Source organism: Neovison vison, chromosome 5 (assembly GCF_020171115.1).
Source record: "Neovison vison isolate M4711 chromosome 5, ASM_NN_V1, whole genome shotgun sequence".
NCBI lineage: Eukaryota > Metazoa > Chordata > Mammalia > Carnivora > Mustelidae > Neogale > Neogale vison.
In genome coordinates this window covers 130,020,977-130,597,692 of record NC_058095.1, presented here as the reverse complement: position 1 = coordinate 130,597,692, position 576,716 = coordinate 130,020,977, and the positions used below count along the sequence as shown (strand labels likewise).

The window sequence follows — 576,716 nt, the reverse complement described above, 5'->3', positions numbered from 1 at the left end:
ATATATAGTAAACCAAAATCTTTCATATATTCTATAAACAGAAAATTGTTTTCCCCATAAAATAATCCAGAATTTATGACAACCCCAATTTCTTGTAAACAGAAAAGTGCAGTACTTTCTTCATATATATTCAACAACTATCTAGAGTTCAATAGATTCATATGACCCAAGGAAGAAGTGAGGCTAATAAAACTGGAAACTCATTGAGTTTCAAAAGGTGATGACCATGGAAATAGAAGTGCAGTGTTTCAAATTGACAGGGTAGTATAAATCTATGCTACAAACTCTGGATAGAGACCTGTCACCGATAAAACTGGACCAAGAGAGAGAATCATTAACTGGCAGTAGCCTCATCAAAAAAAGAATTATGTGAAAAGGAAAACCCTGTTCAATTAAAGCAAGGATGCTTGTTTTTGTTCTTAAATCATTGAAAGAAATGCAACCACTTGATTTTATTATGTTTCTTCGCTATCTGATCCACTCATAGTTATTTACTTGAAACCCATTATATTAGTTTGAATCTAAGTTAATTTCATGTGGTGTGAATTTTAGAGAAAGAGATGTATCCATTCATGTATTTACTGAATCTAAAGATACATTCATTCTAGAAAGTAAGTTTGAATACTGAATTTTCCTTTTAAATTTCTTTTTCACAACTCTTCAATCAATAGATAGTATGAGAAATGGATTTTTTTCCTTCATGGAATTATTTAAAAATACTAAATTTTATTTATAAATGTGATACTGATGACCTGCATTTATACCCAAACAAGAAAAAAACAAAGCAAAAAATTCACCTGACTTTAGCTCCTTATATTAAGTGGCAAAATCATAACTTGAACTAAATAAAGTTTCATATTATAAAAATCAACATTTTATAAAGTGTTATCTAGGCTGATTTGTTCTTTATTGTTCAAGGCAAGATTTTAATTTATATGAAATAATTTATATTAGTTTCCTGTTGCTCTTATAATAAGTTACCACAAATATAGTGGCTTATAACAACACAAGTTAATTATATTTACAGTTCTGGAGGTCAGAAGTCCAAAATGGGTTTAAACTAAAACCAAGGTGGCATCAGGACCATGTTCCCTCCAGAGATAAAGAAAATGTATTTCCATGCCTTTTCTAGCTATTAGGGATGACTTCCTATCATTCCTTGATTCGTGTCCATTTCCTCCATCTTAAAAGCCAGAACCATAGCACCTTCAAATTTTTCTCTGCTTCTGTGTTCACATTGCCTTCTCTCTTATAAGGATTCCTGTGACTACATCTGGGCTACCAAATTATTCAGCATAATTCCTTGTCTCAAGATCTTTATTCAGCATAATTCCCTGTCTCAAGATCCTTAATTCAATTACCTTTGTGATGCCGCTTTTATCCTATGAGGTGACATATCCACAGGCTCTGGATATTAGTACATGGACATATGGGGAGACCATTATTTAGCCTAGCATACAGTGTTAGGCATAATTTAGAAAAATGTTTTCAACTTAACTAGTGTGTGATTTACTAGATTTAAATATCTCTCGGGGTCATAATAAAGTACTTAGAAAAACCAAGGGATATTTGAATATAGAAAATGAGAGCCATTATTTACACTACAAGTTTTCTTTTTCATTTTAAAGATTTTTCTTTCACTTATTTACATATTTTATACAATAATCGACTCATAAGACATTTTAATAAACACGATTTTAAAGTAAAAAACAATGTATGAGGGAGAATAAGCATGAAATGTACTTATTTTTACATTTTGATGGTCTTTAATCATTGTAAGCAAAAGGATGACCACCTGAAAAGATATCCATAGTCGGATTTCAGTGTATAACCTTTAAATTTACTTTTGGAAAGTCATGATCAGACATGTACACAATTAGTAACAAAATTAATTATAGAAATCCTATTCAGTAACATGCCAATATGGTATATATTCATGACTAAGGGTAATATAAGAATACCTATTGGAAACATAAAAAGAATAAACACTATAAATTACAAGCTTCAGAAGTAAATGAAATGTATATCCTCCAAAAAGAAGTACAGTTATTGAATTATTTATGACTGAGAATATTTGTGTGCACATAAACAAAATTTAATTCCTTTCTTTAAAAAATCTCATCTATGGGGGCGCCTGGGTGGCTCAGTGGGTTAAAGCCTCTGCCTTCGGCTCAGGTCATGATCCCAGTGTCCTGGGATCGAGCCCCACATCGGGCTGTCTGCTCCGCAGAGAGCCTGCTTCCTCCTCTCTCTCTCTCTGCCTGCCTCTCTGCCTACTTGTGATCTCTGTCTGTCAAATAAATAAATAAAATCTTTAAAAAAAAATTTTAAAAAAAATCTCATCTATGTCATTGATTAGCCTATATTCCAACATTTAAATGAGTAATTTACTACTGTAAAAAAGGTATTATAATACAAATACCAATCTTTTTTGAAAAATGTATATTCTGATATAATATTACATAATTGGAGGGTAGAACTCTCAAGTGCAGTTAAGACAGGGAATGAAATCCATGTTTATCATCTTTCTGTCATACAAAAATCTTAAACAGATTCATAACATTGTCTTTCCTTCACAAAAACTATTACAAAAAAATCCTATGTAATTATACAATATGTGAACTTAGTTACCATTATGTTTATGACAAAATGTGTTTGTACTTAGCATATTCCTCATATCTCATATAATCACATATTGTCTCAATGTAGCAATACACTGTAAACTCCCCAAGGACACAGATCTCTGGATTATAAAACATATTGACCAAAGTGACACTTAGTCAATGTCTGATAAATTGAGAAAGTGATTTTAAATGATCAAATTAACTTAGATTTCTTCATAAATATTGTCTTAAAATTTTCAGGGTTCCTTTTCTGCCTGTTTATATTTTCTGGATCCCAAAGTTGACAAATCTCCATAGAGTACAAATGGAGAGCATGTCTTCTTTGGAGTGAAAAGTTGTTCAATAAATTTTTAAGCCTGAGGAAAAGCAAATATATTCTATTTTAAAATTCTATCATGCTAGCAATTCAGTTTCAATAATATTTCCCTAATAACACAAGGTTTGCAATTTTTCTGATCATAATAAAATAAATGCTGAACTCTACATGCAATTTACCCCAACACAGACATCGTGTGTCATTCATGCCCCTTCAAATTCAAATTAACAATAATGTTTTTTAATATATCATCTTCATCCATATTGGTTCACTCGACATCCCAATACAGTTCTCATTTAAAGAAAAATAGAAGAATATCTTACCAGGACATGGTTGCAATAAACCTCTAAAAGGCCACATATGTACCTTCAGTAATAAGAAGAATTAGGAGAGATAAAAATAAGCCCTATCTCATGTCCACATCAGACAAAAACAGTCATCCATTTATTCAATAAATATGTATTGAGATCTACTCTTGTTTAAGGAATGGCACGCCCAGATCATAAGAGAAAAAAAAAATGCAAAACCTATGTTTAGGGCAATAAATGATTCAAGACAAGAGACAGTATTCCTTAATGGCTGCATTATATACTAACACTTAACTTCCTAGTGTGTCTTATGTACATATAAATGTGTGTGTTGTATGTGGAACCGTACCTATGTGAAGGGGGGCATCTATATACCTGGATATGTGAGCGTAGATATCTATGCATGTTTGTGTGGCTGTGTGGCTGGGAACATGGCAGGTGTAAATATGTGAGTGTATCATGTGTGCACATGTGTATAGAAGTGGGTGTGTATAAGAGGAGAATATTTGTGTCATTGGTTCTCCACTGGGGCACTTTTGCCCTCCTCCCTTGGCAACGTTTAGCGGTTACTGAATTTATTTTTGGTTGTCACAACTGGCAGGGAAGTGTGCCACTAATTCGTAACAGGTAGAGTTTGAATAGATGCCAGTAGATGCTGCTTACACACCTAAAATGCCCAATGCCATCATACATACCAAAAATGTGTCCAGCCCAGAGCAAAATGCCAATAATACTGAACTTAAGGAACACTGGCATGTGTATATGGAGGGCAGAGGTGGATGTTGACAATGATGTTCTAAAACTTGCACAGACTAAGGAATCAATAACCATTTCTGCAGTTTTATGCTTCGTGTCATAAGCAAAACCTGGGGCTATCTTATCATGCTCCTTTGCATCATTGGCATCCAACACTTGCTATTGTTCTTGCTATTCTTGACTGGCAAACCACCTACTAAGAACATTTAGCCCTTACTTGATGTGAGTAGGAGACTTATATATTTTTCCCAGCTTATAAAGAAAAATATCCCAGCAGAGATTTCTTTTTAGAGACTCTCAGAGAAGCAACTTTTTAAGCTACTTAGATAAACCCATTAAATTTTGTTAACAAAAGAATAAGTAATGCCTATTTCAGATTAAGAGTCTATATGGAAATGGTTGATTTACTATTATTTGCTTCATTAGTACATAGATAATTGAAGCCATTTTATATTTGGATTCTGTGCATAATGGATGCAGCATATTAAACAGATAAAAATGTAAGATTATCTTTTATTTCTACCTTTTCTCATCCATGGTCCATGAAAGGCTTCCTGGTATTAAAAGTCCTGCCATGCACTAATTACATCTGCTTGTTTCCAGGAAAGTTCTTTTCAGACACTTTATGACCTATGCACCGAGTGGATGATTTAATGCCACCCCTTTCATTATGATTTCTACTTTCTCACTTCCCAGCTTTTTCTGGCTTGTCCTGGCAGAAGAAAGGGCTGGAAAGTGATATCTCCAATTTATTACTGCATTTGTCTGCGGGCACTTTTCTGATTGAAATGACACTAAATCCACTGGGAAGTAGAAACTGTAGACTTGATGAGGATGCAACCCACACAGCTGTGATCAAACCTTTGACTCCGTTACTATAGCTGTCAAAATAAACTGATATGAAATATGAAAAAAAGAGAGTTCTTATTGTTAACGGCCAGATACACTGCTATAACTCTCTCAAAGTATTTTCTGTTCATTACATGAAAGATGCATACTTTTTATGTCATAGAGTTGCAAAATACATAATATAGAGAGACTGTGTACATGTCAAAAGCAAGTTTGTTTATTAGCACGAAGACGTGCATGCTGCAGTCTCATAGATAAAGTTATTTCTAGCAAGCTGCATACCATTTATTTTTAAAGCATATATTTAGAGCAGCTACGTGCTGTCAGTTTCTTCCTGAAATAGTAGTGGAGAATGTCAAGGTTGATATTAGCTATTATTACTATACATTATTCCATACCAAAAAACAACAACAACAACAACCCCCCTCTTTTCTCCTTTCACAGGAATATTAACTGTATGCCTTTTGCGGGTTCAGGGGAAAGATACAATAGTTTACTTTATTTGTACTTTCTCTCACATGTGTAATGGAATCCAGGTGGAAACGTAATCCTTAGGGTACTTTTCAGCTGTTTTCTAAGAATGTTACTGTTGTCTACAATAAGCCAGCCAATATCAGTATATTACTTGATATAGTGAGTTTATGTAATTGTCTTTTGGTCTGCCTAAAATGCAACAATTTTTTTTCCTCCTCTTTAAAAACATTTTGCAAATGCTTTAAAAGGATATCAGAGAGAATGGACAATCAGACTAATCTTCTGCCTGTGGGCTTATCTTTAATACATTATTATCTGTCTAGTTTTTCAATTTGAGAAGCAAGGCAACCCAGACAATACCAAAGTCATTTATCTCTTGAGGTTACAACCAGTGCATTGCTGCTTCCTTGATGAGCAAACAGTCACTGCAGAGAAAGACATCCAGACATTTTATTTCAGATTAAATAGGATTAGACAAAATAGTTGTAAACTGTCAATCACAAATCGTTGGCAATAGAACTTTTCTGCTTTCTTCTAGTGAAATTTCTGGATTTGGATTTGGGATTGTTTCACCATCATTAAATCTGGCATCAAAATAGGCAGTGATCCTTCCCATTGAATGGGGATAGTATTTTGGACGATGCACATGGGTGTTGAAGAATGTCAGGTGGCATGAGAAAAATGGCTTTCAGGTAGCAATGAGCACATGAAGAACTAGAAAATTCTTGGATCCCTATCTTATTAACATCTGCTTGTTAACCAGTGCAATAGAGTATTACTAGACGGAAAAGAAGCCAGTGATCTACCTCTATGAAGATGTTTGACCTGTTCTTTTGGTTTTCCTTTTTATTTAATTTTCTCCAGGTCCTTGAACCAGATTTTGCAGTGACAGGATAAATATAGCCCAAATTCCCAAAATGAATCAAATATAGAGTGACACTATAATAATTATTATGGGGAACTGTGCATGTTAGCAAGAATCTCTTTAAATTAAATAATTTAATAATTTATATAGTCTAATAATTTAATAAAAATAATCTCTTAAATAATTTTAAAATGAGACTACAAATATAAAAAGCAGATTATTTCCTTCCCTATTAATAATGTATCTAGATTAATATTTGAAGAAAAATGTTATTAAAAGCAGTTTAATTGCACTTAGGATAGATTTAAATTTTTAATGAGAACAACATAAAGAAAGAAAAGCGTAAGGGCACAAAATGGTATGGGTCATTTTCATATATTTGAGGAAGCTGAACAAATTTAAAGGGATCAAAATTTTTATACTATGATACATAATCACTATCATGTATCATTGATGGTTACTTCAACATAACTTCAAGTAAAAAACCTGTATTGTGTAAGGCCATTAATTATTGAATACAAGTTTATTTTAGAAAATGTCTTAGAAATCTCGGTGCAAGTACTCATAGTTAAGAGTTTAGCTGTGCATTGATTTTAGATCTAGAAATGCATCTAGAATTTGTATTCTCACAACTGTACATCACAGATAGACTGGAAGTATTTTATTCACTTTGTATGACATAAGCTTGGGCATGCTATTTTGTCTCCATTTATTCATCTCTAAAATACAGGAAGTAATACTGATCTGGCTTGAGCACTGTAATGACAAAACAAGATAATTTATGCTAAATTATTATTAGACAATGAACAATGTCAGTATTTTAACACACATTCATTAAATGCAAACTACGTACCAGACACTCTCATGTTGGGAGACACAAAGTTAAAAATAATTGTTTCTTTCAGATAACCTTACATACTAGAATGAGAGAGAGATATGCAGTCATATGTTTCATATACCATATTATATACCAAAGAAAGAGTTGTTGAATGACAAATTACCTTTAGAAATTACTGCAAAAGCGTAAAGCTTAACTTAAACTATGTTAGCATCAAGACTTTATATAATCCTAAATATTTATTATTTCCTATTTATTTTATTTCTTCAACCTGGAGAACTTCTTTCAGTATTTTCTCTAGTGGAATCTGATGGCTGTGAATTCTCTCCACCTTGTTTTATTTGAAAATATTTTTATTTCATAGTCATTCTTAATATTTTTTCCTGGATGAAAAGACTGGATTGAAAGGGTTTGTTTCACCTTTGAGCACTTAAAGTTGTTCTACTATCTTATTTCTGACATTCCTGAATGGAAGTCAACAGCATGCAAGTGTTTTTATTATTGTCTTTTACATGCAATGAGCTTCTCTCTGGTTCATTTCAGTATCATGTCTTCATCTTTGGTCTTTAGTAGTTTGATCATGGTGTACCTAAGTGTGGTTTTCATCATATCTATCCTGATTAGGGTTCACTGACCTCCAGGAATCTGCAAATTTATGTATTCACCATATTGCAAAATTCTCAGCTATATTAAAAAACTTATTTCCTCAATACCTTTTTCTCAATTATCTTTTTCTTTTTTTTTTTTAAGATTTTATTTATTATTTGACAGAGACAGACACAAAGAGAGAGGAAACACAAGCAGGGGGAATTGGGGAGGGAGAAGCAGACTTCCTGCTGAGCAGAGAGCCCAATGCGGGCCTTGATCCCAGGATTGTGGGATCATGACCTGAACCAAAGGCATATGCTTAACGACTGAGCCACCTAGGCGCCCCTCAGCTGCCTATCTTTGGTAGTGTCCAGAAACTCCTAATGTTCCATATTCCTTCTTACTATGTTTATTTATTCTTACTTCCTCTGTCATCTCTGTTCTGATGCTCTGTAACAGAAATTGGAGTTCCCCCCTCTAAAATTTCTATTTTTTAAGAATTTCTATTTCCTTGCTGGCATTTCTTCTGTTTTCATTAACTATTGTCAGTTTTCCCTTTTCCTTGAATGTAATGGTAATAGCTACTAATCTATTAATCCTAACACCTAGGCCTTCACAAACTCTGTCTCTGTAGTCTTTTTGCTTGAGAATTTGTCATAGTTTCCTCTTTCTTTTGACATAGAGCAATTTTTATTATATCCTGGATATTGTGATATTATTTTTGGGGACTCAGGATTCTGTGAATAGCGCATCAGGGAGCCTTTCTCCCCCTCCCCCACATCCTTCCTTCCTTCCTTCTTTCCTTCCTTCCTTCCTTCTTCCTTTCTTTATCCCTCCTTCCCTCTCTCCCTCTTTCCTACTATCTTTTTTTTTCATTTTGAGCAGGCAATGACATTAGTTGGGCCCAAACTACCAACAGTCTCTTGACTCATAGCTCAAATCTTCTTTCAGTTCTTGAATCCATAGGGGGACTGCTTGAAGTCAAGCATTCATTGTTCAAAGGTCACTAAGGATTTTTGGATTTGGAAAGAATTTATACATAGAATTTATATAACTTTCTAAGGTTCCCTCCTTTCCAAAACTCCCTGCTCATCCAATTTTCCAAGGTTGTGGTTGAAATGAACCATTTCCTCTTATTCTTCACGTCAGAAACACTGTGTGTGGATTTTCTATTAAACTTTTAAAGGTGTGGCATGGTGCAGGGTGTAGACTGCAATCCCTGGTCTGCCCTCCTGCTGGAGGCTATGAAAATAGGAAAGTCACTCACTTCTATCACCATATTCCAAATATTATATACCCCTATGGTCTATGTACATTTGGTTATTCACTAGTAATGTCAAATAGTTTTTTTCTTTCTTTCTTTTTTTTTTTCTTCTTTTTTTCTTTTTCTTTTTTTTTTTTTTTTGCATTTTATTCATAGCGTGTAGTTGTTATTGGCAAGTCTATTTGCCACATAGTATGTTACTCAGAGAAAATGAAATTGGAAGTCATTCAGCACCAAAATTATAAACCTTACTTTTTCGGTCTGAAAAAGATAAAATATACTCTAAATTGTTGCCTTGAAAACATGAGATGAAATTCCTCCTCTTCCCCTGCCCCTCCTAACACCCAGAGGATTCTCTTTCTCTCTCTTAAGCACTGACTGTGAAAACCTTACCGTGGCAAATCTTACCATAGTAAACTACCCCCTGGGAATTTTCTCGAGTTTTATTTTTAAGATAAAATTTTTGTTGAAGTTGAAAATACACAAGAAAAGAACAACAAATCATAAATATAGACATACACAAATGATTTTAAACACACCTGTGCAGCTCCACCAACATCTAGGCATAGAGCATGGGTTTTAGGAAGCTTCTTTATGCAAACCCAGTAATTATTCTCACAATTTTCCCTAGTGCTAACCTCTCTCCTGATTTCTAGTGCCATAGTAGTTTTCCCCATTTGGATATTTTATATAGAATGGAATCATAACACAGGTATTACTCTGTGTCTGGCTTCTTTCACTCAACATCTTGATTTGTGAAGTTAGTTCTTGTTTCATTGCTAAATGTTTTCTATTTTATAAACAAGTGTACAATTTATTCATTCTACTGTTGATGGATACTTGCATTGCGTTCACATTGTGGCTTTTAAGTATAGCACTGTTATGGGTATCTTGTAATGTTACTTGCTGCTAATATTTACCCAGTTCTTTTTACAGTGGAAATGTGGGATCATATATTGTGCATATATTCAGCTTTTGTAGATAGTGGCAAACAATTTTAAAAAGTAACTTTTGAGATACCCTCTCACAAGCAGCGTGCAAGAATTTCAGTTACTCCACATCTTTGACAATATTTGGTATGGTCAATTTTTAAATTTTAGTTATTTTTGCTGGAGTATTGTGATATCTTACTGAGATTTTTATCTGTATTTCTATGAGGACAAATATGCGTAATTAAATTTTTATTTATTTATTGACCACGTGGGTAGCACTACCTTTTTTGTTGAGTGCGTTGTTAGACCACTTTTTTTTTTTTTTTTTTTTTTTTAGTGTGTTGTCTGTCTTTTCTTTGACAATCACAAATTGCAATTCATCATCAATATGTTACAAATACCTTTTGTCACTCTTTGGGTTGCTTTTTACTCTCAAGTGTGTCTTCTGCTAAATTTGATAAATCAGTTTTAGTGGAGTCTAATTTATCAACCATTTCTGTTATGGTTAGTACTTTTTGTTGCCTTGTAAAAAGATACTTACGTACTATAAATCTTTAAAGTGTATACCTATGTTGTAATCTAGAATCTCTATTGTTTGCCTTTAATTTGGGAGTATCTAACAATAGAATCAATTTGCTTTAAGATAAGAGTAAAGTTATTTCATAATATCCTACTCAATGGTTTGCTAATACCATCTGGAATTGTGATAAGAAATTGTACTTTTTAAAAATTCCTCTCAATTCTTAATATTTTTACATTCATCTTGTTTATCAAGATTTTAAATGTTCTGTATCTTTATGTTTGACCAAGAGAAATCCCCTATTAGGAGATTTTAGTTCTGTCAGTTTTTACTTTGTATATTTTAGACAGTATTCAGGCCACCCTTCTTTTGGGGGTGAGAAAATGTTCTAAAATTAGATTTTATTGAAGGCTACATAATTCTGTAGCTATTAAAAAAAATTGAATTGTGCATTTTAAGTGTATTTTGTAGTATGTGAATTATATGTCAATAATTTTTTTAAAAAACTTAAGAGTAAATATATTCTAAGATTATTAAATTAAAGAAATCAGTCTTTTGAAAAGACTTTTCACTATTATTGAAAATCTGCTTTTGTTATACATAGCCATGATCCATTAAATCATAACTTGGGTGAAATTAAAACTGCTAGCCCAGACTTTTTTTATTTATTAGCATAGGAGTATATCTTTTCCTACATTTTGACCTTTTTAAAAAAATCTTTTTCTTAAAAAGTGCTTCCTATAACCTAAAAAAAAAGTTGTTTTCCTTTTTTTTTTTTAAAGATTTTATTTATTTATTTGAAGAGAGACACAGTGAGAGAGGAAACACAAGCAGAAGGAGTGGGAGAGAGAGAAGAAGGCTTCCTGCTGAGCAGGGAACCCCATGCAGGCCTCAAGCCCAGGACCCTGGGACCATGACCTGATCTGAAGGCAGATGCTTAACAACTGAGCCACCCAGGTGCCCCAGAAGTTAGAATTTTCATCCGAGTTTTGAAAATGTTTTATTAAGAGTTAACTGAGGGGGGCCTGGGTGACTCAGTAGGTTAAGCATCTGCCTTCAGCTCAGATCATGATCCTGGGGTCCTGTGATGGAGTCCCACATAGGGCTCTTTGCTCAACAGAGAATCTGCTTCTCCCTCTCACTCTGCCTGTCCCCCACTTATGATTCCTCTCTTTATATATTTATCTCTCACTCTCAAATAAATAAATAAAATCTTTAAAAAGGAGTTAATTGAATAATTTGTACTATATATTTTAAATAATAGTGTTCATGATAATTCCTCCTCACCTTCACAAAATCTGTTAGATAAATCTAATTTTATTTTCCAGGTTTTAAAGTTCTGCAGTCTGGGGGCTCCTGGGTGGCTCAGTGGGTTAAGCCCCTCCCTTTGGCTCAGATCATGATCCCAGGGTCCTGGGATTGAGCCCTGCATCAGGCTCTCTGCTCAGTGGGGAGCCTGCTTCCCCTTCTCTCTCTGTCTGCCTCTCTGCCTACTTGTGATCTCTGTCAAATAAATAAATAAATAAAATCTTTAAAAAAAATAAAGTTCTGTAATCTTCATTTTTTTTTCAATTATTTTCCTACTTTATCCATACATGTGTTAGAGCTTATTATTTTGGGTCAAGGTTTTTTTTTTTTTTATTTATTTGACAGACAGAGATCACAAGTAGGCAGAGAGGCAGGCAGAGAGAGATGAGGAAACAGGCTCCCTGCTGAGCAGAGAGCCCGATGTGGGACTCGATCCCAGGGCCCTGGGATCATGACCTGAGCTGAAGGCAGAGGCTTTAACCCACTGAGCCACCCAGGTGCCCTGGGTCAAGGTTTTAATGACACCTCAGTATCACACTGTTTAGGAAACCAGTTTGGATAATTAAAGTTAATTTCTCAAAAATATATAAGGAAAATACTTATTAAAATCAGGTCTATGAATCTGTCCTTTTCATTGAATATCATCTTCATTACCTATTGTTCTTCTAGTTGATATAAAAATATGAGACTTTAGATAACGGCATGATTTAAAACAAAATAACTTTAGTAACACATTAGAAAAATGTTGAAAGTGATAATTAGTGATAAAAAATATAAAAGTAAATTAATACTTAATTGGCACCTATTGCAAGACATCTTAAAATGAGTAATGTCATGTAATTCTAGGGAAAACCTTTAAAAGTAATTATCATCTCCATTTCTAGAGATAGAGAGTGTTTAGAATAGGTACATAAATTACTATAATAACTATAAGCGATCATTTGAACTCATAATTTGTGACTCTGAAGCCAAGGATTTTTTTTTTCAATTGTTATTTTGAACCTCATAAGAGTTCTCATTGTAGATGGATGGGAGTTTACTCGCTTTCCTCCCCTTTATTCCTATCTTCTCAGAGCAACCTTTGTAAATCCTGTTCTTTCTTCTTTAATTTAAATTAAGAATTTCCGGGGACGCCTGGGTGGCTCAGTTGGTTAAGCAGCTGCCTTCGGCTCAGGTCATGATCACAGCGTCCTGGGATCAGGTTCCTTGCTCTGCAGGGAGCCTGCTTCTCCCTCTGCCTCTGCCTGCCATTCTGCCTGCCTGTGCTCACTCTCTCTCCCCCTCTCTCTCTGATAAATAAATAAAAATCTTTAAATTAAGAATTTCCAACATCCACTTACTGACACTCAAAGGCCCGCAGACTTCAATCTGTCCTCTTCCTGACTGATTCCTCCCAGAAATATTATCCCAAGAGACAACAGATCATTTCTGTATGAAAAAATGAAACGGATGTGTCACATGGGAGGGAGGGGGCTGTCAAGCAGAAAAAACTCAGGAAGTTTCTTCTTTCTGTTCCTTGCCAGTTGTTTTTTACTTCCAACACAGCAGGCTTTGTTGGAAGGTCTTCAGCAAGTATTTTAAAAATATTTAAGAATTAAAAACATTTTTATTAATAATAAAAATGAAAAGTGGTTTTTATGTTTATCTTACCTAAAATTCTGTTACAGCATAATTTTGGACTTGGTCAAATGTTTGTTTACTCAGGCCAGTTAGATATTTAGAAATAACTTTTGATGTAACCTGCTTCAAGTAATAAATTACAAGTTATTCTTATATATACTAGAGGAAATGAATTCTGTATTCATGGAAGTATCTCAGTAACTGATAAAAGTCTCTTCTTGATCAAACTTTAGACAGATTCCTCTGAATCCTCTTCCCAACTAGCCTTCAACTTTCCGACTTCTGTGTCAGTCTTTGCATTGCCCAGCTTTAGCAACAACCCTGCTAAGTCCGTTTAGCCAGAATTCCCTACCCTCAGTATCCCGCCATCCTCAATCTCTGGCCAAATTCCTCATCCTGCATCACCCAAAAGATGATAATTGCTGCTTATTTTAGTCCATTCAGCATCCTATGCAAATGGCCACACCCATAATTCTTTTGAAAATGTATCTTTCTCATTCTCTCTCTCTCTTTGTCATTTAGACATATTTTGAGCTTTTTGGCTTTTCATGGGATGACACTTTATGATTCTTTTACCTGGATCATTTTTATTGAACTAAAAAATACACTGTGGTCACTTTATTCAAATCAGAAGACCTATGGGTCAAATCCTTGATTTGGCTTTTGCTCCTGTGTTGTGTCCTAATTGAGAGTGCTGGGAAAATTATCTTTTCTTAGATATCATTACAGTCTTTGTACTTAAACATGAGTATGAGTATGCATGAAAAGTATGTTAATCACTGAAAGGTATTTCTATTAGCATATTATAGTATGCTGATCGTTAAACTAGAAAAAAATCTTTTGTTTTTGTTTTTGTTTTTGTTTTTCAGGAATTCTTTATGCTAGTTTGATAAGAAAACACTTCTAGCAGTTTGCATTTAATTACAATCTGAAGGATTTTTAGGCCAACATAATTACAGTATTCTTATTGTCCTTCCTTTTAATATGGTGATGAAGCAAATCTGTCTTACCTAATGACTGTTTTAGGAAAGCCAAAGATAGTACTAGGGTAAAAAGAATTCTTATCATTTTGTTAATCAGAATTTGGGAAAGGCAATATCAAGCATAAATGTTAGAGAAAATAAAAACATGTATAATTATAAGTGGCTTGATAAAAATAAACAGCAAGAAAAAATAACTGTTAGGAACTTAACCCCCCCCCCTTTTTTTAAAGATTTTATTTATTTATTTGACAGGGAGAGTGAGAGATCATAAGTAGGCAGAGCAGCAGGTGGGGGTGGGGGGGTGAGGGAGGAGGCTCCCTGCTGAGCAGAGATGAGCAGGGCTTGATCCCAGGACCCTGAGATCATGACCAGAGCCAAAGGCAGAGGCTTAACCCACTGAGCCACCCAGGTGCCCCGAACTTAACCCTTTTTAAAGTAAGAGAAATATTTTAAGTACTTTTAAAATATGCTTAAAAGCATTGAGAGAATAATTTGGTAACAAAACAAAGCTCTACTAATCTGAGAATAAAACAGTTTAGTAATTTTATAAAAAAGCACCATAGATTCTAATCTTATTCCTCTAGTACGTTTTCATGTAACAATTTGCCAGTAAGGAAATATTTTTATAACAAACATGTGTATTTAGGCAGATTCAGATACATAAGTCTATAAATTGTCATACTTTAAAGCTTTAAAATGTAATTGATTTAATATATTAAATAAAACCATGTATATTTCACATTAAAATTTCTATCTGAATTAGCTACAATGGAAATTTTAATAAAAAGGCAGTAAGCATCAATTTTCTTAATCCTAAATTCATATTTTTTCTGAAATTATTGTAGCTAGTATAATTAAATGTTTGTATTAATTGCCACATTTAGTCAAAGTAATCAATGCTTATTTTCTCCAGGCACAAATGAAAATTAGAAGTTAGAAAATTAAAAATAACTACTGTATTCTACATGAACATTTATTTTATATCATGATTAAAAATTTGGCAAGGCAAAAATAAACAATTTCACCCAGACAAGGAGAAGTTTCTGCGATAGCAAACACTTTGTGGTATAGCCACACTCCTGGGCAGTCAGGACAGTTCATGACTAGTCTAAACAAACAAAGAAATAAACAAATGAACTTTACTTCTAAATGAGGCCTTGTTGAATACTGGGACCTGTTTTCATTGCATGGACTTTAATTATCTGGGACCCTGGCTTCAACACTTGTTATAAGAACTAAGATCCATCTTATTGTTTCTGGTAACTGTGCATGTTACAGCTGGCCAGTATTTTATGTCCAGAATCTTAAATGCTACTGTATAGCCAGTGTCACATCAGAGGATTCAAAACTCATCTGGGAACAAAAGGAGCAGGGAAGATTTATCTTTCTCCTAGCTGTAGACAACTTTTAATCAGCAAAATTTGACTTTGGTGAAAATTAGGATATAGATGGATTGATGTCCAAGTGCCTCACTTCATCTGCCTTTGACTTAAAAGGTGGACTGGGGTGAGGGATGAGGAAAAGAAGGAAAGTGGAAGGGATTGAGAAAGATAAACACACAGTCAGTTAAGTGTTTCCCTTCTGTTCAGGTGATGATCTCAGGGTCATAGGACGGAGTCCTGCATTGGGCTCCCTGCTCAGCAGAGAGGATGCCTCTCTGTCTCCCCCTACTGGCCTACCTCCCCCCACCGGCCCTACTGACTCATGCTCTCTCTCTCTCTTTTTCAAATAAATAAATAAAAATCTTTATAAAAGAAAAAAAAAGAAAGAAAGAAAAGAAAGAGAAACACAGTCCCTGACCTACAGGAACTCACCTGACAGTAACAATTGGCCTTTGTTGTTGGGCGCTGGCCTTCGCAGCTAGGCTGTGGTATTCTCCCGTTGATCCTGTGACTTGGTAAAGTGACCGGGTTGAACTGAGACCAAAAAATACAAGAAACAAAAGGAAGGTCACGGTGCAAATCACAAAAATATCGATAACTTTAAATCTCTGCACCTATGAGAGACTGTTGCCTCTTTTTCAATTAAAACTTCAAATTTTGTTGATTCCTCAAACCTTATAGATTTATTAAGGGGCTCAGTCATAGAATTACTCCTCCTTCTTATAGCATCCACTCAAAAGCAGCACCATGCTTTCTTGAACTCTTCTACAAATCACCTAACAAACTCGAAAACCTTATAATACATTTTTTATGCCCTCTTACTGAGACATTCCGTACTTTTTTCTTAGTCTATTCTCCTTTAATGCAGCAAGTAATGCACTTAACTTTGTTCAGCTACAGGAGTCAAGGGAGTTGAAAATGACCCTGTTTGGAAAGTATCTGGAGAAAGAAAATAAGTAAAGATTTATACTTACTTAGAGATTTTGCTTCTCTCTTTAATGGCACTAATATGTGCCCCCAAAATTAACTAAGCTAAAAATTAAATCATAAGCAGTATAACCAATGAAAACAAATCTCAGTTTACTGTTTCAGGATTACAAAAACCAAAATTTACTTTGGGTACATGCATTTAGGTGAGTTATTTTACTAAGAAATAAACGGAAATAAACTGTTAAAGATATAATTTGTTTCCAGCAATACAAATACTCGTGCTCCTTCACAAAACCTAACAGATATTCTGTTATGATAGCTCTGGTACGTCAAAGAGGGATATGTCTCCTATTCTGGATTTTCTGCGTAAAGGGAGATGTCCAGTGACAATTTACAATAATTTGTAGTCCTTTTTTTGGTGAACATAGTTTATGATAGATGTCAACCTTCATGGTGCATATTTGTCTTGTTTTTCTTAACAAGAAGCAAGCCACTGCTGAGTGCTTTACCCATATATAAGTTGATGCATTCCAACTATCTGCAGGAAGGAAAATTCTGATGAGGTTTCAAGTCGAAGTTACTACTTGGAGATACTGAGAAAGTGTTCTGACTTAAAGTATTGGCTGCCAAGTTTTTTTTGACAGTGACAAATGATGAAAGGGTACCTCATAGGAAATACAAGATAGGTGAGGAATGTCTTAGAAAACATTTCTTGGGGGCGCCTGGGTGGCTCAGTGGGTTAAGCCTCTGCCTTCAGCTCAGGTCATGATCCCGTGGTCCTGGGATTGAGCCCCACATCGAGCTCTCTGCTCAGCAGGGAACCTGCTTCCTCCTCTCTCTCTCTGCCTACTTGTGATCTCTGTCTGTCAAATAAATAAATAAAATCTTTAAAAAAAAAAGAAACCATTTCTTGCCTCTTTTATTTTGGTAATTTTTCTGTTTTATTGACTTAGACTGGGCATTTATTACTTCTCACATCAGTTTATCTACTCTGTAAGGGTATTTCCTCACAGTAGTTGGCATATGTAACAATATCTTAATTTCTTGTGTTGTGTTAGTGTTTGGCATTGTAACAGTATCTTAATTTCTTGTGCTGTGTTAAGTAGGCTGGTTCGGTAGACCTGAAAGAATATTCCAGTGGGAAGTGAGTGTGGGCAAATTCAAAAGAATATGTCATCACTCAGAAACCTCAACAGTCGGTTCACAAATTGTTGAACAGGTTGTCATATGCTCTTTGCCAAATCTTAGAAGTAAAATTTCTATGTGTAAATGGTAGATTAAAATATCAATAGCAATATTTTTTTAAAAGATTTTATTTATTTATTTGACAGAGAGAAATCACAAGTAGACAGAGAGGCAGGCAGAGAGAGAGAGGAGGAAGCAGGCTCCCCGCCGAGCAGAGAGCCTGATGTGGAACTCGATCCTAGGACTCCAAGATCATGACCCGAGCTGAAGGCAGCAGCTCAACCCACCCAGGCGCCCTCAATAGCAATATTTAACCAATAATCTTAAATATATATGAAGTTGGAAAACTAAGTGAAACCAGTAAACGTAGTATGGTCACAATGGAAAAAAAAAAAATCACTGTCCTTTCAGATGATAATTTTTCTTAAGTAGCACACATAAAGTGATATATTTTTGTAATGACATTCGTCCATCCCTAAAGAGCATGCTGGTAATTAGAGCATAGATTCCACATAGTAAGCATCTTTCTTATGTTAAGCTGATTTTTATTTTTCATGTCCCTTTAGTGGCATTAGGATATGTGTGAGTATGTGGTACAGACTTTAAAAATCTGCCCTTTTAACGACCAACATGGATATACTTGTTCTCTTGTGTACCTGTAATTGACTATCTTTGCTCTCAAGGTTATCTAAGACTGCCATATTTGAATCTCTCATATGTAAATCTTCACTGCAAGCGGATGGGGTTGTGAGACCATAAAACACTATAACTAGTATTAACCCTTAGCAAAGGATGTTATCTTCATTTCAAAACCATTTCTCCTGTGCAGCAGGTTAAGTCAATTGATAATGACATGGCAGGGTCCTCACAATTCCTGTTTAGACTTCAAGAGGTTTTCTTTCTGGTTCTGAAGGTCAAACATTGTTACCATTTACTTACATGAATAATAACTCCTCTCCCTGTATTATCAAGAGAAAAACCTCATATTTAAAAAATTTTGCTTGTATCTATACCCTTAAAGAGTCTCCAAAAAGACCTTCAGAGAGCTATACTTGCTCATAATTGGTGCCAAAATCCCTTTAGCTCAAGGATTTCTAAAACTTTTCATTTATCTTCTAAGATCTCGTGTCCCACACCATTTTACCAGAGCAACTGGAACACCTTCCACACTGTAGCTACTTCCAAGGCTCTTGCTTTCTCTCATATAACCATAGCTTTTGGATCAACATGATTTTTAGTTCTAAGAAGAGACAGGAAAAAAAAAAGATGGTTATTTTATCTTCTATACAAAGGTCAAAACTTACTTTAACCAGAAGAGAGTATAATCACTTTATCAAAGTGCTAAGGAAAAATAACGTTCACCTTTTTGCATACCAGAAAAATCTTTTATTTAAGAAAGGGGGCAGAAATTTTCAGTTCAGCCAAACTGAATTTTAACCAAACTGAATCATTTTAATCAAACTGATTGCTTACAATCAGATCCTCTCCAAAGAGATATTCAAAAGGAAGGTGATCTCAGAAAGAAACTAACAAAACTTGTCTCAATAAATAAATACATAAATACATGAAAGAGAGAATAAAAGAGGTAACTCTTTTTCAAAAAGACCATAACTATAATATCATATTTGAACATTTAAACCAATACTTGGCTCTAATATCACATAAGTCAGGAGATACTCAGTCAGAATTTATTAATACTGACTTCACCCATATTCTCGTGATCCTCTAAAACAGATGTTGGCAAATCTGATCTACTGACTGTTTTTGTATGGCTTGGGAACTAAGAATAGTTTTTGCATTTTTTTAAAGGTTTATTTATTTATTTGAAAGAGAAGAGCGAGAAAGCATGAGAGGAGGGAGGGTGAAAGGGAGAAGCAGACTCCCTGATGAGCCGGAAGCCCAGTGCCAGGATGGATTCCAGGACTCCAGGATCATAACCTGAACCAAAGGCAGACACTTAATCAGCTGAGCCACCCAGACACCTCTAGTTTCTGCATTTTTATATGCATAAACCAATAAAAACAAGAATATTTTATAACACTAAATTACATATAATTCAAGTGTCTGTAAATAAGATTATTTTGGAACACAGAACACTCATTCATTTAACTTTGGTCTATAGCTGCTTTTATGTTACAATATCCAAGTTGATATAATGAAAATAGTATGGCTACAAATTCTGGAATATTTAATATATGATCTTTTACAGAATAGTTTGTCAACCCCTATCCCATAATCCAGTCTTAACCACTGGTATTTGTGACGAAATTCTGAATTCTGGCTAATTCAGACCCATCATTAGCATATAGATGTTTTTCAACTTTTGTGAAGTGCAGCAAAAGCAGTGCTTAGAGGTAAATTTATCACAGTAAGTGCATATAATAGAAAAAAACCTGTAAGGTAAATAACAAGCTTTTTCCTTAGGGAAACAATAAAACTTTAAGCCTAAAACAGAAAAAAAAAAACAAAAAAAGAAATAAATAAAAATTAAAGCAGAAATCAATGAAATTGAAAACCCTATCCTATGGAGAGAATTAACAAAACCAATAGCTCATTATTCTATGAGATCAATAAAACAGATAAACCTCTAATGAGGCTAATCAAGAAACTAGGATGCATAAATTACCAATTCCAGAAATAAAGAAAGAATCATCACTATTGATCCAATGGGAATTAAAAGGGTAATAAAGAATAATACAAACAACTCTATGCCTGCAAATTGATTCCATGAATGAAAAGGACCAACTCCTTGAAAGACACAGACAACTAAATTTCACACAAGGAAAAATAGATAATCTATAATTAGAAACATAGATAATCTATAATCTATATTATAATAGATAATAAACCTAAATATATTAAAGAAATTGAAACAAAAAGTAATAACCTTAAAAAGAAAGCAACATGTTACAGAGTTTCACTGGGGAAAATCTACCACACATTTAAGGATTGCTATCAATTCTCCTAAATTTTTTTTTGAAAGCGGAAACAGAAGTACAACTCCCTAACACATTCGATGAACCTAGTATTACTTTAATACTAAAGCCATACAAAGACATTCCAAGAGAGGTAAACTAGAGGTCAAAATTTCTCATGAACATAGATGCAGAATCCTCAGAAAATATTAGTGAATGGAATCTACTAATGTATAAAAATAAGTACACCCTGAAACCAAGTAGGATTTATTTTAGATATGTATGGCTGGTTCAGTATTCAAAAATCACATCCATCATATTAACAAGCTAAAAAGGATAGCCATATGATCATATCAGTGATGTAGAAAAAAAATTGACAAAACCCAACAAACATTCATGTTCATGTTTTTAAAAAGTAACTATTAACAAACTAGGAAGACAGGTTAACTTCTTCAAGTTGAAAACTTGATAAAGGACATCTGTAGTAATTTGCAGCTAATATACTCAATTATAAGAAACTCGATGCTTTCCCTTTAGGATCAGGAAAAGATAAGGATGTCCTTTTCATACTTCTGATTCATTATTGTGCTGGAAGTCCTAATTAGCAAAGTAAGATGATAAGTTCAAATAAAATGTTTACAGATTGAAAAGGAAGAAATAAAACTGCCTTTATTTATAGGGAACATGATTATCTTTGTAGAAAGAGTTAAGGAATTAGCAGCAACAACAATAAAACTCCGGGACCTAAACTAGTATAGCAGTGTGACAGGATATAAGGTTAAAATACAAAAATAGATAATTTTTGTATATACAGTGATGAATCATTAGAATCTGAAATTTTAAAAAATATTTTTAGTAGCACCTAAAAATGAAATAAAATACAAATCTAATAAAACATCTAAAGGACCTACATGTGGAAGACTACTATACGTTGGTGAAAGACACCAGAGTCTGTAGAAATGGAAAGATATCCCATTCATGGATTGCAAGAAGCAATATTGTAAGATGCCAGATCTTTTCCAGCTTTATCTATAGAATCAATACAATCCCTCTCAAAATCACAGGAAGCTAGTTTGTGGATAACAACTTGACTCAAGTTTATATGGAATAGCAAAAGAACTACAATAGCTAACACAATATTAAAGAAGAAAAATTAAGCCCAGTGCCAGGATGGATTCCAGGCATTAGAGCCTGCATTAGAACATTCACACCTTCCAGTCTCAAGATTACAAGAATTAGGACAGTGTTGTGTTGGTGAACTAGTAGAGTAATGGACTCAGTGTAAGGACCAGAGTCTATTAATGGATCAGAGTAGATAGTTTAGAAACATAATGAACTGAACCTTGACAAAAGACCACGGGCAATTCTGTGGATAAAGGAGAGTGTTTTCAGCAAATGTTACTGGAAAATTGAACTTCCATATGTAAAATAAATGACCTAGACACAGACCTTTCCCATTTCACAAAAATTTACTCAAAATGAATCAAAAGACTTAAATGTGAAGTGAAAAACTATAGAACTTCTGAGGGAAAGTGTATTTAAGCTTGGAGCTGATGATAAGTATAATATAAAATACCAAAAGAGAGAGAACTCAGATCAACAAAATCAGAAATGAAAGAGGAACAACCAACACCAAAGCAACCCAAGTGTCCACTGATAGACAAATGGATAAAGAAGATGTTGTACACACACACACACACACACACACACACACACTCGAAAATTACTCAGCTATAATAAAGAATGAAATCTTGGTATTTGCAACAATATGGATGGAGGTAGAGAGTATAATGTTAAGTAAAATAAATCAGTCAGAGAAAGACAGGTACCATATGATTTTACTGATATGTGGAATTTAAGAAACAAAACAAATGAACACAGAGAAAGAGAGATAAACTGAAAAACACTCTTAACTACAGAAAACAAACTGATGGTTACCAGCAGGGTGGCGGGTTAGGGGAATGGGTGAAATAGATAAGGGGAATCAAGAGTACAGCACTGAGTAATATATGGAATTGTTCAATCACTATGCTGTACACCTGAAACTAAGATAACACTTCAATTTAACTATATAGGAATTTAAAAAAGAAAAATAGATAAAATACATTAAATGATTTAAAGTTTTAAAATATCTAAGGGTATGGAAAAATATTCATTTGATATCAGAAAAAGTATACATTTTTACATTTTCTTGTGGAAAGAAATTTGGTTAAATCTACAATTTAGGGGGCACCTGGGTGGCTCAGTCAGTTAAGCATCTGCCTTCAGCTTAGGTCCTGATTGCAGGGTCCTGGGATCCAGCCCCACAACAGGCTCCCTGTTCTCCCTCTGCCCTCATCCCACTCATGCTCTCTCTTTCTCTGCCTCTCTCTCTCAAATAAGCAATAAATAAAATTGTTTTAAAAAGGTCTTTAAAAATCTATTACAATTTTTATTTTATTTTTTTTTTTTTGCACGATAACACAATTTTTTATGTTTATGTTACTTGATTTCTCCTTCTTTTACCTCAGGGAGAATCAGGAAAAAGTGATTACTATTTTACTCAAACCCAATTACCTCCATGTTTCTGGTGGGAATTTTCATACCACATAATAACTTGTGAATCAACCAGTCACTATTGACCTTCTGTAGCTTAATGTTAGGTAATTGAAAGTTGATTGGCATTTGCCACTAACTCAATGCATTCAGTTCAAATATACTAATTATAGTGGTGCTGATCTTCATATATTTTAACAATCTTACTATACATACTACTACCAGCTAATCAATACCACCACCACTACTAATACCAAGTATTTATTGAGTTCTTACTTTGTGCTGGGGATGGTTCCACCCTACACACACACACACACACACACACACATATTTAATCTTCAAAGCAACACCTTTTGACAAGTATTATTATTTTCTTCATTTTAAGATGAAGAAACAGTTGGCTTATCAATTATTTTTTTTTTTAAGGAACAAAATCAAAGACCATTATATTTAATAAAAATTTTGAACATTTAGATTTTTAGAAAGAGTACAGATTCCCTTTTTAGGGAGCTTTTAATTACGTTTGATTATTAAAGAATGACTTCATTTTATATTGGGTCACTAATGTAAAACAAGCATTGCTTCCAAATGTTAACTCTGCTGTGCAAAAGTGAGAGTGTATGTGATTGTGTGATCCAGTTCAAACCTAATTAGAATCAGATTAATAACCAACTAATGTAATCAATATCATGAAATTTCCATGACCCCAATCACATAATCACTTCCTAAGTCTTGTCCATTTAGTCTATTTTCTTTCCTGTCTTTATGGAAAGTGCCCATGCTCCTAGCTAACCAAATCCTGCCATTGTCCATTCGACCCCATCTTCACTTATGAGAAACAGCATTCCAGCAATTTCAGCAACATTCCCCCTCTTTCCTTACTTACTCCCATCAATATGCAAACATGGTCTTCTTTCTCTCATCTAAGACAAAGGTGGGGGGAAAAAAAAAAAACCCTCTTGGCCCCATGCACCCTTCAAGCAGCTTCCCAGGTTTCCTCTTCTATACAGTAAAACTTGCTAAAAAGTGTTGCTTAGGTTTCTTGTTTCTTCCCAGTTCTCTCCTCTCATCTTTTTGGAACCTCCTATTTCTGCTATCAATTACTTTTTAACAACCTAAATCTATTAAAATTGTAAATCTGTTAAAACAAAATAAAACAAACAAAAAATATATAATACCAAAAGTATGATCCACAAAAGAAAAAATGATTAAGTTAGACTTTATTAAAATTAAATATGTTTGCTCTGTCAAATACACTGTGAAGAGGGTAAAATAACAATGAATTTACTGGGTAAAATCATTTGCAAAACGCACATCTGATAAAGGATTGTTTCCAGAATACAAAAATATCCCTTAAAACTCAAAAATAAAATTAATAATTTTAATAAAAGTGGGCGAAAGTTCTAAATGGACACTTCACTAAAGAATATATACAAACAGCAAATAAGTATATGAACATATGCCCAACATTTGTCATTAAGGAATCATGAATCAAGACAGTGAGCTACTACTATATACCTCTTAGGATGGCTAATATTCCTAAAATTAACAATACCAATTACTGGAGTAGCTGCAGGGCAACAGGAATTCTCATGTGTTGGTGATGGGACTACAAAATGCTACAATCACTTTAGAAGGGAGTTTAGCAATTCTTACAAAGCTAAACAGATTTACCATATGATTCAGCAATTGTTCTCAAGTTATTTCCAACCAATTTGAAAACTTATGTCCACACGAAAACCTGCACATAAATATTTACAGCAGCTTTATTCATAATCATGTAAAATCTGGAAGTAACTAGTATATTCTTCAATAGGTGAATGGATGAACAAATGCTGGTACATTGATACAGTGGAATATTATCCAACAATATAAAAAAATAACTACAAAGCCACAAAAGACATGGAGGGAACTTATATGTATAATGGCAAGGGAAGAAAGTTAGTCTGAAAAGGCTACAGACTATATGATTCAGTTGTGTGAAGTTCTGTAAAATACAAAAATAGGTGGTAAGGTAAGGTAAAGTAAGGTAAACCCACAGCAGTTTCTGTAGGTTTGGGAGATCAAATAAGCTTATATAAATCAAATGCAAGGGATTATTTGGGGTATTGAAATTATTTTGTATGTTACTGTAGTGGTTTATACATGATTCAATGAATTTATATAAATCCATAGAATATTGCAACACAAAGAGTGAATCTTAATGTGTGCAAAATTTTAAAAAATCATTTAGGAAGTTGGTGACCCTTGAATGGAATACAGACTGGGAAAAGAGACAAATTGTATGAAAAAATGAATGAAACAGGGGTGCTTGGGTGGCTCAATGGGTTAAGCCTCTGCCTTCAGCTCAGGTCATGATCCCAGGGTCCTGGGATTTAACCCAGCATCGGGCTCTTTGCTCAGCAGGGATCCTGCTTCCCCTCCTCTCTCTCTCTTTCTCTCTCTGCCTGCCTCTCTGCCTACTTGTGATCTCTCTCTCTGTCAAATAAATAAATAAAATCTTAAAAAAAAAAAAAAATGAATGAAAAACCTCATTGAAGTAGATGGTGTGGGGTGAGTGATGATCTTACTTAGTACCGTTATACTAAAGGGCAACTTAACCACACATCAGCACTGCACTCTAGGTGGTAAGTTGTTTCCCACTGAGGAACAGGTTAACAGATCTGCTTCCATTGTACATGTGTACTGATACTGAACAGGGAAGCAGTTGGATGGTGGGAGTCAGATTTGTCATTGTTGCTATGAGAATTCAAAGATGAGCAAGGGGAGGAGGCTAAAATGATACATGTGAAATGGATCAGAGATGGAGACTTAGCAAGACCTCCTGGTTAGTTTATAACAGAGTTGCACACGGTTACATACAGAAATATTTATAGACCTGTATATTTACACAGGTTAGCATACACAAGAACATTTCCTCCTTCTGTCAATTGAGAGGGCCTAGAAACAGTGACACTTTAGTAGCAATAAGCACACCCAGCACTCAGATCTTGGTTTCTAATATTATTCTCAATTACAAGGAACCAGAGCTCCTTACAGAAATGCATCATAGTAGAATAGGACAGGAAACATGCAAGATGAGCCTCTTATAGTATCAGAAATTAAGAAACTGATAAAAGAAATATATCGCAATTATTGGATATGTTAAAAGACATACAGGAGACAGCTTAACAAGCTCCCAGTGCCCAAAGCTGGAACATTTGGGCAACAAATTAAGTAATGTAACTGAATTATAATCTGAAGTATTAAATAAATATTCATGAGTCCATATTGGTATAATTGAGTGATTAAATAAAAAAAAAATAGAGGAGGACATCTGTCACAAAGAATTCAAAATAATGTTGATACTCTGTCTCTAGGATGTGGAACATAACTCTTCCCTCTTCCCTTCCAAAGAGTGAATAATATAAAAGGAATAACTTTACAACAGAGAAACCCGATAAACCTTCCTCATCCGGGGGATCAAGGTTAGCATCTGTAGTCATGTTGAAATTTGTATATTTGATTTAATGTAATGATAATGGCATTTTGCTTCTATCATCTTCCTCCCAAAAACCCATTGCCATAGTCTAATCATGAAAAAAAATCAGACAAATCCTGATGGAGAGATATTTTGTTAAAAAACCTGTTCAATAACTCCAAACTACCAAGGTCATGAAAGCAAGGATGCCTTAGAGAAGCTGTCACAGACCACAGGAAACTAAGAAGACATGATAAATAAATGTAAAGTAGTATCCTGGATGGGATGATGCAACATAAAAAGGGCATTAGGTAAAAACTAAGGAAATATAAATATATTGTGGACTTGAGCTGATAATAATTATCAATAGTAGTTTATTTATTGTAATAAATGTATTGTACTAATGTAAGATGTTAATAATAGGGAGGTTAGGGTGAGATATATGTTGGGGGACTCCCTATCTTCACAATTTTCCTATGAATCAAAAACTTCAGAAATAAGAAAATTAAAAATATAAATAATGCATAAAATATGAGCACTTTGCATATATCAGCTCCACAATGCTATTGTATATTTTAATATTATTATTGATCAATTTAATGCATTTCTTGTTCATCATTGAAAAATTGAGATCTCAATACTAATATGTATTTGGCTAATATAAGGTAATTTTTGCTGGTGATTATAGTTTTTTTAACCTCATATTAATAACTCATCTTTATGGAAATGTAATATTAAACTGACAATTAAATGTGTATGATGGATGTCTATCTGAAATTACTCTTGAGCTTTAAATTATGGATTTCACACCTGGTGTGTTCCAGTGTGTGTCGATAACAAATGGAGAACACCTTTGTACCATGGCCAGCTAAATGATCTCTATTAACTTGATGGTAAATATTCCTTCATGCTGTGTTTGCACAAAGCACAGCATACATTACAGATCAGGTGTAGAAGAAATATATTTAATTGGATATTAGTAAGACTGACATGCACATGAAAAACACATCATTAACTTAGAAGATAATTTGAAGGTTATCTAGTCTTTTTTGTGCAAGGAATTTGTCTGAATTTATAATGCTCAGGAGTTTATGCTTAAATTTAATACAATAACGGCATATACAAAAATTACCTGTTACTTAAGCCAGATGCTAAAATTTGTATCAATAGGCATTGCCTATAAACACTTGACCTGCTTTTTATCATTAGGGCAACTTTAGGATAATTATCTGATTTTCCTATATATAATTAATCATTCTAATACATAAATATATAAATTATGAAATGAATCCATATCACAAATGTAGGAACTCGCTAGGAAGTGGAGGTAGTGTATATTTCCTTTATCCTAAGGCCATTGAAGACTGATAAAGAACTCAAACATAAAAATAGTTTGCAGAATTGAAAAACAAAGTTCATAGCTGTGTGGCTGTAGATCTTTTTTCTTAAGATGCTCCATTATTCCAGGTATTTGGAAAGGCTGCTTTTAAAAATTATAAATTGGAAGGGGAGGTGAATCATGAGAGACTATGGACTCTGAAAAACAATCTGAGGGGTTTGAAGTGTCAGTGGGGTGGGAGGTCAGGGTACCAGGTGGTGGGTATTGTAGAGGGCACGGATTGCATGGAGCACTGGGTGTGGTGAAAAAATAATGATACTGTTATGCTGAAAATAAATAAATTAAAAAAATTTAAAAAAATTATAATCACATTAAATTGTAGGTCAAATATATTTTAAATCTGAGATTTGTTCATCTTCTCAGTATTTTCCAATAATTAAAAAATAACAGATGTGTCCTAACATCTGATTCTCATAGATCCTCATAGAGTAGAAAGAAGGATTTAAAAGATATTATGAGCGGGCATAGCCAGTGGGGTAAGGAGAAGTAGAATCTGCTCAACTTCCCTTGAGCAAATAATTTTTCTTAGTTTTTACATTGAAAAAATGGGATATATCTTATTTGGGATATAACTATTGGGACATACCTACTCTCTCTCTTCCCATTATTCTGCCTGAGAATGGGAATAAGCAAACCAAAAACTAAAAAGAAAACCCCATTAAGAGATTCAGTGACATCAGAAAATTTCTTGGATATTTATGCAAGTATTATCTAGATTTACCAAATCAGAAGAATCATTTGGAGTACTTGTTAAGGTCAGACATCCAGGCATGGCCCCAGACCTCATGAACAAGAAACTGCAGGAAGAGGGCTTGGAAATCTAGGTCATTCTTAGCAACAAAAATATTGGAAACCCTGATCTAATTTTCACATCAAACTGATATTGTTATCTTTCTATACATCTAATAAAATTAAAGTTATTTCAAGCAAGTTAAAAGTTAATGAATACTATATACCTGGTATATTGTATCTCAAATCCACTTTCTAGACAAGGTATTTCTAGAATCAGCTGACTAATAACAAAAGTTAATCTTTAAGGTATGCCTATAAATTATACATTTTTTAGGTTATCATAGGTTTCCTAGATTACAAAATACTTTTGTTAAAGAAATTAATAGTATAAACAGGAAGCAATAGATCAATCTGTGTCTCTCTTTCTGACTGTTTATTAGATTTGAGATAGAAAATAAGGTGAACCTTACATTTCTTTCATAAATTCTGCTGTATTGAAATATACTTTATATCAATAAAATTCATCCACTTTAGGTATGCAGTTATGTAACCAACACCATGATCAGTACATAAATTTATTACTCTCAAAAGTTTTATAATGTCCTTCCTAGGCTTACATTAAAATTGTAAATTAGAGCTTACATTACCTACATCTAAAATAACCCTAGTTGAATGAAAAACTTCCTTCCTGCTTTAAATATCAATAATAATGGTGTTTACTGAATCCTTAAAAGTCTATCGTAATTATCTTCATTGTTTGGATCTAGAATAGAACTGAGTCTCACCCATCCAGTCTGCACCAATGTAAAGTTTTTACCTTTAAAAGGTGCTGGGTACTCCAAAAAAATAAATAAATAAATAAAAATAAAAGGTGCTGGGTACTCCAGAGCATTCCTTTTTTCATCTGTAGCCAATGGGTGCAGTCTCCACCTGGAGGAGTGTATGTGGGAATGACAGCATTTTGCATTACCTTTCTTACACAGTATCGTAGTAAATGTCTCATTGTCTCTCTGAAAGAAAAAAGGTAGGGGGAATCAGCAACACCCTGATTTGAAGCGTTTGAGAATTCTAAGTAGTTGAATACTGCCACTGGCTAATGTCAAGCTAACTATGTAACAACATTTAATATGAACTTTAAAGAGATGCTACTGATCGGCTCTCACAAACTTATATAAGACAACTTCATTCACACACCACTGCTCAGAACTCAAAGTAGAAATACTTTTTCTCTGATATGGTAAATGAAAAGTGGAAATATAAGCAAAAGATAGACTAGTCTTTAGAATTGGGATTACCTCTATCCATATAATTTAATCATTGGGAATAGGATTTGAGACTCCTGTAACTATCTGTTACATTGTTTTTTAACTCATAAAGTTAAGGCAATAAACAATAAAGAACCTCAATACTCCATGAGAAAAATTCTGCAACTCTATTGTCCAGGAAAATAATTTATCCCTATGAACAAACACCTCTTCAATCAGGACAATATATTGCTCATCTGGATATACAGCTTGCTTATTAGACAATAACCACAAGTCACAACTCATTTCCAGACTCTCACCTCATAGCATCCAGTAATTCTAAATGATTATGTCTTTCATAGTCTTGGCCCAAACTAAATCACTTCCTACCTTGAAGACTTGCATTAAATCACTTGACTCTAAAAACCAAAACCTTATAAATATGCTTTTCTCACCAACCCCTTCTGCAACCCTACCAAGACTTCGACACAGAGGTGTGTACCTCTAAAACAAATAGTTTGGGGGCACCTGGGTGGCTCAGTCAGTTGAGCATCTGACTCTTGATCTTGGCTCAGGTCTTGATCTCAGGGTCTTGAGTTCAAGCCCCATATTGGGCTCCACACTGGGCATGGAGCCTACTTAAGAAAATAAAATAAATGAAGCAAGCACTTTTCCTTTTCAACTTAGATTTACTTGATCAAAAAAAAAATTAAGTCAACAGTCGAGAATTAATTTTTCTCAGAAACCAAAGTATTGTGGACTTATAGAGCTCTTGTACTCACTAATAGAAAGAACCCTAGATGCCCTAGGAAGAAAGGAGCCTTGAATGCAGAATTGTCCTCTGCTGTTCTGATCCTCCTGTCTTTGTTGTCCTTGCTGACCCCTGCTACTTGCTTGAGCATGGGGAGACTATAGAGATGAGACACATTTGGGTAGCCTACCCTGATTATCTCAGGCTCCATTCTTGTTGTCCATCCACTCCCAGGTTAGAACTGTACCAGTCCATGTGGTCACAGTAATTCTTTAAAAACTATCCCTCCATTAAACCTTAGACTTAAGCAATGATAAACCATACCATAATGACTTGGACACCATATATTACATTTCAGGATATGAGTCTTATAACCAAACTCCTTAAGGAAGGAGACTTCCTTCAGATGCCAAGGGTGGCACAGATTTGGAAGAGCCAGAATCAATGAGCTCATGTGCTTTTGACCTAAAAAGGCATAGGTCAAGGGTCCTGTCTCCTCCAGTATTTATTGTGAGTTTCCTATATTTGTCCTCTCATTCTGTCTGTGGGCAGGACCACCCCAATTCATTAAATAATTGTAATTTTGAAGGAGGTTTTATAAGTATCCCTCTTAGAAGATCCCTGTGCTTCTATCTATATAAATGTGTGGGTGAAAATATTTGAATGAATAGATTAAATGAAAGGGTTACATCCAACTCTCCATTTACCAATGTCTATGTATGTGTATGTGTGTGCATTTGTGTGTACATATTTTAGAATGAGGATTAATCAAGAACCCTCTATAGCTATATAGTTTTCCAAACATACAAGTGAGAGGGTATGTGAGAGAGAGGGGGAGTGGGGTACCAGTGAATCAGAGAATTACCAGACACAGCTTCCTTTGCTTGAATGGAATAAAATATGTAATGGGAAAAACGACAATTAACCATCAAACTGTGGTTAAATGCTATAGGATATTTTTTTAAAGAATGGAAAGAAAGGGCTCTCAGAGGAACTGTATTTCTCTTTTCCCTCAGGTAGCATATCACTTTTCTGTAAGATTACTGAAATTGAGCTTTGAACATTGCAGATGTTTTAAATATCCATAAGGTAAATGGAAGGCTGTTTCAGGAATGGATATGAGTTTGGGGAATATTACTTTTCTCTGCCATAAAATGCATAGCCATGGCCCTCTTTGTTGGGACCCTTACCTCTAGGGAATGCATGGGTGCTATTTGGCACGAGATGGTAGTGGAGTTGTTTGAAAGCAGAGAACAGCCATAGCCTGCAACCCTTCTTCATTATGGGCAATGGTGATTTTTACCACATCATATTGTATTTCTGTTTGTTCCTGGTAGAACATTTTCCTTTTCGCAATGTGACCCTCATCCTTATCATTTTTAAGCTCTTCCTCTGATCTGCAAGCAATTTAGTTTGTTTTTTTTTTTAATTTTATTTATTTATTTGACAGACAGAGATCACAAGTAGGCAGAGAGGCAGACAGAGAGAGAGAGGAGGAAGCAGGCTCCCAGCTGAGCAGAGAGCCTGATGCGGGGCTCGATCCCAGGACCCTGGGATCATGACCTGAGCTGAAGCCAGATGCTTAACCCACTGAACCACCCAGTGCCCCAAGAAATGTAGTTTTGATGGTACCCTTTAGTTTCTCAAATTGCGTCACATTCAGCGATTCTCATTTTTTCTCATTTTCATTAACATTTCTATTGTTTATTTTCCCACTAACATCATCAGCATGATCAAATAAAGCAAACATCCAGAAAATTCAGGACAAGAACTTGTGGCTTTAAATTTAGGGGACAACAAACAGAACGTAGGTACCCTTTCACTTTGTGCAATCATAGCTTCTACCTAAATGCATGGGGATAGTTGAGGGTGTCATTTGGATAATACATATAAGCAAAATATCCTTCTAAACTTATTTAATTCTCTCCTGAAGGTGTTTTAAACAAATATTTTTTATTCTGTGCAGATCCAATTATTTTTCCCTTGGTAGAAATAATGTCTACTCATGAGTTGATGAAGGTGGAATGAATGAAAACTAATAGTCACTCAAATTCCTGGGGACTAGTAACCTCATTTACTCTGCACGATGTTATGTGATTGTGATAAAGAAATGAAATGTAACACAGATAACGTGACTATTTTCGTTTTTATATTTGGCATTGTGTTGTTTGAGATAACGCAGGTTGAGTTGCAGGGATATTAAGCCAAAAATCTCAGTGATTTCATGCAATGCAGTTTTATTTTTTTACTCACAATTGGTATCGTTTCAGGTCAATGTGTATGGAAGAGGGGTGGGGAATACAGGGCTTCTGACTTACATCATTCTTATTCTGTGAGCTGAGCTGACCAAGCTCCTATGAAGAATGTTGCTTGGTGCTTAGAGTGTGAAGGGAAGGGAAATTACAAATAAAAAAATGGAACTTAAAGACTTCCACTCAGAGTGACCAGCACCATCCATTTCATTTACTGAAGCAAGTCAGATAGCCAGATAGCCAGGCTTAACTTCATAGCCCCAAGAAAGTGCAACCCTACACACACATGCCAAAACAAAAAAAAGGAAATTGGAATATATTTGTCAGTACACCTCAAGGTCCACAGGCACTATGCCAATTTCTATGTGAAAACAAAAGAGATTAAAAAATACTGAAGTTATTTTCACTTGAAGTTGTATAATTTTTTGAGGATGGTTGACACAAAGCAATGCATTAGATTCAGGTGTACCACATAGGGATTCAACAAGTTTGTACATTATGCTATGTTCACCCCAGCTGTGGCTACCGGCTGCCCTGATACATCAGCAATATCATTGGCTATATTCCTTGTTCTTTGTCTTTTATTCCTGTGACTTTCTCATTCTGAAGCTGGAAGCCCGTCTTTGCCTATTATGGTTAACCCTTTACCCACCCCTTCTGGCCACCATCAGATTGTCCTCTGTATTTATAGGTCTGATTCTGAGTTGTGCCATTTGAAACAAATATTTTATACTCTCGTCGGTCTCCATCCATACAATTTCTACTAAGCATATGGCATGATCAATATTAATATATTGAATAATTCTTAGAAATCATCAGTTAGGAATATCGATTAAGGACTGAGAAACTGGAGAGCCCTAAGTACCTACAATAGCCATCTATCTGGGGCTTCGTGATGTTTAAGAAAGCAGAGATGAAAAAAGTAAGAAAAAGTCCAGCAGGGGGAACCCCAAACTCAGTTACCAGTTCTGATCAATAGTTATGTTTCTGTGTAAACCAAGAGCCTACTTCAGTGACAGCATAACTAGTAACTAAACTAGGCAAAGACAGAGAGAGGTCTCTACCTCTAGATACGTTGCAGTATAGTCTCGGAGTGTTCGATAATGCTATCTTCTGCTCCAAATACTGCCCCTCAAGAGCATTCTTGCTCTATAAAATATCCATTTATTTATTCACATCCAGTGATTTAGGAAAGAAAAACTTTGACAACTTTCATTTAACTAATACGTGTGATAGACCAGGCACGGCTGCAGAAGGGAGGACTGAAAGATGAAATATTCACGGTCTCTGGCCTGGAACAGTTTTCTGTGATGGGGGCGGGGGGAGAAGAAATGAAAATAAATTACAGTACCATATGGTTAGCGCTCTAACAACAGCCCAAACAATGACTAAGGAGGCAAAACAGAAGGAACTTTGCTTTAAGGAGCTCAACTGGTTCTATAGTTGGAGTAGAAATTGTCCAAGTGAAAGAGAAAGAGAGAGAGAAGAGAAGAGAGAAAAGAGAAGAAGAGAAGAAAAGAAAAGAAAAAAAGAAAAGAAAAAGAAAAGAATGGGAAGAGAAAAGAGAAAAAAAAGGAAAGGAAAGGAAAGGAAAAGAAAAGAAAAGAAAGAAAAAAGAAGAATACAGTGTGGTATAAATATACATTATAACAGTCCTGGTGTTACCAGATAGTAGTGACTTAATTGCAGTTGAAGAGTTAACAGAGGTTTTATTGTTTCTGCTGTTGGTATTGTAGTCATTTTAATTAAAGGATCTAGATTGGATTTGTTCAAAAGAAAATAATTCTCTGGCCAAACAATTACTTTAACATTCACCTTTTCTGTTTATTTAACTAGCCCAGTGACTAAGTGCCACTTGCCTGATCCCCTCACACATTTCTACAGGAGCTCTATCCAGGCTGCTCATCCCTCAGGGTATTGCACATTGCACAGATAATGTTGTTGTTGTTGTTTTTTCCTCCTCTGATCACCATGTTTAACAAATTTTACAATCTCCCTCCCCTTTCCCTAGATCAGTACGGTACAATCTCCCTCCCCTTTCCCTAGATCAGTACGGACTCTCTCTTGTTTCAGTATCAGTATCTCATTCCTTACCTCATCTCATGTCCTTTTCCTGTCCCTCTTTTTGTTTGACAGCTTTTGGGACCCTATGTGTTTTGTTTTTCTTTGATTAAAGCCACTCTTGTGGATTAATTTATCCAGATTTTAACTTGATAAAATTATTTTGTTGCAGATAAGGAAAATAGTAGTACTCCCAGTTTGGGGGAAAATAGTAAGACGTGTTTTGAAACATCTTGGAGGGTTTGGAGGGTTGCTACTCTAATAATTAACTGCTTATTATTTCTGATTTCGTGAAAACCAAAGACATTGAAAGGATATTTGCCCTACCTATCCATCTCACCTTCACCAGTACATTCTGTGTCAAACAGGATTCACATGTGAAAATGTAACAGGAAGCAAGTCACAAGAGGTAGCAAAACATTTCTTAGAAATGTTATCTAAGAAATTGTTATCCAAGAAATTGGAATATATTTGTCAATAGACCTCAAGGTCTACAGGCACTATGCCGATTTCTATGTGAAAACAAAAGAGATTTAAAAATACTGAAGTCATTTGCACTTGAAGTTGTATAATTTTTTGAGGATGGTTGACACAAACAATGCATTAGATTCAGGTACCACATAGGGAATCAACAGGTTATCATATTTTCTATGCCCCTGGATAGTTTCATTTTTGCATATGAATGAAATCAAGCATAATAAATCTTTGTTAATTGATTACTTAATACTACACACATCTTAATGAAATGTCAATGATTTTTCCCTATTAAACATGGCACTACTTAATATTGAAGTTTGCCTCATCTAATACTACATCTAATACTACATACTACTTCAGTATTCATTTATCCTACTTGGAAGTCAGAGTTTCATCCAGAAATGATCAGGGATATAATAGTGTTTGTCTTTGAATCTTCATATACATATTAAATGTCTTTTTCAAAATTAATATGTATTTATTAAATTTTAACTCTACATCAGGTATATTGTTACATGTAGTTTGAAAATCAGGGTTACCACACCTTACTGTCTGTCATATTCACAAGTGGATGAAGTATTAAATCATTCATCCAGGAAATACTATTAGACATAGATTAATATTTTATTTGTTAACACAGATTATCCCCATGACGCATTCCTCAGTGTACTCCTCTGTCAATGATTTCCTGACGACCTGAAAAATACTGTGGAATCTTCCAACATCTTCCCCTGAAGTGCTCTGACCCCTCACATGAGTAGATCAAATATTGTGCAATGTTTTCAGAAGGGATTAGCTCCTGACTTACAAATGACCATTGTATTGACTTCATGCCTCCTTTATAAAATAGGTCCACAGAGGCCATCTCTGCTATTGCTGTGGAAGCCATCAAGGGGAAAAAATAAACAAACAAACAAACAAAAAAAAAAAAACACTGAATGTTGCTGTTCTGAATAAGGGATTATCTACTCACAGCCACTTCCTGGGTATGATCAGTATGAAATCAATAGAGAATGACTTTCAAAATTTTTCTTATTAATCAACCCTGACTATTATTAAGCATGATACTTCTTTTTTTTCTTCTAACAGCAACCTTATACAGGTCTAGTTAGTATGTTCTCCAGGTGGCAGTCTTCCCAAATCTTCCCAAAGGGGACCCAGAAGATTCAATCATAAATCTGCTTCAGAAACCTGGATTCTCTTGTTGGAATGATGGGGTCCTCGTTTATCAGTAAAATGACCACTTGGCTTAGTCACTTTTCAGTCCTACTATAGTAGCAACACAGGCCAAAGCAGGGGCATAATGATTCCATGTAAACTTATAAAATAAGTTTTATCTTTTTCCTTTTGCATCTCTGCATTTTAAACTAAAAGCTTGGATATCTGTAAAAGATGACTGGGAAGCAGGGGAAGTTATAGCTATTGGGATGGAATGTACTGATTTTGTCATGGTGGAATGTGAGTAAAAAACCCTGCACTTGCACAGGGAACATATTAGATGCTTAGTGGTACAGAGAATGAAGGGACATTTATAATCTTTGTCTGTGGATGTTTCTCCTAGGGACTGACTCATGAAGAAAATGCACCAATGTACATTTCCCAAACCATTGCAGTTGCTTTAAATTTAAGTAACTTCTGGGTTGGCCATCATTTCTCAGAGACTCTGACTGTGCTTTTATTGCCATTTCCTTTAATTCTACTAAGAAGTCTGTCAGATATAGCAGGATATGGCCCCAGTTCCAACCCGTCTTTCACAAAACACCTGCTACCACCTCTGTCTGGATCATTTCCTTTGCCATTCTCCTACCCACTCCTTACTCACTGGATACTGTGGACAAAGAAGACAATTTGTACTGATGTCTATCAGCAGTTTCTCCAAAAACAAAGACTAACTTTAACTATTTGAAATGAATTGGGAAGCCTTAGCCATATCTGCTAGTCTGGAGGACATGCTGAAAGCATTGAGAGATATAGATCCTATTTGGGGCCTCCCAACAATTTTTAACATGGTTGAGTACTACCATACACACTTCCTTGACTGTACTTCTGGAATGAAAATTCAGCCATTGACTTGAAACACAGTGACTTACACATTAGAGGTGACCATTGGAGACCTTCACATGTTTAAGAAAATACCACCAAAATGATTTAACTCTAGGACAATGGCAGAGACCTCTTCAGAGGATCACCACCTTCCTTACTCTGGGGAGCTTCCTGGAGAGATACCCTACCCTCCCTGAAGGCTGTTATTTCTATAGTAGGAAGGATCCAATTACAAAAGGTGGTACAGATAATTTGACTTTAGCTGAAGAGATCAACTACACCACCTCAGCCCAAAGAAGATATTCAGGTCAGCCTCAGCTCTTTGGCCAGTATTATTATGGATGATAGACTTGCCATAGATACCTCCTTATAAGCCATGCTAAAGTCTGAGGAATTATATATTAGTCTGATCTAATAGAACATGTTCTATCTCCATTAGTTCCTCAGATGAAAAAAAAATGGCATGACATTAATTTCAGTAACTTGACTTCTTAAAGTAAATTTGGTTTTCTAAGGAAAAAACCAATGGCTTTTAGTTTTTCTTTCTCAATTTTTTGAGGTCTACAACTTTAGGAAGATATGGTTGAAGTGAATACTGTAGTTTGGTCTCATCCTACTAGAATCTATTGATAGTAGCCCTGATGAAATACTGTATGAGACAAATTGAACAGATTTCTTCCCAACCTGTCAGATTAATCATAATGTCTGATGGAAAGTGTACTCATGGGGAAACTTGCCAGAAACCAAGACAGAGTAGAAAGAAGGGTTAGATATTGCTGGGAAACAATTCTCCATATATATCTCATGTTTATGCAAATCCTGAGAGCGGTAGTCCTGACTGCCCTTTTGTTCTGGGCTACTTTTTCAGGAACATTTATATTATACGCAGCCTCAGAAAACAGAGGTAATGTTTCTGACATAGCAGAAAATAGATTTGCTTAAAGTCTTTTACAATATTCGTATTGTTTCCATCCAGAGCTAAAAGCAAGTTTGCTTACTGCCCACTGTAAAATGTTTGAGTTCCCTGATCTCAGAGATCTTCCCCTGGAACATTCCTCATTATGTGTCCAAGTCTCACTAGGACCTATTCATGTGACCCTGTGGGATTGGTGGTCAGTGAACTGATAGAAGAAAATGTCAACACTCTGGCTACTTGTTAATGCTGGGACTACTAATTCTCTCTGTCTCTGAACCAGGATTCTGGTGTCTTTGGCCAGCATTTATTAACTGCAACAGGCCACCTTCTTAGCTTAAACCCAAGAGCTTTGTGTCCCTGCCCACATCAATGGAATGGTTACAGGCTAGGTTTTTTTTTTTTTTTTTAATTTTTAAAAAATATTTTATTTATTTATTTGACAGAGATCATAAGTAGGCAGAGAGGCAGGCAGAAAGGTGGCGGGGAGGAGCAGGCTCCCTGCTGAGCAGAAAGCCCCATGCCAGTCTCGATCCCAGGACCCTGGCATCATGACCTAAGCTGAAGGCAGAGGCTTTAATCCATTGAGCCACCCAGGTGCCCCTAGGTTTGTTTGTGTTTTTTTGTATCTAGAAAAAAAAATGGATTATTCAGTTTTTGATATGAACTGAGGCCAAACTGTAAGACCACTTATCCTCCTCCAAAACATGTTTTTATCCTATTCACTGTTTTCCTCTCACTACTCATTCTTTTTTTTTTTTTAAGATTTTATTTATTTATTTGACAGAGAGAGAGAGATCATAAGCAGTCAGAGAGAGAGAGGGAGAAGGCTCCCCGCTGAGCAGAGAGCCCAATGCGGGGCTCAATCCCAGGACCCCGAGATCATGACCTGAGCCAAAGGGAGAGGTTTAATGCACTGAGACACCCAGGCACCCCTCACTACTAATTCTTATTCCAAACCACTATATCATCTCTGAATTACTGTGAAAACCCTTTATTTTTTCCTTTATGCCACCCAATGGATATTCAATAGAGCAATGCAAAATTTTAAAGATATAAATCAGTTATGTTCTTCTTGTTACAACCCTTCAGTTGTTTTTCCAAACTTAGATTATCACCCTTCCATTTGCTATGGACAACAGTATTCTATGCCATATAGCTTCTGCCAATCTTCACAAACTTACATGATAGGTCTCTTCTCCTTGTTCACTATAGTCTGGCAACATAGCTTGTGATAATGTTCTTGGATACACACAGGTCTGTCCCTTCCCAGAGTCTCATCACGTGAATTGTGCCAGCAGGGAGCAAAGGTTTCTCAGGTTCATTGGAGGGCTCATCCCAACTTCTAGATGGGATTTCACAACCTTGGAAAGACATCAACTAACCATGCTATTGAAGCATAAGGCATTTTGTTCTTATTTATTTTTAAATATTTCTTATCACAAGCAGTAATCCTTAAATATGTTGACCCACATATTAAAACCCTTCCCCCATTAAAATATAAGTACTGCAAGGACTGATATCATATTTATATCCAAAGGGATTACCACCTTTATGGGCTGAATTATGTCCCTCCCCAAATTCCTATGCTGAAGCCCTACATCCCAGTACCTCATATTATGACTGTATTTGGTGACAGGACCTGTAAAGACGTGATTAGGTTAAAACTAAGTCATTAAAATGGACCCTAATGGAATATCTTTATAGGAGGAAGAAATTTGGTCAGACAGGGAGATACCAGGGATGGGCATGCACAGAAAAACAAACAAATGGAAAAACAAAGAGCATTGTGAGGACACAGCAAGGAGATAGCCATCAGCAAGCCAAGGAGAGATCCCTCAGAAAAACCAACCCCACAGATACCTTGATCTCAGACTTCTAGCCTTCAAAACCAAGAGAGTAAATGTATGTCATTTAAACTATCCAGTCTGTGTTTTTGTTTTTGTTTTTGTTTTTTATTATGGAAGGCCTAGAAAACTAATATAAGCAGTATGTCATAACATGATTAGTTATTAGTACATATTTAGTGATGAATTAATGAAAAAAGCAGACTCTAATAGCATTAAATCCATTCCACAATGCTCATTTCTGAGCTACCAAGAAATGTTCTTTTACTCTTCATCACAGCTGAATAAGAAAGTACTTCTTTTCATTCAAATATTTTATGGAACAAACTTTACAAGAAAAAAAGAAGATTGATGATGTACTGTTTGTTGCTGACAATGCTAAAGATGAAGTCTATGAGATAGCACAGTTCTTGAAAAATGATGATAGTGTTTGGTCCGTAGGATTTTTGAATGATGGGCCTACAGTCAGTGATATCAGTATAGTTCTTTTTTCTTGAGGTATTTTATAGAATAAATCTAAATTTTATCAGAACATACAATATCTAGCTAAGTGAACAGAATGCCAAAGAGTTAGAAACCTCTTTCTCAGAGATAGTTTATTAAGTGTAATATATATAGATTTTTCTATTATATTTGTTTTTAAGAGCAAAGTTTGTGCTGAGTCATAGTATGAATGTATTCTTGTACTTCTTGTTTTTCAAAACTCTTTCCATTTTCTCATATTTGAGAATTGTTCAGTACTCTTTTATCACTCTTCTTCTTGGTCAAATTTACCCTTAGGAAAGAATAAAATATCAGATTTTTATTCTTCAATATGACTTACTATTTAACTGCTCCTAAGAATGTTTATATGTTAAACCATATCTTTAATTACAGAATGGAAATCCTTGCTAAAATGAACCAAGACATAAGATTTTGGAGTTGGAAAGTCTTTCTTAGGGATCCTGAAGAAATAAGTCCACCTTTGCCTCTTTTAATACAAAACTTAAACCCACTCTACTGCCAAGAAAAGGTCCTTTCAGGTTACATAGCATATCTTTCAAGAAGATTTGGTATTTCTGTCATGTAACAGTTTACTCTGAGAGACTTTTGGTATATGGGTCACTCTGCCACCATAGCCCACAGCTGAGTAGATCAGGCATGGGCAACTTATTGGAAGGAAGCTGGTATTGCCTGATGTGGTTGCAAATGACAATTTCCCAGTAGGTAAACTATTTAGTGGGTTACAGTTGGAAAAAACAAGATTTTTTTTTTTCTCTCTCTCAGAGAGTTTGTTTATAGGACATAGTGAGAGAGGGTGGATGGGCAGACAGTGGGTCAAAGAGACACACATACTGTGAAGTAGGCAAGAAGAGACATTAATTTATTTTACATTCACTAGACACTTGAGAATAGGCAGGGAACTGTGCTAAGTGGACATCAAGAAGTCAATGAACACAAGTCCTAAGTGGGAGAAGCCGTGAGTCAGTGAAAAGCAGAAGTTATCAAAATATAAGAGTTATATTTTGTTTAGCAATTCAAATATTTAACATTTTATTATACAAAAGTAAGGAAAGCATTGTATTAAAATGTCAAGTATACATCACCCAAGCACAATATTTGAAACCTGTGAACCATCTTATTCCATCTCTGGGCCATCCGCTGCATATCTCAACACTCCGAGATTATTTTTAATCAAATCCCAGATAGCATAGTATTTTATCTGAATATTTCAAAGTCTGCCTTTAAGTGATTGGGGGTCCAACTGTAAAACCCACAACAACATTATTCCAAATAATATACTTAACAATAGCTTCCCAGTAATGTTAACTTTCTAGTTAGTTTTCACATGATTGTTAATTATGGTGGTTCTCAAATTATGTGGCCTCAGGAAATCTTTGGATTTAGATCATTGAAGTCCCCAAATATTTTTTGCCTTATGGGTTTATATCTATTGATGTACATTTATCATAAATTAAAATGAAATTAATTTTGTGATTTATTAATTCACTTAAAAAGTATAAAAATCAGATGTGTTTTAACATAAATTCCACATCATATCTTAAATGAAAAATAACTGTATTTCTCCCTGAAAAGTGAAATGGATAGCATTACTTTATATTTTTGCAAATCTCTTCCATATCTTGTTTAATGGAAGACTGCTAGGTCTTCATATCTCATTTGGCATGCAATATGTTACTCTCTGCTGTTGTAAAGGAAGTATATGAAGAACTTAAACCCCCCTTTTTTTCCATATAGCTGGAAAATGAAGAAATACTTTGAATAGCATTTTTTTTTCAAAACAGAGACTAGAATATTGAAGTTCTCTCCTCCTGACTCAGCCATCAACCAGCTGTGTGTGGCTCAATGTCCTAATGTCTAGATGACACTAGCTCTGAAGTTTTTTGTTTGTTTGTTTGTTTGTTTGTTTGTTTTTAACAAAACCCACCATTTGGGAAGCCTCAATATATTCAACAATAAAAGAAGAACTGTTAGAGGTAGATCATTAGTCAGAGATCTGGACTTCTGTCTTTTTTTTTTTTTTTTTTTTTTCCTTCCTCTCCAACCTTCACTCTTGAGCCTTTTGAATGAGTAAGGAGCACAGTTGGAAATCTGTCTCAGAAGTCCTTCCATACCAGGCCCAGACAACGCATTGCTGGGGAGGGCTTGAAAACAGTTAGGATGAAGGGCAAGTCTCCCATGTAGCTTTATCCAGGAGGACCTGACATGCATCTGGCAATAGGGACCCTGACTCTTCAGACTTGACTCTGCCAAGTTCTGAACAGCATTTTTAGATAATTGTGGATATTCTTTCTGACATTTTAACAAATGGAGTAAGTGACATTTTCCTGACTTTATTGAATAATAACTGACAACTATAATTGTGTATATTTAAAATGGACAGTGTAATGATTTGATACACAGATATTGTAGAATGACTACCAAGATCAAGATGATTAACAAATATTTTAGTTATTAGTTAACTGTCTTTGGGCGGGCACATGTGCATGTGGTGAGAATGCTTAAGATCCACTCTTAGAAACTTTCAAGTATTCCTGACCATATTATTAACATTAGTCACCATGCTGTACCTTAGCTCCTCAGAACTTATAACTAAAAATTTGTACCCTTTAACCTACATCTCTCCATTCCCCCTCCACAAGTCCTGGCAACCATCATTCCATTCTTTGTTTCTATGAAATTGGACTTTTTTTTTTTTTTTTTTTTTTTTTTTTTTTAATGATTCCACATTGGGGCACCTGGGTGGCTTAGTCAGTTAAGTGTCTGACTCTTGATTTTGGGTTAGGTCTTGATCTCAGGATCCTGGGATTGATCCCACATTGGACTCCACATTCAATGAGGAGTGTGCTTAGATCTCCCTCTGCCCTTCCCTCCATTTGCATGATTTCTTTCTCTTTCAAATAAATAAATGTTAAAAAAAAAAAAAAGGAGAGAGATTCTACATATAAGTGATACTGTGCTGTGTTTATCTTTTTTCATATGTTAAGTTCTAACTCCCAGTCACCACAGAATGTGACTGTATTTGGAGACAAAATTTTACAGAGTTGAAGTAAAATGAAGTAATGCAGGTGGGAGCTAATTCAGTATGACAACTTCTAGAACTATGAAGAAATAAATTTCTGTTATATAAACCACACAGAATGTGGTACTTTGTTATGGCAGCCCTAGAAAAATAATATACTCTCTTTCTTTTTCTCTTTTTTTAGTTCTTCCTTATCCTGTTTACTAAAGGAATTTGGTTATTTGTATTGTAGTAGTTCTTACCTTGTGGATTGTGATGGCTACTTCCCTGTGATACCGTATATCACAAAATGTTATCATTTAACATGTATATCATAGGTACCATATAACTTGCTTCTCTAGCCTCTATATTTATGTAAACTAGTGGTTCCCTCTATAGGAATTTTCATACTCAAGCTTTTCAACATTTACTTCATAAATGATATTAGTGTTTTCATGAGAATTCACATAATACCTGCACCATTCATCTTTTCATGATCTTATCAATCATTTAAGATTATTGTCTTTCGATATTAATTTATTTTAAAAAAATTGCAAACCATCCAAATTCAAACATGCATGAATTTTGGGGGGGCTCAATTTGATAAGGCATGTTAAACCATTTGGCGTTTAACCTTCAATACAATCCTTCAAGGTAATTATTGTTAGAATTAACATTTTGTGAGGAAGAAACCTGAACTTAAGGGAGCTTAAGTTGTTTTCAAAATATCATAAGTACAATAAGAATTAGGATGAGCTTGAATCCATGTTCACTTACACTGTGTATATTCTTTCCACTCCCCAAAAATATGAACATTGTGTAAGATGATGAGAGCATATAATTAAAACCAAAATATTGCTAACAAAATTATATACTGTTATAAAGGATTATGTGGAAAATGAAAATGGGTTGGTTTTATAGTAAGTGTGAATATGGGTAAAATTTCTTTTTTAACTTCTAGTGATATTATTATATTATTTAGAATAGCAATAGAAGTGGCTTGTTCTTTAAAAATACATTGAAGTTCTCATTGTTCTTTATGGTTATATATCCACTGTATTTATACTGCATATATATACATATATATATCTCTCGATGAACACTTGGGTTACTTCCATGAGGTAGGGGGAGAGGCAGAGGGAGAAGGAGAAAGACTCCCCGCGAACAAGGAGCTTGCGGCGGGGCGCATGACCTGAGCAGATGGCAAACACTTAACTAACTGAGCCACCCAGGCACCCTTCGGTAGCTTGACTATTGTAAGCAATGCTTCAAAGAAAATAGGGATGCATATAACTTTTTGAATTAGTGTTTTCATTTCCTTTGAGTAAATAGCCAGTGGTGGAATTACTGGATCACATGGTAATTCTATTTTTAAGTTTTTGAGTGACCTCTAGACAATTTTTCAGAGTGGCTGTACCAATTTACATTCTCACCAACAGTGCAGCTGAGTCCCTTTTTCTCCACATACTTGCCAATGCCTATTATTTCTTGTTTTTATGATTCTAGCTGTTCTAACAGGTGTGAGGTGATATCTCATTGTGGTTTTGATTTGTATTTCCCTGGTGATTAGTGATGTTGATTATCTTTTCATGTGTCTGTTGGCCATCTGTATATCTTCCTTGTGACAAAATGGATGGGCATAAAGGTATTATGAATAAATAAGTCACTTAGAGAAAGAGAAAATACCATATGATTTCACTTATATGTAGAATCTAAGAAACAAACCAAATGACCAAACAAAAAAAAAAATACTCTTAAATACAGAGAACAAACTGATGGTTGCAAGAGGGGAAGTGGGTGAGGGGTGGATGAAATAAAATATTAAGAGGTACGAACTTTCACTTATAAAATATATAAGTCACAGAGATGAAAAGTGCAGCACAGGTAATATAGTCAATAATATTGCAGTAATACTGTATGGTGACAGATGGTGACTACACTTATGGTGAGCATTAAATAATATATAGAATTGTTGAATCGATATGTGATACGTCTGAAAATAATACAACATTGTATGTTATATTTCAGTTAAAAAAATACACTGAAGTACTTTTGAGTGTAGAATCCTATGCGATCTTGGTAGAGTGGACAGATCATTCAGATATCCATTAGCTCTTTCTGAGGAAAGAGGATGCTGACTGTGAGTACATGCTTTCATCATTTGGTGATTTTATTCATTGTGTAGAGCTATAGTTTAGCTAATGGGTTTTCCCACCTGTAACTGATGATAATAAATATACATGAGGCCAACTGCTAGTACAGATTGTCAGTTACTAGAAAAAAAGGAAAGTGACTCTATGCTTTAAACACTATATACCTACATAGACATATATGTATATAATTTCATTTAAAGCTCCCAGCAACACAGAGATATAAGTACTGTTATATTTAGTTTGCACAGAAAGAAAATGAGGTTGAGAAATGCTCAAAGTCACTCAACTAGTAAGGAATAGAACCAAGATGGCAGAATGACATAAAAAATATCAGATTTCAGAGCATCTGCACTATACCATATGTATTACAGTTCTCATACTATTTTGAAAGATTAAATCCAGGGCTGTCATTTGCTTGAAAAAAGTGACTTATCCAATTATTTGGATTATTATTCCAATGAAGTTATATGAACAGTGCACACACTATATGTTATGTTTTATTTAAAACATTTGGTAAGAAAAAAGCCCTATTACATTTGGAGAGAGGAATTAATTCTATGAAGCATTAGCTTTATAGAGATAATTTCCTTTTTTATATATCAGCCAATAATTACATTTCAGATTGTGATCCATTCATTTTAATCAGCCTAACAAGTTTATACCTTATTGGGAATTTCTCTATGATGGAGTTAACTGTCAGTATGGGATCTATAAAAGCATAATGCAATGTGCCATGAAGATCTTTTGTCCTATAACTGTTTCTTTCTATAAAATCCTTTTAGACTGAATATCATTCACTGGGGAACTGAAAATAGAGAAACAAAGGAAATATGAGACCTTGCAGACAGACTATCTGAACCAAATAATCAAAACTGTTCCAACAGAGAGGAAAATCAGCAAAGGAAAGAAGAGTTTATGTACCTTCAAGCCACATATTTAAAGATATTTTGGTGTGTTTTAGTAAAATATAAACTACACAAAAATAAGGACAGTTTTGAAAAACAAATGACCCATAAGCAACATCTAAATTCATATCTTTTCTTTTGTGTATGTACATATAAAGAGATAATATAAATATATATAAATATAAATCCATATTATATAATATATAGATTTAGAAGATTATCTGTATATGAAATCATATCTGTCTAAATTTGGTTAAAAGCAGAACAGGAAGAAGCTCACCGCTTTATCACAGATAGTTGTAAACTTATATAACAGAAGGATGAGGGAAAGAAGTTCAGGAACACGGTAGACTGGAAACATGAAGTGCAGTGACCTGGGGATTGAGGGAAGCAGGCACGCATGATCTCAGCTGCCTGTTGGAACCAAAATAAATCATTTTCAGGTCACCCAGAGCCTCTAGAAGTATGGTTGCTAGATAAAGTACAGTATGCCTAGTTAAACTTGAATTTCAGATATATAACATTTTTATAGGATAACTATGGACCAAATATTGCATAAAATGTTTATGCTAAAAATTATTCCTGTTTTCTCTGTAAGTCAAATTTAACTTAGTGTCATATGTTTTATTTGTTAAATCTAGCAATCTTACCTGGAAACTACTATAGGTGATCCCAGCTGCCTACAACCATGCAGTGTATAATACACAGACCTCTGAGAGCCAAAGGAAGCCATTACCAATGATCTCAGCTGACTGCCCACAGCTACTAACAGAGAACAGTGGCTTCTATTCTTTCTGGGAAAGGAGTTTTAGGTCTCCCTCTAGGGCACAGTATGGATGGGGATGTTAAGAGTTGACAAAAGTCAACCCGCTACATGAGTTTGCCTAGTATAAGTATGATTCAAACATAAATATTTATTATGTTATTTTGTTTCCAATATGCATTCATATTTTAAATCTTGCTGCTTAAATATAATTTTCACTAATGTGCATGTAGATGTTATATGCACATGTGTAACATATGCATACATTTTATGTATATGTGTGTATATATTTTTTAGACCTCCTCACATTATTGGATATTTAGGTTACCTTTAAAAGTATTTTAAGTAAAATGAATAGAATTAATGAATTTGAAGAAGAAAACATTACTAGAGATGATTTCAAAGTGAAATAAAATGTGAGATAGCCATAGCAAATAGAACAAGAAAAGTACAAAAAAGGTAAAGGTATTTAAAAAATAAAAAACAAAAAAGAGTTGACTCAAAAATTATAAAATAATGATAAAGTGCATCAAGGCTGTATGAATGATAAAGTTGTATAAAGGATGCAGTTGTGCTGGGAAAGAACCTTAGAAAAGCTGCAGAAATTTGTGGCAAGCACATGTGACATGCCTAAACAAAGGCTTCTTAAAAATATTAATTCAAAGAAGTTGTAGAATGAATCGGTTTAAAGTTTTAAATTCCAGTACTATTGCAACCCAGTTAATACTTGAAAGACTAGGGTATTCACTTCAGTTTACTCATTCATCTCATTCATACAATGACTCTGCCAATCATTTAATTCTCTATGCTATTCTTTTCTGATTTCATGTGCCTATTATAAAGCAGCACTTGCCAATAGAGAAATTCAATGGGTACAACTTCAGAAATCTTTAAGAATATTTAGTTCAAGGTACTTTTTTTTAAAGTTTTTATTTAAATTTCAGTTAGTTAACATACTTAGTATATCTTTCTATGGAAAGTTCCACTCCCATGGAGTCTGAGTGAGGGCATCAGAGCTGCGTTTGAACCAGTCAGTGGATACATACCATTTCACCAAAACCTGAGTTCTTTAATAGTTTCTTCACTGTCTGCTTCTTTGTAACTCAAATTGTTGGCCTCAGCTTCACAGTTAAGCTTTTTTTTAAAAGGACAATAGCTCTTAGGATATTTAAACACAGATCAAAACAGAATCTCCTCTTCATTTTGAAATCACTTTTGAAAACTGGCTGCACCAGTTTGCATTCCCACCAACAATGTAAGAGGGTTTTATTTATATTTATATCAGAAACATAAAATTACTTGACATGAAAAGAACTTTTAACTTTTAAATGTTTTACTTAATTAGTATGGATTTTACTTAACTCTGTGAAGTTTCATAGCCAAGATTTGGGGCCAGAAACCCAACTTTGTTGTTATATCCTGGTCACTGTGATCAAATCTCAAATATCCAATTAATGTATATTCAGTGATTACTAATGATTACTCTTATCATAATGTTACTTAAAATTACAAAGGAATGCATACCTTAAATACAAAGATAACTTTAAGTTTCTAACATTTACATTTATAATGTTAATTAAATATAGTGGATACTGTTGTTTTGCTGAAACGCAGTGTGCATTTTCAGTATTTACTTAACCAACATTTGAAACAATTTAATAGAGCAAAAACTATTACATTCCATAGTGCCTCAGTTTTCCCACTAGGATTCTCTGTTATCGTTATCTTCTTACCTTGTAAATTATTTATTTTCTATATTCCTATCTTTATTATATCTTACTCCTAAAATTTTAATGATTATATCTTCTGCTTAAATAAGTTGTCTATGGTATATCTTTTTGTATTAAATATTATGAATATTAATGTCGTTTTCTTTATGGACCTTAATCCTTAATAACCCTTCCTTTGTTTTCCTAAGCTTGAGTTGAAAAAAAAAAATCTTCTTTCTTCATTTTGGGCCTTATTTTCTATTTCTATTCATAACCTGGTTTCTATTCCAAAAGTTGACTGACAGTTTATATTTACTGAAATTAGAGTTCTCACTGTCAAAGGAAGTATAAATACATTTGCATATGTCCTAATTTTCTCTATGGGAACAGATGGATGGAGAGATTGTAGAGTAACTTGCTTTAAACTAACAATCAATGTCATTCACATAAAGCTATGTGTAGAATAAACATTGCACGTCTCATGTAATTTTACTTCTAGTGACGCCTTCATATATACTATTTATCTATGAAGATTGAGTGTGGCCTTTTACAATCACATTTGGAAAATGGGTAGATTAGAAATCAAGCCTTCTATGTAAAAATAATGTTACAGGACTCATTTGTCAGCCACAATTTATGAAACATCCGTATCAATCTGTCAATATAACTTTCTTACTGGTCTGGCAACTTCATGCATCTGTCTTTATCTGCTGTGAGACTTCATGTTGTATTAGCTCTATAGCACAATAAAACAAATGGATACTATATAGTTTCCAATTGAAAATAAATGTTTCATGTGGAACATTTTTCTTTTAACTGAACCAGCTGAAATACAAACATATGATTGCTTTTCTTTGCATCTACAAATTTTTAAGAGACCAGAAACAAAAAACAAAACAACAGAACAAAACAAAAAAACACACTGAGCTCAGTTTGGTTACTATTCACAAGAAACTGCACTACTGTGTTAAGGCACATTCTTCAGAGAAGAGCATTACTCCAATGAACACTGGAATAAGAATTACAATCTGTTGGAAACCTATACCGTAAGCCGCGTAGTTGGACAAGGAGGGTAGCTGTAGATTCATTATGTAGGATCAGGTGTCATGAGACTTGCCTGAGAACTGAAGTCAGTCTTATACTATTTCCCAGTTTAAGCTCACTTTTCCTTTCTTTATTCAGGTAACTGCATTTTTAATTAACTAATTAATTAATATTTATTTTTATTTTTTCAAGTTTTTATTTAAATTCCACTTATCTCACATACAGTGTAGTATTCATTTCAGGTGTAGATTTTAGTAATTCATCACTTGCATCCAACACCCAATGCTCATCACTACCAGTGCCCTCCTAACCCATCATCCACTTAACCCATCTCCCTACCCACTTCCCCTCTAGTAACCCTCTGTTCTCTATCAGATAACTGAATTTTTAATTGACTATTTTGGCTTTTTCGGTTTCACTTAGTGTTCAATAAATTATTTTTGGAAGAATAAATGAAAATACATTTTGAGATAATAAAATACCCATATAAGAGCATTTTCATTAATATTATTTCATATATTTTGTCCCACTTATATATACTTTATTATAGTTAATATTTATAAAGAACAGACATTTGATTGTACTGTACTTATAGTTTTCAATTGAACTTATGAACAGATGATAATTACTCAGATTTAAATATCAATTCCTTGTAAACTCAATACTTATTTGTCTGCTAAGCATTGTTTTGATTTTCCACTTTCTTTACATTACATGATTTACACTTCTGGTAAACTTATATCCTGAATCTTTTGCTCTTTAGTTTAATAAAACATCCATTGTCCAACAGAGTAAGTTTTTTGTTTTTGGTGTTTTCTTTATATCTGCAACCTTGTTTATGTAAGAGTCCATGGTCTCCTTGCCTTGTTTTTAATGTACACATCCATTATTGTCTCTCAAGCCTTAATTTCAGGGCCATGGTTTTGATCATAACACTAAATATTGGGTAGTAGGGATAATATTTTACAAATATTAATGTTATATTTTTGTTCCAATTGTATAGCTTTTCTTAATTCTTATGTTAAGTACCAAGACTCAATAACTCAAAGCAAGTTTTAATTTTGTTTTGTTTTCCAGAAAAGGGTATATGCTTCAACTATAATAACTAGGCAATCAGGCTATATTCTCTAGGTAGAATAGGATGTAACTATTGTTCAGGCACAGAGAAAGAAAACCTACCTCATTTCATCTTGGAAGAATATGAGAAATAAAAGTAGGAAAAAAGAAGTTTATGGTCCCCATTAGGAATTTTAGTGGAATAAATTGGTTGAATGAAACTGAACAGTATCACCTAACATCACTCAGCACCCCAAGTAACAAATTTAGGGGAATAAAACTAGCAACTTGGTGTTATAGAAAAAAGAGCCCTGGGTAACACTTTTAACCCACTCACAGATTCCTTTGTGTCATGGAGGAGATTCAAGAATCTCTTTGAAATTCAGGAGATAATCAGCTAAGCCTGGTAAATACGCTAAAAGGGTCTTCAAAAAAGGGGCAAAATAATGCTATCTGTTAGAGTTGCTGGACTATTTTATAGATCAACAAGTTACACAAGATGTAGCATTATCCACAGGCCCAGTGTGGGTCAAGGTCAGATCAGTTTATCAAGAGAAGTCTTCAAAGCCCTTTTCAAGGGAAGAAAACAAGACACAAATTTACTGGTCAGACATTTCCACACTAGATGACATCAAGGCAACTGATGATTAAACCTCAGAGTGATATTGCTTCCCACTGCCTTGAAATAACATTAGAATAAAATTATTCCCAGTTTTTCAAAAATAAGAGGCTGTTTAATCTAAATGCCAGAGAAAAACTTCTTGTCTATATTAGATAAATTTGTGAAGAGAAATGCCTATTGTCAAGATTAATTTAACAAATTGTTACATATTTGTCATTCTATTAGTAAGAGTACTAACTTATGACACTGACAGCACCTTTATCTTCCTGAAATAGTATCTAAAAAACAAAGTAACACAGGATTAGCAATGCTTGCTCTTTATTGAAATGACTTTTCCATCATTAATATTTAATAAATTAATTAATATGACTTAGTCATAAAATCAAGAATCGTAACAATGAAGCAGTAGAACATTATATTTTGACTCGTAACAATTAAATTATTAGTAAACATTTTTATATGCTGTTTAAAAAAGGAAGTAACTGCAATATTTTAAGCATATCACTAAATAACCCATGAATGCAAAACAAAGATTAGAGTTACATTCAGCAGTTGCAAATTCAAGCTAAACACAAATTCTCTTACTGTAAGGGACAAATGATTTTACTCTAGCTGAAATTATGTCATGTTAAGAGCTGGAAAAGTGAAATTAAAATAGATTCTGGTATGTAAAAATAAAAATGTTTTGTCTTTTAACTGTTAATGTCAAATTTATACAGGGAAATAAATAGATAATCAAGAATTTTAATGTTATTTTTAAAACTTGTTTGTACCTTAGAGCACTTTATCTTTAGTGACTCCCTATTCATGATAAAACATGCTCTCTATACTGTGATAGTACCTCTCAAATTATTTTCAATTATATAATAATTTAGATGATTCTCATAGAAGTTGTCTAAAATTTTATGTAGGGCATAGAATTAGGTTACAGTCAACATAAATACACAATTAGATTCTAATAAAATTCATGCTAGTATTTCACTATGTTGTTCAAAGCACTGCTAATAAAGATGCACACAAGATTTAATTGTAATGAAAGTTCTTAAACTTTCAGTATCATAATATTGATGTAAAACTTTATATTGGATGAGGTAAAGCAATACATGAACAGATAGGCTGATACACTGCAATCCCTTATGATATGTGTATGTACATACATTCATACACACACACACGAACATATACTACATTTGGGTGAACAGAAGTAAAATGGTGAGACAAATTGGTTATCATAACTCTGAAATAACATAAGCTGAACAAATTGACACTATTAATAATGAGATCTTATTTCTTTATATTGTGATTTAATTTCCAAGTAATAGAATATCCAACACAACCAAAATAGAGTAGTTTATATGTACATAAAGAGGTTTTCAGAAACAATAGTCCACAATTGGTATAGCAGCTCAAAAATATTGTCAAGACTTGGGTCTTTGATTCTTCTTCTTAGCCATTTCTGTTGTCTTTGTTTTAAAGATCAGGCTTGTATCCTCATCATCTCAAGAAGGCTACAGATGCTTGAGGCATCATGTGTTCTTAGAAATTCATTGAAAAATGTGAAGAAAGACAGGATCTTTACACTCTTTCTGTTTGTATTATTTCCTAGTAACCTCTCAAAAGACTTCTTCCTATACCTGATCAGTGAGAATTTAGTCATATGTCCACCCTTAATCCAAATACTGTCAATATACCTGGTTAATATTTGGTTAAGGTTCATCTTCCAAGGCCTAGCATAAAGAACCTTATATTGCAGCCTGATGTCTGAGGAAACTCAGCAGGAAGATAGGTAGATGGTGAATGCTGGATAAAGTACCAGTTAGTGTATGAGCTAGCGAGCAAATGTCCATGTTCACACTGAAATAAGAGATTTAGTATAAATATCTTACATTATATAATCATATGAGAAGCGAGGGTAGAAATTCTAGAAGAATATAGTGGTAAATAAACCAATTTCCGAATCCAGGAATGGCATATTTGGCCAAAATATTACAGACATAAAAGGCAAATTTGAACTGAGAGTGCTTATTTCAATGAGAACAAAACACTTCCCTTCAATAATATAAATAATTCTATGTATTAAGATCTGTGAGCCATCTGAAGTTTCAACTGAGGTAAAGACTGATGACATAGTCTGGTATGCTTTCTTGGGTGACATGAGACTCCTGGATCAAAGATGGGGGATGTATTAACATTCACTGAATTAGTAATATCCAGTCAACTTTGTGCTGGTTTCTTGAACTTCAGTTCTCCCTGGGGGACTCAAAAGGGTCAGATAGCACTAATACATGCACTAGATTGTGTTGAAGTAGAAGAAACCTGGTCTTAGGAAAACAAGTATTTTATAATAGACAATAAGCAAGATTGTTATTTGCTCTAATACCCAAGATCCATGGTTAGAAGCAAGCTTGCTTTTTGTCTATTAGGATACAGTATCTCTAATTTCTAGCATTATTAACTATAAAATCATTCATGGAAATGTGATCCTGGTAAAAGCCCTGTTCCTTCCTTATTCACAAGACAGAAATATGAATAACTTATATAGAGTCATTTCCCAATAATAGTCAACCAGTAATTTCTAGAGCATCTTGATTCCTGGTGAGTTTTCACATAAATATGACAATATACCATAATTTCTAAACTATTTCAGAAATCCAGGTGGCTCTCTCCTTAAGTTTCTCTATGGACCTTTCTACTTGTCACACGGAACTAGTCCAATTAAAGCAGGAATTATTAGTAAATGTATGGGATTTATGAGATGAGCTATTTTTAAATTGATCCAACTTTTTTCCTTAATTATCTTTCTTTGTGTGTTATGTATATATATGTTATATATATTTCAATATGTACTATATATATAATTGTATATATATACACATATATATGTGTGCATATATATATTCTAATGATAAACTAGAAAGAGAAAAAGGCATATCCAAATGACAGAGATTTGTGGATGTAGATCCTCTTCTTAGAGGAGAAATAATTAAGTAAAATATTGCCTTTAAAGCAGTATAAGAAAAAAACAGAAAAGCAGCATAAGCAATCATATAGAAGAAGCTTGGTTAGAAGTTAAATTCAAACTAAATAGAGATTCTTAACTTTATTGAGCAATTATGTACTTGCCTCACAATATTTCAATGGTCAAGAGTACAAATATTTAATTTTACTAAATGTAACCATGTTATATCATATATTCAGGAATTCTATTAAAAGTATTTTATAGCCAGTACTGCAAGGCAGAAACCATTAAAAATGGACACAGTGATCCATCAGAATGGACATCAGCTATGAAAAACAATCTAGCTGTACCCGTGAGTACTAGCTCATATGTATTCAGTATGGCCAGAAAATACTCATTTATGTAGACACAGTCTTCTAGTAATTTGGAGTGATGATTTGCTTCACTGATGAATCTTAAAAATCAATCAGATGGAAATTATTTTTAGCACCCCACAAATATTCATGGCAAAATATCATTGAGATGATGTACTTGATGGCTCTGAAATTTAGGAGCTTGATAAAACAGGAAAATAGCAATTCAAGTGATACTTTAATTTTTACTAATGATCTAATATGACCAGAACATCATACCTTTTTAGATTCATTTCATTCTCTCTTAGATTCTTGCTTACTTCAACACTTGTCTCATTGGAAATTGTGCGCTTGTGAATTTACAGCAAAAGGTTGGATGCATTCTAATCACGGCTTTCACAGTGCTGTAATATCTGCATAATGAAAAAGTCATTTAGGCAGCAAAATATCAAAAAGTAAAATTATAAGTATTTTCAGTTTAGACCTAAAGACAAATGGCCATGAAACTAATTCACAGTAGGAGAAATGGAAAAGGTTTACTTACAGACTTTTACAAAGCCTGGAGATCTTTTGAAAATTTATATCCAAATGATATGTGTGGTAGTTTGCACACAACAGATTTTTACTCTCACATGCTTTGAAAAAAATGCATTTTAATAAATAGCACAATACTAATATTTGAATCTTATATAAAGTCGATCATATGTTAAAATATTTCTAATCAGGCCCAGAATAAGAAAAGTTAGTTTCTGCTACTCTGGCAGTCCCTTAAGTAGCAAGTCACATGAAAATGTGTTAATTATCTACCGAGCTCTACACACAGAGTGTGGACAAATTCAGATGACCATCAAAAGGATCCAGGGAATATGTATATGAAAATATAAAATGTACTTCGAATATTTTAACATAAATAATGTGGGTTTTTCCATTGTGAAGCAGTTAGATTTAATAATAGAGAAAAAATATGATCTTCCTATTCTATAGATATACATCTGTGAATACCTTAAAATCAGAAATGTATGCTTAGATGTTTGATTATAGGTATTTTGCTAGATAAAATGGTGTTGAAGCCATTGTTATATGTAGTTTCACTATTAAGTTTAGAATTTTAGGAAATTCCTTTTAATTATTTTATTTTATCTGTTATAATTTTTGTCCATATGTAAATTAAAGTTTTTAATAACTTTATAATTTTTGCTAAATATCCTTTGCTTGAAGGTAATTTTCTGCAAATGCTTTGTAAGTGAATTTCCTGAAATTAATCTTGAGAAGCAGGTCCTAGGAAAGCTGTTAGTAAGATTTAGTGACAGGAACTAATAGCCCTGAATCGGGTTCAAATGTCTGTCCTAGACCAATGAAGTAGCTCTGTGACCTTCGGCAAAAAGTCACTTAATTGGTATTTTTCTAATATCTTCGCTTTTTATATAAGAGAATATATCATATATCCAGACTTCTATCTTTTTTAGCACTAAATCATGAATGGGTGTCAAATGCTTAACATCTTTAGAGTTGTAGTTTAAATGTATCACTGTTTCAGCAACAGCTCAATTCTGTCCTGACCGAAAATACATTTGCATTATGTAAAAGTAGTAAGTGAATAAGAAAGGAAATAATTCCATCTTCCATACACCAGAAAAATGTTTTCCTTCGAGGATAGAGAAATCAGCAATGGATCTCTTTGTCGGGGAAATCAGACATGATTTTTCCATCCAGTTGATGCCTCTTAACCCTTAGAAAAGTTATAAACAGGATCTCCTTGTTCCTAAGGAATGTACTTATACTTGTTAATCACCACTGAATTCCACCAAGCAGATATGTCTAAAATATTTTAGACCAACTGGTCTTCTGAGGTTGTACTAAAACATTTCTGCCTTGAGTCTTCTCTGTATATATGGAACAAACTCCCATGAATTTGTCCTGCAGGAACTCCTTTTTAGTTATTCTGACTTGTTACCCATGAAAATAGTGACCTATCCTGATCTGTGTGTTTCCTATCCACAACTAATCTCTCAGTCAACACATATTCTGGACTTTTCCAGTCCCTATGATGACTGCCAATCCTCAAACACAGCTTCCTTTCCTAGGACTCTAAAATTAGCCAACAGTGGAGGCTTAGAACCTTCAGGTTATTATTTATTCAATGTTAGTCTTCTTAATTGGCTTGTTAACTGAATGAAGTAGACTCTCTCTCTTGTTCATACTATTACACCTGAAGGTAATGCAGGTTTTCAGTAAACATTTGCTGAATGAATGAACGAGCAGGAATGGAGAAGTTCCAGTGATAGTCCCTCATGTATGCTCCCTTGAATGATTCATATACATGGTATTTTGTTATTGCAGCTTTTACAGATGCCACTAGATGTGAATATTGAGTTGATAAGCTAATTCAGTAAGAAGTGATCATCAAATTATTAAATTGTGATTTAAAGTGGTACAACATGCATTACATACATTAGCTCATTTCAGTCATTATCCCCTTTGATGTACTAAAGAATTACTCAGAGATGCCTGGGTGACTCGGCTGAGTTTCCAACTCTTGGTTTTGTCATGATCTCAGGGTTATGAGATGGAACCCTGCATCAGGTCCTGTGCTTAAGTGGGAAGTCCACTTGAGATTCTCTCTCTCTTTTCTCCCTCCTCCTTTCTCTCTGCCCCTACCCCCAGCTGTGCTCTATCTCTCTCTTTTTCTCAAAATAAATAACTAATGAATCATTGAACACTACACAAAAACTAATTATGTACTATACAGTGGCTAACTGAACATAATAATAAAAAAAATGCTTTCAAGAGTTAAAAAAATAGAAGTTCTGATATTGGCAAAAATGTGCATTTTTAAATTTACTACTTAAGATATTGAAAATATTTTTAAAAATAGCTACTGAAATCTGTGCATATTTAGTCATGATTACCAATAGTCTATGAAAGTGTTAATATATTTATGTTTTCCCACAGTAACATCTTATATTTATAATAAATACCCACAAATATATTTATATTTGATGATTGTTTGCATAGAGCAATTATTTTTCTATAGTTGAAGTTGATAAGAAGTTAATGCATAATTTGGATGAGGGTAAAATATGAAAAATTATGGAAGAATATGAATGATTACATAAGTCAATGCTGCTATTTTAAGAAACAATGGAGTCCTACCAATTATATAGCCAGGTGTTAGTGGAATTGGGAATAAGACACAGGTATCCAAATAATGTATTTTTTCCAATATTCCACAGTCACAGTCTTTTCTAACATGTTCTGTATTGCAAGTTTCTCTGTTCATCTGTGGCAACAGTGTGATGCTACTTCCTATTTTAGTGGGTTAATAATAAAAAAGTCCAAATCCATAACATATGCCAGTATTTTCTGCTGAATCTGTGGAAGAAACAGACTTGTGCTGCCTTAGTAGGGAAGGCAGTACATAGGGATCATCATTGGCACACCCTGAGTTCAAGCATCTAAGGGAATCTTTGTTCTTTGTCCGTTTGCTACTGTGGCCAACATCAGATGCTTGATCCTCATGGGGCCCAATTAACTGTGCATTGTTTTATAGCTGCTGGTGGTACAGTTCATTTAATTCCTTTTAGGGTGATATCTTTATATAGACATGAAAAAACATTTCTCTTATGGTAAGGTTTTGGTTTCAGAAACACATTGTATTTAGAATGAATTGCTTTTATAATAAAGAAGTACTATGGAAATGTTATCTTGCAGTGACTGAAGAATTGAAGGATTTTGGATGCTGAACTGTTCTAATCTGTGAAGTTAGACATGCAGATTTGAGAGGCTTTCTCTCATCTTTTAAGTTGGTGTCATAAACATCTCTGGAACACATGCTGGCCAATGCATCATGAATAAAGAAATTAAAATGGTCACTTTCAACTGTGAACTTCAAGTGGGAATTTTTTATTTATGGAGGCAGAAAATTTTATTCATCAGGAGCAACATATTTTGCGTTTCTCTAGAATAAAATCACCATCTATAATAGGATTTTATATGTGCTTTGGCTTGAAAACTTCAACAGAAAAAGGAGCTAAAACTGTAAATTTGTTATTTAAGAGAAAACCTTTGGGGGAAAGTAGAAAGCTTATCAAAACTGTTCTTTCAAAATTGTTGGAATGACTGTCAGTTTCACCATAATGGACAAATTCTGAACAAATTATAGGCATTATCTTAGAATCCTTTAAATTACTTTTAAAAACCTTACATAAATTTGATTTTTTTATTAGTATCATGCTAGTAAGTATTATGGGTATTATGGTGGCAGTGTGAGAATCTTATACAATACATTTTGGGTTAAAAAATGGAATGTCTTTGAATTGGGAGAATGTGTAATATATACATTGCTCACATTATAAAGCGGCAAGAGAGTAAGCATTAAGGAGAACAATATACATGTGATTTATAGAGGCACAAAAATCACATTTTATTAAAAGCTATTAATGTCAATCTTCATTAATACAGATATTATATGAAAAAGCAAAAATATTAGTAATCCTATAAGTAGCTCTGTGGAAAATATGTCTTGATTTTATACCTTAAATTTTGCAATTCAAATCATGTTGATTTCTTCTTTTTTCATAGACTATGAGATCATAAAAATTAATAACAATGTTAAACTATCTGTTCTGTATTTCTCAAACAGGGTATTTTTTAAATGTAGTGAAAATACACATTTAAATTCAAACAGCTTTTCTGCACTTCTATTAGCTAATACTTCATGTAGTGAAGTAAAAGTATCTAATTGCTGTATTCTCTTATAAAGTTAAAAGAGGTCTGTTCTAGAAATTACATGTAATCAATATGAATGCAACTATAAAAGTCACTACACATGGCACCCTGCAATTTAATTCTTTCTTCATAATTATTACTGGTTGCTGGTTTTATATTTAGAGTGCACATAAGGAATTAATGCTTTGGTATAAAACAAAAAATATATTTTCTTATTATGTTAGCCCAATAGATAATTTCTCAAATCAATGTTTCAATAAGTAAGTTTCTTTTGGAGAAAGAATATATTAGAACTTAATTCTGATGTATGGTTTGACTTTAAAAAATAGATGTTTCTTCTTTTATAAAGAGAAACTACCAATTTTGCCAGAAGAAACACCATGGCAGTCAGCCAAAGACATTTAAAAATTCAAATTAATGAAGTGTGCAATTCAGAAAAGTATTTGGGGGAAAATGTCTGATTTTCATGAAAGGTAACCAGAACATGCAAACATCATTCACTCATACAGTGTGACTAACCCCAGTTTTGAGAGTGGTTAATCCATTTCACATCAATGACTTCCCCTGAAGTGACAGGTTGCTTTTTGAATGAGTTTGTGGTAATTTATTTACCACAGTGATACACCTGGTTTTACATATGGTCTAAAGAGCAGTGAGGCAAGGGGAGGAAATTGTGAGGAATTGTTCTAGATACATCTTTATGTTGTTTCTCTTCTGGATCATGCTAAAACAATAAATTATCAGCTCTAAGTGGCAAAAAAAAAAAAGTGCTTATTTACTACTTAGTAGTTGACAGTACCATTTAGTTTCAGTAAACATTGTTTTCATAAATTAGTACTGTGACAAATATTTCTGTGAGAAAGTAATCATAAAATATAGAACAACCATCTTACTCCAGGCATTGTTGTATTTGTGTTGTATACAATATGTTCTTAAAAATGTTTTGAACTCGTATCCACCTTAAATAAATTCAAATATATTTTGTTCACAGTAGCAAAGTGCAATGCTTTCATAAAAGATAAAAGTATTTAAAAGTCAAGTAGTATTTATTGTACTCCTATTGTATGTTTAGAAGGAATAATATTTTCTAGGTTTCAATGTAAACATTTCAGCTATAATTGGAGTTTTAAAAGATGTAGTTATATAATTATCAATATGATAGTTAATCATTGATATTACATAAAATAAATAGTAACATATTAGCATTTTCTTATCATTAAGAAGTTAAGTCTTTAAGACATAAGCAGTTCTTGGGTTTATTTTTATTTGTTCTTATATTTTATTTCTCTTTGGGGAGGGTCTCTCCTTTAAGAATTATTCCTTTTTTAGTCTTATGCCTGCATTCTGGTCATTATTTCAGGATGTCTACTCTACCTTTAAATATCTTCTTAAAAAAAATATATGACCCAGTGGAGCTAACACATTCATTATTTCGTGACCAAGTACTCTTGAAGTCTTTGACTTTTATGTGATAGACGCATCATCTGTAATATTTTAAAATGTGTAATTCTTTCAGAAATTATTTTTTCCTATTAAAGACTACTTTATTAAAATAGTAGGATTTTTAAATTGAGTAAAATTATCTCAAAAATTTTAATGCAATGTAGATAAAGGAAAAGGGGAAACACAAGTATTAAACTAAATTTTCACTTCATAATTGAGCTTTCTGTTCCACCATTGATCTTCTAACCAATCTTACACAAAAATACCATACTTTCTCTCTTTTTATTTAAGATTTTTACTTTATTTATTTGAGAGAGAGAAAAAGCATGAGCAGGGGGAGGGGCAGATGGAAAAGCAAGCTCCCCACTGAGCCGGGAGACCTGATGCTGGGCTCCATTCCAGGACCCTGGGATCACAACCTGAGCCAAGGCACATGTTTAACTGACTGAGCCACCTAGGTGCCCCAATACTATACTTTCTTAACTATTGTAGATTTATAAGGTTTATAACACTAATAATCTGGTAAGATCTGTCTCCTTTCTAAATACAAAATTGTCTTGGCTATTTTTGACTCTGGCTTTGAGTATCAATTTGCAGATTTTTGTTAGAAATTCATTGAATTTGTAGGTTAATTTTTGGGAGAATGGTTTCTATAAAATAGTAAATAATATATCCATTTCCATTTCTGCATTTATTTAAATAATATTTTTGATTAAAAAAATATATTCCTAATTGTCTCCCACCAAAATGTTCTACATCCACCATTTTCCAGTGCAGGGTTCTGGGAATGTGGCCACTGGATTGAACATAAACATAGAGTTCTTTTGAATCTTGTTTCAGCATACTTAACTCATTAAGTTTTGCCCCATTGATCTTCATGTTAAACCCCATTTACCTGTTGCTATTTATGTTTCATTGCTATTTCTTGAAAAGGAACAGTGAAAGTGAGCTTACTGGGGAATTCCTTTCTGACCTTTTCACTGAGGGGGATATAAACAAAGGTCAAAGAAGACAGTTAGGACAACAGAAGCAGCACAAAATAGAGGAACTCCTTTATTTCCTTCCAAGTCCTAAAAACAGAGAACAAGAATTCTAACTCTAGAAACAAATTTCTTGGGGCACCTGGGTGGCTCAGTGGGTTAGTGCCTCTGCCTTCAACTTGGGTCATGATATCAGGGTCCTGGGATCAAGCCTGCATCAGGCTCTCTGCTAAGCGAGGAGCCTGCTTGCCACCTCTCTCTGCCTGCCTCTCTGCCTACTTGTGATCTCTCTGTCAAATAAATAAATAAAATCTTAAAAAAAAAAATAAAGATAAAAATAAAAATAAATTCCTCAGTGGAAATTTATCATGGACAACAAATTAAAAACCCAACCTGTGAAAAAATTATATTTTTTTAAGTCTACCATGACATAAACAAAATATTCAGATTTAAGATGCATTCTAAGATTGACACCAATTCTTTTCTGAGTTATCTATAATTCACTTATATAAGCATGATAATAATGGTATTTGCGTATTCATTTCACAGTTTTAATTATATTCTCATCTGTTATCTGATTTGAATCATACATTATTATCATATAAAAATGACAGAATATGAGGTTAAGTGACTTGTTTGATTGGTTAATGACTAAATAATTGAGCTATCTAACTTTAGGCTATGAAATTTGCATGTGATTGAGCTATATTATATTGGTTTTACAAATTCTTTTGGTAATAAGTAATTTTGGATACTACCCACTTGCATTTTTCAAGTTTGCCTGATATAAGTAATACCATGACAGGTTATTGATTATTCTCAACAGGAAGTGTAACAATCTAATGTACAAAGAATTCAAATGACTTATACTGATATTTGTTTTACATTCCACAGAAGTTAATATAACACTTACAGATTTCATTTTAAGAAAGACAGTGATTCAGAAACACAGGGAAAATATGTCCATTCTTGCATCTACACATTCTTCACATCCTCACATCCCACATTTTGTTGGAAATAAATAAGTCTGTCTTAAAGCATGCATGGACCTCTCTCTAGCTGTTCCCATGGTGTCGGCTTTAAATAACATGTAATTATGCTGAGTTTAGAATGTTCTTTAAAATTATATGATTTTCATCATATAAGAATGATGAATCTCCCAATAGTAAAACCTAATAATGCAATGATCCATGATGTAAAAGAATCATGCATGATGATCTATATGAAAAGTTTGTTATTTCTCATAATTGTTGGTTAAGAGCCCTACATCATTAATATTGATACAATTGCTTTATTACACTTCTGTTGGGTATGCTTTGGGAAAATTCTTTCCTTCCTTCCTCCTACCCTCTTTGCTTCCTTCTTTCCTTCCCTTCCTTCTTTCCTTCCATCTTCCCTTCCTTCCTTCCTTCCATCTTACTGTGGTGAAAAAACACATAAAATGACAACTATCATCTTAAATATTTTTAAGTATTCAGTTAATATTCAGTAACTGTAAGCACAGTGTGGTACAGCAGTTCTCTAGAACTTTTTTTATCTTTCATAACTAAAACTTTATGCCCATTGGTCAGCAAGTCTCCATTTACCATTCCTTCCTGCCCCTGGCAACCACATTCTACTCTCTGTTTCTATCAATTAACTACTTTAGACACCTCATATGAGTGGAATCATACAGTATCTGTCCTCTGACTGGCTTAGTGTATTAATGTTTCCTTTTGTTGGCTCCATGGTCTGGGAGTGGAAACAGAATATTGAAAAGACTCCTAAATGTTTAAATGTTCAATTGAAAATATTGATCAATACAAAAATTTATTGGAACATAGAATTAGTGATATGGCTTGAACATTATGGAAATTCTTAAAGCAACCTTCTTTATTTTTATGTTGTATTTATGTTGAAAATTTTACCAATAGTAGCATGGCCCCAAACCCAAAAGAGGCTTTGAAAATTGCATTGGCAAAGGATATTTACATTATACTTCCTTTTTATTATTTTATTTTATTTATTTTTATTTTAATTCAGTATAATTAACATGCAGTGCTCTATTAGTTTCAGGTATACAATATTGTGATTCAACAATTCTGTATTACTCACTGCTGATCAAAATAGGTGAAGATGGCTAAGAGTACTGCACTTTTCTTGATGTGCATTCTTCTTCTTAACATTACTATTTTCTTTTTTTAGATAGGGATAAATAAACGGATCTAAGTTCAGTTACTTTATTGCTTTGTAAAAACTGACCCTTTTTACTTCCCTTTGCATTTTGGATTTTTATGATGACTTTTACTATGGATTTTAGGGGACTAATTGTATATGTTCTGCACATGGGTTGTTTAGATTATTGTAAGGTATAGGCTCATGAAAGAAATCTGTTAAATGTGTTATAGCATTTCAATGTGGACTTTATGAATCCTATACTATTAGACATAGAACTGATTGATATATAATAATACATGGGTGATTCTTTACAAATCTTATTGCGTATCTTTATATGAAATGAATTTGGCAAAGACAATGTGCAGTTGAAGTTACATTTCTCAGATCTCATTATATAATCAGTGAAAATGCCTAAATTTGAATACTTATTGTTAAACTGTCTATTAATACCATGATAAATCTACTTTTATAGACATTTCTGAAAATGTAGTTTTGTGCAAAAAAATCCCACACTACTTACTTGCCTTATTTTTTCAAAGAAAACTTTTCCCCTTCAAATAGAAAAAAGCAAGAAACTATAAACTTTAAATTTTATCTTACCAAATAATTTGGTAACAAAATTTAACTCCTGATGTGTTTGAAAGTCCTTTTGAAGAAACAAATTTTTACTGATAAGTTAGTACAGTCATTTTATCAATGGACCATTTGTTACATAACTTATCCATAAAAGAATCACAGAATAACAGATAATAAAGTAAATGGTTTTATTATGATGTTTATTTTAATGATAAAATTAATATGATTATATAATCTTAGTTTCATTAAAATAATTCAGATGCACTACAATTCACTGGATATCATTCATTGTCATTGTATATTTTAGCATGTTGTTCACTATTATTATGAAATAAATATGCAGTAGTCACCCCTTATCCACAGTTTCATTTCCCAAGGTTCAGTTGCCACAGTCAGGTGATCAGAGCCCAGATAGGGACCCACAACTCTGTGGTCAAATAATCTTTGACAAAGCAGGAAAAAATATACAGTGGAAAAACGACAGTCTCTTCAATAAATGGTGCTGGGAAAATTGGACAGATATGTATAGAAGAATGAAACTCAAACATTCTCTTACTCCACACACAAGGATAAACTCAAAATGGTTAAAAGACCTCAGTGTGAGGCAGGAATCTATCAAAATCCTAGAGGAGAGAGGCAGTAACCTATTCAACATTGGCCACAGCAACCTCTTTCAAGATATGTCTCCAAAGACAAAGGAAACAAAAGCGAAAATAAAATTTTGGGGTTTCATCAAGATCAAAAGCTTCTGCACAGCAAAGGAAATAGTCAAAAAAACAAAGAGGCAACCCATGGAATGGAAGAAGATGATTCACAAATGACACTACAGACAAAGGGCTGATATCCAAGATCTATAAAGAACTCCTCAAACTCAACACACACAAAACAGATAATCATGCCAAAAAATGGGCAGAAGACATGAACAGACACTTCTCCAAAGAAGACATACAAATGGCTAACAGACACATGAAAAAATGTTCATCATCATTATCCATCAGGGAGATTCAAATCAAAACCACGTTGAGATACCACTTTGCACCAGTTAGAATGGGCAAAATTAACAAGACAGTAAACAACATGTGTTGGAGAAGATGTGGGGAAAGGGGAGCTCTCTTACACTGTTGGTGGGAATGCAAGTTGGTGCAGCCACTTTGGAAAACAGTGTGGAGATTCCTAACAAAATTAGAAATAGAGCTTCCCTGTGATCCTGCAATTGCACTACTGGGTATTTACCCCAACAAAACAGATGTGGTGAAAAGAAGGGTCATCTGAACCCCGATGTTCAGAGCAGCAATGGCCACAGTCACCAAACTGGGAAAGAACCAAGATGTCCTTCAACAGACAAATGGGTAAAGTATATAGGACCCTTTCTCTAGTCTCCACTGCCATTAGTGATATGAATAATGATGACTGTGTCCATGGCAATTGCTTTATTTTCTTAGACCATTTTCCAGTGGGGTAGTTTTAAGGACACAGAATTTTTTTAAGGTTATAACTGTATATATTCCATATGTACAATGGAGTATTGTGCTTCCATTGGAAAGGATGAAATCCAAATTTTGTATCAACATGGATGGGACTGGAGGAGATTATACTCTGCAGATTTCTAATTGAGCTACCATAATATAATTGAAGGTATGGTTGGTGGATTAAGTATAACCAATATTTACTATCCATTTCCACAAGATGGAACTGAAAGGTGACCATATCCAACCCTGAAAAATCTTTTTTTGTAGTCTATTTGATAAGTATATTCTTTATTTTTTCCCAGAGTGGAACTTGTTATATATTCATACATTTCTTCTACATCCTGCACTCCTGATCTTCAGTACCCATCTGTAGTGAATATCTGTTTCATTTTTGGTTGTTACAGTGAAGGTCTATGAAGCCACCACATCTAATCTTGCATTCTGCTCAAGCAATAGGCAATCCAAACAGTTATTTTATTAAAGGTAGAAATTCTAGCACCATTTTAATAACCAGTATTTAACCGAAGAAATTACAGTGTTTAGGCTTTATCAATATTATGTATTCTAGCTTTTTTTTTCCTCAGTGTGTCACCAAGCTACTATACACTTTCTGCTTCTAAGTGATATGCAGGTTACATTTTGAGATAAATCATATGTGACCATCTCTGAGTTGTTAATGCAGTTATACACTTTAAGATAAGTATACAGTTCAAGTATTATGTATTAATCATACACCAATAAAGCTTTTGAAGTTATTCCTAAATTCTTCTTTCTTTTTTTTTTAAAGATTTATTTATTTGATAGACAGAGATCACAAGTAGGCAGAGAAGCACGCAGAGAGAGAGAGAGGAGGAAGTAGGCTCCCTGCTGAGCAGAGAGCCCGATGCAGGGCTTGATCCCAGGATCCTGAGATCATGACCTGAGCCGAAGCAGAGGCTTTAAACCACTGAGCCACCCAGGCACCCCTAAATTCTTCTTTCTATGAAACCTTACATTTTATAATTTTAAAAACTTGCTAGGAATTAAAATAAATATCATACTTGTTTGTGGTTTATTATAAGATGCAATAAAATAAGGCATTTAATACTGATGGACATTGGATCAATGTCCAGCTGTCAGATCATTATTTTTTTAGGAGAAGCATTAACCGTTCATGACATCAGAATATCTTGCAGTTATCTCTGGAAGGACTCACTTCCCATTTTGTCTATGGTTATAATATTCTGGCCCCAAACTATCTGACACAGTTTAACTATAACCATTAGATTGTAAAATTATCATAAATCATGGGGTATATATAAAACTTCAAGGATATGTTTATTCACATGGAAAATAATAATCTTTGTGTTTAACAGCTATTTTGGTAAGTCAGAGTTGTTTTATGTTTATATTTGTTGAGTAAACATATATACCAGAGACATCATTATTAACATAGAAAATAATCTTCTTATGACTATTAGCTATTTTACAAGATAGAAACTCTTTCGTGTTTATAAGAATATTTGCATCCCATGAATGTTTACCCCCAATCCAATCCAATCCAATCCAATCCAAGGAACCTATGCAATGCGTCCATCAGCTGTGCAGGACATTTCTTGTTGCCTTGTTTTAGATTTTGATTGTTTCACTGGAGTAGTAGATAAACCGAAGCTATCTTTGAAATTAGAGCTTGACTGTTCTCTGAAGGTATATACCTTTGTTCCAAAATGCAAAAATCTGGAAATACTAAATGATCTCCCCCAGAAGATCGGTTGAATGGAATAAACGTCTACAACTCTGCTTCTCAGAAAGTTTGCACATAAGAATGAACCCAGTGTTGGAGAACTGTCGCCTTCCATACTTACTGTGTCTTCAAGGTTCAAGGCCATTGGTGAGATGAATAATGATGACTGTGTCCATGGCGATTGCTTTATTTTCTTAGACCCTTTCCAGTGGTGTAGTTTTAAGGACACAGAATTTCTTTAAGGGTATAACTGCCATAGGCTGTTTTTGCAGGACAGGTATGAACAGGTAATAAATTTCTCCAGATACATAGTAGACTTCTGATTTATTTGCTTCCAGGCCTAAATGCAAGTAACCGTAGCCAAGAAAAAATTAAATAGACAAACTGTTTGAGATTAAGGATTTTTAAACTTCCTAATCTCTGTTAATTTCCCATCTGCACTTCTCTGAAAAATGAGGCCATCTGAAATAATGAGCTTGTGTAGAAAAGCAAAACCCTTAATACCATCTTTGCCAACAGAGTCATCTTTCAATGCTCCGGCACTGCTAAAGCCTCAGCATTGCTGTCTATTTGTCTGTCTATCTGTCTAAACTGGGACAAATAATGCCCACAAAAATTCATGTCTAAGTGGAACCACAGAATGTAAACTTTTGGGAAATAGGGATTTTGCTGATATAAAGAGTTGAGATCATATTAGATTAGGGAAGGTCCTAAATGTAATTACTGGCATCCTTATAGATAGGCCATGTGAAGACACAGACAGAAAAGGAAGAAGGATAAGTGAGAAATGGAGGCAGAGAGAAGATTTGATACAACTACTACAGTTGTAGGAATGTCACAAATTGCCGCAATACCTGAAGCTAGAGGAGATTATGGGAGACTCCCCCTAGAGCCTCCAGACAATTTGAATTCAGGCTTCTAGCCTCCCTACCATGAGAGATAAATTTCTGTTGCTTTAAGTCAGCAAGCGTAGTAATTTGTTATAGCCATCCTACGAAATGTATTCCCTCTTTCTTTAAATCTATCTACACACACACACACACACAAACACATTGCATCTTCTGGCAGAGAGATGTTGCCTTTTTAAACTGCAGGTCTACAAAAAAAGGGGTCCCTGTCTCTGCTTGTAAATGTGCTTCCCTTTGCTTGAGTCCGTAAACCCTATTGTAGGACTTTACTGAGAGTAGCATATAGGCATCCCACAGTAATCCGATTCCATTCAATGCTACTACACTGGTCCATATGGATCTCCTTCCACAGCACATCATGTAATAATCTACCAAAAATGCTTCACCAATGCAAAATCAAGGTCCAAACAGAGTTTTTTGGGGCTGTTTTTCAACATTTGGATGTTTGTTTACATCTGTACAATTAACAATGGTTCAGCTTCCTCTATCTTGTGACTTTTCCATGCGATTACAGACAGAAGATATCCAGCAGGAAGTAGGTGGAAGGAAAGTAGAACAAACACTCCTGAAAAAGATTCTTGAAAGTACTATAAAACTGGCATATCTCATTCTGTAGATTTTAGTCACATGGTCCAACCTAACAGCAAAAGAGACTGTACAGTTTTGCCTTTCCGCTGGGTCCGTTGCTGACCTGAAAAAATAAATGAGCTTCTGTTGCTAAGGAGCACAGAAAGCATGGATACTGCATTAAGCAACTTGCAATCTTCGTGTCACCAATCATTTAGGCATTGTACGAAATCAGAAAAAAAAACAGTAAATGGATGGAAGCATGTAGATTATCAAATGTAGGTAGCAGAAAAAGGACAAGTTAAGTAGACTTTATTGAGCAGTAGAGAATGCCAGGATTGAGTAAACAAAATGCAGGAACTAACTCTAGGTTCATACTACCGTTAACCTCCACGTTGCCAACGCTGTCCTCGTCTTGTCAACTGACATCCGTGGATGTCACTGACATTCTCTTCCTAGAAATTATTCCTTGAATGGGTCTGGAACACATTCTGTCTTTTTACCTCCTTTCACATTTTCAGTCTATTTTGCTAGATCTCTCTCATCTTCCTGTGGCTGAAAAAGTTCAAGGCTTTGTACTCTGACCTCTTCTATAGTAAAACTATTTGGTCTCTGCTTTTACCATGACCCAGGCTTCCTGTTTACTGTAGAGCAGTCAGGGTGGTGTTTTAAGTGAAAAGCCAGATTGGTCTCATCCTTGTTTAAAATCTCAGATGGCTTCCAATCTCACTTACAACAAAATATAAGTTCTTAAGATGTCCTGTGATCTGCTGTTAGCTCACTTCCTGGTCTCATTTTGTTTCCTTCTCCCTCCACTCTTTTGAGCCATATGGAACTGTTGGTTTTTTTCAAGTATGTGACTTATATTCCCATTTCAGGACGTTTCAAGTTGTTTTTTGTTCTGCCTGGAATGTGCTTCCTTCAGAAAGTCTAAGATTGTTTTAGAGACTTCGGATTCTCATTAAATGTCCTGGATCAGAGAAGCCTTCCCTGTATATCCTACCTCTAACAGCATCCATATACCACTTACCCTACTTAATTTTTCAACATAATTATCACTCGTGAAATAATAATTTCTGTCTCAGCCCAGAATTTGAGCGACACAGCAGGAAATATTCCTGTTTTGTCTTCTGCAGGGTCAATGGCAACTAGAGCATCATCTGACATCTACAGGTACACAATTGATATTTCCTGAATAACTAAGTGAATAAATATAATTAAAGTCCAGACATAGGGAGAAGGATCTACAAAACTGATTGCAAAGGAGCAACTCTGAATAATAGGATGTATCTATCAGAGCTCATAGCTGAAAATAGCAACATCCACTTTAACTTGCTTAAGCAGGAGAGGAATTTATTTAATGATATCTGGTAGCTTAATGTTTCTCCGGAAAAGGGCAAAAAGTTAGGCTCTGAGTCAGGTCATGAATGACATAACACACTGTAATGGTTTTTCCCTGCAAACTCCCCTGTCACAACTGGGCACAAATGTGACACTGCTTACACTGGAAATTGAGTACTAGAATCTCTGCTCTGTTGGTCTAGAAAGCCTTACATTGAAAATGGATTCCATGTGGTGCCCACTTCCTCAAATTGCTACGGAATCTAAGTCTTTGCATTTACTGATGGACCCAGGTCACAAGTCGGCATCCACGTGCAAGAAAGACAGGAAAGTGAGATCTCTAGCTTCTACACTGGAAATGCAGGCTTTATATGGTGGAAAACCGACAAGATATAAGATGGACACTCAAATAGTGTTTAGAAAACCCTTGAAGGAGTAATGAGTACACAGTGGAAATAAAAAGTTTAGGCATATAAATGGAGCTTGTATCAAAGCAAACATTAGGGGAAGCATTTCATTTTTTCAGACATTCTGTTGAATGCCTCCTAGCAAGAAAGACCTGGATTCTCTTCTATGGGAGCTGGCAATCTGGTGGGAAAGAGATAACAACTAAACAGAGAATTTTCAGTGAGGAATAAATACACTGCCAAGATAATTATGTGTGCTATAGAATCGACTAACCATGTCTGCAAGGGCCAGAAAACTTCTTAGAGAGAATAATATTTACGCAGATCACTAAACAATAAATGCTTTTTTAATTCAGATCAAGGAAAGGGGAGGAGAATTGAGGGAGAGGAAAGAGTGGTGAGATTTAATACAGGTTTCAGGTACAGGGGATAATCTGACTAAAGCCTGACAGTGGGTAAAACCATGGAAATTCTGAGTAACTAACAAAACTTCATTTTATCCGAAACGAATCTTTTGGGTTTCACAACTAAGATGGGTATGATGATGTTTTCCAGAGCAGTGTTAGGGAGTAATCAAGGTGGAATAATCCAATGTTTTTGAAACTGCCCATATATTAACTAGTAATAAATTGATGATGATTTATTTAAAATGCTTGAGTGATGAAGGAAAATGGCATAAGACACAGGTTCAGACTGCTTTTAAAGGATTTATATATATCAAGAGAAAAGAGCTAGGGTTTCAATTGAAGAAAATTTGGGAAATGAGTGATGAATTCCAAATTCTCTTTAAAGTGAAAAGAAACATTACTCCATATTTCTCTCCTACAGTGTAGATGTTTAGTTAGGGAATGGTAATCAGAGTTTCTCTAAGAGCAGTGATTTTTATACTTTGAGGTGTATTGGAAACAACTTGGAAGCTTGTTAAAAATATGAACTTTCTAAATACCAATATTTAAATATCATGACTAAAGTGTATAGCAACATATTGATTTAGTAGATGGGGATTTTCTAAGCTACTTTTTACTTGAAAGTGATTCAGATAAATTAACTACAAGGGAAAGGATTATGGACAACTTATTAAAAACAGACAGCAAAACAAAACAAAACTTCACTGTGTCATGGACAGGAGGCTCCTAGGCAAATAGCCATCCCTGCATGTGCTCTCATGAAACCCTTACAGCATGCCAAAAGGTTTTCCCCAAAATGTAATGTATTGCCTTCTTGTTATCTTTCAAGGGTGCATTTGATTATCTTTCTGAGATACATCCCTGGATAGAATGTTTGTGGTGTTGAGACTGTACAGTGATTTATTGGTTGCCTTATGCCAGTAAACCTCTGTTTTCCTCTATCCACTAATTTTCTTATCCAACCAAAAAAGCCCTCACATATTTCTCATTGATGTATCATGGCACATAACATTCTCTCTCCTAAGGTTATATTTTAGATTTATACTCACTTTTTTCCCCCTCCAAATTAATGGCAAACAGCATTAGATGATGGTAGAATGGAGGGGTGATTTGTAGATTTAACCTCCTACAATAGCCTAAATTGTTCCTGAATAATGGTCACTTCTAACTTGAGATGTTCATGAATTGATTTTAAAATCACCTTACTTATGAGAAACTGTATGCCAACCCAGGTGCATGGCAATGGAAAGCAAAGAATAAGATACCAAGTGTGTATTTAAGAACCATACATGTATGATCTTAAGGGGAAAATTTATAACTTAACAACTAAGAATTTTCAAATGACAGTCAAAATCAGGAGAGAGAATTAGGCTGTCTCGCTGTGACTATTTTTATTTTCTTGCTGTTTAACCTATACTTCTCATTCAATAATACAATAAATTATCATAGTAATTCACTGTACTAGTACTACTAGAATTTGGAGGCATTGACATTTTGCTTAAATGACAATATTTGCATTGAAGAATAAATTTTTTCTAAAATTAACTGTTCAGTCAACTTAATCAAGTTCTAGGAAATGTAATGACATAAAAACTAGGCAAACTATTTAGAAAATATGCATTACTTTGTATTATATTTGAGTAATGTAATTATCATATAAGTATGTATTTTGTTAAATACTATTTTACATAAAATAACCAGTTACATGTGTGGGAAGATACTAAGGGATATGTCAAAAGGTTAAGTTGTATTAATGCGCTTTAACTATGATTGTAAAAGTCATATATCTTTTTTTATATGCAGCAGAATACCTTAAAAACTTCTTTTGTCTTTGAGAGCTTTTTTTTCCTTAGCTAATAACATAATGAAATAATAAATAATCATATATGACATTTATTAATATCATTAACCTTTAAAACTATACCCAAAATACCATGATTTTCTATGACTTATATAACTATTTATTCTCTCAATGTTGTCTTCTATCAAAATTATAGTGAGATAATGTTAATTTTTAATACAAATGATGTCATATCAGTGATGACTCATAAAACATTTATCAATATTGCTATGCACAGCAGATTTTTTTTTATTCAGGAATCTTATCACTATGTGGTTTTTCAGATTAATAAATAGTCTTTTTATCAATACTTTCTCCTTGGAGAATGTGTTCATATCTGTTCCCATTGTTCTCTTGCCTGTTTGGTATCTTCTTAGCTTACATCTGCCTGGCTTTAAATATAAAGAAACAGTAAATAATAATACATATTTCAAAAAATATGTAGTAACTTGAAAACAAATATATGGTGATATATCATTTAGTATTTAAGTAAGTGAAATCCAATGTAGCACTAATGTTTAAATATCGTGATACAATAATATACATGAATATATGTTGCAGGCCTTGAATTCATTGCAGTGGGAAGAATGCACATGCAGCTGTTTTCATCAACAGACAACAGCTTGGATATTCTGAATGCATTTAGGCCACAGAAGTGAATGGGATGTAGTTTAAAATAAATATATAAACAGTTTATTATGTATATCAGTGTTTAAAATAAATATATAAACAATATTAATAAGTGTTGCATAGCTATATCAGGAAAGGAAAAAATAATTCACAATACCTCTATCTCTCAGATATGTGTGGGTAAGTGTGTATGTGTGTGTGTGTGTGTGTGTGTGTGTATACATATATGTGTGTATATATACATATATATATATTTTTTAATGTGCTCCTCAAGGAACTGATTCAAGCGATGTTTCTGATTCAGGAAATGTTGGAATACTGCTGATTTATTTTGCCAGTCAGTGAACTTTAAAATATTATATTCATTTTTAAATGCTTATAAATTTTGTCTCAGGCATTACTTTGCTCCTTATGCCTCCCAATGATTGCTTATATCTCGTAAGAACCTTCTGATAGTCCTCACCTTTCACCTTATTTAAAGAACAGAAGATCATTTCCAGTAAACCTCCATTTGTCATCAAAAGTCTGCTTTTATGGTTTAAATAGGATAGTTGACTATTCTTAGCATGCATTTTCAGTGTATGTGGTAAGCAACTATTCAACACAGAAGGAAGACAACATAAAAGAATGTGTCACTGGCTTCAGGAAACATTGTCCTTTGTATCGATGCTTGTGACATTTAGGGCCTATAGCACAGTGCTCCCCAATACTTGAATCATCAAAACGAAATGAAGTGCAAAACTAGGGTCTTTTTTTTTTTTTTTTTTTTTTTTTTTTTTGGGACTTGCAGCACCTTTATTTATTTTTTATTTTATTTTTTTTTCCCAATTTATTTATTTTCAGAAAAACAGTATTCATTATTTTTTCACCACACCCAGTGCTCCATGCAAGCTGTGCCCTCTATAATACCCACCACCTGGTACCCCAACCTCCCACCCCCCCGCCACTTCAAACCCCTCAGACTGTTTTTCAGAGTCCATAGTCTCTCATGGTTCACCTCCCCTTCCAATTTACCCAAATTCCCTACTACTCTCTAACGCCCCTTGTCCTCCATGCTATTGGTTATGCTCCACAAATGAGTGAAACCATATGATAATTGACTCTCTCTGCTTGACTGATTTCACTCAGCATAATCTCTTCCAGTCCCGTCCATGTTGCTACAAAAGTTGGATATTCATCCTTTCTGATGGAGGCATAATACTCCATAGTGTATATGGACCACATCTTCCTTATCCATTCATCCGTTGAAGGGCATCTTGGTTCTTTCCATAGTTTGGCGACTGTGGCCATTGCTGCTATAAACATTGGGGTACAGATGGCCCTTCTTTTCACGACATCTGTATCTTTGGGGTAAATACCCAGGAGTGCAATTGCAGGGTCGTAGGGAAGCTCTATTTTTAATTTCTTGAGGAATCTCCACACTGTTCTCCAAAGAGGCTGCACCAACTTGCATTCCCACCAACAGTGTAAGAGGGTTCCCCTTTCTCCACATCCTCTCCAACACATGTTGTTTCCTGTCTTTTGAAGCAGCTACCTGTCCCCAGTAGATAGCACTATTTTTAGTAATCGTAACTTAAGTGGGTGCTTTTAGGATTTTCTCCTCTTCTTTTTAATTTCTACTTTATCTAGGCCTGAAATCCAAATATTTATCACTTTCCTCTTCTATAATGATGTTTTGCTACACCACTGGGAGCCGAGGCATGGCATTTTTCTCTCCTTCACTAATGCTTCCCATGTTGCCACTATTATACGACTTCATGATGTCACAGAAAGTATAAAGAAGAAAATTATTCTAGTATGACAGATGGGAAAAATCAAGCTGAAAATGTTATCCTTTGGCTACAGTCGGTAGGTAGAATAGGAACTCAGAACTCAGATTTATTTTCAATCTGTAAATATTAGTACACTAATGAAATCATTTTTTGTTTGTGTTTTGTGTTTTTGTATTTTTTTTACAAGTTGCTATTTTAAATGATCTCAAAGTTCACATCTGGCATCCTAGGATAGAAGACTTTCAAATATTTGTTTCATTGTATGAATTTCCAGCTTTCACCTTTGAATGTAATACAGAATATGTCTTGAGGAAGGCAAGAGTTTCTGAACCATAATAAGTCTTTGAATCCAAGGCTTTTTATCGCTATCCACCAGTGTTAGCTCCACTTTATATCAAATGCTGTCCTGGTGAGCAAATTCTAAAAAGAAAACAAAACAAAACAAACAGTCCTAAGACTGCGATCTGCCAGTCTTCTTTATGAAACATCCAGCAAAGGTGGCAATAGAGCCCTTGGAAACAAAATTCCTGAATCCTTGCTAAATGTACAACAGTGTTTGTTAACATTACTGTTCATTACTATTTTCCTCTAGTCTGTTCAGTAAAATGGCATGGACAGGCATTCTTAAGAATTCGTTTTACTGACAGACACACCAAAAAGGAAGATGTCTTTCGGGGAATATCGATCACTGACATCAACATCAGTTTTTAAGTTGAGAACAATACTGTCATACTGTAATCATAATGTACTGGGCTCCTTTTTGAGGGTAGGGCTAGTCATTAATATTATAATTGAATCTTTTTAGCCCTTTCAACCTTTGGTTGCTGGTGAAGAAATGTAAAAGTTCAAAGAATAAGAGAGATCTGTTCTAGTAGGTGCATGTGATGGTATACTAAAAGGGAAAAAAAAAAATCCATGAAGAGTAGCTCATGTACTTCTTTTTTTTTTTTTTTCTAAGATTTTATTTATTTATTTGACACAGAGAAAGAGATCACAAGTAGGCAGAACAGCAGGCAGAGACAGAGAGCCCAATGCAGGGCTCGATCCCAGGACTCTGAGATCATGACCTGAACCGAAGGCATAAGCTTTAACCCACTGAGCCACCCAGTGCCAGCTCATGCACTTCTTGATCAACCTTATCCTTCGTGACATTGGATTTAATACATTGAAAGTACCTTCAAAGATGCTGCTTACAATATTATTATGTTGTCAATTAGTAAATATTAATTAATATATTTAACAATATTATCAAAGATGCTGAATACAGTAATATTACAATATTACTCCGGAGAGCTAGTTGTGGACAGGGAGGACACATCTCTGTCTTCGGCTACAGATTACTCCGAGCCAGGTGTAAATGCCTGTGGAATAGTCATAGTGGTTAGCTTAACGTGTGTTCTTGCTGTTGTCCACTTGACAAAGAGAAGAAAGTGGTAGAGCATTGAGAGAACTTCTAGAGAACATGCAAATGAAGTTAATGATGGTGGTGAGACTTGAAATGAAAGGACCCATAGTATGCTTTAAATTCTTTAAGAAAACCAGATCACCTGCTTTTTTTTTTTCTTTAAAGAACTCCATGGCTTGATGTATTTTATTTTTAAAAATATTTTATTCATTTATTTGAGAGAGAGAGAGAGTACAAGAGGGATGAGGGGCAGAGGGAGAGAGAGAAGCAGGCTCCCTGATGAGCAAGGAGCCCAATGCGGATTCCAGGACCCTGAGATCATGACCTGAGCTGAAGGCTGCCACTTAACCAGCTGAGCCACCCAGATGCTCTGATCATCTGCTTTCTTTAAGCAACACTTAAATTTATTAAGTGATTTGAGTAAAAATAGATTTGGGGGGGAAAAATGATCTCAGAGTTCACAGGTGAGACTAACAGTAAAGGTTCTCCAGAAGCTGAAGGAGTAATTAAAGAGCGTGCAGTTAGTTGTCTGCTCAATGGACCTTAATCGTCCCTGGGACTCTGAGGAGGGAGAGGGTCTGAGGGATCAAAAACCCTTTAAGGCTTCCCAGAAGTGCCCTGCAGATCCATCTTCTCATTCTTCCTGACTGAGAAAACCAACAAGTTCTGAAAAAATAACGTGGTTGGATATTTACACCTTTCCATCTAAGAGAGAGATGTCTAAGAGAGAGTGGGTACTGAAGCGGGCAGAGAAAAATCAAGCAATTCTCACAAACTATTTGTACACACACACACACACACACACAGAAGTACTGTATATATTATAAAATATAAATTTTTATGTTTAAAAAGTAAAATTTTATATGTAACATTTGTATTATAAATTATACACACACATGTACATGTATATATATAATTTCATTTTTTAGTCACAAAACTTGGTATTTATGAAAGTAACTTTTTTTCCCCCTAAGAGTTTATTTTGTCTGTAATTTAGGTTTCACTTATAGGTCTCAGGATACCAAATATCATGTATATTGATAACTTTTGTTTATGTTTATGTTTTAAATATCACTTTGTTATAAACCTTCTAATAATTATTCTTTTCTTCATTTTCCAGTAATTTTGAATGTTCAGAAGGGTAGTCCTCTAGTCTATGAGAAATATAAATTTGGTATTTGTTGAAGAAAGCAAGAATCTTTTTTTTGTTATCAGTGTAGACAATTAGGCACATTAAGCATCTTGTTTTTTATTACATAGTGATCATTTAAACTCATTATTTATATTTAATACTACATTTTAACTCATTATTTTTATTTTAACTCATTATTTATATTTAATACTGCACTGTTATATATTTGTTCCCTCATTAGAGACTCAAGTCTGTGTTGAGGTAATCTTCTCTTCTCCAGTCTTACACTGTATTACCTTTTTTTTTTTTCCTTAGACTATATTTCAAATTAACTTAATTAGCATTAAATTAAAGTTTATGTACCTCTTATCACAAAGAGGAAAGAATAAGATATTATGCATACTCTGGAATAAATTTACTACTACCTGTTGAGTCTATGCTGATAGTAAGAAGAGCACAGTTGTTAATTACTTTTGTAAAATACAGAAAAGAACTCTCATATAAGATCCATAAAATTGAGATTCCCCATGAAGGTGTAGGTATAGGCCACACATACGTCTCTAAGGTTGTGGATCAGAATGGAATGCATATTATTACTAAAAATGCAATAAATAAAGCCTTCTTGGTTTTATTCGGGTCTTCAGCTAATAAGATGGGCCCACCCACATTTGCTTCACTCAGTCTACCAGTTCATATCTCAGTCTCAGACAGAAACATCTCACAGACCCACCCCGTTTGACCAAATGTCTGGACACCGCGTAGCCCAATCAAGTTGAAACCTAACATTAACCATCACACTACTGTGTCACCATCAACCACTCATCCTAGAAAATATGGATTCTCTTTCAAATTCCACACACTCTCCAATTAACATCAACTCTATCTTATCTACCTCAACAATAATTATTGAATGGGCCTGCTTATTTGCGTTCCCACTGTTTCTTCTCTATTTATAGTCCCCATAAGCTCCCGCTTCAGCTTTACAGAAACATCTGTGCTTGAAGGGTCTTTCATAAAACCCTTCATTGCTACTAAAGTACTTTAGAAAAAATATTTAAAATCATTTGAAAATATATGTATATACATATTTTCAAAATATATGTATATACATATATTCTCAAATGATTTTATGATTTCATTTAAATGATTTATATATAAAATTTAATGATATATATATATTGTTTATGTAAACATATAAGCAGTCTAAGCTCCAATTGATGGTAGACTAGTTGTATACATTCTGATGCATTTATATAGTGAAATAAAATCACTTGTTAGGAGAAAAACTGGCAGACTAACATGGAAACACCAGCTAGGTAAAACAAAACAAGAAAAGAACTCATTACAAAATAAAATTATAGAAACATCACAGTTTGTTATAAAATGAAACACATTGTTTGTGTTACACATAAAAATGTAATAATACATTTATACAAAGTCTTGGCATGGTCCTCAACTCAATTTTTCAACCTCCTCTCTTATCTCATATGTGCATTACATTCCGGCCATTAACAACATTCTCAATCCTTCATTCCTTGAATCTGACCTTTATTTAAAAATAATGGATTTTTCCCATACTGACTACTCAGTTTCATTATATTTCCACCCCCATTCTGCTTTAGAAACCCTACATATTTTTTCAATGGAAAACTAATATGCGGCCTCTTTGAGGAAGCTTTTCATTATCCCTGTAACAGGGTTTCTTCAAGTTGGAACTATTTATATTTTAAGCCAAGTCATTCCTTATTATGAAAACTGTCTTGAGCATTGTAGTATGCTTCTGAGCACCCCATCTACTATCCTTCATATGCCATAGCACTCCACCCCACTCCCAGCTGTGAAAACCAAAAAAATGTCTTCAGACACTGCTAAATGTTCATTATGTGGGAAGGGTGTTTGTGTGCAAAATCGCCCTAAGAATTATGCTCTAGCATAGAATTTCTCTCTTACTCTTTACACTCTGATGGCACTTTGTGCTTCTGTCTTGGTGGGTATCCCATTCATGTCACATTTTAGTTGTGCATCTAATAGTCTCTTGTTCTGTGTGAGGAACTATGCTTAATGGATTTTTGTTACACAATATTGTATAAATACCATTTTTCTTGGTAGGTACATTGTTTCCTACATATAATTGAATCCCAATGTCTAGCATCTTCCTAGGCTTAAAGATAAATTTGGATGCATCAATAATAATGATATAATTTGTTGTTTTTGTTGCAGTTGAGTTATCTATTAGCTCATGTGGGTCTGTAATATCAGGGCTCTAGAGGTTGCTAGATGTTCTTTCATGCCTGTATCTTTTTTTTTTTTTCCAATTTATTTATTTTCAGAAAAACAGTATTCATTATTTTTTCACCACACCCAGTGCTCCATGCAAGCTGTGCCCTCTATAATACCCACCACCTAGTACCCCAACCTCCCACCCCCCCGCCACTTCAAACGCCTCAGATTGTTTTTCAGAGTCCATAGTCTCTCATGGTTCACCTCCCCTTCCAATTTACCCAAAAGCACATACCCTCCCCAATGTCCATAACCCTACCTCCCTTCTCCCAACCCCCCTCCCCCCAGCAACCCACAGTTTGTTTTGTGAGATTAAGAGTCACTTATGGTTTGTCTCCTTCCCTATCCCATCTTGTTTCATGGATTCTTCTCCTACCCACTTAAGCCCCCATGTTGCATCACCACTTCCTCATATCAGGGAGATCATATGATAGTTGTCTTTCTCCGCTTGACTTATTTCACTAAGCATGATACGCTCTAGTTCCATCCATGTTGTCGCAAATGGCAAGATTTCGTTTCTTTTGATGGCTGCATAGTATTCCATTGTGTATATATACCACATCTTCTTGATCCATTCATCTGTTGATGGACATCTACGTTCTTTCCATAGTTTGGCTATTGTGGACATTGCTGCTATAAACATTCGGATGCACGTGCCCCTTTGGATCACTATGTTTGTATCTTTAGGGTAAATTCCCAGTAGTGCAATTGCTGGGTCATAGGGCAGTTCACTGTTGGTGGGAATGCAAGCTGGTGCAACCACTCTGGAAAACAGCATGGAGGTTCCTCAAAATGTTGAAAATAGAACTGCCTCATGCCTGTATCTTTAATAAACTGCCACTAGATGGATGGTGGTATGATTTTGTGTTAAAAATGGCTCACTTTGTCAGAATGTAGCTGATTAAAACAAAGATAAGCATGTCTTCTAACTTGATTACTAATTCTGTATAACAAATTCACTCCTTTTTAAAACAACTAAGATGTGTATTTAAAGATTAATTCTCAGTTTCAAAGTGGAATTCAAAGTAGATTCTTTCTGTGTCTATCTCTTTATCTGAAAGTGCATAATGAATACTAGGAGCAAGATTAAGCACATGAAAACAGAAAACATGTTTATTTACTTCATGTTTAATCTGCTTAATTTAAATTAAAGGTTGCTTAATCTAACCTTTTCATTTTATTTTTTGGTTCTGATGTTGAAAATATATCAGTCTTAAACCGAATCTCCCTTCTTGGCTGAAAGTTATCATTGCATATGGAAGGTCTCATTCCTCTGACCATAAAGCAACAAATTGCACACTAAAATAAACTCTTGCAACTTACTCCTAACTCCTTCATTCTGCTAAATATTGAAAGTCAGAGTTTTGTCACGATTTTTTAAAGGAAAAACAAATAATAAATTAGAATGCGTTGGGGATTTTAGAGCCAAGCCTACTGACAGTAGGGAAAGTGACCATTTACTGTTGACAGAGTAACTTTGCCAAAGCGGGTAGGAGTTGGATCTCACTATATTTATTAGAACAATAATATGTTGATCACATTGAATCATTGATAAAAAATTCATGTCTGTTCACAATTTTCTGCGTAAGAAAGCAGAAAAATATATTATATGCTACAGAAATAATTCCGTCCTGAATAATTTTGATGTTTTTAGAAAGTACTCGAAAAAGTATTTTCAGATCATTTAAGATATTTGAAAAACTCCATATATATGGATTCATCTCCTAATATTATTGGCTAATATATAATGGCTAATTGCAAGATAATAAAAGTAATACAGAAGTGCTAGAAAGACTCTCTTTGGCTGAGACCTCAGCCTTCCTTTGTGGAAACAGTACCATGGGGATGGATGGAACTGCACTGAGGGTGAGAGAGAAAACCCCAGGAATGACATTACCCTCTGTGGTAGCACAGGTGGCCCATTTGTTTCTTTTTTTTTTAAATAAGTTTATTTATTTTTTTAAAGATTTTTTAATTTATTTATTTGACAGAGAGAGATCACAAGTAGGCAGAGAGGCAGGCAGAGAGAGAGAGAGGAGGAAGCAGGCTCTCTGCTGAGCAGAGAGCCCAATGCGGGACTCGATTCCAGGACCCTGAGATCATGACCTGAGCCGAAGGCAGCGGCTTAACCCACTGAGCCACCCAGGGGCCCTAGGTGGCCCATTTCTTAAAAAACAAGTGCCCACCTATCCACAGTGTATTTCATGTCTGAAATTTTGCTTCCATGTGTCCTCAGTGCACTTTTTTCTGTCTATTCTGCCACTTATTTATTTATTTATTTACCTACCTTAGTCTACCACACAGCTGCTGGTTTGCCAGATATATTTAACTTTCTAAACTGAGGTTCATGATGTTCTACTATGAGTTTTTCTTGAAGTGTCTTTCTGTATCTGGACTCATCCCAAACATGTTCTAATATGCCCTATAGAAAATAATTGTGACTACCAGACCCATCTGCTGTTCTCATGAAAACCTCCAAAAATATGGCTAGATATCTGTAAGACATTTCCTCCTCTTGACAGATCTATTTCTGTTAATGTCACAATTCTCCATGGCATCCAAGTTTTGTATCACCCTTGATCCTTTCTTTCCATCAGAATTCTTTCCTGATAATTAATTATATCCAATATTCTAACAGCTCTCTTGTTTATTTATTTGTTTCCCAAGTACTTCTATTTAGGATTTACTTTTGAGACTCTCTTTAATGGACACCGAAGAGCTTGAAGAGCTTACTGAATGACTTTGTAACTCTAGACTTCATATTTCTCCCCAAATAGATTCATACAATCTTGACTAATAGCTTTAAAATGATGGATTCTAACTTCCCACAACATAAAATCAAAATGAAGTCTGGTGTTCAAATTTTCTTTTCACACCCTTACCTTATCAACTTTTCTGTTGATGGAAATCTGAGACTTAAGACTTAAGCCTGATTATCACCTAAAATTTTTATAAATTATGCCTTTGCTCAATTTTTCAGTCACTCTTGTGTATTTTTTTCCCTAAAATAAATACTCTGAAACATTTTCTTAGGTATTTTTACAACCTGTGAATAAAATTATTTTAATAAATCATGTTGTATATTCTAAAGGAAGAACACAAGTCTAATTTAAAATGATTACAGTAATAAGAAGAGGTTAAATAGCTTTTTTTTTTCCAGTATCATTTTCTAGTTTTACTTTATATAATGCTCAATATTCAGAGAAGTATGTCTGTTATATCTAGTCATTTTTTACCTTCTGTTACTTTGGCCATTCATTAATAATATTCTGTTCATTTGAACAGAGTGGTCCATCTCAATCTTGTGCCCAAAATGACTTATTCTTCTCTGAACACCTAAAACTTACTTTCTGGTACTAAAAGATAACCTAATAACCTTGTTCCTTTTTTTTTTTTTTTTAAATTCTGTGTGTACATACCTGATACACATTGTATGATTCAATACATATCATCTTTTTAAAATTTTTTAAGTTATGTTCAGTTAGCCAGCATATAGTATCTCATAAGTTTTTGTTGTAGTGTTCAATGATTCGTTAGTTGCATATAACACCCAATGGCCTTGTTCTTTTTATTAGAAGATTATATTTAGAAACTGAGTCTGGCCACTTAGTGAACTCCATGCTTTGAGGTGTCATTATCTCTAGGCCTCCCAGGAGACAGACCTAGGTAATAAATACTCTATTTCTACTAACACATTTATATCTATACAGCTATAATTATTTCTGTATCTATCAACTGTATGTGTATTAAGCTATATGAGTTACTTTTATATTTTAAAAAAGGACATATGATAGAATGCATTTCTATGAGCCCAACTTTGGGCTTTTAATACATACATTATTTATTTTATATCTCACAACAACCTTGTCAGGTGGATGCTATTCTTATCCCCATCTCACAAAGAAACTGAGATCGGAAAGATCAGATTATAGTTATAATGTAATAGTGGTCTCTGCCAGTTAAAGGTAGTTTCCTAGTAAGTTGCAGTAACATTGTAGAGGGACACAAATATATGCCTAAAAGACAAAGAGGAGAGTTATTTTTTTTTTTTAAGAAGGACATAGTATTATTATTGGACTTTGGGTGGTAGCATTTGACTAGATTGTAAAGAGCCTTACTTGCTGGTAAACTCCTTTTGATTGACAAATACTACATGGATGACTCTGCTGAAAGTGATGACTGGGATCTAGGCAGAATGCTGTGAGCAATTAACAATGCCTGCATGGGATACCTGAGGGGCAAGTGGCAGGATGCTATATTTAGTACCTCTATTTTCAGTATTCCCTGCTTTCATTTAATCATATAATCTCACAACATAGAATTTAGTACACTCAACTATTTTTTTTAACTCTTTTATCTGCTTTACCAAACTGTGAATGTTATAAAAAAAAAAAAAAAAGGTGGTTATGGGGCGCCTGGGTGTCTCAGTGGGTTAAAGCCTCTGCCTTTGGCTCAGGTCATGATCTCAGGGTCCTGAGATTGAGCCCCGCATCACGCCCTCAGTGGGGAGCCTGCTTCCCTCCTCTCTCTGCCTGCCTCTCTGCCTACTTGTAATCTCTGTCAAATAAATAAATAAAATCTTTTTTTTGTTGTTTTTAAAGTGGTTATGTCCATCATGGTTTTTGTTTTGTTTTGTTGTTGTTGTTTTTTTGTTTTGTTTGTTTGTTTGTTTTTGCATCCAGAGTGAATAGTATAGTGCATACTACATACATGAATTACAAACTGTGAAATATGGAAGAATAAAGTGTATAGCTCCCTTTGAACCCACTTGTGAACAAGCAGAACCTTATTATGTAAATAATACCAGCCAAGATGAAATTACTGAGACCTAATAAAATGTTCAGAGGTCATCTGTTAAGCACTAGCATCCTAATAGTCATTTATATTGAGATGCAAAATGATTGGGGAAAGTTTCCAATACCAAATCTTTTAACATCAGCTGTAGCAATAGTCCTATATAACCTCATTATTACTGCAACATTATAAAGTCAATGGCTTGTAAAGTATATGATGTAATGAATATTCATGTTGCACAGATTGTAATGAAAATGCTTCTAGAACTCCACCTCCTTTCTAATGCATTCCTGGCATGTAGCCATCTCTCTGGAATAGGTATTTCACCTTATATTAGTTTATTCTAAAATGTGCAACCATGGAGATGAATGCTGAAACCTCAACAGATATCAATTATGGTTACAAAATATTAGAACAGAACTTCCTGTGTTGATTGTGGAATCTTACCTTGTTTTAGGAGTATGCTTCCTCTTTGTGAGAGGCAACTTTCATTGCACCCAAATGCAGCCTTCTAGTACACACAGTAAATGGTGGCAGAAAAAATATAGATTGCATTTCTGTACCTGAAATCTACACATAAAATCACAACTAGTGATATCTGGATTTTTTTTTTCCTATATGTCAGCCAAAAGCATTAAGATTAGTATGAACGGATGACTTTCATTATGCAGAAACTTGAGATAACATAATTTTTGTTCTGCCACCATATATGATGAGGAAAAATTGTTATGAATGTATTTATTTTTTTCTGATAATTGTATCTAAAAGTCAAAATTACTCACCATTGCTGATACTAACAAAAGAATTTTGTACCTTGGAGTATATTTCCTATCAGTGGTTTTACAATTTATATTCCATTAATACATAAAGAATGTTAGAAATTATGGCTTAGCTAAAAATTAAATGAGTTTGGGGGAAAAAGCAATACTCCTACAGTATTTTTCCTCTTAAAAAAACCTTTTAAATTTTCTGTATTTTAAAATTTTGAGGTAGTATACTACTTTATTTCCCAGAGAAGGTAGGTATCTATAATGAAGTATACTTTTCAAGAATAGTCAACACAATAATTTCTAATTGGCAAAATAAATAAATAAATAAATAAAAGAGATGGAGATGTAAATTTAATCAGAGAATTTAGGGGACACAAATTTCAAAATTTATTATTATTGGGATGATATAATCTAGTTGTATGGATTTCATTAAGAATTAAAAATGCATAATTTATCTGTTTATGTCTTGCTTTCCTGAGGCATCTAAAAGGGGGTATTAAACATAACGCATCCTCTAATATTACACTGCTATTAGTCAATTGTGTGCCAACTGAAAACAAAAAGATCTGATATAACAGACATCTGGAAATAGACAATTTAATGAGAATTTTTTTAGAGTTTTTAAAGCGTCTCAGATTTTAGTGTAACTTGTTCTTAAAAGCAGGTATGTGGGGTCTTTTTAAAAATATGTGCCAGAAAATTTGTTGCGGTGATTTACTATTGAGAATCTCTTCAGCTTCATTTTTGTGAGCCTGAAGGTCAACATTTGGTTGCAGGAGTTTCGAGTCATTCTTATTATCTTCATTTTTATAACTGGTAGCAGAAAGGAAGGTGTATTCTTTCTCAGCTTGTAAAAGTCAAATGGGTTGCTATGAGAATGCATATTCTCAGCCATAAATTAAAATGTAGGGGTGGTTATAAAGTGTTTCAATTAGAAGATATTTATCCTGTTTCCACCTGGAACTGGTGGAGCATCCCCTTGAAGACTTTTTTTACAGCCTCTATTTGAGTTGTGCAACTGATACACTGCTTAATAATTTGTTGTTGGTGGTGAAGATTTTTATCTTGTTTTATAATGCAACAGTGTCAAAATGTAACCAAAAGGTCACCGACACTACCTTTCTTTCTCCCTGCTGATTGATGACCCAGGTGATTTCAAAATAGCATTTTTTTTTTTTTCTGACAGACAAATTGCAGCTAAAAGGAAACAAAAGCAGCTTTGTAATTACCTTCAAAAATACTTAGAGCCATCTGCGACATTTCACTCAAATAACCAGTCTACTTTTATACTCAAATAGCACCGTATTTAAAACAAGCAACCCCAAGAATATAAAGCGCTAATATATAATAGCACACTTTCCGCCCCTCCCTTTCAGCTTTCAGTGTTACTCTACAAATATTTCTCCTGAACATCACAGTACTTTTGTGCGGTAGGAATTCCTAATATTATTATTCCCGTTTTGTTCAAGTATGAACTTGAGGTTAAAAGACCTGACCAAATGCCAATTATTTAAACAAAACTGAAATTCAAATCCCATATTTATATTCCAGTGTGATTTCCCAAAAGCGCTGAATATTCAGATAACTCCATTTTTGATGTTTGGCTGGGGACAGCTAGGCCTCACCACTCCTTCCCCTTCTGACCACACAGGCAAGCTAATACGAAATCCGTGGTGCGCTCTTTGGCGCTGGTGGAGGGAGGTGCAAATCACAGCTTATCTAAGCCCCCACCTCTTATCACTATGGAACCCAAGCCAAGGGTCCCTGGCTGGGTCAGTCAGAAGAGCATGTGACTCTCGATGCTGGAGTCATAGGTTCAAACCCCATGTCCATGTAGAGATAACTAAAAATTATGTAAATAAACTTGAACAACAGTAACAACAAAACCCAAGCCAGTCTCCTTTTTCTCCTCTCCCTCAAACCATTTTTGGACCAGCTTCAGAAACTGCCCTTCTTTCTCCCTTAATGAATAAACCTCATTTTGTTAGCAGGAAACCTTTCCATACCTTCTTGGTATATGAGAGGGCATGATCAATATCTATGTTCAACTACATTTCTGGGGGTGGGGAAGGAGTGAGATAGCTTACCTTTGTAATGTAGCCACAAAACAGAGACGTAACTTTCAATTTACTTTTTTTAGACTGTTCCTTCCAAATCTCTACAAATAAAACCTCCTTCCTGCTTGCTTCCCTTGGGCAATGCTTGCCTATATTTGTACTGGCTGTTATTTTCTCTTCAAAATTCCTCCTCCTAAAATTGTATATTTCCAGTAACCCCTTTTCCCACCCTTATCTTATTGTCATTTCTGTGGTCTTCCCATGCCCTGTTTTAGAAAATGTGTGACAATATACATTTATTTCGTTTACTTACAGCAAGAAATATTGCTGTGCAAGCATATATGAATTTGCATTTTAAGTTAATTATTCTAATGGAGCAAGGGTTAGCAAACTCGGTGAAGTCATAGATTCACCGAATTGTTTGACCAGTTAGTGAATATTGTAGACTCATGGGCCATATCCCCTCTGTTGTAATTATTTAGGTCTGCAGTCATAACACAAAAGCTACCGACAGCACATGAATAAGGAGGCATGGCTTTCTTCTGATAACAACTAAAAATTGAACTACCATATGATCTAGGTATCCTACTCTTGGAAATATACCGAAGGAATTTAAATCAGTATCTTGAAGAAATATCTGCACAGCTATGTTCACTGAAGCAGTGTTCACAGTAGCCAAGGTATGGAAACACCCTAAGTGTCTATCAACAGACATATGAGTAATGAAAATGTGTTGAAGACATCCTTCCATTTGCTACACATGGGTGGACCTTGAGGGTGTTATGCCAAGTGAGATAAGTCAGACAGAGAAAGACGAATACTGTATGATATCACTTCTATGTGAAATCTAAAAATATTGAAGTGAAAAAAAGATAAAAATAATGAACTTGTGAAAACATAGAGTAGGAGGCTTTCCAAGGGCTGGGAGGGGGTGAGGGGATTAGGGAAATGTTGTTTAAGGGTATAAACTTTCAGCTAGTAAGTAAATAAGTTTTGAAGAGCTAGTGCACAATATAGTGATTATAGTCAATAATACTGTATTATATCCTTCAAAATTGCTAAGAGACTAGATCTTAACTGTTTTCAACACACACAAAAAAATGTATCATGTGCCATGATAAAAGGTTTGCTTAGCTAACACTACTACAGTAATCATATTTCAATACATAAATATATTAAACCAACACTTTGCACACTTCAGCCTTAAACAATGTTATATGTCAATTATATCTCAATAGAAAATGTAGCAAAAAAGAAAATGCACTTAAGGAAAAAAAAAAAAAAAACACTCATGTGCAGGCTATACTTGGCCCTTAGCTGCAGTTTACTCACCCCTCTATTTATTCTAGGCAGTTTACCATAAAGAAGGAACAAACAAAGGGGGAAAAAAAGTCTCAACTTCTGTCAGCCTATTTTAATTAGTTTAGCCTTTAACTCTTAAGAAAAAAAATGGAGGACAGGGTTGATAATAGCAATATAGATGTTGCAAGCAGGAGCAGTAAAGATTTTTATCCAAAAGTTCCATAGAAGAGACTAGGCAGGGGTGCCTGAGTGGCTCAGTGGGTTAAAGCCTCTGCCTTCAGCTCAGGTCATGATCCCAGGGTCCTGGGATCAAGCCCTGCATCGGGCTCTTTGCTCAGTGGGGAGCCTGCTTCCTCCTCTCTCTCTGCCTGCCTCTCTGCCTACTTGTGATCTCTATCTGTCAAATAAACAAATAAAATCTTAAAAGACTAGGCATTCAGTTGCTATTTATTAAATAAATGAAGTAAAAGTCTATCACACACTACTGAGGACATCACTTCAGTCTTAAAGCTATATAGTTAGTATTTAAAATTAAAAATAAATCAGTGAAGTATTTTCAATGTAAATATTTCAGAATATTATCCACTAAAAATATTAAGCAGAGAGTTCAGCTTTCAAGTATATTATAATTATGAACTGATCCATGAAACAAATTAAAATATAAAAATCTGTCAGCTGATATTCAAAATACTAGATCTAGCGACCTAATTTTATTCAAATAAATGCTGTTGTTTCTAATTCTAAACACATATATGGTTTCTAAGAAAAATGCACTCACTATAACAGATTTAAAACATCATTTTGTATCTGTAATAACACATTCCATTGAGCAGTTCAGAAATAACTGCATGGCTTTGCTAGTTAAACATGTTTGGCTTTGGTTCATGCCCAATAACACATCCAAAAGATTAAATCTGCAATAAAACAAGCCAAAGGCCTCCAAAGGATATTAAGATAGCTGTCTGCTCTGCTTTAGATTGTTAGTTTCCTAAAATTTCTCATTTGGATCTAAATCTGAACACTGAATAATTTTTTTTTTTTAAATGTAACTCTCAGGGATTTGATAATCTTTATGAAGAGTTTTGAATCAGGGCCATGCCCTACCTTATCTTTGATCTGAATTCTATTCTCTATTTGGCCACAGAGATAAGCAGTTTTACTGCAACTCATGGAAATTGTGTCTGCATCTAAAGAAGAAGACAGATAAAGGTTTTCTATAATAAATATCCACTTATATTATCCATAAATGTATGTTCTTCCCCAATATCCCTGACATTGGCATCAATAGGGATATAAAGACAATGGAGTTATGTATAGTTGTAGCTTGCACTGAGTTTTGACTGATTGAGAAATGCAAACAATATATAGGAAATTAAAATATATGGCATAGCATAATATTTTGAGATGCTTGTTGTAGGCTTTTAAAAATACTTAATTTTTCCTATCTTCCTGTTCAATCATTATCAGCTCTCTTTGCTTTTAGAAAGAAAAGGTGAGAAGAAATAAACCAAAACAGCCTTAGTATTTTTTCTGAATTTTCATTTTAAGTGTCTAAAGCCTTCAATGTTTTTGTGGAATAGGTTATAGAAAGATGATTCAGGATATATGACACGAGTCTGGCAGAAGCAATGTGTGGTCGTGATTCTACTTGCTTCATTTCCAGAAAGTAACTACCCTGAGTAAGAGGGATAAGAGAAAAGTGAAAGAAATGGGACTTTTTTAGACTGCTAGGCAATACTACCTGAAAGATATCAAGGACCTTGAGAGAAAACGGATGTATAAATGTACCTGGGAAGCTTGATCCATGGACAGTTCTTACAGAGGATTTCTGTTCTCAAGTGAGGCATAGACGAAACAAAGAATAATCACGCACCGTGGTCATCACCCAGTGGGCTATTGGACGTGTGTTAAGTCTGTGAAAACCTGATTCATTCTGCAAATTCCATGGTAGAATGGAAGTCAGCTCTCCCCAGTGAAATGGACTTAGCTTTAGTGGAAGGAGGGAAGTAGAGACAAGAACATCTTCTACCATCCTGTCTAAAGGAAACTGAAGTTAAAATGTAAATCAAATTGTGAGAGACTTTAAAGGCAAGTATTGGAGTATGACACCTGATTTTGAGGTCTGTGATTCATTTTTCCATAACGACTCCAGTGTAAGCTCTATGTCACATATAACAAAGACATAATTAGTAATTAGGATGATTGTTGTAGGTTAGGAAACTTAAGTTTTGGATTCAACAATTTTATAGATATATATGCAGGGGCTATTCACTTAGGAAAGAAGAGTGAGGAAGATAAAAGTGGATAGGAGGCACTGGCACAAAAACAAATGCATAGATCAATGGAACAGAATAAAATAGAGAGCCCAGAAATAGACCCTCAACTCTATGATCAACTAATCTTTGACAAAGCAAGAAAGACTGTCCAATAGAAAAAAGATAGTCTCTTCAACAAATGATGTTGGGAAAATTGGACAGTCACATGCAGAAGAATGAAACTGGATCATTTCCTTACACCACACACAAAAATAGACTCAAAATGGATGAAAGACCTCAATGTGCGACAAGAATCCATCAGAATCCTTGAAGAGAACACAGACAGCGACCTCTTTGACCTCAGCTGCAGCAACTTCTTCCTAGAAACATTGCCAAAGGCAAGGGAAGCAAGGGCAAAAATGAACTATTGGGACTTCATAAAGATCAAAAGGGTTTGCACAGCAAACAGTCAACAAAACCAAGAGACAACTGAAAGAATGGGAGAAGATACTTGCAAATGACCTATCAGATAAAGGGCTAGTATCTAAAGTCTATAAAAAACTTATCAAACTCAACAGTCAAAGAACAAATAATCCAATCAAGAAATGGGTAGAAGACATGAACAGACATTTCTGCAAAGAAGACACCCAGATGGCCAACAGACACATGAAAAACCATTCAACATCACTAGGCATCAGGGAAATATAAATCAAAACCATAATGAGATACCACCTCAAACCAGTCAGAATGGCTAAAATTAACAAGTCAGGAAATGACAGATGCTGGTGAGGATGTGGAGAAAGGGGAACCCTCCCAAACTGTTGGTGAGAATACAAGCTGGTGCAGCCACTCTGGAAAACAGCATGGAGGTTCCTCAAAAAGTTGAAAATAGAGCTATTGCACTACTGGGTGTTTACCCTAAAGATACAGATGTAGAGATCTGAAGGGGCATGTGGACCTGAATGTTTATAGCAGCAATGTCCACATTAGCCAAACTATGGAAAGAACCTACATGTCCATCAACAGATGAATGAATAAAGAAGAGGTGGCATATATAACAATGGAAAACTATGCAGCCATCAAAATAAATGAACTCTTGCCATTTGCAAAGATGTGGATGGAACTAGAGGTATTATGCTGAGCAAAATAAGTCAATCTAGGAAAGACAATTATCATATGATCTCTCTGATATGAGGAATTTGATAGGCAGAGTGGGGGGGTTGGAGGATAGGGAAGAAAAAAATGAAACAAGATGGGATTGAGAGGGAGACAAACCGTAAGAGATTTTTAATCTCACAAAACAAACTCAGGGTTGCTGGGGCTTGGAGAGTTATTGACATTGGGGTGGGTATGTGCTGTGGTAAGTGTGTAAACCTGATGATTCACAGGCCTGTACCCCTGAGACAAATAATACATTATATATTAATAAAATAATTTTATTTTATTCTTTTAAAGATTTTATTTATTTATGAGAGAGATGGTGAGAGAGTACAAGCAGGCAGAGCAGCAGGCAGAGGGAAAGGGAGAAGCAGGCTCCTTGCTGAGCAGGGAGGCCGATGAGGGGCTCGATCCTAGGACCCTGGGATCATGACCTGAGCCGAAGGCAGAGGCTTAACCCACTGAGCCACCCAGGTCCCCCAATAAAAACAATTTTTAAAAAAGTGAATAGGAGGCACTATGTGTTTTAGGCAACACTGAAGCAAATGAGTGGATGTGAAACTTAGATTTAGAAATTTAGAAGTCTTTGGCACAGAAGTATCAACTGATGTTATGGAATGAAATAACCCAGGGAAACTATGTAACTAAGGAGGGTTGAAGTCATAGTGCAAGAAACCAAAGAAATTCCATTTCAAAGCCATGAGCACAAGAACAAGAATCCACTAAAGAGATTATGAGTGAACAATAAGAGCCTTTTGGAAGAATTTAGGTTCGAGTTTTCTCTCAGTAATTAAAATAAAAGTACATCATAAGAAGAACACTAGGGCTAACAAGGCTAGATGATGCCAAGAAACCAAGTAGGATAAAGAAACAAATATGCTAGATTTATCTAGGAAGTCATTACTGCTGTGGATGTTTTCTGAAAACTCACTCTGCCTTGGCTCACAGGATGATTAGAATAGGAAATAGGAAAAGAAAATATAGATAATTTTCTTTAAAATTTTGAGATTTCCAAATGAGTGTTATTTCTATTTTCTAAGTTTTTGGCAAAAAAATGCATAAAATAATTATATATTAAGTACATTTAAAAAATGCTGCTATGTGTCAGATATTGGGGCAACAAAAGAGGAAGACTTCTATTCTGCTAAGGACAAATGGGAATTTGCTATGTCCTGTATGAAGGGATTTGCTCATATATCTAGAAATTACTTTGCAACATGTTCAGCACAGTATTTTTTACTATTGTGATTTCACTAATTATAAATTATGAATTTTGTATTTTTTTTTCAGTATGTAACTCAGTGGCTTCTTTCTCATGTGCTAGAAAAATCAGTTCTTCCTAGAGCTTATTAAGGCACTGAATACTATGGCCTGTCCCATGCTCTCTGACTCCCGTATGTCCCTTCTTGAGGCACAGTGGTCTTGCGTTGTTTGAATATGTGAGGCATACCCCCATTCTGAGGCTTTCTAACGTTCTGTTCCCTTTGCCTTAAATGCTCTTCCCAAATATATCAGCATAACTCACTTATATGCTTTAAGTTTTGGCTCAAATTTCACCCTATTTATCCTCTCTAAAATAGGCTTTTCATTCTAATTGCTAACTTCTCAACCCCCGTTTTAGAAAGCACTCATTATCTAACATGCATACATTTTGTCATGTACTTATTGCCTGATTGATCCTACCAGAGTTGAGGATGCCTGTGAGCTAGAACCTTGTCTCTTTTGTTTGAAATCACAATCTCTGTGCCTTAATGCATTCTCTAGTATGACGGCCACTAGACACATGTAGCTCTTAAAATTAAAATAATTAAAAATCAGTTCAAATAAAAATACAGTTCTTTAGTTGTAACCATTTCATTTCAAGTGCTCAGTGGCCATACGTGGTTAGTACCTAACAACTGGACAGAGCATTTCCATCGCAGAAAAATGTGTTTTCTGGACCAGTTTGGCCTAAAACATGCCTAGTATAGAGTTGGTGCATAGTAAACATTTTCTGAACAAATCTTAATTCTTTTTGATGAGTTATATCCAAAGTGATTACAATGTGAGGAAATTAGAATCAACTATTTCAAATGGAAAAATGTCTCCTCATGTCTTGGTAGAGGTTTGGGTGGTAAGAAATGCCACGCCCTTAAAATATGTCCCAGGTCTTTGTGCCACAATCGATTGCAATGTTTTAGTTGTAAAAATTGTCCCAGTTTCTAGCAAACATTCATTAAGAACAGATAATTGGGAAAAAAAAAAAAGAACAGATAATTGGGACTATGGAATGGAATATGTTTCTTTTACTCCTTTCCTGTTAGTGCACACACACACACACACACACACACATACACATACATGATTTCTTGTTTTAAGGAGTCATGAAAATTATGGTAGTAGTGAGAGGTAAAGCTTACAAATAAGTATACAAAGAAATCGTAAAGAATTTTCTAGCAGACGAAGGAATACTCTAGTCTGGCTTAGTGCATTTCCAGTATGATTTTGAGTCTCACTTCATAAGAGTTTAAAGAAAAACAACTTTTGCCTGTTTTGAAAATGCCTATATTCTTAGCTACATGAGAACAGACTCATACAGATGAAGACATTTTTTGCCAATGTTTACATTATCTATAGTTCTGTATATATTCATTTATTTAAATCCTGTCTTATGTGGCAGATCATAATCTCTTCCAAATAAGGTACCAGATAGTTTTTCTGTCTTTGCCAATATGCGGCATCTGCACTGTATTTTCACACAGCAGGTATGTATTCTACCTGTTTGAATTTATAAACAGATCTCAAGGTATTATTAAAAGTTTTCTTTTTTTCTTGCTATTAGCTAGTTTGCAATCATCTAAAATATATGTATATAGATAAAGGAAGAACTATAATAAAGACAGAGAGGAAAAATGGCTAATGATCTAATATGTTTATTTCTCCCTTTTATTGTGAATATTTTCCTTTATAGGAATAAGCCAGGAATTATACCTGTTGTGTGCAGGAAAAGCTCTGTTCATGTAATTACTGTTCTGAGTTCTGGGACAATAAAGTCAAGGCAACATAAATCAAATGATGCTAAAATTAAAAGTACTTAGAACATTGCCCAACATATGCTAGGTACTCAATATACATTGTATTTATTTATTCATTTATTTACTTCTTGCTTAAAATAAGTAACTACACAAAAGTCCATTTTATGTTGGGCATAACACTTATTTCTAATTTTTGAGAATGTTATAATTAACATACTTATTTCTAATGGTGTTAGGGATCCATACCATTTATTTTAGACACAGCCAATTAAATTCTAACATTTGAAACGTGAACATAGTCAGAGTTTTGTTTTCTTTTTTGTTTGTTTTGCCTTTTTTTTGTTTTACTTTTTTTATTTGTTTTAATCCCTGAATTTTAAGTAAGGGAGTTCTGATTTCTTTCATAAGATTGTGTTTGAAAGACTTGAATTATATATGTCTTAGTAAGATGTATTTCAAGGCACCTACTCTGTTTTTCTAGTTAAGATTAAACATAGCTGAGGATTTTTAAAGCTAATATGCCTGCTACCACTAATTTGATGTGGTATAGTTTTACTCCCTGTTTAAAAAGTTGTGCATGGGTTTATAAATGAAGTCCTATAATCTCTTCCTATAGCAGAAGTATGCTCCATCCTAGGTCTTTCTTTCTTTTTAATATACAATGATGAGAGAATTATAGGAAACAACATATAGATGGTAATAAGGAATGAAAAGATAATTTAAGACTTTGAAAGTTTTGACCTTCGCGTATCCTGAGGTTTTATATGTTTTTTACTACTACTCCTATATGGCTTTCACCTTGGGAAAATTTATTTTGTCCTATTAAATAAAATGAAAATCAAGTTATTGCAAAGTGGTGCACTCCAGGAAGGTAGACATCTTTGTCTATTAAAGAGTTTTCTTGGGGTGCCTGGGGGGCTCAGTGGGTTAAGCCTCTGCCTTTGGCTCAGGTCATGATCTCAGGGTCCTGGGATCAAGTCCTGCATCTGGCTCTCTGCTCAGCCGGGAGCCTGCTTCCCCCTCTCTCTCTGCCTGCCTCTCTGCCTACTTGTGATCTCTCTCTCGATCTGTGTCGAATAAATAAATAAAATCTTAAAAAAAAGTTGTCTTGATGAATTAATGATATATTTTGCTTTTGTAATCTCATTAAAATAAGTGATACTTATTTAAGAACTTATATAAGTAGACTATAAATTTCGGATACTAAAGCACTAAATTTTAGAAACAATCCCATGTTTATTGGGCATAAACAGTTCCAACTTTCATTCAAATGTAACAAAACAAAACACATGAAATGGAGCGCAGTGTTTAAAATTAAGATTTTATTGATTCTAAAATGTTGACAGTGCTTTAAATCAGCCTTATTTCTGGATGACATTAACTACAACAACAACAACAATTTGTTAGAAGGCAGTGAGAACTTTTGTTCCAAAATTTCACAGAGAAAAGAAACTCAGAAAATGGGCTTGACATTTAACACTGCTTTTCCATGGAGTCATTGGTCAACTTAAAAGCCATGAAGAAGCTGAAGAGAGCATTCCATGGTCTTATGAGGCTAGATGGCACTGGGAAGCACTCCCGAAAGTAGTAAGGGCAAAAAGAATGACTCTCACAAGGACTAAAAGCTTATCTTCAAGTCAGCCCCAGAGTATTCTCTAGCTATGTGGAATCAAGGTAAAAATGGATAATAAAGCTTACTAGAAATGTTGAAACTAATCAATCCCCTTAAAATGTTACCATATATAATAAGTAACCACAATGGAAATTAGAAAATACTTTTGGATTACGTGATTGTCAAAATATGGCATATCAAAATCCACGGGATGCTGACAAAGCAGAGCTTGGAGAAAAATGTATAGCCTTAAAAACATTAGCAGTCGGCAAGCTTGAAAAAGCAATGATGTAAGTATGTCTTAATTTACGTAAGTAAAGAGTTAAACTCGGGGCATCTGGGTGGCTCAGTTAGCTGGGCATCTGCCCTCAGCTCAGGTCATGATCCAGGATCCAAATTTGGAGTCCCCCCATCCAGTTCCCTGCTCAGTGGGGAGCCTGCTTCTCCCACTTTCTCTGCTGCTCCCCCTGCTTGTGCCCTCTCTCTCTCTGTCTCTCTCTGTCAAATAAATAAATAAAATCTTAAAAAAAAAAAAAAAAGAGTTAAGCCCAAGGAAAGAAAAATAAAATCAATAATGATGATAGTAAGAGCCTAAGTTAAAAATTATATTGCAAACACAAAATAGATTCTAAGAAAACTAAAATTGGCTCTTAGAAAGGAACTAATAATATGGATAAACTCAAAAAGATCATTAAGAAAAAAAAAGAAGAGGTAAAAATAACCGATATTAGGAGTGAACAGTAAACACCACTAAACACTTTAGCCACTAAAGAGAAAATAGTAGATAGAATAAAACCTTTTACTAATAAACCTAATAACTACATAATATTTATAAATTCATTAAAATACACAAATTCTGAAATACACAAAATCTTTTAAAACTGGTCTTTACTTATTGAATATTTGAACCTACGACTAAAAACTTCCAACAAATGAAATTCATTCAAGATAACACCAGGGTATCTTGAATATTGAATTATTCTAATAATTTAAGAAAGAGATGTCACCTTCCCTGCACACATTGTTCTAAAGAATAAAGATATTTCCCAAATTACTTTATGAACATAAAGTAACTGTGCTATCAAAACCTGACAAGATAGGGGCGCCTGGGTGGCTCAGTGGTTAAACCTCTGCCTTTGGCTCAGGTCATGATCCCAGGGGCATGGGATCGAGCCTCACATCGGGCTCTCTGCTCAGCAGAGAGCCTGCCTCCTTCTCCTCTCTCTCTCTCTCTGCCTGCCTCTCTGCCTACTTGTGATCTGTCAAATAAATAAAAATCTTAAAAAAACAAAAAACAAACAAACAAAAAAACCCTGACAAGATACTATTTAAAAAAAGGAAAATATCTGGCTATTCATGCTCATAAACATAGATGCAAATATACTAAACAAAATATCAACAAATCAAATCCCACAATATAGAAGTATGATATCTCACAACAAATCTGTTTTCATTCCTGGAATGTAGGTTTGGATTAACACCTGCAAATCAATGTAGTTCATTGCTTCAACAAAATTTGGAGAAAAGTAAAAAATGCACGCTTTTCTTTAAATACAAGAAATAAGCTAATAAAATATAGCACAAATATATGGTTTATCAAAAATAATTTTGCAAACAAGAAACAGAAACTGATAAAGGATGTCTACTTAATGTCAAGAGCAAACATCATACATTGTGAAAACTGAAAAGTATATTCCTCAGCTCAGAAAGTGATGTTGGCTATGATCTCTTCTATTTAACATTGTACTAGAAAATGTAATTGGTGCAACAGGATAAGAAAAAAATAAATAAAACATGCAAGTGTACCATTTATTATGCTACTTTCTCTCAGCCCTAAGCCTCTACCTATGTTTTGTTTTGTGATTCTGGTTTTGAGAATTGGCAAACCCCACTTCTAATGTCACCTGTTCTAGGACAAGAAATCAGAACACTCCTATTGGGCATTGTTTAAAGATAAACAGAAGTCATACTTCATAATTTCCTAATTTGTATTAAAACCAAGTAGTATTAATAGTTAACATAACTGGAAACATATTTTCTAAAGTCCTGTTATAAGCTAAAGGCTTAAATGAAAGTTCTGTATGCAACTTTTCTGGGGAAATTTATATATGTGAAATAGGGTATTCTACCTAGGCTATTTTATAATCTTGATATGGATTGAAATATGCCAGTATAATATAATTAAGTATTAGTTATTATGAAAGTACTTTCTATAAGCTCTCCTCTACTGACTGACCACTGTTCTACCTAGCTGGAAGTAAATCAAGCTCAGAATGATAGCAGAGTCAGTGTGTATCACCTTAAACCAGTTGAAATGAAACAAAATCTCTTGTGATCACCACATCCTTTCCAGCTATTGCTCTATCATCTCTAATTTGCTCATCTTCATGTGAAAATATCTTGAAATGTTGCCTAAATTCAATTGTTTTCTGTACTTTATCATCTTTCATTAACTTCTCAAAACTCTAGAATGTGAAAACTGAATGTGATGTCTTGAAGGTGTTGCTTTGAACTCATTGTCATCCCTTGGGACAATGTTCAATTTTGTCTTACCTTACTGTAAACAACGTGTGTGATTTTTGACAGCTTAATCCCTCTTTAAACTCTTTCTTTTGGTTTCCATAATATCACCTTCTCATGGTTTTTTTCTGTTTCCTCATTAGCCTCTGTTTTGCTTTTAAGTGAACTCTTTTATCTATCCCTTTATGATCATGTTTAGTCAGACACTAAATAGATCTTTTTGACTGTTTAGCATATTCCAAGAACTGGAGATACTTGATAAATAAAGCAGTCATGGGTTCTGCCTTCATGGAGCTTGCAGCCTATTGAAGTAGAAAAACAAAAATCAGGAAATAAATAAATATCTAAATACTAATTGTGATACAACAGATGAGAATGACATAATAGGGACAGAGAATAATAGAGAACTTATTTAGTTGACTAGAAAATATACATAAATATATAACTATAACTATATATATAATAAGGAAGGGCTTGTAAAACTGAGCTGAAAGATCTGGATATGGGTTGGGGTCGTGGAGGAGGGGAGAGAGCATGCCATGGGAAACAATAGCCTTTGCAAAGGTCCTGAACTGTATTTTTTAAAATATTTATCTATCTATCTATCTATCTATCTATCTATTTTAAAGAGAGAAGGAGAGAGAGAGAGCGTGGAGAGGAGCAGAAGGAGAGGAAGAGAGAAAAATCCTCAAGCAAACCCCCTGCTAAGCACAGAGCCCAATGCAGGGCTCAATCCCAGGACTCTGAGATCATGACCAAAATCAAGAGTTGTCCATCCAGCTGACTGAGTCACACAGGCGTCCCCTGAAGTGTATTCTTTTTTTTTTTTTTAAGATTTTATTTATTTATTTGACATAGAGAGAGAGATCACAAGTAGGCAGAGAGGCAGGCAGAGAGAGGAGGAAGCAGGCTTCCCGCTGTGCAGAGAGCCCGATGCAGGGCTCAATCCCAGGACCCTGAGATCATGACCTGAGCCGAAGGCAGAGCTTAACCCACTGAGCTACCCAGACGCCCCCTGAACTGTATTTGTAAACATTCTGGAATGTGGTAGAACAAGAGGTGTGGTGAGATGGAGCTGGCAGAGATAAGCCAAGGCCAGATGCTACAGATCTAGGTCACCCTTTTACTATCTTATCCTCAATTCCAGCTTTTTGTTGATAGCTGTCAAATTCATATAAAGCCAGCCCAGATTTTAAGAAAGACAGATGGTCTGGGAATCATATTGAGAGCTTCAATGTGCTATTTAAAGCCATGAGACTGGGAGAGATCACTAAATAGTGAAAGAATGAGTGTAGAAAGAGAAGAGTCTTGGGATTCTCTAACATTTATTGATCCAAACAGTGAAGAGGAACCAGCAAAAGTCACTGAGAAGAAGAAACAGGTGGATAAGAGGCAAACCAGTAGAGGGTGGTGTCCCAGAAGACACATGAAACACATGCATCAAGGATAAGGATGTGGACAAATACAGGAAATATCGATGAGAGTTTAGTTAAGAAAAGGAAATTATTCATTATTTTTAAAGCTAAAATAAAGATTATTGATAAGAGAGATCTTGACATGAGATATTTTTCTGTGAGCAAAAAGAAGTATAGTTATATATATATATATAATTTAAATTAACTATATATGTGTGTGTTTATATGTATATGTATATATGCATATATATGTAATATAAATCTGTTAAGGCATTTTATTGTAAAGGGTAGCAGAGAACTATGCCAATAGATATAAGGGATAATGGGCTCAATGAACAATACTTTGAACAGAGAAATAACATGTTCATATTCTCATCTGATGATATAGTAGGGAGAGAAAGGCTGATGTAGAGACAGAAGGGACTATTACTTGAGACATACTCTAAATGATGAGATATAGTATACAAGTATAATATAGTATACAAGTAGAGGGCTAGAAACATGGATATTTCAGGGTTTCTGGGTGGCTCAGTTGGTTAAGCAGCCAACTCTTGATTTTGGCTCAGGTCATGATTTCAGGGTCCTGGGATTGAGCCCCACATCCAGCTCTACACTCAACAGGGAGTCGGCTAGAAAATTTTCTCTCTCTCTCTCTCTGCCCCTCCCCTTGTTCAAGCTTATGCTCTCTAAAATAAAAACATAAATCTTAAAGAAATGGATACTTCCCTTAACAAATATAAAGTATTTGAAAAATGGCAAACGGTATAAAAATGTCACTTTCTATTCCTGTATTATGCTTATTTACTTTCAGAACTAAGATTGAATGAGGCAATGGTCCCTATTTTGTAAAAGAGACAAATAACAGACCATAAAATGTTATTTGCCATCAGTGGGACTCTACAATAGAGTTCTCTGATCCCCATGTATGTTCAGAATATTTTTAAAAATTAATCTGTAAGTAATCTCAGAGCTGTTGTGCACACAAGATCTGTAAACTATGCTATCACAATGCCACAGAAGACACTCATGATCAAGGTAGTTTCAAATGGCTAGCTCTTCACTTTGAACTTGTTCTCTGATTTAGCTAGGCTTGCTGGCATAAGGAAAGGGTGGAGAGAAGTCAAAGTGCAGCATTTTCCCTTAGACTTAGATAAAATCCTTATTTCTAGTTACTGTGAACTAAATAGAAAATTGTAACATTTCCCTGAAGTCCATAGGTATTTAATTGTAATTCTAAGAATAAGCCTTTTTTTTCTCCGAGTATTCTGAAATTAGGGCATGCTGTGAACTTCCAGTTCTTCCAATATCTTTATATTAACCCCACTTGAGTAAAAAAAAAATTGAAAGTTATTTTCTGAATATTTAGTAGTCTTTTGCATAAGTACAATAAAAGACAAACAAAAAGGAAATCATCTCCTAGACATAGTCATAACACCTGCACCCGTTTTGAATTAATTAGGATGCTTGCATCTAAAAGATGATTTTTTCTTACCTTCAAGAGATAAAATAAAATTCTGTGATCAGATGATGTGTTCCTAACTGGGGAGTTATAGAAGAAATTAAAGGAATTCTTCCTGTTTTAATGACTTTAGTATGTAACTGAGATTACAAAATACTTTGTATACAATTATAAAAACTCACAAGTCAGTTTGTAATTAGATTCTAGCATACTAGCTCAGAGGGTTAAGTGCTCTGAGCATTAAGCCACAAAAGAGCCAGAGCAACCACAGAAGTGCTAGCTGGGACCCACCTCTTCGATAGAACTAGAGTGGATTTCCACAAGATGAAACATTAAATGAGCTTGTGTTTGTCTGGATCTAAATAAGTGGAAACCATGAGCAAAGTCAAATATATATTTACTTTCCCCAGTCCTTTACTGAACAGCATTGGCAAGACATTGTTACAACCAATGTTTGAAGGTAATCCATCTCTGTGAAGATTGCAAATATAAAAAAAAATCAATATAAATATTAAACAATTGAAATATAGAAGTTGATACCTACCACGAATAAAAGATAAACTGACTATAAACATGTAATGGATGTAAAACTGTTCATACCATAAGTTTCCAGAATTAAGATTCGTTTTCAAATGGCCTTATTCAAATGTACAGAAGATGCTTCATAATATACTCAGAGATATATCAGTAATGTAAATTAGGGCTTTTAAAATGTTTCAGGTATGTGATCACTGGACCAAGAATTGGAAAATCTAATTTTTTAAAAAATATTTTATTTATTTATTTGACAGACAGAGATCACAAGTAGGCAGAGAGGCAGGCAAAGAAAGAGGGGGAAGCATGCTCCCTGCTGAGCAGAGAGCCTGATGAGGTGCTCGATCCCAGGACCCTGGCATCATGACCTGAGCTGAAGGCTGAGGCTTTAACCCACTGAGCCACCCGGGCACCCTGGAAAATTTAAATTTTGAGGTAGATTATCTGAGTGAGGATGGCAAAATCATGTAGCCTTTCTGAATCCTTGAGTGGACATTTGTGAATCTTCCAAACTTGATAGCAAACAGGTAGTGTTCACTGAGCTAGTGTTAATTGTCTCTGTCTTATTCTCACTGAAGACTTTTTCCTTAATTATTATAACTAACCTATATTTGGCATTTAATATGTGTCAGGCAGTTTGAGAATTCCATGTGTGTTATTTTCAGAAGTACTATTAATCATCTATTATTATCCTCACTCTTCCTCTTGCTATTTCTGTTTTATATACAAGAGGACTGGTACATGAAGCCATTAGGTAATTTTCCAAGATTCCATAGATATGTGTCAGAAGTGGGATATGATCTCAGTTTCTTTGATTTTAAAAGTTGAACCAAAAAATCATTAAGCTGTTGTGCATTCCAGAATTTTGTAACTGTAATATCTATATTTTTATTGAATTAAACATAAACTCATTTTTTGCAACAGAATTTGATAACATTTAGGTTTAAGTTCTTCAAGAAATTTGTTGAGTAATTTTAATTATTTTATATAAAATTTTTTCAAATTAAAAAAAGAGATAAACTGTATCAATACTTGACAACCTAATAGCAAGATGAATTAAGGCAAAGCTAACCAATCTTACCCTACAGGTAACACATGTTTATGGCCTATGTGTATCCTTGCTAAAGCAAACATATGCAACCCATGATACTCATAGATTATTTGTTGTTTCTTGTTTAGTTGCAACACAGCCTAATACATATAATTCTCTCTTCACCCAAAGGAGTTACCCTTAAAGAGGTAATCTATTTAGATCTAAATGTATTTTTTTCAGAGCTCTTCATTTAGATTCATAGTTATATAAATATTACTATTTATATTAATCTGCATAATATTTCTTAATTATATACATATACACAGTTATATCCAAAGTATCATTTCATGCATGTTTTCTTAACAAAGGCAACTTTTTTTTGGCCTTTAGTCATACATTCGACCTTCTCTGTTTTCAAATTGCATTTCAACCCAAAATCTGCATTAGCATTAAGTATAACATCCTTCCACTTTTAATAATTTTCTTATATGGGTATTTTATATGTATAAATTTGTGTAATACCTTTAAACATGCATAGACATAAACTTTCTTATGCATATACACTAATACAAAATGTTATGGTCATTAATTGCCTTCTAAAATGGAATATTATACATGATTCAAAATTAGTTTTATCTTAGTTCTTCTAACTTTATAATATAGTATGAAAATACCTTGAAATCAGTCGGACAATTTTGTGCTAATTCTTTTAGATGTTGCATAGTGTTCCATTAGGTAGATGCAACAAATTTTTTGCAATCATTTCTTCATTGATGAATTTACTGGGATCCCACAGAAACAGTGTTCTAATAAATACATTTTACTTATATCCTTAGGTACTTGCATTTTCTAAAATTATTTGTGATAGATTTCCCAGGTGTACGACCGTTGGGTAGAAGAATAGGTATGTGCATCTTATTTATAAGAGACGTTGGCTGGTTGCTTTACAGAAATGCCACAACAATTTGCCTATCTATCAGTAAAAAGTGAGAGTTCACTTTGCCATGACTCTCCAACAGCAATAGGACGTTTTTGCACTTTAAAATTTTTCTAGGTCAGGAATTTTTCTAAGTTCTGCCAAGTTTTGTGTCTCCTCATCAGTCCCTTCTGGAATTAGATGAGCACTTTCAACCTGCAGTCACAGGTCTTTTCTTCAGTCCCAGGGCAACTTCTATTATTTGGTAAGTATTTGTCTTTCCTTCATCCATTTCCTTGTCTCCTGATAGAATTGCTCTCATGTGTATGTTAAGCCTTTGGGTTTATCCCTTCCCTTTTCAAACCTCATGGTTTTCTGTGACTTCAAATATTTTTACCATTGTTTCTCCAGCTCACTAATTTAAGTCAATTTAGTTTCTATATTCTTTGCAAGATATGGACAGAATTTTATTCATTTATTTATTTAGAGCTCTAAAAAACTTCCTTAATTCACTGGACTTAAATATTATGAGTATTTTTCCTTTGTTTGTTCAGGGTATGCCCAGGAGGAGATTTCAGAGACTCTGTTTTCCTAGGTATTTTTCTAATTTTCTGATTCTTCTTTAACTCCCAGGATACAGGATCCTATGATGTTATTATCATTTACTGCATGAAAATGTCAACTATATTGAAAATATGGGGCTCGATCCCAGGACCCTGGGACCAAGACCTGAGCGCAAGGCAGATGTTTAATGACTAAGCCACCCAGGCACCCCTTGATTTTTCCTTTTTAAAAAACAATTGTGTTATATATAAGTAGTCTGTCATATATACTTATTCCCAGTCTCAACCTCATCTTTTGTGCCAAAGCATGGTAAAAAACACTTCTGCTTTTGTTATTTACCATTTTTATATGTTGTGTTTAATATTACTCAATAACTACTGATTCATTAATAGAGTAGATCTAGTTTGGCCAATTTTTTAATCATATATATGTGTGTGTTTGTGTGCATGAGTATGTGTATTATAAGTCTATATATTATTATAATTTGTTATTGGAAGTTAAGTTTTATAGACATTGATGCATAGCACTATGCTTGCAGTAATGTCAGCCTTTTCATCAGTCATCACTGTAATATCTTACAAATTTAGACTGCTTCAAGTGTATTGATAAAACAGATGCATTTTCAATGAACATTCTCTACATGTTTCCTTAGGTGCATCTACAAGAGTTTCTCCAGGCAATTATACCTAAAAGGGAAATTGCTGAATTACAAAATATGCACATTTTCAAGTTTATTAGATATTCCCAGCCAAATTGCACTGTAAAGTAGTTATACCAAATTACACTCTGACCAGCAGCGTGTGAGAATGCCTACTGTTCCACCTCGTTGCCAGCCATCTTTACTTCCAGACTAAATTTTGCAAGTCTGATATTTGTGAAATGTTATTGCATATCAATTTCAGTTTGGATATTCCTGATTACCTGTGAGCTTGATCAAATTTTCCTCTGATTTATGATCATTTGGTTCGTTTTAGGTTTTGCCTCTCTTTAAATTCTTCATGTAATTCAATTTATGTGTGTGTGTTTCAATTTGCAAAAGTTTATCTATGTTACTCTGAATTTCTTTTTTTATTTTATTTTTTTTTATTTTTTTATTTTTTTTATTATTTATTTATTTATTTATTTTTAAAGATTTTATTTATTTATTTTGCAGAGACAGATCACAAGTAGGCAGAGAGGCAGGCAGAGAGAGAAAGGAGGAAGCAGGCTCCCTGCTGAGCAGAGAGCCCGATGCGGGACTCGATCCCAGGACCCTGAGATCATGACCTGAGCCGAAGGCACCGGCTTAACCCACTGAGCCACCCAGGCGCCCTGAATTTCTTTTTTTAAAAAGATTTTATTTATTTATTTGACAGAGAGAGGGATCACAAGTAGGCAGAGCAGCATGCAGAGAGAGAGGGGGAAGCAGGCTGCCTGCTGAGCAGAGAGCCCAATGTGGGGCTCGATCCCAGAACCTTGAGATCATGACCTGAGCCGAAGGCAGAGGCCCGACCCACTAAGCCACCCATTCGCCCCATATGTTACTCTGAATTTCATTGGTTAGCATTCTTAACCCTTTACAATGTTTTGGTCTTATATTTTAGACATGTTCCTTATAATCGATTGTCTATACAATCTGACAATCAATATTTTAACACATTGTGAGTATTTGGTATTACCCTTAATTATTCAGGTCCTCTAAATGAAGTCCGGGCCAATCTTGCTTCAGATAATTTTCTTATTACTATGGATTTCACTTCCATTTTTGCTGTCAGCCCCTGATAGTCACACTTTTTTTTTTTAAAACCAATTTCACTTATTTAAAATAATGTTCATCATATACTTTTTATGTCCATTTTAGTTAGGATTTTGTTTTTCATTTTTAAGTTTTCCATATTACCAGAATCAGGAACCTATTACTTATCAATGTGAGTTCACAGGAGGTCAGGATCACCTGCTAGGAAAACCCAGAAAATAGTCCAGACACATTCTAAGTGGTAATTGTCACGTATTATAGCAGGAAAATGGTCAGCTCTTTATGATGATACCAGAAGACGGTCTCTTTACTTGCTAATCTCTTAAATTTCTTCTCATCTCAGTTTGGGGTAGATTCATGTCCCTTGTTTCAGTCTTTGAGACTCAAGGAGATTTGGCCCACTCAGATATGTTTCTATTTATTTTTCTCTCTTGGATTAGGATATGTGTGAGCCAAACTCTTTCTAAGATATGTAGTTATAATACCAAACCCCATGCTGGGCTAGAGTCTGTTCTATGTGGAAGGAAGACATCCATCATTCTGGTTAACTCTTTCCATGTCTTGTTTATTTGCTGGACTTCATGACCACCTGGCTTAGATTAAATGACCATCATCATAGAACTCGTTATAGGATTCATTTTAGTATGAAATATAGGATATGTGAGAATAATTTTACAGATTATGTGAATTGTGGCATAATGTAGTAATTGAATTATTGCTATCTCAAATATTGTAAAAACACATGTAAAAGTTAGTTATGATATACATGACAGCTGAAATTCACAGTTTTCCAAATAACCATACAGAATATAATAACATGGTAAAAATAATTCTTGTTCTGAGTGATAATTAAGTGATCAGGACCAAGCAAATACCTAAACATTCTCAACTGGAATTTAATTTAAAGAAAAGAATTCATCTACATAGTTAATTAAGTTCAAGTGTAATATATATATGCAGTGTGGTTGAAAATTCAGCTTAACCCAAATCTGCACACAGGCCTCAATACAGCATTCCTTTTGAAGACTGAGTTTAAATTTGGACTCTGCAACTCATTACTTTGATAACTTAAGAAAATAACATTCTCAAGCCTAGTATACTGTATGTAAAATATAAGTAATAATATTAACCTTACAGAAGGCATTATATATCCTATATAGTAAAATATAAAGCACAATATTTGACTCTGCTAAAAATTCAGTAAATGGTAGCTAACTCAGTCTCGAATCATCAGTAAACATTTAAACTTGCAAGTTATTTTCCAGATATAAAAAAATCTTTTTATAAAATTGTGACTTGAAAAAAAAAATTCTAAAACTGTGATTTAATACAGCCTAAAATAAATAGATCTTCTTCTCACTTGGGGTACTATATCCGAGGAAATAAGATGTAAACAAATGTAGTTAGGGTTACTATACATCCAATTATTCTCATGAAACTGAAGCTTAACAAATATATGGAGCAGATGATGATAAACTGATCTAGGTATTACTAATAAGCGTTGGCAGATATCTATACATGAAGACATTTTAAGGAAATTCTAAGAGTTAAAATAATCAAATCAGTACTTTTTCATATTGTCCTCAGCATATCACACAGAGAAGAAAGTCGCTGTTGCAGTGAAAGAGGAATAAGAGAAATGAAATTGTTAACAGTGAGTACTTAAAAAAAAAAAAAAAAGCTCTCACGAATATTGGCTTCACCTACATTTACTGCATGCACTAATTAGTTTTTTTATGTCTGTGTTACAGAAAGAGTTTTTGCTATTAAATTAATATGAAACTTTCACTTCATGTGTTCATAAAAACTATTAAAAAACACTATTTCTGTATTACTCACCTTATTATGTTTATTTTATGCAGTATGATACATTCCTGAATAGAACTTAATAATATACAGATCGTTTAGCAAACCTTCTGGGCTTCAAAAAATTATAACATTTTTGCTGAGTTTTAATGGAAAATAATATCAACTTGTGAAAATGTACCTAGAGAATCCAACCTGTAATAAAAGAGTAAGTAAATAACTGAATGTGGAAAGTTATGCTTAAAAGGGATTATTAACGCTAGCCTTCTCTAAATTTATCTACTTTCCTTCACCTTTCCTTCTTAAAATATAGGTAACCTTCAAACTTTTGCTTAAATAAGAATAACTATTATTCTAATATTAACAACTCATGCTACCTATTTTGACAAATATCCATTTGAAAATGACTGTTTTATCATAGTTACAAATGCAATTTTCATTTAAATACTTTTTAAATATTTTATTTTTTCAAGTCATCCCTACACCCAATGTGGGCTCAAACTCACGATCCTGAGATGAAGAGTCATATGCTCTACTGACTGAGCCAGCCAGGCACCCCAATTTATTTAAGCTTTGAAATCAATGCTGAACATATTTTATAGGAATTACTATCTAATAGTAATAACAGTGCTGGAAACATAGGAGACATTAAGAATAATACATGCAGAAATGATAAAAGTGATTTTTAAAAGTTTGCAACATATAAGCTGAAATGTTTTTTTTTTTTTTTTTTTTTTTTTATTTGAGAGAGAGAGACAGTGAGAGAGAGCATGAGCGAGGAGAAGGTCAGAGAGCGAAGCAGACTCCCCATGGAGCTGGGAGCCTGATGTGGGACTCGATCCCGGGACTCCAGGATCACGCCCTGAGCCGAAGGCAGTCGTCCAACCAACTGAGCCACCCAGGCGTCCCTGAAATGTTTAAGTAAATAAGGCAAAATGAGAAGAAGATGATGCCAAGCATACATTTTTAGATGTATGAGATAATGAAAGAAATCCTTACCACAAAGAGAAGTTTAAAAATCAAGAAAATATTATGCTAAGGAATAATATTCTCTTTGTGAATATGTATATTCCTATTTGGTAAGCTCTAATTTTGTCAAATGGTCTCTCCTAGTTGATGACTCATTTTACGATAGAATTATATTTTGAAACACAGCCCCAAGAAGTGTGAATAAGGACTGACTTTTATTCAATGGAGTCATAAATATTTAACATATATATTTGCCACTGGCTTCACAAATAAATATTCATTGGTGATTAAATAAAAATACAAGTAAGAAAAGAATAAAGGTAGCACTCATATACTTTGTTGAGCTGAATAGAATAAAATAGAAAATGTAAAAATACCGTGGGACTCCAAACTACTAAACTAAAGCGATTACATCTTAAATTCCTCCTAAGAATTGTTCTCTCATGAAACTTTTCATTTAAGAAAGGTTTGAACTACCTAGAACAGACTGACATTCTAAAAAATTCCAGAAAACTACACAAATAAAGAAAAGAAAAGGAATGAAAAGGGAAACAAAAGCAAATAGGAGCAATAAAGGTTATGGCAAAACTTTGAAGGTATGAAATTATTGCAAGGTCAATGGATAACAAATGTATAAAGTATCCCAATTTCCTTGATAACATTTGAGTAAGCAAAATTGAGCTTGTTAATAAAGACTTATGTAAAGAGACTGAAACAGAAAAATTATCAGAGTGTTACAAATAGGTCAATCTAAAGTGTCTCAGTTTAAAAAATAATTGGATATCATCTTATGCTACAGTGAGAAATACTGTTATGCCAAACTTAAAATAATTAAATATATAAATTAATGGTCTCTTACATATAAAGTTTCTAGGATTTTAGTATATATCAGGTAACAAAATTTTTAAGAATAAATATATCTTATAAAAATTTTAAATTTAAAAGCTCTGTACTTTTTAATTAACTTTAAAAATGTATTACCATTTCATTATTAATGGCAGGGGGTTTGACTGAGATTTCAGAGCATCTGTATTCCAAAAGAATCTACTTTAATAACCATCTATATAAAATTATTATCCTTCAAATCTAAATGTATTAAAAATGTTAGATAACAGATTTTCAATATTTTCTTATAACTTTGGGAAAGAGTGCCAATAATTAATATAAAAAGATTAATTGTTTCTCAGTCATTTTTAAAAAACTATATTTATTGTTTAGATTATATCCCAAATACTAGTTCAATGTATCTTTACTGGACCTACAATAAAACTAAGACACATCATGTCAGGCAAGACTAAAGGAAAGAAATCGATTACCCCCCTGTAGAAAAATTGAAATTTTTATATTTTATTTTCTTATAGTCGGTCACTATTATCTCACTCTTCTGTTTCCTTATTTTTGTATTCTAGTCCTTTCTTCTCTTTGTAACACATACAAACATGCATATGAAAATCCTTACCTGTGCATCCACCAAAACATAATTCTCATTTGAAATCCATTGGGATTCATACAAAGCCATTGAAGTTCATACAACTACCAGAGTAGACTGAGACTTAACCAAGGCTGCATCCCTTTTTTGAGTCAATACCATTCGTGGTTTTTTTGTTTTTTGTTTTTTTTTTAAAGATTTTATTCATTCATTTGACAGACAGAGATCACAAGCAGGCAGAGAGGAAGGCAGAGAGAGAGGGAGGAAGAAGGCTACCCGCTGAGCAGAGAGCCCGACGCGGGGCTCGATCCCAGGACCCCGAGATCATGACCTGAGCTGAAGGCAGAGGCTTTAACCCACTGAGCCACCCAGGCACCCCAAGTCAATACCATTTGTGTTTTATTAAGATGAGTAGTCACTGTATTCTCTTGAGAGCAGGGGCGAGTTGGGTCCTCACTAGAGAAAGATAAAAGAATAAGTAGCCACTTACAAACAGAAATAATGGCATAATTTCACTCATGTGTAGAATTTAAGAAGCAAAACAAACAAGCAAAGGCGAGGGGGGGGAAAGGAGAGAGAGAAAGAGAGGCAAACCAAGAAACAGATTCTTAACTATAGAGAACAAACTGATGGTCACCAGAGGATAGTGTGTGTGTGTGTGTGTGTGTGTGTGTGTGTAAGAAATAGGTGATGAGGATTTTAAAGAGGGCACTTGTGATGAGTACCAGGTGATATATGGAAGTATTCAATCAGCATATTATACACCTGAAACTAATATTACACTGTATGTTAACAAACTGGAATTTGAATAAAAACTTTCAAACAATGAAAAAAATCAGAGATAATAGGACAAACTCTTAAAGCAGTCAGAGAAAAAAATTCAACTGAATAATGAGTATATAAACATATTAGGCATACCAACAAAGATGACATGGTCCAAGTCAGAAAGAGAGAGAAAAAGAAGACAATCACAAATGGTTCAATTATCAGAGTTACATGAAAGAGACTGTAGAATAGCAATAGGAAACATATTAGAAGAAATATTCAGTAGTGTGAAAATAGAGGACAGTATAAAGAGTTTGATGAGAGAACTGAATCTATTTAAAATCAAATGGAAATTACAGACTTGCAAAACTTGGTATGAAAAATTAAGAACTTACTAGTTTGCTTTGAAAGATCTGGAAAAGCAGAAGACTGACTAGTGACTCTGAAGAACAGATTTATAGGAAATATCAGAACTGAATAATACAGACAGAAAAGAATAGAAGAAACTAAACAAGAACTTAAGGGACATAAGAGAACTAATGAAAAGCTCTAAAACATGTGTGATTCCAGATAATGTAGTTCCAGAGTGGGAGGAAAGAATGAATGGGTCAGGAAAGACAACAGCTGAGAATTTTCCAAAACTGATGAAAGACACTGACCCACAGAACTGAAGCTATTCTTGTTGATTTCCAACATGATACATATGAAAAATGACCATATATTTTTTAATATTATGAAGTTCATAATGACTTTATAAGTACAGAAAGACTAATCAAAATGAGAGACATATGGGAAAAGCTGTTAAAGTGGAGAAAAATAATGTATTACCTTTAAAAGAGCAACAAGAGAAATTGGCAACTGACTTTTCCAGTCTCCTATAAAATTTATCTTTTTGAGTTACATTTAAATATCTTTCTACCTATATTAGAATGACAAAAACAGTTAAATGTTGTTGACAATGGGTGCACCTAGGTGACTCAGTCAGTTAAGCGTTTGCATTCAGTTCAGGTCATCATCCTGGGGTCTGGGATTGAGCCCTGCATTGGGCTCCCTGCTCAGCAGAGAGTCTGCTTTTCCCTCTGCCTATGCTCCAACCCCCTGCTCATTCATTCTCTCTCTCTCTCTCTCTCTCTCTCTCTCATGCATGCACTCAAAATAAATAATCTTTAAAGAAAAAAATAATAAAAAAATGTTGACAATGCATTTCTCTTCTGTACTAAGATGATTATAAAACAAAAGATCTACTTTAGTTACAATGAAAATGTATTACAAATCTTTGCTGTTTGCCTTTCCCAGTCAACCACCCACATTTGGTCAACTCTTCTTTTTTATTTATCCAGAATATACCATTGCTCAAAAGATAAACTCTTCTGGTACATTCCATGTTTTCTGTTTTACATATGGTTTTATAATTGAATCTATATTTCTAGGTCTACATATATTTTCCTAATCATTTAAATGAGTATAATTTATAAGTATCATTGGTCAGTTATCATATTCCATAGGAACTATATATAATTCAGTAATATCAAATAGCTTTGTTTAAAAACCCAACCACAATGCATGTATACATGCACACAGACATGTCACAGACACACACAGAAGCAATGAATCAAGATTTATAACAAAGTTCTATTTCTCATTCTGCCTCTAAATCCCTGCATGCCATAGGGAAAGAAGGGTCTGATTTGCTTTCCTTAAAATTTGTTTCCCTCAAATGTTACAGAAGGAAGAAGGAGTTGGTCTCTGCTGTTCATTTAGTTTTGTTTTCCAATTTAGGTGGACTAATTTTAGCTGACTTCATCAAAGGCTAAGATATAATTGGAGTGTTTTGTGTGGAAGTAGATAATATCAGTAATCAACACATGCATTTCCAGATAAGTTCAGTTTACTTTCTTCTACTTATTGAACTGGAAGAACAAAGGGCAATACACTGTGCATTTCACCTCTTAAAATAAATAAATAAATATGAATGAGGATGAACAGAGATTTCATAAAGACTGTTCTTAATGCAAAGTGCAGTAGATTTAATTCCATCAGGGTTTTAGTTTGACTTTAATCTAAGGTGACATTGAGCTGACCTGATGATCTCATGGCTGGAGAAAGCTAGGCTTAGAGACAACACCAAGGTCATTTCTCTCAAGTTAAGATCTATGTGTTAACACTCTTTTGTGAAGAAAAAGGATGGGCAACTGTGAACTTTTTTGGCATCCACTTTCTAGCACCACAATAAAACACATACTCTGACAATAATAATATAAATATAATTTTTATATATGTTAATAATGATTACCATTTTTCATGCTTTAACCTTGAACTATAAGATATTCCCAACATAATTTTGCTGAGAAATAGGCACATCTATTACAATTTGAGAGTGAGGTTCTAAGCTCTTATATCATTTAATAATAAATTTAAGCCACCTCTGAAATAGTGTTTTCTTATGCAATTTATAACACAGAAATATATATATATATATATTTAGAAATTATTTAGTATTTGAATTTTACTACTAAAGCCTTGCTTCATCAGTTTGCAGAGTTGACTTAGTTTATGTGACATTTGGGTGGCTCCAGAAGACCCCTTCTGCACTCACATAAGCCCCTTTATCTGCTTCTTGAATATCTTTCTCTCTATAATTAGGGAAAAATACTGGAATGGATAATGCATTTAAGTCAAGTTATAGAATATAAAATTATCATTATTATGATTGGGGAAGCAATGCTTTGTAAAGTCTATGATCGATCATCAACCAAATATTTTTCTCCAGTATTTAGCTCTTACGGGAGACTAAGGAAGGAATCCCTCTCTCTCTCTTTACAAATATATCCCTATTTCTCTATCTCTGTCACCTCTTTGCTTCGTCTTTGTGTATGCCCTTCTCTTCTTTTTCTTATTTTTTTTAATGTGTCTTTGTAACCACTCTGTTCCACTTCACTAGTTAGGATCAGATGCACTCATTTTGAATGCCCAAATAACAATTTAAAGTCACTATCAATTCCTTCTAGACAAAGGCCACCAGGGATATGTGTAGCTAAACAAGTTGGGTTTAATGATTGTTGCAAGTGAAAGAACACACACCATGGGGTGTCTCAGTGTAAAGGTGTTAGAAAAGAAAACTAGTATAGCATGGGAGTTTATGATACATCAGATCAGATGCCTTCAGGAAGCATGGGTAATTGATTCTTAATCAGTTTCTTCTAAAAGGAAGGAAAACTGGATAGAAACAGAGCTATAATTATTCTTCTTTTTAATTTTTAATTTTTTATAAACATAGAAACAGAGCTATAATTATTAAAGCAGCAGCAGTCATTTCTATTACCAGGATAGGGGTATGTCTGGTCATTTTTGAGGCTCAGACATTGTTCATGTTTTGTCTGTTCAGATAGGGTTACGAAGTATCATGTTTTGTTGGAAATCATCCTAGTCACAGAGTGATATTATCTGATGTTGCTATTTTGTGAAATTGATGATGTTCAACAGAAGAACACTGCGGTCCATCTGAGAGTACCAGACCAAGTCCTAGATTTCAGGGGGTGTTTTTCTCATCATTACCAAGCTATGAATCTCGGGCAGCACAGCGGTTAAAAGCACGTACTCTTGAATCACATCATTGGGTTTGATTGACTAATAGATCTTTTACTAACCACATTGTAGAATACTTATATAACTTATCTGTACTTTATCCCCTTCATCTGAAAATTGGATATAATACTTAGAATTACCATGATGTTTAAATCACTGGATGTGAAGTGGTTAGAACCATGCTTAGCACACAATGATGCTGTGAAAGTGTTAGCTAGTATTTTTTTCATTGATTTTCTTCCTCACAAGTAAGTGCTGGAACTCAAAGGAAATGCTTATATCATAGTGAAATCTTTTGTTCTATCACTATTATCTCTGCTGGTTGTTTGTGCATCTAGTCCCAGATGCTTCAAAGCCCTCAGGTCACCTTCCAGAGCCCTCTGCTTGCCAACTCCTGCAGGTGGCTCTCCTCATTCAGATTCGCTACTTGCCCTAACTCAACTATCAGCTTAACACTGGTTCCTCCCTAATTGCCTAACTTTTCCTTTTCCTGACTGAGTGTTGATCCACTATATAAGGAATTTAGATTATAGAATCTAAACAGTATAGGACTACTCTAAAAGTAAGAAGCAGATATTCGTCTTACATTTGTGGCTGGGTAGTTCAGAGGATATGCATTTTTATAACAACTTATGTACTTTTGCTTTGTTTCCTTTTCTTGGGTAGAGAAGTTTTGTAATTTCCTACTTTGGTGGTATTTGTAAGCTGAGAAGAAGCAACTTTGGGTCAAAAGCTCTTCCCTCTTTTATTTAAAACTAAACTGACTGACTTGATTACATAGGACAGTGGTATTGAAGAAAAGATGAAGAGCATCTCTGATGAACTCCTTAATGGGGGGAATGGTATCATGAGATGAGAGACAGAAATACTGGTTCATCTTCTAAGAACTGGGAACACACAACTCTATTCTAGGACAATGTACCAAGCAGTTGGCATATACCATTTTGGTAAGGATTCTTGGATCCCATACGCAATATGGAAGAAGTGACCCAATTTTCAGACCTGAAGGGACCAGAACAAAGGACATCTCAGTCATAAGTTCCAGAACTTAAACCATTAAAATAGAATTCCCATGAGGCGCATGAGGTGAGGCCCTTGACTTTCTTGTTACATGAACACTAAATGCTAAATTCCCAGAATTGCTCTAGTAAATACTAGATAAATGTTTACTTAGTTAATAAATTAATGAATGACTGATTAGATCTCCAGATTTTTGCATAAATTGATGGAAGTAGCACAGAGCACCCGTATATCCTATCAGGATTTGATTTGTTTCAGGAAAACAATTTCATTATTTCATGGCTACCTTGGAATGTGGGTTCTGTTTATAAACATGTCTACCACAGACTTGTGGATATAGATATATATAGATATATATATATATAGCCACTTAGATCACCTTTCCAGAACAATAACAAGACAACACGCATATAAAACCACTCCCTGCCTTTAACTTCCCCCACCCCCCACCAGAAATAACACTAACAACAGCTGCATTAGTACTAGTACAATTTCAACTCTCAGCATATGGAACTACATTTGCATTCTTTGTGATAAGTTATATGGTCATTAACTCTCTTATGAAGATAAAGCCTATTTCTTTTTTGAAGGTTGTGACAGGTTGACTACTGGCATTTTCCTGATTAGGTCATGCTTTCTCTCACCTCTGGCCTTTGCTCATGCTGCTCCTTAGGTTTAAATGCTTTCTCACCATCTGTACCTGGCTAACCTACTTCACATTCCATACTCCAAGAAGTTTTTCTTAGAAAATAATTTTTAGTGGAAGAGAGAGAACATGAACGCACTGGTAAATGCCTGAAGCCAGGGGTGAAGAAGGAAAATGAATAGAAAAGAGGAATTAACAACAAATATTAATACATTTTATTCTTAGTTGTGCTTGGACTGATCTATACTCTTATTAAACATTTTTTAAAATTGTATAGTATATCTTAATTCATATGTAAGCATGTAATTAAAATACCTTCATTGATATTATATCTAAATGTTGATGTCCAGATCTTATTTTCTCAGGTAAAACTGTAAAAGATGAATATTTCTAAGTATTCATTAATAATACCTTGCAAATATGAGTTACAGAAGCAATTGTATATCTGTATCTAGTCAGATTATTACATTAAAAATCAAATCAAAATTTTAATTGAGAATAGCACCCAGGAGGATACAGAATTTTAGTATTCTGTGCCATCACTTTATATTTAGTACCCTCTATCTCCTGTTAACAATGGTATTTTGTTCTTCAAAATAATCATACGATCACTAAAATTAAACATTTGATAAATATTTACATGAATAACTTTATATATCTATTTATCCATACCAGTGGTGATATCTTTATGGCAGTAGATATTGTTAACAGTTATTACAGCAGTACTTCACAGCAAAATTATTTCCTTCTTCTTTGAAAGCATTGTCAATCTTTACTTTATTGTGCAGACTATTGTTACCCTCAAGGCAAAATTTATTTAAAACTAAAAATTAGAATTTTTAATATCAGCATTAAAAGGAAGTTAAAAGTCATCTCATTTTGAAGTCCCCAATAGCCAATCAAGGTCAACCAGTAGATTCTTTAATTATTGTCTATAGGAATGTTCTGTATCACAAGAATTAAAAATTCTGGTTTTACATAATGGTCAGGGGTTGAAGAAATAGGACACAGAATATTAGGCAGAAGAGAGAAGACGAAAGAGCTGTGTATTTTCAAAACTTGATTACCCAAATGGGGCTACAATGATCAAATGATAGAATGTTATTCCTGACCACAAAAGCCTACTAATTTATCATGACATAGTTTAAGCTACATCCTGGGAAACCAACCAGTATAATTATTACTGCATTTTAATGGAAACACTAATTTCTTCCCAAAAAGGAACTTTAAAACAAATCTGTAAAAATACAGCCCATTTGCTAATTGGGGATACATGAATAATTCTAGATTTGTTTAAGGATAATTTTCATTTATTTCTAATTGGGAATTGTACACATTTACCTTAAACTTTCTGCATTTGGAACTAAAGTTGTATACTTTGTTCACATTGATTCCTGATTATATACTCCCCATCAAAGTTTATTAAATACACAACATACTCTATGTTCATGTCAAAACTGTTTGCACTAACAAGAACAAAAGGGAAAAACATAAAGCACTAACTTAAAGTTCAGCAGTTGCTGAACTTGCTGAAAGCAAACATACATGGAAACATTTATAGAAAATAGAGGTTAGCCCTACATTGTAATTTACTGAGCCCAGGATTTGTAGCCATCAGTCTATACTATTGACATAAAGTGTTTAGGAATTAGAAATTTTAGAAGCTATTTATTTTTAAAATCAGCTTCTTAAATTTAGCAGTATATGAACAAAAGATTTATATGTGCCCATAGGCTTAATTATGGACACTGTCAGAAATTCTATAATGACTTCATGGTAATCTTATTCATGGTTGACTGGAAATTATTTTAATTGTGACCTGGCATGGTACTACCTAGCTTTATTTTTTTTTTTTTTCTTCAAATTTATCATCTTGGAAAAAACATTTGAATTAATGTGAAATATTGGAAACTATATTAGGGTGCAACTGGAGGCAGAGAAATAAATTAGAATGAAATTGCCTATTGACTCTCTTTTTCTGGGAGACAGTACAGACTAAAAAGGGCACAAAGGAGTTATGTCTAGTTTAACCCCTAACTCATTTTGCTCCCAGAATTATAATTTTTAAATAAATAAATAAATAAGAGGATTAGGCTAGATTTAGACAATATCATGTTTCTCTGCATAACTTTTCTCATTAAACTCTAGGGTATTCTAGAAAAGTTGTCTGGGAAGGAAATATAGTAGAAAGCTGTGAAATATATATATTACATGCATATAATGGGATTGCTTTATTTTTGCTACATTTATCATAAGAATGTTTATTCAAGTGGAACACAGAAATCTTTCTAAATAGTTCTTGAGACTGCCTGGTAATTGGTTCCCACTAGAAGGGGAAATGAGTGGCAAAAACTCCAGAAAAAGGAGGTTTAAGTGTCTAGAGTATAACTTGATCGCTGGTGTTATTTGTAACTTCTGAACTATGATAATCTTCTACAACTCAACAAAATCCAGTTGAAATTAATGAAGTACCAAGGAAGTGCATGTTCAGCAGCTTAACTAACTAAAAGCAGAAGAATCAAACCGCAAATAAAGAGCAGATGTTCCACTGCACCTAGGGATGAATATATTATAGATACTGAACACTCATCACGCCTTCTCTACGTGTCTGAGGTCATGTAGATGAAGGTAACTGGAGTATGACAATTGTTTTTGTTTTTTTAACCTTTATAAAGGTTAACTTTTAAGATATATATTTCAGATACATATTTTCCAAAGTATAATTTTATGGTGGTTTTGATATCATTGTATTTTCCAGTATATATCACAGATTTCATAAGACCACTTGCAAACTTATTTTATTACAGGTATTCTGTTATCTACATGATGATTACTAAAACATCTATTATAAAATAAAATAATGGGACAGGCCTTTTATTTTAAGGGATGACCTCTAGGTTTAATAGAATTTGGACTATGCTAATTGAAGTGTCACTTGCCTTCATGTCATGGATTCCTGAGTCTAGACTATTTTCTGACTTTTGTGTAAATGTCAGTAATCTGAATTTTTAATTCTTTATGAGGTTAACTTGGGTTCTATGGGTCATACAAGCAGAAAAATACAAATGTGAAGTTGAACTCAAAAGGAAGATTAATTAATTAATCAATCATGTATTACTTAAGAATAATTAAATAATAAAATCATGATATTATTATAATAATTATTGATTATTTATTTATTTGAGAAAGAGAGAGAGGGAAAGAGAGAGCATGAGTAGGGGCAAAGGCAGAGGGAGAACCTCTCTGTTGAGCGGGGAGCTGGACATAGGTCTTGATCCCAGGACCGTAAGAATATGACCTGAGCCTAAGTCGGATGCTCATCTGACCAAACCACCCAGGTGCCTAGAAGATTAATATTTTAAAGCAGTTCCATGTTGTGTCAACATTCTCTGTTCCCCAACTTTGTATAAAACTTATAGGAAGTACATAAATGAAAGGTAATTAATAAACTGCAGTAATACCCATATCATAGTTACATAGTAACTAGTCAAATTATCACTAATATTAGCAATATTCTTAGTATTGTTAGCAAATAACTAACACTGTGTTGAGGTGTTGAGTTAGAGGGATGAATATGGCAGAATCTTGGTGTTGAAAATAATTTTTAAATAACAACAAATAAATACAGAGCAAAAAGAACTCCCATCCATCGCTGGTGGGAATGCCAAAGAAAATAGCCACTTTGAAAGACAGTTTGGAAAACTTTATACAGTTCATAATAGACCCATCGATCCCTTCCTGAGATGTTTATTCAAATAAAGTGAAAACTCATGTTCACACAAACAGGTATTTGTGAATGCTCTAGCAGCTTTATTCAGAATTGTCAAAAATTGGAAGCAACTAAAATGTACATTAACAGAAGAATAGATAAACAAACTGTTATTTCTTTACAGTGGAGTATCTCTTCGACATTAGAGAGAAAAATATATTAAGAAACAAAGATAAAAATAAACAGGGCTACAGCAAACTAACAAGCTTTTGCACAGTGAAGGAAACTATCAACAAAACAAAAAGGCAAACTATGAATGAGAGAATATATTTGAAAATGAAATATCCAATAAGGGGTTAATATCCAAAATATATAAAAAATATATAACTCAAAACCAAAACAAAATTCAATTAAAAATGGGAAGGGAACCTGAATAGACATTTTCCCAAAAGATGTGCAGATGGCAAACAAACACATGAAAAGGTCACTTATCATCAGGAAGATGCAAATCAATATCACCTCACACTAGTCAAAATGGCTATTATCAAAAAGACAAGAAATAATAAGTGTTGGTGAGGATATAGGGGAAAGGAAATCCAAAGTGAACTGTTAGAGGAAATGTAAATTGGTACAGCCACTATGGAAAATAGTATGGAGATTCCTCAAAAAATCTAAAAATAGAAGTACTGTATGATCCAGTAATTCCATTACAGGGTATTTACCCAAAGAATACAAAAACACTAATTTGAAAAAAACATATGCATCCCTATGTTTATTGAAGCATTATTTATAATAGCCAAGATATGGGAGTCCCCCAAGTGTCTATCAATAGATGAATGGATAAAGAAGAGGTGATATATATACACAATGTGGTGTATATATACACAACCTAAAAATAATAAAGTCCTGTCACATAAAATAATGAAATCCTGCCATTTCTGACAACATGCATGGACTTAGAGGGTATGATGCTAAATGAAATAAGTCAGACCAAGAAAGGCAAATACCATATTATTTCACTTACATATGGAATCTAAAAAACAAACTAATTAGCAAACAAAAAAAAAAAAAAAGAAAGAAAGAAAAAACAGAGCAAACTAAATAGAAAACCAACTAGTGGTTGCCAGAAGAAGGGGGATGGAGGGACGGACACAATAGGGGAAAGGGATTAAGGGGTACAAACTTCCAGTCATAAAATAAATATATCAAGGAGATGAAAAGTATAGCATAGGGAATATAATTAATAATATTGTAATAACATTGCATGGGGACAGATGGTGACTACACTTAATTTGGTAAGCATTGAGTAATGCACAGAATTGTCAAATCACTATGCTGTATGCCTGAAACTAATATAACATTGTATGTCAGCTATACTTTAATAATAAAAAAGAAAAATATATCAATAAACACAAAAGCATATTTGAATCTAAATACATTTTGCCCAGTGCAAGAAACTAGAATATAAAAGGCTGTTGATTGTAATGTTCCATTCATATAATATTCCAGAAGGGCCAATTCATAGGAATAGAAAGTCAATGGTAGGTTTTGGAGGCATGGAATGTGGTTTGAGGACAAAAGGGCTATACAAAGGATGATTTAAGGTGCTAGGAATGTTCTGTTTATACTGGGATGCTGGATACATCATTCTATGTAATTGTCCAAATTCAGGAAATGCAGTGTACAAAGTATGAACTTTAATATATGAAAACGTAAAAAGAATAGGAAAGAATCAACCAGAATGTCAAGAACTCTACTGATGGACTACAACATGTGAAAAGTGAATCTAACTGTGTTACAAATGTATAGCATAACTTTACTGCAGAGCATGGAATGAAAATGGAACTGACCCAAGTACTGTTGGAAAGCAGTATTTTGACTGGAAAAATAAAGGCTAACAACAATAAAGGCTAACAGCAAAAACATGGTAGTCTAATAAATTTATTTCTCACGAATTATAGCTTAGCAGTTTTTAAACCACTTTATATGTGTCTGAGATTTTAAACTAGGTATTGAATGATAAATAGTGAAAGCCTGCCTTCTTACTGTCAGAAGGTTTCCAAATAGTATCTGTAGATACTCCATATTCTGGGGGTAGAGTACACACACACACACACACACACACACACACACATTTAGTTTGGAATAAACTTACATGTGCAGAAAGTTACAAAGATAGTACAGAGTGTTTCCATATATACTGTATTTGATTTCCATTAGTGTTAATGTAACCATGGTCCATTTGTTAAACTAAGAAATTATCATTAGCACATACTCTTGAATTTACTATTAAGCAAAATAAAGTATATTTTATTTGGATTTCATCAATTTTTCTATGAATATTCTTTTTCTGTTTCTGGATCCCATACTAGATACTATGTTGTGTCTTGACTGTATTTGTCTCCTTAGTTTCTTCTGTAAGTTTCTCAGGATTTGATTTGCATGACTTTGACAGTTTCGAAGAGTACAGGGAAAATATCATGTAAAACTTTCCATATTTGGGGGCTTATTTGGTGCTTTTCTCATGATTGGACAGGGATTATGGCTTTGGGGAAGAATGCCAGAGAAGTCAAATATCCTTGTCATCACATCATGTCAGAATACCCGATGTCTACCCACTGCGATTGATGTTGTTAACTTCGATCACTTAGTTAACATAGGTGTTCCAAGTTACCCCTGTGTAAAGTTACTATTTTTTCCCTTTTCACACTTTAGAGGGAGTCACTAAGTCCAGTCCGTATTTTAGGAGGAGAGAAGATTAAGATCCACCGTAACTTGGTAAATTAACATCAGGTACTTTTTACTTAAGCAATAATATCTATATTAATGCCACATTTTTTCTTTTTTTTGAAGTATAATTAACAGCAGTGGTACATTAGTTTCAGCTGTACAGCGTAATCTTTCAACAATTCTATACATTGCTCAGTGCTCATCACCTTTAAATGTACTCTTAATCCCCTTCACCCATTCCACATGTGCTCCTACCCTCCTCTGCTCCGGCAACCACCAGCTGGCTCTCTATTTAAGAATCTGGTTTTGGGGCACCTGGGTGGCTCAATGGGTTAAAGCCTCTGTCTTCGGCTCAGGTCATGATCTCAGGGTCCTAGGTTTGAGCCCCGCATTGGGCTCTCTGCTCAGCGGGGAGCCTGCTTCTTCCTCTCTCTCTGCCTGCCTCTCTGACTACTTGTGATCTCTCTGTCTCTGTCAAGTAAATAAATAAAATTTAAAAAAAAAAAAAAAGAATCAGGTTTTTATTTGTCTTTTTTCTTTGCATGAAATGTATAACAATACATTGAAGATGCAAAATGTTTCTAAACAAAAATAAAAAAGAATTTGATGATTAGAAATGAGAACTTTACCAGGACATCTTACTTCCAAAATGTTTAAGATATCCTAGTAAATTTCTTATTTCTAATCATCAAAGTATTTTTCATTTTTGTTTAGGAGCACATTTTGCATCTTCAGTGTACTACATATTTCACTCATTATCATAAGGCAGCTTTCAGAATATGTAACAAACTTAGACATAGTGGGTGCCTAATAAGTGCTGGCTGAATCAATTAACACAGGAAGTTCAGTCTTTGTCTCTCTTTAATCACAAGAAGAAAAGAATTTCAAAGTATATGTAATTCCATGTAGAAGTCAAGCATCTTAGAATTTCTTGAATCTCATTTTTTAAAATTTAGTGTCATTTTAAAATTCCATTTTGCAATACATCTTTAAATGCAGTACGTGTGAAGAAATATATCATTTAAATTCAATGAAAGAAAGGTGCCACAGTAGCTTCCTTTAATCTACAGAAGCCTAGGGATTTTTCTTTTGCTGACTCTCCAAATCACTTTCTTCTTTTATTTTTTTCCATTCCATTAATTCCGGTGGATTTAAAATATTGTTAGCCTATTTAGTTTCATTTATTTTTACATGACATTATTTAGATGAAGAAGTTAGAGTAGCTATATTTCAGACTGAAATATATGTTTTAATTCTTAAAGCATTCATTAACTACTAAAATATTTATTGCTAGCGTTTAGACATCACACCCTAAAATAAAAAACCCTGTCAAGTGTTCATGTTCTTTGTATAACTAATGTTCAAATAGATACACTAGAAAGATTTGTTGCTACGAAAATCTATTCACTCATAAATGTAGATAATTTAAAACCCTACCTACAAGCTTATCTAGCTTTTTAAAAATCTCTCTGACTGCCTAGGAAAGAATAGAAGAAGGCTTCAAAAATTAGTACACATGTATAATATTTGCCCCCAACATTAGATTGTATATAAAACTCAGAGGAAAATGATTCTTTGAGAGAACGTTTGCTTGGTTATAAAAGTAAACGTCTCAGTTGATGGTTTAACATATCTCTTCTGTAAATTCGTAAATCTGTGTGCCATAGATCATTAAGTTAAGATACTTGATAAAAGGGAAACATTTCACATACAGTGAGTTTAATATCCCTGGGAAAGAAATATGTGACTTAGTAGGGATGGACTTCTTTGCTGGACTTAGGACTGCTGTATAGAAAGGTCAGCGAAAGGTATTTACCCTCCAGTAAAACTAAAATACCAAGGAAAACAAAAGGAAACATAGCAGTCAAACAAACAAACAAACAAAAGCCCACCTTGAACTGAGAAAAACCTCCAGTTCTGAAGAGGGGAATTATTTTCCAGAGAACCTGAGGAAACATGATAACATCTTTTTCTCTCTTTCTTCCTTCCTTTCTTTCTTTTTTTTTTTAAGATTCTGTTTATTTATTTGACAGAGAGAGATCACAAGTAGGCAGAAAGGCAGGCAGAGAGAGAGAGAGGGAAGCAGGCTCCCTGCTGAGCAGAGAGCCCGATGCAGGGCTTGATCCCAGGACCCTGACATCATGACCTGAGCCAAAGGCAGAGGCTTAACTCACTGAGCCACCCAGGCGCCCCTGATAGCATCTTTCTAAGAAAACAAATCACAAACTGGGTAGGCCCAAAATACTTTTTGAAGGATCCAGAGAGTTGGAACTTGAAGCACATAAAATGTGAAGAAAATTAAAATAATCAAAAACCCCACAGGAGACAGCCAGCCGTTCTGAATAATTTGTATTTTCAAATAATACTTCCTATGCAATATTCCTATATATCTTTTTACAAGATATATTCCTACCATTCATTTCTGTATCCTGCTTTTATTCTTATTTATAGCTATTTCTCCTTATATATTCCTATATTTTGTATTTTCAAATAATACTTCCTATGCAATATTCCTATGTAACTTTTTACAAGATATATTCCTACCATTCATTTCTGTATCCTGCTTTTATTATTATTTATAACTATTTCTCATTATATATTCCTAAATCTATGTGTTTAATGGAAACCTAACATTATGAATCATTTATCTACTACTGATCATCAAAGGGAGGATGTGGCTTCAGGTAAATTCAGGTAGGTTTATAGATGTGTAAAGTTTTTTAATATCAAGAAGTAGAGAAAATTTATATCCTATTGTATCTACTTTCCTTGAGCAGGAGGCAAGGGCACCTGCTGAGAATTTCTAAGACTATGGAGACCAGACTGATAGAGCATAGTAAGATTGCTATTCTACTTCTCTAGGTAACCATGAATATATGCTGGTGTTAGTTAACCCATTTTTCTACTTGGCAGCCTGCAGTTGCAGCTGCAACTCTGGACAGACATGAAAAGTGTAGAAGTTTGGGTTCATAGAGAATTCTAGTTTTTCTAGAATAGATATTAATAGAACAAGAGATTTGGGGCAATTTTAAGCTGGTTTTTGGAGAAAAAAGCATTGAAAACCAGACTGTAGAGGGAGATAGGAAAATCCAGATGGGAATGTATCTCCAAACAAAGAAAATTAAGCATGCAGCTCTCTGTTCACGTGATCAAGAGCAGAAACCTAGAGAATTTCCACTCCACTGTAGTAGTATCTTCCCTTCATCACTATGGTAGTGTCAAAATATAATTTACAAAAATAGACTGCGAATATAGTAAAGATTTATCCAGCAAGGATATCAGCAGGATAGTAAAGTTGGTTGAAAGGGGTTTTGAGGGAGATTTACGTAGTCAAAGAAGACATGCAATGACAAGTTTGCTAAATTAGAGACATAGGTTACTATCCCACTGAGTGAAAAACTGAACCTTTGGAGTTATCTCCTCTAATAAACATAATTCATTTTCACTTCTATTGGGAAAAAATATACAAGTAAACATGTAACAGCATAGAGTCTGGGATGTTATCAATGATAAATAGTAAAAAAAACAAAAACTCAGAGTGCTTTCCTTAGATAATTAAATACACTCTGGGTGGTCCTATCAGACAGTGTGTCATTATGATACTGAAAAGACATTTAGTTCATCCTTTTGTCTTCTGTTCGAGTCTGAATATTTTCCTTAACACAAGAAACACATGTTATCTCTTAAAAACCATGGAGTCCATCCAGGCTAAATTCCTACCAGACTTTTTTTTTTTTCTTTTTCTCCCCTTAACCTGACTTGGAGACTATAATAAGTATGCTCTCACCGGTTTTCTGACCAATTTTTACCCATCAGTTTTTGTTTTTGTTTTTGTTTTAAGAATTTTCGGTGTTTTCATGGATGTGGAAATTATAAGAGCAAAGAATGAAGGGGTCATGAGTTTGCTTCTCCTTTCAGGCTGTCATGAGGTAAAGGCTATAGAGACCAAGCACTGAACTCTCCTGCCCACCCAGTTCCATCTTCTTTCTACATACAGGTCAATCAAATTTCAGTGTTGTTTGTCTATCAGTTCAATTCTTCAGTGTTGTAGAATTCTACCTTGTCTGTGTCTTCATAGGGATTCATGTGTATTTTCTCATCACTGAGGGAGTGGAAACCTCACTTTACTCTTCAGAGAGTGTGTGAGCATCCCTCTTCCTTCACAGGCAAAGAAAAAGCAAAACAAACCAGTTCAGAGCTTATTTTGAGTCTCCCCATATCTGGACCAGTTCTACACAGGCTTCAGATAAATTTTAAGATCTTCCTGTCAGATGAAATGATTAAGAAAATGTATTTGTATTTTCCTATCCTACTCAAAATGTAAAATGTTTACTTATGAAGTAGATTTTGTATATGTTAATATTTTGTCACATAAAAGAGAGTTTGGATTTAATGTGATGATGTTTAAATTTATGTGTAAGCAACTTGACCATAACCTTAAAAAATTACTCTGTTATGCTAATAAGATATCTTTAGAAGAGTTCAATGAACTAAAATCTGAAAAAAATGTGTTGTTAAGCCTGGACAGTTGCTGCTTTTCATAACACTTCAACATAGTCACGCATTTTTAATGAATGTTTGTGAATCCATATTTCTAATTATTCATTAAAATTCATTGTTAGATGCTATGAATATGCTATAGCATGAATTTGCATGAATATAAAATGAAAATCAAAACACATAATGCTAAATCTGCAGAAACATTTCTCCAATATGATACTAGAGTTCACAATTATAAATACTTTATAATTTTTCATATTTTACTGAGAGTTGTAATTCAAAATTAATTGCATATCTTTACAATCAATTATCCAGCCAAAATGCTAAAGTTAATTATTAAGTTAAAAAATTGAAAATATGTTCTTTTATGTCAAAACATACTATTTTATAAATAGTTTCTGAAGTGAATCACCAGTATTTCAACTATGAAAATTCAAAAACAAAAAAAACAAAATAATAATGAAAAAACCCTTCTACTCAACTTAGATATCATGAATCAAAGTCTTCAGTGATAAGGCAGATCATTGCATGAGTGAATTGTTTTAAGCTATACAGGTAAGTTTCTTGTACATAAATATTGTGGGGTTTTTTTTTTTTTGGCATTTACTGCAATATCTATTGTGAATTTCTGAGCACTTTTTTAAGCAAGTACTTATATACTCAAAAAGGACTAGCTCTTCTTAAGGCATTTCTATAAAAATATATTCACTCATTCAGCAAATACTTACTGGAAAGCCTGCTTTTTTTAAGATTGATAATTCACTAATAAATAAGACAAATAAGGTCCCTCTCTGACAGAGTTCCCATTCTGATGGGGGAGAAAGAACATGTGCAAATACACATAAATCTCTTCATGTATACTATCTCAGTGGGTAAAGTCTATCTAGGCAAATGAAGCATGGTAAGAGGGCACAGAGTAAAAGAAAGTAACATTCAAGACAAAATATTGGGGTAGCTCCTCTGCAAGGGACTCATATTTTTCTAAGATCTAAGTAAATTTGAGAAAAAAAGAACATTAAGTGCAAAGGGATATGAATAGGAGTAGACTTGGAATACTCAACAAACCAGCAAAACTACTAATATTCCTGGAAGCAACTCACATGCGGTAGGATGCTATGGGTCAAGTTCAGAGATGGGGTTAAGGGTCAAATTATAATGGAGTGATAATGCAAAATAAGTCCTTTCAGTTTTGTCCTAAGGAGTAACATATCTGGATTATCATTTTAAAATTACATTCTTGATGCTGTATGGAGAAGAAGCTCTAGCCATTGACAGTAGTGAAAGTAATGAAAGAAGACTACATAGTGAGGGCAAACAATAAGCCTGGTAGGCTGGTGGTTTAGACTATGGTGATCAAAGTGAGGTCACAGGGGTGGTTACATTGCATATATATTTATAGTAAAGACTTTTTATTACATCATCTACTCTCTGTAGACATCAAGACCTTGGCAGACAATGCCATTTGAGATCACAGGTTTTTTTGTTTGTTTGTTTTGTTATTTTTTTAAATCTCATCAACAATATTTGAAGCAAAGTTTTAAACATACTTACATTTTTGAGGTTTAAAAATATATATATATGTGAGGATCAAATATTTTGATAAATAGCTAAATATACAAAGAAGAAAAGACACCAAGAATCCTAACAAGTAGAGATCACATTATGATGTCAAATCTTAGTGTCATTTTTTTTTCTATTGATATATATGTATTTTAATTAAAATGACACTATCTATGTGGTTTGGGAATCTGTTTTGACCAACGTAATTTTTCATTGTGTACATAGAACATTAAGGCATTTTAAAAATAATTCTAGTCTCAATTCTATTTAGAAATGTATAACACAGCTATGCCACAATTTATTCAAGGTATTCTTTTAGTTCTGAGTCTTATAAAGATAGGTAACTAAGTGTCTATCATAGAGTTAGTGCTCTGGGCAGTTTGCCAAATATTGGGATTCTCCAGATTTCTTTGATTCTCCTCTTCCGTGACTGTATATGCTCCTAAGAATCCTCATTTATTTATTTTTTTAAAAGATTTTACTTATTTATTTATTTGACAGAGAGAAATCACAAATGGGCAGAGAGGCAGGCAGAGAGAAGGGGAAGCAGGCTCCCTGCTGAGCAGAGCCTGATGTGGGGCTCGATCCCAGAACCCTGGGATATGACCTGAGCTGAAGGCAGAGGCTTTAACCCACTGAGCCACCCAGATGCCCAAAGAATCCTCATTTAGTTGCTTAGTTTAACATCAGTAGAATATACATTTAACTCCCCAGTCTGTGTTCCAAGCTGCAAGTTTCATACCCATGTATGCCTAACGCCTCGTGATTGCTTAGACTCTTTTGGCATGTGAGAGGCAGGACCTGCAAGCACAATGTATTGAAAACTAACTAAAATTATCTTTCTATAATTCCTCCAAAACAAAAATCCTCATTAAATTTCCTACGTTGACTTTCAACACCATTTATCGAAACCAGAGACCTGCTATGCCTTCTAGGCAATTCTCTTTCACTCCATATTGACAGTCATTTCCATGAGTGACTGGTGAAAAGCTCTTTAAAGTGCCCTCAGCTCACCATCTAAGTTGACACCTCCTTAGGCTCAGTTTCATCTTTCACCTGGACTCTTGACCTAATTTTATAAATTCTTTTTCTACCTCCATCTTTATTTTTCCATAAAGTCAATATCATGGCTATTTTACTCCTGTACTTTTTATTCTTCAATGATTCCTCATCATCTTTAAAATAATTTTAAACTTCTTAAGCTCTCTACCTCCAAATTAGACCCAACTCTTCCCTTCCTGGGGCACTACTTCCTGAAATAATGCCAAACAAATTTGCAGTTTGTGTATATGGCACATTGTTTAAAACTTCCCCTTTCCAGAATGCTCTTTCCTTTTCATCTGCTTGAAACTTTATTGATTCACTGAAACTACTAGAATCATAATAAAGAGACTGGATTAAACTGACCATTTACTCTATCTGGGTCTTTGCCTCCTCTGTGGCTCACCCCTTTTCCTCAGGCAGACAGTTAATCACCAACTTCTTTGTAATATTTCTGAATATCATATGTTGTTTAAACACAATATCCATGGATAAATGTGTGCATTCTGCTACAAAATAGCTGTATCTCTCTTCAGACTAGCTTTTTGAGGTAAAGAGTCATGCATTGTTCGCATTTGTAAATGTAGTGCAAAGCAAAATTCAATATTCTTTGTAGTTCAATTGCAACAAAGGATGAATGATAACTACTAAACAAGATAGACATCTATTTAAAGATTTGTCCTGAATAGTCTTTCACCCCAAACTCTTGTTTGATCCTGGTCTGGAACATCTACTTTTGCCATTGTGTTTTGTGTCAACAGTTGATTTCAGAATCTCAGGCCAGTTTGTTAACTAATATTAGTTAATCCATACCAATTGGGATCCAGATAGGGAAACACATATCATACTAATTATTTTAACTGGGAAATTAATAGGAAAAAATTAAACAGTAATTGAAGGACAGAAAGTCAGAGAGGGCAACAGGTGTAACAAATTATATTTGCAGGAAGTTACTAATGTCTCTAGGGTTTTGTGAAGAAAGGGCAGAGGTTGGGTTTATTGAACCTAGAACCTTACAGGAGAGCACCTAGAAGGGAGCTTAGACCTTAGGAGATGAGGCTTAATCTATCTGTGTGTGTCAGAGACTTGGGCCTGGGCTTGTTTGAAGTTGGGACTCCTACCTTTGACTTAGGCCACTGCCCAGATGGTCTCTGAGGGTTACCATGAGGCTGGTTTGGGGATAGTTGAAAAAAATAGTGAAAAGTAGGCAAATTGCTTGGGGTAGGGTGAAGAATCACTGTGAAGAGGACATTGATAGGAACATTCAACAGAAGGAGTAAGTCCTTTCTCTTGCCTCTTCCTTCAAGTCTTTCTGTAGGGACCTGTGTTAGCAAAATCCAGTAGGAAATTATCTGCCAAAGGAGAAATATCGTTTGCAAAATCCCAGTCTCCATACTTCAAGAGGGGGATGGAAGCGGGGATATGGAGGCAAAAGAACAGTTGAATAGCCAAAACACAAATCTTATATGAATATTGCCATTATTTTGTAGGCTTGTTGTACGTATCAAGTCACAGAATAAAGGGACCCATGAATCAGGTCCCCTGAACACAGGCTTCACACTATGATGTGAGTGATATCTGGAGTTCTGTCATTCTACAGGTAACAAGCAAGACTGAATCATATCCTGGTCGATTATTTATCATTCCCAGATGCAAAGCCTAATTCTTTGGAATATTTTCATTAGTAAATAATCAGTAATATTTCCTGATGTTTTTTTTCCTGCAGCCAAAGACATGTTTCACTGAATGCGTTAATAGGCTAAACCAATTATGAATGAAATTATGCCCATGCTGATATTGCAATTCAGCATGAATTGCGATATTTCAATGGGGGCATTGTTGCAGTAGTAAAAAAGCTTTGTGAATGCGTTTGGTACAACTGCACTTTTCGCTGTTGGTGTGCCCTGTGTCCAGCGCAGTGCCAGACATCACATGGGCCCCTACATATTTTTGTTTGAAGAAATGACATCATGTATTTCTTCAGATCTTACCCTGAGACACATTTAACATTTTCGTTAACTGGAACACCAGGATACTATACAAAGAGTCAGTGACTTCAAGGTATTAAACTTATTTCCAAAGTTTCTAGCTCTCATCTGGAAATGCATTGCTTCTGAGAATCTGCTTTCACAAGACAGAGGCAAATTTTATTTAATGCCTCACATACAATATAAATTCAATATGAATGATTTAATGTTGATTATAAAGCCTTAGTGTTCTTGGATTCCTACATTTTCATTAAGAGAACTGAAAGAATATACTGCAGGCTGATCTGGTTCTTTCAATTATTCACTGTTTATCTAATTAAAATACATTTTAAAATGTGTTATAAATCATAACGCTCACTGTGGTCAGACAGAGTACAATGTATTAAAGATTTAAAATACTCTTGAGAGCAACTATATTAAATGTAGCAGTGCAAACAGAAGCACATATAGATATTACATATATTCATATTAGCTTTAAAAACAATGTATTCAAAAAATAAAAATACTCAAATAAAATGTTTAATAATTGCTAATACTTATAAAACCTTCAAAATAAAATAACTTCTTTATCATTATACACTAGATATAGTATTATATATTAAAACTTTATTTTTATGTTTACATCCTATCACTTCTCAAATATATCTCTATGTAAATATCCATCCATCTATCCCGATCTATCTGATTTGTTAGTATTGTAGCTGATGGTTAATTCTATATGTCAACATTGAGGCATGAATGCCCACATTAAACATTGTAGATTGTGTTTTCCAAAGTGATTAGACATCCCCAAACCAGTGAAGGCCTGAATAGAATAAAAGGCAGAGGAAAGAGAAGTTTATCCCTATTTTCTTGCCTCACTGGTATAGCAAGGACGTCTCATTTAGTCTTCTGTTGCTCTCCATCAGCTCCCATGGTTCGCAGGCCCTTTGGCTAAGACTGAATCTCCTGGGATTTCAGTTTGCAGACAGCAGATTGTGGGAATTCTCAACCTCCATCAGCACATGAATCAATTCCTCATAATGATGCTTCATCTATATATATTCTATTGGTTCTATTTCTCTAAAGAACCCTGGCTAATACCATAGCCAGTCAAGAACTATTGTATTCTACCCATGGCGTAATACATAGTGACCGTGAAGAAAAATAAGACCATCTTTATCCTCAAGGAACTTGCAGTTTTTTAATTTTTTCTTTTTTTTTAAGTTATTGGCATCTCAATTTTTTGCAACAGGTTATAAATATTTTGGAATGGTGATAGTGTCAATAGCAATAATAAATATTTGAGGCAATAACAATAATACTTTGATATTTCATACAACTATATTTTAATGCTTTTGCATCCATTTCCTGATTTCTTATTTGGATCTACTAACTAATGTAAGATGTAGAAAGATTGGATATGACTTTCTTTTACATATGACAAAAATGAAGTCAGTGATAGTTCATAAATAATACTTTTCATATATTTTAATCATTTTATGTTTACTTAAACTTAAAGGTTAGGTTAAAACCTCTTTGCTACAATTAAATTGCATTGTCCCCATACTATGAAAAACTGTAGTTTTCTGGAATTTGAAATAAAAGTGTGGTTTTCCTTTTGCCTATGAGATGTAAATTGAGGTTTCTAAGCATAAAAGCCAATGTGAAACATTGTTTATTCTTCTACATTCCTTCAAAGATCTAATTTATGTGTTTCTTTCTGCGATTCTCTATTCCCAAAGCAGAATGTATTGCTTTCTCATCTCTGCAACAGTGGCAAAATTCTTCATTCTGCTGTAGAAAATGTATCCCACAGAAACACTTCTCAGATCTTCTCAGACATATGTGGGACTTATTTGGACACTCAAAGAATAGAGACTCTGAAATGTTTATGCATGCGAAGACCCCAAGGTTATACTTGTCTGTGTCTATCTAAACTCACTCACGTATGTTCGGAATTCAGGATAGCACTGGAGATCCTGGGTCCCGTTATGTGGGTCCCGCTATGAAGGAGCAATGGCGAAAGAGGAAAAAGAAATGCGTTTATTGACCTAGGCAAGCAATGGCGAAAGAGGAAAAAGAAATGCGTTTATTGACCTAGGCAAGCATGTGACAAGCTCTGAATGTAGGCCTCTTCTAGTAAACTCAGATGATGGTCAGGCAGAGCACCTGGAAAGAACACCCAGAATTAAAGCTTCTGCTTCCTCCGTTCACACCCATAGCTTCAACCTAAGAGTACAAGGAAATGCCAATTCCAAGTATGCCTAAGAGAGCAACGGGAAAGCCATGAAAGGAAGGCAATATTAGACTAAAGGAAATCAGACTCAACGTGTATTTGTGAGGCCATAGCTAATTCTGCAAGGTGCTATGAAGCTGGGATGGCCCTTTATAATTATCCCAAGCTGAGGCAAGAAGACAAGGCCTTCATATTTTCATATCAGCCAGTTGATGGAGTTCAGCACATGCAACCCCAAAATAAGGCATGTTGGTATATAGAATAGTTTTGTTGGGTCCATTATCAAAGAAACGAGATTGAGACAAAGTGAAAGTTATGCAAAGCCTAATTCTATTCCAAACTTTAGAAGTTAGACCGACTGGCCAGGGGAACGAGAGTGAGACAAAGTGAAAGTTATGTGAAACTTTATTCTATGCCAAGCATTAGAAGTCAGACTGACTGGCCAGGGCCGCCTCCAGAGAGAGCAACTCCCCCTTGGTCCCACAGGTTAGTTTTATAGGGCGCAAATGCAGACCTCTACGTATGTGGCTTTGGCTGATTGGATGTCTCCTACCTGTGTGTTTTAGTAATGGTTACCCGGAACTGATAGAACTGATACTAGTAACTGCTGAGGCATTTATTAAACAACAAAATGGCTACCTAGGCAACAATGGAGTCACTATGGCTAAGTAGGCCCAGGCAGGCCCTAGGGGTTTAACAGGTTTTAACGTGGAATCGGCCCCAACAGTTTAAGCTGAAGGAGTCTGAGAAAATGGCAAAAGCAGGAAGGCCCCTCTGGTGTCCCTCCATACTTGCCCTTCTTCCCTGAAAGCAGGAGAGAAATCGTCAATATGAAAAGTATCTTCCCTGCGCCAAGAGAAAGGAAGAAATTCTTATTTCTAGAGGCAAGGAATTCGGGACAGAGAATCCATATAAATAAACCTTGTTAAACTAACCATACCTTCTTAGTTACTTCCTCACTCTTTAGGATCCCTGATCCAACCTGTTTGTCTTGTCCGTTCTTCCCAAATTGATTTTTTCTTTGTCTAAAAGATATAAAACCTTCCTGCTCTGATCACGTCTTCAGGTTTTCATTCCCTTGTGAAAACTACCATGTAATGTAAAAATTCCATCAAATCTGTATACTTTTCTCTTATAAATCGGTCTGTGTTCATGTGACATTCAAACCCAGCCAGGGACCCTCAGGGAGATGAGGAAAACTTTTTTTTTTTTCTCTCCTCCACAGTCAGTGACTATGGGCAGAGCCCTGGAAGGAGGTGTAACCTTGGGGAGACATTTCCCTGTGGCCAGGGACAAGTTGCAGGGAGGGGCTCAGGTGTGAATATTCAGCTGCTGATATTTTTAGCAGCAAGTGAAATTGATGTGTTGGCCCTGAAGGGGGCATCCAGGCAGATCATCACATTATTCATGACAATCATCTCTCAAAGGTTAAATGTTTCCCATTAATACTAAGTTTATTTATAGACATGTTAAGTCTCCTGTCACTGTTATTAATACAAATATATTTCTTCCATGATGTTTCCTAAAAGATGTTCTAATGGAGGAAAACTATTGAATTTTGCCTAACAGTTATGTAACTTACCCCTTTATTGAATTCCTTTTTTAATTTTATCATCTTAGTTTCCACAAGTATATGATTATCCATATGTGCCTCTAATCTACCCCTAACTTAAAATAGCAATTTGTTCCTGGAAAAACACATCTAGGTCAATTACCATCATTAGAACATTAAGTATAAGTGACATTATGGGTATACAATTTCTTCAGTAGTTAACAAACAAATCACATGACAGTCCATGTAATTGAAATTTTTATGCAAAAAAATACAAAAGAAACCACAAAATAAATCAATATTAGCAAAGCAAATGATGCATGAAATTGCAACTACTCTCCACTGACAAAACTAGAGGAGGCTGGAGAAGACCCGAATGCCATGGTGTCAGCTACTCACCTGAGAAGGTAACTGCCTGGCTGATCTTTTTTCTGTGCTCAGCTGCTCCCAAGCCATGAGAAATCTGAATGAGCTCAATCTTAGAAAGAAATGCCTCCCAGCAGTAAAAGAAAATATGGAAAGTAATCCTCTATGATGTCAAATTCTTGTAAGTCAAATGGGCAGATTATATCTGTTGTGATAGATTATATCTGTTGTGATCATGCTTCCCTTTTTTTTTTTAATAATATTATCAATTGAGTCAGAGAATTGGCTAACACTTCCATAATGTTGGATAATAATAACAGTCATCACCTTGTCCTGTTCCTTCTGCTACTGAGAGGCTTATGTGTTTCAACATTAATTATGATCACAGATTTTTCTCTCTCACACTTGTATTATTTCTCTTTTGATGCATGAATATACAGATGAAATAGAGAGTACAGTATATACAAATATATGGTACACATATATGTATATATGTACTGTATATATGTACATATGTATGTATGTACTGTATATATATGTATATACGTATATATGTATATATCTATTCTCCATTTCATCTGTATATTCATGCATCAAAAAAGAAATAATATATATGTGTGTGTATCTATATATATATACATACACATACATACAGTTACAGAAAAGTTATATTAGAGTATCCAATTTCTCACTTGTTCCAAACTAATTGGTATGCTTAGAATTTTGTGTTTTTTTTTCTTTCTGTGCTGATTACTATAAACGCCATTATTTATTGTACTATTTCTTTTTGTTGTCTAATTGTTTCTCCTGATAAATTTTCATAAGAACCGATGAGTACATCTAATTCATTCAGTTTTGCATATTCGAACATATCTTCTGTTACTTTTCATGTTGGATGGGATTTTAACTGAAAATAAAAATCTGTGTGATTTTTCTCTTTCTGAGATTTAAAAAATTTGCTCCACTATGTTCTGTCACTGACTGCTGACCTGGAGAAATCTCAATATAGCCAGATCTTTCCCTTTTCAAGTGTTTCCCCATCTGTGTGTATTTTCTGGTCTGGTTGCTCAGAAAATTCTTTATTGACGATTTCTAGCAAATTAAAAAAAATCTATGCTCATATTAATCTACTGGAATCATGTTTCCCAGAGTAAGTCTCTTCTTTCAATCTGTATATTCAAGTCTTTCTTCATTCAAATCACGTTTCCTTTAATGATAATTTTTCTTTTTCTGTGTATATGTTTAAGTTTTATTGGTTCTGTTCTCTTCTTCAAAATAGCAGTAATGCCAATGCAAAATCAATTTCTCCTTTCATATTTATTGCTCATGTTCTAATTTTCACTTCTCTATCTTTTTTACCTCACTTTTTTTTCCCACTTTTCTCTGCCACTGCAACATATTTCTGATTGGACTATCAGTGAAGTTCTTTCTTTTTCTTTTTTATTTACTTTTCCATTATAGTACAATCCTCAGTTCCAGATAATTTTTCTTTTTTCTTTTTCTTTTCTTTTCTTGTTTTTTCTTTGCTCTTTTTTTCTTCTCCTTCCTTCCTTTCTTCCTCTTTCACTCTCTCTCCTTCTTTTCTACCTTCCTTCCTCTTTATTTGGCATTCATTTCTTAAGCTCTAGAAGCTTAAAATTGATCTCTTACTGATTTTATATCATTTCTTCCTGGAGTAGATCTGTTCTGAGGCTTCTAAATACTGAGGTCATACTGCTTTAGGTTCTCAAGTTTCATAAGCAATATTTTTTTTTTCTTGAAAGTTTTCACATTTTTAACAATGTCATCTTACTGGTTTGGGGTTATTTCTGTGAAAACCATTATCACATTCCTTTTTGCCCTTTAAGGGTGCAGTGCTTTTATATAATTTCCAAAGTAGTTCTTTCTGTATCACTACACATAATTGAATGGGGAGACCTCATCCTGGACCATCCATTTTCCAGGAATATGTGATGGAGTAAAATCAGAAGACAGATAAAGGACTCCAGGCACCTAGAGCAGAGGAAGTTGGTGTCACATTCTACTATTAGAGAATTCTCTTTGGCAACTTTACTTTTAGGTATTACTTTGTGCAGTGTAGCAGGTATTGACCTCAAATCACTAGAAACACTCAACAGCATTATCATGGAAAAATTTGAGTATTCATAGCATTTTATTTTTCGTACATCCTTAGGTGACAAAGGCACCTACAGATGTCTTTCCACTTACATTTTTCCTCTGCCTTGGGTTACATTTAAACTATTTTGTGCAAAGATGGCATATCTGAGATTTTTTTTTTTTTTTTTTTTTTTATCCTCAGTTCCTTCCTTCTTTCCTCTCTGGGATAGCAAACCAAGAAGGGAAATTTAATTTCACATTCAGACCACACATACCAATTTGATTGTTCCAAACATAGCATTATTTCTTTTTACCTTCATGAAGTCCCAGCTGGTTGGTGGAACTTTGTGCTTTGCCCGCCAAAGAGAAAGAGAAGGAGAAGAAAGAGAGAGAGACTTTTTTGAAATTATATATAGAATATCAATATAAGACTGAATATTTTCCAGAGGAGAAGTTAATTTTGAGAAAACTAAAAATTCAACTGGAGTTAGAAGGGGAAAAAGGATAATAACCATTGAGAAAGAGGTGGTGAACTTTTGTTCTGTTTTGTCTTGTTTTAAATTTATTATCAGATTTGGGACCAAAAATCTTTCAGCTGAAAGTTTTAGTAAATAAACTGAATGAAGTACTATAAGCACCCATATTGAGCACATTCTTACTGGATATATTAAAAATAAGACAACATGGGGGGGGAATCTTCCATATTTCATTCTAAGAGGCAAAGCATATGAAAAAAAGATCATGGTTTCTCTTGATTGCTGAAATGCTTGATAAGAATAGTGGTGGGCTTAAGAGTCACTTATGGTTTGTCTCCCTCCCTATCCCATCTTGTTTCATGGATTCTTCTCACGAAACAAACTGTGGGTTGCTGGGGGGAGGGGGGTTGGGAGAAGGGGGGTAGGGTTATGGACATTGGGGAGGGTATGTGCTTTTGGGTAAATTGGAAGGGGAGGTGAACCATGAGAGACTATGGACTCTGAAAAACAATCTGAGGGGTTTGAAGTGGCGGGGGGGTGGGAGGTTGGGGTACCAGGTGGTGGGTATTATAGAGGGCACGGCTTGCATGGAGCACTGGGTGTGGTGAAAAAATAATGAATACTGTTTTTCTGAAAATAAATAAATTGGAAGAAAAAAAAAAAAAAGAATAGTGGTGGGCATTGAGGCACCAAGGTGGTTCAGTCGGTTAGGCGTTCAACTCTTGATTTTGGCTCAGGTCATGATCTCAGGATCATGAGATCAAGCCCCACATCAGGCTCCACACTGAGAGTAGAGCCCGCTTAAGATTCTCTCCCTCTCTCTCTGCCCCTCATCACCCACAACAATTTTGCTTTCTCACTTTCTCTCAAAAAAAAAAAAAGTAGTGAGCAATAAGTAAAAAGATAGATGTTAAAAGAAAAAATTTAAAGAAGCTTTATTTACAAAGGCAAATATTTTTGAAATTTACATGAATTTTAACTTAAGCTTACATTATATACTAGTACATATTCTAGAAAATATCCCTAAATGAATCTCTTTGAGTTGAGAATATCTGTAGGACAGTTCTAGGTTTTAATTACTTTTTGATCACTTCATTTTGACTTAGATGTTAGAGAATTATAAAAGGCAAGCATTGCACATCTGTATTTTCTAAGTTTATTTTGTTGGTTAATTCTAAGATTTTATAATTTACCAGAAGTTGATATAAGTCATCAGTGGTGGGGGAAGGAGGGCAGAGGCAAAGAAAAGCAGAAACTTTGAGACCAAACTTTATAATACCTATAGGGTAAGCATGATAGGGATGAGAGCGTTTTGGAGGTGAACCCATAAAAAGTGGAAGAAAATTCCATCCAAGATAATAGAATATTTTACTAAGAGTGATGATTCAGTGCAATGATTAAGGTGCTTTAGCACAGATTATGAGGTTGATACCCATTCTCTTTCACTTTCTAGCTGTGAGATCAGCAAGATACGTGCTCTTTGCTTTGATTTCCCCATCTGTAAATAGCTGATGATAGCAGTAACTACTGCAAAAGTCAAGTAGGACTCTTCAAAGAAATAATTCTTGAAATTATTTAAAATAATGTCTGGTACATTATTACTATTTACATATGTTTGTCATTCTTGATATTATTATTATTGCAATTATTAATTGTGGTACATTATACTTTAAAACAAAATAATAAGGAAGGAAAAATAGAGGGAAGATAACAGGAAGTTTGTAAGAATGTGGTATCAGGGAATCATGAAGAAAGTGGCATACAAAAACTCACTTAGGCATGTGGTATCACCTTGCTAAACTTCAAAGTATTGGGCTTAGAATTACAAGATAGGGATTTGGGAGAGAAGATAGCAACAGTTACTAGAAGATTAATCAAAGAAGAACCTACGTTCCAAAGCTGAAAAAAAAATGTAGTGTTTTTCGAGTGACTAATTCAGGGAATTATGCATGAAGAACAGTATTTGAATCTCAGTAAATCAAAAAGGGGCTTAAGTCACAGGACATATACAAAAATGAGTTCCTGGGGCAAAACATTAGTAAAGATTAAAAGAAAGTCTTATTTGAGACTGTGAGACCTAACATTTTGCCTAAAACTTCCAAAATATCTGACATCAAATTGAAGATAAGGCTGGGATTTGCAAAGAAAATTGCTTCTGTGTGAATTAATCTGTCTAACCTGGCAGATCTCTCCTTCTCAAATATTCACCAGGAACTTAAACCTGTGGCAACAGCTTCCAGGCTCTCTGGCTTCTGGTTGGGGTCCACAAAAGGGATATATTAGAAGAACACTAGAGGCAAGGATCCAATCGGTCTGATTATTTATTCCTTTATGTCTCTCCCTGTGGCTGTGGCCTGAGATGCCTGCTTCCCTTTGGATGGTTTAGTCAAGTCCTTCCATGCTAGGGATTGTTACAGAACCCCATTGTCACTGACCTTGTGTATTACACTATGCCTTCCAAGTTTCCTACACAATTCTTATCCTGTTGTAATCAGTCTCTTCATGTAACCTCAGTGTTCCATCTGATTCCTGATTAAGACCCTGAGAGATTCAAAGCATTCTTTATATGTCCATAAGTATACATATTTGTCAGAGGTTATATTCATAAATAACAGGTCAAGCTCATTATTTTTCCTTTCTTCCTTATTCCCTTCCTCTCCCTTCCCTTCCTTCCTTTTCCCCATCCTCCTTTTTTTCCCTCCACCATTTTCCCTTTCTTTCTCCTCCTCCCCTCCTTTCTTCGTTTATGCTTTCCTCCCTCCCTCTCTTCTATTTCACTCAAAAGCATTTATACAGCAATGACTAGATGCTATATATTGTTCCAAGGGATAGCAAGAGGGTAGTAAACACCATTTCTGCTGCCATGGATTTTACATTTGGGGGCAGAAAAAACAGAAAATAACCATGTAATTGTTTAGCATATTAGGCAATGGTACCTACTTTGGAGGAAAAAGAAAAAGGGAGGTAATATAATAGGCAATGTTCAGGGTGCATGCTGGGTTAGGCTATTTCATAAAGTCGTCAGAAAAAACTACTCTGGAAAAGTCACATGGGAGTATGGGATGAATGGTGTGACACTAAGTGAGGAGTTTGAAGTCAAGCAGATTTCCTGAGAGAAGAGCATGCCAGGCAAAGGCAAAAGCAAGAGAGAAATCCCTGACTGTTGGTCAAAGAGTAGGTGATTCACTTTATTGTCTCAATTTATAGCCAAGGTAGATGAACTTTGTATTAATCTGATGAAATGCAGAAATAAGAATTTTTCTAGAAAGAAATAAGATAAAACTATTCAGTAAAATATTTGCTGTTTTATTCTCTAGAGCATTTATTTTCTAACTATACTGATCCACATAAAACTACATGGAAATAACTTATATGACAGTGGGAATTTATTTTGTGGTTCAAACTTATTTGGACTTTTTTCAGTTTAACCTTATTTAAAGTTTTCAACTTTGAAATATTTAGATTCTCTCCTGGCTAGCTGTAAAAAAAAAAAAAATCAATCTTAATGTCATTAAAAGTCAAATAAGTAGTCTTAATAATATTTTCTAATTTAATGACATATTTAGAAATGTCAGTGGCGTAGATATCTGTACATGTTATAATATTTTACAACAATCTCTTCCCTAAATTATGGCAGTCCACTAGAAATTTGAGAGTATTCAAATAAGTGTAGTAATTTATTCCATGTTTAATCATTTAGATTGATATATCTTATACAAATATACATAAAATTATATAAGCTTTATTATTCAGCTTTCCAGAATTTAGTTACATCAGTTGCCCCAGACACCTCTACCAAAATGTTTTCTATTCATTCTTTGAAAAAATTTCCCAACTTTAGTCTTATATATGATACCTGTCAAATAAGAATATAAATAGGTAAGTTTATATTTCCATGTTGAAAATGTAATTATGACATTTATTAACATTAGAATTGAAATTTTTTAACATGAAGAACTTTCATCCAACTTAACTGCCATCACAAGAGATGTGCTAACTTTAGGCCAAATTAACTTCGGATCCAGATGAAGTCAAATTGATACACAGAATCACTCTGAATTCCTCTGAGAGCATCTTTAATAGTGTTGGCGAGCTTCCATATAGTTTAAACATGCTGTACTGAAAGGATAATTCCCTTTAGATATAAGGATAATAGATACAATCTGTTATATTCTACAACTTTAAGGACATTTGCTGAAAAAATTTCATTTCTAAATTGTACACAATTCCTCAGTTGAGACTTCAATATTTCTCATGAAAGAAAATTGCTATAGAGAATATCACCACTAATAGTATCACTCAATTTCAATTCTTTTATTAAATTGAAATATATTATTTTGCTATTTAAAGGGAAATTAATGATTCATAAAGTTAAGAAAAAAGAGAAGGTAAAAGGAATTTTTGATCATACTACTTTATAGAGTGTTCTTGAACTGTTAGTTATTGAAAGTATGGAATTAGCATTTTTATGTTATAACAAATGTTACAATATAACTAATAAAGAAATGCTACATGGGGTATGCTGAGATAATTTTGATAAGATACCTAGTATAGCACTATTCAGTTTTAATAAAGAATAAATTTGAATAACAGTATCTTAACTAATAAAAAAAAATCATTGGGAAATCATGTTTGTTATTTTTGTATCTTTTTTTTCTTTTTTACCTGGGACCCAATTTGACGAAGTGAGTATAAGGGGCCATGTATCTCTCAAAGTGGACTGTTCAGTGTATCTGCCAATCTCTGCACACCTCACAAACCACAGCCTCATCCATCTTTACCTACCACTGCATCATAATTTTAAATTAATACTCACTGAGGAGACACAGAAATCCGCAGTTTTTAAGAACAGATTTCTAAGAGGGCACCTGGGTGGCTCAGTTGGTTAAGCTTCCAATTCTTGATTTCCACTCAGGTCATGATCTCAAGGTCCTGGGATGGAGCCCCTCGTCCAGCCCTTGTTTAGCAGAGAGTCTACTTGAGGCTTCCCTCCCTGCCTCCTGCACCACCCCCAACTCGCACTCACTCTCTATTACTCTCTCCTTTCTCTAAAATAAATAAATCTTTGGATTGCCTGGGTGGCTCAGTCGGTTAAGTGTCTGCCTTAGGCTTAGGTCATGGTCCCAGGATCCTGGGATCAAGCCTTGCATCATGCTCTCTGCTAAGTAGGGAGCCTGCTTCTCCCTCTCCTTCTCCCTCTGTCTACCACTCTGCTTACTTGTGCTCTCTCTCTGTCAAATAAATAAATAAAATCTTTAAAAAAATGTTTTTTAAAAGATAGATTTTTGGGGTGCCTGGGTGGCTCAGTGGGTTAAGACTCTGCCTTCAGCTCAGGTCATGATCTCAGGGTCTTGGGTTTGAGCCAAGATTTTGTTTGTTGCTGTTTTTCTGGCTTCTTGAGGTGAAATGTTAGGTTGCATCTTTGTTTCTTGCTTCTTAAGTTAGGCCTGTATTGCTATAAACTTCCCTCTTAGAAACACTTTTGCTACATCCAAAGACTTTGGACCATTGTGTTTTCATTTTCATTCATTTCCATGTACTTTTTTATTCCTATTTTTATATACTTAAGCATGTTCTTTAACATTCATGTATTTGTGTTTTTTCTAGATTGTATTTTCTTCTGGTTGACAAGTTTCATAGTTTCGAGGTCAGAAAAGATGCATGATATAACTTTGATCTTTGGAATTTTTTTTTTTAAGATTTTATTTATTTATTTGACAGAGATCACAAGTAGGCAGAGATGCAGACAGAGAGAGAGGAAGGGAAGCAGGCTCCCTGCTGAGCAGAGAGCCCAATGTGGGGCTCGATCCCAGGATCCTGGGATCATGACCCAAGCCGAAGGCAGAGGCTTTAACCCACTGAGCCACCCAGGCACCCGATCTTTGGAATTTTTGAGACTCGTTTTATGACTTGTTTTATGATCTATTCTGGGGAATGGTCCATGTGCCCTGGAAAAGAATGTGTACTCTGCTGTGTTAGGATAGAATGTTCTGAATATATTTGTTAAATCCATCTGATCAAGTGTGTCATTCAAACCCATTGTTTACTTCTTGATTTTCTGTTGAAATGCTCAGTTGATATAAGTGGGCTGTTTCAGTCCCCTACTATTATTGTATCATTATTGATTAGTTCCTTTATGTATATTACTAATGGTTTTGTGTAATTGAGCCTCTCATGTTGGATGCATAAATATTTACAATTTTTATGTCTTTTTGGATTGTCCCCTTTATTATTATTAGTGTCCTTCTTTGTCTCTAGTTACAGTCTTTGTCTTAAAGTTTATTTTGTCTGATATAAGTAGTGCTACTCCAGCTTTTTTTTTTTTTTTTTGACACCCATTTACATGATAGGTGTTTCTCCAGCTACTCACTTTTCAATCTGCAGGTGTCTTTAGCTTTAAAATAAGTTTCTTTAGCATATAGATGAATAAATGGCATATAGATGAATTTTGTTTCTTTACCCATTCTATCACCCTGAGTCTTTTGATTAGCCTGTTTAGTACATTTACATTTAAAGTAATTATTGATAAATGTATATTTGTTACCATTTTATTACCTGTTTTGTGGTTGTTTCTGAAGATTTTTTCTGATTACCCCTTGTCTTTCTTTCATGGTTTTTTGCTTTCTTTAGTGATATATTTGGATTCCTTTCTCTTTATTCTTTGCATATTTATTAGTGATTTTTGACTTGTGGATACCATTTACTTTGTATATAACATCTTCTGCATATAGCAGTCCATATTAAGTTAATAGCAACCAAAGCTTGAACCTATTCTTTACTCCTTTTCTCCCCACAATTTAGCATATGACATCATATGTTTCATACTTTTGTGAGTTTCCTGACTGATATTTCTACTCAAGGAGTCCTCTTTACATTATTGTACAGGATTTTTGTTTTGTTTTCATTCCTAGGTCTTCTGGTTGCCTTTCCAATTTCTCTTTGTAATTTGGAAAATATTTCTCCTTTGTCATTTCCAAAACCTCTTTTGGTGTTCAGAATTCATTGTAGTCTTTAAGGTGAACATAACCTTGCTCATGAATTTTGCTCTACTTTTGCCAATTTACTTTTCAGTCCTGCCGTTTTCCTTAATTTTTTTTTTCACTGAACTAATGTAATTTTTCAAATACTACACAGTCTTTATTTTTGCACCCCACCCTCTAGTCATTTTCTTTGAATGAGTTTGTGGAATATAAAATTTCTTCATCTTAACAGATCTATAAATGATTTAATTCTCATATTTGATTAATATTATTTGGCTGAGTTATGGGATTCAAGTTAAAAATCATGTTTCTTTTACAATTTTTAAAATATTGGGGCACCCAGTTGACTTGGTCAGTTAAGCGGCCAACTCTTGATTTCAGCTCATGTTGTGATCTCAGGAGCTTGGAATTGAGCCCCATGCTGGGCTCTATGATCAACAGGAGTCTTCTTGAGAAATCTCATTCTCTCCCCAGCTCATGCTTTCTCTCTCTCTCTCTTTCTCTTTTAGATAAGTAAATAAATCTTTAGAATTTTAAAAGTATTACTTCAATTTTCTAGCATTGATTGTTGTGGATGCCTAACAGGATCCAATGTCAAGGGTGAGTAGAGCTGAGGAAGGGAGACTCCAGAATAAGAGCCAAGTTGATGTGGGCTGTCTGGAGTGAGGGGGCAGCAAGATTAAGCATGGTGGAATATCTTTGAAGTGGTTTAACAATGCCCTGTCACATGAGACAATGTAGTTTTAGTTACTCTGTTAGTACATTGAATTTTCAACTGATTCCTGAGTGTAATTCAACAAGGAGAAAGACCTTCTAATTGACATAAATGGAAGACAAGATGTAGAGAATAGTACAGATGAGAAGATAGAAAGACTTGTCGACTTAAGCAATAATTGTTTTTTAATTTTAGCTTGAAATTTCCAAGTCTATTCAAGAATTGACATAATATTTATGATGTTTAGTTTTATGTGTCAGTTTGACTGGATTATAGTGCCTGTTATTTAATTAAACACTAATATAGATCTTACTATGATGGTATTTTGTAGACATGTATTAACATTTGTAATCAGTTGACTTTAAGTAAAAGACATTATCCTCAGTAATGTGGATGGGTCTCCTCCAATCAGTTAAAAGTCCTCAAGGGCAAAAAACTGAGCTTTCTGGGAAGAGAAACTCTTCATTCAGACTGCAAAACCAGCTCCTGCTCAAAAGTTTCCAGCCTGCCATTCATATATCATTGCCTTCATGATCACACAAACCATTTCTTTGAAATAAAACTTCCTCTCTATATATACATATGCATATATGTATAATATGTGTGTATACACATATGCAAATATACATATATGTATACATATGCACATATGTGTTCAATGAAAAGTTGAAAGAGAGAAAGAGGAAGGGAGAGAAATAAAAGAAACAAACTTAAAGCAGTAATTTGCAGAAAGATCTGAAATAGGCCAAAATATAATATTATCTAATAAGGAGATTGCAATCTTGAGTAAATGAAATAAATCAAAGGTATCTACCCAGGATAAAGTGTAAAAGTAGAAAGAACAGAATTTTCTTATCAAGAAGTGTGAGTAGGGGCGCCTGGGTGGCTCAGTGGGTTAAAGCCTCTGCCTTCAGCTCAGGTCATGATCCCAGGGTCCTGGGATCGGGCCCACCTAACCTCCTTCCTCCTCTCTTTCTCTGCCTGCCTCTTTACCTACTTGTGATCTCTCTCTGTCAAATAAATAAATAAATAAATCTAAAAAAAATTGCAAGTAATGAAGGGTTCTATTTTTGTTTATTACATTCATAGTTTACTTACACATCTATTTTACTAAAGCTCAAAGCCTATGTTAAATGAACAAAGTTTTAAATGGACTAGAGAAAAAAACTTGTCACTTAAAACGGTCTCTAGAAGTAATGGGATGCCCTGTGACAATGGGACCTGAGAGCAAAACTATTCCTGTTGATACTAAACAGAATTGAAAGGTTGTTCAAATCAGAGACTGCTTTTATAAAAAGCCTACTCGCCAAAAATCAGAGCTAAAAAGAAAGAAAGTAAGAAAGAAGACAAAAAAAAAAAAAAAGAAAGAAACCAACAACAAAAAAACAAACAATAACAACAACAAAAACTTTAGGGTAAATAAAAACTACTATAAATAGATTAAGCTATGATTATTTGACAGCATAACAAGATACACTTATATTTCTACAAATTTACCTCTATGCTTCATCTCTTTTTGCATTTAAATCATAGCACTATGAAAGATGACATGTATTACTAGATGGATTATTAAGCTATTCTTGATATTCTTATTGGAAAATCTTACTTTCATTCACAGGAGTTTTTTGGACCACGATGATGTTCACTTGTTTCTTAGTTGTCTGTGATTTCTTTCATGCTACAGAACAGATTGAGTAGTTGAGACAGACACTTTAGACCCACAATACTGAAAGCATTTGTCATGTGGCCCTTGCACAGAAAAATTTGCCGACCTCGGTTTCACCCTGTCGTGTACTGGGGAGGGATACCATTACTGCCCAGGCCTATTGTTTTGAAAGGGATTGAAGCAGCATAAAGACTCAAATATTTTGAGTGCCCTCGTACATATTTCTGTTCTTTTACCTTAAATAAAAGTGAAATAAGACTATAATGAGGTTCTTTCTAGTGGCTTACACACAATCTCCCATTTAGGAAAGCCAGCCGTACCATAGAGGATAAATGTTTTACTGAATAAATGCATCAGGGACTAATGAACATTTTGCATGCTGAATGGGATTCTCATGGCTCTAATGATTTTTTCAAGCTTATTTCGGGTTATGCTAATTGACAAATTTAAATCATAGTTTGCAGCCATAGCCCATTTCCTTTAATGTGAACATTTCTCTTGTCTTCCAAGTAGCCTTTATTTAGGGATCCATGGTTCTTTTATTCAATGCAAATGATCAATGATTAAGTTAGGCCAGTTGGAGTCAGTATGTTGGAACCATATACCAGTAAAGATTTTTTCTCTTTTCTTTTCTAGGACCTCAAATTCTGAAAACAATGAAAGGTGGCCTATGTACCAATATTCCCCATATACATATTTAGTTGTGTTCAGTAGGGGACAAAGAGCCCCACACTCAGAAGTACTCAGAGTAGGAAAAAAAAAAAAAAAGGAAGAGAGGGGCACCTGGGTGGCTCAGTGGGTTAAAACCTCTGCCTTAGACTCAGGTCCTGATCCCAGGATCCTGGGATAAAAACCTGAGGGCTCTTTGCTCAGCAGGGAGCCTGCTTCCTCCTCTCTCTGCCTGCCTCTCTGCCTACTTATGATCTCTCTCCATCAAATAAATAAATAAAAGCTTAAAGAAATGGAAGAGCAAACTAATAGCATTGTTAAATGGCTGGTATAGGAAATGGCTGAAACAGGCAAATTTCTGGGTGTCTAAGTTATGTGAGACCAATTAATTCTCTTTTCTTCTTAAGGTAGTCTTGTAATTTGGGTTTGTGATTTTTTTTTTTTTAATGATTTTATTTATAAGTTGAGAGAGAACATGAGCAGGGGGAAGGGGGACTACTAGCAAAGGAGACTCCTTGCTAGTAGGGAGTCCAACACAGGGCTCAATCCCAGGACCCTGGGATCATGACCTGAGCCAAAGGTATAAGCTTAACTGATTGAGCCACCCAGACACCCCTAGGTTTGTGATTCTTGTAAAAAAAAAAAAAAAAAAAATCCTTGCTAAAAAAGTTAAATTCTAAATTTAAATTTATTCCTTTAGGATTTTTCCCCCTTTCACAATTTTCTGGAATAAAAATATACCCTTTAATGTATTTTTTTAATCTTTATTTTTAAGCAGAAAAAATTCCTCTTATCTGTTCCTCAAATCTGTTCCAAAATGCAATATCCTACTTTAATAATGGATAGAATTCACGTGAAATTTTCTCTTAATTTCTTTCATTCCTATTTATAATATAAAAAAAGGACGTGAACTTGTTTCTAAAATTTTTTAAATTTAAAATTTTAATTCAACTTAATTTTAATTTAATTTAAATGTGAGCCTCCAGTCAGAAAATCAGTGTGGACACATTTAGAAAATAGACCAATCCAAGGGTTGCATTGGTTTACAGAAGTGGCAATTCTTTTGTCCCTACTTGGTTATTTATTCTGCTTTGTACTGTTTCTTGATTTTGAAGGATATTTAAAGATAATGTTGCATTGATTAACAATGAGAGAAGATGTATCAAAAAAAACATAATAACATGTCAGAAACTTGATTTCATAATTTCTGTGACTTGTGATGGAAATTTATTTGAAATATAAGTATATTATAAGTAAAAACATAGGTAGCCTATTGGTGATCAAATCAAAGAAGAACAAAGATCATGGGGGAAAAAAGTTTGAAGTTAATTCCACAGTATAATGTATCCTTTTTCAGTAACGATCTGCTTATCAAAATAGTTTATGGAAACTCATATTTCGCATAGGAAACATAATAAGAAAGCTTGAATTTATTACCTTTTCAGAATGCTAAACATCTTTATTTCACTAACTCCAGTTTTAAAATGAGAAATAACATGCCATGAATGATCAGTCAAGGTCAATTTTACAATGTATACTTGTGAATTTATTTTCTGGGAAATAGGAAAATTGGGAGCTCAGTTTCCTTGCATACATTTTTCACAAAAATACAATAATACATTATTTCATGTAGCTTAAGTCTTCAGGAAACTTCAGTCATACACAAAATAGAATCAAAGTAAAATAATTTGAATGTATGAAATAACTTAGTGGCTAAATCCCCATAAAATTCAGTGATCAGTTTTCAAATCACTTCTCAGACCAACCGGAATTGGAAATGCAGAATGTAGAGTAAATTATTTGGATAGTTCATTTAGCTAACACACACAGAAACACACACACACACAGGCTAAAAATGATTAAAGACAATTTAGGTGATACAAACCAGTGTTTATGTAATGCTTCATGAAGCAGACAGTGTCTCCCCAGCACCTAGAGAACCACAAAATGGGGTGGGAGACAGGAAGCTTGTACAGGATAAAGAATAAAGAGCAAGGGAGAGAAAAATAAAAAATATCTGATTGGCTGGGGTCACCTTGTTTGGAGTGAGAAGAGGTACGTATAGACCCCAGAGTTGGGTTGGCATTTGGAGACCAGTTGCTTAAATAGACTGTATTTCTGGTCAAGTGGAACATTTACAGGGAAATGAAATTTACCTAAGTTTCAGTTCGTTGAGGTGGTGCCCACCCAGAAGGAGCTCGGTCGGAGGCCTGGAAAGTAATTTCGATACATAATATATGTATACACACATGTATTCACACAAGCCTCCTCTTGAAGAAGTCAAAGAGCAAGTACTAGTTAAGTACTAGTGTTAAGGAAGCATTAGTTAAGTACTAGTGATAGACACTTAGAAAAAATATTTTTGCTTTTTGTATTACATGAACCAGGCTATATATTGGGAAAATATAAATATCGAAGATTTATTTCTATATATGTAAATTTAGAATAGTCATTTCAATATTGTTAGTTAAAATATGGCAGTCTGATCTGATAACCTGCAACCTATGTATCGCATCAGCAGTGATAATCTAAAGCATATGACAAGTGGGTATAGAGCAAGACAAATGGAATTTGAAATAGCATATGTAAGTATTTATGTAAGGGAAAGAAACAGGAAAATACGGAGTGGCAAGAATTGACACCTGACTTTTTTTCTTGGTGGCACAATATATGACAGAAAGTTAAAATAGTTTGTTTTGTTTTGTTTTTTAAGATTTTATTTGGCAGAGACAGACACAGGGAGAGAGGGAACCCAAGCAGGGGAAGTGGGAGAGGGAAAAGCAGGCTTCCTGCTGAGCAGGGAGCCCCATTCTGGGCTTAATCACAGGACCCCAGGATCATGATCAGAGCAGAAGGCAAAAGCTTAAGGACTGAGCCACCCAGGTGCCCCAGTGTTTTTTTTGTTTGTTTGTTTGTTTTGTTTTGTTTTTTCAGTTTAAGTTTTGGCTGATCCTTAAAAAATCAAGGACAGTTTAAAAATGCAAAGTATGGAGTGCCTGGTTGGCTCAGTCCTTAAGCATCTGCCTTCTACTCAGGTCATGATCCCAGTGTCCTGGGATTGAGCTCTGCATCAGACTTCCTGCTGTGCAGAGGGTAGCCTGCCTCTCCCTCTCCCACTCCCCCAATTGTGCTTCCGCTCTCACTGTGTCTCTCTCTGTCAAATAAAATAATAATAATAATAATAAATAAAAATGCAAAGTATCCTCAGATCCTAAACTAAACAAGGGATCCACCTATTGAAGGGTATTTAATTGTAAAATGGGTTCTGCCACCTCTGGTATGAATTAGAAATTGCAAGTTCCACTTGAGAGAGTATTTCAGATTCTTGGCTTTAGCCCTCTTTTATAGAAATGGAGAAGGGTGCCTGGGTAGCTCAGTGGGTTAAGCCGCTGCCTTCGGCTCAGGTCATGATCTCAGAGTCCTGGGATCGAGTCCCACATCGGGCTCTCTGCTCAGCAGGGGGCCGGCTTCCCTTCCTCTCTATCTGCCTGCTTCTCTGCCTACTTGTGATCTCTGTCTGTCAAATAAATAAATAAAATCTTTAAAAAAAAAAAAAAAAAAGAAATGGAGAAGGGTGCTTCCCTCTTTTTTTTTTTTTTTTTAATTGCTTCCCTCTTTTTAAAACAAATGTAGGGAGCTGCCTAGGTGGCTCAGTCAGTTAACTGGCTGCCTTTGACTCAGGTCATGATCCCGGGGTTCGGGATCCAGTCCTGCATCAAGCTCCCTGCTCAGTGGAGAGCCTGCTTCTTCCTCTCTTTCTCCCTGCGCCTCTGCCTACTTGTACTCTCTCCATACTGTGTATATTTTTTTTTCTGATTCATTCACTAACTCTCCTTATTTCTGCTTCTTGTTACTCTGCTTAGCCATTTTACTTTATAAACATAGGTATGATCTCCTTTTCTCTCTTTAAATGCTCTTAGTGATCTAAGAGCCAAATAATAAATAAAATCTTAAAATTAAAAAAAAAAAAAAGGAACCCCTTGACAGCTTGCTGTGTGTTTCCTAAAGTTTAAGGAACATAGATATTATTTGACTCCATCAAGAAGTCTTGTCTTGTCTTTTTACTTTTCTTTTTTCTTTTCCTTTTCTTTTTTCTTTTCTTTCTCTGTTCTTTCCTTTCTTTCTTTCTTTCTTTTTAGAAATCAATATAAAGTTGCAGATGAGGCTGTCATTTTCTGGCAATGGAGTAAAGAAAGACAGTGTAGGAAGATTATGTCTGCATAGCATAATAAGTATATTTCTTATGGCCTAAATAGAATCAACAAGGGAATCTATCTAACATCAGCCTAAGGGATATCTCACCTCACAAGTACTTCCTGGTGGAGAAAGGGAGACAGACTTTTCAAAGTCTGAGGACTGAGGACATAGCAGAAGGTTGCCAGGTACAGGTAACATTGTAAATATCAAGAAGACTATAATTCGATCAGTATTTGAAAAGCAACATCTACCAAATATATATTTGCCTTTAAGATGGTACCAACACCGAAAGACCTCTCTACTGGTCTGTAAGAACCATTCAGCACATTCTTGTCCCCTCCTCCCTATTCCCCCATTTGTTTCAATCCAGAGGAGCCCAGAGTAGCAGGTGTAGAGATAGGAAAAGGAGGAAAGCAGGAAAAAGGAACAGCCTTTCTCGATTGCAAGCTTTGTGGCCTGAGGCAGAACTGAGGAAGAAACTTTAAACTGAATTTATAAATAAAGTTTTAATATTAAATTAAAAAGGGTATTTAATCGCTGAAATGACATCCCACTTATGATTGATATGGACTAGAAAAGCAATGAGACCTGCACAAAATTTCACTCACCCCGGTCCCCTCCAAAAATACTCTAGAGCATGGCTTTTAAAGTCTTTGAAAAAATAAAATTAATGCCTGCTCACCCTTAGCTAAGTCCCACTTACTCAATGTGGTTACAAATATAATGCCTAGGTGTCACACGAAACAGCTAAGTGAGATTCTAGGGAACTTCTGGGCATGAAACTGGGTATTAGGAGGCAATTAGAAGAACAATACATATATATTCACAACACATTATGCTAATTCCCAAATTTTAAATAGGGATAGTTTTCAGTATGTGTTCAAGTTCTTTCTCTCCATTAAAAGAAGGAATGTAAAAACTGTATCTCTATACTTGTAGATTCTTGAACTATTCATTTCCAATGTTTTCTGCTCTGAAACATAACAAAGACCCTTAAATATTATCATAGAATGTTCTCCTCTCTGTTCTGTACTATCAGCAACCATATGCTTCATGCTGTTCTCCATACTGTGTATATTTCTTTCTGATTCATTCACTAACTCTCCTTATTTCTCCTTTTTATTACTCTGCTTTTACTCTATAAACATAGGTATAATTTCCTCCTTTTCTCTCTTTAAATGCTCTTAGTGATCTAGTAGTGATCTAGTGATCTCTTGGCTTCAACTCCATATACAATGGACTACCATGCTGGGAAAGATAAGATAGATAGAAAATAGATACATACACACATACATAGGTAGACAAATATATGGACAACGTCTGAATCTTTTTAACAACTTCATTGTATTTACTTTCTGGAGAACAACCTGAGGATGGTTGAAACAGAAAGAAAATTTGTATTGCTAAATTAAAAGATTTTAGAGAGTGCTTTTTTCCCATTTATTTATTTTAAAAGTATTATTGGTCACCTTGTGCTAGGCATAGGGGCTACATGTATAATGATTTCAGTGAAGAAAGCGCCTCTATTAATGGTGATAGAGACAAGAAGGAGAACCCAAATAACTCTCGTAAAACAATTAAACACACACACACACACACACACACACATACACACATACACACAAAGTACAGTTGTGATTATGGCTAAAAATGAACATAACAGTGCTAAGACAGGATAGCCAGAAGGCCCAGTTTGGGAGTCTCTCTGAAGAAGGACTATTTCAGTTGAAACTTGAAGTATATGTAGAAATGAAAAAGGTGAAAAGAAATAGCATCCCAAGAGAATTGATTGTCGGTGTGAAAGCTCTTAGAGAAAAGAATTAGGAGCTTTAAAAAAATTGTGAGGAAATTATGGATGAAGCAAGCATAGAAGGGGTAGAGTTAAGTGATACCAAATGATGGCAGATAGAAAGGTAAGAAAGGGCCAAATCATTAAGGGTTTTGTGGGTCAAGATAAAGACTAAAATTTATGATAAGTGCAGTGGATGACAACTATTGAAGGGTTTTAAACGGGTAAGTAAAATGATCAATCAGTGTTACATTTACTGATTTTACCTTAATAATATCGCTCAAAAAGATTCTATATTCTCTGTGCTTGTGGCCATTATTCCCAGAGTTCTAATAAATCCAGAAATCCCGGTCTTTATTATGCCTCCCCTGAATTATTATAGGAGACTTTTAAAAGACCTCTCAAATCTAGATTCCTGTTGAAGTACAACTTTGGTCCTCTCTCCTTCCTATTCAGTGACTCCTCAGTAGCTAACCGGTATTACCCCGTTTCTTAGCCGACATTCAAAACTCCCTATTCTTTGTCCCCTAACTTTGTATTAAAACTTAGTTAGCAATCAACTTGAACTCCTCCACATTTCTTACACATAGTTGCAACTAAACCTTCTCATTATTTTCGCCAACCCATTTCCTATGCCTTTATGCTCTTTATGTTCAAATTCTCTCAAAGCTTGAAAATGTAACCCTAATGCCCCTTCTAATGCCTACAAATATTCTTTGACCAATTCAAACCAGATGTGTGTCCTTCCCTCTCTCTTATTATAACTTAATCAATTAATTAAGCAAAAATAGTTGTGATACAGAAGGCACACTGCTAGGCACTGTGTTGTTTGTTTGCCTATTTGTTTTTCTTAAGATAAATATAAGTTTTCTATTAGAGACAAATATGCCTTTTCACCCAAATAAAAGATGTATCACGCAGTGTTATAATTTGATAAGTCCTGTATTAGGAGTCTACAGTATCAATGTGAGCTCAAAGGGCAAGCACTAAGTATTTCCTTAAGGGGTCAGAGGAGGCATGCCTAACTAGATCTTGAAGACAATTTTTTTTTAAATCAAGTGAGGTCAAGGGCATTCCAGAGAGGAGGAATGTCTGTTCATGTCTTACTACTTTTGGAGTGTACACACACTGCTTTGGGATCTGGATCTACCTCTTCATATATTCAGCAGCCGGCAGTGTTCTACCTTGCACAGAGCAAACAATAATCTCTTTCTTGTCCATCCTCTTCAACTGCAGGTCCTGAAGATAAGAAAGTACACAGAGTCTTCCCTGTAAAGAAAGTCCGATCATGTATCCTTAGCAGTTTTTACCATCATGGTTCAAAACCAAGTTCATCATTGTCCTTGTGCAAACACCCATCACCCACTCTGCCCAAACAGACAAGTTATTGAGGGAACTCTTGATCTCCACCCCTGATATATATATATTTTTTTTTCCAATTTATTTATTTTCAGAAAAACAGTATTCATTATTTTTTCACCACACCCAGTGCTCCATGCAAGCTGTGCCCTCTATAATACCCACCACCTGGTACCCCCAACCTCCCACCCCCCCGCCACTGAAAACCCCTCAGATTGTTTTTCAGAGTCCATAGTCTCTCATGGTTCATCTCCCCTTCCAATTTACCCAAAAGCACATACCCTCCCCAATGTCCATAACCCTACCCCCCTTCTCCCAACCCCCCTCCCCCCAGCCACCCACAGTTTGTTACTTGAGATTAAGAGTCACTTATGGTTTGTCTCCCTCCCTATCCCATCTTGTTTCATGGATTCTTCTCCTACCCACTTAAGCCCCCATGTTGCAATGTTGCATCACCACTCCCTCATATCAGGGAGATCATATGATATTTGTCTTTCTTATATATTTTTTTTTTAATTTTTTTTTTTTTTTTTTTTTTTTTCCATGAGCAGGGCCACTCATTAACATTGTAGCTCTGGCCTCTGTTTGTTACCTTTTTTACTCATGGGATGGGAAGAGTGAATTTACTGAAGTTGAATTGAGGAAAAGAAGCCCGACAAGGATGACTCTGCCTTTCTGTCTTTCCTTTTTCTGAGGAATTTAGCTAAGTGAGAAAACATTCATTTTCCTCTATTTCTGTGTATCAAAAGAAACTGTGATGATCATACAGCAGCCCTGGAAATCTGCATCTTATTAGGTGAGAAACTGTTCAATTCTGGGGTTCTGTATTAAGGAGACTGCTTTTTAATTTTTTTTTCCCTCGGTTCATTCCTTCCTTCCTTCCCTCCTTCCTTCCTTTCTTCCTCCGTTCCTTTCTTTTCACCAAATGTAAAAAATATACTCCAAAAGTCTAAAAAAAAAAAGTTTTATTTTGTTTTTAATGTGTCCTTCAACCCTCACTAATATACACAGTGGCTGTCTTAATTGAAATGAGTAACTATTCCCTGTGCAACAAATTTTAGTTAGATGGTGTCCCCTAGCACCAGCTGCAGCAAGTTCCAGTTTTTCCCAATTGCATGTTGTTATGATTCCAGAATGCCTTTGTCTAATCCATCACAGGTAGTGACAAAGGTGATATTCAGCAAATATTTATTATAAGTGAATGTCTTATATTTATGACTTTATAAAAATCAATATACTTATGACTATAGTCTTATTGTGCATGAAAACAAAAAATGCCAGGAAGCAATTTCTTTTGTGATCGTACTCCATTAATTTTAGTGTTTCTGTTTAAAATGAGTTAGTGTCGGGGCACCTGGGTGGCTCAGTGGGTTAAAGCCTCTGCCTTTGGCTCAGGTCATAATCCCAGGGTCCTGGGATAGAGCCCCACATCAGGCTCTCTGCTCAGCAGGAAGCCTGCTTCCTCCTCTCTCTCTCTCTGCCTGCCTCTCTGCCTGCTTGTGATCTCTGTCTGTCAAATAAAATTTAAAAATCTTAAAAAAAATAAAATGAAATGAGTTAGTGTCAATGTCTAACAAAACACAATTTAATGATTAACAATTCACGAAATTGCACTTAATGCAAAGATTCAAAATACACACATAGTTTAATGTTATGATATCTGTATTTTCATATACAATGTATTTTTTATTTTAAATTTCTCATAAAACAATTAAGTTCCACTGAAATATTCACAGTGTGACATCCACTAAATGAACTGTCCCCACTTCAGACTCAGAAGTAGTAGTATGAGGACAATCTGAAGGACAGCATCTGATGAAAATGTATTCCTATTTATTCTTTTATTAGTTGAGATGAATGTTTCTATTTTACATAAGCATTCATGTTAAAAACAAGATTCCAACTTCTGTAATTCTGAGACAGAAATTCTAAAACTGTACCATGTCTTCAACAAAATCAGTTCTGCTTAAGCCTGGAGTCATTTTTTTTTAAGTTAAATTTAAGAAAATAAATTTTTAAAAAACTCAATTTAAAAATAAATTTTTAAAAACTCAAACCATGCAAAATTAAAACATAATAAATTTATCCTGAAGCCTTATAAATAATCCTATTTCTTTGGTGTAATAAAGTTAACCATTTTATCTTTAACTTTCCTCTTTCACCTTTCTTTTAAAAATAAAATAATAATTATTTATTTCAGAGAGAGAGAGAACATGAGTGAGGGTGGGGGCAAAAAAAGAGAATCTCAAGCAGACTCCCAGAAGAGCATAGAGCCCAGTGAGGCTGTATCTCCAGACCCATGAGATCTGATCTGAGTAAAATGATGAGTAGAATGCTTACCCAACTGAGCCACCCAGGCTTTTATGTTTCTATATAACTTTTATGTTTCTATAAATGTTCTACATGTGTACAATTATATGTACATAAGACATATGTACCTAATGTTATTTACTTAAAGATATTTCCATATTAATAGTAAATGTATAATTTTACTAGGGCCTATTTCTTATGGGCCTCATTGAAACAATTTTCTCTACTAGTAGAGTGAAATACTATATAGACACTTTAGAAAATCATATATTTTCTTTTGCATGTTTTCTTAAATAATAAAAATAGCTATAACTTATTGCTGGAAATTGAAACACTTGCTTAGAAAAGTCTTGTAAAATTTTAAATTTAGCTTTTAAAAATCTTGACTATAGAATTTCAAATTATAAAACAAAAGAAAAATTTTAAAGCGAAAGAGAGTGAAAATAATTTAATCATTAATAACACTGTGATATAATGTAATACATTCCTGTATTTAAAATCAGGACCAGCGACATCTGTTTGAAACATAAGAATATTTTATTTTATCTAGATACATGGACACTGTATATACAACTTCTCCTGATTAGATGATTAGAAGGTCGTTAAGCTCAATTTTGATCACTCAAGAGATGTGAGACAGAGCTGGCAAGAAGGAAATATTGGAGAGAGTAACACATGTTCTGTCTATAACGTGAACTCTACCTAAGACAGCAAATGGGGACAAGTTCTATTTTTCAACAGATTCAATATCCTTTGCACTTTATCCAGATTTAGAACTAGAAAAAATTGAAAATTTCAATTAGACATAATCATTTCAAATAACACATCTTTCTTCTAAGATTTTGGCATTTTCTCTTAATTTCTTTGTTATGCCCCAATAATGGATCCGTGATTAAAGGAGCGAGACTGATTGATACAAAGTGAAGGTCAAGCAAAGCTTTATTTCGCACCAAGCATCAAGAATCTAACCAAACGTTTGGGGTTGCACCTCTTACAAGAGAGGGCGATCCTTCTCTATTTCACAGACTAGCTTTTAAGGGCAAAGGCCATGTGGTCAGGCCCGGCCACGCACAGGTGGCCCCTGAGATTGTAACACACACAGGAAACTCCACAGTGATGCTAGGTGACCAACTGAGATACTATTTACCCTAGTAGACATTTGAACCAGCCTATTACACCTTGATTGGGATTGGCGCCAAAAAGGCTCCCAGAGGGCGGGGCTCATACTCCTTGGTAACCAGGGAGACAGTATACATCCCCCTCAACTGATCTATGTCTCCACCTGGCCTGACCCACCTCTGTATCTGGGCTTTGTTGCCTGAAGCTGGTTTCCGGGACTTGTCTCCAAGTAAATCCCCTGGGGGAAGGGGAGCAGGGACAGTTTCTAAATAAGTCCTTACATTCTTGTCACTTGGAGTTTAATTAGTATGCTCATATTAGTTTTTAAAACATTGAACAAAACCCTTTTTTTTACCCAAGAACTGAAACCCTTTTTCCTAGAACAGAAATCCAGGTATCAGTATTCACCTCCCCCACTCTCTTGACATGCTGATTTTCAGTCTTCTGGAATCCTTTTATAGCTTACTAAAAACATACCCAAAATAAGACAGTGAACACGTTCAATATTATTTGGCAAATCACTGGAAAGGCTAAGTTTCACGCTTAATGAGCATATCTTACATTAAGATAAGTTGCTCCTATTACTTTTTTTTTTTTTTTTTTTGACAAGCATGACACCTTGCAACCTCTGCCCTCCCCCCACTCCTAGGTGGGACAGGTGTGACATTCTTCCAGGAGTCTCCCAACTATCTTAATGTCAATGCCTTGCCAGAGGAAAAGCAACCTTAACTTGACAATGGCAAGGCCTTGGGTATCTTGTGGGCCCTCTTTAGCATATGAAAGTTCTTTTGAAATCTCCCTTTTTCCATATCTCCCCCAAACCCAAACCCACAGTGTATAATCAGCCTTGCCTCACAACCCTGGGGCAGCAGCTCTTTCTGCCCAAGGCTCCTTCCCTGAGCTTTAGTACACCACAATCTTGCACCAAATAAATAACAAATAAAGGTATTATTAATTATTATTATTAATATTAGCCAGAGAGATTCCATCTAATATTAGCCAGAGCGATTCCATCTCTTGGATTAAACAACCATTGTGTTGTTTATGCAGTAAAATATGGTCTACCACTCCCTGATAACAGAGCCCAAATACAAGGGTAGGTCAGGTCAGGTAGAGATAATAGAGCCCAGATGCCGGGATGAGTCGGGCCAGGTGGAGACATCCAATTAGTGGGGCGTGCATACTGTCTCCTTCGCTACCAAGGAGTGTGGGCCCCGCATTTTGGGTGCCTTTTAGGCGCCAATCCTAACCAAGGTGATAGGCTAGTTCAAATAGCTACTATGTGGTGATTTGTAATTCATTTGGCCACCCGTGTGTGACCTAGCATGACTGTGCAGCTTTCTCTGTGTGTTGCAATCTCATGGGCCACCTGTGTGTGGCCAGGCTCAACCACATGGCCTTTGCTCTATAAAAGTTATTCTGTAAGGCAAGGAGGGGTCACCCTCTCTGTAAGAGACAGCCCTGATCAGTCGGCTTGATTCTTGATGCTTGGTGTGAAATAAAGCTTGCTTGACCTTCGCTTTGTATCAGTCTCACTCCTTTGATCACGGACATATCATTGGGGGACCTTTCAATATTATCTGTATTTTATGATTAGAAAACAGGTGAACCGTTGACTAGGTCATCTGTGGAAAGTCACTTAGTAAGTTCCAGCACTGAGATGTGGAGCCAGGTTGTCTCCTCCATTGTCTTGGCCTTTGAAGTTTCACTGAAAGTTTCACCAAAAATGGTCAAACCGTTTAATGATAATTAAGGTTTCATTGAAATATTTTTAGAAGAAAATATTTCATTGTAATCAAATATGGAAGGGACACCTGGGGGGCTCAGTTGGTTAGGTGTCTGGCTTTGACTCAGGTCATGATCTTGGGGTCCTGGGATTAGCCCCATGTCAGGCTCCCTGCTCAGCAGGAAGCCTGCTTCTCCCTCTCCTCCCAGTTTGTGCTCTCTCTCGCTGTCTCTATTTTTTTCTCAAATAAATAAATAAAATTATTTTAAAAATCAAATACTGAAAATAAGAGTATTGGCTGTTTAATGTGTGAATATGTTATAAATCACATAGCAGAGACAAACAATAAAATGTTTAAAGGTTATTTATCACTTCTGAATAAAGTTTCTTTTTAATTTCCTTAGCTTAGAAATATTATTGTCATATGGGGTATAAAATATTTCATGCATTATTTATACAATATGTTATATTTTTTGGTGAGGTACAGATGAAAACGTGATTACAAAAGAGAGTTAAGAAAAAACGTTGTGTGTCAGGGCACCTGGGTGGCTCAGTCGTTAAGCGTCTGCCTTCAGCTTGGGTCATGATCCCAGGGTCCTGGGATTGAGCCCTGCATTGGGCTTCCTGCTCTGTGGGAAGCTTGCTTCTCCCTCTCCCACTCCCCCATTTTGTGTTCCCTCTCTCACTGTCTCTCTCTCTCTGTCAAATAAATAAATAAATCTTTAAAAAAAAAAAAAAGAAAAGAAAAAAGAAAAAATGTTGTGTGGTTGAACAAGCGTCTTGAATATTCCCATACCTAATGTCTTAAACATTACTAAATGATAGACTTTTGCTAAAGATGGCGGAAATCATATAAATTATACTCTGATTCTCTGTAAATGTATCAAACACTTATGCATTTTTTTAAGGTGTCTATTTTGGTCCATTAGCCATCCAGCTTGCCCAGGGCTTCCCTGTTTTAGTACAGAAAGTCCTGTGACCCTGGAACCATCTTAGTTAGGCAACTGGAATAGTTTTTATTTGACAAAATTAGAACATAGAACTGTGGGAAAACAGCCCACAACTCAAGAGTAGTTTTCACATAGAAATCAAATGAGTTACCTCCATGTCAATACTCACTTTGGTCAGTATGTGGAAAGATCCTAACTATATGTATACTGTAACCATTGGTTTACTTCAATAATTGCTCATTATGAGAACATTCCATATCAGACTGTATGTCAGACAATTGAGTATAAAAATAGATATATTGCATCATTACTCAGCTGGGTTGTTATGACAAAACACCAGCCTTATATGCATGTGATAAGAGTTCAAAAAAAGGAGTAATGCTATTTGGTCATGTTGAGCATACTAAGAGAATGAATTCCCAGGTGACCAATACACATAAAATAGAATACAGTCACTGGGAATGAACCAGATGGAGAAAATTATATTACTAACGTAAAAAACAGTATGATAAGCCACATTGAAAATGGGATGGGCAAAAGTACAAAGGATAACAAGCCACAAAGGGAAATAATTCTGGATAACAAGAAAAGTATAAATACTAAAACACTTACCAAGTTCTTATGCTTTCTCGGGACTGTATTCTCTGCTTTACCTGAATAGTCCATTTCTATTCACAACACCATTCTGGGCCAAGTTTATATCCACGTTTATTTCCTAATAAGAACCAGTTGAGGCATAGAATCAAATGATCTAATCTTTAAACCCAACTACTTAAAAAACACAGAATTTGGATACAATTATTTTTAACCTATCAATATATCATTAAATAAGTTTAAAATGAAGATTAAGGGTTCATATCAACACACTTTTATGTAAAGTAGCTAATTTCACTAATTCCAAATTTAATTAGAAGTCTTCCTATATATAGACTTTAATTTTTTTTTTTAATTTCAGTATAGTTATCACAATGTTACATTAGTTTCAGGTGTACAATATAGTGATTCAACAACTCAGTACATTATGCTATGCTCACCACAAATGTAGTTACCATCCGTGACCATACAACACTATCACAATATAATTGATTATATTCCATACATTATACCTTTTGTTCTAGTGATTTACTCATTCCCAAACTGGAAGCCTATATCTCCCACTCCCCTTCACCCATTTTGTCCAACTGTCCACACCCTTCCCTCTGTCAACCATCAGTTTGTCCTCCATGTTTATAGGTCTGATTCTACTTTTTGTTTGTTTTATTTTCTTTAGAGTCCATATATGAGTGAAATCATATGGTATTTGCCTTTCTCGGTCTGACTTATTTCACTTAGCATAATATCCTTTAGGTCCATCCATGTTGTCACAAATGGCAAAATTTCATCCTTTTTTAATCCATTATATATATACCACATCTTTATTAATGTGTGTTGGCTATTGTAAATAATGTTGCAATAAGCGTAGGGGTGCATATATCTTTTCAAATTAGTGTTTTGATTTTCTTTGGGTAAATACCCAGTAGTGGAATTATTGGTTCATATAATACTTCTATTTTTAATTCTTGAGGAAACTCCACTGTTTTCCACATTGTACAAATTTACCTTTCCACCAACAGTGCACAAGGGATCCTTTTTCTCCACACCCTTTCTAGCAATTGTTATTATTTTTTTAATTTTAGCCATTCTGACAGGTGTAAGGTGATATCTTCTGGTTCAATTTGAATTTCCCTGATGATTAGTGATGTTGAGCATCTTTTCATAGATTTGTTGGTCATTTGTATATAAACTTATTTTTAGAGAGATCAAACACTTAAAAGAAATTTCTGCCATAAAAAAATCTTCATAGAGTCCCAGGACTTCATAGAGTCCCAGTCCCTATGTAGCTTTCCAGCACTATGCAGCCAAAAACACGTGTGCCTCTTAGATATTAGGAATTAGATATTAGATATGAGGTATTAGATATTAGATATGAGGTATCTCAAAGCTCAGCCCAAATTTTCTATGAATAAGCAAATACACACATTGGACCTGAGAGGAAACAATTTATCTCATCTTATCTATGAACTCAGTTTAAGTTTGCAGAAAGCATTCAGTAAGCACATTTAGAATAAATCCTAATTCTCATTTGGTTTAACCACAGAATACCAACAGAGATAAGAGAAGTAAATTTACAGTATTAATTAATTGAACTAAATTCACTGCTTAAGTTGTTTCACGTTTATTGCCAAAGCTTTTGAAAGTACATCAAAAGCAATAGGTGAAATTCTCTGGGTGATACCTCAAAGCAACAAATATTTAATGTGTAATAATAATGTATACCATTATTCTGGAGAGAGAGGGAAGGGGGAGGAGAAGGGAGGGAGAAAGAACAAGAGGCAGAAATCCTGTTGGAAACTTCAGATAAATCAGAGATCATCAAAAAAAAAAAAGGGGGGGTGTAAATGGGAAAAAATTCAATCTTTCCAATGTAATTTGTCATAAATGTTTCTTGTCAAATTGGTAAATTATCTTTTAAGAGTGAATTAGATACATTAACATGAAAACACTCGATATACTTTAAGATGCCAGATGTATTTAATAATTTATTTTATAGTCTCGTATCTGCTCATATCTGTTCCCTTGAAAAACAGTATCGCTACCTTATGAAAAGCATAAATCGACTAGGTAATTTTGACAGAGTGTGAAAAGACTTTCTCTCCTAAGATTTATGCTATCTAATTAATCAAGAGTGTTGTCTAGTAGTGATTACCACAAAATGCTGATATAAAGTCATGAAAGTATAAACAGGGTTTGAGGTATACCTTGCAAGTAAACTCATACAATATAATTAAAAAACAAAACAAAACCTTACTATTCAATAGCTAGAGTACTCCTGTAATGAGAACTTCACAGAGAAAATCTTCTATATCCTTCCTGAGGGACAGGTTTTGAATTGACTATATTGAACAGTATAGAAAATTATTTCCCTCTCTACCGCCTTAAAGGGAAATGATTGACATTACTAAATTCAAATTAAACGTTAAGAACTGTGGAAGGTGGGGCACCTGAGTGGCTCAGTTGGTTAAGAATCTGCCTTTGGCTCAGGTCATGATCCCACAGACTTGAGATTGAGCCCCCACATTGAGCTCCCTGCTCAGTAGGGAGCCTGCTTCTCCCTCCCCTCTGCCTACTACTCCCAGTCATTGGGTTCTCTTTCTCTGTCAAATAAATAACTAGAATCTTAAAAACAACAACAAAAAAAGAACTGTGGAAGGCAAAGTTTTAGGCCGAAGCCTAATAGACGCACAATCCCAAGTTCTAAATGAATTTATCACAACATTTTGTTTGGATTTCTCTCTCATACACATATGCATACCCGACAGGCACAAACAAATACGTATACTGTATAGATGCTAAAGTACATCCAGAGGACTCAATCATGCTGATAGTTTTCACTGTGCTGTCTCTCTGAAACATGCTATTTGTCGATAGTACAAGTAATGTTTAACAACCACTATTTCCCATAAAAACAATATATTTTCCATAGGAGTTTTTTAAGTTCAGTCTCTCTTAGTCTCAAGCCTAAAGATTATCTCCTGACTGTCAACTTTTGGAACTGCTCAATCCAAATTAAAATCTTTTGGCATTATGTATCCTAATACCTTATGTAATTATCTTTACATTTAGTACCCCATGAAATTATTTCAAATTTTAAAAATTTATTTGTTGTCTTTCTCTTTTCCTTTACTTTGTAACCTGCATGAGAAACAGGGTTCACCTATAATTTTTAGTACTATATTTCTAGCATCTAGAGTAATCCTTAGAACATAATAAGAGTTATTTTTGGTGAATGAATAAAAATACTGTAACCACTTTTCTGTTTGGGGCAGGAAAGGATCAGGGAATGCTAATACGGTAAAGTCAACAGACTTAAATTATGCCTATTACATATTTTTTTTTTTCCAAAATTGGTTCAGGCATTACAAGTTTTCTTCATGTTAGGGAACACTACATTCTTGTTGTATTCTGCAAAAAACAAGTTCCAGACAGTTAAAAAATAATAGTGTTTCAAAAACATATTTGAAATATTAAAACATTTTGCAGTTATAAATACTTGAATTACACCAAACACTATTCAAGTGTAAAATATATGGTAAGAATCTGTAAGTGGCCACATATCATTGGGTAAGTTGCACACTGGTCAGCATGCAAGGTGGTACTGTTTACAACATAGACATGGATTTTATACTTATTAAAACATATTTCCAGGAGATCATGTCTTAACTAATAAAAATCAGTTTATTACATCTGTTGATTATCTATCAACAGTTAATAGAAAAGAGCATTGAGGAAAGATCAGCTTTTTCTCACACACACAGAGGTACCATAAAAACTAGGGCAGCCTTGAGAATCTACAGCAAGAAGATGTCATGTATAAGGAAACTTACTAAGTCTCTGAACTCATCACTAAATATATATATATATTTTTTTTAAAGTTTTTTTTTTTTAATTTATTCATTTGACAGACAGAGATCACAAGCAGGCACAGAGGCAGGCAGAGAGAGAGGAAGGGAAGCAGGCTCCCTGCCAAGCAGAGAGCCCGACGTGGGGCTCGATCCCAGGACCCTGGGATCATGACCTGAGCCGAAGGCAGAGGCTTCAACCCACTGAGCCACCCAGGCCCCCCTAAATATATTAATTAAAAATAGTTTTGTAGTATCCAGTATAATGCATTTATTTAATTGTATAACATTTTACCACCATTAAGTGGCTCATCTTTGACAAGACTGAGAATTTCGGCAAACATGTTTTTAGTTCTGAGGTTTTGTTTGTCTACTTTAATAAGTAATCTCACAAAAAAGGAAGTGGCCATCTATGATCCTGTTCATAGTCAATAGCCTTGCCTCTACTGTCTGTGGTTAATTTGATCCAAGATAGAAACCCAGGTCCAGGGAAGTGGGGGGTTGGAGAACCAGTTCATAGAGTGAGATAAGACACTGAGCTTTTTTGTTGTTGTTCTTTACCTCCAATAATGTAAAATTAGGATTATTAAAACAGGATTAGATATTAGGTGGTATCAGGAAAATGGTATGGAGACATTTTCCACTAATGCCTAGAAAAAACAAAGAAAGTTAATCTGCAGAAAGAAAGATGAATGAAGCAGTACTGAAAGAGGAGTATGTGGTCAGAGAGGGAGGGTTGGAAATTACCATGGAAATTAGATTTCCAATTCTAGTCCATCAAGCCTGAAAGTTCTACCTGTCCTTCAGTTCACATATTCATTGAATAAATTATTGGATTTTTTTCCCTTATACCAATGAACATATATTTCTGTTATTTCTAACCCAAGATAGACTGACTTTACTTCATTTCTTTGTATTCCACTCATTTCAAGTATCTCTTGTTTCAATCAGAGCATTTGTTTCTTGTTTTTGTTTGTTTGTTTGTTTTTTGGGGGTTTGTTTTTAATCAGAGCATTTGTCATAAAGTGCTGCAGTTCTAATTACTAAGTGCCAAGTTTAAAATGAGAGTATGTTTTTCTTTGTATGGGGAGATAATAATCTATAATATGTCTACATAAAAATACCCCAAATTTTGAAAATAGAGTAAGGAATTCATTGACTATCAATAATTCTATACAATTTTTTTTTTTTTTCTGTCAAAGAGAGAAAGTGTTAGCAGGGAGAGGGGTCGAGGGAAAGGGAGAGAGGGAGTCTTAAGAAGACTCCATGCCATGATTGATTAGAGCCCAATGCAGGGCTCAGTCTCACAACCTTGAGATTATGAGCTGATTTCAAATCAAGAGTTGGATGCTTAACTGACTGAGCCACCCAGGCCCCCAACTGTATTCCATTTTCAATAAAGCAAGAAGAAGCAACCTTTAAAAAGGAAGGAAAAAAGCATTCAATCTTTTAAATAAGTTATATTAAGCTCCTTCTATTGGGGATAAAATGAGTAATGTATAATTCATATTGGTTAATATACTAAAAAAGTTGTGAGTGCATTGGTGGATGGATGAAATTTTGTTTCATAGATGTGCTGTCTGAGGAAGGGTAATGAGGCCTGAAAATACACGTGAGAGAACAAAAAACCTGACCTGATATTTTTGTAAGAATTTATTGAAAAATCAGTGCTTAAACTGAATTAGTAAGTAAAGGTAAATGGGGTAAGGAAGTATATAAAATTAATAACAATCACAGAAACATCGCTAGTAGTTACTGGTAGTAGTGAGGCAAGATTGTTTAAAATGAAGTTCCAGGGTCAAGCTAAGATAATGGGAATAGGGTAGCAGCTGACAAGGTGAATCTCTCAGTGGAAACTGGGAGTCAGAGAAAGCAATATGAATGTGGGGACAAATGGGGGACTAGAAAAGATTATCATAAACAGAGACACTGGAGTCTCTCAGAAATCCACAACATAAAGCAACAGATCACAATGTAAGTTTGGGGCCAAGACCTAGTTATGGTTTACAAAACGCAATAGGTGCTTCCCACCGCTCAAGACATAATTTAATAGAGACATTTTAAACATACCAGGTATGTAACTCATACTGCATTAAAAAAAAAATATATATATATATATATATATATATATATATATAGCTAGCAAAATTAATCAGTGATCTCATGAATATCATTCCTTAGGGAGAGAGTAAGGAAGGTATTGTGGCAGATCCTAAATTAGGTATGTATCCCCCCATTAGTCTTTTCAAAACATCCATAACTGAATCTTCAACTATAACTGTTTGGTACCAATTATATGCAGTTAATAAGACTTCAAGGGACATCTGGTTGGCTTCGTCAGTTGAGTGTCTGACTCTTGGTTTTGGCCCAGATCATGACCTCAGGGTCTTGGGATGGTCCCCTGTTGGGATCAGCGCTCTGCTGGAGAGTAAGTTGGCTTGAGATTTTCTCCCTTTGCCCCTCCCCTCACTCATGTTCTCCATCTCTCTCTTTCTTTTTCTCTAAAATAAATGAATAAGTAAAATCTTTTAAAAAGTAATTCAAATTCTTAGGTTGTTTTCAATAAAATTTTAAAATGTTACTTCTATAATATAAGTGTTTAGAGTACAGAAGTGTTTAGAGAACTGATATTAGAATAAAATATAATACATTCCTCTCCTCTGTCTCCTACTCTTGAAATCAAATTAGTGATTAATTTTTAAATAGATAAATATTTAAGTACTATTATTGTTGATTGTGAAAAAATATGCCAAATATTTGTGTCATGTTTCTTGATGAAACTAGCACCTAAGAACTATGTCTGGGACACTCAATAGGTATTTTCTGAACATAAGAATATTATTAGGTAGGCTTATATGACTAGGCTTAAAAAGAAAACAAAATAAACCCCAAAAAGCACAATTCTCTCTTAAAGTTGTAGATTTTTAAGCTTGAAATGAAAAAGCATCTCACTAATATAATGAAAACAATTTTAAAATTTTAAATTTAGGTTTAATGACTTGGTAAGAAAGTGAACTGGATCTGATTACAGATTCTGGATCAGAACCATCCAATCTGAAACATCAATTTAAAGCACAACAAATAAACTAGTTAAATTAATTGGATTGTTAGAGCAAGGTGGAAGATTTCAACAGTCCTGAAAAATGTGTAGTTTTACAGGGAAAGACATTGTAAAAAGTTAAGGTAGTTATTTTATAATATTTAATTACAAATGTCACAGCTTTGAGCTAATTCTCAGGGTCTCCATTAAACCTGCTTCAAAACAAATAGTGAATATTAGCAATCTTGCAAAAAAGCAATATCATTTACATCTTCATTTTAGAATTAGAGATTTGTTCAAGAAATGTAAATTATCCAGAATAACACAAATTCAGAACAATTTATTGCAAACAGACAAATTCTGATTATCTCTATTCTATTAACCTTTCCAGTCCATCAAATACAGGATAAATTATAGGATAAATTTAGCTTTGTCAAACTAGAAGAACCCTACGCATGAAGAAAATCTTTTAAAATATGTCAATGTCTTCATAACAAATAATATGGAATAGAAATAATATCCTGCAATAAACTGAACCATTTAGAGCTGTTTATATAGACACACCATTGCTTTGCATGGAAAATATAGTGATGATTGTGGTGCTTAACCTTGGAGATACACATAAGGAGTGTTATACACTTAAAATAAAGCTCCTAAACATTTAAAATGCACTAGGAGAGATTTCCAGAATTTTTTTAATCAGATTTTTTTTTTAAATCACCTAGTGACTACTAAATGTTAGTTTTACACTGATATTTATTAATAATGTGGGCAATGTTTTACTTTACAAAGTTTTACTTTATTTTAAATTTTATTTATTAATCGAAAGAGAATGAGAGGGAGAGAGAGAATGAGCAGGGGAGGGGCGGAGGGAGAGAATCTTAAGCAGGCTCCATGCCAAGTGTGAAGCCCCACACAGGGCTCCAGCTCACCATCCAAAGATCATGACCTGGGCTGAAATCAAGAGTCAGATGCTTAACTGACTGAGACACCCAGGTGCCCCTGTTCTGAGTATTTTAAATTCGTAAGAACTTAGTCTTTTTTCTTTTCAAGAACTCCAAGTCTTTATGACACCTTCAAGATATAAGGAACTTTTCATGATTGATTATAGATCTGCAGATTAGCAGTTCTCACTTATCTATTACACCTTTTTTGACAATGATCATATCTCACATAGAATCCTGCTTTTAGCTAACATCATAATGAACATTGGAATTCTCATAGTGATGTAGAACAGCATCCTTCTCTTCTAGTCAAATAGTCCTGTGGTTCTGATTTTTTAAACAGTTCCATTGTTCTCACAAGAAATTACTATTTTTACATTGTTGTAAATTTAAATAATTCTATTTTGCTATCTTTAATTGAATAATATGTCTTGTTTTAAGTATACTTTGAAATAGTGACTAGAATTGAAGTCTTTGATAAGTAAAAGAAATACCCCCAAATAAGTGTAGTTTAAGAAAACTGAAATTTTACCACTCCCTGATAATAGGAATCTACAGGTGGAAGGTATAGGGCTATAAAGGAACTCTCCTGCCAGTGGTCCTGATTACTCCCTGAATATGAAGAGATTAGGGGAAAGAAAAAACTGGAATGATTATGAAGTTTATCTCAGGCAAATGAGTGAAATAAATATTAATTATTTAGTAAAAGAATAAAGAAATAATGGGTTAATTCTTGGATGTTACAGATGTAATGAATTTAAACTCTTTATCTAGATCTCAGAAGACTGTTTTTGTCTGAAATGCTATATTTGTGAGTCATCCACATGCCAGTAGTAGTTTCATTTGCTTTGCTTTGCTTTTCAGCTATTGATTCAATTTTGTCTTGCATTAAATATCTGGATAGAAAAATAAGTAGCAAAAAAAGTCTTAATAGTACAATACCCATGAGAGAAGGAAATGCTTCTAGAGACCAATTTATATTTTCTGTGACATAACCTGTAAAGTTGTTCTAACAAAAAGGATAAACTAGATGACCGTAGAGGAATTCCTACCCTCTAGAGCTCTCGGAATTCTTAATTTTTTCTTTGATGTCTAACTGCATAGCCCATAGTTTTCAGAATATATAGTTAGATAATATGGGTGACCAACAGCCACAAATGACTCATCTCTTGCTTCATTCTAATACACGAGACTTTGTTACTAAACTTATGTCCCCAGAGGGCAATAATTCTGGCATTTAGTTCCTTCTTTCTTTTCATTAATGTCAGACAAAAGAAAAATGTCGCCGTTGCCATTCTGCAAATATCTAAAGCAGCAAAACCAAAATAAAACAAAACACTAGATTTATCCTGATTCCAATGGGTAAAATATCCCAATTTGTTTTTCCTTTGAAAGAACATGTTTGTTCCATGCTTCTATTTAACAATTTTTTTGTTTTTATTTATTTATTTTTTTTAGTTCTCCAGGGCTGCCATAAGGAAGTACCACAAACTGAGGGGCAGAGAACAAGATATATTTATTATTTCATGGTTGTGGAGGCTGGAAGTCCAGAATACAGGCATTAGCAAAGCCATGCTTTTTCCTAAGCCTCCAGGTGATGATTCTTCCTTGCCTCTTCCCAGCTTCTGCCTGATGGCATTAAGCATTCCTTGGCCTGTAGCAGGATCACTTCAGTCTCTGTCTCCATTTTCACAGACCATCTTTCTTCTCTCTTGTGTGTCTCTGTATCTTTACATGGCCTTCTCTTCCCCGTGTGTGTGTGTGTGTGTGTGTTCGTGTGTGTGTGTGTGTGTGTTTCTCTTATAAGGACACCAGTCATATTGGAATAGGGCTCATCCAGCTTAACTTGATTTTTATCTGCAAACACCCTATTCCCAAAAATATCACATTGATGAGTACTGGAGGTTAGGACTTCAACTTACAATAGAAATAATAATAATTATTATTATCATTATTATTATTATTATTTCTGAAGTATAGTTGTCAATATTATGTTAGTTTCTGAAGTATAACATACTGCTTTGACAATTCTTTATGTTACTCAATGCCATTATTACAATATTATTGGTTATATTCCCTATGCTATACTTTTCATCTCTGTGACTTATTTATTGGGTAACTAGAAGTTTGTACCTTTTGCTCTCCTTTACCTATCTTGCTCATCCCCCCCATTCTCCCCACCCATCTCTGCTCCAGCAACCACCAGTTCATTCTGTGTATTTAAGAGTCTGTTTTGTGTGTGTTTGGCTTGTGTTTGTTTTGTTTTTTAGGTTCCACATATAAGCGACATCACATATTCAACAGTGCACTAAAAAGATCATTCGCCAAGATTAAGTGGGGATTTATTCCCAGGATGCAAAGGTAGTTCCATATTAACAAATCAATCAGTGCGATACATCACATTTACAAGAGAAAGGATAAAAACCTTATGACCAACATATCCTTCTGAGAAACTCAATTTAACCATAACAATTTCCCATTCATTACTTAAGATTTTGCAAAATATATTCCTCCCTTCAAAACCCAAGATTTATGATTTTGCAATATACATATTCCTTTTTTTAAAAAAGATTTTATTTATTTATTTGACAAGACCAAGATCACAAGTAGGCAGAGAGGCAGGCAGAGAGAGAGGAGGAAGCAGGCTCCCTGCTGAGCAGAGAGCCCGATGCGGGGCTTGATCCCAGGACCCTGAGATCATGACCTGAGCTGAAGGCAGAGGCTTTAATCCACTGAGCCACCCAGGCACCCCCTCAAATATGTATTCTTGTCTCCTATTTCTGAAACATCCCCAAACTGTTTTCCCTGTTCTTTTGAACTGAGGTCCAGCTAGGTGACTGAGCACTGGTTTAGGAAATGATAAAAGGATTGACTATCAACCCCAGTGCTGGCTGTGGAGATTTTATTTTATTTTATTTAGATTTTATTTATTTATTTTAGAGAGAGAGTGTGTGTGTACAAGGGGAAGGTCAGGGGGAGAGGCAGAGAGAGAATCTCAAACATACCGCACAAAAAGCTAGAGCCTGATACAGGGCTCAATCTCACAAACCTGAGATCATGACCTAAGCCAGAATCAAGAGTTAGGATCTTAACCGAGTGAGTCATCCAAGTGCCCCTGGCTGTGAAGATTTTAGAGACCACATTTAAATATATGATTTCCATACAATGGAATTGTATTATCTGTCTCTGTGTGAATCACATTTAAGAGATAGCCTCCATGAATCTTAACGTTGGAATTTGCACACATAAGAAATAAACTTATTGTTGAGCTAGTGAGATGCAGATAGACTTCTTGGACTAACATGCACATATATTATAAGATTTTACTCTCAAATGTACAGCATTAAATTGTTTTACATAGTATCTAAAATAAAAGACATAAAACTCTCTCAATTCCACACTTTAGGGTTTTTGCTATATTAATACAGCTAACTTTTTGTCAAAAGTTAGTGTACATTCTTTATCCTAATTAGCAATAATTTTTAAAATGAAAAGTGGGACACCTAGGAGGTTCAGTGGATTAAGTGTCTGTCTTTAGCTCAGGTTGTGATCCCAGAGTCCTGAGATGGAGCCCTACGTTGTTGGGCCCTTGCTCAGTGGGGAATCTGCTTCTCCCTCTTCTTCTGCCCCTCCTCCTACTCATGCGCTCTCTCTCTCTCTCTCTCTCTCTAATAAATAAATAAAATCATTTTAAAGAATGAAAAGAAGGGTGCCTGTGTGGCTCAGTTGGTTGAGTGACTGCTTTCAACTAGATCATGATCCTGGAGTCCTGGGATCAAGTCCCACATCAGGCTCCCTGCTCAGCAGGGGATCTGCTTCTTCCTCTGACCTTCCCCTTCTCATGCTCGCTCACTCTCATTCTCTCTCTATCAAATAAATAAATAAAATCTCTAAAAAAAATTGAAAAGAAAACTTGTGGTTAATAATTATGTCCTGAAGTAGTTTCAATGCATTGTGAAAGCGACCTAATTTGCATGTTTATTACCATAAATGATATTTAAATATCTAAAAAGCAAAAGTATTACCAGACATCATTTGTGGCATGGTCAGTTATTGTTCTCCATCTTTTTGTTAGAAACTCCTATATATGTATGTCATAGAAACATGTTTAGACTAGTGTATCTTTATTCACGTGTTCACTTATGCATTTACACAATGATTTTATGGATATTCTGGGGGCCTGTTATGTTTAATACTCTCTGCTTGGAGTTAGGTATAGCATAATGAAACAAACAGACAAGTTCAAGCTTGCACTAAGTTTACAGATCGTAGGAGAGATGGGAAATTTAAAAAAAAAAAAAAGGATGTTACAGGTGTATAATTACACACTGCAAAAGTGTTATGAATGAAACACAGGGGGAGATGTGAAGGCATCGGAAGGGGATGTGAGCTAGCCTGGGTTGATCAGAAAATGTTTTCATGAGAAAGTGATGTCTTTCACTGAGCTTCTAACGCTGAGTAAGAATTAACTGAGCCAATAAGTGAGTGGTGGAAAGTGCTTTATGTGGAGGAAAGAGGCAGTCCAAAGCCCTTGGGAGAAACAAAAACAGAAACTAAAAGCAAGATTAATTCCAGGGTGTAGAGAGCTTTCAGGAAAATGTATAAAGAAAAAAAGTAGGGGCCAGAAGAAGCAGGAAGCTGCAGACCATGTCAGGGATTCTGTTCCAGGTACTAAGAGAGATAAATAATATAGTCATACTTGCAGTTTGAGAATAGAGTCCCACCTACAATTTAGAAAGGGAAGAATTGCTTCAGAGAAATAATTCAGGAGACAAGTGTAGTATTATTTCAGGTAAGAGATATTTGCAGCTTGGACTAGAGATTTGGAAATGGAGAGAAATAAATGGATTTGACAAATATCTAAGATGTGTAGCATGCATACACTAAGATATAAATGTGAAAAAGACCATTTAACTATTTCCTATACTGTGTATTGCCTTTCCTTAGAACACCATTCCTGTTTCATGCTTATGCATACTCCTATACAGATATTAGGGGGAGCAAGAAATGATATGAATTAGGGATAAGATAAAAATTGTCAATGAATATTTGTTCAGTGTACCTTGGTGTCACTTCTAAATTATCCTTGGGATATTCAGTCAATTCAATGTTCAAATCCCAATAAGTGCTATTTCCTCTCTGTCAAGTACGTATTTTCTTCCTTTAGTCCCTCTGCATTTGAAATGAGAGGTCTGGATACGCACTCTCCGGTTGAGGGAGGATCATTTGTGTGCTTTGCTGTCTTCTCTATGCCTTCAACAAGTTGTCCTTCACTTAGCCTAGTCACTGAGGTCCCAGACTGAAATGAAGTCTGTACTATGGGGTAATAAAACATTTGTCAGTAGTCTTGGATTATCTCAGATCTATCTAGATGATTTTCCTCCTGATCTCCCTCAGGTTTGGATTGTAAATAGGAAGCCAGAACACTTTTTCAATACTCCTACGTTTTTGTTTCTTTACATCACTTGCCCATCTCTCTCCCCCAATTCACACCAACTCTCAGTATCTAAATAGTCTATCCTGTTTCTTCTAAGAAAGGATTTTGCCTTCATCATATCATGCATTGCCATATCATACATCCTTCCTGCAAAAGACATCAGAATGAAATTTGTATTTTGTTCCTCCAAGTATACTTTATACTCCCCAAGCTTTATTCCTGGAATGTAAATATAAACTTTTGGAATTAGAAGGCCTTTGCTGCTATCTATAATGCCTGGATTTCAAGATTAACATTTCACCACACACGCAAAATAAATTCTAATATGAAAGTCAAAGTTAAGCAGAGAACTATTTATTCTTGACTATATCTGCCCTACACAATATGCAAAGATCCAAAGCTAGAAAATGTGGGAGTTCATAATGGAATTATATCTACATGTAATAAAAAAATGAAATATGTTTAGTATCTTGGCATCTGTGTCTGGTTACATCTTTTCCTCTCCAAGAATATCATTCTCTTCACAAGATGGCATCTGAGTACTTAGTAACGTTTAGATATTTTCAAGTAGATGGGGGAGAAAATCCATGGTTCATATGTTGCAATTAAGTGCTGGCTAGTTTAATGTTCTTTGCTCCAACACCATTGTGAACATGAGTCAACTAATATGTAAATGATCCAGTGTAGTAGTCTTTGTCATCATCTTCTTCTTGTTGTTTTGTGTGTGTGTGTGTGTGTGTGTGTGTGTGTCCAGTAGGCACTGACCATGCACATTGCCATTATTTGTGAGCACATCTTGATGTTCATACTTTGTTCCCTTCTTGATTCTGCTCCACTCTCTTCTCAACATTTCAAATTTTATATATATACTCTGCTAAGAATTTTGTCATTATACAAAGCTACCATGATTGAAGGAGAGAGAAAATTCAGGGAAAGACATAAGGAGACACATAGAAAATATTTTGCCAGTCTGAATATATTGCTCAAGTAAGTCTGGTATTAAGAACATTCTAGATCCTCTAAATAGATGCAGAAAAAGCATCTGACAAAATACAACATCTTTCTTAATAAAAACCCTCAAGAAAGTAGGGATAGAAGGAACATATCTCAACGTCACAAAGGCCATATATGAAAGACTCACAGTTAATATCATCCCCAATGGGGACATTCTGAAAGCTTTTCCCCTAAGGTCAGAAATATGACCTTATCTCACCACTGTTGTTCAGCATAGTACTGAAAGTCCTAGCCTAAGCAGTCAGACAACAAAAAGAAATAAAAGGCATCCAAATCATCAAGGAAGAAGTCAAACATTTATACCTCACAGGTGACATGATACTTTATGTAGAAAACCTAAAGACTCCACTAAAATCTTGCTAGAATTGATACATGAATTCAGCAAAGTCACCAGATGTAAAATAAATGTACATAATTCTGTTGCATTTCTGTAGAGCAAAAATGAAATAGCAGAAAGAGAAACCAAGAAATCAATCCCATTTACAATTGCACCCAAAACTATAAGATAGCTAGGGATATACCTAGTCAAAGAGGTGAAAGATCTGTACACTGAAAACTATAGAACACGTATGAAAGAAATGGAAGAAGACACAAAGAAATGGAAAAACATGCCATGCTCTTGGATTGGAAGAACAAATATTGTTAAAATATCTAAATTACACAAAGTAATCTACACATTTCAGTGCAATCCTGATCAAAATAACATCAGCATTTTTCACGGAACTAGAACAATCCCAAAATTTGTACAAAACTAGAAAAGACACTGAATAGCCAAAGTAATGCTGGAAAAAAAAAAAAAAAGCAAAGCAGGAGGTGTCACAATCCCAGATTTCAAGCTTTATTACAAAACTGTAATAATCAAAACAGTATGGTACTGGCACAAAAACACACACATAGTTCAATGGAACAGAATAGAAAACCCAGGAATGAACCCACAACTAAATGGTCAAGTAATCTTCGACAGAGAAGGAAAGAATATCCAGTGGAAAAGAATCTCTTCAACAAATGTTACTGGGAAAATTGGACAGCCACATGAAGAAGAATAAACTGGGCCACTTTCTTATGACATACACAAAAATAAATTCAAAAGGGATGAAAGACCTAAATGTGAGAGGAAAGTGTCAAAATCCTAGAGGAGAAAACAGACAGAAACCTCTTTGACTTTGGTCACAGCAACTTCTTACTAGACACATTTCTGGAGGTAAGGGAAACAAAAGCAAAAATGAACTATTGGGATCTCATCCAGGAAAGAAAAAAAAAAAAAAAAAAAAAAAAAAACTCCGCAAAAGGAAGGAAACAATAAAAAAAAAAAAAAAAGGTCACCTTTAGAATGGGAGAAGATAGTTGCAAATGGCAAATCAGATAAAGGACTAGTATTAGGAATCCATAAAGAACTCATCGAGATCAACACCCAACAAATAAATGATCTGGTTAGGAAATGAGCAGAAGACATGACAGACATTTTTCTGAAGAAGACATACAAATATTTGACAGACATGTGAAAAAAATGTTCAACATCATTCATCATCAGGGAACTACAAATCAAAACCACAATGAGATACCACTCACACCTGTTAGAATGGCTAAGATTAACAACTCAGGAAACAGTAGATGTTGGCAAGGATACAGAGAAAGGGGAAGACTTGCGATGCTGGTGGGAATGCAGATTGGTGCAGCTGTTCAGGACACAGAGTAGAGGTTCCTCAAAAGTTACAAATAGAACTTCCCTACTATCCAGCAACTGCTCTACTAGATATTTATCAAAGGATACAAAAATGCTGATTTGAAGGGGCACATGCACCCCAGTGTTTATACCAACAATATCAAAAATACCCAAATACGGAAAGAGCCCAAGTGTCCATCAACTGATGAATGGATAAAGAAGATGTGGTATATATAAAATAGAAAGTTACCCAGCCATCAGAAAGAATGATATCTTGCCATTTGCAACAATGATAGAACTAAAGGGTATTATGCTAAACGAAATAAGTAAGTTGGAGAAAGACAAATACCATATGATCACTGATATATTGGAATTTAAGAAACAAAACAGATGGACACAGGAGAAGGGAAGGAAAAATAAAATAAGATTAAAACAGAGAGAGAGGCACTGTAAGAGACTCACCTATAGAGAATAAACTGAGAGTTGCTGGAGGGGAGGAGTGTGAAGGGATGGGCTTAATAGATTTGTGCTTAACGGGCATTAGGGAAGGCTTACTATGATGTGTTTAAAAGACATTAGGGATGGTACTTATTGGGATGAGACTGGGTGTTACAGGTAAATGATGAATCACTAAGTTTTACTCCTGAAATCAGTACTATATGTTAACTAATTTGAATTAAAAAAATTCTAAATGTATTTTAAATATCCAACACACATAGACACATTTAACATATTCGCTTATCATGTAAAAGACCACATATGAATATAGATTTTCTCAGGTAAAGGAATTTGAAAACATTAAGTCCATCAGTTAAATTTATTCCATTATCTTATTTTAGATACATTGACTAAAAGGGATATTCATCTTGCATATATATCCACAGAGGAAACAGTATTAGAAGGAAAAACTTGACTGTATCCAAGAGAGAAACATTTGCACATTTCCTATATTCGTGAAACTGTACTGCACACACATACAGTTACACACACAGAGTAAATTACAAACACTGATTTTGGAATTTTTTTTACTCTTACAATTTATAATCCAAATATGACAACATTTTAACACTATTAACAATACACAGATCCTTCAAGTAAAACTTTATTTTGAAAATCACCAATATGTTTTAAATTAATAACTGTGATAAATGACCATTATCTTGGCATATTTAATGTATTAGACTTTCTGAAACATAATGCACTGATTGGGGAAAGAAAGTAATCCAGACAGGCCTAAGAACTCTCTTTTGGAGCCATATCTATCGTTTTAAGGCAGTATTCCATACACAAATGCCCTCGATATCTGAAAGAAATAAATGGACAAAAGATTTTTAGGGCATTGGGAAAGAGAATTTCAATATTAGAATATAGAAACAATATTTACCAGAGTGAATTTTTACAACAAGGAAAACTATGCCACTTGGTAACACTTGTTATAGTGAATAAATGTTAGCTCTTTGAGTTATGAATTTCTATCTGAATCAATAGGTCTAAATCTTTGAAATTTACTACTGTGATTCTTGCTTTTTTTATATTTATATTCAAGTCAATACAGATTAAATGGGCCCATAAATCTTAATGTTACTTCTAAAGTAAGGTGTTTATTCTCCCTACCACCACTTCCTACCCTCTCTTCCTTAGTATAAACACAGCTTCAGAGTTTTTGTTTTTTTGTGGTTTTGTTTTTGTTTTTGTTTTTTATTTTTTTCCTTTGATAGAGTCAAGTGAAGGAAGCAAATGAATTAAATTGTAGAAGACAGTTATGGAGCACTAATGTTCAGAGAGAACAGTGGGTATGAACATCATTTAGCTACCCAACAGCTAAAAAGAATCTCGATAAAGTGGACCCCAACTGTGTTATTTCAGATGCCCATTTTTTACTTACTAACCATTAGAACGGGCAACAAAGCAATTAATGGATCTCTGAAATGAAAGAAAAAGCCGCCAGGTAGATCAAGCTTTAAATGTCTAAATTTGTAAAATGATACAAGCAAAAATACGATAAAAGGCAATTTCTCAATTAATGTTAACCTTTTATAAACATTCTTCAATACTAACTTGCCTCTAGCCTAATTTATATCTAATTTGATAAAATACAATCAAAGTATCTTAATGTAGGAAAAGGTGTCAGGGACAACTAGCTCACCCCAGTACCACACATCCCCCTAAATCAAGAATTCTATCTACAATGGTATAAACATGTAACAATTTAGCCTCTGGTTGGATAACTGAAAACCCAAACTCACTACTTCATAAAAAAATGTTTCATTACTTGGCAGTATTGCTTTTTAATAAGTTATTCTTATTAATGGCTTGAAGAGTGTACTCTAAATTCCTCCACAAAATTTTAAATTGCTCTGTGAGGCAAAGTAAAGGTCCTATTTATTTTCACATGAGAGACCTCCAGATATTTAGTGCCTGTCTGGGTTGGGGGAGATGACATAGGTATTTCTCTTTTTCATCTGTTTTCTAATACCAATATTCCCAATACTTTTAAAAATTCCTTGTGTGAAATGAATATAATAGAAATCATGCTCATAAATTTTAACATTCATATACATCTATTAGTTTATTTCTAGAATACAAAGCTAATTTATTATGACTATTTACATGGGTAATTCCCCATAGTCTTGTCCATGATATTTAATAATTAAGACTGGATTAAAGGACATTATCAACATTTTACCATGATTGGAAATATTCATATGAAGAGTTTGCTCTTGACCTCATTGATTAAAGAACAGCTGGTAATACTCTCACTTAAATGACATACTTAATAGGATATAGATCTCCTACCTTGAATAATTCTTGTCCCCTTAGGTCATAACTATTTTGAAAGTTGAGGCATATATAATTGATGGAAAGAGTTAGATGACATAAAGGAGAGGATAAATCATTAAATTATATGAGTTGGATTTTTTTTCTAATTTCAGTTTTCAATCTTAAATTTGCTCAATAGGTAAGTAGGTAGATAAATGATATAAATGAAAAGAGAGTGTATATATTAATTAGCATACGTTAATGTAAGGTTAGAAATACATGAATAATGAATTGAATCAATAGATCAGATTTGAGTGCTCTGTCTACATTTTCTCCTACCATGAATCAGAAAGAACACATGTATACAGCATTTCTTTTATGTTATAAGAAAATTATCTATGAAGATATAGATGTATAGACACATAGATATATCTATATAATATGTGTCTTTGTATTTTTGTATGCATATGTATTGCTGTGCTTATAAAGTGTCATAAACAGGAAATAAACTTTGAGAAATGCTCAAAAGGCAGAAAGAGGATGAACTTACAATGACCAGAGACAACCGGATCTTAACACTTGGTAGAAGTGTTTAATTGTGGTGTTTTTATTGGTGGGGAGGAGGACTTCTAGGTATGCTTCAAGCATAAATCCAGAGAGGTCCTTCATGTAATTATCAGGTTTACTAATCATGAACTTGCACTAATAGAACCAGAAGATTTGCCCCCTTCTTCTTCTCTTTACACCATATGTCCTCAGCTAAAGTAACCATATTTGTACCTTGTCTCCATTCACCCCCACACTCCTTCTCAAGAGTGGGGTTTGGGAGTAAATGAGGTAGGGCAAGTGAATATATGAGTAATGTCTAAGAAGAATGTAGATCCCTGAAATTCAGAAGTCATCTGCACACCTTAAAAAGCAGCATATGCCACACTACCCCACATCTTTGGAGGTATTTCTGGAACCAGTTTCTGCAACTGGTTGACAAGGGAGACAAACAGGGATTCTTACACCAATGAAATATCATTTGGTATCTGAGCATACAACCAAAGACCACCAAACATTTCAGAAAAATTAACATCAGCTAAAAGACAAAATCTCAAGCAATTTTTAAGGATACAAGATCATAAAAAGTAGTAAACCAAGATAATTAAATCCAAATCTTAAAAAATATGGATCTTAGGAATATAAAATATGAGCATCAATATTTAGAACTTGAAATGGTATGAATCTTGCTTAAGTGCCAATTCAATTAAAAAAAAAATTCAACTCAACTGGCAACCTTGGTTGATTTGAATACTCATTGAATATGTGATACTATTATTTATTTTTTTGCTTGATAATGGTATTCAGTTTATTTTTTTACTGAAATATAATTGACAGATAGTATTATACTAGTTTCAAGTGTATGACATAATGATTTGATATTTGTATAAATCGTGAAGTGATCACTATAATAGGTTTAGTTTACACCCATCACCACACATAGTTATAACCTTTTCTTGTGATGAGAACTTTTAGGATTTATTCTCCTAGCCACTTTAAAATATGCAATACAATATTATTAATACAGTTGCCATGCTGTACATTACAGTCCCAGGACTTACTTATTTTACAAGTGGAATTTTGTACGTTTCGACCCCCTTCACTCATTTTGCCCGTCCCCCAACATCCTGTCTCTGGCAACCACCAATCCATTTTATCTATGAGCTTCTGCTGTTCTTTGTTTTTGTTTTTTTTTTTTTTTGGGTTTTTTTTTTTTTTTTTCATTTAGATTCCACATTTGAGTGAGATCTTATGGTATTTGTATTTCTCTGTCTTACTTATTTCAGTTCCTAATGTTTCCAAGTTCCATCCATGTTGTCGTAAATGGCAAGATTTCATTCTTCTTTGTAGCTGAATAATATTCCATTGTAAATATATACCACAATTTCTTTATCCACTCATCCATCAATGGCCACAGGTTTTTTCCCTTATCTTAGTTATTGTAAAGAATGCTGCATTGAACATCAGGGGCCATATATTTTTTTTGAGTTAGTGTTTTCTTTTTGTTTGGATAAATACTGAGAAGCACTGGATCATATGATAGTTCTATTTTTAATTTTTCAAAAAACTCTGTATTGTCTTCCATAGTGGCTACAGCAATTTACATTCCTATCAACACTGTATGAGGGTTCCTTTTTTTTTTTTAAAGATTTTATTCATTTATTTGACAGACAGAGATCACAAGTAGGCAGAAAGGCAGGCAGAGAGGGAGGGGGAAGCCGGCTCCCTGCCAAGCGGGGCTCCATCCCAGGACCCGGATATCATGACCTGAGTCAAAGGCAGAGGCTTAACCACTGAGCCACCCTGGTGCCTCAAGGGTTCCTTTTATTTTCACATTCTCACCAACACTTATTATTTCTTGTCTTTTTCATAATAACCATTCTAACAGGTGTGAGGTGATATCTCATTATGATTTTAATTTGCATTTCCCTGATGATTAGTGATGTTGAGCATCTTTTCATGTACTTGTTGGCCATCTATATGTCTTCTTTGAAATAATGTCTAGTCAGATCTGTCCACTTTTAAATTAGATTGTTTGGGGTTTTTGCTCTTAAGTTGTATGAATTCTTTATATATTTTAGATATTAACTCTTTTTCAGACATACATTTGCAAACATTTTCTCCCATTCAATGTGTTGCCTTTAAATTTGTTGATAGTTTCCTTTGCTGTGCGGAAACATTTTAGTTTATTAGTTCCACTTGTTTGTTTTTACATTTGGTGTCAGGCCATTTTGGCTCAGGTAGTGATATCACGGACACGATCTCATGGTTCTGATCTCTGGCTTGTGAGATCAAGCCCACATAGGGCTCTGCACTGAGTACGGAATCTGCTTGGATTCTCTTTCCTTCTCCTCCCACCCCAAGAAATAAACCTTTAAAAAAAAAGTCATTGCCAACACCACTTTCAAGGAGTTTACTGATTATGTTTTCTTTTAAGAGTTTTATAGCTTCAGGTGTATTCACTTCTTATATTTAAAAAATATATATTTTTCTTTAGATATATATTTATATATATTTGTACATGAAATAATGTAATGTCTGGGATTTCTTTCAAAATAATGCACAGGAGGGGCACCTGGGTGGCTCAGTGGGTTAAGCCTCTGCCTTCAGCTCAGGTCATGATCCCAGGGTCCTGGGATCGAGCCCCGCATTGGGCTCTTCGCTCGGCGAGGAGCCTGCTTTTCTCTCTCTCTCTGCCTGCCTCTCTGCCTACTTGTGATCTCACTCTCATTCTCTCTCTCTCTCTGTAAAATAAATAAATAAAATCTTTTTTAAAAAAATAATGCATAGGAAGGTGAATAATATAAATGTAAGTAGAGATGAAAAAATCCATGAATAGGAAAATAAAATTCATGTGATGGGTACATGAGACTTTATTATACCAGTCTCCCTATTTTTGCGTATGCTTTCAGTTGACAGGAAAGCAGAGGATGCAAAGATAGGGAACAATTTAATGAGTTAGATAATTTGAAAAAAAAATAGGGTAATTTGGCAGTATATGTTCTAAAAGTTGAGCTGTGAATGAAACACCCATAATTTATAACTGACTAATTGACATTCTAAGAGGAGGGAATAAAATATATATGAAAAAAATACAACATGTGCTGAAGAAAAACTCATATCTTCTGAACACACCACAGAATTGAAATGAAATGAATGCAAAAAGAAACCAAAAAACAAAGAACACCAAAAACTCTATTTAGGTACATTGTCCAAGAATTTAACATCACAGAGGAGATAAATAAGAAATTCAAAACAATTTTAAGTGAAATGAACTAGATTATCAGCTTTGCAAGCAAAAAATATGTGTGCGCCTATAAACATCTAAACTTCTTTTATTAGCAATCACAGTGCATGCTGAAGGCATAGTACAAGAACTGAAGAGAACTTTGTGTAACAGCTAGACCACATTAGTGGAGGAAGGTAGAGGGCAGTGGTACCATTGAGCCCAACAATGGTAGAAGGGAAAGAAAAAAAGACTGAATGAGATGGGTGAGGCTTGGGGAAAGGCAGATTCTAGGGTAGAGGGGAATTAGAAAGAAAACAAACAAAAGCAAAAACAAAACAAAACAAACACAACCCCAAGAAGACAGAATGTTGCTGAGATTTTTTTATCAGTAGGGATAACAGTTTATTGAGTCATCCACTTATTTATTCTTCTACCCCATTTATTGTTGCTCTCACATGCCAAACACATGCCTTGGAGGGTTTTTACTTGCCTTTTTTCTGCCCTGATGACTATTGCCCTGGTAACTGCGAGCCTCCCTCCCACCCTCCTACCTCTTTATTCAGGCCTCTTCTCAAATGTCATTTGATCAGAGAGACTTTCTCTAACCATATTATCTAAAATAATTGTTGCAGCTCCCCCAGCTTCCTCTGGTTCGCCACTTACTTCATTTTTCTACATAATAATTAAATCCCCATGACATTGTTGACTTATTTATTTGCTTGTTTGTCTTTTCCCACTAGGATGTAAACTCCACTAAAGCATCTAGAATGGGGTTTGACACTAGTATGAAACAGAAAACATTATAAATTATTTAAGGTCTTGGAAAGGAAAGAGCTGAGACCCCCCACCAATGCTTCTTTGGGAAATGATGGTTTCTTGCTAATGTACAAAAGCAGAAAATTATACACGAAAAATACATTATTTATATCTTTTTTAAGTGCTAAGGGAAGAATAAGAACAAAAATGACATATGAAATTCAACAACAAATGCTTTTCACTGGATTTAACATTGTGTCTCTAAATATATTTCCTACAAACTAAATTAATGAAGTAAATTCAATTCTGTTTGTATTTTATCAAAGAAAATCTTATTTTCAAAATGCCTACCTCTGCTCTTTAACACACGCAGATGACATTTCAGCAATTTGACTGCAAATTGCAAATAACCAAAATTATATATTCTTTAAATATTGTGATCTTAAATAAACACAAGAATTCAACAAAATGGGATCCTTGGTGAAAACCTCAGGCACTGACTTAAATATTTATTATGAGAAGGGTTTTCTATGTGCTAATAACTGCTTTCTCCTGAGGTTTCTCCTTTTGATATGTGTTCCCCATTATTTAGTGATGAATTCTTATTGTTTAAGCACCATATATTTGGAATCTTTGTTACCCAGATGATTGTCATTTGGGTCCCTCAGACAGACTATGGGACTATTACTTGTCAGTGGCATCCTTAGAACTCCTCTAGTCGGGGAGAGTGACAGTGTTTGAGCCTTTACCATCTGGCCACTAACCTCAAAGTGATCCCTTGGTGCAGGTCATATAAGGTGAATATGGGTAATATTAAAATTTGGTAATATTTTCAATAGTAAATGAAACTTTGCACATTCTTCACAATCACTTTCAAGATTCACTCTGGTAGGTATGATCAATGAACAGAATTTTTGATAATACAAACCTTATCACACTTCACCATTAATTAACGTAATCACCTGCTATTGAAAACTTTATTGTTAAGTGCATGATTATTCTTTAAAGTCAACTTCAAAATATCCATTTTTTCCTTATAACTTATGGACATCAGTACATTACCTTAATATTTAAACAATGGTATTTTCCATCTATAATATCTGATTTTCTTAATTTACTTATTAACTAAGAGTTTCATACTTTATGAAACTATTTACTATTAAATAGTAGTGCATTTATGGTGAACACCTCAACTGAGAAAAAGGGTATGGAAAGACAGAGATTAATATTTGTTGAGTATCTTCTATATGCTGGGACTTGTGATAAAAGATAGAATTTAATTTATTTTCCTCCAAATCATTTTCCAGATTAGGAAACAGAGTCTCTGAGAGGCTTTGAAACAATGTCTGGTTGACGCAATTAATAAGTGCCAGTCTGAATTCCAAACCACGTCTGGTTGCTCCAAGAGTAAGCTCTAGCTGTGTCACTTCACTTTTTTGATCATGCTCCTCTCATATAGTGAATATTGAAGATGCATCAATATATCTCTCCTCTTGAGGTCTTCTCTTGTTATTTTGTTATCTGTTTCTACTTTCTGCAAATTGATTCTTTTCAATATACTATTTTGAAAAAATCCCAAATCATACATATCACAGTTTTACAAAAATGTGCAGATATTTTGTTTTTTGTTTTGATTTTCACTCTACACATTTTTTAGAAATGCCATTTTTGATTTATGGAGAGTTTCTACTTTTTATGAATCCTTTTTTTTTTTTTTTTGCTCCAAGCTAATATTTATGTAGATCAATCAATAGAAAGTAGATAATGGACAACATTAAATGTTTTATTAAGTTAATTTTGGGGAATTCTTGTGTATTTACAATCATGTTTTATTCAGAACTGTGTAGCTTTCTGAAGTTAAATCATAGGATAAAATGGATTAATTATACTTAATGTTTGAAAAATCACAAACTTAGTGCTCAGGGAGTGCAAATTGCAGATGAAATGCAGAATACTAGATGAGCAGAGGACAATAAAAGTGAGTTAATTTTCAAAGTACTTGGAACTAGACTGGTGAAAGATGAGAATTATAGAGATCACCCAGATACAGTTTCTGTAGTATATGCCAACAGACCCTCTATACTGAAAACGTAAGTTCAACATCTGTGGATTTACTTGGGTTTGTTCATTACGAATATTTCACCTCAGTATTTTCAGGAAGGGATTAGTGTGCTATGGCATTTTCAAAAGATCTATATCTGAATTCTGAAAATGCTAAAGACCAATACAAATTTGTACAGGTTACATCATAGTTTCAACCTTTAGGTTAATAATCTAAAAAAGTACTACGAACCCTCTTGTGTTTCAAAACTGCTTCTTCCCACAATATCCCTTCAATTCAGTTAAGATGCTAAGCAGTCTCCTCACCCAAACACCCAGGATGTTTGCATCTAATGTTTCTTTTTCTTCTTGCTTTCTCTGTGGTTTGCTTTCCCTAGTCCATCAGATCTCAGCTTTACTGTGAGAATGTAGAGCCGTGTTTTCTTCTTGAAAACCAGCATGGTGGTTATAAAGTGAGAAAACATGTGAAAGTGTTTTAAAAAAATACAAAACCCAGCACTGTCATTATATCATTTTGTAAGATGACAAAATTCCTGAATTAAATTAAGATGGCACTACTCCATGAAAGCAAGTTTAATACTGCCCAGTTTTTTTATTTCCAAAATTTATTACTGAATGATCCTTGTGGACATTATTGAGTCTTTCTGTTGGGGAAGAAAATATTCCTCAGTGATCTATCTCGTTCTTTTGATTTTTGCATTTTTCCAATCTAATCAAGGTAATTTAAAAAAAAAATCTTAAATTATACATTATCTCCCTGCTTAAAAGCCTTCAATAACCTTCCACTATAGGTACAATTCAAGTTGAAACTCTATACTATGCATTTCATCATCCCTTGACCTCTCTTCCTCACGCATACTCACTGACGGTGGCCTTTATGTTCCTCCAAGACCCACTGCATTTTGCTGCTGAAGTGACTTCCAGCAACCATTCTCTCTTTCATTTGCTTTTTCCCCTGCCTTTATATCAGTTTTCCCCTATTTCTGCATTCTGTCTCTTTTCTGTCTCTTCATCCATGTGCAATGTATATCTCGTCTATTCTTTGGGTGGGTTCTAATGTCAAATTTGTGGGGAACACCTGTTTAAGAAATTCTGTGTAATGCCATTTGGTATCTCACCATGTTGATCACCTCATAACACTTAAAATGTTTAGTTTTGGTTTTAGTTCATTTAGTTGTTTATACTTCTTCTCTACAAATAAAGTATAAGCTCTCTGTGGACAATGAGAAACCCCCTTCACAATGCACTTTACAGGCACATAGCAAGTGCTTAATAAACATTTGTTCCATAATTGAATAGATTCCAGTAATTAAATAACACTAAGTCAAATATCTAATCATTTCTACCTAACAGTCTAAGTTATTATTAGAAATTAAATTATTTCAATATTGGACAGTTTTGGTCTAACTAAATGGCATATTAGTTAAATTGCTTGTTTTATTGAAGATCATGAGTAGGTCTTTTCTTACTGTTGAGTTCCTTTATTTATCATAATTGTGACATCATTGAAATTATTATGTCATTGTAATTTCCTTCTCCTTTGTCTTCTGTTCGAATACTGTATTGAAAGATTAGAGGTTGTATGTGTCAATGACACCCCCCACAATGCCCTATCATCAATAGCACTAATAAAATAACAACAATGTAAAAAATTGCATCTGTGTGGAATTCAGCGACTTCTGTAAGTTGGCTCCACTTAAAGTTTTGACACTATGTTTTAACTTCTAATAAATGTTGTTTACCCCATAATCTAACTGCTCTCTGTCAAAAAGAATTAAATATCCAACTGTTCATTTTCACTTTAATGTCATTGACTATATTTTTCTCTACAACTTGAATCCCTTTCATACCCCCTGTGTTTTCACGCAGGCATACACACACACACAAATATGCATGTGCTATGTGTTTGAATAGGAAATGATTAATTTACACTGCAATAACTGCTTTCTTCTATGGCTTTTTTGGAAAACACTACCCATAGGAAAGGAAAAGAAATTTTAAAAGGGGTTCGCACAATCTAATGCAAAGGAAGTGGGCAACTTTAGGAGTTATGTTGCATATGAAAATTAAAATTTTACAACTCTCTATAACCTATAAAAGTCTCTCTCGTTAACCAAAGGAATAGACTCAGGCATGGTTTACTAGGAGTCTGGGTAATTGTGTGATTGCTAACTTGGCTTCTCTATGCTTCCTTTTCGCATGTTTGGAAAACAGGCATGTGAAATAATTGTGAAAAAGTAGCGGCAAAACCTGTGTGTACATATAAGAATTTGAAAAATGTTTAAAACATCTTATGTTGTGGGATAGTCATAATTTAAAATCTTCCTTCTTAAAATCTTTCTTCCTGTTCATGTTTTCTACGATAAGTCCTTATACCCTTCACCGCACAGGGCTAAGTACACAGCCAATTCTCAATACTAATTGATTGATTGATTGAAATATTCTGTGGTTTCAATTAGTCTGCTTGGCTAGATATTTTTGTGAGTGTCAGAAATCCATAGTCTGGATTTTCAGTGCTTATATAGAAGTATAGATTTGTAGCAGTAGATCAGAGATAATGAATGAGTCTTCTGGTAAGCTTGTTCTGTTGGATGTAAGTGTCAATCAGACTCCTCAGGCAAAATCTAGAAAGAGGAAATGTGAATTGTAATTTAAATTGTTCTAGTAGTCTATTCTATTCATGCAGGCAGTTTTGGTAAGTGAAGGGACATTCATTTATTGAAAATTTGTTTCTGCAAAGCAAATTAAGTTTTTAAAAATTGTTTGATGAAGTAGGATTAACATCCCTATGCAAAACCAGCAGTTGGACTAGCACACATACATTCTTCATTTGACTAGAATTTTTCTACAAATAAAAACAAAATGATGTCTCATAACGCATCAAATCTGGCTAATATATGTAAACCCCATGTACACGATTCAATAAATATTAAAGGACAAGTTTCATAACTGGAAAAATAGCTTCTAATTTCCTTAGTAAAATTATAATTTCACCTACATTATCAGAAATTTATTTAGTGCACCAGGACTTTTCTTAATTCCTCACAGTTCAATGCCAATAATAGTTTTTTTAATCTCTAAATTATTTTATTTATTCATTAACTTCTCATTAACCTTCCCACTCACATGAGAAAGTAAAATTAACTTAAGTGTTTTATCAACTGAAACAAGGATTTTTTAATATATTTCTCCAACTTGAAATGATTTTAGAATATATCTTATATAAGGGCATTTATGAATCCTGGCCATTCCTGCAATAAAACTATATAAAAGATCAATTGTCAATTTTTTTTTAAGATTTTATTTATTTATTTGACAGACAGAGATCACAAGTAGGCAGAGAGGCAGGCAGAGAGAGAGGAGGAAGCAGGTTCTCCTCTGAGCAGAGAGCCTGAGGAGGGGCTGGATTCCAGGACCCTAGGATCATGACCTGAGCCACCCAGGCACCCCCAATTGTCAGTTTTTGTCATTCGCTTGCAAAGCTCCTAGGTTACCAGAAGAGCAGGGCTGTGATTAATCAGAAATCATGTATTTTAAATACTCAAATGTATAGTAAGTTGTATTTTTTATAAAACATGTTTGCGAAAGTTGCAAGACCAACAACTAAAAGCTTTATTTCCAAAACTCTGTCTACATCAAGATGAGGTTAATTAAATATAAAATAATTGAGTTTCAAGTATAAGTAGCTTGTCAAAACACCAAGGAAGGGGCAGCTGGGTGGCTCAGTGGGTTAAAGCCTCTGCCTTTGGCTCAGGTCATGATCTCAGGGTCCTGGAATCTAGCCCCATATCAGACTTTCTGCTCAGCAGGGAGCCTGCTTCCCACTCTCTCTCTGCCTGCCTCTCTGCCTACTTGTGATCTCTCCCTAGGAATGCTCCACTTAGCCATACTGCTGGTGCAAGCTTACATCATCTCTTACCTACTCTACTGCCACAGCCTCCTAGGGTTTGTTTTTTTTTTTACCCTGCTTCCTTCTGTTTGTTTATTCTTAACACGTTGCCCAGACATTCTTAGAATATATGTCAGATGTCATCACACCAGTGTTTCCCGTCCTCCAATGACTTCCCATCTTATTTGAATGAAAATGAACTCTCCCTGGACTGACCTAAAAGATCTAAAGGGGAACCTGGTGCTACTGCCTCCCTGAGCTCACCAGCTCTGGCCCCCTTTACTGACCCAGCTCCAGGCTGTCTGGCCCCTGAAATATTCCAAAATTGATCATAACTTGGGACCTTTGCTTTTCTGTTCTTTCTGTCTGGGGCAATGTCCCATATACCTGAACAGTGTACACTTCCACTTCTTTCTGGACCCGGCTGAAGTGCCACCTTATCACTGGAGCTTGGCCATGCAGACTACTTAAATATCAACTCCCTTCCCTTCGAAATTTCCTGCCTTCCTGATCTTTATCTCCTTAGATGTCTTTATCATCTGATATACTCATTTACTTGTTAAATGTTAATTTCTATCCCTCACTTCAAAAATGTAAGCTCAAAGAAGACCTGGATTTGGTTTACCTTTTTCTTTTCTTTTTCCTTTTTCTTTCTTTCTTTCTTTCTTTCTTTTTGACACATAATTCTAACTTCAAACAAGGCTTGGCACATAATAGGTGCTCAGTAAAACAACAACAATATATAGATAGGAACAGGTATGTATATGTATGTATGTATGTATGAGTATAAAAAGGGATAAAGGGATAGATGGATGATGGATGGATGGAATATTATTTATTTATTTACTGGAACTTTTATTTTTAAGGTAACTAAAATTTATGAATTTAAATGTGAAGACTTTAAAACTAAATTTTAACAAATACAATGAAAATATTTTTAAATATGTTGCACATGTCATTGCCTTTTTTCTTAAAATGTGTATCCAAAATATATGCTATTTTTAGTATTTAGAGTCTCCTTTAGTAATATAAATGAAAGTACTAAAATAGTCTAGAAACCACTGTTTTATAATTCCATTTGCCCTTTTACTAAATAACAACAGACACAGTTTTTTATGTTGCTTTTGTTTAAATATATATTTGTTGCTCTCTCCTTCGTTATAATGTGTCATCCCCTGCACTGAACTGGTTATTATTATTCAAAAGTGAATAATATGTAATTCATATAATTCAAAAGTGTTTATTTATTTCCCATGTCATGATGGCCAATGTGTTAGGCACTGCTAATTCAATATTAAATAGGACATTATTATTTTCCCTCTAGCACTATCCTAACCTTGAAAGATAATCTCCATTTTTTTCAAAAATTATTGCTCTAAAGAAAAAAAATCATTAATTTGATTTCAAGTCTAGGCGCGCACACACACACACACAAATACACTACCGTAATATTAGAAAGCTCACTTTTGAGACTGCTAAAAGTTTCTCTTCTATTAGAGGAGGGCAAATTTATTAATAGTTACCAGCCTCTAAACTTTGAACCATATAATTCATGAAAGGATATAGAGAACACCAACCCATGATGAGAGTATTTTTTAAAAAACTTTATTCTTGTACATAATAGGAGAAAAAATATAGCTATGGAAGTGGATCTAAGATAGATAACAAAAAAAGAGATATCTGTAACAAGTGGTTTTAAATTTATTTTCCTATATTAAGTGTCTTTTATAATATGTACCTAATAAGACTTTTGGAAGGATTAAATTAAATAGCTAGCTGGCATATAGTGGGATGTTGCAAAATTATAACCCTCATCTGAGTTTCCCAGTTGATTATTTAAGAAAAAAATAATAACATTAAAAATTCTATATCTAATCTAGCTATTGGAGAAAATATTCTATATTTAATCTGAGAATCTATGTAGTATGAATAGATTTAAAGAATCTAATATAATCTGTGAATTCATCTTTTATTTTCCCACTCTCATCTTCTTTTATAATTTGTCCTAGAATTATACATTAAAATTTAAGTAAACTATAATCACAGAAACTCTATATAGTATTATGATCTTCAGATTTATCTATCCTAATAGTTTTCAGATTCAGTGTGCCTATATTCCATACATGTCACATTTCCTCTGCTTTCCCCCCTCAAAAAAGTGACAGTTTCCATCTTTCATGACGGTTACCTAGAGAACTAGAGAAATACAGCAAGAGAGAGGTCACTGTAGGTGCAGAAGATGGTGTCAAGGACAAACGATCCCTTCGTTAGCTTTTCCCAAGACAGAGAAGTAATATTCTTTTAGACTGTGGACTGAACAATAATTTGACTGGTAGTAAGAGTCATGAAAAGATATTAAATACCTTCAGTTCTGATATGCAAATCAGAAATTAGAGGCTTATTTATTTATAGTAACAACATTCAGAAGGAATTTGATTTCTCAGAATAAACTCCTTGAAGATCTATGAATATATAATTTACTTGAAATAAAAATCACAGTACTATTTCTAAAGCAGTGTGTATAAAATGTTCTCAGCTGTTATAAGTTCACATATTACTTACACATGAACATCTGGAAAAAAGAGCATTGATAAACTATATATAATTGATATAATTGATATATATATAATATATAATTGATAAACTATATATAATTTATGTTATATCCCTAATCAGAATTATATATAATTCTGATTAGGGATTATATATTATATATATATAATGGGAAAATGGGGTCCTAGCTTCCTAAGCCAGCTTTCCCCCCAACCCCCAGCAGATTTTTAAAAGATCTGATAATAATGCAGATGAAATGAAACCAGGTCTAAAGTTTGGCAGATGCATCTCGAGATGGAAAGAAAGATGAAAGTGTAGAAAACTGGCATGTGTCCAAATGAGACATGCGATCATAAAATATCATCCACTAAGTTCAATTTAGGTAGGTTTAAAAGAAGAGGGTATCTTCAGATCTCCTAAGCAGGAAAAAAAGAAACCATATTGAGACTAATATTTTAAATTTCAGTTATTTTTATCCATGTTTATATAGACATCATATACATTTTCTTAAAACGTCCAAATCTGTATTTTATACATTACAATCTTACTATTTTATTTTGATAGTAATGGTTAAAATTTCAAGGGCCACACATTATCTCAAAATGATCCTGGAAAGTTTAAATAAAATATGTAAAGTAATGAAATTGCTTTATACCATGGAAATCATAACACTTGGGAAAATATAAAGTATTAAGTAAGCAGTTTTCTCTTTAAAAGATTGCTATATTGTACAAAATAAGTAATATAATTCCCCCAAATGTTTTCTACAGTAGAAAGTGTTCTTCAGGGGGCACCTGGGTGGCTCAGTCAGTTAAGCATATGCTTTGACTCAGGTTAGGATCTCAAGGTCCTGGGATTGGGATTGAGCCCTGGTTCTGGCTCCGTGCTCAGCAAGAGGCCTGCTTCTCCCTCGCTCTCTACCCCTCCCCACAACTCGTGTGCTTGCTCTCTCTCAAATAAATAAAATAAAATAAAATAATTACTCTTGAAAAATAATTATATATTAAATATATCAATATCGATATTAAATATGCTCATATAAAAATCTATATTTAAATACTAGTGGAAATATTTTCATTAAAGACATGAGGTTTCCCTTAATTGTATCCTATTGCCCTGAGCAGTGTGATTAACCAAACAGGACCTAGTACAAAAGTCAAAATAATGAATTTTCCCAAACCACCTTGGACATTCTGCATATGATTTCAGGAAATGAAAAGATACATAACAAAAACCTGAGTCATCATAAATATGAGTGCATTATTTTAGTGCCATTTTGTATTCCTACATTCATGCAATTAATTAGCGATTTACATATGAGAATTTCTCAAGTATATACATTTATTGCTTGATTCAAATCAAAAGTTCAAATAAACCAAAGAGGTAGAGTGGATTAAAATGGCCCCTGAGGCTCAATTAACACCTACAAAGGATGTTTATTAAACAGTCACTCAATTGCTCCTTAACCAAACTATACTTACACTGTAATGAAGATTAATAGACTTTGAACAGGTTATGTTTGTTTTAAGGAACAGTGGGAGTCCTTGCTATTGTACATAAGATTACTAAATATTAACGTATATGCTATTGTGTTTCATTCATTTTCGGAAAGAAAATGTCATTAGAAAAAGATCTTCATTTAATTCCCACATCCACAATGCTGTACACTCATTTTGAATGATATACACTTGTTTTAAGTGATATTTTCTAGTAATGTGCATAATATGTCATTAAAATAAAACAAAGATAAACAAAAATAAAAACACAGGCACCATCATAAGGCATGATCATTCAATTGGATCGTAATTAATCATTTAAATGCTTTTGTTGAGTGCTACAATGTAGAGGTGACTTATTTGACATTCTAGAGGGGCTGTCAAAAGGAAGAGAATCAGAATTTACTTTTCCTGGATAAGCACATCTCTAATTCTGTTAGAAAACAATTACTAAAAGGGAAAAGTCCTCCGCTCAGAAAATGCTTGTGTCTAAATCCCATTTTGTTTATTGTTTAAATGTTTGAGTTATAGGAACTTTCACTGTGGCATATTTAATATCCATGTTGGATTTAATAATTATGTAAAGAGTTTTGTACATGTGTATAGTTATAAATGCTTGAGCACCCTCCAGATTTTTAGTATGCTGATTGATGTTTTTTGCTAAGGTTGTGTCAGGGAATTATGGCCATAATATGAACACTCATTTGAAAGAGTCTGATGACTAAAATTACAGTTCAGGTTAATTAAATAGGATGAGAATAATGGAATTGATTTAGTCTTTAAAAAAATGTAATGTGATTATTAAGATTCTTTTAAAAAGTGATCTTTATTATGTCAGTGTCCTCTTCCTTATAAACTTGGTTATCTTAACCCTTAATTTAATTGACTTACAAGTCAATTATTTATTATGACTGGCTAAACAAATTTTTTTGTTAGCTCTTCCAGCCAGTTGCAAGGAACCTGATTCTTTCATATATGCTAATACTTGTCATTGGACCCAGTACGTAGTAATTGTTCAGTTAATTTTTAAAATTTTTTGAATAGTGGATAAATAAATTAATGAGTGCTGCATTTCAAAAACCATAATTTTTCAAGGATTTTTTTCTAATATGTAAAGCCAAGTCATTATGTCTTAGAAAATTGATTCTTTTCTTTCCTTCTTTCTCTTCTTTTCTTCCTGCTTCCTTTTTTTCTTCCTCTCCCTTTCGTTTTTGTTTTCTTTCTCTTTCTTTCTCTTTCTTTTCTTTTCCTTTCCTTTTTTCTTTTCTTCCTTCCTTCCTTCTTTTTTCTTTCTTCCTCTATCTTTTCCTTTCCTTCCTCCTTCCTTTGTTACTTCATTTTTTTCTTCCTCCTTCCCTCCTTCTTTCTTACCAATAGTATAATAATAAAAATAATAAATAAATACTAAATTTTAAGAATATAATCAAGCATTTTCTTCAGTCATTTCATATTATTTCAGGCATACTCTATTTTCTAAGTCCTGTATATTTTACTTGGAAAATTAAATGAATTATGTTTAAACATGTTCCTCAGCAAGAGTGATTACTGTATACAGATTGATAAATATAGAAAAGTGGTATTTTAAAAAATAGCTTGCAACAGTGTTTTCAGATCACAAAATAGTACTATAAGACTACCAAAGACTAAGAAAAAGTACTAAATATCACTACCTGAGAAACTATATTAGTCATCATTTGCTAAATATGCTTTAATATTTTAATTCAGTTTCCTTTATAACAAAACTCAAAATTATGATATTATGATCGCTTTTGGATCATATAAATTACTGACCTTTAAATAGATTACTTTTAAGCTCCATAGTAATATCAGTATTGCAGAGTAAAAGAATAATACAAAATGGAATTTCAGAATACCAAAAAAAAAAGAATTTTATATTACAGTTTTTGAATGGTTACAAATATTAATCAATGGAGAATATATACAGGGGTGCCTGAGTGGCTCAGTGGGTTAAGCCTCTGCCTTCAACTCAGGTCATGATCACAGGGGCTCAGTCATGATCTTAGGGTCCTGCATTCGAGCCCCGCATCAGGCTCTCTTCTCAGCAGGGAGCTTGCTTCCCCCTCTCTCTCTGCCTGCCTCTCTGCCTACTTGTGACCTCTGTCAAATAAATAAATAAAACCTTTTTTAAAAAGAATATATACATATAACAAATGTATATTGTTTTTGTTATTTTGTTATATTAATTAAATTAAAAATTATATCAAGTTAGAAAATCTGTGAAGCACCAATTTCTATAGAAGTCATTTAATTATGTGCATCTGAAATTCCTACATTAGCCCTCACAGAAAGTTTTCTCTGTCCTGTTTGTGATGTGTAATTTCATACACTGTTTCCTTCCCTGAGGGAAATACTTGATTCAGTTCTTGGATAAAAATGATCTGTCACCATTGTTTGCTTTAAAGGGCTTTTTTTCTTTTTCTTTCCTTCTTCCTTTTTTTTTTTTTTTTAAACACTGAATACTGAAAGAAAAATCAAGACACTGGGGATTGCAGCCCAGCTGTTGTGGCATAAATCAATATTTAAAATGCACAACAGTGATTTTTCTTCACCTTAAAGTGGCGGGGGGGGGGAATGTGTGCTTAATTTCTCGTTTTATTAAATGTCCAACTTTGTCTAAGAAGAATCTCATATTTAGCTTTGGTTTCTGTTTAAGTTTATTGCTCAACAACAGGGTAACAGAACAGTAATAGAACTGCCCTTTAATATTTGATTCCTGAGCCCTGTTGGGGGTTGCTGAAGCTGTGAATTTCATGAATGGACAAGAACCACATTCCTGGTGGACTTGGGGGCCTTGCTGTTTCTCTGACCCCCTTTTGCTTTCAACAAAGGTGACTGGGTTCTATTTTAGTGGCTCATTAATGGAAAAGATGAAAATTTCTGAGTAGTCATAGAAGGGCATCATAAATATAGGTATAAAGCAAAACACTTACTCTCTTCAAACAGGAGATTTTTGCAGGACAGTCGTAGCCGTTGGATGCATTTGTTCATTGCCTAAACTCTCCTATGCATTCAGTATCATGATTTATGCGCTGGAAGGTTATACCTTAAAATTCTCTTTTATCATTTTATTCCACTGCTTGGTTTACACCGACAACAGCTTTCATTCTAAGGCTACACACCAAATGCACTGATTTTGCAAAAGTCATCCCCTGTGCTCAGATGCCCATCTTCCAATTTCTACTGTGTGCCTCTGGCCCCCAGGGTGAAGCTCTGCCCGAGTGTATTAATGGCAGAATCACAATGTAAGTGTCAGAATGGTGGCATTATCACACTTTGACGCCAGCATCACTGTTTCTTCTGTGTCTCACTACAGGGAAACTAAGGCGAAAGGTTAAAGGATGCGGTTTATTAAATAATTCAAGCCATTAACCTGCAACCTGCAAACCGATGGCAGCCTATTAAGTTTACGCTGCCATGATTCATGTTTGGTGTTTACTAATGCTAAAACATAATGCCTGTTTGCTTTACTTTTATTGCTATACAGTAATGTAGTGAGGAAGGGGGATGAAAAAAGGTGACAGGACCTAGCAAGGGGACAATAAGAGCGGCAGACTCACTTGCATAAAGAAGATTGAAGCCTTCCCTCCCTCCCTCCATCTCTCCGTATAGGCCCCAGTGCACATCTGCGTCACTTGCAGGGGAGGAGGAGGCGCTGAGGCAGAGAGAAAATTGTACTGTGAGGACCTTGACAGCTTCACGGGTGGGCTTTTCCTTCTGCCTCCCTATATTTTCTGGAATATCTGTTCTTCTCTTTTATAAACTGACTATATAAAGCCACCCCTTCTCGCCTTGCAGAAGGCATCTGACTTTCTCAAAGATACCAGACAAGCTCTCAGAGCATCCTCGGAGAGGCCAGGGACAGGGGCGCAGGTGCACCGAGAAGACTAAGGGGTGCGCTTCTTCGCGACTTGGGGCTCTTTCTCTCTCTGCGCTCTCCAGGCACTGAACTCTGAGCTGCAAGGACAGGAGAGCCGACCCTTCCCTACAGAGGCTCTGTCACGGGTGCATCCCAGGGAGGTGTATCCAGCTGCCGCCGCCTCCCGGGCTTCGGAGCGCGCAGACCTCCTATCTTCGCGCACCTCCATCACCCGGGTCGTCCCTCCCTGCCGTAACCACGGGGCACCCGCGCGCGGATCGAGGAATCTCTGCCCTCTGCGTTCGGCTCCTGCCTCTGTTCACGGCCGGTGGGCTCCCCACGCGCGGGTCCTTCCGGACCTGACCGCCGCTGAGCCGCGCGGCTGTGCGGTCCGCGCTCTGGCGGTTGCCTAGCAGGGCGCGCATCCCGCCTCGCAGCGTGTGCTCCGGGGGTGCAGAGGGAGCAGTCCTCCTCCTCCTCCTCCTTCCCGACCCCCGGCTCTGCTGGCCTCCCCCACCAGCTGGCCCGTCTACTACCGCGCCCGGCGAGATCTCTCTGCCTTCTTGCGTCAAGCATGTCAGGCTCTGGGCGGAAAGACTTCGATGTGAAGCACATCCTGCGACTCCGCTGGAAACTCTTCAGCCACCCGTCGCCGGCCTCCGGCGGCCCGGCGGGGGGCGGCTGCCTGCAACAGGACGGCAGCGGCAGCTTCGAGCACTGGGGACCCAGCCAGAGCCGCCTGCTCAAAAGCCAAGAGAAGGGCAGCGTGAGCACTTTCTGGAAGAAGCCTTCCTCTTCCTCCTCTTCTTCGTCGTCCTCCCCGTCCTCTTCCTCCTCTTCCTTTAACCCACTGAATGGCACCTTGCTGCCAGTGGCCACAAGGCTGCAGCAAGGGGCGCCCGGGCAAGGCACCCAGCAGCCAGCCAGGACTCTCTTCTACGTGGAGTCTCTAGAGGAGGAGGAGGTGCCAGGCATGGACTTTCCTGGACCACACGATAAAGGGCTGGTCCTGCAAGAGCTCAAAGTGGAGCCGGCCAACTCAAGCCAGGCAACAGGTGAAGGATGTGGACACAGGTACAGTCAGTCCCCATGGGGCATCTAGCATCTCCCAATTTCCACTCGCCCCCCCCCGCCCCCCGCGGTGTGCTTTGGTAGTTACTAAGCTTAAAATTTTTCAGTTTGAAAATTCTGATTGAGAGAGGACAGCTTGGTTTTTATTACCCAAGTTGTAATCTCACTAGAAGTTTGCTAATTCATTTTTACTGGCTTATTCATATATATTTTTTTCTTTTTGCAAGTTTTCAGAGTCGTAATCACAAATTGAATATATATTCATTTGGGTAAATCTCTAAGTGGAGAGGTTCTCATATGTCTGAGATGATGGCATTCTTCTGTCATCTTTTGTCATTATATCACATCGGTCTTCCAGTTATCTGATGCAAGGTGGAAACTTGCTTTCAACACCATCCAGAAGGATCTCCTGAATGGGCCTAGAAACTGACTTAGTGTGTTATTCAGAATCCCTGTGTCTTGAATCTATATTCCAGGACTGAGGAACTAACTGGACAAATGAGGCCACTGGACAGCAATAGTTTCTCTTTTTTTCTTCCCTGATATAGAGTGTTGTTATTCTCTCTCCTAACTTCCCTTTTTTATCCTATTTCATGTTCACTTTTGCCTTAGTTGAAGTCTTAGAATTAAACTGTTGCTGAGCCCCTCTGCATGTTGGCTAAATGTGGGATTGTGTATCTTTAGGAACCAGGTGAACATTTGTATTTTGTGTATTTCTACCGTTACATTCTTTGAGCAGAGTTCTACTTTCAAGACTTACAGAAAACCTTCAGACACATAAAACTTCTGAGTTTTACATTTTTAGAGAATTGACTCATTATTCTGCACTAGATCATTACTACTTTTGGCAGATAGTGAGGATATGAAAAGATTTGCATTTAAATTCGTATGATATCAGAATACATTACTGAAGAAACATAGGAACCAGAGGAAAATGATAATGGATATGTTAATAGAATTCGGTTACCTCTCAATAACAAATTAGAAGCAGAAACAACTTTTTAAACTTCCGGTTGGTTGAATCAGCTTCTTATAAAGATCATTAAGTCACAAAAGGAATGCATAGAGCAAAATAATACTACAGGTGCTCTTTAATTATGTTGACAAATGTGAAGTGAAAGACATAAAAAATTGTCCTTAAAATATTCAATTATGTGGATTATATGGATTTGAATTTGAATTTCAGGAGTCTTGAACATAATCTAATATTTGAAGACATTTCATATAATGTAAAACTATTTTTTTTTTAGATTTTTATTTATTTATTTGACAGACAGAGGTCACAAGTAGGCAGAGAGGCAGGCAGATAGAGAGAGAGGAAGGGAAACAGGCTCCCTGGTGAGCAGAGAGCCGGATGTGGGACTCCATCCCAGGACCCAGGGATCATGACCTGAGCCGAAGGCAGAGGCTTTAATCCACTGAGCCACCCAGGCGCCCCTAATGTAATACTATTAAAGAAGGAGAAGTTTAGCTTAAAATTTTCAAGTATGATGAAGTTTTTTTCCATGTACAGCAGACCTAAATAAAAGTTTATCTATTATTCAATTAAGTAAGATATTTTACCAAAATGGTTATAACTTTAGGTACCATTAATACCATAAAGTAATTTTATTTATGTATTCATTATATATTATAGTTTTAGACCTTATTTCAATAAAATATGTTGACCTTTACCTCCTTTAATGTAGAAAATATAAAACCTCTTTTTTTTCCAGTTTTCAGAAATAAGCACTTAGCAATTCAGCTTATATATTTAAAAGAAGTAAGTTTAAGTTAAATATTTACTAATTACTATATTGAAACTAAAATTTTTGTGACTCAAACAATTCATAAAAATCATTTTTTTTCAATTTTGTGAAGTCTTCAAATCAGCTTACAATATGTAATCTGAAATATTAATGTTTGATAATTTTTAAAAATTTGTTTTATAGCAAATACATTTAAGTAAATGAGATATATTTGTCATGAGTAATTTCTGAAGATTTTCATGTGAGTTGAAGAATTTGAAAATACTAATGCAATATTGCTTTGCTTAATTACAATAAATAAAAAAGTAAAACTAATAACTAATAATAGCTCAATTAGGGACAAAACCCTCATCAAATATAATTTCTGACCCTCACTTTTGAGTATAATACCAGTGATTTAATTTACAAAGAGTCATAAGTGAAAAAAATTCTGAAAATAAGAAAGTACCGCCAAAACCATCTTTGCTGTTGGAATGAGGGTGTCCTATGAGTTCTTACGTATAAAATACTGAAAATCAGGTCTTATTTAATTTTAAAATTCTTATTAAGACTTAAATCCTTTAGTAAATTTACACTTCTCAATGGACAAATCAGCACTGATAATGTGGATTTCATGAGTTCCTAAACCTTCATAGAGCATTGGTTCTATGCTCATGATGGATCAAAACCATGCTACTAAACTTGATAGTCACTATATATAGATATTACATATATATTATGATTATATATGTATAAATTTTAATATGTGTTAAGAATAGGGTTGACCTTTCAGAAGAGACAGCATTTTCAAAGTTAAGTACTGAATGAAGAATATCATGTATAATAGTCAGTAGTGTGGATTTACTTTTGTGTCTATCACATCACATGCAGGGAATCTACATAGTGTTTATAATGATCAATGTGTGCATAAATTATATAAACCCTGCATGATAATTTTAATTACATGGGTCATTATTATATCACCCTACTGTGATGTCACATTTGATATTTAGCATTTTGTTTTATCAGTTCTGACTTATATGCAAAATTAATCTTCTTGTCTAAAATAAGAGTTGGCCCCTTTCTTTTCTCTTCATTTTCTGATCTTCTTTTTATTCCTCTGGTCCCATGCTAGTTAGGAACATTGTTTTAGACAAGTATAAGTGGCTTGGTTGGTTTTACTTATTGCTCAAAAGCTGCTGGAGGATGCTCAGGGGAAAATTACCCATAATCTTAGAAATTCTGGAAAGGTCAAACTCTAATGGAGTTTAAGCATAAAGGTAGCAAGAAGACACTGGTAAACGAATTGATCGTCTAAACCCAGTCTTTATCTTATCCCACCCTACTAGGCATCCGTAAACAGATCTCAGTATTCTAATACCTTGACCATTATACTGTTAAGAATTCTAACGTATAGTAATAGGCTCCTGAACTATGTTATTAAATCATTTATTTTCTCCACGTAGTTCTGAACTTTTGTTGGAAAGTGTGTAATTTCTTAGCTATTCAGATTATCATGTATTTGTGGTGTGGATATTTTTAATCCAAAATTCTATAGGTAATGAACTAAGAACCAGAGAGAAATATTTATATATTCTTGCAGTTTGTAGTAAGGTAGGTGGAAGAGGAGATGCCATGTTCAACTGTTCATTCTTTTGGTTAGTTTTCTTAGTTTTCACACAATGCAGTCATCAAATTCCAAAGTTTCAGTTGCAGTCCATAAACTGTATTTCTAAATTTGCATCTCAAAATCTGGACTGCCCCTCCTACCCTCCCCTCCCTCAACCTCTGGACTCACACACCTACCTCTCTGCTTGACACAATATACTGTGTGGATATTGCAGACACAATATAAATACAACATGTACAAAACTGAGCTCATAATCTCCCCCTCTCTCATGCTCAGTTTCCTTCTTTATCTCAGAGAATAGCTCTCCATGCATTAGGTTGTGCAAGCCAAAAATCCAGGATCATATTTGTCAACATCCTTTTCCCCATCATTTTCAATATTTCATCAAGCCTCGATACTTTCATTTAAAAAATTTCCCTCCTCGGAGTGCCTGGTTGGTCCAGTGGATTAAGCGTCTAATGCTTGATTTTCGCTCAGGTCATGATCTCAGGATCCTGGGATTGAGCCCCGTGTTGGGCTCCAGGATCAGCAGGGAGTCTGTGGGGATTTTCTCTCTCTCCATCTCTGTATGCCCCTCCCCCACTCTGTCAGTCTCTTAAGTAAGTAAAATAAATCTTAAAAAAAAAAAAAAGTTCCCTCCTCTTTCTGTCCAGTATCCCTCCATCTCTTCATTGTCTGTACATAATTCTATGATATGTCCCCTTTCAACTGAACTTCTATCACTGCTATCTGCATCATTTTCCCTCATTAATTTTGCCACCTCTAATCCAGTCTCCATAGTGGAGTGAATGAAAATTATAGAATAAAAATATGAAATACTTTACCACATCCCTGGATCTCCTTTTCTTTTTTTCCTAAAAAAAAAAGCATTTCCACCCCAGTCTGACCACAATCCATATTGTGCACAGGTAGGTTCTGGTTGATTTGTCCTTTGTCTATTATCTAGGTCTTTCACTCACCAGCTTCCCCAACACCCTCTGTCTTCCAGACTCAGTGTCCTCCCTTAACATTTTCCTCTAGCTTTGGGCCTCACAGACTTATTTTGTACCCTTGTATAGTCTCCTTCCCTCAATGCACCCTTTTCTAAGTTCATTCTTATTTATCATTTAGATGTCTTGAGTAAGAGCTTTGTACCTTTCTCAAAGAGGCATTCATTGATCCTCTAGACAAATTAATTTAAAAATTTTTAAATTTATTACATCTGCTTATTTTAAGGTCTTAGAGTAACTGCTCTCTACTTTTTCTTCAATTTCTCCTTGTAACCATATATTAATATCTATGTTGTTTTTATTGTTTGTCTCTAACAAAAATTGCCCAGGGGACAGAGTATATCTATTTTCCTTATCATTTTGTCCCTATAACAGAGCAAGTAGTTACTCAATAAATACTGTTAAGTAAGTAAATATTTGTCAAAATCATAATGAGTGACATTGAGTAAGAACTTCCTATTTGCCAGATAGCATGTTGAATATTTATACTGTACAACTTAGTATTCAGAACGGTCCTTTGATTCTGGCACAATTATGTATCCCTTAGGTATAATGATTGCATAGATGAGAAGACTGAGATATAGACAGGTAATTAATTTGCCCAGAATCACAGGCTTCTTTTTTTTTTTTTTTAAGATTTTATTTATTTATTTGACAGACAGAGATCACAAGTAGTCAGAGAGGCAGGCAGAGAGAGAGAAGGGGAAGCAGGCTCCCTGCTGAGCAGAGAGCCTGATGCAGGGCTTCATCCTAAGACCCTGGGATCATGACCTGAGCCAAAGGCAGAGGCTTTAACCCCCTGAGCCACCCAGGTGCCCCCAGAATCACAGGCTTCTATGCAGTACAGCTGCACTTTTGATCCTTCCTATCTAAATCCAGACATCATGTTCGAGGCGACTTTGCCAATTCTCCTTTCCCTCTGCTTAAATAAACAAACAGAGCAGAAGAAAAGAGGCTATAGCTAAGGTTATGCTGAACCAGTTTTCTTATTCTCCTAGTTGTAATGAGGCTGTGTTTGAATCTTTAAATAGACTTCTTAAAATAATAGTGATGGACAATGTCTGATAAGACTGAAAGTGGACTTCTTAACCTGTTAGAAGACACTGAATTTTTTTCCTGAAGTATGGATCATTCCATGTGTTTTACTTTACAATTAAATACTATGAGGAAATAACTTAGGGAAAACTAATTTAATTTTGGAATCTGAAAGAGAGCTTTATGACAGGAAATCTGCTTCTGGGGTGCCCGGGTGGCTCAGTCAGTAAAGCTTCTAACTCTTGGTTTTGGCTTAGGCCATGATCTCATGCTTCCTGTGATTGAGGCCCATGTGAGACTCCATGCTCAGTGGGGAGTCTGCTTTAAGATTCTCTCTGCCTCCCTCCCTACTCATGTATGTGTGTGAAAGAAAGAAAGAAAAAAGAAAATCTGCTTCTGAAAATCAAAAAAACTGATACAGAAAGTTGTCACCAGAAGAAGGAATACATAAACCATTAAAATGTCATGGACATTGGTGAGAAACTGAGCCATGTATTTGTTGGGAATGAAAAGGAATCAGCCTTGCCTCAGTCAAAAAGGAAAAGAAAATTTAAAAATGGTTAGAGACTATCTCTATGCTTCTGTGGAACACTAAAATGAAATCATGTTCATATTTTCCCTGTAAACCCAGTTTTTAGTGGAAAAGAGTATGGAATGATTTTACTCAATTTTATGTCTTCTTGGCTTATTCATCTCAGGCTGAATATTATAGAGTCTACTACTTTTTAAACCGGAACTAGCAACAGATGATACCTTATTTGGGGAGAGCTTCTTTTACTTATTTTAGGATGGCTTTATTAATATTGTGAACTATTTTCTAAAGAAGCCCACAATTTCCAGGTGCCCTCCCCTCTAAGCAAGTTTGCTTCAGAAAACTAAGGGGATCATAAGGGAGAAAGAAATGAGACCACTTGCTTGGATTTATACGTACCCCAAAGTCCAGAGCCATCTAAGAGAAAGATGTGAATATAAGTGCAGAATGAGACAAATGCAACTTTTAATAATAACAAACAAAAAATCCATGCTAATTGAAGAACGATTTTCTTCTTTTCATTAGTGAATTTCTAGTGACTGCTTTGTAAACTACATTATTAACCTCTTTAAGGTACAAGTTTAAGTAATCTAAAAATAACAAGATTTTTTAAAAATCTAAAAATAATCCCTGTCCAGTCAAAATGAGCATGTGGTTTATATGGAATATAATATTGATCAGATATTTGTTATGTGGGTTTATTTTTTTCTAAGGCTCAAAAGATAATTTGTGTATTTGGGGGATAACACACTTCTGATGACTAATTAGATGATGGTGTTTCTAAGTCAAATTTCGTTGTTTTTGACCAGGAACTCTTATGAAATTTACCAAAAACTGAGATCTGCAGTGTATTTTAGAGTTTCAAGTTTCTGGACATGAAAATGTGCAGCATTTTAAACAGAGTCTCTAAGTAACAAGACTCTACTGATTTTATTTTACCATCTAAAATAACTGCAGATATTTTTGTAGTAGTTGTAAAACAAATGCTCTAGAATTTACATACTAGTTTGGACCAAATAATAATTAATTACCTTTCTACATTTAAAGTAATGTTACCTAAAACTTTGAAGAAAATTTCTGATACAGACACATGAAATCTGAGCAGAATTAAAGATCTGAAGATTTTGTAAGTCAAGAATAGGAAAATAACAACAAAAAGCTATTGCTGTATATAAGTTTGAGGCTGAGTACTTTGCTGACTTTTCTGGCCAGAATTTGAAAACAGATTGATGCTTATGAAAGCTTAACATAGTTTTTCCTGACCAGAGAGCATGTGTGCTATAATTTAGGATCCCAAGAAAAATTTGTTTTGAACACAAAGCCTATGAGGTAGATCATTTTGACTGAAGATCATGTCACAGAATTGTTGCTTTTTGAAAATGATCTGAAAGTTTCCAATAATAATAGAGTAGAATCAGTTGATGTTATCTCTAAATCTGGCCTTTCCCATTTGTTTGGTGGTCTTAGTCTAATTCAGATACTGATTCTCATAGGAAATCTTTCAGTTTGAGAACTTATCATAATTGTTTGTGACACTGTGTCCTGGTAGGTTATCCAGGCACCTTTTTCCTTAGTGATATTCATTGGTATTTGCTCATGTAAATCAACACTTTCTTCTTGACTGAATTTTGATGGAACACCTTAAATTATGATATCAGAGAATTTGGAAAGGAAGAAGTCAACAATTTCATAGTTTTTCAAGAGATGAATGCCAAAAACCTCTTTGTATCAACAATAAAGTATACAATTTGCTTTGTTTCTTTAGTAGATTCTATTACTAAAATATCTAAGATGTGTCTTTAGGTTAATATTTGAAGGTATCAGAGCTCCAGAGAAAATGGAAAAATAGCTTTTGGAAGGAAAAATATTTTTAAAATCTATTATTATTAAATTTATAAATACCAAACATCCTGAATTTCTAACTCTGAGCTTCAACCACCAACTCTACTATTTTGAAAATAAATTTGGAGTTGTTTTTGTCATTTGTAATAAAATTTTAAAACAATTCCCACTTTTTCAGTTATCTTACATTTGATATACTCATATGTAATTTTAGTAGAAAAGTTTGTACAAATTAATACCTAGATATTTGGCATTTCGTGATCCCCTGATGATTTTAAACACTTATTTGTGCATTTTTTTTTCTTAAAAGGCATGACATTTTTGTATTATAATTAGTTTACGATTCTGGTTTGGGATAGATCAGTAAACTGTTATCAGCTGGGAAATGTGGCCCTATCATCTGTATATAATTTACAGACTATGGAAAAGCAATTAAGACAAAAAAATCCTAGACCAAAAAATATTCTAATCATTTTATTAAAGTTATCATGAAAGAGCTGGAAAACTTGCCTCTGACTGAGACAGAGTAACATGGACTGGACCTACCCTCTTACCTGAAACAGCAACAAAGAATGAAAGAAGGAAGGAAAAGAAAGAAGACAAATGAAGAAAGAAAGGGTAAAAAAGGGGAGGAAGGAAGGAAGAGGATATACAAAACATTTTTCAAGATGCTGGACATCAGGTACTGAAAGAGAGTGATTCTTGAGATGTGAAAAGCAAATGAAATGACCCTGTAATTGTTCCATCTTACTGCCCTGAAAGAGATTTCAGTTACTGATATAGGCCAGGAGAAACCAGGAAAAATGTGATAACTACTCTGAATTGAAGAGTTGGAGCTGTGTCCAAAGAGCCCAAGGCAGGGAGATATCACAAGACAAGAAAACTCCAAAATCTGTGGAGGCGTCCATTGAGTATTCAGCAGATCAGTATTCAGTAGAATAATGACAGATATGTATTTATGAAAAAACCCAAGTCTTGGGAAAGAACTATACCAGAATTAGAGGGAATAACACCTGTTCCTAACAATCAGAATGGCATGATTCATGGAATTAGATAAAATATTTGGAGGGTTATTACACTGGTAATAGGAAATGACTAGCCCTAGAATAAACAGTGCCATGGTTTCACTTAACAAATCTTAACAGCAAGATCCAAAATTATCAAACTGTTTTCAAATAATGTCAACTGAACCTTGGAACAAAGTTGAAGAATAATTCAAGTATTCAGAAGCATTTCACACAAAACAAGGTAAATTTTGCAATGTCTGACATCCAACTGAAGATAACTAGTCAACAAAAAAGTAGGAAACCGTGGACCATAATGAGGAGCAAAATCAATCAAAACTGACTAAAAACTGTAGCAGAAAAGGTATTTAATGCAGTTAAGCCATATTCTGTATATTCATGTAGTTAAATAGGGTCATGATAGATAGGAAAAGATCAGTGTCAAACTGTTAGACCAAAACAAAGTATAATGCCCGAGATAAATATATATATATATATATAATATATATACACACATATGTATATATATATATATATATATAAATTAATGACAGAGCACAGATTGCAGAAAGACAGGGCACTAGCTGGTGTAAGGAATGGAAACCACCGGAAATTATAACTACATGGGTAAAGAACTAAGATTATTTTTTAATTATTTAAATCTGGAACATTTGAAAGATATATGATGGTGAAACAAACAAATAAAACTACTATAATGAAAGTACAGTACTACAAGATTATTATACTGGTGTGAAATGGTATATCATTTGAAGGTGGTCTCAGAAGTATATTATAAATCCCAAAGCAACAACCAAAATAACAAAACAATGATAAGCAGCTAATAATCCAACAAAGAAAATAAAGTGTTCTCATAAAAATTATTTAATTAATCCAATAAAAAGAGGAAATGAGAACAAAGATGGGACCAATAGAAAACACACAGCACAATTATACAGCATGATTATAGTGTTCAACCTAACTGTATCAGTAATTACATTAAAAGGAATCACTCTATGCATCCCTACTTAAAAGGCAGAGATTATCAGGTTGTATAAAAAGCCATATCTAAGTTTATTCTGCTAGCAAGAAATACACTTTTAAAATAAACACAGATATTTGTTAAAAGGAAAAGAGTAGAAAAGATATAGCATGCTAAAACTAATCAAAAGGAAGCTGACATGAATATATTCATAATAGATAAAATATAACTTGGAACGAAGAATATAAGAAGGAAATGGGGGCACCTGTGTGGCTCAGTGGGTTAACCCACTGCCTTCATTTTAGGTCATGGTCTCAGGGTCCTGGAATCGAGCCCCGCATCAGGCTCTCTGCTCAGCAGGGAGCCTGCTTCCTCCTCTCTCTCTCTGCCTGCCTCTCTGCCTACTTGTGATCTCACTCTATCAAATAAATAAATAAAATCTTTAAAAAAAAAAGAAAAGATTTATGGACTCTACAAAGCAGATAATGGCTTTTTTTTAAGGAAGAAGGATAGAGAATGAGCATACAAAAATCAATGATATTTCTATACAATATCAAAGAAGAATGGAAACTTAAAATATAAAAATAATAAATTTCATATTAACATCAATAAAGTCTGAAATACTTAATAATAAATACGACCAAAAGCTATGAAAGACTCATACACTAGAAACAGTAAAGCTACTCTGATAGAAATCAAAGACCTAAATAATGGACAGATACACTATATTCATGGATTTGAAAAAGTTACTATTATTTAGATATCAATTCTTTCCCAGTTCATCTATAGATTATACACATCCTCTGAGAAAATCTCTGCATTATTTTGGCTCAAAGTGAGGGACTTATTCTAAAATCCATTGAAAATTTAAAGGCTATAGAATAAACAAAACAACTTTGAGAAGAATGAACAAATTTGAAGACTAACACTTCCTGGTTTCCAGACTTGTTATGAAACTACAATAATTAAGACAATGTGGTATCAAGATAACAACACATAAGTAGATTAATGGGGAATATATAAATAATTCTGGTAATAGCCTTATTATGAAATACTTTATGCTATTAAAAAATAAACAACCAATCCTCAAACACCATGGTTAAATGAGAAAATATTATGAGCCAAAAAGCTCACTGTGTGGTGTATTTTGTCCTTAAATTTATCTATTATAATCAAGATAAACTTATTCATTTATTGATAATTCATACTTTGAATAGAAATTTGATTCTAACTTGCTTTGAATCATTTATTGGAGTCAAATACCTCCTGAGTTTGATATATGGCCTAAGAAGTTATCCACTGACACCTTGCAGAAATTAATAATGAAATATTCACAGGTAAGTATTTCTGCAAAGAAAGTTCAGAAGGCCTTGCCATATGACCACTAAGGGACTTTTTCTTGAGGCAACAGAAGCATCTCCTTTGACAGAACTTGAGGAGCCGTAATACTGCCCATGAGCTTTACCTTGATACAGAAAAGAATAAGCTATGTCCTCTTTTCTGACTCCTCTTTGTATTTAACCAGATGACTTGAAAGTACCATAAACTATTTTTCCACAGAGAAAAAAAGGGCTTCTTTTTCACTCCTTTTGTTGTCCTAATAGATATAAAATTTTTACATGTAATTATTCTCCCTAACAATAGACTGTGACTTTTAAATAGATTTCTTACCAAATACTTTTTCAATTGTAAAATTAAATTTGTATTAGAGCCTTTCAAAGACACAATTTAAAAATATTTTCTGAATGGAATTTTTTTCTTTCCCCAGATTGATACACCTGTTCGAAATCTTGACCAGTTAAAAATGTCTTTGTATCTGTTCTCAGTCTTAGGTTCTGTCTTTGCCTCATACAAAATTTTTTCTAAGTATGGTAAATATTTTAATTTTTCTTCTTCAATAAACTCCAGAAAAATCTTTTGTTTTTATAATATCACAACTGAAAATATGCATGGTCTATAAATATTGTTAATTTTGCATACATGTGTTACTATAAGTTAATATTGTTTGCCATCAAATATATCAGCCTCCACAGTTGCATGCTACAATAGAAAGAAGACTGGATTTGGCATTAGAATACCTTAGTTTTTACAGTCTGAGGGGTTTGAAGTGGCGGGGGGGTGGGAGGTTGGGGTACCAGGTGGTGGGTATTATAGAGGGCACAGCTTGCATGGAGCACTGGGTGTGGTGTAAAAATAATGAATACTGTTTTTCTGAAAATAAATAAATTGGGGAAAAAAAAAAAAAAGAATACCTTAGTTTTAGAGTAAACTCTGCCTGTTTAGGAAAATGTCACCATTGCCATTTAAATTGCTTTTATCTTATTTTGCCATTAGAATATGACAGGAAAGGGCAAGAAATACATCATATCTAAAGTCCTCTAGCCTTGCCACCGTAAAAGAAAATAGTGGATCTTTACCTATAGTTGATTCAGCTTAACTCCTAGTATAGCAGCATGAATTAGGCTGCACTTTAACGACTTAAGATATGAAATAAGCTCTATTTTGAACACTCAAGGTATATTCTAAGCCAGATCTACCCCAAGGAAAACACTAAATGTTCCTTCACTTAACAAAAAACATTTTAAATCAGTTATTCATTTCCAGACAATACGCCAGCTTTCTGAGATATGAAGAGGCATAGAAAACTTTCTTTTTTTCAGAGTTTAAAAAAAAAACTAGTAATAAACATTAACAGATGAGTAATTTAGAGATTTAACTTGTGCTATACTAAATATATATTAAAAGGACTTTTTAAAAATACAGAAAAGGAGGGTTTCAAAAAGCTCTTAATAAAATTCATACCAGCATCAACATGTGCAATTGCTAATTAGAAGGACAACTAGCAAGTGAATAAGCATGGCTATTCACTATTCACTTAAGGTAAAATGTTAAGGGATCTGACTGGGGCGACAGATCATAGTCAGACAACAAGGGGCTTTCAAAATCATGTTAAAAACTTTGGATTTTGTGTATGGTGACTGTGATGAATCCAGCTGATGAAATTCAAACTTTAGAAAATTTCCCTGTTACAGTATGTGAAATGGACTAGAGAAAAGATGGGGAAAGATGGAAGTGGAGAGTCACGTTCAAAGGATCAAACAACAGTCCTGGTGAGGAATCACTACTAAGAAAGGGGACAAAAGGAAAGAAAGCATTTAGAAAATAAAATGCCACAATTGCCAATTCGTTGAGGTTTCATTGTGTGTGTGTGAGAGAGTGAGTGAGAGAGAGAGAGAAGAATATCTACAATTCTGGACTAGAAAATGAATGGACTTTCTTGTTGTGCCACAAAGTGGACCATGTAGGAGTCTGGAGGGAAGAGAGGAATAATCGGAGTTCAGTTAAGGTGTTGACGTATATACTTTGATTTTTGCTTCAGTCCTTGTGCAGTAGTTGTATTGGGGTAAAAAACAATATGGAGAAATTAAAACTTAGGAAAATGTTGTTAGGGAATAGGTAGAGACTTAAGATTTCACATGAATAGACCTGGATAGTGACAGCTATTTGACTATGTGGCTGTGAGAATGAGTTAAAGGTGTGGAATTCAAGGAACTGGCAGAAGGGGCTACATTGTTTGAGAAGTCTTCTATAGATGATTGGATATACTCAGGAATATAGTTGGATTTGAGGGGTTTCAATGTTTTCAGTGATTAGAAGACACAAAACCAGAAATATGAGATATTAATACAAACAAGTCACTTAAATCTTCAAAAGAGGAAGGGCTTTGCTGCTTGAGGACGAAAGGCCCATGGGTGCACAAATACAATGCTACACATTTCCAGACTCCACCTCCAGGTGCCATAAATGTGAGGAATATGAATAGCCTACAAATTAGAGAGTTGCAAGGGAAGTAAAGCAATGTATAAAAGCACTTTTGAAAGGAGTAGTGCAAGTTTCAGGCTGAAAATCTCAAAAAATTAGTTGAGGCAAAATTCACATCTTTATGTGTATAAGGCTATGAAAGAACAGAATGAGTAAGGGTTAGGTCAAGGATGCAATGGTCCAGGATGGTAAGGGTTAGGAGCATTAGTGAGATTAATTGGATATTGTTCCATATATACCCATGATGAAAAGATGGTGGATGTGAGTCTATTCTTTAGGTACTTTGAGAAAAGTTATGACAGGTTACCTGTCTCATCAAGCATTTGAGAGATTTTTTTCATGGGTAAGAGAGTGGGGTTGGGTGCTGTCATTATGAACAGTCCTAGGACAGATTGTGTCATCTGTGGGGTCCAAAGCAAAATGAAAACATTAATTATTAATAATTAAACAATTATCAATTGTTGTTAAAAATTACTAGGAATTTAAAGACCAAGATGATAAAGCGTAAAACCAAGGGCCTTTCTGAACATACATCTCTGTATGACTATGCACGTCCACATACATGAAGCTGGCCTTGAATTGGAATGTGACCACAGAATATAAAATGTTGGGAGTGCCTGGGTGGTGCAGTTAGTAAGCGAATGACTCTGGGTTTCACGTCAGATGGTGATCTCAGGAACTTGAGATCAAGCCCTTGTCTAGCTCTGCACTTAACTGCTTGGAAGTCTCTTTCCCTCTCCCTCTGCCACTCCTGCTTGTGCTTTCTTTCCCTCCCTAAAATAAATTAATCTTTAAAAAAAGAATATAAAAAGTTGAAATAATCTGTAAAGTGACCTCTTTTACACAATGCTAGGGATAAGATGTATTTTGGAAAGCCAAGAAATGGAAAATCACTTACAGCTTAAACAGCTACATCTTCATCTTCAGAGTTTCACCAAATAAAACTTATAAATGGTCATATGTAGTTACAAAACTCACAAAATACTTTCTAAAATGCATTTAAATTTACTCATTTGAGGTGATAAGTAACTTCCCCAAACAGTACAATACTTCTAAAATAGCCAACATACTATTATATTTGAAAGGAAGGCTATTGGAAGCAAGAAATTAGTGTCAAAAGCCTGAGCCTCAGGGTACTTAAAAGTATGTATCCTTAGCTCTACTTCAAAATAGTTTTTCCATATTCACACACATGCCTGTAAACTCTCATGTTGAGTTTTACATATTAATAAAATTGATTCCTACATTAATTTTTTTAGAAAAAATTAGTTTATGAGTAGCTTTATATTTCATTCAGCTTTATTCAGTTGTACTCTAGGTTGAAGAATTGCATTGGTCCAGGAGCGAGTCAACAACAAGCATACTAATGTGAGCCAATGCAATACCTCACGGTATACATGGACATCAAAATAGTATATTCAATTCTGAAAAATCAGTGATTGCCACTATCTCGGGAAATTCCCTTCTTATTTCTTATTGATCACAATTATATTATGAGGTTAAGTATAACTTTCCTTTTAAAAAGTATTATATTAAAAATAAATAAAATAAAAAGTATTATATTTTATTTAAATTTGTAGTAAATTTAACTGGAGATATAAAAGTAAATTGGCAATTGTTTTTGACTTTGCTTTCTTAGACAGAGAAAAACTGTGGTAGTTAAAAATTGGAAGAAAGGATGACACACTTGAAATTACAAATGTAGGATTCCTTAAAATAATTATGAAAGCTTTATGATGGAAAAGGTTAATTTCTCTTAAATAGCAAACATAACTAAAACAGAAATTATATCATGATACTCACATTTCCATTAAGTAAATGGCTTAAATTTATGTAGTTATAATATATAGGGCTAGAGATAATTAGGAAATATTTCATTGCTGGTATGAATATAATTTGCTATAGTGTGGGGGTGTGGAGAGAGCAATGGGACAATAGTATAAAAGAATATAAAAGATTTTAAATTCAGGAACACAAATTTTGAGAACATATCTTTCAGAGATAAAAACACTAGACATTAAGGAACAGCCATGCTCCATGTTTATTCATCAATAGAATTACAAAAAAAATCACTTTATATTCATCATGTAAAAAATCATATAAAACATATGATATAAAATATATCCTGTAAATCTGTAGAGGTAGGAAAAATATAATCAAATGTAAAACGTCTTAGATAATGCTAGCGTTCAACGCATAAAGCAATTTGAGATATGTGTGTAAAAATAATGCGTGAAATATGACTACAGTATAGTCAAAATTAAAACCAAAAAATCACCACATGCATATTTATATGTGTAAATTCCTTTGTAAGATCAGAGAATAGTATAGTTGAGTCAAACAACACATTTTTACATTTCTTACCTAAAGATTATCAGATGGTTTTCTATGTTCTTGATGTGTTACACTGAGCTTTATTGTTATTTTGTAATTAATAAGCTAAGGAAAGGTTGCAAAAAAGTTCATTTATAGAACTTTGGGCATGATGCATATAATGAGCGCCAAACTTTGGTAAATGCCTATTGGAGGTGTTCAAAAAGAGTAATGTTGCCATCTATTGGTCATTTATTCACATGGAAGATACATGGTCCCTTAAAAACAATGTGAGAGATGATTGAGCAGTTAAAACTATATATAATACAACAGATAAATAAGGGTGTCAAAATATCCTAATATACTAATGAATTGCTGTGAAATATTTTCTTCTTATTCTTTATATTCAATTTTCACTACACTCTCAAGGAAATGATGGCCTTGTAAAATGAGTTTGGGAGTGTTCTCTTTTCTTTGATTTTTTTGATGGTTTCTATATCTTTGTTGAATTTCTCATTTTACTCAGGCATTGTTTTCCCAATTTCATTTAGTTGTCTATGTGTTCTTCTAGTTTAGTAAACTCCTTTAAAAGGATTAATCTGAATTATTTGTCAGTTCACAGGTCTCCACTTCTTTAGGACAAGTTATTGGAACTTTATTAGTTTCCTTGGAGAAGTTGTGTTCACCTGATTTTTTGTGATTCTTGTATCCTTGTGTTGGCATCTGCGTTTGAGTAATGATCTCCACCTACACACTTTTCAGTTTCACTTTTGAAGGAAAGCCTTCCCCAGTCTGCTCAGCTTCAGGTATTAGATTGGCAGGTATTGCCCACAGGCAGGCAGGGCTTACTATCAAGTTTCTTAATTGGGTGAGGCCTCTGCCCACCTTCTGAGGTTTGTAGTGGGGGGGGGTGAGTGAGGGGGTAGTGGTCACTGACTGAGCTCCATGACTGGGTTAGCCTGCTGGTTAGGCTCATATTTGAGTGGGGCTTCTAGATAATCTCGCTGGTTGGGCAGGACTCCTGATATGCTCTGTGGTTAGGTGGGGTCACTAGCTGGACTCTGTGATCATCTCTGGGCAGGTGGGGTCACATACTGTCTTCTCTGGCAGGGCAGTGCTACTAGTGAGACTCTGTGGTGCACAGGGCTCCAGGCTGGACTCCACAATTGCTCCTGGTTAGGTGGGACATCAGGCTGTACTCCTTGATCAGATAGTGCCACTGGCTATGTATGCCCCAGGGCCACAGTTTGGGCTTCACAGGCTGCCCAACTTTACTGTTCGGGCTCCCTGGCTATGCAGAGCCAGGAGTTATGCTAAACATCCAGGAGGGCTGCTGCCTTGGTTCCTAACCAGAGTAGACAGGTCTGTAGGATGGATTCTATGACTGGCTGGATTCTACGACCAGGCTTCCTGGTGGAGTGGGACTAGAGGCCATGCTTAGCAGTTGGGTGGGGATGCAGATTTGTTTTCCTACCCTTGCTATATTTAGTAATAGTATACTTAGTAGTTAGGTTGAGCTTTTAAAGTGCTTCCCTGTCCAGTGGGGACATAGAATGGGCTTCATGGACAGTAAAGGCTGTTGGCTGGGAACTTAAACAGTCAGAATGGCCAACTGAGCTCCCTGGCCAGATGGAATCACCAGCTTAGCTCTGCGGATGGGCAGAACCACTGGCTAGGCTTTTTGTTTGGGTGCTGCTGTTAAGCAGGAGCTCAGTCCACCAAGATCTGAGCACTCTTTGCTATAAGCCCCATCCTCTTCTCTATCTCTATCTGATTCCCAAGTGATGGAGCTCACACAGATTTCCCCTCATGATCCTTGAGAACTGAGACCTGGGTGTCCACATGGGCCTCACTTTTCCCAGGAGAAACCCTGGGGTGGCCTCTTGTTGAGGTGCTCTGCTGGACTGGGACAGGAGAGATGTGGTCAAAATGAAACTAGTGAGGTCCTTTGCGAAGTCTTTGTGGCCCAGGAAGGGTCTATAGCTTCAACCCCAGATTCTGGAATTTTCACAATAATGTCTTTTCTGGATAGTTGCTAGTCAGTCTTGTGAGGGGGAGTGAAGTCAGGAGCAACCTATGTCAACATTTTCACATCGTTACTCTCCCCAATTTTTTTTTTTTTTAAAGATTTTTTATTTATCCATTTGACAGAGAGAGATCACAAGCAGACAGAGAGGCAGGCAGAGGGGGAGATAGAGGGAAGCAGGCCCCCCCGCTGAGCAGAGAGCCCGACACGGGACTCGATCCCAGGACCCCGAGATCATGTCCCCAATTTTTTTAATCTCAAATTTTACTTTATTTTTTCCAATATTGAGAGAGAATTAAGCCTGTCTACCTCATAAAATTCAATAATTTCTTTTTTTTTTTAAGATGTTATTTATTTATTTGACAGAGTGAGACACAGGGAGAGAGGGAACAAAAGCAGGGGGAGTGGGAGAGGGAGAAGCAGGCCTCCTGTTGAGCAGGGAGCCCGATGCGGGACTCAATCCCAGGATCCTAGGGATTATGACCTGAGCCTAAGGCAGATGCTTAAGACTGAGCCACCCAGGTGCCCATAAATTACATATAAGTATAATGTATAAGCGTAGTGTTAAAAGAGTACTACCTATAATTCTAATGAAATTTTATGTTTTAAAAAGCACACATTCAAATCATGCAAAGCAAACTTATGGAGTCTTGATTCAAAGGAAAAATTAGCCTGCTAATCTTAGGTCTGTGTCTTGTTGAATTACATGAGGTTCCAACTCTGCCTTACCACCTCACATGCAGATTTGTTGAGTGAATTATGGCCGAGTATCTGAGAGCACGTGGAGACTAACACATTGCCCCATAACGGTTGAGCTGGCAATGTTGGGAGTGTGGTCCATAGACCCAGAGTTAATGAAGCTCGACTGAAAATGCTGGCAGGATGTCACTTTTCCCCCATCAGACCAGAGCTTTTATAGGCTTTATTATTGCCATGTGAAATTTGCTAGAGCGTTTTTATATAGAACTTGCTAAATAAAGCATGTAACCTTTCAACCAGTGTTACATACTAACCTGACAACGTCTCCACAGTGGTCTGTGGGGTACAATAAGGAAAATAAAGAAATAAAAAGAAATCTGAAAACAAGGCAAACAACAGTCAAACACTGAGCACTCTTTAAAGTAATTCTCTGAAAGTTTCTCTGATTTCTGAAATACAGTATCAGGTCTTTCGAAGTCTTTATAGCAGCAGCATGCTTTAATTCTAACTCTAGGTATATTCCTCAGAATATCATTTTGCCCTGAAGGTAGTAATTACAACTAGATCATTCTCATTTAGCTAATTGTTGCCTTAATATTTCAAATTAAGTTTTGTCCTCACTCAGACTAGATAAAATCTGACAACTGATTCCCATTTTTATTCCACTTCCTTCAAAAGAGACTGTATATTGATAATTCCCTAATCATATCCCTCTCCAACCTAGAATGTGTGGTCAAGTTATAATACACAGAGCAAAGAACTTTTCCACTGCTTTGAGGTTTGCTTCTATTTTTGTTTGTTTGTTTGTTTTGTTTTGTTTTGTTTCTAAGTCTATTTTACCACAGCAAATAAGAACTTTAACAATTGGAGAGTTTTTCCTGTTAAGTACAAACCCTGGTCAGGTACTCAAATGGAGTTGTTCTGAAAAGTCACTTTGAGTTTTCTCCTTAGGATATTGTTTGAAAATTCTCAAAAGCCTAGTAGTGTATGTAAATTATACTAGAATTGAATCATATTATCGGGAATGCCATTAAAATTCTAATTTGAGGATTACAAAAGAAAATTTTCCCCCCGATAACTTACATGGCATTAAAATAGGGACCCATTTTGGGGCGCCTGGGTGGCTCAGTGGGTTAAGCCTCTGTCTTCGGCTCAGGTTATGGTCCCAGGGTCCTGGGATCGAGCCCCACATGGGGCTCTCTGCTCGGCGGGGAGCCTGCTTCTCCCTCTCTCTCTGCCTACTTGTGATCTCTCTCTATGGCAAATAAATAAATAAAATCTTAAAAAAAAAATAGGGACCCATTTTACACAGCATGTGAAACAGATCTAATCCAGTTCCAAATTCCTATTGGTCTTTTGTGACCTATGGAATTTAGATCAAACTCTTCCCATCCTTCCAGGAGCATTTAATTGATTACTGTTCCCTCCCAATCTTGCTACTGTCTTTTGATTAGAAGATTTCACTCATCCTTAACTTATAATAAGAGATAGCAAGCCATGTTGTAATTACTCACCTTCGAGCCTATCCTAAAATAATCACAAAATAGTAATGTATTTTTTTTAAAGATTTTTTTTAAAAGATTTTATTTATTTATTTGACAGACAGAGATCACAAGTAGGCAGAGAGACAGGCAGAGAGAGAGAGAGGAGGAAGCAGGCTCCCCGCTGAGCAGAGAGCCCAATGCAGGGCTCAATCCCAGGACCCTGGGATCATGACCTGAGCCGAAGGCAGACGCTTAACCCACTGAGCCACCCAGGCGCCCCTAGTAATGTATTTTTAAGGGATATTACTGCTGGCAACAAAAAGAAAAGAGAGAGAAATGACATAGAAAGAAAATTACAAATTGGTACAATGTCTCAAGAAAAACCTAGCCATAGTCGAGACAGCACAAACTTCATGGACATGCAATCTGCCAGTGTCTCAGGGCCCCATGCTTAGGAGGGTCCTAAATTTGGTTTAATGTTCTACTCTCTCTTTCTTGAAACTCCTAATAATGTTGAATGTTTTCCTGCACTTGCATTTTTCACTGAGTCCCACAATTATTTCATCAGTTCTTGGTGATCCTGAGAATATAAGTAGAGCAAGGCTTTCCCTTTCCTGTGTCTTAAACATCTTTAACCTTCCTCTTGAAACTTCTGCCAATCATTGTAAAATTTTTATTTTGAAAATACAGCAATAAGCTCTCTCATAAAGAGTCCCAACATCTCAGGACTATTCCAGATTTCACTTAGATCCTATAACTGATACTATGTTGAAGAGATCAATGACTCAACAAATGAGATTTATTCAACTCCTTTCCCACTTCTCTTGCGATCAGTTCTCTTGGCTAGCTCAGCATTTAAGTGAGTTGAGAAACAGGAATAATTATTTTGTATATTGGGGTGGTATGAGAAGAAAACCAGATAGGCAGTTAGAAAAGAGTTTCGCAGAGGAAGGAATGATGGAGATCAAAAGGATGTCCTAAACTCACTTAATAGCTAAGGAAGACATTCAAGTTACCATGTAAAAATGGCAGTCTCCAGTTTTCTCTCAAAGAAATCAAAGTACACTCACAGTAAAATGGCTCCTTCTGCTTTAGATGGATAACTGAAATGTGGTGTCTCACAGCTTAATTCTAAACCTTTTTAAACACAATCTACCCAACAGCTTTCTGACATGTAAAAATGTGAATTTTCTATTTTAGTCTACATGAGTCTAATAATGTTACCAGGTGAACTTTTGCCATTATTCCAAGCAGACCTGTTTTCCCAAATTTAATCCAGTCAGCAATGAGTGAGTTCATATTGTCTTTTTTTTTTTAAAGATTTTATTTATTTATTTGACAGAGAGAGATCACAAGTAGGCAGAGAGGCAGGCAGAGAGAGAGGAGGAAGCAGGCTCCCTGCTGAGCAGAGAGCCTGATGCGGGACTCGATCCCAGGACCCTGAGATCATGACCCGAGCCGAAGGCAGTGGCCTAACCCACTGAGCCACCCAGGCACCCCATATTGTCTTATATCAAAAGATTTTAGAGGATTGCATTGTATTTCTTTAACATAAATCTTAGACAAATTTCTAGAATCTCTAAGATGACCTCTCTGCCTCATATAAGAGGGCTCATTTCTACATAATATCCTGGTTAAAGAATCCAATTTTCTCATGTTAGAAAGAACTACTGGTAATTTAAAACAAAATTAGTTCCCATGATTGGTAAAATTAAACATAGCCTTTTACCATATTTTAGTAAAATGTGTAATTCCACAATCAGATATGCATATTATCCTCAAATAATGTTATTATAGAAATTCTTATTATTTAATTATTCAAGCATATTAACTAACCTTAGTTAGTTAAAATATCTTGATAAGATATATATACCAATCTGTAGTATGAACTGCAGTTCTAATTGTCACATAGCTTTTATATCTTTGCCTTCATACTCCACCATTTAACACCCCCCCAAGTCTGAATCAATCCATTTGTGGAAAAGCTGTTTGAGTATGATATAATTGGTTCAAAATACCACAAGAAAATAGAATCATAAAATACTCTGTCAAAGCCTACTGATGTCAAATACAAACTTAAATTTGGAAACAAAAAATTACTTTAAAATCTAATGAATTAAGTAACACCTCCACACAAACACTTCCTATGCCCAACGTTTTTATGAATTTTTTTTTCTTTTTTACAATGGGGCAGATTTTTCAGGACCCTAAGAGAAAAAGTTAAAAAAAAAAAAGACATTGCTGCTCCTTCAAAGAATATTTTTTGATAACTTATAATGCCTAGAAATACTTAGATATTTTTTCCTCCCTATTCCATTATCTACCTGAAGGTAAGAGTCTGCATTATTTAAATGATCTAAGCCTTCAGTACCAGTCCATTTCATTTGGTCTTTGGAGGTATTGTGATAGAGGACCTGTGCACTATACCTCAATAACAAAACCACTATCACCCACGTGCTTAAGGAGAGCATCCACAATTAGCATAAGAATATGAGCATAGCTAAGATGTCAAGAAATAGCTCTGGTCACAAAGTTCAAGGCAAGACAGAATGTAATTACATCAAGCAGCCAGGATTCAGGAGATAGATTATAGCCGTGCCATGAAGCAGTGCTCCTCAGTACTTCCCATTTCCTCCCTTTTTGAGCAGGAATGTGTATAGCTGTTATCCTGTGTTTGTTCTACTGTCATATATAGGGACTGTTTAGGGTAGATACTTTGTCTCTACTTTCACAGATCTACAAATGAAGAAGAATACTGGAGTAGTAGCTGTACTAAGTGAACAACATACAGGAGTCTCGTCTGCACATGGGCCTGATTTAAATGATGGGATTTGGAGCTTTTGAGTTGACACTGTAACGGGGGAGGCTCTTGGGAGAGAAGTAAATGCATTTTGCATGTAGAAGGAGCATGCATCATTGGGGGTCAGAGGGTGGATTGTCACAAATAGACCTTAGGAAATGTCTGTCAAGTCCACGTCTGGTATAATCCCTTTACTTGAGTGCGAATGGGGAATGTAACCAGCTTCTAACTAACAGACTATGGCAAAAATCTTGGTATTTAACTCCCATGATTAGCTTACATTATATTGCAAAGGAAGTAGGATGATAGATACAGATATAGATATAGATATAGATAGTTGTAGATATAGATAGAAATATAGACATAGATGATATAGATAGATAGAGATATAGATACAAATACCCTGCAGCATATACAGTATAGATTCTCTTTCCTTGCTGGCTTAGAGGAAGTCTGATGCCATGTTACGAGGGACCTATGGAGAGATCCACATGTCATGGATCTGCTGATAGACACTAAGCAGCAAGGAACAGAATTTGATTAACCAGCAGAATAAGCTTGGAAGCAGATTCTTAGCCACTCGAGCCTCCACATGAAAAATCAGACCAGATAACACTTTGATTGCAGCCTTGTGAGTCCTCCATCTTGACCTAAGAAAACCAGGAGGTAATAAATGTGTATAGTTTTAAACTGGTAATTTGTGGTGTTGTGTTATATGGCAATAGAAAATAAATATACCAACTGTGCCAGTTACCCAGAAGTGAAGTGTTCCCCAGGATATGGAGCTTTCAGTTTTAACTCTGAGATATCCCTGAGCAAACAGGGATATATTTGTTGTTCTAAACCTCCCTTACTTTTTTGTTGCCTCTGATGTGAATTTTAAAGGATTGTAGGTAAAATTCTTCAGAATTTTTACCTAATTTTTAAATGATATTTACTTCATATTTTTGGAAAATGAAGAATATTTATAATATTATAAATTTTAAAAGAATATAGACATTGAATTAAAAGAATATAGACATACATCATCCCTAAGAATAATATTGAAAGAGACAATGATCTTTCAAAATAGTTAAACACTTAACAAATGAACAAATAATGGTTGAACAAAATTAATTTAAAGCAGTTGAATTTCTACTTACCAGGAGCATTTCTGAAACTGAAATTTAAAAACAGTGTAATTTACAATGCCATCAAAAATCATCAAGCACTTAGGAATACATCCAATAAAGATGTGCAAGTCATCCACAATGAAACATACAAAATATATTTTTTTTAAGATTTTATTTATTTGACAGACAGAAATCACAAGCAGGCAGAGAAGCAGGCAGAGAGAGAGGGAGGCTCAGCAGGGAGCCTGATGTGGGGCTCGATCCCAGGACCCTGGAATCATGACCCGAGCTGAAGGCAGAGGCTTTATCCCACAGAGCTACCCAGGCGCCCCATACAAAATATTTTTGAGAGAAGTTCAATAAGATCTAAAGAAATCAAGAGAGATACCCTTTTTATAGATTGGAAGACCTACTACTGTCAGTATGTCCTTTCTACTAAAACTTATCTATAGACTTAAAATGCAATTGGAATCCAAAAGCCAGATACTTTTGTTGACAAAATTGATAAGCTGATTTTAAAATCTTTGTGGAAAATGTAAAGGATATAGAATAACCATAACAATTTTGAAAAAGAACACTTTCAGGGCCTACACTTCCTGATTTCAAAGTTTAATATAAAACTATAGTAATGAGGATAGTGTAAGGTACAAAATAGAGCAAATGGATCAAATAGGATAGAGAATCAAGACATACACCTCACACATTTATGTTCAATCAATATCCAATCAAATCTCTGAGTCAATTCAATGAGGAAAGAAAAGCTTTTTTTGTTTTGTTTTGTTTTAACAAAGTATGCTTAAAATAACCAAAAATTTGTATTGGGCAAAAACCAAATCTCAACATCTACTGTGCTCCCTACACAGAATTTAATTTCACATGGATCACAGACCTGCCTGTAAAAGCTAGAACCATAATTCTTCTAGGAGAAAATGTATAAAATATTTTTATAACATGAATGGAGGCAAATATATTTTATATAGGAATAAAAAGCATTAAACATGGAAGAAGAAGAAAAGTGATAAATTGGATTTAATCAAAAGTTAAAATGTCTGCTAATCAAAAGATACTATTAGGAAATGAATATATAAGCCACAAGAGTGGGAAGAAATTATTTTCAAGGAAATATTTTGGATAATAAAAATGGTCTATATTTTATACTGGAGTATGAGTTACACTGGTATATATAAATGTCAAAAGAAAGAAAATTACAAGTGGGTGATATAATATTTAGGCACAAAATCCAAAAGTAAGAAGATAGAATATTTAACTAACTGAAATATAAAACTTTAATGGCCAAAAATATACAACTAAAAGTCAACTTAAAACAATGATCTGTAAAAGTCACTTTAGATGCTGATGACTGAAGGAAAATGGACATGTAATATATGGGCATATAATAATAGGGAAATTAAAATAGTGATCAAATATAATAATTTTATTCAAATTTGGTAATAATTTATGAAAACAGTAGATCTCAATCATACCCATCAACCTGGCAATAAAAACTTAAAGGAATTGACACATGTATTAGGATTAGAACTTTTAAACAGGTAACAAAAAGTACTCTTTAATGTTTTTGTCAGAATTTTGAAAGTTACAACATTGCAGGAACATTCTGAAGACAGCTTAAATATTCACAGTTACAGGGATGCCTGGATGGCTCAGTCAATTAAGAGTCTGACTCTTGATTTTGGCTCAGACCATGACCTCAGGATGCTGGGATTAAGCCCCAAGTCAGGCTCAGGGCTCAGTGGGGAGTCGACTTGAGGATTCTTTCTCAGCAGCCCCTGCCCCACTCTCTCCTAAATAAATAAATAAATAAATCTTTAAAAATTTTTGACAGTGCAGATATTCTTTAACTGAGAGATTCTCACCTTGATTCAGTTGATCTGACAAGATCATCATGGTGGGGTCTTTCCTATGCATTGTAGGATGTTTAGAACATCCCTGACCCTCCCCAGTGTGACTGCCTAAAATGTCTCTGGACATTGCTCAATGTCCTTGGGGGGACTCTGTTGCCCCGGTAGGAAACACAGTTTTAATTCACTATATGTCAAATAATTGGAATTTAAATGAAAACTTAAAAAATGATAAACACAGTTTTAATTTAACCTCTCAAAATATTTTTGTTGCTTTGGTATATTAGCAGTTTGGTAAAGAATATGAAAGATAGTCAAAAGTACAAATGACACCATGAAATAGTATTCAGACATTAAATATTGAATCAACATTATACTATACTGATTAATTAGATGGATGTTCATAAGACGCTACTGAGTGGAAAGAAAAGAGAAAATCAAGCTGGAAAATATGATCATCCTAAAACATAAAGAACACTTGTGATTTTCATAGGCCTCTATCCTTACATTTGAATTAAAGTGTGTCCATATGTATGTGTACATAACAAAAATAAATAAGATGGTTGAACATTAAAAAACTGAACTGTAACATGACTGTGGTTGACCAATATATCAGTCTGTCAGCATATTTGTAAAACTAATGTGAGCCAGAGTGAGAAGAGGAGATACAGCAAAGTGAAGAGGCAATATTAACCTCTAGGTTTATCTGGTGGATACAGAATGACTTTGTTTTAAAAATATACTGTAAATGATTTAATTTTAAAGCTCTTTCCTCCAATTATTGTACCTCTTTCTGCATTTATGATTTTCTTTTGGGAAGTATAAATGATCCCGTGGTCACTTAATGGCTGCACTCCCTGAGCCCTCGCCAAATGTTGACAGGTGTCTGAAATTAGAGCCAAGCCACGTTGGCACACACCTCAGATTCATTCCCTGGTCCAATCAGACAGCACTCAAACTAGCAGACACACAAAGGCAGTCTGAGACCCAAGCCAAGAAGCATCCTTTTAGACTCTGCCAAATTCTTACACCAGGCGGCATGCTGACTAATGAACACCATGCCTTATTAGTGGCAGTAACCGCCACGGAAGATACATCTTGGGACTGTCCACAGATCTCTTCTTTCACCTATTGAACCAGTGATTGAATCAAAAATTATCGGATACACAGTCGTGTCCTGGTATAAACCTACCCTGGAGATCTGCTGTGGGATTATTCTAAAAACATTCTAAAAGAGTAAAATAAATTGGGACCTGGGTGGTTCAGTGGGTTAAGCATCAGGCTCTTGATTTCGGCTCAGGCAGAGTGTGATCTTAGTGTAGTAAGACTGAACCCTACATCAGGCTCTGCACTGGGCGTGGAGCCTGCTTAAGATTCTCTCTTTCCCTCGAAATAAATAAATAAAGCATATATATATGCTTTATTTATTGCATATATATATATGCTTTATTTATTTATTATAGTACTAAATAGTACCCTGAGTTCAAATAACAGGTCTAACACTTACCTAAAGGTGTGACCATGGTGAAACTATTCTCTCTAAGCCTCTATTCCTCATTTGCAAAATGAGGGTAGTATTACCTACTTTGTTGGGTTGTTGTAAAGAGTCGACCTTCTTAAAACCACTTAGAACAACATCCAGCACATTATAACCATTACATAAATGTTTGGTATTACTATTATTCCACCTTTGAAAATGTTGAGACTATAACGTATGTGAGTAGTCTTAAAATATATTACTCTGTTCTTGTACAGATGAAACTAGGATAGAAGACATCCTATTTTTTTTAAAGATTTTATTTATTTGGCAGAGATCACAAGTAGGCAGAGAGGCAGGCAGAGAGAAGGTGTGGAGCAGGCTCACCACTGAGCAGGGAGCCTGATGCGGGGCTCAATCCCAGGACCCTGAGATCATGACCTGAGCCGAAGGCAGAGGCCTTACCCCACTGAGCCATCCGGGCGCCCCAGAAGACACCCTATTTTGGATTAGATGGGACATTACCAAACAGAAATATTTTTTTTAGACATGATGAAACAAAGTAAATAGCACAGGTTCCATAAGCCTCATGAACAGAGTTAGAAAATTATGCACCCTGATACTTTTCTAGGTATCTACCATGGCATACATATATGCCACAGACTAGAGACTTTAATGTACAGGGGAAATTACCTGGGAGTCTCTGAGCAGTAATTTTTGATTAGCCCCATCCTTGCAGATTTGGGTTTGGTAAATGTGGTATGGACTCTGGGAATAGGAATTGTTAAGAAGCTTATCACAGAAAACAAACTGAGGGCTGCTGCTGGGGAGGGGAGTGGGGAGATGGGGTAACTGGGTGATGGACATTAAGCAGGGCATGTGATGTAATAAGCACTGGGTATTGTATAAGACTGATGGATCACGGACCTGTACCTCTGGAACCAGTAATACATTACATGTTAATTAATTTAATTTAAATTTAAAAAAAGTAAAATCTTAAAAGAAAGAACAAGTAAGGAAGGAAGGGACGGAGGGAGGAAGGAAGGGAGGGAGGGAAGGAGGAAGGAAGGAAGGAAAGAAGGAAGAAGAAAGAAAAGCTTGTATGTGACTGTCAGGGTCAAGCTGGTCTGGATATCACTGATAGGAACAAATTTGCTGAAATTCCTGACCCTGCCTTGATCCAAGTCTACATTCCAGGAAGTCTTAGAGAGTCTATGTCAACTGTCATATGTATGACATGCTTGATAATTGTCTAGCTTGTATTTCTGTCAAATACTCTGGAACATTCTGTCTTTAATTACTTGGGTTGACTATCTTAAAACAGTTCCATTCCTCTGCTGGCCATCAAACCGTACAGCTTGTCAAATGGAAGAACTGATAATTTGAGCTAATGAGAAAACCAATGTGTGTATTTTGAGATAGATCATTTTAAGAGCATTGGTTGTTTAAATTGATTCATTGCAACATAAATGCTTTCATTTCATGTTTTTTATAAATATTTAATCAACTATATTAAGTTCCTTATTTGCATACTTACATATTTTATTTTTGGTGAAAGAATTCCAGTTAAAAATGCATTTCTAATAATAAAAATATGTTTATACCAGTGCACTGAACGGAGTGGTGATATTAAAAGAACAGTCAAGTTGGCAGTGATCTCCATTAGCTGGAATCACATTCTTATTTTATAGAAGAGAAGGCAAGGAGACTAAAGCTCTCAAATGTTAATTGACCTTTACAAGGTCCCAGATCTCATTAGCAGTTTCCTGAAATCTAGAACACTGTTTGTCTGACTGCAAAGCCAATATCCTTCACTAAGCTCCCTGGCCTTCAAATAACTGTGAGTTTGTAAAAAAAAAAAAAAAATTGTTGTTTTTTATTGCATACTTATGAATAATTTGAAGAAAAATTTCAAAGTTACACAAATGGAAGTGTTCTATGATTAAATTTGTCACTAAAAACCTAATGGAGTATTTAAATAACTCTTTGAACATCATTAATTTGTTAATCCCAAATACTCTTTTTATGTGTGAATGGGGAGCCTATTTAATATGACCTTTTAAATATAAGCAGATGAAATTGAATCTACTTTCCTCACTGTGGATGTTGTAGTAAGAAGATTGTTGGCTGGTGCTTAAGTGGTCTAAGAATCTCCTGCAATATATCTTTTTCTCTTTTGCCCAGAGTGAGTTAATTCCCTTCATTAGAGAATGCCAGGCACACAGAGAGAGCTGAGCCATGCCAGTAAATCCTCCCTATCTCTGCTTAGACCAAGCAGAACAGATGCGGAGACTCTGCTAGGCAAAGAATGCCCTCTGGAAGGGCACCTGTAAAGAACAGGTTAATAGGATATTTTCCAGTACAGGATTTTTTAAAAGAATAATAAATATGGACTGAATTCTACTTGACCTTTTATTTAATGAGAAGAAGGTCTTTGAAAACACACACACACACACACACACACACACACGCAAAACCTAACACAGTAAATATCACAGAAAGGGCACAGAGCATATGCAGAGAGATTTTGCATGGCTTCTATCTCAGTGGAGAAGACATTATTTTTCCATAACTTTTTGTGCTTATCAACTAATTCCCAATATTTATAGCCCGATATCAATTTTAAAATAATAGAATCTATTTTAGAATGGTTTAAGTTTATGGGAAAATTGAGCCAAAAATATAGTTCCCATAAACTTTTCACTGCCCCCCCAACCAAGTTTCATCTATCATTAATATCTTGCATACATGTCGTTCATTTGGTACAACTGATGAATCAATATTGATACATTATTTTTAACTAAAGTCCATGGTTTATATTGGGGTATACTCTTTGTGTCGTATGGACCTATGAATTTTGCCAAAAGCATAAAGTCATGTACCAAACCATTCTTGTATGGTACAAAATAGTTTCACTGCCCTAAAAGTCCCCTGTGCTCCACATACTCATTCCCTCACCAAGACTTGCTGTTAATTTTTTTTTTTTTTTACAGTCTGAACAGTTGTACCTTTTCTAGAATGTCATATAACTGGAATCATACGATATTCAGCATTTTCAGATTGGTTTTGTTCACTAAGTAGTATGCATTTAAGGTTTTTCCATGTCTTTTTGTGGCTTAATAGCTCATTTTTTAATCACTGAATTTTATTTTATGGATCTAGGTATACCACTGCTTGTTTACGCAGTCATCTTTTTTTTTTCCAATTTATTTATTTTCAGAAAAACAGTATTCATCTTTTGAAGGATATCTTGGTTGCCTCCAGTTTTTGGCAATTACAAATAAAGCTGCTACAAACATTTGCAGGCAGGCTTTTCTGTAAACATAAGTTTTCAGTGCATTTGAGTAAATATCTATGAGCACAATTTCTGTATCATACAGTAAGAGTATATTTAGCTTTTTAAGAAATTGCTGAATTGTCAGGGACAACTGGGTGGCTCAGTCAGTTGAGCAGCTGTCTTCAGCTCAGGTCATAATCCTGGAATCCTGGGATTGAGTCCCACATCAGGCTTCCAGCTCCATGGGGAGTCTGCTTCTCCCTCTGACCTCCCCTCTCATGCCCTCTCACTCTATCTCTCTCCTAAGTAAATAAAATCTTTAAAAGAAAAAAAAAAGAAATTGTTGAATTGTCTTTGCAGCAGGTTTCATCATTTTGCCCTCCTGCAAACAATGAATGATAATACCTTTTGCTCCATATCTTCACCAGCATTCAGCATTGTAAGTATTTTGGATTTTAGCAATTCTTACTAAGCAGATATAGTGTTATATCATTGTTATTTGAATTGCAGTTCCCTAATGACATATGATATTGAACAACTTCTTCTATGCTTATTTGGATCTGTATCTGTGTGTGTGTGTGTGCGTGTGTGTGTGTGTGTGTGGTGTCTGTTCAAGTCTTTTGCTTACTTTTAAAATTCTTTTTTCCCTATTGTTGATTTTTGAGAGCTCTTGTGTATTTTGGATATAGTTGTTTTGTTAGATACGTATTTTGCAAATATTTTCTCCCAGTATTTCGTTTATTTTTTCATTCTCTTAAGAAAATCTTTTGCAGAGCATAAGTGTTTAATTTTAATGAAGTCAACTTCTCAATGTTTTTCTTTCATGGATCAGGCTTTTAGTGTTGTGTCTAAAAATGCATTGCCAATCCTAAAGTCACATAGATTTTGTTTCTCTGTTATCTTCTGGAAGATTTACAGTTTCATATTTTACTTCAGATATATGATCTATTTTGGTTAATTTTTGTGCAAGTATAAAGTCAATATGTAGATACTTTTTTTTTTTTTTTTGGCATGTGACTGTCCAGTTGTTCCACCACTTTTAAAAAGACTATCTTTTCTTCATTGGATTGCTTCTGCACCTTTGTAAAAGACTTGTTGATTAAATTTGTGTGGTTGTATCTCTACATTCAATGAAGCAGACTTCATTGATCTATATGTCTGTTCTTTCTCCAACACTACACTATAGCAAATCTTGAAGTAAGCAGTGTTAGTCCAACTTTGCTCTTCCTCAATATTGCATTGGCTATTCTGGGTCTTCTGCCTTTCTTTAGAGTTAGTCAATTTCCACAAAGTAACTTGCTGAGATTCTGATTGGAAGTGCATGGAATCTATAGATCAAATTGGGAAGAACTGACGTTTTAATAATGCTGAGTCTTCCTATCCATGAAAGTAGATACATTCTCCATTTATTCAGAGCTTCGATTTATTTTACCAGTTTTATAGTTTCCCTCATATATATTTTGTTAGATTTTATCTAAGCATTTGATTTTTGTATGTTACTGTAAATAGTGTTGTGTTTTAAATTTCAAATTCCAGTTGTTCATTACTGGCATATGGGAAAGCAATTAACTTGTTAACCATGTAGTGTATCGTGCACCTTTGCTGTATATTATCATACTGCTTAGTAGCTACAGGAGTTGTTTTGTTGATTTGGAAAGGGGATTTTCTACATAGACAATCCTGCAAAAAGAGACCGATTTATTTATTCCTTTTCAATATGTATACTTTTGTTTTATTTCTTTTTTTATTGTGTTAAGTAGAACTTCTAGTATGAGGTTGCTTAAGAAAAGCAGCATCCTTTCCTTGTTCTTGATCTTTGGGGGAAAGCATCTAGTTTTTCACCATTATTGCTATGATGATAGCTGTAGGTTTTTTGTAAATGTACTTTATCAAGTTGGGGGTGTTCTTTTTTCCTAGTTTGCTGAAAGCCGTTATCGTAAATGGTTGTTATACTTTGTCAAATGCTTTTTCTGCATCTATTTGATAAGATCATATGATTTTTCTTTTTCAGGTTGTTGATTTGATGTATTCCATTAATTGATTTCTTTTTTTTTAAAGCTGCCAGAGAGAGATCACAAGTAGGCAGAGAGAAAAGGGGAGGCAGGATCCCTGCTGAGCAGAGAACCTGATGAGGGGCTGCATCCCAGGACCCTGAGATCATGGCCTGAGTGGAAGGGAGAGGCTTAACCCACTGAGCCACCCAGGCGCCCCCATTAATTGATTTCTGAATGTTGATCCAGCCTTGCATAACTGGTATAAATTCCACTTGGTAATGGTAATAATTATCTGTATACATTGCTCTGTTTTACTTGTTAATATTGGGGATCTTTGCATATTCAGGAGCTATACCAGTTTATGGTTTCCCTTACAGTCTTTGGGCTTCATTTTAGTGGAATGCCTCACAGTATAAGTTACAAAATATGGCTCCTTCTTCTATATCTGGAACAGATTTCAGGAAGCCTGCATCATTTATTCTTTAAATGATTGATAGAATTCATTAGTGAAAACATCTGGTCATCGTGCTTTCTGTTTTGGCTTGTTATTTATTTGATTCAGTTTCTTAAAGGCTATTCAGATTATCTGTTTCTCTGCTTCTGTGAGTTCTGGCAGATTGTGTCTTTCAACAAATTGATCCATTTCATCTAAATTACCAGACTTGTGAGCATACAGTTGTTCATAATATTCCTTAATTATGTAAATGTTCTTGGGTTCAGTACTGGTGAGCCTTCTTTTTTGATATTAGTAATTTGTGTCGTCTCTCTTTTTCTGTTAGTTAGCCCAGGTAGGCGTTTATCAATCTTATTAATCTTTTCTAAGAATGAGATTTTGATTTCTTTGAAATTCTCTATTGTTTCCTTAATTTCAATTATATTGATTTCTATTCTGATTTTTATTATTTCTGCTTTATTCTTCTGCTTACTTTGGATTAATTTTCTTTTATTTTCCTAGTTTCCAATATATACTATTGATTTTAGATCTTCTCTTCAAGTATATGCTTTCAATGTTAAGTTTCACTCTAGTGGTTTTGATACATCCCACATACATTGATAGGTTGTGTTTTCATTTTCATTTAGTTAAAAATGTTTTTAGATTTTTCTTGAAACTTCTAATTGATCTGTATTTTATTGTGAAGTCTCAAAATCTCCTAATATTTTGGGATTTTTTTCTAGTTATCTCTAGGTTACTGATTTCTAGTTTAATTCCACTATGGTCTGAGAGCATACTTTGTATAATGTCCATTCTTTTAAATTTGTTAAGGTGAGTTTTATGGTTCAGAATGTCATCTATCTTATGAATGTGAGCTGGAGAAGAATGTATATTCTGCTGTTGTTTGATGAAGTATTCTATAAATGTCAATTAAATCCAGTTGATTGATGGCCCTGTTCAGTTCAATTACATCCTTACTGATTTTCTGCCTGCTGTACCTGTCGACCACTGATAGGGGAGTGCTGAACTGTCCTAGTATAGTAGTGGATTCATCTATTTCTTTTTGCAGTTCAGTTGCCTCACATATTTTGACACTGTGTTATAGGCACATAGATATTAAGGATAGTTATGTTATCTTGGATAATTGACCCTTTTATCTTATGTAATGCTGATCCTTATAATTTTTATTGCTCTGAATTATGCTCTGTCTGAAAGTAAACCAAGTTTTCTTTTGAGTAATGTCAGCCTGGAATCACTTTTTCCATTCTTTTAGTTATAATTTATTTATATCTTTATATTTAAAGTGGATTCCTTGTAGATAATATATAGATGTGTCTTTGTTTGAGGTTTTTTTTTCACTACTATCAGATTCTCTGTCTTTTTTTGTTTTATTTAGACCATTCACATTTAAAATAATTCATAGATGCATTTCTTACTATTTGTATCTACTATATTAAATGTCTTCTATATGTTGTCATTGTTCTTTGCTTTTCTTTTGTTTTCTACATTTTCTACTTCTTTAGTTTTAATTAAGAATTTTATATGAGGGGTGCCTGGATGGCTCAGTGGGTTAAAGCCTCTGCCTTCGGCTCAGGTCATGGTCTCAGGGTCCTGGGATCAAGCCCCGCATTGTGCTGTCTGCTCAGCGGGGAGCCTGCCCCCCCCAATTCTCTTGGCCTGCCTCTCTGCCTGCTTGTGATCTCTGTCTGTCAAATGAATAAATAAAATCTTTAAAAAAGAATTTTATGAGATTTCAATTTTCTCCTCCCTTAGATTATCAATTATACTTCTTTAAAAAACAATTAGTGGTTGCTTTAGAGTTTGAAATACATAATTATGAATAATATAAATACCATTCCAAATAGCATTACAGCTTCACAGATACTGCAGGCACCTTATAAGAGAGATTTCCCAATTCTTCCCTCTGTTTACTTATAACATCCTACCATTTATTTCATTTACTCACAAGTTTATTAACCACCAAATACATTATTGTTTTTATTTTGAAAAAATTACTAAATCAATTAAAAATAAGAGAAAACTAAATTTTATATAATACCTTCACTTATTCCTTCTCCACTATTTTTCCTTTTTTATGTAAATGCAAGTTTCTGAACTATAACGTTTTCCTTCTCCTAGTATAACTTCTTTTAACATTTCTCATAAGGCAGGCTCACTGATGATAAATTCTATTTTTGTTTCTCTGAGATTGTCTTTATTTATTCTTCATGTTTGAAGAATAATTTCACTGGAAACAAAATTTTGTGGGGATTTTTATTTTGTTTTTCTTTCAATCTTTTAAACATTTTACTTGCTCTTTCTTCCTTACATAGAAGAGAAGTTTCTAAAGAGAGTTTGATAGAACTCTTATCTTGCTTCACTATGAACATCTTGTTTCCACCTTCCTTCTGGTTTCCTTCAAAATTTTTTGTCTTTCATTTTCTGCAGTTTAAATACAATATGCTTAGATACAGAATTTTTGGTATTTATCCTACTTAATGTTCTCTGAGCTTTCTGCATCTGTGGCTTGGTGTCCATCATTAGTTTTGGAAAATTCTCAGCCATTATTAATTTAACTATTTCTTCTGTTCTTTTCACTAATTCCTTTCCTGGTATGCTACCCTTTTTGTAATTGTCCTAAAGTTCTTGGATATTATGGTTCAGAGTTTTTTTTTTTTTTTTTCCTCTTTGCATTTCAGTTTTGAAAGTTACTATTATCCTATCTTTAAACTCACCGATTATTTCACTAACTGTGCCTGGTCTTTTCGTGAGTCCACCAAATGCATTCTTCATTTCTGTTACAATGTTTTTGAATTCTAGCATTTCCTTTTTTTTTTTTTCTTTGAGTTTCCACCATTTTGCTTATATTACCTATCCATTCTTGCATGTTGTCTACTTTTCCCAATAGAATCTTTGGCATGATATATGTAGCACATTACTGTTCCCATTACAGTCAGCATAGTTATTTTAAATTGCCAGTTTGGTAATTTCAAAATTTCTGCCATATCTGAGTCTGGATATGATGCTTTATCGGTTTCTTTGGACTGTATTTTTTTTTGTCTTTTTAAACATGACTTATAGTTTTGTTGTTGTTGTTGTTAAAAGCTGTATATGATGTAACAGGTAAAAGGAATTGAGGTTTTATGGTTGTCTGGCTACATGTTAGGCTATGTTTACTAAAGCTGTGGTATCAGAGATTAAAATTTCCTCTGGTGCTCTTATTTTTGTCTCCCTTGTTTTCATTGTGTATCCCTAGAGACTCTTTAAAAAGAACCTAAGACTTGCAGTTCTTTTAGCTATAAGCTCCTTTTATTTTACTGGAATATTATTGATGTAGTGGTAGAGTGTGGGGTTGTGGAAGTCCTATGATTAGTTCTTGGGCTTTTAGTGAGCCCAAAGTGAGTTTTTCACTGGGTTAAGTTTCGATAAAATCCCAATAGGTTTGATACTGATAAAACAGTTTAATATTTTCCCTTATGATCAGGCCTTGTTAAGGGAAACAGAGAACTCTTCAGGCATTTCTAAAGAATTACTTTTTTTTCCCCTTGCCCTGCTGGAAGCAAGTGGGGATTTTTCTCAGTTTCTCAGTTTGTTTCTCAGAGTTCATTGTGTCTCATGGTTCATCTCCCCACCTGATTTCTCCCCTTCACTTTTCCCTTCCTTCTCCTAATGTCTCCATGCTATTTCTTATGTTCCACAAGTAAATGAAACTATCTGATAATTGACTTTCTCTACTTGACTTATTTCCCTTAGCATAGTCTCTTGCACTCCCATCCATGTTGATGCAAAAGTTGGATATTCATCCTTTCTGATGGCTGAGTAATATTCCATTGTATATATGGACCACATCTTTTTTATCCATTTGCCTATTGAAGGGCAGCATCTTGTCTCTCTCCACAGTTTGGTTATTGTGGGCTTTGCTACTATGAACATTAGGGTTCATGTGGCCCTTCTTTTCACTACATCTGTATATTTGGGGTAAATACCCTAGTATTTTTAACTGAATGTTAGTTATTTTTATGTGAAGGTGGAAAAAATGATAGCATTAGCAAACAAATCAATCTTTCAATTATTTGCATGAATTTATTATCAAATTTCTCTATCAGAATTTACATAAAACCATAAGCTCTTTAGTTATTCCTTAGATAAGCTCACACATCTCTATTTCCACTCACAAAATAGGTACATTTTAAAAGACTAGATCATATACATAACCAGTGCATATAATGACCCTGAATACAGTATTGGAATTTCCTTGTAGGTGAGGGGACATTTGTGAAACTTAACTTGAGGTCCAAAACTCAAATGTGTGCCACTGTAAAAAAGATAAAGAATTGAAAAACAATCAGCTACACCCAATACAACATATCTTATTCTAGAAGACCTTAATGACTTTAAAATCATAATAATTTGCTGAATCATGTCACTGTAAGTAAAATGAAAAATATTATTTTCACATATACTATTTGATAGTTCTAATGGTCAAAACTTGAGTGAATAACATATGGTTTCTCATGGTCAACGAAAAGTTTGAAAAGGAACAGCACATTCTGTTGAAAGTATAACTCTGTGACAGATACTGAATTTATAAATATAAAGCATATAAAAAACTTGTTATTTTATGCATTGTGTTAAGTTTAGAAGAGTTGATACATGTTTCTGCTAGTTTTAAAACAAATTCTAAAATGAATTGAAATAATTAATATTAAGTAAAAAATAATTAGGAATATATGCAGTTCTCAGTAACAAAATATCAGTGGCATTATTTAAAATGAATATATAGTGACATAAGCCAGACAGATGGACAAACAGTGCATGGTGTTGCTTATATGAAGAATTTTTAAAAAAGTCAAACCCACAGAAACAGAGAATTGAAAAGTGGTTGTTACAGACTGGCAGGTGAGGAAAATGGGGAGAGATTGGTAAAAGAGTAGAAACTTCCAGCTGTAAAATGAGTAAGATCTTAGTATCTAATGCAAACCATGGTGACAATAGTTGTTAACACTATATTATATAATTGATATTTGCAAAGAAAGTCGACCTTAAATGTTCTTACAAAAAGCAAAAAATATAAATATGTGAGATGATAGATGTGTTAATTAACTAGATTAGGAGAATTGTTTCAGATTGTATACATAAACCAAATCATCACAACATACAGTTCAAACATCTTATAATTTTGTGTTTATACCATAGTAAACCTGAAAAAAATTAAGAATAGAAAAAGGTAACATGTAAAAGCCATTTGGAAAAAAAATAAAGCTGGATCCATATATCAGAAAAGTTAAAATTGATTTAAAATTAGCTTGGTTTTCATATGATAATTGGGTGTGTGCATGTACACTGACTTATCCCTAGGAAAACAAACCCAGACATTTTTATTTACATTAAGAATAGCCTTCAGAGTTAACAGAACAATTGAATGTGCCACACACTCCTCCGTAAAGGTGGCTGGGAATGATGATCTACGTATCTGACATTGTTGGTAATGTCTGGACTAGTCTGGACTAGTTACTGTGCAGGCCTGTCTGTTTCCGGAGTCTTCCTTCTTACCAGAGTTTTTGGGGGTAGCAACTGTACCTTCTTCTATTTCTTCTGTACCTCCTTTTCATTTGGGGTAAAATTCTGCTCCAGTGGTGGGTAGGATTGCCTGAGGATAGCAATGGTTATGGTAGAGATAATGAGGAAGGATGGTGGCTCTTCTACGGCTCCAAAGGAAATTCTGGATTCCACAGTTCTTGGAAAGTGCCATTGCTTGGGGATTTCAGCCTGTTTCCATGAACTGTGGCACCAAGGGACTCCCTAAGAAGACTTTGTGTAGGAACCTGTCATCCCAATTCCCCTCTCTCTGTTATTGCCTGTCCTCTTTCTATTCTGTAGGAAGAAATTCTACTTGAATGATCTGCTCATGTCGGACCACAACTTGGGAAGCAGGTGACCTGGATGACAGTTTACCACTAGTTCCTCACTGGCTCTCCCCAGACAGGGTTCAGACCCTGGGTAACCACTTAGTAGCTATGTAACATTTGACAAGTCTCTCACCTTCTCATAAACCTAACATTCTCTGAATAAAATGGAAAGGAAATTGAGATAAATATAGGAAGAGGGAAAAAAATGATACCTATGTCACACAGTGTTTTGGAAGAAGTAAAAAAGATAATGCTATTAGTTAAATGCATTACATAGAATAAACACTGACTACAGAGTATGTTTTTACATATTGCCTTTTTTTTTTTTTTAACGTATAAGGTGCAAATGCTGAGACATGTTTCCCCAGGTTGGATTAGTATGTTTTTTAGGTACATTCTGAACATTTGTTCAGACACTGTTTGGATGGTCATGCCATGACAGTTTCATCCAGTTGAACTTGATTATAAAACTGAATCTTATGAAAACTAGAATGTGAGAACCATGGGACAGAAATGGGGTTTTATTCTTTCTTTATCCCCAATGTTCTGGTTAGTGCCTAGAAAGTGTTCATTAAATGTGACTTTGTAAATTGGATGCTGAAAGCTATGCTTTGGGAGTCATAAAGAAAATATGAGACTCTGAACAAGGGGAAACGTGCCTAGGGAGGTGAATAGATAGATTAGTATTTAAGAGTTGTCATATAAAATGATTGTTTTTCATTCTGTTAAAATGCAATCTTTCCACTTCAGCAGAAGTGTAGCATAAACATATTGTGGTTGCAAATAGGAATCCAAGAATTTACCCAGGCCATACTGTGCCATGCAAATTATCTTATATAATTTCAGCCCTGACAGTGTCAAAGACTCTTGCAACATGCCTTGTGAGTACCGTCCCTAATGACAAAGAGAAGCAGATAAAATAAAACATCCTTTTCATTATCAGGCTCTGGGATAAACCTTTCTCATGACCCAGGAAGAATCATGGATCTGAGGCCAAAACAGAGGTAATATATGGTGTTTCTGATTCCCAAACCTGTTTTTAATGTACCCTTAAGGGAGAATTCAGCTCATTTTCTTGATTTACTAAGTCAGTAACCTGGAGTTTAATTATTCTTCAGAATTTTGTATCATGTCTCTATGTTTTATTCTCTGCACATCCTAAATATCTTCTTTAAATCTATATCCTCAGACTTCTCACAGTTCCTGGCATACAGTAGGTGCCGAATAAAAGCTCAGCAAACTTGCTTCACAAAGATTTTTTCCAATAAATCTTTCATTGTCAGATGACTTAGACTGACTGAATTTGTAATTTTATCTGTACTTAATATGTTTCTAAAAACGTGCTTCAAATTCCACCACCTCTTGAGAACTCAAAGCTTGAGTGTAAATTCACAGTACAGACAGTAAAAAGCACAGCTGGTAAACCACAGGGCAAATTTGCAAACCCTTGTGTTGCTTGATTTAGTTCAGTTAATTACTGTTTATTTTGAATAATTATGCTATAGTCTGTAGTTTAAAAAACATTTTTGTCTGAGCAAATTGATAGAAATATTTATCAATGTCTTTAGTTAATGCTTTAATTTCCCCCAGATAATCACTGTGGAATGCAAAATTTAGCTTACTAGTCTCCATAATAAGAGTTGATATATGCTTAGCCTTCTCTTTTAAATATTTTTTGCTTTATCTTGGTTTTGATGAAGCAATGAATGTTAGTGGTAAACCTGGGAATTCTGACTACCATCTGTCTGATCCACCTGCTAAGCCCTTACGTCAACGGATACTCAGGTGTCATTGAACAAAGGCACTGCTTCTGGCTTTAAAGTGAATCTGTGAAGTTCTGACTATAATAGGTTTACATTATTCCCTTTTGCACACTTTATTTCCCCCAAAACGCAGAGATTTAAAGAACAAAATCCAGAAGGAAATGTTATGTTCCCTAAAACTTTCCATTATTAACATTCTATTTTAAATAGTAATTAATGATGCAGGTGTATTTCTTTTCCCATGTTAGTGAACAATAAAATTAAATAAAAGAATGACTGCTTTCTTGTTACCGATTGTTATAAGAACAGGCAAGCTCTGTGTCTTTCAGCCTTCCATTCTCAATCATCTGCTTCCCACCCCTTCCCAATGTACTGTCCTTTCCCTACTATGGCTCAAGGTGTAGGGAGGATTCATAGTCTAGAGAGATTTGACCTTGAAGCTGGAGCTGATGGTGTTGCTAAGACCATTTCCTATAAGTGAGGTGCCTTGGCCTGAATCACTCAAGGGCATGAAATTTTGCATAAAAATACCACCAGATTTTAGTCACTTGGGTAGTATTTAATTTATCCTTTACCTCTATATGCATCCATAGTTAAGAATATTGCTATAAAAACAAAGGAATCACTGAAAGAAGAAATGCTGGTAGATCTGTATTCAAATATCACTGTTCCTGATGGCTTTAGTCTATAAACAGCATTGTAGTATCATGTCACCATCAGTTAATCATGACCTGTATGGTTGTCAGAATTACCCTCTCCATTCTTTTGAAACCTGGTTCATCTTTTCCAAATGCACTTTTCCTGTTATTAAATAACGGCTATGTTTTATTTAATAATATCCATATTGCTAGAATATAAATATCCTAAAGGTAGAAAATATGTGGTGTTTTGTTGGTTGTAGAAAAGCCTATCTCAGACTTTGGGTATGTTTTCAAACAATATTAAATAAGTTTATGGTAATTTTAAGTTTTTTTTTTTTAACAGACTTTATTTATTTATTTGACAGACAGAGATTACAAGTAGGCAGAGAGGCAGGCAGAGAGGGGGTGGGGGAAGTAGGCTCCCCGCCAAGCAGAGAGCTTGATGCGGGGCTCAATCCCAGGACCCTGAGATCATGACCTGAGCTGAAGGCAGAGCCCTAACCCACTGAGCCACCCAGGTGCCCCAGTTTATCATAATTTTAGAGGAATATCAGAAGTGAAGCAACAAAGAAGGTAGCAGTCAATGTTAATTTTCTCCTTCCCTTCCCCGATATGTTTCCTTCTTTCCTCTCATAACATACTTGTGTTAAGGAGTGACTCTGGTTCAGAAGGAAGAACGAATGTGGGGGGAATTGAAGTTGGGCCAGGAACTGACAATTGAACAGTTCAGTAAACATGGCCTCAAGCCAATCTGTGATGTGCTTTAGAACAAAGAAGCAAATGGGGTCAAAACTGTTCATTTTTGTTCTGTCTTTGAGAAGGGAAATTATGAACTATTTCCCCTACTCTGTGTGCATATAGGCACATATAAAACATGTTTCAGAGATTCAGAAACACCAGTGATACCATAGGTTTGATAATTTGGTGGTCAGAAGTCCAAGAAGTAGAGACAAGAATCAAGAAGGCAGGAACTTTATTCAAAATAGCCCAAATCTGGAAATAATCTAACAAGAAAATATATACATATATTTTAAATTATAATATATTAATAAAATGAAACACTACTGAGCAATTTTTTTAAAGTTGAATCTCAAGAACATGCTGACCAAAAGAGAGTTAGATATAAAGAGTACATATTATATAACCCTATTCATATGAAGTACTATGAATACCAAATTTATTTACTATGAAGGCCAAATTTATTTATGGTGATAGAAATTAGATGTCTTTGCCCGATCAAGGGGTTTGAGTGGGTATTTGACTGTCAAGGGATACAACAAAGCTTTTCTGGATTAGGAAAATAAAATGTAATTCAGAAGGGATAGTTTCACATGTGTACACATTAGTCAAAATTGGGAAAACTGTATACTTTATATGTGTGCATTTTACTGCATTAAAATTATATCTCAAGATTAATTAAAAGAAGGTAAATAATCAGTAGACCTTAAGAGCTGCAAGCTGCAGGTAACAATTGAGGAAACAGTGTTTAGGACTCCGTTTCCCTCTCCCAGCTTTAGACCTAAGTCAAAGTTAGCTGCAGGAGTTTGTTATGCATGAACATGGACAGGTGGCCAAGTTAGCAGTATATTATAACTCCTCATTTATCCAAGATATATTCACTGTACCAGACACTGTTAGTCATTAGAGATACATTGGTAGGCAATGTTACTTACCTTGTGAAGCTTACATTAATTGAATACTAATCAAACATTGAAAACATGAAACATTACAACCTTAGTGAGAGCTATCACAGCAGATGTGTGGGTGGAAGCTACGTAGCAGCTTCTGAATGACAAGTTAGAACAACCTTGTACATGTTAACGTTGAACATACTATGGCATTCCCATGTATTTAATGTTCACATCTGAATATTTAACTCAGAATAATTAATTCTAATGAGGCTGACCATCTCAGATCACCCTTAATTTTCCAAAGGTCTGGTGAGGTGAGCACACAAACACTTTTCTTGATTACTTTGTTCTTGTTTATATTTATGACACGAGGCATTAAAAAAAATTGTATGGTTTTTGCTGATACTATGCTTCAAACAGATATTGAATTTGAGGTCAAGCACTACCTTCTTTTTGTCCAAGAAAACTAGCAAAAATTTGGTGCCAACTGGCCAAAATAAATATTGTTGCTTTGTCCCTTCTCTTTATATGCTGGTTAACTAGTCCCCATAAATCACTGTTGCTTTGTTCTGTGTGTCTCATGACCTTTAATTAGTCCTCTTAAGTTTGATAGTCAGTCAGTTTGCAGGATAACTAATTTTTATAACCATGTTATTACCTCAGTATTTTGATGAATATTTTCTTGAAAAAAAAAACAATTTCACAGTTTTGGTGTTTCTGGTTGTTTTGAGTTAACCCTGCTGAGTTTAAGAATGACTCAGACCCTAGGAAGAAAAAGAAAACATCCAGTTACATAGGCCCGCCTACAAATATAATCTAAGTCAAAAGTATTGGTATTTGCAAAATTTATTTTCCAAGGCATCACATGTCACATACAGCAAAGCAAGGCACTCATGCAACACAGTCAGTTGTGAGCTAGTTTTGAAAGATGTGTTATTAGCAACACAGTACTAAGTATTTTCATTTTTTAAAAAACTAGAATGAATTCAAAATTATCTCAGTAGTTTTCCTCTTTCTCTTTTGGATTTCTTCGAAGTAAAAAGGTGAAATTATAATATTATATAAAATCAGGAATTTTACAAAGCCAAATTTCAATTTTATTTTCATTGAAGGTTCTGATAAAGTGTGGTGGAAAGTGGGTGGAATTTGAGAATTATCATCACGGTTGTTAGATTGTGAATTTGCATTTCCTTTTTATTTCTCATTTATATTTTTTTACTTAAGTTTTACCGATAGATACGTTTTTAATTCAGATTTATTTATTTTAGAGAGAGGTCATGCATGTGTGTTGGGGAGGTAGGAGAGAATCTCCAAGCAAACTCCCTGCTGAGCATGGAACCCAAGAAGGGGCTCAATGTCATGATCCTACGATCATGACTTAGACCAAAATCAAGAGTCAGAGGCTTAACCTGCTGAGCTACCCGGGCACCCCACCAAGAGATTAATTTTTAATGACAAAATGACCTGGGGAAAAGAAAGTATGAGTAAAAGTGATGATATGAACATTGTATATAACATTTCATTAGTTATAATGATCAAATCAGAAGCCATGTGATGATACCAGTAAAGGTTTAGTAAATGTATTACATGTTAAAATCAGTAAAAGCAGTGGTGGTGGTTTTTAAAATGATCTTAAAATTTATCCTACTTAGAGGTAAAAATTATACACTTATTAATGCTGTCTATGGAGTGGTTGCCTGGGGGACAGAAAGACAAAACAAAACAAAACAAAAAAATCCCACAACTATAACTCCTGGAAAAATTTATTGGAATATAGAAAATACTTGTACCTTCCAAGGACCTTATATATCCCACCTAAAACAGTCTACTTAAAGAGAAGCAATCAGAAAGGGACCTGGAGGCTTAGTTTTAGGCAAAGGTTTGGAATCATTGATGACTTAAAACTGAGTTGTGTTCAGAGAAAACTTAATTGCCATTAGGAAAGATCAGAACCTGTAGCCAAATTTAACAGTACTATGTATCTCCAGAAAGCAAGCATGATGTGACTTGGAAAGCTAAAATGATAAAAAGGAACTTTAGAAGAGAAAGTAAAATTCTTTATTAATTTAAGGTAAAAAAAAATCAGAGGTAAAACACACACACACATCTCTGAACAGGAGAAAAAATTGATGACTAAAAAGTCAAATACATTTAGTTTTTTTAAGTTCTTTTTCTTTTGTAACAAACTTTAACTGTGTCCATATAACCAGAATAGAATTCTGTTACATAAATGTATATTGGAATGAAACTATTGAAACTGAAAAAAAATAGTATGCTTGTCCACAAAGGCAAGTCTAAAACATTAAAAACAATAATAAACTCAACAAAGAAGGTTAAGATATAAAATAGGCATGGATGAATATTTACTTATTCATCAATTAACTTATTTATGCCAAATTTAGTAAGTACCCATTGTTATCTTGAACTGATTAAAGGTCAACCATTGCAGTTTTACCTAGAATAGAAGAAAACAAAAAGTTGTGTATCTTATATTTGGAAATTTTGATCTAGATTTCTAGTTCAATATGTTTATGTACCCTAAATAATTTACTTAGGTTACATGTAACAGAGATATACTTTAAAAACACACATTCTGCCTTCACATCTCTATCAGTTGAGTGGTTAATAATAACTGGCAAATTTGGGTGAATAAATCTCAAATTTAAAATGTTCATGTATACTTCAAAATTTCACCTGAGTTCAAGTTAGTTCTATATGGATTTTCTGCTGTCCTTCAAATTTATTATGTGTTGAAGAATGCAAGATATACGCCTCGGTGTCACTATGTCACAGAAGTTGGAATTAGATACACCTCCAGCTGAGAATGAAAAAATGTGTATTAAAAGTAAACAAGCACACAAACAAAACCAGAAACCAAGACAGCAAGGATTTGGGGATGCAACATCCTGGAGCACAGGGAATGGAATTGAGATGAGCCCTACATTTGCAGCTACATTTTATCCTCAAATCCTTTGCCAATGCACAGGGCATGTAATAAATACTATGCAAAAAGCCATGAATTGGAGATTGTTGCAGCCTCACTATGCAGTGAGAAAAATGACTTTGGGCTACCAAGTCAACAAAGATTTGAGGGTCAAAGTTCCCAGATATAGAGAAACAAAGGGGAGTGAGCCTAATATACTGTCTACATCTTGTCCTCTTAAGGCAGCTGCTGGTTAATACACGGCTGAAGTTTTGGAAGGGATGCCAACAAACCAAGAAGTAAATGGCTATTAGAGCTAAACACTAAACAAAAATATAAGATTCTCACGTAGCTGTTTTGTCTCAGACAAAAACTGGAATTCAGGCCTGCCAAGAAGGAGGGACTAAGAAAAACTTTCCAGGTGTCTTCTTGTGATCCTCAAGTGGGCTATATTCCAGAGGTAGCTACAAATTAGAATTTGACTTTCCTCACCTATCAAAAGATGATCTGTCCATACTTTATCATCTTACCAAAAGAAAATGTAATCACCTTAGAGGAAGATAATATGAAGAATCTCTGTAATATTTCATATATAATATCTGGTCTCAAATAAGAAGAATCAGGCGTCCCCAAAAAATCAGAATCAAATGACCAAAATCAAATAACTTCCTTCCCTAAAAAACTTAATCTGCAGATAAATTTTTGAATGACTTTGGTGAAATTGTTAGGTGCAAGATCACTATATAAAGTCACTTTACCACCTCTAAATTAGAATGAGCTGTCTAAACCAAATGTGTGGAAGATGATTTTTACAAGAACTTGAAAAATTTAATCACATTACAAATAATAAATCTAATTAAACATATACAGAAATTCTACAATGAAAACTGTGAATATTACTAAGGTGAATTTTTTAAGCTAAGTGATTAGACAGATTTAGCATATTCAAGAGTGGAAAGATTCAAAAGTATAAAAATACTAGTCCCAAATTATGTATAGATTAAGTTATATCCCAATTAGAATTCCATTTCTTTTTGATGGAAGTTGTTAAGATTGACTATAATTTTAAGAAATTTTTAAGGATCAAAAGCAGTTTAAGCAATCTTAAAGAGTTACTCTTCAAAATACCAAAACTTATTATAAAGCTAAAGGAAATAAAAATATTGTGTTATTAGTGCTAGGATAGCTGAATAATTAATTGAAATCGGAACAGAACCACACATACACCTGCTATGTGACAAGTCAACATTGCAATGCAGGGCAGAAATATGGTGTTTTTAATAAGTAATGCTGGGTCAGCTGTGTATCTGAAAAGAAGTTTAATATTTTGATATCTTTCACACTAAATAAAAAATCAATAATACATTTATCATAAACAAAATATAAAGAATAGAACAATAAAACATATAGACAAAATATGAAAAAACACCTTCTTACATTGTGAAAAGCAAAGATTTCTCAAATATTCACAAAGCAGAAAAATTAGTAAATTGGACTTTATATTGGAATTCAAAACTTCCGTTTGTCAGAGCACACCATTATGAGAATGAAAAGGCAAGCCACAGAGTAGATGTTCATGATATATAGTTCCAAAAATATATGTATAGGACTTCTAACAGACAAGGTTGATATAAAGAACCAATTTTTTGAAAATAACAAACAGGCCACTTTTCAAAAGATGACATCCAAATGGTTATCAATGCAATAAAATCAAAACGTGATGAAGTATAACTAAGTACTCATAAAAATGGGTAAACTTTTTAAAAGGAAAGGAATATTTAATATCCAGTATTTTCACGATGCAGTACAACCACTGGCGTGAGTATAAATTTGTCTACGAGTATGAAGACCGTTTGGCAGTGTGTGCTAAAGATGAGCATGCACACACTTGACGGACCACCAGTTCTGCTTGAAAAGATGGACACCTTCAAAATAATCACATATGTGAACTCAGACATAAGTCAAAGAAGTTCGTAACAACATTATTTGTAATGACTCAAACTGAAAACAACCTCATATCCGTTCTTAATGGAATGGAAGGGGTACCGGGGTAGCTCAGTTGATTAAGTGTCCAGCTCTTGATTTTGGTCTTGATCTGGTCTTGATCTCAGGGTCCTGAGGTGAGCCCCACATCTAGCTCCTTGCTGAGCCAAGAGTCTCTGCCTTCTTCCTCTGCCCCTCCCCACCCCTGCTTGTTACACAGGCATGAATTCTCTCTCTCTCTAACAAACAAACAAAAAACAATGGAATGGATAAAGTGTGCATCTTCATACACTAGATTATTTTAAAGCAATAAGAATTGATGCACTGCTACACACAACCCAGTGAATCTCACAGACATAACTTTAAGAAAATTCCAGACACAAAATAGTACTTACTGTACACTTACATGAAATGAAACTTCAAAACAAACATGGGTTTATTTAATTTGTAAAATTACACTTTTACCAGTTAAAATTATGCCTTGATATGCAGTTGGCTTTTCCTGACATGCTTGTTCTTCAATGAAAGATGAAGACGATGTCTGTTTCATTACTTCCTCATGGAAAGCAAATGGGATGATGTGTGTAGAGTACCTAACACAGCTTGTGGCACAGAGTAAATAAATGTCAGTGAAAGCTCTTTTCCATCTGATCCTATACAGAACCTGTTCATTTCTCCAGATATTCTGTATTTCAGAATAGAAACCTTGAAAGCATCTTTCTTTAATTCCTCTCTTTTGTCTCCCATACTAAGTCAGCCCTCAATCCTTTTTATCTCTCAAATATGTCGCCACTCTTTTTTTTCTTTTCTCCTTTGCTTCTGTTTTAAGTAGACTTTCACAACTGTATCATAATTAACTTCCTGTATTTAACCTATTTCCCTTGACAAAATCCTCTGAATTAAATTTATCTTTAAAAATGTATCTTGTTTTCACTTTTCACAAAGGTCTCAGTGTCTCCCATGGCTTATACCATAAAGAATAAAATTCTTGGCGCTGCACAGAATGCACTCATCTCTCTTTCACTTCCTATATTACCCATTGGATATTTAAGGCTCTGCCATTCTGGAAAACTCTTGTAGTTAAATATCCTAGAAAAGTCTTGTAGTTAAATATCTCTTTCTATGTTTTATTCATAGAACCTGCTATACTCTTTAAACTTTTGATTTCATATCATACTTTTTAAAAATGCTATATTTTCTTTCTTTCTTCAAAACTACAACCAAATTTCACCATTTACATATAATTTTTCTATCTTCTTCTCAAAGTTAATAGTCTATTTATTTGTCTGTTCATAACAGTTCATTTAGTGTATATATATATATATATATATATATTTTAAAGATTTTATTTATTTGACAGACAGAGATCACAAGTAGGCAGAGAGGCAGGCAGAGAGAGAGGAAGGGAAGCAGGCTCCCCGATGAGCAGAGAGCCCGATGCGGGGCTCAATCTCAGGATCCTGGGATCATGACCTGAGCCAAAGGCAGAGGCTTTAACTCACTAAGCCACCCAGGTGCCACTCATTTAGTATATTTATTGTAATAACCATATTTGCCTTATATATGTTTCTGTTAATTGGGTACTTATTTATTTTGCCCACTCCAGCCTATTTTCATGCAGATCAAGTAACATGTGTAATTCATATTTTTATTTCTCCATATTCGAGAACAGCACTTAGCACTTGATTGATTCCTCCTTCAGCCCCCACCCATGATTTTGCACTGAATTTAATATATGTGGGAAAGAAAGGAGGAGAGCCTATTTCAGAGGAAACAAACAAAAATCCAAGTTAGATTTTGTTTTCATTTCTAAAGGTAAGTTAAAAAGAACTGTTGTTAGGTCTTTAATAATAAATCCCTTTGAGTAGTTAATATTGCTAAATCTTGGCACTCAAAATACACTGCAGAATAACTAATATTAAAATGTGTTATGGTATGTCTAGGACCTTTACCATGTTGAGCAAAAACATTTTATTAAAATCAAATTTTAAGTAATAGCTTCGAATACGGGAAACCCTGTTTGATAGTGCCTTCTAAATTTGGAAGATAAAAGATATGGATATTGAGGGTTTTTTCCTTACAGTTTAGCTGCTATCACTAAAGAGGTCTCCTCTTTTAGAATACAGCTACTCAAAAACACTCCTCAGAAATACTGAAGAAGTGTGAGAAATAAATGTTCTTCAGGATTGTGTCTTAACTTTCTCTCAAGTTCTCATAGGTAAGAGTATTGCTTTTTTTTGCCTTTATGTTCCATGGTTAAAGGCATTATAGCCTTATACTAGTGACACCAAATATACTACATTAAAAAGAGACATAACTTTTATTTTATTATGGATTCATTAACTTTGAATTCCACTGCTGTTTGAGCAAACACATTTTCAGTGCATCAAAATTTTTGCTAGTTACTGGAAATTTGGATTCCAGTATGAACTGAATTCGAAATCAGCGCCCTATACAACTGCTAAGAAAGCAGAGATCAATGATAAAGAATATGAAATCTAGGTGTCTGAAATATTGGAAGTATTTGTCACATATAAGAATAGAAGTTAATCTATAAAAGTATAGCTTAATAGAGTTTGACAAATCAAAAGAACTTTGTAAAAGCAAAAATGGAAAAATAATTTTTATTTCCATTTCTTTAAGTTAGGATTTTTATTTTGGAGCCCATAATCAATCAATGAATCAATGAATCAGATGTAGACTTCCTTAGTGATTTGCCATTACCTATGAAAAGTTAATAGGACATATTGGCAGAGTCTATAATGTCAACGAGGGCAGACAGAATCATAAATCATAGGTGGGAAAGGCCCTGAAATCAGTGAGGCTCCACTCATCCAGTCCAGCATGTTTGTCATGTGCCCCATTACCATAAATTTAAACAATTCAATTAATGTGTAATTCACTACCTCCTTTAGACAATCTCAATGCTGGAATTATCCTTTTTTTTTTTTTTTTTTTAGTTAAATTTGATTCATGGAATGTCTTCATAAAAAACTTGCCCCTTAATAGGGAACATCCATTGGAGTTCTTTCTGGTGAATATCAACTACCTGCTGCATTGATTTGCTCAAAGTAAACAGTAATGGCTAAGAACATCATATAGTAAGAGCAGAGCTCTAGGATAACACTAATATTTTCTATAATCAAAAGTAAAGTCTGATGAGCTGAAGGCAACTATCAATAAAGGATATAACCATCAGTTATTCATTTTCACTTGCTAAGTAGGGGCAGAAGAAATGTCTTCAAATGGTCATCTTGTGACATTTTGGTTTTAGGAAAAGCAGTATTGCTAATTAGGATTAAATAAAATGCTATGAAATCTATATATGACATAGTTAGGCAACAGTAAGAATAACTTATCAGATCCCAAATTCTTACATGGGAAAATATATTATTGATGATTTTATAAACCACCCTAACTCCCCATTCCACATATTTTTTTTTAAAGATTTTATTTATTTATTTGACAGAGAGAGATACCACAAGTAGGCAGAGAGGCAGGCAGAGAGGCAGGCAGAGAGAAAGGAGGAAGCAGGCTCCCTGCTGAGCAGAGAGCCTGACGCGGGGCCAGGACCCTGGGATCATGACCCGAGCCAAAAGCAGAGGCTCTAACCCACTGAGCCACCCAGGCGCCCCTCCACATATCTATTTTGATAGAAATCTGTGATCTAAACATATCTGTCTTTCCCAGTGACATATGTTATATTCCAAATAAACTTGGCTTGGTAATGTGACTAACTTCTTCGTATTCTCCAGTATTGATTTCTACCTAAATTTCTTTTAAAAGTATGACATTAGACAATGAATCACTTATCTGCTACAGCTAGCTATGGAAAATGTGATGTTCAACTTTTTTAGGGATGATAATTATTACCACAAAATTTATTGGTGCATATAAAAACTTTCAAAATAGTAAAATGCCACACAGATATTGATGATAATATGTTAAAGACTATTGTGAAATTGCTCTCATAAAAAATGTTATATTTAGGGCTTGATAGTTAACAGCTATCAAGTTAAAATTTGTCTTTTACCATAATTAAAAATATTTTTTACATTGTTTCATAGGCTAGAGAAGTGGAGCTTGCATCACCATAATTAAAACGAGATATAAAAAAAGTAATTCAAATCAGCATAGTAACTGGCCAGATTAATATTTATTTTAACTTGAGTCGCAGTACCCCAGTTATGACACATGAAAAGGGAAATCAGTCAATCACCACGGTCCTTTAGGGAATTTCTGAAGTGCACTGTATTTTTAGTTCTTATGCTCTTCATAGAGAAAAGAGTAAGAATTTAAAAAAAGAAAAAAGAAAAGCCTCAGTTCACTTTCTCTGAGTGAACATATCAGAACTTCAACCTTTATTTTAATATTTTACAATCCTGAACCTTATAAAATTTTAACTCTCTAGATAAAAGTTTCATATAGAGGTAGATGCTGGCTTCTGAAGAAGACTTTTATGGAAAGGTTTCTTAAGAAGAAGGGTCCAGAATGATGTGTGAATATTTCATGTAACACAAGTCAGTTTCCATCAAATGGCTCCTTTTGATGACATACAGAGCATCAAAATTGACTTTCAAATTTTGGATAGATTTTATTACTAATATTAAAGGGATAACATTAGTTGTTATTTCTTTTTTATAGTTTCACCTAATCAATTTAAATGATCAATTATAGGCAGTGTTTTCACAGTAAAACGTTAAAGCAGTAAATTGACTGTTTACAGTTTTTATTTTATATTTCACATTATGGAAAAAATATTTGTTAAATTATCACTTCTAAATAAATTATCTATTAGTCTGACTCATTCCTCATGTTTTCCTCCCATTTTAATGTTTTGCAATTTTAAGTAACGGCTTATTGTCAGTACTAATGTTCTGTCAAAGGACAGCGAGTAGGTACTTTGGTTTTTTGTCGGGGTAAACCAAAACAAATTTGAACAGTACTAAATTTGTATTCCTAACTCCATGTCCTGGGGACACCACATCATTTATGTGGGCTTCATTTTCCTCAATATAAAATGAGGACAAAAATACTTTCTCACTTTTAAGTTCTGTACTCACATTGTTCTGTACTTAAAAGCACATCGTAAATCATAAAATCGAGTACAAGTAAACTATGAAAAGCTGACAGAGCTTTGTGTGGTGTCATTTTTTGCCATGTCATAGATTATCCATGCTGATGTTTATGGCAATGATGATTACATTCTCTGCAGATGGTGGGAGCACAAGCGAAATAGCCGCAGGTCATTTGTGTGAGGATTTAGGGGCTCATTGATGTTTTTATTAGTAATTCAGATCAAGGTCAAGTAGTGATTGCTGGAACTCTGAGAAGTTGTTAGATGAAGTATTTTAAAATGTAAGTAGAAATTTTTAAAAAGAAAAAATGTCCTTTATCAAGAACTAACGATATTTCTTCAATTTGATTTAGAGACAAAAATAAAAGAATTGTTGGGATGCCTCGGTGGCTCAGTCCATTAAGTGGCTGCCTTTAGCTCAGGTCATGATCCCAGCATCCTGGGATCCAGTCCCATATCGGGCTCCTTGCTCTGCGGGGAGCCTGCTTCTCCCTCTGCTTCTGCCTGCCACTCTGCCTGCCTCTACTTTCTCTATCTCTCTGACAAATAAATAAATAAAAATCTTTAAAAAAATAAATAAATAATATAACTGGATTTAGGGACCAAAAAAAAAAAAAATTTAGAAGTTGGGTCCTATTGTCACGTAGAAGCTCCATGATGAATACTCATCTAAACCTGCTTGGCCTCAATTTTCTGTATCGCTAAAACAGGGTGTAATAGACCCCTTTTGGAAAAAAAAAAAAGTCACAGAAGATATAATATTAAGTAATGAATAAGAAAGGACTTTCTAGGGGCACCTGGGTGGCTCAGTGGGTTAAGCCTCGGGTCATGGTTTCAGGTTCCTGGGACTGAGTCCCTCATCGAGCTCTCTGCTCCGTGTGGAGCCTGCTTCCCCCTCTCTCTGCCTGCCTCTCTGCCTACTTGTGATCTCATTCTCTCTGTCAAAAAATAAATAACATTTAAAAAAAAAGAAAGGACTTTCTAAACTATAAATTGCTATTGAAACATGTATTATCAGTACTAAGATATTGCATCCAATTTGTGCATCTGAGCTGTGACAAATGAATTTTTCTTTAAGAGGAAGTATACTACACTGGGTGTGGTGAAAAAAATAATGAATACTGTTTTTCTGAAAATAAATAAATTGGAAAAAAAAAGAGGAAGTATACTTACACCAATAATGGAGACCAGATTAAAGCAAAATAAAAGTGGATAAAATGACTCTTGTAGCCTTACCATTTTACCTGGCTTAATTTTTCCTGTATTGGCCCCTTTTTTATTTTTTCCTTAGGTTTCAGAATCTTTCTAGTAGACTGCCCTACCAGATAAAGTTATTTAATAACCTCCTCACTTACCAAAGACTATGATTGGACCAATCTTCCTTTCCTCAGATATGCTTAAAGGTAAAGCTAGAGCTAATCACAAAAGCAAAACTGAATCTTAAATTATATTCCAAAATATACACAAAATTTTGGTAGTTATACATTCTAAGTATCATTAACATTTTTGGTAAGTGGACAATCACTCACCATCAAGTTCTGACTTCTCAGAATGTCCATTTCTTGTCAAGCCAGTTTGGCTCAGTGAGGCTCTAGGGAGCATATATTTGAGTTATATTCTTGGAAAACATAATTTGTGTAATAGTGTCATGTTTCTTTTTCTAAGATTTTCCTTGAGATAACGTGCCAAGTTGTGGCGTGGTGTATGCCAGTGATAAAGAGCTGAAGTCTTCCCCCAAAATGAAATGGAATCTTGTTGTTTCAGACTTTGAAGTGATCTCATCAATAATTTATTTGAACATTTCCATTATGATATAAAGGATCTAAGGTCCAGAGATACAAAGAGCCACATCCAAGGTTTTAAATCTGACCACTGAAAGCACCAAGACCAGCCTCTGGCTTTAAATGAGGCACTTTATCTATGCTATCTTTGAATATTGTTCTGTTTATGCCTCGAAATCCAGAAGTAGCCAGAAAAATAAGATGTAGTTATAAGCATCCATGGAAGGAGGAAAGCTACATTTTGAAGTTAAGAATTTAAGTTTTGGAGTGCGTGAGTGACTCAGTGAGTTAAACCTCTGCCTTTGGCTGCGGTCATGATCTCAGGGTCCTGGGATCAAGCCCCGCATAGGGCTCTCTGCTCAGCTGGGAACATACTTCCCCCACCCAGCCCTGCCCTCTGCCTGCTGCTTTGCCTACTTGTGATCTCTCTCTGTGTCAAATAAATAAATAAAATCTTAAATATAAAATAATTTTTTTTCTAATATAATGTTTCAATTCACGTGTTTAGCTATATTTTTTTAAAGTGGTGTGTTTAGCATTTGTTTTACTAAATGGAAATCCCTAGAATGTGACACACATACTACTGCTTAGAGGTTAGAAGAATCTTCCTTTACAATAAGACCAGAGTTTTATACTTAATGCATGATTTCCCTATATGATTATTGAGAAATTGTGAATGGGTGAAGTAATGTGTCTTTAAAGAATGTGGCCTTCATAATTACTATACTGAGGCAAATTATTCCTATATGATTATTATGTATATCAATAAACTAATTTCCTTTTTAAGCTAATTGGGGTAATATGGATATTTTTGCACAATGAACTGATTTCTAATTTGGAATATAATCTCTTTCCGAAAATTAACCAAAAGTTTGTGATCTTGTTTTTATCTTTTTTTTTTTTTAAAGATTTTATTTATTTATTTGACAGAGAGAGACCACAAGTAGGCAGAGAGGCAGGCAGAGAGAGAGAGAGAGGAGGAAGCAGGCTCCCTGCCGAGCAGAGAGCCCGATGTGGGACTCGATCCCAGGACCCTGAGATCATGACCTGAGCCGAAGGCAGCGGCTTAACCCACTGAGCCACCCAGGCGCCCCTTGTTTTTATCTTTTAAAAGCAAACTGTCCAAGCTAAATTTTTATATTTTTTTATGTATTATATCTATGACATTGTGTTTTTATGAAAAAAAATAGTGTTGTGTAAACATTCCAGACTTAGCTATTCCTGTAATTTGCACTGGTTCACATCAGTACTATTGCGTATATGTTAGGATGAATTAGGATGACTCAGTGCAGGCTTCACAAGGGAATAGGCATCTTATTGACGGCACTATTCATAATCTCTAACACAGGATAAATATTGGTAAAGAAGTTTGTTAAAACCAATCAATGTACCCTAAGTTTAAAACTATAAAGCGAAGATCTAAATCCTTAGAACAATAACTGCCTTAATACTTTGGATGAGAAGGGAAGAGAATCCAGGATTGTAGCTTCAGTGCTTGGCATGGTAATCTACGAACACATAAGCTGTGAAGTCAGATGAAGCTGAGCGCAGGCCTAGAACCCGTCACCCTGTGCTGATGGGATCTTAGTGTGTTATTTTATCTGAGCAGAATGTTTTTCATTTGTAAGATGGAGACAATTATCCATACTTTCCGGAGACTTTGTGGGAAATAAATGTAATCATTAATGTAAAACTCTCTAACGATGTCTGCCACTGTGGTCCTCCTTACCGTATTTACCATCTTACTCTTTGTGACCTTTTATCTCATATGCAAGCCCCAGTGACAAACACAAGAAACGTTCTCAGTTCTTTGCACGTCTTTTTACCAGTTCTATCCTCTTGGTAGAATGTTTCACTCTGATGGCTTCTTGGCCTAATTGAATCTTCTTTCTATAGTGAGTTTGCCCTGTACTAAAAAGAATTCAACATTATGCCCTCTTTTCCTTTTAAAGAAAGGAACAGAAAAAGAAAATAGAAAAGAATGGCTTAACTAAAAAGTATTTCCTTAAAAAGGTCAGCTGAGTGTTTGATTGAAGGAAAGATAGCTTTTACTGGAATGAGAAAGTTTTCAGGCATAGGGTTTAAATGTGATTAAAAGTTTTGACAAAATTGGGAGAGGAAAGTCTCTCTGCTAATCTGGAAACTAAACATTAACTCTTGTTCTTATTAATAAGTAGAGTTAGGGAGGTGTTCCCTGACTCAAAAGAACTAATGTGAAACATTTGATTTTGCCAATTAAGGAGATGGATGTTATGGGGATGCCCATTTGTCATTAAAAATTTTTTTTTCCTTTATGTTAGACAGGCATTTATAAGAGTAAACCCAGCAATGTTTTAACATTTAAACATATATTGCACTGAACTTTAGATGTCAGAAGGGAATTTGTTGTGTTTTGTGTTCTTTTTTTTATGGAGTTCAAATTGTTATATTCATTTATTAGCTCTTTCCCTATTCTGCTTCTTGCCAAGCGTAAGACACTTATCTCTATATCTCCCACTTTTTGCAATTTAACTAACAGATGGTAAATTTCATATAAATATGTGAAGAATTAATAATGGTTTTGTTTTTAGAACACAATAGGAAAAATATTTCTAGACTATGTTTTCTAAACAGAAGAATGCTTGCAATTGAGGAATTGTACTAACAAAAAGTAAAACTTTAAAGATCAAGATAAAAAGAAAAATTGGCTTGATTTATTGGATTTGTCATAGATTCCCTTGCTCCTGACTGCAGTATGGTTGACTTAATAATTTTCAAAAGTAGCGCTATTTTCCTCTTGGAAAGATCATCTTAGAGAAAGAACTCACAGCCTTTTGGATGATTTGGATGATGGTTATATGAATCAAGGCTGCATTCTTTGTGTTGTGTGTTAACTTTGGTGCTACAGTTCAAATAGCAATTTGTGCTGTGTGTGTGTAAAGACCCTAAGAATGACTTCAAATATGAATTAATGCATATAACACCCATGAGAGTTAAGCGTTTCCTTTTTATACCAACAAAACTCCATCACAGAATGTTAAATGACTTTCCCAACGTTACTCAGTGGGTCATAATCAAAACTGGAAATAGAGTGCTGGAGTCCAGTTCAGTTCTGTGACTCCTGTATGCTGACTATTTAAAACTGACAGACTTGCTTCTGGGAAGAAGGAATAGATGGACTCTTCCCTATTCCTCTTGATAAGTAAGCTAAAACCATGACACACACACACATACACACACACACATATATATATTCAGATATGTATGTATATAAGTACACATGTAAAAATATATATGAATGTAAATTATATGTATAAATAGGTAAATACACATATAAGTAACACATGTATATATAAGTAACACACACATGTATATAGATATATAGTAGATATCTATTTGAATAAATATATGTCAGTAAGTAACACATAAGAAGGTAGAATATAAAAAGAAGACAGACTGGTAAAGTACCTGGGGAGCCAAGAAATGACACATAAGAATGTAGAATGTAAAAAGAAGGCAGACTGGTAAAGTACCTGGGGAGCAAGAAATGACACAGTGGTGAATTCTCCAGTTTTTATTCCTGCTTTATATACCCCAGATTGAATAATGGAGAAGTCAGCAACCTGGAAATACAAATAGGCAGAGAAAAAAGTCCCGTGAAAATCTGTTCTCTCTAACCAAATACTAGAAATGGGCAGCCTAGCAAAACAAAAAGTTCCAAGCCAGAAAATTTTAGGTAATCAATAATCTATTACAATTATTTCACTAGGATTTAAGGCAGCCAACATAAAAACATTTCAAGTACTATTATAGCTTTGCGCAGTGGCAGTATCGTAGCCAATGAGGTTTATCCGAGGCACGATTATTGCTAATTGAAAAATATTTCAAGTACTATTTTAAACATACTTTATACAATAGCTGATACAAACTTGAGAAATTGTTTCAGAAAAATGCACAGAAAATATGACAAAGAATCACATGAAAATTACAGAACTAAAAAAAAAATACAACAATGAAAATAAAACTCAATTGATTGGTTCAAAAGCAAATGTCAGAAAAATGAATTATTTAACTTAATAGATCAGTAGAAATTGCCTAATTTGAACAACAGAATGAAAAGATATTGGAAAAAAAAATGAACATAGCCTCAGGGACCTGTGGACTACTATAATCAAACCTTTGTGTCATTTGAGTTCCATAAGGGGAGGAAGAGATGACACTTAAAGATTATTCATGTAAGTAATGGCTGAAAACTCTAAATTTGATACACAAAACAAAATTTAAAAATGACAATACCAAGCATGTTTCTACAGAGTCCAGAAGGTGAATGAATTCAAACGAGAATAAACCACAAACATTGCATATCTTGAGACATCATAATGAAATTTCTGAAAACTAAAACAAATACAAATTCTTGAAAGCAGCCATAGAGAAATAAAGGATTGCCTATAAGGGGAAAACAATTCGGATGACAGTAAATTGCTCATCAGAAATCAGAGGTCAGAACAAAGTGGCACAATAGTTTTCAAGTATTAAAAGAAAAGAGCTGTCAACATAGAATTCTATGTTGAATGAAAACATCATTCAGAAATGAAGGGGAAACCAAGACATACTCAGATGAAGGAAAGCAAATGAATTTGTCATCAGTAAACCTACTCTAAAAAAGTGATTTTAGGGGGTCCCTGGGGAGATCAGTTGTTAAGTGTCTGCCTTTGGCTCTGTCCATGGCTCCCGCACTGAGTCCTGCATCAAGCTCCCTGCTCAGCTAGAAGCCAGCTTCCCCCTCTCCCACTCCCTCTGCATGTGTTCCCTCTCTCACCATCTCTTTTTCTGTCAAATAAAATCTTTGAAGATAAACTAATGTAAAAAGTGCCTAAAGATGTTCTTTAAATATCAAAGAAATGATAAAAGAAGAAATTTTTAAAGGTCAGGAAGAAAGTAAAGAATAAAATTATTGGTAAACACAACATACATTGCTTCTTGAGTTTTCTTAATTATAATTAATGGTGAAAGCAGAAATTATAACACTGTCTAATGTGGTTACCAATGTGTGTAGATAAATAGAGGAAAGCAAAGGAGTATGGGGGAGGTAAGGTTTTAACACTTCAATGCAACTGGCAAAATGTTGACACATAAAATTTACTGTTATTTGTGTATAATGGAATACTTAACAGCAACCACTAAAAATGTTTTAAAAAAAGATACACTAAAAGATACTAAAGATAAATCAAATTGTAATTTAAAAAATGTTCAGGAAACTTAAGGGAAAACAATAAGAAGAAAATAGAGAAATGAAAATCAGAGAAAAAATATAATACATAAATAAAATTAAATTAAAAACACTCACTATTTGAAAGACCCTATTTAAAAAAATAAAAATAAAATGAGCTACATATGGAATAAAATCTTTACTAACCACATATCTGCCAAAAGACAAATATCTAGAATATATAAACAATTCTTAAAACTCAACCACCAAAAAAAAAAAAAGAATCCTCAAACAATCCAATTAGAAAACCGTGGAAAGAACCAAGATCCCCTTCAATGGATGAATGGATAAGGAAGATGTGGTCCATATACACTATGGAGTATTATGCCTCTATCAAAAAGGATGAATACCCAACTTTTGTATCAACATGTATGGGACTGGAAGAGATTATGCTGAGTGAAATAAGTCAAGCAGAGAGAGTCAATTATCATATGGTTTCACTTATTTGTGGAGCATAACAAATAACATAGAGGACATAGGGAGATGGACAGGACAAGGGAGTTGAGGGAAATTGGAAGGGGAGATGAACCATGAGAGACTATGGACTCTGAAAAACAATCAGAGGGGTTTGAAGGGGTAGGGGGTGGGAGATTATGGGGAATTATGGAGGGCATGTATTGCATGGAGCACTGGGTGTGGTGCATAAACAATGAATCCTGTTACACAAAAAAGAAAAAAAAAAGAAAGAAAAAGAAAGAAAGAGAAAGAAAGAAAGCAATCTAATTAGAAAATATACAAAGGACATGAAGTAATATTTCACATGAGAAGATGTTCAACATCACAACCAATTAGGGAAATTGAAATTAAGACTATGATGAGATATGAGGTACATTTCTATTAAACCAAGCAATATAAATACAATGACAGTATCAAATACTAGTAAGGATGTAGAAAAACTGGACATCTCTTATTATTGCTGTTAGGAATGTAAAGTGGTACAACCATTGTGGAAAATAATTTTGCAGTTTCTTTAAAACACACACATACACACACACACACACACATTGGATATGACCCAGAAATTATACTATTGGGCATTTACTTTAAAAAAAATGAATATTTATTTCTGTACAAAAATCTGTACATGATACTTCATTATCATATACATGCAACATTATGACCCCAAACAGAAAAGAGTCCAGATATCTTTCAACAGATGAATGGTGAGAAGATATTTGAAGATGACAGTACAGACAAAGGGCTGATATCCAATCTATAAAGAGCTCCTCAAACTCAACACACACAAAACAGATAATCACATCAAAAAATGGGCAGAAGACATAAGCAGACTTCTCCAAAGAAGACATACAAATGTCTGACAGACACATGAAAAAATGTTCATTATCGTTAGCCATCAGGGAGATTCAAATCAAAACCACATTGAAATACCACCTTACACCAGATAGAATGGCCAAAATTAACAAGACAGTAAACAACATGTATTGGAGAGGGTGTGGAAAATGGGAACCCTCTTATGTTGTTGGTAGGAACGCTAGTTGGTGCAGCCACTTTGGAAAACAGTGTGGAGGTTCCTTGAGAAATTAAAAATAGAGCCTCCCTATGACCCTGCAATTGTACTACTGGGTATTTAACCCAAAGATACAGATGTAATGAAAAGAAGGGCCATATGTACCCCAATGTTTATAGCAGCAATGGTTGCAGTCATCAAACTGTGAAAAGAACCAAAATGCCCTTCGAAAGAAATGGATAACAAAGGTATGGCCCATATATACAATGGAGTATTATAACTCCCTTGGAAAGGATGAATACCAACTTTTGTATCAACATGAACAAGACTGGAAGAGATTATGCTGAGTGAAAGAAGTCAAGTCATTGAGAAATGAATCAATTATCATACGGTTTCGCTTATTTGTGGAGCATAAGGAATAACATGGAGGACATGGGGAGATGGAGAGGAGAAGGGAGTTGGGGGAAATTGGAGAGGGAGATGAACCATGAGAGACTTTGGACTTTGAGAAACAAACTGAGGGTTTTGGAGGGGAAGGGTGTGGAGCATTGGGTGAGCCTGGTGGTGGGTATTAAGGAGGGCATGTATTACATGGAGCACTGGGTGTGGTACATAAACAATGAATTCTGGAACACTGAAAAGAGAGAAAAAAATAAAACTAAACAAAAAACCAAAACAAAACAAAACAAAACACCCAGATGAATGGTTACACAGACTGTGGACTATCCATACCATAAAATACTACTTAGCAATAAAAAGGAAGAAACTGTTGATAGACACACAGCATGGCTGAAGCATAATAGTGAGAACAACAAAAACAACTTTTATTTACTGTATGGTTAAATTTATGTAATGTTCTCAAAATGGTGTAGTTATAAAGACAGAAAACAGATTAATGTTTGTCATGGGTATAGTGAAGAGGCAGAAAAAGATAGATGTGATGATAAATATGTAGCACAAGGTAGCTCTCTGAAATAAAATAAAAATACAGTAAAATTAAACTCACAGGTAACAATTATTAAAGTGATCAGGATGAAATGTATAAAATGTACATACAAAATATCTATAGAAATAAAAAGAAATTATATAAAATATATAATATTTTATATATAAAATATAATGAAGAGCCCATCCAAAAAAAAAAAAAAACCAAAAAACCAAAAAAACAAAGATCAAACATATTGACCACAAAAAAATAGAAAAACTACTAATTGATTTTTTTAAATTAACATATAATGTATTATTTGCTTCAGGGGTACAGGTCTGTGAATTATCAGTCTTACACAATTCACAGCACTCACCATAGCACATACCCTCCCCAATGTCCATAACCCAGCCACCCCATCTCTCTTACACCATCCCCCAGCAACCCTCAGTTTGTTTCCTGAGATTAAGAATCTCTTAGGGTTTGTCTCCCTCCGGATCTGACCTTGTTTTCTTTTTTCTCTCCCTACCCACAATGGCCCCCCACTCTGCCTCTCAATTCATTATATCAGAGAAAGCATATGATCATTATCTTTCTCTGATTGACTTATTTCACTTAGCATAATACCTTCTGGTTGCATCCACATCATTGCAATTGATGGGTCATAGGATAGCACTATCTTCAACTTTTTGAATAACCTCCATACTGTTTTCCAGAGTGGCTGCACCAGTTTGCATTCCCACCAACAGTGTAGGAGGGTTCCCCTTTCTCTGCATCCTTGCCAACATTTGTCATTTCCTGATGTTAATTTTAGCCATTCTGACTGGTGTGAGGTGGTATCTCATTGTGGTTTTGATTTGTATTTCCCGGATGCCTAGTAATGTTGAGCACTTTTACATGTGTCTGTTGGCCATTTGGATGTCTTTTTTGAAGAAATGTCTGTCCATGTCTTCTGCTCATTTCTTGATTGGATTATTTGTTCTTTGGCTGTTGAGTTTGCTAAGTTCTTTATAGATTTTGGGTATTAGCCCTTTATCTGATATATCATTTGCAAATATCTTCTCCCGTTCTGTCAGCTGTCTTTTGGTTTTATTGACTATTTCCTTTGCTGTGTAAAAGCTTTTGATCTTAATGAAGTGCCAATAGTTTATTTTTGCCTTTGCTTCCCTTGCCTTTGGCAATATTTCTAGTAAGAATTTGGTGTAGCTGAGGTGGAAGAGATTGCTGCTTCTGTTCTCCACGATTCTGATGGATTCCTGTCTCACATCGAGGTCTTTCATATATTTTGAGTCTGTTTTTGTGTGTGGTGTAAGGAAATGGTCCAGATTCATTCTTCTGCATGTGGCTATCCAATTTTTCCAACACCATTTATTGAAGGGACTATCTTTTTTCCATTGGACATTCTTTCCTGCTTTGTCAAAGATTAACTGACCATAGTATTAAGGGCCTATTTTTGAGTTTTTTATTCTGTTCCATTAATCTATGTGTCTGTTTTTGTGCCAGTACCACACTGTCTTGATGATTACAGTTTTGTAATAGAGCTTGAAGTCTGGAATTGTAACGTTGCCAACTCTGGCTTTCTTTTTCAACATCCCTCTGGCTATTCGGGGTCTTTTCTGGTTCTATATAAATTTTAGAATTATTTGTTGCATTTACTTGAAAAAAGTTGATGGTAATTTGATAGGGATTGCATTAAATGTGTAGATTTCTTTCAGTAGCATAGACATTTTTACATTAATGGTTCTTCCAATCCATGAGCATAGGACATTTTTCCATTTCTTTGTCTCTTTCTCAACTTCTTTCATGAATACTTTATAGTTTTCTGAGTACAGATTCTTTGCCTCTTTGGTTAGGCCTCTTTCCTATCTTATGGTTTTGGGTGCTATTATAAATGGGATCAACTCCTTAATTTCTCTTTCTTCTGTCTTGCTGTTGGTGTATAGAAATGCAACTGATTTCTGTGCCTTGATTTTATATCGTGACACTTTACTGAATTCTTGTATGAGTTCTAGCAGTAATTAGAGTGGAGGCCTTTGGATGTTCCACATAAAGTATAATATCATCTGCAAAGAGTAAGTTTAAATTCTTCTTTGCTGATTCAGATGCCTTTTATTTCTTTTTGTTTTCTGATTGCTGAGGCTAGGACTTCTAGTACTATGTTGAATAGCAGTGGTGATAGCGGACATCCCTGCTGTGTTCCTGACCTTAGAGGAAAAGCTCTGAGGTTTTCCCCATTGAGACTGATACTCACTGTGGGGTTTTCATAGATGGCTTTTATGATATTGAGGTATTTACCCTGTATCTCTACACTGTGAAGAGTTTTGATCAGGAAGGGATGCTGTACTTTGTCAAATGCATTTTCAGCATTTATTGAGAGTATGACATGGTGCTTATTCTTTCTTTTATTAATGTATTGTATTACATTGATTGATTTGCAGATGTTGAATCAACTTTAGAGCCCAGGAATAAATCCCACTTGGTCGTGGTGAATAATCCTTTTAATGTACTGTTGGATCCTATTGGCTAGTATTTTGGTGAGAATTTTTGCATCTGTGTTCAAGGATATTGGTCTGCAATTTTCCTTTTTGATGGGGTCTTTGTCTGGTTTTGGGACCAGAGTAATTCAGGCCTCATAGAATGAGTTTGGAAGTTGTCCTTCCATTTCTATTTTTTGAAACAGTTTCAGGAGAATAGGTATGAATTCTTCTTTAAATGTTTGGTTGGAATTACCTGAAGAAGACTTCTTGTACTAAACTCTTATTTTTTCAGAGATTTTTGATTAGTGCTTCAATCTTCTTACTAGTTTAGATAAAGTTTCTATTTCCTCCTGGTTCAGGTTTCTATTTCTTCCTGGTTTCGTTTTGGTAGTTTATATATCTCTAGGAATCCACCCATTTCTTCCAGATTGTCAAGTTTGCTGGGGTATAGTTGCTCATAATGTGTTATTATAAATGATTGTATTACTTTGGTGTTGGTTGTGACCTCTCCTCTTTTTTTGGGTCCTTTCTCTTTTCTTTTTGATAAATCTGGCCAGGGGGTTATCAATCTTATTAATTCTTTCAAAGAACCAGCTCCTAGTTTTCTTGATCTGTTCTCCTATTCTTTTGGTTTCTATTTCATTAATTTCTGATCTGATCTTTGTTATTTATTTTCTCCTGCTGGGTTTAAGCTTTCTTTGCTGTTCTTTCTCCTACTCCTTTAGGTGTAGGATTAGGTTTGTACTTAAGACCCCTCTTGTTTCTTGAGAAAGCTTGTATTGCTATAGACTTTCCTCTCAGGACCACCTTTTCTGTTTCCCAAAGATTGTAAACAGTTGTGTTTTCATTTTCATTTGTTTCCATGATTTTTTTAAAATTCTTCTTTAATTTCCTGGTTGATCCATTCACTCTTTAGAAGAACACTCTTTAGCCTCCATGTATTTGAGTTCTTTCTAACTTTCCTCTTGTATTTGAGTTCTAGCCTCAGAGCATTGTGGTCTGAAAAATATTAAGGGAATGATCCCTATCTTTTGGTACTGGTTGAGACCTCTTTGTGACCCAGGATGTGATCTCTTCTGGAGAATGTTCCATGTGTATTCTGTTGCTTTTGGGATGGAATGTTCTGAATATATCTGTGTTGTCCATCTGATCCAGTGTGCTATTTAAAGCCTTTATTTCCTTGCTGATCTTCTGCCTACATGATCTGCCCATTGCAGTTAAAGTCCCCTACTATTATTGTATTATTTTCAATGTGTTTCTCTGATTTTGTTATTAATTGGTTTCTATAATTGGTTGCTCTCATGTTAGGGGCATAGATATTTAAAAGTGTTAGACATTCTTATTGGACAGACACTTTAAGTATGATATAATGCCCTTCCTCATCTCTTATTACAGTCTCTGGCTAAAATCTAATTTATCTGATATAAGGATTGCCACCCCAGTTTTTTTTTTTTTTTTTTAATGTCCATTAACATGGTAAATTGTTTTTCATCCCTCACTTTAAATCTGGAGGTGTCTTTGGGTCTAAAATGAGTTTGTTGCAGACAGCATATTGGTGGGTCTTGGTTTTTTATCCAGTCTGATACCTTGAGTCTTTTGATTGTGGGCACTTAGCCCATTTACATTCAGGGAAAGATGTGAATTTAGTGCCATTGTATTGCCTGTAAGGTGACTGTTACCTTATACTGTGTGTCTTCCTTTCTGGCCTGTTACTTTTAGGCTCTCTCTTTGCTTAGAGGACCCCTTTCAATATTTCCTATAGGGCTGATTTGGTATTTGCAAATTCTTTTGTCTTTGTCCTGAAGGCTTTTTATCTCTCCCACTATTTTCAGTGACAGTCTAGCTGGATATAGTATTCTTGGCTGCATATTTTTCCTGTTTAGTGCTCTGAATATATCATGCCAGTCCTTCCTGACTTGCCAGGTCTCTGTGGATAGGTCTGCTGCCAATCTAATATTTCTACCATTGTATGTTACAGACCTCTTGTCCCAAGCTGCTTTCAGGATTTTCTCTTTGTCACTAAGACTTGTAAGTTTTACTATTAGATGACAGGGTGTTGACCTATTTTTATTAATTTTAAGGGCAATTCTCTGTGCCTCCTGGATTTTGGATACTTGTTCTCTTTGCCAAATTAGGGATATTCTCTGCTTTAATTTGCTCCAATATACCTTCTGCCCCTCTTTCTCTTTCTTCTTCTTCTTCTTCTTCTGGGATCCCTATTCTAATATTGTTTCATCTTATGGTTTTACTTATCTCTTGAAATCTCCACTTGTGGTCCAGTAGTTGTTTATATCTCTTTTTCTCAGCTTCTTTATTCTCCATCATTGATCTTCTGTATCATTAATTCCTTCTTCTGCCTTATTTATGCTAGCAGTAAGAGCCTCCATTTTTTATTGCACCTCATTAATTGTTTTTTTTTCAACTTTTTTTTCATAGATTTTAGTTCTTTTATTTCTTCAGAAAGGGATTTTATTTCTTCAGAAAGGGATTCTTTAGTCTCTTCCATGCTTTTTTCAAGCCCAGCTAGCACCTTGATAATTGTTATTCTGAAATCTAGTTCTGACATATTACTAGTGTCTGTATTGGTTAGGTCCCTAGCCATTGGTACTGTCTCTTGTTCTTTTTTTGGAGGTGAGTTTTTCCACCTTGTCATTTGTCATTTTATCATGGTAAGAATAGATGAATGAGAGAACAAAATACTAAAAGGGTATCAACAACCCCAGAAAAATATACCCTAACCAAATTGGAAGAGACCTGAAACTGGGGGAGAATAAAGGAGAAAAAAAAATTAAACACACACACACACACATACCAAAATACACCGAAAATCAGGTGTGTATTTTGGTCTGTTAGAAGAAACTGTATCCAAAAATTTTAAAGAAAGAAAAACATATATATACAAAAATAAGTACAAACACAATGAAGGGATAGAATATGACTGTTATGATGAAAATTACAAAAGATTCTAAAAAAATTGATAAGATAAGAAGTTGGTTAAAAAAAAGAAAAAAAGAAGAAAGAATGTGATCAGGCTGAAGACTAGAACAAAGTCATATGCTAGATTTAGAGTATATTTTGATCTGTTAGAAGAAATTGTATCCCACAATTAAAAAAATATGTATACAAAAAAATAAGGTTAAATACATATAAAATATGACTATAACAATGAAAATTTAAAAATATTTTAAAGAAGGCATTGATAAGATAAAATATTTAAAAACCATTAAAATAGGAAAGAGGAAAAAATTTTAAAAATAGAGTAAGAAAAAATGAAATTAAAAAAATGTAACTTTGAAAGACTAAAGAATCATGGGGGGAAAAAATCATGAATTCTATGTGTTGCTTTTCCCTAGCTCTGCAGTTCCACAGTTCTCACTATCAGTGAACTTGGTCTTGGCTTCATGTTCTTGCTAATTTTGGGGGTGAGGGTCCTGTTGCCATGAGTCTCAAATGTCTTTGCCTGAGGCGAAATTGTACCACACTTGCCAAGTGCAGGCTAAGTAATCTGCTCAGGTTTGCTCTTGGTAGCTTTTGTTCCCTGAAGGCTTTCCGTACAGCTTTGGAGGATGGGAATAATCGCTTCTCGGCCTTTTGGCTAAGATCAAGTGGTGTAGCTTTGGAGGATGGGAATAAAAATGGCAGCCTCCAAATCTCTAGCCCTGGAGGAGCTGAGAGCTCAGGGCCCTTCCTCAGTGCACCCTCAGAGAAAAGCAGTCAGTCACTCCCATCTCCCTGGTCTATGGCCACACTCTGTGCTCACCCAACCTGTGACCAAGCATTTCTATCTCCAGTTTATGGTCCCGTTTGGATTCTCCAAATCCAGAAGATTCCTACAGTGTGCTCCCATGCTGCTCTTCCCAGAGAGGAAGGAGGCAATCTCCCTGGATCTGTCATTTGTGCCATCCCTGCTCGAAGAGCAGCAGCCCAACCTTGGATCATGGTTTTAGGTAACCCTGAGCTGAGAACCCCACTCCTTGGCTCTCTCTCTGCAGCTGGGTTCCCCACTCTGAAACCTGGGAGTTCTGCCACACTCAGACAGCCCTGGTCTTTTTGTGACCTGATGGGTCCTGAGACCACATTGTCCCAGTGAGGGCTCCATGCCCCCACCCTAACCCCTACTTAGCCTCTGGAGCAACACCCATCCATGGATCAGAGTCCTAAAAGTTGTGATTTTGTGCTCTGCTGCTCTCACTTACTAGGAGCCAGCCCCTCCCCCTGTGGCTTATCTTCTACAGGAAGATATTGCCTCTGATTCACTTCTCCACACATCATACCTTGTAGAGAGTAGTCACTTTTTTGTTCCTAGAATTGCTGCTCTTCTTCTCTTCAAATCACCTGTTGAGTTTGTAGGTGTTCAGAATGGTTTGATAACTACATAGCTGAACCCCTGGGACCCAATGATATTGGGTCGATCTTTCCAATACTAATTGAAATTAAGAAACCCAATTAATCTGTTAAAGCATTTAGTACTGGAGGGAAAATTCATGAACTGGAAATAGTTATGAACCTCTTACATGAAACAGAGCTTAGGAAGACAGAGAAAGATGATAAATGCTAAAGAAAAGCTAAGAAATACTGAGGATAGAGAGAGAAGTGTCCCCACCACCACAGGGGGAGTTCTAACATATATAATTGGAATATCAGAAAGAAAATAACAAAGTGATACAAAGATATGAAGGTAGAGAATTATTTAGAAACAATAAAAGACATATTCTTAGATTTTAGACAATAATTACAAAGAATATAAATAATGAGAAACCAACATTGAAACAAAGCATAGTTATATGGTAGAACAAAGGCCCTAAACTCAACCAGATTTGCCCTACAGAATTGCAACACTAACTCTAAATTGTCAATAGAAATGGTAAAATCCGTGCTCGCTTTGGCAGCACATATAATAGAAATGGTAAAATCCAAAACCCTGTAATTGCATCTTCAAGGTGCTTATATGATGAAAGTTAAATAAGTCTAGGATATATCTAGTGACACTATCTTTCAAGAAAAATGACAAAACCATCTTCACAAAATTCCTATATTTACCTATATAAAACTGATATTTAGTTAGTTCAGTACATTATTTTCAGATAAAATAAAATTATGAAAACAAAATACATAACTGTTGTAACTATTTTAAAAACATAACTATTATTTCCAAATGTAAAATCTTTTGTAATCACTGGAATTATTCAATACATTGATCTTTATCACTGAAATATTTGTTTTGAAGCATTAGTAAATGATATTTCATTGCACAGTTGCTAAAGCACTTGCATTATAAAGTTAAATACTTTCTCAGTCTTTATTTTTTTTAAAGATTTTATTTATTTATTTGAGAGAGAGGAAGAGAGCAGTGTGCACAAGTGAGGGGGAGGGCCAAAGGGAAAGGGAGAGAGAGAAGTAGACTCACTGCTGAGCAGGGAGCCTCATGCAGGGCTCAATCCCAGGACCCCTAGATAATGATCTGAGCCAAAGTCAGACACTTAACTTGATCCACCCAGGTGTCCCTATCAATCTTTCCTTTTGATCTATTTTTTTCTGTATTTGTAACTATAGACTAAAAAGGCTCCTAATTAATATGTTAGACACATCCATTCCTTTAGCAGTATCCCATACTTAATTCCAAATCAGGCCTGATCAAGTTCTCATCACCTCATTTGATTCCCCCAGAATGAAGATTTAACATCAAAGATTTTGCCCTGGGGCGCCAGGGTGGCTCAGTGGGTTAAAGCCTCTGCCTTCGGCTCAGGTCATGATCCCAGGGTCTTGGGATCGAGGCTCGCATCAGGTTCTCTGCTCAGCAAGGAACCTACTTCCTCCTCTCTCTCTGCCTGCCTCTCTGCCTACTTGTGATCAGTCTGTCAAATAAATAAATAAAATCTTAAAAAAAAAAAAAAGATTTTGCCCTTTTCTCATCAAACCTCAGGCTCACATGCTCCTGCTTTCTACTTTCCCCAAACTCTACCAGCTTCATTTCCCTAATTTTTAAATCTCCCCCTTGTTTTAGAGTGAAACAGTGGTTCAGCCTGGGTCTCTAAATCTCTATAAACAGACCTGCTAGTAAACAGAAGACTCTTCCCTTAATATTTCCCAAGACTGATTTTCTTTGAAGACTTATTGATAAAAGTGATTTTTATTTTTTTATTTAATGAGTAATGTTAAATGTCAAATTATTTCATTTAGTCACTATGCCATTTTAAAGAGTATGCTTCATTATTCTATAAATACCACTAAATATTAGGGTTTATAACTATATACAACACTTGAATTAAATGGCATAATAAATTTTATGAAGAAAAAACCTCTTCATTATAATTATATGACTTTCTTATAACATTTATTTTCACATAGAAATAGTGATCAGTATATTTTAGTTTTTGGCTACTTTTATAATCTGATTCAATTTCATAAGTCAGTTAAGGTGTAAAATATATTGATCTTATTCTAAACTACATGTAGTTGCTTAATGAAATTCAAATACTTTTATGTGTCTCAAGAAAAATAAATAAATATGGCTTATAATTTCCTAAAGGAATGCTAGTTGCCTTTCCCCAAAACACAGACACACATACACAAACAGATACACACACAAAGACAAACATATGCACCCACACTTTTTTTTTTCTTTTTTTCTGGAAAAGACTGCAGAATTTTGCTTCCTGATGTTTTCTGATTCTAACAAGGGAACTTTTTTTCTCAGTCCTTCTCCTGATCCTGTACAAGCAGTGATGCATAGAAATGCAGTTGTCATGACAACTGTTCCACAAACTTAAGGCAAACCCATATCATACTAATGCTGAGACCCTGCTCAGCAGACAGATGAAGATCCCAGGTTCATATTCTTTTTTTCTGACTCTTCTGACCTGAAGAATCCATTTCAGCATGGAGAAGAGTTTGGTTTCTTTAATCAAAGTTGATAGTTAATACTTTCTGTATTCAAATCCTTAGTTTCTGTATTCAATCCTTAGTCTCTTATATGTGAAAGATTTTGTAGTAAAGCATTTATTCAAACAGTCAATAAAATAGCAACAACAATTCATTTAGAATCTGTGTATAAACACAGATTTTCAGAGCAGAACAGTAATATTGTGCATGATTTAAAAATTAATGATATGTAAGTTCTGGAAAGATTTTTTTTAAACATTTAAGGCTGCATGTATTATATCACTTAAAGTAATTCTTAATACTTAAATAACTGAAACACTGTCACTTTTTGTCTCTATTTTAGGGAAGTGCTCAGTTGTAGGTTGCATCTGAGTAAGGAAAGAGTATACTTAAGGCATTTGTTTAGCCTCTTTTAAGGATTCACATTTGGATTTTCATCTAGAACACTTATTAGAATCTTAAGGGCTGCCCTGAATATGGGGTTTAAGAGTAGTTGAGAGAAAAATAAACCAGACTTTACTTAGATAAAGGAAAGTAAAATTTTTTCTTCCAACACATGTCAGTGAAACACAAAGCTATTCAAGGAATACCAACAACAACAAAAAAAAGAAATGAGCAGTTCAGAAGGGAAATATTTGAGGAAAAATAAAGGTAATTAAAATATAGCTAAGTGCACATTTTAATACATATCAGCTTACAAAATTATATTTGTAGATTCAGATGAAATACTAAGTCAGAAAGCAACCTCGCTGGATTGTGAAGGGAATCTATGCTCAAAAATGAAAAGCTTCAAATGAAATTTAAGGAAGTTGAAAAGTATTATTGTATGAAATAGTTGAAAAGTATTTAATGATCATAAAAATATTCTAGTTATCTGAAAAAAATCTAAAATTTTAGTCATTATATTTAAGATGCAATATATTTTAGTCATTATTTTGAACAGAATTCAAATCAACAGATAAATATTTTTCATACACATATTTAATATATATATATATAAATGCATAAAAACCCATTTAATCTTTTGAAGAACTTTTGGAAACTATACATTTTTAAAATTAATACTTTCAAGTACTTAATGGTCTTGGAACTTTAAGTTTTTGTTTTGTTTTGTTTCGTTTTGCCAAAGTAATATATGAGAATAAAATATAAGCTTGCTTGGCAAAGACACACACAAACATTGTAGAACATTATACTTCTTCCAAGTTTATGAAATTGGTGTGCTCTACAATCTTTTACTCAAGTTGCCCTGTCATTGTATTTTCTACCAAGTTTTTCCATGAAATAAGATGTAGTTTATTACTGGAATCTCCTGGTTAATATTTAAGCACATTGTTTTCAAATCTCTCCTCAGGTAATAAAAGAACTGCCTACCCTACCCAAGCTTTGAAGCTTTGGGAATCAGATACATTTCAAAAGTAATCACGGTAGTTATTACTTTCTCCCTTCAACCTTCTCTTACCTTCCTGTTCCACTCCGATACTCCATAACCATAGCAGTATTCACGTGTTTTGCCTTAGACATATTGATATATCTTAAAATGTCCATGATAAACCTTTAAGGGAAACATGCTATCCATATTTTACCAACTTTGATCCTGAAATTCATACCGGTTAAATAGATCTGCCCAAGTCTATATAACATGTGACTGGTATATTCAGGTATCAAGCCCTACTCTTAAATATTCTAAATCTTGTCCTCTTTCTTCTCTATGCCATATCTTCCCATCCTTTCAAATCCTGCCATATTTTGACTCTGTTTTACGTATCTTTTTCTTTCTCATTATTTTCATGCTTATATTTTATTAATCCATTCTAGATGGTAATGAATTATTATTTTTATTTTTTCATTGCCTATTTTACATTTCCTATAGGATAGTATATCATCACTGCAGCACAACTGGGGAAACTACCATTTCCAAACTAATCACTTCTTACGACTTTCTTTCTGGCCAACAAAAGAAAAAAAGAAAAAAGAAAAGAAGGTATTCTGAGCAGCCAGCTCATATCTAGCTCAGGATCTTGATTGATTATCCAACACCAATTTGCAAAGATTGCAGAGGTTGGCAACTTGTCCACAGCTGATATTTGGGAACCACTATGTTAGATTTCATTTAGTCTTTTGCAGTGTCTTAGACCACGCCTAAGGGAAAAAGGAAAAATATATTTTTTTGTAGGCACTTTTCTCTCTGACCTCATCTACTCCCCATAGTACCTTATTCAATGTGGTTCATAAAATACAATTTGTTTTGCTTTCTTCTAGGAATTTCTTAAGCCAGAGCCATAACTTCATTATGTATATGTTCTGCCTCTCATATATTCTATACAATAGGTTTACCAAATATTTTGCCAGTGCATAACATGGCCACTTTATTCCCTGAAACAGATTCCTGACTGATCTCTGAAAACAGATTCCTTGCTGTCCACCACTTGGCTCTGACCTATTCCAAATATTGAGGGTTATCTTTAGTCAGCAGTTGCAGTGATAGAGAAACTTTTTATACTGTGTGTTTTGAAAGTGTCCCCTATTCGGTGACATTCAAGGACATTTGAGTGGGCAGTAACTGTCATGGTAGAATTGCAATATTGTTTTTGGTACAGTTTTTACCTTTCCTGCTCTATGAAATGTGATCACTTTGGACTGCTACAGTAGGGAACTTACATTTGTATTCATATCTTGTCTTGGTTTTGCGACTGCAAAGTTCTGTCCTGAAGAAATGCGGGCTTTGTTGGGAGCCATAAGAGAAGGGAAACGAGCAGAATTTACTTTGAACTGATTCTAAAAGGGATTTAGGCTACTATCATTCTCCTTAGGCATTGTTTTGTACAAAAGCAGTCACTGTAGATCTGTGCTTTCTTACTTTGTTTCTGTCTTTCCAGATAAGCATTCAAAAATATAAAGTTTGCAAATGAGAAGTAATGTTATTTTTCTACCTTTTAAAAATGTTACATTTTTAAAAACAGGCAAAAATGCTAGAATAGTCTTTTTAAATATAAACATCTTATACTGTGGTTCTCTTTCTCCATTTACTCTTTCAAAGTCACTCTTGTATTTGAGAATATTTCTTCGTTACAATTACTCTAAACTGCCAACTTTATTCTCATAATGGGGTACCTGATACGTGCACAATCCAATGGTGCAAACTCGGGAAATTAGAGTTGTTATTACAATTCTTTTAAGCATAAAATTGGAGGGGATTGCACATTTTAGAACATAGATAAATCATAGAAGTCTAGCCCAATCACATAATTTTCCAACAACCCTACATTCTCATTCCTCTATACTGTTTTTTTTTAATTTTATACTTTGCTTTTCCCTTTTGAATAATTATTTCTCCAAGATACAACTCAAATAGTGTCTCCTTCTCTCTCTCTCTCTCTCACCCACACACGCACAGTATATTTCTGATCCCTTAAAACCAAATTTCTGAAAAATATCTTATCTTCTCTATTGAACTCTGCACAATACTATTTGCTGTTCAAATGTTTATGTCTTAAGAACCATCCACACAATTCTATCAATTTTATATCATACAAGGCCTTTTGTTTTTAGTTTCAGTTATGCATTTCTCTCATGATATGTTGGAAAATCTGTTATTTGTTGACTATTTTTAATTTTTATGTGTAACTTCCTTTGGTGCTATCAAATATTCATTTATCTAGATTGTTTATTTACCACTGATTCTGTTATGCTTTAACAAAGGAACTCTTTTAACTTTAAAAAAAACCTAGCAGCCAAAAGGATTTCCTCCCCTTCTTTAACTGCAGGATGTTCCTGCAGTGAGCAAGGCATTTTGCATGACCTCCAGAGGAAGGCTGATGTGAGGAGACAGGGCCTGCGCTGCCTTTCCTGAACCTTCAAAACATTTCACCTGAGTCAGTGCTTTTGGGACCTGTGCTTTATTAGCTTTAGAGCTTCCACTGAGAGTGTTCTGTCTCTGTTATTTGAGCAGAGTAGGCAGTGTAAGGCTAGCATAAAGATGATCAGAGTAAGTTTACATATGTAAGGCAACTGAGTGCCCCAAAATTCTTTCAATTGGAAAAAGTGAAAAAAAAATCATAAAATTAGTTTGGGAAGGTGACATGTTTGCAAATCGGGGTGATGTCCTAAACTTAAAGGCCATCTTTCTTATTTAACTTTTCTTAACTTATATACATACAAGACTTGGATCTTCTGACTCTAGGATGGGCTGCTTTTTCAAGTAATATGACCCCAAAACCTACAACTTAAATATTTCATGCATGTTCTTGTCCAGATGCTCTGTTCAGTAGTAAGAGCATGAATAAGGAACAGAAGACTAAACCCCATACATAGCATGTACCAAAATTCTTAAGGATAAATAAAGAAATGAAATATCAAACTGAGCACCTATATTGACTCATAAAATAATCCCATTTCACAATCAACTAAAGAAGATAACCATTTAGAGATACAATCTATACTTATTTAAATAAAGACCTTGATCCTTATTAGCACATCATACTCACAGATTAACTTTAAAATATCCAGGGAAACCCCTTGTTTACAATTGTATAAAATTCTGGACCTCATTTTGGAAAATTAGTCAAAAGGACTTGACTACAGTTTACATGTGAGCAGCAACTTTGAAAAAATGGAAAGATGGAGGTTTTGTAGTCTCCTGACCTGGTTAAATTCCTGCAGGATCACATGAAATTCATGTGTAAACAAATCTCAGATTTTACATTAGAAATATAATACTTTCTTCGTTGGACTCTTGCGAAGCTTATAAATAAAATATTTAAGGGGCCTGACCCATATTAGAAACTCATGAACTATTAGCTATTACCATCCCTGTGATTATTTTTTAGACCAGAGATTTCAACACTGGAGTATACGTACCTTTCAGAGCTATAAGGATTGGACTGTAGTCAAGGAAATTGATTTGCATATCCTCAACTTTCATAAATACCCCTTCCTAATTTGATTTATGTAAGAATGCATCTGTGCTGTGCAAATTCTTTCCAACTCCCTTTCATAATTATCATTCTCCTAAGTTGAAGAAAGAAAGGAAGAAAGGAGGGAAGGAAGGAAGGGAGGAAGGAAGGAAGGATGGACAGAAGGAAGGATGGACGGAAGGCAGAGAAAGAAAGAAAAAAGGAAGAGAGAGAGAAAGAGAGGAAGGAGGATTGAAGGGAGGAAAAAAGAAAAGGAGGAAAGGAGGGAAAAAAAGAAAGTTTTCTCCCAATCCAAATCTTGAAATGGATCATTGGGTGCTAAAAATTCCCGACACTACATAAAGAGACAATTGTAGAATATATTTTTGTTAAGGAAGTTCCCCTGAAAAGCAGAGAAAAGAAGACTTCTGTAAGAAAAAAGACAAAGATATTCTTTATCTCCTCTTAGTGAAAAAGTCATGGCAAGCCTCCCTGTTTCTCTCTCTCTCTCTCCCTTTCCTCACTTTTCATATCCTGTCTATCCATGAATTTAGAAGTAATAGGGCTATCATATAAATAATCATGTTTTTTCACATTACAATGTTGTCATATTTCTGTAGTTAATATTAATTCTCATTTAGCTGGGTTATTTGCCAATTCAGTTTAATAAGAGATATTTTCCATAAATTAAATGAGCTAACGTTACTGGTACAAGGTTTTGGAAAAAATATGTATTTAAAGCCTATATTAGCCAAGGTCCTCTGGAGACATGGGATACACACACACACACACACACACACACACACACACACGTATACATATAAAATGTGTATACACATACACACACACATTTTTTTTGAGGAATTTGCTCATGTGAGTTTGGAAGCTGAGAAGTCTTATGATCTGCCATTTGCACACTGGAAACCCAGGAGAACTGGTGATATATTTCAGTCCAAGTCCAAAGGTCTGAGAACCAGGGAAGCCAGTGGTGTAAATACCTGTGTAAAGGTGGGAAAGATGAAAGGAAATGTCCCAGCTCAGGAGTGAGGCAGGAGAAAGGGACACATTCTTCCTTCCTCTGCCATTACTCCATTCAAACCCTCATCTGATTAGATGATGCCCACCCACATTGCTGGTGATGGGGAGCGATGCAACCTACCTTCCTTTGTCTACCAATTTAAATGCTAATCTCATCCAGAAACACCCTCACAGACACTCAGAAATAATGTTTAATCTTAGCATTCTGTGGCCAGTCCTGTTGACACATAAAATTAAGCATTATGAAACATATCAATAATATCTAAAAATTCTAGGTCATATCCCCTTGGCAACAAATTGATCTTATGACAAACATTTCTGACATCAAAATAAAATGTGTGAGGAGGCTAATTAGAAAAGAAAAATAAGTACTTCTATAATGGAGGTATCTGGTAATCACCCCCTAAGCAGGTTATCAAATTTAGTAAAACAAAGAAAAGACAACTTGACATACTATGGCATCTGATCAATGGAAAGCATGACCCACACTTGCCACAAATGTTTAACTTTCAGATAAATTTCCAATTACTAGCAATACAAAAGGTACACAAACAAGACAACTTAGACAAAACTATAAGAAAGTGATTAAAATAATAATGTGAGATTTACTATGGAGAATTGCCCTGGTTGTTGTAACAAAGTTAATGTCATGGAAGAAATAAGAAAGGAAAGTTTGGAGGATGTAAAGTGACTCTAGGTTAAAGGTGTTCAACCAGATACAACAAACAAATGTTTGTCACTGTGACAAACATTCCTGTGGGCAAGGCCACTGTGGAGAAAATATTGCTCCCAAACCATTAATAATCCTAATCACCATTCTCCTCAGACTCTTTAGGTAAACTTGGTTAGATCCTACATTAAAAAATAATAAAAAATAAAAGATATTTAGGACAATTAGGGAAATACTGATATAAACTGAGATGATGTTACAGGATTATTGCTAATTTTCTAGGTGATGAAAATTGTAATGAGTTTATACAGCAAAATGTCTTTATTATTTAGAAATTCATACTGAAGCATTTGGGAGTGAAATATTTTGATATACTGAGGATATCAAGTGTTTCAGGGAACAGCAAGTATATGTATATGTTGGGGAGGAAGGCATATAAGCACATATGTGTATGGAGAGCTATAGAGCAATAAATCACATGGGAAAAAATTTTAACACTAAATCTGGTGAAGGGTATCTGAGTAAAACATTCTTTTAACTTTTTAATTGAATAAGTCTGATAGGTTTGAACATTTTCTAAGTAAAATGTTAGTACAAATATTGTATGTAACCCCTCAGAAATATGTGAAATAACATATATTTTTCTAACATTTGAAAGGTACAGTGAGCAAAGGAATGTGAACAAAAACACTGAAGAACTCTCCTTAAACAGAGGGACTCCTTAAGAGGACATAGATATATTATCCATCTGGAAAATATAATCCAAACTTCAACATAAATAAACCATGTTGTAGTTTTGGGCTTTGTGATGTAGTCTTACTCAGTACAGATTTTATCTTACTTGAGAACTCTTAATACAGTTACAGTTTGCCAGATTGCTTACTTTATAAACTATGCATCAAGGAAAGCATGAAATTAAGGCATAAAAACGCTTAAGCTTCAACATATGCTTAGAGAATAACTTCACATCTGCCCATTTCATATGGTAGCATATAAAACAACTAGCTCTGTGTTTTGTTAAATTCACCTAACCTCATAGAGTAGTCCACTAATTTGCATACATTAAAAAATCAAGGATTTTTGCTTATATTCATTAGCAGTATTAAATCTTAAAGTTATGTAAATAGTAATTTTGGGATGAATCTAAATAAACACACTTTTATCTGTTCTTTATATGAATTTTTTCATAATATGCCTATTTGTTCACCATATTTTATTACAGATAAATTACTTTTCATTTCTTAACTTAAGCAATAGAGTATAATAAAGACAATGACACAGAATATTTTGATGCATTCTGTTTATAAAACTCTGGTTTTGACCCCATTCCAATAAACAGGTCAGTGTCATTAGTCACAGTGGTGACAAGGAAAAAATAAAATGGAAATCAGATCAATGAAACAGAATAGAGAGCCCAGAAATAGACCTACTTAGATATAGTCAGCTTGAGAAAGGAATAGAGATAATAAAATGCAGAAAAGATAGTCTTTTCAACAAGTGATGAAACAATGAGATAGCTACATGTCAAAAAATGAATCAGACACAACCTTACACCTTTCACAAAAATTAACTCAAAATGAATCACAAACTTAAATGTAAAATGCAAAACTGTAAAACTCCTGAGGGGGGGAAACTTAGAAGAAAATCTAGGAGACCTTGTAAATGGAAATGACTTTTTAGATACAGAGCACCAAAGGCATCATCCATGAAGGAAAGAATTGATAAGTTGGAATTCATTGAAATTAAACATTCTTTATACATTCATCAGTTGATGGACACTTGGACTGTTTCATAATTTAGCTAGTGTAGATAATGCTGCTAAACATTGGGGTGCGTGTATCCCTTTGAATCAACATTTTTGTATTCTTTGAATAAAAACAGAGTAGTGCAGGTCCTGGATCACAGAGTAGTTCTCTTTTTAACTTTTTGAGGAAAGTCCATACTGTTTTCCAGAGTGGCTACACCAGAAGATGTGACATATACATACACAATGGGATATTACTCAGTCATAGAAAGGCATGAAGTCTTGACATTTGCAATGATGTGGATGGAGCTAGAAAGTATTATGCTAAGCAAAGTAAGTCCTTCAAAGACAAATACCATATGCTTTCACTCATTTAATAAATTTTAAAAACAAAACAAATGAGCAAATGGAAAAAAAAAGAGAGAGAGAGGCAAACCAAGAAACAGACTCTTAACTCTAGAGATCAAACTAATGGTTACCAGAGGGGAGATGGATGGAGTATGAATTAAATCAGTGATGGGGATTAAAGAGTGCACTTGTGATGAGTACCCAGTGTTGATGGAAGTGTTGAATCACTATATTGTACAGCTGAAACTAATATTACACTGCATTTTAACAAAATAGAATTTAAATAAAAACTCAAAAAATATCCAAACAGAACATTCCTGTTCTTCTAAAGACTTAAAAGAGATTGAAAAGACAAGCCACATACTGGGAGAAAACATTTGCAAGTAGCTTATCTGATAAAAGATTATTATCTAAAATATGCAAAGAACTTTTAAAATACAACAATAAGAAACCAAACAACTCAATTATAAAATAGGACAGGGACCTTCACAGATACCTCACCAAAGAGAATTTATAATGGCAAATAAGCCTATGAAAAGATACTTCACCTTAAATTTTTATTAGAGAGATGCAAACCCAAACAATGAGATGCCACTGTACACCTAGTAAAATGGCCAAAATCTGTAATACTGACAGCACAAAATGCCTCTGAGGATAGGTAACAACAGAAACTCTGATTTATCTTTGATAAGAATGCAAAATGATACAGCTATTGAAGATAGTTTGTGAGCATCTTATAAAACTAGACATACTCTTAGCATCTGATCCAGAAGTTGTACTCCTTGGTACTCACCCAAAGGAGTTTTTAAAAAATGTTTTTCCACTCAAAAATCTGTAGATGGATGTTTTATAGTGTCTTTATTCATAATTGCCAGAAGTAGGAAATAACTGAGATGTCCTTAGTAGGTGCTGCTCTTCAGTAGATGAATAGATAAATAAACTCATGGCACGTGAAGACCATTGAATGTCATTCAGCACTAAAAGAAATTACCAAGACTTGAAAAGACATGGAGGAAACATAAATGAACACTACAAAGGGAAAGAAGCCACTCTGAAAAGGCTACATACTGTGTGATTCCAAGTATATCCGTTCTGGAAAAGGCAAAACTATGGGAAGAGTAGAAAGATCAGTGATTGCCAAAAGTTGGGGAGAGGGAGGGATGAATAGGTAGAGTGCAAAGGATCTTTAGGTCATTGAAACTACTCCACAGATTACTATGATGGTGGATATATGTTATACATTTGTTCAAACTGATTGAATGAACAGCACCCAGAGTGAACCTTAATGTAAACAGTGGACTTGGGAGACTAATGATGTGTCAACATAGGTCCGTCCATTAATTATGACAAATGTACCACTTTAGTGGGGCGTGTTGATAGTAGGCTATGCATGTGTGGGGCAGGGAGTATATGGGAAATCTTTGTACCTTCTGCTCAATTTTGCTGTGAACCTGAAACTGTTAAAAAAAAAAAGTCTACTAATATATGTAGATCCAGAGAGAGAGAGATGAATTGGTTTAATCCATCGTCAGGGTAAAACAATAATGCAATATAAAAATAAAACATGTAAACTAATACTTTATTGATGTACTGGAAATATGGTTTTGCATATATAAAAAATAACTACCATTAATAAAGTCAGCAGACTTGTGTTGAGTGACTTTCTGCAACTTGATTAGCTGTGTGCTACAATTTAGAGATAAAAGGTACAGCGCCTGCTCTCCAGGTTGTCTCAGGATATAGAGCGAGACAGTCAAATTAGCCAAAGATGAGAACACAGGTAAGTGTGATAAATCTACAACCATGATGCTGCATACTGAGAAATATGCTTAACCTATATTTTAAGGGCAAGGACAAGGGGATTATAAAAGTCTTTTTAAAGAAGTGTGATTCTGTGAGCCTTGAAGGACTAATGTGAAAGAGGTGGAGGAAGAAGGTCAGAAGAACCATTGTAGCTAGTGAACCATTCTGGAGAAATCATACCTTCTTGCATACTGGTGCCATTATGGTTCCATTTTTTTTTTTTTTAATCCTCTCACCTGTTTGCTTTAGTGGCACTAATCTCTTCCATTTCTCTCCTGTCTTTTTGGCTCCAGTACTATTTTTATCTATTTAATATTGGTGTAATTAAAGTCCTTTTACTTTTTCACTTTACCAAATATCCTGAAGTGACCTCATTCAAACCATTGGTTTCAACTTATACCTATGTACTATTGAGTTTCAAGTATCTTTTCCTACCCAGGCCTCCCTTTAAATCTTAGGACCCTTTATTCTGTTTGGATTAATTACATGTACCTCCAATAATGCAACTGAACTAAATGTTTTATTTCCAACCTACTCCTTTTCTTTTCTCCCAGTCCCAGTAATGACACAGTCATCCCACAAGTCACCTAAACTCTAAACTTCAAAATCACTCAGTAATTTGACTAGTGTGATAATGCTGCTACCAACTTTGGGGTGCATGTATCCCTCTGAATTAATATTTCTGTATTCTTTGGGTAAATACTTTGTAGTTCAACTGCTGGATCCTAGGTGTAGTTCTATTTTTAATTTTTTGAGGAATCACCATACTGATTTCCACAGTGACTGGACTGGTTTGCATTCTCAGAAATAGTGCAAGAGTGTTCCCCTTTCTCTACGTCCTCACTAACCCCTGTTATTTCTTGTGTTCTTGATGTTGGCCATTCTGATCAGTGTGAGGTGATATTTCATTGTAGTTTTGGTTTGTATTTGCCTGATGATGAGTGATGTTGAGCATCTTTGCATGTGTCTCTTGGCCATTTTATGTCCTCCTTGGAGAAATGTCTACTCATGTCTTCTGCCCATCTTTTTTTTTTTTTTTTCTTAAAGGTTTTATCTATTTATTTGACAGAGAGAGAAATCATGGCCTGAGCCAAAGGCAGAGACTTAACCCACTGAGCCACCCATGCACCCCTCTTCTGTCCATTTTTAATTAGATTTTTCATTTTGAGGGTGTTGAATTTTGTAAGTTCTTTATTTTAGATACTAACCCTTTATCAGATATATCATTGCAAGTATCTTCTCCCATTCCATAGGTTGACTTTTAGTTTGTTGATTGTTTCCTTTACTATGCAGAAGCTTTTTCACTTTAATGAAGTCTCAATAATTTATTTTTGCTTTTGTTTCCCTTGCCTCAGAAGCTCTATCTAGAAACAAATTGCCAAGTCCAGTGTCAGAGGTTACTGCTTATGTTCTCTTCTATGAATTTAATGATTTCCTGCCTCATATTTAGATCTTTAATCCATTTAGAATTTGTTTTTCTGTGTGGTGTGAGAAAGTCCAGTTTCATTCTTTGCATGTTGCTGTTCTGCTTTCTCAATATCATTTGTTGAAGATATCATCTTTTTCCCATTGAATATTCTTTCCTGCTTTGTTGAAGATTAATTTGCCATATAGCTGTGAGTTCATTTCATGGTTTTCTATTCTATTCTATTCTGTTCCAGTGATCTATGTGTCTGTTTTGATTTCAGTACCACACTTTTTTTTTATCTCTACTGCCATGTAATATAACTTGCATTCCAGAATTGTGATGCCTTCAGCTTTGCTATTCTTTTTCAAGAATACTTTAGCTACTTGGGTTCTTTTGTGGTTCCATATCAATTTTAGGATTGTTTGTTCTAGATCTGTGATAAATGTTATTGTATTTTGATAGGGATTGCATTAAATGTGTAGATTGCTTTGGATAGTAGAGATATTTTAACAATGTTTGCTCTTCCAAACCATGAGCACAGAATGTCTTTCCATTTCTTTGTGTCATCTTCAATTTTTTTCATCAGTGTTTCATAGTTTTCAGAGTATAGGAATCTTACCTCTTTGGTTAGGCTTGTCCCTAGGTATCTTATGGCTTTTAGTATAGCTGAAATGGGATTGGTTCCTTAATTTCTCTTTCTGCTGCTTCATTTTGGTGTATAGAAATGCAAAAGATTGCTGTGCACTAATTTTGTATCCTGTGGCTTTACTGAATTTGTGTATCAGTTCTAGCAATTTTTGATGAAGGCTTTCAGGTTTTCTATATAAGTTTCATGTCATCAGCAAATAGTGAAAGTTTTACTAGAAAATACCTCCATCACTCCCTGCAATCAAACACTAATCCCAATAGATTTCACCTCTCAATTTGAATAGATGAAGTCCTCATTACTTTTGGTTGTACTGTTATAACAGCTAGTTAATTAGACTAGAGGAAGAAGCAGCAGGGTGGGAAAAGGTGCAATCTCTAAATCCCTATTTTCTGTGTTCAATTTTCAGCTCTGGCACTTTATAGCTGTATGACATTGGATAATACTTTATCTCCATTTTTCAACTTCTATAAATCTATAGATCTATTCAATCTATAAATAGATCAATATATAGCTCTATTCAATCTATAAAATGGGGATAACCATAATACCTATATCATAAGCCTCTTATAGTAAGTATAGTAACATAATAAAAAATCCTGTCTAATGTATGCAATATCAGGGTTAGTTGCTATTCTAGCTCCCCTTAAAATGTTCACCTATAGATTACAAGGTAAATTTTAAACTTTTTTTTCCTTTTCACATAAAATACTTTGTGATTTCACCCCCACTCCTAACTTGTTATAGTTATCTCTTTCCTTTTTCCAAAAAGCATCTAAGATTCAGTCACAACATTACACTTGAGCCCTATGTTATGTTTTACATTTGTATTTGCTTTTTACTTCCAGGCCATCAATTCTGTTTCTTTTGCTTTTTTAACACCGGGATTTTGTAGTCATAATTGTGTGTGTTTGTGTGTGTGAGCATGTGTGCATATCTGTGTGTGTTTTTTGTTGTCATAGATGTCTAAGTTAACCACAGAGGCCTACTGGAGAATTTTCTGGGGTGAAGTGGTAGAAAATCTTTAGAGGACAGAGAGGACACCTCCATTATCGAATGTGTTCTTCCTTGTACACAAAAGTCAGTGCATTCTTTTAGAAAAGGTTTGAGTTCTGAAACTGATATTTTCAAAAAAGCATGCAAGACATCATTGAACCTTCCTGTACATTATTTTTATTCATCTCTAAAATAAAAAGTATTAAAAACATAGGGTCTACCACACAAAGATGACATATACATATTCTACTGCTTCCAGTTTAATGATGAATTGTGAACGTGTTTATGGATCATTTCTCATTAATATAAACTACTTTAAAGTTTTTGTTATAATTTTTATCTTTATTACAATATGCATTATAATACTGCAATACAATATCCTGTGAAACAATACAGCCTTCTAGAAACCTACTCCAATTAAAGGGGAAAATGAACTAACACACCCTGTTTACCAGCATATTTTTTCTCACCAAAGCAAATGTGTTTTGACTGTTTCTGTTTCTTCATTTGTTTTAGGTCTCCTATATTTCAGCCCCAGAAGCTCAGTGAAAATTCATAAACATCTAACATTATCATTATCATCATTCATAAACTCCATTTTTATAAGACTTCACAATGCTTCACATTGATATTATATAAAGGTCCCATAGCAATTGGAATAACATTCTGATCTTAGAGATTCTCATTATATATGCATGGATGATAGTATGAGAAGTATGAAAAACACCCAGACTTTATTTTGTGCTACCTTATCTTCTTCACTAGCTTTCAATTTGACAGACTCAGTGATGATTTTCTTAGCTGTCACAGTCGAAGTAAAATTTCTATACTTTTCTCCTTTACTTTCTACCACATGATAAATGCTATTGGAATTCTTATTATGGACTGCAGCAGAGTATTCTGACGTTCTTCAAACAAAAACAATGAATTTTATAGCCACATAAAATGATTGATTTTTGATAAAGTTGTGCACTTATTTTAGCCTCAGAATTCATTTTATGTTTTCCTTACAAAGTTTATTAACTTTGGTTATTATGAAACTGGAATATATCCAATTATTTAAGCACTAAATTGATAGGAACATTGGAAATATCAAATCCATTTCAGCTCGTTTTTTGTCTCAGTTCTTCAGGAAAAAAATATTTTCTTTTTCTCATTCAAATGCATTAATCTATGTAAGCACCTGAAAAATGAAGATACAGTTATTATTTTATATTATGTATTGATATTTTTATTAGTATTCTATTTCGTGGGATATATGTCCCTAGAAACAACATGAGTTTGAATATATTATTTTCTCCTTGAATGTGTTTCCCAGCACTTCTTGTATTAGCCACCATGTAAATGCAAAGTATTATGCAAATAATTGTGTGTATTTTTTCAATTATAAAAATTAGAGTATATACCATAAATTCATCTTAAATCACTGCTTATTTATAACAAGTAGTGATAAAATAACTTGCTTTCTTAAATCTGGATTTTGTCTTATATCAAAAACCTGTATTGTATGGGTATGGAATTTTTCTATATTATAGCTCAAACTGAATCATAGGCATCTGTGATATGATAAGCTTCTACCCTAGCAGAATAACAGAATACATCCTTGAAATTTGTCTTTTTAACAGCTTTCAAATATTTTACAATATTTTAAATGCAAATATCATACTGAATCCCTATTAAGAAACTCTAAGTATCATAGTCATTTAATGCACCAACTCAGAATAAAACCAAGCTATTAGAAATAAATAAACAACAGCAACAAAGATGAAAAGCAGTTATAGCCTATTAAAATACACAGAGCAGTGCTTCAACTTCATGAGGTAACTTTCACTCAGATAAAATTAATGTAGAAAAATTGAGAAAATTAGAAGTTAGAAAATTAATATAGAAATACTCCACTACTGTTATATCACCATTTGGCATTTTCTCTAAGTTGCCCACAAGGAAAGAAATCTGTGGGGGAAGACTGAAACTTTTCTTACTGTCCAGACAACTTATAAGAGTCATGAAAAACTCCTCTAGTGTAAGGCAAAGTACCAATGTAATACATAATCATAACTGGCATTTGCTGATGGGTTCTACCATTTCCTTTTTTGTCTTTTTGTGAGAATTTTTCAAATACAATTTTAAAATCTAGAGTTGCCTTCAGTGTTGTATTTTGAAATGATATTGTGTCTTCCATAATGTTCTTGACTACATTTATTTTTCATATTGTGAATTTTTCTTCATGTTCTTTCAACATAAGAGGGCAGTAGAATTGGTACACTTGTTCTTCATTTCCTAATATTTTTATTTTTTAAAAATTCTTACTATTTTTCAAAGTTTTTATTTAAATTCCAGTTAGTTAACCTACAGCGTAATGCTAGTCTCAGATATACAATACAGGGATCCAACAGCTCCATACAACACCCAGTGCTCATCAAGACAGCTGTACTCATCAATCCTCACCACCTATTTCATCCATCCCCCATCCCTTCTCCTTTTGTAACCATCAGTTTGTTCTCTAGTTAAGAGTCTGTTTCTTGGTTTGCCTCCCTCTCTTTATTCTCCTTTGCTTATTTGTTTTGTTTCTTAAAGTCCACATATGAGTGGAATCGTGTGGTATTTTTCTTTCTGTAACTGACTTATTTTGATTATCATAATACTCTCTAGCTCTATCCATGACATTGCAAACATGGCAAGATTTCATTATTTTTAATGGCTGAGTAATATTCCATTATTTATATATGTGATGTGAGATATACAGATATCTCACATCCTTATTCATTCATCAGTCAAGTGGACTGTTTCCATAATTTGACTACTGTGAATAATGTTACTATAAATAATAAATAATTTGGCTATTGTAAGTAATGCTCTGGGGTGCTTATATAGCTTTGTAATATTTCTGAATTGTTTGGGTAAATATGTAGTAGGGGAATTACTGAATCATAGGGTAGTTCTATTTTTAATTTTTTGAGGAACCTCTATACTGTTTTCCAGAGTGGCTGCACCAGTTTGCATTCCCACTAACAATGCAAATAATTGCTGTCTATGCCTAGAAAAACATAAACAGTCTTTGGAGAATGCTATAAACAAAATGAATTATAAAAAACTACATAACTTAATTAAAAATTACCTGAATAGAGTAATAAATACTTTCAAGAGGAAAACATGAGTTCCAAGCCTGAACTTTTCTGAGAAGTGAATTTTCTTACCTACAAATATTTATATGACATTATCTATCTGGTCCTGTGTCTCAACCAGGGATATACACCCATAAAAATAACATCAGACAGTGATGTTCAGAGCAAAACTCTCAAAATAGGGATGAATTCGGGTCTTGGAACCAGTAGCCAATGTTGATGGCTGATAGAGAAGACCTAACTCCTGAATTCTTCTTTCTTTCTTTCTTTCTCTCTTCTCTGTCAAAAGAGATGCTCTTCAAAATGGAAAGGGCAGAAAAGATATCGGCTAAAGCAAATAAAATATCAGCAAAGAAAGAAAGAGTGTAAATAACTACTCAAAATCAATCAAAATCAAAATAAGCTTCATATCCAGTCTACTTATACTATAATGAAGACTCTCTCCATATTTTTTGAAACACACTGGCAATCAGGAGTGAATCCATAAGGTTAGAGGAAAGTAAATGGGCTGCTTTCCAAAAAAAGGGGGGGAAAGGAGTTTTTAGATTATAGTCCAATGAACCTGATATTAATGGTATGTACTAGTGAATTTTCAGATTTTGTAAACCCTAGAAGAGAGATCAGTGATCATTATTCATGATTTGCTAGATTAATTTGGACAAATGTCATGGACAAAGGATATATTTTTTTTCCAATTTATTTATTTTCAGAAAAACATTATTCATTATTTTTTCACCACACCCAGTGCTCCATGCAAGCCGTGCCCTCTATAATACCCACCACCTGGTACCCCAACCTCCCACCCCCCCCTGCCACTTCAAACCCCTCAGATTGTTTTTCAGAGTCCATAGTCTCTCATGGTTCACCTCCCCTTCCAATTTACCCAAATTCCCTACTCCTCTCTAATGCCCCTTGTCCTCCATGCTATTTGTTATGCTCCACAAATAAGTGAAACCGTATGATAATTGACTCTCTCTGCTTGATTTATTTCACTCAGCATAATCTCTTCCAGTCCCGTCCATGTTGCTACAAAAGTTGGGTATTCATCCTTTCTGATGGAGGCATAATACTCCATAGTGTATATGGACAAAGGATATTTTTTAAAAGATTTTATTTATTTGACAGAGAGAGAGAGAGATCATAAGTAGGCAGAGAGGCAGGCAGGGTGGGGGGGGGGAGCAGGCTCCCTGCTGATCAGAAAGCATGATGCAGGCTCAATCCCAGAACCCTGAGATCATGACCTGAGCCAAAGACAGAGGCTTAACCCACTGAGCCACCCACATACCCCAACAGAGGGTAGTTTTATTTCAGGAAGGTATTTGATTTTCTCCTAGCAGATAAAATAAAGCAGTAGGGGCATGTGAAAGATTATTTGTTCTTAGTTGAACAATTCTATAAAAAAAACTGGTGAAGAATAAAATGATGGGAAGTTTGCCACTGTTCTTTCTATGAGTTTAATTATTCAATAGCTACATCTGTTACTTTGCCAAAAGTTAGAAAACACACTCCTCAAATTTATGTGATTGCAAGCTGGAAAATACTGCAGGCTTGTATATGACACAGTCCAAAAGAATGCTGGCAGTTTGAATCAATCAAGATACTGTTTAATAAACATGTAAGATCTGCATTAGTTCTGAAAATAAATGAATACAGAATATGTAAGATGTACCTTAGTAGTGCCGTATGTCACACATGATTCAAGGTTTTAGTCGGCCGTGGTATTCCTGTCTTCTTTTTTCTTGTCGTTATCCAAAAAACAAACATGAATTCATTCTGCAAGGAGTGTAGTTAAAGATGGCACAGCCAAGAGAACAATCAATTATTACTTATCTAAATGGAAAAGCAAAGAACATGATTTCAAAGTGCATTGTCCAGTTCAGTGGTTTCCTTGAGATATGTGTATTAGAAGCTAAGAAAAGCATTTGACTCTCAACAGACAAGAGTATTTTGTAAATCATCTGGTTCCACTGCATGTAAGTGGCATCCAAGATATTATTTCAACTAATTGAACAAAAATAATAAGTAAATTATTCTCACTCCAAATTTGACTTATAAGAGTTATGCAAAATTATAAGTTATACAAAATTAACTCTTAGTTTAATTTTGTAATAATTATACAAAATTAACTCTTGGAAAATTAACTCTTAGCTGTATTCTAGGTAGCATTTGGATTATATTCACTTTCTATGCATATCAAAAATGATACCCTATAATAAATACACAACCAAATTATCAGTTCAGAAAGAGAGATACAAAAATGAACCTCTTTATTTTCTAGTTATTCCTCTGCATTTTCTTCAAAGAATACATCCAATTAAAAAAATATAAATAACTTTGAGATTAGAGAACTTCTTGATTTTAAATTCATGAGTGGTATATTTTGGCTGGACCCTAGAGGGAGGTAAAATAGTCATTCTAATTTCTGAAAAGGAAATAACTGTTAGAATGTGGAAAATTAACAGAAAGCACAGGACTTTGTATTTCCAAAATAAAATTTCCAATATTTTGGCCTACAAAATTGTTTAAATTACAGGAAAGTAATGATACTATAAAGTCTACAATTTGACTTATTTCTGTCTTTAACTTTGAATTTTTCTGTAGGCCGAGTATAAAAAACCCAGAAGCCTTCCTTTTCTTTTGTAAGGTCTCCTTTGCAACTCTGCTTACAATTCCATTACAATTGTTGTTGCTGTTCTTATTGTTGTTTGGTATTACATTATGGAGCCTATATTAGCCAGTAGAAGGCATTATGACAGACCTTAGATAGACAAGTAGAGCAGTCAGACATTGCTCAAAGGAATATATCTTAATTAATAAAATAAATGTTATGGTGATAAGAAACATTGAAAAAGCCAACATAAAAAGAAGAATTTAGAACTATTTGAGAAGTCATAACTTTTACCACTTGAAAGTACATGATTTTGTCCATGCACATGTCCTTAGGAAGTCAGTGACAGAAAATAAAAGAGAAAATGACATAAAAAGTGTGACTAGAACTCACCATTAGGAGTTTGCCTGGAGTTTTTCTATTTGTTTGTTTAATGCATATTATCCGATATATTGCCAGATTCTATAGCAGTCTCCCCATCTTTATCCTAATAGATCTATTATTAAACCACTTACCCCCACATACTTTCTCTATCTGTCCTTCGAGACACCAATACTTCTTGATTTGCTGTATTTCTCACTAGAAAATTCTCCTTAGTTTCATTTACTGGTTGTTCTCAGGACTCTGTTCTTGGTCATTTTACCTTTGCTACATGTCACAATATATGTGATCTGACCCAGTGGCAAGATTTAAATACTTCCAATTAAAAAATAAAGTAGCAAGGGGCACTTGGGTAGCTCAATCAGTGAAGCGTCACTCTGATTTTAGCCTGGGTCATGATCTCATGGTTGTAGGATCAAACCCAGTATCAGGCTCAGCACTGAGCACAGATTCTGCTTCAGATTCTCTCCCCCACTCCTTCCCACTTGTACTCTCTCTCTTTCAAATAAGTAAGTCTTTTTTTTTTTTTTAAAGATTATTTATTTATTTGTTTGACAGAGAGATAGAGAAAGAGAGCGAGAAAGAGCAGAAGCAGGCAGAGAAGCAGGCAGAGGGAGAATGAGACACAGAAAGCCCAATGCCTAGGATCCTGGGATCATGAGCTGAGCCAAAGGGAGACCAACTGAGCCACTCAGGGATCCCAACAAATCAAATCTTTAAAAAAAAAAAAAAAGATAAGGCAACCAAATTTATTACTCAAACTCTTAACTTGTCCCTGAACTCAAGAATATATGTCCAAAAGTCTAACTGACCAGTCTTCACTTGCCCCCGAGTTCTTCTATATTTTTCTATATTCACATTTCATTCCTCTTCTCCATCTCAGTATGACAAAATCATCTCCAAGTTGCTGACACCAGAGGCCTTTAAATAATTCTGTATTCCCCTTTTTACCTCATCTCCTATTACTTCGTACCTAATCTAGCCACACATTCTCTCAACAGTACCTTTGGAAAATATCCCAAACACATCTTCTCACTTCCTTGCTACTGTCTGTGTTCAAACCACCTCATTACTTATAGTGGTCTCTTGCAATAGGCTTCTAATTGTTCTCCTTGATTTCACCTTTCTCCAAATAATCTATTCTACACACGGAAGCTAGTAATTCTTCTAAAGCATAATCTTTTAATAGTTTTTCATTTTACACAGAATAAAATGCAAAGCTCTTACCTAGTCCCACAAGGCCTTAAAGAATCAAGTTTCTTGCTATCTTGTACATTTTCCCTTGTTCTTCCACTCCAGATACACTGGCTCCCTTACTATTTCTAAAGCACTGGAAATTCTCTGACATATATTTTTTTCTCTTCTGGGGAAGCAGTGTCCCCAAATATATACATTCCCTATTTATTTACTAATTTTCTTAGGTTACTTGTAACTTGTCACATTATCAGAAAGTGGTAATTTCCTCTTTTCCAGTTTTATTCTACTACTTAATATTTTCCCCACCCTGGCTAGTCTGCCTTTCAACTCAAAGGTAAGGTGTTGAGAAAAGGAAATTTGCCTCTCTTGTTTACTGCTATGACCCTAGATTTCAGAGTAAGGCTTAACATGTAATAGCTCTTAATAGGTATCTGTTGAGCAAATGAGTGTATATACTGATGAATAAACAACAATGTAATATACATATTGATCTCATGTTACAGAAGAGAAAATTGAAGTTTACATGAAGAGAGGTTTTACTTGACCACATTTACACAGTCTGTAAGTAGGAGAGTCCATATTTCAACCTCGGTTACTTTTCTCCAATTTTGTCTCACTACTCAAGTATGTGAAGCAGCCCACCATCAAGTTACTCAAAGGTAGTAGAATTTAGGACCTTATTTCAATATTCTGAGTACTTCTTCCCTCCTTTCTATTAGAAAACCCACTTTTTAAAGTCACAGTGAATTACTTCTAGTTCCCCCAATACTTCATGTAATTTTCTGAGCCTTTAAACATGCTCTTCTTGTTGAGAAGCCTATCTATCCCCCACTCTTTACCCATGCAACTCTTCAGGATTTCTTGAAATTCACTTTTCCCCTCTACAAAGTCTTGGTAGATACTCCCCAATCCTCAGTTCCAGAGATTGAATCGAATTAAATTCCACCCTCTGATCTCACTGCACATTGTGTATTCCTCATTCAAAGCACTGTGACCCTGTTGCCCTTGATTTATTTGTCTGTCTTCCCATAAAGCTTCTTAATGGCAGAAACTGTGACTTGTGCATAGTTTTAAATTTTTTCCTCAGTATGTGATAATTCACATGCTTATTGTTTAAATAAATATGATTTTTCAAAATACACTAAATTTAAGAAATACAGTGAATGTTATAATCGTATTCTTATTTGTTTTTTGTTTGTTTATTTTAGATAAAGGATCCTATAATCCTGAACATTAATGACAAGTTTAAAATCTAGGAGGGAGAATGAAGTACATTGTATTGTGAGAAGGATTATTATAGTATTGATCCACTTAGTGGGTTGTTTTCTATTGTAAGTACACAATTTTCTAAATCAATGAAAACTAATTAATTTGATTACATCAAAATGGCACATTCATACTGATGAATAATTAACTTGATATCACTATTGATGTATATATTCAGCAGAATTCAAATGCTTGATAGAGTTTTGTCTTCAAGTCACTAAAAAAAGATAAGCAATCAATTGTTTTTAGCAGCATCTGGTAAGAGAAAAAAGTAGTTTCAGAAGAAAAACTGGGAATCTAAAATGAGAATCACATAATTATGGGTGAGAAACCCATGGAAAATATAGAGGATATATTGAGATAAATGGCCAATTTTGCTGTCCCCAGTAGACTTTTAATGTATATATCATATGGTTACTTAAGTGCTTACTTGAGTGCACTGTCAGGTGCACATGAATGTATCTAAAATAGGAGGCCAAATCCCCAGACACTATAAATAGATATGCACACAATTTTGTATCTGCAGGATGATAAAGATCTTTATAAGTCTGAAATGATAGTACTAGAGACATGAAAGCTACCTGAGACACATGTGCAAGTCCTTAACTAAATTAATCAACTAGAAGTTTTTCCATAACCTTTATTCTCAAGAGAATGAAGATTCCTTTTAAGAGTTATAGAAGCCCCAAAATATTTACTTTTGAATAAATATTCAAAATGAAACATATAAATACAATTATATTTTCAGCCTGATTTTCAATGCAAAAATTTTTGAATATGGTTGTGTAATAACACTTCAGAAAATGATACTATACTATAAAATAAAATAATAAACAAATACTTATATAAATATAAATAAATATAAAATAATATAAATAAATATAAAATAAATACTTCCAAATATTTGGAAATTGGAAAGGTTAAAGCTACAACTCTTAGAAGAAGAGTCTACTAAGATACTCAGGAAAACAGAACAAAGGCCACCAAGTCAGAATACACCATTATCTGTTAATGCCAAATTACATTAATTTTCAACATGAAATCATAAATACTACATAAAGTTTAGATATGAGCATGTTGTTGAGAAAAGTACTTACCCAATTTTGGATAGTATTTCCATCTAACAAAAATACCAATTGTTTTATTATGCCATATAATAACATTTATTATATGGCATAATAAAATTTATTACCAGGATCATCATATATTTATTACCAGGATAATATAAGTAAAGAAAAGCTTTTGTAGTAAAAATGAGTTTTGACTTCTAGACAATGCTATTTATTAAATTATATAAGATGGGAAAATGTGATGCGCAATGTAGAAGCTAGACATCATATCTTATTACAAATGTAGCAATGTAGAAGCTAGACATCATATCTTATTACAAAAGGTAACATTTCTGTGGTTTGTTAAAATTTTGTTTTAATTAGTGAAGAAAGTTGCAACTTATGTAGGGGTAAGTTTGAAACTTAATTAGTGATGGAAACAATGAGTACTGTATCCTTTCAAATATGTTTCAACACCTCTTAGGAAAGCATCACCCTGGAGATGAGCTGGCTTTTTCTCAATTAGTCCAAAACCATCTGATTTTCTTTCAGAAAAAGTGTTTAGCTCTTTTTGTTTTTGTGGGTCTGTGTTCAACACCAGATTAGTTACCTAATCTATATTTAGGGGTCAGGTAGCACAAAAAATATGTATCTCAGTCTACAAAATTACCCTATGTGCAATACCCTTTCACTGAGAGAAACTTATAGAATAGAGACCAGTGATGGGGCCAGGATGTTACACCTTCCAACTCCTGCTCAATACTTGAACATACACTCTGTAAGTGGGATGTCACACCTGCTTGTTTTCAAATTTTATTTATTTTTCATCTATCATACTTTTTACTTTTGCAGCTCATCATTTGAATTGCCACATGTTTAGGGTTCAGACTTACTTTTTTATGGCTAGAAATACATACCTATAGTATATAAGAAGCAGCTGAATGAGCAAATGAGATGTTGCAGTATATATAGTAGTAGAAAAATAAATTTTAAAAAGCAAACCAAAAGTCTTTCCACAGTCTCAAAATCCTCATTGTGAGTGTGAACCTCTGTATCTGCTTGTATTTGTTTTCTTGTTCTGTGTTTCAGTGAATGGTTATGGCCTGTGAATATTTGCTTCTTTAAAATATCTCAATATGTGAAGTTAGAAAGTAGGCAAGTTGACTCTTTGCTATTTAATGGCCTACCAACAAATTAAAAAGATTTCAGTAAAGGTAGATCCTATAACCACCCTAGCTGTATTATTAAAAAATGCAAATATCTATTTTGGTATTGCTCTTTATGTTAGTGTAAAGTACATCAGCCCAAGTGCCATCATTATCTATTCTAGGCTATACTGTTTTTAAAGTAGATATTTTCCATATGTATGTCAGACACTCAAAATGTAAGATTCACTTAAATAATGAATATATCTATGCATAAATATATAAGGGTATATGTGCTTATTTGTGTGAATGATTTTTGGGAAAATTTATTTTTGAGTAGAATAGAATTTTTGGAAAAACTTATAATGAAGTCTAACTTCTATAATTTTATTATGAATCTTAGAAGTACATATTTTTCAAAATCAAATGCATGTGCTTGATTTATTTCAATATGGCAAGTTTTAAATATAATTTTTCCATTCTAATTATTATCACTGGATGTTGCTGATAATTTCTCAAATTATTTTCAGGTTACATCACCAGCAGCCTTTCCCTTACTATCTTTGAAATCTAAGCAAACACTGGAAAAAATGCTTAACATCATTCATCATCAGGGAAATATAAATCAAAACCATGATGATATTTCTCCACACACTAGTCATAAATGGCTAAAATCAATAATGCAAGAAATAACAGGGGTTAGCAAGGACGTGGAGAAGAGGGAAGCATTTTGCCCTTTTGGTGGAAAAGCAAACTGGTGCTGACACTGGAAAACAGTATAGTGGTTCCCCAGAAGGTTAAAAATAGAACCTATAGAATTACATACATACATACATACATACATACATATATACATACACAGAACTACTCTTTGATCCAGCAATTGCACTACTCGGTACTTACCAAAAGGATACAAAAATACAGATCTAGAGGGGTACAAGTACTTTGGTGTTTTTAGCAGCATTATCAACCATAGCCAACCATAGTGAAAAGAAGGACCATCTTTTACCCCAGTGTTCAGAGCAGCAATGTCCACAATAGCCAAACTGTGGAAAGAGCCTAGATGCCCTCCAGGAGAGGAATGGATGAATACCCAACTTTTGTATCAACATGGATGGGACTGGAGGAGATTATGCTGAGTGAAATAAGTCAAGCAGAGAGAGTCAATTATCATATTGTTTCACTTTCTTGTGGATCATAAGGAATAACATGGAGGACATTAGGAGAAGGAAAAGAAAAGTGAAAGGGGGGAAATGGGAGGAGGAGACAAACCTTGAGAGAATGGACTCCAAGAAACAAACTGAGGGTTTGTGTGTGTATATGTGTGTGTGTGTGTGTGTGTGTGTGTGTACTCAGCCACCAAAAGGAATAAAATCTTGCCATTTGTGATAAAGTGAATGAAGCTAGAGTATATTATATGCAAAGAGAAGTAAGTCAGGCATAGAAAGACAAATACCATATGATTTCATTCAATGGGTGGTGCAGGGAGCGCACCGTTGTGATGAACACCGGGTGTTATAAGAAAGTAATGAGTCACTAAATTCTATTCCTGAAAATAATATCACACTATATGTTAACTGATTTTTATATGTTAACTGACTTATTTAAGAATTTGAAAAAACAAAAAGGAAGAGAAAAACTGGATTCATAATTGCAATCAGGTTGTTTTCTTAAAACCTACATTGTAATAGCTTCATAGCTGTTATGGCTATCATCCATATGCCATCAAGTTTTATTAAGTATAATCAAATGTAGTGGTAATGTATTTTGATTTTAAAAACCAAAAGAAATATTGTCAACAATAGACATAATGATGGAATAAAAATGTCAACAGTAGAAGTAATAATGGCAATAATAAATAAGTTATCTTTAGGGACATATTTAGGGTGGCTCAGTGGGTTAAAGCCTCTGCCTTTGGCTCAGGTCATGGTCTCAGGGTCCTGGAATCAAGCCCTACATCAGGCTCTCTGCTTAGCAAGGAGCCTGCTTCCCTTCCTCTCTCTCTGTCTGCCTCTCTGCCTACTTGTGATCTCTGTCTGTCAGATAAATAAATAAATAAATAAATAAATAAACAAATAAATCTTTTTTTAAAAAGAGTGTTATCTTTAAAACAAAAGAGAAATTTGTGCATATATAAGATTAACTTGGAAACCTCTTATCATATCATATCAGAAGATATGGACAGACACTTCTCCAATCAAGACATACAAATGGCTATCAGACACATGAAAAAATGTTCATCATCACTAGCCATCAGGGAGATTCAAATGAAAACTACATTGAGATATCACCTTACACCAGTTAGAATGGCCAAAATTAGCAAGACAGGAAACAACATGTGTTGGAAAGGATGTGGAAAAAGGGGAACCCTCTTACACTGTTGGTGGGAATGCAAGTTGGTACAGCCTCTTTGGAGAACAGTGTGGAGATTCCTCAAGAAAATAAAAATAGAACTTCCCTATGACCCTGCATTGCACTCCTGGGTATTCACCCCAAAGATACAGATGTAGTGAAAAGAAGGGCCCTCTGTACCCCAATGTATATAGCAGCAATGGCTACGGTCGCCAAACTGTGGAAAGAACCAAGATGCCCTCCAACGGATGAATGGATAAGGAAGATGTGGTCCATATACACTATGGAGTTTTATGCTTCCATCAGAAAGGATGAATACCCAACTTTTGTAGCAACATGGACCAGACTGGAAGAGATTATGCTGAGTGAAATCAGTCAAGCAGAGAGAGTCAATTATCATATGGTTTCACTTATTTGTGGAGCATAACAAAAAGCATGGAGGCCATGGGGAGTTAGAGAGAAGGGTGTTGGGGTAAATTGGAAGGGGAGGTGAACCATGAGAGACTATGGACTCTGAAAAACAATCTGAGGGGTTTAAAGTGGTGGGGGGGTGGGAGGTTGGGGTACCAGGTGGTGGGTGTTATAGAGGGCACGGATTGCATGGAGCACTGGGTGTGGTGAAAAAATAATGATACTGTTATGCTGAAAATAAATAAATGAAAAAAAAAAAAAAGGAGTGGGGCAGAGACTCTATTTAGTTTGGTTTTTAAGTGAAGATTGAGAGAGCATTAAATCCTCCAATGACTCCACTTCATCCACAGAATGGCAGTAAAGTTAAGCAATTTTTTTCATGATCTGAACTCTGCTTTGCTCTCAGATCTTAGCACTTATTGTTTTCTATGTCAATAAATTACAATTTCTCTTTCAAAACTTCATGATATTAATGTGTCCCTGTTGCTGCTTATACTACCTCTATCTGCAATAGCCTTTATTTGTATCCCTTCTGTCATACACACTTGCACAACTTTTGAACCTTAGTTCAAGGCTCACCATTTCCTTGAAGATTATCTTGAATCCCCAAGGCATTATGGACCACAGCTTAGATATTTCCACAAGACTCTGTATAGATATCTATTATTGAACTTTATTTTACTTATACATTTTAAGAAAATATAGGTCTCTGAAAGTTTAATTCTTATTTACTTTGGGTATAATTTTTGTTAAGTCTCACTCTCAAATATCATGTTTTTATCTCAAAATATCATTAGGTTTTTCTAACTTTTAATGTAAACAATATATTGACTCTAGTACCTAGTGGAAGATAGCTGTATGGATATTTGAAGTTGCACAATTAGAATTACATTTAAGACTGGAAATTGTCCACATTCATATTTGCCTCTCCACAGAATTTTGATATAAAAAATTCAGTGGAGACCAATAAATCTTGATAATTCACAAGAGTGAGTGGAGGGAGCCATTTAAGAAGTTATTAATGTGTATATAAGTGATTTAATTTGATTTAATGTTTAACCTTGAAGAATGTTAGTACATAAATAAATTCTTATTTATCCAGGTTAAAATTGCATTTAAAGTCTAATGGAAAATAATGTACATCTTGAAGATGATTATACATAATGCTTGAAGGAATATTTATGCCTATTAAGTAAATGAAAGTAAAATTTATTATAGCCATGAAATCAAAGCTGCTTTAGGATTAACTGCCAACAACAATTTCCTGTTATGTACTTAAAATTAATCTTTATCCATGTCAACAGTTTTCCATTTTGGTCCTCAAGTTTTCTTCAAATAAGATAAACACTCACAAAATATGATGAAAATATTTATTTTAACTGCATATTAACTGATCCAGTCCATTATATCATATAAATCTAAGATATTTATTTTATAACTAGTGCTTATAACAAATATTTATTTTTAAAATTCCTTGAAATTTTTTTTTGCCATTCTCAGGGATGAACTCATTTTTAACCAAGAAAAATACATTTAGTCATTGAGGGAATATTTACCAGCAAAATGTATAATGCTGGGAAACCTGGGTGGCCCACTCAGTTAAGCTACTGACCCTTGGTTTTGGTTCAGATCATGATCTCAGGGTTCTGACATTGAGCTCCCCTCTCACACTTCTCCCCCTTAAGGGGCTCTGCTCTCAACAGAGAGTCTGCTTGAGATTCTCTCCCTTGGCCCTTCACCCCCATTGTTCACGCTGATATCTATCTATCTATCTATCTATCTATCATCTATCTATATATATATCAGCCAGCTTGAAGAATGTCGTGTTGGCTTTGCAAGTAATCCAGGGACATTGATCCTGAAACATTCGTCACTTTCAATGACCACTTTGATTTAATGAATACAGTAGGACTTTTTACCATTTAACCCTTTGAAGTTTGAAATTCTCCTCTGTTGTTAGACTTATCTTCTGTCAATGTACAGTGTTATTTTCAAGTAGGTGCTCTCTCTGCCCCTTAGCTCACCCTAAACAATCCCCAAATGCCTGCCATTGACCAGGGAAAGGGACTCTTTCCCTCCCTATATCAATTATTTTTTCTGGACACTGTACTGAATTTGTGCATACAATCTTGAAAAGTGATTAAACCAATTCTTTTCAAAGTCTGTAGTAGTGAATCTAAACCATACATGTTGGATGAGTAGGTTTGATAATCCTATGACCATTATTTTTTGTTTGTTTTTTAACTTAACACTTACTGTCAGCTTAGATTGTCCGTCCATGGAGGTTTGTTTGATAGGCTGGATGACAGTACCATGAGTACCTCTCCTTTCTTCTTGTTTTTCCCTTTACTCACAATGGCCCCTAAAGAACCCTTGTTTTAAGAACTTCCTTCTCCTGAAATCCCTGTCTCTCTTGTTTTTCTTACTCCAGTACCCTTCCTTCAAATTTACCAAGTCTAAGTCTTATCATGTATCTTATCATTATTGACCCTACTGTTCCTCCCTGCTTCTGGGAAGAGAAGAAAGGACTTGGACTGAAGTACAAAAGGAATAGGGATCTCATGGGATTATTATTATTATTATTATTATCATTATTATTTGCATTTTAAGTTTATTACCATTTATTTATTTATTTATTTATTGGTCTTTCTTCCGATCCTAAGTTAGTTATTTCTTTCATATAGTTGGAGGCAAAGGGAGGAAATGCAAACAAATATCTTTCTCCTTGCCCTTAAAAGGAAGAGTAAAGATTCTAGAAAAATTGCCAAGGTTATGGCTTGGTGAGTGGAGGTCAAGGAGTTTAAAGAATAGTGTCTTGGGATAAATGATTAGAAGGATTATAACAAAGATAAAGAAGATAAATTGAAGTGAGTCACATTCTCAAAGACTAAAGAATGTCTCTAAGTGGATATGCTTAAAAGTTGGATTGTGAAATTATATCCTTCATTTTTTTTAAACTTTTATTGTGTTATGTTAGTCACCATACAGTAAATCATTAGTTTTTGATGTAGTGTTTCACGGTTCATTGTTTATGTATAACACCTGGTACTCCATGCAATACATGCCCTCTTTAATACCCATCACCAGGCTCACCCATCCTGCCAATCCCCTCCCTTCTAAAACCCTCAGTTTTTTCTCAGAGTCCACAATCTCTCATGGTTTATCTCCTCCTCCCATTTCCCCCTTTTCACTTTTCCTTTCCTTCTCCTAATGTCCTCCATGTTATTTCTTATGCTCCACAAGGAAATAAAACAATATGATAATTGACTTTCTTTGCTTGACTTATTTCATTCAGCATAATCTCCTCCAGTTCTATCTATGTTGATGCAAAAGTTGGGTATTATCCTTTCTGATGGCTGAGTAATATTCCATTATATATATGGACCACATCTCTATCCATTCGTCTGTTAAAGAGCATCTTGGCTCTTTCGACAGTTTGGCTATTGTGAACATTGCTGCTCTGAACATTGGGGTAAAAGATGGTCCTTCTTTTCACTACATCTGTATCTTTAGGCTAAATACCCAGTAGTACAATTGCTGGGTCATAGGAGAGCTCTATTTTTGAATTTTTTGAGGAATGCAACTTAGCTTACTAAAAGTCCTACTATCCCAAAGTCTTTACAACCTCTCTTCTTTTTAAAATAAAATTTGGATATATTAAACTAATTCTTGAGAGGAGAACTATGGAGCAATCCCATTTTCCTAAATAGTTTTGCACATTTCATTTCATTTGCTTCATTTGAGCTACTGAAGGGGGTAAACAGGCATATAAATAGAATAGTGCCTTATTCACAGACAGACAATAGTGACCTGAAGGCTGGAAGTAAAGAGATCCACTTCCAGAGGACATTTGTAAAGCTAAAGGGATAATAAAGGAAATAGTCATGCCTTGCTTCCCCTTTCTCCAACAAGAAGAAAAAACAGATTTTGTATCAAAATGGTAGTTTTAATTTTGGTATATACCTAGATTTGTGAATATAAGTGCAGTTGCTAACCAAAATAAAAATTAAACCATCCAGGAGAAATAAAAAGTAACTTTACAATCAAGTAATCTGACAAATGGTACCTCAGTCAGATGGCCCAAGTTGACATCAATAGTAATGTCATATCATCAGTATGTATTCTTTATATATGTTACTTTACCTCTGTGATCTTCTCCCCAAATCTGATAATCCCAGTCTGTCCGTGAGCAAAGGATCAATCTGATTCCAATTAGGGCATCTTACAAAATATCTGAGAAGTACTCCTCAAAACTGTTAAGGTTGTTAAAAACAGGAAAAGTCTAAAACTCTGTCATGACCAACAGGAGACTAAAGACGCATACTGACTTAATGTGATGTGGTATTCTGAATAGGATCCTGGAACGGAAAAAGACATTAGGTAAAAACTTATAAAGTATGGATTTAGAATAATGCATCACTATTGGCTCATTAATTATAATTAATGTAGTATAATAATGAGAGTTATTAACAATAGGGAGAACTGGGTGTGGGATATATGAGAATTCTTTCACAATTATCTTCATAAAAATTTTCAACATAGAACGTTTGATTTTAAACTTGCTGTTTTAACTTTCAAATATAACTATAATGTACATGTCAAAGAAACAATGGTTAACATACACCTGCCACAATTCTTTGAACTGCTTTTTCTATCTTTTTTATGTAATTGTGAAATATTACAATTTCTTTCAGTTTCTTTAATTCATGCTGTTCTTAAAGGCAGCAGCATCAATTTTTGCTTTGAAAACAGTCCAGTTAATGTTCTACAATTGCTTAAAATCTTGCCCAGGATCTATCAATGCATAGCAATTCTCTTCCTCTTTGTGCTTTTAGCTGAAGAAAATTTCCCAAAACCTAAATTGTTGATGTACTTTTCTCAATTTTCTTGTGTGCTTCTTTTCTTTAAGTTTAACTCATAAAGTTCTATTACCAAGTTAAAAAAAAATCTATTACCATATAAAATGTAAGATGCATACTTTTATTTATGTCTTTCAGTGACTTGCCGTCTTTAAGAAATTTAATACATCAATCTGAGGGGTTTGAAGTGGCGGGGGGGTTGGGAGGTTGGGGTGCCAGGTGGTGGGTATTATAGAGGGCACGGCTTACATGGAGCACTGGGTGTGGTGAAAAAATAATGAATACTGTTTTTCTGAAAATAAATAAATTGGAAAAATAAATAAATAAATAAATAAATAAATAAATAAAATCTAAAAAAAAAAAAGAAATTTAATACATAATCTTTCCGTTTCCCAGTTTTGTTTCTTTTAAAAGACTTTATTTACTTATTTGAGAGAAAGAGAGAGAGAGAGAGAGAATACAAGACAGAGTTGGGTGGGGAGAAGCAAAGGGAGAGGGAGAAGCTGATTCCCTTTTGAGCAGAGAACATGACTGAGGGCTCAGTCCCAGGACTACGGGATCATGACCTAAGCCAAAGACAGATGCTTATGTGATTGAGGCAGCCAGGCACCCCTACCCAATTTTCTAATATATTAGCTATCATAGCATATACTTATGGGCTTCTGTTATTTTTAACTAACCTATATCAGTATTATATTGATCTAATTAGAATGTCTTAAGAGTATTTTCTGATACCAATAAGGCAATGTCCCTTTAACTATTCTTTTGCATGATTTTTGTTGTTAGTTTCAGGTATCTATTTTTTTAATGTAAAATGTAAAATATTTTAATCAAGTTAAAATAAGCAAAATATGTGGTTTTAGTCACTAAAACATATAAATTTTTTGTTTTGCTATACATGATGTAATAAACATACCTAAAATGAATTGTTTTTAAGAATATTTTAAGAGATTAAGAGTCACTTATGGTTTGTCTCCCTCTCAATCCCATCTTGTTTCATTTATTCTTCTCCTACCCACTTAAGCCCCCATGTTGCATCACCACTTCCTCATATCAGGGAGATCATATGATAGTTGTCTTTCCCCGCTTGACTTATTTCGCTAAGCATGATACAATCTAATTCCATCCATGTTGTCGCAAATGGCAAGATTTCATTTCTTTTGATGGCTGCATAGTATTCCATTGTGTATATATAAACTGAGAGTTGCTGGAGGGAGGGGGTTGGGAGAAGGGGGGTGGGGTTATGGACATTGGGGAGGGTATGTGCTTTGGTGAGTGCTGTGAAGTGTGTAAACCTGGGGATTCACAGACCTGTACCCCTGGGGATAAAAATATATGTTTATAAAAAATAAAAAATTGGGACACCTGGATGGTTCAGTCAGTTAAGCTGATGCCTTCAGCTCAGGTCATGATCCCAGAGTCCTGGGATGGAGTCCCGCATCGGGGTCCTTCCTCAGTAGGGAGCCTGCTTCTCTCTCTGCCTCTGCCTGCTTGTGCATGTGCGCTCACTCTCTCTCTCTCTGACAAATAAATACAATCTTTAAAAATAAATAAATAAATAAATAAAATAAAAAATTTTAAAAAAAGAATATTTTAAAGAAACATGTTAAATTAATAAATTTATTTAGTAAATTTATTTATTAAGTTAATACATTTAACTCTAGTTAAACAATCTTTGGGTTTTTTAAACTATTGATCATGAAAATTCTCTAATTCTCAAATTCTCTTTGAAATTTATCCTTCTAAATTGAGCAAAATATTTTGGTTGTTTATTTTGGAAATAAATTTTGTTTTTGCTCTAAGTCTGTTAAGTAACTACCTAGTTTAAATTGATATATATGATGAATGTATGCTTATATAATTGTTTTAAAACACATCTTTTTTTACAATTAAAATCAACTCTTGAACAACATGGGCATGAACTGCACAAGTCTGTATTTATATATTTTATAAATACAGTATAGTACTAACTCTTCTCTTCCTTATGATTTTCTTAATAACATTTTCTTTTATCTAGATTACTTTACTATAAGACTACAAGATGTAATACATGTGAGATGCAAAGTATATGTTAAATGGTTATGCTACCATTAAGGCTTCTGTCAAATAGTAGGCTATTAGCAGTTAAGTTTTTGGGAAGTTGAAAGTTATATGCACCCTATTTTCTACTGCATGCGGACAGGGATGGGTAGTGGTGGTCTGCCTCCTTAGTCCAATGTTGTTCAAATGTCAACTGTATATTTCTTTGTATGTACATTAGCATTTTGCATTATTCTGGAATAAGCATGTACATTTTTTCATAAAATAACATAGACAATGTTTTCTTTGTCATTCCTGGAAAAAAAAAGGAGCTCAAATGAATTTTTAGCTTTGGTTACTCAGTAAATTTGTGTGTAAAAATAATGTTTCAGGGGGCACCTGGGTGGCTCAGTAGGTTGGGCCTCTGCCTTCAGCCCAGGTCGTGATCCCACCATCCTGGGATCGAGTCCCGCATCGGGCTCTCTGCTCAGCAGGGAGCCTGCTTCCCCCCCACCCGCCTGCCTCTCTGTCTACTTGTAATCTCTGTCAATCAAATAAGTTAAATAAATTTAAAAAATAAAATAATAATAATAATAATGTTTCTGAATTTATTTTCTTAAAAAACATGCTAAATATACAGAGAACTTTAAATTGTGCATTTATGCATCTAATAATGCATAAACTAATCATTTATGCATCTGATTAGTTGTGCAACTTGTTAAAGAAGATATATTGCAGGTATATAAAGGCATAGCTATGCCTCTTAATTTAAAGGGCTTTTGCAATCACATTATCACTCTAAAAACCTGTACAACAGGAAATTATTTTCTAAATAAGACATTGAGTTAACTGGATTTTCCTACTTAATTGAAAATAGTTGGAGTCTTTATAGAGGTACATATATCTCTACAAAAGTAATAAAGTGTACTTGTAGCAAATTTTAATTGTAAGTATAATTATCTAAGTGATTATACCAATTTAGTGGTTCTTTTCTTTTGTTTTGTTTTGTTTTTAGCTAGTGGGTTCTTTTTGCTAGTACAGTAACTTTGGTTTTGTTTTCCCAGCATAACGTTTTATTTTATATAATCAAATTATTTGAGGGTAAAAAAGTGGGAAAACAATAACATTTTAACCAAAGCACATTTAATGCTAAGACATTTGGTCTTTAAAAACCATAAGCGCCTGGGTGGCTCAGTGGGTTGAAGCTTCTGTCTTCAGCTCAGGTCATGACCTCAGTATCTGGGGATCGAGCCCCTCATCCGGTTCTCTGCTCAGGGGGGAGTCTGCTTCCCCATCTCTCTCTGCCTGCCTCTCTGCCTACTTGTGATCTGTCAAATAAATAAAAATTAAAAAAAAAAAAGAACCATGAGATAATTTTTGAATGTCATGTAAGGTTTTGGTGCAGAAAGAAATGTGATACAGGAATAGATTGAGAATTTTAAAGTTATTAATTGCATTAAGTCACCAGGAAAGAGAATAATATGAAGAAGGAAAAGTGAACTGGTTAATGGGGCTGGTGGGATAAAAAGCTAGCATTTGTAATACTTCAAATGAGAACACAATTACTATAGCCAAGACGTAGGCCTCAATGAGCTTTTCTATGACCAAAGAAAAAGTCAGCACAAAACTAAAAGCAATGTAATTTTGGATGCCTTAGCATTGCATGGATTAGCTCCTGGATTATTAGTCCAATGTTCTTATGTTGTTAATTTTTGTTGTCCTCTCTCTGTGAGTATTTATTATCTGACCCTACAGTTTCCTACCTACTTAGCTCTATACAGTAGTTGATAGTTTCTCCATTTCCAAAGCTTAGCTCTATTTCCAGCCTCTCACTGCTGGCATCCCATTCCAATTAATCAATCACTGGATAATAAATTTCTACTTAGAATAATCATGTGAAACTATCACATGTAATGGCTATTAGTTGACCCTAAAGGTAGGTCTCACATAAAAGTTATAATCAGTATGAATAACTAGTAATCATATAAAAGAGCTATTGTATATGATTGCCTAAAGATGGGTTAATCATGTATTGACCTTCAGGTTTTGTTGATTTTACCCCTATTCTATCTCCTGAAACTATGCCCATTCTCTTAACACTTCCTATATTTGGTCTTATCTGGTCCAGGTCTGTATCATCTCTCTTGATTACTACAATATCCTCCCAATACATATTGTGTCTATAATCTTTCCTTCTTATAATCCATGTATCCAGTTATTTCACTCTACCATTTTAAAGTGGTTAAATGCTTAAAACAGCGTTTTCCTTGGGGTGCCTGGGTGGCTCAGTGGGTTAAAACCCTGGGGTGCCTGGGTGGCTCAGTGGGTTTTAACCCCTGCCTTCAGCTCGAGTTGTGATCCCAGGGTCCTGGGATCGAGCCCCGCATCAGTCTCTCTGCTCAGTGGGGAACCGGCTTCATCCTCTCTCTCTGTCTGCCTCTCTGCCTACTTGTGATCTCTATCTGTCAAATAAATAAGTAAGTAAGTAAGTAAATAAATAAATAAATAAATAAAATCTTTAATAAAACAAACAAACATCTTTTTCCAAAGTATTCTGTGGTACACAAGTTCCATGAGATATTAATAGGGATTTTCCTCTTGTGTCACTCTCCTCCTTGAGAAATAAACAAATGTAATAAAACATTATGTATTGTTTTAATACTTAATCATTAATTAATATTATTAATAATTAATTACTTGATATAATAATTAATTAATTAATTAATAAAGATTAATTTATTTGGGGAAACAAAGCTAAACAAAATTAAGCTCATTTTATTTCCTTCTATATCCTTTGTTACCTTCATGTGTAACAGGAATCTCTTAAGTGAGGCAATAAATGTGGCATTTTTCAAAATGATCATCTCTATTTAGATCCCGTGATAAAACTATTACATGAAATACACCTCATTAGATGCAGCTTAAAAGATAAATTCTAATCTCTTTAATATTCCATTCAAAGCATTTTCAGCCTTTACTCTCAATATACCTCTGTAGGCATCTCAGTGTCTTTAATTGCTTCCTCATATCTGAACATTGCATCCACTTTTCTCTGACTCTTATTTTTTCCCTTGAAATTTTATTAGTCCCCTTATTCATTAAAAAATATTCTTATCAGGCACCTGGGTGGCTCAGTGGTTTATGCCTCTGCCTTTGGCTCAGGTCATGATCTCAGGATCCTGGGATTGAGGCCCACATGGGGCTCTCTGCTCAGCAGGAAGCCTGCTTGCCCCTCTCCCTCTGCCTGCCTCTCTGCTACTTGTGATCTCTTTCTGTGTGTCAAATATATAAAATCTTAAAAAAAAGAAATATTCTTATCATGCTTCCAGACAAAGCTTGCATATTACTTGATTGTCAGTACTTTTAAACGTTTCCAGTATTGTGGACAAAAATATTTATACATAATTTGTATGTTCATAATTACTATTTCAGTTTCATCTTATTTTAATATGATTATTTTCCATTTATGCTTTGTTTCTCTTTTGAATCAAATGAAAATATGTTTTGTCTATTTTTGTTTATCTTTTTTTAATTATTTTTTTAAAAAGTGCTTTGAAAATCCAAGTATTAATCCCTTGTTTGTTATATAAGCTAAATAGTTTCTTAGAGTGTGTGTCTAGTACTTAAATGTTTATGATCTTTTTCTCCTAAAGATAATTAAAATGCTTCTGTTGTCCTTTTTCCTTTAAGAAATATGGAGGCCCTATAGCTCAGGGGTTAGAGCACTGGTCTTGTAAGAAATATGGAATTTATGACTTGAATAAGAATGCACCCCACTCAAATCATACAGCAGTCTGCCCCCTCCACTAATTTTTCTTCCAAATGTTAATAGATTTGCCATGTGTACTTATCATTTTAACATATCTGAAGTTTATGATATCAGGTAGTAACCTAAATTATTTTTAATGGAAAGCAAGTTGTCCCAAGGTCATTTGTTAAATAACCTATCCCTTTGTCATTGGTTTGGGGTTTATTTATTATTCATCCTACTTTGAGTGCACTGTGATTTTTGGGGTTGTAGACTGAAGTATTCATTAATGTGGAAATATTTGTCTTCTTTTAAAAAGTGTTGAATTTTGTTTGTCAAGCTGTTACTTGACTAGTAGTCTGTTTTGATATCACTTAATGATTTTATGCTTTGTTGGGGGTGGTGTAGAGTAGCTCTTATTCTGTTGTGTGGGCCTTACTCTTAAGATATTATCTTTTTGACACCTCAGGAGATGTGTTATTGATCAAATTTACTTTTTTTTGTTTGGATGGGATGAAAGAGGGCTAAGTCCTTTATTTGTTAGAATGTTGTACATACTATATCCATTTTAGTGATTTTAGCATTTCACCACCATTTTTAACTTTTCCTTTCAATGTGTAATATAAGATAGTAGTATTAGCCTAATTTTTCTTTTATCACCCAAATTCAATTTCTAAGACTCCCAAGGGATAATATGGGGTACTCTTTATTTTAAAATGTACATGAGGGGCACCTGGGTGGCTTAGTTAAGTGTCCAACTCTTGATTTTTGGCTCAGGTCATGATCTCAGGCTTGTGAAGTTGAGCCATGTCGGGCTCTGCACTGAGCATGGAGCCTCCTTAAGATTCATTCTCTCTCATTCCCTCTCTCTCTCTCTCCATCTGTGCTTACCCCCCAGTCCATGCTCTCTCTTTCAGAATTTTTTTAAATTAAAAAATTTTTTAAAAATGCACATTATGATTCAACTCTATTGTTCCAATATGAATTTTATTGGCATATTGATGATTATTTCTTATATATTTTATAATCTAGGTTGTTTAAAATTTTGCTTGAGTTTACCTTATAGTAATACTTTCAGAGTGAGTCTGTCATAGAGTTTTTGCAGACTTTCACATCTAATTCCTTATAAAAGTTACTTAAGTTCTCCTGGCATTAGTTTTCAAACCTGTAAGATGGGCAAGAAGCAGTTGTAGATCAAATATGAAATCAAGTAGAAGAGCACCTGCCACATTATATGTCCTTAATAGAGATTAGCTGTTATTATCATGTTATGTTATGTTATGTCACAATTTTAAGTCTATTATATTATCATCCTAAATATAGTCAGAAGCATGGTAACTGAAGGAAATTTTTTTATTTGGAAGCCTTTATCACTTAGAAAAAGAATAAATTGTAGGCTAAAATACCAACAAGAACTTTTGTATTTTAGGAACATCTTTTTCTAAATCCTACATATTTAAGGCACGTTAAGTGATTACTCAAGTTTTAACTGTTTCCTTTTTTTTTTAAAAAAATTGTTTCATTTTATTTTTTTAAAAGAAGTTTCTCTTGTGGACTTCATACCATCACAAATAACACTGATCAGTAATTTTACTTTTATCTTATTTTATGTTTTGATGTTTAATGAAAACAAAAACAGAATTTGTTTTCTAATTTATTAATGATAAAATATTAATCTCTTCAGGAGGAATCAATATCTTACCAAATCTATGATATACCATACCATATTTTCATGATATCCATACAAGGAAAATGAAAGGTGAATTTTGTGGCTGGTGAGTGACCTAGGTTATTAATCCCAACTTCTTTAGTTCCCCAACAGTTTCATATACATCTTGTCCTCTGACAGTACCAATTTTATCAACATTATTTACCTGGTGGAGTAAGCTAAACCTTTGTTCCTGAAGGTGCTGAGTCCTTACTGCTCCTCCTATATTGAATGGAGTGCCAAAACTGATCTTTATCACTGGATATAGGATTGCTAAGTGGCATTACAGTCAGTCTTCAGGTTTCCAGACATATTTCTCATTAACCACATTTTACAAGCAGCACAATTTCTTTCCTTAGTAATTGGGACTAATCACCCTACTCACAGAGTAACCTCCTGCCTCCCTATTGATACAGTGTCACAGGGAGCCTAAAGCTGGTCAGGAGAAAATTTACACTTGAAAACAGATTGCCAAAACTTTAGTGTTCAGTGTTAGTAATTGTAAGCAAGAAGTCCATGTATTATCAGAGTGATAATTTTTTAAAAGACCACTTAAATCAGGCCCATCTATAAAACAGATCATAATTTCACCATCCCTGATAATGGATCATGGTCTCCTTGCAAGGTCTGTGGCATTAATGAAAAATGATCCCTGATTTCTGGCATTCATAGTCTTAAATGATTCTCTCTGCTTGAGTATAAGAAGGACCTGTGACTTGAGTCTTCGTGATAGAATATGGCAAAAATTATGCAATATTTCTCTTATGATTATGTTATGTTATGTAAAATGCCATCTTGCATTAAGATTCTCTCTAGAGATCCTCTGGGCTGACTTGATGAAGAAATTAGCCCTAGTGAGGAGACCTGTGTGGAAGAGAATTATAGATGGCTGCTAGAAATTGTGGGTGGCCTTTAAGAGTTGCGGGTGTCCTCCAAGACCTAAAGATGACCTCTAGGAAGAGCATCATCTAGATGAAAGTCAGCAAGTGGGGTGCCTGGGTGGCTCAGTCATTAAGCTTCTGCCTTCAGCTCAGGTCATGAGCCCAGGGTCCTGGGATTCTGCCCTGCATTGGGCTCCCTGCTCTGTGGGAAGCCTACTTCTCCCTCTCCCACACCCACACCCATTTTTGTGTTCCCTCTCTCTCTGTGTCTCTCTTTCTCAACTAAATAAATAAAATCTTCAAAAAAAAAAAAAAAAAGGAAGCCTGGGTGGCTCAGTGGGTTAAGCCGCTGCCTTCGGCTCAGGTCATGATCCCAGGGTCCTCGGATCGAGTCCCGCATCGGGCTCTCCGCTGAGTGGAGAGCCTGCTTTCCTCTCTCTCTCTCTCTGCCTGCCTCTCTGCCTGCTTGTGATCTCTCTCTGTCAAATAAATAAATAAAATCTTTAAAAAAAAAAAAAAAAAGGAAGAAAGAAAGAAAGAAAGTCAGCAAGAAGCCTGGTCCTTAGTTCTACAGATACAAGTAAATTAATTTTGCCAACACCCTGAGTGAACTTGAAGGCAGATTCTTCCCCAGTTGAGCCTCAAGTCAATAGCTCATCCTGGCCAACACCTTTACTGTAGCCTTCTGAGACCCTGATTGGAGGTCCAAAACCATGTCTTGACTCCTGACACACATGAAGTGGATTGTTTAAAGCTGTTACTTTTGTGGTCATTAGTTACAATCAATAGAAAACTAATATAAGACCCTAGGTACTGGTTGAAGTAGAAGTGTTAATAGAGCAGAAATAGATTCCAGGGAGTCTAGCCACATATTCATGCAATTTACTTCTGGAGCTGCTAAGGCCCATTCTCATATATAACATTTCTATATGAAGATAGAATGCTAGTGCACACATTCTTTTCAATGATTTTGTAAACCGTAATGGGCTAGTCAGTTCACAGTTGCCTCCTGGCCAGAATCCTGTCTTTCCTAAGACCCAGTGGTAAACCAGGAGATGATTCTCAAATTGAGAATGTTTATTGGAAGAACTATGATTTCGTTCATGAAGTCTTTCTGGATGATAATTCTCTAATAGGCCCCAGGGCTCCTTTAACATACCTGGCAGTCATAGACACTTCTCCTAATGTTTATTCTTCTGGATCATTAGGCTCCAGGAGCAGAACTGATTGTTCAACAGCTCAAACCAAGAGAGCTCTCTAGCTCTCTTGCTCTGGGCCTTGGTCAGAGCTGGTAGATTCATGAGTTTACTGGCAAACTGAGGGGTATAGAACACCTAAATTTTGCATGCTATGTCTCCAACAAAAAAGCCCATCAAGCCTTGTGTCTTTTTCGTAGTGGCAGGTGGCATAAGGTAAATCACTTAAGGTCTTTCACTTTAAAGGCATTTTTTTTAACATATTCAAACTGCTATACCCCTAGAACTTTCACCAACGTGATAAGCACTTTAAATTCTGCAAGATTTTTCTCCCACTTCCTGGCAAGGAAGACATCTAGCATACCTGCTATTTCCTCCCCACCAGATCCAATGACCATAACGTCGCAAATGTCATAGAAACATGTAATGTTTTATGGATATCATGGTGATAAAAGTTCTTACACATTGTAAGGAGAAGACTAGTTGTCATTTCCCTGTGGTAAGACGTTGAAATGATGCTCCCATTAGAAATGAAATAAATTCTTATTTCCTTAATAAAGATGATTGAAAGAAAAAGTGTTCTGTCAGGTTGACAGCTGCATACTAACTGCCAGGGTTGTGTTGATTTTTCTTTCTAAAAATATCACATCTGGAATATATTCTATAATTATCATCACTCCCTCATTATGTTTGTGATAATCTAGTCATTATTCAAGATCCATCTGGAATTTGTACCTACCAAATGAACAAATTAAGGTGGACTATAATAGAATCTTTACTCTTTCATGTTTTAATTTTTTTAAGATTTATTTATTTGATATATATAGAAAGAGCTCGCTAACAGGGGGAGAGGGAGAGAGAGATAGAGGGAGAAAAAGAGAAAGAGGCTCCTCTGATGAGGGCTGAGCTCAACACTGGGCTTGATCCCAAGGCCCTGAGATCATGACCTGAGCTGAAATCAAGAGTCCAGAGATTAATCCATTGAGCCACTCAAGTGCCCCTTTCATATTTTACGTTTTTTAATGTGCGCTGATACCTGCAAATTCCTTATGAATACAGTATAGCTTTGAATTTACTACTATTGTAGATGTGTGGTGGTAGTTCAATTGACACATTTGTGAGTCAGGAAACCTATAAAAGAATTGTGACAGTTTCTGAATGCATTTTTTTCCAACTGTGCATTCTGAGACCAGGAAAATAACTGCAGTTTGAATCCATCAGCCCACTGAGTGTACCAGGGTATGGACTCCGGCAAATACCAACTCTGTTGCTTAGCTTTCATGGGCTTCCTCCCTATCTTGTGGATGTGGTGGCAGTTTAAATTTGCAAGTCACTGGCTTTAATTCAGGGATAATATTTAATTACTACTAAAATGTTTGGGTATTTTAAATTTTATAGTGTCTAGGACCTGATGTCTGGGGAAAACATGGATAAATATTCCCATTACAGAAATGTGGCAGTTTTTCAGCATTCACTCTTCAAAGTCTTTTAATCCATGAAGAAACTCTGAATCTCTGAGCTAATTTAGACAAAATAGTATAAAGAGAAAGTATAAAGTCCCACCATGATGACTCAATTCAGATTGCTACACAAAAGACCTGTAACTTTTTCTCATTAAAAAGACTAAGTAATAACTTAGTGGACTATCCATTTCATGCAGGTACTTCATGATAAAGTTGTATTTTCCAGCAATATATATTTATCAGTAACTAAAATCTACCAATCACCATTCCATTTCTATGATCATAGTAAAGACCAGCAATTTTCTTTTCTTTTTTTCTTTTTTCTTTTTTTTTTAAACAAAGGTTCAGATAGTAAATATTTTTGGCTTTGGATAGCATATGGTCTTTCTCACAACTACTGGACTTCCATGTTGGGGCAAGAAAGCAACCACGAATAGTACATAAACAAATGGGTGTGTCTATATCCCAGTAAAACCTTATTTACTGAAACTGATGGCAGGTTTGGTTGGACACTGACAGTAGTCTTTGGTGACAGTAGAGTTCACAATGTCTTTAATGCTAAAGCTTTATCATCTAGTACAATAATGCCATTGACATTGAAGAGCTCAATTCAATTGTGTCATCAGCACCTATAGTACTTAGCAGGGAGCTTCAAAGGTATGCTGTTCTTCTCCTTGACAATAAATTTCATGATGGTAAAAAGAATGTTCCCTAGGCCATCTACCAATTATAGTTACACAGGTTGGCTATGATAGATCTGCTCTATCATGTCCATATACATAAGCATTTTAAATTCTTCTACAATATGACTAGGAAATGTTGGCTTTACAGATTCTAGGATCCCTTTTAATTCAGGCTTCTATTAGCTCAATAGCCATTAGAGCCACTTCTCTGAATCCTGGTTGAGTAGAAATACAGCATTTATTTTGCCTTAATCTGATATCCTTTGAATCTTTCTCTACAGGTGCTTCTCAGGTATTTACTATCCAAGTTCACAGATTATTGTAAGTCCTTTGTTCTGTGGTACATCTTCTCAGAGCAGAATTTGCATTAGTTAATCATTCATATATCAATTTCCAACTGCATTTCATATTAGAAACACTTTCAGATTTTATAGCATTTCCCATTCCCTCTGAGTAGTTGCTTCTCTTCCCAGATTTAGCATTTTTTCTTGTTGAGAACTTTCAGATTCTAAATATAATTTATTTGTCAACTGTTTTCATCATGTCCTCAATCATAATTTTCTTTATTTTTTTAAAGATTTTATTTTATTTTTAAAGATTTTATTTATTTATTTGAGAGAGAGACAGTGAGAGAGAACATGAGAGAGGAGAAGGTCAGAGAGAGAAGCAGACTCCCCGTGAAGTTGGGAGCCCAATGTGGGACTTGATCCCAGGACTCTGAGCCGAAGGCAGTCGTCCAACCTACTGAGCACTCAGGCGTTCCTTTAAAGATTTTATTTATTTATTTGACAGACAGACATCACAAGTAGGCAGAGAGGCAGGCAGAGACAGAGAAGGAAGCAGGCTTCCTGCTGAGCAGAGAGCCTGATACGGGGCTGGATCTGAGAACCTTGGGATCATGACCTGAGCTGTAGGCAGAGGCTTATCCCACTGAACCACCCAGGTTTCCCCATAATTTTCTTTATTTTGAATTTAAAGTCCTTGAAAATATTTCAGATATTTCAATTTTTAAAAAATTTCAAACATTTAAAAATACTTTTAAATAGGTATATCTATAGATTATACATTTTAAAGTTTAGAAGAGGAAAACAACAAATTATTATTTATGTTTTACATGATTATTTATTATTAAAGGTAGATTTAATTTTTCAAGCAACATATTGCACCATACTGATACACATCCAATTCAAAAAAATACTCTTTTTATTTTAAAAATATTGTTGGTTACTTTTCTTTTTTTAAGATTTTATTTATTTATTTGACAGAGAGAGTCATAGTGAGAGTAGGAACACAAGCAGGGGGAATGGGAGAGGTAGAAGGAGACCTCCCCGCGAGGAGAGAGCTGGATGTGGGACTTGATCCCATGACCCAGGGATCATGACCTGAGTCGAAGGCAGATGCTTAATGACTGAGCCACCCAGCCACCCCTATTGATTTCATTTTTTATGTCTGGCATTTTATTGGAAATATATTTAGTGCTTTCAAACACATATTTTAGTTCTTTCCACAAACATCCTATAAGTAGGTTTTAATGATATTCTATTTTATAAGTAAATTATTTGAGATTCAAAGTGCAGTAACTGATGGAGGCTAGAATATATATAGTTTTTCTCTAACTTATGAATTCTTCTTTTTTTTTTTATTATTTTGTCTTACCAGTGTGTGTGTATGTGTGTTTCAATACTTCTGATAAAAAGCCATACTTAAAATTCCAATTATCTTTTAAGACAAAATTGTACCCAGAAGCGACTTTAATGACTATATTCATTTTTCTTGTTTCTAAGTAGTAGCACCTGGTGCTTGAACTCTATCCCTTCTAATATTTCCTGTATCTAAACCTCTCTCTTGGGGGTTATTAAAAGATTTGAAATTAGTGTGTTTGCATAACTAGACATTCATTCTGAACACCAGTTTACTCTGCCATGCCGATAAATGATGATGATGTTTCATTTGCTAGTATTCTAATAATGTAAAGTTGATTCTTTAAATTTACTTATTTATTTAAAAATGTTTCCCTTTTCTTCTCTTTCTTTTTTGTTTTAAATTAAGAAATATTAACTTTAGGTGTAGAAGTTTCAAGTTTAAATAGGTATGCAATAATGTGTTTTCTTGTCTGAGAATGTTTGCTTATTTCTTGATCTTTGATATTTTTTACATAATAATTTGTAAAAATGGCTGTATGGATTTAAAATTGAAATGACATGTGCTTCATATAAAATATTTAAGCAAAAGGAAGGAATAAAATAGAAAACTTTTGACCAGAAATATTTTTACAAGTTACAATAAATATTTTGCTAATGGAAACTTAATATGAAGAGAAGTCTGCAGTGTACACTAAATTGTATGGCAAAAACAAATAGTTATTTTTCACTTAAATAACAACATCTTTTACTACGTTCAGGTCTTCCCCAAGAATTATGTATCGGTAATTTTTTTATCTGGTATTATAGAAATTTTTTTTGATTATTCCCTCAAAACAAAAGCTAACTTATTCAAGAGAAAAAAGAGGGGCACCTGGGTGGCTCAGTGGGTTGGGCCGCTGCCTTCGGCTCAGGTCATGATCTCAGGGTCCTGGGATCGAGTCCCACATCAGGCTTTCTGCTCAGCAGGGAGCCTGCTTCCCTCTATCTCTCTCTCTGCCTGCCTCTCCATCTACTTGTGATCTCTCTCTGTCAAATAAATAAATAAAATCTAAAAAAAAAAAAAAATAAAAGAGAAAAAAGAAAACTGCTTGCAAATTTATTTTTTCATTTTAGTCCTACTCTTACATAGTGACATTAAAGATATAATAATAAGGCATGCCTGGGTGGCTCAGTCACTTAAGTGTCCACCTCTTGCTTCCAGCTCTCAATCATAATCTCAAGGTCCTAGGATCAAGCCCTCCACCTCCCACCCCCCCACTGCCAACCAGGGCTCTGCACTTAGTGGGAAGTTACCAGGGTCTTAGGATAAAGACCCACACCAGGCTCCCTGCTCAGTGGAGAGTCTGCTTTTCCCTCTCCCTCTGCTGCTCCCCCTGCTTGTGCTCTCTCTCAAATAGAAATAAAATCTTGAAGAAAAAAAGAATTCTAAGTATTCTGATGTGGAAACCCTTTTTTAAATCCTGAGTCAAAGTTCAAGGTCAAAGAGTTCTACTCAAGCCTGGTTTCAGGAAATGATTTATGAGAAAATGTGAAAGCACTATGACAATGACTTTATAGGAAGAAAATCAAGTCAAACCAACTTAACCAATTTTTCTGACAGAAAAAACAACCTTCAAGAAAAAATAACTAGTTTTCAGATCTAATAGGGAGAAATTCAAAGAATTAGCACTATTAAGGGAAAAGCTAGGAGTGAATAACAATTCTGGAAAAAAAAATAGTTTGGATCCTAGTTTCTAGGTCTCTGTTCTTTTTATTTATCTTTTTAGATTACTTTCAAGTTCTTTAGAAGAGGCCCACCTCTGTATTATAGTCAAGATTTGTTAGTATACCTTGATTATGGAAAAAAAGTTTCTACCTTGAGAATAATTATCTCTAAATAAATCTTGTCAAATTCTATGCCCTGTTTGATTCGCTGTCTGTGGTCTCACTAAACTCTAAAACTATATTACTATATGTCTTTCACTATTTCCTCTAATATCATGTCCACCCCAACTTGAGTGACTTGATGATAAACTACTACACTAAATTCTTTTCCTGATAACATATCCCAGGCTATGAAAATCTTAGTGAGGTATAAAACTTTCTGCCCTAAGTATGTTATTTGACCTGTAGGAAATTAAAATAAGGATCTGAATGTAGTCTTTATCCCCAACCCCCTTTAAGCCTATCTGGAGTCATTCTGCAGGACTGTTTCTAGTATCTTTTTTTTTTTTTTTTTAAAGATTTTATTTATTTATTTGACAGAGAGATTTCACAAGTAGGCAGAGAGGCAGGCAGAGAGAGAGAGAGAGGAGGAAGCAGGCTCCCTGCTGAGCAGAGAGCCTGATGCGGGACTCAATCCCAGGACCCTGAGATCATGACCTGAGCTGAAGGCAGCGGCTTAACCCACTGACCCACCCAGGCGCCTGTTTCTAGTATCTTGATGTCAGGACACTGTTCATGCAGTCTTGTACCAGATCAGAAACATCAGGATATCAGTGAGGCAGTTTTGATCTACTTGGTAACCTGCACTCCTGACTTTATTCTCCATAACTTCCTCTAACCCAATAATGAAAAATTCATTCTAGATTTAAAAGTCCATCCTACAGGGAATTTTGTGACTTTTCTATTCAATGTGTTTGTCAATATGTAGAAGGATGTTCTTGCCACATATTCCCAAGTCCGAATTCCTAAAATGTACTCTGGGAAATGACTGTATTCTGGAGTTGTAATTTGCAAACTTGTGAAAGGTAAACATGTGGTACAGCAAAATTTCCATTAGTTTTAAATATTTAAAGGAAATGGGTAAAGTCTGATGGAAATAACCATATTGTGTAGACAAATATTGTAGGTAACAGAGAACACACTTAATTTTAGTGGATTTAGATTTGTAAACTTGTCTGCAGTTCTTTTGGATTTTCTATGTGCACAAACATGTCTTCTGGAAATAATAGCAATTATATATGTACTTGCTGGTCTAACTCTAATGGGCTTTATTTTTTCTTTCCTTTTTATATTACATGGTAAAGACCCTCTAGAAAAATGTTGAATAGAGATAGTACTAACAAATTTCATTTTCAGTCTTAAGAAAGGAAGGTTTCCATTAAATATGGTTGCTATATGAATGAATTAGGTGGTTATATGATTGAAATGTGTTCCTTAATTAAGTACAACTTACTTGTGATTCATTATACACTGTACATTTGATATACTTCTTTTTTATATACTTTTTTCTTTCCTTTTTTTTTTTTTTTTAAAGAGAGCTAGGGGAGCAGAGGAGGCAGAGGGAAGGAGAAATAATCTTAAACAGACTCCACACCTAGTGTGGAGCCCAATGTAGGCCTCAATCTCATGACCCTAAGATCATGATCTAAACCAAAATCAAGAATTCAACACCTAACCAACTGCCCCGTATATACATTTATTTTTTACATACAGTTTGTCTTTAGTTGCTAGTGTTTTGCTTAGGATTTTTGCAAGTATGTTTAGAAGAGAGAATGGCCATTAATTTTCTTTCCTTGTAACATCCTTTCCAAGTTTTGTTCCCATGGTATATTTGCTTCATTAAATGAGTTGGAGGAAGGGTTTTTTTTTAATTAATTTATTTTCAGAAAAACAGTATTCATTATTTTTTCACCACACCCAGTGCTCCATGCAAGCTGTGCCCTCTATAATACCCACCACCTGCTACCCCAACCTTCCAGCCCCCCGCCACTTCAAACCCCTTAGGTTGTTTTTCAGAGTCCATAGTCTCATGATTCACCTCCCCTTCCAATTTGCCCCAACTCCCTTCTCCTCTCTAACACCCCTTGTCCTCCATGCTATTGGTTCTTTTTAACTGGGAACTTTTAAGAACTTGTTTTCCTGTTTATGGATAGTGAATCTTTAATTTTTGTCTTGATGTCTTTAACACATTTTTGAAAACTCTTGGCCATTATGTCTTCAGATGGCTTTTGCCCTATCATGCCTTTTCCTGTTTTAAGACTACAATTATATGAATATTGTAATTTCTTACCATGTTTCATTTGTTTCAGAAACTTATCTTTTTATCTCAACATTTCAGTTTCAATATTTTCTATTTATTTTTCAGCTTATGTTTTCCTCACCTGCATGCATTCTGCAAGTTCAGTTCCTCTATCAAAATCTTGAGTTAAATTATTATATTTCCACTTGATTTTTTTATATCACCTAATGTTCTTGATACTTTCCAGTTTGTCATCTATATTAAAACATAAAATATTTTATTATTAAGTTACTATAAATAATACTTTAAATATATTAATATTAATATTAATCAAATATATTTAATGTAAAAATATAGACTATATTTAATATAAAATATATTTAATTAAATATTAAAATATTTATTTTTATTTTTTAAAAAAATAAATTTTATTTTTAAATATTTTATTATTAAAGTACTATATTAAAATATAGTAATGATGGTTATTTTCACATCCATAACTAATTGTGATCCTTCTATTCAGAGATACATCTGTAGCACCTTGCAGCCTGTTTCTATTGTCTTGTTTTTCTCCCTAGGTCTAGTTTATTTATAGACCAGCTTTTATTTTTTACCTTAATGTCAAGCATTACATACATACACAAGAAATCAGAGTTTCTATGAGGTTATCTTTTTCTAAAGGGGTTTATTTTGACTGTTTGCTGACATTTAGATTAGATCACATTAATGCACTCAGAGACTTCATTGATTCAGATCTAAGTTTCTATCTTTATTTTATCTGTCAATTTCCATTTCCCTTTCCTCTTAGGATAGAACCCTTAAGGGAGTTCAGCTGAGAGCCTGTGTATTTATGAGGGCCAGTCATCTTTCCTGGTCCTTGAATTCAAATTTTTATCTTTAAGCTCTATTTAACTTTTCAATCTCCAATAAACCATTTTCTGCTTGCCTAGTGGTGCTTAAGAATCACAAATATCTCTGGGGAAAGTGTGCACAATGACAGCCTTCCCAAACTTTCCTCCTTTATGGCCCCTCATTTTCTCTCAAGTTCTGGCTACCTTTGGAGCCCATAATTCCAATATCTATCTTTTCATCCAAACCCCATGATACTATTGACTGCGGCATTATGCTGAGTTTTTCAGATTCTCACCTTGCACTGCTTATAATTAGTAAATACCTTTAGAGGGAAAGAAGAAGCAGTGTAGAATTTTGAGCTGACTTCCATGATTTTTTCTTTATTCTAAGATCTTGGTCTTTCAAGTCCTGGTTGTCTTAGTAGCTATTATTAAATTCATTTAGTTATTTTGATAGCATATGTAACATTTTTTCCTGGTGTTCTCAGTGAAGGGCTTAGTTAGCTACAAGTTACTTCCCTGTGATTAGAAGAGGAATTCTCCATACTTTCTGTCTTAAAATAAGCTACTTCACTATTATAGTTATATATCTAATTCATTTTAATTTTTAAAGTTATAAGGATTTAATTAGCATGGCATCAGAATACTTGATTCATTCTTCTGGCCTATCATACATATATTTAGAGTCTTCTCCTTAATATGCAGTATGATATTTTAAAGCCTTCATTGTGAAACAGTCTATGATAGTAATGGATTTAATAGCCAAACTTAAGTATCAGAGTTTCAAAACTTTAAAATTTATCGCATATACACTCATATATATGATTAAAATATTTGTTAGTACTGAGCTACTACGTTTTACATATTTTTTAAATTAGTTGGGTATGGAATATGAAACTCAATAATTTACTTTTTAATTTGTTGCCAATCTTTTTTACAAACCATGTCTCATAATTTCTTATCATGAAAATCACCTACTTCTATAAAAGGAACATTTATATAACCTCACAGGAATTGTAATTTAGAATAGTATAATTAGATGATCCACCTCAATTTCAAAAGGATTAAATTAACTTTTTATTAGTAATCAATTTTAGAAGAGGCATGTTAGTAATTTACTATTTCTGTTACTTTCTCAGGTTTTTAAACTTAATATCCTACTAAATATAGATAACCTATCTTTTAAATCATTTTTAAACTAGAAAAAAAGATAATTAACAATTCATTTGTTGCTTCCTAGAGCAAATTATTTCACCCAAAATAGATTTTTCTGACTCACATTAATAATGATTAACATAAGAAGACATGCATTGATTTTCCCCATAAAATTCTAAAACTCTGTATTGTTTTGGACAATTCCTAGCACTTTATAAACACCATCTTTTTTGTGTGTGATTTGTAGGCTGACAGCAACTAGCCACTCATTGACCCCTCAAAGTGATATGGACTCCAGTAGCTCTGAAGAATTCTATCAGGCTGTTCACCATGCTGAGCAAACCTTCAGAAAAATGGAAAGTTACTTGAAACAACAACAACTCTGTGATGTTATCCTGATTGTCGGGAACCGAAAAATACCTGCACACAGGTACAGTAACCTGTCTTTGTTGGATAAATGGATATGTTTAGAAGTGATAGTCTGGTATATAGAGTGTAAAACCTTCTATGATTAGAGAATTAATAATCCATTTTTTGTGGAACAATAAAACTTTACATTTTTAAAAGATTTTTATTTATATGACACAGAAGGAGGCAGCAAGAGAGGGAATACAAGCCAGGAGAGTGGGAGAGGGAGTAGCAGTGTCCCTGCTGAGCAGGGAGCCAGGTGCAGAGCTCAATCCCAGGATTCTGGGACCATGACCTGAGCCCAAGGCAGACACTTAACGACTGAGCCACATAGGCACCCCAAAATAAAACTTTATTAATGGGCACTGGGATTTGAATTTCATATACTTTTCACATGTCATGGAATATATTCATCCTTTAATTTTTCCCACCATTAGAAATGTAAAATCTGTTCTTAGCTTGTGGGTTATGCAATAGGCAGCAGGCCAGATTTGGTCTATAGGCCATAATTTGCTGATCCCTATGTTAAAGGACTCAAAATTTCAGGCCTTTGATTCATAGAAGAAAGAAGGGGGTTCAAATGCAATTTGAAATATTTTGACTTTGATATTTTGTTGTGAATTTCCAGGTAATTTATCATATAATAAATATGATATGCATGATACTTTATTATAAAAATATTGTGTCTGTGTGTTCCCATGTGTTTATTCATTAAGTGACTGTTATGCTCTCAAATGTTGTCAGGCTCAGAGATTAGATGATCAAAAAATCACTGAGAATCAAAGTTAAGATTTTCCAATAAGAACATCAAGAACAACTTGCTATTCCATCTATTAACACATGCCATTTTTCATAATGCTATTATTTAAATGCAAAGAATAATGAAGCATATAGGTAAATTTACAGAATTCTAAATCACAAATGTATCCTACTAAGTTTTGTCAAATGATCATAGCTAAATTTATTTATAGTAGTTGAGAATCTACATTTTTAAGGGAGCTTGAATTATTTTTCTTTTACTCCTTATTTCTTTTGTGGGAAGAATTACAGTGCCATTTTAAGTAATCTCTTTTAATAAATAAAGCAAATATAAATACCTCAAAAATGAAACTTCCTCTACCTAGTCTTGATAAATAGTCCATTTAGTGTGAATCATAATTACACTAAGTAGAAATCCATTTTAACCTAGGAGAATGTACTTAAGATCTGAAATGAGATATATGTTTCTGCCACAATTAAAAAAATTTGGTTTTCAAAAAAAAATTTTTTTTTGGTTTTCTTGGGTATATATTATTTGTTTCAACTAGGAAATTCAAAGTATTTCATGTTGGGGCGCCTGGGTGGCTCAGTGGCTAAGCCTGCCTTTGGCTCAGATCCTGATTCTGGAGTCCCTGCATCCAGCCCTTTGACAGGCTCCCTGCTCAGTAGGGAGTCTCCTTCTCCCTCTGTCTCATACCCTTCTCCTGTGTTTTCTCTCTCTTTTCAATAAATAAGTTAAAAAAAGTATTTCATGTTGACATCTTTATTTTGCATTTATTAATTAAAAAAATTTATAACATACTAATATGATTCTTATGGTCCAATATATTTGAAAAATAATATGCTTTTAAACATCCCTTATGTATTTATGATTTATAATTCTAGGTAACAAGAACTAAACATCCAATTATTTTGTGCATTAATTTCTTACTACTTCACTTATGAAAATTCATTAAATTTGGTATTTTTTACTTGTTTTTCTATTTTTTATTTTGAAATTACAATTGAGAAAATAATTTAATTTTGATACTTATTATTTTATTATTTTAAATAGTTGAATATATAGGCAAATAGCCTTAGACTACCCTGATGTATGTTATTATTATTAATGCTAGTGAATTGGTAGAAAGTGTAAGTTATCAACATATAAAAAAATATTTTCTTTTTTTTTCTTTTTTTTTTTAAGATTTTATTTATTTATTTGTCAGAGAGAGAGGGAGAGAGAGCGAGCACAGGCAGACAGAATGGCAGGCAGAGGCAGAGGGAGAAGCAGGCTCCCTGCCGAGCAAGGAGCCCGATGTGGGACTCGATCCCAGGAAACTGGGATCATGACCTGAGTCGAAGGCAGCTGCTTAACCAACTGAGCCACCCAGGCGTCCCCAAAAAATATTTTCAATGTACTCCTGTTTCCTATATTTTTAATTTAAATTTTATTATTTAGGTAGTCTATGTACATCTAAGTGCTAACTATTAAAAACATTCCTGAAGAATTAAGCTATATTTCTGCTATGATAGCAATATTAAAATGTGAAAGTGAATTTGATACACAAGAAATGCATAGGAGGGAACATTTAACATTGAAAAACTAATGTAGGTCTGGTAGGGTTCAAAATATCAGTTAACTATGGCAACAATTCTAATAATATACTATCCACATGCATTTTCAAATATTTCTATGACAGTGCATTATTATCAGCAGAAAGCCATTAACAAATAGTCATTATTAAAGAGATATTCAACGTTGTAATATTTGTGGCAAATATGCAAATTATCCTGAACTCTCATCTTAATAGCATCTAGTTAAAAATTCTATTGAGGGAGACAAACCATAAGTGACTCTTAATCTCACGAAACAAACTGTGGGTGGCTGGGGGGAGGGGGGTTGGGAGAAGGGGGGTAGGGTTATGGACATTGGGGAGGGTATGTGCTTTTGGGTAAATTGGAAGGGGAGATGAACCATGAGAGACTATGGACTCTGAAAAACAATCTGAGGGGTTTGAAGTGGCGGGGGGGTGGGAGGTTGGGGTACCAGGTGGTGGGTATTATAGAGGGCACAGCTTGCATGGAGCACTGGGTGTGGTGAAAAAATAATGAATACTGTTTTTCTGAAAATAAATAAATTGGAAAAAAAAATTCTATTGTAAAAGATATTCTTAATTTGAGAGTGTAAATAAATTTACCTCATTTAACTTATAAATTGGTTAAATAATTATATGTGTGTGTGTGTGTAAAAAGACAGAGGGACTCAATCAACTTAAAAGTATATTAGCAAAAAAAAAGTATATTAGCACATCAAATGCTCATTAATATTTTAAAAAGCAGTGTTTCATGTAATTTACATAATCTTATTTTATAGCCTTATATTGGTAGTAATTTAATATTTCTTATTTGAAGTATTTTTAATCAGTATACTGAACAATTCTCTCATGTTAATTATATTCTACATTGTTTTCTTTGTTATTCTTTTTATCTAGATTTTTAATATTATTTTCTAAATAACTTAATTATACAAGTTTTTTTTTGTTTTTTTTACAAGTTATTTTATAATAATCAAGATGACTAAGAAATAAACTTGCTTGTTACTTTAGATTATCCTAAAATGTCTAGGTAATTGTTACTTTTACACATATAAATTTGAACATTTACATATTTTATGTAGTTAGCAGACATTACAGCGAGTAATTATTGTCAACATCTATACTTTCCTTAAATGTGATAAGAAAAATTTTAGCCTAAGGCTATCTGCTAAATTCATGCAAATAAGGATTTATATTTTCTTTACATCATGACTTAAGACTCTAGTACTATTTTATAAGTAATTTATGAACTTATGATTCTAAGTTAAACATACATTAACTAATATGTGGGAAAATATTTATGGGGCATGGGGAAAAGGCAAGTGCTGTTTTTAGTAAACACAGTTACACTGTATGTCCTTATTTACACTTTTGCACAGTAAAATGCTAATAATTAATGCAAAATCAGTTCTTTGCTTTAAATAAATAATCATCTTAGCACCAGTAACGAACGAATGGGTTTTACTTATTTTGTTATATTTTGATTAGTACAGATGAGTATTGCCTTTGGGCAAAATATATATGATGTTACAATCATTAGCACTGGAACATGGGGCTATTATAATAATTTCAAATAATGAAAAAAAAGCAATTTACATTAAGATCTACTGCTCCTTTAGGAAAGACACTGAAAGCTAATCTTATAAGCACTCACTAAATATTCATTCATAAAGTAATGTATATTTAATTTCTTATTATTATCTCATCATTCAAACCTTTCAAATCAATCCCTACTTAAGTTAATAATTATGACTATTAAAGGGATCTCCATAAAACCCTTTGTTTTTGTTCTGGTTATATTGTATATATGTTTTTAACCTGATATAAGTCATAACTATCAATGTATTTATGAAATGTAATGTTTATATAGATATATTCGATTATTGCTAAGCATATATTTAAGTAAGTTAGTTCTAAAAAGCTAATAATACTTAAGATGACATGTTAATACATTTTTGTCATGGAAAATAATCAAAATTCTGAATTTGTCTGTGCTTTATGTTTTCAGAGAAATTGTAAAATAAATATAAACTTCCCATAAATGACCCAGAATAATTGATCAGCAACAAGTGAACCAAAAAAACTGAATATAAATCCCTGAGTACTAAATATAGGGAATTTTTGTTAGGTAGTCTGCCTGTAATCAGGGATGTCAGATGCCAAAAATTAGACTGACAGGATCAATTTTAATCATTGGACAGGCAATTTTCTTTTCATTTCTTCTTTTTTAAGATTTTATTTATTTATTTATTCATTTGTCAGAGAGAGAGCACACGCAGGGGAGCAGCAGGCAGAACAAGGAGCTGGATGCAGGACTTGATACCAGGACCCTGGGATTATGACCTGAGCCGAAGGCAGACTAATTTAACCAACTGAGCCACCCAGGCATCCCTGGACAGCCAAATTTTCAATGCTAGGAGAATTAAAGGGTTTTCAGGGCCTACTTTGTTAAAATGTACAGGTATAGAATGAAATACCATTTAGTTTGTGAAAGTCTTTTCCCTCTCTAGCCATTATTAGGAGTAAGTGCATTACACAGAAGTAAATGAGAAAATCTTAAATAGCTAACATCCTCTGAGTTGGAAATAGTATTATTTATAATTTTATGTGCATAGAAATACACATATATATAGATATGTGTATATATATGATACATATATATGATTTTAGTATTTTTTACTGAGCATTAGTATCATGAAAATAGTTGAAGCTAAAAGTGGCAATTGAAATGATATATTTAGAAACACTTAGGGGAACCTGAGTGGCTCAGTCAGTTGTGTCTGCCTTCAGCTCAGGTCATGATCTCAGGGTCTTGGGATCAAGCCCCACATCAGGCTCCCTGTTCAGCAGAGTTTGCTTCTCCCTCTCCCTCTGCCCCTTTGCCTGCTTGTGCACTCTCTCTCTCTCTCTCTTTCTCAAATAAATAAATAAAACCTATTTTTAAATAAACAGTTAAAACATATTAAATGCAGTAAAAAGAAATTACTTTCATAAGTAAATTTTGATATTAATATTCAGAAGTAGACAAGTAGTACTATATCTGTACTGATGGGAAGTTTATTTACATAGATTTTCTGTGATGACAGAAAAGTAGCTCATCTCTTCTATTTTATTAAATCCAACATCCACCTAAATCTCTCTGTCAGCCTGATAGGGTGAATTGGTGGTTTAGTTGGTTAAGCAGCTGCCTTAGGCTCAGTCATGATGATAGGGTCTTGGGATTGAGCCCCACATTGGGCTCCATGCTCTGTGGGGGAGCCTGCTTCTCCCTCTCCATCTGCCTGCCACCCCCTGCTTATGTTCTCTCTGTCCAAAAAAAAAAAAAAAATCTTTTTTTTTTTTTTTTTAAATCAGCTTTATAGTTAATAAGGCTCTGAAAAATTTCAGGATTTAAAAAAAAAAAAAAGTTCTCAGTGCCTTCTGGCTTCTGTGTCCCCATGTAATAGTCACAGTTCCAGGCAGTACCCATGGTACCCGGCTTCCAGAGGGCTTCTATGGACTCAGGCTCACAGCATATCCCAATGTCAGCCTTCTTTCATGGCTAGGTCTCCTGGTGGCCCCAGGTTCCCAATCACTTGCTTGGAACCCAGGCTACAGGCAGGTTCTTAGGAACCCAGACTCCTGCTAGGCCCATCCAGGCTGACTACCAGAGATCCAGGCTTTTGACCCTCCAGAGCATCAAGCCAGCTTCCATGTACACATGGTCGATAGCCCACCCCAGTGTCATGCTGGCCCTTGAAGACCTAGATTTGAGGCTGCCTCTACTTGTCCCAACAGCAAACCTGGCCCGGATAAAAGAACCTTCAGGCCAGTTCCCAAGGTCCCAGGTTACAGGCTGACTCCAGAGGCCCCAAACTCCATGTTTTCTCTGGCACTAAGGTAAACACAGTATCCCTAGTATCCCTAGCTTCCAGCTTGACTCTGATGAAATCAGGCTCCCAAAACATCCCGGGACCAAATCAGGCTTTAAGGACACAGATGACAAACTCAACCCTGGTACCTGAGACCCACATCCACCTATGTAGTCCAGGTCCCAAGCCAGTCACTTCAGACTCAAGTGCCAGACCCATCCCAGTGATCCAAGATCCAGGTACCCCTGAAGACTCAAGCACCAGGCTAGTCACATGTATACCAAAGTACCAGGCCCACCCACCCGCTGACCCTAAAACCAGATCTCACCACCCAAAGACTATAGCAGGAAGCTTGTACCACAGTTGACCCACCCAGAATCTTTAGATGGGCGGACTGGTGAAGGACTTTGCCTGCCAAAGTCAGTCTATAAAGACTGGAAGAGCCACCTACTTCCTTGAATGCATAGACAATAATGCAAAGCTGCAAGGATCATGATTTAAGAAAATATGTCACCACTAGACATGCCTTAGAAGAAATGCTGCAAGTTGTTCTTCAAGCTGAAATGAATGGACTTGAATTAGTAACATGAAACCTTGAAAGTATAAACCATACTTGTAAAGCCAAGTATACAGTCAAATTCAGAATATTAAAGGGGCGCCTGGATGGCTCAGTGGGTTAAAGCCTCTGCCTTCGGCTCAGGTCATGATCCCAGGGTCCTAGGATCGAGCCCCACATCGAGCTCTCTGCTCAGCGGGGAGCCTGCTTTCCCCCTCTCACTCTGCCTGCCTCTCTGCCTATTTGTGATTGCTGTCTGTCAAATAAATAAAATCTAAAAAAAAAAAAGAATATTTAAAACTGTAATGTCATAATGTGTTAATCATGTAACTCTTATACAGAGATTAGAAGACAAAAAAACGAAGACAAAAATTTTAAAGATAATTATTGCAATCATCATGAGTTAATGGATGTACAGTATATAAAGAGGTAAATTGTGACATCAAACAAAATATGTGTGGAGTAAAAAAAAAGTAGTTTTTGTATGTGATTGAGATTAAGTTGCTATCAGCTTAAAATAGACTTTTATATTTATATTTATAGGTTGTTTTGTGAGGGAACTGCAAAACAGCCAGAAAACAATTAGGTGGCATTGGACATCCTTACCTATCAATAATTATTCTAAATATAACTGGATTAAATTATCCAATCAAAAGGTATAGTGTGAATGAATGGATTATAAAATAAGACCCAACTCTATGCTGCTTACAAGACACTCACTTAGGCTTTCAGAGCACACATAGTCTCCAAAAGGAAGGAATGGAGAAAAATATTCCAAGGAAATGTAAACAAAAAGAGACCAAGGGTAGTAATACTTTTATCAGACAAGATAGACTTTAAAGCATAATGGTAACAAGAAACAAAGGTGGTCATTATATAATGATAAAGGAATCAATTCACCAAAAAGATATAATTATAAATACATTGTGATAATCATTTTCAACATATATGTGCATCAAATCATCACATTTTATACCTTAAATAAATGATATGTGTTAATATCTCAATAAAACTGGGAGAGGGAGAGATAAGAGAAGCTGAAAAACTTTTGTTTCACTTGTTTTCCCGTCATTAAAGTATCATTTTAATGTCCTCCTTTATACCTACCACTGGATTTCAGCAGTACATGAAGCATTTTTCCTTGCATAAAACAAATGCACATTAAATATGTATGTCTTAGTCTACTCCTTGTTGGTGATGCAAAAAGATTATAAAACATAACACCATTCTACATGTGCTATTTCAGATAGTGAAAGTAATATGGAAAAATAGAGAGTAAAGAATTTGTGAAACTTCTTAGGTACTGGCTTAAAGTGGAGTCATTTGTATTGGAAATCCTGGAAAATTAAGCCAAAAAAATTGGGACAAAATGATTATGACAGATTTTGAAAACCAGTAGAGAAACTTGGATGTGAAATCATGAGCATAATTAGAAGTTCATGTAGGTTTCTGAAGAAGGGAGTATCATAATTAAGTCAATAATAATAATAATGGTCCTAATGCTAGTTAACATTCACTATGTTGGTTATGTGCAGGCCCTGCTGGACATTCTTTGAATATACTTAGCAGTTGTGTCCTAGGAGAGAAGGGAATTCTTGTTTTCCTCACCTTTTTCTTACAGAGTAAAAAATGGAGATAGAGAAAAATTAAGACATTCACCCAAGTTAGTAGGAGGTAGTACTACTACCTACTGTCACCTGTGAGTGCACTCTGCATTTATTATCCATTGTCATTTGGGCCCACTCACAGGTGACAGTAGGGGGAGGTTGCGCAGGTCAGAGATGAGCTAAGAGGAGCAGAACACATGAACTCCCAGGGAGGCATCTCGTATTGGGCCAAGTGTGATTCTAGAGAAGGGATAGATGATATCACTAGCACTAGGGACCTAGTTGTGCCTCATAAAGGGGGTCTGACCATGGTAAACACAAATTCCAGTACAAAAAAAAAAGATGGATTTTGTGTCATATTTGATATAGACAATGAAAGAGAAGGCGACATAAATAGTGACTTCTTAATATCTACTCTAAAAGTTCAATATGTTGGTGGTGCACCAGTTAGTAGCAGAAAGGTTAAAATGAAAAAATAATCTCACAGGGAAGACTCAGAATTTAGTTTAGAGCATCCTGAAATACTATTGGGCTATCTGGTGAGCAGTTTCTATAGGCGTTCAAGATACATGGCAAGATTTAAAACCACCATAATGGTAATAATTAAGACCATGCTCCAGGATGATTCTGAAACAGTGAGTGTTAAAGCAAAAATTTAGAGGTCTGAGAAAAAACCTAAGGTAATGAAAGAGTCAAGAAATAAGAGTAGAGAGAGAAGTCAATGAATCAGAGGTAAGCTGAGATAAGAGAGTCTGTACTGCCTTAGCTAAAAAGGGGATTTAAAGAAGAGGAGAAGGTCAACAATGTCAAACACTGACAATAAATTGGAGTACAGCTAGAAAAGTTGAATAGATTTGACAGAAAATAAATTTGTGATGACCTCAAGGAGAGATTTTCCAGAATGGCTGCATGATTCACATATTTATGCATTTTTGGCTCTTGCTTTCCTTGCATTAATAGAATTTACATACATACATATAAAGATACTACTTTCTGTTATGCATTAAATCCCTCCTCCAAAATCTAATTTCCATCTCATGTGTCACTTAATTTAAATGCAGTATTAAGGGACGCCTGGGTGGCGCAGTTGGTTGGACGACTGCCTTCGGCTCAGGGCGTGATCCTGGAGTCCCGGGATCGAGTCCCACATCAGGCTCCCAGCTCCATGGGGAGTCTGCTTCGCTCTCTGACCTTCTCCTCGCTCATGCTCTGTCTCACTGTCTCTCTCTCTCAAATAAATAAATAAAAAAAATAAAAAATAAAAAATAAATGCAGTATTAACTTGTTTGCACTTCTGTTAGTGAATGAAAGAATATAACATGTTTTGTATGTTATACTTGATTGAAAAAATTTCATGTATTTAAGATTTAATTCTACAGGTCACATATTGTTCTCTATGTGGATGTGTCCCTGTTATGAATAAAGCCTTTATGTATGTAAGATTAAACTGGTTAACTCTATATCAATATACTTGTTGTGCTCTAGGAATAATATATCTCTCTCTGGTTTATGACAGCTTATTTTCATAGCATATATTATCATATTTTGTTCTTTTGATAAAACTGATTTGACACTGATCTATCTAATTGGTATGTAGTAAATATTTGAAGACACCTAGGTCTGCAAAATTTTGTCAGATTTTGAGAATATAAAGATATAACAGGTTTAGTTACTAATGGCTCAATTAAATGTTTAACGAATTGATAACTTTGAGTATTTTCAACATGTTTTCACCCTAGGCATTAATATTAATAGGGTAGCTAAAATCATGGATCCCATAAAGTACTCTTTACATACATAAAGTATATATTGAAGGATTTTTTTTCAGTTAAAAAGAAGAAATGTTTCTTTTTTTTTTTTTAAGAAGGAATGTTTCTCTTTGTTGAAGTTAACTTTTGCTATGCCCTTCATCTATATAGAAATAAGAATACCTATATAGAAATCTATATAGGTAGAAATCTTAGAAATCTATAGATTACCTATATAGAAATAAGATTATTACAAAATAAGTAATTGAAAAAGAATATCTCCAGATTTGAAAACTATGAAAGCTTTTAGATAACAATGCCCTGTGTTGACCTTTATTCCTTTCTTTTCCCTTACAATGTTCTTAGAAAGAAGTGCATCTGTGGCAGCTGGGTGATATAGTTGGCTAGGCATCTGACTCTTGGTTCAGCTCAGGTCCTGATCTCAGGGTTGTGAGATCACACCCTAAATCAGGCTCTGCACTCAGTGTGGAGTCTGCTTAAGACACTATCTCCTTCTCCTTTCCCCTCACCCCACACGTTCTCTTTTGCTGTCTAAAATAAATAAATTTAAATCTTAAAGCAACAACAACAACAACAACAACAAAGTGGGTCCACAGTTTACTGTTGTTTAGTTTACAGATGTAAACATCACATTTGGTTCTTTTGACATATCCCCTATCACTTTGTAAACATTTCCTCGCTTTCAAGAATAAAAGATGTTCTAGGATCATCTTGTGCTTTCCATATTTCAGCCCTGTAGTCTGTTTTTTTCCCAAAGATTCCTTAATGTACATACACATGCACCAACAGTATTTCTATTTTTTTATTTAATTTTTTTTAAATTTTATTTATTTATTTGACAGAGAGAGAGATCACAAGCAGGCAGAGAGGCAGGCAGAGAAAGAGAGGGAAGCAAGCTCCCTGCCAAGCAGAAAGCCCCATACGGGGCTCGATCCCAGGACCCTGAGATCATGACCCAAGCCAAATCTATTTTGCTTTTTAATTTAGAACTGTAATTTTACACTGATATGTCTGTTTTTAGTCCAGAGTCATGGGATTTATTTTAGTCTCCATTTACATATTTGTAACACCATTTTCCATCAATGAGTAACCTTTTCTGATTGTCTTTAAGAATGTACTAATTTAATCTATTCTATGCAGAAAGAAGTTTCAGAATTTATAATTTAAAAAACTATGAAAAAGATACCTCTTAACCACAATGCATTTTTTTTTTTACAGTTCTTATTTTTTGGAATCAGAATATATTGTCAAAACTTTTACTCAATGTTTTTGAAATTTATATTTCCACTTAGGATTTTAAAGATAGATTTATTTATTTATTTATTCATTTTAGAGTGAGTGAAAAGTGTACGCATGGGGTGGGTGGAAGGGAGAGGGAGACGCAGACTCAACACTGAGCATGCATACTGGAGTATGACTGATCCCATGACCCAAAATCAGTACCTGAGCTGAAATCGAGTTGGACACCCAACACACTTAGCCACCTAGGCACCCCTCCACTTAGGAAAAAGTACATAAAAAATCTTCAACTCCCCTTAAAATGACAACAAATCATCAAAAAGTGAAATATTTATATCTTTTCTTTAAAGCTATCAGAAACCTGTGGCATAAACAAGAGAAGAAATATAAATAAGCAAAGAGGAGAATGACATTCCTTTCTTAGTCTCAACTTTTTTTTTTTAAAGACCATTATACAACTGAAAATTGAAATACAGTGAGAAAAACAGAAGAATGTAATTCGTTGTCAAGAGCAAAATCAGTAAGTGGAAACCAACCTAGAGATGATCCAGGTGTTAAAATTATCAGTAAAGGGGAGGTGAACCATGAGAGACTATGGACTCTGAAAAACAATCTGAGGGGTTTGAAGTGGCGGTGGGGGAGGTTGGGGTACCAGGTGGTGGGTATTATAGAGGGCACGGCTTGCATGGAGCACTGGGTGAGGTGAAAAAATAATGAATACTGTTTTTCTGAAAATAAATAAATTGGACAAAAATTATCAGTAAAAGGCTAAAGCAACTATGAAAAGTAATTTAAAATATCTACAGGAAAAAATAAATATAATGAATAAAGCAGTGGGAATATTGGAAATATTTGGAAAAATTCAAGTCACTAAAATTCATCTACAGTAAAACACAGAGTAGAAGAAAAATTGAGAGAAGATGAACTAAGACTGAACAACCTATGAGGCACTGTCAGTTACTGAAACATATATGTAATTAGAGTCCTAGAAAGAGAACGTGAAGTCTAAATTTGGAATTCAATTAAAAAAATGTCCATTCATGGCTCTAGAAAGCTTAGAAAACCATAATCAGGGTAAATATGAAGTAACCACACCTAGGCATATCACATTGTTAAAATCCTAAGATAAAGAGGCAAAAAAAGTAACAACAGTTAGATATAAAGGACATAGTAAATCAGGAAAACAATTATATGAAAACAGCTGATTTTCTATTAGAAACATTGGAGCCTAGTTCATAATAGAATGTTATTTACCTAGTCCCAAAAGCTAGAATTCTATATCAAGTGAAAATAAGTTTTCAAGATATATCCAATGCAGGTAAATAAAGACCTTTATAGGTAAATGAAAATTGGGAGAATTTATTATTATCACACCTGCAGTACAATACTAAAAAAATTTCTTCCAGTTTAAGGTTATTGATACTAGATAGAAGTATACTTCTTCAGAAATGAATAATGCCCCCAAAAAAGTGAAGAAGGGGATAAATATAAAATAAATTTTTACTTTTACATATATGATCTTCTTTTAAGAAATTCTTGGTTGACCAGGATTGGGTAAACAGAATTATGCTGTTGTAAGGCTCTTATAATATTCATGGTAGTATAATTTTATTTGATGATACTGCTATTAGTTAAAGATCAATATTATTATCTCTGGACAAAGTCAGCAAACTTCTGTTCAGGGGCGAAATCAGTATGCAGCTTATTTTGCATAGATCATGAGCTAAAAGTTATTTTTCTAATTTAATCAACTGAAAATTATTTTTTGAAAAAGAACTGTGTGATGGACTATATATATATATATGACTCTCAGTGCCTAAAATGTGTAATATCTGCCTTTTTACAGAAAAAAAAAATTTGGATCCCTACTCAAGAACAATTTTAAAAAAAATACAACTTTCATCAATATGCAAAAAGGATGTAGTTAAAATGTTAATGAGTGAGATTTTTTTTAAAAAGACAATAAAAAATTCACCCAAATGAACAGAGAATATATATGTAGAATTAAAGCCACATGTAATGTTATGTACATTACTATACACCAATAAATTTTAGAACCAAGATAAAATGTGTAAATCTTTAAAAATGTGAAATGTAAGAGTGGATAATGAAGACATAGAGCACAAAAATAATCCTTGTAGTTTGTTAAGTAATTAAAATGAGATCATGTCACCTTTTCTCAAAATAGTCAAATCAAGATATTTTTCAGGTAAGTTATGGAACAACTTAAGGGAAAAATTAATTGCTTTCTTCTATAAATCATTATCCAAAATTAAAAAGAGTTGAAGTTGCCACCTCATTTTATGAGGCTATGTAATATTAACTCAAAAGTCTGATCAGAAATTACTACAAGAGAAAATTATAGATTTATCTCTTTGTGACTATAAATAGAAAATTCTAAAGATACTTTTGATTGCGATAAAAGGCCTTTTGTGAATTTTAACACCCATATATTTTAACAGTGGTTAATAAAGCTAGAAACTGAAGAGGACTTTCTGACATGGTAAATTTACATAGTAATACACTCAGCAAGTATCTTACTAAAAGGAGAATCTTTAGATTTGTGCCTTTGAAGACAGAGAAAAACAGAAATTTTCTCCCCCTGGCACAGTGACTTTTCAATACACCACTAGAATACTAGAGGTCCTGGATGAGGTTTTAAGAAAATCAACAGAAAAAAAGTTATAGAAAACAAACAAGAATAATGTAAAATGGGATTATTTGCAAGTGATATAAACATCTACCCAGAAAGAAAAATAGCAGAGTCAAAAGAACTAGTAAGATAATTCAATAAATGTGCCAGATAAAAGATCTATTTATGAAAGATTCAACTAATGAATTTTAAACCAACAAAAACCAACACAAGAAGAATTTTTTAAAAAGTTACTACACAGGGGCGCCTGGGTGGCTCAGTGGTTTAGGCCTGCCTTCGGCTCAGGTCATGATCTCAGGGTCCTGGGATCAAGCCCCGCATCGGGCTCTCTGCTCAGCAGGGAGCCTGCTTCCCCCTCTCTCTCTGCCTGCTTCTCTGCCTACTTGTGATCTCTCTCTGTCTGTCAAGTAAATAAATAAAAATTTAAAAAAAAAGTTACTACACATAATGCCAACAACACTTTAAAGTATGAAAAAAATCAACAAGAATATATAAGGCAATTTTAGGGAAAACTTTAAAATTTGAATAGAAAGCAGACAGGATATCATGAATATATGGAGAGATATTTTATACTTCTGTGCTGGATGACTTTATATTATAAATTATACCAAAAATCACCAAAATCAGAAATTCTGTACATTTTTAATTAAAATTCCATTTAACTTATTCGAAGAACTTAACAAACTTAAAGCTTTAAAGAATAAAACTTCACTAATAGATAAAAATAAGGAGGACTTGTCTAATATGGTTATAAAGACATATTTAGAATCATAGCATTGAAAAGACTATTATATTGTCACAAGAGCAGGCAAATAAGCAAAAACAATAGAAATCTCAGAGATAGATAAGTTTACATTCAGGACTCAAATTCTCAATATAGAAGCACCATTAATTCAGTGGGGAATAATGAGAGTCTCTAGTAGATAGTGTGGTTAAAAAGTGAGTATATAGACAGAAATAATTGGATTCTCATCCAAAAGGATGGAAGAACTAATTATGACAGAAAGAATGTGTATTGAAAATGAGAGAAGAAAACTAAATGGGGGGGTGTGTATTTAAAATGATAGGAGGATGTTCTGTGATCAAAACTAACTCAGTTTTGAAAAGTAAAATCTATTATAAAGCAATAAATAGATTGATAGATGATAGATAGCTACAGAGATACATAGATGGTAGGTAGGTAGATAGAGTACCTTTGTACTGCATTTTTTTAAAAGATTCATTTATTTATTTTAGAGAGAAAGAGTGAGTGGGGTGGGAGGGGCAGAGAGAATCTTAAGAAGACTGTACACTGAGCGTGGAGCCTGACGCAGGGCTCCATCTCAGGACCCTGAAGTCATGAGCTGAGCTGAAACCAAAAGTCAGATGCTTAACTGACTGAACCACCCAGGTGCCCCTGTACTACATTCTTACTGACCCTTAGCATCTGCTGCTTTACATTCATGACCTAAACTGGACCCTATGATTCTTTCAGGCTTGTTCTGAGCTCAGTCTCCGACTATTTTGCTGCCATGTTTACAAGTGATGTTTGTGAGGCCAAGCAAGAGGAGATCAAGATGGAAGGCATAGACCCCAATGCCCTCTGGGACCTTGTGCAGTTTGCATATACAGGTACAGTAAAAGAATTATAGCTTCATGTTGATGTCTTGTGAATTTGAGAATTTGAGAATTTAAAGGTTAAAATGTGCTTAGTTTGTATCTTTCTCTTTTTCAGTTAAAAGTTTATCAGGGAAAAATCAGACTACCTTTTCATTTGTCATGGACTCACAGATGTATATATGTATACAGGTACCCTATTCCCATCGACAAAGGTCTTAATAAGCTTATAAAAATAGTCAATAGAGTGAGCTTGGGAGTGGAGCAAAGAGGTTATTAATTATTACATAAGAATTTTTTAAATGTCCATCATGAGAGCATCAGGAAGAGAAATATATTATGATTTTCTTTCTTTTTGGAAAGAAATAATTATTTTGTTCTTAAATTTTATTATTTTAATATTAAAATCTTCACAGAACATTTAAGGTGGAATTGACAAACTTAGCTGAAAAGGACAATGAAGATACTTAGAGTTATGGAAATGACTACATTTTGAGGTTTTTTTCTTCCTGATCTACTATGTGGACATTTTCTAATGGCCTTTGCATTATGTTATATTTAGTATATTCAGATAAGTTTGCCAATTTAGCAAACATTTGTTGAACGTTTCTCAGTGTGCAAGTATCAGCTGTATCTCTGGAGAATAAACTAATGAATAAGATGTCTTCATCTTCCAGAAGCTCATAGTCTGAGCGGAGAAGAATTAGATGAGGGAATAAATATTGATATAATGTGACACCTGAAGAGTTAGAAGGCATAAAACCTGCTGTTCGAAGCATTATCAGGGCTCATATTCATTTAAAACATTTTAATAATTTTCAAGATTATTGTGGTAAGGGGAGACATTATAATAAGGTATTGTGATACAAGTCAAGGTAGATAGTATGAACTGAAGTTGTATATATACATATATATATATATATATAATTTGAAATGGCATGTGGCTTATTTTGCATGAACTCTCAATCATGCTATGAAACAAGAAAAACTGTAGACTAGGCCTTGATGATCAAAGCAGCAGGACCCTAGTTTAAGGAGCTGTGTTTTTGTAGCGTATTTGGTTATGGGAAACAAGAGGTTGGCATTGCGAAGATCAGCTACTAGGACCAAAATGCTGTGGGACTAGTGGGAATCTGTCTTCCTGAAAGACGATTTGGCTTCTCATAGAGGGGAGTTTGCTACTATAACACTTAATCAGTAAATGAAGACTCTTTGAAAAGAAAAATGCTCATGCTCTGGGTGCTTTATCTCAAAGTAGCAATGTGATGGACAGACACACATTTCCAGCCTCAGTTCTTTTTATTTATTTTCATTTTTAAATAGATTTATTTATTTATTTTGAAGAGAAAGAGAGAGAGAGAGAGTGTGTGAGCACATGTACACACAAGAGTGAGTTCCCATGCAGGGTTGAAGGGCAGGGGGAGAGGGAGAGAGAACGTCAAGCTGACTGAGCATAGCGCCCTACAGAGCTGGATCTCCCAACCCTGAGGTCATGACCTAAGCCAAAATCAAGAGTTGGGAACTTAACTGACTGAGCTACTCGGCACCCGACCACAATTATTTTTAAATTATATTTTGCCCAAACAAATATTGCACTGGACAAAGGTAAGCAAGTGGGCAAGTATGTATTCAAGGCTGTTGGAAAAGGAGAGAAAAACAAAGTTCAGTCTTTAATTCTGCTGAAACAAAGGGAGGGAGAGGTTTTTAAGTGTTAGGATGAGAGTACAGAGACCATCTGTGATAACTGTTTGGCTTTACTTAAAGGAAAAGTAAACATTTTCCTATCTTTGGGACATAATGTAGTTTTACAACTCAGAGCAAGACATTCACTCAAATTATACGTCTATTTCCCACAAAAACTGAAAGACAGGGGTACTACTATCATCCTTGAAGCTGACATTTCAAAGAGAATGCTTCTGGGGCCTTAAGAACAAGATTCCTGGGTTGAAAAACTTGCAAAAAGGCTTTAAAATTTACTTACATCTCAGAGGGGTAGAGAAAGAACTTAACAAGTACAAGTTCTCTGAAGTAAATTCTCTGAGAAAAGGGAGACCAAAGATCTGAAGTTCGGAACGTAGCCTGTTTACAGCTTAGTCAAGCTGAAGGCCATTAAAACCATCTTAGTCCATTTAAATCTGCATACAACCTGAAATAGTAACATAAAGGATCTTTGGCCTCCCAACCAAGAGAATAAACATAACCACACTGTTTCCTTGAAAGGGAAGAATCATGAAACTTTCATTTTAGGGATCTTTCTAGGAACAAAAAGGCATAAATCCAATCCTTACAGTCTCCATGGCCTGGCAATCTTGCATTTCTCTTATTCAAAACTAGGTCAAAAGACACTCATCATCATGCAGAACAAAGTTGGAAGGGTGTTTCAAAGCTCCCTGCTGAATGTAATGACCCAGATTTGCTCAGCTTTATGGAAGGCAGAAAGGATATAAAGTAGCCTTTCAGTTGCCACTGCTACTTTGGTCTTTGATGCAATATCCATAGCTCCCTGGTCATTGATAAATTTCTGATTGTTGGTTTATAGAGATAGATGAGCAAATAATTTACAAGCTAATACTGGGAGAATTGGGGGCATAAGATAAAATACCTTATCTTTTTATAAGTTTTTTTTTAAACAAATTACAACAATAGAAGAGATGTAGTGAGCAATGACAGAAATGTAATAATAGGATGAATCTGTATATGTGTCCATTTAGGTAGTGTGCTAGCTAGTCTCTGAGACTTTTCTTGGTAGTAGGTTAAAAAGAATGCATCACAGAAGAGGGAAAAATGAATGAGCAGTAAAGACATTTAAAAGGTCAGCTATTTGATAATATTTTCTTAAATTTTGAGGTTTGAGAGGCTTTGGAGAAATTAAGGAAGATCAACTCTGTAAAGCACTGATAGTTAACTATTAGCTGTAGAAGTAAAGTATTCAGTAGAGATCCATAAGATTGCTTTAAAATAATTTAAACAGATTAAAACTTCCATGAGATCTGGAAAGTCTGGAAGGTTTGAAAGAACCATATGTAGCTAATTTATTCATTAATGTAGAAATTAAGGGGGAAAATGAAAGCGTAAAGTAGCTTGCAATAAATTCTTGACTAAGATAAGCTTCAGTGATTATAAGGTTTAATAATCTTTGATTTGAAGAATGAGGAATTATCCCTTAAAGAATTTCAGGTAGTAAAATTTGCACATGGTAAGTCATGGGAGACATCCTCCCCGTCTACCTCTCTTTTCTCCTACTCTAGCAAATTTGAATAAAGTGGGACCAGGGGCCTGATAGAGCTCCAGTAAGAATGAAGGCAAGTAGTTAAAGATTTATTTTTCTGGTAACTAGGAAGACGGACCTAGGTACAAAGGAGGTGACTGCGGTAATGGTAATAGCTCAAGGGTAATATGAATATTTTTAAAGGAAACATAACAATTAAAAAAGTTAATATTAGCAATATATAAGATAGGATAAAAAAACAGTAAGGTTTTCATGTTGACAAAATTAAACAGTTCTAGTGGCATAAAGGATTAAAATACAGCAATAAAAATGATGTCTAATTATTACAGTATCAAAATTAGCTTCTTTAGGTCTTTTTTTTTCACACATTGTCATTGTTCAGGAATGGAAAAGAAATGAAAATTTACACTAATGTTAGAAATAATTGTATATCTAATATGAGGTTCATATCAATTTCCTAAGTTCTTACTTAGCTGTTTAAATGGTTTCAAAATTTCTTTTTAAAACTTTCCATTGGATTTTTTTAATGTTTTTCAACCAAGAAATCTGAGTATGATCTTAACAATTCATAGAAAGCAAAGAGGGCAAAATCAATAGTGCCTGTCATAAAATCATCTCCTTTTATAACTGGTGACTTACATTTAAAGTTTGAATTCTTAGTTATAATCCAAAAGATACACAATTATAATATTGTGTATCAGTTTTCAAAATGAAACCATAATTCAGCTAACAATATTTAAACACACTGCCTGAAAAGAGTCACACTAGGGACTAGAAGATAAAATACAAATTAAGACTGGATGGATACAGGTTAATATAACATAAACCTTTGAACAAATTTGATAATGAATGAAATTATTAGAACAGGGTATAGTGAAAAAGCTCTTTACTTCTGTTTTCAAAAGCAGTAAGATTTGTGTACCACTTTCCACTTTATGACTTTCTCAGTTAGTATAGTACAAATACTTAAAAACAGCTTTTTGAGTATTTTCCTACATGTAATGGAGCTTCTGTTCTGTAATTTTACTCATCTAGAAAAGAAACCTGAGATAGTAATTATTGAATCTGTAATAAAGCCTGTGATTTGAATCATGAAGTCAAGGTTGTTCTGGAGTGATTCTACAGAACATACTTACAAGCACAGAATCAAAGAAGAAAATTTAAAAAATATATATGTTTATAGTTTATCTCATTCTACTTTCATATTATATAGAAACTTAGAGATGTATAGAACTATAGAAATTCCATCCCTTACATTATAAATTTTATAGATGAACATTTTTTTCATGGCTAACTATGTGAGGCAAAGCAGAGGCACCAAAACTGTCTTTTATAAGAAGTGCATATTTGGTATTTCAAATAAGCATTGAAAAATCATCTAAGACAAATCAGAACTTTGTTGGTCTCTTTTGAATTAATGTGAGGGGACAGATTTTTTTCCAGCTTTAAGAACCTCTGAAGTTCTTCAGGCAGTCCATCAATGAAATAAAGTAACCTGACAAAGATCAATAGTAAGACACTGAATCTATTACTAGAATGAAACATCAGAACATACATTTAATGGCATTTTCTCTACTGAATCAATGTCCTTTTATAAAGTTATCAGTTATGCTGGAGTTCCTTGGAGCAGCTCGTGACCAAAATAGTTTGGGTAGCTTAAATCAACAACCACATTACTGTACAGTGGCTTACTGCAGTTTTGGATCATTCTTCTTCCCAGTCTTACTGCTAGTTCCCTGCACAAGGCAATAGTACCTATCAACTTAAGCACATTAATGCCTAATAGTCCTTGTCCTGTAAATGCACTGAACAACTTTCAAGTGTTACTAGATGCCTACTATGTGCTGTGCCCGATAGTCTTTGGGAGACAATTTACTTAATTACACACATTTTTCTGTCTTTATGGGACTTTCGAGTTTAGGGTATAAAATAACTAGCTTTTGCTGTCTTCTTTTCATATAAACATATATTTAATAGACACTCTAATATTTCTTTATTACAGAATGGTATAAAGCAAATTTTGAAGGCCATTACATTGGTTGTGTGTGTGTGTATTTAAATAAATACATATATGTAGATATACATACACACACCACACACACAAAAACACATATATTTTACATGTATAATATATATACACATTTCAGTATTTGCATTCTGGCCCAAAACTGATGATCCTATAGTGAAAATAAAAGAGGAAATTTAATATATTTGAAAAGGATGCTCTGGAGTTCACTATATTTTAGCGTTCTTTCAGGTTGATTGAAATTTCCTTCTGGTTTCTCTTTTATATAGTCCCTACTATCCAGACATACTTGAAAATATACTGTGTTCATTGATGCGTAAGGAAATAGAGTTCTAACAAATGTGGGAGATGGGATTGCAGGGTTACTAGCAAAGTGTCAGGTCCTGTAGAGAACTGATAAGGACACAGTTTAAATAAAGGAAGCTGTCCATCTAGCAGTGGTATTAAATAGAGAGGTAGAAAATTAAACTGCCAAATGGCAAACATTTAATCATACTGAAGAGTTAACTTCCTTATTAAAAAAAGAAAGGTTTATGTGCCACTGAAGTTAATTAAAATCTTAGTACATGCTAACAAATGTTAAGATAGCTTCTGCTTACTGCCAAACATTTGAACAAAATAAATACACACAGACAGGAGAGGAGATGTTTAATGTTCTGCTTTAATATTAAAAAAGCATACATCAATATAGTTAGCCTGGACTGAATATTCTAAACTCCCCTCAGAATTTTTTATTGTAATTAAACGTAAATTATTGTTTCATTTTTATTACTGGTTTAATTCAAGTGGCATGAATTATGCAAGCACATTAGCAGAATATTAGTTTTAAAGTTAGAACTTTCACTAGTTGGAAAATTTCTATTCTCAATTTAAGAAATTGTGACTTTAAAGACTGGCTTTATCTATTATTATTTTATCCATTAATTTAAAATATTGATTTAGTAATTTCCATAGGATGCTGACATAATCTATATATTCAGGAAGAAAAAAAGTAAAAATTATAAAAATAAATCAGTTATATATTGTCATCCTATTTCTGCCTTTTCGTTATCCCAAGAACCTTTATTTGCTTGTGTGTGTGTGTGTGTGTGTGTGTGTGTGTGTGTGATGAATGCTATAAGCTAATTTGGAGAAATTTTTGTATCAAAATAGATAATAAAAAATATGTACATTTTCTGAATATTTTATAACATTTTGTTGTTACTAAACTGCATCTTGGCTTCATGCTATGGAATTTCATAGACAGATTGAAAAAGAAATTGGTATATGAAACTTAATATTTATTAGCGATAGTGGAAAAGTTATGTCTCTTCTGCCCTGTAATTCACATTTACTTTCTGGGTCCCCAAGTAAGGAAAATCTCCCAGATCTCATCTTATAATCAACTTTGTTTTGTTAAAAAATCTGCTTGGATTTTATTTTATTGTTACTCACAATCTTATAATTGTTGAAATTTTTCCTTTGGGTACTAGGAATTGTATAGAGAAACTGTTTACATGTCCTTTTTGTCCTACATTTTGCTTTGGATCCTAGGAAGGCAGGCACTGACTCCTGTGTCACCATGCATGTGTGCAGAGTACACACTGTGTATTTTTTGCATTAATCTCCTTTTGACTATATTTTTCAGGGTCACTTCACCTTCACTCTAATCCCAAAATATCAGCACACTTGATCCTGTTGTACTTGTGGGGTAGTATGTAGAATTCAACATCAGAGACCTGTGGGGTTTTTCTTGGCCTTCACCAGGACTAACATTCAACCAAAACTCACTGAGATGATTCAGCCCAGTATTCGTTCAGATTGTTGGGCATTTATTCTAATTGGCATGTACTTACTTCTTACTTCTCAAGTATTTTAACTATATCCTTTGTGCTCCCCCAGTTTTACTTAGAGGTTTTGGTCAACTTACTTAATTTTATAGAGTCTTAATATTACTCAACTCTAAGAAAGGAAAATAATAATGTCTAAGTAAATGAGCTAATAAAATTATGTGGGTTTAGCATACTGCTTAGAATGTTATAAGCACTCAATTAGGATGATTATTTGTAATGGGTGTTTTTATAAGTTCCATCAAATCCTTTGCAGAATCCATATAAAAAATGAAACTGGAGATAAAACTGGGGAGTGAATCATCACTTTGTTGACCGTTATTAATTTTAAATCTGATTTATTATATGTGTTAGTATTATAGTATGAACTCTCATCTATATATAATTTGATTTTTAAACCACCTATCCAATTTTACTGCCTTATATATTTTAATTATTTTTATCACATATTGTCTTCATTATTTTAGCATATCTTATCTCATTCCACACAGTAACAAGATGAGATGAGCAAGTAGTCAACTCTTACTGTCAGTTACAAAAATTAAAATACCTTGCTATAGAGGGCAACAAAATTCCATGGATGTGAGAGCATGGTCCAGTTTTCCCACAGGCATTCCAATGTCTTTTCTGCTAGATCTGAAGGTATTCAATGTTCCGTCTGATTAACAAGAGAGGGAATGCTGCCTATATGTATTTATGTTACTACTTCTATTTTATTGCTTTTCATTTTACTAGTTCCATTTTCCTAGTACCAACTGCCATCAAATATAATTTCTTCTTACAATTAATTTCCTTTTCCACAAAATCATGAATAAACTGAAGAAAGTATGTAGATGCTACAAATGGAGAATTGTGATTGATCCTAGCACTATACCACTGATCATCCTAAGGCTGGGGCATTCACAATTTCAAACTTTGCAAATGTAAGTCTGATTTTGTTTTGTTATTATTATGTAAATAAGAATGATTAAAAAACACTACATGTTTAACATGTAACATTTTCAGGATGTTTTACACACATCTGTATTACTTCTCATAACTTTCATGCAGTTGGGAACAATGCAGCAACAACCCCACATAGGTTTCTGAACAATACATATCTTTAAAAATATACTTGAGTTGTGTGTTGTTTTGTTTTTTAAAGATTTTATTTATTTATTTGACAGGCAGAGATCGCAAGTAGGCAGAGAGGCAGGCAGAGAGAGAGAGGAGGAAGCAGGCTCTCCACTGAGCAGAGAGACTGATGTGGGGCTCGATCCCAGGACCCTGGGATCATGACCTGAGCCGAAGGCAGAGGCTTTAACCCACTGAGCCACCCAGGCGCCCCTTGAGTTGTGTTTTGATTATTTCTCAATACTTTGCATTTGAAATTGGATAGTGGGGATTCTTTCTGCAGAAGTATGTGGTGGAAAAAAACAACTAAAAACAATAAACAAGCAAAAACAAGCAAATAAAACAACTCCAGTCACCCCCTTTAAAGACTTCCAGAAATCATCATTTTGTCTGGTTACCACCTTCATTCAGGCGAGACTTCCCCTTCATGTGGAGACATGAAATTCATAAAAACAACTCTTAAGAATTTTGTTTTTAAATGCTTTGTCTACCTCCCATAAAGGACACTAAGGGCTATCCAACAGGGAAAACATTTTAGCCAGAAGTGAATGGTATGCTGAAAACACATCAGAAGGGAATACCTTGATCTCTTGACTCATTTAGATTGTGTGCTTGAGCTTTCTTAGACACATTACAGCCCTGTTGTAGTCCTCTTGTACTCCTTTGCCAGAGAAAATATTCCACTAAATGACATTCGTGCAAGTCTGATGCCTGTGTCTGCCAGGTCTTTTCTTCTTCTCTGGAGATGTTGTTTAGGAGTGTGTGTGTGTGTGTGTGTGTGTGTGTGTGTGCACAGTGGGGAGTGGGGGGTGAGGTACTGCAGAATAAAATATCTATAAAAAATCTAGACTAGTAATGGAAGTTCAGTCTTGTGAGAAGAATTATCAAAATCACTTTAACATATAACATGTTTATTTCTGATTCATTCATGTCAAAATGTAAACAATACTTTGAATTATATGTCATTAATTATTTTCATGTGTTTTCCTGGACCATATAGTCTACTTTCTGATAAATGGGCATTTTAATAGGGCATTTTAAAATTTTTTGACAAATTATTATTTTACTTATCAAGTCGAAGAAAATATATGTAGGACCTCAAGCACAAGCCTCATTTTTCATATGTATTTTATTTATATTTGCCATGTCACAAACCGGCTCAAAATGGCTCCAAAGTAAAATACATTCAGGAGGGAAATAAGTCGTCAATAATGTATAGGGTAGTTTTTTGTCATGTATTAGAGAGTTAACTCTATATTCTTCCAATAACACTTTGTAACTATTTTGAGGCTAAGAAATACTGATTATGATTAGGTGCTGTTAGATGTGAGGATTTCAAGAAAAATATGAATGCTTATAATCAGAAAATGAAAGTGGTTAATCTCTGAAAATGATCTAAATGATGGCAGAAAAGGAATAAGATAACGTATTAAGCATATTTTGAAAGCCAGGATACTGCTCCAAAGAAAATTATCTGTTAAACAAACAAACATAAAAACATCTGGCAACTCAGAAGCCTGGCAGAACGGAGGAAATTGGGAATATGGCCTCCTGCGCAGGTAGAATGCTAGAACTCTTGATCTGGGCAGATTGCCAGATGATAACATATCAAAACTGTAGCCTTTATTTCCGCGTCACAGCCAGCCAAGTTAGTACATAAAATCTTTAAGCATCGTAAGACAGAGCAACTTTGTAGATAACTTCAATTCAACCTAGTTCTATAAGAACATTCTTTTCCATAATGTTACTGTAACATCTGTCCAGTGAGAAGGTATATTTTCTTATACTTACCTTTCAATCTCCCCTCTGTTTTACCCACTGAAGTAGAAAAATAAAGGAAGAGCAAATCTAAAAAGTCATTTACAGAAGCCACAAGACTGATTTGGTCTTAATTTTGTGCCTCAGAATCTGTGATGTATGTATAAGGCTTTGAAATTCAAAGAAAAAAGACCTGAAATAAGCATTCATATGCAAATCAACAACACCCCTGGTATGATTTACACCCTAAGAGTCCTAAGAGTCTTAAGATTCTGTTTGTAGCCATAGAAATTACATACCAATTTGTTTTAGCTTCTCAGGCACCAAGGTAGAGAAAGAAGCACAATCAGTTATAAATAAAAACAAGGATTTTCCTCAACATACATAGGTTTCTAATAGTGAAATCTGAGAAGAATATTTTTGAATATTTGAATATTTATAAAACTCTGTATTATGTACTTCAGACACCTTCACTAATATGCCAAAAGTGGATATAGTAATGAATTATAAAACTGTTTCTTCTGTTGGCTGATTCGGGTTCAAATGATACTGCCCAGACACAGAGATTACTAATCATTTCATACATCAAACAGGAAGATATTAAAATCCAGGGATAAATCTCAGTTGGGTTGAAGGTACTTTTAATTTAAAGAGATTAATACTGGGGCACCTGGATGGCTCAGTCAGTTAAGTGCCAGACTCTTGATTTTGGCTCAGGTCATGATCTCAGGGTCATGAGGTTGGGGTCTGCATGGTGGGTGGAGCCTGCTTAAGATTCTCTGTGTGTCTTTGCTTCTCCACCCATCCCCACCTCCACTCTCTCTCTCCCTCTCTCTTAGAGAGAGCGATTGTTGTTACTGATGCTCAACTCAAAAGAATGTGTTTCACCTAAAGATATCCTAAAATATTAAATTCTGTAATGGCCAAATGAGCATATGTGTAGTATGTTTGATTCACCGGTTGACCATTATGTTACTTACAGTAGAAGTTTGGATAACTTGTGTAACTATGAGTTGATGCTTTTTTTTTTTTTCCCCCTCACAATCAAAATTTCCTTGAGTATTGAGTGGTAGCCTGGGTTACACTAAACACTATAGCAGTAGTGCAAGTATAGCAAGTAGAAAAAAGTCTATGTAGTTTATTAAGGACAGAGTTATAAGCTATGATATACTGAAAATAGGGGGTCCACTTGATGGTTAAAGTCAAGTAAGTTGAATGCCTATGTATGGATGTGGGTCAAGGGATTATTCAGAAAAAGTCAAGATTATTCTCAGCAAACAATTGCTTGTTCTTTTCCAAATGATAGATATGTGAGAATACTAGATTTAAAACAATTTAGGTAAATGAGAACTACTGAAATTTTTAGTTCTAACCTGATACCCACTGGGCTTTTTAAAGAAAAAGGTGTGTGGGTAGAATTAGAAAAATCATGGGTTTTATGATCACAACTACCTTTTCACCGGCCCTTGTGTAGGTATTTCCCTGACGTTTCTAAAAGTGAGCCCTTAAACTCTGAGATATATTTAGTGCTTGAAAAACATAAAGCATGCTTTTCTTATAGCTGGAATCCATAAAAGACATTCTTTATTAATAAGCTCTAGGTTGATAGGATTTTCCAGGCATAGCCTGTCATTCTGTTTTCTAAAGCTAGTTTGCAACCAGGATTTTCTTCCATATGAGAGTGGAGAGAGGGACAAGGAAGTCAATAATGTGGTGCATATTAGAATAAGGAATAATTTAATGATAGCAAAAGTCCAAAGTGCAGTAAAAATCACTTTCTTTTGGTAACTGCTAAAAAGACATGTAAGCCTACTAAAAATAATGAAATGATGTAAACCAAAACTTTCTTAACTCTCCTGCCTTTTTCAAAACACTCAAAAAAATGCAGGGATTTGTTGCTATAAATAAATTATTAAGTAAATAAATAACGGGGAAAATACAAGTCTCTTTTGAAGAACTTCACATCATTTATGTAATTAATTTTCCCTCCAGGAAATAGAGCATAATGGCCCATTCATTAAGTGTCGTTATGCATAGCGTCCTCCTCCCAGAAATCATAGTATGGAAACGGAGACAAAAGAATAATTTTACAGTGGAGAAACCTGACAAACACTACCTCTACTATGGGGTGACCTGATTGTGTGGAGGCCAGAGGCACAGGTGGTGAAAGAATTCACCCAACACAGAGCAAAAGAGATAGACATTTACTAAATAATAATAATAATAATAATAATAATTTATTTTTTTTAAAGAAGAAGTTTACTGAATATACTGTAAGGGAGCAGCAGGCAGAATTGCAAAGAAGCAACTTTCTGCCTGGAGGCAGTGGTTGGGATTGTAGTTAAAAAGGAAAGGTGGAGAGGTATGGGAACATATGGAAATTTCCTTTTTGGTATCTGTGTCTGGGTATAAGTTACTCATTGTTCATGTAGGGCTTATAGATGTTTTGAGGTGGTTACCTAATAGGCCTGCTTGTATTCAACCTGAGGTCACTGTGGACCCTTTAACTAACTCAATTTTCATTTTTCAAGTTGGTTGCCTAAAAGCCGCCTCTAGAGATCAAAGTTAACATCAACAATGATAAGCATGTTGAGTGTATGTGATGCAGGAAAGATGTTAGTTTTGGAAGCCGATGACCAAGAAATAATTCTTGAGACATCTTAGGTGCAAAAAGGTGATTTTATTAAAGCTCAGGGACAGGACCTGTGGGCAGAAAGAGCTGCCTGGGGTCATGAGGAGTGGCCCATTACATACTTTCAAGTTGGGATGGGGTTAGGGATAGCATAAGTCTCAAAGCAATTTCAGAAGCAAGGTTTTCAGGACCTTGAGGGGGCTAACTATTGTTGGGAAAGGATCATTTATTACCGTCTAATAAAACCTTAGTCACCAGACCCTTCAGATGTATATCGGTGGGCCATATGGTTCGGGATGATTGTCAACATGTATCTTGGGAGTAGAGATTACTGAAGTTTCCCAAAAAAACTGCATATGTTAAAGTAGACTATAGGATCCTAGGGTGGGGATGAGAGGTCTGGCTAGGATTGCCTTTTGCCCTAAGCAATCTGTCAACATCAAGTCATCTGAGTCCCTAGAGAAATGTCACTCTGCCTATTTCAAGGACTTGTCAATGGGCTGTAGGTAGTAAGGAAATTTAATAATTTTTCTTCTGCTTTTGTTTCCCACATGAGTATGTACTCTTGATATGATGTGATGAGACCAAAACCCATATTCCAGGGTAATCATAATTAGATGAATCTCAATTGAGGGATATCCTACAGAATACTTAACCAGGGGCGCCTGGGTGGCTCAGTGGTTAAGCCTCTGCCTTCGGTTCAGGTCATGATCTCAGGGTCCTGGGATGGAGCCCGAATCTGGCTCTCTCCTCAGCAGGGAGCCTGTTTCCCCCTCTCTCTCTGCCTGCCTCTCTGCCTACTTGTGATTTCTGCCTGTTAAATAAATAAAATCTTAAAAAAAAACAAAAACAAGAACAAAATACTTAATCATAACTCCTCAGAACTGTCAGTCATCAAATACAAGAAAAGTCTGAGAAATTATCACAATGAAGAGGACCCCAAGAAGACAAAGACTAAATGAAATATAGTATCCTGCATGGGATCCTGAAACAGAAAAAGGAGAATAGATTAAAAAAATAAATAAATAAGTAAATGAGAATAAAGTATGGATTTAATTAATAATAATATGTTCATTCATTTAACATTTGTATCATACTAATGTAAAATGTTAATAACTAGGGAAATAGGTTATATATATATATATACACACATATATATAAGAAGCCTCAGTACTATCTATTCAAGTTTTCTACAAATCTAAAATATTTTTAAAGAAGTTTATTTTTTAAAATTCTATGTACTTAAATATTAATTTTTAATATTATTTCAATTCTAGTAGGGTAATGATATTATTTCTCTTTCTTTCCATTGAAGGTAGAGATAAATAGATGATAGATGGATAGATATATAGATAGATAATTTGATTTACTTTATGGATTTTATAGGCAATTTTTATAATTATCTAGTAAAATGCATTTTTTAAAAGATTTATTTATTTATTTATTTATTTGACAGAGAGCGATCACAAGTAGGCAGAGAGGCAGGCAGAGAGGGAGGAGGAAGCAGGCTCCCCACCGAGCAGAGAGCCCCATACGGGGCTCCATCCCAGGACCCTGGAATCATAGACCTGAGCCGAAGGCAGAGGCTTTAACCCACTGAGCCACCCAGGCGCCCCTAAAATGCATTTTTTAATGTAACTGATTTTATAGTAAAATATGGTTATACAGCACAGTTAGTAATAGGATACCACTTTTCCATTAAAATTCCAACATAAATTCACATTCTTCTATTATCTTCACTTTTTCCTCCCCATCCTATTTTACAAATTTTCATTTCAATACAGTGTAAATTTAAGCATATTCTCTTCTAGAGAATCACGTTAAGTCTACTGATACATATTTGGAATACTCAGTAGCATTAGCATTTACTTACAGTGGGACTGTACATACATGTAGCATGTACTTGGAAATACCATATTCAAAAAGCATTCCCTTTCGATTCCCAAAGTTGAGTCTAATTCTATCTAATTCTATCAATCTAATTCATATAGGGTCAAATCAATTATTGGGGTTTTAGCCCGTTGGTAGTTATTGAGTGAGGCATGGTCATGTGATGCAGTTTTTGTCAAAACAACATAGAAGAAATATTTCTGGGAAACTTTAGTAAAGATTTCTTCATTGATTCAAGAGAGACATGGAGGAAGGAATAGTTTCTCTTTCAGTGATGTTTTCCTGTCTGAATGCGAAGCTTGAAACTATGGCAGCTATGAGGGAAACAATAAGGCATTTGAGAAGATGGTTGCTTTCTGATGATGTGTTAAGTCTTTCAATTTTTTTTTTTTTTTCTGGAGACAACTATCTTCTGCACTTGTCAAAAGAGGGTATAGCTATTTTCTTATTATTTAAGAAAATTTTCTCAGGGCTTTCAGTTATTCTAGTCACAGGCTCCTTAGCTATCTGAAGTTTCATGTAGGTATCTCATATGTTTAAGCTAATTTTCTATGGAATCCAAAGTAAAAATATGTAGACTTACCCTGTTCATACATCTAACATTTGTGAATATTATGCCTTAAAAGTTAACTTTGAATGAATGTGTAGAAATATTTTTTTCTTTAAGAGTATTCATGTTTTCGGGCACGTGGGTGGCTCAGTGGGTTAAAGCCTCTGCCTTCGGCTCAGGTCATGATTCCAGGGTCCTGGGATAAAGCCCCGCATCGGGCTCTCTGCTCAGCAGGGAGCCTGCTTCCTCCTCTCTCTCTCTCTGCCTGCTTCTCTGCCTACTTGTGATTTCTGTCTGTCAAATAAATAAATAAAAAATCTTAAAAAAAAAAAAGAGTATTCATGTTTTCTTTTTAGGTTCAATTTTAAATCAAATGTTTGGTAGATTTTTGCCTTTTTACCATAAAAGACTGTCAGAGAAATAGCCAGGTTTTATATACATAGAAAAAATTTTATATATATATATATATGATATATGTTATATACTATTATATATATCTTATATATATATATAAATATCATGCATGACATAGCTCAGTTTGTATGAACTCAAGCTCAACAATCACTAATATGCCTTCTGACTTTTTACAAAGGGTCTTTTCATTAAATATATTCCAAGTTGAAAAAAATAGAGTATTTTAACTCTGAAACACACAATGCTTGTATCTTCCAGATTTGCATCCAGAGTTACCATAAGTAACTTGAAAAAAATTAGTCTATAGATAACCTGTGAAAATTCAAAGATTTTCTCCTTTTCCAGGAGGAAGTGCCTGCTAAAATATGATCTAAGTTATTATGATATATAATGCTAGATTCAGTATTTGAACTTGGACCCTTTGTTTTTACAGACAAATAACTTACATATCCTCTGGCTTATTACCCAGATCTAACATCTCTGAATCACTTTTCAAGTGTTGATCTGGAAAGATAAATGTACTAGCATGCACACATACCCACAAACCATTTTATATGTTAGGTTTACATTTATAAGATTATTTTGACAATATGTTGTCAGGCATTTTAAGCGGTAGCATCTGAAATATAGGGCATATATGAAATTTCATAGCATATATGAACTTGCCATAACTATAATATGTTCTATATATTGTTAATTGTAAAAATAAAAAGCACACAATTTCTTTAAATTATAATGTACTATCTTTGTGATTTTCTAATAAAGTTTTAATTAAAGCCTTCAGAAAATAAAGGTACTAGTCCACCCAACTCATCTTTGCTGACATTTAAATATTCTTTTTAAAAGCTTTATTGATGAATAATTGATATACAATAAACTGCATATATATAAGGTATACACTTTGATTTTTTGACATATGTATACACTCATAAAATCCTTGCCATAATCAGAGTAATGAATATATTCATCACCCACTTTCTGATCCATCTCGTTTATCCTCCTTGCTTTTACTCCATACTCAGGTACTGATGATCTGATTTATGCCATAATAGTGTAAATGTTTAAGAATTTTAATTAAGCTGCGTCATAAGGTTTATTTATTTATTTAGTTGTTTTTTTTTTTGTTGTTTGTTTGGTTTGTTTCACTCAGCATAAGTATTTTGCACTCAGCATACGTAACCATAATGTTGCATATATCAACAGTTCTTTCCTTTGTATAGGTAGTATTTCATTATAGCCCTCGTTATTTACAGTTTTGTTTTCAACAGTTTCAGCTATCCAAGCCAGATGATCCCCCTTCTTACATGATGTCAGAAGGCCAGCAATAAGGTCATGTTAGGTCACAATACCTGCCTCATTCGCCTCACTTCATCTCATCACACAGGCATTTATTATCTTACATCATCAGTAAAAGAACGCTGTGTACAGCACAATAAGTTATTTTAAGAGAGAGACTGTTGGGGTCGATTCCATGTTAAAACATGTTAACCCCCTAGGGCCTAGCTGGGCCTACTTAGCCATAGTGACTCCATGTTGCCTAGGTAGACATTTTGTTGTTTAATAAACGCCTCAACAGTTACTAGTATCGGTTCCAGGTAACCATTACTAAAACACACAGGTAGGAGACATCCAATCAGCCAAAGCCACATATGCAGATGTCTGCGATTGTGCCCTATAAAAACTAGCCTGTAAGACCAAGGGTCGTCACTCTCTTTGGAGGTGGCCCTGGTTGGTCAGTCTGACTTCTAATGCTTGGCATAGAATAAAGCTTTACATAATTTTCACTTTGTTTCAGCCTCATTTCCCTGGCCGGTCAGTCTAACTTCTAATGCTTGCCATAAAATAAGGCTTTGCGTAACCTTCGTCTCAGTCTCGTTCCTTTGATAATGGACCCAACAAGACCACATTCACACCATCTTTATTACAGTATATGGTTATAACTGTTCTATTGTGTTATTGGTTATTTTGTTAATCTCTTACTGTACCTAGTTTATACATTGAACTTTATCATAGTTATGTATGTATAGGAAAAACAGTGTGTAGAGGGTTAAGTACTATCCATGGTTTCAGGCATCCCCTGGAGGTCTTGGAAAATATCCCCCACAGATAAAGGGAATTACTGTACTAGAGTTTGTTCATCTATTCACTTGTCAATGAACATTTGGGTTGTTTCCAGTGTTTGACTATTACAAAATAAATTTACTATAAACATTCATATACAAGGCTTTATATCAACATATTATTTTATTTTTCTTGAGTTAATACTTAGGAATGAAATGGCTGTGTCATTTGAGAGGTGAAATTGCAAAACTGTTTCCCAAAATGGATATACAATTTCACATTTCCACCAGCAGTGCTAATGCAGGTGTAGTGGTGTTTCATTGTGCTTTTAGTTTCCATCCACCTGAACATTAATAATGTTGAGCATTTTTCATCCATGTATCTTCTTTTATGGACCATCTGTTTAGATCATTTGCCCATTAAATTTTTTTTTCTTGATACTGAGTTTGAGACTTCTTTATGTATTCTAAATGCAAGTACTTTACCAGACAAGATTTTGCAAACATTTTTTTTTTCGTGGTCTGTGGTTTATCTTTTTGTCCCTTTAATATTGTCCTTTTCAGTGATTTTTATGAAGTCTAATTTAACAATTTTTTTCTTACGGATTATGTTTTTGATGTCTTCTTTAGGAAATCTTTAACTTCAGGTCACAAAATTTTTTCTATTTTCCTATAGAAGATTAATAGTTTTAGTTTTTATATTTTTACATTTAGAACTATGATCCATCCTGAGTCATCTTTTTTCTCCCATTAGCCCATCACATTTATTGTTTTGTATTCTATAAGTTAGCTTCTGTGGATAACAGTTGCTTGTCCCCAAAATTTTTGACCCAAGGCTAATGTCCTAAAACAACAACGATTTTTTTGTTTATAAGTTTGTGGCTTATCAGTGGGCTGGACTTGGCTGAGAATTTTTTCTGCTATTTTAGAAAAAAAGCTCAATCATGTATTGGTGCTCAGTTGTCTGTCAGCAATATAACTATCTACCAACAAGGAGTCAGGTTGATGAAACAGGCTTGCCCTGGCTTAATGACATGATGGTCTCAAATAGAGCTCACATACAACAAGGGGCATGCCTCTCATGACCCTGTTTTCCTCATGTTTTCCACTTTTCCTTTCTCCATGGTATTTCCCATGCCGTAGTAGATAAGAGAATTTCTGAAGGACAAATGTGTAAAGAAAGGCATGATTTATGGCTGTACAGCCTTTTATCCTGCCTGCTCTATCTTACATGAAAGTCCTCTTGTATACCCACTGCCCTCAATTTGAACACAAATATATTCCTCTGGAAGGGCATCTAAATCTGCTTTCCAGAACTTGACTCAGGTTCTGACCGACAAGGATATTAATCTTTGATCATGCTTACCTGTCCAAATAGTAGTCATGTGTAATGCTAAATGTGAAGGGACATATGATTTGCCATATTTACTATACAACATTTCAAACTGATAAAAGTTACTGGGAATATTTTAATGGGAAGCTGGGCATCTTTCTTCTTACTCAAGAAATAAAATATGAATAAAATCAAAACTCTGTCATGATGGATGCATTTCTCCCTTATGGAGAGATATGATCACTACACTGATTTTGGGATTTATTATTACCATACATATTTCTACCTAGACAAAATTTCTCTGTCACTATGTGTGTGTGTGTGTGTGCGTGTGTGTGTTATGGGGTAATTTTCATATATATATGAAATATATATAATTTTCATATATATATGAAAATTACTCCATGTATATTTGTACAAGTCTCTTTTTTCCCTAAAGTTCATTGTTGTTGGATTAATCCATATTGATATGCATTGATCACTAGATGATTGATGTTGTATTCTATTTGATTTATGAATATACTATGCTTTATGGGATGCTCTGTGGATGGATACTATTGTGCAGTGTGATTATACATAGTGTACATCTGTAATTATAAAAATGAATAATTTTTTAAAGAACTAATTTTAGTTTTTTAAGAAAATGAATAGTTTTTCACTTGCTGAATTAATTAGAACTAGATAATCTGCTATTGTTAATGTATTAGTCATCACACTTTCAAATAAAATCAATCTCCTATATAAACATAGATTACAATAATGAGATGAGTAGATATCTAGAAACTCATTGTAAAACCCAAGGTCACACTGATTACCTCCAGATATTTTATAGTTTTACATTTTGCATTAAAGTTTACTATTCCCTTTGAATTAATTTTTGTATAAGGTGTGAGGCAGGGTTCAAATTAAACAGTTTGCAGTCAGAAAGCCAATTGCTCCACTACCAGTATTTAAAGAGGTTTAAGTTTCTTCACTGAATTACCATTTCTGAGTAAACTTCATAAAATGTGTTGGGTATGGATTAAAATACAAGTTTCTGCCTGTGGGTATCTGATTGTACCAGCACCATTTTTCCAAAGACTATCCTTTCTCGATTAAATTGTCTAGTGCCTTTGCAAAAACTAGTTATTAACATATGGGAGGTTCTAATTCTGGAGTTTATTTTTTCCATTGATCTGCATATATTCAGACAAGTCCCAGTTTTAATTATTATAGCTTTGTAATAAGTCTTAAAATCTGGTAGCATTGTTACTTTGTTCTTTTTCAAAATTGTTTTGGTTATTCTAGGCCATGGCATTTGCATATGAATTTTAGAATCATTTCTGTAATTTCTACAAAATGTCTGCTGGGATTTTGAATATGATTATAATAAATCTATAGGTTAATTTGGGGTGAACGGAAATGTTAACAATGTTACATTTTCCAGCCCATAGGCACAGTGTATCTCCAACTTCACCTACTACTCCAGCAATTCTAATTAGAATGCTGTGGTGGGATATCCCAAGACTATCTCCCCAAGTTCAGTGATTTAGTAGGATGGCTCACAGGACTCAGCACACAGTCAAAACAACGGTTATGATTTATTATGGCAAAAGGATTCAGCGCAGAGTCAGGGAAGGGAAATGGGTGAAGCCCCAGAGAAACAAGGCATAAACCTCCAAAAGCTCCATTCCAAGTGCAATCACACTGGGCACACTTCATGTCCTCTTCAATGAGATGTGACAAAGCATGCGAATTGTTGCCAACCAGGGAGATTCATTAGAGACTCAGTGTCCTGGGTTTTTATGGAGGTCTGATCACATAGGCGGTGTCTGCTTAGCATGTGCCAAAATTCAAGAATCCCAGAAGGAAAGCAGGTGTTTAGCATAGGCCATATTGTTTACACAAACACTTTAGGTAGAATGAACCATTTGTATTAGTTAATGGTGGGAGCCTCTTTGAAATCTAAGTTTTTAGACACCAGTCAAGGGCAAATCTTACAAGCAGGCCTTTTCAAAAATAGAAGGTCAGGGCTACTGTGTTAATTTTTTTTCCTGCATAATTGCTATCAAAAACAATTAGTTAATTGGGGTACCTGGGTGGCTCAGTCACTTAAGCATTTGCTTTAAGCGCAGATCATGGTTCCAGAGTCCTGGGATCCAGTCCCGCATCCGGTATCAGGCTCCCCGCTGAGCAGGGAGCTTGTTTCTCCTGTCTTCCTCTGCCCCTCCCCCCTGCTCATGCTCTCTCTTTCAAATACATACATACATACATACATACATACATCTTTAAAAAACAGAAAACAATTAGTTAAAATTAAAGGAAGTTATTCTCCCAATGTCCTGAAATCAAAATAAAATGAAATCTATAAAAGCTATACCATCTGTATTTATCTCTTTTATCTGATTTTCACAAGACCCATGCTAGGAAGCATGTAACCATCTTCTTGGCAGTCTTACTGGAAGTTTTAGGTAAAATTCCTCTGAGGGTTTGAAATCATGACAATATTTTTAAAGATATAAATATTATCAAAAGTTTTTATGCATATGATCAATTATAAATAACAATTTTAACGTGTTCATGTTATCTCCTTTATATTTCATATTTTTATTCTTATAAGTTTAGGTACACATTTCATAAATCATTTAAAATCTATAAAATACAGGTTTCTGTAACCTGTAGAATACTTCATTCTGGTGCCTACTATAATATTCATAAACCTTAAAATATAGATCAATAACTGCACTGACATAATTTATCTTAAAATCATCCAAGCTTGTGTGAATCTTTCAACTTCAGATGAATATTTTATTTGACATTATTATTGAATGATAATGTGAAATATAAACACTTCCAAGAATTGCACTGGCAAATGTCTCCTCTGCTGAGTTGACCTATGTTACTCAATGTTCTACTAGTTGATAATAACCGAATAATAGGATCTTTGTGCATTTATCAAAATCTTGTAAGCTCAAAAGTAACTATTTTAACTTTTATTATTGATAATGTCCCACTTTTATATTAAAACTAAACTTTAGGTAGCTAAATTAAGTGGAAATTAGTATATAATAAAAAAGTATTTAATTTTGTTCTACTACACTGTTCCGTTTAATTTATTGTTTCCACTTTACCTGCTTTTTTCTTCATTAAATCCCTACCTACACTTGGAAGCATGCTTTAGTTTCCTTTGCTGTCTTATTCTATCAGTGACACTTATAAATAAAATATAACACACTTTAACTATTAAACATGTTAAGTTTTAGGTGAAATGTCATGTTTGAAAGCAAAGTTATCCCCCACCCAACAGATTACTAATTATAAAGGAAAAAAAAAATCTTTAAAATGAAGAAGTCTAGTAGACATTGCCTTAAATAGGGTACCAAACTCAACACCATTAACCATGATATCTACTCACATCATGAACTTCCCTGTATAAGCCACTGAAAAGGGTACCATATCACCTATATGGTGTCCCTGCCAAAAAAAGGTCCCAGCTAAATGGATTAGTATGACTAATCCAACCTGGGGAATTCTACAAAATAACTAATCTGGATTCTTCACTAATATAAATGTCATGAATGACAAAATGGCTGGAAAACGGTTATAAATTAAAGGAGACCAAAGGGACATAAGAAACAAATATAATGTGAATCTTGATTAGATCCTGAATTTAAAAATAAAACCTATAGGGCGCCTGGGTGGCTCAGTGGGTTAATCCGCTGCGTTCGGCTCAGGTGGTGATCCCAGGGTCCTGGGATCGAGTCCTGCATCGGGCTCTCTGCTTCGGCGGGGACCCTGCTTCCCCCTCTCTCTCTCTGCCTGCCTCTCTGCCTACTAGTGCTCTCTGTCTGTCAAATAAATAAATTAATTAAAAAAAATTAAAAAAATAAAACCTATAAAGCACATTATTTGGACATTTGGGGAGATTTTACATCATAGCAAATACTATTATATTAGTTTTGTTAAGTGTAAAAATTACATAGTAGCTATGTAGGAGAACACTTTTGTTCTTAGAGGCACATGCTGAAGAATTAGTGGTGAAATATAATGGTTGGAATAATAGAATAATTCAGCAGCTATAGTGTAAGCACACATGTGCAGAAAAATATGGCAAAATGATAATACTTGGTGAAATTAGGTAAAAGAGTAAATGGGTATTTATGGAACTGTTCTTTCAAATTACTATAGGTTAAAAAAATCCAGAATAAAAACTTTGGCATGGAAAAAAAATAAAGGCATTCTATTTATAAAGTTCTTTCTTCATAAATATTCTGTCCTTGAAAGATGAATTTTTGAAAGTAGACAACTTTTCTAACATGCTATAGAAATACTACTGATGAAAAAGGTAGACATCAAAAAAAATTGTAGTAACATTTTAAAGTTATACAATACCTTCCAACTAGCAAGGATACACTCTTAAATTTCAATTAGGTGATAGCATATTAATAATGGAAGTTGATTAATTATTTTTCCTATACTTTTACATTTGATTTTCAAATTTGTGTAGCCTGTCTTCCAAATACACCAATGAATTAAAATATCCTTTTTATATAGAGACTGATGACCATTATTGAATATTAGAGACTGTAGTGTAGGAAAATAAAACACTATTATCTCAGAAAGATATCCAAAGTTCTCAAAATTTTGCTATTAAGTGGAGAACACAGATACTTATTTGGGGGTAATAATAAAACAATGTGGTGGGGGCACTTCAGTGGCTCAGTCAGTTAACCATCTGCCTTGCACTCAGGTCATGATCCCAGTATCCTGGGATTGAGCCCCAGGTCGGGTTCCCCGTTAATCTACCTCTCCCTGCTCATATACTCTCTCTCTTTCTCTCTCAAATAAACAAAGAAAATCTTAAAAAAAAAACAAAACTAAATGTGGTAAAGTTACATAAAGACAGAAGAGTAGAAATAAAATGAATCCATGATCAAAGAAAGAATGACATTATTAAAACTCAGGAATAATAATTGATGTTTATGAATTAATTAAAAATTCTGTAAAATGAATAATTCCCATTAGTAGAACTTTCACTATTAAAACTTATTTAAAATTTTAGTAAGTCAAGGTTAAAAAGTATATAAGATAAAGCAAAAAAATCTATGAGTTTAAAGGTAAATATGAAAATATTATAAATTTCAACACAAATAATTCTTATGGAGAGAACTTCTGGAAGTAAAAGTAAAATATTTCTAAAATTTAACATATCAACTTTAAACAAAATATAAAATATACTGGAGAGAGAATGCATAAAGAAATTATAGATATGGAGGAGGGAATGATTTGATCCAATACATAGCACTTGATAATAGTCTCTAAGAGAAATGAAGAAGCAAAGGTAAGGAGAAAGAACCATTTCCATAAAAATAGGCAATACTTTTCCAGAATTTTCATATTTAGCAAAGTCAATAATTTATGAGCAAAATTAACAAAAATAAATTTTCTAAAAATCTGTCCATTACTATTACTCTATATTTTGTATTAATAAGACTCAAAAAAGTTGATTCTCTGAAATGATTAAACAATCCACTGAAAAATAGGTTAATTTAACAAAATAAGGATGACAGAAAGCAAAAATAAAAAATCCATGGTATAAAAATTTCCAATAGTTTTATATATACACTAAAATAAAATTAAAACTGTACAATTTACAGTAAATTGGACTGCAAAAATCAATAAAACCAACAAAACAATAAAAGTAAAAATATATTTGAGTATTGGAGTTTATTATTTAAGTATTAGTAGCTTAAGTATTGAGTATCATTATTTGAAAGTAGTAGCTCTTGATTTAGAGCTCAGGTACCGAGGTTCCTTGCTCTTTGTGCATCGACCACCCACCAGGGGTTTATGTCATCTTTACTTTGCTGGTAGAAGAGAAAGAGAGCTTCGATGAAGGACACTCATGTCACAGATGCCTTGGTGTGATAGTAACACACATCCCTCTACTCATAGTCCACAGACCTATATCATGATGTTAACGTATGGCCTGACCCTGTGTCCAGGAAAACCAGTAAAGCTATTTCTAATGAAGAGTAGCTGTCTGTGCCACAAAAACTAAGATGAAAAAAGCCATCTATATGAATTAGAAATACTCAATACTGAGTGACACATAGAAAGTCTGAGTGGTGAATAAACTTATTAAAGATGTGTTGAATTGCTAAATAAAACCTAACCCCAAATAGTTAATCCCAGAAGTCTTCACAGGAATGTTTTACAAACATACAGAAATAGCCCTTTCCTTAATAAATTATTCCAGTAGTTAGATAAAAGAGGAAGCACTAAAAGAACTCTTTTTTTTAAGTTAACTGAGAATTAAGAAAGAAAAAAAAAAGAAAAATTACAGAAAATTATAATCACGAGTACAATGAGTTAAATACAATATTAGCAATCTACAATACATGTATTATATATGTACATATAAGTATCTTCATACATTTATTCATTATCCACACATAGGTGTTTTGTATTATATACACATGAATGTATTGTCAGAAACTTCATGAACCTTTGCTCTCCGAAGCTTGTAAACATGCTTTGTGAAACTTACTTGTTACTCTTATTTTCCTTAATTCACAACAAAAATACAATCATAGTTCCTACTGAAGTGGACATAGATATTTCATACATACTAGGTGATTTTGAACATTACATGAAGTAAGAAATGCAAGATGCTTAAAACAGTTGTTGGCCTTTAGTAAGTTATATTTATCTTGGTTATGGGTCTAGGTTCAGGTCATTTCTAGCAGATTGACCTAATGTTTTAAATAATACAGTGGTACATGGTTGTTGTTTTTGTTGTTGTTGTTGTTGCTGCTGCTGTTTTGTTTTTTGTTTGTTTGTTTGTTTGTTTTTTGTTTTTTGTTGGGTTTTTTTTGGTACATGGTTTAAACAGAGTTTCGTAATTCTTTTCGCCTACTGTTTAGGTTGCTTGGAATTAAAGGAAGACACCATTGAAAACCTTCTTGCTGCAGCGTGCCTTCTTCAGCTTCCTCAAGTAGTGGAAGTGTGCTGCCATTTCCTCATGAAGCTGTTGCACCCATCCAACTGTTTGGGGATCCGAGCCTTCGCAGATGCTCAAGGGTGCATTGAGTTAATGAAAGTAGCCCACAGCTACACAATGGTAAGGAGATTTAATATTTTAATCATAGAGGCAGAGCTGTATTATCAGAGGTTAAAACAATGACTGCCATTGCATCGAATGACTTCTTTCTGTTTAAAATGAGTTCTACAAGCTTGGCACATTTCTATTATGGGGCACAATGTGGTACGTAGTATTTTATAATAGCAAAGTTAAAAAAAAAAAGCCTGTTTGTATGGACTTTATATCTGCATTGCCTATAAATTTTAAGCAAAACCATAAAGCAATTATAGACTGTTTTAGATTTTAGAATTTATTTAAATGAATCCTTCTTATTGCTCCCAACAAATCTCTCTTTTTATATCTACTTCCACAGCTGCCATTTTTTTTTTCCTTTTCTTTCTAGTAAAGAGTTACCAGTCTGTTCCACAAAAAAACCTCTCTTTTCCCTTTTTTATCTTACAAACTTTTTACTATGGAATGAGTTCTATCGACCAAAATTCAGTGTTGAAGTTTTACCCACAATGTATTAGTATGTGGAGATGGGGGCTTTTGGTTGCAATTAGGTTTAGATGAGGTCTTGAGGGTGGGTTCCTCACGATGAGATTAGTGCCCTTATACAGAGAGACACCAGAGAGTTTGCCTCTTATCTCTCTCCACCTTGTGAGGACACAGTGAGAAGGTGGCGATCTGCAAGCCACCAAGAGAGCCTTCACCAGGGACCCCAATCAGTCTACCCCTTCATCATAGATTTCCCAATCTCCTGAATATGGAAAAGAAATTTCTGTTCCTTAAGCTACCCAGGCAGTAGTATTTTGTTATAGCAGCCCGGGCTCACTGATGCATTTTCATCATAGCACATTATGTTTGGTATAGCTTTGCCTATATGATTTGTGGAAGAAAAAATCATACTTACAGTATATATTATAAAGTATTTTATTGGTAGAGTAAATATTTGATTTTAGAATTCCTGGGAACTTCTACAGTAAGTGAAAATATTTAGATATATAAACCAAATGATCTATAATTTTTTTTTTAATAACTGACTTTCTGTACCATTTTAATGACAGGCTTAAATGGAGTGAATGCACTCAGTAAATACTCCAAAAATAATTTAAACCTGTTTATATTTGTTTCTTTGATTTTTTTCTATATATAAATATTTTAACAGCTTTATAGAGATACCAAAAATCATTTGAATTGCATACTTTAAATGTGTGAATTTTGTGCTGTGGGATTTTTTTCATATTATCTCCTTTCTAGAGTAGAATAATGAGTAATAACAATTCATACAATATTTTATACCCTAAAAATAATCATTATAAAAACACTTAATTTAGTTTCTGATATATAGTAAACCCTATATAAAATGTTACCCATTTTTCTTATTTTTGTTAATAACATTAATGCTTTGATTATTATTGAAACAACCAATTGTAAAATATAAAACTTTCTCTTTCCAACTCAAGGCATGAATTTATATAAGATAAATCTCATTAAGTTTTATACTTGCTACTTATTAAAAAGCTCTTATTTTAAGATTTAACATCTTTTCAAGTCACTAATGATTGTCAGCCATATAAGTCTTCTAATTGTTATTCTTATACAGAATTTCAATATTATTTTTTCTTCTTTAATCTTTGAAGCTGATTAGTAAATTAAATGAAAATATACCAATAAAAAAGAGGTAGATACATGCTTTGTAATTCTACTGTCATTTTTTTCTTTTGAAATATTCCATGACAGGGCATAGTACTGCTACTGAAATTAAATGAACCATATAAAATCAATGTAAACAAATACTTCATCAACCAAAATATCAAAGTCCAACCGCAGTCATTTAATTATGCACATTTAATTGCAATTAGGAGTTCCTGGCTTAGCTAAGTCAAAGAACAATATGCCTCTATATCCAGAGGGATAATGGTCCCTTCTGGTCTAGTTTGAAATTATTAATTTAGTAATAAAGATGTTTTTCTTGCAGCTGCTTGGACTGGACTGTAATTTATCACACAGTAATAGCAATAGTTTTTCTTTAAACATTTTAAAATGTATATTCTGTAGTATATTTAAAACCAAAATATAAAGAATTCTAGTTAATACACTTAATATTCTAAACAACTCTATTTTAATTTATTTTTGAGAGTATGAATGGATTATGTGTTTTGTCATGTCTGTTGAAATTTAAATGATTTCAAATTCTTTTGGAAACATGAAACTTCAATATTTTCCAGATGCTCATGGGTTACCATTTTAGTGAAGAAAATTTACTGACCAGTTATCTTCCCACTTGTCTATTTTCTCTCAATTCTAACACTTTAAAATGAGTGTTTTGCATCTGGTATTATAATTTCTCACCACATCTTTGCTTCTGATCCTTGTTTAATCACACATGTGTCCTCATCTAATCTATTCAATCTATGCTTTGAGAACAAACCTATTATCAGTTTTTGTTTTTTTTTTTCTTTTTAACTGCTTTAATATAGCAATCATCCCAGGCTTCCGGTACATCTGGGACTAAATTCTTTATTGGCTCTTATTATTTATTTGTTTATTTTATAAGTAACATTTTTAATCTAATTTTTTAATTTCCTTGCTAAAATATTTTTAGATATGAACTTGACCTTGAATGGTCAGGTCTTGCCTTGCTGGCTACCTGCCTTTACTATTTATACCCTTTGCTAACTTTCCTTTGGAAATTTCACCCAGTTATTTGGCTTCAGCTATTGATTTTGTGTGGATGATTCCAAAATCTATTCAGGAAGGTGACCCAATTTGGCAGTGGTTCATGTGCAAAATACTGGAAAATTTTGAATGCAAGCTCAGTATTAGGCAGAAGTGTGAAACTAATTCTAAAACATTAATTTGGACTTTGGCTTCATGAATATGAAGACAGAAACAAAATAATTGAAGGAAATAGTCCCCCTCTATTATTAGTCAGAGTTCATTATGAGATCTGTGCTTAACTTTTGACATCATATTTTAAAAGCATTGGAGAGTGACAAATAGAAACATAAGAATGATGACAATAGTAAATATTTTATAATCATATCGTATGAAGGGATGCTGTGAGACATTTGGATGTCCGTAGCTGAATAATATTATGGGATGAAAATAGCCATTTTGCATATTTGTTATAATAGACATTTCTAAAACAGGGTTGTATAAATGTTTCATTCTGTTTTTTATCTTAGTAGTAATCTGTTCAAATTAAATGTTATATGAAAGAATAATATTAAGGTTGATTTGCTTTTTGTGAGGATGAATGGAAAGTCTACTTTAGTCACCTGATCTTTCTTTCTCTGCTGGGTTGTGTATTTCCACTAATCATCACTGCCACTTCCTTCCAAGGTCATCTGGCCTTTTGAGGAAATTCCTAGAACTGCATTTTCCAGAAATACTCTCTCCATTTGGTTCTAGGTTAGAGTTTGCCAATAACAAGCATCCATGTAGGGGTTGGGAGGTGGGAGAGGCCAGGTACAACTTCTGTTGAGAGCAGGAAAATGGACAAATGGAAAATTGAAATACCTTCTTTGTAAGCCTTTGAAAGAGGTGTACTTCACTGCTGGAGACTGCGACCTTCTGGAGATTCTTGAGGAATAGAGTGCCTTTGCTGAGTGCTTTTGAGAACAATTTACATAGAACTGAAGTCGAGACCATTAACATAAATTTCCTGACCTTCACTTGTACTACCCGTCAATTCACTATCTACAACCTTTCTTACATTGAACATAGAGTGGCTTGTTTTCCTAATCCGACACTAACCTCAAAAAAGCAGATTCACACTCCAAATTTGGATATGCATAGTCCTCCATGCCTAACTTCTAAACCACCCCCTGGGCATTTTCCCTCAAAAATAAGTGGAATTGACTTCACCCCTCCTAAACATGCTGTGAATTCCTTTCACTTATACTTTACTCATATTTCTCTTGCCTGGAATCTCTGGGATCTAATTCGAAATAACCCCTCAGTTTCCAGTTTTCATTCTTCCATGCCTACAAAATGTCTTAAAACTTTTCATAGCATTCTTTCTCTCCTTTGAAATCTTAGTATTCCTTTATTTAGGATTATGTGATATCATCATAAATTTCCTTATACAAATAATTACCTATTTATAACTTCATGATTGGTCTTCACAACTATATTACAGAATCCTTTCTGACAGAGTAAGTATTTTTTGTGGAAATGTATTTTGCCCTGACAAAGTACCTAGTACATTGTAATATAATAACATATTTCCTTTGGATAGTCTTTCAGGATTGTGACTCTCAGCACTCATGAATTCAGTGACTCAAGAAGACCACACATGGTTTTCCTTTCTTTTCAATCCATTTCTTACCATTATTTTCCCTATTCACTCAGTTCTAGCCACACCTATCGTACTGCTTTTTGACTACAATAAGCATCTCACCTGACCACCTTTGTGTTTGCTCTTTCTTCCCTCTGCTAGAAACACTCCCCTGCCAAACACTTATATTTTTTAATCCTCTGCTTCATTCAGATGTCTGCTCAAATATCACTTCCATAAAGTTTTCAACTCTGAATAAAGATTTATTTATTTGTTTTAGAGACAGAGAGAGGGAGGAAGAGAGAGAGAGAGAGAGCATAGGGAGAGAGGCAGATGAAGAGAGAGGGAGAGAGAGAATCTCAGCAGACTCCTTGCTGAGCACAGAGCCCAGTGAAGGCCTTGACCTTATGACCCTAAGATCATGATCTGAGCCAAAATCAAGAGTAAGATGCTTAATGCCCTGAGCCATTCAGGCACTCCTCATTTCTGAATAGTCTATATAATGTGTTACTGTCTTCAAAACCCTGTTTACCCTTACGCAATTTCATATCCTTTAAAGTACTTATGAGTGTCTGGCTTTATATTTTTTTATTTTGTCATTGTTTTGTTGCTTTCTTCTCTACCATTACTATGGTAACTTCTTGGTAACTTTTTTTTAACTTTTTACCTTAAGTGCATAGCATTTATTGTTGAGTGAAAGAGTGAGTGACTATTGAATACTCTGTATCAGGAACTATAGTAGGTGGCCCTGGAGATATAAGGGTGACTAAAACAGACATAGATTGCCCTTAGAATAAAGATGAATATGTTGAATGCAAATAAATTATTACTATAAATGACAATTATATATATACATAAATATCACATATATGCATTTATATGGTAACTATTAGAAAGGACAGTAAGATGCTGTGGAAGAGTTAAAACAGCCTTATACTGAGTGATAAAGGATTAGGAAGAATGCATCAGGGGAAGAACATTCATAGAACATTCTTGATGAGCTGATGACCTGAGGTGGGAAGGAGCTTATTCTGTTTAAGGAAATTCAAGTGTGATGGTTTGGTGGGGCAGAAAGGAAGAGAGGTGGATGATAAGGCTGGAAATTTAGGCAGAGTCAATTTTCCAAAGTTAATGAGAATTTGTTAAGGATTCAGATTTTTATATTGAATATTAAAGTATATCATTGAAAGATTTTGAGCGGGGTGCCTGGGTGGCTCAGTGTGTTAAGCCGCTGCCTTCGGCTCAGGTCATGATCTCAGGGTCCTGGGATCGAGTCCCGCATCGGGCTCTCTGCTGAGCGGAGAGCCTGCTTCCTCCTCTCTCTCTCTGCCTGCCTCTCTGCCTACTTGTGATCTCTCTCTGTCAAATAAATAAATAAAATCTTAAAAAAAAAAAAAAAAGATTTTGAGCAAGTAAAAGCCAAGATTTAATTGAAAGACTAGTTGTCGGACTGCCATGAGGAGGGGGCAAGAAGAGACCAAAAATAAAGGTTGGCACTTTACTAGAGACTATATGTATGTTGGCTGTGTGAGAAAGAAAAGGAGAAACTGAGGTGACTAACTTCTGCCATTGTGTTTGATAGCAATGCTTTTCACTACTGGTGCTGACGGTATACAAGTTAAGTGTATATAGTATGTATCAGGCATTCTTCCAGGTGTTACACATACTTAATTTAATCCTTTCAAAACCCCTGCAAGGTATGTGTAATACCCATTCCAAAAATGATAAAACTAAGATTCAGGGATGTTCAATAATTTACTGAAGAATAATATCAAGAACATGGTAGAGTGGGGATTTAAGCCTAGGGCTGTCTTACTATAAATTAGATATTCTATTTAATATGCTAATGATTACACAGTGATTATATTTTATGCATTATAGCAAATCAGATTTCTGATGTCCAGAACACTTCAAAACATAGATTAGTGCAGACAAATGGGCTTTAGAAATCTAAAACGTAGGTAAGAGCCCAGAACTTCATAAATATTCTGTTCCTCAGTTTTTGATTTTGTTAGGTTTTCATTTCCCTGTTCAATGCCCTCTCCCTTTCATCCCAGTGTTACCAGCCTGGCATGTAGCATCTTACCATGTTTATGCTAGAGGCAGAGGCGTGGCAGTGGGACTTAGCAAGAGGCTACCATATGCAATCAATAGCCTTGAATGGTGGAAGTCTCAGAACTGGAACATAAAGCCTCCCTGAGTCAGTGTGAGAGTAGCTGCCTGTCAGCCTGGGACTCTAAAAGTCCTGTATGTCATTCACCGACCCTTCAGAGCCATTAGAGCAATACTAGAGAATGCTGTAATGAAAGCAGGGCTTTCTGTTCGTGATTTTGGAAGATCTGGCATTTCTTACAGTTCCTAGCTAGCAGCCTGCTCTTTTTTATCTTTACCAATAACCCTTCCAATAACCCATAAATTAGAGTTTGCATTGGGAAAATACATGGAACTTAATTTTAAATTGCTTTGTGTTTCTAAGTCATTAAAGCAAAAAACTATCATTGACAGTTTTCTCAGGACAATTATGTGATAAATTAGTAATAAAATTTGTGTTGAATGTTATCTTGTTTTATTATTACTCATTACTTCGCGTTACTACTTTTCATTATCTTATATACATAGCTGGTCTGAGTAGAGTTTAAGTAAATATACAATTGTCGAGTTTAAAAAAGGCAAAGTTTGACTTTCAGCATTTCTTTGTAAATTGAAGTGATGAAGGTTCAATACAATGAGGGGCTTGGATGACAACTGCCATCAGAGCTAGATGATCACAAGCAGTAAGGAAGCATGTGAAAGCTTCCCTAGAAAGGAGCTTCCTATTGTTTTTCTTGACTTCCTCTATCCCTAAATTAAGCTTGCAACTCTTTATAGGAAGTCATCTACTAACTCACAGTCTTTGGTACAATTCTAGTCTACTGGTTAAGACGAAGTCGATTTTTTTTTTCAATTTATTTATTTTCAGAAAAACATTATTCATTATTTTTTCACCACACCCAGTGCTCCATGCAAGCCGTGCCCTCTATAATACCCACCACCTGGTACCCCAACCTCCCACCCCCCCGCCACTTCAGAAGTCGATTTGAGTGGACTTTTAAAAAAACTGACTTTTGTGTTTAGTGTCATTGTGCAAACAGGATATTCACAATTCACTGAATAAACTGATAGAGATGTATAATAAATAGTAATATTATAACACATAATTATTCACTCATGTGATTGCAGTTTGACTACACAGAACTTTGTAATTGTTAGGGCTCATAAAATAACTACAATTTAAATATACATTTATGACAATTTCAAAGACTAATTAAACATAATCACAGAGTATGCCATGAAAATTATAAGCTTTTAAGGGTCCACTTTAGATACAGTTCATTTCTTCTATTCAGATGCTCTTCAAATATGTTTCCTTTTTAGGTTTTTATAGCCAAACTGAAGATCATTCTATTTTAAGAAACTTGTCCTTCCACTTTCTTGATGTTGATGATGTTGAAGATAATGATAATATTCATCTACTTGAAAAGTATTTTATTCATTTAAAGATGTTGTCATTTGCATATTTTAATTTTATTTTCATTTCTCCTACAGAACTATTTCTAAAACAAAGATGTAGCACATAGCTGTATAAAAGCACAACACACACACCTCCACACACACCCCCACCCCACCCCCCACACGTGGAATCTATTAAAAATGTATTGGGTTTTCTTTATTGTCCAAGAGATATAAATGTTTGTATAGCTACTGTTGTCTTGAGTTGATGCTATAGCAACAGAAGTAATGAAGTATCAAGAAGGAATTATTGTTACAAAATATCTTATAGGATATAAAAGATTTTCATGTAATTTGTGAGTTGTCCCCAAGTGTTTAATTATTTCAATCACTTAACTATAGAATTCCCTTCTGTAACAAGTAATATTACTACATTATTAAAATAATCTTGAAAGGGCTTCTTATGTGATGTCAGGAGAAAGGAAAGCCAGAAATTTTTGGCTACAATTCCCTTTTCAGTTTGCAAAGCTCAAGTTCTTCAACAAATGAAATCAGTAACATGTTTTAGATCAAGTGAAAAAAAAATTCTGATTATTTATGCTATGAAAGTTTCACTTTATTATAAGAATTTGCACGGCTAGGGGTATCTTTGTGGCTCAGTAGGTTAAGAATCTGACTTCCGTTCAGGTCATGATCTCTGCGTCCCTTGGATTAATCACTGCGTGGGGATCCCCATGCAGCAGGGAGCCTGCTTCTCTTTCTCCCTCTGCTCCACTCCCTGCTTGTGCTCTCTCTCTCTCTCTCTCTCTCATGTAAATAAATAAAATCTTCAAAAAAAATAAATTTGCATGTCATGAAATAAAGTGAAATATTTATATTTATATTTTCTGATGAGGTGTAATGAATCACATACAATGAAACTAATTCTTTTTGCTTCTCTTTTAGATTTTTTTTTATTGTCAGTGTTCAGTTAAAGACTACACTTGTGCTTAAAGATCATTAATAGTAATTTTTTTAAGAGGAATAAAAATAGAGAGATGGATTGTAGTTCACAAGAAACATGATACATCCATCTTTGCTTGAAGGGAAACTCAGTCTGCCCTTTGCAGGTAGGACATAGTTGAGATGGGGCAGATCATTTCCTTAAAGGAATGCTTTTAGAAATGTACTGTACAGACAAAATTTAAGGAAAAAATAACCTTTTATAGATTACCAGGCATCTCCCCCCAGACTCCAAGTTACTCTAAATATGTAATACTATGCACAGAGCTGGGGGTGTCGGGGAGGTTCAGTCAGTGAAGCTTCTGCCCCTCCTCCACAGAAACCTACTTCTCCCTCTCCCACTGCTGCTTCCCTGCTTCTCTCTCTCTCTCACACACACACACACACACAAATATAAATAAATAAATCTTCAAAAAATACTATGCACAGAGCTAGATTACATGTCCCACAAGGTAACAAACTGCATCTTACTTGTTCACTTCTGTATTCTTAGTTCTTAATATATGACACCTTTCTCATTTTATTTATTTTTATTTTTTGAAGATTTATTTTTAAGCAATATATATATATATCCAACATGGGGCTTGAAATTGCAGTCCCAAGATCAAGACTTGCGTGCTCTACCAACTGAACCAACCAGGTACCCCACACCTTTCTCATTTTAGGTACATGAATATGATATTTGAAAAAACAAATAAGTGAAAAACAATTTCAAACATTAATAATTTGGGGTATTAAGGAGGGCATGTATTGCATAGAGCACTGGGTGAGGTGCAATGAATTGTGGAACACATGTAAAAAATTTAATTTAATTTAATTTAAAAATGCTATTATAAATTTTATCTGCTTAAATGAAATCTAATGAATATTAATAATTTGTAGTGAAATATATTATCTGTATTCTGCAATAATTAAAAATATTTATATTGTTCCCAATTTTACTTTTCATGCATCTTTATTAAAATATATTTGTAAATACATACATACATACAGAATGCATCCCTGATCTTTAAAGTTCTTTAGCTTTTTTAAAAATCAGTTATTTCAAAACTTTTCAGCAGGTAACATATATCCTATATATGATGTGTGTATATTTTTAAGTTTTTAGTGGATTCATTCCATAATCGAGACCTATATTTAATATTTTTAGTATTTCTTTTTTTATTTTTAAATGCAAGAGCATGCAAGCAAGGGGGCGTGCTGAGGGAGAGGTAGAGAGAGAATCCTCAAGTAGATCCCCCACCAAGATCGCCACTTGGAGCTCCATCTCACGACCTTGAGATCATGACCTGAGCTGAAACCAAGAGTCTGATGCTCAACCGACTGAGCCACCCAGGTGCGCTAATATTTTTGACTGTTTCAGATGAAAGTTATTTTTTTAAATCAGTTTTGGGGCACCTGGGTGGCTCAGTTGGTTAAGCATTTAACTCTTGATTTCAGCTCAGGTCATGGTCTCAGGTTCATAAGATTGAGTCCTGCATCATGCCATGCCCTGAGTCTGAAGTCTGCTTAAGATTCTCTCTCTCCCCTCTCCATATGCTCCTCCCCCTTGCTCACAATTTCTCAATAAATAAATAAATAAAGTGAAATTAGTTTTTACTGACGGTCACTATACTAACAAGGAATAAATATGAAAAATACATACAATACAATGGCACATACAAAAAAAATTAATATGGCAAATGTATCCTATTTTAATATATGATTGCAGATTATATAAAACAGCACATCATAATTAAAAGTCTCTGGATAATAATAAGCAGAAATCAGAAAAGTCTGAAGAATGGGATTCAAATCCTGACTTTGCTAAGTAAATTCAATAAACAATACACTTTAGGGGGTGGGCTTTATCCCCAAAACCACTAATAACTATTCTTTGCTCTTTCTCTTTACGTTTCTATGCAACATAAAAAATATTTTAATGTTATTAGAATTATATAATTTACAATCAGTGAAAAGGTTTTCTTCAAAATAATGAAGAGTAGACTTACAAAGCAAAATGAACTACTCATCAATACTAAATCTAAGCAGATTTACTGAAGACTGAATGAAGTTTCCAACTAGATATTATACTATTCTAAGCAATTGTTAAAGACAATTTGCATTTTAGTTGGATCTAAAGTTAAAAGAACCTGAAGAGATTTCCAAATATATAGATAGAGATGGAATTCAGTTTCATCTCCACTTTTTTATTTGAAAGGAAAATAAGCTGATTATCAATTATAAAGTAGTGTTTCTATTTTTACTTCTGGTAATGGATAGGAATAAATGTGGATAACTAAATGATGAGGATACAGAGAATAACATAAAAGGTAGAAGATGCTTTTCAAATAAATATATTGCAATTGAACTAGAAGAAAATTAATGAAGTTAAAATTAGGTTTTATTATGTAGAGTTGCTGATTAAGACATATATGCATAAATTTACATGCACAAATAGACATCTATATGAACACTGACTGCATATATTAATCCAGTGAAAGGTTATTTTTTTAGCAGTAAACTCTATAACCCTAGTTTACATTGTTTTAAAAACCTACCTTTTCCACAGATCATATACATGTATACTTATATTATGATCATCATTATCATATTAACTTTTACATTTTAAACTTCTATAAATTGACACAAAGCTAGAAAAAGCATAAATAAAATATAGACAACAATTAGGATATCATCTTCATTAGTAAAGTTTGTTTTGTTGTATGTTCTGATGGATACCACTGTAGGATACAGTAATATACTTTTCTCCTTATTGGCAAGTGCATTATTCTCGATTATTCAGAAGGATTATGGGGAAGGATATTAATAAATACTGAAAACTTGAAATCCCAACTTTTCTCAAAGACTCTAAAGCTTGGTTTTTAAGTAACTAGTGATGCTGTGTGTGTTTGAATGGCGGGTTTCTATAGTTAAGAAGCCTTTAGTGATTTGTGATGGGTTAGTTGTCAGCCAACGGAAACATCTTTGACTTAAGAAAGAATATTATTTTACTAGGTCATTTAGAATCAAAAGAACAGTTGGAGGAACTTACTTGAAATTCATCATAGTAAACTGACATTCTTTTCTTTTACTTTTGAAGTCATAAAATGCCCCGAGGATTATTGCTTCACTTTATTTCAAGAAGCCAGAAATATGAGTGATATATTCTAGCTTAGTACAAATAAAACTTGGTAATAAACATAAGATAAACAAAATCAAAAGCTATAAGCTTCTCTTCATAATTATATCTTTTGGCAGCCTGGACAGCAGAAATAGGAATAAATGGAGCCTCAGGTTCCAGGCCAAAATAAAAGAAATTTTCTGATAGATCAATAGATAAAAAACTTACCAACTCCATGAATCAGCTTGGGTGAACAGAATAACATAAGGCAACCATCAACTCTTCATTCAATGGTATTCTCCAATATCAAAATTGGTTTATCATATTGACCAAAGAACAAAAAATTTTGTCATAATCTACCCTTTACCTTATTTTTAAAAGTCAATATAATGTATATCAAAATTAGATTTTGAAAGGTACATAATGCCCTCCAAATATTATTTTTGTTGTTATTATTGTTTTAATCTACACTATGACTAATAATAAAATTTTATATAAATATGATATTAGCATATATTATTAACATTAAATGTTGTAACCTAAAATTTTAATTTATAATATCTTAGAATTTTTTACATTCTTTGAAGTTCATTTTTAAATTAATTTATGAAAGCACAGAACACCGCTGAGATTTAAGGGAAAAAAATGGTCCAAATCTTGACAAAGATATTGTAAAAGTAATTCCAGTTAGATAGATATACTAAACTAGATAATTTCTTGGGACATCTGGGTGGCTCAGTTGGTTAAGTGGCTGGCTGATTTCAGCTCAGGTCATTATCTTAAGGTCCTGGAATCGAGCCCCATTTTGGGCTTCAAAATTAGCAGGGAACCTGCTTTGGGATTCTCTCTCTCTCCCCTGTCTCCCTCCTCCCACTTGCTCACATTCTCTACATAATAAATAAATTAGGTTTTTGGTTTTTTTTGTTGTTTTGTTTTGTTTTGACAGAGAGAGACCCAGCAAGAGAGGTAACACAGGCAGGGGGAATAGGTGAGGGAGAACAGGCTTCCTGCCCAGAAGAGAGCTTGATGCGGGTCTGTATTCCAGGTCCCTATCCTGGGATCATAACCTGAGCAGAACGCAGATGCTTAATGACTGAGTCACCCAGGCCCCCCTATAATAAATAAATTTTAAAGAAAGAAACTACATAATTTCTCTTGTCTCTCTTTAAAACATGGGATAAGAGTCTAGACTGCATTCTCTCATTTATTTATTTGTTTTTTTATATTTTGTCCACAATATATTCCCACCAGTGTTGCTTTGATTTTAGCCAACAATCTCATTTTTTAACTAGTTTGTTTCCAACTATATCCTAATTGCTGAAGGTGTGTGAGATTTCAACACTTCTTGAATGAAACGGAGGGTAACGTTTAAGAATAAAATTGCAGGGACGCCTGGGTGGCTCAGTTGGTTGGACGACTGCCTTCGGCTCAGGGCGTGATCCTGGAGTCCCGGGATCAAGTCCCGCATCAGGCTCCCAGCTCCATGGGGAGTCTGCTTCGCTCTCTGACCTTCTCCTCGCTCGTGCTCATGCTCTCTCTCACTGTCTCTCTCTCTCAAATAAATAAATAAAATCTTTAAAAAAAAAAAAAAAGAATAAAATTGCAGAGGGTATGTGCTATGGGAGTGCTGTGAAGTGTAAACCTGGCAATTCACAGACCTGTACCCCTGGGGTTGATAATGCATTGTATGTTAATAAAGAAATAAAAAATTTAAAAAAAAGAATAAAATTGCACTGAAAATTTTAAGATTCAGCTTTTTAACTGTGTGTCTTTGAACAATTCACTTGAGATCTGTCTCATTAACTGTAAGATGATGTGGTTTATTTGAAATCATACTGATCCCATGTGGTCCCTTGCAGCCTTATGATTTTCCAAATATCTTGTTAAATCTGAAATTCCATGAAATGTAAATGCATTTCTAGGTAAGGTAGATAAGTGCCACTTTGTCATTAAGTAATAAAACCTTAGTGTCACTCCAAGTAGAACATTATCTGGTAACAGTAGGGGATCAACAAATAATAGGGCAAGAATGAGTAAACATTTTCCTGCCTCCAAATATTTTATGTTTTATAAAAACATTATTGAGGTAATAATTCACCAACCATACAATTCACCAATTTAAAGTGTACAACTCAGTGCTTTTTACTATATTCACAGAATTGTACCTCCATCACCACAATCATTTTCAAACATTTCCATCACTTTATAAAGAAACTTGGTATCTATAAATAATCACCCTCCCCCATTGAAATCATGCAGTATGTGGGCTTTTGAGATTGGCTTCTTTTGCTTGGTATAACGTTTTCAAGATTCATTCCTATTGTAGTATGTGTTAGTACTTCATTTATTTTTATTACCAAATAATGTTATGTCACATGGTTAGAACCCCATTTTATGTATCTATTTATGAGCTGTTGGGCATTTAAGTTATTTACACTTTGGGGCCATTGTGAATAATCCTGCTATGAACATTTGTATACAAGTTTTTGTGTGGACATAATATTTTCTTCTTCTCCTCTCCTTCTCCTTCTTCTTCCTTTTCTTCTCTCTCTCTCTCTCCCTCCCTCCCTCTCTCTCTCTCTCTTTTTTTCCCTGGCTATGTAACCAGAAATGAAATTATTATATATTAATTCTAAGTTAAAGATTCTGAAGACCTACCAGATTGTTTTTCGATGTAGGTGCACCATTTCACATTCCATACGAGTGTCTAAGGTTTGAATCTCTCTATATACTTGCGAATATTTTTTTATTGACTTTCTTCTTGATTATAGCCACCTCATGCATGTGAAGTAATATATTCTGGTTTTGATTTGTATGTCCCTAGTCTTAATTAAATTCAGCAACTTTTCATGTGCTTAGTGGATATTTTTTATATATTCTTTGGAAAAATATCTCCTTGCTCTTTTGCCCATTTTTAATTTTTAATTTGTTTTTTATTGTTGAGCTATAAAAGTTCTTCATATATTGAAGACTTTCTCTGGGCTTAGCATAAAAACCTTTATGTGAAAAACACCCCTGTGAGATAGGTAAAACTATTGTCCTCATCTTATAGATGAGAAAACAAAGATAGAAGATTAAATGTCTTGCCACAAAAGCCACCCAGCTAGTGAATTGTAGATACTGAATTTTAATATTAAAGCACAAATATTAACCACTATGTATTACTGCTTTGGGTTTTATTTATAAGATTACAATGATTGAATTGCTTTATTGAAAATAATATATTATCCAAAGAAGGTAACTTTTCAAAAGTGATTTTTAAAAACACTACTGGAGAAGGTACATGTTTTGGCCTTAGCTTAAGTAAAATAATGTGGGATAATGCAATCAACGTCAAACATGGACCATATATGTAAAGTATTTTAAGAAGCATAAAGAGCAAGACTAATGAAAGGCATCATTATATTTTTATCAACACACTACGTTTACTTTTAATCTTAGAAGAGCAGGTGTTGTTCCCAACTATCTAATTCTTCCACTTCTTGATCTCAGCCATCCTCTATTATTATTATTATTACTATTATTATTATTATTATTGGATTTTTTTTCTGTTAAATACCTTCTTTTGTAAATTGTCTTCTTGGTTTTGCACTGATACAATTTAAACAAAATGTTTTTCTCTCTTTTCACTTCTCCATCACCATCCACTCTGCAGTATAATCTTAAATTTCCTGTAATCATTAATTATGAGAAGGAGATGACTCAGCTTAGTTGGCACTGAGTCCTTTAAATAATGATGGACGATCAAGTTTGATTGGAAATTACACTTTGAGGGTTTTTCAGGGTACTTGGGAATTAAGGAACATTTGTTTATCTTCTATCTACCTGTTCCTCATTCTTCCTCTCCACCATACACCCATAACTCAAGGCATACTGTCTAATAGAGAATAGACAGTCTACAAAATAAATCCAGAAAGGAATTTAGTAGGCTTGTTTGATCTGCGTTTCATCTGGTATCATCATTCAAAAATAACTTATCTGGAGACAGAAAGAAGACTTGCCGCATGCCCTTACTAAACAAATTCATAGTGATAAGGTTCCTTTTGATCTGGACAGAAAGAAATGCGACCCCTGTATGTTTCAAAAGACAAAGAGCAGAGCAGGCTATAGAAAGATGCTAAAGCTTTAGGGCATGTTCAGTGCCCCAGGCCTTTATATTTTGGAACAAAATATAGAAGCAATGGTTACCTGAGTAATTTGGACAGTTTGACTGTTCCTAAGATGTAAGAAATGAGGTCCCTAAATATTTTAATCATATTTCCATATCCAGATGAGGATTGCCTCCTTTCAACATCACTAAATTTCTTATTGAACCTTATTTTATACTGGCTTACTACTACTACTACTATTACTGTGCAAGATGGGAAAGTAGGTAAAAGTGTCTTATAAACAAACACTTTCTAACATTAAAACATAATGCTAATACAAGCAAAAAATCATGAGAGCAAATCATGAGTCACACAAATATATATTAAGCACATGCCATATAATTTTTCCTATGAATGGGAGTATCAGGAGGGTGGTAAACTAGTGTAAAGAAACCAAAGTCACTCAGAATTAGAATGCTGAAACAAACTTGCAAAGTTAAAGACAAAGCCAATCAATGTCCTACAAGGCATTAAACTTTAAACATTATTGTTTCTCTTTTCCACAGGCAGAAATTATTTGCAACTATCATTATTCTTCAAGTTAATATGTAATTTCACAGAGCTTAAGCTGTAATCAATAGAAATGGTGAATCAAATGAACATATATTCTCCTGGAAAATTAAATAATTCTTCAATGGTGACTTTCATGTACCAATATGACATTAAGATGATATACAATCATCCATGTATCTTATTTACAAGTGTTGCATAATATTTCCTAGCTACCTAGCAAGCAGAAAGGACAAGCAATTATAATTTCTTCACAATTATACCAAAATAGTATTACTAATTAGAATAGATTACAATAAATCAAAAAATATTCTTATTATATATTAACTACTCTAATCCTAACAATGCTATGAGATGGGTAGTATCTTTACAGTCAAAGAAACTGAGGCAAAGAAAAGTTCATTAACTCACTGAACTATACTCGTTCATGAATATATGGAAGCAGAATTCAGATTAGGGGAATTAGCTTATAAGTCTATAACTATAACCATTGCCCTATATTGCCTCTCACTAATTCTCCTTCTTATAACCTGATTCCTCCTCAACTATTTTAGTGCCAAAAGATCATCTCCATTCCCATCAACACTTCCTAAAATGACCTCAAAGAGCAATATAATATCATTAATGATGATGATGATTGTTCAAATATTGACATTTTGAAAAGTAATGTAAGTATAAATAAAAGCATCTTAACAATGTAACTTTTTGATCTCTAGTTGATACTTAAAAATTTCAAATTTTCTTATAATCACAATACCAACATAAGAACCCTAGCACCTGCTCTCCAAACCAGAATACCATCCCTAAGCAATTCCAAAGTAGAAATCTTGAACCCCCATTGCTGTATGGATTCAGTCTGCACTAAGGCATAGAAAAGCTATGACCAAATTGACCAGTGACCCTACAGTTTGAAAATCCAGTTGTACTTTTCTGTCCCAATTTTCTGCAGTGTTAGACCCTAATGAACACTTTCTTCTTTAGAGTGCCTCTAACCTTGAATTTTGGGGCAGCCTTGACTCCTGTTTTCCTTTCTCTCTTACCATTGACTGAACCTGACTTCTTTTGCCTAGAGTTCCTCTGTTAAATCTCTCATCTGTTCTTACCTGAGATGTTGAATTAGCTTCTATTTCTTTTTCTTCCCATCTAATTTATTTAAAAAATATTTTATAATGTAATATTTGAAATTCATTTATATTATTTTCAAATATTTTGTTTGTAAGTGTTCATTCATTTTAAGCAGTTTGTTTTATAAATTTTGAATCTTAGAATATATATTAATGTTACCAGGATAATACTTAATTAACTTTCTATTATCATGGTACCTAACTTTAAAAAATCAAACTTCTTAACTACAATTCTACCCCTGCACTCCATGAAATACTTTCTACCTGTTGTTCCTTCAGTGTAAACATTATTCTTGGAAGTTAGTAAGAATTTCGTGTTTTAAATACATGTATTTATAACTTATTTACTATACATGCATGCATCCCTAAATATATATTGTTCAGTCATGCTTGTTAGCCACCTAACTTAAGAAAAGTAAATAATAAAATGCTATTTTTACTCCATTGAAAAATATGACAATACAATTTTTATAAAGCCTGACAACAGGGCACCAGGGTGGCTCAGTTGGTTAGGAATCTGCCTTCAGCTGAGGTCATGATTTCTGGGTCCTGGGATGGAGCCCTGCATCTGGCTCCCTGCTCAGAGGAGAGTCTCATTCTCCCTCTTTCTTTGCCCTTCTCCCTGCACATATTAATTTCCTTAAATCCAAATGTGATTAAATCTATTGGCAGCTAGACATTCTTTAGTGTTTCCCCAGTAATAAGTATAAACTGTTAGCATACAGTGATTTTGCAATCTGGTGCCTACCTACTTTTCCAGTTATGTTACCAGATTTCCCTGGACCTCTGTTACCCTGCAGTATTCAATACTTAGAGCTCCACACCATTCCGTGATATTTCATCCCTCTGTATCCTCACACACTATTCTCCATCTACTTAAGCCTTTTTCTGGGGTGCCTGCGTGGCTTGGTGGGTTAAAGCATCTGCCTTCGCCTCAGGCCATGATCTCAGGGTCCTGGGATCAAGCCCTGCATAGGGCTCTCTGCTCTGCAGAGAGCCTGCTTCCCTTCCTCTCTCTCTGCCTGTCTCTTTGCCTACTTGTGATCTCTGTCTGTCAAATGAATAAATAAAATCTTCAAAAAAAAAAAAAGAAGCCTTTTGCTTTTCCTTCTATATGTTATCAAAATTACAATTTAATTTTTAACCCTAAAATATAACTTAAATTAAATGTTCACTTGCATAACTCCTAGCCACCTGAACACTTTTTCTATGCTTTCATGTAATCTTGTCCTTTTATCTGTTGTAGAACTTATTATACTTTATGTGTATTATTTATTCCTCATCTCCATAAGACATTAGTTTTTCTAAAAGTTAGAAGTTACTGGACTACCTCACCTTGGTCAGTAAAATCATCACCTACAACTTGAAAAAAAGGTATTGTTTTGATTGAATGATAAGGCAAGTGAACAAATCATAGAATAAGTTTATGAATGAGAGAAAAGGGGGATTAAAATCCCACACAATATTTGAGAAAAGGAAAAAATAAGAACAGGGTTAGGATTTGGAGGCAGTCTTCACACTGATTTTGAAATGACCAAGTTTCATCAAATAGGGAGGACAGAACTTTGACATCTGTTGCATAGATTTGGAATACTATGAAATAGCTTCAGAAATAACTATAAACCTGGATTAATTCAACTATATCACCTCTCAGTCCATATACAATAACATTTATGTAGCCAATGCTCATTTGAAACACCTAAGATACTGCTGTGCAAGACTGAGATCTGCTGAAGAGAACCCTATTATTGCACTCACATTGATGAATGGGGATTATAGGATTATATACGCATCAGTAGATGTCCTACAAGACACATGCTTTATAAATCATGTTGCTGACAATAAGAGTGACTTGACCTGCAGTGTAACTTTATTTTATCAGATTTCTAGTAAGGTGTTTGATAATGTTTCTTTTTACTGAAGAAAGAGGTTTCAAATTTATTCCAAAGAAAAATATTGTCATTGCAACCCTGCTCTAGTTTTTTACTGGCTAGATTTTCTTATGGAAAAGAAATATGTGTCCCCTGTTACTTGGTCAGTAAAATCATTTACATTTTCACATACTGAAGTCTCATTATTAGCCAACTTGGTGCTGAAACAGCATTAGGCATTAATTGTTATGCAGAAATAGACTTATGAATATGCTAAAATGGGATGGGGTTAACATTTATGACTGCTTATGTATTTGTATATTTAATGTTCCTGTTTATTTCATGTGGAACCTTTACTTTATGAGTGCATACAGAGGAGAATTTATGTTTGTAAGGGGTTTTGTGTCAGAGATAATATGTGAACAAACAGTTATGTTTGCTGACCTCCATCTTTTCCCCCTAAGAACATTAGTGAATGAAAAATTCAGTGGACAAGATTTTTTTTCATTCACTGTTACTCTGTTCTGTGATTATGTTTGGTATAAAGGGGCATATCTGTATACTCAAGACAGTCAGAAATTTATGTAAAATCTAGTATTTTCTAAGAATATGTCAAAACAAATACAAATACCCAAGAAAACCCATTTATGCCTTACTAGATTACTCATGAGATTCTTAAATTTTTTCAATCAAAAGATATTTTTGCATAAAAGGGGGTAACCCTTTTTACTTTCTTGTCTGTGTGAAGTAATGTTGCCTAATCCTTCATGGTAACATTACTTTAAGAATGTCACTTTCATTATACCATTTCATTGTGTTCTGCCTGAATATCTGTTAAGTAATACTGTAAACTACAAATGGACTAATGATTTATGTCTTTAAACATTTATTTACTTTCTTAACTTTCTGTTACAATGGGGTTAACCGAGGATTCACTTATTGTCTTCCAGTGTTTAGAGATAGACAAGCTTGCATATGTTTTAAATGAGTGGGAATTCTAGTAAAGACAGTAAGCACTGTTTTCATATCTCCTTTCAGAAAGGAGAATGAATGAATGAAAAAAAAAACACAGAATAAAGAGGAAAGTGCATCTGCATTTGAGCTAGTGAATTATAATAACTCAGTAATGTAAACTCTAAAAAAAAAAAACCCTGCCAAACCAAGTAAAAATTAGGCCCAATGTAAAAGAAAGCACCAATTTGACATATATCATCTTTAGTTTATATCATTATACCAGCAGGCAGATTGTGTGAGAAAGTGAATTCTACTTTGGAGGTGTGAAAGGACATCATTAGGCCATCAAAAAAATGAAGGCAGCCCATTTTTTCCCATCAGCTAAGTAGTTAAAGTAATGGAAGAAGCAGAACTGAAAGAAACATATTCATCCTTTTTTGGGGGGTGGGGGCCAATTTTAACCTAAACTTGAAGATGAGGCAGGGCCAAATAGAGAACAGAAATATCTGAGTACATTGTTTTGGACAGTGGGCTCTGAATATTGCTTCAGGCTTTCCCGGTTTGCTTACCCAGATGGGTTGAAGTCTCAGGACATTTCCCTGAACTTATTATTAGACCCTCCTGCAGAGCTGGCCTTGGCTGTGTGATGGGAGAGTTCATCTATTTGCAGAGAAAATTGGTGTCACTAATGTACCCAGTATGCATTTTCCTGCCATCTGTCTTATTTATCTTTTCCACTCAAGCAACTTGACCAATGAACAAAAAATGACAAATCAACAACCTATGCAATCAGTTTAAAGTTCATAGTTAGAATTCAATCTATGTCAGGTAAAAAAAAGAAGAATCAGTACTTGCTTGGACAGCACACATACTAAAATTGGAGTGATACAGAGAAGATTAACTTGACCCCTGTGTAAGGATGGCATGAAAATTTGTGAAGCGTTCCATATTAAAAAAAAAAAAAAAAGAATCAGTTATGGAAAATTGGCAACATCTGTTCTGGACATAAATCAGTCCCAGATACCAGATAAAAATGTTTCCATCTTGGGACGCCTGGGTGGCACAGTTGGTTGGACGACTGCCTTCGGCTCAGGGCGTGATCCTGGAGTCCCGGGATCGAGTCCCACATCAGGCTCCCAGCTCCATGGGGAGTCTGCTTCGCTCTCTGACCTTCTCCTCGCTCATGCTCTCTCTCACTGTCTCTCTCAAATAAATAAATAAAATCTTTAAAAAAAAAAAAAATGTTTCCATCTGATAGTAATTATCATCATCACCACCATCATCATCATCATCCTCCTCATCTGCAACAAGCACAAACCATACAAATAATGAAAGACATAAATATTGCATATAGGATATGTAGATGCTTTGAAAGAATATTCTACTTATATAGAAAAAGGAGTAAAATTTCCAGAACTCTCGGGACGCCTGGGTGGCTCAGTTGGTTAAGCAGCTGCCTTCAGCTCAGGTCATGATCCCAGCGTCCTGGGATCGAGTACCACATCGGGCTCCTTGCTTAGCAGGAGCCTCTGTCTCTGCCTGCCGCTCTGTCTGCCTGTGCTCGCTCTTTCCCTCTCTCTCTCTGACAAATAAATAAAATCTTTAAAAAAAAAAAATTTCCAGAACTCTTTTCTTTTCTTTCTTTTTTCAGAGCTCTTTTCATTGAGTGTAACACTGAAATACAGACTAGCCAAACCTCAGATACTTGCTACCCCTGGGGCAAAATGCCAACTTAGCCCATAATGGTGCAAGACAAGTGGCCATTTCTTCCAGTTTTATAGTTCAGATACATACTACGAAGACACAGAAGTTGTATTTCCAAAAGTTCATAGAGGTACAAAATATTGCTCAGAATTGTAAATAGTTTGTATGTTTGATTATGGAGTATGTGAGAAATAATATTGAGTTAAGAGCTGGAAAACTAGTAGACGATTATCTCTGAAGGGATTCTGTTATCATAATAAATAACATGAATATTGCTCCTATAATTGAACGGTGACCTTAAAAGATTTTAGGTATGATAATTCTACAAACTGTGTCTTACAGAGATGAGAGAGAGGAGAATGTAGTTAATCGATTTGCGGGAGGGAACCCTAGAAGGGAAATTTCTGTAGGCCACCACAGTAATCTCTTTAGGATGTGGCTGCCTTTCGACTCTTAGGAAGGAGGATTTTGGAAATGTTAGAGAGGCAAAAAGCACCAGAAGAGATTAGACACTAAGTCCAGTTTAGCCTGACCTTTAATTACATTGTATTATTGTGGTTGACTCTAAACTGTATTAGGTTTGTGGTTTCATGAAAGGCGTCCAGTTATCCAGAACATCTGCAATTAACTAACATCAAGTGACTATGTAAGTCTTTTGTGAAGTGCTAGCAAAGGAAGAAAAGTAAACAAATAAATAAAAAAATCATTTACTTTGTTTCTTTCGCATGCAACATTCAATTTTATGGGAAGTCAAAAATAAACAATGTATATAAAAGTTCATGCTGTAATGAGACAAAATGCAAGTAGCATTTTGGGAGAAAATATTTAAAATTTTTAATTAAAAAAGATTACATGTAATATCATGAAACAGATTTACAAGTTATTTTTTAAAAATAGTCAATGAATTAAAAAATGTGGCAAAACATAAAAACCAAGGAAACCATTGTACTAAAATTTAGTGCCAATTAAATAAACAAAAATTAGAACAAATATACTATTTTACTTTCCTCCTACGAGGTTATCACAAATAAATCAATAAAATTTAAGTCTAATAGCAGTTATTGGGAAGGTGAAGTTAAATATAGTATTTCAAGCATTGTTGTTAAGAATGTAAGTTCTGGAAGCAATTTAGTCATACATACTGATCAATACAGCAAGTGTGGGGTACCCCACAAAAATCAATCCCAATTTTAGGAATCAGTGCTATAAAATACACATATAAGTACAGATGTATAGACAATAAAGTACACTTCAGATATGTTAGTAAAGTACATCACTGAAATGACTACGTAAACTATCTACAAGCCTCACATGTGAAGTAAAATATAGTGCTATGCTGCTACCACAATGTGACAGAAGGATAATTTACTGACATAAAAAGATATCTGAGACATAATGTCATACCAAAGGAAAAATTAAAAAAAATAGTTTGCAGAAAACAATAGATAGCAGAAAAATGGTTTTGTGTCTATTTGTGTTTGTGTATATACATGTATTTGTATGCCTGAGTGTAGGTGTGTGAGTGAATAGATACTTACACAGAAAGGGAAGGAGAGAGCATGACAAAATTAATTACCCTCCAAACTTTGTAGTTTCTTCATGTTTGTTATTAGCTATAGTTCTTTTATAAAGAGTTTGTGTAACTTTAGTTTTTTTATGTTTGTTTTATATTTGAGTTGGGCACATAAATATTTACAATTATTTTATCTTCTTATTGGATTATCCATTTTATTATTATATAATGTTCTCCTTTGTCTCTTATTACAGTATCTGTTTTAAAGTCCATTTTACCTTATGTAAGTATTACTACTTCAGCTTTCTTTTGATGTCCATTCGCGTGACAGATGTTTCTCCATCCTCTGACCTCCAATCTACAGATGTCAGTAGATCTAAGATGAGACTCTTATAGGCAGAATGTAGATGGGTCCTGTTTTTTGTTTTTTATCCATTCTGTCACCCTAGGTATTTTTTTAAATTTATTTTTTATTTTCAGCATAACAGTATTCATTGTTTTTGCACCACACCCAGTGCTCCATGCAATCCGTGCCCTCTATAACACCCACCACCTGGTACCCCCGACCTCCCACCCCCCGCCCCTTCAAAACCCTCAGATTGTTTTTCAGAGTCCATAGTCTCTCATGGTTCACCTCCCCTTCCAATTTCCGCAAACTCCCTTCTCCTCTCTAACTCTCCATGCCCTCCATGCTATTTATTATGCTCCACAAATAACTGAAACCATGTGATAATTGACTCTCTCTGCTTGACTTATTTCACTCAGCATACTCTCTCCCAGTCCCGTCCATGTTGCTCACCCTAGGTCTTTTGATTGGAGTATATAGTCCACTTACATTCACAGTAGTTATTGCTAGATACATTTTTATTGCCATTTTATTACCTGTTTTTGGGTAGTTTTTGAAGATTTTCTTTGATCCTTTCTTGTCTTTCTCTCTTTTGTGTTTTGTTGGTTTTCTTTAGTGATATATTTGGATTCCTATCTCTTTAGTTTTTGCATATTTATTGGCAGGTTTTGATTTGTGGTTAGCATTAGGTTTGTATATGATATGTTCTGCATATAGCGATCTATATTAAGTTGATGGTCACTTAGGTTTGAAACCATTGTTTATTCTCCTTCTCCTCACATTTAGGTATATGGTGTCATATTTTACATCCTTTTATTTTGGGAGTTCCTTGTCTGATATTTTACAAAAATATTCATTTCTTCACAGCTTTGTGTTTTCTACCTTCATACTGTCACCTTTGGTCTTTCCTTTCCTTTGAGTCCCCTTTAATATTTCTTGCAGAGCTGGTTTAGTGGTCATGAACTCCTTTAGTTTCTGTTGGTCTGGGAAACTCTTTATCTCTCCTTCTATTGCTAGATAGAGTATGTGACTGCAGATTTTTCCCATTCAGAAATTTGAATATACCCTGGCACTCTCTTCTGGCTTTGAAAGTTTCTGCTAAAAACCTCCTGGTAGCCTTATGGGGGTTTCCCTTATAGGTAACTGTCTTCTCTCAGGGCTTTTAAGTTTTCTTTCTTTATCATTATATCTTGCCTTTTTAATTATAATATGTCTTGGTGTGGATCTGCTTTTGTTGATTCTGTTGGAGGTTCTCTGGGCCTCCTGGGTCTGGATGTCTGTATCCTTCCCCAGATTAGGGATATTCTCAGCTATTACCTTTTCAAACAAATTTTCTGCCCCATTTTTTCTCTTCTTCTTCCTAGACTTCTATAATGTGAATGTTACTACATTTGAAGGAGTCCCTGATTTCTCTAAGGCTATTCTCTTTTTGCATAATTCTTTTGTCTCTTCTTTGTCCAGCTTGATTACTTTCTGTTACTCTGTCTTCTAGATCATTATTTTGTTCCTCTGCTTCTTCCAGTCTACTATTCATTCTATCGATCTTGTTTCTCATTTTGTTTATTGAGCCCGTTATCTCTGCTGTTATTACTTATCTCTGTGTTAATGATTTCACTCATGCCTTCCACTCTTTTCTCAAGTCCAGTAAATATCTTATCATCATTACTTTAAATTCTCTGTCACGGATGTCACTTATATCTGTTTCACTTAAATATCTGGCAAGAGCTTTGTCCTGTTGTTTCATTTGGAACAAATTCTCTGTCTTTTCATTTTATCTAAGTCTTTGTGCCTGCTTCGGTGTGTTAGGGAAGTATGTCTCCTATTCTTGAGAGTAGTGGCCTTATGAAAAAGAGGTCCCATAGTAGCCTGAAGTATAATGTCCCCTGTTCCCCAGAGCCTGATACTTCAGGGAGTGTCTCCACTGTATGCTGTTTGTGCTCTGCTATTGTGTTCGGTCTACTTTATCTGTCTCACTTTTCCTGTTGTGGGCAGTGTTTGGTCCCTTATCTGAACATGGCACATTTTAACTATGTGTGCTCTGGTCTGCTTGTGAAATGAGACCTGCCACTGCTGCTCCCAGAACCAAGGCCCTACAAAACTCTGGTTGGAAGACATAGTAAGAGTAGAGATTTGGGCTGGTCCTCAGGTAGAGGGAACCTGCCTTGCTGGGACTGAGTTATGACTAGGAAGGGCAATTCTTCCAGGGGATGTGGAGGGCTTGATGTAGGCAAGTTAGGTTCCTTGAGGTGGTGCTGAGTTTATGCTGGGCAGCAGGGGAGGAAATGGCACCTGCCAATTGCTTTGCTCCCAGAGGAGTCTGTTTGTGGATGCTGTCTTTCTGGGACATGTTTCAAGATAAGCAAACAACATCCCTATTGTGTGCCCTAGGCCCTCTTTAGATCACTGTTTCTATGCTATATGTCTGCAGACTCTTTGCTCTGCCTTCTATCCAGAAGCAGCCCCAATACCTCTGGACTCTACCTGAGCCAAGCCCGCTGACCTTTAGAGCTCTAGACTTTAAGCCCCACAGTTGCAAGAACTCATGAAATTTGGCTCCTCTTTCTTTCCAACCCAACTGCTATGGGGATTTGTTTTTCCCATTAGCTCCCCTCCATGTGCTAATTTTAATCTCACCCTTTTCCACAACCTAGGCTCCCTCCCCACCACAGCAGCCATTATCCATTTCTCTTCTAAACTTGCATTTTTTACCTTCATCATTGTGGCCTCTTTTCTACCTTTAATTGTGGAGTTTGTTTTTCCAGGCTTCAAGTCAATTTCTGAAGTGTTTTGGAAGATTTGATAGTTTCCTAGTTGTGTTGTGGATGAGGTCTTCCTACTCTACCACCATATTACCTCTGAGACATGTTTAATATATGTTTTAACTTAGTATTAAATTCTTTGTGGTATATTGGCCATTTACTATGTGGTTTGCAAACACTGGAAATTTATGAAACATTGTTAAATTTTGGAGGAAGGTAATCCAGTAAATGTACTTTAAGAGCTTCCAGGCATCTTTGTTAGAGATGGTAGGCAATGTTAAATATGACAATATTTTTTCTAGGAGGAAAGTTTTTAGTCAGTGGGATTGGCCAGACTATTTGGAGACCATAAAGAAGGGGGCTCTTGACTAAAGAACTTACGAAAGATTTCATAGTTGATTTAAAGCCTCATAGGAAGCTTGGGGAAAAGGAAAGGAAAGAAAAGAAAAGAAAGGAAGAATAACAATGGATAGAAAGAATGTAGTAACATTAATTACTGATAATTTCTGGATTTAATGCATTGTTCTTACTAGCTTTATAAAATGGCTTTCACAAACTCAGAGGGTTTTATAATGAAATTCTATATTTTATCCTCATTATATAGTTGTGTATTAAAATATAGAGACTTTTATTCCATTAAAAAATGCTAGAAATTATTTCCAAGACACCCACTGTCATTCGTGTAATGAATAGGAAAATTTTTATGATCTATATAAATGATATTTGGTAAACTATTTGGAAAATATTTTGACAGTAGTGAGAAAACATCTGGATTTCAAGATAAGGTGTGTTTTTGTTCTTTTTTTTAAAACTCTCTCCAACAATAATGACTACGAAGTCTGAATATGTTCTGTTTTAATAATGATGTCATTTTGTGTATATTTTGTGACCTTTCTTTTCTTTATTGGAGGTATTTGCTATTAACCTCCCTTAAACTGTAATTTTGAAAGAAAATTCTTTGGAATAATATTAGACAAGATATTTTACAACTGGATTATTTATTCACTCCTGAGACATTATTTATGTGGACATAGATCCATTTTGAATAAAATCTCTGTGCATCTCAAGGTGTGCTTATTCTGCATAAATTCTGCCATAAATTAAAGGCAGTTAAGATTTTCTCTGGGCTAAAATATGATCAGTAAGCATTGAACTTGCAGTTTTAGTCCTCCTTCCTTTTCTTTTCCTTCTCTCTCTCTCTGTTTTGAACATCCAATGAGCTATTCTGCCTTTTAATATATTATTTTGTTATACAATTATATACTACTACTTATATATAATGAAAGTAAATAACTAGTTGCCATAATTCAGTTGAAGCCATACTTAGGAGCCAGGATTTACCTTAAATAGAATGAGGACTTTTAACTATATGTATCATGTAGATACATTAATATTTAAGATTATTTTAAATGATATTTTGAATGTAGAGAGGAAACCTAGTCTTAAAAAGGACAAATATCTATTTTAACACTGTAAAATGATAGGCAAAATTCTGTAATCAACTCTATATTATTTGCTCAATTTGGAAGAAACATTGATAAATAGGAATTCACTTATTATATTGTTCAGCCTTTATTTGCCAATGGAAACAAAGATAATAGAAACCAACATCCCCTAAATCAGCTAATGTAATGAATATTCATTGCTTTTGGTCCTTGTGTAATTAAACAAGTTATACTTGTTGAAAAGATACAATAACTCATAAATTGTATATATTATATATATCATTTTATTTGTCACAAAGATTTTTTTTTTTATTTTAGTGAAAGTTTTTTCACTTTTTTTTTTTTTTCAAATTCTTCCCATACTAAATTTAGGGAATAAATTAACTATATAATTTTTATACTTCCTGGTTTATACATTTGACTGAAATGTTGAATCAGATCACAGAAAAAAGGTAACTTCCCAAGGAACAAATTCTAATGTCATCTCTTCTCATACACCATTTCCCCACCATGTTCAGACTTAAATGACAATACTAATAATTGATAATTACAGTTTAATCTGCAACTTCTTCTCATGACTCTCTGAAAATGTTTCCTAATATTTTTCCTTGGCTACTCTCACCATCCCCTGCCCTTCACCCCTAGAGTTCTGGTCTTTTTATCTTCTCCTAATTATCTATATTCATTCAGTACTTCCATGGCCTATGGCTTCAATAATTATTCACAGACCACAACTCAAACGAAGACCTCACTTCACAAAATTTTCCCTATCTCCATTTTGCTTTATTATGATCTATCTTGCATCCTGCTAATATAATCTTCCTATGTATAAAGCTAAGAATTCTATGAATTGGTTTTCCATTCTCTGCAGTATAAAGCTCTAACTCCTTTCAAGGTCCCGGAACACTCTTTAACAGTCTCTATTTCATCAAATTAGCATGTTTTTGGTTAATTCTAATTTTCTTCAGAGAATCTGTATTATCTTGCAACTTTATAGCAACATTATTAGCTGTGCACAATGAAGACTTGTCCATTCCACCATAACTTTCTTTTTTTTTTTATTTTAAAGATTTTTATTTATTTATTTGATAGAGAGAGAGAGATCACAAGTAGGCAGAGAGGCAGGCAGAGAGAGAGGGGGAAGCAGGCTCCCTGCTGAGCAGAGAGCCCGATGTGGGGCTCGATCCCAGGACCCTGAGATCATGACTTGAGCTGAAGGCAGAGGCTTAAACCACTGAGCCACCCAGGCGCCCACACCCATAACTTTCAAATGTCTAGTCAAGCATTAGTGTAAGTGAATCAACTATTCAGAAATATTTGAAAGTAAGATTAAACTTTACATATAAACACAAAATATTTTTATCATTTTATATGAATTAAATATTTCCAGGTTTTTATTTTTTGAAGAATACAATTACGATGTAAATAGAAGAAATAAGGGAAATATCTTCTGTTCAGAACATTATCATAACTGTTTACCATTTTGAAAATTTACAACCCACCGTCAACACTTCTATGGTATTTTAATTGCCAGTCAAGTGGACTCACTTGTAGTTTTGGGAGTCTTCATGAATCTATGTAAAATGACACACTTATTTAATACTTTAAAAGGTCAAATTTTTTTTAAAAAAGAAGAGTAGTCAGGTAAATATTCAAAATTGTGTTATTGATCTGTGTCTACAAATGTTAGCCATCAATGGGCCTACACTGCCAAACAGTCAACTGTTCTATTTGTTTTTTTTTTTGTTTGTTTGCTTAATGAGGCAAAGATTACATCAAAGCTTTATGAAGAAATACATGCTAGAGTTTGCAAAAATAATTTATGCTTCTGAGATTTAAGGGAAAGTTTAAATATCACCAGTAGTAGGGGCACCTGGATGGCTCAGTTGGTTAAGTGTCTGCCTTCGGCTTAGGTCATGATCCCAGCATCCTGGGATGGAGCCCCACATCAGTAAGCTCCCTGCTGAGTGGGAAGCCAGCTTCTCCCTCTCCCTCTACCTGCCACTCCCCCTGTTTGTGCTCTCTCTGTGTCAAATAAATAAGTAAAATCTTTAAAAACAAATAGATAAATAAATAAATAAATAGATATCATTGGTAATATTATGAATATGAAAATAAATGTTTAGATCAGAACAATAAACCCATTTCTTTTGGGGACGATGATTTAAAAATGTGGCAATATGGTAATATTCTTACCAACTTAGCTTGCTAATATAACTAAAATCTAAGTGAAATATATATATATGTATATATATATATATTTTTTTTAATCCATCATGAGTTATATTATTTTAGGTAGACTTGAAAAGATGGAGCAAGATATCCAAAGTATATGTAAAAACTACTATCAAGTGAATTTTCATTACAACTGAAGAAAGTTTACGTATGATAATCAGGATAGAAATTTTACCTCTTTGGGGCACCTGGGTGGCTCAGTGGGTTGAGCCTCTGCCTTCGGCCTAGGTCTTGATCTCAGGGTCCCGGGATTGAGCCCCACTTTGGGCTCTCTGTTGAGCAGGGAGCCTGCTTCCCCTCTCTCTTTGCCTGCCTCTATGCCTACTTGTGATCTCTCTCTCTCTCTCTCTCTCTCTGTCAAATAAATAAATAAATCTTAAAAAAAAAAAGAGAAAAAGAAATTTTACCTCCTTTGTTTATTCAATTTCAGTACCAAAGAGAATGAATGAATAAGAACAAAACCATATTTAAAAGGACTTTTTATTCAAGATAAAATAAAGGCCATAACATTATAGTTGGAAAATTATAATTTTTCTCATTATTAAAAAATACTAATTCCAGAAAATTTAGAAATTCTAAAACTAAGCAACAATAAAAAAATTAAAATAAACCACTCAAAATATCATCACTATAAGATGATTAATTTTAAATGTTTCATTGTAGCCCTATTTTCCTGCATATTAATTTGCTTAATTAAATTGATCATACATTGATCAATTTGGTCTTGAAGGGGCAATAAGAACATGGAGATTTTTCTCACAAATATCCCTGTCAATACATTTTGCAAGTCCCCTATTCCTTGACCCACTGAATAAAATCAAAACAGGTACTATGGATTTTCTGGTGATTTTTAGTTAATAAAAGTTCCCCCCAGGAATCCTGAGTCACAGAAATAGCCTCATTTCTGTAATTAAAATGTCCAGCCTTGTCAAATACTCATTAGGTGAGTCCTGTGGAACCTTGGTGACTACTTAATAAGTGACAGTTCTCATGGGATGTTAAGAAAGAAAGAAAACACGTAGTGTATTTACCTATTAAAAATTCACCATGTGAGAACAGTTTGCTGATCAAGATTCTTATGCCAGTTATTTTAGTTCCTTGGGAGACTTTGGTACACAGGGTTAATCTGGGGACATCAATTAATTAGTGTGGCAATAATGTTAAATGATCTTCTGGGTTGCTGTGATAGTGTAAATTTGTAAAACTTTGATTTAACTTATTCCAGTGTTCCACTCCCAACCATTTATCAGTGATTATTTTGGCAAGGAGCTAGCTAGCATTTGATTAAGAACACGGACTTTGCAAAACCACTGCCTGGATTTTTTGTCGTTGTTGTTAAAGATTCTATCTATCTATCTATCTATCTATTTATTTTATTTATTTATTTGAGAGAGAGAGAGATCGCCAGCACAGGAGGAGAGCAGATTAGGAGGAAGGGTAGACAGAGAATCTCAAGCAGACTCCAAATAGAGTGCTGAGCCCCATATGGAACTTGATCCCATGACTCTGGGTTCATGACCTGAACTGAAACTGAGCTGGAGCTGAACTGACTGAGCCACCCAGAAGCCCCAGATTTTTTTTTTTAAGATTTTATTTATTTATTTCACACAGACAGAGATCACAAGTAGGCAGAGAGTCAGGCAGAGAGAGAGGAGGAAGCAGGCTCCCCACTGAGCAGAGAGCCCAATGCAGGGGCTCAATCCAGGACCCTGAGATCATGACCTGTGCTGAAGGCAGCGGCTTAACCCACTGAGCCACCCAGGTGCCCCACAGATTTTTAATATAAGCACTTTAGAAACTGTTTAAGGCCAGAAATCTTTTTTTTTTTTTTTTATTTGGGTTAAAGCCTCTGCCTTCGGCTCAGGTCATGATCTCGGGGTCCTGGGATCGAGGCCCACATCGGGCTCTCTGCTCAGCAGGGAGCCTGCTTCCTCCTCTCTCTCTGCCTGCCTCTCTGCCTACTTGTGATCTCTGTCTGTCAAATAAATAAATAAAAATCTTTAAGGCCAGAAATCTTATTATGAATCACTTTTCTCACCTATTAAAGGGAGTAATCACTATCCATCTCACCAACTTGAGTATTAAATAATATATTCAATATCTTAAAAATAGGAAGTATAAAATCCCACGTTCATCACAGTTGCAACCATCTCAAATGACATAGACTTAATCGGCAGGAATCCGAGACTTTTTTTGGTGTGGTCTAAGCCAATTGAAATCAAGGGCTCATTACTTCTTAACAGAAAGTCCTGTCACAGAGTGAATCATCAATAAGTGCTTTTAGATAAATGATAGAAAGAAGTCACCGTATTCAATTTTCAATATTAATAACTACAATTGATATCCAACCAGCTCTAGCATTTGACCAATTTATAAAATAAACAGAAGAAAGATCATCCTCACATTACAGTGCATGGTGCTCTCCCCTACAGGCAATTTTATTTTATTTTATATTTAAAGATTTTATTTTTTTATTTGTTAGAGAGAGTGAGCGAGCACGAGCACAGGCAGACAAAGTGGTAGACAGAGGCAGAGGGAGAAGCAGGGATAAGCAGGCTCCCCGCCGAGCAAGGAGCGGGATGTGGGACTCGATACCCGGACGCTGGGATCATGACCTGAGCTGAAGGCAGCCGTTTAACCCACTGAGCCACTCAGGCGTCCCCCTCACAGGCGATTCTAAAAACTGAGTTAAAAATTAAAGGATAGTGGAGCGCCTGGGTGGCTCAGTGGGTTAAGCCACTGCCTTCGGCTCAGGTCATGATCCCAGTCCCGCATCAGGCTCTCTGCTCAGTGGGGAGCCTGCTTCCACCTCTCTCTCTCTCTGCCTGCCTCTCTGCCTACTTGTGATCTCTCTCTGTCAAATAAATAAATAAAATCTTTAAAAAAAATTAAAGGATAGTGATTTAAGTTTATGAAATTCAAACAGCACTGCCTTAGTATCAGCATTGTTACTAAAAGTAAACACATGATCTGCACACCATACTTAAAAAATCAGCCTCTAGATTATATTCACATTTTGTGGCATTAGACAAGATTTTTGCTTGAAGACTTCTCATGAACATTATACAAACCTGAAACTGAACCAATCCAGATAATTATTTTTAATATGTTTTATGTGGGTTAGAGGTAGGGAACAAATTGAATTTACCCAACATAGGAAGAATGGAAGAAAAGTAATTTTAACTGTTCTCTCAATTTCTTTTTCTGAATAACCATGAGATAGTCAGTTTTCTTTTTTTCTAGTTGTTTTAGTTAAGACATTCCACTATGACAGAAACTGTACGATAGCTACAGGAGCTATTAGAGAAAACAGGTTAAATATGAACTATTGGTGGTAAATTTCCTCCCCAAATTAAAGAAATTGTATTATGATAATTGATACAAATTCAAAATAGTTTAGCAGCATTTCATTTAAGCCATACTGAGAGACAACATGACTTAGTAGTGATTAAGTGTGAATGTTGGAGCCAGAATGAAAACCTGTGAAGCCCTTCTCAACTACAAGCTGTGTAAATTTAGAATATTTTACTCTCTCTGTTTGGGTGTCCCCAAAAGGCAAACATGGAAAGTCAAAGAGGTTTCTACTTTTTAAAGCCATTGTGAGAATAATATGTGTAAACTGTGAGTCACTTAATTATCCTATGGAGTACTGTCCTCAGATGGTACCAGGACCTTTAGGAATAAGATGCATGGAAAATGATCTGAATTCAGTTTAGAGATTTTTGTAATAGTCGGTGTCAGCTCCTTCAACTGCTACAAATTCCTTTTGATTGGAGGGATGAAGAACTTTGGAGACTTACCAGGATATCAAAGAAAGGTTTGCACAATAGGAATCTAGCTGAAATATATGTATATTTCTTCTAATATTCAAATTCTATTACTCTCAAGGTGAGAATCTTCATAATGATCATTTCAGCTCTCCCTAATAATACCCTGGTCGAGACTCATAAAATTTAAACAAGATAACTTTGTAAGGGATTCTTCTACTTTCATATTTCTCAACTTCAGCAAAGTTTCAACCTCTAATCTTAATGAATTTTTCTCATGAAATAATGCATACAAAATTATTTTCATAAATCTTTTATAGAGTCTTTTTTTCTAGTATTCACCTTAAATATAAAAAAATTCTTTCTGTTTTACATATCAATATGAGACCATAGCACAGTTACATTTTTTTTATAAAAACTAAATAAAACATGGTATTTCCTGATAATTTCCAGCATGTCTTTTTAAATATATAGGGCACATAGTAAGCGCTCTAATTTTTTTCAAGTTTTTATTTAAATTCCAGTTAGTTAACATACAGTGTACTGTTAGTTTCAGGAGTACAATATAGTGATTCAGCACTTCCATACAATGCTGGTGCTCATCAGAGAAAGTAGTAAGTATTCCTTTAAATATGCATGAAAATTGTAAGAAATAATATCATGATCTTTGATACAAGCCCACCAGGGTTCAGTTGAATATTTTAATCTGTATTTTCTTTAATACTGTGTTTTTGGATCATAGGTGCTCTTTCCATTTCATTGCTCTGTTGGTCAGTGTACTTTCCATTTTTATTTAGTCTCCATCCTTTGGAATTCTATAGGTGTCCAGTAATAAAATCTCAGAACTAACAACCAAAAATTCTATTTATTTATTTAATTTATATTTTATTTATTTATTAGAGAGAAAGAGAGAGAGTGTGTGCACAATTGCGGGTAGGGAAAGGGACAAACAGTGCAGTTTCGAGTGCGGAACCCTCTATGAGTCCAATCCCACAACCCTAAGACCATGACCCTGGCCAAAATCAGGAGCCAGATGTGCAACCAACTGAACCACCCAGGCGCTCCCAAAGATTCATTTTAAAATTGACAAGTTTGCTTTTTGAAGTTTTGATTAAAATCCTTATTATCACTCTTATATGATTTTTCTTTCTTTTCTTTTTCTTTTTTTTTTTTTTTTTTTTTTTTTTTTTGGTGATCTCCTTTACTTCTGTTTTCTTCTTACTCTTATTTGAGGTCTTTTCTTATGATTGTATTCAGTTTCTCTTCAGCAGGTACCTCTCCCTACATTGTAAGAGGTTCAAACAAGTATTTATTCTAAAACAAACAAACAAACAAACAAACAAACAAAAATGTTAAACACCAAGTTGTCCAAGGTTTGAGATATTTATCAAGGATTTAGTCAAGTAGATGAGTCTTATCTTAAAAAAAAAAAAAAATGTGTATTGTAAAACCAAGGTATTGAATTCTCTCTTTCTAGAGCTGTAGTTCTCTCCAAATAATTTTGTTTCTGCTAGCACTAAATTCACTATCAGGCCTTTAAATTCTTTTTTTTTTTTTTTTAAGATTGTATTTATTTATTTGACAGAGAGAGAGAGATCACAAGTAGGCAGAGCAGCAGGCAGAGAGAGAGGGGAAAGCAGGCTCCCCACTGAGCAGAGAGCCCAATGCTGGACTCCATCCCAGGACCCTGGGATCATGACCTGAGCCAAAGACAGAAGCTTTAACTCATTGAGCCACCCAGGCGCCCCACTATCAGGCCTTTAAATTCTTACCATGAAGCTTCTACACCCACTGCTTTGCTGGAAAGTGCTCTTTAAGGACACTAATGGCAAATCTATGGATTTTGTTCTGTTTTCTTTCTTTTTTTCTTAAGATTTTATTTATTTGAGATAGGGCAAGAGCAAGAAAGAGCATGAGCATGGGGGGAAGGGCAGAGGGAGAATGAGAAGCAAGCTCTCTGCTTAAGCAGGGAGCTGGACACTAAGCTCAATCTCAGGATCCAAAAATCATGTCTGGAACCATAGGTAGACAATTAACCAACTGATCTACCTTGGCACCTCAGGTTTGTTCTGTTTGTACTCTCCTTCAACTTTCAGTATTTTTCAGTGTGTTAATTCAACTGTCATTGAAATTTTATTTTGCTTCCTTTCTCTGTTTTTTTTTTTTTTTTTTAAGATTTTATTTATTTATTTGTCAGAGAGAGAGAGAGAGGGCAGGGAGAGCAACAGGCAGTGGAAAAGCAGGCTCCCTGCTAAACAGAGAGCCCAATGAGGGACTCAATCTTAGGACCTTGAGATCATGACCTGAGCTGAAGGCCGCTGCTTAAACTGACTAATCCATCCAGGTGTCCCCCTTTCCCTGTTTCATGAATCTCTCTTTTTTTTCCCTGTTCCTTAAATAAGTCATGTTGGCCAAACTATGACACCAGGTCCTTTCTGCCCCAAACTTACCTTTTCATGAACTCCTATTTCTAGCTTCCTGTTAAATAGTTCCCATATATTATGCCTTGTTACTTCAAAAGCAATGCATCTTATAAAAACCTTTTGTATTTTTAACAGATGTGAAGTCTTTCTTCAACATCGTTGTTTCTGCCAAAAGTAGCATTGATATATTTGGCAAACACACTGCAAACTGTGTCCAGATTTAGGCTGGCATTCAGCCTCTTACACTTAATTCCACTCTGCTCACTCTACGTTGTTCGTTTGCTCTCCTCAAATATGTCATCTGTTTATCCTTGACAAAGATTGTCATTGTCCCCCAAGCATATCATATATATTTCTGTCTTTCAAATTTTTTGTAACTTTTCTATAACTTTTCATTACATGTTTTATTTATTAGCCAACTCATTCATGGGAATTTATCTATCTACCCTATTCCTTGATAATATAATCCCATCCCAAACAAAGTTAAGTACAAAGGGGAATGGTTTAAAGATACCTAATTCTAGGTTTAAATTAACCACTAATCTAGGTATGTATCCTTGGATAAGTCTCTTAATCTCTATGAGCCTCATTCCTTATGCAAAGAAAGAATACCAAATAAGATATAAGAGTAAAGTGCCTGTCACAGTAAAATAAATATTAGGTACATTAATATTATTTGTATTGCCCCTGACAATTTTCAAATGGTGCATTTTTTCATTTATTTCTATCTTCACAATTAGGCATTAAAATACAAGACCAAAAACATTATAATATAAAATATTTTAAGCAGTTTCCCTATATAATAATACTCTGCAAGTGTTATTTCCATTCTCGTCACCTGTTTGCATACACAGTGTCTTGAAACAGCACTGCAGCTGGTCTTACATGCTTCTTACTGGCTGACTTAAGGCCCTTGATCTGTAACAGAACTAATTTACTTTCTTTGAGATTTACAGATCACTGGCCTTGGGGAATAAAGGACCAGAATGCTTCCAGGTCACCGAGGCCAGCAAGTCTGTTTGAAGCCCCCTTAGCTTTCTGATAGGCCCAGCAATCTTTTAGCAAAATGTTTTTCTTTTTTAAGGTCACATGAATGACTTTACTGACTTTCCTTTGCACATCTGTACACCTTGCCCTTCTTTGCAGAAAGAACAGAGCTCTCTTGCACAACAACTGGGTACCAAGGAACAGATCTTCTTGCCTAACCAACCCCACCCCTGCCCCAGTCACCAAGGAACTAGAACTTCTTGCACAACCTCCAAACACTGAAATAACCCTGTAGCTGACATCATTGAGTCTACACGTAATCAAAAAATATCACAAACCATTGGAACGTCTGGGTGGCTCAGTGGGTTAAGCCTCTGCCTTAGGCTCAGGTCATGATCTCAGAGTCCTGGGATCTAGGCCTGCCTCAGCTCTCTGTTAAGCAGTGAGCCTGCTTCTCTGCCTACCTGTGATTTCTCTCTCTGCCAAATAAGTAAATAAAAAATCTTTAAAAAAAAGAAAAAAGAAAAGAAATGTCACAGACCACTGCACTCCTTCACCTGATTAAAGGCCTTTAAAAATCTCTGGGCCAAGCAGAAACCTGAGAGTTGGCCTTTGGCCAAGAAACCGCCTTCTCCCCAGGTGGCCAGCCTCCTGAATAAATTTCATATTCCTTTCCAATAAAAACCTATCTCCTGAGTATTGGCCTTTCCAGCAATTGGCAGCTGAACTTGGGTTTCTGTAACTGTCTGACAAACGTAAACATTCTGTGAGTTTCTGGTGTGTGTTTATGGTGATATTTAGATTACTGCTTAATTACTTCATTTCAAAGAGGAAAGATCTTTGTTCTCCCTAGAAAACAGAATCCAAACAAAATCCAAACAAAATGAATGGGTCAAGGTTTTATTGGGATATACAACCTCAGGGTTGCAAAACTGAGGAGAAAAGGGAAAGGAGGCTAGGAAGGAGGGAAAGCAAATATCAGTTAGTACATTTGTGAGCTGTTCACAGCTTAACAAGCACAACTGGTAGTTTAGTAATAAGAAATGTCTTCCAAACAGACCATGTGGAACCCCACTGTGGCTCTGATCAAGGGGAAAAATGGGAAAAAATTATCTGCCAATACATATTCTGTTTTCAGAAGTCAAACTTTGTCTCACTGTGCATTATTTCCCTCTCTTTCTTCAAAATTGCGCCTGGGTGGCTCAGTGGGTTAAGCCGCTGCTTTCGGCTCGGGTCGTGATCTCAGGGTCCTGGGATCGAGTCCCGCATCGGGCTCTCTGCTCGGCGGGGGGCCTGCTTCCTCCTCTCTCTCTGCCTGCATTTCTGCCTACTTGTGATCTCTCTCTGTCAAATAAATAAATAAAATCTTTAAAAAAAAAAAAATTGTGTTAACCAGCTCTACTTAGCCAGTCAGTAATCCCACACTTTAGTTCAGGGAAACTCTTACCATGTCTACTCAGAGGGCAGAGGTGCCCCTCCACTAGGACCCAGGATCTCTTGCCTAATAAACCTAAAGTTGTAGAGAAGCAAAATACACATTCACAAGTGAGGTACTGGGGGTAACAGTGAGACTAATCCCAAATCTTTTTTTATCCTCCTAATCCATTAATTCTAACAACTGGGGATGCAGAATTAAATATCAGCATTGATTTAATGCATATACTAGATCTTGGAGTACCATGTCCCAACTGTGTGTGATGTTATGTCCAAAGCTGGTGCTTCATTCAAATCTTGGACATGTTCTTCTACCATTCTTCATGCCAGATGTTTAGGGGGCGTGTGGTAAGACCAATGAATCTCATGTTCAGGAGGCCATGGTTGTATCGCCTGTTCTGTAAAATAGGTTCCTTTTTCTAAGGAAACTTTGTCAGTCATAATTTTGTCAGTCACACTGTATAATTGGATCAAGAATTCTCCAAGACATAGGATGGTGCTGAGGATCCAAAGATGTAAACCTATGTCCAGAATATGTATGAATTCCAGAAAATATGAATGTCTGCTTCCTGCAATGTAGAAGTGAATCTATAATGCACTTTCCCACTGGCTAGTCTTTAAAAGATTGTGCCATATTAGGAATTAGCAATGATATAACTAGATCAGCTTTGTTGAAGGAGAGCTCGTGTTTTCAGACCTGTGTATAATTTCTATCTTTGCTATCATGGTCATCTTTTTTGGGCCCATTGCAATACTAAGATAGCTAAGGAAAGAAGATAACTCATGTGCATGGCATAAATTACATTGAGAGCCTCCTCTGTAATGGATGCTGTCTGTCAAGCATTCACAAAAGATTCTTACTTTATAATCACTCCAGGGGACTTACTGATGTAAGTTGCCCCACTTCTCCTTGCCACTGATTTTTTCCTTTCAGGCTTCTCACCAAACTGTCAGTATGTATCAGTATCAGTGTCAGCACTATATATCAGTATGTATCAGTATCAGTGTCAGCACTATGTATCAGTGCTCAGAAGTCCATGTATGACTTTAGACCATCTTTCTCTCCTCATACAAAGTAGGCACCTAAGTTTACTTTCCACAGCTTTGCCGATGAAAACATTTCCTTTCATCGCTATCCTGGCTAGCACTGGTAATCCATGCCAACCTTTCCTAAACTAAGACTGAATTATTTCCTTTTCCATAAATTTATTATAAGTTACCCCTGAGTCCATCCATGTGAATTGAGGAATAGGCACGCACTTGCTAGAGATTTTTAGACCTTGCTCATGCCTGGTTTAAGTGCAATGCTTCCTTTGGAAAATTGCACTCACCAATGGATGGTTTCTATGATTACTTCTCATTACCATCCAGTAAATTTAATAACACCAAAACAATTTTCATGATCCTTGAATGTTCCTTGGTTAAATGCTTGGTCATCACTTGAGCCCAATAGTGTTCCAAGACTTTTTTTTTTTTCCAAAAAGAGAACAATTCTTGATTGCACTGGGTAGTCTTGCTACAGAACTTTAGAAGTTGGAACTATGATTTTATCACTGAAACTTGACAGACTCTCTTCCCAACATTCTTATTGACCATGGCTACTTCCAGAACTAACTGAATGTCAAGTCAGATGGTACAAATGGAGAGAAGCTTACACAGTAACTGGGATTTGTATACTCTAGCTCCATTAGAAACATATAGCCATTTTTGGCTTTGTTTGTTTCCTTTGCCTTTGGAAACAAAAGCTAAAATGAACTTTTGGGACTTCATCAAGATCTGCACAGCAAAGGAAACAATCAACAAAACAAAGAGGCAATCCTATTTGCAAATGACAGTACAGACAAAGGGCTGATATCCAAAATCTATAAAGAGCTCCTCAGACTCAACACACACAAAACAGATAATCATGTCAAAAAAAATGGGCAGAAGACATGAACAGACACTTCTTCAAAGAAGACATACAAATGGCTAGCAGACACATGAAAAAATGTTCATCATCACTAGCCATCAGGGAAGTTCAAACAAAACCACATTGAGATACCACCTTTCACCAGTTAGAATGAACAAAATTAACAAGAGAGTAAACAACATGTGTTTGAGAGGACGTTGCAAAAGGGGAACCCTCTTACACTGTTGGTGGGAATACAAGTTGGTGCAGCCACTTTGGAAAACAGTGTGGAGATTCCTTAAGAAATTAAAAATAGAGCTATCCTATGACCCTGCAATTGCACTACTGGGTATTTACCCCAAAGATACAGATGTAGTGAAAAGAAGGGCCATCTGTACCAATGTTCATAGCAGCAATGGCCACAGTCGTCTTGGAAAGAACCAAGACGCCCTTCAACAGATGAATGGGTAAAGAAGATATGGTCCATATATACAATGGAATATTATGCCTCCATCAGAAAGGATGAATACCCAATTTTTGTATCAACATGGATGGGACTAGAAGAGATTATGCTGAATGAAATAAGTTAAGCAGAGAGATTCAATTATCATATGGTTTCACTGATTTGTGGAGCATAAGGAATAACATGGATGATATGGGGAGATGGAGAAGAGAAGTGAGTTGGGGGAAATTGGAGGGGGAGATGAACCATGGGAGACTGTGGACTCTGAGAAACTGAGAGTTTTGGAGGAGAGGGGTGTAGGGGGTTGGGTGAGCCTGATGGTGAGTATTGTGGAGTGCACGCATTGCATGGAGCACTGGGTGTGGTGCATAAACAATGAATTCTGGAACACTGAAAAGAAATTTTTAAAAAATATATATTTTTAAAAATATATATATATTTTTTAAAAAGAAAACGTATAGCCAACCAACACATAGACTTGAATCATATTCACATGACCTTTAAAAAGTTCAGAGGAATCTAATAAATGCTGTGCCTCATTTTCACTGGTTGGATATATGAAGGACAATGACTTGCTATCTAGAGAAGTTCTCCTGCTATACTCTAGACTATAAGATTATTGAAAAGTCCACAGATGCAGCGGATCCTTGTAAACTCATGGGATTTAGTCCTTGCCTTCTGGCATACAGGAGTCTTGCTAGGTCATCAAAAATATTTGCCACTTCCTAATCACTGAATCGGATTAGTATGATGATATCGACAGGCGGCTACCTGTAATGCTCTGTGGAATGTCAGGATAGTCTAGGCTTTTGTAGACCCTATTATGGCAGAAAATAGTTATAACCAGAGTTCTGTGATTATAACAATGTACTGCCACCTTTGTGGTATAAAGAGAAACTTCTTTTGTTCTTTCTTGATAATGAGAATTGTGAAGAAAGCTTTTCTCCAGTTGGTAGCCAGATAATAATGCCCCCGGGCAACTAGGAGGGTTGTCCCATACCTGAGAGCACGACCTAGGTCAGGCTCCATGCCTGAGGGGATGCACTCTTCCTCTTTCCAATCCTTCCTGAGTTTAGTTTCTGTTTATTTCTTCCTGCCAACTCCTGACATTCTTCAGGCCAACTCCTGACACTCTCCAGAGATGAGTGACAAAGTACAAATCTTGTAATTTTCGTGATTCTGCATATGACTTCAGTTCTCTGCTAATGGTATTTAAAACTAACATTGTTCAATGTAAAGATGGGATAGTAAAATTCATGCTAGTAGTTTAAAATTTTATTTTTTTAGCAACTAAAAAGCAAATAGCAAATAAAAAGCACCAAAGACAAATAAAAAGTGAGACAGTAAAAAAAAAAGAAAAAGCTTTGTATATATCTTTAATAGCATTTTTTTCATGCTCCTTTAAAAAGAGGCTCTGCATTCACTTTGCATTGTGCCTCACAAATCATGTAGCCAGGCCTGCCTCCAGGAGATTCTGATACATTCAATAACTTGAGAACCACTGTTCTAACACATCAGGGAATTAATGAGAGAGCTCTGCCAGATGTTAGCATATCTTAATTACACATTTATATCTCAGCAGATAATCACAGAGAAGGTCTACAGAACCATTGCACCCACAGTGAGACAAAACTTCATTTTCATGCAGCTTCTATAGGTCCCACTATACCCCAAAAGCCATTATGACATTTCAATGTCACCACAAACCTCTTATCAAACAGTTCTCAAAGGTATCTAGTTTCCCTTTCTCAGTGCTCATCTATCCTAGCAAAGGCTGCAGATCCACGGGGGAAGGATCAGAGGGAAATTTATTGTATATACTTGTGGTGGTATACTTCTCAAGGGCTCTCATTCTGAAGTTAGTAGATTCTGACTCTGTGAACCTATATTGATCTAGAGATTGTACAGACTAGAATTAGTCATTTCAGTAGCTAATATCCAGTATCTTATCCCCAGCTACCACGTTTTCTTCCTCTTCAAAGGAAGCAATACCCTGAGGAAAAGCCTGTCACTCTAACCCCAACATACCTAAAGATCAATTCCATAGATTCTCAGGGATCTAGGAAAGCTATATGACAGGCAGACCACCCTGCTCTTTATTTTTATTATATGCATCTTGCTTCTGATGATTAACTGCCCCCATCTTGACGCTTCCGTTATGGAATATCAATATTTCCAGTGATATTAAACTCCAGGAAGAAGATAGCCCTTCTAACTCTGGCTTCTTAATAAAATGGTGCCCCCTTCAGCATCATTTTTCAGGCCCTTCCAAAAAGCATAAAATGAAGGGATATTTAGCTCTTTAAAATAATCCCTTTTATTTTATATTTTAAAAGTATCTTTATTTACTTATTTTTATGAGAGAAAGAGAACAAGCATGTGGGAACAGCAGAAGGAGAGGGAGAAGCAGGCTCCCTGATGAGCAAGAAGTCCAAAGCAGGATTCAATCCCCGGGCCCTAGGATCAGGACCTGAGCCGAAGGCAGACACTTAGCCGACTGAGCTACACAGGTGCCCCTAAATAATCCATTTAAATATTTCCACCTCCTTCTGACTTCTGTTGTCTTCCTCAGTAATATGCACTCCTGGGTATTTACCTTAAAGACACAGATGTCATGAAAAGAAGGGCCATCTGTACCCCAATGTTTATAGCAGCAATGGCCACGGTTGCCAAACTATGGAAAGAACCAAGATGCCCTTCAACGGACGAATGGATAAGGAACATGTGGTCCATATACACTATGGAGTATTATGCCTCCATCAGAAAGGATGAATACCCAACTTTTGTAGCAACATGGACTGGACTGGAAGAGATTATGCTGAGTGAAATAAGTCAAGCAGAGACAGTCAATTATCATGTGGTTTCACTTATTTGTGGAGCATAACAAATAGCATGGAGGACAAGGGGTGTTAGAGAGGAGAAGGGAGTTGGGGTAAATTGGATAGGGAGGTGAACCATGAGAGACTATGGACTCTGAAAAACAATCTGAGGGGTTTGAAGTGGCGGGGGATGAGAGGTTGGGGTACCAGGTGGTGGGTATTATAGAGGGCAGGGATTGCATGGAGCACTGGGTGTGGTGAAAAAATAATGAATACTGTTTTCCTAAAAATAAATAAATTGAAAAAAAATGCTAATAAAGTTCTAACATCACCAGCTCATATACAGTAGGGCATAATCCTAATAAAATCAACTCTTAGCCAGTATACTGAATCCCAGATAATGAGTGACTGGCCAACATAAGTAAATTTTCTTCATTCCTACATTCCTTCACCCTGGCCATTAGTTTTTTACTTATTATTTAGTGTCTTTATTTTGTTTTGGTTCCCTCTAGTTGCCAGGTAGTAGGACACAAGCCTTAAATACAACTCTTTTTTTTTTTTTTTAAGATTTTATTTATTTATTTGACAGAGAGAAATCACAAGTAGATGGAAAGGCAGGCAGAGAGAGAGAGAGGGAAGCAGGCTCCCTGCTGAGCAGAGAGCCGGATGCGGGACTTGATCCCAGGACCCCGAGATCATGACCTGAGCCGAAGGCAGCGGCTTAACCCACTGAGCCACCCAGGCGCCCTTAAATACAACTCTTAATCCTATGGCTACTCTTTAATAGGTCTTATAATATCATCCCAAGGCAAGGGGAAGAAGAAAAGTGAGGTAAGGGGCTTGGTGGGAGTGGGATCAGGTAGGCCCTTATGAGGGTGTTAAGTTCTTAGTGTTAAGTTCTCCACACATGATCCCACAAGATCCCACGTGCCCTTCTTCGACAAAGACTACATTAAAATGTCTTGTTAAAATTATATATATATATATGTATGTAATGCAATTTATATAAAAAGTTATATAGTTTTCTATCAAGCATTTTTAGATAAAAGACCACATGATTTTATCCACTTGATATACCCTAAGGATCTTAATACACAATGGTAAATTTACATCTTTTCTGTAACTTTCCTGTTATTACAAATTTAAAAATGTTTGCAACATGATTGGTTATATTACAAGTTTGGAACTATGTACAATGCTTTTGGTTGAATTACCATCTATCCATATTATCACTGATGTTCTAGTAGTTTTTACGGGATTCCACTAAATTTCAGGGTGGTGGAATGTAGGAATGAAGAAAATTTATTTATGTTGGCCTCTCATTCATTATCTGAGATTCATGGCAGTTCTTGACTCTTTTTACTGCATTTCATTTATAAAATATAACAATATTCCATGGAATTATGTTTGGCACCAACTTTCATATTTAATGCATTGTATTTAAACATACATGTAATGTAGCTAATGGTTCCTTTATTTTCAGAGAAAAAATGGCATGCACTAAATTATTTGGCAAACTGGAGGAAAATTTATTATACATTTATATAACTACTAAGGGGATTATCCTCTTTATTCCAGTTATTTTACATAATGTATACTCTTTCATTCATTTCCATTTTACAGTTTTCATGGGAGAATTTTTATAGCTTGCTTTTCATTTTTACTTGACTTTTTTTGGACAACAATTACAATTATGTTTGCTGTTTAAAAATTTTAAAATGGGTTAAATATAAAAGAATATACTGTGCTGTAATTTTTAACATTGGTTGTAAACAGCTAGTAAATTAGTCCACCCCAGGAGGAAAATAGTTTAAATCCTTTTATTAAGCAATAAATGAATGCAAAATTATAATTAAAAATGTACATGCTTCTAGAGACCATTTAGACCTTAAGATTGCAAAATTGCAATGTATTCTTTGTTGCAGAATGCTAGTGCTGCTTTTAACTGCAAACTAATCAATGTGGTTATATAAGCAACTTCCATACTCACTCTTTCCTTTTCTTCTGCACGTACTTTTTGCCCCAACTTTCTGGCTATTTTAGATTATGCATATAACAGGTTTTCCTGATGAATCATTTATGCTTATAAACATAAGAACAAAAGACTGTATAAATACAGGTTGACAAAACAATACTTTTTGGTCTTGAAAAAATTTATTTTCTGTTATGATAAGGGATAAGCTTTCTTTCAATTTTCTGTAAGCACAGAATGAGCACTACCATATACATTTTATGCACCAAATAAGATTCTTTTAGTCAATTTTCTGAAAGATGTCCTTGCAAGGAAAACAGAATATTTATTTATTATCTTGTGTTAAAATTCTGTTTTCTTGCAAAGTTGTAGAGGATCATTATTTTTATGTTTTATGAGGCATTGTAATTCCTTTAAGAAAAAGTTTATGTGATCAGGTAGGTGTCCTGGACACTTGGCTGCAGTGAAAAGAAACGGTTCTGAAGTCTTAGGTATGCTGTTGCCTCCTGATTTAATTGGCAATGATACCATTTCTCCCTGGGCTGGCACAAATATGTGCCTCTCATAAAGACTGTGCAGAGATTTTCACATTCCTCTTAACTTTTCTGTCTGCTGCTATTCTCTATGGTATCTATAAGACACTGAAAAGAAACGAGGCAAATACTGATGTAGAGCAATTTATGAAGAAGTTGGGGGGGGTGGGGATCAAGTAGGTTTGGACTCTATCAAGGAGTAAATTTGCCTAATATTAAATTATAAAAATCAATACTACTACTCTAATAATTTATGCATGCATAGTATTACACAGTGTGCAAAGCAATAGGTTTGGGAATGGTTAGTTACTTGTCTGTTAAACCAAAAAAAATGGAAGTAGAACTGTTTAGCTGACTGGCCTGTTTTTTTGGTAGTCAAGTTTATAAATGATTTGTACGTGCTCCCCTTTTCCCTCTTCTATGTATTAGCAGATAATATATATTGTATATTTATGTTTTTGAACAGTATATTTCCAGTATCAAAAGTAGACCAAATTATTACAAGTGTTGAAGAATCCAGTGGAAATAATTGTTTAGTTTGCATAACATTGTAAACTAAGGGATTATTTCCTTCTAAATTCAATGTGCTCAAGAGCAAATCAGAAAGGTTTACAGAGTAGGTGTTATTACAAAACCCACTTTCAAAGTGAGGAGGTATTTTGGAATAATGAAATGCCTCTGTCTGGGAAACCCTGACCAGAGAGTATTAGAATGGGATCTTTCTCCAGTCCTTCTTACTGAAGAATTATTGCTCTTCCCACTATAATTTCTAAGTTATCTTACCCCTTTAGCAACATTTTGTCAGAAAAGATGATGTCGAAATGTATGAGTCACAGACTCATATTTTCTAAGGAACTTAAAATAACAAAATTAGTTTTTGTTTCATATGATAATTTTGAAAGATGACCATCAGAAATAATTTCTGATACTGGACCCATTTTTGGAATTGTTACACAATGTTTCATTTTAACATTGATACTCTAATATTTTGGGGGGGAAAAAGTTGCTACCACTGAAGTAACCACACTTAATAGATGGAAAGACTTAATAAAGAAATTGGTAACTGCTCACTTTAGTCTGGCAGATTTAGATGTCGGTCATTTTCGTATAGCTAAAGAAAACTCAAAAGAATATATATATATATATATATATATATATATATATAAAACAAAATATATGTGGCCATTACAATATACTGTTATTAAGAAAGGCTCTGATATATAATTCAAATAAGTAAAGAATTCTATTCCATAGTCATTTCCTAAGCACTGACAAAACTGACAAGAAAAATACTGTTATATACATTGATAACTCTTTGAACATTTTTCCTCATTTTATTAACTAAATAGTAGTAATTATATATGTGTGCATATGTACACACCTATACAAACCATATATGATTGAAATTAGATTTTTATACAGTGATTGCTTAAAATTTTTTCCTGCATTTATTTGGAAAATGTTCTTGGGAAAGATTAAAAAGTTGTATGTAAATGAACAACAGAGTCTGTAAGAATATTTTTTATTTTTGTTTTATTTGTTCTCATTGTTGAAGGAAAAAGAAAAGAATGCATGTATTTCAGGGGAAATTCAGCAAAAATTTTATCTTTTACTGTAGCATCATTTTCTGGTTTTGAAGATTAAGATCATTTAGAGAGATTAAAGAATGATAGTTCTTTAGCTTTTAAAAGGCACAAGAGAAGACAGAAAAAATAAAATCTTCAATATATGAATAGCTGATCAACAGAATTAAAAATTGGAATTAATGTAAGAAAATTATAAGGCAGATTTTACTTCAAAATGAGGCAATTTTCTGACAAGGCTATTCCACAATGATATGGGCTTTCTTATAGGATAATGGGTCTCCCATCATTGAAAATACTCCCGTCATTGAAAATATACAGAAAAGTATATGGAGCATATATTAAACTAAGTAACCTCAAAGATTGTTTCCAATTTGAGATTATATGAGGCCATAGCAATTCTCATTTTTAAACCTGGTATCCAATGATATGAGAATTATACCATACGCCAGCAACATTTCTTTGGTGCTCTGTGGACTATGAATCCATGAGAAATATTTCTTTGTTTGGGGAATTGCTATTCCAGAGAGGAAAGCTGTATATATCCTAATTCAAACTCCTCCTGGGCCTCCTTTATTCCCCTTTCATTCTTATTCCTTTGACTGCATTAAATCCCCCATTTTTTTCTCTCCTCCTCATAAAATGTGTATACTTCTCTTATAACATTGTAATTTCCTTCTCATTAGAAAGTATGTTTCTTAGGAGCCAGAACTTCCTTTTTTAGTCGCAGTGTTTTTTAGTATTATGAACATGCTGGGTAGTGAAAAAAAATACTCGATGAAGTTTTGTTGACTAAATGATCAGTAAAGAAAATAGGGAAGACAGAGCAATGTGAATGTAGACAACACATCTAACAATAGGAGACTAAGTAAAGGGTAGGCTCAGAGGCAGAGTAGTATTGGCTAATGCCTCTGTCACACTTGCTGAGTGTCCAATCCTTCTTTAAGAACAGTAAATTTAATTTAATCTTCACGCTTAATCCTCACAACAGTGCTTTACAGTGGATACTACTTTTATCCCATTTACAAAGAATCTAACTTTTTCATCACACCACCAGTGGGTAGCAGGGTTGGGATCTAAATCCTGACCAACTCTCCAAGTCAGTAGTAATATGTTGATTCTCCATAATCACCATGCAACATCATGGAACTCAGATATACCAAGAAAGAGGTGGAAACAGGTTCAGGGGAACACTTAAGAATCAGGGTGCATACATGTTGCATAGATCAAAGTAAGACAGTAAATCTAAACTAGATGAACAAAGGAGAACAAAAAGGGGAACCTGATCAAAGGAGATAGTCTAAGTAATGTAATAGGACAAGAGACTGAATTCCTCATCCCAGACTTACTTTGACTATGTATGAGCTCCCCCCACCTCTACATTTTCATCTATAAAATAACAAGATGTGACTCTCTCCTAATGAGTCTCTATTCCGTTTGAAATCTAAAGTAGTATTCAAGAGTTCAGGCAGCAACTTTAACACAGGTATTAAAAATTAAAAATTCAGGGGCGCCTGGGTGGCTCAGTGGGTTAAGCCTCTGCCTTCAGCTCAGGTCATGATCTCAGGGTCCTGGATCAAGCCCCACATCAGGCTCTCTGCTCAGTGGGAAGCCTGCTTCTCCCTCACCCTCTCTCTGCCTGCCTCTCTGCCTACATGTTATCTCTCTCTCTCTCTCTCTCTCTCTCTGGCAAATAAATAAATAAAATCCTTTAAAAAATAAAAAATTCAGACAAGGCAAATAATCAAACCCTGGGAAAAGGTTAGTCTTGACACCAGTATACCAATATAGCAACTTTAAGGTAGCTGATACAAGAAGCCCTTGATAACTGGAAGAGGTATCTCTTCCCATCCTACACTTTTAAAATATTTAAATTCTAAAATCATAGGAATATAGATGATAGATGATATATATGTATATCATTGATCAGTTGATCCAGATCTTAACAGTAGCCCAAGACTCCTTTGGATAATTGGAAATGTAATATTTCTTAAAGGCATCATTCTCTAAAATAAAGAGCTTAGAAATTATAATTTAAAAGATTGGAACTAGGAGTGCCTGGGTGGCTCAGTCAGTTAAACATCTAACTTAAACTCAGGTCATGATCCCATGGTCCTGGAATAGAGCCCCATGTTGGGCTCCCAGCTCAGCAGGGAACTTGCTTCTCTCTCTCCTTCTAGCTTGTGCTCTCTCTCCATATCTTTGTCTCTGTCTCTCTCTCTCAAATAAGTAAATAAGATATTAAAAAAAAAATAAGACATAGGGACTAATTATCATACTTTCTTAGGCTTATATTAGAGTTTTTAACATGGTAACTATCTTTTTTTTTTTTTACTTTCTCTTATGATACTTATTATTTTTCTGGGGCTGCAATAACAAAGTATTAAAAACTAAGGTAGCTTAAAACAACAGAAATTTATTCTCTTATAGTTCTAGAGTCTAAAATTTTGAAATCAAGATGTGAGCAGAGCCATGCTCTCTCTGATGGTTCTAGGGAGAACCCTTTCTTGCCTTTTCCAACTTCTGGTGGTTCTTAACAATCCTTGTCATTCCTTGGCTGGTGGCACCATGAGTTTTATCTTTATTTTCACAAGGACTTCTTCCCTCTGTCACCTCTGTCTTCACATGGTATTCTCATCATAGTGTCCCTGTTTCTATCTTTTAGCACACCAATAATTAGATTAGGGCCCACTCTAATCCAGAATGGCCTGAACTGAGCTTAACTAATTACATCTGCAATGACCCTGTTTCCAAATAAGGTCACATTATGAAGTTCCAAGTGGATATGAAGTTTTGGGAGACACTACTCAATCTGGTACATGATGTAACTTCTGCTTCAGAAGTCAAGGTACACATTTTTCAGTCTTGTCCTTGACAATAGTAGAATCATGCATATACCAGAAATTCTCAAAAAATTTCCTTGCAAAGGATGCAAGGAATTATAGTTTTATAATTCAGACTTTAAACCCAAACTTTTCATTTTCATACTTATAAAATGAGCCTCAATCAGAGGATGTATGGCAATTCTCAGGATCACCTTTTAGTTTTCCATTTATTTGATAGTATGAGCCTCCTAAGAATATATCTTTCCAACCAATAACTTTAAATGGACAATTAAATGAATCTCATAGCCTCTGGTGATTTGGAATCAAGCCAGAGATTCTGTGGTAGTCTGGCAAAGAATTAACATTCCCAACATAATATTGAAAGCAGTGATGAGGAGGCTCTTCTTCTCCTCCTTCTCCTTCTTTTTGGAGGTTCTTCTAACTGACCTCTGGTCACAAAGTACAAGATGGTGAAACAGATTTTAATTCAGTAGACATTCATAGCAAAGTAGTTTCTTTGTTTCAACCATAATGGTGTATATAATGTATGGTATTTGTAGTAACTACTAATGAAGTAAACACTATAAAGCTTATGTTGAAGTTATTTGAACATTAATGAAATATTTTACTATAATTTAATATCCACATTTTAAATTAAATCGATAACTAAAATCTGATCATTGAAAGGATTCACTTATATACTGCTTGGCCAATATGACCACCAATTGTTAGCTAACTTTCAAAATGACATAGAAAAATGAGCTTCTAGGGGCGCCTGGGTGGCTCAATGGGTTAAGCCGCTGCCTTTGGCTCGGGTCATGATCTCAGGGTCCTGGGATCGAGTCCCACATTGGTCTCTCTGCTCAGCAGGGAGCCTGCTTCCCTCTCTCTCTCTCTGCCTGCCTCTCCATCTACTTGTGATTTCTCTCTGACAAATAAATAAATAAAATCTTAAAAAAAAAAAAGAAAAATGAGCTTCTATTGGAATTTCAAATTATTGATATATTACCAATAATAAGATAAGAGGAAGACAACAATATAATTGTAAAATTTCTTAGATAGCAGAATTATTTAAAGTATTATGAAGTAGAAAAAATAGTAGAATTGAATCTTGTAATTAATAAAGATTGTCTGTGTCTTAGGTAGTGGCAACTTAAATTCGATGCTAAAATTTTCCTTTGTAATAAATATTTCAATCTATGTATAAAAGATATATGTATAGATATATTCCCATTTAATGGAAAGACTGTCGAAGTGTTAAAATAAATTTATTCCATTCTATGGTCTAAATCACCCTGTCAATATTATTTCTCACAATTTTTCTGTGCTCATTCTTAATCAAACTGACATACCAAATGTGGCACTTTATACTATATTACCTGTTATTATGTATTTGTTTATATGCTTTTCCCTAGTTGTAATACTATATATTTCCATTTCCCATTTTCTAATTTACTCTCCTACCTAATATTCTAGGTCCATTTGAAAAACTGGCTTTTCTAGACTTGACAAGTCATTTTCTAAGCACTGCACATTTTATAGGTGTCCTATGTATGGTAAGCTTTTGATACAAATCCATTTTATTCTCCTCACTACAATTATCCAGGCCCATATGTTAGGTGTTCAGGAAATCTATATAGAATGAGTTATTGAATAAATTTAAAGTAAAGTTATTGTACAAAAGGTAATAGGCCAAGGAATTTTGATGCCTCTCCCTACTTGTTCTCACACAAAGAGTTCTCTGAGGTGCACAAGCAGGGTTAAGGAAACTCATGTGAATTTATAGTTTTTCTTTAGTGAATCAAACATAATGAAATTAAAACAATTTCCAGAAGCTAGGTTGCAGAAAATGGGAAAATGTTAGGCAGGGTATCATGAAAAGGAGAACTGATGGAGAAAACAAACAAAAAAAAAGCGAAGAGAACTTTAGAACTCTAAAGTACATACAGAAAAAATAATAAACAACATAATATATGAAACAGTATGAGAGATTCAATAATATCTGATATTAGCTCCTAATGTCCAGTTTATTTATAGCCATTTTTCCAAACCATATGACTTATTCCCAAAAATGTAGTATGGCTAGTAAAGATATAAAATTATAAGAATACATCCTAAATCAGATGCAGGGATAAAAGAAAAATATATAATCTGATGTAGTGATATTAAATGAAACTATTATTGGAGCTTTTTGAAAAAGAAATCAAACTATAAAAGACTATAGCCTTCCTAACAGATAGATTTCAATTTAATGTTAAGTTTTCTAGAGGCCAAATAAAAAGAGAAATCTGATCAATTTCATAATTTACAACATCCATGTTAAATGCAAACCAATTTACTCAGGAGAAGTGCAATTATTCTTGCTACTAAAACCTGCAAGAAATTTCTCCCAAGGGTCATCATAAAGAGGCAACTGTAAAATATAATGAAATATGCCTTAAACAATATCTTTGATAGACACCACTAAGAGTTTCATAGACCTGATTTTTTTATGGTACCCCGTACTATGGTTTAGCTCTATAATTCTGTGTGCGCTTTAATAGAGGCATAGATTTTTCAGTAACTGGAAAACCGGATAGGCAAGAAATCTTTCAAATATTCTTGAGAAACATCTTTGTCTTACTAGAGTCCTTTAGACAAACTTGGGGGCCCCACATGTCAGAACACTCAATCGGTTAATTCACTAAATAGATATTGGACAACTATAATTTGCATAGTACTTGTATTAGGCACAGAGGAAACACAGGGGATAAAAATTTCCAGGAAATCAGCTATTCTATGATGTCAATCAAATGTAATTAAATATAACAAAGGACCTGAACAAAAGTAAAAGTAGACATTCTTTTGTGACAGCTGAAAGCACCTCAGGCCTTGGATTCAGTTCCAAGGATATACTCAAAAGCTGGGTTAGGTCTCTTTAGAAAATAGGTTTGGATCTGCTCTGACATAGAGATTAACAGCCACCAGCTGAATCTTCTACCCAGGTTAGCTTAGTAGCGTAGTCATCATGCCTTCTGAAAAAGAAATCTAGTCCCATCTGTTTCAGATTTTTTCCTACAATAGGCATGCATTGGGATTTCTACCACAACTGTGCCTTTAAAACTATGATCTGAGAAACCTTACCTCTGTCTTCCTTGGAATTGAGACCTGGAAGGAGGTGGAACAAAAGAGGCAGCCAGTCAGATCACTGTCTTCTCTAACCACTTAGAGGCCCAGTATCTGCCACCAAAGCCTCTCTGCTAGCATGTAAGAAGGTCTTTGACAAGCCACTTTAAAATTGTGTTTGAAAAATGCTTCACTGTTGTGTACTACTTCCAAAATTTTATTTTTCTCCTCAAAGATCACCAACACATCTATTCAATAAATATGTACTGTGCACCTGCTATGTGCCAGGATCTAGATATGCAAGGTTAATTGTCAAGGTGAATTTGTTCAAGAAGCTTAAAGTGGGTGATAACACCCTTAAGGGCGCTGAAGATGAGGCCACAGTTTGGTAACTGCTGTCTCAGAGATGCTAAATACCATGCACTGTGCACACATGGTGGGTGGGGTAGCCAGACCCAACATGAGTGAACAGGGCTCAAGAGTTCCATCTGTAACAAGTAGCTTTTGAATTGAATCTTGGAAAATGGCAGAAATTAGGAAAACAAAGTGCATAAAAGTCATTTTTGGGGCACCTGGGTGGCTCAGTTGTTAAGTGTCTTCCTTCGGCTGGGGTCATGATCCCAAGGTCCTGGAATTGAGCCCCGCATTGGGCTCCCTGCTCAGCGGGAAACCTGCTTCTCCCTCTCTCACCAGCAGTGCCCACCTCCCCGCTGCTTGTGTTCCCTCTCCCTGTCTCTCTCTCTGTCAAATAAATAAATAAAATCTTTTTTTAAAAAAAGTTATTTTAAGCAACAGATGAGTGAGGGGGGACATGTTAAACAGGATGGCAAACTGAAAAAGTAACGGTGACAAGAACACAAGAAAAGTTAAGAACTGTGGCCTTCAACTCAGGAAGAGGTCAGATCATGAGGAATTAGTGTACTTAACCAAGAGATCTGAACCAAAAGACAAAAGGAGACCAAACCAAACCAAGCAAAAACTTCAGAGGAATGCCCTGAAATTTATGTTGTAGAACTATCATTTCAGCATGATTATAGAGAATATAGCAAACAGGCTAAGAATAGAGTCAGGCAGAGTAATTAGAAGGTTATGGCAGCAATCTGGAAGAAAATAAGTGGGGATCTAAATTAAGCCAGAGAAATTGTCATGAGAGGAGGGACGTATGAGAGGTAATAAAAGGGTGGAACAGATATGCTTTTGGGACTTCTAAGGTCTATCTGTCCTGTTTTTTTCCCTTCTAAATAAACAATGATGCATCTTATAGTGTTACCTACTCCCTATGTAATTTTGTTCCTACTTATAGGATTCATGTATACGTAGTCTAGCTTTAAAAATTTTGAAATTCTATTCTCTTCACAGTCACCAAATCTTACGTAGCAGTCCACTTGAAACTTGAACATTTAATCACTGAGTACATTCTGCCTGCATCATAAAGCTCAACGTTATAATCCTCCAGTTATTACAAGATCTGTGCTGTCTCTGATACATTTACACTTCAATTACAATTACAATGCTTTCATTTTAACAGCTTCTGGTTTCTGAAGGATTAAGTCTCAAGGATTATGTTCTAATGAGAACAAAGGTTATTGACGACTTTTCTCATTTCTTTCTGAGATGCTTTCCCAGCTAAATCAAAGTGAAGCCAAATTTATGCCAAGATGTTTTCTCCCTGCAGGAAAACATAATGGAAGTTATGAGAAATCAAGAGTTTTTACTGCTTCCAGCTGAGGAGCTCCATAAACTCCTGGCCAGCGATGATGTAAATGTTCCTGATGAAGAAACTATCTTCCATGCATTAATGATGTGGGTCAAGTATGATATGCAGAGGCGATGCAATGACTTGAGTATGCTTCTTGCCTTTATAAGACTGCCACTGCTTCCACCACAGGTAATTGCATGGGATGCTGTGTTAACAGCTACTCTGTATTGAAAAATCCTATATTAAAAGTAACATCAAAAGGTGAATAAAACTAACAATAATTTAAAATAAAAATAATAATACCCATAAAGTATTTGGTAAAATAGTAACGTTCAATTGATACATATTATGGTATACACACATGCACAGGAACACTGACTTGAAAGTAGAAAGTCCCTAAGTTTTATGCCTCTCCATTACCATTTTCTTATAATTGTTTAATTCTTTATAAAAAAAGTGGTATCATAAGCCATTTATTTTTCTTTTTCACATTTTTGGTTTTTGTTCTAATCCAATACTCTTTTTAGGAAAATTTGGTGATGGAAAATGATGGGTGATGGGTCTGAAGCTCATCTCTGCCTCATGCTCATATGACTATGAGAATGCCACTGAATTTCTCTGATATCCGATTTCCTCATCTATAAAATGAAATTGTACTACCACACAAAACTTTTGTGAGGATCAGATGAGACAATACATGTTAAGCACTTAATCTCATTACAGTATCTAGAAGATTTTTAAAACATTATAATTAATTCCCTGCTTCCCCATTTTGGAGATCAATGGATTTATCATCTATCTATCTATCTATCATTTATCTATCTATCATCATCTGTTTATCTATCTATCTATCCCTCCATTTCTACCTTTATATCCTATGATGCAATAATACAATCATTCTCTGATGAAAACACATCCTTGGGTTACATTTTAACACTCAATACATAGGATTTCTACCCTCGGTAAACAGATAAGACATATTACTGAATCATACACAGTTATGGAGTTAAAGCATTGAGCAGTTGGAATTATGGAATCTTTAATAACTGATGCTAAGGAGAATCCAGACACCAAGTGTACCAACCACCTCATTTTACTGATGAATTATGTAGGATAGGTGAACTGGTAAGAACAAGTTCATTCAGCTTGTAAGAATAAGAGTAACTATTTTTCTCTGATTCATTATGTCTGTAAGTTGTGATGTTGCAAAATTGTCTATGCCAAAAATGTCTATGACATAGACAAAATTGTCTATGTCAGCAATGTTAATCTGGGGTTTCTGCCTTCTAAGGCCATCTAGAAATAAGCCTGAAGGCTATTCCTATCTCAGAAATGGTAGGTAAAATTATATATACACTTTTTCTGGGGGATGTGAGGGGCCTCTGGTATTCACCTGATTCTTCATTTGGCTCCATACTTCCATCAACACTTTCACTAATCCATATATTACTAAGAGTGTTAGGTAGAGAATTAGGACATTGGGAAAGAATGACAGACAAGGGCACGGTAATAAGTGAAGTGAAAATTATGGTCATATATTAAGATTGGAAAGTAAAAAAAAAAAAAAAAAACTACCAAAATTGGGAAAACAAATGAAGTTTTATAAATAAAGGAATAATTCTGTTTCACTTGGCTGCTGAAATGAATAAAGCAGTAAAAACAGAGGAGAAAATTTTATGGAACTCCTGCTTAAGCAAATTATATGAGCTTATCTTAACACTAGGATCTTAAAAAGGAGGAGAAATGCATTTAGGTAACTAAACAAAGAATAAATTGTGAATCCAAGCCCTGGATTTTTCCGAATCTTCCATCCCAGGTTTTAATGTCAGGTATCCTTAGAGAGTAAGGCTATCCTGGGGATTTTCTATCCTGGGAATTTTCTCCCAGGATAGAAATGACCAATGAATACTATTAGCTAATAACAGGTAGAAAGCCCTTAACCACTGATAGATGCTGTGGCAATTGGTACCTTAGACTACTGCCTACCCATTCCAACTGTTTGTTGAAAGGTGGGGAGCTTTTGGGTTTTCCACAGAAAGTACTATGTCATCTGCAGAGAGTAAAAGTTTGACTTCTTTGACAAATTGAATGCCTTTTATTTCTTTTTGTTGTCTCATTGCTGAGGCTAGGACTTCACCCCACAATTTCTAGAACTCATGCAACAATTCAGCACTGTGGCAGTATAGAAAATCAATGCACAGAAATCAGTTGCATTTCTGTACACTAACAATGCACTAACAACATGACTGAAGAAAGAGAAATTAAGGAATCAATCCCATTCACAATTGCACCAAAAACCATAAGATACCTAGGAATAAACCTAATCAAAGAGGTAAAGGATCTGTACTCTAGAAACAACAGAACACTTACGAAAAACTGAAGAAGACACAAAGAGTTGGAAAAACATTCCATGCTCATGGATTGGAAGAATAAACATTGTTAAAAATATGTATTCTGGGCACCTGGGTGGCTCAGTTGTTGGGCATCTGCCTTCAGCTCAGGTCATGATCCCAGTGTCCTGGGATCAAGCCCTGAATTGGGCTCACTATTCAGCAAGAGGCCTGCTTCTACCTCTCTCATTCCCTCTGCTTGTGTTCCCTCTCTCGCTGTGTCTCTGTCTGGTCAAATAAATAAATAAATAAGTTTTTAAAAAATAAAATAAATAAAAAATAAACACAATGTGTATAGTGCCTAAAGAAATCTACACATTCAATGCAATCCTTATCAAAATAACATCAACATTTTTCACAGAGTTGGAACAAACAATCCTAAAATTTGTATGGAACCAGAAAAGATCCCAAAAAGCCAGGGGAAGTCACAATGCCTGACTTCAAGCTATATTACAAAGCTATGATCATCAAGACAGTATGGTACTAGCACAAAAACAGACACATAGTCCAATGGAAAAGAACAGAGAGTTCAGAAATGGACCCTCAACCTATGATCAACTAAACTTTGATAAAGCAGGAAAGTCTATCCAATGGAAAGAAAGATGGTCTCTTCAATAAATGGTGCTGGGAAAATTGGACAGCCATATGCAGAAGACTGAAACTGGACCATTCTCCTACACCATACATAAAGATAAATTCAAAATGGATGAAAGACCTCAATGTGAGACAGGAATCCATCAAAATCCTAGAGGACAACACAGGCAGTAACCTCTTCAACCTTGGCCTCAGCAACTTCTTGCAGGACACATCTCTAAAGGCAAGGGAAACATAAGAAGAAATGAACTATTGTGACTTCATCAAGATAAAAATCTTCTCATGGCAAAGGAAACAGTCAATAAAACTAAGAGGAAACCTACAGAATGGGAGAAGATATTTGCAAATGACAAATGACAAACAGATAAAGGGCTGGTATTCAAGATCTATAAAGGACTTATCAGACTCAACACACAATAACAGATACTCCAGTTAAGAAATGGGGTAAAAGGTGGTGGGTAGTATAGAGGGCATGGATTGCATGGAGCACTGGGTGTGGTGAAAAAAATAATGAATACTGTGATGCTGAAAATAAATTTAAAAAAATAAAAAATAAAAAGAAATGGGCAGACTTGAACAGACACTTCTCAAAAAAAGACATACAAATGGCCAACAGACATATGAAAAACACTCCACATCACTAACCATCAGGGAAATACAAATCAAAACCACAATGAGATACCACCTTACACCAATTAGAATGACTAAAATTGACAAGACAGGAAACAACGAATGATGATAAGGACGTGGAGAAAGGGGAACCCTCTTACACTGTTGGTGGGAATGTAAGCTGATATGGCTGCTCTTGAAAACAGTGTGGATGTTCCTCAAGAAGATAAAAATAGAGCTACCTTACAACCTAGTGACTGGACTACTAGGTATTTACCCCAAAGATACAGATGTAGTAAAAAGAAGGGACACATGCACCCCAATGTTCATAACAGCAATGTCAATGATAGCCAACTGTGGGGGGAGCTCAGATGTCCTTCAACAGATGAATGGATAAAGAAAACATGGTCTGTATATACAATGGAGTATTAGCCATCAGAAAGGATGACTATCTACCATTTATGTCAACATGGATGGAAGTGGAGGGTATTATGCTAAGTGAAATAAGTCAGTCAGAGAAAGACAATTATCATACAGTTTCACTCATATGTGAATTGTGAGAAATAGCTCAAAGACTCATAGGGGAAGGGAGGGAAAACTGAATGGGAAGAAATCAGCGAGGGAGAAAAATCATGAGAGACTGTTGACTCCGGGAAACAAACCGAAGATTGTGGAAAGGGAGGTGGGTGGGGAAATGGGGTCACTGGGTGATGGGAATTAAGGAGAGCATGTGATGTGATGAACACTGGCTGTTATATGCAATTAATGAATCACTGAACACTATACCAAAAGCTAATGATGTATTATGTATTGGTTAATTGAATTTAAACAAAAAGAAAAGTGGGGAGCTTTAAGCTAAACCAGTAGTCAAAAATCATCATGGGGAAAAAACATCATGAATGAATGCTAGGAGACATAACTGAAGAGGCCAAGAATGTGACCAGGGTTCAATCTTTTCATGCTACGCCTTTCCTTCATACACTCTTCCCCCACTCTTCTGTCACCAAAAATGAGAGATGCTTTTACCACTACATCCATCTATGCTATTCCATCACAACAGACATGTATATCCTATTGACTTGTTACTAAGGCTACACATTACAAATGGAGTTTTAATTCTTATTGGCTCAGCTGCTTCATCTTACTTAGTGAAACAATATTCATTAACTTTAGGAAAATAAGATATAATTTTTTGGTGTAACTAGCAAAAGACTCTTTTGTTAATTCTTATTACAGCATGTAATAGTCATAAGTACAGCATATGTCTATTTTCTATTTCTTATTTCTCAACTTAGGGGCATTAAAAAATATAACTTAGACATGCAGGGAAGAAAGAGTAAAATACATTTTCTTTTCATAAAATATTCTGTATGTAAGAGCGGCTATCACTTTCTTAACTAGTACTAATGAATTACATGTTATTATAAGCATTTTCCACATATTTCTACCCAGATTTTGAAACTTCCAGTTTAAAAAAAAAAATGACGTAGTAAGAATAGGGCAATAGGAAATAATTTTTATTCCTTTCTTTAGATACCAAGCATACTTTATTTCATTTAATTTCTATATTATCCTTATGTAGTAAATATTATTATTTTCATTGGACAAATGAATAAATTGAGAATCGGCACAGTAGCCATCTTCCTATTAAGTTGTAGCTCTCAGATTGCACTCTTGATGTATCTGATATTAATGTGGTTCTTATTCCACTGAGGGGCAATGAGAGCAGTATTTGCTTCAGATTTAACTCAATGTCCCACCAGAGCTAAAAAAGAGTTTAATCAAATCTAAGATTTTCCAGCTTTTTATGTGAACTTTCAAAGTGGCTAAGCATCTTCTATTCCTTAAGAAAAGCTATTATGAGGATCAGGAAACACTTTTTTCTTAATCCTGGAGCCATTATATATAGGTTTGACCCTAATATATATTGCTTGTGTGCATGCACTCACTCTCCCTCTCTCTTTCTTTATATATGTTTACATGTTTATATCCTTAATATTTAATAGTTATATAAAATGTGATATTATATTTTAAAGTACTAACAATATTTAAAAGGAGAAGAGTCTTCATTTTTCTAGTGAGGTAAGAATTTATTTTCAAAAGAAAAGAGTACATAGGCTAATTTTTGAAGGACACTTGAGAGAATTTGGCTTGTGTTTTTTTTTTTTTTTTTTGGCTTGTGTTTTTGTAAGATAATTCCTGTAGAAGTAAATGATGGGTTTCGGGTTAAGTGACAGAACAATATCTGGAAGATCTTTTGTGAGCTGCTTATAATGTTGTCAAGCAAAACCTAACAAGTACTGACCAGAACAAAAGTAAAAACGATGAGATTTAGAGATGCTTAAAACAATAAATTTAAAAATACAGAAAAAAAAAATGCTTCTAGGATAGAGTTAAACTAAATAACTGTAAGTAGTTTTATAGCTGTGAGCTTCTAGTTTCTATTTAGTAAATGCATAGAACAATTTCCAGAGCTTAAAAAAAGTAAAAATAAATACAATGATGGAGATTTCATCAACAAAGAAAACATGTTAAAAAAAGTAATTATTGTCAAAGAATAAATCTAGATTACAGTAACAGTCTTGTACTCACGGCCAGTTGACCAACTTGACTTAAGTGGATTTCAGTTAATCATTTATTATAATCTGCATTCTCATATCTGTTTTTTTTTTTCATTACTAGACCCATCATGTGTATCCGTGTTTAGTTATTCCTTAAGTTTACAAGAAAAAAAATCCATTCTGATACTCTTTATTATTTACTATTTATATATTTTATTATTTATACATTATTTATATTAAATAAATTATATATTATATATAAATTATAGATAAAATATATATTGTATATAATATGTATATTATATATAATATATTATCATTTATATATTGTTTATTATATCATATATTATTTATATAATGATGTATGTTATTATAATGTATACATCGTGGGAATTTGGTGCAGAAAAATATGAGGATATAAATTTAGGTGGACAGTATGGATTTCAGTTGAGACAAGTGGTAGACAAAATGAGCTTCAGAAAAGAATAAAAGAAGAGACATAAAATGACTCAGAAGTGAAATGTCTATTTTATCTTGTATTGAAATATAACAGCTAATGATGAAATAAATTCAGTTGGCTTTGCTGCAGAAAAGACCAGAGGAAAAGGCAAAATGAAAGAAATATATAATTGAGTTATAGTCTAAGAAATAGTGAATGACTTCTAATATCTTTTTAAATAAGTGAGGAATAGGATTTTTCATAATAGTTTCTGTGCTTTTTCTTGAATACACAGAGGTTTAAAAATTTCAACAGAACTGGAAAAAAATATGGAAATTTCATTTTAGAGAGTGAGTGATTATATAAACACACACACACACGGAAGTTAACCAATTTGATATACTCATTTTTCTCTATTTTCTCTTAAAAAGATGCAACAAAAGACTATGTGGGTATGCAATAAACATGTAAACATATAAACATATAAATAAACATTATGTAACGATCATTTCCACTGGTTTTAACTGGTTTTACAAGATGTATCCTTGTAATATGTACATAAATATTTATTTATTATACACATATTTTAAAATGACACATGACCATCTAACTTTTGGTGGTTTCTTTTCTAATGATTGGTTTGGAAAGTTGAAGCATGCTATTCAAAAAATCAAGGGAATGCAATTCTATATCTAGTCAAGCCAAAAGGTATTTAGGAAAATACAGTTTTATCATAGAGATTATTTAGAATGTTAGAGATATACAAATAAACTTTGCTTCCTATCGTGAAATTGGTATTATCTCTTTTGAGATGACAAGGATAAAGATTTCTCAGATCTTGCAAACCAGAATGCCTACTGACTCTTAAAAGAAATATGTAACGGTATGTGTGTTTATGTGCATAAACATTTATTATCTGTATCAAAATGTAAAAGGAAAAACTTTGCAATTGAATAACAAATTATTTCCTAAGCTTAGAGGCATATAGTTTAATAATAAAAAAGAATAAAATAACAAGGAAACTCAATATTGTAACTTAAGGGAACAGATACTACCTCTAGTTTAGAAGCATAAATTATTTTTATGCAAAGCTGTAATTTATCCCAAAATATATTTTTTTTTTAAGATTTTGTTTATTTATTTGACAGAGAGAGAGATCACAAGTAGGCAGAGAGGGAGAGAGGAGGAAGCAGGCTCCCTTCTGAGTAGAAAGCCCGATGCAGGACTCGATCCCAGGACCCCGAGGTAATGACCTGAGCCAAAGGCAGAAGCTTAACCCATTGAGCCACCCAGGCGCCCCAAAAGATTCTTTATGTAATAACAGCAACACGAGAAGAGAGAGGCTATCAACATTTTTTACTCCATTGAAAATGTGATAGTTGATCAGATACCGGTGACATAGACTCTTCTGTCCATAAAAACTATAGTCACAACTAAAAATACTAATGAAAAGCAACCAAAATGACAGAGAACAAATCAATATAAAAAGAGCATTCATAAATCACACTGTAAAATCTACAAAGTAGATTATACTCCTGAGTAATTTATGTTTTGTTTGGTTTTACTTCTCGAAATATCGGCAAGCATCGGTAAATCCTACTATTTTCCATGTTTGTCAGTACTAATGTTCTCTATTTAGTGTATTATATATCTTATTTTTACAAAAGAAAAAGAAACAAAAAAACCCTTTCAACTCTTACAAGTGAATAAGGCAAATATTAATCAAACATTAACACAGTCTATTAGTGGTCTTTGTTACTTTTTAATTTGTTTTTGTCCTTTTTCTTCCTCTCTGATCTGCTTGCTGTCTGATTAATTAATGTTGACACCAGGCATCATCAAAGAATCAGTCTTCTTCACAAAACTAGACTATAATAGCTTTTAAAAGTGTGGAATAATGTTATTCTTCTCTAAAAAAAAAAAAACTTAAGAAACAGTGTCTTTAAAACAGAAATGCATAGACAATACATGTTTCTAAAATTTTATATTTATCTTTAATACAATTTAGTTTCATGATCACTTAAATTATGATGGCATTCACAGTTCAAGTTACATTATGAAAATATAAAAGCTTTTTACTTCAACAGTTTTTGTCAGTGAGGTATAATGTGAAAAATGACACACACAAGCACAAACTCATACATACATACATACAAAAACATTACTGTCTTTGGTAAAGAGAGCAGAGAAGTTGGAACCTAATCTGAAAGCCTTTACTTTTTGCCACAGTGCTATAGTATCTCTGCTTTTGTCAAGGGCTGAGCCCACTGCTGGTGGTTTGTATCCTATCAGTCTTGCCACTGGAATTTCTCTACATTGGTGACCCTTCTATGTATTACATTACCAATTTGTTCCATATTGGATCATTCTAATTAACTTGCAAAGATTTATTGTTCCAAACATAGTAAAACAAAACTCATATTCCTACCAACTGTTCCTACCAATTCTGTTTCCGTTTCTAGCAAAACATGTAGTTATTATTTACAGCTAATAAATATACTTAATAATAATCATCACTCTCTTCAGTCCACTGTAATCAGTCCTTGGAACTCTTCAAAATCACCCAAAACCTCCATGCTGTCACATCTTTCCATCTTTCCCCATCTCCTTTGTTTTCCATCTTACTTGGCTTCTCAGCAGCTTTGACAAAATTGATCTGGCCACTCTTACTCAATTGTCATTACTAATTTTTTCTACTCAGATATATATTGCAGTGCCCTAGGACACCATATTTTCTCCATAAAGAATAACATTCTTCTATACTTTTAAATACTATATAGCCAATTATAACTTCTAAATTTATAGCTTTAGCTAACCTCTTCTTGAGAGATAGATACACATACCCAGTTAACAGTTTGACATCTCTAATTAGATATCCAATGGTCATTCAAAACTTCACATGGTCAAAATGAAAGATTTCAAAGTCCCAAGACTTCCTCCATAACCCCCATTCTTCATAAATAACACAATGAACCATCTAGTTGTTCATACCTAAATTCTAAAATCACTTTTATTTCTCTACATTGCACTGTATTTAATACTCAATTTCTGAGGAAGTTCTTTTTGCTGTATTCTAAACTAGATCTTAAATCTGTTCTTTTTTTTTTTCCCCCTTTCTTTCTTTTTCTCAGCCTTTCTACAGCCCCAACCTAAAATAACCCACCACCTGGGGCACCTGGGTGGCTCAGTGGGTTAAAGCCTCTGCCTTCAGATCAGTTCATGATCCCAGAGTCCTGGGATCGAGCCCCAAATCGGGCTCTCTGCTCAGCAGGGAGCCAGCTTCCCCCTCTCTCCTTGCCTCCCTTTCTGCTTACTTGTGATCTGTCAAATAAATAAATAAAATCTTAAAAAAAAAAAATAACCTACCACCATCTCTCTTCTGCACTATTGGAATAGCCTCCTACCTGTTATATTAACTTTTATGTTTAACTATAGCAATAATTTCTAACTAGCAATGAGATGGAACTTTTGAAGTATGAGTGAATTAATTTCAAACTTAAGATTTATACCCTAAGAAAAAATCTTATATCCCTGTCCTACAAGATGTGTATCAGAAACTGATTACTACTTTCCTGACCTAATCGCCTCCCAGCACTTAGTATTCTCTAGGTTCAGTGATTTTCTTTCTGTTTCTTGCACAAGTTAGGTTTATTTCTTCTATAGCATATTTGAACTAGCCAGTTCTGGGGGCTAGAATCAGTGGCCTGCCAGTGGAAGAGGATGGTGGTGACAGAAATAGCCTTCTCAGGTATAAGCAATGGAAGGGAGGCATTGTTTATAGATAATTAAAGACAATAAAATGGCTGAAGGTCAGTCTGCTTTTAGTATTATTATACCTTTACGATTCTGTAGAATGCCGTTGATAACACATTCCTACCTGCTCGGATGAACTGCCCACCATATGCTTTCTCTGGTCCTCTACTGCCTAGAATATGTTCACCTTTATCATGGCATGGCTTATTCTTTCTAATCACATGCCACATCCAATAGGTCCTGTTCTTAACATTCACCTACTATTTTCTTGTTTGGTTTTAGTCTGTTTCTATTTCTTTATATTTTCAGAAAACCAGACTTGAAGTCCTTGTCCACAAAGTTCTTGGTATAATTGATATTCAAAAAGTGCTTGTCAAATCAACAAATGAAAAGTTTATTCTAGGTCTTAGGAATTTTAGCTTCATTTTACCACCTGCTGATATATGATTTACCTGGAAGAGAGAGAAACCTACAATAGTGTGTTATGATGGAGCTAACAGTGGTTACTAGGAACACAGTAATAAAGAGCACATTGATTTGGGCTTTACTAAAATTCCTTATCGAATGGACAATGGAAAGGCAAAGTAAACAGGATATACTGTCTCATCTCTTTGCTTTACTAGGTATATTCATAGAACATAAATTCATCAGAATTCCTCTAATTCAATGAAATGTTTAAAAATAACTTAGCTACAAGAAAAAAATGTTCTGTTTTCACTGTTAGCATAATAAATAAGAAAACAAAGTCCATTTCATGAAAAAAAAAACCCTGAACTTAAGTTAGTTCATAAGCATTTTTGCACATATTAAATAATATACATAACATTTACCAAGAGGCCACACAGTGCAGGAACAATTATTTTTCTCAATTAAACATTAAAGAAGAATTTCATTTTTTATTCATGCCTATTTTATATAACAATGATAAAATTAAAGGATATAATAATTTGTAAGAGGACTAACAAAAATTGTGGAATGTTTGTAATGAAGCAAAAGCTACTTAAATCATTGAACCATTTCCAGTGATTTTAATTTAGGATTTAGGGAACTCAATTAACTCATAAAGCTACTTTAATATTTTAGTAACTGAAGTTTATAGAGATGAAATCTAGAGATTAAAGTAGGATCCTTAGACTGCAGAATACTCTTAATCTTTGGGCACATCTCATAGGTAAAGCTATAGTAGAGGAAATTTATCTTGATCCAATTATAAAGTTATTTTGATATATTATTTACTTGGGATATAGATCAAATATGTAAGTTCCTACATCCCTTATCAACACTGCTATTTTTATAAAATATTTTTGCTTGTTATTCTTTGAGGAAAGTAGGGAAGCCTGTGTGGGTGAAGCAGAGTGATCCAGGGGGTAAGTTGTTGGAGAAATTTAGAGAAGGTGAGGATATAAACCATTGAATGGCTTGTAAGCAATTTTAATGACTTTGGTACTTCCTTGGAGTGTAATGGAAGCCATTGCAGAGTTTTGAGCAGAGGAGAGCTTGATCTGATGTACACAATTAAATGGAATCTCTAGTTGCTGTGTTGAGAGTATACTCCAGGGTAACAAGAGTAGAAAATGGAAATCAGTTAGAAGATGATAGCAATAGCAGAGGTGAGATATTTGAGAAATCAAATAACAGTAATATGGTAGTAACAATAAAGACACTGAGAAGTGTTTCCATTCTAATTGTATTTTAAAGTACAGTCAATTAGATGGGAAATATGAGATAAGAGAGGAATCAGAGATGATTCCAGGTTTTTTAGCTTGAGCCCCAGTTGAGGAAGGATACTATGGAACATTGACTTAAAGATTTCTTTGAAGTCTTTCAGTGGAGATGTTGGGGGGGCAGTTGAATGCATCATTCAGGTGTCGTGGAGGTATGGCAGGAGATATAAATTAGGAAACTGTTGGCATATACATACAATTTAAAGCCATGATGTGTGATATGGTATCACCAAAGAAGTCAGTATACACAAATACAGAAAGAGAATGAAGAAGAATGAAGTTCTGGGCATTGAAACCTTATCAAATTAGAGATAAAAAGAAAGAACCTAGAACTGAAATCAAGACACAGCCAAACAGAATAAAAGCCAAGAGAGCTTGCTGTACAGAGATTTCAGGGAGTAAACCATCAGAGAGGACTTACTGATCAGCTGTATCAAATGCTGCTGAGAGGTCAAATAGAATGATGCCCGATAATTGACTTTTGAATTTAAGAATAAGAAAGTCTTTGCTAACTTTGATAAAATAAGTTTCTGTAGAATAGAGCTAAGCAAATATGGGGAAAATGGAATTTAAATACATAGAATCTTTAAAACTGCAAAACTGAACAACAACAACAACAAATTGCCAGTAGGTGACTGGGTTTATCAGCCAGAAGCCAATGAAGAGAAACAAAAACACAAGTGAAATTTTAAACATGGAAAGTTTGTATAAAGAATCAATAACTATAAGAGGGTTTGGGAGTAAGGAATAATTAGAAAGTATGAAGTTAAAAAGAACTCTAAAAAATATAGAAATAGCAGGTTTCCAAGGCATACCTCAAAAATATTGTGGTTTTTGTTCCAGACCATCTCAATAAGGTGAAGATCACCTAATAATGTAAGTCTAATGAATTTTTTGATTTCCCAGTGCATATAAAAGTTGTTTACTTTGCACTGTAGTCCATTAAGTGTGCAATAACATTATGTCTTTAAAAAAAAGTATGTACCTTTTTTAAAAGATTTTATTTATTTATTTGACAGACAGAGATCACGAGTAGGCAGAGAGACAGGCAGAGAGAGAGGGGTGGGGGGGAAGCAGGCTCCCTGCTGAGCAGAGAACCTGATGTGGGGTCCTGATCCCAGGACCCTGGGATCATGACTGGAGCCAAAGGAAGAGGCTTTAACCCACTGAGCTACCCAGGTGCCCCCAGAAGTATGTACCTTAATTTAAAAATACTTTATTGCTAAAAAATGCTAACCTTCATCTGAACTTACAGTGAATCAAAATCTTTTTTTTTTTTTTTAAAGATTTTATTTATTTGACAGAGAAAGAGAAATCACAAGTAGGCAGAGAGAGAGAGGGGAGAAAGCAGGTTCCCTGCGGGGCAGAGAGCCCGACTCGGGGCTCGATCCCAGAACCCTGGGATCATGACCTGAGCCAAAGGCAGAGGCTTTAACCCACTGAGCCACCCAGGTGCCCCGAATCAAAATCTTTTTGATGGTGGAGCGTCTTGCTTCTATGTTGATGGCTGCTGACTGATCAGTGTGGTAGTTGTTGAAGGCTGGGAGGGCTATGGCAATTTCTCAAAAAAAGACGGCAATGAAGTTTATTGTATTGACTGACTTTTGTTTTCACTAATAATTTCTCTGTAGCAAGCAATGCTGCAATGCTGTCTGATAGCATTTTACTGACAGTAGAACTTTCTTCAACATTACAGTCAATCCTCACAAACCCTGCTACTGCTTCATCAATGAAGTTCATAAATTAATATTCTAAATTCTTTGTTTTAACAGTTTTCACCAGTAGATTTCATCTCCATAAATCACTTTCTTTGCTCATCTGTAAGAAGCAACACATCACCCATTCAAATTTTATCCTGAGGTTTCAGAAATACAGTCACATCTTCATTCTCTATTTCTAATTCTAGTTCTCTTTCGGTTTCCCCCATATCTTCAGTTACTTCCTCCAGTGAAGTCCTAAATCTTTAATTTGTAACAAACGCAATATCTACAAAGTATAATAAAGCAAAGTATGCCTGTATAAGGAGCAACTGCTTACTATCTTAAGGCTGAGTTAGAGCACCCAAGGACACACTCCACCTGAGATCCAGAACTCCTTAAAAAGGGTGCAGCCATGGCTGACTCGATGGCAGTGAAATCACTGTGTGGCAGCTATGGCAGAAATTTCTAGAAAGCTGTCCTTTAGAAATCTACCCTCTAGGTATCCCAAAAGAGATATCCTCCTACAATATCACCTGAGGACATTCATTCTGGCGGAATCTTCTAAGTTCTCCTGGCTAGCATGCTCTGCAGGAGGCAAACATAGGGCAAACCATTCATTACAGGAATCTGGTAAATAGGCACACTCAAACCAGGGAGCAAAATCTCTCACCCTAAGGTCTTTCCAGTGTCCTCTACTGACAAAGTCCATCATAGTGTTAGCTGGGAAAGAAAAAAAAAAAATATTTGAAGTGCCATTTTAACATCCATTTTCACAAAATAGTTGAAAAAGATAGTTTTGGAGCTGGGGATCAATAAACTGATAACCAAATCAAAACAAAAATAAATTGATAAACACCAAACTGGGGTGGGGGAGGGGAGAGATCAAGCATGTTTACATACTCACAGTTGTGATTCCGAAGAGAAGCAATTTGATGATATAAGACAGGGAAGAACTTTTGGAATATTTTCTTTGAATGTGCTAGAGTAGGGTAGGATTTCATGAACAAATGGATAGATTGGCTTTAGAAAAGAGGATTGAAAAATTATCTATAAGAACAGGTGAAAAGCAAAAATGTGTGTACATATCTTGGTAGGTGAGCAGATACAATGGTATAAATGAGTGTTTACTGGGATCCTATTTTTGATTCTGATATTAATTCAGTGTTTGATCATGGAAAGTTTGTTTAATTTCACTGGGCCTCAGTTTTCATATCAGGACAAGAAGATGGAAATATTCTTTCTGTCAGTAACATTGCATGAATGAAAATAGGTTTTCATTTCCTAAGAACTGATGCCTACTCAATAAATAATTGACATAAATAATTCTATAGTGAATTAAGATATGTATGCTTCCCCATCTGAAAAAAAATAATTTTGACAATGTCTTAAACCTCTCAAGGAACTTCATTCAGTAGACAACGAAAAAAACTTGAACTTTTTGCTCACCAAATAAATGGTCTTTAGTGAAACATAGATTCCTTCCATTGTAGTCATTTTCTTCCCGTAATCATCATTCAGGACGTTTAAATGACAAAAATCTTATGACTTAAAAAATAGATAAACCGTTTTCAAATTACTTTGCAAACTTGTATAATTTAAATCATTCCTAAGAGGAAAGCAAGCCAACTATAAGCTATGTGAAAGAATCATAAGTGAATTGAATTTTATCACACGTGTATTAAAATGACAGCTACTATAACTTTAATTTCTAGGAGTATCAAATAAATAAAAGTTTATTATTATAATGACTCTGAAAATGGAAAAACTACCTCCCAGAGAAGAACAATTTAATGTTAATGACTATCCAGAGAATCAGACAAATGCATTGATTTCCTTTCTAATTAAATGGCAAATACCTGTAGGTATAAAAGTCATTACTTTAATAATATTCAAAAAAATAATAGTACACTGCTAATATTAAAAAATGATAAATACTTGTATGTTATTTTGCATAACTACTCAAATTTATTGGAGTTTTTTCTTAAATATAAAGGTAAATTATTTTAGAATAATGTTATCGGTGCTGTCTCATGCAATTTCATATTTTATTAAGAAAATGGAGTACATGCTAATTAAGTATTTCCCACAAATACATCAAATATTCCAATTCAGTACTCCTGATAAATTGAAGAAAATTTTATTTACTTTCTATTTGTTCAATTTTAAGTTAAAGAAAATAATTCTGAGTTATTATCAGAAATTCTTAGTCTTCTATAATTTAATTTCATCAAATAGAATTCATTGAGTGGGCATATTACTTTTTCTTTTAATCCAAACAATAATTTATGTTGTTCAGGAAAACTTTTTCTTTGAATTACAATGAAATTAGGCTTTGTGGTAAATTATCTAACTTTCCACCTGAGATATAATATTAAAAATTGAAATGTTCAGCGTCTCCATTGTCTTTTCTACTTTAGGTGTCATGATGACAGTTAACCACTCACCGAATTCAAATCACTAGTGTGATTTTTTTTAACTTTGTTAATTTGAAGTTATGTTTACTGCAGTATTTTCAAATCACTGTTGGGTTCCTTATCAGGCCAATTCAGAGCAGCTTAGAATTTATTTTTCCATAATCACCAGGGACAATATGTGAATGATCACCTGGCACCCTACTAAAATGTGTATCTACCTTACTTTCACATTTTTATTGCAGAAAAGACCTTCAAAACTAGCTCCCTAATATTTTGCAGGGAGAAATTGAGGCTCTGAGAATTAAAGCAAACTATCTTAGATAATATTTTAAATTTAAAAACTCACTGATGCATATACAATAGAATTTAGGAATTCTAACTCTCAAAACAGATTTTTTTTCCACCTATGAGAGTAAGCTATCAAAAAGACAAACCAAAAATATCTTCACTCTTACATTTGACCCTGTAGCACCTGGTGAGCGGTTAACTGTCATCATGACACCTAAAGTAGAAAAGACAATGGAGACTCTGAACATTTCAATTTTTCATATTATATCTCAGGTGGAAAGTTAGCTAATTTACCACAAAGCCTAATTTCATTGTAACTCAAAGAAAAATTTTTCCTGAACAAATTAGTAACATATAGTTATATTTCAGGTATGGAGCACCTAGTTGGCTCAGTTAACAGAAAGTGTGACTCTTGATGTAAGGGTCATAGGCTCTAGCCCCACCTTGTCTGTAGAGGTTACTTTAAAAAAAAAAAATCTTTAAAAAACATAAATAAATAAATAAACAAACAAACAAACAAAACATTTCAAGTATGCTTCTGAGGACCTGTTTTTCCACTAAAGTAACTCTATTTGGAATGGAATAATTATTTAATAAATAAATGTTTAAAGATCAAATTTAATTACTAAATTTAAAGCAAAAAATATACTTTTAATTTGAAGAACATTTAAAAAGTAAGAATTATGTCAACTGAAAAATAGCCTTTAAAAAATATATATATATAATTGGGGCTCATGGGTGGCTCAGTGGGTTAAGCATCAGAGTTGATTTGGGTTCAGGTCATGTTCCCAGGGTGGTAAGATCCAGCCCCAAGTCAGGCTCTGAGCTGAGCTGGATCCTGTTTGAGATTCTCTCTCTCCCTTTACCCTTCCTTACATATATATAATGTGAGTCATATTCTATTATTCTATTCTTTTCTGGTATCATTTACATATATATTTCTCAGGTTCATTGTAAGACAAAGAGCTGCAATAATTAGCTTAAGCAAATCAGGATTGTGGGTGGTGGAGATATCATCAGTGACAACCAGAAATTAGAAATAGAAGTGAAGAAAGATTAAAAGGCAATACCTTCATTATCTCTTTTTAAATTTTCATGCATTATACTATGGAATTCATGACCAGTAACTCTGTATTTAAAGGTTTATGTTATTTTCCTCAAAATGTATAAAATATTATTTCATTTAAAAATTATCCAAAAAATTGGGGCGCCTGGGTGGCTCAGTGGGTTAAGCCGCTGCCTTCGGCTCAGGTCATGATCTCAGGGTCCTGGGATCGAGTCCCATATCAGGCTCTCTGCTCGGTGGGGAGCCTGCTTCCTCCTCTCTCTCTCTCTGCCTGCCTCTCTGCCTACTTGTAATCTCTCTCTGTTGAATAAATAAATAAAATCTTTAAAAAAAATAAAATAAAAAAAGAAATAAAAATTATCCAAAAAGATATTTGATAGACTATCTTTTTTAAGATTTATTTATTTTTGAAGAGAGGCAGAGTATAAGGATAAAATATGTGCTCTTTAAGCCAAAATATCCCACGTTTCCCATGGAATAAAGGGGCAAATTTTGATGTTAAAATTATAAATTACTAAAACAAAAGCAAAACATGCTCTGTGTTTGAATTATTAGGCTTTCTCATTGGATCTACATTTGGTCTCGAAATAGATTTGCTGTAAACTAGCATTTTCTAACACTTTAACCATGGACAAATAGTATTTAAAAGTATTCATCCCAAAGTGTATCATGTTAAAAAAGAAGTTTATAAACCCATCTTGCAGGGCACCTGGGTGGCTCAGCTGGTTAAGCATCCTCTCCCTCTACCTGCCTGCTCCCCCTGATTGTGCTCTCTCTCACTCTCTATGTCAAATAAATAAAATCTAAAAAAAAAAAAAAAAAAAAGTAAAATAAACCCATTTGCTATAACCCCTCCTTTTAAATTTTGTAATACAGATTGTTATAATAATCTCTTAATAAAGAAACTCACTTAAATTCATGAGTTCTGGGTTGTTATTATTTTTTAAATTTTTGGAACTCTTCATGAAAAAGGTTAATAAACAATAGATTTTCATTTAGAGTAAATTACCCTAAATTAAAGGCACTCTAGATGTGTTTATATTTAAAGAAATAGGCTCTCTTCCATTGCTATGAGTCTATCTACCATTAAGTAGCCTGCAAAATTGGCTTTGCTGAGCTGGAAAAGCAGCATATTCAGTGAATTCAATAAGCTGACCTATAAAGACCTGGAAATAGAGTCATAAATAATAATGAGTGTGTTATTCTCAATTCAGTCAGCTGTGGGGGTTTTCCAAACCATTAAACAACTTCCCAATTTGCTACAAATCAGCATAACTGTTGTACTCTTTTCAAAAGGAAGCTAGAATAAGAGATGGCAAGTATATGGTAAGATTTAGAGAGTAATGAATATTTAATTATAAGGAACACCTAAAACCTGGTTACAGTGAGTAGTCACTCATAACATTCATCTATTATAAAAGATGGGATTTTTATCTTGACCATTACATTTCACCTCAGGCTAATATTCATGCTAATGCTCATTATTTCCTGTATATGCTCATATATGTATATATATGTAAATTGGGCTTAAATAAGATAAACAAGTCCTGCTTGAAATATAAAGATCAATTTGAATGGTAAATGCCCATTTCATCTGATTGGTCAATTTTTAGAAAACTGGAATGGCATCTTGTCCTGATGTAATCTCCAGAAGCAATGACCAGATATGTGTTATCTCTTCAAATAAAGTCCTTATTGACAGCTATTGTCTTACTCCATGTGCCACCAAGCTTTTTTTTTTTTTGAAAATGTGATGCTTTAAAATGTTCTAAACCTCTTCTTTCCATATGTATTATTAATACCTTTAGATTTGAACTTATCATTATTTTTTTTTGGAATGGACTCAATGGTAATCATCCAACTGTAGCGACCTCTTTCTCCACCTATATCCATTCTTCATAATGCTTCCAGAATGAATTTTTTAAAACATAAGTTCACTTTATAGATATTGATTAAAAGGCAAATCATACATACATACAACAGGGAAAACAATAGAAATTCAAAATGCTACTATTAATAATACCAGAATCAGTCATTAGGTGAAAATTAGTCTAGAAATCTCTTCATTTATTAATTCACTCACTCACTCACTCACTCACTCATTTCATAAAGACTTTCTAAGAGCCACCTATATGCCAGGAGTATGCTCTTTGTGTTTAGCATTGCATCAAATAGACCATTCTTGACTCTAATGCAGCTCACATTTTAGCAGGAAGGGGAGGATAGGGTGAGGGAGGCAACAGGCATCAAAAAAACCCATCCATTCATTACAACTCAGAGCTGAAAATAATTATGAATTAAAGAAAATAAGTCAAGGTGAGAGAGTGTTTGGGGGTTACCAACTTAGGTAGGCTGTCCATGGAAGTCCTTTCTGAAAAAGTGACTGTGAGCAGAAACAGAAGAAATGAGGGAAAAATCAAATAGATATGAGGCAAAAGAGTGTTCCAGGAAGAAGGAACTGCAAAGGAGACAAGGTAGAGTTCTTTGGGCAGGGGTGTGGACGATGAAGTCAGAAGTGTTCAGTGTGAGGCTTAGATGCTCATAGGGAGTTTAGTTTTTATGCTAACTGTGGAAAGCCACTGCAGGATTTTGAGCAGAGAAAACATGTACTCTGTTTTTTTCTTTCTTATTTTTTATTATGGAAATATTCAAATGTATTCAAAAGTAGAGAGTAATTCTATTTTAAAAGGAGTGTTCTAGCTGGTGTCTGAAAAATAAACTATATAATAGTGCAGTAGCTAAGATCCCAGCAGGAGATCAAATTTACTCAAAATGATTCATATGAAGAGATGTTAATGAAGGCACTACTTACAGAGGTGTGGCCAGTGTTCAGGAAATGATCAAAGGATGTTGAGGACTCAGGGAACCTGAACCAAGGTGATGATGGAGGAAATCTTACTACATAGTTCAGAAAGATCAGAGCTATGGCAGAGTGGCTGCCCTACTTGAGCTGTAGTCATAAAGAGACACCACTACAGCCACATCATGCAGAGAGTAGGGAAGAAATATACTTATATTCATTTTCACCACCTGACTTTCTGGTTATAAGTCCCATTGGCTGGAGCTAGCCAAAAGCAAATCAGCAAGGGAGGCAGGTGATGCTGTTCCAGAAGGTGCAGCTTCACAAGGAATGGAACTGGACAAAGAATAGTGCAAACTGAATGACAAGGAAGCAAATGAAAATAACCAGCACTAAAAGGGCAGACTATAAGCACATATACTAGTCAGGAGGTTTTATAATTGTCCAGGTGAGGATGTTAGCTTGTCCCAGGGTTGTAAGAGTAAATATATTCTAGACATATCTTGAAGGTTACATACTACAGGTATGTCCAGTGGATTTGACATGTTGAATGAAGGAAAAAGATGATTCATAAGAACATTAGAGATATATGATTAGAAGGTGGGCTTCATATATAAGGATGGAAGTTTGGATGGATGGATGGATGAATGGAGTTTGAAATAAATACAGGGATAAGAGAGAAATATTTTATTAAGAATAGACTCTCCCTGAACAGTGTATTTTGAATAAATGTCATTAGTTTGGATTGTACTTGACTTCCTTTCATTCCTCTGTACCTATGACCTTTTTTCTTGAAATAGCCTTTATTATTTTCCATGCCTGGAAAATAGGCACTTATTTTATTGATTTGGTTTAAAGAAGGCATATTTCTTTAATATGTAGCACATGGTTAAGCATATCTTCTTATTTTCTAGAGTACTTTGTCCATGTTTCTTGTACCTTTTGACTACCTTCACCCATTTCTCCCACCACCTTCCCCCACCTCTGACAACCACTTATCTGTCCTCTGCATCTATGAGTTTGGTTTTTGTTTGGTTGGTTTTTTATGTGTGTGTGTTTAAGACCCCACATATTAGTGAAATCATAAAGTATTCGTCTTTGTCTTTGTGACTCTTTTCACTTAGCATAATGGGCTCAAGGTCCATCTATGTTGTCACAAATGGCAGGATTTCCTTCTTTCAGAGAGATGAATATATTCCTACATATATACATATAACATCTTCTTTATCCATTCATCTCTCAATGGACACTTAGGTTGTTTCCATGTCTCCACTATTATAAGTAGTGTTAATGCTGCAATGACTATGAGTTAGTTAGTTTTTGTTTTCTTTGGATAAGGACCCAGAAGTGGAATTGCTGAATATGGTGAATACCACTTTAAACAGTTATCTTCCTGTACATCTACACATTAACTGATTAATGCTGCTTCATGAAATGACTTTCCAACTGCTATGCAAGTCTAGGAGGGTTATATGTGAGGAAAAGAAGAAGAGTGAATGGTTTAATGATTCCTGTTTTGAAAAAGTCAACTAACTGAATACTGGGATGTTGGATACAGATATAACAAGCTTCTCAGCACAACATTATATACATTTGCTTTGCTGTGAGTACTAGAAAATCATAACCATATGCTCCATTACATTATAAATTATATTACATATTACTCCTTTATAATATAAATTATATTGTGAATTATCAAAGTTTAGGACTAGATACATTATTTTTTGCATACTCCAAAGGGTCTGACATGGGGTTTGACACATTTCAATTATTTTAATACCCTTAATATTAATATTCATGTTTATATTTTCCCTTATCCTTGAAGTTTGTTCAATAAAATGTTTGAACAACTCATTTCAGACCTAAATTTTAGAAACTCCACAGGCAGAGTGTATGCCCAGTGGAATTAGCTTTACTTGGGAGAATTATTTTAATCCCTTATTGACTTGCAAGATGCATCCACCCTGATGTTTTCACAGGAACGTATCGCACTGATGATGATCAAAAGAGGTATGTTGGACTTTGATCAGAGTAAATCTAAAGAAAGCTGGAAATCTGCAAATATGCAGTGATTAAAATTCTTTCTCCATCTTCTTTTAGTGGAAGAAAGGAAGTGAAATACTGACTCATACCTTATAATTAGTGTGAGAGAAATGGAAAGGTTTTTATTTAAGAAAATTGAGACAGTGCTAAAGCAAAATAAAAATTTAATACTGTGCACGTTATTATAATAGAAATCAGGAGATCTAGTTTTGCAGAGTAAACTAAATGTGGTCCCTTTGATTGCTTTCCTGCAGATATGTGTCAAAGAACTTCCAGAAGCATCATTTGCTTCTTACCATCAGCATTAACTACTCTGAGACAGAACAGAGAGAAGCAGAAGAATTTTCAATCTTTCTGGTAACACCAGATGCTCTTTATAGGCTTAAGACATTAACTTCTTTTTGGATATTGTGTGTAGGCCACTTGCAGATTTATCCCTCTCAATGGAAGTATACTTTAGAATGACCTTTACACTTAGTGCTTTGTGCTTGTTAACTATGGTTAGTCAGGGGACATTGTGTCATCAACTACCTTCTTGAAAAATAGGATGACAAATAACAGAATTTTAGAAAGAGAGATTTTACCTTTAAAATTCAAGTAAATACAGTTAATATTTAAGAATGAGACAGCTACCTATCAAACCATGAAAACAAGATAAAAACAGTATATTTTTCTCCCGGTAATTACTAAGTATAAGCAATAGAATACTAAATAATGAATTAAGGAAATTATAGATCAAGTCTAAGTCCTGCTTCTTCCTCTCACACTCCCCCTGCTTGTGTTCCCTCTTCCGTTGTCTCTCTGTGTCAAATAAATAAATAAAATCTTCAAAAAAAATCAGAAAAGAGTTAATTTCTTCTGGCAAAGTGGCTTTTGGAAGGAGAAGGGAATAGTGAATGGAAGGATCTTAGGCAGTATTATAATAATAATATTTGATGACTCTTTGGAATGGGCTTGACTAAGAACATAAACTTTTCTAAGTAGAATTATCAGTGGATTAAGTCTTGAGTGAATTATCAAGGGATCTCTGTAAGAAAGACACATTTTAAGAATATTTACTTATTGACACACACTGTAGAGGTACCTGGGTGGCTTAATGTGTTAAGCCTCTGCCTTCAGCTCAGGTCATGTTCCCAGGGTCCTGGAATCAAGACTCACATCGGGCTCTGCTCAGCAGGGAGCCTGCTTCCTCCTCTCTCTCTCTCTCTCTGCTTGCCTCTCTGCCTACTTGTGATCTCTGTCAGATAAATAAATAAAACCTTTAAAAATATATTCTTATATTCTCACACTGTATTTTCCAACATTTTGAATCTAAATAGAAGTAGCATAAAACAGAAGTACGGTAAAGAAATACTGTAATCCATCAACAAAAATCAGAAGGCATAAGTCAATATAAGAAGAATGGCAATGCTAAAGAGTAAGTTCGGATTTAAGTGTGTAGTTTCAATTGCCAGTGCAACATCCAAGCTCAGTGCTTCTTGGTTGGAAATCAAACACTTCTTGGTTACGAGTCAAATCACCTTACAGTAATGTCCAAGAGCCCGAATTATTTGTGTAATAGAGTTTTGCTATTGACTATGACTGGAAATAAGCATGCCATCAGCTGAATCTTGGATAAATTATTTAGAAACATAGATGTTTTGTTGGTTGTTAAGCAAAGATGTTTTTGAAAGACCATAAATATGTATGAAGATGATTAATTTATGCATGTAATTTGAGATGTGATATTGAATATATTTCTGCCTATACATTATATACTTTTAAACTTCAATACTAGATGTGTTGTTTAAAATAAATTAATAGATACTCTAATTAGAGTAAGTGATTGATCACTTAAATAGTTATCGAGCAGTTCCTAGGAGCCTGTAAACTTGTTAGTGGAATTCAACAAGGGGTGGCAGATATTTTTTTCTGGTTTCCTACAAATTTATGACTAGCATGCATATGAAGCCCTTAAGTAACCACACAGATGTCAACTCACTAAAGTCTGATACGACCGAGAAAAGCAAATTGTGTCGATTGTGGCCTGAACATGAGGGAAATCCTCATGGAAGTAATAGAATGTACACTGGACTCTGAGGATTGGGTCATATTTTGATAGAAGCCCCAGAGGGAAAAAGCATTACCAATATTATTTTGAAAAAGGTCAGGATCCTTTAGGACCATAGGAAAGAGGTCTGAAAAGCTAAAAGGTGAAATACAGAAAAGATACATGAGGTATCGTGGAGAGTGACTGAATAGCCAAAATGGGTTGTATTTTTGGCCTGCTAGTCTGAAGATATGATATAATGTCCTGGAAGCAATACTAAACTAATGCAAGCTTTAGAATATAGCTAGACATGGGTAAATTAACACAAGTGTTCTAAGAGGTGGGGAGGAGGATAAGCTTGCTTAGGACTGATTAGTGGTGAGAGAGGTCGCAGGTATCTGGGAGCTATTACAACACCTGGCACAAAATAGGTGCTGACTACATATTTGCTAAGTGAATGAATGAATGATTGAATGTGTACAAGGTCCAGAACCTGCCTAAGATGCAATGAAATTTTTCTGGGGAAAGATGATGTTCATACAGGGCATGTAATCACTTATTTCAGTTTTAGAAATTTTGAGCTTTCAAACTACCTTTAGAATAGCCAATTTATGTTAAATAACTAAAAGTTAATTATAAATTAGCAGCATTAACCCCATCTCATTTGTCACTAATAACTACCATCATTTTAGTTAATTTTATGATCTCTACTCATTGTGATTATGTTATTATTCTTCTTTATTTGTACTGTCAGTTCAGCCAAATATTTTTCATCTCAAGGAATCAAATATTCAGAATTCAAAATATTCTGTGTTCAGAATAAAATTAATGAACCTCATCTTTATTTTGCAGGTGCTTTCTTTTTGTTCCTCAAATATTTGAGCAGGAATTATTCAAATGTATCTGATGGTAGCATGAACATGTCAGTAATTTGTATTTTCATTTTGAAATGACAGTACAGGAGGAGACTTGAAAAGCTACACTGTATCTGCTTTCTCATTTATTTAAAAATATAAATAATATGTTCAAGGAGTTTAGTCAGAACAGTGATTGTGCCAATAGAAAGGATGAGAAGATATTTCTGTCTCTTAATATGTCATGATGCTATCCTTTGCCAAAATTCCTTTCAATGGATATAAATGGGATTTTAAATGTACTTTAAGGACCTATCTACTCATGTCAATGAGTTTCTTTCAAACTGCTGCCGTCAAGGTGTTGTTAGCATTGGTGCACCAACTAACTTATATTCTTAGTTGTCAAAGGAGTTGTCCCGTTTCTTCCATCTATGACTCTGAAAATCTATCTGAGAGAGAGGAAATATACAGAAAACCTCTCTAGGCATGAGGCAGTTTACATCTTGCCTTGCAATGCAGAACAACTCTACCTGGGAGCTCCTCATTTATCGCGCTGCTACAGAGTTCTCTGATAACTTAACTCTCTCCATTCACTGGCACCGTATACCGACAATTCAACAGGCTCTGGGCTTAGGTAGCACTGCGAGTGCTCATTAAATCACTGTTTCTCTTCTGAGAAACCGTTTAATAAAAATACCTGAAAATTTATTGTCTCAGACCTAATTATAAGATATTGAAGTAGAAAATCATTTTTTCTTGCAGCTTATGGCATATGATAATATTTTATCATTCATCCTATTCATTCCGTCAAGCAGAGAACTTGAAAGACTATGTATGAAACTGTCACTTGTTCTTTAAGGACTGTCACTTCTAATAGGAATCAATTTTGTTTTATGGATTCAGATTCTGTGAGTAGATTTTTTTAGCACAACACCCAGTAGCAAAACAAAAGTTTGAAATATTATGAAATAATGTGTGGTGTATAAAATTTTGTCACACTGTTATGAATGTGAGACTGTTTTCATAACCTTGATAGCCCAAGGATATAGTGTTAGAAGAGTTAATACTTCCTTTGGTCCACAGTAAGTCTAAATTTTTCTTACTTTAGGTGTTTTTCCATTGTTGCACTCCATTTTCCAATGGACTCCCTGACCAGACGAAAGGTACAGATGTGTTTGCTATGCTTTGTATAGGTCCTGTTAGTCACCTTGCCTTTCAAATTATGTCTCCATTCATGTAGTATTACTATTCCTTAAGAAACATCTTACAACATAGATATTTTTCTTGTTTCCAGTCATTAACATGACAGGAGTATAACACTATAATTTCTACCTCCTAAATAGAACTATTTTATGATATTTTTTAAAGTCTGTGGAGATTCTTTAAGAAATTAAAAATAGATCTACCCTATGACCCTGCAGTTGCTCTACTGGGTATTTACCCCAATGATACAGATGTAATGAAAAGAAGGGCCATCTATACCCCAATGTTCATAGCAGCAATGGCCACAGTCACCAAACTGTGGAAAGAGCCAAGATGCCGTTCAACAGATGAATGGATAAAGAAGATATGGTCCTTATATACAATGGAATATTATGCCTCCATCAGAAAGGATGAATATCCAACTTTTGTATCAAGATGGACAGGACTGGAGGAGATTATGCTGAGTGAAATAAGTCGAGCAGAGAGATTCAATTATCACATGGTTTCATTTACTTGTGGAGCATAAGGAATAACACGGAGGACATTGGGAGGTGGACAGGAGAAGTGAGTTAGGGGAAATCGGAGGGGGAGATGAACCAGGATAGACTGTAGACTCTGAGAAACAAACTTAGGGGAGGAGAGTGGGGGTGTGGGGGGTTCGGTGAGCCTGGTGGTGGATATTAAGGAGGGCACATACTGCATGGAGCATTAGGTGTGGTGCATAAGCAATGAATCTTGGAACACTGAAAAAAAAATTAAATTAGATTAAAAAAATAAAATAAGATAGAAATCACCCAGAAAAAAAGTCTGTAATGAAAATTTTTATAATATAAATATTTTGATTTTTGCTATAAAATTAGAATACTACACCCTTTATGCAATAAGAGTAGGTCATGCGGCTCAAACAAATTCATGCATTTGATTTTCTTTGCTTGTGATTTAAGAAAGTTATTTACAATGTTAGAGAAGTATCTATACATGCAAGTTAGTGCAGAGAATCATGACAAAGATTCTAACCAACAGAGTATCTTCTTTGACATATTAAGGAAAAATATAAAGATAGGAGACAATTTATTTTCTGAATTACATGACAATTTATTCTATTTTCTTATTGGAAGGTTGGGAAAACAATGCAAACTCCAGATACGTGAATAATGCATTCCATTTTCATGAAGCAATACTTTTTTTTTTTTTTTAAAGATTTTATTTATTTATTTGACAGAGAGAGATCACAAGTAGGCAGAGAGGCAGGCAGAGAGAGAGGAGGAAGCAGGCTCCCTGCTGAGCAGAGAGCCCGATGTGGGGCTCGATCCCAGGACCCTGAGATCATGACCTGAGCTGAAGGCAGAGGCTTAACCCACTGAGCCACCCAGGCGCCCGCAATACTTTTTTAGAGTCATAATTTCCAATGTATTGCAAGAATTTGAAGTAAATTCATATAAATATTCTCGGAAAACTGCAGTTTGATGAGTATCTATGTGTAACTATATGGGATTAAATCATTTATCAATATTTTCATGTTGCTAAGTGTGGCTATTTTAGGCACGTGGTTGAATTTCTCAAGACATCAACAACCAAATTATTGGTATTTTAATGACAAACGTAATGGCCACTTTTAAGAAATAGTGTTTTAATAATTGAATTTCTTTTTTATTCCCCCAAAGTGTAGTTAGAAATAAAGCCAGTGGAACTTTACAAAGAGTATGCAAAAAGACAATAGCAATGTTTTTACACACAAAATTGCAAAGAACATATCTAATCAAAATTCATGACATTGCTAGCAACTGGAATGCGCTCTAACAGTTATTATTGAGAATTCTAGGTATAAATGGATAAATACTTCTTATTTTTCATATTAGTCAATTCTGAATATCATACACATTTCTTGACCATGTTCTATTCTAAAGGTTTACCCTTTAACTTGCAGATCATTATTTAGTCCCAAGGAAAACCTGCCAAGGTGAGATAGGGAGTCAGGACATATTTGCAAAGTGACTGCCTCACTGACATAGATCAACCCATTAGAATTTTATGTAATGTTGTTAATAAACCCTATGCTGTCCTTCTTATTGAGTCTCAGGATATTTTGATTTCTTTTTTTTTTTTTCAAGATTTACTCATTTATTCATTTGACAGACAGAGATCACAAGCAGGTATAGAGAGGGAGGGAAGCAGGCTCCCCACTGAGCAGAGATTCCCAATGCAGGGCTCGATCCCAGGACCCCGGGATCATGACCTGAGCTGAAGGCAGAGGCTTTAACCCACTGAGCCACCCAGGCACCCCAATATTTTGATTTCTGATATATCTTCTGGTTATCAAAATATTTTGAACATTATTATTGGGAGAGATTAGTATCTTTCCTTGAGGTTTAATACACAATTTATGATATAGTCAATGATTATTCTAAGTATAAGAACATACTAAAAGTGAAGACATTATGAAACATCCAAGAATTTTTTTAATTGTAAAATAAATTATATTATGATTATTATTGATTGGAGGGGTATTGGTTGATAGTATCCTAGATAAAAAATCTAATTTGCAGACAAATGTAGTATAAATTCTTATGTGTAAACATGAATATGTTTCTAGGTAGTATAAAATTTTTGAAACATATTGATATATTTTCCAAATTTGAGTGGCAAAGGAGCTGTCACAATAGCTTAGATTTCATTAAAATTGAAGAATATGAAAAAGTATTTTCCTTTGATATGGAAGAACAATAATTGTATGAATCTTAGATTACTGCAGGAAATCTAATGATAGTTCAAATTTAAAAGATAGCTTAACCATTTTATTTTTCTGAATTTGTGTCTTAATTTGGGCTGTAATGGTAATGCTAAAAAGTGTTGTCAGAGGAGATGAGATATAGACACAGTCATACTATCTATAAGCAATAATAATAATTTGAAAATACACAAAAATCAGTAAAAGCAATTATGAAAAATTTAATTTCTTTCAAGATTAAAAAATAAAATTTAAAAACTCTCAAATGATTAGGGGTATGCTAAAATTAAGAAGTTTTATACAATGTTATGTTACTTAAAGGAAAAAACATTTAAGTACAGAATAGCTTGGTTATTTTATAGAATTCAATTATAAATTTTAGTTTTATTTTGTATATCTTCCTTGTCATACTTTGAAATAATTTATAATATTTTCACTATGCATACATCTATGAACATTGAGCAATTAATTTCCTTTTAAAAAGTACTATTTGAAAGTATTATAAATAATAATACTTATTAATATAATTATTAATATATTTTAATATATAAGGTTATAAACAATAATATAAATAAGGTTGACTGTCCTCTGATACTGTATTTTGGCAAAATTCCTTAAATTTTCTTTTACAATTACCTATTTTTAATGAAAAATTTGAAAGAGTCCTTATTTATCTCTGCATTATGCTTTTATTTTATTTTATTTTTTTCCCAATTTATTTATTTTCAGAAAAACAGTATTCATTATTTTTTCACCACACCCAGTGCTCCATGCAAGCTGTGCCCTCTATAATACCCACCACCTGGTACCCCAACCTCCCACCCCCCCGCCACTTCAAACCCCTCAGATTGTTGTTCAGAGTCCATAGTCTCTCATGGTTCATCTCCCCTTCCAATTTACACAAAAGCACATACCCTCCCCAATGTCCATAACACTACCCCCCCTTCTCCCAACCCCCCTCCCCCCAGCAACCCACAGTTTGTTTCGTGAGATTAAGAGTCACTTATGGTTTGTCTCCCTCCCTATCCCATCTTGTTTCATGGATTCTTCTCCTACCCACTTAAGCCCCCATGTTGCATCACCACTTCCTCATATCAGGGAGATCATATGATAGTTGTCTTTCTCCGCTTGACTTATTTTGCTAAGCATGATACGCTCTAGTTCCATCCATGTTGTCGCAAATGGCAAGATTTCGTTTCTTTTGATGGCTGCATAGTATTCCATTGTGTATATATACCAAATCTTCTTGATCCATTCATCTGTTGATGGACATCTAGGTTCTTTCCATAGTTTGGCTATTGTGGACATTGCTGCTATAAACATTCGGGTGCACGTGCCCCTTTGGATCACTACGTTTGTATCTTTAGGGTAAATTCCCAGTAGTGCAATTGCTGGGTCATAGGGCAGTTCTATTTTCAACATTTTGAGGAACCTCCATGCTGTTTTCCAGAGTGGTTGCACCAGCTTGCATTCCCACCAACAGTGTAGGAGGGTTCCCCTTTCTCCGCATCCTCGCCAGCATCTGTCATTTCCTGACTTGTTGATTTTAGCCATTCTGACTGGCGTGAGGTGATATCTCATTGTGGTTTTGATTTGTATTTCCCTGATGCCGAGTGATATGGAGCACTTTTTCATGTGTCTGTTGGCCATCTGGATGTCTTCTTTGCAGAAACGTCTGTTCATGTCCTCTGCCCATTTCTTGATTGGATTATTTGTTCTTTGGGTGTTGAGTTTGTTAAGTTCTTTATAGATTTTGGACACTATCAAAGTACCATCCATCTTTTTCAAATAAATGGAACAAATAATTTTAAAATTTATATGGAACCAGAAAAGACCTCGAATAGCCAAAGGGATATTGAAAAAGAAAGCCAAAGTTGGTGGCATCACAATTCCGGACTTCAAGCTTTATTACAAAGCTGTCATCATCAAGACAGCATGGTACTGGCACAAAAACAGACACATAGACCAATGGAACAGAATAGAGAGCCCAGAAATAGACCCTCAACTCTATGGTCAACTAATCTTCGACAAAGCAGGAAAGAATGTCCAATGGAAAAAAGACAGCCTCTTCAATAAATGGTGTTGGGAAAATTGGACAGCCACGTGCAGAAAAATGAAATTGGACCATTTCCTTACACCACACACAAAAATAGATTCAAAATGGATTAAGGACCTCAATGTGAGAAAGGAATCCATCAGAATCCTTGATGAGAACACAGGCAGCAACCTCTTCCACCTCAGCCGCAGCAACATCTTCCTAGGAACATCGCCAAAGGCAAGGGACGCAAGGGCAAAAATGAACTTTTGGGATTTCAGCAAAATCAAAAGCTTTTGCACAGCAAAGGAAACAGTTAACAAAACCAAAAGACAACTGACAGAATGGGAGAAGATATTTGCAAACGACATATCAGATAAAGGACTAGTGCATTATGCTTTTAGAAACATATAGATATTTAGTCATTCAAGTAAGTAATAAAATTATATTTTTAAGGTTGGCTTTATCATGTTGCACATTCTTTAATCTATGTCCATTTTGTATATATATAAAATAAGGAACCAGGAAAAGTTAGAAATATTTCAGTGACTAATGTGACTTTTCTTAGAAATCAAAACTGTATTTAAAAACTAATCTTTTGGGGCGCCTGGGTGGCTCAGTGGGTTAAAGCCTCTGTCTTCAGCTCAGGTCATGATCCCAGCGTCCTGAGATAGAGCCCTGCATCGGGCTCTCTGCTCTGTGGGGAGCCTGCTTCCTCCTCTCTCTCTGCCTGCCTCTCTGCCTACTTGTGATCTCTGTCTGTCAAATAAATAAAATCTTTTAAAAAAATAAAATAAAAAATAAAAAATAATCTTTTAAAATTAATTTAATATTAGTCTATTGTCTTAAGGTTTTCTGAAGAAATAAAAACTATAATGTAAGCCAACATTAGTGACCTTTTTGATATACAGGACTACAAGAATTCACAAGACTGAACCTTTATAAAAGATACAGCTTACTATACAATTTTATATTTTGGTAATCCTAAACTGTTTATTAAAAATTATAATTTCGAACCCATACAACTAATGTGCAAATTTTTTAAACTTTAAAATATAAAAATTAACCCAAGTCTTGTATTTATTTAAATATTATACTAACCTTATTTTTTTTAAAGATTTTATTTATTTATCAGAGAGAGAGAGGGAGAGAGAGCGAGCACAGGCAGACAGAATGGCAGGCAGAGGCAGAGGGAGAAGCAGTCTCCCCGCTGAGCAAGGAGCCCAACGCGGGACTCGATTCCAGGACGCTGGGGTCATGACCCGAACCAAAGGTAGCTGCTCAACCAACTGAGCCACCCAGACGTCCCATACTAACCTTATTTTTAACATGGTGAAAAAATATAAAAGAAGGCATAGAGGTATTTTTAAGTTAAAACAAATCCACTCTAATTAGTTCAAAGAGTCATCTACATATTATGACTACTGTACGAACTCCTTTTAATGTAAGTGACACATGTACCCATAGGTCAAACTTTTAAAATATTTACATCTATACCATGAATCGATATATCTAAAGCCTAAACCCTAATGCAAACTTCCAGTTGAACTCCTTATGAGTTATAGTTTTCCAAGAAAAAAAAATACAGAAATGAAACACATATCTTTTGAATTTTTTCTTTTTTTTTCCAATATTTTTTCTCTTTTTACCCCTTTCATTTTGTATTTAACTGTTTATCTGGATAAGATACTCCTAGAGTGTGCTGCTAATAAAAGAATAGTTTCTTATAATCAACTAATCCCAAGTTTCTCCAAAAAAGTGGAAAAGGGAAAGAAGAGAAAAATGATGGGAGCCAAGTTCAGCCATATATACATTTATCACCAGAAAACCTAATTGTTTTCCTTTTAAGGAGAGGAAAAGGCTTATATGTAGAACAAATATACTTTAATACCCAGATGACCAAAAGTCATATTAAAATACCTTTTTTATTCTTTTACTTTATAAAGATCATTAGGATCTTATTGGAAATAGATATTCTCTTTGACGGTTTTTTATTTCTTTATTTAAAGTTACTAAAAGAGTAAAATAGTAGTCCTTAAAAAAAAGTCCATTAGATATCTCCTATCCTACTCCATATTATTAAAAAAAATTATTTTTCTTGTTTAGTGTTTAGAATGAATGTGGGTAGGAAGGCAACTAAGATTTCAGTATGTAAAAAACACAATGAAGCCAAGAATTTAGTTGAACATCTTCCCTTCTATATTCCAAAGTATTTTGGTAGCTCTAATACATTACATTCCTATTCAGCCTCAGAGGTATTGTTCTTTTTCACATGTTACATTCATTATTTTATGTGTTTTTATGTTCTTCTTGTCGACTCCAACTATGTATGCATCACAATGGCTGAATAAATTTACTTAATTAAGGTTAAAATGTGAAATCTAATTATTTAGTTATATGCTGCTATCATATATTAACTTATTCATTCAATACATATTTGTGTCCAGATATGGTAAAGTTTCTTATCAATGTGGATGAAAAGGTCAGTGTATTAATATTAAATTTTCAGCTTCTTAATTTTCTAAATTTATGTGACAGATTTAACTGTCACTTGAAATGAAATATTCATTCATTAAGGAAGAAAGTCATCCTGAAAGAATCCAGAAAAAAAGAGAGTCTAAAGAAAAACAGAAGAGGAGGAAAAGAAAATGTTTTGTATGTGCTCAAAGAAATGTACACAAAAGAATCTGGGGGGATGAAACGCTGGTGTAGCAAAAGAGACACATACTACAGCTTCAAACAGTTGATCTCACTGTATTTCTCCCTCAGGTGCTGGATTTTGGTATAAAAGTTCTTAATTTCACTATTGGAAACTTTACCTTGTCTACTATACTACTTTCCATCTGTTTGCATCCTTAAAGAGATAAGAATAATTGTTTTCATTTTTATTGATTTTTTTAATTTAAAAGGATTTAAATTGGGCACTTGGGTGGCTCAGTGGATTAAGCCGCTGCCTTCGGCTCAGGTCATGATGTCAGGGTCCTGGGATCGAGTCCCGCATAGGGCTCTCTGCTCAGCAGGGAGCCTGCTTCCTCCTCTCTCTCTCTCTCTGCCTGCCTCTCTGCCTACTTGTGATCTCTCTATGTCAAATAAATAAATAAAATATTAAAATAAATAAATAAATAAATAAAAGGATTTAGATTATACCTGGAATATCTTAAAATAAATAAATGAAATTTACTAGGTTGTTACCATGAATTTGTTAAAAGTTATTTTTTAATTCCCTTTGCTGGACAGGTTTATGGCCAACATAGCCAACTATATACAATTTATAAACAGGTTTCATAAGAGGAAAAGGAATAGAAAAAATGATTTCTGGAAGTTCCTCTAAACTCTGTGTCATAAGATGACAATAAATAGTATTGAATAGAAAATAAAATCCATTCTGCTTCTTATGAAAGGTCTTCCGTTATACTCATTTATTTTTATTTATCAATGTAATTAGTTGTTATTACATTCTTCATCCCTCTCAATATATGGGTAATATCACAGGCATTAAGCTTCTAATTTTAACTACTGATGTCATATACTCATTCCTATAAAAACATTATTGACAGTGATTATGTATTATTCACAGATACTGGCTGACCTAGAAAACCATGCATTATTTAAGAATGATTTGGAATGTCAGAAGTTGATTCTGGAAGCAATGAAGTATCATCTATTGCCAGAAAGAAGAACTTTAATGCAAAGTCCAAGAACTAAACCTAGAAAATCTACTGTTGGAACTCTGTATGCAGTAGGAGGAATGGATAACAACAAAGGTATACAATTCTTCATCTCTATATAATATACACCTTGTATCATACCATGGCATGATCTTAATACTGTAATCTGTATAATACCAACAAAACTCACATGTTTTCTACATTAAGATTTAATATTAAGGGAAAAATCCAAAAAACACCTCTTATTTTCAGTCTGTGTTTGCTGCTTCTGCTTATTCATCTTTAAATCCTTTATCTCTTGTGCATTATGGGCCAGACTTCATATGAAATGAAAAGGAGATTTAAAGCACTTACCTAACACAGGCCAAATAATGTGTTGGATATATTGACAACTGTATTTCAATTCCAAGCAAAGAAAATGTAATGTGCCAGTCACACGCTGGCTGAGAGCAATATCATGAAGAACAGAGTTTCTTTTGAGGCATTTAGAATCTCATATGTAAGCCCAACAAATAAATAGACAACTATACATAGTGGCAGTACATAGTGGCAGTTATACTTTAGAAACTTAATGGTGATTACCAATCAGGCCCTTCAGAAGGAAGTGAATGATTCATTTAAAAGTTGAACACATACATTTGAAGGTTTCATTCTTACTTTTCTATAGTTCGTGGAAAACATTCCATGAATATTTGTCTTCAGCTTGTCTTATGTGATACACAAGATAAATACAACTGCCATACATTTGTGTCTGGTAAGTGATATAATTATCTGCAAATATATATATATATATATATATATATATATATATATATATTAGGATTTTTATTTGAGAGAGAGAGCATGAACTGGGGGCAGGTGGAGGGTGGAGAGGGACAGGGACAAAGAGACTGTCTGCTGAGCAGGGAGCTAGATTGGAAGTGGGGTCCAACCCAGCACCCTGAGCCAAAGGCAGACTCTTAACTGACTGAGCCACCCAGGTGCCCTAATCCACAATATACATAGTTGACAACAAGAGACTATACATACATGTTTGATCTCTATTTAAGAACTTTGTTATTAAAGAAATAGAAGGAAACAACAAGGGATGCCTGGGGGGCTCAGTTATTTAAGTCTTCAACTCCTGGTTTTGACTCAGGTCATGATCTCAGGGTTCTGGGATCAAGTCCCAGCTTCAGTTCTATGCTCTGTGCTCAGTGGAGTCTGCTTGTCCCTCTCCCTCTGCCCCCCCCCATACTCTCTGTGTGTCTCTCTCTCAAATAAGTAAATGAAATCTAAAAAAATACAAATTTAAAAAAGGAAGCAACTAAACTTACTTCACCATTGTTAAGTGAAATCCCAATATAGCAGCTAAAAGAAAACACTTTAAGTATTGATCGGGAAAGACATATAATTCCATATTTTTGTCTGTCATGAATATACCTTGTGGCCATTACGTGGTTTTCACTAGTCTAATTTTTTGAGAAATTTACTTTCTGTTTACTGAAAGTAAACAGATTTTAGTAATCATCGCATTAAATGAGCAGTAGAAAATTTCTATTTCCATTTACATATATTTTGTACATATGATATCTATGTTGTATATTAAGTATATACAAAACTGTCAGTAAAAGGGAGTAAATAATTTGTTGCTTTAGGAAATGGGAAAATGGCTTCATCTCTCTTTCCCTCCTTCTATCTCTCTGTTTTTTGCTGATCCTATAATATATGTCATTACATAAAAGAACATGTCAGACATTTTCAAAAAGTGTGGTTCAAATCCCTTTTTTTAAAGTGGTGAAATAGAAAATATCAGATACAAATCTGATAAAAATCATTAGAACTTATACTAAAATTATGAAGAAATTTTTCAATCTAAGAAAACAAATCTAGTAACCTATACTCATGTTGTCCTTATGACAGTAATAAATATCAAATGACATACACCACATGACATAGTCATCTCTTATAGCAGAAGAATGCAAACTTTATTTTAACATTATAATATGTTCATTGAATCTGTAAAAATAAATACCCTGATTTCCACGGCTTTCAATAAACATACACAAGTCTCAGGTTTTATAAATGGTAGTGGTTTAATAATAGTTACCAAATTTTAAAGTCAAATGAGTGAAATTCATTTTGAAAGAAACTGTATTCTACAGGAAGAATGCCCATACAAGATCAATTCCACTTGTAAATCTGCACATAATATTTTTTTTCTAAAGAAAGAAAAAGAAGGGCAAGAAGAGAAGAAAAAGGGGAAAGGAGTAGGAGGGGTAGGAAGAGGATGAGAAGGAGAAGGTAGAGGAAGAACATTTATTGAATCTGGCTTGCCTTTAATTAGTAGTGAATAATAAGCATAAATTAAAATGGACAAAATTACTATGCCATTAGAGAACCAAAGAACATGACGAAATTTGAATTTTTAAATCTGGTGACTTCAAATTGTTGTAGCACAAAAGAATATGAGACTATGGAGTTGACTGTGTTAGCCTGTTGCCAGTGTTTGAATTTCTCAATGCAGTTTGTTTGTTTTTTTTTTTTTCTCTTTCTTAGGGATTCCAAGTCTCACTCTAGATTTGAGTAATACCAACAATTTATTTATTGTTGCACATATTCAATAAGTTAGAGGCTTAAAAGAATGTGATAATATAGGAGGTCGGAACAGATATTCCACTTTAAATCAGCAATACAATGGAAAAAAATTATTTGAAGGAACATTTAATAAATTTCACCATATCCTTAGTCCTAAGGGAATGAGATATTACTATCCCATAAAGTTAGCCAAAAACCTAATACTTAATACCAAACCTCAGAGAACCCATTTTTCCTAATGAAGCAGAAATTTATAAAAGCCCAATGTTTCAAGGGATTTAAAGAGCAAACAGAACATTTTCACAGTAATCCCTACTATTTGTATCATGCTTTTACTGCTTTAATAGTGCTTTCTACACCTTATTAGCTTTTATCTTTAAATAGGCATTAAGATTTTATCTTAAAATTGTGTTTTCTTAGAAGGTAATGAGGAAAAGGGAATAAAATGTGAAAAAGCAAGAGAGAGACAATAACCCAAAGAAAAACAGCAAAAAATTGAAACTTACTTGGCATGATTAATTTGAAAATGAATACAATACATAACACTTGTTGTTTTTTTCAATTATTGACATATTCATATTGTGCCTTATAAAGGGCTGTATAAAGATTTTGTTGGAATTCCTCTTCAGCTAGAAGAGATTCAGATGATATCAAATGAGATAGATAAACTATAGACACAATCTTCCACAGACATGAAAATTCAGAGCACTGGCCTCTCCTCTCTCCCTTCTTATAATCATATTTATAGGCATTCAGTGCTGATGCAAATCTTTTGCACATCTATTTTGTGCCAGGTTCTGCATTAAGAACCTGTGTACCATGGTGAACATTATGAATATAACCCGTACCTTGCAGAGCTACCAAGTTAATCTGGGAAAACAAATAATAAACAAAATATTTACGAATGTTACAAGAAGGGAATGGCAAGTAGAATGAGTATAATGCCCTTGGAGCAAACCTGGTCTAATCTAGGAGAGTTGGAATGGAAGGATGGTCTCGGTGGTAAATTCCAGACTCTAGGCATATCAAATGTGAAGGTTTCTAGTTGAGAAAAGTGACATCTTCAAAAGAAAAAGAAAAAAAGAAAAGGAAAGAAATCCCTTATGACTGAATTATGGCCATTAGGGAAATGAAAGCCTGGTGGTTAGTGGAGGAGAGACACAGTGGGCTTCAGTGAGAGACTTTACAGGATCAATTCTGACTTGAAACTACAGAGGTTTTGGAAGGCTGATGATGTTCCTAGTGGAGAGAGCAGTCTTTGGAATCAGAGAGATGCCCATTCAAATGCAGGAGTTTCACTTAAAATCTCTAGTATAGAGATGGGTGGCTCAGTGGGTTAAGCCTCTGCCTTCGGCTCAGGTCATGATTTCAGGGTTCTGGGATCGAGCCCCACATGGGGCTCTCTGCTCAGCAGGGAGCCTGCTTCCCCCTCTCTCTCTGCCTGCCTCTCTGCCTACTTGTGATCTCTGTCAAGTAAATAAATAAAAATCTTTAAAAAAGAACACATTATTATAAGAATTAGTATTTGTTCTACTATGAATTGAGAAATGAGGAGACAGAAAACTAAATGTGATTTTTAAGAAGCAATATATACAAGCTGTTTTTATAAGGAGAACGGTTTTCTTTAAATGTTGTCAGCTGAAATCAAATGTGGATTTAAATCAATCCAGTACACTACACTGATCAATTTGTTGTTTTTTTGGTAAGAATTTTGTTACAAATCACACAGTAATCATAAATATTTTAGAAGGTTGATTTAAAGGTAAAATTAGGGATGTCTGGGTGGCTCAGTTTGTTAAGCGGCTGCCTTTGGCTCAGGTCATGATCCGAGCGTCCTGGGATCGAGTCCCACATCAGGCTCCTTGCTCTGCAGGGAGCCTGCTTCTCCTTCTCCCTCTAGCCTGCCACTCTGTCTGCCTGTGCTTGCACTCTGTCTCTCTCTCTCTCTCTAACAAATAAATAAAATCTTTAAAAAAAAAAAAAGGTAAAACTAATCACTTTCAAGTGCTTAGATTGACTTAATACTTATGTGTGCTTCATGTAAACTATGAAATAAAATTTCGTCGTAGTGATTAATAGAAAATATTTGCATCAAAATATTGTTATTGGATTCATATTCTGATATTGACTGATTATTAGACAATTCCTTAGAAGAAGGAATAGTTTAGTTTTGTTTTGATCCAAACAGTACTTTCTGGGAGATAACTTCATTCTACTAAAGCATGAATTGAAAATCTGATAAATATATAATAGTATAGATAAGAAAAATCGGCTTATAACTTAAGTACAATCATTGTTAACAGAGTGGTGTATTTCTTTTCTCAAATTTCAATGTACATGTGTGTGAGTGTGTACAGCCCTAACTATATATCTACATTTATATAGAGACATACCTATTAACATTTGTCTTCATAAAATCTCTGTGATTCCCTAGATAGGTATAACATATATGTGAATTTATTAACCTTCTTAAAATTGTTATTCTTGTTGCTTTTACTCATTATTTATATGTGTAAATTTATATTTTATTAACATTTTAAAATACATCATATCAAGAATCTTACTAATTCTTATTCACATGGAAATCCCACAGTTTTTTTGAGCTTAAGCTTAGTATTAAACTGTTGGTGGAGTTCAATGCTTTTTTTTTTTTTTGGTAAATAATGCCATCATCAGCATCCGCATGCATCAGGAGTTCTTCCTAACCTTTGAGTGTTCTTTATAAAGATTACAAAATGAAAAATTATTGGTTGGGAAGGTAAAGCTGTTGTGACATATGAGCTAATATCTTTCCAGAAAGTTTATAAGAATTTATAGTACCACTAAATTATAGTGTAGTGCCAGTTTAAGTGTCTTCTCAACCAGTTCTCTGCCTTAAAAAAAAAAATTATAAAAATTTTCTAACATAATAATAGTAGAAAAAATTATACAATGAAAATTCCCATTTCTTGCCACTTCATTTATAACCCTCTTAATAGTGAAAGTGAATTTTTGTATACTGAATTTTTATGTATAAAATCATTTGTAGAATGATGTAGAAGGACATATTAGTTCCTCTTTTCTAATTATTATAAATTTTATTTCAGTATTTTGAGCTAATTGCCTTTACCATAATAGTAGAAAGTCCAGTAGGGGGACGCCTGGGTGGCTCAGTTGGTTAAACGACTGCCTTCGGCTCAGGGCGTGATCCTGGAGTCCCGGGATCAAGTCCCGCATCAGGCTCCCAGCTCCATGGGGAGTCTGCTTCGCTCTCTGACCTTCTCCTCGCTCGTGCTCTCTCTCACTGTCTCTCTCTCTCTCAAATAAATAAATAAAATCTTTAAAAAAAAAAAAAAAAAAAAGAAAGTCCAGTAGGAATAGTTTACGGTGTGAAACTTTAATTTTCTTTAAGAAGAAGAATGCTAATATTTTACAAATTTGCTATAGGTATCTAACAAGTAACACGGCATTACTTAGGAATTTCTGGAGGAATGACTCCTCTCGTATATGAAAATATATGTAGATTGTGGATTACATTAAGTTGTCTCTCAAAGAGAATTTACGTTCCTTTTGGCAGACACTCCCAAGTAAGAGGAAAACCCTTCCTCCAATTCAGGATTGGATGATTTGAGACTATGATGTAATATTTGTGAGAGCTGCTTTATTCCTGGTTTCTTTCCAATCTGTATTTAAAAGCCATTCATCCATGGTGGGCCCTAAATACCATTTTATTTTCAGAAGGATGAGCTCTACCTCATTTTTAGCATTCAGCTTCCTCTTCTGCCTGGATTTCAGGTATGTCTTAGGGCTCAGCAAATGCACAGAGAAGACAAGCAACAATGGTCTGTCATGCTCTTTTTTGAGTCTAAGATTGTAAGGGCCGTGGTTTTCTAGAACTGCAGTTAGGGTCTTCCCACTCCAGGAGATTCCCAAGAAGCCTGAACCCATGAGTATTGCCATGGCCCTCAGCCTCAAAGGGCTTGTGAATCAACATCGTAGTTAAAACTAGAGGCTCCTATAAACATTCGGGTGCACGTGCCCCTTTGGATCACTACGTTTGTACCTTTAGGGTAAATTCCCAGTAGTGCAATTGCTGGGTCATAGGGCAGTTCTATTTTCAACATTTTGAGGAACCTCCATGCTGTTTTCCAGAGTGGTTGCACCAGCTTGCATTCCCACCAACAGTGTAGGAGGGTTCCCCTTTCTCCGCATCCTCGCCAGCATCTGTCATTTCCTGACTTGTTGATTTTAGCCATTCTGACTGGTGTGAGGTGATATCTAGCCAAATTATGGAAAGAACCTAGATGTCCATCAACAGATGAATGGATCAAGAAGATGTGGTATATATACACAATGGAATACTATGCAGCCATCAAAAGAAACGAAATCTTGCTATTTGCGACAACATGGATGGAACTAGAGCGTATCATGCTTAGCGAAATAAGTCAAGCGGAGAAAGACAACTATCATATGATCTCCCTGATATGAGGGAGTGGTGATGCAACATGGGGGCTTAAGTGGGTAGGAGAAGAATCCATGAAACAAGATGGGATAGGGAGGGAGAGAAACCATAAGTGACTCTTAATCTCACGAAACAAACTGTGGGTTGCTGGGGGGAGGGGGGTTGGGAGAAGGGGGGTAGGGTTATGGACATTGGGGAGGGTATGTGCTTTTGGGTAAATTGGAAGGGGAGATGAACCATGAGAGACTATGGACTCTGAAAAACAATCTGAGGGGTTTGAAGTGGCGGGGGGGTGGGAGGTTGGGGGTACCAGGTGGTGGGTATTATAGAGGGCACAGCTTGCATGGAGCACTGGGTGTGGTGAAAAAATAATGAATACTGTTTTTCTGAAAATAAATAAATTGGAAAAAAAAAAAAAAAAAAAAAAAAAAAACCTAGAGGCTCCTGTGGATTTGTAATTTCAACAATTCCCATTTCTGAAAGTTCTCTCTTTTGCTTGAGACTTATAAAATAATCTTTTATATTCTCATCTTACTTATGTTTTATTTTCACTGATTAGTTACTTAAATGTTTTACATATTTAACTTATATCCTGTAATGAGTAATTTCAACATCTAAAGTTTGAGTGTCTAAGCCTGTTGTCTGTTGTTTCTGAGAAGTCTCATTTTTGTTAGTTTGGTTCTTTTTTGTTGGGTAATATTATTTTGAAGTTATAGTTAATTTCATCTGCTTTGGGGACCTGTGGGGGACCTAATTGGGGATGCTTTTGTCTAGTGAGGATGAGTTAGCTTCAGCCAAGAACCAGGGGCACCACTGATATGGGGCAAGTCAGCCCTCTTCAAAGCTCCAGACTTCATGTCAAGTCTCTGGTTATCTTCTGCTTCATTTTAGGCCCCAGGCAAGTGACGTTGTTCCTTTCACAAGCATAGACATCTGCCCCAGGGAAGTGCTGACTTCTGTACTCCGTTAGCTCTCTCCCAGGTTTTACTTCACTGTTCTCTCAGCTACTTGGCTGTGCCCTTGTAGTTTTTTCTCACTTTCATTTAAATCCAGAAATGAAAAAAAAAAAAAGTGTTATTGTTGTAATTTGCACAGGTTGTATTGGTGTTATAATTAGAGAGCACAAGAATCCATGAAACAAGATGGGATAGGGAGGGAGACAAACCATAAGTGACTCTTAATCTCACGAAACAAACTGTGGGTTGCTGGGGGGAGGGGGGTTGGAAGAAGGGGGGTAGGGTTATGGACATTGGGGAGGGTATGTGCTTTTGGGTAAATTGGAAGGGGAGATGAACCATGAGAGACTATGGACTCTGAAAAACAATCTGAGGGGTTTGAAGTGGCGGGGGGGTGGGAGGTTGGGGTACCAGGTGGTGGGTATTATAGAGGGCACAGCTTGCATGGAGCACTGGGTGTGGTGAAAAAATAATGAATACTGTTTTTCTGAAAATAAATAAATTGGAAAAAATAAATAAATAAATAAAATTAGAGAGCACAATAGCATGTCTTCTGTTGTCCAATAAAGAGAAGGCACCTTTCTGTTTTCAATTTAGAATTTTTCTCCATAGATTATTTCACTTGTTTTATGTCCTATCCTTTATGGAATATATTTTGTTTAGAATTCAACTATTGGCAACCTGACTTTTTCCTCCCTTTCACGTATTTATAAAGTTGATCATCAACATATCCGTGGTTAAATAATTTTTGAGTATTCACAAATTTGGCAATACTATTAAAATATGACTTTAAAATCTCTAAAATAGAGATTATAATTCTAACTCGAAGTATTAAATTAGATCCTGTAATAAATTTGAAGAGCTCTGATACAATGTAGATCGTGACTCACTAATAATTTGATCAAATCCCCCCACATTCTTCTGATAGAAAATGTAACTAAAATTCATACCAGAGCTTAATTAGATATTGATACATGTCTTGGTTCTGAAGGATCATTAGCAAATATTCAGAGCTACAACTTTAACTTTAAATTCATGAATTTATCTGTTCTAATATATTAACTCCCTTTCCTGATTTATAAGCAAACTGGAGAAAGGCATTTCTGGTGTTTTTTTTTTTTGTTTGTTTTGTTTTGTTTTTTGTTTGTTTGTTTGTTTGTTTTTAGAGAGTGGGGAGAAGTGTGGAGGGGCAGAAGGAGATAGAGAGAATATTAAGCAGGCTCCGCACACAGCATGGAACCCAACAAGGGGCTTGATCTCACTACTTGAGATCATAACCTGAGCCAAAATCAAGGGTCTGATGCTTAATGGACTAAGCCATCCAGGTACCCCCAGAACTTTACATTTCTAACTTCAGGTACATTATTACTTCCAGTATGCTTTCAGCAAATATTTGCCATATTTAAATTACAACTTATTTAACTGATCTTAATAGATATCCAAAATGATCAAATCTCATACGTACATATATATGAAGCATTAAGTTTTAAGTTTAACATTGATCAATATAATCTTTGTATTCATATGAAATTCTCCTTTATTCATAATCATTTGAGGATCTGAAAAACAGACTATAAGTAGAAGATTGCTATTGCCTGAATAATTTTCCTAATATGAGCCTTCAAGCAGAAGACAGTATTATGAATCTCTATCTGTCTCCAGTAACTGAACATTTAGGAATGATAAAATCACTGCATCAATGATGTATTTTCAATACCTAATTCTAAGAACCACCATATATAAATTTCACTTACTTTGTACAACAAACATGTTGACAATATATTCCTGATCATTTGATTTTAACAAAAGTTCAGAAACATTTTTAATTTCTACCTTTCACTAAGTAGGTTTAGGTAGAATTTAAATGCAGAGATCTGTGTAATTCTGAAATCTGTGTTATATCTTCTACCCTTTTGCCCACATTTAACCTATTAATGATGAGTTGTGCTGAAAGTGACTTTTTTAAATGCCAGTATAAAAGCCTGACATACTTTTAATTCTTAGTATGTGATTTTTCATTAGGATTTTACTGAATGTTAGGACTAGTTCTCTGGAGAACACATTAGGAATATAAGAAAGTGTGCAATTGAAAATATAAAATATTCTCTATTATATTTATTTCTCTTTCATGTTTTGTAAATTAGTTTTGATGCACACAGAATTATAAATATTTTAACTATTTCCCCTTAATTTAAAATTCTCTATTTGATCAATTTCTCATAAGCTTTACATTTCAATAACATATCTTCAAAATGTAATACAGAAATTTCATAAAAATTCTGACTGTATTTTAAATTTTATTCTAAGGATAGGTATGGAGAACTATTAAACTAGTATTTTTAAATAACAAAAACATGCATTTGCTTTATCTCCAGAAAACCTATATACATGAAAACAAATCTATAATGTTCACATTTCATATATTGTGATTAAGATTTATTTATTTGACACAGAGAGAGAGAGAGCTCACAAGCAGGGGGAGCAATAGAGGGAGAGGGAGAAGCAGGCTTTCCACTGAGCAGAAAGCCTGATGCAGGACTTATTCCCTGGACCCTGAGATCATGACCTAAGCAGAAGGCAGGCACTTAACTAACTGAGCCACCCAGGTGCCCTTCGTATATTGTTTTTAAAATAAAAATTTCTTATTATAAGTGTTTTGAATTATTCTTTTTTATTTAACTTTTAGGTCTATATAATTTCTTCAAAGAATAAGTTATCCATGTGAATAGAGCAACTTCCAGATATGAAAAGTAAAATTCCTACTTTTCTGTGACTTTGTAACACATGGTATAATTACTAAATAAAAGCTCTATGATTCAGACAAGGTGATTATATTTCCTACTATAAAAAATCATTAATATCCTGTCTAGAATACACCCTGTCAGCAATATTTCCATCTAATGTGGCTTCAAACGTCTGTCATCAGAATTGCTCTGCCTTCCATAGCTAATCAGTTATCAGAGCCTGTCTGATTTACATCAGCATTTCCACTACATTGGTTGAAGCTTTATCGCCTTATGCTTGCAGATCTGGGGTAACACATGTGTTTCTCAAATGAAGTTTTTCTTTTTTTCTTACAACGTATAAATGAGCTACATAAAGATCTTCCTAAATCCGGTCTCTCTCCAGCTCACTACCGGCAAATCAATTAATCCTGACTTCTAGCATAATCACTAAAATGCAAAATGATGATGATGATGATGATGATAATAAAAAATAAAAATAAAAATCTCCATTAGTCCCCATCCTCCAGGTAGAGCCCATTCCTTATCAGTGTATTTATTCTTTACTGTCTACCATTTTAGATTTAACCAACAGGTTTTTCCTATTTTCTCTCCATCAAAAGTGTCTTGATAGAATACCTCTAATCTTTATCAAATTTCACAACTCATTTCCTCAGTGTTGAAGCTTTACACTAGTTGCAGTATGGTCCATACATAAACATTGCCTTTTGCTTCAGTGTCTTACTCTTCCTTCATTTGTCTAACCCTACTTCACTATCTGCCCACCCCTTAGCTGCATATTGTCCATCTTTTGTAATGTCGCAGCATTTCGTGCTTACCACTTTTATTACCCCAATCCAGCTACAATGAAAACATGTTTTTAATTGTTTTACTTTTCCCCAAATTTTATAAAATTTTTGAGCACATAGAAGTTAAAAGAATCATAAAGTGAGCATATATATACTCAGCCAATTTTATAGTTAATTGTAAGCTCATCCATCAAAGTAGTTGTAGACATAGATACACTTTATCCTAAAAACATTGGCATACTCAGTATTAACTAGATTTCAATATATTTTAGAGCTTTTAGGTAAAATTAACATATACTAAAATGCATAAATCTTGTGTAACTTTCAATGGGCTTTGCCAAATATATGTATCTATATAATTCAAACCACTAACAAGATTTAGAACATTACCATTACTCCCAGACAGTTCCCTCATACCCCTTTTAATTAGGCCCCAGCTTCTACATCTCCAAAAAGAACCACTCCTTAAAATTTTTTTCACCTTAAATTAGTTTGGCCTATTCTTGAACTTCATATGAATGGAATCACACATTTCATACTCTTTAAGGTTTCTATGAAACAATATAATATTTTGATGATTCATCCAGGAGGTGGGATATACCAATAGTTCTTTCTTTTTAATTATTTTATAATAACTGTTTATCCATTTTCCTATTGATGAGCATCTGGGATCTTCTCAGTGATAGCTATTACAAATAAGGCTGCTGTCAACAACCATGTACAATATTTTTGTAGCCACTGTACCTTTACGTTTGAGATACATAAACTGATATTATGACTCAAGATTTGCAGAAAATATGTGTGTAAAACATCTCTGAAAATGTTTCCTTCTTGAAAACTACATAAATATGTGACTAAATAAATACAAAAAGTGCTGTTTTCATAAACTACATAAATATGTGACTAAATAAATCACAAAAAGTGCTGTTTTCATTATGCCGAAACCTATTTGCTTTTTCATGGTTTGTCTTCTACTAATAATAACATTTCACATGTGCAACCTGGGCTTTTTGACATTTTTTTATGAATATGAAAGATTACTTGCTATACCAGAATTATAGGATGCAATTTTACTTAATGTCAAAGCTTTTGAAGAATTTTAAGTTAGTTCTGTTTTGTACTTAGGTAGTTTTGATGTATGATTTTGAAAAATTCTTTTAAGACCATACAGCATTAATGTGGTTTAGAAATACAAATGCACATTTGCAGATAATGATCTATACACATAATGATATATCCACCAAGAGTTGATTTAATAGCAAGAGTAAAATGCATGAATAAACACCAAAGGGGATAGGCACATTTAATTGATGCTATTACAATGGAGTCATATTAACTATACATATTACTCAAGGAATCCAACCATACCTGCTGAGAGAGGGAGATAATAATTTCAATGATGAGGGTATTGTCAATTTCAATTTCTGTCAAGTAAGCATGAGATGGGAAAAGTGAATGTTGATACCTCAGAAATCCCCAGTATCTGTGTCATGTGGGAGTATAGTTGTACAGCTAATTAACTACTTTTTTTTAACTATTAAAGAAAATTATAAACAAAAAATTGAATATTCCATTTTCTATCAAAAACAAAATACCAAACCAAAAATGTTTCCATACTAGTATTAAACTTTTGAAAATATAATTATATATATTTGTAAGTACATACTACACATAAGCATGTGCACATATTCATGGGAGCCCATATTAATGTACATTTACTAGAAATGTAAGGGGTTTAAAAAAAAACAATTTTAATTATTTTAACACTTGCCACTTACTTACAGACTTCAAGGCCTCACTCCTCACCAACAAATCCAAATATCTTTTGGTACATGACATTTACTAATTTTGGTAAAACTGAAACAGAGCTGTGTGAGCTTTATGATCTTTAATAAGATAAGTACGTATTCCAAATATTGGTGTCCCTACATATAGAGAGTGAGAATTATTTTACATATTTATGAGACACTGTGAGAAATATCAACAGGAACACATGCAAAAAACAATTGATTCAATAAGTGATGGTGGGAGTAGTATTTTGAAGTGTTATATTTATTCACTGATGGTAAATTTTTGTTCATAATTAAACCATTGGTGTTGAGGCATTTATGGTTCATGGAACAAACCCAACCCTAAGTAGTTAACTAAGTAACATCATAGTAGTAAGCTTCTGACTTCTAGACTAAGCTTCTTTTAAAAGGAAGTTTATATGAAAAACATGAGTTCACTTATAAAAGCATATAGCTATGCTTTTGAATCAAAATTTGAATGTCAGTATTAATTTAATCTTTATCCAGATAAGAGTTTAAAAACTGATTTATTCTTTACTATAAGGATAGTAAAATTAAGTATATTTTATAGCAATTATACACCTTAATTATCTTCACATATTATACTATTTTTAAGCTTTACTTGATTTATTGTCATAAGATTCCAGTTAAAGATATTTTTGTTGTACATAATTCCAATTTCCCTTTAAGTTTCTTGTTTACAAGAATCTCTATAGGCAGTCATTGCCAATGTCTACCTCTGAAGTGTGGGCATGAATAAATAACAGTTTCATATATTTGGTGGTCTAATTATAATTTTTATATAGGTGTTTACATTTTGGAAAGAATATGTGATTTTTCTGATAATTCTGCTAATACTGCTTTTTCTCCTACATTAGGAAAAAACAGATTTTGGTTTTTTTTTAATCTTTGCCTCAATTATTGGAAAGTATTAATTATGAAATTAGACTGTAATTGTCTCCCTTCTATAGCTGGTTCTTCAGCATTTCTTAGGTGCTCAGATGACCAACTCACTCTTTTTGAATTATCTAATTCTGCTACAAGTATTCATACTAACTTCTAGTCACTGTTTTTAGTGCTAGTAAACTAAATAGTAAAGGTCTCTGGCCTGTTGTAGCTCAAATTATGTTCAGGAGGCAATAAACAAGCATACATGTTAGTATGAAATCACTCATGTGATGACTAGCTATGGAGAAATATAAAGTGAAGAAAGCAGAACAAGGAGTATAGGCTGAAGGACCATGTTGCCATTTTATGATGATTGGCTGAGGGAGGCCACTCTAATGAGTTAGATCTGATACACACATTACTATATGGTAATTTGTTTTTTTCCTTTAAAAAAATAAAGATTTACTTGATTTATTATAACCAACAAACATTTGCCAAGTGCCATTTTCTCCAAATATTTCTATTATATTGGCATTCTAAGATCAAAGGTTGACAAAAACTAAGGCCCACAGGCCAAAGGCTTTGGTGTTTACATTATAAGCATTGAAAAGAAGAATAATATTTAGTGATGCATTTAGTGAATATTTGCATTTTGTGAAATTCATATTTCAGTAGCTATAAAGTTTTATTGAGCCTCTCTCATTTGTTTGCCGATGGTTTATAGCTGCTTTCATTCTATAATAACCATATGGTTACAACAAAGAGACCCATAAGGAGACCCACCGACTACATTTTTTACTGTCTGGCCCTTTATAGAAAAAGCTTTCCAACCCCACCTACAGAAGAAAATAAACCTCTCTACAGTATCTGTAGGAAACTTGTAGTGCCAAATGCCACATTCCCTTGACCCACCTTTAAGGTACTGGCAGGTCGAATGGACAGTTTCTGTGCATATTTACAAGGTTCCACCACAGGTGACCTCCTCGTCTCCCTGCTTATCTTCCTAAGAGAGTTCTTTGTGGTATTGAGACCAAGCTCAGATTGCCTGGCCCTTGCACAGGCAGCCCAGTACTGAAAAAAGTATAGGATGGGGATAGAGCTCCAGAGGCAATCCACAACCAACAGGATATGAAAGTCTGTGATTCTACTGTAATTTCACTTTATGCTCCACTCACATCTTTCTTAGGCAATTCTCTCCTCAATTATCCTTCCCCCCCCCTTTTAAATGACCGTGAGTTTATCACTAGGAGACAAAAAGGTGACACAACAGCCTGTGCATGAACTCGATAACAGAAATGCAATGAACAATCACTTGGCAAACTTGGAGAGAAGAGACGTGATTGGTCACTGATCCTGATATATATCTGTTATTTAAGTAGTGATTTGTGCACTAAAGAGCTAGAAGCAAAGTTTGTGTTTTACATAATTACTCGCTATTAACATATTGCGGTATCTGAAATCTGTTGGGGGATTAGTGTTATTTAACTAAACCATGGTAACTAAAATTCATGCATATCAGAACCATGCAAAGCAAAGACTGTATTTGAGGAGATATTGTAGAATCATGCTGCTCGATACAGAGAAATAGGACTGAAATGTTGGGGTGTGAGGTTGATGACCACTGCAAGGTTGTTCTTGTAGGCATTAGTCTATGAAGTAGCAGTCCTCTTTAGCTTTGGCTGAAGGGGAATTAAGATTTTTGATAGGCACTGCTCTCTTCTTGACACAAAGCAATCACAGTGTGCTTTCCTATTTATAAGAACATAGCTGGTGAGCAGAGGTCCCTCTGGCTTAGAGGAAGCCATGTATAAGAGACTACAGCTAACCCTGGAAAGATGGCGGAGTTGGGGCACTGACCCCTGCACAGTTGAAAATTCATAGATAACTTTTGACTTCCCCAAAACTGAATTACTAATAGCCCAGTGTTGACCAGAAGCCTTACCAATAACATAAACAGTCAATTTACATGAATTTGTATTCACATTATATTCTGTATTCTTACAATAAAGTGAGCTGGAGAAAAGAGAATGTTATTAAGAAAATCATGAGAGAGAAAATACAATTGCAGTCCTGTACTGTGTCAAATAAAAAGAAAAATCCACCTGTAGGTAGACCCACATAGTTCAACCCAGTGTTGTTCAAGGGTCAATTATTTTAGTTCCAAAGAAAGAGTGAGCAGAGGGGTGCCTGGGTGGCTCAGTTGGTTAAGCATCTGCCTTCGGCTCAGGTCATGATCCCAGGGTCCTGGGATTGAGTCCCACATCGGGCTCCTTGCTCTGCGGGGAGCCTGCTTTCCCTCCCTTTCTGCGTGCCTCTCTGCCCACTTGTGATCTCTGTCTGTCAAATAAATAAAATCATTAAAAAAAAAAAAAGAGTGAGCAGAAAGTTAAAAGCTGAGAATTTTCCAAATGGATATGCTTTGGAGGTAAAAGAGAGAAAATAATAATAAAATTGAAGTATTATATATTCTGTTTATCATCTCACGCATGACAGCTGTGAATGATAAATGGAGGCTAAAGGTAAGCAAATACACTGGTGGCAAGATCACAGGGAGCAGTGATTTTTCTCTTAGATCACGATGGACTGAGTGCATAGTCTTTTATTTCAACATGTTTTCATTGCCTCCTCGTTGACGGCCTACCTGTAGCCCCATGTCAATTACTGATTTTCATTAACAGCCAGGTGTCTGATCAATCAGACAGCCCTCCTTACATCTTTCATGTGAACGGAAAGAAAATTTTCTTAATGAAACTAATAAGAAGAATGTTGATTTAAAAAAACCTTAAAGGAGGAAAAAGCATTAATTCTTAACTATAAAATAAAAACCTTAATTTCCTTAAGATTTTTTATTGAATCATTTGATTATAGAGCACATATTATTATGGCATTTTAATATTTAATGTGTCCCTTGGATTTTCATGTATTTTTTTAAAAATTAAACTATCTAACTTTAGGGATAAGCTCCTGATATTTGTCTTTTTTTATCCAAAGGACTTGAATAAAATTATTGAATAAAATTATTCAAAGAACTTGACCAGGTTATTTTATACTGAATTTGTCTCATCACACTGCATCATTATAAGCATTATTAAAAAGGAAAAATAGAAAATGAAATTGGTGGAATTAACTATCTTGACCTGATTTTTACTTCTTTGGCTTGAGATGGACAAGCTTCACTATCAAGAGCTTTAAAATGAACAGCTTTTAAATACTGCAATTCTACAATGGATAATTTTTAAAGCATTTAACTCAATAGTAATCATCAATGATTCACTTACAATTCTGTGTCAGAGAAACCTGAGCATTTGCAATTAGGTGGATGAAGTAACTTTAAAATATTGTATGACTTTTTCTGAAGAAAAGCCATAAAATGGGAGAAAGCTTATTCTTTCATCTTTGTCCTCTGAGTACAGCCCTACTTGATCTCTGCCTCAGTAACTTCATTCAGTCACTTTGGTTCTACTTCAGTATGTTTTCTTTGAACCTGAAGTATACCATTGGAGGTTTACCAGTTCAAGGTCATCAGTCTGCACAAAATTATAGAAACAACTCAAAACTATGGATAATGTCATGTTAGCCTCAGCCTAGTTTGTTTTTCAGATACAAAGAATTGTCTTCTGGCACAGGTGTCTACTTAGTGGGCTGCTAGCAGATATTTAAGGGGAGAACCATACTTGCGCGAGGATCTTGGGGAAAGAACAAAGTAAAGTCAAGGCATCAGCTTCCTTAACATTCTTTAAATTCAGAGATGCTTATGTGTTAGGTTAAATTCTGGTTGTTTATATCTTTCTCAAGGAGCCTATGGACAAGGACTTTCAGCCCTGGAAGTACTGCTCTTTTTTTTTTTTTTTTTTTTACGTTTTTATTTTAATTCCAGTTTGTTAACATACAGTGTTTTATTAGCTTCAGCTGCACAGTATAGCGATTCAACACTGTGCCCACCACAAGAGCACTCCGTAATGTCCATAACCTGTTTAACCCCCATCTTCCCACTTCCCCCCTGCCCTGATGACCATCTGTTTGTTCTCTAGAATTAAGAGTGTGTGGAAGCCACGTTCTTTATTGAAAAGTGAAAGAAGGCTCTTTCTGGTAAAAAGTGAATCACTTGTCAGTAAAGTCTCCTTTGAGAGCCCCATACTCAGAAAGAAAGCTTAGTGTGTAATATGTTATGTTCTTCTGGTTTCTTGATTGTAACTTTTTTGGTCTATCTTCTGAGGATAAACCAGGATTAAAGTTGTAAGTCAAATTCTCCAAAATTTAGTCATTATAACTTTATTTCTCCTTTTAGTAGTCAGAGAACTTGAGCCACATCACTGTACATTTACAGATCTTTCTCTGAATGTGGATTGAATAATAAATTAGGGTGTTATGGCATCCTTTGGAATTCTTGAACTGATTGAAATTAGTTTAAATTAAATATAATGCTAGATTTTTGAAATTTATATATCTACCTGAAAATCTAGCATTAAGCTTAATGAAAAATATTTACATTTTTATCTCTATTCATAGCTGTGTATCAGTCTATCACCACTCATAAAAGGCTTATAATAAATTAAAAAGGGACAAATGAGGAATTTTGTTGGTTTATTTGGCACATATGAAATTATTTTGATGATTAGGAAATGTTTACAATCCCATCCTTATAAAACATAACAAACTACCTAAAAAGGAATGACCTATTTGCCTTTGAAAATTATTTTCCCTGCAGTGATATCTTTTATATGTGTAAGAATGTTATCCCAAAGCTATATTTTTCATAAGCATCTCTACACATGAAGGTCAATGAAAAGCTTATTCCATGAAAAATTCAAGAAATAAGTCATTCCTTATACTGCTATTTTCTTTAAAGCTTAAAGTTTTATATTGAAGTATCCTAAAAAAAAAAAAACAAAAAACTCTTTGCTTGAAAATTTTTCCAATATGCTTCTCCATATTTATTGCTTCCTTAAAAAAATACACCTGACATAATTTAACTTTTTCTGAATGATTTGATGGCATTTAGGCGAAAAAAAATGTGTTTTTTGTTTAATAGCTGTGAATGAATGTTCTATTTCGGTTAAAACAACATAATTTGTTCTGGTTTCTCCCTCACTGTCAGTTTTTGCTGCTTTCAGTTGCTCCAGCTCACTCTCATTTGCTGGTTTGTAAAAATTCTTGTGAGTTGGGTAACTGAGCTTATTAATATGGCATTAGAATTACAGTACAAAGGTTTTCTGAGAAGACCTGAGGGCCTTTCTGTTGAGTTGAATAAAGCAGCTTTATCTTCTTTCTAGGAGCTTTTTTGTGACATTATTTGTCAGTTTAGAAAACTATTATCATTTTATTCTGTGCTGTGCTCAAGGTATTTGAATTATAGACTTTGGAATAAGTCCTGCTATCAGTCATGCCAAGTGGAAGGTACAAATATTAATTCCTATTGTTCCCAATTTAATCACATATGACTGTATAATGAACAACTCTAAAGAGACCCAGATAGTATCTTGAGCACTTTTTCTCAGTTTGATATTTTGAGACAGGAGCCTGCTGTTTGTTTTATCATGAGGAAAATACTTTTGTATTTACATTATATCTAATACAATGTTATGTTTATTCAATTTGGAAAACAAATACTTAATAAATTTTTAAAAATGCAAATTAAAACAAAGTATACTTTATTGCTGCTGTAACAAATTACCACAAACAGTAGTTTAAAACAACCCTCATCTTTTAGCTCATGTCCTGTAAATCATAAATCTAGCATGGCATGTCTAGATTATATGCTCAAGGTCTCAAAAGGCTAAAATCAAAGTATTGGCTAGATTGTGCTCTCATCCAGTGCTGGAGGCCATTTTCCAAGCTCATTCAGATTGCTGACAGAATTTGTTTCCTGTGGTAGAACTGAGGCACTTCTTCCTTGCTGGCTGTCATGTGAGGGAAATTCTGGTCACCTAGAGGTTACCTCTATTCCTTCCATCTTCAAACCAGCTGCTGAAATCCTGCTCATGCTTCAAATCTCTTTGACTTCCCTTTCTGCAACTAGCCAGAGAAATATCTCACATTTTCAAGGGTTCATGTGACCAGGTTATCTTCCTAGATTAAGGTGAACTGTGACAGCATAACAATCCAATGGAGTGATTTCTTATCACATTCCCAGGTTCTGGGAAATAGGTCATTCAATCTCAGGAAAGGGCATTTATAAAATTCTTCCTTCAGCATATATTAAGTGCAATTAATTTGTCCTGTAACCAGGTCAAGTGGTAAAAAGATGTGTTAATCAGAGTGGGTTCTAGAGCCAGGTTAATACTGTGGGTCCACTAGTTATTATCTGAGACACACTGAGCACTTTACTAAAGCTTTTGCTGATTCATCTTTTCTATAAATTTAGCATAATAATAAAAATACCTATGTCATCAGTTTTTAATAAAAATTAAATATACTTCTCATATGGTTTCACTTACTTGTGGAGCATAAGGAATAACATGGAGGACATTAGGAGAAGGAAAGGAAAAGTGAATTGGGGTAAATCAGAGGGGGAAATGAACCATGAGAGACTGTGGACTCCAAGAAACAAACTGAGGGTTTTGGAGCACGGGGGATGAGTGAACCTGGTGGTAGGTATTAAGAAGGGCTCCTGTATTGCATGGAGCACAGGGTGTGGTGCATAAACAATGAATCTTGGAACACTGAAAAAATAAAATTAAATTAAAAAAATTAAATGTACTAATACATGTAAATCTCTTAGAGCATAAGAAGTACTCACTAAATACTATCTTAATGTTACTATCTTATTTTTAAGTCTACTCAAAACCCTTTACTCAATATTGACTTAACAACCATATTTCAATAAGACATGCATAATATGTTAGTAATCCTAAATAACATGTGTCATTATTCCCCTTGATACTATGACTACTTTTTGCAGAAAATGATATTTCAGGAGTTATTTCAAATAAAGCAACATTAAAACTTTGTATTATTTTAAAGGCCAGGCACCTTGCCCTTACCTAATACAGAGTATATGTTAAGTAAATTATAAAGTATCTAAAAATATACAGAAATATATGTAGTTTAATACCATAAATATAGTCTCGAAAATAGCTGCCATTTCATTTCATATTATTATATATGCCAAGAATGAGATTTATCTTTGAATTATGTAACTTCATTTAGTTAGGAAATTTTACAAATTGCTTTATATTCTATTGAGTTATACTACACATTTTAGCTAAAACTAATTAGCTGACTTTAAGCAGACTATTCTACATTAAATAGGAATAGTCTGCATTAACTCAGATTATATATGGGTGAGCCCAATGTAACCATAAGAATCAATGTCTGAGATGCAATGTTGCTGGCTTTGAAGATGGAAGAAAAGGTCATAAGGAATACAGATAACCTGTGGAAGACAAGAAAGGAAATTCACATCTTCCCTAAAGCCCCTGTGAACTCCTTGATTTTAGCACAGTAGGACCTATTTTTAACTTCTGACCTCCAGAGCTATAAGATAATAAACGAGTGCATTTTTTAACCTACTAAATTTGAGGTAATTTTTCATAGCAACCATAGGAAATTAAAGCAGTAATCTGAAAAATGAAGACAAGGGTATATTCTATTTCTGACGTAACAACTTTAGGATAAAGTGAGTAGCTTACCTGTGAAGACTCCGTTAGAGGGAAAACACTATAAAACTAAAAAATCCTGCTGTATGTTGGGGTTTAAGTCATATCTAGCTTGTTTGGATATGATTTTGAAACTCAGATCAAATATTCACTTCCCTTTTGAATAACACTTTTGGTTGCTTAGAAGCCATTAATTTCACACATTACCAACTATTTTCTCTTAGAAGGATAAATAGACCTCAAATTATCTGCAAAGATTTTGACCAAGGTTTGGGACATTATGAAAAGTGCAGTTGTACAAATACATACTTTCTTGCCTACCTATACCTCCAAAATATGGGTCTCATGGAACTGGGCTCATTAGGATTAGGTTATACTGTCCAGTTTTCCCAGCACCATTTATTGAAGAGACTGTCTTTTTTCCACTGTATATTTTTTCCTGTTTTGTCGAAGATTAATTGACCATAGAGTTGAGGGTCCATATCAGGGCTCTCTACTCTGTTCCACTGGTCTATGTGTCTGTTTTTATGCCAGTACCATGCTGTCTTCTGGGACTTCATCAAAATCAAAAGCTTCTGCACAGCAAAGGAAACAGTCAAAAAAACAAAGAGGCAACCCACGGAATGGGAGAAGATATTTGCAAATGACAGTACAGACAAAAGGTTGATATCCAGGATCTATAATGAACTCCTCAAACTCAACCCACACCAAACACATCAAAAAATGGGCAGAAGATATGAACAGACACTTCTCCAATCAAGAAATACAAATGGCTATCAGACACATGAAAAAATGCTCATCATCATTAGCCCTCAGGGAGATTCAAATTAAAACCACATTGAGATATCACCTTACACCAGTTAGAATGGCCAAAATTAACAAAACAGGAAACAACATGTGTTGGAGAGGATGTGGAGAAAGGGGAACCCTCTTACACTGTTGGTGGGAATGCAAGTTGGTGCAGCCTCTTTGGAGAACAGTGTGGAGATTCCTCAAGAAATTAAAAATAGAGCTTCCCTACGACCCTGCCATTGCACTACTGGGTATTTACCCCAAAGATACAGATGTCGTGAAAAGAAGGGCCATCTGTACCCCAATGTTTATAGCAGCAATGGCCACAGTCGCCAAACTATGGAAAGAACCAAGATGCCCTTCAACGGATGAATGGATAAGGAAGATGTGGTCCATATACACTATGGAGTATTATGCCTCCATCAGAAAGGACGAATATCCAACTTTTGTAGCAACATGGACGGGACTGGAAGAGATTATGCTGAGTGAAATCAGTCAAGCAGAGAGAGTCAATTATCATATGGTTTCACTCATTTGTGGAGCATAACCAATAGCATGGAGGACAAGGGGCATTAGAGAGTAGTAGGGAATTTGGGTAAATTGGAAGGGGAGGTGAACCATGAGAGACTATGGACTCTGAAAAACAGTCTGAAGGGTTTGAAGTGGCGGGGGGGTGGGAGGTTGGGGTACCAGGTGGTGGGTATTATAGAGGGCACAGCTTGCATGGAGCACTGGGTGTGGTGAAAAAATAATGAATAATGTTTTTCTGAAAATAAATAAATTGGGGAAAAAAAAAAAGGATTAGGTTATACTATTTCCTCTACTATCACTTGTCAATATTAGTCATAAGAGAGAGGTACTTCCATATAACTTAATTTTTAGTTAGGCATTCATGAAATCCCAATGCTATCAAACTTTGAGAATTCAGATGACTTTGAAATTATTCAATAAATTAGTTCACCTTGGAATTTTGATTTGTTCATCATTGAATAAAACATTAAATATGAAATATAGTAAATACACTTAGGCATAAAATAAACACACTTATTTAAATAATTTTTCCTATGTAACTAGTATAAATAGCTTTTATGAACATTACAATTTATTTTTATTCCAATAATAATAATTTAATAATTTTCATATTTAGTTATTTGGAAATTAGCTCAGTTTTAATATGATTAAAAAACAGATTTAATGCATCTAACCTAATATCTAAATTATTACTTCTTTGTTACTTTGAATAAAAAGGGAGTATATATTATGTCATTTTTACTTCAATTAGCAAAACAACTCCTACCATGCTGTTCATATTTGTTTAGTTCAGTGCCGGTTACTCTCTAAACAGTAAGTGAGTCCCCTTGATGAATGCTTTCCCTAGTTTGTAAACTTTTATTATATTACAAGTAAAAGAGATCCTTAGTGAATAAGTGAAAGTACACAAGTATGTTGACCCCCTTTGTAAGGATATCTAATCACTGAAGATAAAACTTTGGTGAACATAAATCTGAACATTAAGACCAAACACTGAACAGCATGATTAGTGTTTGTTAGCTATATCTTGTCATATAAGCATTTGTGAATTTGTTTAGGGCAGACATTTTTAATTGAAATGCATAAATGAATCCATGAAAACATATCTAATCAGCCAGTTAACTTATTTCTTCTTTCAATTTCTATATTGCTATCAGATTTATTTCATTTCTCAAATTTATGTATAAAAATCTTTTATGAAAGATAAGCTATCTTATTTAGAGATTATAACATGATTGATAAGGATAGAAAATCATTGTATGCCTCTAGATTCTATTAAGCTATTCCCCAGATGCAAAAAAAAAGACTTTAAAAAGCAAAGCTGACATTTGTTTACATAACTTCAAATTGACTTTTAAATGTTTTCTTATTTTGGAGCACCTGGGTGGCTCTTCAGTTAAGCATCAGTCTATGGCTCAGCTCATGATTTCAGGGTCCTGGGATCAAGCCACACACTGGGCGTCCGGATCAGTAGGGAACCTCTTTCACCCTCTCCCATGGCCCCTCCCCCTGCTTGTGCATGCTCTCTCTCAAATAAATAAATAAAATCTTTAAAATAAAATAAAACAAAAGTTTTTGTTATTTTAAGTCATAAATTTTAAAAGAAATGTAAAGAATTTATTCATTTATCTTCACTTTCAGAAATTATACAGGAATTATATAGAAATTATACTAAGATTTTTTTTTTAATGGCAAACAGTAATAGAAAGAATTTGTAAAATCTACGGACAGAACTGTGGCATGACCAACAATTATTCTATTGAATCAATAGTTTACCATGAGACCATCATGTAATTCAAACAAATTATAGATGTGTCTATTTTGATCATTAGCGCCTGCCAAGAAGAGAAAATAATGTAAATTATTATTCCCTTTGGTTTTCTGCCACATTTTCTCTAAGAAAAATAATTGTGACAAGAATGTTTTCACATCTTAATTCGTACATTGCCTTGGGCAGGTTATATGGTGAATTAGTAGTAAATGGTGACTATTTGATTTTGTGTTTTATCAGGAGCTACAACCATAGAGAAATATGACCTCAGGACAAATTTGTGGATCCAGGCAGGGATGATGAACGGCAGGAGATTGCAGTTTGGTGTGGCTGTGATTGATGACAAACTCTTTGTAATTGGAGGTCGAGATGGCTTAAAGACATTGAACACTGTTGAATGTTACAATCCCAAAACCAAGACCTGGACTGTCTTACCACCAATGTCAACACATAGACATGGTCTAGGTAAGATCTCTTACTTTATTGATATCATTTTTAGAACATTTATTGATAGTGAAAATGTATGTTAAAATATAGCATTACCATCATCAATTATCATTAACTTTAGGTAAATCATGGGCTTATTTGGAGCATTTTTAAGTTTATGACATTTTACTGTGTTGATCAGTGTGTGTTAAACTATAGAGAAAGATGTTGAAGATACCAAAATAAGTAAATATCAAGCTATCGTCAAAATTTTCACAATCTGACATTCATACACTATGTAAAGTTGAATAAGGGGGGGGGTAGATCAAGGAGAGGCAAAAGTAATGAAGCCCAGAGGTAGAAATAGTTAAAGTGCATTGAGAAAAAGTTAAAATTGAGATAGCTCACCCCCATATTGCTAGATAGACAAGCCTAACCACACTTTTGCATGTAATTAATTCCACCTTGAAAACTCAATTGGAGAAAGGTTTAGAGAAAGGGTAACATCTATTTGGCACCAGCAGTCAATAATACAGGATTCAACTGATTTATAGTATGGAGTAACCTGGCGATGGGGAGAACTATACTGGGATTCGGAAGATCTGGGTGTGCATCTTGAAAATACCATATTGACATGATTTGAGGGCAGCACTTAAACTATGAGCCCTCAGTTTCCTGATTTGCCACCAATTCAAAGTTATTAAATAGATAAAAATCTAGTGATGATAAGGAATATGAAATCACTGTGTAAATTGTCAAGTCCTATACATATTTTTGAAAAAGAGGAATGTAATAATGACTAACAGTTTCTGAATTTGTATTTTGTATCATGGGGATTATAAAGAGAAGGGCAAATTGGTTTTTTTGAAGACCTGAAATATGTCAGGTAGTCAAATGAGTGTCTTTCGTATATTTAGAATATACACATTAGAGAGGTATCAGGGTTCAATTGAAAATCCACTGATTTAGACATTCATTGGCAAGGAAAATTATAGATCATTTAAAAAAACACATATTAATGATAGTTCAACTTTGAGGTCTTCAGCACTGCGTTTCCCATTCTTATCTACTTTACCATTGATCTATGCAAAATTAAAAAAAAAAAAAATAAGTAAAAGAGCTCTGACCTAAAGCAACTTACCTTTCTGATCTTCTAGTTTACTTCCCTTTTCTTCACATGAGTCATTATTAAATTAAGGAATAGTAATAGTCATGTGAGACCATTTCAAGTTTTAAAATTCTGTGCTTTAAATTAAAACCATATAATTTATTTAAACCACATGAAACCCAATCATAATATGGAAAATGTGAACAGGCATATGATTCTTTCCAGGTAATATTCATGAGTATGAAAGTTTTCTTATACGATTTTTTTCAAATATATTGGAGGATATTTGTTTTTATATCCATGTGAAAGCTGTATGTGTTGTTTTTATTATCTTGCTATCTAATTATCTATTTCTATTGGAGTGAAACAAAGAAAATAAGCACTCTGGATTGGAATTTTGGAATTTAATGTCTTCTCCCTTTTTGTTTTAGACAATTCAATTCTTTTCTACTAAGGTATATTGAAGTTCAATTATGCAGGTTATTTGCATGCCAAGAGAACATACCTCAAAATGTTTCACCAAGAATACATCTTATGTGGTGTTAATTTCAAGTGCTTAAAGCATGTAAGATGATGGTTTTGCCTCAAAATACTATCATACAGATTCTGGTCTTTTTGGTACCAAGGCGGGGCAAAGTAGTAAACTTGGATATTGTTTTTTAGTTTGTCTTATGTGCTAAAGAGTTTGTTTTAAAGGTCTGTGTGGAAGTAAGGCTGCATAACAAATCATATGAGTTTAATAACTATCACAAATGTCTGAAATGTAATGCAGCATTTCTCGTAAGTTTTAGTGACCCAAAGCAACTGTAGTCAGTATTTTCATGCCTCAGCCTCTCTTGTTTTGTGTTTTTTGTTCTGCTTCACTCCCATTATCAAATGGATCACTCTCCTCCATATCTCATACCACTAGTTTCCTCTCTGTTTTACTTCCAAGTGGTTATTGCTTCCTGTCAGTTTTTTTAAAACTCTCTACAATACTCTTCAAGATCTGACCTTGTTGAGTTAGTGATAGACATCATGTCTGGACACAATTCTCGTCTCAATGTGCCTCATAGATTGCTAGCAATGCCCAGTACACAGAAAACTACCTTCAACTTGGATGCCAACCCAAAATCCAGTCAGTTGAAGCCAGATTGATAGCAACACAAGATACATGTGTTCTCTGATGAAGCTGAATGTCTTCTTTAAGATTAATCACATTCCTTATCATCAGTTGAATCTCAGGAAGTTCATCATTCTGTGTCATACTCAAATGCAGTGAAACTCCTTGGCCCAAGATTCTTGTTCCTTCAATGTAACATATCAAGCTTTGATTTAGCTTCTTTCTTCCAAGGACTATCATTACACTGATATTGGTATTTCTTATTTAATCCATCATATCTTTCAAGTTTAATTTTATATGTTTCCCTTTATCCCTTCCTGATGACCAATTTTACCATTAAGTGCTCCAAATTGTTCCTAATCTATGTGCATTATGGTACCTCTCCCATGTATTGATGTCTTGATCTTTATTGACTTTGTTTTTTACATATTCATTATTCCTGTTTGATAATTCACTATAATTGCTTTCTTCTCCATGACATTAATATCCTTCCTTATCTCTGTGAGACTATTTATTATGCCTATTTCAAATTCCTATTTGCCACTTTAATTAATTTTTTATTTATATGTGATCATCTTCCTTCTATAAGCTCTCTCTCTTCTTACTCTTCTCTTTCTCCTGTTAGTCCTTTGTCTCCTCCTTCTGTTTCTTCTCTTCTCCCTTTTCCTCTTCTTCCTCATACCTATTTTTTCCTTCCGCCTTTTCATTGTCCTTCTCTCTAAATTCTATTTAATAGTAGTTGAACCCACTGAAATATGTAATATTTAACTCTATTTTCAACTGTAATTTTTAAGTCATATGGATATATCAGATACTTTGGCTAAAGCATATGCCATTCTTTGTGTCTTCCCAAAACATTCAGGAGTGGATGGGAGAATTATGCCAGGGTGTGGAGCCCTGAGCCTGCAAACTGACTCTGGTCAACCTATCTGCTGTTATTCCTATCACATTACCTTCTGGGACACATCTATTACTTTCATTTGCACACAAATATCCTTGAGCCTTTCTTCATCTGTAATGCCCTAACTATAGGATTGGGAGCATGGATAGGAAGAGAAAATTCTGAACCAGCAAGAGCTCTTATCAGTTCCTCATCTAAGCTGGGCTCTGAGGACTTCCTGACATCATCCAGCCAATTATTTCAAGCTCTTCATAGGTGCTACTCTATCACTGTCATGCAGTGTAGAAGATGCAGTAGCTCTTCTTTTAGCTACATCAAAAGAGCACAGATCAAATTTTCCCTCCAAGATATTCCCCCAGGGAAGTGCCATGAATTTTTGTCTCACTAGTAAGTCACAGCTGTTGTTCTGTTTCTCTAATTATTTTTCACAGTCCTGATGTCTGCTTTTCAAAAACACCTTAACTCTCACTTTCATGCAATCCCCAGGATTGGGTCTGAGTGTAGATCAACAGCCTTTTGTGCTAGTTTTTTTTTTTTTTTTAATTTGTTCAGAAGAAATTAGAATGTTTCATCTTATTTGCTGTAGAGTTAATCAGTACCTATTCTGTGGTATACCTATTTGACTATGTAATTCCATATTAAACTTTCAAGTGACTAGAAGTAAAGGCTAAAGTAAAATTTAAAAATATATATATAAAATAAAAATTCAAGACTTTTGACCTATATAGCTTTTTTCCTCCCTTGATTTATATAGGAAAAACAAAACTTGCATTATTTTTTGAGAAAAACAAAACTTGCATTATTTTTGAGAACATGAGTTCTTTGGTTGTTAAAGATGATTATATGACCAAAAATTTTCTATCAATAAATAGTTAGCTATTAATAAATTTATTTCTATCAATAAAAAGTTAGCTATCAATAAATGAAGAAATCTCCTTCTGCTGAATAAAATAGCATAGATAAATTATATGCATATCAAGTCTGGATGTCAAGGGAGCAATGCTTCTGCCTAGAGAATTAAACTAATTAAGACCACAGTTCTCTCAATACGCTAAGAGGTTTTATTTTGACATTTATGTCTTTGAAGCACAAAATTCTAGATATCATGCTTTTTCTCCACCACATTTTATATTATATAAAACTGAATAAGGGGTGCCTGAGTGGTTCAGTCTTTAGATGTCTGCCTTCAGTTCCAGTCATGATCCCAGGGTCCTGGGATCGAGCCTCACATTGGGTTCCCTGCTCAGCAGGAAGCCTACTTCTCCCTTTCCACTCCCCCTGCTTATATTCCTCCCTCTCTCACTGTGTCTCTGTCAAATAAAAAATGAAATTAAAAAAAAAAAAAAAAACTCTGAGTAAAACATTACTGCTATACGTTGTTTGCAATTATGTCTTTTCAAGAGAAATAGATACAGAGTAAGAGCTATGTTTTATTATGGATTTTCTATATGCTAGGCACCATGTTGTATATTAAATATATGGTAGAAGTTGCTTTAGTTGTTTTTGTGTTTAGTTGATTTAGTTGTCAATTGAGGCAAAATTCACACACCATAAAGATAAGCTTTATTTTATTTTTATTGAAAGATTTTATTTATTTGACAGGAAGAGAGAGAGGAAGAGAGAGCAAGATCAAGGGGGAAAGGCAGAGGGAGAAACTAGCTCCCGCTGAGCAGGGAGCCAAATGCAGGGCTCCATCCCAACCCCTGGGATCACAATCTGAGCTGAAGGCAGCCATTTAACTGACTGAGCAACCCACGTGCCCCTCAAGTTAAGGTTTAGAGTATAGAATTGAGTGCCTTTGAGTACATTCATAGTTGTGCGGCTATCACCCTCTCCAATCCCAAAATATTTGTGTTATTGTAAAAAGAAATTCTCCACCCAATAGCACTTGTTCTTCATTGTCCCATTCTTCTAGCCTCTAGCAATAATTACACTTGATCTTAGCCAAAAGGCCGAGAAGCAATAGCCTCTAGCAATAATTAATCTACTTTTTGTCTCTATGGATTTGCCTATTCTGGGCATTTCATATAAATGAACTCATACAATTTGTTGCCCTTTGTTTATGGCTACTTTTACATCGACTACACAGTTTCAAGGTTCATTCATGTTGTAGTGTGTATCAGTTCTTCATTCCTTTTATGGATGATAAGTTCATTGTTAGAATTTACTACATACATTATGTTTATATATCTTAAACAAAAAAAAATTGGATGGTTTCCACTTTTGGTCTATTATGAATAAAATAATACTGTTGTGACCATTCATGCATAGATTTTTTTCTATACTGTGTATTTTCACTTCTCTTAGGTCTATATATAGAAGTAGAACTGTTGACTCATATAGCAATTCTATATTTTACTTTTAGGGGAAGTGCAAATTGGTTTTCAGAATGGTTGTGCCATTTTCTATTCCCTCAGTAATATATGAGGGTGCAAATTTCTCCACATTCTTGCTAGCACTTATTATCCTTTCCTTGTATATTGTAATTATTCTAGTATATATGAAGTGGTATCTCACTGTGGTTTTATATGCAATTCTCTAGTGAATAATTTTGAGATTCTTTATATGTGCTTATTGCCATTCATTTCTTTGGAGAAATCGCTATTCAAATATTTTGTCCATTATTTGTTTGAACTATATTTTTATGGTCGAGTTTAAGTCATTCTTTATCTATTCTGAACATATCTTCTGTCAGGTATAGGATTTTCAGATATTTTCTCCCATCCTATACATTCTATTCTGTCTTAATAGTGTCCTTTGAAGCACAAAATTACTAACTTGGTGAAATCCAACTTAATTTTTTTTCTTTTATTTCTAATATTTTTGGTGACATATCCAAGAAGCTATTTTCAAATCTATGGTCATGAAAATGTATGCTAATGTTTTCTTTTAGAAGTATTGTGTTTGGGGGACATCTGGGTGGTTCAGTGGGTTAAGCCTTTGCCTTAGCCTCAGGTCATGATCTCATGGTCCTGGGATGGAGCCCCACATTGGGCTCTCTGCTCAGCAGAGACCCTGCTTCCCCCTCTCCCTCTGCCTGCCATTCTGCTACTTGCGATCTCTCTCTCTGTGTCAAATAAATAAATAAAATCTAAAAAAGAAAACCCTCAAGTATTGTGTTTTTAATTCTTACATGTAGGAATATAACTCATTTTTAGTTTTTGTAAATGATGTATAGAAGCAGTTTGACTTCATTTTTTTGCATGTTGTCCCAGAACCATTTGTTAGAAATAGTATAAAACACGAGCTTTCTTTCCCACTGAATTGTCTTTTTTAAAATTTAATTTTATATTTATTTATGTTTTTAATTCAAGTAAAATTAACATACAATGTTATATTAGTTTCAGGTGTACAATATAGTGGTTCAACAATTCCATACATTACTCAGTGCTCATCATGATAAGTATATTATTCTTCTATTTCCCCCATCCCCTTACCCATCTCCCCTCTGGCAACCACCAGTTTGTTTTCTATATATAAGAGATTGTTTTTTTGTTTGTCTCTTTTTTTTTCTTTGTTCATTTGTTTCATCTCTTAAATTCCACAAATGAATGAAATAATACAGTATTTGTTTAAAGGAAACCATCTACAAAACAAAAAGACAACTAAGTGGGGGAAAGATATTTTCAAATGATATATCCAATAAGGTTTAATATCCAAAATATATAAAGAACACATACAACTCAACACCAAAACCCAAAATAATCCAATTTGAAAATGGGCAGAAGACATGAACAGACATTTCTCAGAAGAAGACACACAGAGGGCTAACAGACATAGAAAAAGATGTTCAACATCACTCATCATCAGGGAAATGCAAATCAACCACAATGAGATATCACCTCACACCTGCCAGGAGGGCTATTATCAACCACACAAGAAACAACAGGTGTTGGTCAGGATGTGGAGAAAAATGAACCCTCATGCACTGCTGGTGGGAGTGCAAAGTGTTAGAGTCACTCTGGAAAACAGTATGGTGGTTCCTCAAATAATTAAAAATAGAATTATCATATGACCCATTGAATTGTCTTGGTACCCTTGTCAAAAATCAATTGACTTTAAATGGGAGGATTTATTTACAGAACCTCAAATCTATTCCATTGATCTCTATTTCTGTCCTTATGCCAGTGCTACACTGTCTTTATTGCTGCCACTTTCTAGTGATTGAAATTTTGAGAGTGGGTAGTATGAGACCTCTGACTTTGCTGTTCTTTTTCAAGATTTTTTTGGCTATTTGGATTCTCTTGCATTTAATACAGATTTTAGAATCAGTTTCTCACGTAAGCGATTCAGATACTGACTGCATTAAATCTGTAGATCAGTTTGTAAGCATTGCCACCTTAACAATACTAAGTTTTCCAATTAATGGACATTGGATATCATTCTGTTTATGTAAGTCTATTTGTACTTTTTGGCTAAATTTATTACTAAATAGCTTATTATTTTTGATGTTATTATAAGTGCAATTGTTTCCCTATGTTCATTTTTAGATATTTCATTACTAGTATATGGGCACAATTTATACTGCACATTGAACATGTATCTTGAAAACTCTCTGAACATTTTTATTAGTAGCATTCTTATGAGCTTCTTAGAACTTTATATATATATATATATATAAAGTATACAACATACAAAATATATGTATTATACATATATCTAATAATATCTAATATATATATGATTATATACATATAGTCATGTTATTTGCAAAGAGAAATACTTTTACTTCCTTTTTAAAAGTCATATAATCCTTCAAAAAAAATTTTTTTAAATTTCTTTTCAGTGTTCAAGAATTCATTGTTTATGCATCACACTCAGTGCTCCATGCAATACATGCTCTCCTTAATATCCACCACCAGGCTCACCCAACCTCCCACCCCCCACCCCTTCAAAACCCTCAGATTGTTTTTCAGAGTCTACAGTCTCTCATGGTTCATCTCCCCTTCCAATTTCCCCCAACTCCTTTCTCCTCCATCTCCCCATGTCCTCTGTGTTATTTCTTATGCTCACAAATAAGTGAAATCATATGATAATTGACTCTCTCTGCTTGACTTATTTCACTCAGCATAATCTCTTCCAGTCCCGTCCATGTTGCTACAAAAGTTGGGTATTCATCCTTTCTGATGGAGGCATAATACTCCATAGTATATATGGACCACATCTTCCTTATCCATCCGTCCGTTGAAGGGCATCTTGGTTCTTTCCACAGTTTGGCGACCGTGGCCATTGCTGCTATAAACATTGGGGTACAGATGGCCCTTCTTTTCACGACATCTGTATCTTTGGGGCAAATACCCAGGAGTGCAATTGCAGTGTCATAGGGAAGCTCTATTTTTAATTTCTTAAGGAATCTCCACACTGTTTTCCAAAGTGGCTGCACCAACTTGCATTCCAACCAACAGGGTAAGAGGGTTCCCCTTTCTCCCTATTGGCTATAGCTGGAATCTCCAGCACAATATTGATAGGAAATAGCAAGAGGGGACATTTTTGCCTTGTTCTTAAACTAAGGGGATAAGGTTTCAGTCATTCACCATTAAACATGATGTTATCCATTTTGTGTGTGTGTGTGTGTGTGTGTGTGTGTGTGTGTGTGTATGCTCTTTATCAGGTTAAGAAAAGTCCCTTATATTCCTAGTCAGTTGAATGTTTTATCATAAAAGATACTGGATTTTGTCAAATGTTTTTCCTGTATCTATTAGAATGACCATGTGATTTTTTCCACTTTATTCTTTTTTTTAAATATTTTATTTATTTATTTGATAGACAGAGATCACAAGTAGGCAGAGAGGCAGGCAGAGAGAGAGAGAAGAGGAAGCAGGCTCCCCACTGAGCAGAGAACCCGATGTGGGGCTTGATCCCAGGACCCTGAGATCATGACCTGAGCCGAAGGCAGAGGCTTTAACCCACTGAGCCACCCAGGCGCACCTCCCCTTTATTCTAATAATAGAGTGTGGTACACTGATTGATTTTCAGATGTTAATCAACCTTATTTTTTTCAAAAATATCTCACTTGGTCATGGTTTATAATCCTTTTCATATGTTGCTGTATTTACTTTGCTAGTGTTTGGTGAAAGATTTTTCATCTATATTCATAAAGAATACAGGTCTGTAGTTTTCTTATGATATCTTTGTCTGACTGGAGCATCAAGGTAATGCTTCTTTCATTAAATGAGTTGGGAAATGTTCATTTATCTTCTATTTTATGGAATAGTTTGTGAATGATTACTGTTAGTTCTTGAAACATTTAGTGGAATTCATCAGTATAACCAAGTTTTTGAATTACAAATCAATCCCTTTACTTTAATGATATGTTCATATTTTCTATTTCTTTTTGAGACAGTCTCTGGTTGGTGGCTTCCTAGGAATTTGCCCATCTCTTTACATTATCTAAATTGTTGACATACAATTCTTTCTAGTATCCTCTTATAATCCGTTTAGTTTCTGTAAGGTAGGAACTAATGTTCCCTATTTTATTTCTGATTTTAGTATTTGACACTTGGCTCTTCTTCTCTTGTTCAAGCTACTTAAAGATTTGTCAATTGTATTGATATTTTCAAAGACCCAGCTGACATTTTTGTGGTTTTTTTTTAATTGTTCTACTACTCTCTATTTGTTTTCTTCCTATTTTTGGTTTATATTTCCTTCTTTCTGTTTGCATTTTGTTTGTTCTTTTTTTTTATTTCTTAATGTTAAAAGTAGATTATTGATCTAAGATCTCCTTAATTTTTTACAGCTACACATTTCCATGCTTTAGGTGCACTCCATTAAGTTTTGGTGCTTTGCGTCTTTGTTTTCATTCCTCTCAAAGTATTCTTATTAATTTTTAAAATTTTCTTTCTTTCTTTAAAATTCCTTTGATCCATTGATTATTTATACTGTGTCTAATTTCTACATATTTAACATTATTGTGTTATAAACTACATGTTTATACATTATATATTCATCAACACAGTTTTAAAATTATTGTTGTTATCTTTTAAATACAGCAGGAGAAAATAAAGTTGTAAACAAAAAATATATTTATATTTTTTAAAAATATTTACCTTACTAGTAGTCTTTCTTCTTCACGTGGATTTGTGTTACTGTCTAAAAATGTTTGCATTTTGACCTGAAGGACTCCTTTAGTATTTCCTGTAGGGCAGGTTTGCTGGCAATAGGGTAAATTGGAAGGGGAGGTGAACCATGAGAGACTATGGACTCTGAAAAACAATCTGAGGGGTTTGAAGTGGCGGAGGGGTGGGAGGTTGGGGTACCAGGTGGTGGGTATTATAGAGGGCACGGCTTGCATGGAGCACTGGGTGTGGTGAAAAAATAATGAATACTGTTTTTCTGAAAATAAATAAATTGGAGGGGAAAAAATTCCCTCAATTTGTTAATTTTTTAACCTGGATTTATGATATCATTTATATATAACCTGGATTATGATATCATTTCTCCTTTATTTTTAAAGATTATAAAATTCTTAGCAACCTTTTTCTTTGAATATGCCATTCCACTATCTTCTGGCCTCCTTGGCATCTGATGAGGATAGTCTTGTTAATTGTAATGAGAATCCCCTGTATGTGATAAGTTGCTACTCTTTTGCTATTTTCAAGATTTGGTGTTTGACCATTTGTGATGTGCCAGGTGTGCATATCTTCGAGTTTATCCTACTTGTGGCCTCTTACACTAAGCAATCTCTCTCACAGCTTAGTTGAGCTCCTAACAAGGCAGTTGTAAACTGCCTATTAAAGTGTTAAAGGATTATGTCCAACATGCACACTGACCCCCAGCAAAAGCAAGTTTTCCTCCTCCTCCCCCATAAGAAGACTTTGATAGAGGTGCCTGAAGAAGACCCTCTCCTAAGATCTAAGGCAAAGAGCCCTGGGAATAAAGGTGCCTGGGTTAGGAATGCAAATATGTGAAGGTATAACCAGCCAAAGGTGTCTACCATTCCTGCTGATGTAACTATGTAGGAATTGTTTTTACTGGGTACAATAAACAGAAATGGTTTGATCAGTGAGCAAAAGGAGTCTACTGAAATGTATCGCTTATCTTAGAAAACTGATTGAAGGTCAAGTGCAAGTTCAGGGCTGTGCACATGCTCAGGTAAAATCTGGAACCTGGCTAAAACCAAGAGAAACTTGGTAATCAATCCAAGACCAAAATTACATCCTTGTGAAAGTCTGATGAAGCTAAAGATGTTTCCATAAAAGACACTGGATGCCCCAGCTGGCACCTGATTCTAACTATTCTAGATCTGCAAAGTAGCGGAGTCACATTACCCATGAAACTAGATGTTACTGCAATCTTTGCCAATGCAAAAACAGAACAAAACAAAAGTATTACTTTCCTTTTTTGCTTTTTTCATTTTAGTTTTAAAGTCCCTGTCAGGAGCACCTTAGTTTACAGGTACAGGGTTCAGTTTTTCAGAATCAAGAAAAAGAAGTAACTCAATTAGTTGGCATTGATAGTGGAAGACAAGGCCTGCTTCCTATGAATATTTACATGTGTGAATATTCACAAAATAAAAGGGATGTTGGGGGAATGAAGGAAAAAATGTCAATGTCTACTATTCATTTATTAACATATTAAATACAGCCACCCTATAATTCAATGATTCTTTTTGTTATTTTAAAGATTAAAAAATTGTGCACAAAATAATCAGTTTACTTCTTAATATCACATTATCTTACCAAAAAGACTTGTGATTTTAGTTTAAACTTGTTTGACTCCAAAATAATATTTGTTTTAATACAATGTGATGTTACCAATGTAAGTTAAGTGGTAATATATATTCTATTTGTTAGTAATAAATATGTAAATATATTCTATTTACTTTATTTTCACTATATTTACTATATATAGTATTTATTATATATATAGTATATACTATATATAGTATTAACTATATATATATAAATATATGTGTTTACTATATTTACTATATTTTACTATATTTCCACTTATCAATTAATATTCACCTATCACCTTATCTGTACAAAATAAGACATCTACACAAAAATATGAATTCAGTGTCTGGGTGTTTAACATGACTGATCAATTGTGAAGATTCCTGTAGGATGATTTGGAGGAATGAGTCAACCAAAATATTTTAGATTTGAGGTACAGATGTATAGATATATATTTAGATATAGATGACAAACATGTAAATACATAAGTAGGTAGATTAATGATAGATGATGGGTAGATGACAGATGGATGGATGGATGGATAGATAGATGGATAATAATGGATGGATATATTCTGTGCTATTTTAAGATTTTATTTTATTTATTTGAGAGAGAGAGATAGTGAGAGAGAGCATGAGCGAGGAGAAGGTCAGAGGGAGAAGCAGACTCCCCATGGAGCTGGGAGCCTGATGTGGGACTTGATCCCGGGACTCCAGGATCACGCCCTGAGCCGGAGGCAGTCGTTTAACCAACTGCGCCACCCAGGCGTCCCTATTCTGTGCTATTTTAGTATTCATGTATATTCTTATGTTTAAAATACTGGTAGAATCGATTATTATTTTCATATCAGTGATTTTGATGCCATTGGAATGATACAGTTTGGAACTAATAAATCAGAAAAAAAATCTGTGTTCTAGCACTTCAGGATTACCCTCTTATAGGGTGGTCTACCATCTAGCCTTCCTAACAGAACTCTTGTAGGCATGTGTGGGAACTTATTACCTCATTTTTAAGATGTACAAACTATCAAGATTCTTAGGCTATTTTGGAAATAAGAAAAGGGTAAAGATATATGTACATGAAACGTTCTCTGAAAAACAAAATATAGTTCATTTTCAATAAAAAAGAGCATAAAACATAAAGAGAACACAAATTCATTAGTATCCTCTAATATAAACTGTAAAATATTAACTCTTGAAACAAATAATTATAAAGAGAGAGAGAGAAAAAGGAAATATAAGAAATGTGTCTTTAAATTTAAATTGTTTGCTGAAATTAAGTGCAAATAAAAGTTATGAAAAAAAATAAGTCAATGTCCTCTCAAAGTCAACGAAAGGAAATATATTAAAATTATGGGAAAATAGATGAGATAAAAAACAGTAGTAAGAAAGCATAATATTCTACCCCAGGTAGTTTTAAAACTGTAACAAGAAAGTGGAAGAGAAAATAAGAAATCGTGTGAGTGTTTCTCTGAAGACAGCACATGGCCTCAAAAATGAGTAGCTCAGAGAACAACCAGAAAAATAAGAAAGAGCAAATTCATTCTATCTGAGTCAAACTTCAGAATATTAAGGATAAAGAGATGATTATAATATCTTCCACAGAGGGAAAAAGTGAACCTGAGCTAACAAGAATAATCCTGAATGACCAGCAATGAAATAGCAGTGAGACTCCCGAGTCAACGACAAAGGAAGGATAATCAGACTGGATTCAGGCTTTTCAGTATCAATCTTAGATGCTAGATAATAATGAAAGCATACTTCAAACCCCCGAAGGGCAGAACTTTCCATCTCACTTATGTAAAGTCAAACTATTACTCAGGTATGAAGGGAGGAAAAAAAAAATCTTCAGATATTATTGTTTCTGCTAATCTCTGTAAGGACCTGAACCTCAAGATCCATTCTCACAGACTTGTCATTGGAAAAGGACTGTCTCTAGGAGAACAAATGTTCTAGTGTTAAGATTCAAAGATCCCCTTCACTGTCAGAAAATCTATGGGATAAACGTTCTGTATGCAAAGAATTCTCATCCTCATGGAAGAAAGAAGCCATGAGATGATCTCTTTGTGAAAAGCAAACATAGGACTGTTTCCCAAATGTCAAGATTTGGGCAGTCCTAATGTGTCACTGAATTGCCCTCCTTCTTGGAGCTTCAAAGAAATCTGCTTCCACTTCTGGCTTGTTATCCTTGACTGGAGGGAAGTTATTAAAGCAATATGAGGATGATCTTCCCCTAACCTGGGACCAGATGGGAGGATGGAGGGAACTGCTTATCTGCATCTAGAAATACTCAGCCTGGAGAACAAAAAAATAAAATAAAATAAATAAAAATCAGGTTTCATAAAATGCATGGGAGAATGTGATGTTAAAAATTAAAATATTAAAGAGTATTTCCCAAACAGTATGAAGTATTTGAATGTGACATTTATTATCAGTTTTTTTTTTCCCTTGGCTTTTGGAAACTATGTTTATAACAACTAGTAATGAGTGGACTGAAAAAAAAAACAAGAGCATAATAAAACCTTGCATTTATTTGCGATATAACCCGTTAGACTAGAAAAATGTCATTTTAAGCTGTCACTTCTCATTGCCTTGAAAGGAATACTTGCTTCAGCTCAACCTTTGTTTCTTAAATTATATCAGTATATGTTTGTCCTCTTCATGTCTTTTTTACTTAAAAAATAGCATTTCTCACAAGACTGGAGGGCCTATGTTTCTTTAAAACTATTCTCTCTTCAAAGTTTTGCATATTTTTACAAGGAAACAAAATTCAAAAGTGTCCACTCAATTTTAGGGACGAGATATAAAGAATGGTATTGTGAAAAATATATATATTGGTGTAAGTCGGGATTACAAACAAAATATTTAGTTCTTTTGATAATGTATTCTCTTGTATGCATACTCAAACATATAAACAAATGTATATACAGACCCACAATTTTCAGTACTTATGTCATATTTTTCAGTACTTATGTCAGATTCAGTACAATGTCAGATTGGTAAGATAGTGAAATTTCTGAATAGGATATGGGATATAAAAACAAGTTTTGGGAGCTGATAACTTTGCCATTTACTTTTGAAACTTTAACTGAGTAGCAGAAAAATCATAATAAAGTCACCTTTCTTATTATTTATGCAGATGTAATATCGATACATACATGTGCGTAAAATTTCTAATAATATTTTAGGACTTTTATACCTATTTCTCTAGTTTTATCAGTTCCTCTTAGAAATATCATAGACATACCATTAGTAACCCTAGCAACAAAGAAAGAAAAAAAAGGAAGGAAAGAAGGAAAAAGAAAAGAAACATCAGGAAACTAAAGACTCTTCTCAACAGAATGTTATTTTATATACTGATTAATAAATTTTAAGTACCAGCAAAATCCTCATTATATTTTTAGTCTTCTGTGGTCCTGTTACCTATTGAATTCTAAGGTTACATATTCCCTGGTGTCTTTCCACTGAGTTATGTTCTTGTTCAAATAAAGATTTATTAAATTCTTTTAGTGCTAAAAATTCCCTCAGATGCTGGGTCAAAAAAAGAGATGAATGAAGGAATATCTGCATTCAATATTTTATACACTAGTCACATAGTTACAGATAAAATTTATTTATTCACCCACAGAGAATGTGTGCCATTTGTTGTGTAATAATTTTTTACTTAATTACTCATTTCCAGAAGCAGAATTTTGTACTACAAAATGTTTCACTTGTCCTCAACATATTCCTCTGAGATTAGTGGATATCACTTCTCTTAGCCAAGAATTATATTAGTCAATGTAGTATTTACTAAAATAGTACAGAACACTGAATTCTGCAATGGTGTTAAGGATTTGTGGACTGACTAGGCAGAATTCTTTTTACTATCCTGTGCTTTGATAAAATTATAAAGACCCACTGATCTTCTAGAACACTGGCCCTGGAAACTAAGATCTGATTCTGAATACCAAGAGTTTCCTCTTTATGAGACAACCTAAGAAATTTAACTGTTTGATCTGAGTCACAGTATTAATTTTCTCTTCCTGAGTAACTGGCCAGATTTTATCCCCAAAAGATCATAAGTGATATAACTAACTAGATTTTCCCTTGAGTATTAAATGTTATAAAGTCTAGAATTAAATTTGCTGTCTAGAAGTAACAAATATGCATACCATTTTTGTAGCAATCTGACACTTGGCTCTATTTTATATTTCTTTGCTTATTTTGTATCTTCTTTCATATGTAGTTTTAATCAAATATATAACCTCTTTTTAATCTATTTTGGGAATCATCTTCATTTTTTAATAGTAAGATGAGGTATTAAGTTAAAGATAAGTCTAGAAGAATTAGTCTAATTAAATCTGAGGATGGTTTGTGCAAGAATGTTCATTGATTCAATCATTCCATCCTTCAACTAGCAATAAACCTATACCTCCACATGCTAGAATATTCATGTTAGAATGAAAAAATAAATAAGATATTTTACTCAAGGATCTTATAAATGAGGAGGAAGACCAGAAAAGTTAACAGACAATTAAAAATAAAGTGTTTTAAGTACAATAAGTGAATGCTATGATCATACTCTGTTAAGGCAGAATGGATAATTAGGAAAAGTATATAAAGAGAGGTAATTCCTAAACTTAACCATAAAGGATTAATAGGCAAAGTGAAGAAGAAAAATATGTTTCAGTCAACAAAGCAAAATCTAAGGTTTTTAAGATTTAATTAATTAATTGATTGATTAGACTTTAAAACTAGTCTCTACACCCAACGTGGGCTTCAACTCATGACCCTGAGATCAAGAGTAGCACGCACTTCCAGCTGACCAGACAGGTGCCCCAACAAAGTGAAATCTGTAATAAGACAAAAGTGAAAAGAAAGCATAGAATATCCGGATAGTAAATCATAAGGTTATTAGAAAACAAATTAGTTTCAATCATATTTAGTGTCTTTTTTTTTTTTAAGACTCCATTCATTTATTGATAGAGATCACAAGTAGGTAGAGGCAGGCAGAGAGAGGGAGGGGGAAGCAGGCTACTCGCCGAGCAGAGAGCTGGATGCGGGGCTCGATCCCAGGACCCAAGATCATGACCTGAGCTGAAGGCAGAGGCTTAACCCACTGAGCCACCCATGTGCCCCTGATATTTAGTATCTTAATAATATGTTTTAAAATATAACAAATGACCTATTTCATGTTTAATCTGCCGTACAAGAGATATGGGAGAACAGATAATAGGGCCTCTATAATTCCATTCTATGATAATATTTCAATTGAAATTTGAAACTGAATAACAAGATATTTATTTTGAGGTAATTTATTGTCCCTAACTGGCCTTATCTTTGAATTCAACCCAAATTTCAAAAAATAAAGTTATACATTCATGGGATATCTTTTCCATATTAAACAGAAAACAAATAAGATTCAGTTTTCAGGAAACCTGAGGCAAATCTAGTTGCTCAGGTGAATCCCACAGAAAGAGCTATTAATAGAGAAGGAAAAATATTAAATCAACTACAGTAAGCTCACAACTTCGGTTCCTTTCTGGTTTTGACTGCTTTTATTCCTTGCTTTTTCTTTTGTAGATTTATCTGGGGAGATAATTTTAGTCTACATTTTAACTTTTTTCATTGATGTTTTCAGCCTGAATGACCATGGAAATCTAAGGCTCTGTGTAAGATGCATGTTAAAATAATGATTAACAGAAAATTTCTTTCAGCCCTAATGGTTTCAATGTGCAGGTGGTAATGAGATGCTAAAGCAAATGAAACGAAAAATTATGTGAACTAACAAGTACTTAAACTTGGAGAGGATGTAAGAAGATATGTACTGCAAAATCTTAATTTTACAAATAAAAAAAAATGGTGGACCAAAGAGATTAGATAGCTTGCTGAAGTTCATACGATTCCTTAGTGGCAAAACTTGGTTTGGAATTCATCAGAGATTTATGTTTTATTTTGCTTTGCTTTTTGCATAGATTATCTACTTCATCCTGATTATTTGTGTATTACTATTTCTAGAATATACCAAGTTTATTTTATAGAATAAATATGGTGAGCCTGGAGCAGAACCAGGTGTGGTGGGACTTAATGAGACTGTCTTTAAGAAAGAGAAATGCAACTGTCATCTGAACACATCCTTAGGGCCCCTTCCAGGGCCCCATAAGGAACCTGATTAGGGAGGGGCGCTGAATTTTCAGCTTCATCAGCTCATAGAAAATCCCTTCTCAGTGAGCAGAGTTAGAAGCATTTACTGTAAGACCATATTTGGTAGACTCAATACATTATGTAATTTGATATGTTTTTCTTTTTATGTTTTATGTGTTCTCATATCACAATCAAGAGTATATTTACTTTCTTAAAAATTGGTTTCTTTTTTCATATAGTAGAAAAACTATAAGCATCGTGACATACCTTCTGGCTATACATTTACTAAGATGTAAAATATTTAAAATGAATATGTAAATATCCAACTGAAATTCTATGGATATGCATGCTTATGAGGTTTATTTGAGTAGCTGATTTGATAAAATGGTTATAAAACATTAGAAAGATTGTTCATATAAATCTTGAGATTTCTGAATTACTTATACCTGCTATGAGATAAACTATTTATAAATACTTTTGTCATGGCTGATGCTATAAAAATGACATTTGCCATTTTATTAAACAATTAAAAAATTTAAATAATTTAATTAAATTAATTAATTAATTTTAATTTAAATTTTAATTTAAATTAATTAAATTAATTTAAAAAAATTAAACAATGAATTTTGGAACACTGAAAAAAACTAAATTAAATTTAAAAAAAGAACTACAGAACAAAGCACCTCACCCAGTGCTCCATGTCCTACAATTCTTAAATTTATTTGTTTATTTATTTCAGAGAGAGCAAGCAAGTGGGGAGGAAGGTTGGAAGGAAAGGAGAAGAGGGAAAGGGAGAGAGAAATTCAAGCAGACTCCATGTTGAGTGCAGAGGCTGAGGCAGGGCTCGATCTCACAACCTTGAGACCAGAGCTGATCTGAAATCAAGAGCTGGACGCTTTAGCCAACTGTGCTACCTGCCCTTGTCCTATAATTCTTTAGGCATCCAGAAAAAAAACACAATGCATGGAAATTACCCAAGAAATATCTTCTTATGAAAGTAAAGACAATGTTTTTTTATTTCTAGGTGAAATCAAATCAACCTTTTTCATATCTTTATTCAGATCACCTCACTAGAATGAAAGTCCCAAGAGGACATTGTTCTTGGTTTTTGTGGTCTGTGGTCAAGCACCTGACCCAATGCATATAGGAAACCAAATATTTTTGAATGAACTAGTATTTTTAATTACATGTGTAACCTATAAGGTTGAAGGTATCAATATGGAGAGTTACTAATAGTTTATGTATCACTGTAATGTTTATTTTTATTTGTCATGTATAATACAAATCTTTTACATTCCAACTTTTGAATCACTCGTACCTCTTATGACAATTGGGCAACAATGTCACTTCACTCTGCCTCTTTAGATGTCATTGGTGTAATGTAACAAACATTCCAAGACACCAAATACTTAAGCTTTATTGCGTCAGCAATGCCATGCATAGAAGCTACTCCTGCCTTTAATAGTGATTTATCTATTAATTTCATTAAATGATTTCATCATTCAGCACTCACAGGAAAAGATTTAAATAAAAATGCATTGCATTTTTTTCCTTTGCCCTGATAAGGGCATTAGATTCTCAGATTTAATATAGACAAAAGTTCTTTCCAAAAACATTTCACATTTTCATGAGACATGAAGCTTCTGCTCAAAAAACAATAAAGATGAAAAATGACATCTTAGCAACTTTTATTTCATGGTCATTTCAGTTAAAAAAATAGTTTTAAATGCAGGAGTTCAAATAGAATTCAAAAGGGGCTTCAATGATAATCCTCTTGCTACAATGAAAGAGAGTTCATGGGTCCTCAGTAAAATGATTTCTGAAAGTAGTAGGTTCTAAGAAGCTAATACACAAGAAAATATTATAGCATTCATATATTATAATCAAACAGAATGATATAGGCTATTTATGCTTTGTTTAACCAGTTAGATTCACACTCCATTTTAAACTTGGGATAAAAGGAATGAGCAATGCAAACATTAACCGACATTACATTTTATGCTTGGGAGGAGGGAAGAAAAAAAATCACAAATCATTTTGATTATTTTGCCAGACTGTACTGTTTAACTTTCTTAAAGGATGGTAAAATGCAGAATCATTAATATTGTTATAAGGTAATATACAAAAACCACAATATGTTAAATTTTAAGAAGTGGAAATAGATCACAATATTTATATATTTATACATATACTTGTGTAACTATATATTTGAATTCTCAAGTCAAAATCTCATTAAAGCCTTTTTTTAATTAGACTTTTTTTAAGATTTTATTTATTCACTCGACAGAGATCACAAGTAGGCAGAGAGGCAGGCAGATATATATATATCTGTGAGTTTATATATTTTTATGAAAAATAGTATATTATGATTAATCCTTATCTTTAGTCTGAAAGACCTAATTATTAGAAGGACTCCAAGAATGTTAAAAAGAGGAATTCTGGCTCTGACTCTTTTAAGAAGGCTGTTTTGCAATAGAACTATTTACCTCACTTGTGTTTTTAGAAAATAATTAGCTATTAATAGTGAGTCTGGGCGTGCCTGGGTGCCTCAGTGGGTTAAGTCTCTGACCTTCGGCTGAGGTCATGATCTCAGGGTCCTGGGATCAAGTCCTACATGGGCTATCTGCTCAGCAGGGAGCCTGCTTCCCCCTCTTCCTCTGCCTGCTTCTCTGCCTACTTATCATCTCTCTCTATATATCAAATAAATAAAATATTTTTTTAAAAAATAGTGAGTTTATAAGGCATTTACAGATAATTTAAGTTCAACTTGATATTTTATTATATTAGATTGAAAATTTCAGACTAAATTTTATTAACTCAACATAGTTATTGCCAAGAATTTCTCTGGGTGCCAGAGAGAAAACTGTGAGCAAAAATGACCCAACTCTCGGGGAGCCTGGGTGACTCAGTTGGTTAAATGTTTGACATTGGCTTAGGTCATGATCTCAGGGTCTTAGGATGGAGCTCTTTAGAGGGCTCTGTCCTCAGTGGGGAGTCAGCTTCTCCCTCTCCCTCTCCCCCTGCCCCTCACCCTTTTAAAAACAATTTTTTTTAACTTAAAAAAAAAAAAATGACCCTGCTCTCTTATTGCTTCAGGCTTAGTGAGGTAACAAAAACCCCATTTATTTAGTATTTGTTGATCTTTGAGTCTAGGAAAATTTCTTTTTGGGGTTACTTAAAAAAATACTACACTTATAAACAAAATGTGTACATTATTATAATAGATACAGCACACTATTAAAGTTTTCAAAACTTTTCTATAAGAAAGCTATTTATTATTATGCTCTCAAATTTAAAAAGTAACAGTAGATTTACCTTGATACAAAAACTGTGTTGCATAAAATGTCTGCTTGCTAATGGGACAAATAATGAGAGCCTCTGAGAAAATAAAAATTAATTTTATATATATTTATAACTATAATATGTAATATAAATGTATAAATAAATATATAATAAAACATATGTAAATGTATGTAACATATATAATATAAATGCATATAAAAATACTCTTACTTTGAAATACAAGTATCAGAGTTTCTTTGGAAGATATTCATAGCCTTCAGTAGCTGTAGGTAGTTGTGGAATATAATTATTTTCCCCACAGCCTTACTGTCTGTGTCAATGAAAAATAAAGTGTTCAAATCTGATACATATAAACTTATTTGCAAATGAAGCAGAAAGAAGCAAGCCTAGACTCACTAACTGATTTTAGGCTAAATAAAGGACAGTATTTTGTAGTGAAATACAGCTAAAATTGTGATTTAAATTAGGCAATAGAATCTTCATATTTGGCTATAATTGAAAAAGTCCTTGAAATTGACCAGGTGACTGAACAACCTATTATAATCTTATAACCTTATTCTTGAGTCATTTAAACTATTGATATGAGGGCAGGGTACTTATAAAATATCCCTCCTTAGCACACATATCTTAAAGGCTACTAGCTTAACCAAAGGACAGAAAAAGTCTATGAAATATCTTTAAATAAATCACTAGAAGATTAAAATAGATGATGGTCATGTAATAGTCCACACCTGAATCTAAGCTTCTGATTAGAGGGTTTAAAAGCTAACAAACCAAACAAACAAAAATAAATAAATTAAATTAAATTAAAATTAAAAAAAAAAAAAGCTAACAACCCACTCTTTTTTGAGCAGCTACTTTCCCACTTGCTACTTTACATAAGGATAATTCAGATATTAATTAATGGGTCTCTCAATAGAGGCTAAAGTAAAAAAAAAAGAGAGAGAGAGAGAAATACATTGTACTCTAGTTGCTAACATATTCTAACACAGAGACAATGAGGAATTAAAACTTTTGGATTTTTTTAATGAATAAAGCAACTTTAAATTGTTCCTAGTACGTTATTTCATGTTGAATGTATAAATTCTCACACTATTTGTTAATAAAGAGACAAACACTCTAATCTATAATTTGGGTTTTTTTTTTCTTTAGGTTTTTATTTTTTTTTAAACAATAGTCCCATTAGTTTTTTTCCTAAAATGCAGCTTATCATTTTACCTTTATTATTAAATATTTATATTTCATTAAGACCATGTTAATTATAGATAACACAATCAAAATAAATGTTGAGGTTTATTTTTCCTTTCAACCATGACAAATATAAATTAGCTGCATATTCCATAAATCAGTATGAACAAAAACATATTGATCATTCAACATCCTCAAGCAGTAACTTGATGCTGTGTCTCAAAAGCTGCTAACCGTTAGAGATACTAAGTGTAAAATGTCAATATTATAGGTAGAATTGATAATTAAGAAGAATAAGGGGGAAATTATAAGAAAAATGGTGCAAGAATCAATTGGACTCATGTGAATCCAGACAATTTCTTTATTCCTTCCTAGACAGAGATTTGACCTTGACCTTATATTTGACTGGCAGTACATAAAATCACATTAAAACAAGTCACTTTTTTAAAAGCAAAGAAAAATCTAAGTGCTAAAATCCCTCCCAAGCACTTTAAGTACATTTCCCATTTAATTCTCACAATAGCTCCTTGAGGTTAAGTACTAAATTATCACTATTTTATAGATTGGAAAACAAGCTCAAAGAGTTGAAGCAATTGACTTACTGACATAAGGATACTCAAAACTTTTCACAGTCAACTCCCTGCTTTAAGAGATATTTTTTATTAATACTTTGATAAGGCTCTAGCTTAGAAAACACTCCCATGTCAAACAGTTACTCTCAGGCAATGGGCAAATCCTTTAGACTTCGTAATGGAATGATGTGTATGCAACCAGAATTGGGGGTGGGGGTGATTCAACAAGAAATGACATCACAGGGACTTGTGAGCAGTTATTTTCAACTTCTACAACTGTTTATTTTGTTTATGTTTATTTTCATTTGTTTCCTTTTAATTGAATATAGCTATGTAGGTATAGCAGAATAGGGAATAGTAAATAAATCAACATGCTTTTCTCTGCTGCTTCTTAAAATAGCATTTCCTAGTGTCAGCTGTGAACTATACAAATCCAGGACAATAAAATGATGGATTCCTGGGATCCCAGCCTTAATGCAGTTATTTTACCTTATTTAAACATTTGTTTATAAGTTTTGCAAGACTGACGGGGATACGAATCATAAAAATAGTTTAATGGAATTTGCTGTCTTGAAATTGTATCTACACATTTTGATTCACACGTTTCCATATTGCAATCATTTGGTTAAGGAATAAAAGAAACATGTCATAGCATTATCATTGTTAAAGAGAATACCTCTCAAAATAATTTTATAGTATATAATCCTTCAAGTTAACATTTAGGAAACACTGAGATCTAACGTTATGCACCCAAATTCTTTCACTAGTGGTCCCTTTTGGCAAAGAAAGTATATCTAGTTCTTATTTTAGACTTTTACAACTGTTTTGACTAGAAGCAGCTAACATCAATCTGTAATAACAAAGGTCAATCACTGATACAGTGTAAGCAAGCGTGAAATGATAGACAAGGGCTGTTAGTGGAAAAGTTTATAGAAGGGATCTCTAACTGTGGCTTTTAAATCTAGAAATTTATAGGAGGCATAGAAACTTGTCTGCGCCCCCCTGATTTATGATGAAAAGGTAAAGATGAGTGGTTCATTAAAAGTGAATTGAGTGAGGGATGCTTCAGTGGCTCAGTCGGTTAAGTGTCTCCCTTCGGCTCTAGTCTGGTCCCATGGTCCTGGGATCAAGTCCCACATCAGCAGGCTCCCTGCTCCGCGGGAGGCCTGCTTCTCCCTCTGCCTCTGCCTGCCACTCCCCTGCTTGTGCTCTCTTCTCAATCTCTCTCTGGCAAATAAATAAATAAAACTTAAAAAAAAAAAAAAGGAAACGGAGGCAGTGGATTCTTATTGCTTAAAACAATTTTGAAGATAATGAATTAAAAATATTGTCATAAGATATAGAAGATAAAAAGCCTGCTTTTTTAAATTGTTTTATCTGAGGAAGTTGCTAAAAGCACACAATGTCAAATAATAGCTGAGACACAGAACAAGCTAGAATAACCAAACAGAACAGGACTCTTCAAGGTGTAGAAGAGGTAGAAGAGTAAGATCCATGTGCAGACAGTGTTGGTTAATTGCAGGAACTCTGATGTGGAGACTTATGGGGCAGAGAGGAAGAGGTTGTTTAGAGCCAGAAAGCATCTGGTGCCGCTGATTAGCACTGTCTTGATGACCAGACATTCTAACAGTGAGATCAGTCAATCGCAGCTTCCCCCAAAATGCCCTGAAGATTATATACTTGCTTTACATTTACTTATACCATATGTACTTATATAAATAAAAAAGTTAGGGGTGCTTGGGGGCTCAGTTGGTTAAGTGACTGCCTTCGGCTCAGATCCTCATCCCAGGGTCCCAGGATCAAGTCCTGCGTTGGGCTCCTTACGCATCAGAGAGCCTGCTTCTCCCTCTCCCTCTACCTGCTACTATACCTGCTTATGTGCTTGCTCTCTCTCTCTCTCTCTCTCTGTGTCAAATAAATAAATAAATAAATAAGCTTAGTCTAGGATAAATAAGATGATAATGATCTTGTATGTCATTCTGTTGTGAAGGAGAAATACCTATATTAGTCTGCCTTTCAATTAACTCTCCCTAATTCCAACGCTAACTTCCCAAAATACAAACCAAAAGCAAAACCAAAACAAACAAAAAATATGAATCTTATTGTTTATTCACTTGTGTAGAAAGAACAAGCTCCTTAACATGACATTCACTGTTCTCCAATATTTAGCATTTGCCTCATGCTGCCTTAAATCCTACTACCCTCTGCTACCATACCCAGAGATTTATCACACTCACTAAATGAAATACCAAAGTGGAAACTCAAAAACCTGCTTTACTTTGTGCAAAGCTACTTTGCACAAACTGTTTTCTCTACCTGGGCTGATCCTCTCTTCCTTGACTAAAGAATTCTTATTCATCCCTCAACAGATCGGTCTAATGCCATTTCTTAGGTCAAGTCTTCCTTTACTCATCTTTGCGAAGCTATTATCCTCTCTCATGGCTCCAGGTACATAGTGGGTGTATTATAGCACCCATGACTGTAGACCATGATTATTTAATTATGCATTTTTCCACATTTAGTCTCTTAGCTTTTAGAATAAGGCTATGTCATAATTCATTTTTATTTAACTGTCCACAAGCACCTGAAACGTTGTTAACTCATATTAGAAATAAAATAAAACAAACACACATACACAAAACATTTTTTTAAATAAAGTACATTCGATTATCCAACTTTTAGATGTAAATGTATTTGCAATTTTTTTTTCAAAACTGGTAGTCTACTATAGAAACAGGTTAAGAAACATGATTAAAGAAAGTAAAATGTTGAAAAAATATTGAATAAAAAAGAACTCTTTAAAATGAATTTAAGATACTGTTACTGGTTACAGAAAATTATTAATAAAAATTTTTAAAAAGTCAGTTCTCTGTTACAATGAGAACCATATACCTGGTCAGTTTCTATATGTGCCTGAAGTTCAAACATTTTTTTTTTCTTTTAGTCAATAAACCTAGAAGAAACTCAGGAATATCTCAGTTCAGTCAAAAAATACTTAATAATTAACCAAAGTATAAATAGGATCTTCACAAAGTTGTTAATAATTACGAAGCTTTTATATGACCTGAAGGTCAATGTATAATAGAAACAAACTATGCTCAATTCTAGGAAAAATTAATCTCTAAGACTGAGTCAGATGGAAATGTTTTTAGCACTGAAATGTTTGATGTCTGGAAATCACCTGAATATGTTAGTCTTGACTTTATACTTGATAAAATATCTCCTTTAAGTCTTTAGAAACTTGTTTTAGCCAAGATACTAATGCAGGTGTTCTTTATCTGCTTTTATGGTAGAAAGTATAAAAAAAAAAAGAAAACTATGTAATCCTCTACTTTTAAAAACTTCTATAAAAATAATTCAGGAAAAAAACCTATGATTCAAGTATAACTCAAAATATGTTGACTTGGAAAAGTTGATTTCTTGATTAATTTTTTATTTACAATGCAAAAAATAATTACTCCTTTACTCTGATAATTAAACAGTTATATTACTCTATATAAAATCATGGAGAAAAACATTTTTCAGTTCTAAAAATAATATTGTTTCATCTTACTATTCATAGTAAGTACAGTGTTTTAAATAAGACACTGAATTTCTTTTTTATTGAAGTATAATTGACATTCAATGTTATATTAGTTTTAGGTGCAGAACATATTGATTTGACAATTCTATACATTACTCAATGCTTACTACTACAATAAATATAGTCACCATCTGTCACCATCTGTTATTATAGTATTGTTGATTATATTCTCTCTGCTGTACTTTTTATCTCCATGACTTTTTTTTTTGTTTTATAACTAGGAATTTGTACTTCTTAATCCCCTTTATCTATTTTGCCCATCCCCTCCCCCATCAGTCTCCCCTTTGGCAACCACGAGTTTGTTCTCTGTATTTAAGAGTCTATATTCTTATTTGTAGTGCTTTTACTTACTAATTTGGAAATTTATTCTGTGAGCATCTATTAAATAATTAATATTAATTCAACATCATGCTCTACCTTAACAATTAAATATGAGCAAGAATCAGTATAATTTTCTCATAGAGGAATATTTCTTATACTTTTATCTTCTAATTTTCTTTCAAACTACTCCACAACCCTTTCCATACTTCTAGGGAATCTGGAACATCATATGCTGCATTTCAAACCAATGAAGAAGATTAATTTGTTATTCTGAGCTTCAGTTCACTTAATTATTCAATTTTTTCATTCTTTCTTTTTCGTCCACGGTTCATCCACTCATGCCTTTGGTGAACACCCATTTATTGTGTCCACTAAGCTTAACTCATGGTTGCAGGGGCTTTGTGAGGTATAATAATTTATCCAAAACAAAACAAAACCTACTTTTACAAAGACTGAAATTTCGTAGGAGATACAGACCGCATTTTCTTAATACAATCTACAAAAATACAAGCTTCATTTTTAAAAAAATTATCAAACCAGGTTGTATTCTTTGTTGCTTGGTAAGAAAAAATTTTATCTCTGAAGACTTGAGCAGAGATTTGAATGATGGGTAGAATTCTGATATGTTACCATAGGGGAAGACCTTTTGCAGTATAGAATACAAATATAGAAAATATCATGAAAGAGAAGACACACGGAAGAGAGATGAAACACCAAGTACTGGGTTTCACTGATTTAAAAACTTATGGATATAAGTAGTGGTAGATACAGTTACAAAAGGTGAAGGCCAGATACTGATCAATCTGTTATATTACATGATGAAGTTTATCTTTAATTTTTTTTCTCAACAGCAGAAAATCTTTGAAGCTTTTGAACAGGAATAGTCTGTGCTACTGGAAGTTGAGTCTCAATCTTAGGGAAGCATCAAAAGTCAATTGGAGAATATAGGTACACGGGTAGTAAGTGCAGTTAGTTACTACAACATATGTCAGATTTGAAAAAGATTTAAATGATGGAGAAAACAAAAGGAAAGAACATGTAGAAGATATTTTATAAATCGACTCTCCCATTAAAATCATTAGTATGGAGCACCTGGGTGGCTCAGTCGGTTAAGCGTCTGTTTTCAGCTCAGTGCAAGATCCCAGAGTCCTGGGGTCAAGTCCTGCATCAGGCTCCCTGTTCAGTGAGGAATCTGCTACTCCCTTTGTCTCTCACCCAACTCTCATGCTCTCTCGCTCTCTCTCTCAAATTAAAAAAAAAAAAAAAAAAAAATCTAAAAAAAAGGAATTGTTAGTATGTAAATGATTAATCTATTAAAATTCTGTGAAATTGACTTCACCATAAAGATTAATGATAGTAATTACATTAGTGTAGATTGATATTTCTTAAAACTGTGTAAGACAGGTTGCTGAAACAGTTTTAATTTGTAAATGTGTAAAATTTGAGTGTAAATCATGTATAACATGTTTTTCCTCACTATCCTCTGGTACACAAGATTATCTACATGTTAAAAAGAAAAGAATCCAGATTTTGAATTAGTTAGAAAAGTTTCTGCTTCAAGCAAATAACTCTAGGTTAAGCCTGAAACATAAAACAGAATAATGGATAACATACTTGATTTCATTTCCAAAATTACCTCTTAAAATAATTTCGTCATTAATCAATGTAGCAATAACTAACTAAAACTAGATATAGGCATACCTATTCTATTTCCTGTTTCTTTTCTGAAATTTGGAGAAAAACCTGACAATAATATCATTGTCCCTTTCATATGAATGGTATATAGCAGAGAAACAATATTTTCCATTGTCACTTGTCAACTTAAACACATAACCAAAATGGCAATAGTGTTTGGCTGATTTTTCAAAAAATAAATATAAACTAACATTGTTACTATTGCATCACTTGGTGACAGCTTGTTTGCGGGAAAGGTGTGGATCGATTTGCGTAAGTGCTTCAGGGTCCTTTTGAAGAATAGGATGGAGATCCTCCAGGTCCAAGGTAAATGTAAACTGTTGATTATTTTTCAACAAGGAATTTCTATTCAAAGTCCAAGGCAGGGAAAAGTCCTGAAGCCCCAGCTTAAAATTCCCTGAGAGACCAAGGTAAACTTGGTGATGGAACAGCTGAAGCAAAATGCCTAAGGTTTTAGATGGAGGGAATGCCTTGTGACTCCTTCATTCTATTTTGTGTATATATATATAATTGTATCTTTTGCATTAAGTGCTATCAAACCATGTATGATTAGCAGCTTTTCTTTTCTCACTTAATGTGGGCAAGTGTCAGTGCATAAAGAACGGCCTCTTCCTTTAAGTATATCATTTAAATTTTAAGTCTTTAATTTCACCATACTACCTCAGTCAGCTCAGGCTGCCAAAACAAAATACCATTTTCTTGGAGGTTTGAAAAACAGAAATGTGGGGCGCTGGGTGGCTCAGTGGGTTAAAGCCTCTGCCTTCAGCTCAGGTCATGATCTCAGGGTCCTGGGACCAAGCCCTGAATCAGGCTCTCTGCTCAGCAGGGAGCCTGCTTCCTCCTCTCTCTCTGCCTGCTTCTCTGCCTACTTGTGATCTCTGTCAAATAAACAAATAAATAAATCTTTTAACAAAAAAGGAAAGAAAGAAAGAAAGAAGGAAAGAAAGAAAGAAGAAAAAGAAAAACAGAAATGTATTTCTCTCAGTTTAAGAAATTGGGAATCTGAGGTGAGCATGCCTGCATGGTCGGGTTCAGCTGCCGGCTCACCGTCTTCTTGGCTTGCAAGATGGCTGCCTTCTTGCTGTTGTCTCCCCATGACTTAGAGACAGCTGTTCTCTCCTTTCTTCTTGAGAGTCACCAGTCTCATCGTAACCACCTCGCCCTCATGGCAGCATCTTACTCTGATCATCTCCCAAAGTCTTCATCTCCAAATACCAATCCCATTGGGGGTGATGAATGCATCTGTGATAATGTCTTCTTCCTCATGCCTAATCTAGGTAATTTTTGCTATCCCAATTTTTAAAATCAGGTACACAAATATCAAAATTATTTAAGCAATATGTTCAAAGATAAAGCATTGGAACCTAACTATAATACTTAACGGTGGTTTGTTTTCTCTTTAATTAATTCCAACTATTTTATTTTTATTAATGATGTCTCCCTAGTGGAATCTGTTTAGCTTTTTAACTTGAAAATATATTAAATTTTACTTTTTATCTCCAAAAGTTGTATATTTTCTACTTAAATAAGCTATACTTTATGCTAATTAATTTAATTAATTTCTTCAGTTCTTCAAACGTTGTATATTTTACTATATCCTTCTAAGACTAAGAGATACATATTTAAATCCCACACTATAATTGTATTTTTCTCATTTCTGTCATTACTAACAGATTTTACATTATGAATTTAGCTATGTCTTTCGATCCAAAAGGGTTTTTCTTGTGGGAACTTTGAAATCAATTCTGTATAAGTTGTATATAAATTTAGCCATATCATATTTCCCCATATATCCTTGTGTGAAATTAATGACAATACAAATTTTTGTTCACATTTGCCCATTCTTTCTTTTTTTGCTAATCAATTTGTTTTCCATTTTCATCACTTTATATATGTGCTTTTTGGAAATATCATGTGACTGATTTTTGTTAGCCTAATCTGAAAATCTCTTTTTTATTTCAAAATTTTATTTTATTTCACAATTGTATTTTATTTCAAAAAACAAGTTCTTTCATAGTTGATATCGAGCCTAAGATCAAGGCAAAGACTGACCTTCTTTTTCCTTCTCCTTCTCCTCCTCTTGCTTCCCCTCCTTCCCCTCTCAGCCTCCTCCTCCTTCTTCTTGTCTTAATATGTTCCCTCTTACCCATCCTGTATTTCCATTGATTTAGAAGATGTTATTTAGAAGATTGATTTAGAAGATGCTATTTAGAAGATGCTCTCTACTCTTGTTAATTGGAGGTTCTAATTTATTATTAAATGTTCTTTTAATCAGAAGTATTTGACTCCCATATTTTAGATCAAATATTTTTAAGCAAGACAACTTTTTCTAAATGAAATACTCTATTGCTCCTGTAATTCCTCACCCAACTGCAACAAAGTAAAATATTTAGAAGCTCAGGAGTTTTACAAAGATATGCCCAAGTGTGAATTTTTGTTTTCTCATTAATCCTATCTGGAACTCAAGGATATTTCAATCTATGTATCAAGATTTTTTTCTTCAGTTCTGGAAATTTTTCTTCTAGCATATGCAAAGTTATAACACTTACATGTTCCCTTTTATTTCCAGGGACTGCTATTATTCACATATTTATCCTTCTGAATTTTTTTCTTTCTAGTCTATTTTGCTTCAGGTCCCCATCTATTTATATCTTTGTTCTATGCCTTAAGCTATTTCTTCCTCATTATTTCTCAAGGCCACTCATTTGGATCTCAATATCATTCTGTCCAAATACATTTCCATAACTGTTTAATAGAAAATAGTATATTTTAAACATATATATATATATATTATAAATATATAATATATATATTTTAAAACACTTTTTTAAATCACCATTAATTTTCTTTTGTGGTTGCAAATGAATTCCCTTAGAGTTTCCTTTCTTTTAAAGAATTTGGCAGTTCTTTTGCAATTTTATTTAGATGAGAAGGTTTATAGATTATTCTAGTTTTCCTCTCTGACAGTTGGGCTAGAGTTGGTGTCTTTTTTCCCTTGTGGCAACAATTCTCAGTGCTGGCTACATATTCAAATTATCTTGGCAGCTTTTAGATTATGGATGCTAGGCCTCAACTCAAGCAAATTTTACCACAACCCTTCCAGGTAGAGCTCAGGCAAATACATATATAGATAAATAATATATCATATATATTAATATATAATTATAATTTCAATATATTATGTATCTTTCAACACATATTTATATATATTTTAACTTTTCCTTGATTAATCTAAGAACTACTGTTTATAAGGTCATTGTGTCTCAGGTTTAGGTGACTGGAGTGCCCTAATTAATGGAATTCTTATAGACAGTGAGAAAGGCAACTTGCACTCAAACCTCACAGGGTCTGTTGTGAAGAAGCAGTGAAACCATCAGTTCTCTGTAATGGCTTCTGGACAGGCAGAGGGTCCCTGTTCTGCAGTCTTTATACCGTCCCAACTTCAGAAGACTGAAGCCATCTGTTCTACACATTTTTGGCTTCTTAGGAAGCCAAAGTCAAGGCAATCCAAAAAGTCATTTACAATAAATGTCAGCCTTCTCTTTAGGGATCAATGTCTACAATGCCAGCTTTTTTGCTGGATTTGCTCTTTGATGATTCTTACCAGTGGACTCTAGTGTGTCTCCCAGAAACTTATCCAGCCCACATTGTGGAAGCCCAACAATCTTACAGCCTTACTTCTACCCTGTAGCCTGAGCATCTCATCACCTATTTACCTCCCAGAAGCAAAAACTTAGAGTTGGAAGTAAAGAAGAGAATTTTGTTAAGTAACTATAGTCCAAAAACATTTCCCTTTACAAAATTAACTTCCAAATAAGGCTTGACTTAGATACAAATATATTTAGGCTAGCATTGGTGAAATATTTCACCTTGATTTGTTTTTTATACTTCCACATTATACCTAGAATCTCCTGAAAATTGATATTCTCTACCAGGACTATCACTTTGACAGTAGACTTCAACATTTAAAACACAGGTACAAAATACAAAAATAATAACTCAGCTCTGAAATGTTTGCCATATGTATTATGGGATTTAAAATAAAATGTTAATTATTGCTTAGAACAATCCAAAGAGAAGAGCTCATATCCCTAATTTAAAGATTAACAAAGTAAGAGTCAAAGAGGTTAAAGGATTTTCACAAAATCACAGAGCTAATAAATGATTAAGCTTAATACAAACAACCTTCAAAATGTATGATCTTTCTTCTACCAACATGCTTCATTGTCATTTAACATGAAAGCAGAGTCATTTCCCCAACTTTATTTAATTTATCAGTTATTGAAACATAATCAATGAGGTATAATCAATAGGCTATATGTAAAAGTGAGACTAGATAATCCCAACGAAAGAATTGCATGAAATGATTTAGGAAATTAATTATTTCCTAATTACTAATTAATTACTCTTCAAAGCAATACAAATATAGAAAAGTATTACGATTATGTTAAAACAACATCTTTACTAATTGGTATCCATCATATTTTAAGTACATAATAGTAGAATATAATTAAAATAGGAAATGAATATAATGGTACTTCATAAGTAATCTGCATATTATGTATTTATAAGATATTTAGTATACATATTGTGTCTCCGAACGAGGATTTAAATAAAGTTTAGCAGAATCATGGGTAAAGGAGAGACAGAATCTTACTAAAAGCATGGGAAATCTTACAGAACACTTCCTATTTGCATTAGATCTGAAAGGAACAGAATTTCATCCGACGAGCTGAGGTACAGAATGTTAAAGTTCGGGAAACATATGGGTATGATAATACATCAAATGATAAGGGATTTGGGAATGCAATGAAATTAAGCCTGGACTGGTGGAATGAGGCCAGGCGATGGAGAGTCACTGTGCAACAGCAGAGTCCATAAGACAAGTGTATTAGCAAGAAAGCGCCTGAGCATGTTGGTGTTAGCATGATATTTCAGGGGGGCACTGTGAAGAAGACAAGAATAAAATATGAGAGGCTGCTGGTGCACACGGCAGTGTTATATTAGGTGCTCTGGGGAGCACATGTACAAAACAAAGACCCTGTTGTTAGAGAGTTTACAGTCCATTTGGGAATGCAAGACATTAACATTCAGAAAGTAGACAACAGTGGAAATTTTCATAGTACACCAAATATGTGAATTCGTTCATTTACCAAAATGTTTTGAACTTTAAGTATGTGTTAGGTGTTAACACATAATCAGGCAGGTGTTAGGTTAAGCCTGTATATTAAGCCTGGGTATGTCCCTGTCCCTTGTCAAATTAAAAACAAATGAGGAAAGAAGTATATTGGCACTTTATGTAATTTGGATTACACATATTTGTTTTTATGTTCATTACTAACATCCTGTGTGTCATTGTATATCTTTGAGAATAGTTACAAGCACCCTGGGAGAAACTGGTTGTCCTGAAAGTTACATCGAGTCTCATTTATTTTTTAATCATCCTATCATTCGTTAAAGGAGAGCAGCTAAAGGGTATCATCCTGGAACATTTATTTTTTAGTATTTCTACGTCATTAAGGAAAGTGAGCTTGAAACCTCAAGAAGCTGATATTGTCAAACACAATAAAATGTATTGTGTGTTTTTCGATCGACCCTGGCTGTGATACAGTAGAGAGCAATATTTGAGTCGGACAATGGCTCAGATATTAACATCACCAACTGAATTTATGATCTCTTTGCCAGGGGTCGGATAGGATATCTTAAATTCTCAGATTCTGTTGTGAAAAATTTCAGCGAATATTCTTATTTGCCGAATGGATGGCTCTTGATTTGTCTGCCGTATTGAACAATAAAATCTACATCTGGCTCTTTTAATACTTCCTCCATGATGTGTGTCCCATCTCTCTGGTTTTGTATCAGTGGCCGTATTTACACATTGGCATCTTCCTTACATTTATCTAGATAGTGGGAAAGATTTTTTTAATGGCATTATCACTTGTCTCTACACATAGTCCCTAAAATGATCTAAAAACTGGGGTTAGAGTAATCTAATTAGAATACAATTCTAATGATGCCACTCTTCTGTATAAAAGCCTTCCTCAGAGCCTCACATAAAATCAATACTTTTTAAACTGTCTACTATATCCTGCATTATCCCACTACCCCACCCTACTATATCCCACATTTTTTTTTCAACTCTATCTATAACTTTTTTTCTTTTAACAACAGTATTAGTTTGGGTTCACTAAGCATCAGATGTCAATAATGCATGGGATTGGCTGTTCAAGAGGTTTATTGGAGAAAATAGCCTTGAAAAATCCAGAGGGTGAAACAGATTTCAGACCATCATGCTTGACCTATCTTCTGTGAAGGAAAAAGGGGAGGAAGGAGTATGGGAATTGGGTAGAAAGAGCCTCAGACTGCAGCCCTATTCCAAAAACAGTTTGGCCAGCCCCAGAGAGACTCCCACAGGCAGATCTTTGATACAGAGAGCCCCATGTGTTGCGGGAATGAGCTCGTGTTAGTACCGTCACCATGCACAATCCCTGTCTGGGAATGGTTGGAAAGAAGTGTGGCCTCTGTGGATGCGGTCAATCGTCAATTATAGGTGGGCACATTTTTATGGTTGGCTTAACAACTGATTAAAGTTGCCATTCAGAGCCTGCTTTTTACTTCTGTGTTATGCTCAAGTGACTCCCTTCTCTTATAATGTCTTGCATCTGTGTTTGTGAAAATTATAGCCAACATTTAAACCACAGTTCACTTGCCTCATCTTCTGTGATATCGTCTCTAATCACCCCGTTACAACCTACTGCCTCTATAACACTTTTCTGTATTACCTCAATTGTAATTTTTGCCTTAAAAGCCAACAGTGCCTCGCTACAAGGGAAGCTGGCATTTAGAAGGATAGCACTTCAAAATCTATTGTGATTGCCTATTTTTGGATGTGTACGACATTGCTACTTTAGACAATGACAAAGTATTACATGAAATCATCCCAATGATTTTCATAAGAGGAAACATATATTCGTTGAGAGACTATTTAGAGAGGGCACTTTTTGTGAAAGATTTTCAATCAGTATTTTAAACGGCCTACAAGGAAACAAACATAGATGGAGTTCTCAGTAATAGCAACAAGGTAGACTAGTGGAGTCTATTTAAATCTTTTTTTTTTTAAAATATTTTATTATTTATTAGACAGAGATCACAAGTAGGCAGAGAGGCAGGCAGAGAGAGAGAGAGAGAGAGGAGGAAGCAGGCTCCCTGCAGAGCAGAGAGCCAGATGCGGGGCTCGATCCCAGGACCCTGGGATCATGACCTGAGCCGAAGGCAGAGGCTTTAACCCACTGAGCCACCCAGGTGCCCCTATTTAAATCTTTAACTGATTTCTTCACAAGCCTTCTCCACATCCCCACTGTGATAATATAGACTAATATTTGATGAGAAGACTTAGGGTCTTGATACATTGCTACCATATTCTTCATCATACTGAATGCTTACATAAGGGTAACTATTTGCCCTATACTTTTTTAAGTGCTTTGCATGTATTATTCCATTCATTCCTTGAAGCAACCCTCTGGGTTAGGTACCATCACATACCAATGTGATGTGATGTGCCATCACATTGTACAAATCAGGAAACTGAGGTACAAGAGGCTAAGTAGCATTTCTAAATCACATGGCCCGGATGTATTTTCATTTCATTTCATTTCTTTCTTTTCTTTTTCTTTGTCTTTCTTTTTCTACCCCCACCCCACCCCGAAGACAGAATGTGTTGATGGAATGGATGAAGAATTGATATTAGGAAAAGGATCCAATCAATACATCTTCATTTGAAAATATTTCCTGAGTCTTTCATTTTTTTCTTCTATTAACTGTTACCACATCAGTATAAGACTCTCATCTGTCACATACACTACTGTGGACTCATCCATGCTCATTTCTCCACACCATATCTCATAGGGAATTTTTTGAAACATAAATGCAGTTTCATCATGTCTCTGCTTAAAAAAATTCAGTAGTTTCACATGGCTCTTAGGATTAAAAAAACAAAACAAAAAAAAGAATTCTTATTGGTGCATAGGGCCCCACATTGTGTGGTACTTTAACTCTTCAGGCTTACAGTACACCACATTGCCTGTCCCTTAACTCTCCAGTTTTCTTGCTACACAGGCCCTCTTGCAGCTCCTCAGACATACTCCTACTACCAGGTACGCCTGCATACCAGTGTTCCTTCTGCCTAGAATTCCTTAACCCCCAAATGAATCCTAATATTTCACCGGTTTTTAGCTCAGTCATCACTTTTTCACTCTGGAAAAGAAGAATTCCTTTCATCCTATGGACAGGTACTAAAGGAACACCTGTTTGCAGGCTTCATTGATTTACACACACCCCCCAGTGCACTCTGTGAGGAAATGGACTGGTAGGAGTTATACCATAAATACTGGAAAAATGGATGAATGATGAAAGAATCCAAGAAATGAAAATAGCATAGTAGTAAAAGTGGATGTTGGCCGACTACTAAACTTCCATGACAACCTTGATTCTGTATGAGCCCCTCACCCCCAACACACAAGCACACCACACAACATGAATGAAAGATGCTAGCAACTTGTAAGGTAGGCAGATTACTGGTTGGAGACTTTCTGCCTAATGGTTCTAGTACTAGTTCATTTTATACTGTGGCAGTCATTATCCATCTTGACTGAGGATTCAGTCAAGTTCTCACCCTACAAAACTTGGAAATGTCTCTGTGGTTAGGCATCCTCTCAGCCCAATCATATAAGAATCTCTCTAATTCAGACATTAGTATTTTTTCTAAAGTTTCCAGATTATTTCAGTGGACAGTCAAGACTGACAATCACAGTCTCAGTTAAGGAAAGAATGGATACAATACACCAGTACAAAGTGTGTTTTCTTGGCAGATCAAGGAAAAATAAAAATGTATCTTAAGTCTACAGGATTTTGTAGGATTGCATGAAAAATATCCCTATGCAACATAGTCCATTTTGTCCTGCCTATGATCAACATTTAAAAATCATATATTAGCCTGTTAGTATTTTACATCATAATTATATAAGAAAGCATTTGTATATACCTTATATTATATTATATGCATATATAATATTGGGTAAATTTTCACAAAGACTATATATATATCCACACATACATATATCATACATATACATAAATATGTATATGCATTTATATTTAATATCACTGAGAAAACTTTGTAATGTATATAAAATATTTATAATTTTATTTCCCTATTTCTCCATTTCCAGTTATGTATATTGTTTTCATTTAATTTTTTTGCACAGAACAAAAATCCCTAAAGAACTATTATTTAAGGATTCATTGTTTCTGAAGTAAAACTATTTGATAATAATAGAATTAAATCACCCTAATCGTTAGTTATAAGTATTTACTAGGTGCTACTATATCCTTGATGGTGATTTTTAAAAACAGCTTAGAAAAGAAGATTGAAATAAATAATAATTAGTAATATTATAGTAATTTATTTGACACAATTATTACACCAAAAGAAATTTAAATGTATTATTATTCACTTAAAATAAATATTCTCTATATAGACAAAAGAAAATCTCATTTTTTACAAGCGAATGCTTTTCCAGTTATGTAATTAATGGTAAAAATGCAACAATAAAGCAATATTAAGAACTAGCTTTATGTTATCACAATTTTTAATTAAAATGTGGTGTCTTTAATTTGGAATAATTTAGAGCTTCGGATAAATTTAATAATATTTTAAATGGATGATATTAATAGGGTAGAGAAGAGTAATAATTTCTTTTTCAGGAGAACAAATTAAGTGTCTGGTTGTATTGAAAGAGAAGTAGTAAAATAAATATTTTGAGGTTATTATGTGAGCAAAATTAAATTTTTCTTTTATTTTATTCTTAAAATACTCATTTATTTATTTTTAGAGAGAGAAAGAGTGATTATGAATGGGGGGAGGGGTAGAAGAAGGACAAGGAGACTTCGCAATGAGCACAGAGCCTAATGCCAGGCTGTATCCTAGACCCTTGATCATGACCTGAGACAAAAAAAAAGCATTTAACTTTTTTAGATGCTTAACTGATTGAGCCAGCCAGGTAACCCTATATGGGAGAATTTTAATAAATATTTTACAGCAGAAGTCTTAAGGGGAATAATATGTGCAATACCTATAGTTTAAAATATGTAAATAATTATGCATTTTGAAAAAATACAATTTGGTAATATAAAGCATTAAGAAGACATTTTGAAATCCTTTATCAGAAGTAATCATGCAATTACAAAGCTTGAGACCTTCAAAAAATATTTCAATTAAATTACTATTTTTTTAGTGCAGGCTTAATAGTTTTATTGAACAAAGCACAGAAAAATATTTTTACATTATTAACCTTGCTTTACTGAATCTGTAAGATATTTTTGGCAAATAAACATAAGGAAGAAATTGAATGTATCACTCCAACTTTGAAATTATTCTGGTCTACTCTTCATCAAAGCTGCAAAAAATATGCAAATTACATTATAAGGCATCCAGAGTTCATAAATCTGTGGCATTTTATATATGTTACACTGTAGGAAACATGTTCATGTATGAAACATGTTCATAAAGTCAAATAATCTCAAATAGTTAAAAAAACAAATCATAGATCAATGGGTTTTGTAGGCTATCTATTTGATTAAGTAGTTATGAGATTATATTACAACTTGTAATACTCCAGAACCTATTTTGAAAGTGAACAATAAACTCCGTCTTTCCAAATCCAATAGAAATTTATTTGTATTTGGTCAGAAATATGCAAGTGGATGATTAGCCCATCCCCCCTATAAATACTCTCCACTCTTAGTTTTCAGATACTGAAAGTTTCTGGCTTTCCTTCCAACTGTCTGGTCATTTCTTCTCTCTTTCATCCTCTTTTCTTTTAATTGATACTGAAGCCACTCAGGGCTAGATTCTGGTCTCTGTTACCTTCTCTCTTAATACTGTTTTCTTAACTGTCTTATCTGATTCTATGCTTTTAAATGCCATGTCATTGCTGCTATGTCCAAAAGTTAGACATGTATACTTGAACTGAGTTGAACTCTGGACGTGTATATTAAGCAGCCTTTTTAAATGCTCCACTTAGATGTCTGATAGTCCCCACAAACATGATATTTTCAAAATATAGTTCTCAAATTTTTCAATCAATTTATCTATCTGTGAATTGTCCTTTTTATTCACTCAGATCCAATCCATTAGCATGTTCTAGCAATAAATCTCCAGAGCCATAATAAATCTCAAATATTTCTACTTCTCTGTATTTACTCTTTAACCTACTAGTTAAAGCCACAATCTTCTCCTTTTTGGATAACTGCAATTTCCTCCTAATCATCTCTCTATTGCCACCTAAACTGACTCCAATTCATTTGCTACAACACAACCAAAATAAATATCATGGTGATCATATACCTCACAGATAAACACTTCAGTGATTTCCCTCTGTCCTTAGAATAAAATCCAAATTCATTAGATTTGTGATAATGATCTGGCCCTTTCTGATGGATATATCTTTAAAAACTTTATTGATGTTTAAAGTTTATCTTGATATAATTAATTATTATTGAGACAAGTGAATGATTGTACATATGTCTACAAAAAGCCCATAAGATATATCCATATCCTTTGGAAATTGCCCCCAAATATTTAACACTTATTCATCCTTTCTGAGCCCTCTTACTTTGAGCTGTCTAGGGAAAGATCAACATCCAAAGTCTATGCCCTTTGATTTTGGCAATCACTAAGTCAGAACCCTATACTTCACATGGATATCTATTTACTGGTGTGTGTACAATAGCATCCCTAAGTTAAATATATGTATGTGAACAATTTGATATTCTAATACAGTAGCCTGTATTAAATTATAAAATATGTATGAAGGACTTGCTTACTGTGAATAATGTACTTATCCCATTTTAGTTATGTATTTGTTGACCAGTACATATGAACTCAGCACAGGAATGGACTTTGTTTTCCTTGTTAACCTCTGTGTTCTTGGCCCTGTGTGGTACTAAGAACAATCCCTGACACATGACAGACATTCAAAAGAATGAGTAAATGGATGAATGAACACGGGGTCATTTATTTTCAGGTTTGTGTTGAAAGACAATTCTCCATGGGTCTCTAACATTTTTGCACAATTTTCAAGCAAGGTACCAAAAGGATGTTAATATGATAGAGAGTTCCTCTTTCCTAGGTGAAAGGCAGGTATACTTAAACGTGTGAAGATAATGTCTCCTTCTGTAGTAATAGGCATGTAGGTTTATTGCTCATTGAAAATTATTTCCTTTCTCGTAATACAATCCACCTCACGTTCAAGTTCCAACTGACCCTTGTCAAGGCAAAAAATGCATTAGACAAATTTAAAAAGCCAGGAAGACTATTCAAGGCTATTGCAACATGGAAGAGAGGCCAGAACTGCAGCTGAACTCAACCTCACCAAAACAAAACGGGAGTTTTTTTTAAGAGCTCTGGTAGGCACAGGGGATCATAGACAATCTGTGTTTGCTAATTGGCCCTATCCAAAGGTAAGGCAAATTTTCTATCTTCAAGACAAGGTTTACAACCTGAAGCAAGGTACCAACTGAAGTTAGGCTCTCAATATCTTTCTTGATGCTTACATTTCAAAGAAATAATTCCCAGGTCCTTGAGAAAAAAGTCCTGGATTGTAACATGAGTAGGAGGCATTTTAAAAAGATTTCCATCTAGAAAGGACAGAGAAATAATGTACAATTACACATTTTCTAAAATAAATGCTCTAAGGAAAATGAGGTCAGGGCCCTAGAAGCAAGAAGAATTCTGTCTAAATTTTGGTCAAGCTGAGGGAAATGTTAGGGTCATTTTGGTTATCCTTTTTGGGTCACCCTAATGGAACCAGGGCTTGAAGAGCAAGCGGAAAAAAAAAAAAGAAAGAAAGAATAAAAGGTGATACTATTGCAGGTGGTACAAGTAATGAACTACCTTTCCTCTCTGACCCAGAGTCTCATGTTTTCTACCAATACCCATAAATTTATGGCAGTCTAACTCTTCAGCTGGCAAGTAAGGTAAAATCGCAGACTCTTCAAAGCCCTTGACAATCAGATTTTGAACTTGGGAGGAAATTTCATCAGAATTTCTCTCTATATAATGAAATCATTTCAGCCAATATTAACATGATATTTAAATATTTAGCAAATGTTAGCATTTAAGAAAATTCATCTGTAAAGAAGTCGGAATACTGGAAAAGCAATATATATGAGTGTGTGTGTGTGTGTGTGTATGTGTGTGTGTGTGTATAATCTGCTTCTATTGATGACTCAATATTAATTTAATTACGTATGTTTAGTGATCTCAGTTTATAATATAAAATGCATCATAACCTTTAGTTAACTTTATCATGAAGTTACTAAGAAGCCAAAACACAGAAAATCCTACCCTGAATTTCAAATTGATAATATTACATTGCTTTAATGTAACATTGCTTAAAGTAATAAACTACTTTAAGCTGGAGTGTAGAAATGCTCTTCAAAAGTAGAGGCACAATATGTGTCATCTCTTGATTTTTAGAATTTACTTCTTCTTAGAGACATAAATAAGGAAAATCATTTTCTTTTATAAAGCATCTAGATCATATTAATTTTTGGTTCTAAATTTTTGTCACTTTAATAAATGGTATGATTAATAGTAAATAGTTTCTACCCCACTGCTATTGGGTGATGGCTAGAGCTTACATCACAGTTTTCGCTATTAATCTGATTTTTTAAATCTCACTGAGAAACAGTTAATCCATTCAGTTTCCATTTCTCCTGTTTTAGGTGTAACAGTACTTGAAGGTCCTATTTATGCTGTGGGAGGCCATGATGGCTGGAGTTATCTGAATACAGTGGAGAGGTGGGACCCCCAGAGTCAGCAATGGACATTTGTAGCCAGTATGTCCATTGCCCGAAGCACAGTTGGTGTGGCAGCATTGAATGGCAAGTGAGTAGATTTTTCTTCTTTTATCTGAGTAAGTATCCTTTGAGTAAGTATCGTTTTTAAAATAAATTTAGTAAGCTGACTCAATAAAAAGCTCTTCAAATATTTTAAGATTGCCATTTTTTTCTTTAATTCAGTCTTCATGGATAATTAATGAATCAAGACTGCGTATTTTTCTGGTTGTCTCACCATATAAAAGAGAAACTAAAACTTTCCCATTAATCGCCAGTTAAAGCAGCATCAAATATATTTCATGAAAATTATTTCCACTGGAGATCTGCATATTTACATACTTTAGGGTAAAATTATTTGAGGAGCATTCAAAATGCTACTAAATGTTTGGTGCCTAGTATGTATTTTTTGTGTGATTATACTAGTGTGTCCACTTTCCACCATTTCCATTCCTATCATCCTAAATCAAGAATTTTTCATTTTAATACTGTTGAAATTTGTAGCCAAATAATCCTTTACTGGAGGTGAGGCTCTGTCCTGTGCACGGCAAGATGTTCAGCAGAATTCTGGGCATCTAGCCACTAGATGCCATCTCTGTCTCTATTCCAGTATGACAGACAGACATTGCCTCACATCCTATAGGGATGACAAAATACACTCCGTCTTACTCCCATGAGAACCTCCTCCCCTAAACAGTTAGTAACACATCGGTCCTGAACAACTGCCAATGTTTCCACTCTGGTTTCCTTACTTCTCTTTCTCCTACCATCCATTTGCTAAATCAGTCAGAACAATTGTTTTACAAATACAGATCAAAGGTCATTTCTCTTCAAGGTCTTCTCTTTGCAAACCAAATAGAGAGCCTATCTTCACCAAAAGAGATCCACTGGATCTTGCCCCTGCCTACTCCACTTTTTTCTTTCCTCTTTGCATCAGCCTCAAATATGGCAAGTTCTACCCCCTCAGTCCCTTTGCATTTGCAGTTGGCATTGAAACCATCCATTTTGGCAGTTTTATTGAGACCTCTCAGAACCATCAGCACCAGCAGACTGGCCCCTTCTCCTGAGACCTCAGGGTTCCAGTGTAAGGGTCAGTAGCAGAGGTATGGGCTTCAACAACATAAGTTCCTCCTCCAAACTTCAAAATCTTAATTATTATAATCTGTTCTTTTTGTTCCTCAGTACTTGGGATGGGAGTTATTTCCTTTAGTTGATACATTTATGATATAGGATTGGTAGGACCAGTATCTCAGACAATGAAAAACTGCCAGATGGATGATCTCAATGCCAACTGAGTGGTTTCAATAAGGCTCATTTTTGTAAGTGTTAAAAACCACCCAAGTGGATACAAAAAGAAAGGATGAGGTGATTCTCTTAGGAACATGAAAAAAAAAAACAAAAAGGAGCAAGACCCTTCTCCTAGGGGAGGCCTAGCCCATAGTCTTTTCATTTCTTTCTTGCATGAATTACTGCCAAAATGGAACCAGGTGGCAAATCAGAAAAATGGTTTGCAGAATTGCAGGCCCAACATCGAAAAGTACAGCATAGAAGAGATAATGTGAAAGAATGTGCGGACAGCTTAATTACTGAAATATACACCATGAAATTCAAAATGTTGGTCACCTGGGTGGTTCAGTCAGTTAAGCGTCTGCCTTCAACTCAGGTCCTGGGATCCTGGGATCCAGCCCCACATCAGGCTCCCTGCTCTGTGGGGGGTCTTTTCTCTCTCTCCCTCTGCCTGCCACTCCCCCTGCTTGTATTCTCTTTCTCTCTCAATCTGTCAAATAAATAAAATCTTTTTAAAAATTTCAAAATGTATGCTTTTTGAAATGTATGCTTAAAAAAAAATAAATTTAAGAAAATGCTTACCAGGGTACAATCTGATGACTACTTTTCTTTAACTTAATACTTGGAGATTCATTTTAATAAACTCATCTAGGTCTTTCATTTACTTAGGGAAGTTTTTATGTATTGAGAATTTTTAAAAAATTGTTCCCTTTCCCATTAGTATGCATTCATGTTGGTGATTCTGTGTGTGTTCCACAGTCATAAATTCCTTTTCTCTATAGTAATTTTCTTTACCACTTAACCTGGGATTTTTTTTTTCTATATCGCAAATTCAATCATTGCCATTTTTATTATCTCCAATGCAGACTTAAGTTTTTTGTATTTTAAATTTCCTTATCTGATAACCCTATCTGACACCTTTCTTTCCTATCTACTTCATATCCATCTACTTCAATTGAGTGTGCTGTCTTATCATCTTATCTTTAAAAATTCTTGTATCATGAAGTGTAATATTTTCTTAAATTGTTTTTGGAACACAATTTACTTAGTTTTCCTAGAAATCACAAGTCATAAAATACACATTTTTTTTTAAAACTATCAATTGCTTAAATAGTAAGATGGTCTTATGTTATGAAAAGACTCTTCTTACCTGTGCTCTGTTGTTCTTTGTTTTGTTTTCTATGTACTCCTTGTGATTTGTCCTGTGACAAGCCATTAAGTCTTAATTTCTCTCATGGTCAGTATGTTTAATTGTTCTCAAAATCCTACTCTCAAATATTTTGTTTGAAGTTTAATTAACATCCATAGCCACTAACGTTTCATTTTAGAAGAGAAAGGAAAGATGGAGCCGAATCATGGAAAGGCAAAGCAAATTGCTACCTGTCAATTCAGTTTCTTTCTTTTTTTCTTTTTTTTTTGGTAAGCTACATTTCTGTAGCATAGTTATATGTATCAAACTTTCTAACTCTCTACTAGTATTGTCTTCAGTATCAAATAATATCTATACACATTCCTGTTGGATTCTTTTTGGGTACAGTTAAGAAAAATCGAGAATCCTACTATCTCTGATGCTTTGGAAAACCATTGTGTAGGAGAGTGAAAAGAGTTAAAATTATATGCATCTCTTCAATGCACAGTGGTAGAGTGCTATGTAAAAAGTGGTCAGAGGTGCTCCTTCAATAGCTTCCTAGTTATATGGAAATTTGTCAGAAGAGGAAATTGAAGCTTAGCTCCTCTTTCCATCTCATCTCATTTAAAAATTATCTAAAGGAAATTTCTTACAATTGTTTCTATGTGAATTAGATATATCCCATTCCCCACTCCTCTCAGCAGATTCTTAAAAATTCTGTTACAAATATATATATATATATATAAATATATAATATTTAAGTGCTATTAAAAGGTATAACAGAATTTTATATATATATAAATATATATAATATATAGAGAGTACATTTTTCAAATATCTGTAACAGAATTTTATATGTATATAAATATATGTTATATATATTTATATAAATTATAATTTATAATTATATAATTATATATAATTTATATAAATTAAATTATAATTTATATGAATATATATTATATATTTATATACATATAAAATTCTGTTACACCTTTTAATAGCAATCATAGGAGATGTTTTTTCATTTGTGTTAATATGGTCATTTTACTCAATAGAGAATATGTGTTATTAATATTGTTTTCTCGGGGCACCCGGGTGGCTCAGTGGGTTAAAGCCTCTGCCTTCGGCTCAGGTCATGATCCCAGAGTCCTGGAATCGAGCCCCACATCGGGCTCTCTGCTCAGCGGGGAGCCTGCTTCCTCTTCTCTCTCTGCCTGCCTCTCTGCCTATTTGTGATCTCTGTCTGTCAAATAAATAAATAAAATCTTTAAAAAATATATATATATCATTTTCTCCTATATTTACCTTTTCTTTTAAAAGAACTATTTTTCTTTAAGCATTACAATATTTTTACTTAAAAAGCACTTATTTTGGAAATAGTAAAATTTGACATTACTCAACATTAAGTATTTTTTTTAAAAAACTTTCTTGCAAGCAAATCTATTCATAAATAGTAAAACTTACCATAATAAAATGAATATTTTTCTTGGATGCTAATGTTCATAATTCCTGTGCAAGAAAGCATAGGTCTTTTTTGTCTTTTTGCTTTTCCTGATATTTATTTATGAGAAATAGTCCATTTGTTTATTAGTGACTTTTCCTTACCACTTATATTTGATGCTAATAGATTCATTCCTTGAATTCTTTAGAAATGTATATCTCATTGATAGAGCAAATCTGTTCAACAGGGATGACAAATATCTTCTCCTTTATTATCTTATTCATTTGCTGCATTATTCTGTTATGTATTCTGTAACATACATGCACCTCTCTCTATTAAAGTTTTAATACATTGCTTATCTTATTCTAGATCTTATCTTATTCTAGATCCCTAATAATTACCTTACATTATAGCTTTGTGAACTTTCCCTAATACTTTACTTTGAAATATCTTAATATATGTGTATTTTGTTAACAAATCTTCTCCAAACTCAATCAGAAAAGGGTGGGATAAATATCTAGCAAATCAAATATTAAATGGACAGTTTTATACACATTTTCACATGTTATTATAACTAAATTATCTTTCCACTTTTTTCTAATGCACCCTTCAAGTTGACTTTTAAATTAGCTATCCACAGAATTCATTATTTGGATTGTTTTTCTTGTCCTTGTATTTTCTGGTCAGCTAGGTTATGTAATATCTTAAGAAATCCTCTTTTACTCTAATACCATTCTTCATAACAAATATCACAGTGGGATAGCATTTAATCTTAGTTTTTATTCTCAAAATTGTCACATTTTAATTGAGTACTTTTTTTCCAAATTTAAGCCTATTCTATAAAAACGTTTTAAATGATTTAAGTTTCAAACAGTCTTTTTCCTTTAAAATCAAAATAGTATAGCTCTCTTTTGAGTATCTTTTTTTTCTCCTGTGTGTGATTTAATGACCTCAAAATTCTGTGGTTTGATGACTATTAATGTCTAGTTGCTTTTCCTGTTTTACTCAGAGAGAAACATAATTACTAGAAAGTGACCTTTCACTTTCAGACCCGTATCAGAAAATTGTTTCAACATCACCTTCTGACAGTTGTTTATCTTTTTCTCATCTCTACTGACATGATTTTTTCCTCTTGTTTGCTTTCACATCTCACTAATGTGTCATGGTAACCTGACTGTTGCCTCTCTGAAGATTGTTTTGAATAATTTTCCCAATTAAGACAAATAAAAGCCAGTGAACAGCCCTCTTAAGTTTAGATTCTTTATGACACCATTTGTTATAGAAAAATAAGAAATTGGTTCCTGAGTCACCTGAGTGGCTCAGTGGATTGAGTCTGCCTTTGGCTCAGGTCATGATCCCAAGGTCCTGGGATGGAAGCCCTGCCTCAAGCTCTCTGCTCAGTGGGGAGCCTGTTTCTCCCTTTTCCTCTGCCTCTTCCCTCCCTCATGCTCTCTCTCTCTCCAATAAATAAGTAAAATCTTAAAAACAGAAAATAAATTGGTTCTTGGTTTAAAATTAATGAGTCTATTCTGATAAATTCAAGGACAAAAACTGTATCAATTTCATGAAACATTTTGGTTTAGTCTCCCAATAAGAGAGTAAGGTAAGTGGTCGATACGTCATCTTACAGCATCACAGCCAACAGACTTACTTGATAAATGGAAAAAACCCAACAAAACAATGGGTAGACATTGTGCTGTGGTGATTGGCCATACAAAACCTTAGAATCCCCAGCTCTCTGTACCAGTGATTCTTTTTGCTTTTTCTTTGCTTTCTGCTTGATTCTTTCAAACTTTGTAGCTAATAGGTCATTCTGTGTGCTTCTCTTTATTTCCTGAGTTAGTTCAAAAAGCAGATACTGATACTGCCTAAGCACATCCATAAATTGGCTTGGATTTTAATAAATATATGTGACAGACTCTTGAGAACCTGCAAAACAGACAAAAACAGCGGGGTTTGCTTCATGATTCACCATGGCTAAACTGAGTCCGCTTATGCATTCAAAACCTCATGTTAATAATACTCATGGGGCAGTTGCAATTTCTGTGCAGCCTGAAGCTTATACAGCTTGAAGAATCATAAGAGGAATCAATGTCTGTTGTTTTCTCCAATATGTCCCAATATCTGGCACAGTAATTTAAGCCTTAGGGCCTGTCATTTGCAAGGTGCCTTTCAAGAAAGAGCTTATTTTTTTTATTCAAACTTTGATATTCTTTTTCTTAAAGATGGAAACCCAAATTGTATAACCTTTTTTATGAAAAGCAATTTGTATTAAATTTGTATTATCTTAGAGTCATGCATAAGGAAAAAAACACCCAAACAAATGCGTGTTTGCTGAGTCCCACTTGGGACTAGTAATATACTCCAGAAGTTCATCATTTTTCTCCTGGAGTAGGGGATATATATTCGTGTGTGTGTGTGTGTGTGTGTGTGTGTGTGTATGTGTATATGTATATATATGTGTGTCTGTATATATATGTGTGTGTATGTATATATGTATATGTATATGTATACATATATATATACATATATATATACACATATACATATACATATATACATACACACACACATATATATACAGACACACATATATATACATATACACATACACACACACACACACACACACACACACACATATACATATAGGACTTGATTGATTTAACAGATTTCCAGAAAGTGGGGGAGCACTGTATTGAAAAGGAAAAATTTGTGTCAAGTATCCAAGTGTGAAAAGCAAAGGAGGAAAAGTTAAGTTTGACTGTAACATGAGAGACAGTGGCCCCAAGGACTGGATAGAAAGGCCCCAGAATATACAATAATTTAGCTAAGGTAAAGATGTTATAAAAAAGTCAGAAAAGACAGTGATGTGGTTGCATTTTAATTTTATAAAGATCACTCTGGCCGAAGAATAATTGATAATTTTTTGAGGCAACTATAAAATTATTGGAGTCTCCTCACACGAGTAGACTGGATATAATGTATCCAGAGAGTTCAAAGGGGCTATTTGATAAACCATGCCTCAGAACTAGAATACAGAGCAACAGCAGATAATTCATTTGGGCTCCCTATTGAGCATGGCCACTGCCATATTCTCCTCAGTCTGGAATTCAGTATCTTTTAGGATTGAGACTTTCTCCAGTCTCTGCTCTTCCCAACTGCCTTAGAGTCATCCTATGTCCCAGTCATACTGAATCGCTCAGATCACTGGAACACGGCAACATGGTCCAAACAATTGTTTCCTTTCACAGACTGATCTCTCTACTTCCATTTCTTTTTCATTGTTACTTTCCCAATAAATTGTGGCTATGCATTTCTCACTGTCCAGTTAAATTTTCTCCTCAGATTTGCACCTGATCTGTGGACACCTCTGAAATCTTTCCAAAGTGACACAACTTTAGCGTAACACAACTCTGGTTCTCTATGTGCATTAAACGCCATCTGGAAAGGGCAATACTAAAAGGATTCATTTTATTACACTTGAGAACAATAATGTCAGGAAGTATTAAAAATACATTAAGATTTTCTTTTACCTAAATAAAATATAAATGACACTGTTTATATATTATTTTCCACTATCTGAAGCCTAGTTTAATCTGTACCATTCCATCAACCATTTTTTTTTTTAACTTTGCCCATTTAAAATTAATCTTTCCTTCTTTTGTGACACCAAAAGAAGTCTTTTCTCTGCCTTTCATCAAAATTTTAATTCAGAGGGCGCCTGGGTGGCTCAGTTGGTTAAAGCCTCTGCCTTTGGCTCAGGTCATAGTCCTGAGGTTGTGGGATCGAGCTCCGCATCAGGCTCTCTGCTCAGCAGGGAGCCTGCTTCTCCCTCTCTCTCTCTGCCTGCCTCTCTGCCTACTTGTGATCTCTGTCTGTCAAATAAATAAATAAAATCTTGAAAAAAATTTATTTCAGGGAAACACAGATGCTTTTTCTTTGATAGAGTCCATAGATGAATCACCCTTTCTAAAGAATTGGAAACCAATACTTGATTCATTAAAAAAATAAATAAATAAACACACAAACAAACTAAATATGTACAAACATGTACTGGCCACTGTGATATATTAAAAAAAAAGATAAAGCAAATCTGCCCTCAGAGAGCTTACATTAGAGGAAAACTGGAAACATCAAAGGAAGGAAATGCAGACTTGTAATAGGTATAGAGTGGGAGCTGGCAAGGAAACATGGGGATGAAGGGATGAAGGTAGTAGAGACCATTTCTGTCAGTGTCAGGTTAGTGAATTCGACCAAGTTTTGGAGTGTGGTTAAACGACCTAATTCAACATGCATGTTTACAAGTAGAGGTTTCTTTAGAAAGCACAAGCACATTCTAATAAATAAAGGTATGTATTTGCTATCAGATTTCCCCATGCAACCGTGCTTACCAGCCATGTTACAATGTCAGCAACTCTCAGACTGCATTTGCCACATTTCACAGCGAGCAGGAACAAGAGCAGTCATAACACCTGTGGTAAGCTTACTGAAATTATTTTTTCTTAGATTTTTTAAATTTATTTATTTGAGAGAGAGAAAGAGAAAGTGAGCAAGTGAGAGAGAGACAGCACAAGCAGGGGGAGAAGCAGACTCCCCATTGAGCAGGGAGCCCGACACCGGGCTTGAACCCAGGACGCTGGGATCATGACCTGAGCCAAAGGCAGATGCTTAACCCACTGAGCCACCCAGACGGCCCTTAAGCTTACTGAAATTCTGCTCACCGTACCGTCAGATACCCTAACAAGAACCTCTCAAGAAAAAGTTCACTGAAGGACAGATGCTGTAGTATCCCGATAGCAGCACGCTCTCGGGATCAGACTAAAGAGTTCTCCTGTCAATTGAGAAACACAGAATCAAACTGAGTTCTGGATCCAGGGAATTGCTTCAAAGGTTTTATCTAGTAAGGGTTGTGGAATTCTTATATTTTTATTACACAAGGGAAAGGATATCTGAACATATTTTTGGAGTAACAATATATTGAGTGAAAATTGAATTTAATTCCAAAGACTTCAAATATGGAGACAATGGTCTACGAAGCAATTTCTATAGCCAGGAAACTGGTAACCAAGTGGTTAACAGAACTCCTCTCAAGTGCATATTACTAAGAGCAGCTATAATATTTTACCCAGACTTTCTGCCTTTAAATTTCCTTAACATCCTTCAGAAGGGTAGTTTTGAAACTTGCCCTCCTGTCTCCTTGTTTGGCTGCCTCTAGAATAAAGCCTTGCTTTGCTGCATATGCCATGTCTCGGTGACTGCTGCATACCTGGCAGAAGAACTTGGGTTCAGTTACAATCTTGGTGAGCCAGGCAGGAGCTCTTTGCTGTGGTTTGTAAGTCCCCAGCCACTAACAGGAGTCTGGTGTTAAGTCTCAAAAGCAGCCTAGACCCTTTGTCCTATGGACCATCCTGGGGTGGGGTTAGGGGTGGGGGTGTGCCATCTCTACTGTGGCAAGGATGTGGTTTGGGTTTCAGTTTGGATAGACATCCCTTGGTGAGTATTTCTCGTGCAACCGGAGGTGAGTTCACTTCTTTCTCCAGCTGTTTAGTTTGGCTTCGATTCTTTCACTTATTTGGTTGCCTCCAAATACAGGGCTTTGGTTCTCTTGGCCTCCTTTTCTTGCTTAAGAAAAGGCTATCTAGGAAACCGTTTGGTTCAGCAGGCGAAGTTCTGACTTTTAGGGAGGAACCAGTGCTCACGGAGGTGCTGGGTTTCATTTGGTTTATTTACTGCTGTGGCTTATGATAAAAACAGCCTTGTTCTCACTGGAGAATGGGGAATGACCTCTTGATTCCCTCATGCAGCTCTCTGTCCAAAACTAGAAAATCTTTATTTATTTATTTATTTATTTAATTTTCAATGCTGGCCACAATATTTATTAGACTCCAGAGAAAAATGGCCAATGAATAGATCCATAAATTGTAATTAGATTTGTGTGATAAAGGGGAGATATTGAAAAGTGGACCTTTAACATGTTGTTTGCATCCTGTTTGTATACTTGTATGTGTTTCCATGCATATCATAAATGTGAGGTATCTTCTCTATCTCTGGATGGCCTTTCTAAAATTAATTTGTAAAAGAGCTCTACTTAGTCAATTCAAAGGTAAGCATTTATAAAAATGGGGCATTCTAAAATTCAAAGATTGAAACTGTTGTTTTGCAAGTTCACAAGATCTCGGAAGATATTCAATATTAAAACTAAATTAATGTTGTTTTAATGAAAATGGACATGTCTTTAGAATTATCATTACATATGAAATTTTTACTGCCTCTGTTTACTGAAAGTCAAGTAAGTTCATGTTATCTCCATTGCAAAATCTGTCAGAAAAGAAAAAAAAAATTGAGGTTTGTCTAATGTCTCATGAAGTTGTATGAGTAATCTAAGAATAAACAGATATAAGTAATTTTAATAAATGTAACTGAATACTGGAAATACTAAGGGAAACAGCCATTTAGGCAAGGGAAATGAGACTGGTTATTTAAAGATGGTAAACTTGGGACAAAATCTGTCCTAATATAAAGAGGAGAGCTGTAGAAGGTTTGTGAGAAGGCACTCTTTGGAAAGGAATTTTATAAGCAGTACAGACTGACTAAGATTATGTAAATCAGTTTATTAGGGAAGAGAAGGAAGTGTAAGAGAGCAAGATGGGGCAGAAGTTGAGCAGCGACACAGTATCAACAGAAGCCTTAACTAGTTCTCTAAGGAGCTCCAAAAGTTGGATTACCCTTCAGAACGCTCCTAAATTCAGGCAAAAGGGCTGGGATTTTATAACAGTCGAAGGATGTGACCACCTGCGCAGAGGGTATGCCCTTGGCATCTTCAGTCCAGGCGATCCCTGATGGCCTCTGAGAGCTGAGGACTATTGGCAGCATTCTTACAACTGAGAGTCCTTCATTCCTGACAGAGATTCTGGTCAGCACCTCAGAGCATCTATGGAAGAACTCAAATCCATGCAGTGCCCTGGATATCCTTGTCTCAATAAGTATATATCAACATGGGAGATGACAGGAAGGAATAAAGAAGGGACAGCATACATTTAAAAAAAAAAATTCCTCTTGATGGAATAAAGGAGTTTTAATATCATAAATACACTAGTATAAAACTGGAATTTGGTTTTCCTATTAAATTGAGTTTCCTTAGATTATTGGTCTAAACTGTAAACAAAGGTTTTTCTTTAATCTTCCTAGAAAAAATAGGTTTCTATATTTCTGTCTTTATTAAGCCATTTGGTTATTTAGAGTCGAATCTTTTCAATATTAAAAGAACTAAGGTTTTTGCTTTTTGTTTTTAACAACTATGTAACCCTCTGCATTTAGAATCTCTTTCTGCCACCTTGGCTAAATAGATCATCATTAAGTTCTGTGATGATCTGTAATCTAATTTAAGCATGTGCTTTAAAACCTCATGATATTTCACAAACTTCCCAAAATTCAACTTCTAAATGAAGTATTTTGTACTAGCTTATTTTTGGGGGACATCAAATTACATGGAAAGCACTGCCAAATAAGTGATGATAATCCTTCTTAAGTTTTATTTTATGGTTGAATGCTATAACTCTTCTAGAAATTATACAGAATCCCTAAGGTTTTGAAAGATTCTGGTATAACTATTATCACTTGCAATTTTAATTATTAAAGTGTTGTATGTTACAGAATTCCACTGTAATGACAAATACAGGTCTCTGTTACCTTTAAGATCACAAAACTAAAGTAAGAATTTCTAGAACTAATGGAAAATTTGTATTCAAAGAGACTCTTGTTTAGAACATTGCTAGTTCTCTACTGTTTGCTCTTCCAGATTTAAGGCTATCTATGACTTACACATATTTGGAAAATATTTCTTTGTAAATAAATAGGAAACATTTATCTTTTTCATCCTATGATTCTTCCAAAATTAAAAAAAAATTATTAGTGTGTATTCTTATATTTTCATGACAATGTATTTATTTGTGTAAGTTCAATAAGTCCGATCTCCTTATGACAAGACACAATTGAAAATACTGGTTATTTTAACAAGGTTTTGAGTCATCAGTCATGTTTTAGGGAGATGTTCATAGACTCAGATATGACCAGATAGTTTTAAGGAGCTAAGGCTGACTTTATGGAACCAATGAAGCCCCTTAGAAAAATTGTCCTGGTACTTTGTTTATAGGACTCTGAGCAGCCTTACCAGGAGAGTAAAGAAGGTTACTTCCTGGCTTATACAGGAACCTTGGGATATTTTGGGAACTTATAGAAGAGAGGAATTCCCCTAAATATATAAGTACTATGGGTAAAGCCTGATAGCAAGTATTTGGCTTGGCTTCTTAGCCTTGAGAGACTGTTATAAGTTCATTAGGAAATTCCTTATGAGCACTTCCAGTAAGCAGACAAAAGAAAACAGAACAAAACAAAGGAAAAAAAAAAAAACTATATGTCCAATCACTATTCTCATTGTGCTTAATAAATAATGAAGCCAAATTTGTTAAAATTGGGCTTATTTTACAAACAAATTAGTTTTAACTTGGCTATCTTTGGAAATGAGGGTGATTTTAGAGAGAAATTATGTTTCAGTAACACACCTTCGTGGATATGAGATTCTAGCTCTGATTAGCTGTCTTAGAGTGTTTGTTGTTTGCCTAAAAAATGACTGGATCCTGAATTCTTCTGGTTTTCTCAAATATCTGACAAGACTCTCCATACCAATGTTTCCATTTTTTTTTCCCATTCTCTTGACTTGAAATCACCAAGAACTAAAACTGCTCTATTTTTCCTGAAGCCCTGGAAACTGAACCTAACAACTTGAGGTAAACTTTAGAGAAAAATTTCCACATGGCCCATGTTAGATGATCTTCATGCCTATTGCTGTCTAGCCACTCAGAAACATCACCAGAGACCCACAGATAACTGAGTAAGTTTATTCCAGCCATCCTAATTAGATGGATCTACCATTGGAAAATCCAGACACTGAAATGTTTATGGATGGAACAGCTTTATGGATCAAAGACAATGAAGATCTGAATGCAAAAGTGACCCATCAGCTGTTGTCCATTGTTGAGGACACCAGAAATTATACCGTTCAATTGCCCAACAGAACATTTAGGCAGATCAAGCTGCCAAGCTGGCAGTCAATACAAAAAGCCCAAAGCTCTCTGTAATGATTTTAGTACCAGACATAGATGTAACTAAATAACCACCTCATTTTTCCTTGGTGGACCTCAGAAAAGCTAAGGAATGGGGTTTGGACACCATTTTGGCATTAAAACCAGCTGGAAATACATTGATTCCTTATCCCAGAACATCTTACAGAAGAAATGATAAACCATATTCACCAAAAGCATCCATTATGAGTATGATGCTATTCTTCAATGGATCTGGAATTATATTGCGGGTCCCAGTCTTCAGAGAACTGTTCCAAACATGTGACCCTGCAGTAAAAACAATCCTAAGACTGGGCTTTCACCAGCTCTAAAATGTATACAACTTATGTTGGGGTCCGTTATCAAAGGAATGAGACTGAGACAAAGTGAAAGTTATGCAAAGCTTTATTCTATGCCACGCATTAGAAGTCAGACTGACCAGCCAGGGCTGCCTCTGAAGAGAGCAACGCTGTCCCGATCTCACAGGCTAGTTTTATAGGGCATAACCACAGACCCGAGGTATGTGGCTTCTATTGTTAAGGCGTTTACTCCCAGAATCAATACCTGGAACTGATACCAGGAACTACTGGGGCGTTTATTCCCAGAATGAAGTCCATGGATGTAAACAACAATATGGCTACTTAGGCAATATGGAGTCGCTCTGGCTAAGCAGGCCCTAATAGTTAAACAGCTTTTAACATTAAATCAGCCCTAACGCTTAGAGGCACTGAACCTGGAGAAGGGTGGCAGGTACATTTTATCATGATGCCATAAACAACAGGTGATTTTTAGTATTTGCTAATATTTGTAGATCCCTATGCAAGCTGGTTTGAAACCTTACCATGACCTTCAAAAAAGGCTTCCTAAACTGTCAAAACAGTCTTAAGCAAAATTATCCCTATAATTGGATTGCCGTTAATAATTCAGAGCAACAATGGAGGAGCATTTGTGGCAGAGTCACACAGGCAGGGTCCCATGCCTTAGGCATTCAATGGAAATTACACATTTTCTGGAGAGTCTACCCAACTGGGAAAAGCAAACAAACAAACAAACAAAAAACAAATGAACTTTTGGCAAAGATATGCCAAGAAAGCAACTGAATTTAGGAAAAAGCTTCTTGGGTAAGAGTGGCCCCTAGAAGCAGGCTTGAATTAAGTTTCTATGAAATGTTATATGGAAGGCTCTTTCTACATTCATTCGTTACTTAGAAGTCCCCATTAGGGAACTGGATACTATCAGTTACATTCAGTATAGCAGGATGATGTACCTCAGAGATGTGCCCTTACACCTCCTGAATCTTGGAGACTTGGGGTATTAAAGATCTGGAAGAGCAAGCACCCAGAATACCAGCTCCAACCTTGTTGGACAGGACCCTATGAGGTGCTACTAACCCTACTTTCTTCAGTGAAACTACAGGGAATTAAGTCATGGATTCATCACACTAAAAGGACAAGAATCCATAGGTTTGCTATATTCAATCAGCAAAGAAAACATTGAAAAGAATGCTGCTTTTTCCAGCAATCCTCTGATGGACCTGAAAGTACTATTTAGGAGAGGTGGTCTGAAGATATCAATAAGTACAACAAGCTTCTTGGTTACAGCAAACTTCCCCTGAGGTCCTAGAAAAAATACAGTGATAACCAAAGTACAAACACTTTGGTAATATAGAATGTTGGGTTTCAACCTGGAACTAAATGTCCCATTCTTCTAACCCCAATGTTCCCTCCATTTCAGCAGAAAGTGTTCATCATCCCAGTTCCTTCAAGAATGAGGAATGACCAAAAGACAGTGGGGATTAAAACTAGTAAACAAAGAGTTAATGAGACAAATCTCAGGTGCAATTTTTAACCAGATCTTTTTCATCTGCCTTTAAATTTCCCTTACTCTACTTCTTAGAAGGGTAGACTTAAGGCTTACCCTCCTGTCTCCTCATTTGGTTGCCTCTAGAATAAACCTTTCCTTGCTGCATACTCCATGTTTCAGCGATGGTCTTTGCCATGGCATCAGGCAGAGGGACTTGAGTTTGATTACAGTTATCCCAAAGTATGCACTATTGATAAGGTATGACAAATATTAAATAACTTTACCTAGGATACAGATTACAAACAATGTTAATTTTCTGGGAAAAAGGAAAAGTGGGACCAGAAAGAAAAAACTTTCTAGTAGAGATACACCTGAATTGATTGAGAGATGAATGAGAGGTATCTAGCCTATGCAGGAAAAAGGTATCTAGGTAGAATGCACAGTGGCAAAATAGGGCTAGAGAAGACCTAGTTCTGTGTCAGAAATTTCTAATTGTCTCCTAATACTTATTCACTCCTTTTTCTATGAAATGTAAATACTCACTGGTTAACTAAGCATATGGCCACCTAAAATAAAAATAACATATTATAGCACCTTATCAATTACTTGTTGCCATTAACTAAGTTTGGCCAGTGGTATAACAAAAGTGAGATATGCAACTTTTTAAAAGATGATTTACTTAATTTTATTTTGAGTGTAGTTTATATACATTGCTACATTAGTTTTCAGAATAAAAGGTAATTATTTAATTTCTCTATGTTATTTAATGCTCACCACAAGTACAGCTACTGTCACCTTACAATGCAATTACGGTATCATTGACTATATATCTTATGCTGTAACTTTTATTCTCATGACTTATTCCATAACTGGAAGCTTGTGTCTCCCATTCCCCTTCACAAATTTTGCCTCCACCCTCTTTTCTTCTGGCAACCCTTAGTTCGTTATTTGTATTTATAGGTTTGATTTCTGCTTTTTATTTATTAATTTGTGGAATCTTAAAAAAAAATTCTTAAAGGGAGAGAGTGCACTCCTTCCACTTTTCCTTTGTCCTGTTGTTTGAACTGTAGTGGTGACAGGTAGGGCTACCTTCAGCCTTCAGGACAAGAGTGTTTGTGGAGAATTCTACAATGGGATTTTAGCATTTATGTACATTTTCCAAGTAAGAAGTGCTGCCAACTTTTTCACACTGCCTGCAAGGATATTTGTAAATCAAACAGCTAGGAAGGTAGAGACTGTGTCTTTCTTGGGGCAGAGAATAGATTTGTCCCTTTACCAGAATAATAAAGATAACATTTCCCTTCAGAGCAAAACTTGGGCAGCTTTGTTGACAGGTTTCTTTAAAGAATTAGCATTTCTTCAACTCAGTGTTCTTCAGATGTGAGAAAGGCCAAGGCGCACTGCACATGCAATATTTACTTGAGCCTCTATTGTCCTATTGGGCTTTGAGGTAGAGAGTGGACAACAAGAACCAATGTGAACTTGAAGATCATGGTGCTTAGTTTGCTGTGAATAATAGCAATTGTTCTCTGACTTGGGAGTCTCCTGTCTTTCTCCAACATCTACAAAACTATGATGGACTAATTTCTTAGATTTTAAGTAGTAAAGTATTCAGATATCTCACAATTCTTGACAAAGGGTCATATTCTACAGATGATATGTTTTAAAGTGAAAACAGCCTGAGTCTCATGCTAGCCCCTTTAAATACATTTGAACCCATATCCTAACCAGTACAGGATTTGTTTCCTGAAATTGCTATATTTTATTTTCTAGAATATGAAATGTGTGACACTCATTTAGATGGGCACATGGCAAGTAGGTCTCAAAACACCAAGACCAGGTCACTAAACTCAAGGTAAAATTCATCTGAGTGTTGAATAAATACACAAGTCAGGGAAAGTCGTGGGGAAGACTGATTCTTGTCCTTCTCAGCAAAATTCAGAGGAGTTCAGTTAAATCAGGGATCTTACCGATCTCATATTATCCACAGCAAACTGAACTATGTACCTGATGATTCCTAAGAATGTTATTTCTCTGTCCTTTTCTCACCACCTCAGAATGAAATCTCAGCTCTGCAGCATGGCATCAACGCCTGTGTTCACAGCCTAGTCTTTTCATCTACCAGCTGCATCTCTCCTTTCCCCTCTTCCATAACCCCCCTTCCATCAGTATGACATACCTGCCACTCTTTATTTATCACCTGCTATGACCTTTCTTGCCTCTTGTCTTTATACATAATGTCTTCCCTGTTTGTGATGCTTTCCCCCATTTCTTCATCTTACAAATTTCCACTCATCTTTCAACTCTAAAATGTCACGTTTCCTTTCTTGCTGTGAAATTGTCAGCTGCCACTTCCTATCTTGTCAGTGCATTCACGTCTAGCATCAGACTCTTCTCTGCTCCTCAGGTTCTCAACATCTAATTTGTCATTGTAGTGAAGCAAAGCAGGGAATCAACCGAAGTCATGATTAAACAGATTATGGAGGGAGATCTGAGAAAATAATTGTACATGAAGTTATATGCATACATTCTAGCATTTATTCTAACTTCCTGAGAGTATATTGTTTCTATCTTTTGGTTATTTTTAGAATTTAACTATAATTATAGTAATAGTTATTATTCATTTTTTCATTTTAATTCTTAGTCACTTAGCAAATTTATGTTTCAGAATAAGTGGATTAGAGATAATGTTAGCTGATTCCGTATTATTTGTAAAGTACATAATTTTCAGAATCTTTCAAGTATTAAGATACGTTTCTTAGTTTTAACAGTGGATTCATAGAGCAGTCCAAGAGGACACTACTATATTTTACAAAAATTACATTTTTATCATTTGTTTTTTGAAGCTCATTTTTGAGGAAAAATCCAGTGCATTTACTCTTGTCAAGTAATTCTGCCTTAATATTAATCACTATGTTAATTGCTGTAGTTGCAACTGCATTGTTCCTCTGTAGCCTATATAATACTATATAGGCTATGTAGAAAGACATTAAAAGGGACATGTACCAAATGAAAGAACCCACTGATAACATAGCCTAGGCTTTCATAAGTAATTTATAAAATAAGAGCTACCATACATCAAACATTTATGTTACAAAAGGGACTGTCAAATATTATGTCATTTTTATCAAGGCATTATATAAATTTATTTTTTGTATAATCCCTGTGTTACTGGATTTTATTAATGGAGTGTTCACACAGAAGAAAGAGATTTACTGAATAGTGGTTTGTAACAGACATAATTATATTGAAGAAGTCATTGATGTTGTAACTTGTGAATTTTACAGGAATATTTAATTTCCAAATAAAAGGCTATACTAATAGGCTCAATATTTGACTTCTAGATGTAAGCAATATGCTTAATTATCATTAGTTTCTATGTACATTTAGCTATATATTTGTATATTAGCATTTTAAACGATTTGGGGGAAAGAAAATATGGGATATATTATTGCACAGAAATACTCCATTAGCAATGCTGGGTTCAGATAAATCAACACTGTACTTTATAAATGTAATGTGTATACACAAAAGAGCAGCTTGAAGTCAACAATTCCTTTAAAATGATAGAAGAAAGAAGGATACTTTTCTTATATATAAATTATGTACCAGGAACTGTGCAAGATGCCTTGTGTGAAGAGACTTACTCAATAAGTAAGATTTCTTCAAAAAAAATTTAAATTTTAATAATACTTCATGATTATAGCATACTTCTTCTGAGTTAGATCTTCACAGAAATAAATGAAGCTCAGATTTCATGAAGTGTTTAGGATTACAAAAACTTCTCCGTTTCATTTCTGGGTGCTTCTGTAAGTTAAACTGTCCAATACATGTTCTTTAAAATGTTCCTCTTGATTAATTTCAACTTACTGAAGATTGAGATTTGGCAGATAACTGTGAGTAACCAAGCAAAGAGGCGTTACAACCATAAAGCACACACTTGGGCGGTCAGAAACATTTTATCATGGCAGGCTTTCAGAGAAAGAAACATAAACAGCTTTTAAAAAAGTCTCTAGGATTTGAAATCAGTTTAAACATCATATTTTAGTTACTAAATTATATTAGAGCATGCATTTGCAAATCTAAGACCTGCATGACTTTATACACTAAATAATAATATCTTCCTATGCATTTACTTCAACTTAATACTATACATTTCAGTTTTTATTTACCAATGTATTAATGGTAATGTCCACTGATAAAGCAAAAATTCCACATCTCATCTTATTAACACACATGTGAGAATCATATGGGACTTCTTTTCTACATTTTTGTCATTCAGACTATAGTATTAAATCCTATTTTTCTGATCGTGTTTTTAGGTTATATTCAGTTGGAGGTCGTGATGGAAGTTCCTGTTTGAGTTCAATGGAATATTATGACCCTCATACAAATAAGTGGAACATGTGCGCTCCAATGTGTAAGCGGAGAGGGGGTGTTGGAGTGGCCACCTGCGATGGGTTTCTCTATGCGGTAGGAGGTCATGATGCTCCTGCTTCAAATCACTGTTCCCGGTTACTAGATTATGTAGAAAGGTAAGATCCAAGGTCCCAGTTATACTGAGAGAAATAATGTAAATTATACTGATGCCTAATTCAAGTGATTATAAAAACTGCATAACTTAAGAAGGGTAAATTCTGCTTTTTAAATCTCTTCTGTGTCTTTATCCCACTCCCCCGCCCTCATATGCACACTTTCATTCTTCTTCTTTTTTTTCTTTTTAATTTTAATTCCAGCATAGTTAACATGCAATGTCATATTAGTTTCAGGTATATGATACAGTGATTTATCAATTCTGTATATTACTCACTGCTCATCAAGATAAGTGTACTCTTAGGACACCTGGGTGGCTCAATCTTTTAAGCCTCTGCCTTTGTCTCAGGTCATGATCCTAGGGTCCTGGGATCCAGCCCTGCATCAGGCTCCCTGCTCAGCGGGGATCCTGCTTCTCCCTCTCCCTCTGCTATTTCCCCTGCTTGTGCTATCTAGATCACTCTCTCTCAGATAAATAATAAATAAAAATCTTAAAAAAAAAGAAAAAGTATAGTCTTTTTTTTTTTTCTTTGAGAGAAAGGGAGGAGAGATAGACAGAGGGAGAAAGAGACTCTTAAGCAGGCTCCACACCCAGCATGGAGCCTAACATGGAGCTCAATCTCTCACCCTTGAGCTGATGACTTGAGCCAAAATTAGGAGTTGGCTGCTTAACCAACTGAGCCACTGAGGTGCCCCAGGATAAGTGTACTCTTAATCCTCTTCACTTATTTCACCCATTCCCCATTCGCCTCCCCCTGATAACCATCTATCAGTTCCCCATAGTTGAGTTTTTTCTTTTTTTTAAATTTGCCTCCTTTTTCCCCTTTGTTTTGTTTCTTAAATTCCACATATAAGTGAAATCATATGGTTATCTTTCTCTGATTGGCTTACTTAGCTTAGCGTTATACTCTCTAGCTCCATCCATGTTACTGCAAATGGTAAAATTTTGTTCTTTTTATGGCTGAATAATATTCCATTATATATGTGTGTGTATATATATCATATCTATGTATCATATCTTCTTTATTCATGTATCTGTTGATGGACACTTTAGCTTCTTGCATAATTTAGTTATTGTAAATAATGCTGCAATAAACATAGGGATGCATACATTCTTCCAAATTAGTGTTCTTGTATTCTTTGGGTAAATACCCACTAGTGTGGTTATTGGATCATATGGTAGTTCTGTTTTTCTCCACATCTTTGCCAACATTTATTGTTTCTTGTGTTTGATTTTAGCCACTCTGATAGGTGATATCTCATATATGAAGTGATATCTCACTGTGGTTTTGATTTACATTTTCCCAAGGATGAGTGAGTGATGTTGAACATCTTCTCATGTCTGTTGTCCATTTGTAGGTCTTCTTTGGAGAAATGTCTCTTCATGTCTTCTTACCACTTTTTAATTGGAATTTTTTTTTTTTTTGGTGTTGAGTATTATAAGGTCTTTATATATTTTGGATACTAACCCTTTATCAGATCTGTCATTTGCAAACATTTTCTCCCATTCAGTAAGTTTTCAGTAAGTTTAGGTCTTTTAGTTTTGTTGATGGTTTTCTTTGCTATGCAGAAGCTTTTTATTTTTATGTAGTCCCAATAATTTATTTTTGCTTTTGTTTTCTCCACCTCAGGAGTAACAACTAGAAAAATGTTGCTACAATCAATGTCAGAACAATTACTTCCCATGTTCTCTTCCATGATTTTTTATGGTTCAGGTCTCACACTTAGGTCCTTAATCCATTTTGAGTTTATTTTTATGTACGGTGTAAAAAAGCGGTCCAGTTTCATTCTTTTCCATGTTGCTGTCTGGTTTTCTCAATACCAGTTGTGGAAGACACGGTTCTTTTCCCAATGCACATTCTTGCCTCTTTGTCAAAGATTAACTGACCATATAATTTTGGCCTTACTTTCGTTCTTGTTTTATTTTTTCCATGCTTTCTCCCTCCTACTCTCTTTCTTATGTCCCTCCTTTTTTCCTTCAACTAATATTTAAAACCCTGTTAGTTTTTTCACAAGAATTTAAAGTAAGATTTTAAAAGATCCTTTAAAACAGTTTTAAGTAATCTATTTATAAATACTTGTTATTTCTCTTTATAAAGATTAAATATTTTATTGTTCTATTCATCCTATCTTATTCTACTACTCCCTTCAAACTCTCAAAGGTGAATTATGGACTGTGTTTTGTGTCATAATAGAAGACAGACTTATTACAAGTCTATTTTCTGTAATCCTGGTCCTCTTTTAATTATTCCTAAAAATGCCCAAATTCACAAAGGTCTGGAGTGGAAAGTCACCTTGGCTTTAGGCTTGGTCCAACAACCCAAACACTTCCTGGCATAGTTATAGCTAAATTCTCTCTAAGAGCTGTACATCACTTATAACTATTACATTGTGTACAGTAAGGATTAGAGAATTAGTGAACCATAGGATGATATTTCTTATTACATAAAGATACATGCTGATATATAGGGAAGTGAGACTAGGGAATAATCAGGTCAACTGTTTTATCAGTTGGGATAGAATAAGTAATTCTACTGTAATAAATAACTTCAAAATTCTCTGTGACTTAATACCATATTTTTTTCTTACTGATGTTACATGTCCATGACAGATCCATGATATCATTGCTCTGTTACTCAGATTGGCATATAAGCTACAATATAAGCACTGCTGGTATCAAAAGGGAAAAGTATATATTGTTCACGGATTCCTAAAGATTCCACATGCCAGTAATAAAATTCTCTTTTCTTCATACTTTGGCAAACCAGTTACATGGCCACAGAAAACTCCATGAGGATAGGATAACTTCTATATGGGAGAAGAACAAGAGATATTTGGTGGATTGCAGTGATGAGCATAACAATTTTCCTCTTAACATTAAGAAACCACATCCATCATATTCATGTTTACAAGTGGTACAGTCAATGGCAGAAAGGTGCTCTTTTTTATTGTCCTAAGGATAGGTGATGGTTTTTGCTGAGAATAAGGCCATTGGCAAGAGATAGCTTTTAGTAAACAGACTCTGTTCAAACTTAAACCACTTCTTGAATAAAACATATTTAATGTTATTGCTACTATGTGAAATGGACTGTAGATATATATCTATTTAAGCGCAGAAGGAAAGCATTACACTCAATACAGTTTCACTTCAACATTCTCTTGTCCAGTGAAATTAGGAACCACAGGTGTTATAGTGTGGACAGTGGTTAGAGTCCAAATAATGTAAGATGTATGCTTTTATATACACAAACATGAAATAATTCATTTAAAAAATACTGCTAATAGACTGACAGCCCATTCACATTTTCCTCTGCTACATTCTTGGAAAAATAGCAAGAAAGATTAATATGATGTGGCTCCTATTTTTACTATATATCTTATATAAATGTTACAAATGAAATGATATTTCATTTATTCTCTTTTAACTATACTGTATAATGTATTGCAATGTTGTTTGTGAACAGAGGCATAAATAATTCAGTCTAGGAGTACATTTATGATGCAAAATTAGACTTAAATAAGCATAGCTATTTTAAGTTATAGGAGTAGTGAGTAAGTGCAGCTTAAGTAATGCAGAAGCACACAGCCTTATCATGATTCTTATACCAGCTCACATTATGTGTCAGATTAATAGCATTTTTGAGCTTTCTGTAACATACATTATATATTGATGATTTCACATGTAAATCATCAATAAATCAAGGTACATAATAGTACTCTGTAGAATTACTTTACACATATAATGTAAAGACTATTTTTCAGTATATAACCATAGGAAAACAAACTATTAGGAATGACAAGTAGTGTAAAATGGTATCTATTATAGATCGATAGAACAAATTTCATTGTAAGACAATGATTTCTCATGGAAACATAAAGGTATTATATAAGATTGCTGTTAAAGTACAGTTATATAAGACATCAAAAGTTATAAAGTGTCAGGCTGTCTTGAACACAAACAATACTGGCTCTTCAAATCAGAGCAGGAAAGATGGCAAGACCTCGGCAAAGTTAAGGAGTTTAGAATAGTTGATGGGGTGTTGAATAGTAGTTTTGCAGCCAAGCCTCACTCTAATAAGAGCATCTTAATGGACAAAATCAGTGTCCAAAAGATGCAGTAAGTTCTAGCAGAATTGCCCAGAGGGTGCAATCCATTAGACAAAACATTTATCTATTTTACTTACTCTACAAATGTTATTTTGCATATATTTTTCACTATGCTAACTCAAACTTAAAACTTACTAGGAAAAAAGAAACATAAATAATTAGAACTTCAAGATCACAAATAAAACAGATAACCAGGCAATGGATGAGAAAATATGTTCAAAGGCATCAGTACCACGGCTGGCTAATAATAGATCAAGACCACCTTTGACCTCAAATTTGCATCCCAGTAATAAGCCCTGCAGGAGAGGGATATCCAGATAATAAGAGCCTTCTAAATCTGCTTTTGTAATATCCACTTTTGCTTCCTCCAATTTATTCTCCAGATAGTAGCCAGAGAGATCTTTTCATAATGCAGATTTGACCGGAAAGTGCAACGGAGTTTTTCTTTGTACCAATTATCAATATTATTATGAAAGATTATTTAACATTTTTCAAGACAGTCAGGATTCATGTGCTGGTGATGATCTAGATTAGTTTATCCACACTTCTACTCCTCCAGCTGGCATAATTCTTGGTGTAAAGTAAGTCCTCATCAAGCAGTTAGTAAATCAGGTAGAAAAACAGATCTCAAATTTCTCACAGGGGAAGGCATCTGGAGATACACTGTACATAGGAAGTTATATAAATTAACAGATAGATGGACAGATAGATAGAAAGAAAGGGGAAGAAAGAAAAAAAAGGATTCATGAATGGATGGAAGAATAAGAATGGATGGGTGAATGGACTGATGAAAAGACATAGATTATTTTTTATTTTTCTATTTGCATGTGAATGCCCATTTCCATCATTATAGATGGAATATCAATGATTCACATACATACATTTTAAGCATTTATTGGGTAGGCACAATTTTTGACAAGGCCTAAAAGATTAAGCAACTTTTCAGACCTAAATTAAAAATTATATCTTTATATCTCTGCCAAGCAGAGAGCCCAATAAGGGCCTCGATCCCAAGGCCCTGAGATCACGACCCAAGCCAAAGGAAGAGGCTTAACCCACTGAGCCACACAGGCACCCTGTTACTTAAATATAAAGCTTTTGTTCAAAGTTTACCAAAATTCACACACTGGTCATATCAGAAAAAGTCATCTAAAATAAAAATATCTAATTTTCTGTCAAGATATGGTTCAATTTTTTTTTTTTAAGATTTTTATTTATTTATTTGACAGACAGACAGAGATCACAAGTAGGCAGAGAGGCAGGCAAAGAGAGATAGGGGGATGCAGGCTCCCTGCCCAGCAGAAAACCCAATGTGGGGCTTGATCCCAGCACCCTGGGATCATGACCTGAGCTGAAGGCAGAGGCTTTATCCCACTGAGCCACCCAGGTGCCCCATGGCTCGATATTTTTATCATCTTTAGATCTTGATAAATATTAATAAAAGTTAGGATTTGCTGTCAGACATACTGCAATAATATTAATTTAACTAAACAGTTTTTTAAAGTTGCCATAAAGATTAATACATAAGGTAAGAATAGAATTTTGGATTTTTTCATTTCTCTTCTTAGTTCATCTTTTTGGTTTTGAAAAAACCAAGAGTTGTAGCAATTCTAAATAGTGAAAACAGATGACCAAGGAGAAACTTTTTATTTAAATTATGGGCCCTTATCCTAGGCCTTATATAGCATAATAATACATTCACTCATATTTTGATAAATGTGAGAGCCTAAATTTTCTACAAGACAGTAATTACTTGAACTGTTTAAAGTTAAAACATTAGATAGGGCCTTCTGAACTTTTTAGTAAGATACTTTCTTCTCCTTCCTAAGATTTTACTGTTAGCAGTAGTCAAACGAGTATAGCATGCAAAGACTGACTAGTTTGCTGTTAATGTTATTTTTCTATTATTGTGCACATAAGATCGTTGCTATTTCTTTGATAGCAAATTATGTTCAAATTTCTTTTAGACACATATACAAGAGATGGAAAGCCCAGCAGCTTCTGTATGTAGGGGCCCTGCTTTACAAGTGGACGCAAAAGATATTAACTAACACCACAGCTAAACTAATTTAGGTGTGTGATTAGGTATTTGCTTTAATGGCTTATGAGGCTTATGAAGTATCTCTGAAGGGGTCAACCAGCGAGTGGGAATATCAGAATAATCTGCTGTCCTTGTCCTGCCTGGAAGGATGGCATCATGGCCATTCATCTGCATGCTTTGCAAGAAGGAGAAGAATAAGTCTATGGAAAGGTAGATGTGCATGAGTAGATGAAACATTATGTACTGTACAGCTGGAAGGATTTCAACCCTGCTGGTCAAACTGCAGAAGTCACTTTCATGTTGTGAGAGGCTATTTAATACATAATTTGGACTCAAACGGCTGATAGTAGTTTCTGTTATATTAGTGGAGGAAATGACTTTATAATTGACTACTCCTTACTTCTGAACTGTTAAAAGGTATTTATTTTTTAAAATGAGTTTTAACTAGCATCCAGGCCTCCTGGGTATGCTCCATGTTCTATTGACTGACAATAATTTAAGTAATTTTTGAAGCTCTGCTGAGGAAACTGCATCCGAGGAGTTTAAGAGCTCTGTGGCTTATCATGGCTTTCCCTGGGTCTGTCAGCAATTTATTTCTCCTCTCCTCAACCTTGAAGACAGGAGGCAATAAGTATGATCTAAGTCAAAGTAGGATTTTTCACATGCTTTCATGGAGAAATTAAACTAACCTGAAATCAAATTAACTTTTTAAAACATTTTTGTATATATACACAAGGGATATTGGAAAGGGGTACAGAAATCTAGTTACCCCATCTTCTTTCCCAGTGTTTTTGTGCCCATTATATATTTAAGAGAAGTATTAAGGAAGATTGGGAGAATATCAATAAATACATTTTAAAAATCTATCTTAAAAGTGAAGATGAAGCTCATAATCAGTGTAAGAATCACAAACACACAAACAATAGTGAAAATGATTTTTTTTTTCCCCTAACAGTGCGCCGACTTTCCCCCTTCCATCACAGGACTGAAATTGATAGTCAACTCAAAACCATTTCACTTGTCTTGTGACCCTAACTCATGCAACTGCCGCAACTAAATCGAAACAGGGAATGTGTCCTTACAGAACATGTGGAAGATCCTGTGAGAGGAATCTATACTGATCAGAAAAATTTTTATGTTGAGACTGAATCTGAACTAAGAAATCCTGTCTTGGATGATTGCAGCCTGATAGTTAAATCATTTTGAAGTTTTCTTTTACTTTTCTTTTTTTTTTTTTTTCATGAAGATATATTTATTAGAGAGAGAGAGAGAGAGAGAGTGCATACATGCACAGAAGTGGGAGAGGGACAGACTGAAAGGGAGAGGGAAAGAATCTCAAGCAAACTCCCCATAGAGCATGCAGCCTGACACTGCACTTGATCCTAAGACCCTGAGATCAGGACCTGAGCCAAAATCAAGAGTTGGATGCTTAAATGACTAATCACCCAGGTACTCCCATGAAGTTTTTTTTTCTTTTCTTTTCTATTCTTTTCTTTTCTTTTTAACGTAGAAGTAGTGTTTGTTGTTGTCATATAAAATCAGAAGAAAAACATCATAAAAAAAAGTGATTTCATCAGTAATTCATTGAAGTTCATTTGTGTAAACAGATGTCTACATTTGATTATTTTTCAATGTTTTAAAATATATTTACTAGTAAAGGTTAAATTACAGAAAAAAATCAGTCTATTTCTTTGTTCCTTTTTCTTTTTTTTTACAATTTTTTTTAACTTTTTTTTTTTTTTTAAAGATTTTATGTGTTTATTTGACAGAGAGAGATCACAAGTAAGCAGAGAGGCAGGCAGAGAGAGAGGAAGGGAAGCAGGCTCCCTGCCAAGCAGAGAGCCTGATGCGGGACTCGATCCCAGGACACTGAGATCATGACCTGAGCCGAAGGCAGCGGCGTAACCCACTGAGCTTTGTAACCCAGGCGCCCTTTGTTCCTTTTTCTAATGGTACATTCAGTTTCTGTATGTCAGGAGTAGAGCATATAATCAATAGTTAAACACACTGTCTAAATAAATCAATGGACGGATTAATGTACATGGTCTGATGGATTGTGGCTTCTGATCTTAAATTCTACCAGGACTTGTGGCCTTCTTTCTTTCTTTTTTTTTTTTTTTTTCTTTTTTGGACACAGGTTTGAATCAACAAGACTCAAACAGGTATTTCATTTATTTTTATAAACTTTAGATATAGTTGTTACTAACCATATGTAAGTCATATGGTTGATACAGATTTATAAATATGTTTCAATGTTTTCTTTAAATGCAGATATTTTTATATTTCTTTTAAGGCAGATAATAAACTTCATGAAATTATTATTACTGTTTATATTATTTCTAACAATTCTAAAATCTTAGTGGGTTAAAATAACTTTACCATTGTTTCTTTTATGATTGAAATCTTTCATGATTATATGTTGATTGGGTACAGTTTGGGCTACTTTTCTCCTCGACATAATATTGGCTGATACTACCATATCACCTGGGTCTGGACAGGCTTAAACCCTTTTCTGGAAGAGCTAACGATTGGGGCTGCCTCTCATCTGAGAGTTTAGCTGATGCTTCAGGCAGAGTACCATGGTTCCCCTTGCACTGGGATTCCAAGACAAAAAAGTCCAAGAGAAGTGGGGTCAAGAGGGCAAATTTTCAATACAATGAACCATCATGCCTCTGCTTGCATCACTTGTTAAAGTCACACTGGCCAATGTTGGTCACAGCAAGGTGAAAGTGTAATACTCAGAGGTATGACATTAAGAAGTGTGATATATCAAAAGCCCCTAAAGTAACAATGAGCACAACTGTGCTTACATTTTAAAAGTAGTTTTCCATCCTGAATTCATGTATGTATGTATATATGTGTATAAACATACATATTCATTTATACACACACACACACACACACACCACACACATACATGTATTTTATTTTCATCTTATAGCTTTACTTGTTATCAGTTAAATCCTTTTTCTTTAAAGATTTTATATATTTATTTGACACAGAGAGAGAGAGGGATCACAAGTAGGCAGAGAGGCAGGCAGAGGGAGAGGGGGAAGCAGGCTTCCCACTGGGCAGAGAGCCAAATGCGATCCCAGGACCCTGGAATCATGATCTGAGCCAAAGACAGAGGCTTAACCCACTAAGCCACCCAGATGGCCCTTTATTTTATTTTTTTTTCTTTTAAAAGATTTTAGTTATTTATTTGACACAGAGAGAGACAGCAAGAAAGGGAGCACAAGCAGGGAAAGTGAAAGAGGGAGAAGCAGGCTTCCCACCGAGCAGGGAGCCTGATGTGGGGCTCGATCCCAGGGCCCTGAGATCATGACCTGAGCTGAAGGCAGACACTTAATGCCTGAGCCACCCAAGTGACCCTCAATTAACTCTTTAATCTGTTTAGTAAATCATTTGGCAAATATTATAAAACGCTCATCTCCTTTTACTCTTTTCTTTGGGGCAGTTACTGAGGTCATGTAAGCTGACTCCTTTCCCTGCCTTTAGGGGAACCAGTCCTGCAGGTGTGCACTGCACCCATCTCCCTTTCTTTTTTTTTTTTTTTTTAAAGATTTTTTTTATTATTTATTTATTTGACAGAGAGAGATCACAAGTAGGCAGAGAGGCAGGCAGAGGGAGAGAGAGGAGGAAGCAGGCTCCCTGCTGAGCAGAGAGCCCGATGTGGGACTCGATCCCAGGACCCCGAGATCATGACCTGAGCTGAAGGCAGCGGCTTAACCCACTGAGCCACCCAGGCGCCCCCCCATCTCCCTTTCTTAAAAGGCACTGCCATTGTGGGACCCTTGGTAGGTGGAAAACAGAAGCACCAAAAGCCACCAGCGCCTACACATCACAGTAAAGAATAAATAATTTCTAGGGCCTCTCTGGTTAGGCCCCTAGAAGCAGTTAAGTCATGCAGATCTGTGGTGGGGCAAAAACTGAGCCCATGCATGAAGCAAGTTATTAGGAAAATGATTGATTTCCTTCTATGTATGTTTTATTAAACCGACTCGCTTCTATAAGAATTCCTAGAATTAGATTGTTTCAAATGGAGATAATTCTCTCTTCATGTTCTAGTTTATTACATACAACTTTCTGAAAAATATCTAAATAATTGTGGTGATGTAGTGATTATCTTTATAAGTAATAATTGTAGTAAGACATGAAATATTTAGCAAAATTTACTGTGTTCTGGGTCATAAAATAAACCTCAACAATTTTCAAAAGCTTGAAATCTCAGAGGGTATGTTCTCTGAACAACATGGAATTAAACTGGAAATAATAACAGAAAAGATAAATTTTTACACACTCAGCTGTTTGTTTTGTGGTTTTGTTTTAAGGTAAGCTCTATGTCCAGTGTGGGGCTTGAACTCACCACCCCAAGATCAAGAGTTTCTTACTCTACCAAGTGAGCCAGCCAGGTGTCCCATGTCCAACTGTTTGAAATTTAGGTGATATACTTTGAAACAAGACGTGATTCAAATCAGAAAATAATTTGAACTGAATGCAATGAAAATACATATCAAATTTTGTGGGATGTAGCTAAAGAAATTCCTTTCTAAAAATAATATGCCTTTTACTAAAGGTTTTTCCAAATGCTCACACTAAACTTGGTGTTTCCAGTCTCATTGCGAGTCTATAGGAAAAAAAAAAAGATACAGATTCATACTGTTGCTAAAAGATGTCTCCCAATGTTCCTAGATTCTTTTCAAGATCTTAGTAGGAATGTACATCTTTAAACTTTGTTTATACTGCACAATGCAAACTGTTAAGGAGCCATGCAATTACACAAGACTGTTTGAATTACTGGAAAAGCTCAGATTAAGATACTACTGTATGTATCAAAGGTCACCAAGCCACTCATGTGACATGTAACATGGCGTATGAAGTTTCAGCATTTCTAAAGAAATTCTTAAAGGGAAATTTATAGACTTAAGCACAGGCACTTAACAACTTAAAAGAGCTAAAATGCTAAGATTTAAGTTTCAACATCAAGTTATAAAAATGAGACCAAAAAACCTACCAAAGTAGAAGTGAAATAATGATAGAAATATATTAATTAAATATAAGACAAACATGAAATAGGATTAAAAAGAAGTCTAATTTCTTTCTCTAAATATAATTGCAATAAAATTTATAAGCTAGTTGCCAGATTGTCAAGGAAAAAGAGAAAAATTACCTACCTAAAGGAAAAAGAAAAAAAAAAAAACGAAATGTAAGTGGACATCACTATCATGTAACAATAAAAAGAGAATGTTTGAGTATATATGCCATTATTTGAATTTTTAGATGAAATGAACAAATTTATAGGAAAATAAAACCTTATATGTATATTATGCAGGAAAAAACAAGAGAAACAAAAGAAGCAGTTAAACTTATGAGCATAGATACAAATATCCAAAAGAAATATTAGCAAATCAAACCTAGATATAAATGAAAATGATAAAGTATCTCAACCACTTTGTGTTTATTCTAGAAATACAAGTTTGGTTTAGGATAGAACAATTAATCAGTGTAATTCAATATAGTCATAAAATAATTATCTAAATAAATGCAAAGATGATAAAATCCAACACCCACCATAATAAAAAAACTCTCACCAAACTTGGAAGAGAAATTAATAGAGAGATAGCCAAATATTGAAACCTATTGTTTTGAGATTTTCACTAGAGAAAAAAGTGACTGCTAATGCCACTTTTACTCAACATTTTAAAAGAATAACTAACCTGTGATAAAGCAATAAAGGGAAAGAAAACTCATAATTAGAAAGGAATAAATAAAACTGTCAGTATTCAAGGTTACACAATAAATATCCAATGATAATCTAACCACAGTGTAATTAGAAACTATTTGATTTAAAAAGTGAATTGATGAGGTTGCTATATATAGTCAGTCAATATATGAAATTAATTATATTTCTACATGCAAGCAATAATAACAAAATGTATAAAAGTTGTCATTAAAAAGGAAAAAAAAATACCTGGCAATCAATCTCACAAAATATATGTACTACCTCTAAATAGAAAATAAAACTTTGAGAAAAGCTTGAAAAAGTCTTAAGTAAATCAATGGCAATGCCATGTTCATGGAAGAGAAGACTAAACATTATAAAAACATGAATTGTACTCTAAAGTGATATGGGTTCACTGCAAGCCCTACTGAATTGTAAATTCTTGTCCAGTGGACACCTGGGTGGCTCAGTTGGTTAAGCAATTGCCTTCTGCTCAGGTCATGACCCTGCAGTCCCAGGATCAAGTCCGGCATCAGGCTCCCAGCTCCACGGGGAGTCTGTCTCTTCCTTCGATCTTCTCCCTTCTCATGCTTTCTCATTCTCTCTCTCAGTCTTAAATAAAATCTTTAAAAAAAAAAAAAAAAATCTGTCCAGTGGGGATTGTGGATGTAAAGTTGAAAAGTTGATCCTGTAATTTAAATAAAAATGAAAAGGGCCCCATATCCCAAGAAAACTTTGAAGTAGTAGACATTACAGACAATTGTAAAGTTACTTTAAGGCACTGTGGCATTGGCCTAATATAAACAAGTAGACAAAATAGATTTGTGTTCAGAAATAAAATCACACATACAAGAAATCCTGATTTATGGTAAAGGCAAAAAAGTGTCTTTCATATGGAAAAAAAAATTAGTTTTAGCTCTTCTCTCATATTACACCAAAAATCAATTCAAGATGGATCTTAGAGGTAAATATGAAACAAAGCTTTTAGAATATAAGAGGGGGCTATCTTCACAATTATAAGAATGTGAAAGATTACTTAAACTGGATCTGGAAAGAGTCATCCAGATAGAAAAATATTACTGTTAAAATGCCTTTCCTCAGGGGTGCCTGGCTGGCTCAGTTGGCAGAGCATGCAACTCTTGTCTCGAGGTTGTGAGTTCGAGCCCCATGTTGTATGTAGAGAGTACTTTAAAAATAAATAAATATTCCGGGGTGCCTGGGTGGCTAAGTGGGTTAAAGCCTCTGCCTTTGACTTGGGTCATGATTCCAGAGTCCTGGGATCAAGCCCTGCATCGGGCTCTCTGCTCAGCAGGGAATCTGCTTCCCCTTTCTCTCTGCCTGCCTCTCTGCCTACTTGTGATCTCTCTCCCTCTGTCAAAGGAATAAATAAAATCTTTTAAAAACCACCAACAACAAAAAACAAAAACAGAAGTTTAGGGGAGATGGCCTTTAAAAAAATAAAAAGATAAATAAAATAAAATAAAAATAAATAAATATTCCAACAGCACTTTTCAAAGAGCCAGAACAAACAATCCTAAAATTTGTATGGAACCAGAAGAGACCCCAAGTTGCTAAGGAAATGTTGAAAAAGAAAAACAAAACTGGGGGCATCACATCTCCTGATTTCAAGCTTTACTACAAAGCTGTGATCACCGAGACAGCATAGTACTGACACAAAAACAGACACATACACCAGTGGAACAGAGTAGAAAGCCCAGATATAGACTTGCAACTCTATGGTCAAATAATCTTTGACAAAGCAGGAAAAAAGACAGTCTCTTCAATTAATGGTGCTGGGGAAATTGGACAGCTATGTATAAAGGATGAAACTTGAACATTCTCTTACACCATACACAAAGATAAACTCAAAACGGATAAAAGACCTCAACATGAGGCAGGAATCTATCAAAATCCTAGAGGAGAATAGAGGCAGTAACCTATTTGACATCAGCCAAAGCAACTTCTTTCAAGATATGTCTCCAAAGGCAAAGGAAACAAAAGCTAAATTGAACTTTGGGGACTTAATCAAGATCAAAAGCTTCTGCACAGCGAAGGAAACACTCAACAAAACAGACAACCCATGGAATAGAAGATATTTGCAAATGACACTACAGACAAAGGGCTGATACCCAAGATCTATAAAGAACCCCTCAAACTCAATACACACTAAACAGATAATCATGTCAAAAAATAGGCAGAAGACATGAACAGACACTTCTCCAAAGAAGATATACAAATGGCTAATAGACACATGAAAAAATGTTCATTATCATTAGCCATCAGCGAGACTCAAATCAAAACCACATTGAGATACCACTTTACACCAGTTAGAATGGCTAAAATCAACAAGACATAAACAACAAGTGTTGGCGAGGATGTAGAAAAAGGGAACCCTCTTACACTGTTGGTGGGAATGCAAGTTGGTGGAGCCACTTTGGAAAACAGTGAGGAGATTCCTTAAAAAATTAAAAATAGAACTTCCCTATGATCCTGCAATTGCACTACTTGGGTATTTACCCCAAAGATACAGATGTAGTGAAAACAAGGGCCATCTGTACTCCAATGTTCATAGCAGCAATGGCCACAGTCACCAAACTGTGGAAAGAACCAAGATGCCCTTCAGTGGACAAATGGATAAAGAAGATATGGTCCATATATACAATGGAGCATTATGCCTCCATCAGAAAGGATGAATACCCAACTTTTGTATCAACATGGACAGGACTGGAGGAGATTATGCTAAGTGAAATAAGTCAAGCAGAGAAAGTCAATTATCATATGGTTTCACTTACTTGTGGAGGATAAGGAATAACGGAGGATGTCGGGAGATGGAGAGGAGAAATGAGTTGAGGGAAACTGGAGGGGGAGACAAACCATGAGAGACTATGGAGTCTGAGGAAACAAACTGAGAGGTATTTTGGAGGGGGGAGTTGGGTGAGCCTGGTGGTGGGTATTAAGGAGACCATATATTGCATAGAGCACTGGGTATGGTGCATAAACAATGACTCTTGGAACACTGAAAAAAATAAAATAAAATTAACCCCAAAAAATTTAAAAATAAAAATAAATAAATAATCTTTCCCAAAAGATAGCATGAAGAGTAAAAATTTATGCCAGAGAGTGGGAAAAATATTTGCAAAGTATATAACCAACAGAAGCTTTGTTTCTAATACATAAATCTAATACATCTTGCAGAAGATTTGAACAAGAACTCTTGAAACGATGACTATTGGGGAAAAGGCCTGATGTTATTAGGCATCCGAGAAATGAAAATTAAAATCACAATGTCATACCAGGACCTACTAGAAAGACTAAAATGAGAATAGTTAATACCAAATGTTGGAGAAGATGTAGAGCAACTGAAACCCTTACTACACTCATGGCAGGAGTGTAAATTGGCCCAAATTCTGTAATACCAATAGGTAGTATTTACTGCATTTCAAAATATGCATTCTCTTTGACCCAGAAATTCTATTCCTAAATACCCATTAGATATGCATATATGAAAATAGCTGAACAATGATTTTTTTTTTGCTTTTTTTTTTTTTTTTTAAAGATTTTATTTATTTATCAGAGAGAGAGGGAGAGCGAGTGAGCACAGGCAGACAGAATGTCAGGCAGAGGCAGAGGGAGAAGCAGGCTCCCCGCCGAGCAAGGAGCCCGATGTGGGACTCTATCCCAGGACGCTGGGATCATGACCTGAGCCGAAGGCAGCTGTTTAACCAACTGAGCCACCCAGGCGTCCCTGAACAATGATGTTTATAGGAATAGTTTTACAGTTATTCTGAAGTTTTTCAAAATTCATTTTGTTAGAATTAATTTATTTTCCATTCCTATCACGTAAGCAGTCCTGAAGTCAAGGCATATCTGTTTTGATAATATCAGAAGACCCGATACATAGATATTGGTTTTCTTTACAGGAAAAACAAAATTTATTTCTGACCAGCATTATTGTTATTCTTAATTGCTTAATTCAAATAATTTATGAAAATTCAAACACAGGTTGTATAATTTATTTACTAGAACTCTAAAAGCCACTCTTTCAGAGCTGTTTATCCATTTACACAGCATGGATCTCATCTTATTTCTCTGTTTTTTGTTTTGTTTTTTTTGTTTATTTTATTTTATAGGCAAACAAACCTGGCTACAAATCACTTCTATGTTGTTCAATTTGCTTTCTGGCTGAATATTGCTGGTACAAATTTAGGAAAATGAGTATGAATTCTATTTGTTACCAAAGTAATGCCTGCATACTTAAAAACTGCTTCCCTTCAAATATTTTAAGATCAATATTTATCCTTACATATTGGGAAAAAAAAGGCGTAAAAAATTAATGGTACCTCAAAAATGGTACTTCAATAGGGATTTTCAATGAGACACTAAGTTTTATTCTGTGACTCTCATATGCCTTCAGCAAGTTTCCATTTTACAGCCAATTTTAGCCAACTACATATTGGTGGTTCTCTTGCCTAAGGGCTATAAACCTTAATAGAGTCCCTGATACACAGCTCACACTCTGCCCAGGAAGGCCAAGGTGAGACATCAGAGAAGCAGACAGTCTAAATACAAAAAGACAGCTACTCTACTTCCCCCTCTGCCCCCACTGCCTTGTTCTTTTAAATAAATAAAGAACCAGAGAAAAAAATAATATTTAGGGCCAAGTATTAAGGGGGGTGGGGTTATGGACATTGGGGAAGGTATGTGCTTTGGTGAGTGCTGTGAAGTGTGTAAACCTGGCGATTCACAGACCTGTACCCCTGGGGATAAAAATATATGTTTATAAAAAAAAAATGTTAACTGACAATGACAGAGTTCACTGTTAATTGTTTGGGAAAGCGTTATACATCATCTGTGGATCTTCTCCTTAGGTTAAAAAAAAAGCTGTTAATTTCATTTATGTTGGTAACAACTTTGTATATCTCCAGACTGAGAGGTGAATCCATTGCGTTCTGAATATAGAAAAATCAATTTAGAGTCATTAATGTGAAAACAAGGAAAACCACTAGTAGGTAACTTTGTATTTCTGTAATTATTTCCTCAGTATCTAGGAGAGTGTGTGTGTGTATGGGTGGGGATGAGGTAGATTGTTTTTGTTTTGGTTTCATATTTTGGGTTGCAACATACACATTTAAATTTAAATTTAAATTTTCACCATTTCCAGATATGAATTAAAAGTTTGTTATTATAAGGAAAACACATATTACTTAGATTTGAAGACAGTCACATCTAATTCAAAGATCTGGATTTTCCAGAATGCATTAAATTTTTAAAGTTTTCTTCAGGAATTTAGTAAAATATGTATAAAAAAGAGCTATCTATTTCTAAATGTAAGATATTATTTCTAAATGTGCACCTAAATATAGAACATACTAGTGTTTTCTTATTTTCCCCCGGAATATGAGAATTTGAGAATTGTTCTATATTTGAGTTTCACCTGAAATTTCCTAAGTCTTCAGAAATTCATTTATTACTGCTTCCTGCACTAGTGTTGGCTATTTTCTCAGTTCCCCCACTTTTCTGCAAAGTGATAAAGTTGGCTTTGCAGACAATAGCTGAAAAAACTCTATAGAACCGGATAGCAATTAAATGCAGGTTAAAATATGACTTCAGAAAAAGCTATGTAAGTGAAGTTATTGTGACAAAAGCCAGCCTGGATTTCACTGAAGAATGAATGAAGTGTAAAGAACATTTGCTTTGCCCTGAAATTAAAGTGCACTATACATTCTTGCTGTTAAAGTTATTTTTACCGCAGATCTTTTCTGACAAACAAAAAAGTAAACAATAGAATAAACTTCCCTGTACTCACTACCCAGCTTCAACTAGGATCACCAGTGTGTCATTCATGTTTTACCCATTTCCCTTCTCTCTCTCTCTCTCTCGCTCTCTCTCTCTTTTTTGAAGTATTTCAAAGAAGTTCTGAAATGTATCATTTTAGCTTAAAATATTTCTGATTTCATCCCAGAAACAACCAACCAAAAATGATCATGATTTTTTTTCTTTCTTTTATTAACCTAACAATAATCAGAACTAATAAGAACTTCAGTAATTCCCAGGGTATATTAAAATTTTGAAACATCCTTTAATGGTTGGTCTATTTGAATTGGGATCCAAATAAGATCCACTTATTTTTTTGTTCTGTTTAATCACAATCCGTTTAGAATAACGACTTCTTGCTAATTATCTGTTCATTATTACTGGGGGTTTTGCTTGCTTGTTTCACTATTGACTTGTTGGAGAATTCAGTCAGTTATCCTATAAAACATTACACTATAAAACTGACATCCTATAGTCAGTTATCCTATAAAACATTACACTCTCTGGATTCTCCTGTTTGATTCCTTGAGGTGTCTTCTTTCCTTCTCCTCCTCTTCTGACGCCTCTTCTACCTCCTCCTCTTCTTTCTTTTGTCCTTATTTTTAAAAATCTTTTATATTTCAAAATGTTCATGGTAAGTTGTCTTTTCTTCATGGTGAGTTTAAATAAAAGTTTTAATGGCATAGACTGTGTTTGTGTGTGTCTATACGTGCCTGTGTTCGAGATGTTTTACATTTATTAACTATAGCATGTAAAATTACATTTTTAATTGCTAGACAGCATATGGTTCGTGGTAGCCATTTTACAGGCATTCAACCAATTTCTCATTTCACATAGATTATCTTGGCTGTCACAACCTCTCCCACGGCTCTGTGTAAATGCATGTAACACCTTGGATAATGTGACTATAGAGAAATATAAATTTTCGATCCTTGGGGTCCTCCCTGGCCATTTCTTTTGTAACAACCTTCTTTATTTTCAATAAACATGTGGTGGCTTTTTGTTTTTGTTTTCTGCTTGTTCGTGTTTGTTTGTTTGTTTTAGGAGTCTTTGGTTTGAAAGTTTCAATTGGTGAAACACAAGATTGGAGTAGAAAAACAAACTAAAAATATATTTATTGTGTCTGTTAAAAAAAAACAAAACAAAACAACTTTCACCCAGTCTTTTTTTATATTTACTCTGCTGGGCTCTTACTAGCTTTTTCATTTCTGTATCTGACCTTGAAGGTGCAGGTTAAAGGCAAAGAATTGGTTTAATCATTCATTCTTAGCTGAAATAAAGTACATTCACGAAAGTATTTTTCTGGTTTTTGCCACTCAAAATACAAAATATCCGTATGTAAGGCATGGTAGTCAGACTTTCTGGAAATTAAATTATTTTTGGTTTAAGTTCAGTAATAATAATTGTGGCCCCCTGCTTCAATCTCTTGATACACCAATCTCTCCCTTATAGTGAATCCCAAATAATGCCACTAAAGCACAGTTCTGTTCACATTGTAATTATTTTTCCCAAGTTTTTCTATTAGAACACAAAACACCTTCCTACCTATCACATGAACCATAAGCTGATCAGAAACCACCCTTCCAGGCACTCTGCTCCTTCTCTGATCCCTGGATTTAGCCATCCTGCATGCCTGCTTCCCTCAAAACTGGCCATGCATTCTTATTAACACATCAGGTTTTTTTTTGCATGAACGTCTCCTTTTCTTTCTAGCAAATTTAGCTACACCTTTAGACCTGACTTAAAGGGGACTTCAGTTGTGGAGAATTCCATAATCCTCTCATATTTTTAACCATTACTTGTGTTTCATTATCATAGCACTTAGCTTATATTTGCTTTACAGAAACTCATCCTGCAGTGGAAAAGAGATATTTACATATCAGCCTTCCTTGTGGAAAGAAATCATGATGTTTATTTTTATTAAGTATCTGGGCATCCACCTGAGAGTCTAGGTATATGTTTAAAATACCTTAAAATTTAGAGAGCCAGACATTGTGGATATTAACTCTTAAACATGTGCTCAAATGACTGAGCTTCTAGAAAAAAGGTAGTTTTGTTTCTCATGATGTGCTTTTGAAAAAGTACTATTCATATAGTAAAAACTGAATGTGATTAGAATGTGCTATGTCCTATTATCCTTACATTTTTAGATATGATCCCAAAACAGACACATGGACCATGGTGGCTCCTTTGAGTATGCCCAGAGATGCTGTTGGAGTCTGTCTCCTTGGTGACAGATTATATGCTGTTGGTGGCTATGATGGGCAGACATACCTCAACACCATGGAATCCTATGATCCACAAACAAATGAGTGGACACAGGTAAGACTGTTGCCAGCATCATTTACTTCAAGTACAAAAACTTACTTCATTTACTTCCTTCTAAATTTCCTTGAACCCAAAGTGATTGATTTAGTTCATTTTCATGTTCATTTTGTAAAAAGTTCACTAACCCACATTTATGTATACTTTTATGTATTCTCTACTTTAATAAAATTCATATTAAAAGGTGACATTCCTGTCTCGATGGGATTTCCACTTTATTATAAGTAATAACAGACAGGAACTGAATTTTAATTAGCTGAAACAAACAGAAAACAAAGAGGAATATATTGATTCACAAAAACCTAACTTTAGAATATCTGGTCTTAGAGATAACTGGAATAAGATGGAAAGCTACAGAAATCAACTTTCTGCCTCCCATATTTGCCTGACAATCTTTAGGTCCTATCAGGTTCCCTTTTCATCTATCACAGAGAGAATTTTCCATGGAGTGGAGCTGCTGGGATCTCCAAGTAGGGATCCTCACAGCCATAAACAGAAAACAAAAACAAAACAGCAAAAAGCTCTAAATGATCTGTCATGTAGAAAGTGTTCACTCCCAGACAATCACTTTGGCTGGGAAGATGGAGTAACATATTTGAGCAGGGTGTTATCTCTTGATATATAGTACACTGTCGTTAGAGACTCGGGATCATGCTTAGAATTAGGCAGCTCCCGTTCTGGTTACACAACTAGAAGATTTGTGTTGCACGTGTGGGTGCTGGGGGAAAATAAGTGCAGTACAACTTAATTATAATGGAAAACAGCTTATTCTGTGTAGCTACTGTGACCTTGCTTGTAATGGAGGGAAGGGATATATTCTCAGACTTGTGTCCCTACATTCAATTTCTCCCTATTTTCCTCCTTTCTTTTCCAAGTGTCTCAATATTTCTATTATTCCTCCCCTTTATCAGAAACCTAAAAGCAAGATACCATTCCAGCAAACAAATCATTTCCATTAGTGGGTGCACTGAGATTCCAAAGCCTTATTTAGTTGAAGCAGATTAGGAACCTCATCTCATAATATTCCTCAGTGGATGAAGGGTTCTATTTGCTATTGGGGTGGAGGGTGGTCCACAGAAATTGACTAAAGTTTAATTTAGAACTTGAACACTGATTGAACTATACTTCTTTTAAAATATATTGACTTTTAAAGACACAGTAGTTCCTTGATTCTGTAGCTTGATGATGTATGTTCAACCACAATATTGAGATAGGCTGACTCTGAAGTACAAAACTAAATTCCTAATGTCCAGACAAAAGTGCCTGCCTTATGAATCTTACCTTTCTCTAAGAAAAAAACTCTCTGGTTTCAATGTAAATAGATGAATTTGGCTAAAAGGAAAAATGAAGGCAGAATGAACAAGATAAGGAAAAGTATTTAGAGAACTAAGTCATGTGATTTTCTATGTTTTACTTTAACTGTAAGAGAAGATGCATTCATCTTCCAAAGAGCAGCACCAAATATAAAAGAAGATTGTAATCATTACACTGAAATTTTAGAAGATATGTTTAACCTCTTAACTTTCTGGGTCCTTAGTATTGACAGAGAAATATGGCATGGATTAATGATCTTTGATTTGCTAATGAAAAGTGCCATTTCAATGATATATATTTAAAGTGTATCATTTTTACAAATGAACATTAAATAAAGGAAATTTATGGGCATATCAATGATAGAATATGGTCTTCATTACATATAATAATGAGCCATTATGCTTATCACTGTTCTAAAATTGAAATCAAAATAATGTATGTAGTAATAATAGGTAAAAACTTCCTGAACATTTTCCCTCATTTTACTTTATTGTCCTTTTTTGGATCATATAATATCTTTCAAATAATAAGGTGGTATTTAAAATGTTTTATAACAACTTTGTCTAAGTACTATAAACACTAATTTTAAAACTCTTAAATTATTTTATGACTTTACGTCCATATATTTTCATTATTTATATTTTGTAGCATCCATCAGCAGACCCACACAAAATGCCTTTGAAGATTTTCAGGATTCTAGGTCCCTAGGCAAAAAAATCCCATATGGCTAGATAATGCCTGTCACTTTCCTTCCATTTACCCCATAAACGGACAAAACCAAAAGGTTATCCTATTTATCACTGGCATCCCCAAATGACCGAGCATTAGGATAAATAAACTATATTAAATATCCAAGAATGTATATCTGCAAGACTTCCCAGATCTGGGAGCAATTGCCAGATTCATGTCTTAGATAGTTTTACTGAGAACACATGCATACATGTGTCCATGGGTGTGTATGTATTTTTATAAATAAATTTGCCTTTGACATTTAACACTTGGTTTATTTTTTTCTATTTTATTTGAAAACAACAACAACAACAACAATATGTCTGCTTCAATACATAAGAAAAGACCTTTATTCCATTCCCCCTGGTCTGGGTAAAACCACCCTTTCATATGTTTTCTTAGTCCATTGTCACAGTCCTGTCAGGCTGCATCCACTTGCAGTAATGTGTGATTTACTATCATCTCCCCACAGACTAGCCTTGTTGTTGGCATGGGGTAAGAAAAAAATGTGAATATTTCTTAAATAAAGCTGAGAATTACTCTTGCAACTCAGTTTGCACTGCTGTGCATGGGTTATGCTTATTTGCACGCAATAGGTATATACGGTCATATCCTCTTATCGGCAGTTTTGCTTCCCATGGTTTCAGTTGACAATGGTCTACTACAGCCTGGAGGCAGGTATCCCTCCTCCTGATGTGCTGTCAGGAGGTCAGTATGTCACAATAAGGCTATGTCACAATGCTGATATCATTCATCTCATTTCATCTCATTATGGAAGCATTTTCTCATGTCACATCACACAAGAAAAAGGGTTAGTACAGCAGAGTAAGATATTTGGAGAAAGATAGAATGCATTCCCCAAACTTTTATTACAATATATTGTTATAAATATTCTATGTTATTATTAGCTATTATTATTAATCTCCTATGGTACTTGGGTGTAAATTAAACTTTACCATAGGGTATGTATGTATAGGGAAAAACAGTATATAATGGGATTTGGTACAATCCATGGTTTCAGGGATCCCCTAGGAGTCTTGGAACATGTCCCTCTTCAAGGAGGGGCTACTGTAGAAGATATTGAGAATAAGTTCTAGGGGAGCCTGGTGCAATATCTATATTCTCCGTTTTGTTTGTTTTATTTTTTTCCAATTGGTTCTGTGGCCAACATTTTTAGGGTGTCATTCTAAGGCTGAAGGTATAACTTTGGAGGGACAGCATGGCAGATTTTTTAAAAATATGTATTAAATAAGATTAAGTTAGAACAAGGGGAAGAAGAGGAAAAGCTTTCTTAAATATTTAAAATGTGATTATGTAGAATATATCAAATGCTCAAAATAACATGATAACTTCTGTGGTAAGGGAAATACTTAGCACTAGGATAGAAACTAAGTGTTTTGGGTAGAGAAGTATTTGCTCAAGGAATGACAAGTAGAATGAGGCCTGACAGGTGGGTAATAGTTAACCAGGTGAAAATATGGGGAGTGGTTTAAGAAACAGCATTTGTAAAGAAATGCAGAACACGTAGCACGCAAAAAAAAAAAAAAAAAAAAAAAAAGAGGTGAGAAAGCAGCTCGCAAAAAAAAAAAAAAAAAAAAAAAGAGGTGAGAAAGGAGTTTGGAGACATCAACAGTGTCTATGGGATGCACGGCCTGAAGCCATGTGATGGAATCTTGACTTTACTATAAGGCTGAGTGGAAGTTAGTGAAGCTTTGAAGGAGGGAAAGTAAATAATCAGAATTGCATTTTAAAATTATTGTACTTGATGGGATGTGAAAAATCATTAGGAACAAGCAAGATTCGAGTCAGAGAAATCCGTTAGGAGGATATTTTAACCAATCCACAGTGGAGCTGGAAAACGTTTCCCTTCTCCCTTCTAGGTTATTTGGTTGGCCTAATAATTAAACTGATATAAGACACATTAACAGAAGAAAACTGTACTTTTGTATGTATGGGAAGCCCATAAAAATAGGAGAGTCAAAAAGCGGCCAAAGTAGGAAGATTTATAACTTTTAGACAAAATGATAAATTTGTGACAAACTGTCAAACCAAGAATTTGAGCTTGTGGTAGTGAATTGCTGAAGTAGTAACAAGCTTTATTTATACAGCTTTTTGGCCCTCAATCTCTATCTCTGGTGATAACGATGACTTCTACCCTCCGGGTACAGGGAAGTTACCTTTCACACTGCAGATTTATCTCCTGCTTTCAGTGGGACCAAGGGGCAGAGAGTCCCTCCTGTACCAGACATCTATGAAGTACATTGAATTCAAAATAATCAATATGCCACATTTGCATATCATGGGGTGGCATACTCTGCAACCCTTCACACACAAGGTAGAATTGTAATGTGAACCAGGCTGAAGACCACTGGAATGGGTATAATCATGTTGGATGGAGAGAGACTGTAGGACTTGATGAGTATTCAAATGTGATGTTGATGAGGTAAAACTAAAGGTCATGGATGTATCCAGGTTTCTGTCTTGAGCAACTGAATAGAGAGTGTGTCATTACCTGACACCAGAAACACAGGAAGAATAGACATTTTTGGGGAAAAGGAGATTCATTTTTACAAACACACGCATGCGTGTTTAGAGATACAGATGTAGATGTAGAAATAAAGTAAAGCTGTTCATTTTATACTTTGTCTGGAAACTGTTTATAGGTTTTTTAAGTATTGAATAAACATCAGAGGGTATTTGGGAATGTTTTCAAAAATACAACTACCTGATATTCCTCCCATTTCTATAGTGGTGGGCATTGAGCGCATATACTTTGTAGAAGATCTTTAAGTGACTCTGATGTGAAACAATACTTAAAAATTATTGGAAATGAAAAGAGAGATGATGAAAATGTATACATTTTGGAGTCACATAAACTTCAGTTTGGGCTCATTGATTTATATATTGTCTCCTGACATTCTGTTCACATACCTGTCCTACAAAGATAACAATACATGATGGGATTAGAAAGGTGATGCGGTGCTCCATAAAAATTATTCTTAACACAAATGAGTAAAAATAGATTATATGGGAAGTTTCTGTTTGTTTGTTTGTTTTTTTAACCCTGCAAAAGGATGTCAGTTAACAGTAAGTATGTTTAGAAGAACTGTAGATGATATGGTAATTTTCATATTTAGAGAGTGAGACCATATCCTTTCTTAATCAATAAGATAATGTATGTGATCTGAGGTTATTTTGCTCTTGGCTGTTTTATTTATTACATTTTATTCACTTTCTTTACAGCTTAGAATAATATCCTGTAATTTCTACCCTGCTCTGATATTTTAGGTGCATAAATTATTCTTAGAAAACTGTTATAAAAGTCATTCACATCAGAATGCTCAAATTATTAAAATCTTGGCTTATCCTCATGGAATAAATTTTCATTACAAACTGTAAAAATTACTGTTTTAATATATTTCTAGCCAATTTCACATTCACGAATTACTAAAAAATATCAATTCTCATCTTAGAGATTATCATACAGAGGAATTTTTTAAATAAGCACTACAGCAATTGTCAATTATGGTCTATTTATGACAAATATTGAAGTTACTTCATTGTATGGCTCTGTTTAGAATGAATGAATAACGCATTTCAGTATAATATCTGGGGAAATAAGTTCAAGATGATTTCAATAAGTGTAATAGCTGTTTCATCCAAAATACACTCCAAGATATCACGATGAAATATCATCACAAATGTGCCCATGTAAGCCCAGAAATAAATCTTTGCTGGAAACTTTTCTATAGCACCTTTGTGTCACTAAAAGTCATTAATTACTTTACTACTTGTATTAAAAATTCCAAAAATGAATGCAAGTTTTAACAGTTTCAATATGCAAATTATTGCTCTTTTGTAAAATCCATTTTCAATGTTTCCATTTTTATTTTACTACTTGTGACTAAATTGGGAAAATATAAGCACATGTACTTATGATTTTCACACATATGAATGTTTTAAATATATTACGACTGTATGCTTTCCTATGACAGTAAAATTTGTCTTAAATTGTGTTTCATCTTTTTCAACAGATGGCTTCTTTGAATATTGGGAGAGCAGGTGCCTGTGTGGTAGTCATCAAGCAACCTTGACTTATTTTTATTTGGAGAGATTTTATTTGCTGGAGTGGTTATTTTTATATCAGAAGGCAAGAATGAGAACTTCCTAAGGTGAAAATTCTTCAAGAACAAGGATTTCTGTAGATTTACCTACTGATGTCAAAAGAGGTAGAAGATTAAAGAGAATTATAGGAATCAAAATAAACATCAAACTGCTATGGGAAAAATGTCTGGCCGTCTATTAGTTAGTTCAGGAATGGTTATTGGTAATTTGTTTTGTACTGTAGCATACAATAACTAAAGTTACCAAAGGCTTGTTTTTCTTGAGCAATTAAAAGGAGAGATCCATTTGTGACATGGATAATTTCATGACTACAACTCCTTCAATTGTTTTATAGTTTGTGGCAATATCAAAGAGGTCGAAGACATGATATTTCATCTGACAGAATCTGATTGGTTTACTATTTCCTAATCAGATGTGGTCATTTTAGGAGGCAGAATGATGTTTTATTAAAACAAACACGCTTCTTCCTCATTTTCTCAACTATGAGGACAATTAGAGAAACAGATTCATGCCTGTCTCTTGCATTCAGAAAACAAACTGCTCTGCTAATCAAAGCTGCACATTTCATCAGAGAGGATGGTTGAATTTTATTGCAACCATATTAGCAATCTGAAGCTGGCAAACACAAAGGATTGTTTTCATTAGGCTTACCACATTGCTTTGCTTTTTGAACACACTGAGCCAAAGAATCAGTAAAATTATGGGCTTTTGCCTAATGTTGAGTTCAGTGTAAGCATGGAAGCTAGTTATTCTGAATGTTATATATATCCACTGCATGTTAAAGTCCCTTAGAATTTTGTTCATTAAAATAAATAATGTTAGAATTTTGAAAGAGAAATCTATGATCCGTTCATTGGGAGTGTTAATGATCATCATTAGAAGGAAGGCAGACTTCAGATTCTCATTTCCCACTCCTCAAACTTGTTACATTGTTATGCACATTATTTTATGCCAAATGTTTGTAATTGTTTAAAGCATAAAGTGGAAACATTACATAATGTCCTTAATAGGTTCATGTAAATTTTAAATATAATTAATAAATGATAGAACATCTGCTTTTATCACTGTATCATTCTTCAATAAATTTTAATTCAAATCTGAGTACTGAGGTGTACACTGAGGTGTACTGCAGATAGGTCATTCTTATTGCTTGACTGTTCCTAAAAATTCAAGAAGATATATCTCCCTCAAAATGTGTATTTCCTCCCAAATATTACACTGGCACTGAATGCAGTCTTTAATTATTGCTTTCTTCTGTACTCAGTCATTTGAGGCAGTTAGCAATAATGCTTACAAAACACACATCCCATAATGAGTGCTTATAATTGTGCAAGAGCTAGAAAAGACAAGAAAATTCCTCTCTGAGTCAATGTAAACCATGGAACTGATTTTTACTATTGGGTGGAGAAAAATGTTTGAAATCTAATAACCAAGGAAAATATTGATAGTTTGTATCAAGGAAATATTAGGAAATCTAAATTTTCCCAACATCTACATGTGATCAAATTTGTTAATCATATTTTATGTCAGAAAAATTATGTCACTAGAAGTATAAGATAGGAAGAAGTACCAATGAATTTTAAAAATTACAGGTAAAAATGCATAACATAAAATTTACCATTTTAACCATTTTTAAGTGTACAGCTTAGCAGTATTAAGTATATTTAATTTCTTCTGCCCACAATGCATAGAACATACATATAATATTAGCTAACTGGAATAGAAAACTTAATTTTGAAACTCGAAAGAACAGAGAAGATAATGGTACATCTATTTTTTAATCAGTAAAGTTTTGTGGCGGTCATATTTAAAATTTGCTAATAAATGTATTGATTGTTTTACAATACTCTTTCCTGAGAAGGAATTTACCTGAAATGAATTTGCTGCATGCAGCCAACTCTATCTGTAGCTCATATTAGCCTATACTACTGCTTATATTGCATAGAGTGAGTATATACATCAATTGTCCAAATGATGACACTGAAGAGCACCCTGGACAATGAACTCTAAGCCTATATGAGATGGGGGAATGGATACCATTGTGCCAATTTGCTGAAAAGGAAACTGTCTTCCAAGGTCACACGTTAAATAAGTCCCAGCACTTGCTATATACCTGCCATGACTCCAATCCAGGATTCTTGAAACTTGGTTCTGTCAAAATTTCTGCTAAAAACAGAATTCACTATTTGGCTCTTTAATTAATAAGGAATATTTAAATAAAGAAAGTAGAGAAAATAGCATCAAGGAGGCTAATTTTTCCAAGATACTGTTCAGTGTTTTTCTTACATTGATATCCTTGGAGTATAACATATTATTTATAAATAGCACTATGAGTATAACTTATATTTATATATACCACTTTGAAGTCTTAGAATATTCTGCAAATACTTTCAATTTTAATGATGACTATTAATAAGAATAGGAATATAAAATACAGTTCAAAATTATTTATAAAGTATACAATTATATCCAAATCTCCAAACACTGCAGTACTGATTTATTTTACGTTGCACATTAAAAGTCAATAAAACGCAATCAATCATACAGTTAAAATAAAATATAAAAGGTGATATTTGTAAGTTTCTCCTGGATACTGAAACAAGAGACTGAATAAGAAGAGAAGCATTAGTGCAAAAATATTGGCTACCCAAAGAGTATAAGGAATTTAAATTATTAATTATATTATGTATGGTTTGAAGAAACCAGCCAGTCTATGTATAAAATAAAAATTTGCAACCAAACAGCTAAAACCTGTGATAGTGGTTCTAAAAAAATTAACATTTAAACATAGGCTAAAATACAATATTTAAATATCTATGGTCTTATATCCAGACTTAATCTAGAAGATTAAAATGTTTCTATAAAAAATTTAAGATTTTGCAGCTTTGGGGAATTCTTTTAACCATATCCATGTCACTCCTTAAACCTGTACATAGTGTTTTTAGTATTTCAAAAGAGATGAAAATTAAGTATAAGTAAGACAAATGAGAATTAAAATTAATCTTTTAGGCATGAAGGGGAAGAGAATTTGCCCTCCAAAATACCCCTCTTTGGCACAAGTATTATCTTGAGCTGGTTAATTTTTAAGAAACCGCAGACAGGGGAAAAGCTCTTTAAACAGTATAAGAAAACTTTTCCTAAGGGACTTCTACATTTACATGGAAAATCTCCACTTGTAAAAATGTTTCCATCACTGTAACTGGAAAAGGAGGATGACTAAAGCTCTAAAAACTCTTAAGACATCAACAACCTAAATCTGCTTAACAATCTTATCCTTGTTTACTATGCTTTTCTTGATAGCTTCCCCAAACTGGCTCCCACCCCCAGCATTTCCTTTTATCTTTTGCTGGGGAGGGTATTTAAGGTGGTGCTTTAGGCCACTTTGGAGAGTTAGTCGGTTTTCTTCAGTATCTCCTGTGTACAAAGGAGGTGTACAGGTTAGTAAACTTCTGTTTGTTTTGCTCCCATTAATCTCTTTTATTCCAGGGGAGTCTCAGCTCAGAGCCAAGAAGGCTAGAAGGGTAAAGGAAAAAGTATTTCTCCTCCCCTATAGGCAACTATACTAATTTGTTTCCTTTAAAGGTTTAACAGGACTTATTCCTATAAATATCCCACTACTACCCTACTAGATAATTTGAAAAGGCCTGGAATTTTATCATCTTTTTTTTTTTTTTAAGATTTTATTTATCTATTTGACAGAGAGAGAGAGATCACAAGTAGGCGGAGAGGCAGGCAGAGAGAGAGGAGAAAAAGGCTCCCTGATGAGCAGAGAACCCAATGTGGGGCTCCATCCCAGGACCCTGAGATCATGACCTGGGCTGAAGGCAGAGGCTTAACCCACTGAGCAACCCAGGCACCCCTAGAATTGTATCATCTTATGGACTATGGTTATCTCATGGAAAATTAATGTTTTGTCACTGTATAAATTTTATGTATTGTTTTTGTTCTAAGTTTCTATAATTTGATAGTCACAGTAATTAGATACTTAATATATACAGATTTGAATTCAGAAACTCATAAGCATTTGTATATTATATACATGAGTATAATTGGAACATTTTTAATTCATTGCTTTTAGATCAATTTGTGGCTTTTAGTAATTGAAACTTTACTGACATTTAAATTTCTTATCCTTGGAAATAAATAAAGAGTAACACAAGCTACAACATACCAAAATATTTGTGTATTCAGAATACCTGAAAAACAGAATATGAAAATGAAATCGCTTATTTTATTCGCCTATTATTTCCATGACTAAGTATCAAAATCTACATGCAGCAGGCACTGTTTTCAGTGGACATTACTTGCACTCATGTAGCTCAGACATGAAAGAAGACAAACTAATAAATGCATGGTCATGTCACATTTGTTGAAAAAATCTCTTCCAGAACACTATGGGAAACATGTGAGGGGCATCTAACTTTATTTTGTGGATGTGATGCCTGAATTGTTAAGGATGATGTTAAAAGAATGCTTCTTCCCTACTTCATGAAGAAATACTTTTTTTCTCCCAAGACATTGCTGGTCTTTTATACCACCTGTATCCCCTCTAAATGATATGGTAGGTAGATGACAGTGTTCAAAAAATAAATTAAACAAGGAAAAATATTCTAAAACCTCCCCACAAAG

General features: G+C 34.5%; 1 protein-coding gene and 2 non-coding genes across 3 annotated transcripts; all 3 read left to right on the top strand.

Annotated features, from left to right (window-relative positions):
• The first annotated feature begins 202,555 nt into the window (after positions 1 to 202,555).
• KLHL1 (kelch like family member 1) lies at positions 202,556 to 573,025 on the top strand. The gene is made up of 11 exons (XM_044249858.1): positions 202,556 to 203,055; positions 326,273 to 326,455; positions 341,919 to 342,055; positions 367,780 to 367,976; positions 423,900 to 424,112; positions 458,731 to 458,917; positions 483,938 to 484,162; positions 526,482 to 526,644; positions 545,700 to 545,912; positions 565,745 to 565,916; positions 571,997 to 573,025. The coding sequence occupies exons 1-11, from the start codon at positions 202,556 to 202,558 to the stop codon at positions 572,054 to 572,056; spliced, it is 2,250 nt and encodes a 749-aa protein (XP_044105793.1). The 3' UTR covers positions 572,057 to 573,025.
• Positions 261,585 to 261,723, top strand: LOC122907958. The gene has a single exon (XR_006384809.1). It is a non-coding gene; the product is annotated as a U4 spliceosomal RNA (small nuclear RNA).
• LOC122908050 lies at positions 389,271 to 389,377 on the top strand. The gene has a single exon (XR_006384853.1). It is a non-coding gene; the product is annotated as a U6 spliceosomal RNA (small nuclear RNA).
• Positions 573,026 to 576,716: the final 3,691 nt, after the last annotated feature.

What these genes read in the sequence shown, in the direction of transcription:
- KLHL1 (XM_044249858.1), top strand. Translation starts at nt 202,556, where the DNA reads ATGTCAGGCTCTGGGCGGAAAGACTTCGATGTGAAGCACATCCTGCGA. An exon ending in GGTGAAGGATGTGGACACAG is followed by an intron (nt 203,056 to 326,272) that starts GTACAGTCAGTC and finishes TGTGATTTGTAG; the next exon opens with GCTGACAGCAACTAGCCACT. An exon ending in AGGAATGGATAACAACAAAG is followed by an intron (nt 458,918 to 483,937) that starts GTATACAATTCT and finishes GTGTTTTATCAG; the next exon opens with GAGCTACAACCATAGAGAAA.